Genomic DNA, 576,716 nt, shown 5'->3' on the forward strand with positions numbered 1-576,716 from the left:
GGGAATCCGAAGGGGACACCAAGCAGAGAACCCTGGACAGTGCCCACTGCTTTTCAAAGGTGTCAAGGGAGCCAGCTGACACTGCCCAGAGGAACTTTGCCCAGATACGTGAAAGGAGGGAGGACTGGAAATAGGCCCCACAGTCACAAAGAACTCCCCCAGCCAACATCCTCTCCCTGGTATTATAGGTGGCCACTTTGGCCATCGCCAGGAAGAGGTCAACGAGGAGGTCCCGTGACTTTGTGGGGCCATGGCTAGGGTGTGAGTATAGGAAAAGGTGAGGGGAAAAGTGCAGCCAAAAACATAAAAGGATGTTCAGGAGGAGTGGGAACAGAGGCTGCAACCTGGTGCACTCCAGGTACACTGCACCAGAGTCTCCCTCACTCCGCAATAGGGGCAGGCGTCCGGGATGAGGGTGAACCGCACCAAGTACATGCCTGTGCTCACGGCTCCGTGGACAAGCCCCCAACTAATATCCCCGGCGGGCCTTGGGACTAGGATGGAATACAGGCTGGCCCACCAGGGTTCCTCACCCTTAGCAGGTGTCAGTGGGTCCCACCATTTCATATCAGGGCAGGACACGAGAGTTAGGAAATGGAGGATGTGAAGCATGAGCATGTACAAGTGTTTCCTTCGTGTGGTCCGGAAGTGAACCGGCTGCAAATTGTTCCGCTGGCTCGCGGTGTACGGGTGGGATGGGAGGGTGGATGACTGGGCAGGGGAGCCCGGGGGTGCAGGATGGGCGAGGAGTACCATCTGCAGCTGGTCGAGGTAAACCTGAGCAGTGGGCAGTAAGGCTGCAATCACCTCCTGAAGTATGCACCAGTAGTATGAAGGGTGGAGAACCCCATGTGCTGAGCAAGCGTCAGGGGATCCAGATCGTAGTCCAGGAACCGTCTTGCTCTGACTCTGTTGAGATGCAGGAGCGGTAAAATAGGTGTAAGCAGTAGAGAAAAGAGTCAGGAACTCAGTTTTAATCTCAGCTGTATTGAGGCTGTCATCTTGGGCATCCTCTGAACTGCCCCCTCTATTTCCCACCTTTAAAATGGGGATAATACCTACTTTGCTGGAACTAAGTTTGGGGAACAGCATTAATTTGTATAGTGTTTAATAAGGAAAGTACTATAACTGAATTTAAGTTGCCTCCTTACTGCGGCCCTGTTTCTGGGATGTTACCTTGCAGTGAGTGTAAAATGACCAGTTTTTCATAGCCCATGTATAAATTAACATCCTGTTTTAATGATTACTTTCTGCTGCTTCTCAGCTTAATGAAGTCATTATAACACTGCAGTTCTCAGTGCTGCAGAGGAATGATTACTTCTAAAAATAAACTGTAAGACTTCATAGAATTACTATTGACCATAACAGCTTTATTACAAAACCTACCTTTAAGGCTATTTTAGAGTTTGATAGCCTTTTGGATTGAGTAGTTCAGTCCTAGCACTGTACAAGTAAAATAAAGGGGAGTGTTTCTACAAAATACTCAGCAGGGATTGTGCTTATCTAATGGAAAAGGCTTGATTGCCAGAATTCCTCTTTTGCTAGCAACAGTGAGGAAGCCCTGAATAGCCTCCCAGGCCCCTGTGAGATACTCACACATGGGGAAGCGGGCCAATAAGGGAGTTGAGGATAACATTTAAAAAGGAACTAATAGTTAAAATTGGAAGTTAAGGATGGTCTAAATGTTTAGGATTAAAATGAATAATGGGTGGCAATCTAAGGCTTGCTTTTTGTTTGGGGCAGATAAGCTAAAGGAGATATGATCTAGTGGCATTCTACAAAAATGTTATTTGGAATCAAGTTGTACTGCATTAGCCTGTAACTGCATGATAATTGCTACCATGTGTTCCCTTCCTCTTTGGTTATAAGCTTATTACCTTCAATTTAACTGATGCTTCTGGCTCGTGCTGTCTCCTGGATGCAGTGAAGAGAAGCTCTATTCATTGTGTAAAAGCATCAGTAAAGAACTTTTAAAACAATCCATCTTCCATGTAAAGAATATCTTTCTTCTTTGTAGTTATGAGCTGCAGATCTAAGAATGAGTTACTTGCCCTGATTAGGTTCAGTTCACACCATGCAGAACTGAGGTGCGCATTGTGCTGTACAATTGGGATGGGTAGAACTCTACATTGTTAACTTTCATTGGCGTTGATGCTACTTCACATAAGCTTGGGCTTGCCCTAATTATGCACATTATCATCACTACTGTCTTTGCAGGATGGCAGATGTGTGTAAGTGTCAAAGTTTAAGATGGATTCAGCTTTGCATTTCAGAGCTAAATTCTGTCCCCATGGTAGACAATGAATGAGGTTACATGTTTTCTGTATAGATTATTTAGGTTAATCTTTCTATCTACCCCATGGGACTCAGTGCTCAATCTAGATCAGTGCTACTCAAGCTATCTGATGTGGGGGACCGGCAATTTTTTTTTTCCAATGTGCACGAAGAACGGCAGCTGATGGCTCGTGGACCGGCACCGGTCCATGGAGCACCACTTTGAGTAGCATTGGTCTAGATACCGTCAAAGATGCTTAGTTTTGCAGTTCTCAAACTGGATTTGTGTCTCCAGAGATAACATGCTTGTTAACCGCAAACATGTTTTTAAATAAATAAATAATATATAGAGGTGAGAAATAACAGACTTCAACCCTATTGTCCCTCTGCAGATTTGTGTCCACAGAGTCAATCCCTTACCTCTCTCTAAAAGTGCAAAGTTTCAAAAAGTTCAATGAATAGAAGATTGTTGGGGGCGGAATAGATCTGGACAACGAGAAGAAATCTGGAGATAAATATGAGAAGGGAGGGATGGGCAATAGAAACAAAAGTGAAATTGTTTGAGCAGCATATTCCAGAAGTCTTGAGGTCTTTCTGAGTGTAGCCTTCATTGATTTGAGATCTACCAATACCATTCTCTCACTAGAAGGGAAAGCCTATCATGGCAGCAGGCCATAAAAGAGACCCAGTTTGGGAATATTTTAATGAAGTTCCTCTGCCTGTGGGTAAGACAGGCAGGTATGCAAAATATAAACAGTGCAACAAAGAAATGCAAGGCCCAGTTGCCCGAATGAAACAGCATCATGAGAAGTGTTCCTTCTCAGGAGGAAGCTGCATTGAAGATTATGAAAGGAACATGTCTGAACATGCAGGATCTTCAGGTTGGTAAACTTTTTTATTTCATGCTACTTTCTTAAGGACTGCCTGTCTTCCTTCTGGACTATTCTTGAATTCTCATGTTTGAGCAAAAAATATAGTTGTTAGTTACTCTCTGGTACTATCATTTTAGATTCAGTTGTGATAACAAATAAATAGCTGAAATAGGCAGATCTTCCTTTTACAATTTTGTGACAGACTTATGTTACCAACCTGCCTGAGGCGTCAGGTGATCAGGCTGAGGCCGCTGGATGGTTAGGGGAGGAGATGAAGGAGCATACCAAGTGACTAAGTTTAAAACTTTATTAATAAAATAAAGTAAAACAACAGCAAAGAGTGCTGGGGGTTCCCCACATCACTCAGAGGAAGGAAGAAAGCGTTAGTGCCCCAAGCCCTAACCCACTTTCATACTCACATCATGTATGTCACATAGCCACAGTATATCACCTGTAGCAAAAAGGAAAAAAAATCTCCATCATGCAGAAACAACCATCTATAAGTTTGTGATAAGAACCAGCAGATTACAAAAAGAGGTAATTGAAGAAAAGATTGCCCGGTTTGTTTATGCAACAAACTCTCCTTGCAGTATGATTGAGAACCCACACTTCATTAGCATGGTTCAGTCATTTTGACCAGGATACAGTCCAATCAACAGAGCAGATGTCTCAGGCAAATTGCTGGATAAAGTGTATAAAAGAGAAATGGAGCAGTGTGCAAAATGTCTAGAGGGTAGAATTGTTAACCTGAGTCTTGATGGGTGGAGCAATGTCCACAATGATCCTGTTGTATGTACTTGTGTGACAAGAGAAGAAGGGAATGTCTTCCTTACAGAAACAACTGATACATCAGGAAATGCACACATAGCAGAATACTTACAAGAAGTAGCAGTAAAAGCTATAACAAACTGGGGAAAAAATTCAAATGTCTAGTACGCAGCTTGGTCACAGACAATGCTGCAAATGTATCCAAGATGAGAAGAAATGATTTAGAAGAGAGTGAAGGGAGTCCCAAGCTAATAACATATGGTTGCAGTGCTCATTTGATGCACCTCCTAGCCAAAGACTTCAATGTTCCAGAAATAAAGGCTAATGTTGAAATTGCAAAATACTTCCCTAACACCACTTTGCAGCAGCTGCTCTGAAAAAAGTGGGAGGAACCAAGCTAACTCTCCCACAAGACATGCGATGGAACGCAGTAGTGAACTGTTTTGAGCACTATATCAAGAACTGGCCTAATCTGATGACAATTTGTGAACAAAATCATGAAAAAATAGATGGCACTGTCACAGCCAAAGTTGGGCTGAGAAAATGTTGAACACATGCTGAGTACCCTGAAGCCTATTTCTGTAGCCTTGAACAAAATGCAGGGAAATAGTTGTTTTATTGCTGATGCTGTTGAAATTTGGAAGGAACTGAGTGAGATCTGAAAAAGAGAAATATGCAATGACAGAGTTAAATGACAGGCATTAAAAAAACAAATGGGACAAGCACTATCTCCAGTTCATTTTCTTGCAAATATTCTTAATACTGTACTTGGTACCAGGGTCAGACCTTAACTGCTGAATGAAGAGGAGTTGGCTATTACATGGACATCCAGCAATCATCCCTCCATAATGCCAACTATAATAAACTTCAGAGCTAAGGGTGAACCATTCAAGAAATATGTTTGCTGCTGATGTTTTAAAGAAAGTCATACCAGTGAATTGGTGGAAGTCACTTAAGCAGTTGGATTCAGAGACTGTTGAAGTGATAATCTCACTTTTAACAGCAGTAACTTCTTCTGCTGGTATGGAAAGAATATTTTCTTCATTTGGTACCTGAAAAAGCAGGAAAGCTTGTTTTTTCTTTTCCAGATTATGAACAAACAGGAAAATGAAGATGACAATGAATGAGTTAGCTGCAGAAGCCAATATTTTACGTTTCTCATGTTGACATGGCTGCCATAGTTGATTTAATTTTTGTTTTTTTTAATATTTCATAACTATTTTAGTTAAAAACAATTTAAACAAAAATAAACTTGATTTTAAAAAACTTGAATGTCTAAATTCAAAAATTCATGCTTGTTTTGTTCAAATATGTTTGCCGTTGAAGAAAAAAATCCAGAATACATAATGTTGTTGTTTTAGTTAAATAAAACAATTTAAATGTCTGTCTGGTGATGTTCTTTTCCTAATACAGCAGGGCAAGAAAATCCTCCAAATATTAATGATTAACCTGTTGAATTAGAGAGAGTTCACCTCCCAATGACTTCATAAATATCTGTTTCAATTACATCTGGTAAATGAAATAACCAAACCATCATTCATTTTCTGATACAGCTGTAAACCTAATCTGAAAAGTTTTCAAAATAAATCACTTTAAAAATGTATAGTGTGTACCTTCTAAAACTGAAACCTACATCTATCTCTGAGTTGTGAAGAATATGTATTAAGGTCACAACCAACAAGAATGAATTTTTATGTAGAAATCCATGATTAAATTGAGTCTTCTTGACTAGTGATTTAAATCAAATCCACCCTGCCTATTGCACTGTCCCCTCCCATTTAGGAGCAACTCTACCTGGGGCCCAGGATGCACCTGTGAGGGCTGCAGAGGAAAAATACGGAAGGAGGTCTTCCACTCCTGCTGCTCACCAACCCTACATGTGAGGAGGAAAGAGTTTAACTTAAAATATGGTGATAGCTAATTAGGTCAATTTTATAGAAGTCTATCTTTAGAAATAGATTTTATACAGTCAATTATGTATGTCCCCACTAAATGCATCATGTCAGTGGAGTGTGTCCTCAATACCATGGCTAGCATCAACTCACGGAGCGGTGCACTGTGGGTAGCTATCCCACAGTTCCTGCAGTTTCTGCTGCCCATTGGAATTCTGGGTGCCTGATGTGGCAAAAACATTGTTTTGGGTACATGTTATCAGTCTCCCCTCCCACCATGAAAGCAACAGCAGACAATAGTTTTGTGCCTTTTTCCCTGGGTTAACCATGCAGATGCCATAGCATGGAGCCCGCTCAACTCACTGCTGCTGTTGTGAGCATTGTGAACACCTGCAGTATGTGCAGAACCTGGCTAAGAGATGCCAGGACGAGGACGATTGTGATGAGGATGTGGACACACATGTTCCTGAAAGCATGGGCTGTGGCAATTGGGACATCATGGTGGCAGTGGGGCTGGTTGATACAGTGGAATGCAGATTCTGGACCTGGCCAACAAGCACAGACTGGTGGGACTGCATGGTGTTGCAGGTATGGGATGCTTCACAGTGGCTGCAAAACTTTAGCATGTGTAAGGGCACTTTCCTTGAACTTGGTGAGTTGCTTTCCCCCACCCTGAAGCACAGGAATACCAAGATGAGAGCTGCCCTGACAGCTGAGAAGCAAGTGGCAATTGCCCTGTGAAAGCTTGCAACACCTGACTGCTACCTGTCAGTCGGGAATCAATTTGGAGTGGGAAAATCTACTGTGGGGACTGTTGTGATCTAAGTAGCCAATGCAATCACTGACGTTCTGCTATCAAGGGTAGTGACTCTGGGAAATGTGCGGTCACAGTGGATGGCTTTGCTGCAATGGGGTTCTCTAACTGTGGTGGGGCAATAGATGGAACACTTATCCCTATCTTGGCACCAGACCACCTTGCCAACCAGTACATAAACTGCAAGGGGTACTTCTCAATGGTGCTGCAAGGGACATTTCACCAACATCAATGTGGGATGGCTGAGAAAGGTGCATGACGCTCGCATCTTTAGGAACTCCAGGGTGTTTGCAAGAAGGGACTTACTTCCCAGACCAGAAAATTACCATTGAAATGCCAATAGTTATCCTTGGGGATCCAGCCTACCCCTTGCTCCTATGGCTCATGAAGCTGTACACGGGCAGTCTGGACAGCAGTAAGGAGCAGTTCAACTATAGGCTGAGCAAGTCCAGAATGATGGTAGAATGTGCATTTGGACATTTAAAAGCTCACTGGTGCTGTTTGCTAACCTCAGCGCAACCAACATTCCCATTGTTATTGCTGCTTGCTCCATTGCTATGAGAGTAAGGGGGAGATGTTTATGACCGGGTGGGAGATTAAGGCAAATCACCTGGTGGCTGATTCTGAGTAGCCAGACACCAAGGCACGCTGCACATCAGAGAGGCTTTGAAAACCAGTTTCATGACTAGCCAGGCTACAGTGTGACAGTTGTGTGTGTTTCTCCTTGCTGCAAACCCGCCCCCTTTGTTGATTTTAATTCCCTGTAAACCAACCACCCGCCCCCATTCGATCACAGCTAGCAAAGGAAAGTAACTATGGTTTTGAAACTATGCATTCTTTATTAATTTAAAAAAAAAAGTGAGAACTGACAAGGTAGCTCGGGTGGGGTGTGGGAGAAGGGAAGGACAAGGACAAGAACACTACAAATCAAAAAACTGTTAGAACAACAGCCTTCTGTTGCTTGGGCCATCCTCTGGAGTGGAGTGGCTGGATGCCCGGAGCCTCCCTCTCCGCATTCTTGTGCGTCTGGGTGAGGAGGATATGGAACTTGGGGAGGAGGGCAGGCGGTTGTACAATGGATGCAGCGGGGGTCTGTGCTCTTGTTGGCTTTCCTACAGCTCCACCAGATGCCTCACCATGTCCGTTTGCTCCCCAATTAGTCTCAGCATTGCCTCCTGTCTCTGCTCATCACAGTCACTTAATGCTTTCCTGGCCTCTGCCACTGAGTGCCTCAAGCTGTGCGGGAGGACTGCATGAGCTCAGAAAATATGTCATTGCGAGTGCATTTTTTCCACCTTCTAATCTGCGATAACCTCAGGGACGGAGATGATAGGGGGAGCATAGAAACATTTGCACCTATGGGGGGATAAAAAGGGAGAGTAGACTTTTAAGAAGATACATTTTGAGAACAAAAGGGAGACTCTTTCACAGTGAATCAAGCAATTCACAGCAGACAGCACATGTGCTTTAGGTACAAGGTTGCATTTTGCCTTTTATATTGAGCACCTGCCGGTATGGTGACACATCACACACGGCTGGGCAAGAGAATTTGGTTTCCAGGCAGCCATGGTAAGCCTTTTGGTATGTGGGGTTGGCTTCTTACATCTTCATAACATGTGGGAATGGTTTCAAACTGCAGCGCCCTCCTTTCCCATAGCAAGCAATGCCGGTTCAGTTTCACATTTAAAAGGAGGGGCTGCGGTTTTTGGGTGGATGTGCAGCACAGACCTCCCTCCACCCCATTGGGTGGCTATTCTCTGGGATGATCCCTTCAACTGTCCCCCCACCGCGTGGCTATTCTCTGGGATGATCCCTTTTAGCCAAGTGCAAACAGCCCAGCATGAACGGGGTCCTTTTACTATTCCCTTACAAAAATTCCCCTATTTCAACCAGGTGACCATGAATGATATCACTCTCCTGAAGCTAACACAGAAAGATATCGACCAAATGTTGCTTGAATGCGACCAAAACCCAGGACCATTCGCTGCCATACTTTGTGCTGCAATGATTCCAGACTATTTGCTACTGGCTTGGTGTGGTAAAGTGTCCTACTGTGGAGGACGAAATAAGGCAGCCCTCCCCAGAAACTTTCTGCAAAGGCTTTCAGAGTACCTCTAGGAGAGCTTCATGGAGATGTCCCTGGAGGACTCCCGCTCCATCCCCAGACACGTTAACAGACTTTTCCAGTAGCTGTACTGGCTGCGAATGCATCTCAATTCTTTTAAACCCTGTACTGTAGTTACAAATGTGCACTCACCAGAGGTGCCTTCTCTGGCTTCAGGGTCAGGGATCCCACCTTGGGAGAGTATTGGCTCCAGGGTGATGAAAAGGTCCTGGCTGCCAGGGAGAACGGATTCACCGCTTACCTGCTGCACATTCTCCTCTTCCTCATCCACAAAATCCTCCTCCCTGTTGTGTGAGACTCCCCCGTTGTAGGTGTCCACAGACAGTGGTGGGGTAGTGGTAGGGTTCCCCCCCTAGAATGCCAGGCAGCTGATCATACAAGCAACAAGTATGGGGCTCTGATCCGGAGCGACCGTTTGCCTCCTTTGTCTTTTGGTACGCTTGCCTGAGCTCCTTGACTTTCACACGGCACTGCTGTGTGTCCCTTTTGTATACTCTCTCCTCCATGCCCTGTGTGATCTTGGCATATATATTAGCATTTCTTCTTTTTGATCGGAGTTCGGCCTGCACAGATTCTTCTCCCCATACAGCAATCAGATCCAGTGTCTCCCTTTTGGTCCATGCTGGAGCTCGTTTGCGATTCTGGGGGGACTGCATGGTCACCTGTGCTGCTGAGCTTGCCAAACAAATAGGCAATGAAATTCAAAATTTCCCAGGACTTTTCCTGTGTATCTGGCTAGTGCAGTGGAGTTCAAAGTGCTGTCCAGAGTGGTCACATTGGAGCACTCTGGGATAGCTCCCGGAGGCCAATACCGTTGAATTGTGTCTGCACTACCCCAAATTTGACCCAGCAAGGTCGATTTTAGCGCTACTCCCCTCGCCGGGGAGGAGTACAGAAGTCAAAAGAATGGGGTTGGTTGTGTAGACGCAGTAATTTTAAAATCAACCCTAACGCGGCTAAATTCAACCTAACCCTGTTGTGTAGACCAGAGCTATGCAACATTCATTTTAAAATACAGGTCAATTCCATTATTTTATATACAAGACAAGGTGATTCAAGTGACTCGGTTTTTCTTTAAATTTGCCACAGTTTGCACATTAAATATGGTCTTATCTGTCATCATACAAACTAGACTCTTACAGAAGCTTGCTGTACTGCTCACAGAATATCACTAAATCAGACACTATGAAGATTATATTTATTTAAAAAAAAAGTCACATACCCACAACCCCTAAGGAAAAAAGTTAAGTTGTTTTGTCTGATAGGATTTTGAGCCTCAGTTTTGGTGATAGTTGCTTGTACATGGCTTGTTTACTGCTGTGGGGCAAGCTCTGCACTGGCCCTGCAAAGGGAAGGGTGGAGGGGGAGTCAGCAGCAATTTTGCTGTTTAACTTTGGCATGAGGGCAGTATCTCCTCTTTTTTGCATTGCTGTGCAGGGTACAGGAGATCAGTAACAGGAGCGTCCCCTTCCCACCCAAAGGAACCAGCAGCTGGGATCTTCACTCTCTTGCCCAGGGAGCATGGAGGGGGTGGGGAACCAGGGGAGTTCCCTTGTCTTTTCTCTAGACTCCTATAGTTGAGCTAGGGGTCACCTGAAAAGAAGAGCCCAGCTCCATCCCCCTGCATGGCACTCAGGTGACTGGCTAGGGGCTAGTCAAGACAAAACACAAATCCCTTTAAGATGACAGAGCAGGCCACTGCCCCCCCTATGCTTGCCAGCAGATGCCTGCATCTAAACTAACTAGGAGCAACAAAAGGCCAGGAGGAGCTAGATGAACTCTTTCCATGGTAATACAATAGTAAAATGAATACCCATAGACAGCAACACAGTTCTGGGTACAAGTCTAACCTTCTGAGACAGTTTTAGGAGGGAACTGCAGAAAGAGCTCTAGCAGCAACCACAGAACAGCATTAAATATATACACTACAATAATGCAAACAGTAGCAGAAATCACTAATATAATTACTTGGCATTTAAGTACCACAAAGCACATTTAAGGGCCACAAAGCATATCACAAAGATTAACATCACAACATCTGAGATAAAACAAGGAGTGGATAAAAACCTCATTTCAGATGGAAGTGAGGTTTTTACCCAAGAAAGCTTATGCTCAAATAAATCTGTTAGTCTTTAAGGTGCCACCAGACTCCTTGTTGTTTCTGTGGATACAGACTAACACAGCTACCCCCTGATACTTAACATCTGAGATGTAGCTGCTATTATCCTAATTTTACAGAGGGGAAATAGCATAACATGGTTAAGGCAGAGGCATTTCAAATGCAGATATCTAACTTCAGGCATTCAAAATATGCAAGTCTACCAAAGCAGGGATAGAACCTTGCCCTCGCTCTAATAATCGGACTACCTTATGCCAGGCAAACATGAGTCACAAATCTTAGATGCAAAAAGAAAAGGAGTACTTGTGGCACCTTAGAGACTAACCAATTTATTTAGTGAGCTACAGCTCACTTCATCGGATGCATACCGTGGAAACTGCAGCAGACTTTATATATACACAGAGAATATGAAACAATACCTCCTCCCACCCCACTGTCCTGCTGGTAATAGCTTATCTAAAGTGATCATCAGGTGGGCCATTTCCAGCACAAATTCAGGTTTTCTCACCCTCCACCCCCCCACACAAATTCACTCTCCTGCTGGGAGAGTAAGCTCATCCAAACTGACCACTCTCCAAGTTTAAATCCAAGTTAAACCAGAACATCTGGGGGGGAGGGGGGGAGGAAAAAACAAGAGGAAACAGGCTACCTTGCATAATGACTTAGCCACTCCCAGTGTCTATTTAAGCCTAAATTAATAGTATCCAATTTGCAAATGAATTCCAATTCAGCAGTACACGGCTGTTACTCTGAAATCTTAGATGAAATCATCTGGTGGATCAGCCTGTATTGAAATGAAGGCCAAATCTTTCATATAAAGTCACTTGTTTTCTCAAAGGCTGTAGTGACAGTACACTAATGGTTCCTTCTGTGTTTGTCTAGCCATTTTATTCTTTTCAGATAATATTTTAACAGGTGAATTATTTCTATCAGCCAAATGATGTTACCAATACAAACAGTATTACAGTGACCTGAAATAGTCCTTTCCTTCCTAGAAAGGTACTTTTTAGTTGTATCTGAAACATGCTAGGAGTCATTCTAGCACATTCTCTTCTGTCCCCAAAGAGTTAACACTGCCATGCTGGCTCCCATGCTTTCCTGTGTCGTGTGATCTCCTGGGTCTACAAAGTTGGCACAATCCTGCAGCAGTGAGGAAGCCACCCCTGTCATTCATAGCCCCTAAAACAAATCCTTTTACTTTTGAAATATCAGCTATTGACACCCCCATTAAGAACCCAATGAATTCTTACAATACAAGTCTCTTTGTAAGTGTCTTTAACATAAGAACATTCTGTAAAGGTGATCAGGAATAATGCAAGGCCTTTTCTCCATTACATTCAAGTGAAGTAAAATTATTTAAAATCCTGGATCCCATGAAATTGTCTGTTCAACTTCCTTTTCTTCATAGCAGATAATTTCATCTCCAATATTGAACTCTATGTTCTTATCCAAACTGAGGCCACAATCCATGCCAGTTTTTATTATCTGGACATCGTCTTTATGGTTCTTCAGTGAGGTTAAAAATCCTAGAGAGAATGAATGTCAATGCAGGAAAAAAACAGATTGAATATAAAGACTGTGGACTTCAAACAACCTCCGTCCTCCGACCCCCCAGAAAAGCAAAACCACTACATGGCAAGGCCAATGCAAGAAGGTTCTGATTTTTAGTGATGCTGAACCTCCATAATTTACACAGGTTCTGAAAATCAGGTGCTACTCCTTTCAAAGTTTAATTGATCTGACTATCTCCTTCCTACACGGACTGCTGTCAGGGGTTCAGAGCATGGGGAAGTTTCTTAAGAGGAGGGAACACCAGGATGATTAATCAAGAAAATGTCTGTCCAAAACCAATTCTGCAAGCATTGCTTAAGCAAGAAAGCAAGCTTTGCAGGAACTAGACATGTCCTTTTTAGGTGAAGTCCACTGTAAATAGTGTATTAAGTTGATTGAACAACTTTTTAAGGAGAAAATTCCACCTTCAGATATACCAAAACATTTTCATTGACTTCCATTGCCTGTATAGATCAGAGGACCTGATCTGGGCCTAAGAATCTAACTCCAATGGTGAGCATGTATGTGTAGTAGAATATTAGTGTGGATAAATGTTTTGATAGCCATTTTACTTACCTTTCCAAACAACATCTCTGTTACGAATTAGTTTAAACTTCAGCTTTCTATCTAACTGCCCCTTTTGTACTCGGCAGCCAGCCACTGGAACCTTGCTTTTTCCTACCGTGACACAGAAGGTAGCAAGAACAGAGGCTTCCCCTATGGAAAGATATGGAAGGACTAAGTGCAAGGGAAGAGAATACAAACTCCACCAGTAATGAATGCAATGCTTTGCTGTGCTCTCAAAACTTTAAAGTCTTCTGGACATTCTGCTACTGTGTATTGAGGAGAATAACTGCAGAAGAATTCTACGCAATCCAGTATAGTGGGAAAACTATCCTGGAGAATGAGCTTTGTGTATTTCCTCAACATACCATTTTAAATCAAGGACTACCCCACAAGAAAGGTCTAGTTTTTCAAGGCAATATTTACCATCCAGTGAAAACTTACCTATTATATGCTCTACTACAGATGGGGGCAATTTGCTGCTCAACTCATCTTTCAAGTCTTCAATAAGATGGTAGATAATATTGTGAAGTTTAATTTTTATTCCCTTTTTCGCAGCCAGCTGCTGAATAGATTTGTTTGCATTCACACTGAATCCATATATGACACCTGACAGATAAAACCACCACAGCTAATTATTAAATACAAACACTCCAAGTAGAGGAACTTCTTTGTTTTTCAAGCAGTAAGTGAAAACGTTTGGAAATGAGCTTGCAAAGGCTGTCCTGAAATATTAATGTAATATTTTATTCTTAGCACAGTCTGTACTTAACTAAAAATTGTTTGTTTTACTTGGGTTGAGATTTTCACATTTACTAATTTGAATTACAATCCTCTTTTCTCTTCCTTTTGGAATCAGGAGTCAAGATATCCTGAAATTGAGTGCTGGTAAAAGCAACATTACTGATTATAAAATTTCATTTTGCAGTTTCCTTATTTTAGCTTTTCCATCCATTTTTAAATCAGAGATCAGATACTGGGTCACTGCACGTACGCTAAGCACCATGTACATAACAATGCTATCTTACTTTAAGAAGAGTTGCTTCAATGGAAACCTCCACAAAATACTGTCCCTAGATCAGTGTAGTTTTAGCCATGTCAGTCCCAGGATATTAGAGAGACAAGATGGATGAGGTAATATCTTAAATTGGACCATCTTCTGTTGGGGAGAGAGACAAACTTTCAAGCCACACAGAGCTCTTCTTCAGGTTGAAAAAAAGAGCTCTATGTGGCTCAAAAGCTTCTCTCTCTCTCTCTCTCCAACGGAAGATGGTCCAATTAAAGATATACCTCACCCACTTTGTCTCTCTCAATTCCTAGATGATACAATTAAATGTAACAAAGCAGATAGATAGCCAGTCAGATCCTGTGATCCGGCTGAGCAATATGGTACATGAAAGAGCAGGATTGAAAGGGAGCTAATTATCTTGGGTCCAGAAAAGGCCAGCTCCTTATCTTGGTCTCCAGCATAAATCAGAGCAGTCTGAAGGAGGTTCTAATTTAGTCCCAGCTATGGCCCAGGGCAGTTCCAGCAACTGGGGATTAACTCAGGCATAGGGGCACTGGGAGGAGGTTACAACAGGAACCACTATGCCGGCCAACCACCTCCCCCACCAGGACTTCCCTGCACAAATGAATCCTCTGGGATCTGATTAAGCCAGTTGTCTGACTGCTTTGCACTGCTGAAGCAGCGTAAGGCAACCAGAATAAGGGTTCAAATCTAGAGCACTGTCTCCAACACACAAGTTTGCAGGTATTGTCTGCCACATTATAGACAATACAGTATTTTGTATACCCTTGTCTACATTACTTGCATTTTCACTAGAGTTCTAGCAGGATACCTGTTTGCACAGGTACTAGTATTTATTTTTATGAAAGAAAACTAGTATTTTTATGTTTCATACAAATTTACATTGATTGTATTGCTAATTAATTATTACACAGGAGAAACAAAAACTGAAAGCACAGCTACCCTGTTCATTTAATAAAATATGAAGGATTTCATACTGATTGTAAGATAACTGTCTAAATTTATACTTTACCCTGAAATGTTTCAGCAAGATTTATGTCATTTTCACTGATATCACCTACTCCAAAATGGATCACATCCAATTCACATTCATCGTTGGCATTATAGCTGTCCAGAATGTTTAGAATGGCCTCAGTAGAACCATCTACATCACCTAAATAGATCAAATGTTCTATTACTAGGCATTGTAAAATCAGAATAAACCAATACCAAAATTAACAAACAAAAAGACAAATGCTGCTACATGGGAATTCTAGATTGTACAGTGTCATAAAAAAGATGTAATATCTGGTGCATTATTCTTTTTGGCATACATAAGAGACTACTGAACATATTGCACAAACTTGAAAGTGTGGTGTTCTAGTCTGAAAAGTGACTGAATGCAACATCATTGGGGGGAGGAAGGTCAATGTTTGTTGCGTCTCAATGATTTTCAGATCAAGTTTGCTTAGTTTTGCAAATACTGTCAGCCCTGCACATTCAGCCTGGGATACTAAAGTCAAGCTGGGTTCTTCCTGGCTCTTGCATCATCAGTAAAGATTCTGCATGGCCTCAGTTCTACCAATGGAACACTATTGCCAATGGAGTTGAGCCAATATAATTGATGGCATACTTGCAGACTATGAGTCTGCACTGATAGCCCTGCAACTGGAATTTAGGGCCCGATCCTACAAATACTTGAGCATGTGAGTTATGTGTTTACACACATGAGTTTCAATAGGATTGCTCAAAGTTACTCACCTGCTTAAGTCTTTGCAGGATTAGTGCTTTAGTTGAGCAATGCTGTTGCTAAGGTAAGAACCAGAAGAGAAGCCCATAGTTGCTGGTTCGCTAGAGCTGACAGTAGTAAAAAATACATTTCTTAACAAGGTAAGCAGATATGTCTCTGAATAGACCCAGGAAGCAGTTCTGTTGAGTAAGAATATACCATACCTACATAGTAACTTTTCAGAGTAAAACCGTACTTTAATGTTATTGTAGTCATTAAGTTATGCTTACATTAACTTTCATAAAGAAAAACAACATTCCCTTCAGGAAGTTCTCTCTCAAAAGATTACAAGCCAGTGCTTAATTTTAGGACTGGAACAGAGTGGTTAAGAACTGTGGTTATTTAAGACATTTTCACACAGATTCCACTCTAGGGGTGCATGCAGCCCACATGCACAAGATTGGATTCTTTTGAATAGCAATGTCTGTTGAGGCTGCCCCTGTGCCTTGAATACTCGCTTACTCCCTGAAGCCAAGTGTATGAAAAGCAGGGTGCACACCTCAGTTCCTTCACCAATAAGAATCTCTTGGAAGCAGGTCTCCAATTAGCAGGGATGAAATGGGGGTCATGGAATCTGTGGATAACACATCTAAAAAAAAAAAAAAAAAAAAAAACACAGGTACTGTAGGGTAAGTAACTGTTCAAGTGATTGTCCACAGATTCCACTTTTGGTGACTAACAAACAGTTGCCTATTTACCAGTAACTAGGCAGCAGGAGTTCTACTTTAATACAGATTGCAGGACTGCCATGCCAAAGCTAGCATCCAATCTGGACGCTTGTGCCAGGGAATAGCAAGTGTAGATGTTTGGATTGAGTTCCATGTTGCTTCCTATGCAGATGTTAATCAAACATGCTGCAGAGGCCGCTTCAGTGTTAATATGTCCAGGGGGATCTTTCTTAGCCAAATCATAAGTCCTGAAGTAGTCCGAGACTCACTCGATATAATCCTTTCAGTGAATGCCAAAAAGAGAGTCCAAGACAGGTGTGCACAGGAATGGATTGGTCCAAATAAAAGGGCAATGCTCTGATGACTTCAAACATATGGAGGTTTATTTCACCCGGAATAGACAAGGGAAGAACAAAGAGAGATGAATCAACTGATTGATGTGAAAGCTGGAAATTCCTTTAGGGAGAAACTTTGGGTGAACTCTGAGATGAAAAGAAATGTCTTTTCCAGCAGAGGGGAAGTTCTGTCAGCTGTGCCTTGTCTTGGGATCACCACTGAGGTTGATCTAGCAATGACCTCCCATAGCCTCTCTGTAAGGAGAATCTGACATCTGTCCCACTGAAAGATGTCTCCATGCCATGCATCAGTGCTGATATAGAGTCCTACATCTACTGTAGTTAATACCTCAGTCAGTGCCAAGGAGGTGAGTAGCGCATACCACAGTGGTGGGTCTCAATATGGGCATACCCTATGCCAAGATGGACCATACCAAAGTACTTTGTGCCAGGGGCTTCAGTGCTGTGGTTGTTACCTTGCTGTAGGTAGCAGAGGCAGTACAGTCATTAGTGAAGGAAGAGATCCAATATGGTCCACAGCTTGGATAAAATCAGCTCATGCATGAAGAACATGCATGACTGACTGAAGCTGAACCCGAGCAAGACAGAGGTAATAGTAGCGGGCAGAGGAAAGCCTTTTGAATAGTTTGCAGCCACGGTACAGTTTCCTTTGGTTAAAGGCACACATCCATAACTGATCAATTTGGTCTGTAGTTTAGGAGTACGCTTGGATTCCCTGATGACAGGTGTGCACCTGAATGGATTGGTCCTATCCAGATAAAGTGCAATGCCCAGATGACTTCAAACACATAGAGGTTTATTTCACCCAGAATAGACAAGGAAGAACACAGGGAGATTAATGTGATTAATGCTTTTATCATCTCTAGTTGGCTAGGAGGCCCAGTCCCATCCTCTTGGATGACAACCGGACCTCAGTTATTTATGCCTTCATCAGTGCTCTGCTGAACTACAGCAAGGCAACATACCTGAAGCCTTCAGCACTTAGGAACTCCAACTAGAACAGAATGCTGCAGCATGTCTCCTCAGCAGCACAGGCTACTGAGAGCACATCAGATCTGTCCTCCGCTCTCTACGTTGCCTTCCCATAGAACAAAGCATCAAGTTCAAGGTTTTGATCCTTATCTTCAAAGTGCTGCATGGCCTGGGCTCAGGATACCAGAAACATTGCCTAAAGCTCCAGGATAAAGAGTGTGGTCAACAACTTTCCTTTTCTGGCACAATAAAACTCTCTACAATAAGGGTAAAACTCATCTGTGTAGGAGACAGAACTTTTCCTGGGGTTAGTCCCAGACTGGAATGAACTCCCTGCAAAATTAAGGACCATCACAAACCTCACCACCTTCTGTTCCAAATGCAAGGTGCATTTCTTTAACGTGCATTAAATACAAATACATAGCAACATTTATATTTTTTCTTTAAAAAAAATTATCTACCAGTACAAGACATACGCTTCACCCCCTGGGAAGAGGATCTCTAACACAGTTGTTTTAAAACTTTTTTTCTGGGGACCAAGTTGAAGAAAATTGTTGATGCCCATGACCCAACGGAACTGGGGATGAGGGGTTTAGGTGTGGGAGGGGCTCAGGGTTTGTGGGGGGGCTCAGGGCTGGGGTGCAGGAGGAGGTCAGGGCTCTGGGGTGGAGCCGGGGCTGCAGGGTTTGGGGTGCAGGAAGGGGTTCTGGGTTTGGGGGGCGGTGCAGGCTCTGGGATGGGGCCAGGGATGAGGGGTTTGGGGTGCAGGAAGGCGTTCCAGGTTTGGGGGGGCTCAGGGCTGGGGCAGAGGATTGAGGTGCAGAGTTACCTCCAGCAGCTCCCGGTCAGCAGCACAGCCGGGATGCAGAGGCAGGCTTCCCGCCTGTCCTGGCGCCACAGACTGCGCTGCACCCCGGAAGCGGCCAGCAACAGGTCCAGCTCCTAGGTGGAGGCGCACGCAAGCAACTTCACACAACTCTCACCCACAGGCACCGCACCGCCCACCCTCCAACTCCCTTTGGCTGGTTTCTGGCCAATGGGAGTGCGGAGCTGGTGCTCGGGCAGTGCGCAGAACCCTGTTGCACCCCTGCCTAGAAGCCGGACCCACTGCTGGCTGCTTCCAGGGCGCTGTGCAGTGTCGGAAAAGGTAGGCACCAGCCTGCCTTAGCTGGGCTGCACTGCTGTCGGGACTTTAAAGTCCCGGTCGGCGCTGCTGACCAGAGCAAGGCGACCCAATGCCTTAAATGCCACGACCCAGTACTGAGTCACGACTCATGATTTGAAAAACACTGCTCTAACTAACTGACAACAGCTGACAGACTTTAATCACACTGCTTAATGCACTACTGAAGGCACTCAGATATTACAGTGATGAGTGCGCTGTAAGAACCTACATATGAATAGAATAGACTGTTGGTGTTGGCTTGGGTTTTGCTGTAGGTGAACTGAAATGGGACTCCACCGTTAGGCTTTTAGAATAGTGAGCCTTACAGGAGACTTTCCATCCTGTTTGGAAAGGGGGATAAGTATCTGGGAGAACTCCTTAAAAGCCTTTTCTGAAAATATTGCCAATATGGTTGGCAAGCAGGGCTTGCCCTGGAGCTTAGAGTGGCATCTCAGCTCACTGGGGCACTCAATGCATGGGATAGGCCCCATATCAGGAGTGTCTTAAAAAGTCTGCCAAAATCTGATAAGGCTTGCATGGACCTTTCCAAGAGGATATATTTCTGTTTTGCCTCCTTCACTATTTGAGTCCTTTTGGAGAAGGACTCGGCAATCAAGAAGCACTCTGGAGCAAGGTCCTCTCCCAGGCACAGCAGCATCTGTGACTGGCATCCCTGTGTCACAGGAGGGACAGACCTTAAAACCTAGTGACCCGCAGTCAGTCATTTTAAGTTCTTGTTTGGGGGGGTGAGAGTAGATGGGCCATTATACAAGGGAGAGGGGTGTGTACAAGGAGTAAGACCCTTGTACAAAGGGAGAGAAAACCTAAGGGTTTTTTGGTTTTTAGAAGTCAATGGGCAAAGAAAACTTATCTAAGCAAAAAATAAACTAATAGAACTGTGTCAGCTAACTTGCTCAGGGCAAGAGATGTGAACACTAAAGGGTGCCATCTCACAGCCACAGGCAGTAAGGAACAAAATGTGCATTGTAGCCACCCCATCCTTTTTATACCCTCAGCTACAGGAAGCAAGAAGGGTACAGGTGAAACCCCAACAGTGTTATTCACAAGAATCAGATCTCACGCACCAGGAGTGGAATCTGCGTGGATACTCTCTCAAAGAAACACCTATAATTACAATAGGTTTACATTTAGACTTGGGAAATATGCACTAAAACATAACAGCACCTTTAACAATTACAGGTAGCACGTTTCTGTCACTCTCCACTCTCTCTTTAGACCTCATAGCTATTAGATGTTTGTTGGTTTTATATAACGCTGCTTTTCTCTGTCTCCAGGTCAGATTGGCTAGGCTCTCTCGCTCTTTCTTGTATGCATCTTTGTGTTCCTTTTGCTTTGCTTCAATAACTTCCATATCCTGTTTGATCTTCTCCTGTTGTTCAGCATAGTTTCTCCAGTCAACAACTTCACGTGCCCTTTGCTTGGCAGAAGAGACAGCACTGTTACTTATCAATATATAGTACTGGGCAGCTTGGTCTTAAACGCTTTTCTAGATGATTATCTAATGGACACCATTCAAGCGCTTTCTTAATTTTAACTTTGTTTAGTTAGACTGTAAAATAATACTTAAAATTAAAAGCAAAACAACCTAATTTTACACAGAAGACAACAGGAGAGGTGCCCAAGATAGACAAGTTCTCAAGCCAACATACAAGGGCATGGTAACAATTCCATAAACTACTGTGGAATAAACTGCATTATTTTGCTCCAAGGTATCTCTCACCTCACTCCATGGCACCAAAAAACTGACACCAGAACCATTTATCCAAAGCAACAAACAGAATCCTAAATGGATTTAGAAAACATACAATGGCCAATTCATAAGAGATTGTTGTAGCCTCTCTTCAGATTATTTGATATCAAAAAGTCACTGGAAAGGTATATTTAAGGGACTCCAAGGTCACAAGGAGAACGCTGAGCTGAGAAACCTGATATCAGAGGTGGGCTTCTGACATTTGGTCTTATAAAAGGGTCAGGGAAAAACACAGGAAGCTTTGGAGAGGCTGGAGTCTTAAATGATACTGCTTGTTCCCTCTAATGACACAAACAGTACCTACCTCCATTAGCTTTGGCAGAGTTTAAGTTAAAACAAGTTATGCACCCCAATTTGTTTTATTTTGAGTCTCATTAATTCTAAGATTAAGAATAATGAGCCCATTAATTCTTGGTTTATTTTATGTCATGTTTTAAAGTAATTATTATTATATGCTACTTAAAAGCGGACAACCTAAGTCCTTTGAGAGGCATGGGGGAAGAAATTAGTAATTATTCCTGGACACTCAGCCAAGGCAATACTGAAAGAGAAGCCACCCAGACACCAGCTAGTCAAGCAGAAGTAAAGGGAAATAGGAGACCACAGGTTACACTTCCATCCCACTGATAGATTGCTTTCTTTGGCTAAATGTGGAGCAGATCAACGTGAAAGTGCTGGAGAAGGGGAGGGAATAAGGGTTGTGTGTTTCAGTGGGTTCTTCAATCCTGTTGTGGAAAACCTATTCCAGGCCACATTTAGTACCCAGGTTGTGTCTTCAAGCCTTAGTTACCATGGCTCATTTTGAATGAACATTACCTTTTTTGTATTTAATTCCATCTACGTTACATACTGCAATACAAGTGTATTAGCTACGCATCAAGTTATTCTTGCTATACCTCAGATTCTACTTCAAGGATTTCAGCTCCGGCTGAAGGGATTTCCTTCCAGCCCACAACTTCCACCGGCATGCTGGGAGTGGCTTCATCTACTGTTTTGCCGTTTTCATCAAACATCAGGCGCACTTTTGCCCAGCTTTTACCTGCAACCAGAATACATCCTTTTCTCAGAGTTCCTCTCTGAATTATGGCCGTGGTTACTGGACTAGGAGGAGGCGAAAGGGGAAGACAGAAAAAGGTAAGTTTGCTATCATATTTACAGTTACATGCATTTAAGAAAAGACGAAAAAAGCATATATAGAACAGTATGGGCTATGATCTCAGAACACAGCTATTAAACATTTCACCACCTTGCAGAGGGAGTTTTAAAGGAGATTTGCAAAGAAAAAAAAATGGGCTGTATCCTTTTTAGTATCTTTAGTTGTATAAAGATGTTAAAAATTCAGCAACCTCCTCCTCTTCAATTAGGCACTGAGAAAAATCACAAAATATGGGACACCAAACAGTCCTCCAGAAAATCCAGGAAGTACCAGACACATTGCTTATATTTCTAAGGTAATAAACATCAAGCAGAATTTGTTGAAAAGAAACCTTCCAGGTCTCCCTTTATATTATATATAAAGAAATATAAAAATTGATTTCTCTCTTTTGCAGGTACCCTATAAATATCACCATTTTAAAGAACAAAGACACTTTTTAGGGGATTGTTCATAAAAAGTTCTCTTTTATAGTAAGTAAACTATGTAGGTTAAAAAACTGTCAGATTAATATTCTTTAATTTTTAAAAAAAAAATCTGCGTTGTTAATATTTTATTTAAACAAATTTAGTTTATGTTTTACCATATATGCTGTCTGCTTATACAACACTTTGTTCCACTGGAAAATAAAATAGCCCAATCAGTTCTTAACTGTTCATTTTCTGATTCCCATGCAATAAGGCAATAAATACTGCAACGTTTGGATTGCAAACATTGCTGACGAATTGTTAAACCCAAACAATCTTTTTTTCATTTAAAAATGAAGTTTTATTGAAATATACTAAGAATACTAGAGTTTTATATATATATTTTTTCAATTAAAACCTTAATTTTGGAAACCACCTGGACAATGACTCTTTAACCAAGTCAACTGGAATAAACTTAACAGAAACATTAATTAAAATTGGAAGGAAGACAGACAATTAGCTGACCTACCCTCTTCCTTTATCTGTGCGAGACTCTATTATGGTTCCCTCTACTAGGCCTGTGGAGTCTGCCTTCAGTTCCAAAACCTCTGCTAGAGCAACAGTTGCCTCTGCTAAAGCCATTAGGTTCTCACCCTGTACCAACAAACAGTTAAGAATTAAGGAGGCAGCTAGTTACAATAGGATCAGAAGATGAATTTTGAGTACCAGCATCTGTCCCAATACACATGATCCATAGTTCCCAATTCCACAATGCAATCCAATAGACCAGAGGGGTCACCGAAGTAATACATGATCAAGGCCTAAGACTGCAGTGCTAGCAGTCCTGAATGCAAGTAATAAAGATCAGGAAGCATGAAGGGGAGAGAGGGGGCCTTGCATATCATGAACAATAGCAGTCTGGTTAGTGCTGGAAATAGGAAGGGAGTTTAATCTTCCTATTAGTAAAACATTTCTTTTAAAAATATTTTCCACACTTGATTTTTTTTTTTTTGAGGAGTGGAGAGAGGTGGATGTGGGGACAAGGAGCAAATAGGGTAGGAGGAGGAAACTGGTGTGGTATGTAGGGTGCACCCTTTTCCCATTTCAGAACTAATTTTGCCCTCTCTCTCCTGACTCTGAGCAGCTGTCCCCAGCTTCCTCAGCGCTCCCATTAATAGGTTCAATTCAGAAAGACAGCAATAAAGTAATTGCAATGTTCCAGATTTAATTTCTGGCAAGATAAAGATAATTTTGGTCACCACAGAATCAAGTACCAGTAGCAAAGCTAGGATTTCAGATTATAGTAATTAACTACCAGTTGTCTACAGGAAGTAGATTTATGAGGCTTACTCTCTCCTGCTAGCTGTGTCCAAACTTTATTATGAAGGTTTATACTTGGTTTTGAATTATTTCTTTCTGCCTAACTTCAGCACTAACTCCTCTGGATGCCTTTTACTTAAAGCACAAATGAGAGTCAATGACAGAAGTCTGGAACAAATACCCACTAACAAAAATCAGAGGCAACTGGAAGTCTGTAATTCTACTGATAGTCTCTTGCAAGTTCAGGCCTTTAGGGAACAAGAAACTGAGAGCTCTTGGTTCCAACTGACTCCATTGAGAGCTCAGGGCACTCAGCATACTCCAGGAGTAGGCCCCAAGTCAAAACTCATTTTCCAAATGCCAAATCAAAGTATTCCACATGGCAGAATTTCCCGAACATGACCGAAACCATCAAAATTTTACCTTAAGTGCAGACATATGTACAGCCTGAACATCACCCCCATACTCTTCACAAACCACATCATGAGCCAGCAATTCTTTCTTCACTCTTTCAGGATCAGCTTCAGGTTTGTCACATTTGTTTATGGCAAGGATGATAGGAACTGAGAAAGAAATAAGTATCTCTCTCTCATACCAGTATCACAAGATTACCTTAATTTAGAGCTTAGATAAATGTGCCTTTTCTTCAGTTATTACTGTTTGCTACATGAAACACAAGTGAATCCTGTTTATACATTCAACAAGCACGTTTGTTTGCTAGGCTTAAAACAATGCTCATAAACTGTCTAAACATTGAAAATTACATTAATAAAATGATACCACTGCTGTTTTGGGTTGCAAAATTATGGGAAAACACAAGAAGTATTTTTTATTCTGTTTTTATTAAAACTGGTGCTAGTAACACTGCAATAAAGCCACGAACACTAGCTCCAGAGTGACATTTTGTAAATAGACAGTAGTGCTAAAGTATCTCTAGTATCATATCCAAGTATCTTTTTCTTACTGTGTCCTTACCCAATATAATAGAATGTTACTAATGTGTGTTATGCAAGAGGTCAGAGTAGATTATTATAATTAGGGTCCTACCAAATTCACAGCAACGAAAAATGCATCACAGATGGTGAAATCTGGTCTTTTGTGTGCTTTTACCTGACACTATACAGATTTCACAGGGAAGATCAGCGTTTCTCAAATTGGGGGTCCTGACCCTAAAAGGGAGTTGTGGGGGGGGGGGGGAAGGGTTTGCAAGGTTATTGGGGGGGGGTCACAGTATTGCCACCCTTACTTCTGCACTGCTACCTTCAGAGCTGGGCGGTCACAGAGTGGCGGGTGCTGACTGAGGGCCCAGGTTTGCAGGCAGCAGCCTAGAAATAAGGGTGGCAATACCATACTATGCCATCCTTACTTCTGCACTGCTGCTAGTGGTGGCTTTGCCTTCAGAGCTGGGCAGCTGGAAAGCAGCTGCTGCTGGCCGGGAGACCAGCTCTGACGGCACAGCCACCGTCAGCAGCAGCGCAGAAGTAAGGATGGTATGATATGGTATTGCCACCCTTACTTCTAGGATGCTGCTCACAGAGCTGGGGCCTAAGTCAGCAGCCGCCACTCTCTGGCTGCCCAACTCTGAAGGCAGCAGCGCAGAAGTAAGGGTGGCAATACCGCGACTGCCCTAAAATAACCTTGCAACCCCCCCGCAACTCCCTTTTGGGTCAGGACCCCCAATTTGAGAAATGCTGGTCTTCCCCATGAAATCTGCATATTATAGGGTAAAAGCACACAAAATACCAGATTTCACAGTCCATGACATGTTTTTCATGGCCTAGAAATTGGTAGGACCCTACTTATAATCTATGAACCTATAATACTCAGTACTATCTATCCTAGCTGTTTCTAAGATGCCTGTTACCAATATCTATATTAAGGAACCGCACAATATGCATCAGTCAACAAAGAGAATCAACACTAATGTTCATTTGTATTCACTAGCAAAATTAAAGTAGTAAGGAATAATTCTATTCACAAAAGCTAGAGGTGTAGTTATGTAGGTGTAATAACTATAGTAGAATTCTGCAAGTGCAAAGTTAGCTTCTCTCTGTCCACCACAAATAAAGTTTTCTGATGTCCCATTCTGTGCTTTAAAACATATGCTTTAGCATGTGAACTGGAAATCTGGAAGGATTCTCATGCCTGGTGGGCTGTAACCAGTGGTGTAGAAGCAGCACGAAAGGAAACTCTTCATGCCTCCCTCTGTAGTGATCCATATAGCCTAGCTACATGCAGCATTAATGGGTGTCAAAGGGGTTGCCACCTACCCTCCCACACCCTCAGTCAAGGAAGTTTATTATAACAGAGACCCTTCGGCAGCTGGGGGTCCACACTCTGAGAACTGTAGAGGAAAAAAAGCACCTTTTTTCTCTTCTCTGTGCATCACATTGCTCAATTTCATCAAAAGTCAGAACAATTTTGTGGTGGTGCATTTGCCAAAACTACTTTAGAACATTTAATCTTCTCTCCACTCAAAGTGATTCTGCAAACTCCTGCCTAACCTATACACTGTGAAAAAAAATGGGAATTTAAGCCCTGGTCAATTTGATGTAAAAGAGTTCATTACAATGCAACCTAGCTAAGGCTGCTGAGATCATGTGAGTGGCCCAAGATGGAAAATGTCTTTTCATAGCATTGTTTAGATCCATTTTTCTTTTGGTGGTAGAAGAGCTAATTACAAGAAGCTCAAGAAGAAAATCTTGAGATAGCAAAAGAACCATCAGCATATTTCAAAAAGGTCTCTTTAGCAAGGAGCCCATATTTGAATATCAAAGACTTTACTGTCGTTCACTGGCACAGATCTAACCCACAAAACAACTTTAGAGCTATTTAAAAAAAATATTTTGCAAAATCATTATTGAAATTTACCTTCCTATGAATAAAAGTTCCACCTTAACTATAGTGATAATGATAAAGAAAAAAAAAAACTTCCACACATGTCAAGAAAAATCAGTTGCCTTGAGTTAGTAATACTACAGAAAGCTTTTTAAAGAGTTACACGCAAATATATTTGTAATTAATGTGATAATATCTAGGCTACGATAAAAAAATTAATATTAAGCCTATAGAAATCAAGAAAAAAAATACTGAAGATACTGAAAAATCCCAGTGATGGCCATGTCACTGTTCTATGTGAAAAAACTAAGGATTATAAGACCCTGAAAAGTTGAAAGTGATTTGGAAACAAGTTTAGACCATAGAATGACAAGCTGACAAAGACTTCTGAAATTGCAAAGACATTTTCAAAATGGAATTATGAAACTGCTACACCTGAATAATTCTGATTTCTCTATAAAATGAGTAGAGGAAACTAGCCTTATGATTCTAGAGAGATGCTACTGAAGTCCCTCCACTCTGCAGATTGGGGTTAAAAAACAATCAGTGGGATCAGGCGTAGGTAGTACATTCCTCCAAGACCACATATGATCTGGAAAGCACTGAACAGGTACAATTCCCAGTGGGGTCCTTTAGGAGTTAGTTCTTGGCTGTATGCTACTCAATATTTCTATCAATAACCTGGAAGAAAACATAAGATCATCACTGGTAAAAGTTTACAAAAGTTGGGGAAGTGGTAAACAACTAAGAGGACAGGCCACTGACTCAGAAAGATCTGGATTGGTTGGTAAACTGGGCTCAACCAAAGAATATGCATTTTAAATTTAGATGTAAATGTACATATCTAGGAACAAAGAAGGTAGGCCATACTTACAGGATGGGGGACTCTATGTTGGGAAGCAGTGACTTTGAAAAAGATTTGGGGGTTGTGGTCGATAATCAGCTGAACAAGAGCTCCCAATGAGATGCTGTGGCCAAGAAAATTAACATGATCCTGGGATGCATAAACAGGGAAATCTCAAGTAGGAGTAGAAAGGTTTATTTTAGCTCAGTATTTGGCACTCGTACACCTGCTGCTGTAATACTATGTCCAGTTCTGTTGCCCACAATTGAAAAAGGATGTTGATAAATTGGAGCAAGTTCAGAGAAGAGCCATGGGAATGATTAAAAGAGTAGAAAACATGACTTATAGTGATAGATTGAGCTCTTTGAGTATATTTAGCTTAACAAGGAGAAAGTTAAGGGTGACTTGATTACAGTATCTCGATGGTGAACAAGTATTTAATAATGAGTTCTTCAGGTCTAGCAGAGAAAGGTACAATCTTATCCAATGGCCAGAAGTTGAGAGTAACCAACCACTGGAACAATTTACCACAGGTGGTGGTGGATTCTCCATCACTGACAATTTTAAAATCAAGATTGGATGTTTTTCTACAAGATGTTTTCTATTAAATTATTTTGGGGAAGTTTTATGGGCTGTGCTATACAGGTCAGATTAGATGATTACAACGGTCCCTTCTGGCCTCAGAATGTATTAGACATTTATATTGATACACAAGAGTCTCAGAGTAGCAGCTGTGTTAGTCTGTATTTGCAAAAAGAAAAGGAGGACTTGTGACACCTTAGAGACTAACAAATTTATTTGAGCATAAGCTTTTGTGAGCTACAGCTCACTTCACTGGATACATTCAGTTATTCCATAGGATTGTTTTAAGGAGAAAAACATCCCCAACCTGAATGGACTTGGATTTGGTTCGAGGATTATGTTTTGTGGGAGAGGACAGGCTGATATATGTTTTGTACGCATGTTTATTCTTTGAATTGTTACTACAGCATGTCTTGGTTTATAGTGCTGGATATTAACACACCACAAATGTAAAAAAAATGAAATGTTAAAAGGTCAAATATACTGTACCTTTGGCATTTTTAGCATGTTGAATAGATTCTATTGTTTGTTTCATTACTCCATCTTCTGCGGCTACAACCAATATGACAATATCAGTGATGTGTGTACCCCTTGCCCTCATTGCTGAAAAGGCAGCATGTCCTGGAGTATCAAGAAAAGTTACCTTTTCCCCAGAAGGCAAATATACTGTGAAAACATAATTTAAAACACAATACACTTCAAGCATAATCTTTCCCATAGTTTTGTTTGAACTAATACACCTTCCTCTATGAACAATTTGTATATCATCTATGAAAGTTAACACACTGTTTCTGTCATAGCAGATATCAAAAACGTGAAAAAAGCAGTGCTACTAATAAGCATAACCCTAGAGACAAACTCAGTGGTTAAAGGATGACGACGAGTTTAATTTATAAAGACTGGGGCTTCCAAGGGGATCTATAGCAGATCTACAATCGGAACTGGACGCTTATCGAAAGGGAGTTGGATGCCTGACTGCCTCAGTCCCCTCTGAAAAATCTATCACAGGGCCTTTTATCCATAAACATCCTAAAGTACATACATCACTTCACCCACCACTGAAATGCAGAGAGAGTTTTGAGGTGAAGCACAGCAAGCCTTCAGTTTAAAAAAGCAACACTATCCAACACTTTAATTTATATAAAACTATACGTAACACTTTTAATCTATGTATTTCTAAGAGTTTTATAAAAGAAGAGAAGTATAATTATTTTACAGGCAGGGAAACTGAAGCACAAATATGAAATGACTTGCCCACAGCAAGGTCAGTGGCAGAGCTGTGAACAAAACAAAAGAATGCGGAATCCAAACCCAACGTACTCTCCACTAGACCATGCTACCTCTCTCTAGGACAGGAAGGAAGAACAACATATCCAATTGTAACTACAAGAAGAATGGCAGGTAGGCACACTACAATTACCAAAATTGGAATTGGGCTAGGATGCAGGGTTTTTTCAAATCCTCACTCTTGCAAAAAGTGCCACGGGATCTTTAATGTCCCCAAATGACCGAGACCTTATAGTATTGTTTCAACATTGCAAATGGTATGCTTAATGCTTTTAAGGTCCATCCAAGCAGTATGTTCACGTTTTTTTCTGCTATATAGCAAAAAACCTTGCATATAATTGTATTCAGTTCAAGTAAACTGTAAGCAAAGCTGACTACTATATATAGTGTATAACAAACTGTTATATGTATGGTTAAATCATACCAAGAAAGGCACCAATATGCTGGGTGATGCCTCCTGCTTCCATTGCCGCCACTTGAGTTTTTCGCAGACTGTCAAGTAAAGTTGTTTTCCCATGATCAACATGGCCCAATATAGTAACAACTGGAGGCCTTGGGGTTAATAAAGCTGGATCAGCAGGAGGCCTAAAATAATAGCAAAACATTCGTTCTGTCAAACACTCTGTGTAATATCGATGGGCAATAACGACCTCTATGCATAATTAGTAGCCATGTATCATAGCTCAGTGTTTAATAGAACAGTCAAGTTCTTCCCCAGTCTTCACAAAGAAATAAATGTAATAAAAAATCATTGCTAACTAAAGCAAACAATCTTACTTAAATCAGCATCAATTAATACAGCAATCCCAATTAGATGAAGCAAGAAGCAACATTTTTAGACAGTTTCACAAAAATCAACATAAATTAAAACAGAAAGCGTCTTAACATTGATGTAGCAATTACATGGGCAAAGGAATCAAACCAGAAGTTAAAATTTATCTTTTAAATATTATCAGCTGTGTATCCCAAATGAGCTATTTTAATAGTAGTAGGAAAAAATCAAAAGAACAATCACAATTATACCTTCTCGCAGCATCTTTATTTTCTCTGACTTTTTCTTGTTTTAATTTTGCCCATTTGTACTTCATCCCTGATTTTTTAACAACTTCCTTGATCCAGACTTCTTCCAAAACGGAATCTGGTTCTAGTGAGTCTAGGTCAATGCCTGTGAGTAGCAGGGCTTCAAACACATGATCTGATTAAAGAAATAGTAAAAACATTTAACACTTGATCCTCCAGAAGATACCTGAGATAGAGGTACCCATTAATACAGTATGTGCTTTCATCCAATGCTCCATTCAAGGAAGTGCAGGGCAGTGAAGGAAAAGTAGCAGTTTTCCTTCCTTTTCTCGGTATGTTGTACGTGAATAAATAGTATAAATAAATGATTTATACACACAGTAGTTAATGTACATCTTCCCAAAATATTCTATTAATATAAAACATTCCTATAATATTGTATATTTATATGGGCCAATCATCTTCAATAAGCTGTTCTGAAACAGGATCATCTAATTAGATGATTTAATTATTTTATTAATATGCATAATTTTCAATTTTTTGATTCATAGATATTAAGGTCAGAAGGGACCATTATGATCATCTAGTCTGACCTCCTGCACAATGGAGGCCACAGAATCTCACCCATCCACTCCTGCAATAAACCTCTCACCTATGTCTGAGCTATTGAAGTCCTCAAATCGTGGTTTAAAGACTTCAAGGAGCAGAGAATCCTCCAGCAAGTGACCTGTGCCCCATGCTACAGAGGAAAGAGAAAAACCTCAAGGGCCTCTTCCAATCTGCCCTGGAGGAAAATTCCTTCCCGACCCCAAATATGGCGATCAGCTAAACCCTGAGCATATGGGAAAGATTCACCAGCCAGATACCCAGGAAAGAATTCTCTGTAGTAACTCAGATCCCACCCCATCTAACATCCCATTGGGCCTATTTATCATGAATATTTAAAGGTTAATTAATTGCCAAAATCATGTTATCCCATCATATCATCTCCTCCATAAACTTATCGAGTTTAATCTTAAAGCCAGATAGGTCTTTTGCCCCCACTGCTTCCCTTGGAAGGCTATTCCAAAACTTCACTCCTCTGATGGTTAGAAACCTTTGTCTAATTTCAAGTCTAAACTTCCCAATGACCAGTTTATATCCATTTGTTCTTGTGTCCACATTGGTACTGAGCTTAAATAATTCCTCTCCCTCTCCAGTATTTATCCCTCCGATATATTTATAGAGAGCAATCATATCTCCCTTCAACCTTATCTTAGTTAGGCTAAACAAGCCAAGCTCCTTGAGTCTCCTTTCATAAGACAGGTTTTCCATTCCTCAGATCATCCTAGTAGCCCTTCTCTGTACCTGTTCCAGTTTGAATTCATCCTTCTTAAACATGGGAGACCAGAACTGCACACAGTATTCCAGGTGAGGTCTCACCAGTGCCTGGTATAACGGTATACAATGATATATTTTCATCCTATGCACAGGACAAATGACTAGTAATAGAACCGAAATTTCATGTACATGTGGTAGTGCAAAACCCGGACAACTGGTGATGCAAAAAAAGTATTTACTGGTGGTCCATGGAAATATGCTGGTCACATGGCGCTGGTTCCTTATTTCCAGGTGTTAAACTGCATTAGGGATTGCTGAAAACACTTTCCCATTTAGTTCTATAGCAGCAGTTGCCAGAGGTATATTATGCAACTGTGAAGGGGGGCAGGGGGGAACCGTACAATTGCAAATAGGAACCAGCCGAAATTAACAGCCGAATTCTGCCCTCTAACGCATGCACAACCAAGGGTAAGACTCTCCTCCCCCACCAGGTTTCTGAGAAAGTGAGCAAATGGGTTTATTTTGCAGACGTACCTCCTCTATTATCCCAGCGTATCCCATTATAATTCATACTGAGTGTGCTACAGCACCAACAAATAAGAGGACACTTTCTCCTATCACCTGGGGAACATTTTTTAAAAATGTCTAGGTTGATCCAATTGTTTTATTTACTTATTTCAGCGGTTACCAGATCAAAGGAACTCAACTCATCTGAATTTGATGGTAGAGAAGTGCCACAGAGGATGACAAAACTCTCAGGCAAATCGGTTCATTCCCCCTCTTTTGTAGTACTGGAAATGCAGGAAACATTGCAACAATTAAGAGCTGCTAATGAGTGACATGAGCACTATTGGAAAACTTAGTGAGTAAGCAGACATCTCAGACATACACAAAGAGACATGGCAGATTTTCTTTATTCTCAGCACTGTGCTGAGAAAGGCTGTTAAGGTGGGCATTTACATGAGTACAGAATTAGGTATAAAAAAAACCCTGAAAATTAATATGATTCTGATAAACGATTTCAGGCATCAATTGTATAATATTTGCTGAAAGTGTAAAAATGTAGCACTATGCCCCTAAAACTTTATTAGTTTATATTAGTAAGTAAAACTTTGTCTGCGCTGGGAAAATAGCCCAATTTCAGCCATCACTGCAGCTGCACCACTGCAAAACCTCTAATGTAAATAAGGGAAGTTGCAATTTGCATGGACGGAGGTTACTCCTGTTTCAAACAGATGTAAGCTCTACTGGTGTAAATCCCAGCTTTCTCTGCCTACATTTGGGTTTTGCACTAGTACAGCTACAGCAATGGTTGAAATTGAGGCTAATTTCCAATGCAGACAAGGCCCACAATGTTCTAGATGAGAAAATATTTTAAAAGAGTGGAATTATAATTTGCTTGCTTGCTTGCTTGCTAGTGAAAAGTCAAGAACTATACACGCTGCTCAAAACATGCACTAATATGGCAACACCACTGCGATTTGTTTGGTCTTTTACCATCAGTTTTCAGCTTGGGGACCTCAACACACCAAGCCCTTCCTGACTGATGTCTGGTGGAAAGCTGTGCTAAAGATGTAGTGTTAGAGTGGTACTATGCTTCTGCACTGAAACATTTGCTTAAAAACAGTTGCATAATCCTAGTCAATTTCATTCACAATTTATCTCATATGTAAAGCATTTCACCATAGGAAGATGGTGCTATTCTAATTCTCTACCTGTTGGCTGGAAAATGAAGAACATGGGGGGAGGAGGGAAATCACATACAGAAGATGTAGGTGACAGAGACATATATACAAAAAAAAGTCACCTCAATTAAGGCAAAAATATGTCTTATCTAACGGTGGTGTTCCACAAAATGTTCATAATCAGGATTATATGGCTACTAACATTTTCTTTTCATTTTGTTAAAACTCTGATATAAGAAGTTTGTCTGGCAATGGACAGGGGATTATTGTGGATCCTGATGAGACAAGGTGTGTTAATCCAACTATAATATAGATAATTCCAGCATGACATTTCCTATAGCATTCTTCAAAACTCCATTATTGTCTTAAATAGAAGATTGTTGGATCTTCTTTCAAAAGAATAAATTGGCTCACCTATGTCTTTATCCATAGCTCTTGCAAGATCTTCAGCTGTCATCCTCTGCTGTATCTCTACCTCCTGCCTTTCTATTTTAGGTTTTATTGGTGGTAATTTCTGTTTCCCTGGTCTTTTCCCCTACAAAGGAGTAAGACACGTGCGTAAGGATACATGGGTGGCATAAATTAAGGAATGACTAATAAACAATATTTAAAGGGCCAATGAAAACAAAAATTGTAAGTTGTAAACAAATTTCTTTACCTACATTACAAAAAAATTACTGAAAGAACTGTTAAAATAGTGAATATTTAAAAATCACTTTGCAGCATTTTTACTGTTTTTTGCATCTCGCTCATTTTGAACAATGAAAATCATTTTCACTTTTGTTTATAGTCTGTTTTTCTTTCAGATTTTTGGTGTTGCAACATTTGGATTTAAAAAACTTGAAATGAATGTTCGGGAGAGAGCTGCAATGCATCTACATATATATTAATATGTCTTGTAAATCTAAAGTAAATTCTCTATACAGTGGAGTAACAATCTTATACACAATAAATTAATCACTAACAGAGTTTCTATTTATATAATGAAAATGCTCAAAAATTGCTTTTTTTGCACTTTGTACTTTCAGACAGGGATAAAGTAGTTGTTGGAACTTGTTCATTACCTCCTTTGTAGCTAAAAGCCTATATTGTGAGAGCACAGCACTGATGAATGTGTCTGTTTGCCAAAGCTGTGGGTGTGGCTGAATTGGCCGCATGGGGTATGTGGATGACTTCACAGGCTTCCAGTGTGTTCTGTGAATTTTCCTGTAAGAAAGACTGTGCAGCTGTCTGCAAGCACAATGTAACTGGACCAGGTTTTCCAGTTTCAGCATCATCCCTCGGTTCATTTCTTCACTGTGAACAGAAAAGATACAATGAAATCAGGGTGGATTTGATTTAAATCAAATTGATTTAAAAAGTCTGATTTTAAATAAAAATAATCTGATTTTTTTTAAAAAAATCATTGATATTTATCCACCCTGCTTTTTGACATTTCATAAAACTTGTCTTATGTCATTCCAAATTGAATCAATCATCATCCAATCGCACTTCTAGAGAACTATACAATGAATTTACTAGTTTGAAAAATGTCAGTTATATAGACTGAAGATTAAAAAAAAAAAAAAATCTACAAGTCCCCAAATATCAGGGTGGATAAAAATCAATGATTTTTTTTAAAAAATTGGATTTTTTTGAGAAAATGTTTTTTGAGGAAAAAACCTATCTAAAGATAGTTTTAATTAACATACTTTATACCTCAAAGATGTCTCATCAAGGAATAGGGATTATAAATTCAAATTCTATAGTATGAGACAATATATTCATGTAATGTTTAAGAAAATTTTTGTAAATAAATTCCAATAGTTCATAGATTAGGGACCCAATTTTATGCGGTTCCAGGGGTTTCTGTATAGATTATTTAGGTTAATCTTTCTATCTACCCAATGGGACTCAGTGCTCAGTCTAGTTGATACCATCAGAGATGCTTAGTTTTGCAGTTCTCAAACTGTGGATTTGTGTCTCCAGAGATAACATGCTTGTTAACAGCAAAAATGTTTTTAAATAAATAAATAAATAAATAAATATATAGAGGTGAGAAATAACCCTCAGAGAAATAACCCCGAGACCTCAACAGATTTGTCTCTCTGCAAATTGTGAAACACAGAGTCAATCCCTTACCTCTCTCTAAAAATGAAGAGAGTTTCAAAAAGTTCAACGAATAGAAGATTGTTGGGGGCAGAATAGATCTGGACAAGGAGAAGAAGTCTGGAGATAAATGTGAGAAGGGAGAGACAGGCAATAGAAACAAAAGTGAAACTGTTTGAGCAGCATATTCCAGAAGTCTTGAGGTCTTTCTGAGTGTAGCCTTCATTGATTTGAGATCTACCAATACCATTCTCTCACTAGAAGGGAAAGCCTATCATGGCAGCAGGCCATAAAAGAGACCCAGTTTAGGAATATTTTAATGAAGTTCCTCTGCCTGTGGGTAAGACAGGCAGGTATGCAAAATATAAACAGTGCAACAAAGAAATGCAAGGCCTAGTTGCTCAAATGAAACAACATCATGAAAAGTGTTCCTTCTCAAGAGGAAGTTGCGTTGAAGATTATGAAAGGAACATGTCTGAACATGCAGGATCTTCAGGTTGGTAAACTTTTTTATTTCATGCTACTTTCTTAAGGACTGCCTGTCTTCCTTCTGGACTATTCTTGAAGTCTGAGCAAAAAATATAGTTGTTAGTTACTCTCTGGTACCATCGTTTTAGATTGAGTTGTATGTGCTTATATGACAACAGAAGGAAATGTCTTCCTTACAGAAACAATTGATACATCAGGAAATGCACGCACAGCAGAATACTTACAAGAAGTAGCAGTAAAAGCTATAACAAAACTTGATTTAAATCAAACCCACCCTGCCAAATATAACAATAATCTTAATTCTAATCTGTGGGATTGTTCAGCAAAATGTTTTTTGCTACTGAACAAATCATAGAAGATTAGGGTTGGAAGAGACCTCAAGAGGTCATCTAGTCCAACCCCCTACTCAAAGCAGGACCAACACCAACTAAATCATCCCAGCCAGGGCTTTATCAAGCCGGGCCTTAAAACTTCTAAGGATGGAGATTCCACCACCTCTCTAGGTAACTCATTCCAGTGCTATACCACCCTCCTAGTGGAATAGTGTTTCCTAATATCCAACCCAGACCTCCCCCACTGCAACTTGATACCATTGCACCTTGTTCTGTCATCTGCTACACAGTCTGCCTTTGCAATTCTTTATCATGTGGAACTGTTGACAACTTGTAGCTTTTAGAATGGCTCGCCTTTATCTTTGAACCCCAAAGGTGCCCTTACATGGGGTTCTACATCATCATCCCACCTATTATGTTAGTAAGAGGGGACATGGGCTGTAGTGTTTTTGTTATGATGACAATACCCATTTCTACAGCAGCTGCTCACATCCATGACACTATGGTTTGGAAGAGGGGCTAACCTCACTAGACAAAGATAGAAACTGTGGTATCTATATCTAGATTTTAAGGCTGCAGGGTCCATTATAATAACCTAATCTAATATGCTGCCTAACACACACCATAAGTACTTATATGGCCCCTAGCACTGTAGTATCTAGGCAGTCTGGATGAAAGCATGTGAACATTACACTGGCACCCTTGATGATGGAGTGCAGTTGTCTTTTGTAACACAGGTCCACAATCTGGGAATTTATTAGATTACAGGCTGCTTCTAGATGCCTAGATAACAGCTGAAGCCAAGAGCACTTTTTTCATCTTGAGCTGGTCATCAGAACAAACTGATTTTCTGAATGTCAGTCTTGTTATTCTTATCACATCTGTGTCACTCTGAAACCAGGCCACCACAAGGCACACTCTCCCCAGCCTATTACTGATTGCAGACACAGGGAAATGGAGACTAGTGCTGAATGTGGCAGCCCACTTGTGAGGTGGTGCTTCTTGTCCTCCGCACCTCAGACCCGTGCTCCGCCAGCCACGCGAGCTGCCGCTTAGTTCCCACCTGGCGTTCAAGTTGACAGCTTTCAGCCAGAGCTTGACACGGCTCGGGAGCCGGCTGAGAAGTGGGGTCTCCTCAAGCGACATCAGCTCCGCTCAACCAGCGGCGCTGCTCCGAGTCAGGCCCCTTCGGTTGAACAGGGAGCAATCGGCGAGCAGGGCGTGTTCCTTGGGGCGGGGGGCGCACACCAAGGCCTTTCTCAACACCCCTAGCACCGCAGTCACAGTCAGCGGGCAGCGCCGGGGCTGTCTGGGAAGGACGGGTACGAGACGGGGACTACTCAGCCCCTGCCCCCCCCCCGAGGGGCCCAGCCCTGAGGCCAGCTCCGTGCCCATCAAACACCGCGCGCCCTCAGGTAAGCGCCGGCGGTCACCGTCACCTTACCTGCCAGGAGCCGCAAGCGAGCCGGAAACTCAGCAGAGCGCGCCGGGACACGTGACCCGTCGAGAGGCGGGGCAGAGGGGCAGGCGGGAAGAGGGCGTTGACAGCGGAGCGGAGCGGAGCGGAGCTGGCTGGTTCGCTGGGGCCCGTGCAGGGCGGGGCGGAGGCTGCAGGCCGTCGGGTTCGCGCGCGGAGCCCTGGGAGTGGGGGCTGGAGGGAGGCGGGGCTGGTCTATGCAACGCGGCGGCACAGCGGGGTTTGCGCTACCGGCGGCTGAGCTGTTAGCTAAAATACCGCGCCAGGCTGGGCTCCGCGCAGGGCCTGAGCCAACCGCTCTGGTGCTAGCGCTGCGTGTTCTGCTGCGAGTCTCTGGGGCTTAGTATTGTTCTTAGCGTCTGGAGCCCAGAGACTGGTGAGACTCTCCGCTGGGCTGTTTCATTGTTACAAGCAGTAAATGTCTGGCCTCCTGCTCGAGGCGACAAAGCCGGAAGTCAAATATAAAGAACCCTACACTTTTTATTTTTAAAATCTCAGGATTTTTAAGACAATCTCATAATGTCAGGGGTCTGACTCATTAATGTTAACACTTAGGGCTAGCAGCTCTGCAAGTATCAGCAGTGTAGAACCATTCTGATCCCTGGGGAATACACAGATAAAGTACCAAATCTTGCTCCCAATGAAGATCCTCCCTGCCACGGAAGCTTTTGATGTCCGTGTGATCGCTGTCTATGTAGCAGCATTTCTTGGTAAATACACGTCGGAATTTGTTAGTATGGACATATTATTAGAATGAAAGACCATGAAAGCTGCCAAAATTGAGCCAATACTAATGGATCAGTTATATCAATGACAAGATCGTTTCAATACGCTCCTCAGTTACCTGCCACCCGAGTGCAGTCTCTTCCATTTGAAGACGGGTAGAAGTTCCAACACAGCCACCTTCCTTCTTTCAAGAAGAGAACCAAATCAGTCCTAAACTACATATGATATAGACTTAATATAAATAATAACACTGATCACTTGTAGAGAGCTTTTTGCTTAAAATGCGTATGTATCAGGATATTTGTCAAAAGTACAAGTTGCTTAATTTCTCAGCAGTCTGAACTTCATGTCTGTAATTTAAGTATTTAAATGTTGGTCTCTCTTGCATACCAGGAAATACTTTATTCTATTTTTAGTTTTAGTATTTTTTGATCATAAGCCAAGGCCTTAAAATGGCTGGACAGATTTTTTAAAATCAAATGCTTTCTAAATTTGGCACACACATGACATCAGTGTAATAGATTAGAAGAAATTCCAAGAGGAAGCTACCACCTTTTAATAGCCTTTGAAAAATCTTTAATCTTTCTTTCCATTAATACTGCCTAAAAACCCACAGATAATCCCAAATGACATAATGTAATGCATCCTTTAGCCTGGGGGTGCTCTTGGGAGACTACTGGACTCACAGTGACCTGCTGTATGACCTGCAGCAGGTTATTGCAATTTGCAATTTCTTGGGAGGGTAATTCAGATTGTAGCTGTGATGTGGAAAGTAAGATAGCTGTACACTTGTGTACAAGTGTTTAAACTCTGTATTTTACATATTGGCATTGGATATAATGGCAGCCTCCTGATGCTTTAAGCAAACTGGCAAATGAACACCTTACTGTCACTCTCACAGTAAACAAGTACTGCATGTTTTGCTGTCCCTAATACCTTCCTGCACTAAGCAACTGCCTGTTTTGATTACACGGAATAGCCATCCTTCATTGCATTATGTAATGACTAGAAACACATTCACATGTTAGCTGTCACCATCTGCTGATGAATTTCCTAGGTGCCTTTTGAACATTTATAATGCATAATGCCCTTTTTGGCACATGTGTCTACGAAGACTCTCAAAGGGAATTTAAAATAAATCAGATCATAATCCTCTAGTGTACACTCGGGCAGATAGATCCTCAGCTGGTTTAAATGGTCATAGCATCATTGAAGTCAATGGTTTAATTGAAGTAGTGTTTAATTTGTCGACTTGCTGCATCAGTTATGAATGTAAAATAATTGCTTGAGCCCCTGCATCTCTTTCATTACAAATTAAGCACTGAATTGAAGTCAATGGAGCTATGATAATTTATGCCATTTGGGAGTCTATCCATCTTAGTCCAGTTGAAAATAGTTTGTAACACTAGAACTGCTGTGAATCAAGTATTTAACTTCTTTGTGCCCCAGTTTCTCCTAGGGATGTAAACAGGGTTTAAAAATAGTAACCATGTAACCTATTAAAATTCTATCGGTTAAACGGTTAACTGTTAAGGCAGGGAACTAGGGCTGTGGGGGTGCTGCAGCACCCCCATGTGTTACTGGGGGCTCCCGGCTGCTGCCGCCCAGGATCCGGGCTCCCAGCTGCTGGCCTAGCACCCAGGACTCCACTGCCTGCCCTGTGCCTGGGCTGGCAGTGGATCCCTGGGTGCAGGCCAGCAGCCAGGACCCTGGGTGGGGCCAGCAGCAGAGTTTAATTGTTAACCAAAACCAATAAGACTGATGTTTATTGGTTAACCAGTTAAACTTTTATATCCCTAGTTTCTCCATCTGTAAAATGGGGAAATAATAATACTTATCTATCTCATATGATTGTTGTGAAACTTAAGCAACTGTGGACAAAACCTTATAAAAAGACACTCAATAAATGCAAAGTATTACAAGAAGATACATGAAAGTGACACTTAAGTTGTGTTCCTAGAATAGAAAGGGACATGTACAATTGCAATGTATGTTGCAACTGCAGGATACCAAATCAGATCACTTGATTGCTATGTCAGATGCACAGGGTGTGGAGGTGGTGTCTGTGAAAAAATTAATTCAGAGAATTTTGGACTTACCAGAATGTTCTTTTTGGAAGGACTTTTAACATTAAAATATCAATCAGTCACTAGAGTTTCCTACAAATCTGTTTTGTGACTAAGCTTCTTTCTGATGATGTCTGGGAACAGTTCCATGTACTGTCAGAATGTTCTTCTAAGTAGCATTAGATCATATTTTGTCCATATCCTGTAACCACAGATACATACTGTTTCAAATTAAGGCTTTATTATAGTTTCCCTATTCTAGAACAAAGTGGGAATAGCTGGTGAATTATTTCAGATGTTGTAAGCCTGTATAATGGATTGACATTTATAAACACTTTCCCTTGAATTATGTGCTAGTTAATTCTTGGCTTTGTTCTTTCATCAGAAGTTTTAATTATTATTGGTTGCACTTTTAGTAATACATTTATATATTTCTTATTATAGTTTATTAGGCAGGTACACAGTCTAATTGCATGCTATTTTACTTGTTCTAATTTTTTTTTACTTTGAATTTCTCTTAATTCTTCATCAGCTAATGACCACTTTTTCAGTGGGTTGAAGCCCACTTGCATGAACAGAATTGTGTGTACAATTGTGTGCCTACATTAGCATGTGAAATTACTGTAGCTGCACATATAAATGGATAGTTAAATATCTAACTACCTATTTACAGTATTTAACTACCCATTTACACAGTTGTGGTAATTAGTCATATAATTAGGTTTCTTTTTAAAAATCTGTTTTTTGTTAATTGTATACAAGTTCATATTTAATCAAGAATATATTGTGACAAAGTTCCTCCTCTACCTTGGTGGGTCTTGCGCTTATTGGCAGATTTGCTCGCCTCGGAGATTCACAGCAGTGCTCAGTTTGGCCACTTTTGTGGCTCAGATCTGCCGTTCACTCAGTTGGCCTCATCACTGGCCAGTATGGGGAAAAGGAAGAACAATCCCTGCAGTCTCTGCTGCTCTACCTAATGGATCAGAGAACAGGCCAGAGACCTTCCCCTCTGGTGGAACCCACAGTCCAGGTCAACTCCTCCAGTATCAAGTAGGGAGTTGGGGGGGGGGGGTTAGGGGAGGGGGGAAATAGAGGGATGGGGGAACCCAGGCCCGCCCTCTACTCTAGGTTCCAGCCCAGGGCCCTGTGGATTGTAGCTGTCTACAGTGGCTCCTGTAACAACTGCGTGACAGCTACAATTCCTTGAGCTACTTCCCCATAACCTCCTCCCAACATCTTCTTTATTCTCACCACAGGACCTCCCTCCTGATGTCTGGTAATACTTGTATTTCTCCGTCTTCCAGTAGTCTGCCTTTTCACTCTCAGCTTCTTACTCCCACCTCCTTGCACATACACCACAAACTGAAGTGAGCTCCTTTTCAAACCCAGGTGCCCTGATTAGCCTGCCTGTCTTAATTGATTCCGGCAGCTTCTTGATTGGCTGCAGGTGGTGTAATCAGCCTGTCTGCCTTAATTGTTTCCAGAAATTTCCTTTCTGTTTCAAAAACCTTCCCTCTTACCTTACCCGGGGAAAAGGGACCTACTGAACCTGCTCTCCTGCTGCTGCTGCCGCCGCCGCCCTCTGGTCTGGGCTTTCCTTGCTTTTTGCCCCTGCTTTCGCCTTCCCCCCCAACCGGGCCAGACGCTCTCCCCCCTTTCTTTTCTTTTTGTTGTTTGTTTTCTTTCTCTGCTGTTGCTAGAGTGCTGGCCGGCTGTTAGCGCTCCCCCGCCCGCCCACGGACGCTGCTGCCGCTCTAGCTGAATCCCCCCCCGAGAGAGGGGGGGCCTGCTGACCCGCTCCCCGGAGGGGGGGAATGGAGGGACCCAGCCCCCAGACCCAGCCGCTTGCTGTTTGTTTGTGGACCCGTATTTGGCCGACAGGAATTTTTATCATCTGCTCCGGCATCCCTGGAATTTTGCAGCTGCGGACGAAGTCCAGAACAGAGAGAAAGAGAAACAGCCATCTACCAGAGGAACACTGCCCGGGGAACTTACAAATCACTATGGAGGGGGCCCAAGACTGAGTAACTTTCAAACTGTGCTCTCGTGTGGGGGGAGGCCTTGACTGTGTCGTGACTGTGTTTGTAGGGACATAGGGGGTATGGCACGGAGCTGCCTCCCGATCCATCTGTGTCCTCCCAACACCCACACTACCATCTTCACAACTGCCTCCTGCACCGTCATTGCTGGCTGTTTAATATCTGCCTCTGGACTTAGCTGCTCGCCCTGATTCCACCGTGTGGGCCAGAAGCACCAGCCAACCAAACAGGACTCTCTGGACAAGCGTACGGCGGTTCATGTGCCCACCCCCTCCCCCGAACTGCCCATCCCACAGCCTGTCCCTTTTTACCTGACCCCACTCCTGTTAACCACCTGCCACTGCCACCGCTGGGGCATCGGCAATGGAGGGCACCGGGGTGACCTCCGACGCTGCCATGCCCACCACCTCCCCAGACTCTAGGGGAGCCCCCCCAGCCGGCGGGAAAGGCCAGGGCAAGAAGAAGGGGAAGGGCCCAGCTAAAACCACCAGGCCCGCCATGGCAGGGGCCACCCCCACTGCTGCGGCCCTGCCACCGACCACGGCGTCCCTCCCCTCTGCCCCCTCCACCAGCTCTGCGGGGGTCCCTCCCTCACCCCCCAGGATGTATGCCCGGGTGGCGGCAGCCCCCCCCCCGCCTGCCACCTCGTCATCTCTCCCGCCCACCGCCTCCATCAAACAGCGGCCGGGGCCCCTTCCCCAGCATGACAAGTGAAGCACGATGTCCGATGCCTCCTGGTGCCCGCCTCGCCCCACGTGGAGACCTATGTGCGGGCGTTGGCGAGGGTAGTGGGGCTCTCAGCCATTGTGGCGGCCTCCAAAATGTATGGGAAGGTCATCTTCTTCTTGGCAGCGGAGGCTGCCACCCAGGAGGCGGTGGAGAGGGGCCTGGTGGCGGTGTGGGGGGGGTGTTTGTCCCCCTAGAGCTGCTAGAGGACCTGGGCGTCCGCCTGGTCCTGACCTCTGTCCCTCCTTTTCTCCCCAATGCTGCCCTGTTACCCGCCCTTTCCACCCTGGGGAAACCTGTTTCTGTCATCAGCCCTCTCCCGTTGGGCTGCAAGGACCCCACCCTCCATCACATCTTTTCCTTCCGCCGGCAAGTACAGCTTCTACTGCCATTGGCGGCGCATGACGGAGAGGCGCTCGAGGGGTCCTTCCTAGTCCCCCACCAGGGGGCCCGTTACCGGGTGTATTTCTCCACGGGGGAAGCCCGGTGCTACCTCTGCCGGGCGTCAGGACATGTCCGGAGGGACTGCCCCTTAGCTCGGCAAGGAGGGGCATCTGGGATCCCCGAGACCCGGCAGGACATCGGCCCCATCATTGCCAACACCCCTGGCTGCCTGATACCCGAACCCGTCCCCCCTCCTCTTCGGACCACCACTTCTTCTGCTCAGGCCCAAAGGGCACCTCCCCTACAACGCCCAGATGAGCGGGAGAGCCCCACCCTCTCTGATGACAATCTGGCGGGGCCTATGGAGAAGGGTGTGGCAGAGATACCACCAGGAATGGGAGAGAGCCTGCCCCAGGGAGAATCCTCCCTCCCTTATGCCGCTCCACCATCCCCCGCCAAGTCCCTGAGCCATCGCCTTTACCCCCTGACACGACCCCTGCTAACCAGCCCTCAGATGATGCCATGAAGGGCTGGGCCCTAGTCCAGGGGAAGCGAGGCAAGCGGAAGGCTCGAGCTCCGCCTCATCTACCCGAGGCGGAGGCCCCCTGGAAGACCAGGAAGGAGGGCACTGATGCCGAACCCTCCACTTTGCCCACAAGTGTGTCCCATCCACCAGTGTCAGCCGGGAAAGACGTGGTAGCACCGGACGGTAGTGTCTCCCCTCCACGGGAGACCCTCCCCTCCGAGACCCTCGAGGAAGCCCCTTCTGTCCTGACACTACCCGAAGCCCCTATGAACCCTGAGGCAACCGTGGCGGGTGCCAGCAGGGAGAACCCCGGGGCAACGGAAAGTGTCCTTTCCTCCGTGTTCGAGGAGATCGAGGCCCTAGATCTGACCCTGGTCACCCAGGGGGAGTATGACCTTTTGCCAGCAAACCTCGATTTGGGCAACCTCACTCCACCCCTCTTTTCCACATGCTCCCTCCCCCTAACTGCTGCTTCTGCTCCCACCTCCGAGGAGCCCCTGGACTCCTCCATCGACCCGGCCACTGATGGCACCCCGCTGACAACCACTGAGCCTGCTCAGGTGACAGCCAGCGCCACGCAGCCGGGACACAAGTCGCCAGGGGCACCCCCCATTGGTGCAGAGCAATCGATTTCCTTCCCGGGCGGGGGCCCAACAGAAGTTAATCCACCTCCTGATGCTGTAGCCACTAAATCCACCATAGAGCCCGCGCCCGGTATCACTGAGAGCTCCCTCCCCACCCCCTTAACCCTCGAGTCTTATCAGGAGGCACCACCATCCAGCTGCTTGCCTCCCGAAACCCAGAACCTCGCCTCTGCCCCTGCCCCTGCCCCAACCCCTATCCAATTTACCTCCTGCAATGTTATTGCCGCCACCGGGGCTGTCTCCTTCCCCTTCCCAACTGATGACCACCAGGGAGCAGCCTTTGTGTTCTCTTGCCCCGACCCATTAGGAGCTGCTATCTTCCCTCCACTGCCCCCTATCGCCCCAGAGCTTGAGGCAGGCCTAGAAGCTCCAGCTCATCAGGCACCCCGTCGGGGATCCGCACCCTGCTTCTCCGTTTTAGTGGACAACGGGGCTGCACCAAGGGCCCCGCCGGGGAACAACTGGGAAACCGTAACCCCACCCCCACATGAGCTGCGAGGAGAGCTGCGGAAGTTTTTAGAGGATGTCCATGGCTCCTGCAACAAGTACAGCTTGCTCTCCAGCGATGGGGGGATTTTTTTCAAATCCTCCGGGCCACAAGGGCCCTCATGGGGGAAGGTAAAGGGACAGGGAAGCAGGATGCCGCGGCCTACTGGTGGGTCTGCGTCTTTCGTGACCAATTACTCACCTACTGGATGAGTCAAGGACTGTTGCGTGGCCTGCTGGGGGATGCGAGCGTCCCTGCCAGTGAGGATCCCTCCTGGCCCCCCATGACACCTCTCACCATCGCAACGTTGAACACCCAGAGTTGTAGGATGGCTCTCCGCAGGTCCCAGGTGCTCTCCTTCCTTCGGGAGGGAGGGTACTCTGTGATTTTCCTGCAGGAGACCATACGGATCCGACCGCCGAAGACAGTTGGCGGCTGGAGTGGGGGGACAGGGTCTACTTTAGCCATTCCACGATTCGGCAGGCTGGAGTGGCGACCCTGTTCTCCCCCGACCTACGGCCCGAGGTGCTAGGGGTCGCCGAGGCCGTGCCGCATCACCTGCTGCATCTCCAGGTCCATATAGAGGGGCTCGTGGTTAACCTCGTTAACGTCTATGCCCCGACATCGGGCCCGGAGCAGCTGCAATTCTATCAGCAGGCGTCCGCCTTCCTCGGCACCTTAGATTCTCATGAGTGCCCGGTCCTGGGAGGGGATTTTAATCCCACCCTCAAGGAGCGAGACTGCTCGGGGACTGAGCAGAGCCCGGCCGCCGCGGACGTCCTCCGGGAGATAGTCGACCATCACTCCCTGGTGGACGTCTGGCGCGACCACCACCCGGACGACACCTCGACGTTCACCTTTGTCCGGGTGGAGGCCCGTCGGGTGCGCCACTCCCGGTTGGACCGTATCTATTTGTCACGCTTCCATCTCTCACAGGCCCACTCCTCCAGCATCCGGCTGGCCCCATTTTCCGATCATCACCTGGCCACCGTGACGGTCTCTCTCTGTGCGGAGAGGCCGGGGCCGGCCTATTGGCATTTTAATAACAGCTTGCTGGAGGATGTGGGCTTCGTGGCGTCCTTCCGGGAGTTCTGGTTGGCCTGGCGAGGGCAGCGGCGTGCCTTTCCCTCGGCGCGGCGGTGGTGGGACCTAGGGAAGGTGCGTGCCCGGCTCTTCTGCCGCGACTACACCCGGGGCGCCAGCCGACGGAGGGATGCGGCGATGGGGCAGCTGGAACGGGAGGTCTTCGAGCTGGAGAGGCGTCTCGCCGCCAGCCCTGAGGATCCATCCCTCTGCGGAGCGTGCCGGGAGAAGCGGGAGGAGCTCCGGGCCCTCGAGGACCATCGGGCCCGGGGCGCTTTTGTTCGATCCCGCATCCGCCTCCTTTGGGAGATGGATTGCGGCTCCTGCTTCTTCTACACCCTGGAGAAAAAGAGGGGGGCCAAGAAGCACATCACTTGCCTCCTCGCAGAGGACGGCACCCCCCTCATGGATCCAGTGGAGTTGTGCGGGAGGGCCAGGGCCTTCTACGCAGACCTTTTCTCCCCGGGTCCGACCGATTCTAGCGCTTGCAGAGTGCTCTGGGACGAACTCCCGACGGTCAGCGCGGGCGACCGAGACCGGCTAGAGCTGCCTCTCACTCTGGCTGAGTTCTCGGAAGCCCTCCGCCGCATGCCCACCAATAAATCTCCGGGCATGGACGGGCTGACCGTGGAGTTCTACCGCGCGTTCTGGGACGTCCTCGGCCCAGACTTAGTTACTGTCTGGGCCGAGTCTTTGCAGGGCGGGGTCCTCCCTCTTTCGTGCAGGCGAGCCGTGCTCGCCTTATTGCCAAAGAAGGGGGACCTCCGCGATTTACGGAATTGGCGTCCCGTCTCGCTCCTCAGCACGGACTATAAGGTTGTAGCGAAAGCCATCTCGTTGCGGCTGGGGTCCGTGCTGGCGGACGTGATCCACCCAGACCAGACCTACACCGTCCCGGGCCGCACCATCTTCGACAACCTCTATCTGGTCCGGGACCTTTTGGAACTCGGGTGTAGGGACGGTCTGTTGTTTGCCCTCCTGTCCCTGGATCAGGAGAAGGCGTTCGACAGGGTGGATCACGGGTATTTCCTGGGCACTCTGCGAGCGTTTGGCTTGGGTCCCCAGTTTGTGGGCTTTCTCCAGGTGCTGTATGCCTCCGCGGAGTGTCTGGTCAGGCTCAACTGGACCTTGACCGAACCGGTCAGCTTCGGGCGGGGAGTACGGCAGGGGTGCCCCCTCTCGGGCCAGCTGTATGCTCTGGCGATCGAGCCCTTCCTCTGTCTCCTCCGCAGGAGGTTGATGGGGTTGGCACTACGGGAGCCGGAGCTGCGGCTGGTCCTGTCGGCATACGCCGACGATGTACTCCTCGTGGTCCAGGATCCGGGCGACTTGGCACGGGTGGAGGCTTGCCAGGCTGTGTACTCGGCAGCCTCCTCCGCCTGGGTCAACTGGGTCAAGAGCTCTGGCTTGGTGGTAGGGGACTGGCGGCAGGCGAGCTCCCTCCCACCCGCGCTTCAAGCCATCCGGTGGAGCGCGGGTCCGCTGCTCTATCTCGGCGTTTACCTTTCAGCCACGCATCCGTCTCCGCCGGAGAACTGGCACGGTTTAGAGGGCAGGGTGGTAGAGCGGCTCCGGAGATGGACAGGACTGCTCCGGTGTCTGTCCTTTCGAGGGCGGGCACTGGTGCTCAACCAACTGGTCCTGTCCGTGCTCTGGTACCGGCTCAACACCCTGGCTCCGGCCCCGGATTTCCTGGCCAACCTCCAGAAATTGATTCTGGAGTTCTTCTGGTCAGGACTGCACTGGGTCTCTGCAGGGGTTCTCCATCTGCCCCTAGAGGAGGGAGGGCAGGGCCTGAAGTGTCTCCGCACTCAGGTCCACGTCTTCCGCCTCCAAGCCCTGCAGAGGCTCCTTTATGGTGCAGGTAGTCCGGCGTGGAGCGCACTGGTGCACGCCTTCCTGCGCCGCCTCCGAGGGCTCCGATACGACCGGCAGCTCTTTTATCTCCATCCGAGAGGTCTTCCACGAGACCTCTCCGGGCTGCCGGTCTTCTACCAGGACCTCTTCCGGACCTGGAAACTGTTCGCAGCGACCAGGTCCGTGGCGGCCTCCGTGGGGGAAGACCTCCTCGCGGAGCCCCTGCTACACAACCCCCAGCTCCGTGTGCAGGCGGCGGAGTCCCCCTCGGTGCGCCAGGGGTTGGTCCTGGCGGAAGTCACCAGAGTCGGAGACCTCCTGGACTACGACCGGGGAGACTGGCTGGATCCCCTGACTCTCGCTCAGTGCATGGGGCTCTCCAGACCTCGTACTGCCCTGTGCGTACTTCAGGAGGTGAGGGCCGCTTTGCTGCCCGCTGCTCGGGTTTACCTCGACCGGGTCCTGCGGGAGGGTGCGCCCCGCCCACCCTCCCCCCGAGGCCCTCCGGACCTTTTCATCGGGCCCCTGCCCTGCGGACCCGACCGACCCCCCCCCTTCACCGTGAGCCAGCTGCGCGAGCTGCAGCCGGTCCGGTTCCAGACCGCGCCAAAACGACATCTCTACACGCTCGTGCTCCACACCCTTCATGTCCTCACCCTCGCGTCCCGCCCTGACACAGTGGCGGGACCTCCTGCCACCTCTAGAGGGTGAGGAGCCCCGGTGGGCCAGCCTCTATTCCACCTTAGTGCCAAGGCCCGCCGGGGATATCAGTTGGCGGCTCCTTCACGGGGCCGTGAGCACGGGCGTGTATTTGGCGCGGTTCACCTCAATTCCGGACACCTGTCCCTTTTGCGGCGTGAGGGAAACCCTGGCGCACGTCTATCTGGAGTGCGCCAGGTTGCAGCCCCTATTCCGGCTCCTCACCAATCTTTTGTTACGGTTTTGGTTGCACTTTTCTCCTCACCTTCTTATCTACGCACTCCCTGTCCGTGGCCCCACTAAGTCGCAGGACCTCCTGGTCAACCTCCTCCTGGCCCTGGCTAAAGTGGCCATCTATAAAACCAGGGTGAGGAGGTTGGCCGATGGAGTCTCCTGCGACTGCGGGGCCTATTTCCGATCCTCTGTCCGTTCACGCCTCCGAGCGGAGTTCCTCTGGGCGGCGTCCACTGACTCCCTTGACGCCTTTGAGGAGCGGTGGGCGCTGTCCGGAGTTCTCTGCTCGGTGTCCCCGTCTGGTTCCCTTCGTTTGACCCTTTGACCGCACTCCCGTCCCTGTTTTTCATTAGTTGTCCCCCGTAATTAGTTGGCTCTCCAGGCCCTGTGGATCTCCCCCTTAGGCGGGGGGGGGGGATCCTTTTGTAGTGGACGAGCTCTGCCCACCCACTTCCTGGATCCCAATAGGACCTTAGATTCTCATGAGTGCCCGGTCCTGGGAGGGGATTTTAATACCACCCTCAAGGAGCGAGACTGCTTGGGGACCGAGCAGAGCCCGGCCGCCGCGGACACCCTCCGGGAGATAGTTGAACATCACTCCTTAGTGGATATCTGGTGTGACCACCACCCGGATGACACTTCCACGTTCACCTTTGTCCAGGTAGAAGCCCATCGGTCGAGCCACTCCCGGTTGGACCGCATTTATTTATCACGCTTTCATCTCTCACAAGCCCACTCCTCCAGCATTCGGCTGGCTCCATTTTCTGACCATCACCTAGCCACCGTGACAGCCTCCCTCTGTGCGGAGAGGCCGGGGCCAGCCTATTGGCATTTTAACAACAGCCTGTTGGAGGACGAAGACTTTGTGACGTCCTTCCGGGAATTCTGGCAGGCCTGGCAAGGGCAGCGGCGTGCCTTTCCCTCGGCGCGGTGATGGTGGGACCTGGGGAAGGTGCGCGCCCGGCTTTTCTGCCCCGACTACACCCGGGGAACCAGCCGACGGAGAAATGCGGCGATAGAGCTGTTGGAATGGGAGGTCTTAGAGCTGGAGAGGCGTTTGGCCGCCAGCCCCGAAGACCCACTCCTCTGCGGAGCGTGCCGGGAGAAGCGGGAGGAGCTCCGGGCCCTCGAGGACCATCGGGCCCGGGGCGCCTTTGTTCAATCCCTCATCCACTCCCGCTTCTTCTATGCTCTGGAGAAAACGAGGAACGCCCTGGGCCCCTGTAGGGGTTCTTCATCTACCCCTGAAGGAAGGAGAACAGGGCCTGAAGTGTCTACACAGTCAGGTCCATGTCTTCTGCCTCCAGGCCCTACAGAGGCTCCTCTATGGTGCAGGCAGTTTGGTGTGGAGCACACTGGCTCACACCATCCTGTGCCGCATCCAAGGGCTCCGATATGACCGGCATCTCTTTTATCTCTGTCTTTGAGGTCTTCCGCCAGACCTCTCGGGGCTGCCGGTCTTCTACCAGGACCTCCTCCGGACTTGGCAACTGTTTTTAACAGCCAGATCCGTGGTGGCCACCGAGGGGGTAGATCTCCTTGCGGAGCCCCTGCTACACAACCCCCAGCTCCGTGTGCAGGTGGCGGAGTCCCGCTCGGTGCACCAGAGCTTGATCCTGGCAGAAGTCACGAGAGTCGGAGACCTCCTAGACTACGACCGGGGAGACTGGCTGGATCCCCTGACGCTCACCCGGCGCATGGAGCTCTCCAGACCTCGCACCCCCCGGCGCGTACTTCAGCAGGCGAAGGCCGCTTTGCCGCCTGCTGCTCGAGCTTACCTCGACCGGGTCCTGCTGGAGGGCACGCCCCACCCACCCTCTACCCCAGGCCCGCTGGACCTTTTAATTGGACCCCTGCCCCACAGACCCAATCGACCCCCTCACCCCTTCACTGCGAGCTGGCTGCATGAACTGCAGCCAGTATGCTTCCAAACCGCACCAAGGAAACATCTATACACGCTCGTGCTCCACACCTTTCACGCCCTCACCCTAGTGTCCCGCCCTGACACAAAGTGGTGAGACCTTCTGCCACCTTTGGAGGGTGAGCAGCCCTGGTGGGCCAGCCTATATTCCACCTTGGTTCCGAGGCCCGTCGGGGACATCAGTTGGCGGCTCCTTCATGGAGCTGTGAGCACGGGCACGTACTTGGCGCGGTTCACCCCCGTCCCAGATACTTGTCTCTTTTGTGGCATGAAGGAAACCCTGGCACACGTATATTTGGAGTGCGCCAGGCTGCAGCCCCTGTTCCAGCTCCTCGCAAATATCCTATTATGTTTTTGGTTGCATTTTTCCCCTCACCTTTTTATTTATGCACTCCCCATCCGTGGCCTCACAAAGTTTCAGGATCTCCTAGTTAACCTCCTCCTGGCCCTGGCTAAAACGGCCATCTATAAAACCAGAGAGAGGATGTTGGCCGATGGAGTTTCCTGTGACTGTTGGGCCGTTTTCCAATCCTCAGTCTGTTTACATATCTGGGCGGAGTTCCTCTGGGCGGCGTCCACCGACTCCCTTGATGCTTTTGAGGAGCGGTGGGCGCTGTCCAAGGTTCTCTGCTCGGTGTCCCCATCCGAGTCCCTTTGTCTGACCCATTGACTGGGGGAGAGAGTAAGGGACCCCAGCCCCAACCATTGCTGCTGTGGACACCACCACTTTAGAGGGGTCCTTTCACACGTGGGTGCGCGTGCCCCCCCCCCCGATTGTCAACCCCACAGCCTGCCCCTCTTGTTGGGTGCTTTCAGAGGAGGGAATTGTTGGTGACACTCGGGCGTGGCACCAGGTAACTCGAGAGGGTGGAAGACCACAAGAGTTGAGGAAGCTCCCCACTCTGGACCCAGGCAAGCTTGAACACTTCTCTCCCCTGAAGCTAATGAGAAAACAATTGTGATTGGTTGCTGTGTTACACATTGCATATGCTGCTGTTTTTACTTTGTAAGTGTGTTATGCAAATAAAAAACATCTTTTGCTTCAAAAAAAAAATCACTCTCCTGTAGCCCTCTGGCCTGGAGGGAAAAGGAGGGAGAGGAATCATAGAATCATAGAATATCAGGGTTGGAAGGGACCCCAGAAGGTCATCTAGTCCAACCCCCTGCTCGAAGCAGGACCAAGTCCCAGTTAAATCATCCCAGCCAGGGCTTTGTCAAGCCTGACCTTAAAAACCTCTAAGGAAGGAGATTCTGCCACCTCCCTAGGTAACGCATTCCAGTGTTTCACCACCCTCTTAGTGAAAAAGTTTTTCCTAATATCCAATCTAAACCTCCCCCCCTGCAACTTGAGACCATTACTCCTCATTCTGTCGTTCTGTCTCCAGCAGGCTTTCAGGTAGTTGAAAGCAGCTATCAAATCCCCCCTCATTCTTCTCTTCTGCAGGCTAAACAATCCCAGCTCCCTCAGCCTCTCCTCATAAGTCATGTGTTCTAGACCCCTAATCATTTTTGTTGCCCTTCGCTGGACTCTCTCCAATTTATCCACATCCTTCTTATAGTGTGGGGCCCAAAACTGGACACAGTACTCCAGATGAGACCTCACCAATGTTGAATAGAGGGGAACGATCACGTCCCTCGATCTGCTCGCTATGCCCCTACTTATACATCCCAAAATGCCATTGGCCTTCTTGGCAACAAGGACACACTGCTGACTCATATCCAGCTTCTCGTCCACTGTCACCCCTAGGTCCTTTTCCGCAGAACTGCTGCCTAGCCATTCGGTCCCTAGTCTGTAGCGGTGCATTGGATTCTTCCATCCTATGTGCAGGACCCTGCACTTATCCTTATTGAACCTCATCAGATTTCTTCTGGCCCAATCCTCCAATTTGTCTAGGTCCTTCTGTATCCTATCCCTCCCCTCCAGCGTATCTACCACTCCTCCCAGTTTAGTATCATCCGCAAATTTGCTGAGAGTGCAATCCACACCATCCTCCAGATCATTTATGAAGATATTGAACAAAACCGGCCCCAGGACCGACCCTTGGGGCACTCCACTTGATACCGGCTGCCAACTAGACATGGAGCCATTGATCACTACCCTTTGAGCCCGACAATCTAGCCAGCTTTCTATCCACCTTATAGTCCATTCATCCAGCCCATACTTCCTTAACTTGCTGACAAGAATACTGTGGGAGACCGTGTCAAAAGGACTGTTGCTCCTGTTGCTGTTAGGCCCTGAGCTCTCCCTGCTGCTTCAGCTACTCCCCTGGCTGGGCCAGATACCAGCCCCCTTCTCTGCTACCTGGTTGCTGGCTGGCTGCTGGACCCCACACCCTCGGGTGCTGCTACTGCTCCAACTGCAGCCCCTTGTGGGGGGGCGGGCTTGCTAGCCCACTCCCCAGAGGGGGGGGAGTGAGGGACCCCAGCCCCAGCCGTTGCTGCTGTGGACACCACCACCACCTGAGAGGGGTCCTTTCTGTCTACCTGAACCACCACCTGGAGCTGCTGCTGTGGAGTCTGCTGCCTGGAGCTGCTGAAGCCCTGAGGAGGAGAAGAAGAGGACCATCTACTAGTGGGGGAGCAACTAAAGACTTTGCAGACTACCATGGAGGGGGCCTTTCGAACTGAGTAACTTTCAAACTGTGCTCTTGTGGTGGGAGTTTTGACTGTGTTTGTAGGGACACAGGGGGTGTGGTGTGGAGCTGCCCCGCAATCCACCTGTGTCCCCCTCAATCCCCACCACCGTTGCCCCCTCCACCACCCCCACTGGCTGTTTACCATCTGCCTCAGCTCTTGCCTCTGGACTCAGCTGCTTGCTTGGTTTGCTATGTCCTATTTCCACCCTTTGGGCCAGAAGCAGCAGCCAGCCTAAACAGACTTTGTGCAAGAGCACGTGGGGGCACATTGCCTCCCCCGGACTGCCCACCCCACAGCTTTGCACTTTGCTACCTGTCCCATTTGCCCCTTGCAGCCTTCCCCCCCTTTTACCCCAGCCCCCCTTACTAGCTTCAGTTTGTTTGCCTGCCCCACCCATTTCCCTCTGCAGCCTTTGTTCTGTTTGCCCCGCCTCAGCCACTGAAGCTAGCCCCTTGGTTTCCCTGCCCTAACTCCAGCCCGCTTAGCCCCTTGCTCTGTGCGCCCATGTCCCCTCCCATACGCTTGTGCCACTCCCCCCTTTTTTAGTTTAAACCCTCTTCACTGCACCCCTAATGCTGTTGTATTCCCCCTTCCCCTAGTGCAGCTAAGGGAGGCGGAATTCCACCCCGTGTCGGCAACTCACCCCTAGCCCCTGGTTTGTCCCCTCATCCGCCCACCCCTTTTGGCGCGCTCCTCCCCTGCCTGCAGCCTAGCGGGGAGGAGTGATCGACCTGCTTCCCCTTTCCCCTCCTCCTTCTGGTGTCTCCCCTTCCCTCCCTGCTCACAATGGCAGGGGACGAGACGGGTGGGGCCCCTCCAGAAAACCCCACCGTCCCTCCCCGACCTGCCACCCCATTGCCCCTCCCGAGCCCTTACCTCCACTGCCGCTGCTGAACCACCTGCTACTGCCCCCGCTGAAGCACTGGCAGCGGTGGACACCGGGGTGACCTCCGCTGCTGCCACGTCCCTCGCCCCCTCCGACTCTGGGGAAGCCCCTGCAGCCGGCAGGAAGGGCCAGGATAAAAAGAAGGGTAAGGGCCCTACAAAAAAGACCAAGCCCCCCTTTGCAGGAGCTGCCTCCACTGCCGCGGCCCCGCCACCGGCCGCGGCGTCCCTCCCTGCTGTTCCCTCCACCAGCACTGTGGGTGTCCGGCCCCCAGGGCGTATGCCCAGGTGGTGGCAGCCCCCCCGCCTATTGCTACATCATCTCTCCTGCCCACCGCCTCTGCTACCACCTATAGCAGCCGAGGCCCCTTCCCGACCTTGACCAGGAAGCACGGCATCCGTTGCCTCCTGGTCCCCGCCTTGTCCCACGTGGAGACCTACATGCGGGTGTTGGCGAGGGTGGTGGGGCCCACAGCCATTGTGGCGGCCTCCAAAATGTATGGAAAGGTCGTCATCTTCTTAGCAGCAGAGGCCGCCGCCCAGGAGGCGGTGGAGAAGGGCCTGGTGGTGGGGGGGGTGTTTGTCCCCCTAGAGCTGCGAGAGGACCTGGGCGTCCGTCTGGTCCTGACCTCTGTCCCTCCCTTTCTTCCCAATGCCGCCCTGTTACCCACCCTCTCTACCCTGGGGAAACCCATCTCCGTTGTCAGCCCTCTCCCACTGGGCTGCAAAGACCCCGCCCTCCGTCATGTCCTCTCGTTCCACGGGCAGGTGCAGCTTCAACTGCCGCCAGCAGCGCGTGACTGAGAGGCGCTCGAGGGGTCATTCCTGATCCTCTACAGGGGGCCCATTACCAGGTCCACTACTCTGTGGGGGAGGCCCAGTGCTACCTCTGCCGGGCGATGGGGCGCGTCCAGAGGGGCTGCCCCTTGGCCCGGCAAGGAGGGGCATCTGGGACCCCCGAGCCATGGCAGGGCACCGGCCCCTTCATTGCCGGCGCCCCTGGCTGCCCGGCGCCCAAAACCACTCCTCCTCCTTCCCAGTTCACCACTGCTCCCGCTCAGACCCAAGGGGCACCTCCCCCACTATGCCCAGACGAGCGGGAGAGCCCCGCCTCCACTGCTTGCAATCTGGCGGGGCCTGTGAAGGAGGGTGCAGCAGGGACACCGCCGGGCATGGGAGAGAGCCCCCCCCAGGGGGAATCCTCCCACCCTCGTGCTGCCCCACCATTACTCACCCGAGTCCCTGAGCCATCGCCTCTGCCCCCTGACATGACCCCTGCTAGCCAGCCCCTGGATGATGCCATGGAGGGCTGGGCCCTAGTTCAGGGGAAGCGGGGCAAGTGGAAGGCTTGAGCTCCACTTCTTCCATCCATTGTGGAGGCCCCCTAGAAGACCAGGAAGGGGGCACCAATGCCGAGCCTTCCGCTTTGCCCACGGGTGTATTCCATCCACCGGTGTCAGCTGGGGAAGACGTGGCAGCACCAGAAGGCAGTATCTCCCCTCCACGGTAGTCCCTCCCCTCCGAGGCCCCCGAGGGAGCTCTTCCTGCCCCAGTACCATCTGAAGCCCCTGTGAGCCCTGAGGCGACCATCGCTTCAGGTGCCAGTGCGGAGAACCACGGAGTGGTGGAAAGTGATCTCCGATCCATAATGAGGAGATCGAGGCCCTGGGTCTGACCCTGGTCACCCAGGGGGAGAACAACCCTTTGCCAGCGGGCCTCGATCTGAGCTACCTCCTTCAGCCCCCCTTTCCCCATGCTCCCTTCCCCTAACCGTTGCTTCCACTCCCACCTCTGAGGAGCCCCTGGACTCCTCTATCAACCCAGCCGCAGAAGGCACCCTTCAGACGGCTGCCGAGCCTGTTGAGGCGATGGCCAGTGCCACGTGGCCAGGACCCGAGCCACCAGGGGCACCCCTCTTTGGTGTGGAGCAATCAACCTCCTTCCCGGGCGGGGGCCCTACAGAAGATAGTCCACCTCCTGATACCGTGGCTGCCAAACCCACCATAGAGCCTGCTCCCGGCATTGCTGAGAGCCCACTCCCCACCCCTCCAACCTTTGAGCCTGACCGGGAGGTGCCACCATCCAGCTGCTTGGCTTCTGAAGCCCAGAATCTCGCCCCTGTCCCTGCCCTTGATGCTGGCCCTGCCCTTGATGCTGACCCTGTCCCTATCCCGTCCACCTCCTGCGATGTTATTGCTGCCCTGGGCCTGTCTCCTTCCCTTTTCTGACAAATGACCTGCAGGGAGTGGCCTTCGTGTTTCCCTGTCCTGACCCACTAGGGGCTGCTATCTTCCCTCTGCCGCCCCCTATTGCCCCAGGATTCGAGGCGGGCCACGTGGCGCCAGCCCATTGGGCGCCCCGTCGGGGGTCCACACCTTGCCTGCCCGTCTCGGTGGGCCACGGGGCTGTGCCAGGGGCCCCGTCAGGGGATGACCAGGAGACAGTAACCCTACCCCACCATGCGCTGCGAGAGGAGTTGCGGGAGTTTTTAGAAGACGTTCGTGGCTCCCGCAACAAGGTACAGCTTGCTCTCCAGCGATGGGGGGACTTTCATCAGATCCTCTGGGCCGCAAGGGCCCTTATGGGGGAGGGTAAAAGGACTGGGAAGCAGGTCACCGCAAGTCCGTAGCTTCTGTGACTCGTTGCTCACCTACGGGATAGGTCACGGTTTGCTGCGTGGCCCAATGGGGGCCGTGAACATCCCTGCCAGCGAGGATCCCCCCCAGCCCTCCTCATGGCACCTCTCATCATTGCACCATTGAATACTAGGGGCTGTAGGATGGGTCTCCGCAGGTCCCAGGTGTTCTCCTTCCTTCGGGAGGGGGGTATTCTGTGGTTTTCCTGCAAAAGACCCATATGGATCCGGCCACCGAAGACAGCTGGCAGCTGGACTGGGGGGACAGGGTCTACTTTAGCCATCTCACCGTTCGTACGGCTGGAGTGGTGACCCTGTTCTCCCCTGACTTACGGCCCAAGGTGCTGGGGATCGCCGAGGCTGTGCCGGGCCGCCTGCTGCACCTCCGGGTCCGTATGGAGGGGCTCGTGGTCAACCTCGTTAACATCTATGCCCCAACATTGGGCCCAGAGCGGCTGCAAATCTATCAGCAGGCGTCCACCTTCCTCGGCACCTTGGATCCTCACAAGTGCCTGGTCCTGGGCGGGGACTTCAACACCACCCTCGAAGAGCAGGACCACTCGGAGACCGAGCAGTGCCCGGCTGCCTCCGGGAGATAGTCTAACACCACTTCCTGGTAGACGTCTGGCGCGACCACCACCCAGATGACATTTCCACGTTCACCTTTGTCCGGGTGGAGGCCCATCGATCACGCCACTCCCGGTTGGACCGCATTTATTTATCACACTTCCACCTTTCACGAGCCCACTCCTCCAGCATCCAGCCGGCCCCATTTTCTGACCATTATTTAGCCACTGTGATGGCCTCCCTCTGCGTGGAGAGGCTGGGGCCGGCCTATTGGCATTTCAGCAACAGCTTGTTGGAGGATGTGAGCTTTGTGACATCCTTCTGGGAGTTCTGGCTGGCCTGGGTTGGGCAGCGGTGTGCCTTTCCCTCGGCACGGCGGTGGGGGACCTGGGGAAGATGCGCGCCCGGCTCCTCTGCCGTGATTACACCCAGAGCACCAGCCAATGGAGGGATGCGGCGATAGAGCACTTGGAACGGGAGGTCTTAGAGGTGGAGAGGCGTCTGGCCGCCAGGCCTGAGGATCCGCCCCTCTGCAGAGCATGCCAGGAGAAGCAGGAGGAGCTCCGGGCCTTCGAGGACCATTGGGCTCGGGGTGCCTTTGTTAGATCCCACCTCCGCCTCCTTCTGGAGATGGATCACGGCTCCCACTTCTTCTACGCCCTGGAGAAAAAGAGGGGGGCCAAGAAACACATCACCTGCTTTCTGGCAGAAGACTGCACCCCCCTCATGGATCCGGTGGAGGTGTGCGGGAGGGTGAGAGCCTTCTACGCAAGCCTTTTCTCCCCGGATCCGATCAATCCTAACGCTTGCAGAGTGCTCTGGGAGGAGCTCCCTACGGTCAACGTGGGCGACCAAGACCGGCTAGAGCTGCCTCTCACTCTGGCCGAGTTCTCGGAAGCCCTCCGTTGCATGCCCACCAATAAATCTCCAGACATGGACGGGCTGACCGTGGAGTTCCACCGCGTATTCTGGGACATCCTCGGCCCAGACCTAGTCACCATCTGGGCCGAGTCTTTGCAGAGCGGGGTTCTCCCTCTTTTATGCAGGCAAGCCATGCTCGCCTTATTGCCGAAGGAGCGGGACCTCCGTGATTTACGAAATTGGCGTCCTGTCTCGCTCCTCAGCATGGACTACAAAGTCGTGGCAAAAGCCATCTCGCTGCGGGTAGGGTCCATGCTGGCAGACGTGATCCATCCAGACAAGACCTACACCATCCCGGGCCACAGCATCTTTGTCAACCTATATCTGGTCTGGGACCTTTTGGAACTCGGGTGTAGGGATGGTCTGTCATTCGCCCTCCTGTCCTTGGATCAGGAGAAGGCATTCGACAGGGTGGCCCACGGGTATCTCCTAAGCATTCTGCAAGCGTTTGGCTTCGGACCCCAGTTTGTGGGTTTTCTCCTGGTGCTGTACGCCTCCGCAGAGTGTCTGGTCAGGCTCAACTGGACCCTGACCGAACCGGTCAGCTTCGGGCGAGGAGTACGGCAGAGGTGTCCCCTCTTGGGCCAGCTGTACGCTCTGGCGATCGAACCCTTCCTCTGTCTCCTCCGCAGGAGGTTGACGGGGTTGGTGCTGCAGGAGCCGGAGCTGAGGCTGGTCCTGTCGGCGTACGCCGACGACGTGCTCCTCGTGGTCCAGGACCCGGGCGACTTGGCGCGAGTGGAGGCATGCCAAGCCATCTTTTCGGCAGCCTCCTCCGCCCGAGTCAACTGGGTCAAGAGCTCTGGCTTGGCGGTGGGGGGCTGGCGGCAGGTAAGCTCCCTCCCACCCGCGCTTCAGACCATCCGGTGGAGTGCCGGCCCTCTGCTCTATCTCGGCGTTTACCTTTCTGCCACGCACCCTTCTCCGCCGGAGAACTGGCAAAATTTGGAAGGCGGCGTGATTGAGCGGATCAGGAAATGGACGAGGCTACTCCGATGTCTCTCCCTTCGGGGGAGAGCACTGGTGCTTAACCAACTAGTCCTGTCCACGCTCTGGTACCGGCTCAACACCCTAGCCCCGGCCCCGGGTTTCCTGTCCCACCTCCGGAGATTGATTCTGGAGTTCTTTTGGTCAGGATTGCACTGGGCCCCTGTTGGAGTTCTCCACTTGCCCCTGAAGGAAGGAGGGCAGGACCTGAAGTGTCTGTACACTCAGGTCCGCGTTTTCCGCCTCCAGGCCCTGCAGAGGCTCCTTTATAGTGCAGGTAGTTCGACGTGGAGCATATTGGCGCATGCCTTTTTACGCCGCTTCCATGGGCTCCGATATGACCGACAGCTCTTTTATCTTTGTCCGAGAGGTTTTCCGCGAGACCTCTCCGGGCTGCCGGATTTCTACCAGGACCTCCTCCGGGCCTGGAAACTGTTTTCAACGACCAGGTCCGTGGCGGCCATCGTGGGGGCAGATCTCCTCACGGAGCCCCTGCTACACAACCCCCAACTCTGTGTGCAGGCGGCGGAGTCCCGCACGGTGCGCCAGAGGTTGGTCCTGGCGGGAGTTACGAGGGTCGGGGACCTCCTGGACTATGACCGGGGGGACTGGCTGGATCCCCTGACGCTCGCTCAGCGCATGGGGCTCTCCAGACCTCGTACTGCCCTGTGCGTACTTCAGGAGGTGAAGGCCGCTTTGCCGCCCGCTGCTCGGGTTTACCTCTACCGGGTCCTGCATGAGGGCGCTCCCCCCCGCACCTTCCACCCCAGGCCCACTGGACCTTTTAATTGGGCCCCTACCCCGTGGACCCAACCGACCCTCCCCATCCCTTCACCGTGAGCCAGCTGCACGAGCTGCAGCTGGTCTGCTTCCAAACCGCGCCAAGGAAACATCTATACACGCTCATGCTCCACACCCTTCACGCCCTCACCCTCGTGTCCCACCCTGATACAAAATGGCAGGACCTCCTGCCACCTTTGGAAGGTGAGGACCCCCAGTGGGCCAGCCTATATTCCACCTTGGTCCCGTGGCCCACCGGGGATATCAGTTGGCAGCTCCTTCACAGAGTCGTGAGCACGGGCCTGTACTTGGCGCAGTTCACGCCTATCCCGGATACCTGTCCCTTTTGCAGCGTGAGGGAAACCTTGGCACACATATATTTGGAGTATGCCAGGATCCGGCTCCTCACCAATATTTTATTACATTTTTGGTTGCACTTTTCCCCTCACCTTCTTATTTATACACTCCCTATCCGAGCCCCCACAAAGTCACGGAATCTCCTGGTCAGCCTCCTCCTAGCCCTAGCTAAAATGGCCACCTATAAAACCAGAGTGAGGAGGTTGGCCGATGGAGTCTCTTGTGACTGTGGGGCCTATTTCCGATCCTCGGTCCGTTCACGTATCCGGGCAGAGTTCCTCTGGGCGGCATCCACTGACTCCCTTGATGCCTTTGAGGAGCAGTGGGCGCTGTCCGGGGTTCTCTGCTCGGTGTCCCCATCTGGTTCCCTTCATTTGACCCTGCCAAGTTTCCTTCCCCACTCTGAACTCTAGGGTACAGATGTGGGGACCTGCATGAAACCCCCCTAAGCTTATTTTTACCAGCTTAGGTTAAAACTTCCCCAAGGTGCAAACTATTTTCCTTTTTCTCTTGGACTTTATTGCTGCCACCACCAAGTGTCTAACAGATATATAACTGGGAAGGAGCCCGCTTGGAAACGTCTTTCCCCCCCAAATCCTCCTCAAACCCTACACACCCTTTCCTGGGGATGGCTTGATAAAAATCCTCACCAATTTGCATAGGTGAACCCAGACCCAAACCCTTGGATTTTAAGAACAATGAAAAAGCAATCAGGTTCTTAAAAGAAGAATTTTAATAGAAGAAAAAGTAAAAGAATCACCTCTGTAAAATCAGGATGGCAAATACCTTACAGGGTAATCAGATTCAAAACACAGAGAATCCCTCTGGGCAAAACCTTAAGTTACAAAAAGGCACAAAAACAGGAATCTACATTCCATTCAGCACAGCTTATTTTCTGAGCCATTTAAAGAAAACAGAATCTAACGCATATCTAGCTAGATTACTTACTAAGTTCTAAAACTCCATTCCTGTTCTGTCCCCGGCTAAAGCATCACACAGACAGAGAGAGCCTTTGTTTCTCCCCCCTCCAGCTTTTGAAAGTATCTTGTCTCCTTATTAGTCATTTTGGTCAGGTGCCAGTGGGGTTATCCTAGCTTCTTAACCTTTTACAGCTGAAAGGGTTTTTCCTCTGGCCAGGAGGGATTTTAAAGGTGTTTACCCTTCCCTTTATATTTATGACACACCCCCCAAATCACAGATAGGGTGAAACGCTGGCTGTGATTTCTTCCTGGAGCTCTAGGAGAAAACAGAGTTAATAAGACACATGCACCTCTAAATATACTACAAAGTATATAAAGACTAACAATATTTTCCACATCTCAAGGATGTTTTTAACCAGTTGATTCTGGAAAATTTTCGTGGGAGAGTGCATCAGCCACTTTGTTAGACGCTCCTGAGATGTGTTGGATGTTGAAATCAAAATCTCGGAGAGCTAAATTCAACCAAAGAAGTTTTTTGTTATTTCCCGTGGCGGTATGAAGCCACTGTAGCACAGCATGGTCGGTTTGCAGGTGGAAACGCCGTCCCCAAATGTATGGGCGTAGCTTTTCCGAGCATAGACAATGGCGTAACATTCTTTTTCACTGACTGACCAGTTGCTTTCCCTCTCAGACAGCTTCTTGCTGAGAAACACTACAGGGTGGAATTCTTGATCCGGTCCTTCCTGCATTAAAACTGCTCCCACACCATGCTCAGATGCATCTGTGGTTACTAGGAATGGTTTGTCAAAGTCTGGGGCCGTTAGTGCAGGGTCAGACATGAGTGTTGCTTTAAGCTGGTTAAAGGCCTTCTGACACTCTTCGGTCCACTGAACAGCATTTGGCTGTTTCTTTTTGGTCTTTGGGGGGTTGATAGTTCCTTGACCCACCTGGTGTCCAAGTAAGTCACTCTGTTTAGGCCTATTTGACACTTCTTAGCCTTAACAGTTAGTCCTGCCTCCCTTATGCGCTCAAAGACTTTTTGTAGATGTTCCAGGTGTTCTGCCCAGGAATCCGAAAATATGGCCACATTGTCAAGGTAGGCGACTGCATATTCTCCTACTCCCGCTACGAGACCATCTACAAGTCTTTGGAAGGTGGCGGGTGCATTCCGCAGCCCGAAAGCGAGTACATTAAATTCATACAGCCCGACATGTGTGGTGAAGGCTGAACTTTCCTTGGCGGATTCATCTAGCAGTACCTGCCAGTACCCCTTGGTTAAGTCCAAGGTAGAGATGAACTGGGCCCGTCCCAGTTTCTCTAATAGTTCATCTGTGCGTGGCATTGCATAGTTGTCTGAGCAAGTTACAGCATTTAGCTTATGGTAGTCCACGCAAAAACGTATCTCCCCATCTGGTTTAGGAATTAGAACCACTGGAAATGCCCATGCACTGCCAGAGCGTTGGATTACACCCATCTGTAACATATCCAGGATCTACCGTTCTATAGCAGTTTTAGCTTGAGGAGACACCCGGTAAGGTTGGACTTTAATTGGGTGAGCATTACCTGTGTCAATGGAGTGGTATGCCCGTTCAGTCAGTCCTCGGGTGGCTGAGAACATCAGCGCGTAGCTAGTGCACAGCTCCTGGATCTGCTGTTGCTGCATATGCCCAAGGGTCATGGAGAGGTTCACCTCTTCCACGCCACCAGCACTTTTCCCTTCGTAGTAGACACCTTCAGGCCACTCAGCATCATCTCCTCCCTGGGCTGTAAACTGACTAACCTTTAATTCTCCGGAATAAAAGGGCTTTAGAGCATTAATATGGTATACCTTAGGCTTTCGGTTGGAGGTGGGGAATGCTATGAGATAATTAACAGCTCCCAGGTGCTCCTGGACCGTGAATGGCCCTTCCCATGACGCTTTCATTTTATGGGCCTGGAGCGCCTTTAAGACCATGACCTGGTCCCCTACTTTGAAGGAACGCTCTCTGGCATGTTTATCATACCAGGCTTTTTGCTCTTTTTGAGCATCCTGTAGGTTTTCTTTAGCAAGGGCTAGAGAGGTTCGGAGGGTGTTTTGTAGGTTGGTTACAAAGTCCAGAATGTTAGTTCCTGGAGAAGGTGTAAATCCCTCCCATTGCTGCTTCACCAACTGTAATGGCCCCTTAACCTCATGGCCATATACAATTTCAAATGGTGAAAACCCTAAACTAGGAAGTGGTACAGCTCTGTAGGCAAAGAGCAACTGCTGCAACACTAGGTCCCAATCATTGGAGTGCTCATTTATGAATTTACATATCATGGCCCCCAAAGTTCCATTAAACTTCTCCACCATGCCTTTGCTTCCCAAAGGCTTTCCATAGTTCCTGCCAGGAAATGAGTTCCTGCATCTGTTAGGATTTCGGAGGGCCAACCTACCCCGGCAAAAATGTCTGCTAGTGCCTGGCACACACTTTTAGCCCTGGTGTTGCTTAGAGCTCCTGCTTCCGGCCATCGGGTGGCAAAATCCATGAAAGTCAGTATGTACTGCTTTTCTCTGGGTGTCTTTTTCAGAAAAGGACCCAGAATATCCACAGCTAATCTCTGAAATGGAACTTCAATGAGAGGGGCTTTGACCTGGTCTTGGGGTTTTCCCACTCTTTGGCATACCTCACAAGACCGGACATAGGTAGAAACCTCCTTGCCCATTCCCTCCCAGTGGAATGACCTCCCCAAACGGTCTTTGGTCCTGTTCACCCCAGCATGGCCACTAGGATGATTATGGGCTAAGCTCGGTACTTAGTTGGAACTACCAACTGTCTCTGAGGATGCCAGTTTTCCTGGTGTCCACCAGAAAGCGTTTCCTTATATAAAAGTCCTTTTTCTACCACAAACCTGGATCGATTAGAAGAGCTGAGAGGCGGTGGGTTGCTCCGTGCCGCCATCCAAGCTTTCTGGAGGCTTTCATCTGCTTCCTATCAGTCTGGAACTGTTCCCCTGATGCTGGAGACATCAGTTCCTCATTGGATTGTGGACCTATACTTGGTCCCTCTGGAAGCGATGTAGGGGATGGGGCTGTTTCCGTTTACTGTGAACTGCTCTCTCCTGGTGCACTATGTTGGGGTTCAGGCTCTGGCTGAGCCTCTTGTGTAGGGTTATCGGCTGCTGTCGGTTCAGGTTTGGTGGGGCCCTCTGGTGTTGGGGTTGCAAGTACTGGGTTTAGTGCTGGCAATGGGTCTGGTGCTAGTTGTTCCGCCGGTTCTGGTTCTGGGACTGGCTCTGTCTGGGTCTCTGGGACTGGATCCACTACTGCTGTTGCAGACATTGGCCTGGGGTCCGGGTCCATCACCTCTGACCAGGTCCTAGTAGAAATTTCCAGAACAGAGCTAGGCGTGACGGCTGGTTTAGCCTGGCTGCGGGTGACCATTCCCACCCTCTTGGCCCACTTCACATGATTGGCCAAGTCTTCCCCCAACAGTATGGGGATGGGATAATCATCATAGACTGCAAAAGTCCACGTTCCTGACCAGCCCTGGTACTGGACAGGCAACTTGGCTGTAGGCAAATCGAAAGAGTTGGACTTGAAGGGTTGAATTGTCACTGGGATCTCTGGGTTGATGAAATTGGGGTCCACTAAGGAAGCATGGATAGCTGACACTTGTGCTCCGGTGTCCCTCTATTCGGTGACCTTCTTCCCGCCCACACTCACAGTTTCCCTCTGCTCCAAGGGTTTCTGGGAGGTATCTGGGCCTGAGGACCTCTGGTGTGATTCCGGTGCAATGAACTGTAATCTGTTGGGGTTCTTGGGGCAGCTGGCCTTTACATGCCCCGGCTCGTTACATTTAAAATATCGTCCAGCTGACGGGTCACTGGGGCGAGGTGGGTTGCTGGAGAATGGTGTGGCGGGACGATAAGGTGTCTGGAGGGTTCCTTGGGGGGTAGTTGGGGCCTTGGGCAGCCCCTGGTAGTAGGGGGTGGTCTGAGGTTGTCTCTTCTGGTATCCGTTCCAACTGTGACCAGTTTTTTTCTTCTCTGCCACCTCCACCCATTTGGCTCCAATCTCCCCCACTCAATTACAGTTTTGGGCTTCTCATCTAGGATGTATCTTTCTATTTCCTCAGGAACACCCTCTAAGAACTGCTCCTTTTGCATTAGGAAGGGCAAATCTTCTGGAGATTTAACACTTGCTCCTGATATCCAGGCATCCCAATGTTTCACAATGTGGTAGGCACGTCGGGTAAATGACACGTCTGGTTTCCACCTTAGGGCTCTGAACTGCCGATGGGAATGCTCGGGTGTTAGCCGCATTCTGACTCTCGCCTGGGTTTTAAACAGTTCATACTTGTTCATGTGTTCCTTAAGTATTTCAGCCTCCACCTCAGCTAAGGGTCCACTGAGCTGTGGCCTCAGCTCTACCGTGTATTGGTCTGTAGAGATGCTGTACCCAAGGCAGGCCCTTTCGAAGTTTCCTAAGAAGGCCTCGGTATCATTGCCTGCCTTGTAGGTGGGGAACTTTCTGGGATGGGAAGTGGTACCTGGAGAAGGCTTGCTAGGGTTTGTTGGTATATTCTGCTGAGCCTTTGCCTTCCCCATTTCCAGTGCATGCTTCCTGCCTTTTTCCTTCTCCTCCAGTTCTTTGTCCCTTGCCTCCAGTTCACTCCTGTGGGCAGCCTCCATTTCTTTTTCTTTGGCCGCTTGTGCATCCATCTCCATCTGTCTGAGTTCTACCCGTCTTTCATGTTCCTTTTGTCTTTCCTCAGCCTCAAATCTGGGTAATTCCAGCTTCTATTGAACAGTGCAGTCTTCATCCTAACCTCTCTGTTTTTAACTAACTTTATACCCGAGAGTTAGAAAGAAAACAAAACAAAAAAAACCTTGGCTTGTAAAATTTTGCGGTGCTGTCTGGATACCCATGTTCTCTGATAGTGGTTGTCAGCTTTCAGAAAAATCCTTAAAAAAAAAAAAAACCTAACACCTTTGTCTCCAGGTAAATAGGCAGAAAACCCCGCTAGTTGCTCTTAGGAAAAAGAAAAACTTCTTCAGGTCTGTGAAGATTTATAAATTTCCCTGCAGGAGGTTAACTACCCTGCCTTTAGGTAGAGAAAACTCCAGCTCACAAAAAGGCAATTCCCTTTTGTCTCTGCTCTGGCCCCAAAGCAGAGGAAAAAAAACTCTAACTGCTTTCAGCTTAAAACCTGCTTTCCAGCAGCCCAAAGGAAAAAATAATTCCTTTTAAAATCTGTGCTTCTGGTTCAAAAAATCTCAAATTGATCTCAAAATGATTTCAAATTAATCCCACTGCTCTGCCACCATGTCAAGGTTCTTTCCCCACTCTGAACTCTAGGGTACAGATGTGGGAACCTGCATGAAAACCCCCTAAGCTTATTTTTACCAGCTTAGGTTAAAACTTCCCCAAGGTGCAAACTATTTTCCCTTGGACTTTATTGCTGCCACCACCAAGCGTCTAACATATACATATAATAGGGAAAGAGCCTGCTTGGAAACGTCTTCCCCTCCCCCCAAATCCTCCCCAAACCCTACATCCCCCTTCCTGGGGAAGGCTTGATAAAAAATCCTCACCAATTTGCATAGGTGAACACAGACCCAAACCCTTGGATCTTAAGAACAATGAAAAAGCAATCAGGTTCTTAAAAGAAGAATTTTAATAGAAGTAAAAGAATCACCTCTGTAAAATCAGGATGGCAAATACCTCACAGGGTAATCACATTCAAAACACAGAGAATCCCTCTAGGCAAAATCTTAAGTTACAAAAAGGCACAAAAACAGGAATCTACATTCCATTCAGCACAGCTTATTTTCTGAGCCATTTAAAGAAAACAGAATCTAACGCATATCTAGCTAGATTACTTACTAAGTTCTAAGACTCCATTCCTGTTGTATCCCCAGCTAAAGTGTCACTCAGACAGGGAGTGCCTTTGTTTCTCCCCCCTCCAGCTTTTGAAAGTGTCTTGTCTTCTCATTGGTCAATTTGGTCAGGTGCCAGCGAGGTTATCCTAGCTGCTTAAGCGTTTACAGCTGAAAGGGTTTTTCCTCTGGCCAGGAGGGATTTAAAAGGTGTTTACCCTTCCCTTTATATTTATGACAGACCCTTTGACCACACTCCTGTCCCTGTTATTTCATTAGTTGTACCCCATATTTATTTGGTGTCCAGGTTCTGTGGATCCCCCTCTTAGGCTGGGGGGGGGGATCCTTTAGCAGTGGGTGGGTTTTGCCCACCCACTTCCCGGATCCCAATAGGATCACTCTCCTGTAGCCATCTGGCCTGACCCTGTCACATATCCCCCCCACTCTGCTCAACCCCACGGGTTTGGACAACTTGGGACGTCAGGCAGTGTACCCGTGACAAACCATCTGCATTGCCATGGTGGCTTCCCACCCAGTGTTTTATGGTGAATTGGAAAGGTTGTAGGAACAGAAACCATCTGGTCACCATTGCGTTCTTCTCTTTATTTCGCTGCGTCCACTGGAGGGGTGTGTGGTCGGTCACAGGGTAAACCGTTGTCCCAGCAGGTAATAACACAGTGTTTCCATAGCCCATTTCACAGCAAGGCACTCTCTCTCAACCATGGTATACTTCTGCTCTCTCGGGAGGAGTTTCCTGCTGAGGTAGAGGATTGGGTATTCTTCGTCTCTGACCATCTGCAATAGGACTGCTCCCAATCCTACTTCAGATGCATCTGTTTGTAAAATGAATTCTTTGTTGAAGTCTGGGGCTATAAGCACAGGGTTACTGCAGAGGTCTGTTGGTAGATCCGTGAATGCATTCTCAGCAGCATCAGCCGATTTCACCATATTGGGACCCTGGGCTTTTATCAGGTCTGTCAGGGGACTCGCTCTGGTAGCGAAATGGGGAATAAATCTCTGGCAGTACCCTACCATGCCCAGGACTGCCTGGACTTGCTTTTTCCAATTTGGCCGGGGCCAATTTTGGATAGCTTCCAGTTTGTTCAGTTGGGGCTTGACCATGCCCCTTCCTACAATGTAGCCAAGATATTTAGCCTCAGCTAGCACACTTGGCTGGATTGGCTGTAAGGCCAGCCCATCTTTGCGTGTCCAGAACTGCTTCCACCTTTTCCAAGTGGATCTCCCAGTTGGGGGTATGGATAACTACATCATCCAGGTGTGCAGCTGCATAACTGGTATGGGGCCGCAGGAGCTTGTCCATAAGATGCTGGAAGGTGGCAGGTGCCCCATGCAGTCCAAAAGGAAGAACACTATATTGAAAGAGAACCACTGGTGTCGAGAATGCCATCTTTTCTTTTGCATCTTTGACAAGGGGAATCTGCCAGTATCCCTTTGTTAAATCAAGGGTGGTCAAAAATTGGGCATTGCCCAGGTGGTCAACTAACTCATCAATACAGGGTATGGAGTATGTATCAAATTTGGATCTCTCGTTCAGCTGGCAAAAGTCATTACAAAACCTAGTGGTGCCATCGGGTTTGGGCACCAACACAGTCGGGCTCGACCACTGACTGTGGGACTCTTCTATGACTCCCAGTTCCAACATCCTTTTTACCTTTGCCTTGATCTCCTCCCTTTTTGCCACGGGGACCCAGTAGGGCCTTAAAGTTACCTTTGCCCCAGGGTCTGTGACAATGTGGTGATACGCTTCAGTGGACCAGCCTGGTGTGGTTGAAAACACGTCCTGGTACTGGTTGATCATCTCAGTTACCTCCTTATTCTGGTTCAGTGTCAGATCAGGGGATATCCTGATCTGCTCATGTAGGTTATTTCCTTGGATCAGGGCCTCTTGGTCCAGAAGCTTGCTTTCTGCCATGGGTACCAACACCATCAACTGATCCCCTGGTTGGAACTGTCAGACTTTTGCCTGGCAATTGTAATGGATTTGCTGGGCCTCCTGCGCCTTTTCCAAATATTCCTGTACAATAGGGGTGACCTGGGCTATCTGTTCTCACATCTGCAACACATGGTCAATTATATTTCTCCCCTTATTGGGTTCCTCTTCCCAGATTTCTTTTGCGATATCTAGTATGCCATGGGGGAGGTGTCCATATAATAACTCAAAGGGGGAAAACCTAGTTGAGGCCTGAGGTACCTCCCGGATGGCGAACATAAGGTAAGGTAGTAGGGTGTCCCAATCCTTCCTATCCCGACTTACCACCTTCCTTATCATAGCCTTGAGGGTTCAGTTAAACCTTTCTACCAGCCCATTGGTCTGTGGATGATAGACCGAAGACCTCAGGGTAAGTATATGGAGCAATGTACAGAGATCCTTCATTAGCTTCAACATAAACGGGGTTCCTTGGTCTGTTAATATCTTCTTTGGTAGCCCCACTCGGGCAAAGATCTCCACCAGCTCTTTGGCTCTCATTTTAGAGGCCGTGTTCTACCAGGAGCACAGCTTCTGGGTAGCGAGTAGCATAGTCCAAAACAACAAGTATGTAACGGTGGCCCCGTGCCATCTTCTCCAGGGGTCCCACCAGATCCATGGCTGTTTGCTCGAAGGGGACCTCTATGATGGGAAGAGGTCCTAAACGTGCCCTCAAGTGGGGACGGGGACTGTGCAGCTGACACTCTGGGCAGGACGCACAGTACATCCATACTTCTTCATGTACTCCGGGCCAAAAGAACGGTCATAGGACCTGTGCCAGGGTCTTCTCTACCCCCAAATGCCCCCCAAAAAGATGACTGTGGGCAAGACTTAATACAGTGTTCTGGAGTTTTTGAGGTACTAGGATCTGCTGTACCTTCTGTCCTTGTACTGGTGCAACCCGGTATAAGAGATCCTTCATTATGAAGTAGGGTCCTTGTCCCTGGGTTTTCCCTTCCAAGGGAACCCCATCTATTTCTGTCACCTCCTTCCTAATGTTGTCGTACCTTGGGTCTTCAGCCTGGTCCCACCCAAAATTTCCTCTCCTGGGGCTAATCTGCCCGAGTTCTAGGGTGCCAGTCTCTGTTGCCTCTACTGGTTCAGAGGCATTAGGATGGGGGTCAGACTCGAGTGCTTCTCCCTCCTGGGCAGCCTCCTGTTCAGCTGCTCGGGTCCACCTACCTACGAGAGCGACCCTCTAGCTTTGGGTCAGTATTCGGGTTCCCAAGACCTTAGCTGCCCTTCTTTCCCTTTTTGTCTTTCTACCCTGTCTGGGAGGGGAGAACAAATCTGGGGATATTTCAGAGAAGATTGGGGGTTGACAGTCTACTGTGGATGCCTCACTAATTTCAGGGTCCCCCTCTCTCTCCAAATCCCCTACTGGGAGTAAGTCTCCAATCCCTGGGAAGTCCCTTCCTATGAGCACTGGGTATGGGAGTTTAGGGACTACACCTGCTGCTACCTCAGAAGTGTTCCCCTGGATTTCAATTTTTACTGCGATGGTGGGGTAGTAACTAACTGTCCCATGGACGCATGTTATCCCCATATGTTTAGCCTGCAGCAGCTGACTACACTTCATGAGCCTCCCTGCGATAAGCATGATAGCACTCCCTGAATCAACCAGTGCTGTGGTCTCTACCCCATTTAGCTTCACTGGTCTGGTGTACATATGTGGGGTTAGTGAGACCCCCACAAGGTGGATTAAGGAACATGGGTCTGCCCAGTTCCCCAGGTTACACTGCATAGGCTCCTCGGCATTGGGACACTGTGCAGCTATGTGTCCCCACTTCCTGCAGGCATAACATCTGTATGGAGCCCTAGGCATTCCCCGGTCTCTTGATTTGGGCCTTCTAACATCACGATCTTCTTCTCCCTCAGTGTTCCGACTCTTTGTGGCTTGTGGTGGGCCTTCAGCCCCTCTCTTTTTCCACCTGGGCTCTCCTGGTGGCCCAGTCACCCAAGCTCTAGGGCTTGGTGCTGCTAGTTTAACCTGGGGTGCTTCTTCCTTAACTTGACGGCTCAGCTCCCTTGCCGTCCTTCGCCTCTCTACCAGTGCAACAACCTTGCCATAGGTGGAGGATTCGTTCTGGCTTATCAAGGTGTGAAGGTCTGGCGGTAGTCCTCTCATGTACAGGTCTATGACAAGAACCCCTTGTATCTCCTCCGGACTCTGGGACTCAATTCGTAACCACTTTCTTGCGAGATGGATGAGGTCATATAATTGGGACCACAGGGTTTTGTTTTCCTGGTACCTCCACTCATGATATCACTGGGCCCGCACTGCGGTCGTTACCCCAGATCTGGCCAGGATTTCTGCTTTCAGCTGGGGGTAATCTGCTGCAGCCTCTTCAGGCAAATCATAGTAGGCCTTCTGGGCCTCCCCACACAGGAATGGAGCGAGGATGCCAGACCACTGTTCTCGGGCCAGGCCTCCTGCAGAGCTGTTCTCTCAAAGGCCAGGAGGTACGCCTCTACATCATCCTCCCATGTCATTTTCTGCAGCCAATTGCTGGCCCACATGACCCACATCCCATCATGGCCGCAGTTCAGCTCTGTAAGGGCCTTTACCTGGTTTACCAGTTCCCGCAACATAGCCTGGTCTTGAGCAGCCTGGTCTATCAGCAAGCAATTAGTCTCTTCCTGCAGCCGCACTGCCTTCCATTGGGCAGCTGCCTGGACAGGGGTAGCCTCCTGCTGGGCAGCCGTGGCTTGTATCAGTGCCTGCACCACCTCCTCCATTGTGGAGGGGAAAAAAATAAACCCTCTTCTTTTTTTTTTTTAAATCCTCCTCCTTCTTCCACCATGCTGTGCACACCAAATCCCAGTTCTCACACCAGTTGTGACAAAGTTCCTCCTCTACCTTGGTGGGTCTTGCGCTTATTGGCAGATTTCCTCATCTCGGAGATTCACGGCAGTCCTCAGTTTGGCCACTTTCATGGCTCAAATCTGGCATTCACTCAGTTGGCCTCATCACTGAGGAAAAGGAAGAAGAACAATCCCCGCAGTCTCTGCTGATCCACCTAGCGGATTGGGGAACAGGCCAGAGACCTTCCCCTCTGGTGGAACCCACAGTCCAGGTCAACTCCTCTGGTATCAAGTAGGGAGTTGGGGGGGAATGGAGGGATGCGGGGAACCCAGGCCCGCCCTCTACTCCGGGTTCCAGCCCAGGTCCCTGTGGATTGCAGCTGTCTACAGTGGCTCCTGTAACAGCTGCATTACAGCTACAATTCCCTGGGCTACTTCCCCATGGCCTCCTCCCAACACCTTTATTCTCATCACAGGACCTTCCTCCTGATGTCTGGTAATGCTTGTACTTCTCAATCTTCCAGTAGTACTCCTTTTCACTCTCAGCTTTTTGCTCTTCTTGCTCCCAGCTCCTCACACACACACCACAAACTGAAGTGAGCTCCTTTTTAAACCCAGGTGCCCTGATTAGCCTGCCTGTCTTAATTGATTCTGGAAGCTTCTTGATTGGCTGCAGGTGTTGTAATCAGCCTGTCAGCCTTAATTGTTTCCAGAAAGTTCCTGATTGTTCTGGAACCGCCCCTGTTAGGAAACGGAACGTCTTTTGCTTGCTCCTCAGCTATCTGCTTTCTATTCTTTCCTAAAGCCCCCTGGCCCGGATTTTTCTTACTTTTTGCACCTGCCTTAGTCCCCCCCCGACCGGGCCAGACGCTTTTTTGATTTTTCTTTTTCTTTTTTGTGTTTTTTTTCCGTCTACGTCCTTCGCCGGCCAATCCCCCCCCACGCCTGCTTTCGAGCGCAGCTATTTGCCTCAGCTGAGCCCCCGGAGGAGGGGGGGGAAGATTGCTGATTTTGCTGTCCGGAGGGGGGAGTGGAAACCCCCAGACCCAGCCGTTTTGCCAGCAGCTCGGACCTTACAACATTCTTAACATACCGGAGGACTTGGAACACAGCCAACACAGCCGGAGACGGAGATTTCATCAGACAGAAGAAATATTATAAATCATCGCGACGAAGGCCGTAAGATTGAGTAACTTTCTGAATTATACTCTCGTGGGGGGGAGTTTGACTGTGATTACTTACGTTTGTGGCGGCACAGGGGGTGTGGCGTGGAGACCCCCACCCCCGATCCATCGGTGCCCCTACCCCCCCATCGTTATTACAACTGTCACGGCCCCCCCGCAGTCTGTCCCTGCTGGCAACCTGCCATCTCCCTTCGGATCCAGCTGTTTGCTTTGAACTTTGCCTTCCGGACCGGACCTAACAACCGACCAACCGAGACTCTTTGGACAAACGTGTGTGGGTCTGCACCCCCCCCCGGATTGCTTATCCCACAACTTGCCCCTTTTACTGGACCCCGATTTTGTTCCCCCCCCCTCCTCCCAGTCCCCCTCCCTCGGCATTTTTTTCCCTTCCCGTTCGCAGCCAGCGGAAGGAGGGGCTATTCCGCCTTCTCCCCTCCCCCCTCCTCCTTCCGGTGTCTCCCTGTCTCTCCCTGCTCACAATGGCGGGGAACGAGAGGGGCGAGACTGCTTTAATAAAATTAGTTGTTCCTTCCCCACCACCACCCCTGCCCAACCCCCAAGGTCCCCCCCCTACTACTATTGTTAAGGTACTTGCCACCCCCCCTGCTGGGGCACCGGTAGCAGGAGGCACCAGGGTGATTTCTGCTGCTGCTGCACCCACCACCCCCCCAGATTCTAGGAAACCCCCCCTGGTTCGCCAGAAGGGCCGGGGCGGGTGGAAAGGAAAGGGCCCCACTAAAACCACTGAGCCCTCCATGGCAGGGGCTGCCCCCACCGCTGTGGCCTCGTCATCAACCGTGGCGCCCCTCCCTGCGTTTCCCTCCACCAGCTCTGCGATTGTCCCTCCCCCGGCCCCCAGGACGTATGCCCGGGCGGCAGCGGGCTTCCCGCTGCCTGCCGCCTCGTCATCTCGCCCCCCCCTGCCTCCGCCACCATCACCAGCGGCCGAGGCCCTTTCCCCGCCTTGACCAGGAAGCACGGCGTCCGTTGCCTCCTGGTGCCCGCCTCGCCCCACGTGGAGACATACGTGCAGGCGTTGGCGAAGGTGGTAGGACCCACGGCTATTGTGGCGGCCTCCAAGATGTATGGGAAGGTCGTTTTCTTCTTAGCCTCGGAGGATGCCGCCCAGGAGGCGGTGGAGAGGGGCCTGACGGTAGGGGGGGTGTTTGTCCCCCTAGAACCGTTAGAAGACCTGGGCGTTCGCCTCGTCCTTACCTCCGTTCCTCCCTTCTTACCCAATGCTGCCCTGTTACCCGCCCTTTCCACCCTGGGGAAACTTGTTTCTGTCATCAGCCCTCTCCCGTTGGGCTGCAAGGACCCCACCCTCCGTCACATTTTTTCGTTCCGCCGGCAAGTGCAGCTTCTACCACCGGCAGGGGCGCGTGACGGAGAGGCGCTTGAGGGGTCCTTTCTAGTCCCCTACGAGGGAGCCCGCTATCGGGTCTTTTATTCTACCGGAGAGGCCCGGTGCTACCTCTGCCGCTCAGCGGGGCACGTCCGCAGAGACTGCCCTTTGGCTCGGGGGGGAGGGGCACCCGAAACCCCCGAGACCCGGCAGGACATCGGCCCCGTCGCTGCCGACGCCCCTGGCTGCCCAGTACCAGAAACCAACCCTCCTCCTACTCGACCCATCGCTGCTCCCGTCCGGGCCCAAGAGATACCTTCCCTACAATGCCCGGGCGAGCAAGGGGTTTCCACCCTTGCTAGTACCAACCCAATAGAGCCCATGGAGGAGGGTGTGGCAAGGATATTATCGGGTACAAGAGAGGGCCCTCCCCAAGGAGAAGCCCCCACCCCTCACGTTGCCCCACCGCTACCTTCCCGAACCCCTAAACCGTCGCCTCCGCCCCCCGACACGACCCCTGCTAACCAGCCCCCAGATGATGCTATGGAGGGCTGGACCCTAGTCCAGGGGAAGCGAGGCAAGCGGAAGGCTCGAGCTCCGCTGCATCCACCCGACGCGGAAGCCCCCCGGAAGACCAGGAAAGGAGGCACTGCTATCGAGCCTCCCGCCACGGCCGCGAGCGAGATCCATCCGCCGGTGTCGGGAGGAGAAGACGGACTGGCATTGGAGGGCAGAACCCCCCCTCCACGGGAGACCCTCCCCTCCGAGACTTCTGAGGACACCCCTTCTGCCTGGACGCTACCCGAACCCCCCGCGGACCCTGAGGCGGCCGTTGAGGCGGGCCCTAGAGGAGAGGCCCCCGGGGTGGCAGGAGTTGGCCTCTCCCCCGTGTATGCGGAGATTGAGGCCCTAGATTTGACCCCGGTCACCCAGGGAGGGGATGATTTGCTGCCGGCCGGCCTTGAGTTGGGCAGCCTTACCCCAGCCTCCCTTTCCCCATGCTCCTTCCCCCTATTTGCCTTCCCGGGTGAGCACCCTGCAGAAGGCGGTCCACCATCTGATGCCGTGACCGCTAAAACCACCATGGAGCCAGCACCTAGCATTATTGGGAGCCCCTCCCCTTCCCCCTTAACCCTTGACTCTGCTCAGGAGGCACTTTCCTTTAGCTGCTCGCCTCCTGCACCCCAGAGCCTTACCCCTGCCCCTGCCCCCACCCCTGCCCCTGCCCAAGGTCCCTCCTCCTGCAATGTTAATGCCACCCCTGGGGTTATTTCCTTTCCGCCTTTTGCAGACTCCCCCCAGGGAGCAGTCTTTGCACTTTCTAGTCGCGACCCGTTAGGAGTGGCAATTTTTCCCCTGCCATCCCCCTCCACCCCAAGGCGTGAAATGAATTTAATAACCCCAGCCTGTCAGACGCCCCGTCGGTGGTCCGCACCCTGTCTACCTGCCTTAGCGGACCACGAGGCTGTATTAAGAGGCCCATCAGGGAATACCTCGGGAATTGTAACCCCACCCCCCCATGAGCTGCGGCATGCGCTACGGAAGTTCCTAGAGCACTCCCGTGGCGCCCGCAATAGGGCACAGCTGGCTCTTCGGCTATGGGGGGACTTTGATCAACTCCTCCAGGCCACAAAGGCCCTTATAAAGGAGGGCAGGGGGCAAGGAAAGCGCGGTGCTGCGGCCTACGAGCGAGCCCGCAGCTTCCGAAGCGATCTACTCACCCACGGGATGGGTCATGGGTTGCTGTGCAACCCGCCGGGGGCCCTGAACCCCCCCGCCAATACGAGACCCCCACCCCCCCAGCCCTCCGTATGACGCCTCTTATTATTGCGACCCTGAATACCAGGGGCTGTAGGATGGCTCTCCGCAGGTCCCAGGTGCTCTCTTACCTTCGGGAGGGGAGGTACTCTGTAGTTTTCCTGCAGGAGACCCATACAGACCTGGCCGCCGAGGATAGGTGGCGGCTGGAGTGGGGGGACGGGGTATACTTTAGCCACTTTGCGACCTGGCAGGCTGGAGTGGCAACCCTATTCTCCCCCAACCTACGGCCTGAGGTGCTAGGGGTCAATGAGGCCGTGCCGGGCCACGTGCTGCACCTTCGAGTCCGTATGGAGGGGCTCGTGGTTAATCTTGTTAACATCTATGCCCCGCAACTGAGCTCCAGGCGGCCACAATTTTATCAGCAGGTGTCCGACTTTCTCGGCACCCTGGATTCGCACGAGTGCCTGGTCCTGGGAGGGGACTTTAACACCACCCTCGAGGAACGGGACCGCTCAGGGGCCGAACCGAGTCCAGCCGCTGCGAATATTCTCCAAAGGATAGTCGACCATCACTCCCTAGTGGACGTCTGGCGCAACCATCACCCAGATGACACCTCCACGTTCACCTTTGTCCGGGTGGAAGCCCATCGGTCACACCACTCTCGGTTGGACCGTATTTACTTATCCCGTTTCCATCTTTCACAGGCCCACTCCTCCGCCATTCGGCCGGCCCCATTCTCCGATCATCATTTAGTCGCTGTAACGGTTTCCCTCCGTGCAGAGAGACCGGGGCTGGCCTATTGGCACTTTAATAACAGCCTGTTGGAGGACGAGAGCTTTGTGATGTCCTTCCGGGAGTTTTGGCTGGCCTGGCGAGAGCAGTGGCGTGCCTTTCCCTCGGTGCGGCGATGGTGGGATCTTGGGAAGGTGCGCGCCAAGCTCTTCTGCCGTGACTACACTCGGGGCACCAGCCGACGGCGAAATGCGGCGATAGAGCAGCTGGAACGGGAGGTCTTAGAGATGGAGAGGCGCCTGGCCGCCGATCCCGAGGACCCGTCCCTCTGCGGAGCGTGCCGGGAGAAGCGGGAGGAGCTCCGGGCCCTTGAGGACCACCGGGCCCGAGGTGCCTTCGTTCGATCCCGCATCCGCCTCCTTCGGGAGATGGACCGCGGCTCCCGCTTCTTCTATGCCCTGGAGAAAACGAGGGGGGCCAAGAAACACGTCACCTGCCTTCTTGCGGAAGACGGCACCCCCCTCACGGGTCCGGAGGAGATGTGTGGGAGGGCCCGTGACTTCTACACAAGCCTTTTCTCCCCGGACCCGACCGATCCTGACGCTTGCGAGGTGCTCTGGGAGGAACTCCCCATGGTCAGCGTGGGCGACCGAGACCGACTAGAGCTGCCTCTCACCCTGGCCGAGTTCTCGGAAGCCCTCCGTCGCATGCCCACCAATAAATCTCCGGGCATGGACGGGCTGACCGTGGAGTTTTACCGCGCGTTCTGGGACATTCTCAGCCCAGACCTAGTCACCGTCTGGGCTGAGTCCTTGCAGAGCGGGGTCCTCCCTCTGTCATGCAGGCGAGCAGTGCTCGCTTTGCTGCCGAAGAAGGGGGACCTCCGCGATCTACGAAACTGGCGTCCCGTCTCACTCCTTAGCACGGATTACAAAATCGTAGCGAAAGCAATCTCACTGCGGCTAGGGTCCGTGATGGCGGACGTGGTCCACCCAGACCAGACCTATACTGTCCCGGGTCGCAGCATTTTCGACAACCTCTTTCTCGTCCGAGACCTTTTGGAACTCGGGCGGAGAGATGGTCTATCGTTCGCCCTCCTGTCTCTTGATCAGGAGAAGGCGTTCGATAGAGTAGATCATGGGTACCTCCTGAGCACTCTGCAGGCGTTTGGATTTGGACCTCAGTTTGTGAGTTTTCTCCGGGTGCTGTATGCCTCCGCGGAGTGTTTGGTTAGGCTCAACTGGACCCTGACTGAACCGGTCAGCTTCGGGCGAGGAGTGCGGCAAGGGTGCCCCCTCTCGGGCCAGTTGTATGCTCTGGCGATCGAGCCTTTCCTCTGTCTCCTCTGCAGGAGGATGACAGGGTTGGTGCTACGGGAGCCGGAGCTGCGGCTGGTCCTGTCGGCGTACGCCGATGACGTACTCCTCGTGGTCCAGGACCCGGGCGACTTGGCGCGAGTGGAGGCATGCCAAGCCATCTATTCGGCAGCCTCCTCCGCCCGAGTCAACTGGGTCAAGAGCTCTGGCTTGGCGGTGGGGGACTGGCGGCAGGTGAGCTCCCTCCCACCCGCACTTCAGACCATCCGGTGGAGTGCGGGTCCACTGCTCTATCTCGGCGTTTAACTTTCCGCCACGCATCCTTCCCCGCCGGAGAACTGGCAAAGTTTAGAGGGCGGGGTGATAGAGCGGATCCGGAGATGGGCGAGGCTTCTCCGATGTCTCTCCCTCCGAGGGAGAGCACTGGTGCTTAACCAACTAGTCCTGTCCACGCTCTGGTACCGGCTCAACACCCTGGCCCTGGCCCCGGGTTTCCTGACCCATCTCCGGAGATTGATTCTAGAGTTCTTTTGGTCAGGAATGCACTGGGCCCCTGTTGGAGTTCTTCATCTACCCCTGAAGGAAGAAGGGCAGGGCCTGAAGGGTCTGTACACTCAGGTCCGCGTCTTCCGCCTCCAGGCCCTGCAGAGGCTCTTTTATAGTGCAAGTAGTTCGGCGTGGAGCATACTGGCGCACGCCTTCCTGCGCCGTTTCCAAGGGTTTCGATATGACCGGCAGCTCTTTTATCTTTCTCCGAGGGGTTTTCCGCGAGACCTCTCCGGGCTGCCGGTCTTCTACCAGGACCTCCTCCGGACCTGGAAATTGTTTCTAACAACCAGGTCCGTGGCGGCCACCGTGGGGGCAGATCTCCTCACGGAGCCCCTGCTACACAACCCCCAGCTCCGTGTGCAGGTGGCGGAGTCCCGCTCGGTGCGCCAGAGGTTGGTCCTGGCGGAAGTCACGAGGGTCGGAGACCTCCTGGACTACGCCCGGAGAGACTGGCTGGATCCCCTGATGCTCGCTCGGCGCATGGGGCTCTCCAGCCTCCGTACCCCCTGGCGCGTACTTCAGGAGGTGAAGGCTGCCTTGACCCCCGCTGCTCGGGCTTATGTTAGCCGAGCCTTGTGCGAGGGCGCACCCCGCCCATCCCTTACCCCAGGCCCGCCGGACCTTTCCATCGGGCCCCCACCCCGTAGATCCCAACAAACCCCTCACCCTTTCACTGCAAGCCGGCTGCACGAACTGCAGCCGGTTAGTTTTCAAATTGCTCCACGGAAATACTTATATACACTTACGCTTCACGCCCTTCACGCCCACACCCTGGTGTCCCGCCCCGATACAAAGTGGCGGGATCTCCTGCCACCTTTGGAGGGTGAGCAACCTCGGTGGGCCAGCCTGTATTCCACCCTGGTCCCAAGGCCCGTCGGGGACATCAGTTGGCGGCTCCTTCACGGAGCTGTGAGCACGGGCGTGTTTTTGACATGGTTTACCCCCATTCCGGACACTTGTCCTTTTTGTAATGTGAGGGAAACCCTGGCGCATGTGTATTTAGAGTGTGCCAGATTGCAGCCCCTTTTCCGGCTCCTCACAAATATTTTATTACGCTTCTGGCTTCATTTTTCCCCCCACCTTTTTATCTATACACTTCCCATTCGTGGCCCCACAAAGTCGCGGGATCTTCTGGTCAACCTCCTCCTAGCTTTGGCTAAAACAGCCATTTATAAAACCAGAGAGAGGAGGTTGGCCCATGGAGCGTCCTGCGATTGTGGGGCCGTTTTTCGATCCTCAGTACACTCACGTATCCGGGCGGAGTTCCTCTGGGCGGCGTCCACCGACTCCCTCGAAGCCTTCGAGGAGCGGTGGGCGCTGTCTGGGGTTCTCTGCTCGGTGACCCCGTCCGGTTCCCTCCGTCTGACCCTTTGATTGAGGGGAAGAGCGAGAGACGCCAGCCCCAGCCGTTGCCGCTGTGGATACCATCATTCCTGTCATCTAGGAGGGGTCCTATAATACATGGGTGTCTACCCCCCCCTCCCTAACCTGCCCACCCCGCAGCCGTGCCCATCTTACCCGGGCACTCTCAGGAGGGGGAGGATCGGTGACACTGGGCGCGGCACTGGGTAACTCGAGGGGGTGGAAGACCATGAGTGTCGAGGAAGCCCCCCCGCTCTAGGCCACCAGGTAACTCAGGAGGGTGGAAGACCACGAGTGTCGAGGAAGCCCCCCCGCTCTGGGCCCAGGCTAGCCTGAACACTTCTCCCTCCTGAAAGCTGCTGTGTTATACCTTCTGATTGCGTTGTTTTGTTGCATAGTTGTTTTGTTTCCTTTGGTAATTCTGTAAGCGTTACCAATAAACTTTCTTTTTGTTTCAAAAAAAAAACCTTCCCTGCTCCCTTACCCAGGGAAAAGGGACCTCCTTCGCTTGCTGCTCATCTATCTGCTTTCTATTCTCTCCTAAAGCCCCCTGGCCTGGGCTTTTCTTACTTTTTGCTCCCACTTCAGTTCCTCCCCCCCCACCCCGACCGGGCCAGAGGCTTTTTCTTCGTTTTGGTTTTTTTTGCTGTTTTTTGCTGCCGTTCGAGTGCTGGTCGGCTGCCAGCTTGCTGCCAGCCCCCCCACGCCTGCTCTCGGATGCTGCTATTGCTCCAGCTGAAAACCCCGGACAGGGGGGGACTGCCGACCCGCTCCCTGGAGGAGGGGAGTGGAAACCCCCAGACCCAGCCATTTTGCTGTTTATTTCTGGACCCGTACCGGCCAAAAGGAACTTTTCTTATCCATTTGGTATTTCTGGAATGCGCCACAAAGCCCGGGAGAGAAGACTGCCGACAGAGAAATCGCCCAGGGAAGCTACGAACCATCGTGGAGGAGGCCATAAGACTGAGTAACTTTTGAACTGTACTCTCGTGTGGGAGGAGGTTTGACTGTGTCTTGACTGTGTTTGTAGGGGCACAGGGGGTGTGGCACAAAGCTGCCCCCCCGATCCATCGGTGCCCCCCCCAACACTACTACAACCGTCACGGCCCCCCCGCTGTCCGTCCCTGCTGGCAACTTGCCATCTGCCTCTGGATTCAGCTGCTTGCCCTGATTCCACCGTCCGGACCAGAAACAACAGCCGACCAAACGAGACTCTTTGGACAAACGCGTGTGGGTTCATGTCCCTCCCCCCCCCGGACTGTCCACCCCACAGTTTGCCCCACTACTTGACCCCAACTCCTGTTTCCTCCCCCTGTCCAGTCCGATCCATTTGCCCCCCCCCGCCCCCCAGCCTGCAGCCTAACAGGGAGAAGTGGTTAATCTGCTTCCCCCTCCCCCCTCCTCCTTCTGGTGTCTCCCCATCTCTCCCTGCTCAAGATGGCAGAGAATGAGAGGGGTGAGGCCCCTCTAACAACCTCAGCTGCCCCTCCCTCACCTACCCCCCCGATGCCCAACCCCCAAGCCTCTCCCCCCACTACTGCTGCCAAAACACCTGCCACCGCCCCCGCTGGGGCATCGGCAGCAGGAGGCACCGGGGCAATTACCGCCACTGCCATGCCCACCGCCCCCCCAGATTCTAGGAGAGCCCCCCCTAGTTGGCCGGAAAGGCCAGGGTGTGAAGAAGGGAAAGGGCCCCACTACAACCACCAGGCCCTCCATGCAGGGGCTGCTCCCACTGCTGTGGCCTCGTCATCAACCATGGCATCCCTCCCCGCTGTTCCCTCCACCAGCTCTGTGAGCGTCCCTCCCCCGGCCCCCAGGGCATATGCCCGGGTGGCGGTAGCCCCCCTGCCTGCCGCCTCATCATCTCGCCCACCCACCGCCTCCACCACCATCAATAGCAGCCGGGGCCCCTTTCCCACCATGTTCAGGAAACACGACGTCCATTGCCTCCTGGTACCCGCCTCGCCCCACATGGAGACATACATGCAGGTGTTGGCGAGGGTGGTAGGACCCACGGCTATTGTGGTGGCCTCCAAAATGTACAGGAAGGTCATCCTTTTCTTAGCATCAGAGGCTGCCGCCCAAGAGGTGGTGGAGAAGGATCTGGCGGTGGGGGGGGGGTGTTCGTCCCCACCCCCCCATGAGTCGCGAAAAGCGTTGAGGGAGTTTTTAGAAGACACCCATGGCTCCCGCAACAAGGTACAGCTAGCTCTCCAGCGATGAGGGGACTTTGACCAAATCCTCCAAGCCACAAGGGCCTTTATAAGAGAGGGTAGAGGGACAGGAAGGCAGGGTGCCACGGCCTACAGGCGGGTGCGCAGCTTCCGTGATAAATTATTCACTTATGGGATGGGTCACGGATTGTTGCGTGACCCGCTGGGGGCCACGAACACCCCCACCAACCCCCCCAGCCCTCCCCATGACGCCTCTCGTTATTGCAACCTTGAACACCAGGGGCTGTAGGATGGCTCTCCGCAGGTCCCAGGTGCTCTCTTTCCTTTGGGAGGTGGGGTACTCTGTAGTTTTCATGTAGGAGACCCATACGGATCCAACCGCCGAGGACAGCTGGCGGCTGGAGTGGGGGAATGGGGTCTACTTTAGCCGTTTCACAGTTTGACAGGCTGGAGTGGCGATCCTGTTCTCCCCCGACCTACGGCCCGAGGTGCTAGGGGTCACTGAGGCCGTGCCGGGCCACCTGCTGCATCTCTGGGTCCGTATGGAGGGGCTCGTGATCAACCTCATTAACATCTATGCCCCGAAAACGAGCCCAAAGCGGCCGCAATTCTATCAGCGGGTGTCCGACTTCCTCAGCACCCTAGATTCTCAGGAGTGCCTAGTCCTGGGAGGGGACTTTAACACCACCCTTGAGGAGCAGGACTGCTCAGGGGCCGAGCTGAGCCCAGCCGCCACAAACATTCTCCGAGAAATAGTCGAACATCACTCCCTAGTGGACGTCTGGTGTGACCACCACCCGTATGACACTTCCACTTTTACCTTTGTCTGGGTGGAGGCCCATAGGTCACACCACTCTTGGTTGGACCGTATTTATTTATCCCGTTTCCATCTTTCACAAGCCTACTCCTCCAACATTCGGCCGGCCCCATTTTCCAACCATCATTTAGCCACCATAACAGCCTCCCTCCGTGCAGAGAGGCCAGGGCCAGCCTATTGGCATTTTAACAACAGCCTGTTGGAGGATGAGGGCTTCGTGACGTCCTTCTGGGAGTTCTGGCAGGCCTGGTGAGAGCAGCGGTGTGCCTTTCCCTTGGCGCGGTGATGGTGGGATTTAGGGAAGGTGCGTGCCAAGCTCTGCTGCCGTGACTACACCCGGGGCACCAGCCGACAGAGAAATGCAGCGATAGAGCAGCTGGAAAGGGAGGTCTTAGAGATGGAGAGGCATCTGGCCGCCAGCCCCGAAGACCCGTTCCTCTGTGGAGCATGCCGGGAGAAGCGGGAGGAGCTCCGGGCCCTCGAGGACCATCACACCCGAGGTGCCTTTGTTCGATCCTGCATCCACCTCCTTCGGGAGATGGATCACGGCTCCTGTTTCTTCTATGCCCTGGAGAAAACGAGGGGGGCCAAGAAGCACATCACTTGCCTCCTCGCAGAGGACGGCACCCCCCTCATGGATCTGGTGGAGATGTGTGGGAGGGCCCGTGACTTGTACACAAGCCTTTTCTCCCCGGATCCGACCGATCCTGGCACTTGCAGGGTGCTCTGGGAGGAACTCCCCACGGTCAGCGTGGGTGACCGAGTCTGACTAGAGCTGCCTCTCACCCTGGCCGAGTTCTCGGAAGCCCTCTGTCGCATGCCCACCAATAAATCTCCAGTCATGGACGGGCTGACTTTAGAGTTCTACCACGTGTTCTGGGACATCCTTGGCCCAGACCTAGCCACTGTCTGGGCCGAGTCCTTGCAGGGCGGGGTCCTTCCACTTTCGTGCAGGCGAGCGGTGCTCGCCTTGTTGCCGAAGAAGGGGGACCTCCGCGATTTACGAAATTGGCACCCCGTCTTGCTCCTTAGCACGGACTATAAAATCATAGCGGAAGCAATCTCGCTGCGGCTAGGGTCTGTGATGGCGGACATGATCCACTGAGACCAGACCTACACTGTCCCGGGCTGCAGCATTTTTGACAACCTATTTCTAGTCTGAGACCTTTTGGAACTCGGGCATAGAGACGGTCTGTCATTCACCCTCCTATCTCTTGATCAGGAGAAGGCGTTCGATAGAGTGGACCATGGGTACCTCCTAGGCACTCTGCAGGCATTTGGATTCGGACCTCAGTTTGTGAGTTTTCTCCAGGTGCTGTACGCTTCCACGGAGTGTCTGGTTAGGCTCAACTGGACCCTGACCGAACTGGTCAGCTTCGGGCGAGGAGTACGGCAGGGGTGCCCCCTCTCAGGCCAGCTGTACACTCTGGCGATCGAGCCCTTCCTCTGTCTCCTCCGAAGGAGGTTGACAGGGTTGGTGCTGCGGGAGCCGGAGCTGTGGCTGGTCCTGTTGGCGTATGCCAATGACGTGCTCCTCATGGTCCAGGACCCGGGCGACTTGGTGTGGGTGGAGGCTTGCCAGGCCATCTATTCGGCAGCCTCCTCCGCCCGAGTCAACTGGGTCAAGAGCTCTGGCTTAGGGGTAGGGGACTGGCAGCAGGTGAACTCCCTCCCACCCGCGCTTCAGACCATCCAGTGGAGCACGGGTCCGCTGCTCTACCTTGGTGTTTACCTTTCTGCCATGCACCCTTCTTCGCCGGAGAACTGGCAAAATTTAGAAGGCGGGGTGCTAGAGCAGCTCCGGAAATGGACGAGGCTACTCCGCTGTCTCTCCCTCCGAGGGAGAGCGCTGGTGCTTAACCAACTAGTCCTGTCCACGCTCTGGTACCGGCTCAACACCCTGGTCCCGGCCCCGGGTTTCCTGAACAACCTCCGGACATCAATTCTAGAGTTCTTTTGGTCAGGAATGCACTGGGCCTCTGTTGGGGTTCTTCATCTACCCCTGAAGGAAGGAGGACAGGGCCTGAAGTGTCTGCACACCCAGGTCCGTGTCTTCCGCCTCCAAGCCCTGCAGAGGCTCCTCTATAGTGCAAGTAGCTCGACGTGGAGCATACTGGTGCATGCCTTCCTGCACTGCTTCCAAGGGCTCCGATACGACCGGCAGCTCTTTTATCTTTGTCCGAGAGGTTTTCTGCGAGACCTCTCCGGGCTGCTTGTCCTCTACCAGGACCTGGAAACTGTTTTCAACGACCAGGTCCACGGCGGCCACCGTGGGAGCAGATCTCCTCGCGGAGCCCCTGCTACATAACCCCCAGCTCCATGTACAGGTGGCGGAGTCCTGCTCGGTGCACCAGAGTTTGGTCCTGGGGGAAGTCACGAGCGTCGGAGACCTCCTGGACTACGACCGGGGAGACTGGCTGGATCCCCTGACGCTCACTTGGCACATGGGGCTCTCCAGACCTCGTACCCCCTGGCGCGTATTTCAGGAGGTGAAGGCCACTTTGACGCCCACTGCTCAGGCTTATCTCAACTGAGCCCTACGCGAGGGCACACCCTGCCCACGCTCTACCCAAGGCCTGCCGGATCTTTCAATTGGGCCCCTACCCCGTAGATCCCAGCAAACCCCTCACCCTTTCACTGCGAGCCGGCTGCACAAATTGCAGCCGGTCAGCTTTCAAACCGCACCAAGGAAACATCTATACACACTCACGCTTCACACCCTCACCCTGGTATACCGCCCCGATACAAAGTGGCGGGACCTCCTGCCACCTTTGGTGGGTGAGCAGCCCCGGTGGGCCAGCCTGTATTCCACCTTGGTCCCAAGGCCCGTTGGGGACATTAGTTGGCGGATCCTTCACGGAGCTGTGAGCACGGGCGTGTTTTTGATGCGGTTCTCCCGGATATTTGCCCTTTTTGCAATGTGAGGGAAACCCTGGCACATGTATATTTAGAGTGTGCCAGGCTGCAGCCCCTTTTTCAGCTCTTCATGAATATTTTATTACGCTTTTGGCTGCACTTTTCCCCTCACCTTTTTATTTACACACTCCCCATCCATGGCCCCACAAAGTCACAGGATCTCCTTCTAGCCCTAGCTAAAACAGCCATCTATAAAACCAGAGAGAGGAGGTTGGCCAATGAAGCGTCCTGCGACTGTAGGGCCATTTTCCGATCCTCAGTACATTCACGTATCTGGGAGGAGTTCCTCTGGGCGGCGTCCACCGACTCCCTTGACGCCTTCGAGGAGCGGTGGGTGCTGTCCGAGGTTCTCTGCTCGGTGACCCTGTCCGGTTCCCTCTGTCTGACCCTTTGATTGAGGGGAAGAGCGAGAGACCCCCAGCCATTGCCACTGTGGATACCATCATCACTGTCACCTAGGAAGGGTCCTATCACACGTGGGTGTACATCCCCGCCCTCTCCCCCAAACTGCCCACCCCGCAGCCATGCCCATCTTGTTGGGCACTCTCAGGAGAGGAATAATCTGTGGCACTGGGCATGGCACTAGGTAACTCGAGGGGGTGGAAGACCACGCGTGTCGAGGAAGCCCCCCCGCTCTAGGCCACCAGGTAACTCAGGAGGGTGGAAGACCATGAGTGTCGAGGAAGCCCCCCCCAGCTCTGGGCCTAGGCTAGCCTGAACACTTCTCCCTCCTGAAGGCTGCTGTGTTATACCTTGCGTTTGCTTTTGTTTTGTTGCATAGTTTTGTTTTTTCCTTTTTGGTGATTCTTTGTAAGTGTTATGCAAATAAAACTCCTTTTTGCTTAAAAAAAAAATCACTCTCCTGTAGCCAGCTGGCCTGACCCTGTCACAATATGTGAAATAATATTTTAAAAAGTAAGCTTTCACTGAGTTTTGTTTAATTCTACTTGGCATTGCTCACACGCTCATGACAGGAAACGTAGAGGCAGCTGCATACAGCAAAAGTTGGCTGGCCTATTTCTGTCTCCTCCACGAAGACTCAGAGAGATTGCTCCAGAGTTTTCCTATAACTGTCACAGCTAAGAATTGTAAAAGGGTATGGCCATGGGTAAAATGGGTGTAGTCTCATGTTTATGCTTTTACATATGTGTCCTCTCTGCCCAACAATGGTGCTTCAGCATTAAGCTCCCTGTGTGAGTTATTCCTGCTATTTGAGAAAAAGAATGCATGAAGGGCTGTGCATTGAACTGATTTTAGGCAGAATACAGTGCACAATGACACTATCTGCCTCAGTGTTGTAATCAGGAAACTAAGGCAAAATCTTTTTCTTAATAACACAATTTGTTTAAGAAAACAAATATATAATTTCATTCCCAAACGAGGTTCCACCTTCTAGTAGAGGGGCGAGGGGGAAAGACAGTCTTTCAGAGGAAGACTCCAAGGAGAGCTCCTACATTAGGATAGAAGGGAGGTGGATGAGTAATGGAGGTGTGGGGCACAGGTAAGGGCCAGCTGCTGTTAGTGCTGGCATGGGCCATGATATTTGAAAGTGGGCAGGAAGAGTACTACAAGTCTCGAACAAAGAAGCTTTGATGTCTCCAGGTGAAGTAGGGAACTGCTTTACAGGCAGCAGGAATATGCTTCCAACATCTCCCTCCTGCCCCCCCGATCTTGCTCTCTCTGAGTGGGTGGCAAGATCCCATCCTTATTAGCTTCCCCATCTACAGCAGTGCCTAGTGGCCCACCCATCCTCATGTGTATCGTGTAAATGATGTCCTGGCTTCTCTGATGTGGCCTAAACATTTAAACCAAACCAGCTCTCTTACATTCTTCTGGTCAAATCTGCTAATTACATTTGTGCGTCCAGTTTTACTAACAACACTGTTTGCATTACTGAGCACATTCTGAACAGATAAAACTGTTTTTCTTGACATGCTTTTCTCTGTCTTTAAATAAGAAGAGTCAGTTCATGTTGCTGTTAACCGCTTCTGGGACTTGCCTCTTTTAATCTATTGGTTTAAAGATGTTTGGAGCATCAGTTAGCATAATATCCTACAAGCCATTTTAAAGCCTTTCCAATTTATTGTTAAAGGGACATCATGATGCAACCCATATATCCAGAGATTCACGAAGGGGCTTCTTTGCTGGAACATCTCAATACTCAACACTTTTAAATAGCAGGTCACTTATTTAGGCATCTATATATGTATGGTTTTAGGAGCCTAATTTTAGGCACTTAATTTTAAAATTTTGGTCTAAACAGTTAAGTGAAAAAAGTTTCCATTGGTGCTGTTATTACTGTTATCGTCATCTTCTGCCTTTTCTCTAGTCCTTTCTATGTGTGCTGCACCCACCTGTTATACTTTGCCTCTATGTAGATTGTAAATTCCTTGAACAGGGGTTTGTCTTTTACTGTATGTTTTGTACAGAAATCAGCATAATAGAAGTCCAATCCTTATTACAGCCTCTGAGTGCTAGCATAAGACAATCATCACAATTGCCAATCTAGTATTTGAATTGTATTAACATATATAATCTCAAATTGATTTTTGTGAAAAAAATAAATACCAAAAATGAGTTTCATTAAGTATTTGTTTAAAGGTTAGTTATAGAGCAAAATTCTGAAGTAATGTGTCAGATTATGGAACTACAACCTAATTAAGATACCCCCCTGCACACACACACCTATATGAATACACAGACAGACATGTTCAATGGTTAGTGGGATTAGCGTTATGTCTCTTTTTAATTCTTCTTAAAGGAAGATTTATTATGTGGAATAAAATGTTTTGTCCATTAATGGCAACGGCTGTTACCTTACAGTTAAAATGTGACATATTTCATACAGTATGTTAACACATTTATTCAAATCAGATTATTATTATTTTTTTTTTTTGCAAAACAGCTCTCCAAATCAGAGTGAACCCAGGATTAATATTGACTTAATATCTGAACAATCAATTATTAGAATTAATGCAAATTTATTTCATTTGTAGCTAGCTTCCTGCTTGAAAATTGTTCACAAGACTTTTATATAAGCAAATACAGCCTACATACTGATGAAGAACATATCACAGACTTCCACAATAACTTTTAAATACTTAATCCAGACTGGCAAATCATTCCAAAATGGTAAAACACAAAGGGAAATATGTCACACAGATTTGGTTCTGGCCTGCTTACAAGAAAAGCCCTGCACAAGTTACTTAAGATATAAAAATTGAGACTTTTTAACATGTAAAATCAGATCTCTCAAGTGGCCTAGTGTTAATAACCCTGTATCACATCACAAGGGAGCCAAAGGCTAAATTCCCAGAAATGAAGGAGCTGCAGCATGGTATTTAGGCTCAGTCTGTCAAAAACATAGAGATCCTTGATTATATTAAAAAAAGGATGTCAGTATTCCTTCTTTTAATTCGGGTGAAAGTCAGGCAAAGGAATGCAAAGCAATTTGTGGGTGCTGCAAGACCAAACTTTTTTAAAATCAAAATATTTTGTAATTAATTGAGAAAAAATTATTTTTCAGATAGATTTTTAGAGAATTCTGTTCAACATTGGGAACTACCACTAACTATAAGAGTGTACTTCAGCCTTCGGAAATCATCATGTAAATCAGCTACCAGTCCTTTCCCATGATATTCACTTATAAACCAAACCAAACATTCTTGCCCTAGATTTGGCTAAACTGGTTTAGATACAGTAGCAAATACACCCTCCACCCATAAATTAAAGGGAACCTGTGCTCTGTTACCCTCATTCACAGCCATACAGAACATAACATTTGAGATTAACCCTCATTCCCATTCTGAACTCACACAGCAGTTAATCCTCCCAATAGATCTTGGGGTGGGGGAGAGATTCAGATCTCCTCTCCTGTAAACCTGCCTGTCTTTGCAGTTGTGGTTTGTGTAAGACCAGCTGCTGCGGAACGTCCGGCTCGTGTGGGACTGAGCTTTCAGCCATGGCCGTCCAGCCGCAACAGCCTCTGTCGTCTCGTGGGCTTTGGGAGGCGCTGGACATCCCAGTGGTCAGTGTGGAGCACCCCAGAGTGTCAGTAGCTATGCAGCCACCTATGATGCTGGGTCAGTGCAGCAGGGAGGGAGGTGCCACGTGTCTGTTAGGGAGCAGGAAGGGTGTAGGGCAGGGGTAGCCAATCTGAGCCTGAGAAGGAGCCAGAATTTACCAATGTACATTGCCAAAGAGCCACAGTAATACGTTAGCAGCCCCCCATCAGCCTCCACCCCCACTCCCAGCGCCTCCCACCCAGTGGCAGCCCCGCCGATCAGCACCTTTCCCTCTCTCCCCACATCTCCAAATCAGCTGTTTTGTGGTGTGCAGAAGGGGGAGGAGCGAGGGCATGGCAGGCTCAGGGGAGGGGGCGGGAAGGGGTGGAGTGGGGGCAGGCCTGTGGCAGAGCCAGGGGCTGAGCCGTGAGCACCCCCCGGCACATTGGGAAGTTGGCGCATGTAGCTCCAGCCCCAGAGTCGGTGCCTGCACAAGGAGCCGCAAACTAACTTCTGAAGAGCCGCACGTGGCTCCAGAGCCACAGGTCGGCCACCCCTGCCTTAACCTTTTTGAATCCCGGTTGGCAATTCCTACATTTGATAGAATTACAAAAATAGCGGATGGCAGGAAGGCAGTAGATGTAATATATTTGGGGACATACCGTGCCACTAGTTTTTAAGCTGAACTCTACATTCAGTCCCCTGAAGAGTTTTGTTTAAAAAGATGGACGATGGATTTTAATAAATCTTTCAATACTATGTCTCAAAATCTTACTGGAAAAATTATTTTGTGTTGGCATGGCGTGGCAGATCCCTTCATAGAATTTGGTACCCTTAGCCTTGATAATAGTGTCTCTCCTGGTACTGGATGAGTGTGTATCTCATTTGCTATTGCCTGTGCTGATCCCCCATTCCTCTTCGGATCAATGCTGCTCTCATGTTGGGCTTCAGACAACTCTGACTCTTTGCCCCATTGGGGCTGGTTCCCCTGTTATCAGCAGAGAACCTCAGGAACTCCTGAATATCCAGTTCAGGTTCATCTCCCCTTCATCATCACCCAATAGGTTTTTGAGATCTTCCTCGGATCACCATTGGTACTGAGATCACCATCTGTACTGGGTTGGGGACTCTTGGCTGCGGCATGCTGGCCACTAATATCTTTACCCCGGTGCCCAGTGGCCTCCTTGAGACACTCTTCAGCCTCTGGGGTCACACACTTTGACCTGATGGTGGCACCTGCTCCCAAACCACCCCATCTGGTAGTGACAGCTGCACCTGGTCCCTCTCGACTGTTGGGGTTATTCTGAGCAGATTCTGTGGTGCAAGAACAGAACTATTGTTGGCACAGCCAACCAAATCACCTCTTGGTCCTCTCTGGATGACTCTACTGTGCTGGAATCTTCTTCTCCGTGCCTGAGGACTTTAAAGTCATTTTGGGATGTATAAGTAGGGGCATAGCGAGCAGATTGAGGGACGTGATCGTTCCCCTCTATTTGACATTGGTGAGGCCTCATCTGGAGTACTGTGTCCAGTTTTGGGCCCCACACTTCAAGAAGGATGTGGATAAATTGGAGAGAGTCCAGCGAAGGGCAACAAAAATGATTAGGGGACTGGAACACATGAGTTATGAGGAGAGGCTGAGGGAGCTGGGATTGTTTAGCCTGCAGAAGAGAAGAATGAGGGGGGATTTGATAGCTGCTTTCAACTACCTGAAAGGGGGTTCCAAAGAGGATGGCTCTAGACTGTTCTCAATGGTAGCAGATGACAGAACGAGGAGTAATGGTCTCAAGTTGCAGGGGGGGAGGTTTAGATTGGATATTAGGAAAAAATTTTTCACTATGAGGGTGGTGAAACACTGGAATGCGTTACCTAGGGAGGTGGTAGAATCTCCTTCGTTAGAGGTTTTTAAGGTCAGGCTTGACAAAGCCCTGGCTGGGATGATTTAACTGGGAATTGGTCCTGCTTCGAGCAGGGGGTTGGACTAGGTGACCTTCAGGGGTCCCTTCCAACCCTGATATTCTATGATTCTATGAAAGCATATCAGGACTTCCTAAGATGAATGGCCACTGCCTTGAGCATCCAGGCAGAATTCCTGTGGGAGAATACACACAAACTGCTAGATATTCTCCAATCATCAGCTCTGGAGAGAAGAGCCCTCCGAATAAATGAGGCTCTCTTGGAGCCTGCAAAGGACCTCTGGCATAACTCCAGATTCATTGTAAAGCATTCAGAGAAGGGTTACTTCGTTCAGGGGTTTGAGGGTTTCTGCACCCACTTGTCCCCTAACTCTTGGCTGGTAACTGCAGCAAATGACAGGGCATGACAAGGCAGGTATATGTCCACCCCTAAGGACAAAGAGTCCAAAAGGTTGGATTTTATGGAGGAAAAGATTTATACCTTTTCTTCCCTGCAGATGCACATTGTGAACCAGTAGGCGTTGCTTTCCAAATATGACTTTGTTAATTGGGTGGCCATGTCACGCAGTCTGGAGTGGCTCATGATTGTGAGTGCCAACCTCAGGACAGACTTGTCAAAAAGCAGGACAGAATCCCCAAACCAATTGTATGTTCTATACTCAGACTTCACCAACCTAGTAACAAGCGTGGACTCTTAAAGCACTAAAACAGTCTCACCATGGTGTCACAGACAGTCCCCTTGGGCATTCAAGTCTATCTTGCAATCCAGGCAAGCTGGACTTACTGATAGATGGTTCCTTACACCAAAACACACAACAGGTTACTCCCAGGTTACTCCCAGTCCCAAATTCAGGTTACTCCCAGTCCCAAAGGACCAGTCACTTATCCCAGGTCAGTTGTACTCAGATTTCAAACCAAAGAAAACACTTCTAGCCAATCCTGTAATAAACTAACTAAAGGTTTATTAACTAGGAAAAATAAAAGGAGGTTATTTAAAAGGTTAAAACAGGAAACACACACACACACACACAAATCAGTTACAGTCTTAGATGTAAAAAGGTAAAGTAAATTTCTATAATATGCAGCTCTGTATGTTCTTCAGGGCTGACTCATGCCAAGCAGTAACTGGAAACAAGCCAGCAGCTTTGTTGACCTCCTCAGATTAATGAACACAAGAACCACTTCCACTTCTCCAAATAGGTTGCTCTGGTGGAGGGCTTCCTATTATTGAGCCTATTATTCCTCCTCCTCATCTAACCATGCAGCATCCACCCTGTGAGATGCAGGCAGCTGAACACTGGATTCAAAACCTGACCATGTTGCTGGGTCAGGAGGTTGGGATGAAGAGGAAGGGATATGGGAGGCCAAATCAATAAAGCAAGGAGGTCGGAGAACCAATAGTATCTCAGCTGTGATGGAGCAATGCCAATGAGCATGGCATGGTCCCGTTTCATCTTGAAAATGACCTGTGAGATTATTTGAATTAGTGGAAAAGCATATAGGAGTGCTTATTCTCAGCTCGGGTGAAAAGCATCAGCCAAGGAACCAGACAGAGACCCCCTCGGGAGTACAGCAGGCAGGCAAAAAAAATTGCTTGTTTTGTCTCATGGTGGGGGTGGGGGGTGCCCCAAACTGCAAAAATGGACTGTAGGATGTTGGGCTTCAGAGACCACTCGTTAATCAGAGAAATTTCTGCTGAGGTGATCTGCCAGGTGATTCTGGACCTCAGGTAAATCATTGACCTTGGGTGTAATGTTTCCCCTGATGCAAAATTACCAGACCCTGATCACCTCCTGACACAGCATGTTGGAGTGTACTTCTCCCTGTCTGTTTACATAATGCATCACAATGGTGTTGGTGATTATGAGAACCACTGAGTCCCTGATGTGATTTTGAAAAATCTGACAGGAATCAGATGGCCCAAAGCTCCAGAATATCGACATGCAGAGAAGCTTCCTATTCTGACCACAGGCTTGAACTTCCAGTGACACCAGATGTGCTCCCCAACCTGTTTAGGAGGCATCTATGACAATAGTTTTGGTCGGTGGGCAACTGTCATAAATATAAAGGGAAGGGTAACCACCTTTCTGTATACAGTGCTATAAAATCCCTCCTGGCCAGAGGCAAAATCCTTTTATCTGTAAAGGGTTAAGAAGCTAAGGTCACCTCGCTGGCACCTAACCCAAAATGACCAATGAGGGGACAAGATACTTTCAAATCTGGAGGGGACGACGACAAAGGTTTTTGTCTGTCTGTGTGATACCTTTGCTGGGAACAGATCAAGGATGCAAGCCTTCCAACTCCTGTAAAGTTAGCAAGTAATCTGTCTTGTGAAATTCGCTGTGCTGGAGGGAATGTGTATTCCTGTTTTTGTGTCTTTTTGTAACTTGAGGTTTTGCTAGAGGGATTCTCTATGTTTTGAATCTGATTACCCTGTAAAGTATTTACCATCCTGATTTACAGAGGTGATTCTTTTACCTTTTCTTTAAATAAAATTCTTCTTTTAAGAACCTGATTGCTTTTTCATTGTTCTTAAGATCCAAGGGTTTGGGTCTGTGTTCACCTGTACCAATTGGTGAGGATATTATCAAACCTTCCCCAGGAAAGGAGGTGTAGATCTTGGTGGGATATTTTGGGGGAAGACATCTCCAAGTAGTCTCTTTCCCTGTTCTTTGTTTAAATCGCTTGGTGGTGGCAGCGTATCAGGTTTTTAACCTAAACTGGTTCCCAAGGCAAGAAAGAAATCTGTGTCGTGGGGAAGTTTTAATCTAAGCTGGTAAGAATAAGCTTAGGGGGTCTTTCATGCAGGTCCCCACATCTGTACCCTAGAGTTCAGAGTGGGGAAGACACCTTGACAGCAACACAGTTTATTGCACCTGTTGTAAGTCAGTGTCAGTATTGGGCATGATAGCTGGTGTATTGAGATCCTGCATGCTCCAGATGCCTTCCAGGCACAAAGATATGTGCTGATTTTAGATCTGTCTCAGATCCTGCCCCCAAGTATGGATTTACGATGACATTTGGAATCTGATCACACATGATTGGGATTGTTGCACATGACATTGTGATACATGTGGTAGTCTTTATTGCTGCCAGTTTTGCAAAACAGCAAAGAAGACCAGCTACCACTCCAAAGTAACTCCCAGGGCTGAGGAACAAAGAACAAGAGACAACTCCATCACTTTCTATGCAGATCTCTTTGCAGTGCTTGTATGAATTTACTCCAATTTTTCCCAGCTTACCTGGTGCCTCTGCTCTCTGAAACTAAAATATTTATGGGGTTGCTAGGCAGCAGATGCCTGTGTGCAGGTGATACCACAGTATTGTTCCATCATCTCCTTTGATAAGGTAAGATATGGACAGGAGAATCCCAGTTGCTCCCTATACTGCCCAGCCAGCTCCATGTTGAATATCACCACACATTGATACATTATGGGTTTTTAGAACAAGAAATACAATAACCAAGGTAAGATGGGCTATCTTGTGGTTGGAGGAGGGGCCTGGAAGTTAGGACTCATGGGTTTTATTTCTTTTTCTGTTGCTAATTCACTATGGTTATGTCTACACTGGAAAAAAAAGTTATGTTCTTAACTTGGGTTGGCTAACCCATGTTAACTAACTCAGGTTAAAGTAGCAATGGAAACTGGACATTCCAGATTTTAATTCAGGTTAATAACTCTAATTAAATCTCAGCATCCCTTTATAGACTTTACTTGAGCTGTTAATGTGCGTTAAAAGCAGAGTTGTCATATCTTCATTGCTATTTTAACCCAAATTAGCTAACCAAATTTAAGAAGGCATGGAGGGTGGGGGAAGGGTGTTTGGCAGTGTAGATGTACCTTACGTGGCTTTTACTGAGCAGGTATGGTCATGATCCTACTGGTTTTACTTCTACAACATTTCCAAAATTCATTACTAGAAATCAGTGTACTTGAAAGAGTGAGGTGAAAAGCCATGGGGAAAAATGATAGATTGTAGAGGTAAAACTGGTGATTTTTTTTAATTGTACCTGCTCAATAACATTATCTATTTTGCCTTCATCACCTATAAGCATCCTAACCACACTCACGGGTCTCTTCTGTTTCCTGTAGCATGCGTGGGGTAAGGGCAACTATGTCCACACAAGGACTTAGGCTAGGTCTGAAATTAGCCCTACCCCATACTGGGTGAACAGAGTTGGGAATGGAGGAAACATGCTAATGTCATTCGGTGCCATTAATGTATATAGTTTGTAAAATTCTTGGGGGAGAAGGGTTTGACACAAATAGTTTGTGCTTAATTAGTTGCTTTGTCTGAAGTTGTTTCTGAGTAGGAGCATAATTTTGAAAATGAAAACAGTGTTGGTATCTGCCCTGTATTGAACTTGGTAACTTCCCCATCACACCCTTGAGTTTATATTAGGACTGTCGATTAATCACAGTTAACTCACGCAATTAACTAAAAAAAATTAATCGCAATTAATCGCACTGTTAAGCAATAGAATACCAACTGAAATTTAGTAAATATTTTGGATGTTTTTCTACATTTTCAAATCATAGAATCATAGAATATCAGGGTTGGAAGGGACCCCAGAAGGTCATCTAGTCCAACCCCCTGCTCGAAGCAGGACCAATTCCCAGTTAAATCATCCCAGCCAGGGGTTTGTCAAGCCTGACCTTAAAAACCTCTAACGAAGGAGATTCTACCACCTCCCTAGGTAACGCATTCCAGTGTTTCACCACCCTCATAGTGAAAAAGTTTTTCCTAATATCCAATCTAAACCTCCCCCCCTGCAACTTGAGACCATTACTCCTCGTTCTGTTGTCTGCTACCATTGAGAACAGTCTAGAGCCATCCTTTTTGGAACCCCCTTTCAGGTAGTTGAAAGCAGCTATCAAATCCCCCCTCATTCTTCTCTTCTGCAGGCTAAACAACCCCAGCTCCCTCAGCCTCTCCTCATAAGTCATGTGTTCTAGACCCCTAATCATTTTTGTTGCCCTTCGCTGGACTCTCTCCAATTTATCCACATCCTTCTTGTAGTGTGGGGCCCAAAACTGGACACAGTACTCCAGATGAGGCCTCACCAATGTAGAATAGAGGGGAACGATCATGTCCCTCGATCTGCTCACTATACCCCTACTTATACATCCCAAAATGCCATTGGCCTTGGCAACAAGGGCACACTGCTGACTCATATCCAGCTTCTCATCCACTGTCACCCCTAGGTCCTTTTCCGCAGAACTGCTGCCTGGCCATTCGGCCCCTAGTCTGTAGCGGTGCATTGGATTCTTCCGTCCTAAGTGCAGGACCCTGCACTTATCCTTATTGAACCTCATCAGATTTCTTTTGGCCCAATCCTCCAATTTGTCTAGGTCCTTCTGTATCCTATCCCTCCCCTCCAGCGTATCTACCACTCCTCCCAGTTTAGTATCATCCGCAAATTTGCTGAGAGTGCAATCTACACCATCCTCCAGATCATTTATGAAGATATTGAACAAAACCGGCCCCAGGACCGACCCCTGGGGCACTCCACTTGACACCGGCTGCCAACTAGACATGGAGCCATTGATCACTACCCGTTGAGCCCGACAATCTAGCCAGCTTTCTACCCACCTTATAGTGCATTCATCCAGCCCATACTTCCTTAACTTGCTGACAAGAATACTGTGGGAGACCATGTCAAAAGCTTTGCTAAAGTCAAGAAACAATACATCCACTGCTTTCCCTTCATCCACAGAACCAGTAATCTCATCATAAAAGGCGATTAGATTAGTCAGGCATGACCTTCCCTTGGTGAATCCATGCTGGCTGTTCCTGATCACTTTCCTCTCATGCAAGTGCTTCAGGATTGATTCTTTGAGGACCTGCTCCATGATTTTTCCAGGGACTGAGGTGAGGCTGACTGGCCTGTAGTTCCCAGGATCCTCCTTCTTCCCCTTTTTAAAGATTGGCACTACATTAGCTTTTTTCCAGTCATCCGGGACTTCCCCCGTTCGCCACGAGTTTTCAAAGATAATGGCCAGTGGCTCTGCAATCACAGCCGCCAATTCCTTCAGCACTCTCGGATGCAACTCGTCCGGCCCCATGGACTTGTGCACGTCCAGCTTTTCTAAATAGTCCCTAACCACCTCTATCTCCACAGAGGGCTGGCCATCTCTTCCCCATTTTGTGATGCCCAGCGCAGCAGTCTGGGAGCTGACCTTGTTAGTGAAGACAGAGGCAAAAAAAGCAAAAAGCAAAAGTATATTGACTTCTATTACAACACAAGTTTACAAAGTGCACAGTGATCACTTTATATTATTTTTATTACAAATATTTGCACTGTAAAAATGATAAACAGAAGAAATAGTATTTTTCAATTCACCTCATATAAGTACTGTAGTACAATCTCTTTATCATAAAAGTGCAACTTACAAATGTAGACTTCTTGTTACATAACTGCACTCAAAACCAAAACAATGTAAAACTTTAGAGCCTACAAGTCCACTCAGTCCTACTTCTTGTTCAGCCAATTGCTAAGACGAACAAGTTTGTTTACATTTACAGGAGATGCTGCTGCCTTTCTTATTTACAATGTCACCTGAAAGTGAAAACAGGCGTTCACATGGCACTTTTGTAGCTGGTGTTGCAAGGTATTTATGCACCAGATATGCTAAACATTTGTGTGCCCCTCCATGCTTCGGCCACCATTCCAGACGATATGCTTCATGCTGAAGATGCTCATTAAAAAATAATGCGTTAATTAAATTTGTCACTGAACTCCTTGGGAGAGAACCGTATGTCTTCAGCTCTGTTTTACCCGCATTCTGCCATATATTTCATGTTATAGCAGTCTCGGATGATGACCCAACACGTTTGCTTTAAGAACACTTTCACAGCAGATATGACAGAACGCAAAGACAACACCAATGTGAGCTTTCTAAAAACAGCTAGAGCACTTGACCCAAGGTTTAAGAATCTGAAGTGCTGTCCAAAATCTGAGAGGGACGAGATGTGAAGCATGCTTTCAGAAGTCTTAAAAGAGCAACACTCAGATGCAGAAACTACAGAACCCAAACCACCAAAAAAGAAAATCAACCTTCTGCTGGTGGCATCTGACTCAGATGATGAAAATGAACATGCATTGGTCTGCTCTGCTTTGGATCATTATCGAACAGAAGAACTCATCATAAGCATGAACACGTCCTATGGAATAGTGGTTGAAGATGAAGGGACATATGAATCTTTAGCGCATCTGGCGCATAAATACGTTGTGATGCCAGCTGAAACAGTGCCATGCAAATGCCTGTTCTCACTTTCAGGTGATATTGTAAACAAGAAGTGGGCAGTTTCTCCTGCAAATTGTAACCAAGTTTGTTTGTCTGATTGACTGGCTGAAATAGGACTGAGTGGGCTTGTATGCTTTAAAGTTTTACATTGTTTTATTTTTCAATGCAGTTATTTTTTGTCCATAATTCTACATTTACAAGTTCAACTTTCATGATAAAGAGATTGCACTACAGTACTTGTATGAGGTGAATTGAAAAATACTATTTCTTTTGTTTTTTACCATGCAAATATTTTTAATAAAGTGAGCACTATATACTCTGTATTCGGTGTTGTAATTGAAATCAATATATTTGAAAATGTAGAAAACATCCCAAAATATTTAAATAAATGGTATTCCATTATTAACAACACGATTAATCACGATTAATTTTAAAAGAATTACAGAAGTCGTTGTAAGACTAATGTAACTATAGACAGATTTTATTTTTCTCTTAAAATTTCTTTATGAAAAGGAACTTTTTTTTATACAGAATGTGAAGTTTAGTACAGTCTAATAAAAGATACCTGCCACTAAGCAACCAAAAAAATAACAGGGCATATTGATTCATACTATATTAATTATATTTTCCAGGTGTTCACTGTTGAAGAAATGATGCCTCATGTCCAATGTATGAAAGGAGGTCACAGTAAAAATCTTTTTTTTAAAGAAAAAAAGAAGAAAGGGTTCTGGCTGGTAACAATTCTGCATGACAAGCAAATTAATTTAAATGACCTCGCTAAGAAATTGGTTGTTGGGAATGGAAATCTGAGGTTTGCAGATGAAAATGCCGTGTTAGAAAAACTAAAAGTAGGCCAAGGCCATGCAACAACAGTGGCCCTTTTCTGTGACCACAGAGATGTGAAATTTGTATTGTCCAATGACAAACTCAGCAACCCTGGGCTTAAACCCGGAAGACTTTCTAAAGTTTGTGAAATCAACAGGACATGACCCTCATCATCATGCATTTTGATGAAAATATTAAGTAGTTGAATCTCACAAAAATTTAATTATTTCACATTGGGCATCACTTGTTATAAAGAAAAACTGATGAAAGTTTAACTAGAAATACAAATTTTGAAGTTACAGGCACAGACTTGAATATTTTTTCCAATTAGCTAAATTTGTATTTTATTATTTGGTGAAAAATATGTTGTCTTTGAATTATCCAAGGCTTAATAAAATATTCGTTTCACCTTATGGTAAAGATAAGATTTAAATTTCTTTTGCAGCCTACCAGTATGTACACAGTGTGTAGAGTCGTGATACTCAGACTGGGGTTCGCGAGCCGCAAGTGGCTCGTTACTGTGTCTCTTACTGCTCTTTGCAGCACAATATTAAAACACTGTGTGATTTAACTATTAACCAATCTAAGTTATTAACCAATCAGGATGTTTTTACTATGTTATTAACCAACTGTGGTTGATAAAATGATAATACAAGATCTGCCATTTTGCTGTGAAAAAATATAAAAAATAGTAAATGAAACAATGAATTTACACTACTGTAGCTCTTTTGGGTAATGCTGATCACTAATTTGGCTCCTGAACCACTGAGGACTGGTGTAGAGGGATAATCTTTCTCTGAAATAACTTTACAGCCTCTCTTTTTTTTTTAAAAAAAATATGCTAAAACGGCAATTTCTAATAATTCATACTGTGCTTGAATGCTGAGACTTGAAATACTGTCACTGTTGGGAAAAAACTGAATCAATCTAGTTCAAGTTCTAGTTAATCAACCAAGTCCTACCCCCCCCCCCCCAGATTTTCTGGTTTAACTTGGATTTAAACTTGAAGAGTGGTCAGTTTGGATAAGCTATTATCAGCAGGAGAGTGAGTTTGTGTGTGTATGGGGGTGGGGGGGATGTGAGAAAACCTGGATTTGTGCAGGAAATAGCCCAACTTGATTGTCATGCACATTGTGTAAAGAGTTGTCACTTTGGATGGGCTATCACCAGCAGGAGAGTGAATTTGTGTGGGGGGGGTGGAGGGTGAGAAAACCTGGATTTGTGCTGGAAATGGCCCACCTGATGATCACTTTAGATAAGCTATTACCAGCAGGACAGTGGGGTGGGAGGAGGTATTGTTTCATATTCTCTGTGTATATATAAAGTCTGCTGCAGTTTCCACGATATGCATCTGATGAAGTGAGCTGTAGCTCACAAAAGCTTATGCTCTAATAAATTGGTTAGTCTCTAAGGTGCCACAAGTACTCCTTTTCTTTTTGCCAAGTTCTAGTATTTGCAGTACATTTGAGACAGTGTTCTAAAATAATAGAGTAACTAACTTCATGAGAAGAATTGTCTATTTCTCCTATAGTTCACCTCCTCCGCACATTCCCCCCTCGCCCCCCCCCACATTGTTTCCACTTTAATGTTTTTTACCTAGAAAACCAACTTGGCTACATTAAAAGAAAACATATTTGATTATCTATTATCTTTGCTATATTTTTTCTCTCCCCCACAATTAGTATCATTTTACAGTCTCAGTGGAAACATGGTCCTTGCTGGGTGTCAGTCCTGTATTCAAGCCACTAGGTTTTTTGTAGACAACTTCTTTGGATAGATGATAAATTGGGTAATATAAGAGAAAGAGAGGAACTAAATTCAAATTTCAGGGTCAGATTATCTCCCTTGTGAAATGCCAGAGAGACCTTTTTATAAGGAAATTCCTGAAAGTAATTCCTTGCTGAGATTACTCCAGATTGTCCCATCAGGGAAGCAGTATTTGTCCCTTCCATCTAAAGAAACACCACTCCAAACTTGGCAGATCCTGAAGGATCCATTGAGGCCAGGCTCATCTGCAAGGAGGCTCTGACAACTAGAAGAATCCTACTCTTTGGCAACATGGCTCCAGAGGAGCAGTGCTTCTAGAGACTCCTCCCATCTGCCGCACCAGTCAGAAAGGCTAATGTAGCCTGAAGCTGTATTAACTTTTGCTTCTAACTTCTACTAAGCTGTGGGGACAATGTGCATGTTCCCTACCTCCACCCAGCCACCCTGGGAGGGCCCACTGCAGAACAATGCAGAAGCAGAGGCACCTGAATCTTTCATTTCTCCACTGAGGGGGTGGGAGCTGCACGTGGAGAAACCTTCCATGTGTGGATCCAGGAGGAAGAGGTGGGGGTTGATCTTAGGGATGTAAAAGTTTAACCAGTTAACCAATAAGCATCAGTCGTATCAGTTTTGGTTAATGATTAAACTCTGCTGCCGGCCCCACCCAGGACTCCGCTGCTGCCTCAGGCCCGGGGCCGGCAGCGGGGATCCTGGGCGCAGGCGGCAGGGGAGCCCCGCGTAAAATGTGGGGGTGCTGTAGCATCCCCCGCACTCCAAGTTCTCCACCGTAATGGTTAACCATTTAACCAATAGAATTTTAATAGGTTACACGGTTGCTATTTTTAAACCCTATTTACATCCCTAGTTGATCTAGCCCTTAGTATTTATTATTTTAGTATTATCCGCCAACAAGAATGACTCATTCACAACACTAATAACCCCTGCTCTACCCATTACTCCTGCTCCCTCCCTCTCAAAAAACCCACCCCTACTTCAATCAGATTTTCTGTTTCCACCAAAGAGAGAGGAGCCAGAGATTCCAGGAAGTCCACCAATCTATTTTACATGGAAGGGGCTTAGCTACTATGAGAGGCAATATAAAACCCGAAACTAAATAGAAGTTGGGTATTGAATAGTGAGGTGATACAATTTGCAGATAATCTCAATATAGTCAACATTAGACAAAACTAAGAAGAACTCTAGATAAACCAGATAAAGTTAGGTGACTGGGCAGAATGATAAAGAGATGAAATTCATTATTAACTATGCAAAGTAATCTACACGGAAAAGAATAATCCAAACTATTCATGACCATGGCTGGGATCTAAATTAACTATAACCAGTTAGAAATAAGACCTGAAGACAGCTCAGTGGAAACTTTTACTCAGTGTACAGCAATGTACAATACAAGCAAAAACATGACATGATATACACAGAATGAAACAGAAATAATAATTCATGTTTTCTGGCATTATATAAATCAATGGTACACCTGCACAGGGAGTACTGTGTTCAATTTTGGTCATGCTTTCTCAGAAAAAGAGAAAGAAGATGTCCAGGAAAAGATACTGAAAATAATCAAAGGAATGGAGAGACTTCTGGACAGAAATAAAAAAGACTGAGATTGTTTAATTTAGAAAGAAGACAAAAAACAGAAGTATAGAAAGTACTGAATGCTAAATCTTGAATTTCTATTTACCCCTATTTATTTTTACATAATATGAAAATGGAATAGACTGGAGAGACTGCCGAGACTCATCAAGCCCTCGGATCGCTACCCCTTCCTGCTTCTCCAGGTGGGCACCAACGATACTGCCAAGAATGACCTTGAGCGGATCACTGCAGACTACATGGCTCTGGGAAGAAGCATAAAGGAGTTTGAGGTGCAAGTGGTGTTCTCGTCCATCCTTCCCGTGGAAGGAAAAGGACTGGGTAGAGACCGTCGAATCATGGAAGTCAACGAATGGCTATGCAGGTGATGTTGGAGAGAAGGCTTTGGAGTTTTTGACCATTGGACAGTGTTCCAAGAAGGAGGAGTGCTAGGCAGAGATGGGCTCCACCTAACGAAGAGAGGGAAGAGCATCTTCGCAAGCAGGCTGGCTAACCTAGGGAGGAGGGCTTTAAACTAGGTTCACTGGGGGAAGGAGACCAAAGCCCTGAGGGAAGGAAGCACGAGCAGGAGCACACGAGAGGGGAGGGCTCCTGCCTCATACTGAGAATGAGGGACGATCAGCGAGTTATCTCAAGTGCCTATACACAAATGCAAGAAGCCTGGGAAACAAGCAGGGAGAACTGGAAGTCCTGGCATAGTCAAGGAATTATGATGTGATTGGAATAACAGAGACTTGGTGGGATAACTCACATGACTGGAGAACTGTCATGGATGGATATAAACTGTTCAGGAAGGACAGGCAGGGCAGAAAAGGTGGGGGAGTTGCATTGTATGTAAGGGAATAGTATGACTACTCAGAGCTCTGATATGAAACTGCAGAAAAACCTGAGAGTCTCTGGATTAAGTTTAGAAGTGTGAGCAACAAGGGTGATGTCGTGGTGGGAGTCTGCTGTAGACCACCGGACCAGGGGGATGAAGTGGATGAGGCTTTCTTCCGGCAACTCACAGAAGTTACTAGATCACAGGCCCTGGTTCTCATGGGAGACTTCAATCACCCTGATATCTGCTGGGACAGCAATACAGCGGTGCACAGACAATCCAGGAAGTTTTTGGAAAGTGTAGGGGACAATTTCCTGGTGCAAGTACTGGAAGAACCAACTAGGGGAAGAGCTCTTCTTGACTTGCTGCTCACAAACCAGGAAGAATTAGTAGGGGAAGCAAAAGTGGATGGGAACCTGCGAGGCAGTGACCATGAGATGGTCGAGTTCAGGATCCTGACACAGGGAAGAAAGGAGAGCAGCAGAATATGGACCCTGGCCTTCAGAAAAGCAGACTTTGACTCCCTCAGGGAACTGATGGGCAGGATCCCCTGGGAGAATAACATGAGGGGGAAAGGAGTCCAGGAGAGTTGGCTGTATTTTAAAGAATCCTTATTGAGGCTACAGGGACAAACCATCCCGATGTGTCGAAAGAATAGTAAACATGGCAGGCGACCAGCTTGGCTTCACAGTGAAATTCTTGCTGATCTTAAACACAGAAAAGAAGCTTACACAAGAAGTGGAAGATTGGACAAATGACCAGGGAAGAGTATAAAAATATTGCTTGGGGATGCAGGAGTGAAATCAGGAAGGCCAAATCACACCTGGAGTTGCAGCTAGCAAGAGATGTTAAGAGTAACAAGAAGGGTTTCTTCAGGTATGTTAGCATCAAGAAGAAAGTCAAGGAAAGTGTGGGCCCCTTACTGAATGATGGAGGCAACCTAGTGACAGAGGATGTGGAAAAAGCTAATGTACTCAAAGCTTTTTTTGCCTCTGTCTTCATGAACAAGGTCAGCTTCCAGACTACTGCACTGGGCAGCACAGCATGGGGAGGAGGTGACCAGCCCTCTGTGGAGAACGAAGTGGTTCGGGACTATTTAGAAAAGCTGAACGAGCACAAGTCCATGGGACCGGATGCACTGCATCCAAGAGTGCTAAAGGAGTTGGCAGATGTGATTGCAGAGCCATTGGCCATTATCTTTGAAAACTCATGGCGATCGGGGGAAGTCCCTGATGACTGGAAAAAGGGTAATGTAGTGCCCATCTTTAAAAAAAAGGAAGGAGGAGGATCCTGGGAACTACAGGCCAGTCAGCCTCACCTCAGTCCCTGGAAAAATCATGGAGCAGGTCCTCAAGGAATCAATTCTGAAGCACTTAGAGGAGAGGAAAGTGATCAGGAACAGTCAGCATGGATTCACCAAGGGCAAGTCATGCCTGACTAATCTAATTGCCTTCTATGACGAGATAACTGGCTTTGTGGATGAGGGGAAAGCAGTGGATGTGTTGTTCCTTGACTTTAGCAAAGCTTTTGACATGGTCTTCCACAGTATTCTTGCCAGTAAGTTAAAAGAAGTATGGGCTGGATGAATGGACTATAAGGTGGATAGAAAGCTGGCCAGATTGTCGGGCTCAACGGGTAGTGATCAGTGGCTCCATGTCTAGTTGGCAGCTGGTATCAAGTGGAGTGCCCCAAGGGGCAGTCCTCGGGCCAGTTTTGTTCAATATCTTCATAAATGATCTGAAGGATGGTGTGGATTGCACCCTCAGCAAGTTTGACACTAAACTGGGAGGAGAGGTAGATACGCTGGAGGATAGGGATAGGATACAGAGGGCCCTAGATAGGAAGTAGTTCAACTATACATGAGTTTACACATTTCAGTTAAAGAAAAGATCCAAATGCAACATCTTACACTTAGTAATGGTGGATGGGTTCAGTGCACTGCCTAGAGAACTCTGTAGCCACAAACAAATACAGTGAGATGTTAAAATACAGGATAACAAATTTGCAAAAGTGAAAGCACCCTTCTCTGAAAACTACCCTTTAAAGTACTCTCAGTTGGGCACCCAAAATCATTGATCACTTTTAAAAATGTAGGCCAGTGTTTTAAATTGACATCTGTTAAGTGTTTTGAAGCTAATGAACAAATTAATGAAGTTAATAAACAGAAATTACTTAAATCACTGTGAATAAGGGTCTCGTTACTGTCTAGGTATTTCTGAGGTGCAGAGCTGCATTTGTGAAAGTAATTTGGTAAATTCTACAGCTCTTAATGTTCACAAAGCAGCCTAAATTTTCAAGTTAAGCATATTCTCACCTTCTCCTCAAAAAGTCCAGCATCTGACATTTGTTCTCAACAACAGTAACAGCCAAGATTAATCAATTTCAAATACTGCATAGTTATAACTTTTTGCAAGTTTGTGACAATATTTGTACTTATGAATTTCAGTAAAATGTGTTAGCAGTGTTTTATAATACTGTAGCAAAATATAGTTAAGAACTATTTCTTCACAAATAAACAGAAAGTGAAATAATAAAACAAAGCAAACCAGAGGAGCTCTGCTCCATTAGTATGATTCCCTTTCTGAACAAAGATCCACTATCATATTAAGAGGTTATTGAAATTAAGTGACCACAGAGTCATCTCTTATTTAACACCAGTTGACAGAAAAAAAAAACCGTGTGTGTATATAGACAATGTGAATAAAAGTTATTTGGCTTGGCATTTTACTAATGTTCTTAAGTGTACACAATGCCAAACATTAAAAAAAAAGTCCTTAACAAGTATGTAAAGAAAAACACCGTTTTAAATTCGAATTTTTATAAAATGCTGTTTAAGTTCTGTGTCACACGTAGACACATTCCTTTAAGACAATTCCATTATTACCAATGTAATATTACACACATAGCAGCATAGTCTACACTAAAAATTATACATGAGGTCTTTTGTTAGAGTTGCATGCTGTCTCAGACAGAGAAAGCTTCAAAGAAATAATACATTTAGGGAATGTTATAGTAGCCTCTGCAGATGAGAACTCAGAAGAAAATTAAATGGAAATTATATATCATGTGGTATTATATCATTTACTATAATCTTAAAATTAGGAGCAACAAATTTTCCACTTCTTGTTCTAAACTGATGTAGTGTTGTTGCATTCTGTTAAACAGCAGTTGTGTTCCACTCCAGAGGTGCCTGAATTTCAGTAAGGGTGAAGGGGCTCTCATATTACATATACATAGACTGTTAAAAGCAGTGGCTCTCAAACTTTCCAGACTACTGTACCCCTTTCAGGAGTCTCATTTGTCTTGGGTATCCCAAGTTTCACCTCACTTAAAAATTACTTGCTTACAAAATCAGACATAAAAATATAAAAGTGCCATAGCACACTATTACTGAAAAATTGCTTACTTTCTCATTTTTATCATATAATTATAAAATAAATAAATTGGAATATAACTGTTGTACTTACATTTCAGTGTATAGTATATAAAGCAATATAAACAAATCATTGTATGAAATTTTAGTTTGTACTCACTTCGCTAATGCTTTTTATGTAGCCTGATACAAAACTAGGTGAATATCTAGAGGAGTTGATGTACCCTGGAAGACCTCTGCGTACCCCCAGGGGTATGCATACTCCTGGTTGAGAGCCACTGGTTTAAAGGATATAGAGATTGTAAAGGACATTTGTGGTGAAAGGGGTTATATACATTTTTTTAACTTATTCAGATAGGGTAAAAATCATAGGAGCAATAGAAGATCTGCTCATGTCCCTCTGCCCTGGGATGCGATCTGTAAGAGGGAAGTACTGGGAAAGAAATGACAAAGGGAACTTCTGCACTCTTTCTGTGCTAAAATGAGCTCTGTGCTATTAAGAACATAAAAAAGGCCATGTGTAGGGTCAGACCAAAGGTCCATCTAGCCCAGTATCCTGTCTATTGACCGTGGCCAATGCCAGGTGCCACAGAAAGCTGAAGCCTGAGCCCCACTGCCTGTGGCTGAAGCCAAAGCCCAAGCAACTTAGCTTTGTGGGGCCCCCCATGGTGTGGGTCCCCGGGCAATTGCCCTCCTTGCTACTCCCTAATGTCAGCCCTGGCTTTTAATCTACTCAATATGCAGAAAAACAATTATTGTGGCACAGGTGGGCCGTGGAGTTTTTATACCATGGGAAAGAACTCAGAAAGAAAAAGGTTGAGAACCCCTGAAGAGGGGACAATCTTGGGAGCTGTCAAGTGCCTGTACTGAGTTGACTAGTGTCCTCAACTCCCAATAAACTCCATCGTACTTGAGGACTCTCAGCACCTCTGAGAATTGAGCACTATCTGTTGATAATATACTGCATGTCTAGGCCAGACTAAGGAGCAGCTTCTGGATCAGTGCTTAGGTAGATCAAGTGGCTCCAAACCTGCTCATAGGGATATGGAAGGGCAGTAGTTAGCATTTCAGTCCACAAGTCAGGAACAGCACCTGAGTAGTTGTAGCACAGCCCCGAGGCCTGCTGTAGTTTGAAGGATGAATTGCTCCCAACTCCCTCATTTTTTCCACACAAAGACTGACTGCCTAGGCATTGGGAAGGGGAAGAGTGAATTTCACCTTTAATACATTAATTTTTATAATTTAAATTATATAATAATAAATGTACATTTCAGGCTAAAGCCTGCCTGGTGTCATAAATGTGCATTAGGAGACACAAAGGTGTAAAGAAAGACATAATGGGATGCAAAAGGCAGCATGTGTAGGAGGATCTGAAATGTAATATTAGCCAAACTCATTAGTGTATAAAAGAGCTAAATAAATGCAAAGCCAAGAAAGATGCTAATCTGAGAAAAAACACGTGGCCAATCAGAAACCTGATAAGCGTATATGCAGCTTATACATCAGAAGCACAAGATAGCCACAATAGCTGTGCATAATGTGCTTCATGGAAAAGCAATAAAAGAAGTACTGTGAAGCATGTTGGTCATGCCAATATATCACCCTGACCTACAATGGCAGGATTTTTCCTGGGCAGATACACTTTCTGGTATCCCTAGGTGCATACTGTTGCCTAGCCTTTGTAGCATATAACTAGGATGTAGCCATTAGCATGTATGCTTGTTAAATCATAAAGGAGTGCTTATTTATACTACTGATGTTGCTAATAATTCAGAACCTAATGGCATGAGGCTGAGTGCCGTCAATCCCCACTCTAATTTATGGGCATTGAGGCCATGCAGCAACTCACAGGGGCAGACCCTTAACAAGAATTCAGAAGTTTGATCAAGACTGAATAGAGAGATGCTTTCAAAATATTTTATGTTTCGGGTGTCTCCTACTATAGGTACCTTCAAGTCCTTATGAATGTATTTAGCACAGCAGCACTGTACTTTCTGTCTGCCAAACAATGTAAGGGGAACTTTTGTCTCTATGGGCTAGATCCACAATGGGGACTTAGGCTCAGGCACTGCAATGCCTAATGTCTAGGCACCCTGCTGCCCAGTAAATTCACAGCCCCGAGTTAGACATCTAAGCACAGGATTCAGAGAAGCCAGCATGCTGTGTAGCTAAACTAGCTAGTAGGAAATGCTGGAGAGAGAGGTGTGCCTTAAGCCCCACTACACAAAGGGAATTAGACACCTACGTTGAGGCTGGAGGGAGGTGCCTCCCTCTAGTCATGATTCACAGCTGTGAACCCTCTTCTGGAGTTGGGTACCTAGGGAAAGACAGAGACCCACTGCAGAATATCCTACAGTCTGGTCATTACGGCACTCACTTGGGAGGTGGGAAACCTGAGTTCAAATCCCTGCTCTGAATCAGGCAGAGTGGGGATTTGAACTTGGGTCTTCTGAGAAGTGCTCGAACTACTGAGCTATAGGGTATTTTGGGCTGGGACTCTCACAGTGTCAAATGTCAAAGTTGTTCCACTTTGTATAATCTACTTAAACATTCATTAGTGCAGAGCACCATGACCATCTCCACTGTGTTTTGGTCAGAACCTGATCTGGTAGGCATGTTCTTAGGTGGCTTATGAAAATGCCTACTGGATCATGCCCCGCAGGTGAGGTAGTCAGGGTAATGGCTAGCATAAGGATCTGCCAGGGCTAAGGCGCTGAGCATTTCATCAGCAGCAGAAATGTAGGCACCTAGAGGACTTTACTGGCGGAAACTTCGGTACCTATGGACTTTAGGCATTTACAGATAATGGGACAGTTGAACCGGGATTTTGAGGATCCAGATTTTGGGCCTAAACTCCGTGGTTCAAGCCCTACAAGTCCAATCATGCCTCCATTAAAATCAACGAGAGTTTGACACTGAAAATAACGGTAGCAGGATTGGGCCCTCTATTTGAGAGCATTAAGTCAGTGATAAAATAATCTATCATTGTGACAAGCTATCAGAAATGTTTTTTGTGTGGAGAATGGAAATTCTGTTCTGTGGAGGATTAAGAGATTTGTTTTAATTCCTGTTTGAATGACATCCGACAATTTCAAAATTCTCTGCAAAAGAAAATTTTAAAAAATCGTTTCAGATTTTGACAAAACTAAAACTTGTTTAGTTTTTGATTTTTTAATTTTCTATTATATAGGCTACTCCAAAAATTTCAAAATGAAGTTGTTTAGAAAGGAAAAAAATAAAAATGTTTCATTCTGATTGTATTGAAACAGGGTGTTTCAACATTGTCAGAACCACCCTCCTGCCAACCCCTCTACCCCCAATTTTGGCAAAATCAATATGATTTACAAAGTACTTAGATTTCGACGGAACTGCATTCTCAGATGGAAAATGTTTCTGTCAAAGTTTTTCCAACCAGCTCTAGTCTTTATAGATGGTCGTGAAAGCCTAAAAAAATAAATTATTACTACTTAAAACTATATATAGTTGCTCTGCCAAACAGGTTAAGGAATGTTGTGAACTTGGTGTAAATGTAGTCCATGGCTCTGATTCTGCAAACACTTATGGTCGTGCTTAACTTTACTTATGGGAATAATTCCATTAACATCGGTGGGATTAATCATGTAAAATTACTCATGTGCATAAGCGTTTGCTGGATTAAACCCTATGAAGTTACACAGTTAATTTGATTTTTTCATAGAACTATTAATGCACTTATTGATATATAAGAAAATAAAATTTTGATATTTAATATAAATTGGGATCGAGTGATAAGTCCATCTACGTTTCCCTGGGTTAACTAAATCTGCTTTTCTGTGCTCTTGCAAATGTCTTCAAGACAACAAATGCATACAAATATTTTAAAAGTACTAATAACATTTATCGATTTTAATGTAAAATTATCATTAACAGAATGTCTTATTAATAAAAGAGAATCTTAATGAGTGAACTGAGTGTGAAATGCAGATGACATTATTTACATAGTTTTTTGCCATAAGAAAACCTAAGCCACAGTCAGCATACATCAAAACACAAATTTTAAAAAAATAGTTAAAACACAAACATTTAGTGTAAGACAGTTTTATCCTGGGAATGCCATTTGTTGAAAAACTACATTAGGAAAAAAAAAGTCCTAGTAAAATTATTCTTGTCAATCTCCTGTAAAGAACTTCTGAACTTATCTGTGCAGTATAACTTGTGCATCTGGAAAACACAAGAATTTCTACATAGTGTGAATATTCCATCACTCCATCTTTATTATGGAGTTGTTCAAATGTTTTCATGTCGATAAACAGAATTTTCTTTTGCAGTATGCACCAAAATAATAATCAGCACAGATTTTTCTTTTAAAGAGCAACATCATGCAGATTATGCTAATCAAATAAGACAGTGAAGTGCCCGTAAGCTTGTGGGTTTTTTGTATCTGTACAGTAAATGTCCACAAAATACAATGGCATTTATTTCAGATTTACAGAACTAAATATAAACGGTTAGATTTTTGCTAATTATTAGCAGAAGCTGTAAGCAATCAGTGGCTAAATTCATAAACAAAAGATGAAAGACGTAGCATTTTATTCCTGGAGTAATTCTTGATATCTTAAATGGTTGGTCTTTAAGGAGATGAGAACTGTCCTTTATTCAGTAGATCTTAACAGTGCAATGTGCAACAATTCCTAAAACCGTCTAAAAAGTTTCATCAGTAGACTCCAGTAGAGCTCCTTGATTCAAGGAAGGAAGGAAGGTTTGTATTTCTTGCCTGCTCTATTCACGAAGAATTGTAAAAAGTTCCCTTAACGTTTTTTAAAATTATTATTATTGATTCCTATAGTCGACTGTCTTGTTACTTCAGAAACAAAGGCTTCATACTGAGACACTGAAGGACACTTTTCTCTCTGTGTTCAGTTGAAAGGTAGAAAAAGAAGAAAGAGAACATAAGAAAAGCTTAAAGTGTAGAAGAGATACAAAATTCAGAGTAAAGTTTCTAAAAGAACTTAACAGCATGCATCAGAGATTTAGTGAGAACAAGAAAAGGACAGAATGCCAAAGATAAACTTTACATAAAGGCAGTTTCCTTGCAATACAGAATAATTTGTAAAACTAACCTTTTTTGCTTTATAAAACTATTCTTTTGCATTTATCTGTCCCTTTCTAAATAAGTTCTAAATGATTTCAATACTGTTTCATAAGTTCATTTTCTTGAAGCTTTCTTTTATAAAGTTTTAACAGTTTTTAAAAGACATCCTAGAAATCTTATATATAAAATTGATGTCATTTTACAAGGAAAAAAAGTGTTAAAAGATTTCACGTTCCCTGCCCAGACAGGCAAACAAACCTAACTACAGCAGTCTGTTCTGGCTTTACTAATAAGCAAAATAGAAAGCCAGTTAAGCAAGCAATATTTACATCTGTTAATGCAATGTGCTCTTATTGTTATACATAATGCTGTTAGTTTGTTGTAAATGAAATTAATCTCATTTACATTTTGGGCAAGAAACTCACCACTTGGCCCATATCTCATGTAGTGGGTAATAGCATTAGGAGCTTTGTTGCTCCCTAGACCTGCTTTTTGAATTTCTGCTTTCTGGTATAGCTTCCACATCTGCAGGAGATAAAGCATTTCATGTTATTCAATTTGTTTAGCAGGACAAGAAAAAGCCCCCACTTTACAATACGCAGTTACTTAATAGTAGGATATACCTGCTCAAAGGTATAAAAATACTTTTTTGAGGGACAGGGTTGTTGAGGGAGAGGAAAGGAAGGAATTCACTAGAATAATCTACAGAGATATCTTAAAGGTCAACCTGTTATAAAAGTTCATATTTGCATTTTTAAAATAATTAAATATAAAATAATCAAATATTACTTTTCAAATCCACAAGAGGTTAAATACAACATTTAAATGTAATGGTCCTAAATCTGTGCCAGTATGAAAGGGCAAAACACCACTGAAATCAATGGAACTGTGTCCACTTACACCAGCAGAGATATTGGCTCAACTTTTGTTTGTTTGTTTAAACCTAACTGCTAGTAACACCCACTAAAATGGCTAAATTCAAGTCTGTAAAGTGGAAAATAACCTTTGCATGCAACAGATGTAACATGCACAATACAGTATCTTAACTAAGCGTTCATTTAGAAAAGCAAAGCTTCAAACAAACCTTTCGTTGCAAGCAAAATATTATTCCTGTTCATGGCAGAACAATTAATTAAATGTCTAATGTCCATTTTTGGCTGATGACCAAATACTCTGAATTACCATGCAAAATTTGATTTTTAGGTCTGGATTTTCATTTCTAAGGCCAGCAGGGACCAGGAGTTGCAGAGACATGGATCAAGAAATGAATGCATTGTATTGCTTTGTAGGAAGCCCTCTGATTGATCTAGGAGCAACACTGATGGGATCTGAAGGGAATCCCACAAAGCCTCCACAGCTGAAACAAGAATTAAAAGATTCAGCCATGATGTATGAGTATTTGTTAGGGAGTACAGTCCAGACGACTTCAGAGGAGAAAAACTCTCTGTGCATGAGCACATCTGTTTTTTTCCAAATATTAGAGCTGATGAGCAGCAGTTAATTTTTTTTGGTTGATTTTTCAAGGCAACTAAAATATTCCCTAATAATGGGTCTGCTCCCACTCCCATTAAAATCAATGGGGCAGGATCAGGCCCAACAGAAAACCAGGAACACAGGGTCACTTTTAAAATTCCTATGATCAATAGCACGTCAGAAATTTGAAAAATAAGGGGAAATAGTGATAGTGGCCCAAACTGAAAGAGGTCACTCCAGAACCCCAATGTGAAGATATGAAATTTAAAGGGGCTGATTTTCATTTATACAAAGCCTCTTAATATCACTCTGGTAGTGAAAATGAATATAAAAGAAAAATTGCATCCACTTTAAGACCCCTTTCTTTTGCCAGAGTTATTTTATTAGTTATCAAATTTAATTGGCGAGTGTGGTTCCTCATGACAGACCATCAAACATATCATTACCTACTATCCAATTTATAAATATGAAGGCAGCATTACTGCAGAAATGGGTTTGCTGTCAGTTACCCAACCCCCCAAAAGTACCAATGCTTGTAGTGTGCTTTCTGAGTTCCTGTAGGATACGTCAAGATTGTATAGATTTCCTATATAATTCCATAGATAATTTTTAAAATTTATTGTGCATATTTCTGTTCAACTGGCAGCACTGAATATGTTAAAAAATGAATTAAACACATATGGAACAACAAGAAGTGAAGCAGAATGAAATGACCCAAGACTGATGTACTTTGTGTGTGTGAGAATAAGAAGAATTATGTTGACAGCATTTCTTTTATTGTATTTAGGCCAGAAACCATCTTTAAAGGAGATACAGCAATGACATAATTGAGAAGCACAAGGCTGGACATAACCAAAGGATAAGTGAGAGATTTATCAGCCCATGAACTATGTAGGAGTGCAAACATGGTAAAGGAAGGCTATTTTATGTTTTGGAAGAAGCATAATTTGTTCCTTCGTGGAGTCTCTCTCAGACACTTTACGTTCTCCTCCCACCTTTAAAGGCAGTTCATCATGCAGAGGAGACCTGCCAATGGATTCCTCCAAAGTTCATCAATGATGCTCCTGTATCAGCTGACAATATTTCTAGAGAGTGACACAAAGGAATTACTGCTTCCCTCATGAAGAGCTATTCTTGCAGCACTTCTAGTCCTTGCTGACCTGGGACCAAAGGTATCAAATTTGGGTCCCCAGGTGGCAGTGCTGTGTACTGCCACAAGATTTCTGGCCAAAGAAGCACAATTTTAAAAGTTAGAATTCATTATTTTCAACAAGATATATTTTCTTCTCTCATGCAGGTTTTTATATAGCACAGCTACTTTTGATTTTTAAAACCTAAATATTTAATTGTGTTTCAATTTGTTAAAAAAATGCTGATGTCTACTTAAGGGTCCAGCTCTACAAGCTCATGCAATTTATAGCTGAAGTATGGTATAATTTTAAAGTTTGGGTGAAATTGTTTTAAGCTTAAATTGTTACCAGACTTAAAGTGTGATTTCAAGCAGTTGCAGAGATGCTAGAATTTTAAATAGCTTTTTTTCAACATTTTCTGTTTAGCTAAATTATTCCATAAAGCATTCCTAAATTGACAATTTATAATCAAATATTTAAATTATATTATTTCAGCTGCATTCATATTTAATATAGTCTTATTGTCAAATCTCATATGCCTCATTTTCTAACTAATCAATGTTTTATCTGCATAGGAAAAAAAAAGAATTTCCACCATAATTAGTAAAGATTTTTATTATTATTATACATTGTAAAAATTCTCATAAAACTATAGTGTTACTTGACTCCAAATAAAACAGCATATTGGACCACCTCTGTATGTCAGACATGGGAAGACAAACCACAGGAAAGGGAAAAAGAGGTAGAGGAGGATAATTTTTTCTATGCAACTGCTACACTTAATTTGATTGTTATATTTTTTAAATGACCATTTATGAATACTAACAATTGTTTTATTTATTAAAGTTCAAATATTTTAATAAATATGAACTGCAGTTCATATTTATTGTGCAAACTACAGGCACTGAATTATTTGGGCTACAACTTACTCCTTGAGCAAAATGACACACAAAACATAGTATAAATAAAAAGCAAAAGATACTGAAATCTCTCTAATTAGTTGGGGGTTTTTGCTAGTATTGTATACGTGCAAGAGGATAAACAGGCATTTTTGTATGGGTGATGCATCTGAAAACAAAAGTACAAGTGAGAAAAGTACCTTCCTGTTGGTAAAAATTACCTGGTTCTTTGTGCCATTTTTGGCAATGCAGCATGCAACTGCTTTAACATGCATTCAATAATGTATAGAAAAACAAAATATTTCTAGCAGGTGACAAATAAAAATACAGAACATTAGTTTGTATTAAGGCTTTTAGAGGCATGCAGAAAATATACAGTGCAATTAATGTTTCATGCAAGCTTTGGTGTGATTACAATTTTACATTTACGCATGCTGTAATACACAGCTGATTTTTATATCACCATTCAGAGGAAAACACCCACCCCTCATAAAGCTGCCAAGAAACTATTTTTTATTTTTAGTAGAACATTCTCTAAATCAGCTGACATTGACAAGAACATCGGTGTCATTTGTATTTAATATGACATCTCTCTTATCATACACAACCATACTCATACCAAACAGTTTGGTTATCTTCAGAAACCAGTAAAGGGGATTCAATCTTGCTAGTATTTACACGTGCAGAAGCAATAAATTCACTATTTAGAACTGACTGTGGGTTACTGTTATCAGACATATGGTCATCAGAAGATTGTTCATGATCTTTCTGTAAAGATTTAACTGATGAGACAAATGTCTCATCAGTTACCTTTGCTGTAGACCTTTGAGGTAATCCACTTATATTACTAACTAATTCAGTGTTAAGGGATAAAAATGGCTGTGACACATGGGCCACAGTAAATGACCCTGTGCTATCATTAGTTGATACACCAACTTTATCACTGAACACATTAGTGCTTGAAGTTTTGTCAACAAAATTTGACTTTCCCATCCTTGAATTCCTAGGCTTCTCAGATTTATATCCCAAGTGATCTGGTTTAATTGTATTACCTAAATCATTTTGTGGAACAGAATCTACATTGTAAGATGTATAATGAAAAAAATTAGAGGACTGCTGGTGTGCACAGTACTCACTAGATGCTGATGTAGATGGTGCTGGATCAATTGATACAGGCTGCCTACTGTCCTTAGATAAAAAATCATGAATGCTTGTTCTTCGAGTAGTTCCTTCTGCTGTAGAAATCACACTGCTTGCACGAGGTAAGGTAGCATAAGGGCTGCAATCTTTTGATTGTCGTTGTGATGGATTTGTTTGCACTTTTTGTTTGATTGACTTGACCTTTCCTTGAGTACCTGACGTCAATTTTATTGGAGAGCTGGTAAAGTACGTATCTTCAGTTTTATGCGGGCTGGGCCTTATAGGCTGTTCAGGTTTAGCTGACCTTCCATCTGAGAAGTCAACTGTGTTTTTCACACTTAATGATCTGACGATACCGCTGCTGACAGACGACTGTTTCCTTAGCTTTTCTTTTCCTGCCAACTCAGCAGATTCAGACAAACTTTTCATTACTTCATCTAAAAGATTCTCTTGGCTTGCACACCTTATCTGTCAAAACATATCCAAACAGCTTATTGTGTAGTTCTAATTTAATTTTTAAATTTACAAGAGAGATATTTCAGTCATCTTTATTACATGAAAGTGAAAAACAATTAGATTATTATTTTGTTTAAATACTACATTAATTTGAGTATGAGAGGGGTAGCTGTGTTAGTCTGGATCTGTAAAAGTGGCAAAGAGTCCTGTGGCACCTTATAGACTAACAGACATATTGGAGCATAAACTTCCGTGGGTGAATACCCACTTCGTTGGATGCATGGAGTGGAAATTTCCAGAGCCAGGTATAAATATGCAAGCAAGAATCAGGCTAGGGATAACGAGGTTAATTCCATCAGGGAGGATGAGGCCCTCTTCTAGCAGTTGAGGTGTGAACACCAAGGGAGGAGAAACTGCTTTTGTAGTTAGCGAGCCATTCACAGTCTTTGTTTAATCCTGAGCTGATGGTGTCAAACTTGCAAATGAACTGAAGCTCAGCAGTTTCTCTTTGAAGTCTGGTCCTGAAGGTTTTTTGCTGCAGGATGGCTACCTTTAAATCTGCTATTGTGTGTCCAGGGAGGTTGAAGTGTTCTCCTACAGGTTTTTGTATATTGCCATTCCTAATATCTGATTTATGTCCATTTATCCTTTTACATAGGGACTGTCCAGTTTGGCCGATGAACATAGCAAAGGGGCATTACTGGCTCATGATGGCATAGATTACATTGGTGGACGTGCAGGTGAATGAACCGGTGATGGTGTGGCTGATCTGGTTAGGTCCTGTGATGGTGTCGCTAATGTAGACATGATATCTACACCAGCGACACCATCACAGGACCTAACCAGATCAGCCACACAATCACTGGACCTAAACAGATCAGCCACACCATCACTGGTTCATTCACCTGCATGTCCACCAATGTAATCTACGCCAGTGGTTCTCAAAGCCGGTCCGCCGCTTGTTCAGGGAAAGCCCCTGGCGCACTGGACCGGTTTGTTTACCTGCCGTGTCCACAGGTTTGGACGATTGCGGCTCCCACTGGCCACGGTTCACTGCTCCAGGCCAATGAGGGCTGTGGGAAGGGCGGCCAGCACGTCCCTTGGCCCGTGCCACTTCCCGCAGCCCCCATTGGCCTGGAGCGGCGGACCAAGCTTTGAGAACCACTGATCTACGCCAGCATGTGCCAGGAACGCTCCTCTGCTATGTACATTGGCCAAACTGGACAGTCCCTATGTAAAAGGATAAATAGACATAAATCAGATATTAGGAATGGCAATATACAAAAACCTGTAGGAGAACACTTCAACCTCCCTGGACAAACAATAGCAGATTTAAAGGTAGCCATCCTGCAGCAAAAAACCTTCAGGACCAGACTTCAAAGAGAAACTGCTGAGCTTCAGTTCATTTGCAAATTTGACACCATCAGCTCACGATCCGACGAAATGGGTATTCACCTACAAAAGCTTATGCTCCAGTACGTCTGTTAGTCTGTAAGGTGCCACAGGACTCTTTGCCGCTTTTATATTAATTTGAATTGCTTAGGACTACTCATTAGTGATATTTTACCTCTTAAATTTGAATTGTATATAACTTTGAGCTATCATATAGATTGGCTATAAGGAAACATTCCTACCCTGGAAACTAGACGTCTGTGAAAGGCTGCAACTATCTGGAGTTCATGAGATATTACTTCTCCTCTGATATCAAGTAGCTCAACCAATCAAGTAATTAGAACTTCACACTCACATCTTCTCTCCCAGCTGCCTTCCTTTTCAATAACTAATTGATAATTTCCTTAACAATATGAACAATATGTACCAGTGTTTTGAGCCTAAAACTAGTGTGTGGAGTTCTGGATTCGAACCAGGTTCGAGCGGCTGAAAGAAATCCAATATGCAAAGTTGGAAGAAAGTTTCCTTTTCTGTTCAACTAGCTCCATCCATCTGGAATTCATAGGCTATATCTAGTAGTACTCAAAATCTTGACCAGGAGGAATTTTCAATTAAGTCATGACCTCATTTTCTCATGAAAAAGTAAAGAGGTGGTTTGGTAATAGCTCTTAAGCATCAGGGAATTCCCCAGTTCAATGATCTCTAGGACCCAGTGGTCTGAAGCAATGCTCGCCATTCTTGAAATCAAAAAGGACACAAAGTCCTCAAAAGATGGCGTAAAAGGGGAAGAAAGACAAGGATTTGGATACTCCAAGACTAGTTCTTTGGAGCATCCTCAAATTCACTGACTACATATGGCCCCCACCAGCAGGTCAGTCTACCAAGGTCTAGAAGGAAGAGCGTTGTCTCCCGTGGCAGGGACAGAATGACTTCTCCAATTGTGTGGGTCTTTGCTGGTAGCAAGCTCTTGAAGACGACTTCTGAAAGTGTCTGTTATGCAATCTAACTGAAGATTTCCTCTGAAAAACAGGCTAACTCAAGCGTAGCCACTGACTTTGTGCTTTTCTTTTTTTCCAAAATTCCAATAGTCTACAAACCACTTAAACACACACAAATCTATCCATATTCAGCAAAGCACTTAAGAAAAGGTTTAACATTAAGCATGTGAAATGAGACAATCATGGGGAACAGGGATGCATCTAAGCATGAGCTTACATACTTTGCTAAATCAAAGCTCAAGAGCATACCTGTCTTGGAGCTGAAATCATCTGTGTCTTCAAAAGTGAAGTCCACAACTTTTGCCTGGGCCTCAACTTAGAGACCAGAATTCCTGAGCCAGTTGGGTTTCCTAAGGAAGAGTCCTAACCAAAGTCCCACCAGTTTTGTCTAAGATATCACAGAAACTGTTGGAAACAGTCTGGCCTTTTTTAAAGAACTCTGGAAATTTCTGTTTCTTAACCCAGGAATGTACTGGTCCCCAAAAGTGGTTCTGGACCAGAAAAAAAATTATATCTGGCTATAACCCCCACCAATCATAATGTCAGGGAAGCTGAACAATAAACCTTTATTCCAAACATGACCAATCATTTGGACTCAATGACATCTTCCCATTTCTAGTTTTCTCACTTGCAACAGAAATCACAAGTGAGTACATTATAGGATGCTGGTAAAATAGATCAAATCCCTCCTTGGAAATTTCGTATGAAGGAATCAGGTTTCCTTGAGGCAGAAATACCACAGACAGGAGTGGTTCCAGACCTCTTTAGCTAGTTTCAACAAACCTTCATTGATTGGGAGGGCTATTCTTCCTTTCCCTTGGACTTCCAGGGAGTCCAAAAGTTTAAGTGGTGGCTTCCTGGCCAGGGGTGCTAAACCCAGAGCCCAGTAACATGTTAAACCACTGCCAGCAGCTGGAGTACCAATTCTTATGCTTATTGCTGAAAGCAGCTAAAAGGAGGTCTTTCTGACACCTCAGCACAGCTAACAGACCAGGAGGGGAGGGTGAAGTGAGTGACCTCAAGGAGAAACCATGACCCTCTGTCCTCCTGACATGTGGTTTTGCAAGATGGAAAGTCTGGCAATAGTTAACTATTGCTATACAGCTGGTTAACTGATGGAAAGTTCCCCTACCTGACTTGAATGTTTGGACACCGCTCAAGTTCCCTTGCAGATGGCTGGCTGGCCATTGGATGCTTGCAGTTATCCACTTGAGACCTCCCCCAAGACCCTGGGTAAATATGAATTTCTTGGGTGTTTTACTAACCTGTTGTGGACATGTGTAAGTGCTTGAGACTAAGTAAAGTATAGCTTTAAGTGAAAGCACTCTTGTATTGTCTTGTTTGTACCAACCATCTACTGGTCGCACGGCCGTATCTCCATTGATTTATTTCCTGACACCACCTCGCACAGGGTAAAGTTACTAAGAACTTTGGATTGAAAGAACCCCTGGTAACAATATCAGGAGTCACAGACACTCATCCCACCAAAACTAGAAAGATCCTAGCATCAATTGGAGAAGCTGAAACAGGCAAGACAGCCTCCTTAGATGATGCGTTAGAGGGGGGAAAACCTCTGAAGACAATCCTACCACTTTCTCCATCTTCATGAGGAGGGCTCTGACAGCAGTTCTCACTGAAGACAATTACCAGGCAGTGAGAAGAAAGGAAACCACTTTGGGGCATATGACTGCCCACCCAGCCACTACTGATGAGTATGCCCAGCTACAGCACTTAGGAGAGGAGCCCTCAACTTTTCTTTCCTAATGTGGTCATCAGGGAAGCAGCAACCACTTACAAATTGTTACGCTTTGTATTTATTTCTTTTAAATTTATACCAGGAGTGGATCGGTCTCCTTTTACTGGGGATGCACACACTGATTTAAGTACACTCCCTGCCATCTGAGCAGCTCTACTAATCCCAGATGGGTAGCAGCTCTTTTTCCCCACAGCACACTGAACCAGAATGCCACTTAGTTCCTACTTAGCATGCCATCTCACATTACATTCTGTAGTCTTCACCTTCCTTTTTCTGTTTTCCTTAACAAAAACTAAATTTTGGACCTGAAAATGAAGGGCTTTTCTACAGGAACATTTAGTTTGCATCAAGCTGTGGTGTGAATCTACCCCACACTAGCTTGCCACAGACTAACTGTCTGTATCAACACTGCTGACACTCATTATCAGTTCACTAATGCACTTTGATGTAGTCCTGATTCAAAAAAGACTAGATCAAAGTGTATTAACAATCTATTAATGCATGTCAGCAGGGTCCACATGGACAGATAGTCTGTGGCAGGCTAATGAGGGATATATTCATACCCCCAGCTTGCCATGAACTAATTACTTGTGTAGACAAACTATTATTTGACAGTGTCTCTTTAAAAGGATTTTAAGGGGGTCCTGCAATGGCACACGCTGTAAGTACCATATTAAATCTGTGCATAAATATAGGGTATTGTATAGCCCTAAAATTAAAATAATTTTTTAACTAACCTCTGTAGAAGTAATCTTGTTGCTTTCTTCTAAAAACTGCTGCAGAGTAACAACCTCACTTCCAGGAGAACCAGTTTTGATCTTCTGCTTTCCTTGATTATCCACTGTTTCAGGCATTTTTTCCTGGATCATGGGACTCGACTTAGTGTGACTTTTCAAATACTGGATAGGACTGCTGCTGCTGCTAGACCAAGCCTCATGTTCATGAAGCAGACTAAATTCTCCACTGCTGTGACTTTGTGGCCTACTTTGGTTGTTAACTCCACCTGCTTTTGGGTAAACAGTATTAAATATTCTATAATAAAAACTACATGAAAATAATTATTGAACAGCACATTCTGAACAATATCTGGAGGATTATTAGATGTCATTTAATAATGTCTGTTTATATACATTTTTAAAAACGCTGAAGACTCTAATTGTCCTATATTACTCAGATCAAATATCCTATTCTGAAATCATGTTATAATATGCAATTTTATCCCCTTGGCTTATCTGTTACAACTTTTCAACCTGACTTTTCAGTTTTTCAATGAAAAAAAAAGCCTTCACTTGAAATTTGTAAATTTATTTCCACAGTACTAGATTATAAGAGGTTAAATATATACAGAAGACTTTATGATTCAGTTCATGTTCAGCAACTCTGTAAAGCGTATATTGTCATCTGCTACTCATGTGACATCTTATATAAATGAGACATAAAAGGTGGAACATGAAACATATCATAGAATCATAGGACTGGAAGGGACCTCGAGAGGTCACATAGTCCAGTCCCCTGAACTCATGGCAGAACTAAGTATTATCAGACAGATGTTTGTCTAATCTGCTTTTAAAAATCTCCAGTAATAGAGATTCCACAACCACCCTGGGCAATTTATTCCAGTGCTTAACCACCCTGATAGTTAGGAAGTTTTTCCTAATGTCCAACCAAACCACCCTTGCTGCAATTTCAGCCCATTGCATCTTGTCCTAACCTGAGAGGTTACGAAGAATAATTTTTCTCCTTCCTCCTTGTAACAACCTTTTATGTACTTGAAAACTGCTATCATGACCTCTTTCAGTCTTCTCTTCTCAAGACTAAACAAACCCATTTTTTTCAGTCATCCTTGTTGCTCTTCTCTGGACTCTCTCCAATTTGTCCACATTTTTCCTGAAATGTGGCGCCCAGAACTGGACACAATACTCTAGTCAAGGCCTAATCAGTGCGGAGTAGAGTGGAAGAATTCCCTCTCCTGTCTTGCTTACAACACTCGTTAATACACCCCAGAATGATGTTTGCCTTTTTTTGCAAAAGTTTTACACTATTGACTCTCATTTAGCTTGTGATCCACTATGACACCCAGATCCCTTTCTGCAGGACTCCTTCCTAGGTAGTCCATTTCCCATTTTATATGTGTGCAACTGATTGTTCTTTCCCAAGTGGAGTACTTTGCATTTGTCCTTATTGAATTTCATCCTTTTTTTGTCAGTCCATTTCTCCAATTTGTCCAGATCATTTTGAATTTGAATCCTATCCTCCGAAGCATTTATGATCCCTCCCAGCTTGGTATTGTCCACAAACTTGAAGAAAATGACTCTTCAATTCTTCAACAGAATTTTCTAGAAAGGCTCCTCTAGAAAGGTTTTCCTTATACACCTCTACCCCAATATAACACGACCCGATATAACACGAATTCGGATATAACGCAGTAAAGCAGTGCTCCGGGGGTGGTGTGTGTGTGGGGGGGGGGGGGTTCAGGGCTGTGCGCTCCGGTGGATCAAAGCAAGTTCGATATAACGCAGTTTCACCTACAACACAATAAGATTTTTTGGCTCCCGAGGACAGCGTTATATTGGGGTGGAGGTGTATTGTCAATTTTAGTTTATTACAATTGTGACCTGAAGGAGGAACATAGCATTAAGTGCAAAAAATATTGCTGCTATATCAATTTTCTTTGATTTTCAATCTTTCTTATAGGATCAGAGTCAAAGATACTGATGAATAGTAAACTGCTCTCTACCCTTTTTGTTGTTTCTGAATAATGTAATTATATTTGAAGAAAGGAAAATTGTCAACAGTAGAAACTGTTGATGTACAATCTGGGGCACAAAATACCTCAGGGAATCTTTCACAGTAGAGAGTAACAAAATAAACAAGGCAAAAAACCGCTGTTCTAGTATTCGCTTCTAAATTACCAATAAACAGATATTATCAAGAAAGTACAGTAACTCCTAACTTAAAGCCGTCCCGGTTAACGTTGTTTCGTTATGTTGCTGATCAATTAAAGAACATGCTTGTTTAAAGTTGCGCAATGTTCCCTTATAACGTTGTTTGGCAGCCGCCTGCTTTGTCCACTGCTTGCAGAAAGAGCAGCCTGTTGGAGCTAGCTGGTGGGGGCTTGGAACTAGGGTGGGCTGGCAGCCCCTCATCAGCTCCCTTAAGTTCCCTGTGCGGCAGCCGCCCAGCAGGCTATCAATTGCTAGGCAGTTCAGCTGTCCCTCCCTGCACTGCCATGTGCTGCTCCTGCCCTCTGCCTTGGAGCTGCTCCTGGGAGCCTCCTGCTTCCTGTGCAGAGGGGGGAAGGAAGAGAGGTGCTAATGTGAGGGTGTCCGCCTCCTCCCGCTCCTGTACCTTATCTCCACAGAGCAGGGTAGGGACACGACAGGGCTCGGGACGGAGGGAGCTTGCTGGCAGCAGCTGCTGTATCAACTTGCTGATCTACTTAAAAAGACAGTGTACTTAGAGTGGGGTCAGCATACTTAAAGGGGCAATGCGCGTCTCTCTCACACACATGGTGTGTGTCTCTGTCTCTCTCTGCCATGCTGTCTCCCCTCCCTCCATTCGTGCTGCCTTGTAGAGTGTGAGGCTACATTAACAACAATATATCCACATTAGAGGTTTTTACTGTTAGGCTTGAGAAAGCCCTGGCTGGGATGATTTAGTTGGGGATTGGTCCCAATTTGAGCAGGGGGTTGGACCAGATGACCTCCTGAGGTCCCTTCCAACCGTGATATTCTATGATTCTGTGTTAATCCTTGAGGGCTCAGCCGAGTGCTAGTTCATCATTTAGCAGTAAGGCATTCCCTGGGAAATATCCCATGCTCTTACTTCACCACCTCAACCAAGCTTCACAATCATCATTGCTGTGTACAGTATTAAATTGTTTGTTTAAAACTTATACTGTGTATATGTGTGTATATATGTATTAAAATATAGTCTTTTGTCTAGCAAAAAATATTTTCTGGAACCTAATCCCCCTATTTACATTAATTCTTATGGGGAAATTGGATTCACTTAACATTGTTTCGCTTAAAGTATCATTTTTCAGGAACATAATTACAACGTTAAGCGAGGAGTTACTGTATTAGTCAAATACCTTATATGAAGTCTTATGAATGGTTGCTACTCTAACATATTCAGCATTCTTCAGTCAGCAGTAAATATAAAATCTTGTGGAAGCCCATCACAAACAGGATTAAAATGTTTTTTAAAAAATCTATATTAATACATGAAATATAGGGAATACTGCTAATACTCTGGTAACATTATCTAGTTTTCAAAGGCAAAATTTAAAAGTTTGTAAAGGTGACTGCATTTTATTCTATACACATCTCTATATATCTTGTAGTTATTTTGGTTAGTTTGTGTTGTACATTTTTACAGATTTTATTTCAGAGATAGGATGCCAGAAACACACAGACACAATACAGAAAATTAAGGAATATTATTTCCCTGTTTAAAAATGTAATTGAATTGAAATTAATTTTGTGGCTAAATTTTTTTTTTTTTTTTTTTTTAGAGAATATTTCTTTTTCTATAGTTAAGTCCAAAGCAGATTGCAAAGAGTTACAAAGGGATCTCATAATACTGAGTGCCTAGGCAACAAAATGGTAGATGAAATTCAATGTTGATAAATGCAAAGTAATGCACAGTGGACAACATAAAAATCCCAACTATACATATAAAATGATGGGGTCTAAATTTGCTGTTATCATTCAAGAAAGAGATCTTGGAGTCATTATGGAGTCATCACTTGGAGTCATCCCTGAAAACATCCACTCAATGTACAGCAGCAGTCAAAAAAACTAAGAGAATGTTGGGAATATTAGGAAATGAATAGATAAGATAGAAAATATTATATTGCCTCTATATAAATAAATGGTATGCCCACAACTTGAATACTACGTGCAGATCTGGTCACCCCATCTCAAACAAGATATACTGGAATTGGAAAAGATACAGAAAAGGGCAATAAAAATGATTAAGGGTATGGAACAGCTTCCATATGAGAAGAGATTAATAAAACTGGGACTTTTCAGCTTGGAAAAGAGACGACGAAGGGGGGATATGATAGAGTTCTATAAAATCATGACTGGTGTGGAGAAACTAAATAAGGAAGTGTTATTTATTCCTTCTCATAACATAAGAACTAGGGGTCACCAAATGAAATTAATAGGCATCAGATTTAAAACAAACAAAAGGAAGTATTTCTTCACACAACTCATAGTCAACCTGTAGAACTCTTTGCCAGAGAACGTTGTGAAGTCCAAGATTATAACAGGGTTCAAAAAAGAACTAGATAAATTCATGAAGGATAGGTCCATCAATGGCTATTAGCCAGGATAGGCAGGGATGGTGTCCCTACCCTCTGTTTGCCAGAAGCTGGGAATGGGCAACAGAGGATGGATCACTTGATGATTATCAGAGCTCCGGTACGAAACTGCAGAAAAACCTGAGTGTCTCTGGATTAAGTTTAGAAGTGTGAGCAACAGGAGTGATGTAGTGGTCGGAGTCTGCTATAGACCACCGGACCAGGGGGATGAGGTGGATGAAGCTTTCTTCCGGCAGCTCGCGGAAGCTACTAGATCGCATACCCTGGTTCTCATGGGTGACTTTAATTTTCCTGATATCTGCTGGGAGAGCAATACAGCGGTGCATAGACAATCCAGGAAGTTTTTGGAAAGCATAGGGGACAATTTCCTGGTGCACGTGCTAGAGGAGCCAACTGGGGGGGGAGCTTTTCTTGACCTGCTGCTCACAAACCAGGAAGAATTAGTAGGGGAAGCAAAAGTGGATGGGAATCTGGGAGGCAGTGATCATGAATTGATTGAGTTCAGGATCCTGACACAGGGAAGAAAGGGAAGCAGCAGGATACGGACCCTGGACTTCAGGAAAGCAGGCTTCGACTCCCTCAGGGAACGGATGGATAAGATCCCCTGGGGGACTAACATGAAGGGGAAAGGAGTCCAGGAGAGCTGGCTGTATTTCAAGGAATCCCTGTTGAGGTTACAGGGACAAACCATCCCGATGTGTCGAAAGAATAGTAAATATGGCAGGCGACCAGCTTGGCTTAACGGTGAAATCCTAGCGGATCTTAAGCATAAAAAAGAAGCTTACAAGAAGTGGAAGGTTGGACATATGACCAGGGAAGAGTATAAAAATATTGCTCGGGCATATAGGAATGAAATTAGGAGGGCCAAATCACACCTGGAGCTGCAGCTAGCGAGAGATGTTAAGAGTAACAAGAAGGGTTTCTTCAGGTATGTTGGTAACAAGAAGAAAGCCAAGGAAACTGTGGGCCCCTTACTGAATGAGGGAGGCAACCTAGTGACAGAGGATGTGGAAAAAGCTAATGTACTCAATGCTTTTTTTGCCTCTGTCTTCACGAACAAGGTCAGCTCCCAGAGTCTGCTATAGACCACCGGACCAGGGGGATGAGGTAGATGAGGCTTTCTTTCGGCAGCTCACGGAAGCTACTAGATCGCATGCCCTGATTCTCATGGGTGACTTTAATTTTCCTGATATCTGCTGGGAGAGCAATACAGCAGTACATAGACAATCCAGGAAGTTTTTGGAAAGCGTAGGGGACAATTTCCTGGCGCAAGTGCTAGAGGAGCCAACTAGGGGGGGGCGCTTTTCTTGACCTGCTGCTCACAAACCGGGTAGAATTAGTGGGGGAAGCAAAAGTGGATTGGAATCTGGGAGGCAGTGACCATGAGTTGGTTGAGTTCAGGATCCTGACGCAGGGAAGAAAGGTAAGCAGCAGGATACGGACCCTGGACTTCAGGAAAGCAGGCTTCGACTCCCTCAGGGAACGCATGGCCAGGATCCCCTGGGGGACTAACATGAAGGGGAAAGGAGTCCAGGAGGGCTGGCTGTATTTCAAGGAATCCCTGTTGAGGTTACAGGGACAAACCATCCCGATGAGTCGAAAGAATAGTAAATATGGCAGGTGACCAGCTTGGCTTAATGGTGAAATCCTAGTGGATCTTAAACATAAAAAAGAAGCTTACAAGAAGTGGAAGGTTGGACATATGACCAGGGAAGAGTATAAAAATATTGCTCGGGCATGTAGGAATGACATCAGGAGGGCCAAATCGCACCTGGAGCTGCAGCTAGCAAGAGATGTCAAGAGTAACAAGAAAGGTTTCTTCAGGTATGTTGGCAACAAGAAGAAAGCCAAGGAAACTGTGGGCCCCTTACTGAATGAGGGAGGCAACCTAGTGACAGAGGATGTGGAAAAAGCTAATGTACTCAATGCTTTTTTTGCCTCTGTCTTCACTAACAAGGTCAGCTCCCAGACTGCTGCGCTGGGCATCACAAAATGGGGAAGAGATGGCCAGCCCTCTGTGGAGATAGAGGTGGTTAGGGACTATTTAGAAAAGCTGGACGTGCACAAGTCCATGGGGCCGGACGAGTTGCATCCGAGAGTGCTGAAGGAATTGGCGGCTGTGATTGCAGAGCCATTGGCCATTATCTTTGAAAACTCGTGGCGAACGGGGGAAGTCCCGGACAACTGGAAAAAGGCTAATGTAGTGCCAATCTTTAAAAAAGGGAAGAAGGAGGATCCTGGGAACTACAGGCCAGTCAGCCTCACCTCAGTCCCTGGAAAAATCATGGAGCAGGTCCTCAAAGAATCAATCCTGAAGCACTTGCATGAGAGGAAAGTGATCAGGAACAGCCAGCATGGATTCACCAAGGGAAGGTCATGCCTGACTAATCTAATCGTCTTTTATGATGAGATTACTGGTTCTGTGGATGAAGGGAAAGCAGTGGATGTATTGTTTCTTGACTTTAGCAAAGCTTTTGACACGATCTCCCACAGTATTCTTGTCAGCAAGTTAAGGAAGTATGGGCTGGATGAATGCACTATAAGGTGGGTAGAAAGCTGGCTAGATTGTCGGGCTCAACGGGTAGTGATCAATGGCTCCATGTCTAGTTGGCAGCCGGTGTCAAGTGGAGTGCCCCAGGGGTCGGTCCTGGGGCTGGTTTTGTTCAATATCTTCATAAATGATCTGGAGGATGGTGTAGATTGCACTCTCAGCAAATTTGCGGATGATACTAAACTGGGAGGAGTGGTAGATACGCTGGAGGGGAGGGATAGGATACAGAAGGACCTAGACAAATTGGAGGATTGGGCCAAAAGAAATCTGATGAGGTTCAATAAGGATAAGTGCAGGGTCCTGCACTTAGGACGGAAGAATCCAATGCACCGCTACAGACTAGGGACCGAATGGCTAGGCAGCAGTTCTGCGGAAAAGGACCTAAGGGTGACAGTGGACGAGAAGCTGGATATGAGTCAGCAGTGTGCCCTTGTTGCCAAGAAGGCCAATGGCATTTTGGGATGTATAAGTAGGGGCATAGCGAGCAGATCGAGGGACGTGATCGTCCCCCTCTATTCGACATTGGTGAGGCCTCATCTGGAGTACTGTGTCCAGTTTTGGGCCCACACTACAAGAAGGATGTGGATAAATTGGAGAGAGTCCAGCGAAGGGCAACAAAAATGATTAGGGGTCTGGAACACATGAGTTATAAGGAGAGGCTGAGGGAACTGGGATTGTTTCGTCTGCAGAAGAGAAGAATGAGGGGGGATTTGATAGCTGCTTTCAACTACCTGAGAGGTAGTTCCAGAGAGGATGGTTCTAGACTATTCTCAGTGGTGGAAGAGGACAGGACAAGGAGTAATGCTCTCAAGTTGCAGTGGGGGAGGTTCAGGTTGGATATTAGGAAAAACTTTTTCACTAGGAGGGTGGTGAAACACTGGAATGCAATGCCTAGAGAGGTGGTGGAATCTCCTTCCTTAGAAGTTTTTAAGGTCAGGCTTGACAAAGCCCTGGCTGGGATGATTTAATTGGGGATGGGTCCTGCTTTTGAGCAGGGGGTTGGACTAGATGACCTTCAGGGGTCCCTTCCAACCCTGATATTCTATGATTCTACCTGTTCTGTTCATTCCCTCTGAAGCACCTGGCATTGGCCACTGTTGGACGACAGGATACTGTGCTAGGTGGACCATTGATCTGACCTAGTATGGGTGTTCGTATGTATGATCTATCTTACACTTATTTTAAAATAGTTTCAACTTCATACATTGTAATTGCTCCTATTTTAATATTTACTAAATGCATTTGAAGGTCTACTGTATTAATATTCTTCCCTAATTTGGAAAACGAAGGGCATAAAGCAGTGGTGGGCATGTTTTTCTTTTAACAATTTATGCGAGTGGTAGGCAACCTGCAGCTCGCGTCCTGCACGTGGCCTGTCAGGGTAATCCGCTGGTGGGCCGCCAGACAGTTTGTTTACATTTGCATGGCTTCCCACAGCTTCTAGTGGTCGCGGTTTGCCGTTCCCAGCCAATGGGAGCTGCGGGAAGCGGCATGGGCCATAGGGACGTGCTGGCCGCCGCTTCCCGCAGCTCCCATTGGCCGGGAATGGTGAACCGCTGCCACTGGGAGCTGCGGGTGGCTGTGCAAATGTAAACAAACTGTCTGGTGGCCCACCAGTGGATTTCTCTGATGGGCCGCATGCAGCCCGCGAGCTGCAGGTTGCCTACCACTGGCATAAATTGTTAAAAGAAAAACATGCCATGAATTTTTTATTTTATTTTTTTACCAGCCCATCTTACAAACAAAGTCATGGAAATGAAGCATAGATGGCAATTCACCTACACCATACCTTTGACTTCATGAAGTGAAGCGTTGTTATTGCTATTACTAGTGGATGTTCTGCCACTATCAAGGCTGGCTGGTCTGGAAGCTAAATGAAAAGTAAGGAGACAGAATGATAAACACAATTTTAGCAGATGACACTATACCTTTACATTCTGATCACAGAATGTTCTGAGGTAGGAATCATGCACTATTTCACAGGCTGAGCACGCCCATTGTCAACAAAGTGTTGTTTCTTACAGATCAGAAAGTGAAGGGATTTCCAGGCAGTCCAAGAGGACACTTTAGTAAAGGATGCTACAGGAACAGTAAGATACAAGGGAAAGAAAAACAGAAAACAGAGTGTATGTTTAGAATTGAAACAGATTTGTTAGTAGGAAACCAGGATTTTAGAAGAACACAGTGGCATGCAGAAAGCTGCTTGTGATTTGGTCACTTACAACAGATTTGACAAGGAACCTTGCACACTGTAGAAATGCCACAAACAGGAGGAGCAAGAGCATCTGCATAGTGAATGTCCTGTACTCCTCCCCAATATAAGCAGGGGTGCTAGAACAATTTGTATAATGGGGGTGCTGAGAGCCATTGAACCAAAACTGTTAACCCTGTATATAATGGAATCCACTTGAAGCCAGATGGTGCTACAGCACCTCCCCCATGCCCCTAGTTCTAGCATCTGTTAGTACAAAGGAAATAATTGCACTGTTAATATTTTCCAGAATACTAAATAACGATATTTTATTTCAATTTTGTTTATATTCATTTTAAAATATTTTAGTAAAGAAAAATAGTTTCAGTTTTATTTCTTGTAAGAAATTTCTTGTATTTATTTCTTTATTTAGCTTTTCCACTCTATATTTTTACTTGATGAAAAGACTTATTTTGTACTATGAAATATATAAAACTTTACTTTAAAATCAAGAAATGAATCACTGAAACGTAAAGAGCTTTTTAATGCAAGTCAAAATTTTCCTTCTTTCACAATTAAACCCAAATATATCTGAAAATGGGCAAAAAGAATTTGTATTCTGTTCAGGTGCATTTCATAGATATCGTCTACTAAAATACACAAGTTAGTGGAAAGATTATTTTATAGAAAAAGAAAAAGTATTAGGTTTGAAGAAATGGCACCATATAGTCAAGTCATGCGCAAAATATAGAAAACACACTCACTTGCAATGCTTCAATTCACTGTGTGCGCAAACATCGTTAGCATTCACATCATGTATTCTTAATTTATTATTTAATTCAAGTTCACATCTTACCATGAACTCTTGATCCTGTACTAGAATCATCACTAATGCCTTGTGGACTTACATCTTCAAAGGATGTAGTATCTATACATAGAGACATAAAACAGTATGTAAATTAAATTTCACGGCAAAAATGTAATATAAACATTTGTCATCTGTAAAATGTAATGAAATAATTATTTCAAATACAATCCATCTTTGCTTATGTAGCCTTTCTGTAGGAAAAACTCTAAGGTATTTTACAATACTAGCTATTAAACCCATTCAATTACTTCTTAGTACTGTAATTCAATTATTCAGGTTGTTTTCTACAGAAGAATGTGAAATATGAAGGAATAAAAACAGATTTATATACAATTGTTGTTACCAATATAATCACAACAGTGCAAAAAGCTTCTACCTATACCTTTATTATTTAGCAATTGCTTGGATCTGAAGCCTGAAGAAGAGTTGACAGTTGCAAAGTTGATAGCTGTAGTAGAGAAGGCCATAGCTCCCAATTCTTTTTTCCTTTTACCCGTAGATCTATCATCAGGGCCCTCCAGATGCTCAGAACTACCTGTCCATTGTCCTCCTGCTAGGACCATGGACTGCACCAGGTCATTCATGGCTGGGATGCAAATGAAAGCAAATGAATCAGCATGGTTGAATGTATTTTTTTTATTTTTATTTCGTATTGTAAAAAGTTTGACATTTGTCTAAGCATCAAGGCATATTGAATACTGAAAGCTACAAACACAAGATCATCCATGTTATGACATGCAATCAGCTCAATGAATGAAAAGTATTATAGGCCATACTTTCAGTTCAGATATGATTTTTAATTGATTTTATCAGATAAAAGTGCCATGCTTGTGCTGCAATGATATGCAATATATATGTTAGAAGCTTTGATATGTTGTTTTGCAAAGACAAATGGAATGAATAAGGGTAAGATGGGCAGAGGTGCTAACACAACATGAACTTTGGCAATGGTTGGGGTCCTTGTTCAGTGCAGGTTACTGCAGGAATACTGTATTTTGCATTATAGTAGTTAAAAGGATCTGAAAGAGATGGCATCCTATGATATACTGCTTTGTTTTACAACACTATAGAAGTGTCCACCCCCTTTTTAAAAAATAGAACATTTTAGTAAAGAATAAATGACACATATTCGAAAAGAGTAACAGACCACTTTATATCCTTGCACTATTTTCTCTATAGATTCTTTAAACCAAAAATTTAAGATATTTGTGGTTTATAAAATGCTTACTAAAAGTGGAATTTAAAACTATTCAAATGTCTATAGAGTGCACTGTACATTTATATACACATGCATGCACAATGTGTATATATAATAAATATGTATACAAATATATAAAATGTAATCACAATAAATCGAGTATGTATATATACAAATATTATTCAGTGCCAAGGTTTTTCAAAAATTCTTCCAGCTCCTTGTATTATAGCAGGACTTGCACATTGCAAAATAGTAAAAAACAGCACAGTCCAGGGGAAAGGTTAGTGAAAAATTAGTAATGGAAGCCGGTGTAGCCATTTAAAAGAAGCTAACTGTCAAAGTCTTACACATGGAGCGACGGTAGAAGGCCTTCATTTTGTCTTTTTCCTTCGGTCTGTTCCTCAAAAAGGGCAGTCTTTTCAGTGCAATCACTTTTATGTCATAGCATGAGGAAAAACGGAAACAGGGAAATGAAAGAAAAAAGGGAGAAGAACAGATGGAAGTTAAATGTTGAAACTAAGGATAGAAATGAATGTTTGAGTTTCAGCTATGTATGCTATGCTAAAAACTATTATTCTCATGCTGCTGAGTGATAATGAAATATGGAAACTACGCTATGAAACCTTCAATATACTCAGAAAAGCACTGAAGACAATGGTGAGGAACGTAATATATTTTGCAAGTGCAGAATGCCAAATTCTTGAAAAAACAAAAGTAACTTCTTTGCAGAGATTTATATAAAGAGATAGAGTTTTCCAAGAAAGTGGAAAATAGATTTATTCAAAAGGCCTAAAATTTGATTACTTTGTGATTTCAATAAAACATCCACTTTTCCTCTTTAAAAAAGAGTTTGAATCTTAATTACTTGCTATAATGTGTCTTTTCTAATTTGCTTTTCTCTTGTACTTTTCACTCATGATTTACATTTTTATAAGTTTTGATACATTATGTATTGTGCATATTAATTAAATAACTCTCTCTTTCACTCTTTGTTTCTGTACATTTTCTTTCTATGGACCACCTGTTCAAGGGACTATGTGAACGGAGTGCAGAAAACTGAAATAATAAACTACAAGTTTGTTATAAAGCTGCAGTGGTTGCTCAGATTTCCTGGTTGGCATGGTACCCTGCCAAATTGCTACTGGAAAAAAGTACCAAACAGAAGATTAACACCTCCTCCTGACCACCACAAAAAAAAAACAAAGAAAAAACAAACAAAAATGGGGGTGTGGTTATGACATTTTGGGGAGTCAGAAATATTAAAATAATACATGTAACATCTGCAAAAAGAACATTAAAATTATATTAATTATTACAATTAGAAAAAAGTCACAAGTTACTCCTGTCCTTAGGTTGGAGTGCAGTGCAACAGTAACTTGTTAATAGTGGACATCTGTGTCTTCACGTAGCATCATATAAATGTGTCAGCAGACTGCCAAGCATACAGGAGCAACATGCAAACAATGGAGATGCAAGGGCTTCATCTTTGACAGAAGGGAGCTCAGAAATCAAAAATTTCTTACAAATGCCCAGGCCCCTGCTTCATTTGCATGCTACCCAACATCACAATCTACAGGTTTTACATCTTGTCATTTGCCTCAAATTTGCCTGTTACATAGCCATTTAATATGCATGCACATGGATTTTTCTATATTTTTAGACACATCTGCTCCTTCTGTATTTCTCTGCACAAAAGGGGAAATATACCCTATATTTTGTTATATTTCTTTTTAGTTTGACGAAAATGGTGGTTCAACAGAAAAAATCAAAATGTCCAATTTCTGGTATCACCATTATGCAGTATTTCTAATACTGCTCTATTATAAGAACTATTTCATGTTAGAATTAATACAGCCATGCAAAATCACCATGAAATGGTACCAGGCCAAATAAATGCTACTTAGCCATAATTATGGTGTAAAAATAAAAAAAATTACTAGCCTGTCAAAAAAAAATTCCCTGGCCCCTAGTGAACAGGCAAATAGAATTTTGCATGGCTGGATTAACAATGCTAGAAATAGTATAATTTCAGCTACTTAAATCATAGAATCATAGAATATCAGGGTTGGAAGGGACCCCAGAAGGTCATCTAGTCCAACCCCCTGCTCGAAGCAGGACCAATTCCCAGTTAAATCATCCCAGCCAGGGCTTTGTCAAGCCTGACCTTAAAAACCTCTAAGGAAGGAGATTCTACCTTCTAGGCTTGGCAGCTGCAAGTGGCTCTTTAATGTGTCTTCTTGTGGGTCTTTGCAGCACCTTTTTAAACACAGTATGATTTAATTATTACCCAATCTAAGTTTATTAACCAATCAGGATGCTTTTACTATGTTATTAACCAATTGTAGAATACTTGCTCAGTCGTTTTGCTGTGAATTGATACATATACATACACACACACACACACAGACAGAGTAAATGAAACAATGAATTTATACTACTGTGGCTCTTTTGGGTAACGTTGATTGCTAATTTGGCTCCTAAACCACTGAGGTCTGAGTATCACTGGTACAGAGTGAGTTCTTTTCTGAAAGCCTATGGCACACTGGTGATTGATATCACCGTGAATTGTATGCATTACCACTATATAAGGAATTATGGATACTCATTGATATTGGGCTGTACAGTCTCTCCAGACAGGAGGGAATGCCACATTTATTAATTAAGCATGGTGGAATCAGAAACAATGGAAACCCCATTTACACAGAAATTGTATGGGGGATGAGAAGCCCACAGGAAGAGAAAGACACCATGAGATCATTCTGCCTCTTGAAAACAATTAATTGAATTTTGGAAGATATAAGCAAGGAGAGAAGCCATCTTGGGCATCCATCACTAGACAAATACAAGAGGCCAGAGCTCTTCCAAGCTAAGAAAAATATGTCCTTCAACCAAGGAGGATTGAAGTCTCTGGAACTGAAGATAGGTGAGAAATCTGAGTAGGCAAAGATCTTTCACTTAAGATGACATGGGAAGCAAGCACCTTGTACTTTTGTGGAAGGTCCCGCCTGGGGGAAAGATGGCCATGGCTGGGAAAAAGAACGACTAGGTAGAGAAACTAGCTTGAACAAAGACTGTATCTTACTAGATTAGGTTTAAGACTTTTAGATGCATGTTTTCACTTTTATTTGCTTGTAGCCCTTTCTAACTTTATTGCTTATACTTAGCATCACTTAATCTATGTCCTATTGTTAATAAATCTGTTTTATTTTACTATAAACCAACTCAATGCTGTGTTTAAAAGGAAGGGTGCATTTACTCAAGCTAAGTTAATAAGCCGTGATGTAGTTTTGTCTCTTTACAGGAGTATTGAACATTATTATTTCTCTGAGCTGTCCAGAAAAGGGCTGAACATTTCAGGGCACACAGTTTTTGGGAAATTTGGAATGGGGAGTGTGTTGGGGTCATCTTGCTGGTTGTAACCAAGGCTGGTTGAAGACAGAGTGTGACTGGTGTGTTGCTGGCAGGCTGCTGGCATCAGACTTCTGGACTCAGTGCTGCTGCTATATACAGATATTCATAGTGGCAGGCTGCTTGTGAGCAGCCCAGGTTGGGAGCTACAGCACTAAAGAGCTGTGAGGCACCCAGGGTTACAGGGCAGGTGGTGACAAAATCCTTTATTGGTCTGGACTGCCACCTGAATCCCATGACACACACTCCCTCTTTTTTCTTACTGAGTTAATTTTATTGTGGTTGTTTCTAACTGCATTTTGTTTTTCATCCAAACTGACAAGAAATTACCTTTGATTATGTGTTTTATAAAACCTGTGTTCATACTACAAAAAGTATACAGTCACAAGTAAATAATTACAGTTAAGACAATAGTTATCTTAACTTCATGGTGATTCTTGGTCTCTAAGAAACAGATCCACAAAAAGGGTTGGCTTGTGGCCCTCAGCTAACCTACAAAATGTGAGATTTAGCTGTAGATACTGATGGTGCTTAGCTCACTAAAGCAGATATCAAATCTGTCCTTTGATAGAATCTGCTCTTCTTCTTGTTGGAATCACATGATTGTTGCTATGTGTGACATATGGCTGAAACATTGCCTGAAAAATCCTTGTGACTGGTATGTGGAAGTGGAAATGCTTTTCTTGGCAGACGAAGCAGTGGCCAAAAGGTTTTAAACATGTCCTGGCATCTTTAATGAAGTGCATCTGTTTTGATGCTGAACAATTCAGGGTCCTCAGAGATCACATCTTCTATTGCCTTTTGTACCCCCCCCCACAAGTAAGGCAGAGGATTTTAGCCACAAAGACAAGAACAACATTACAGTGGTTGCCACTGTTCTCAAATCCAGTTGGAAGAACTACATTTCCACGCTGTTATATTAAAAAATTGTCAAAAAGACAATGAACTATATCTATTTTTCACAAATTATGACAACACAGTCACCAAGCTAGTCCAGTGCTTGGGTGAGGAACTCACGGATGAAGAACACCTTGAAGTTGATGCTGAACCTGAGAAAAACAGAAGTCATGCTGTTTAGAAGAGGCAAATACTTTTGAGAAGTTTGCGACAGCCATGACACATTATTTTCTACCTGAGGAAGTAAGCTCATCATTTGTAAAGTTAGGAGTGAAAGGAGGGGTAGGTCTAGACACTGAATCCCCAAGTCCTGATGTCTCTGCACTTCAAGAGCTTCCCCTACGTTCCTGTCTCAGTTCCCCTGGGAAGGCTGCCTTGGTTCACAGTGGAGCCAATGAAGCAGAACCACAGGAAACCTTTTAGGCACAGATGACCAAGGCTAGCAGGCAGCCAGAAACAGAGCTGAAGAGGATTTTTTTTAAGCTGAGAGCAGCTAGAGGGTTTTCTGTCTATTTGCCTGGAGACAGAGATGTTAGTTTTTTACAAAGAGGTTTTTCTTTTTTGAGCTTGAGTTTTCTCTACCTAAAGGCAGGGTAGTTAACCTCCTGCAGGGAAATTCACAAGTTGTTGTTTTTTTTTTCCTCTCCTAACTCTCAGATATAGCAAGAGTTAAGCACAAGAAAGCAGGAAAATGACTACCAGTGAAGCAGCTAATAAACTAGAGCTGGCCAGATTCGAACCTTGAGAGAAACAAAAAGAGCATGATAGACAGATGATCTTAAGGCGCTTGGAGGTGGAGGCAGAAAAAGCCAGGGTGGAGGCAGAGGAAGCTGCCCACAAGACAGCTATGGAGGCAGAAAACGCCAGGGTGGAAGCAGAGGAAACTGCCCCTAAGAGAGCTATGGAGGAGAAAGAGAAAGATAGGAAGCATGCACTGGAGATGGAGAAGGCAAGGGATCAGCAGAATATACCAACCAACCCTAGTAATCCTTCTCCAGGTACCACTTCCCATCCCAGAAAGTTCCCCACCTACAAGGCAGGCGATGATACCGAGGACTTCTTAGAAAACTTCGAAAGGGCCTGCCTTGGGTACAGCATCTCTACAGACCGGTACACGGTAGAGCTGAGGCCACAGCTCAGTGGAGCCTTAGCAGAGATTGCGGCTGAAATGCCAAAGGAACACATGAACAGTTATGAACTTTTTAAAACCCAGGCGAGAGTCAGAATGGGACTAACACCCGAGCATTCTCATCGGCAGTTCAGAGTCCTAAGGTGGAAACCAGACGTGTCATTTACTCGACATGCCTACCACATTGTGAAAAATTGGGATGCCTGGATATCAGGAGCAAGTGTTAAATCTCCAGAAGAGTTGCCCTTCCTAATGCAAATGGATCAGTTCTTAGAGGGTGTTCCTAAGGAAATAGAAAGGTACATCCTAGATGGGAAGCCCAAAACTGTAATCGAGGCAGGGGAGATTGGAGCCAAATGGGTGGAGGTGGCAGAAAAGAAAAAAAAACTAGTAGCAGTTGGAGCGAATATCAGAAGGGGCAACCCGAAACAAAACCCTATCACCGGGGGTAACTCAAGGCCCCACCTACATCCCAAGGAAAACCCCAGACACCTTATCGTCCCACCACACCATTCTCCAGCAACCCATCTCGCTCCAATGCCCAGTCAACTGGATGATGTTTTAAATGTAATGAGCTGGAACATGTGAAGGCCAACTGCCCCAAGAACCCCAGCAGATTACACTTCATTGCACTGGGGTTACACCAAAGGTCTTCAGGCCCAGATGTCTCCCAGATACCCTTAGAGTGAAGGGAAACTGTGTGTGGGCGGGAAGAAGGTTACAGAAAGGAGGAACACTGGAGCGCAGGTGTCAGCTATCCATCAATCCTTAGTGGACCCCAACTTAATCAACCCAGAGGTCCAAGTGATGATTCAACTCTTCAAGTCCAACTCTTTCAATTTGCCTACAGCCAAGTTGCCTGTCCAATACAAAGGCTGGTCAGCAATGTGGACTTTTGCGGTCTATGATGATTATTCCATTCCCATGCTGCTAGGGGAAGACTTGGCCAACCAGGTAAAGCTGGCCAAGAGGGTGGGAATGGTCACCCGCAGCCAGACTAAGCAAGCTTCCACACCTATCCCTGTTCCTGAGCCTTCCACCAGGGCCCCATCTGTGTTACCAGAGACCCAGATGGAGGTGGGGGAACCGGATCCCCTACCAATAACTGCAACAGCCATAGTGAATCCAGAGACCCAGCCAAAGCCAGTCCCCGAACCGAAACTGGCGAAGCAACCAGCAACAGAACCATTGCCAGCGCTGAGTCCAGTGCTTGCAACCCCGTCTACAGCTCGAACACCAGAGGGCACCATCGAGCCTGCACTGGCAGCAGCAGCAAATGACCCTACACAAGAGGCTCAGCCAGAGCCTGAAATACCCCATAGTGCACCAGCGGACAGCGGTTCACCATCAATGGAAACAGCCCCATCACCTGCATCATTTCCAGAGGGACCAAGCCGAGGTCCACAATCCATTGAGGAACTGATGTCTCCAGCATTAAGGGAACAGTTCCAGACTGAACAGGAAGCAGATGAAAGCCTCCAGAGAGCTTGGACAGAGGCATGGAGCAACCCACCGCCTCTCAACTCTTCTAATTGATCCCGATTTGTTGTAGAAAGACGACTTTTATACAAGGAAACTCTTTCTGGTGGACACCAGGAAAACTGGCATCCTCAGAGACAGCTGGTAGTTCCAACTAAGTACCGGGAAAAACTCTTGAGCTTAGCCCACAATCATCCTAGTGGCCATGCTGGGGTGAACAGGACCAAAGACCGTTTGGGGAGGTCATTCCACTGGGAGGGAATGGGCAACGATGTTTCTACCTATGTCCGGTCTTGTGAGGTATGCCAAAGCGTGGGAAAACCCCAAGACCAGGTCAAAGCCCCTCTGCAGCCACTCCCCATCATTGAGGTTCCATTTCAGCGAGTAGCTGTGGATATTCTGGGTCCTTTTCTGAAAAAGACACCCAGAGAAAAGCATTACATTCTGACTTTCATGGATTTTGCTACCCAATGACTGGAAGCAGTAGCTCTAAACAACACCAGGGCTAAAAGTGTGTGCCAGGCATTAACAGACATTTTTGCCAGGGTAGGTTGGCTCTCCCACACCCTCACAGATGCAGGAACTCATTTCCTGGCAGGAACTATGGAAAGCCTTTGGGAAGCTCATGGGGTAAAGAACTTGATTGCCACCCCTTACCACCATCAAACAAATGGCATGGTGGAGAAATTTAATGGAACTTTGGGGGCCATGATATGTAAATTCGTAAATGAGCACTCCAATGATTGGGACCTAGTGTTGCAGCAGTTGCTCTTTGCCTACAGAGCTGTACCCCATCCCAGTTTAGGGTTTTCCCCATTTGAACTTGTATATGGCCGCGAGGTTAAGGGGCCATTACAGTTGGTGAAGCAGCAATGGGAGGGGTTTACACTTTCTCCAGGAACTAACATTCTGGACTTTGTAACCAACCTACAAAACACCCTCCGAACCTCTTTAGCTCTTGCTAAAGAAAACCTAAAAGATGCTCAAAAAGAGCAAAAAGCCTGGTATGTTAAACATGCCAGAGAGCGTTCCTTCAAAGTTGGGGACCAGGTCATGGTCTTAAAGGTCCTCCAGGCCCATAAAATGAAAGCATCGTGGGAAGGGCCACTCACGGTCCAGGAGCGCCTGGGAGCTATTAATTATCTCATGGGATTCCCCACCTCCAACCGAAAGCCTAAGGTGTAGCATATTAATTCTCTAAAGCCCTTTCATTCCAGAGAATTAACAGTTTGTCAGTTTACAGCCCAGGGAGGAGATGACGCTGAGTGGCCTGAAGGTGCCTACTAAGAAGGGAAAAGTGATGGTGGTGTGGAAGAGGTGAACGTATGCAGTGACAGCAGATCAAGGAGCTGTGCACTAGCTACTCGCCGATGTTCTCAGCCACCCCAGGGCTGACTGAACGGGCATACCACTCCATTGACACAGGTAATGCTCACCCAATTAAAGTCCAACCTTACCGGGTGTCTCCTCAAGCTAAAACTGCTATAGAACAGGAGATCCAGGATATGCTACAGATGGGTGTAATATGCCCCTCTGGCAATGCATGGGCATCTCCAGCGGTTCTAGTTCCCAAAACAGATGAGGAGATACGTTTTTGCATGGACTACCATAAGTTAAATGCCGTAACTTGCCCAGACAACTATCCAATGCCATGCACAGATGAACTACTGGAGAAACTGGGATGGGCCCAGTTCATCTCTACCTTGGACTTAACCAAGGGGTACTGGCAGGTACAGCTAGCAGAATCCGCCAAGAAAAGGTCAGCCTTCACCACACATGTCCGGCTGTATGAATTTAATATGCTCCCTTTCGGGCTGCGGAATGCACCCACCACCTTCCAAAAACTTGTAGATGGTCTCCTAACAGGATTGGGAGAATATGCAGTCGCCTACCTTGATGATGTGGCCATATTTTCGGATTCCTGGGCAGAACACCTGGAACATCTACAAAAAGTCCTTGAGCGCATAAGGGAGGCAGGACTAACTGTTAAGGCTAAGAAGTGTCAAATAGGCCTAAACAGAGTGACTTACTTGGACACTAGGTGGGTCAAGGAACTATCAACCCCCTACAGGCCAAAGTGGATGCTATCCAAAAGTGGCCTGTCCCTCAGTCAAAGAAACAGGTTCAATCCTTCTTAGGCTTGGCTGGATATTACAGGCGATTTGTACTGCAATACAGTCAAATCACCGCCCCACTAACAGACCTAACCAAAAAGAAACAGCCAAATGCAGTTCAGTGGATTGAAGAGTGTCAGAAGGCCTTTAACCAGCTTAAAGCGACACTCATGTCTGACCCTGTGCTAAGGGCCCCAGACTTTGACAAACCGTTCCTAGTAACCACAGATGCGTCCCAGCATGGTGTGGGAGCAGTCTTAATGGAGGAAGGACCGAATCAAGAGTTCCATCCTGTCACGTTTCTCAGCAAGCAGCTGTCTGAGAGGGAAAGCCACTGGTCAATCAGTGAAAAGGAATGTTATGCCATTGTCTGTGCTCTGGAAAAGCTACGCCCATACTTTTGGGGATGGCATTTCCACCTGCAAACCGACCATGCTTGCGCTACAGTGGCTTCATACCGCCAATGGAAATAACAAAAAACTTATTCAGTGGAGTTTAGCTCTCCAAGATTTTGATTTCGACACAAAACACATTTCAGGAGCTTCTAACAAAGTGGCTGATGCACTCCCCCGTGAAAGTTTCCCAGAATCAACTGGTCCAAATCGTCCTTAAGATGTGGGAAATATTGTTAGTCTTTATACAGTTAGTAGTATATTTAGAGATGCGTGTGTCTTATTAACTCTGTTTTATTCTCGAGCTCCAGGAAGAAATCACATCCAGTGTTTCACCCTATCTGTGATTTGGGGGGCGTGTCATAAATATAAAGGGAAGAGTAACCGCCTTTCTGTATACAGTGCTATAAAATCCCTCCTGGCCAGAGGCAACATCCTGTTACCTGTAAAGGGTTAAGAAGCTCAGCTAACCTGGCTGGCACCTGACCCAAAGGACCAATAAGGGAACAAGAAACTTTCAAATCTTGGGGGGGGGGGCAGAGGGAGGCTTTTGTTTGTGCTCTTTGTTTACGTGTTTGTTCTCTCTTGGGACTGAGAGAGGCTAGACAGAAATCCATCTTTTCCAACCCATCCTAATCCAAGTCTCCAATATTGCAACCAGTGTAGGTATGCCAGGCAAGGCAGATTAGTTTATCTTTTGTTTTATGAGAATTTTCCCTGTGTTAAGAGGGAGGTTTATTCCTGTTTTCTGTAACTTTAAGGTTTTGCCCAGAGGGGGATCCTCTGTGTTTTTAATCTGAATAACCCTGTAAAGTATTTTCCATCCTGATTTTACAGAGGTGATTCGTTTACCTTTTCTTTAATTAAAATACTTCTTTTAAGAACCTGATTGATTTTTCATTGTTCTTAAGATCCAAGGCTTTGAGTCTGTGTTCACCTGTACAAATTGGTGAGGATTATTATCAAGCCTTCCCCAGAAAAGGGGGTGTAGGGGTTGGGGGGATACTTTGGGGAAAGATGTCTCCAAGTGATCTCTTTTCCTGTTCTTTGTTTAAAACGCTTGGTGGTGGCAGCATACTGTTTAAGGCCGAGGCAAAGTTTGTACCTTGGGGAAGTTTTTAACCTAAGCTGGTAAGAATAAGCTTAGGGGGGTCTTTTATGCGGGTCCCCACATCTGTACCCTAGAGTTCAGAGTGGGGAAGGAACCCTGATACCATGTCTTTAGCTTATACAAGCATAACAATTAAATACAATGGTTGTTAATAACTTAGCTTAATTACAATATTTTTTTCAAAGAAAGCCTATACACAAGATTTCAATTAATTTTAACTACTGTATATAGAGGAAATTTTGAAGAATCTGTGTTATTCCATTATTAAGATAATTTTAGACAAAGAAAAGATCGACACCAATGCTACATTTCTTAAAGGACCCATTTAAAATTAATTTTAACTCATAAAATAATTAACAGATTTACTTGTAAATTCTAAAAAAAAAATAGTATCTATATTTAAAGAGTAAGTGCCGAAAGTTTGCGGAAGATATACTCTATTTTTCATATATAACAAAATGGATGAATTGGTGCTGTAAGCACAAAACAGAACACAACCTTAGCTATGAAACTATGACCAGTGCCTCCATAATAAAGAACAGGAGAGTTCTCTGTCTCTAGATTCAGAGCTTCAGCAAGTCTCACGAGGAGAGGTGGAGAGACTGACATTAAAGCCTAAGATTAATCCAGAAATGAGGAAGATGGTGATTCTCCCTCTTGAGAAGGGTTATCTACCTGAAGCCTCTTCATCTTCACAATCTTCTGAAGCCAACAAGGGCCTAGGAAAAGATAGCAGTTGAGAGGACAGATATTCATTTTGGAGATGGAAATCTGACAGGAGATAGTCTCTTTTAGCTCTTTTTCATGGAAAAGATTTATGAATCTTTTGGACCCCAGAAAGTTAGTTGAGCCAACATCAGTCAATAAAGCCAGGATCACCACTTTATAGGGATAAACGTGGATTTGATGATCTCAAGTTGTAGTTCTTAGTAGGTTTACAGAATAAAACAATCTGAAAGGAGTGGAAAGCCCTGGACGGCGAGGGATCTTAGGTGAACCTGAGGCTCTATACATTATGACATTGAGGTTAACCCTCAGCCATGGAACCTACTGCTCCAGGTTACTGTACTGATGAAACATGAAAAGGGATTACGTTGCAAAAGAGAATTCCGTGCCCAGAGCTACAAAAGAGAAAGATGACAAAGCTTGACTTGCCCACAAGCTGAGTTTCTCCTATTCACTTAGAATCCAATACACAAGAGGTGGGCAAACTATGGCCCACGGGCCACATCTGACCCGTCAGACCATTTAATCTGGCCCTCAGCTCCAACCGGGGAGCGGGGTCGGGGCTTGCCATGCTCTGCGCAGCTCCCTGGAAGCAGCCAGCAAGACCCGACCCCAGCTCCTTTGTAGTATGCAGAGGCGTGGCCATGTGGCTCTGAGCACTGCCCCGTCGACAGGTGCTGCCCTCGCAGCTCCTATTGGCCGTAGATCCCGGCCAATGGGAGCTGTAGGAGTGGTGCCTGTGCACAGGACAGCGCACAGAGCCGCCTGGCCACGCCTTGGAGCCAGAGTGGGTACATGCTTCCGGGAGCTGCTTTCAGTAAGCGCCGCCTGGAGTCTGGACCCCATCCCCCTGCCTACACCCCAATCCCCTGCCCCATCCCTGATCCTCCTCCCACCCTCCGAACCCCTCGATCCCAGAGCCCCCTCCTGCATCCCAAGCCCCTCATCCCCAGCCCCACTCCAGAGCCCTCACACCCCCCAACCCGGAGCCCCTCCCATACCCTGAACTCCTCATTTCTGGCCACACACCCATCTGGAGCCCTCACCTCCTCCCGTACCCTTACCCCAATTTCATGAGCATTCATGGCCCACCATACAATTTACATACCCCAATGTGGCCCTCAGGCCAAAAAGTTTGCCCACCCCTGCAATAGAACCCACAAAATGGGGATGAAAGGTGCAATGTATGGATATATCTACTCAAAGAACTCCAGTTATAGATGAGTAAATCCTCTTTGAGGATTGTTGGTATATGTTCCCACTCTTGGAGATTCACAAAGAGTAACAAATCCCTAAGGAGATGGGAATGAGGAGGATTATTTAACTGAATAATGATTATTGTAGAATTACTCTCCTAGACTGGGCATTAGATCATAAGGCCAGGCCAACAGTGATGCTGTGTAAAAATACTGACAGCAATCCAGGTAGCAGCTCTGTATATTTCCAAAACTGCAACATTCAGGGATCTGATTCTCCATTATCATACAGCATTTTTGTATAAAGGATCTAATCCACTTTGACAAGCATTGATAGGAAATATCAGAAATATTTTGTTCCATAATCCTGTCACCATAAACTAGAAATAATATGGGGGATTATTTATGGAATGGTGTTATTTTATTAAGGTACAAGATAAAAGCCCTCTTAGCAACTAGTCACTGCTTTGTTGAAGATCTCGGTCTTCTTAAACCGGGGCCTGTTTTTATCATTAATGGATTTATGAAAGATTTAGTCTAGTTAAGGTCCTCTCTTGTTATACACAAGCAACTCATGGTAGCACCACATTTGAGGGGAGACTAATCCTTGTAGTGAGGACAAAACGAATGAAGGCAAGCAAAATAAAAAATATCCAGTATTTATATAGGCAAGGGAAGGGTTGTAATTATTTTAATCTGCATCAGGTTCAAATTGCTTCTTTTCAAAGTGTCACATAACCTTTTATAGCCAACTCCTTTTAAGAAACTAGGAATTTCAAGCACTTCTTTTCAGCAAGATTGTCCCTAGATGTATTGGCACCCTATCCAAAGACAGACTCTTCCAGATTCTCTCATGCTCTACTTTTAATTTCCGTAAAAGTATGTGAAATAATACAGAATTTATTATTGTTTTTAAAATTTTTATTAAGTTTGCACACTAAGAGCCAAAATCAAAAACCACCATGTGAGATTTTTTTTTTTAAATAAAGGAAATTCTCCCCTGGGATGAACATTGGAATACCAAATTTTCACCTTATATATTCTGAAGTCACTTAGATATTAAACTTTAAAAGGTATGAATTATAATATAAGGGTACATTGATGCTTTATATGTAACATCAATATCTCACTGGTAATAAATGTATTAACTAATCAATAATGCAACTTGTTTAACAAGGAATGTAATGGCAAAAAACTAATTACCTGCCACTGGAAATTTCATGACTTAAATTATTGATGAACAACAAAAGAAACAAGTAAAGGTTGCATAAAATACTCTAGGCTATGTGAATCCTAACAGCTAGGACAAAGTGGCTCATTCAGGGTAACAATTAGTGTCTGGCAAACGTCAATTCCCCCTACGTCAGGAACTTATCAGTTATTTCTCTCTGTAGCTCTGCCTATCTCTAGGATCAGTAGTGATCTGTGTCCTTCTAACTACTTATATCGCTCCACAGCTCTTTCTGTTCTCTATTATATTGTTGCCAAAACCCATCATCATGAGGTTTACAAGACACATGATCTTTTAGCAGCTAATGGTTGTTAGTATGGACACAATATGAAGAGGCACACTCGAGGAGAGTGGGAGTCTCATGGGAATGAGAGAAAACAAACAAAGCAGAAGGAGGTGGATTAGGGAGAGAGGAACAGTGCCATCTGACCTTCCATTTGAAGTTCTGACAGGCTAAATGCCATTATTCTGATCCAATAACCCTACCTAATTCTGCATCCCTGATATACTGTAAATTCATTTTAATGTATTTAATTACATTTACTGAAATGCTAAAATAGGGCATCTATCCATATACACTCTAGGCGGGGTTTGAAGCTGTACCACTGAAGTCAATGGGAGTTTTGCCCTTGACCTAAAGATTACAGGCCTTGGAAGCTCTTAACATTATTTAAAGATTTCCAACTGATTTGTTCTTTCTTAAGTAGTTTTGAAGTTTTTACAACATCTTGGAAATATACTTAACCAAACAGTATTTCAAACTAAAATTGTTTTGTAACTACTCACTACTGCTCTTTTTGGTTCCCAGTGTCTGGCCATCTTCAAGAGAGTTTGAGCCCACCGAGGAACTATCTTGACTGTCCTGATGGGGTAGCTGAAGAAATCCTTCGCTGGACTCCGAACGGGTAGGTATAAGAGTCAGAGACTTCAGACGCTCGCGGTTAACATCTTTCTTAGATTTTATCAATTTCCTCATTTTTAGAGTAATCCAATTGCCCCTTCTGTTATAATAAAATTAAATCCATTATTGCATTTATAATTCATTACTTTATAAAATGCATAATTTAAAAAATATTTTGTGTGCATGTTTAACTACAATATGTGGGCATGCTCTGCTCCCATAGAAGTCAATGGGAATTTTACCATCAACTTCAATAGGGGCACAACTGGGTCCTTAGCGTGTTTAAATTTCTGGTTATACTCATTTTCATAAAATATATTCAAGCAGTACCTTCTGGGGGGGGATGGCTCATAAAATTTATACTGATCCATAATCTTCTCCTCTAATTTCTCCTTTTGTCGTCTCAATTCATTTAACTTGTCACTGTAAATAGAAATTAATCAAAATTGCTATTTTAGCAGTTATTTATATATTTATATAATATTACATAGAATCATAGAATATCAGAGTTGGAAGGGACCTCAGGAGGTCATCTAGTCCAACCCCCTGCTCAAAGCAGGACCAATCCCCAATTAAATCATCCCAGCCAGGGCTTTGTGTTTTTAGGTATCTGATAGCAGACTTTCTTTCACCTAAGAATAAGAGGGAGCAGCATAAAAATTGCCAAGAAACAGAGATCTCTAAGTAATAAAGAGGAAGAAAGAGAAATACAGAAAATATGATGCAAAGATATATCTAAATGAATACATTTTAAAGACTTTCATGGGCCATTTACGGTCTTTAATATAATGTAATGCTTTACTTTATGAACATAGCATGCACATATAGGATACAATAAAGTAGTATTTAAAACACTTTCTTTTTACTGCTAAAGGAAGCAAAAGTTCTCTGCTGGAAAAAGCAACAGAATTTTTAAAGGACTCTGGGATGCTTGTTTGAAGTGGAAGGAGGAATAAATATTTTTTTTCAGTAGATCCACATACCATAAAAACCATGTATTTTTATTTTTTTTTAGTTTTTAAAAATCAAGATTTCTGGTTGTGATTATCAGCAATTGATATATAATACAATTACTTTAGTTATGTTTGAAGAAAAAATACAAGAAAATAGGGTATGAGAGTATTATGTAATGTATCAGCCAGTAGAAGGTGTTTTTTAAAATTTGTAAGCTTGCCGTTGTCATATTTCTGAACAGCGGTTTCATAATTTTTGGTATACCTACATGTACTGTCTTTGTTCAACGTGGAAAAGATCCTTGCTTTCCATATTCTGCTCCAGTAATGTTCTATTTTGTAGCATTAATGTCTGAATTTGATCAAGCAGATGTCTGTTTTCTTCCTCCAGATTTCCTTTAAGCTGGCTAAGCAACTGTTAAAAATGTACAAAACAGTATAAATGTACAAAATGTATAAAACTGAGCATGCTGCCTGGTTTACAGGCTTACCTAGAAAATATAAGCAGGACACACAAAGGCTTCAGTAACTCAGGCAAAAGACAAAGAAAGATCAAATAAATCAACTCAGAAATGTTTCTTTTAACATTTTAATATTTTGTTAATTGGCTGGATTCACTTTAACTAGCAGAGCAATCATAACTGCAATAGAAAAATATCTTACTAATATAGGAGTCAAGAAATTATTTTTGACCTAAACTCTTGACAGTGAATACCAAGATATATGTTACAAAAATAAAAATAAACAAATTTCCTCTGTTTTTGAGATGAGTTTTAAGGGTATTATTAAGTTGTTGCAGCAGAACACTGTGGCCCTGAAACAGCTTATTGCCAAGCAGACACTAAGAGAAGCTGAAGAAGCTTTAAAGTTCCTTTGGTGGATAGTTTCAATTATCCTTTCTGCAGGATCTTTTTGGGGAAAAAAACCATTCACAGCAGGAAATGGTGTCTTTTGCCAGGGATGCCACTGCTGCATTAACTATAGAGAAGATGAAGACGAAATCTCTGGGTTGTACTATAATGCACAATTTCTGGACTTGATGACTAAGCCTTTCCTATTGTTGGGTGTTTCCCATTCTTCCCTAATGATGTCCTTGAATGAGGAATTGAAGGGAGACAACTTGATTTTGGATAGAAGATTTAGCTTGCTTGTCTTCTTTCTCTCCTCATAGTGTCAAACATATCTAAGACCAAGAACCTTTCCGAATTCTCTAGTTAGGGATTATACTGTGAAGCTGAGAGTTCCCCTACTATGGAGATGGGTTTTTTTGTCTTTTACTTTTACTTTATTTTTGCTTTTAGAAGATCGATTTTCATCAACAGAGGATCTGTTCCTTTTCTTACAGACTTGTCTCCCCACAGCTTCACTGTGACTTAAGGTTTATGAGGCTATGGAGGAAATGGAGCAGATGTGGGGGAGAAGGCAGCTTTTTGCCCCCGTACTCATTATCCTCCAATATTAAAGAGGTAATGTTAAGAGTGCAAATCCTCCTTTTGTGAAGGACATTCAGATAAGCAGGCCAGACTCCTTACCTAGTGATTCAATTGCCTACTTATGCAGGGAGCTTCTTTTTAAAAAAAAATGGATTGGACTGGAGGTTGGGGAATTTTTGGATTCAGCATTGAAGAATCTCTGTTTGGTGAGGAGGATCCAGTGTGCTCAGTCCATGGTATTGAAGAAGACTGACCTTTCTTTGTTGAGGTTTCTTTGGAGAAGTCTTGACCTGTGCATAGGGAGTGAAAGGCTCCAACATGGCCATCTAGACTTTTGAGCCCCTTCTCCTGGTAAGAAAGTGTCCACAGACTTTGAACTGCTGTGGCATAGCTCTTCTGAAGCTCCTGAGAGCACCAGGAAACAAACCCTCAGGAAATTTTGATTTCCAAGGGACTAGGATAGGCTAGGACAGGGGTTCTCAAACTGGGGGTCAGGACCCCTAAGGGGTCGTGAGCTGTCAGACTCCACCCCAAACCCTGCTTTCCCTCCAGCATTTATAATGGTGTTAAATATATTAAAAAGTGTTTTTCCATTTATAAGGGGGGGTCACATTCAGAGGCTTGGTATGTGAAAGGGGTCACTAGTACAAAAGTTTGAGAACCACTGGGCTAGGAAAAGATTTTTCTCACTGATGTCTCTAAATAAGTTTTAAAAGCCAGGATGCTAATAAACAAAGGTAAAATCACTGAACTGCCACTCTATTAATACTATGCACACAGAGAATCTAGCTGTATGCCTAGAAGGAGACAGGACCCATCTTCAGAGCCCATGGACAAGTCTGAATGGCCTCTGGTATTTACAGGAAAAGAAACACAAACTCAAATATGTTGGACTGAAAGAGAAGTCAAAATCCAGGAAAAAATTATTTGAAAAGTATTTTATAATCTTAAAATTTGAACTAGAGTTCCATTTTTCTAACATATCACCTATATTTAGTCAAGAAAATTGTCTAGCACCTTGCAATGTTAACACAGCCGAAAAAGTTCAGAGAGCTATATTTAAAAGTTTGCAGTACCAACATTTACAGTGACTCTCAGAAACCTGCATTTTTTAATGTTCTGATCTCCTGGTGATTTCTTAATTTCTATTCGGAATTAAATTGAATGACTAACTATCTATTTATTTCTCTATACATCCCATGCTCACTATCACCAATAGACTATTTAAAATAATTCCTGCTAAGATGAAGTGGAATTTTGTCTCCATGGATATAATGAATATGATGTAATGACACTGAGAAGGAATTATATCCCATGATAGTTTATTTCAGTCCAGTCACATCTTGCTTGCAGTAATAAAAAGCTAAACTGTGGCCTATCTTGTGTGACAGTACAAGGGAGTAACAGAGTGTTGTAATATTTGGGCCTCCAAATTCACCTTAATTATGATGAGTTCAACTGTGAGAAGCGAGTTAAAGTTTATAAAATATCACAATAACCTGTAACAAGAAATGTTGATGGGAAAAGGTAAAAAGGGAGACAGAAAGACTAAATTAGTCCACACAAAAAAGGCCTACTTTCAAAGACTGGGTTAAAATCATGCCTAGTAAACAAGAGAAATGTGGAACCAGAAATCAATGGACCAAAACTGATGTGTCAGAAATAAGATTAATTAATAAACAAAATAACAAGGGGATGGGTTATTCCACTCATCATTCCCTTTTGAGGTTTTTAAAAAGAAAAGACTTGGGGGAAAAAAATTAGCAGGAGGCAACTGCTGGCTGGGAGATGAGTGGACAGGAAAGGAGCAACTTCACCATCATGGCTGCCACTCTACTGTCTCCTGGGACCTCAGGATCCATTGTGTCATTGTTGGGCCTTTGTCATCCTAAACCCAAGAGATGTCCTGACCAGAGTGGGTCAGAGACAGAGGGATCCAGATGACATTGCCATCTCCACCTTTACTGGCTCCAGCTAAATCCCAATCACCACCTGGGATATGACACTGTCTTATCCATTCCCCCCCAGTAGGTCCTTTTTCTCCTCCACTTTATTCCTTCTCTTTCCTATCACTCACCTTTTCCTCCTGTCTAATAACAACCTGTTTTATTTGGTCACAACTGTATTTTGCAACACTGATGTAATCCAGTGACCAGAGAGGCAACTAAAAGCAATGCCCTAAACCAGGGGTGGGCAAACTATGGCCCATGGCCCACATCTGGCCTGTCAGACCATTTAATCTGGCCCTCAGCTCCAGCTGGGGACTGGGGTCAGGTGCTTGCCCCGGTCTGTGTGGCTCCCAGGAAGCAGCCGGCATGACCCACCTCCGGCTCCTACATAGTATGCAGAGGCATGGCCAGGCGGCTCTGCTGTTGGCCCGTCCACAGGTGCCGCCCTCACAACTCCCATTGGCTACAGTTCCCAGCCAATGGGAGCTGCAGGGGTGGCGCCTGTGGACTGGGCAGCGCGCAGAGCCACCTGGCCGTGCCTCGGAGCCGGATGGGGGACATGCTTCTGGGAGCTGCTTGCAGTAAGTACCGCCCGGAGCCTGCACCCCTGAGCACCCCCCCAAACTCCTGCCACAGCCCTGATCCCCCTCCCAGCCTCCAAACCCCTCAATCCCAGACCAGAGCCCCCTCTTGTACCCCAAGCCCCTCATCCCCAGCCCCACCTCAGAGCCCTCACCCCCCGGTGCCCCAACAGCCTGCCCCATTCCTGATCCCCCTCCCACCCTCAGAATCCCTCCATCCCAGCCTGGAGCCCCCTCCTGTACCCCAAACCCCTCATCCCCAGCCCCACCCCAGAGCCCTCACCCCCCAACCTGGAGCCCCCTCCCGCACTCTGAACTCCTCATTTCTGGCTGCAACCCCAGCTGGAGCCCTCATCCCCTCCTGCACCCCTACCCCCAATTTCATGAGCATTCATGGCCCGCCATACAATTTCCATACCCCAATGTGGCCCTCAGGCCAAAAAGTTTGCCCACCCCTGCCCTAAACAGCCCTATGCTGGTACAAGTTTGCCAGGTCTCGGAGTGGCTATTAAGACCAAATGCCATGAATGTGTTTTCCGGCAGTGAGGTTACAAGTGACTGAACATGAAAGACAGAAGTTGCATTTTCTCTGGTTGTGGTTCTTTTCTCTCCCTTTTTGTGTGTTTGTCTCGTTTTGTTTTCTCGGAAACAGGTTCAGACTTTTACAATAGCAACAATAACAACTCCTCCAGCTCAGCTCAATCAACTTTCATTCTTTTCTCCATAAAAAGGGCTGTCAAGCAATTAAATAAAAATTATTGTAATGTTAAACAATAATAAAATACCTTTTATTTACATATTTTTGGATATTTTCTACATTTTCAAATATACTGATTTCAATTACAACACACAATACAAAGTGTACAGTGCTCACTTTATATTTATTTTTGATTACAAATATTTGCACTGTAAAAAAACAAAATAAATTGTATTTTTCAATTCACCTAATACAAGTACTGTACTGCAATCTTTTTATCATGAAAGTTGAACTTTCAAATGTAGAATTAAGTACAAAAAACTCCACCTGGATTCAAAAATAAAAACGTAAAACTTTAGAGTCTACAAGTCCACTCAGTCCTACTTCTTATTCAGCCAATTGTGCCGACAAGCAAGTCTGTTTACATTTGCAGGAGATAATACTGCCTGCTTCTTATTTACAATGTCATGTGAAAGTGAGAACAGGCGTTCGCATGGCACTGTTGTAGCCAGCATTGCAAGATAATTACGTGTCAGATGCGCTAAAGATTCATATATACCTTCATACTTCAACCACCATTCCAGAGGACATGCATCCATGCTGATGACGGGTTCTGCTCAATAACAATACAAAGCAGTGTGGACCAACGCATGTTCATTTTCAACATCTGAATCAGATGCCACTAGCAGAAGGCTGATTTTCTTTTTTGGTGGTTTGGGTTCTGTAGTTTCCGCATTGGAGCGTTGCTCTTTTAAGACTTCTGAAAGCATGGTCCACACCTTGTCCCTTTCACATTTTGAAAGGCACTTCAGATTCTTAAACTCTGGATCGAGTGCTATCTTTAGAAATCTCACACTGGTACCTTTGTGTTTTGTCAAATATGTAGAGAAACTGTTCTTAAAACGAACAACATGTGCTGGGTCATCATCTGAGACTGCTATAACATGAAATACATGGCAGAATGCGGATAAAACAGAGCAGAAGTCATACAGTTCTCCCCCAAGTAGTTCAGTCACAAATTTAATTAACACATTATTTTTTTAACGAGTGTCATCAGCATGGAAGCATGTCCTCTGGAATGGTGGCCAAAGCATGAAGGCGCATATGAAAGTTTAGCATATCTGGCACACAAATACCTTGCAACGCCGGCTACAAAAGTGCCATGCGAATGCTTGTTCTCACTTTCTGGTGACACCGTAAATAAGAAGCAGGCAGCATTATCCCCCGTAAATGTAAACAAACTTGTTTATCTTAGCGATTGGCTGAACAAAAAGCAGGACTGAGTGGACTGTAGGCGCTAAAGTTTTACATTTTTTTGGTTTTTAAGTGCAGGTATGTAACAAAAAAAAATCTACATTTGTAAGTTGCACTTTCACGATAAAGAGATTGAAGTACAGTACTTGTATGAGGTGAACTAAAAGTACTATTTCTTTTATCATTTTTACAGTGCAAATATTTGTAATAAAATAATAATATAAAGAGCACTGTACACTTTGTATTCTGTGTTGTAACTGAAATCAATATATTTGAAAATGTAGAAAAACATCCAAAAATATTTAATAAATTTCAGTTGGTATTCTATGATTTAAGGAGTCAGGTCAGGCTATACCTGACACCGTACTGAAAGTTGATGGTACTACCTGCAGCTCATCAAACCCACTGCCTTGTGGGTGAATTCAAGAGTAATGTAAGGCTATGAGACTAAACTCAGATAGAAAATCTGAAGTGGAGCCCCAAAGGCGATCAGGTACTAATATTTTAGTATCTTTTCGGCAACTCCTGCAGTGGATTGGGTACCAGAAGTATTGGTTCTTCCTCTCCGCTGGATTTTTCCGGTGATGCCAAGATGGAGGTCCTGATGCATGGGCAACTCAGGGCCTCCATATCATCCGCCCAGGCTCGCACTCTGGAGAGGTACTCCAGCTTTGCCTTGAGTGTCGACACAACTTGGGAGGCAGCAGTCAATGGTTCATAGAATCATAGAATATCAGCGTTGGAAGGGACCCCTGATGGTCATCTAGTCCAACCCCCTGCTCGAAGCAGGTCCAATTCCCAGTTAAATCATCCCAGCCAGGGCTTTGTCAAGCCTGACCTTAAAAACCTCTAAGGAAGGAGATTCTACCACCTCCCTAGGTAACGCATTCCAGTGTTTCACCACCCTCTTAGTGAAAAAGTTTTTCCTAATATCCAATCTAAACCTCCCCCACTGCAACTTGAGACCATTACTCCTCGTTCTGTCATCTGCTACCATTGAGAACAGTCTAGAGCCATCCTCTTTGGAACCCCCTTTCAGGTAGTTGAAAGCAGCTATCAAATCCCACCTCATTCTTCTCTTCTGCAGGCTAAACAATCCCAGCTCCCTCAGCCTCTCCTCATAAGTCATGTGTTCTAGACCCCTAATCATTTTTGTTGCCCTTCACTGGACTCTCTCCAATTTATTCACATCCTTCTTGTAGTGTGGGGCCCAAAACTGGACACAGTACTCCAGATGAGGCCTCACCAATGTCGAATAGAGGGGAACGATCACGTCCCTCGATCTGCTCGCTATGCCCCTACTTATACATCCCAAAATGCCATTGGCCTTCTTGGCAACAAGGGCACACTGCTGACTCATATCCAGCTTCTCGTCCACTGTCACCCTTAGGTCCTTTTCCGCAGAACTGCTGCCTAGTCATTCAGTCCCTAGTCTGTAGCGGTGCATTGGATTCTTCCATCCTAAGTGCAGGACCCTGCACTTATCCTTATTGAACCTCATCAGATTTCTTTTGGCCCAATCCTCCAATTTGTCTAGGTCCTTCTGTATCCTATCCCTCCCCTCCAGCGTATCTACCACTCCTCCCCATTTAGTATCATCCGCAAATTTGCTGAGAGTGCAATCTACACCATCCTCCAGATCATTTATGAAGATATTGAACAAAACCGGCCCCAGGACCGACCCTTGGGGCACTCCACTTGACACCGGCTTCCAACTAGACATGGAGCCATTGATCACTACCCGTTGAGCCCGACAATCTAGCCAGCTTTCTACCCACCTTATAGTGCATTCATCCAGCACATACTTCCTTAACTTGCGGACAAGAATACTGTGGGAGACCGTGTCAAAAGCTTTGCTAAAGTCAAGAAACAATACATCCACTGCTTTCCCTTCATCCACAGAACCAGTAATCTCATCATAAAAGACGATTAGATTAGTCAGGCATGACCTTCCCTTGGTGAATCCATGCTGGCTGTTCCTGATCACTTTCCTCTCATGCAAGTGCTTCAGGATTGATTCTTTGAGGACCTGCTCCATGATTTTTCCAGGGACTGAGGTGAGGCTGACTGGCCTGTAGTTCCCAGGATCCTCCTTCTTCCCTTTTTTAAAGATTGGCACTACATTAGCCTTTTTCCAGTCATCCGGGACTTCCCCCGTTCGCCACGAGTTTTCAAAGATAATGGCCAATGGCTCTGCAATCACAGCCGCCAATTCCTTCAGCACTCTCGGATGCAATTCGTCCGGCCCCATGGACTTGTGCACGTCCAGCTTTTCTAAATAGTCCCTAACCACCTCTATCTCCACAGAGGGCTGGCCATCTCTTCCCCATTTTGTGATGCCCAGCGCAGCAGTCTGGGAGCTAACCTTGTTAGTGAAAACAGAGGCAAAAAAAGCATTGAGTACATTAGCTTTTTCCACATCCTCTGTCACTAGGGGGCCTCCCTCATTCAGTAAGGGGCCCACACTTTCCTTGGCTTTCTTCTTGTTGCCAACATACCTGAAAAAACCCTTCTTGTTACTCTTGACATCTCTCGCTAGCTGCAGCTCCAGGTGCGATTTGGCCCTCCTGATGTCATTCCTACATGCCCGAGCAATATTTTTATACTCTTCCCTGGTCATATGTCCAACCTTCCACTTCTTGTAAGCTTCTTTTTTATGTTTAAGATCCACTAGGATTTCACCATTAAGCCAAGCTGGTCGCCTGCCATATTTACTATTCTTTCGACTCATTGGGATGGTTTGTCCCTGTAACCTCAGCAGGGATTCCTTGAAATACAGCCAGCTCTCCTGGACTCCTTTCCCCTTCATGTTAGTCCCCCAGGGGATCCTGGCCATCCGTTCCCTGAGGGAGTCGAAGTCTGCTTTCCTGAAGTCCAGGGTCCGTATCCTGCTGCTTCCCTTTCTTCCCTGTGTCAGGATCCTGAACTCAACCAACTCATGGTCACTGCCTCCCAGATTCCCATCCACTTTTGCTTCCCCCACTAATTCTACCCGGTTTGTGAGCAGCAGGTCAAGAAAAGCGCCCCCCCTAGTTGGCTCCTCTAGCAGTTGTGCCAGGAAATTGTCCCCTACGCTTTCCAAAAACTTCCTGGATTGTCTATGCACCGCTGTATTGCTCTCCCAGCAGATATCAGGAAAATTAAAGTCACCCATGAGAATCAGGGCATGCGATCTAGTAGCTTCGGTGAGCTGCTGGAAGAAAGCCTCATCTACCTCATCCCCCTGGTCCGGTGGTCTATAGCAGACTCCCACCACTACATCACTCTTGTTGCACACACTTCTAAACTTAATCCAGAGACACTCAGGTTTTTCTACAGTTTCGTACCGGAGCTCTGAGCAGTCATACTGCTCCCTTACATACAGTGCTACTCCCCCACCTTTTCTGCCCTGCCTGTCCTTCCTGAACAGTTTATAACCATCCATGACAGTACTCCAGTCATGTGAGTTATCCCACCAAGTCTCTGTTATTCCAATCACGTCATAGTTCCTTGACTTCACCAGGACCTCCAGTTCTCCCTGGTTGTTTCCTGCTTGTTTTGTGCATTCGTATATAAGCACTTGAGATAACCTGTTGATCGCCCCTCATTCCCAGTATGAGGCAGAAGCCCTCCCCTCACAGACATTGCTGCCTGTGCTTCCTCCCGGTATCCCGCTTTCCTACTTACCTCAGGGCTTTGGTCTCCTTCCCCCGGTGAACCTAGTTTAAAGCCCTCCTCACTAGGTTAGCCAGCCTGCTGGCAAAGATGCTCTTCCCTCTCTTCGTAAGATGGAGCCCGTCTCTGCCCAGCACTCCTCCTTCATAGAAAACCATCCCATGGTCAAAGAATCCAAAGCCTTCTCTCTGACACCACCTGCGTAGCCATTCGTTGACTTCGACGATTCGACGGTCCCTACCCAGGCCTTTTCCTTCCACGGGGAGGATGGACGAGAACACCACTTGCGCTAAGCTCTTACTTGATTGGTGTAGAGTTGAGCACCAGGGGCTGTCTCCAGCGGTTGGAGAGATCATCATATCTCACTAGACAATCACTGCTCGCCATAAAACTGGGCAGGCCCCAGACAATAGGGTGTTGTCTTGCCACAGTCTGCCTGCTTCAATGGGTGCTTGGAGCTTAGAGTTTTATAACTTGACAAGTGGACTGTAATCAATGCACCAGGCAAGTCAAGTAAAAGAAAGAAAACATCCTTTAAGACAAGGTGCTGGAATGTTCGCACCATGACAACTGGATTATCTGAGGACCTTCAACAGATTAACGATGTACGTAAAACTGCCATGATCAATGACTCAATGTGGATATCGCATCCCTCCAAGAAACAAGGCTAGCCTCAAGCGGACCTCTCAGAGAAAAAGACTACACATTTTTCTGGCAGGGGAAAAGCTCAGAAGAAACACGAGAGCATGGAGTGGGATTTTCCATTAAGAATTCACTTCTGGAGGTGAGTGAGCCACCTACAAATGGATCAGAGAGAATTTTGGCACTACGCTTGTTCACATCTGAGGGTCCAGTCAACCTTGTGAGCGAGTATGCCCCAACACTCTCCTCGTCTTCTGACATCAAGGACCAGTTCTACAACCAGTTGAACACCACCACCAGCAAGATTCCAAAACACGAATATGTTTTCCTGGTAGGGGAGTTTAATGTGAAGGTGGGAGCAGATCATGAAGCATGGACAAACTGTCTTGGTCAACACAGAATTGGTAAGATGAATGGAAACGGTCAGAGACTGCTAGAATTCTGTTCCTATTACGACCTCTGTGTAACAAACTCTATTCTTCCAGACAAAGTCGCAAAGAAGTGTCTTGGAAACATCCCAGATCTGGCCACTGGCACCAACTGGATCTTACCATTACAAGGTGTGCTAACCTTAACATCGTCCTCATTACCCACAGTTATCAAAGTGCTGATTGTGACACAGATCACTCTCTGGTATATAGCAAGGTCAGACTTAAACCAAAGAAGATATATAGATCTAAAGTAAAAGGATATCCTTGTATTAACCTCAGTGCCATAGTGGACCAAGAAAAGTCACAGCAGTACAAGAACATACTACAACAATCTCTTGACACCAGTAACTGTGCCACAAGCACCCAGCTGACATGGGAGCAACTGAAGAACACAATCCACGATGCAGCTCTGTCAGTCTCTGGGAAGAAGGAAAACAAGACCAACAACTGGTTTGACACATATTCCAGTGTGTTGACACCAGTTATAGGGGTCAAACATAGAGCCCAAACCAACTACAAGAGAGACTCAAATGAAAAAACCTTACAAACATAGAAGTGGCAAGAACCAAGGTACAACAAACTGCTTGATGCTGTCCCAATGACTATTGGCTGCACTTATGTGAAAGCATCCAAATAGCAGCTGATGCAGGCAACACCAGAAACATATACAATGGAATCAAGAAAGCCTTGGGTCCAACTTTAAAGAAGACAGCCCCACTGAAATCAACAACAGGGGGAAACAATCAACGAGAACTAGGGGTCACCAAATGAAATTAATAGGCAGCAGGTTTAGAACAAAGAAAAGGAAGCATTTCTTCACACAACGCACAGCCAACCTGTGGAACTCTTTGCCAGAGGATGTTGTGAAGGCCAAGACTATAACAGGGTTCAAAAAAGAACTAGATAAATTAATGGAGGATAGGTCCATCAATGGTTATTAGCCAGGATGGGCAGGGATGGTATCTCTAGCCTCTGTTTGCCAGAATGAGTGACAGGGAATGGATCACTTGATGATTACCTGTTCTGTTCATTCCCTCTATGTCACCTGGCATTGACCACTGTCGGAAGACAGGATACTGGGCTAGATGGACCTTTGGTCTGACCCAATATGGGCGTTCTTAAGTTCCACTGCGCTTGGTTATGTCACTGTAAATGGCCTCCAGGAGATGTCGCACAATGACAGAGGAGGCTGTGCAGTCCTAGCTCTGCTCCAGCTGAAGGAACTCTGATATCTGTGGTCAGATTTCTTGTGGCATGTTGGATAAGGGCTATGAATGGGACACACATCAGTGCTATGTGAAGATAAAGGAGCTGATGCAGGCATACCAGAAGGCAAGGGAGTCAAACCGTATCTCTCATCCTCAGCGGTGACCCCACCTCTACCGCCAAGAGCCTGGTGTATACTTCCGCAGGGCTGGAGACAGCGGACAGCAGACTCAACCCCAAGGATGAAGTCATGGATGAGGAGGTCAAGTTGGAGGACAATGTGGAGCATGAAGCAGGGTCATCCAGTGGCACGGCGAGTCAGGACCTCTTTTCTACTCCAGAAGAGTCTAGCCAGTCACAGGCAGTCTGTCTCTGGTGTGCATAATGCAGGACAGGAAAACTCTGGTAAGTGATCTTGTTGAGTTGATGCTGCTCGGTTATATGAGGTAGAGCTGTCCTTTGCTTTGTATATTCTAGAAGTGGATGAAGGGGTAGAAATGTACAAGACTAGCTGTGTTTGCATGTGCTTCACATTCTCTGTGCAGCTAAGCAGTGCGGTGGAACAGTGTGTTAATGCACACTGAGATTTCACAAGAATCTTCCACAGAGAACTTTAGGAAACTTTCTTGGAGGTACTCGCCAATCCTATGCCAAAGGTTCCTTGGCAGAGCTGCTCTATTCCTTTCCACGTTGTAGGAAACTTTCCCCGTCAATCACAACCTTTTGTGCAGGGACCAAAGTGGCACACAAGCAAGCAGCAATGGGACCTGGTCTGAAGCCACACGCATGCATGAGATGCTTACCCTCAGGAGTGATATATCAGCTTCAGTGACCCCCACCTGTGGAAAATGGTGGCAGAATTTACAATATTGTCCCTAGTCACCTGCAGTGATCCCCTTAAAAAAACATTGAGATCCTTTGCCTCATCTTGAGTGGCACCCCTTGGCTGAACTCACCATGTTTAGGGTGTTTGCCGAGCTGTGTGCTTGCCAAGGGACAGTGAGAAACTGATTCGTATTTAAAAAGAGGTGCATTTTACTATAATGATTCGATGCTGCGCATGCGCTATCATGCTTTTGTTTATTTTTTCTTGTGCTTCTGCTTCAGGGGAACCCCTTACACATTGCTGGGGTGCCTCAGCCAGATAAGGAAACAACCAAGAAGGAGCAAGGACAACATGTTTCAAGAGGTTCTCCAATCCTCAGAGGCTGAAAAACAAGAATGCAGGGCATGGAGAGAGATGTTAAAAGAAAATTATAAAAAAAGACACAAAAAGGAGAGCCAGGAGTGAACTTTCATGGGCCAGGAGCGGATGATAAAAGTGATGGAGGAGCAAATGGAGATGTTGAAGTCCCTAATCACGCTGTAGGCAGCATTCTTGTGTGCTCAGCCCCCCCATGCAGCCGATACAGAACTACTTTCCATGCCCTCCCCAAACTCCTCCCACACATTCCTTGCAACTTTCCGGCTTATCTTGGTACCCCGTTCACTCCACCCCTTCTGACAGCTTCCAAAATGATAGCTGGACTTACACACAGCTATAAGAGCCTATACTGTCCTTCATTGTTATCTCCCTTCCCACCAAGCCTTTTGTGTGTGTTGCTAATTGGTATTTAATGAAAACATACTCTCTGAAAAATAACTAATCTTTATTTGTCTCCTACACATGGTGGCTGCTGCTGGAATCACAGTGGCAATCTGATCATTTGCTGAGTACAAATCATGGTCAGGAATTATCAAAATGTTCATGCAAGGTGGCAAGTTAACAAAGCATGGCAGAGTGCTGTATAGAATGACACTTTACTGGATCTCATTGTCAAATATTGCCTCAAAGCCTCCCTGATTCGAATAGCCCCCCATTGTACCTTTCCAATAGTCCAGGTATCTGGCTCCTCGAAATCAGCTGCCAGGCGATCTGCCTCTGTACTCCATCCTGGGAGAAACTTTTCACCCTTAGCCTCACAAATATTTTGGAGTGCACAGCTCTCCCAGCATGCTTTTAATCTGCCAAGGGCACATTCAATGGTTATTCTGGACCTGCTCAGCCTATTGTTCAAGCACTCCTTGCTGATGTCAAGGTTTCCTGTGTAAGGCTACATGAGCCATGAGAGTAAGGGGTACACTGGGTCTCCCCAGGATCACTTTGGGTATTTCAACATCCCCCATTTGAATCTTCTGGTCTGGAAAGAAAGTCACTGCTTGCAGCTTTCTGTATAGGCCAGAGCTCCTGAAGATACATGTGTCATGCACCTTCCCAGAATACCCTGTGTTCATGTCAGTGAAATGCCACAGTGATCCACAAGCGCCTGAAATACCATAGAGAAGTATCCCTTTCTATTGATGTACTCCATCGCAAGATGGTCTGGGGCCAAAATTGGGATATGTGAGCTATCTATCACCCCGCTGCAGTTAGGGAATCCCATTGCCACAAAGCCATCCACTATTTCATACACATTGCCAAGATTCACAGCACTTCATAGCACGATGTGATTAATGGCCCTACAAGCTTGCATTAATGCAGCCCCAATGGTGGACTTCCCGATTCCAAACTGATTCACGACTGTGACTGACCAGTAGCAGTCTGGAGTTGCCAGTTTCCACAAGTGATCACCACGCAATGCTCCACCGAGAGGGCAGCTCTCATTTTGTTGTCCTTGTGCTTCAGTGCTAAGGTGAGCTCCACACACAGTTCCAGGAAGGTGGGTTTCTGCATCCAAAAGTTTTGGAGCCACTGGTCGTCATCCCAGATCTGCATAATGATGCAATCCCACCACTCAGTGCTTGTTTCCTGAGCCCAAAAGCAACGGTCCACCGTGTGCAGCTGCTCCGTGAATGCCAAAAATAATCTGCTGTTGTTTCTTTCCATGGCACACAGCAAATCAGGTGCCTTTCAACAGTAGACAGCAGTTCAAGATCCATCCTTTCAGACAGAGATGGCGGCTATACAGTAAGCAGGGGCCATTGAAAAGCTCACTTGAAAGCCCAGGGAATGTTGGGACAGAAAAAACGGCATAATGGGATGTTGAGCCTGCACCCATGATGCACTGCAATCCATGCTGCCTTCCCACAACTCCTAGCTGCAGAAGGTGGAGAGTAGCACAATGTGATAGCTACCCAGACTGCTCTCTCTGTCAATGCTACAGCACCAAGTGTGGATGTGCTCTGCCGACAGAAGGAGTGCTGTGTGAAGATGCACAAGAGATGTAATTATACTGGTTTCTGATCGTCAGCAAAACTTGTGTCGACAAAACTCTGTAGTGTAGACAAAGCCTAACTTTGTCCTTCCTAATTTACCTGGAAGTTTCTATAACAGTAGAAGGCAGCAAATGTATGGTTATTTTATTTCTGTTGAAACAAGAACCTGTCCACTGACATGGATTGCTTTCAGGTATTTAAATTAAAAGCTCAGGAGGGTATGCACACCTTTGGTGTTTGATAAACAAATATGTTTTGTTTTCCTTCTGAAAAAGATCACAGATATCTTTCTCTAAAATTTGTGATAAAGATCTTAGCATCCCACTTGAGAAAGATCTTGTTCACTGCTTTATGGTTCATGAATCAGTTTTTATGACACTGTAATTGCATTAGATTGTAAATTCTTCATAGCAATGATGTTTCAGAGGCTTATGGCTTGGTCTAATTTGGGCAGATCTTCAAGGGGATGGCAAAAGACACAACTCTGCCACTACAACTACACTAAGACTAATAAACTAAGGTACATAGAAGAAAACCATTGAGAAGTGCCTTGCTGAAGCAAGAGGCGTTGTTCCAGCACCCTTCACTGGTGCTAAGAAGGAACTGAGAGCGTGCAGGGCTGGTGGCATAAGCACGCGGCAACACAGGGCACTAGAGCTCGCCTGATGGATACCACTGAGGGAAAAATCTCCAGCAACGGTGCACGCGGCGTGCACACACCTAACGTGGAATGGACATGAGCAAGCATTCAAAAAGCAGGGAGGTTCATTTTTCTTCTTAACAGTTATATTAGAACTGTCCGATTACCTATAAAAGCAGATACATTAATAAAATCTAGCAAATTGCATAATATTATCTGAATTTACAATGCTATAGTAATTGAAGTATTAACAGAAGAGATTAAAAAACTTTAACTTACCTCACACTGATTATTCAGTTTTGTAGATGTAATATCCAGTTGTTGGTACTGTTCTTTCAGTTTAGAAAATTCAGCTTCTAATCGTGTTTGTTCTAGTTTGGAATTGTTCAATAAGCTTTTCAAATTCTTATGGTCAGTTTGAAGAACTTCATTCTCTCTCAAAAGTTGACTGTATGTATGATTTAGCCTGTAATTAAAAGATGTCATATAAGAATATATATAGATAAAAAGATAATACATATTTTAACCAGAATTTTGTTTAAAGCATGTAACTTCCATAATTCTATGCTATTTGTAACATGAGTGACACACATTCTTTGGAAGAATATATGAACTAATTAATAGCCTCTAGTCACCAGTCTGGTTAGATCAAGATATTCTACTCTCTGAAAATTCTATTCTCATTAAGAGATAGGAAGAGTGATTGATTTCTGGGAAATTATATTATTATAGAACTCAAATTGTGGGCAAGTATTTTCTTTTCAAAATGAAATACCTTTCATATTTTAACTCTATGCTTGGGAAAAACACACGGCTGCTGAAAGTTTAAAAAGGAAAAGATTTAAGTGAAACTTTGTTTTTAGATCAAGTAACCATAGTTAGGATCCAAATCTGGTCTCAAGTAAAGGACAATAAAAGCACAGCAGAGGTTTACAGTAGTACACTAGATCCTGTTTAACTGTGGAACCAGACCAAAAAAAGAAGGAAACTGGATGCACAGGAGAGCGAGACATTCCATTATTTGGAGTAGAAGCCATGTGTAGGTGGGATCCTTCACTCTTTACAGGAGTCTGACCTAAGCCCAAAGAAGGCTCAAGAGCGATGAGTAAAATGAGGCAGGGAAACGTGTATGTATTTTTATTATTTTGGATAGATCTGAACATTTCTTGTACTCGCTAAAGTAAAGAACAATTGTGTTTAGGAACCCCATAAAGTCTGTGTGTCTATTTGCTTATAACTATCACATGTCCTCAAAGAGGTGAATTGTAAATTCAGAGCACCTCTAAAGTTGTTGCTCTGGAAAGAGTGTGCTTAAGTTACTGGGGAGGCTAAGTGGGTCAGTACTGGTCCAGGGAGCCTATGAAAACTGGGTAGTGGGGCTTCATTTCCATGAAGAGGTAAAAGTCAGTCTGTGCATAGGAAGTGTAGTCCTAAAACCTACTCAGATCAAGGGAAGCTTCAGGGTACACAGACCCAGTTTGTACAGCTCAAAACACTGCAGACTGATGTGCATCCAACTAGGGGGAGCTCTACCAGGGCTGTACAACAACTAAGTTGGGGAGGAAATCATTAAAAAGCCCCTCATTTCACAGGGTTAGACTGTGACTTGGACTACAGGCCCATGCAGAGGAGACATACCATATGCAATAATATACTTTATATACAAAGGCATATACTATATGCAATAATACAAAATATTACACATGAGCAAATTAACTTAAATTATGGTTGCTGTGGGAAATGCAAGTTTGAATTTCTTGACTTTTATCAAGTTTAAAACCTCAGCCTTAATACCGTACAAATGTTGGCTTTTTCATTTAATAATATATTTAAATCTAAATAAAGTATCAGATTTTTTATTTACCTATCATTTTCGTCACGAAGTTTTTTGTATTCTGCTGCTACAGTTTCATGTTTTTTGCTTTGCTGCAACATTTTCTCTTGTTCTACTTTGAGCACTTTTTCCAACTCCTCTAATTGCACTTTTTGTTTCAGTAACTGATTGTACCTGTAAACAAGATTATATAAAAATGTTGGTTATATCCTCTAGAACTAATAAAAATAGCTAAGGATGTAATTTCAATTTTGAACAAGGAGAAATTTATTCAAGGAGTTATGATCTAAATGACAGATTAAGAAACATTCATTTTATTCAACCTAATTTATACAACAATGTTCTTGTATTATTATGAAATGCAGATTTTTAATGTTACTCACAAGATCCATCTTACATATTTATGCTTACCTATCTTCTAAGTCCTTATGTTCCACCTCAAGATTTTTGTGTGCAGACTTGAGGCTTCCATGTTTGGCAATTAGAGATTCATATTCGGAAGCTTGACGTTCATGAAGATGTTCCAGTTTTTCATGATCTTTGACCAGTGAATCATACAATGATTTCAGATCCTCTAGTTCCTTGAGTATAGATTCATTTTCATTTTCCAAGGCAGACTGTTGGATCAGCAGTTGTGCATTCTGATTCATAAGAGATGTACTTTGAGAATTAAGGGTAGAATTTTCAACCTGCAGTTGTAAACAATGTTATCAGAAATAAAGGAAACTCCATTTAATTTAGTATCATCAACAATGAAAGTGGGGATTAGCATACTATAGTTATTAAGGTAACAAAGGACTTTAGGTCCTTTAATCTAGTCTAACTCCCCCTAGTGAAGGACTGGCCTCAAAATTAATTAAATGTTTTTTTAAATCTAATATACTTATGAATACTTCAGTGACTTCAACAACTTCATTAGCCAAGTTGTTCTATTATCTAACGCACCTTAAGGGTAATAATTTTACCTGATACTTAATTTAAATGGTATATTTTAGTTTCAAATGGTACATCCTTAGGTAAGTCATTATGGCCACAATTCAGGAAAGCATTTAAGCATATGGTTAAGTTCATTTCTATTCAGGAAAGCATTTAATTGTGTGCTTAACTTCATGCCTCTTCTTAAATGCTTTCCTGAAGAAAGATTCTTTCTGACTTTTAAGCAGTGAGGTTGACAGGTCTATTAAAAAATGTTTTGGATACCAATGTTTATCACTATCTGATCACTAGAAATCCTTTGAACAGGTGAGCCAGAACTGTGACTATTACTTGAAGAAAGGAAATTTTCAGGTAAGCATGCATGTTTTTTCTATTCTTCATTGTATTCCAGAGATCCATTACAATGGGATTTCAATCAACAGTGTCCATCTAGAGTGGGGAAATGGAAATAAAGTTAAATCAATAGCACCTAAGTGAAACTGTGTTCATTCTCTTTTACTGAGAAACTACACTGCAGAGCGCCCTTCTGCCAAAAATAATGGCAGCTGATGAATGGATGTCCAATTTATAAAATTTGGAGACAGGATGCACTGAAGAACAAGTGGCTGCCTTGAAGATCTTCCCATGGAGGCATACAATTTTTCTACCCATAAAGTCATCATTGCATCATTGCCCTTAAGGCGTGGGCCCTGAGGTTTGACAGAGGTGTAAGATTCTTTAATTTTGTATGCCTCTGAAATACTCAGTTTAATCCCTGGACTTCATAAGGGGTTTAGTACACTTAGTATATATCCTGAAGTAATGGCAAACATCAAGTGTGAATTAGAACTCTCCCATGGGTGGGAAGGCTTCGGGTAGAAGCACAGAAGGACTATTTCTTGATATGTATTGAAGATGGAAATTAATTTGAGGAAGAACCAACTTAACATTCAAAGGCCTGCTCTGTCCAAAAGGAACACACAGTACTGAGATCCTTTTGAGGGGACTTCTGTGGTAGATGAATCAGCCACCCATGTTTTAAATGGAATTTAACAATTCCTTCCTAGGTTCCAAAGGGTGCAGTTAGTACAGCAAGGGCTAGATTGTGACAGTATGAAGAACGTATCAGAAAGTCTTTCCCATAGAAGCATCTGATGTTCAGATATACAGACATTTTTCTTCTTTCAAATACAGAATACTTGCTAATATGGATATTTGGCCTTAAAGAGTGATGGCTTTGAAGCCCATATTGAGGCTTTCTTGGAGAAATTCTAAGATATGTTTAACTTCTGCTCATGTAGGGGACACAGCTTGACATCTGCAGCAATACCTGAATCTTAGCCAAGTTTTGGAGTATGTCTTATTTGTTGCCTGTGTTACCTTTTTTCTAAGATACTTTCCTTCAAAATCCAAGCAGCTAGGTTCTGTCCGTCCGGATCTGGATACAGGGTTGGTCCCAGAGACAATAACTTGTCTGCAGAGTAAGTATATTTGTGGCTCACAAGCTAGATTGAGCAGGTCAAAGAACCATCATGTACTCCTTCACCTATAAGGGGCTATCAATATTACCATTGTTTCTTCCCCCTCCCCCCGACCCTTTTTCTGTATAGTCCTTGGGATTTGCAAAATAGAAAATTTCGTACCCAATAATTTTCATTCTACTAACAGCATCCCCACAATTCTGATATGTATGGGCTATTCCTCTCCTGTGTGAAGTTTCTGGAGGTGGTTTAAAGCTACAGCACAGCCCTTTGCCTGCTTGCTGCCTGATGAGTCATGCCAAGCTGTGAAAAAAACTCCTAGACAATGATTAGTAACAATAATTTCAGCGCCAACCAATTAACCATGTACAACAGGCCACTACATAAGAAGCAACTATCCAAATAAAATGCTGACCTGTAGTGGTGAAGCCATACAGGTTGGGTAGAACTGTGGGAGACACTGCTAGCAGAAAGGAAATGATCAGCTTCGAAATTTTCCATTCTGCAGCCCAGCATCTCCCTCAATTCTGATTCATATGGCAAGCAGTGAACAGGAGAAGGGAGAGATACAAAGTGAACATAAAAAACAGGAAAGACACACTTTTTTGAACTGCTCAAATGGCAAGGTTATGTCTGGACCACCACTTGCAGCACCTTCCTGTCCAAGGAGTGCTCTGTAGAGACAGAAAGTCCACCTTATAATGCTTGATAGAGGTGTTGGCCGATGGCAATGTGGCTGCCATAGAGATATCTGTGGTGGAAGCACATGCTTTCTGGGCCCATGAGGTTGCAATGGGCCTTGTAAATGTGCCTTGATTCCTTCTGGAACAGGTGCGCCCCAGATGGCTTGTTTGCCTCAAAGCTGTAAATCTAATTAATCTAGTAAGAGATAGTTTGGATGCCCTAAGCAGCTCAAGATCAAAGGAAATGAACAGGAAGCCCAATCTCCTTGTGGATTCTGTAAGCTTGATATAAGTCTTTAGTGCTCTCAGTCTGCCTTTTGGTTCAGCTCTCCTTTTACGTGTATTGTCTTTAGAGAACAGAGAGTTTTGTCTGCCCATTCCATCACTTCTGCATGTAGTGCTACACTCCTTGTTCCGCCTTGATTGTTTATGTATGTAGCTGTGGTCGTGTTGTCTGGTTGGAACAAGACGTTCTTGCCCTCCAGGTAGCTCTGGAATCTCAGTAGAGCTAGTTTGACAGCTGTGAGCTTCAAGAGCTTGATGCTGAGGCTCTTTTTCCCAGAACTCCAGATTCATTATGTCATTCTGGCTCCCAGAAGTGCTCCCCATCCCTCAGAAAAGTGTCTGTTGTGAGAACCTGCAAACCGGGAAGGCATATGGGAAGACGCCTAAAGACATTGTCTATGGCCAGCCATCATCTTAGGAAAGCTAGTACCTGACTAGGAACCAGTAACTGGTCTTACATTCGCTCCAGGCAATGGTCCCATTCTCTCAGAAGAAAGACCGGAGACACCTGATATGTGACCTCACCTATGGGGAGACCCGTATGTGCGAGACAAAAAGGCCCAGTGGCTAGACAGAACAGAGGCTCTTGGCCTCCAGCATTTGTTCAGCATGGATATCAGATACTGGATCTTCTGGAATCTGTCTAGCAATGGGTTCATCTTCATCACTGAAGTGTCTGTCTCCAGTCTATGTTTGCTGAGGGAATCAGGGAGCTTTTCTTGGTGTTATTGCAAAGTCAGGCACTTGGAAGCAATCCAGAGTCCACTGTGCCTTGCTGTGACCACTACCAACCACCTAAGACTGTAGGTGCAGAAGATGGATCAAAAGGAAGAGTCTTTGTTATGCTCAGAATGTTGTTGGTTTGAAGGAAAATTAATCTAGGTTTCCTTAGAAACTTCTGCTCCAGATATTTTCCCCTTGCCAGGGTATCAGACTCCTTTCTTGGGTATCCTGTATTAGTAGGAACCTGGATTGCTGTAGACTTTGACAGTCAGGGCTGAGGCCTCTCTGCAGTCTCAGTTACTAATTTCTCTAATGTTTTTCCCACTAATTCTTCACCTGTAAGGTTGGATGCACAAAATATCAGTTTAGGATGAACAATGACTATTCATGGATGTAACATGACATCCTTGTAGCCACCAAATTAGAATCCATTGCTCATCACAAATCACATCAAGGGCTTTACCAAGACAGGACCCAAGACATCTCATTTGAATCAAGGATCATACCCCAGAAGTTGAGCCACTTGTTTACAACAAAGTAAGCTTCCTACTAAAGATATGAAAAGCTTTTGGTCTGAACAGCTATAGATGAGGCTTTGAAATTGCTGAGTAGTGTATCATCACTCTTATGGTCTATGGGGTCTGAAGGTGTGACTATCTTTCACTGGTAGAACTCTGGCTGCACTAACCTTAGGCTCCCAAACTTTGTGAAATTTCTTTGTTTTATAGATAGATTAGATAGACTAAATAGATATAAACATTTTAGTTTAACATTCGGTTTAATCAGTTGACCTTATTTGGATGTAATGATGCCCTCAAAGGAGGCATCAATGGGAAAATGTGTCGTAATTATGTTTGGAAGGAAAGATAGGTTATTAATATTTATACATTCCTTACAGCCCACTCACTGACATCCTGTCTTAAAAAAGCTATGTAAATTATTGGTGTGGGGTTTGTTTGGTAGGTGTGGTACTTCTTCCATGGATGTTTACGATGGGGAGAGGGTTGTATACTATTCATCTTGGTCTGGGGAACCAGACAACAGAAGAGGGGTACTGGTACACATACCTCAAATGTGCAAATAGTTGAGAGTTGTCCTCATGAGCCTGAAAGTGCCCTGCCTGCTCCCCCCGGCTGGTGAGCACCCAAGTAAGTGCTGTACAAGGAACCTAGAACCATTTGGAGCTTTACTCAGGAAATCAAGATCATTTTGAACATGGGAAGGGATTTCTCACTTACCCCTCTGTAATCCCAAGAAGGTGCAGCTTCATGGGGAGTGGATTTCTCAAGAGCCTCTGTTCTGGCCACAGACTGCCTGAAGTGCTCTAGACTTTGATGTGCAGCCAGCCTGTGGAGCAGGGGAGGGATAGAGAGACAGACTGTCAGCTGCTGTCTCAAATTTTAGCCCCTTTCCCTGGCACATCGATAGTCCTTGGGCTGAAATCCACACTGGCACAATTTCCATTAGGCTGCAGCCTGAGGCAAGGCTGCACAGGAGGCACAGGCTTCTCATCATGCCCAGACATGCTGCAAGTTGGGGAAGGGGTGGTAAGTATGGTACAGAGCACTGAGAGAGAGATTCTGTGAAGATAAACACTCCCTAAGGGGGAAAAGGCATAGGAGAAGAGGTTTAACTCCTGATTTTCACCTCACTTGTTCATTAACAATAATAATCCCTGCCTTGCAAAGGACACATTTGCTTTTGCCATTTTGGGAGGATTTACCCCAGAGTATCATGAGAATTGCCTGATTCACAGTGCGAGGAAAGAGCTGTGTAGTTCTCCTGCTTCTGCTTCTCTCCACAGGGAATCTAAGACCCACTTCAGGACTTGTGGGGGGAACCAGTAGCCCAGAAAGCTCTCATCTTTATGGTCCTTTGTTGCCCTGGACGTACCCTGAGTCATTTCATTTGGATGAAGTTCTCCTAGTCCTCAGAGCCTACCCTGTGTCTCTTGGTCAGGTTTTTCTGTGTAGTTGCAGCTACTTCGGGGGGTGGTGTAGAGAGGCTCCAACTTGTCTGAGTCAGAGCCCTGTGTCCTAGCAGAAATATGGTCAGCTGCATGCAGGCTTGGCAATTTTTACCTTATGCTGAGCCTGAGAAACGTATCTCATATACGGAGCACCTTTTGGATTTTGCCCAGTGCTTGAACGGTTGTTCTGCCAGGCCTCAAAGGGGGCACAGCAGCTTGGCAGGAAGGCACCGCAGCAGAGATTTCATATGGTTGTTGCCACCACACTGCTCAGAACCTGAACCAGGAAGTGGTGAGAAGGTTTGAAAGCAAATAAAAAGGCTTTAACTTCCTGAAAAATGGCTAAAAATAATTTTTTTTTAAAAAAAGCATGTGAGTGAAGCAAACCACCACTTGACCGCTGCCGTGGAGTCAGAAGATCTGGCAGCAAGCACGAGAAGGAGGCATGGATAGCATAGGCTGTGCTGTAGCTTTGAACCAGAAACCGCACACTGGAGGGCAAGAGCCTATATCAGAATTATGGGAGACACTGGGCTGCAGAAAAGGAGAAGGCATAGAGACAAGAACTTGGCCAGTTCTGAATGTTTATGTTGTTTCAGCCTCTGGATTCAGTCACCTACAGAAATAGCAAGATGCCTTCTTGTTTCTGGAAGAAAACAGGTCCATCACTGATCTGCCAAATAAACGGACCAGGGATGAGAATATTTCTGAGTGTGGACTCTATTCCACTTGAGTTAATGTTTGTTTGCAGAGCCAATCTATCATTTTCAATTTCCCTTGAGGTACACGATGCACAGCAACAAGAAGTTTTGTTCTTCTCAAGTCAACATGAGCAGAGCTTTTTTCTTAAATGGTATGGTCATAACCAACATATGTCTACTGCCTAAAGAGAGGGTCAATGCTTTGAGACCATAACTGACTACTCTGAGCTCTAGCCAGTCAATGCTATGCTTTCTCTCTTCTGCAGACATGATCCCGGAATTGTCAGTTTCTGAAAGCACCCTCCTAGTTTCAACCTCCTAGACTGATGTCTGTTGTAATTACTGTTCCAACTCACTTGCTGACTGCCTCTTTGAGGCTAAATCCTTTTTCATCAGCCAACTGAAGGAGATAGATACAATCCATATGACTTTGATTTTCACAACAGGCTGGAGTAGGATGGGATGTGGAAAAGATAACAGAGCTGGAGAGCTCTCGTATGTATCCTGGCACACTGCAGATTGTTTATTGAAGATACTAACAATCCCAACATGTTTAGTAGGGCAGAAAATGACATTTCTTCAGCAACTTTTACTTCCTTTATAGACCGCTTAATCTTTTTCTGTTATTCTCTGGAGATGCTCTCCTTGTGCCTCATTGGGTTTATCTTCATAACCAAAAGAATGATGAAAATGTACTGGGGATATTACATTTTTTCTTCTCTTTATCTAACTACAATGTTCCAGAAGCTGCTTGGATTTCAGGTAATTTGCTTCTGCTTTCTCTCTGGATAGAACCCTGATCAGGTCATCCAAGGAGGGGAAATGCTGCTTCTAATACTACTATTGTATATCTTCTCTGGACTATGCCCAGAACTTATTTGTTCAAAGTCAACAGCAGTCATCAATTCACAAATTAAAGGAGTCTGATACCAATTTGCTGTTCATTTTGGACTAGGGATAGGAAGGAAGTCATTCAGTGTGTTCTGAGGAGGCTGACAGCTGATCTGAGAATTCACTTGTTTCAGCCTTTTCTGGTTTAATTATATCTTCTTGTGTAACTGCTGTCTCTATATGCTGTGTTTGTTAGTGTAAAATACCAGAAATGATTGGTTAGGCTTAAAATAAGGCTTTTACTTTCTGTAATGTATAATAGCAGGGGTCAAGGCTCTCTTGGTCATTTCTGATGATTCACCTATTTTCCCATAGATTCTCTAAAGAGGTTGCCTCTGGGCAGTAAGTATTTTGAAGCCACTGTAAGTTGTTTAGTTGAGATCCATGGAACTTCATGTGCCTGTAAGAGAGTGCATGGTATCCCATTGCTCTAACTAAGAACAAGGGATGAAGGTTTCAAGTGATGATCCAAAACAAAGGCAGCCACATGGGAGATTTTCCAGAGAGAGGCCCTTAGGCTGTATCCTTTCTTAGTTCTGAGTGTAATGTCTACAAGAGAATCTATCTATACCAGGATTGGCCAGGCAAAACAAACAGAAACTGCTGAGGCTTTCATGGTGGCTGATGTAGCTTCATAATTCCTGTGGAGGGAGAAGTCTAATTCTTATGTCCAGGTGACTTTATGGAAGAAATCCAATTCACCGGGAGTGTCCTTCAACCAAGGAGGATAAAGCCAAATCTGCCATTGCAATGAAACTACGTCAGATTTCAACTGATGTATGTTGTGGTCCTTTTTGGCCTATTTTCCTAGACTCTTCAATGTAGCTGTGAACTCCCAGTCATCTTTTATGATATCCTGCAAGACGATATGGAAAAGGATACATGGTTTCAATGTGAAACCAAATAGGAACTTTTCCTAGTTATTAAATTCCTTTTCCCTTCTGTTCAGATTCTTTTTCTTTCTGGGGGTCTGGAGGGATATTAGAACTGCAGTGGCCTTTCTAAGAATGGTAGCAATTTGTTCACAATATCTTGTTAATTGAGAGCTTTGTATGTACTCCCTAAAGCTGTTTGATCCTTGGAGCCCTAAAAAACATAAGATCCATTTGCAAGAGGAATTCATTTATTGGAGAAACTGTATTTGAAAACATAGGTAGCCTGAGAGGGATGGCAATTTAGCTTTGATTTCCTTAAGGTATCTTTGTGAATGTTAATTTTGTTTTCATAGCTCCCAGGACCAAAGCATATGGCTTTATTTTTTTCTGAGCAAATTACATTGCACTTATCTGAATTAAATCTCCTATTAATTTTGGCCCACTTCTCTACATTTTCATTCAGTGTGTTCACAATCTTTCCTCTTTTAGTATTATGTGTCAATTTACACTTCATTACTTCTAACTCATTTAAGAAAATATTAAAGAGTATCTCACCTAATATTAGTTCTCAGAGTGCTTTAACTGCTTACATCACCAGAAGTCAGAAGTTAAGAACGTAAAAGAAAGGGTGTGGAAGGAGGCTGACAAAGTACACTTAGTTCCTGTGCATGAATTCCAAGGGTTTTAAATATGATAAATGTATGATGTTAATATCTTGTTGTAGCAATTTATGACTGACTGTTATTAGTGCAAACTAGAAATGGTGCAAGGTGCTTTGATTTCCATGTCAACTGAAATTGTGATTGCTAGTGCCAAACAGTTTATAGCAAAGCTCTGACTTGAAAAAAATCTACCTTTATTTTGAATCGGATGATAAAAGCAAAATATAAAATGTAACCTGCAGCTTGGCATTCTGAGTTTGTAAGGTTGTATTTTGCTCCTGTAAAGAAACAGTCTGTCTCTGAAGTGATAGAATCTGAGCTTGTAGATTATTGTTCTGGGTCTCGAGTTGCTTTAGTTGAGTTTTCAGTGCTTGTTTCTCTGCCTGCAGGGTAGCATTCTTAAAAAAGGAAAAAAGGTTAAAGATAGAAGAATCATGCATATCAAGAGGACATTGTTTATATTTTAGGTTAGTTTACCTAAAAAGAAGATTATTTATTTTAAATACAAGTAAGACGAAGTTATGGGTTTCCATTAAAATCACAAGAGAGAAGCAATTGTGAGATACAGCTTCCACACTGTTATTAATTTATCTGTTTTTTGCTTATGAATGTAGTGGCCACACTAACCTGAGATATTCATACAGGGATGGAGGGAGGGCACATTTTCAAAACTGGCTCCAAACTAGACGTTCAAATGGCGCTAGTACAATTACTGTCTTACACTCAAATCCCTGTTTGTATGTGACACCCATAGATGTGTCATTAGCTGCAGAGACTGAACCTTGAACCTCTGGTTCTAAAACTATAAGCCTCTGCTATTTGAGCTAAAAGATTCAGATCTGACAATGCAAAGACTGTAGGAGACCCATAAAGCGCTATGTGGTTCAAACCCTAGAGAAAGACAGAGTCATACTGTGTAAGTGTGGATTACACATTCACCCTGGCCATGGAAGTTCATCCTAAGTGTCAGGGGTCTATCCCGATTAAATCTCCACAGGGGCCATCACTTGTAATGTGACACTCCTGGGAGTAAAAGCATGAGCCTCTACTGGCTGAGCTAGAAAACCCACGTTTGTTAACTCACGTGTTTACTTTGGCCACCTCACTCTCACGTCACATTAAACAAGTAAAATTAAAACAACTTACATTTCTTTCTACTTCTATTAATCTATCTTTAACCTTCAATAGTTCTCTAGTAGTTTCCTGATTTTCCTTTTCCCATTTATTGACAGACTGGGTTTCTTCACCAGTTCTTGGAGGAGAATTCTGTACCATCCTTTCCTCCTCTTGTCTTTGCTTCAGGGCTTCATAGTTTTTTTTCACCTAAAATCAATTAAGACAATTACAAAAATTGAAAATATAACCTCCAATCTCTTTGTTTAACTATGTGTGAATGTAATTTGCACAGGACAAGAAACTCAATGAATATTTTCAATACTTATAATTGTGAATTTAACTGTGGGAGTTTACACATACTATATAAATATAAAACATGAAACTGCCAGAAGAGCGTGTTTGACATATGTATCTTTTGTGCACTCAATTGTACTTCAAATTAATTATACAAGTGTAAAAATCTAGATGGGTAAATTTCATAGATGACCATCCCATTCCAAATGTTTAAAGTTTTATCACTAAATTCTAGATTTCTTGGGAAGTGAGGATCCTTTGTACCCCAAATCAAGCCCTGAGTTCAACTGCATTTTTCTCTTTTACCCACAATCAAAGCTCTGTGACTTGGCCCATGATGTAACTCCTAGTTACAACCTGTCTTATCACTTATTTTAACTCTTATCTGCAAGACACAGTCCTGCCAACTCTGTGAGTTCAAAAATTATGATCCAAGCCAAAAGAAGTCATGAGATTGGCTTGAAAATCATGCTTTCTGTAAAAATATCAATATTCCTTTTTGGTTTGCTTTTGGGATTTCTTTTATAAAGTCTTAGAGATCACCCTCTGCTCTCCCTTGTGTATGGATTTTTGGATGAAAACACAGACAAAATGCAACAGAAATTGAGAGGGTCTCCCCTCTTCTTTTTCCTGACTGATGAAGGCAAAGGTTCTCTGAACTCTCCCCAATAAATGCACTTTCCCTTCCAGACAGTTTCTGGGTACTATTGTCAGGTCCCTATTCTGTTTCCCACCACCTCTCCATTGAGTACTTCTGGCCTTCCCCAATCATCATCCTCTGCCTCTCCACTGGGCATTGTATTGTTTTTGGCTCCCTTCTCTGGCATTTTCTCCTACCTCAATGAGCACTGCTTCCTGTCCTCTTCCCCACTATCACCTATATACACTATTTCAGCAGCAGTGTGGAGAAAAATGCAAGCTGAAGATGGGTGGAAACAGGGATTCCCCTCCTCAAAGTGACCCTCTTTAATCACCATCTTTCCTGTGGGAATTGGTCGTGTCTTGGAGTTGCCACTGGCTGGTGTCTCTAGTCTGACTCCTGCTGCTTTCCTTGCCTTGTTGGACTCTGCAGGATTCTGTACATGCACAAAAGTGCAGAGCAAGCAGCTGAGACACTGGACTAATCAGTAAGTCAAGGAAATGCAGCCTCTAGTTTCAATTGCAACAATTGTTCACCCATAATTCTTCAACTGTAAACCACTGTACATGACATTGAACAGAAAGTACTGCAAAAACTGTAGCTCTTGAGATAAATTCACAAGAATTAGCAATGCTGAAGACATAAAACTGTTGTCTTAAGGTCTAAACTCAGTAAATAATTTGTTTTTTAAACACTGTTCCTCACACACACCAAGTCTTGTCGAAAAATTCAAGACCTCCATCATGAATCACCATTCTAATATTTTTACTGAACAAAGATCTGAATTCTTATGCAACATGAGTTTTTAAAAATTTAGTGCTCAGAAAATTACAGACAAGCTTTCCTGTGTCTTGTAATATAGAATGCACTACTTCTGAAGCTTAAGTATTTTGAGAGAGAAGTGAATTATTTTGTCAAGTGCACTTAATTTTGTAAGAATGTCATTATAAACTGCAAATAAAATTGGAAAATAAGAATGGTGTTCAAGAATTTTATAATCTGAGGAAAAAAATGGTCATGTCATTTTTTCCTTACTGTTTTAAGTTCCTGGCGCAGCTGCTGGTTTAAATTTGTTGACTCTTCTAAACGAGCTTCCAAAGCCGCAATTTTTTCTTCTTTTATTTCTAGAGACTTCTTTAACGTAGACTCTAACTTTGACTCCAAAAGCTTGTACCTACTACTCAATGACATTTAAAAATATATATTTTTATTATCTCCTATTTCAAGAAAGAAAAAAATTCTTTGAGACTTATTTTTTTTAAATGACATACATATTTTAAAATTCTGGGTGAATATAGTGCTATTGAAAAAAAATGGTTACTAACCTTCTGTAACTGTTGTTCTTTGAGATGGATTGCACATGTCCATTCCAATGTAGGTGTGTGTGTGGCCCAAGCCTAGTTGCCGGAAATTTTTCCCCTGTGGTAACTGCTGGGTCAGCTCTGGCACCCTCTGGTGTCGCACACTCATAGCACCAGTAGAAAGGGCTTGCCAACCCTGCACCCCCTCAGTTCCTTCTTTCCAGCTAACTACGTTAAGAGAGGAAGGAGGGTGGGTTTTGGAATAGACATGTGAAACACATCTCGAAGAACAACAGTTACGGAAGGTTAGTAACTGTTTTTTCTTTTTCGAGTGCTTGCACACGTCCATTCCAATGTAAGTGACTTGCAAGCAGTTGTATATGAGTGTAGTGTGGCGGCTGCCCCACTCCATAGGAAAAAGGGCTGGAACAGGCCAGAGAGGCTGCGCAGACCAGCCTCCAATCAGCAAAGGCCTGTGGAGAGACAATCAGGGCAAAGGAAGAGGCAGCCTATCAGGGCTGGGCTGGGCCCTAAATAAGGCCTGCCTAGCAAAGGAGAGGGCAGTCTCTCCCTGACTAGCAAGGGAGGAGGACTAGCTCCTGAGCTAAGGACGTAGCACCTTGGACAGAGCAGTGTTGGGCAGTCTCAGGGGAGCAGAGGAGAGCTCCATGCCAGGCTGCAGCCCCTGCTAAAAAGGGTAGAGAAGGTGCACAGGGCCAAAGGGGGAGTGTCCCAGGGAAGATAGATGGACAAGAGGGGAGCGAAGGAGGGGAGAGAGAGGCTGCTGGTAAAGAGTCACTGGGTTGGGACCTAAAGTAGCGGGTGGGCCTGGGTCCCCCCCTTCCCCTGCACCTGCTCACAGAGGAGTCTGGCCGAGACAGACTGCAACTTGCCCTGAGGTGAGGGGCTAGACTTTGGGGTTGTGCTTGGCCACTGAGGCAGGTGCAAGCCGAAGGACTGTTGTTACCCCCCATCCCCCGGAAGGGGGTGAGAATGGAGTAGTGGGCACTGCCAGAGGGCAATGTCCTGAAGCGGACACCGCCGAGCAGGGAGCAAGGCGATTCCCAAATCAGCAGAGCAGACAACAGGCGAGACACCACACGCAGAGAGTGCTCCACAGCTGACAAGAGCTAATTCCTGGAGCAACCAGCCGGAGGTGCCAGTGGTGGTGAGTCATGACCCCGTTACAAGGAGAGAGGCTCAGAGTTCATGGACATGCTGACAGCCTGTTGGGTGATGGCTGTCACAGAGCTCACGGATTACTTGACTTTAACAGGACTTCTTCGGTTGACTCAGCCTGCCACAGTGGCGGGACTAGAGCAGCCGTCAGCTCCCATCCAAGAGCAGTGCTGGGGCCAGAGTAGTAGCTGGCGATCAGCCCACACTGCAGGAGCAGTGGCCAGGGACAGGAGCAGCAGCCCCTGGGGCTGGGGCTCAGCCACTGGTACAAGAGCAGCGGCCCCTGGGGCTGGAGCCACGATCCGGGCTCAGTCAGCCCCCCACCGCAGGAGCAGCAGCAAGGCCGGAGCAACGGATGGTGGTCAGCCCCCAATGGGGCTCTCACTATTAGTCACCCTCCCCGGCTATTTTTACTAAAAGTCACGGACAGGTCGTGAGCTTACATGAATTTGTGTTTGTTGCTGGTTTTGCAGTCAGACCTATCCATGACTTTTACTAAAAATACCTGTGACAAAATCTTAATCTTAGTGATGGCATAGTGTGCTGAGAACGTATACACTGATGACCAGGTTGCCGCACTGCAGATGTCCTGAATAGGGATTTGCACTAGGAAAGTGGCTCAGCAGGCCTGTGATCTTGTGGAATGAGCAGTCAGGTTAGCTGGAGACGGAACTCCTACCTACTTACAACACATGCAAATGCATGATATGATCCAGGACGAGATTCTCTGAGTGGAGATAGGGAATCCCTTGATCCTCTCTGCTACCACTATGAACAGATGGGTAGATCTATGAAACAACGTAGTCCATTCTATATAGAACATTAGGGCCCTTCTAACATCTAGAGAGTGTAGCTGTTGCTCCTCCCTATTCTCATGTGGTTTTGGGAAGAAAACTGGAAGGAACATTGCTTGACTGCAATGGAAGTGCGAAAACCCTTTTGGGAGAAAAGCAGGGAGTGGACACAATTGTACCTTATCCTTGAAGAAAACTGTGTATGGGGGTTCTGACGTGAGCCACACATCTCTGAAACCTTTCTGGCTGAAGTGATGGCCACTAAAAAGGCCACCTTCCAGCAGAGGTGAGTTAATGAGTATGTCACCAGCAGCTCAAGCAGGTGACCCAAGACCCATAAGCTTTGATAAGGCGAGTTTAGGTCTCAGGGAAGAATGGGATCTTTAACCTGAGGGTATAACCTCTCTAGGTCTTTAAGGAAATGGATAACTACCACATGAAAGAAGACAGACTGCCTGTTGACTGGGGGATGGGAGGCTGATATCATGCAAGGTGGACCTTGACAGAAGAAATAGCCAAGCCTTGCTGTTTCAGATGCAACAGGTACTCCAATATAACTTGCAATGAAGAACTCAAGGGTAGAATTCCATGCTGGGAAAACCAGATGAAGAACTGCTTCCATTTTGCAAAGTAAGTAGCCCTGGTGGAGGGCTTCCCACTAACTAGCAGGACCTGATGAACCTGCTCCAAGCAAACCTGCTCTTCAGGATTCAGCCATGGAGCTTCCAGGCCATCAGATGAAGAGAGCTGAGGTTCGGATGGAGCAACCGACCATAGAATCATAGAATATCAGGGTTGGAAGGGACCTCAGGTCGTCATCTAGTCCAACCCCCTGCTCAAAGCAGGACCAATCCCCAATTAAATCATCCCAGCCAGGGCTTTGTTAAGCCTGACCTTAAAAACTTCTAAGGAAGGAGATTCTATCACCTCCCTAGATAACGCATTCCAGTGTTTCACCACCCTCCTAGTGAAAAAGTTTTTCCTAATATCCAACCTAAACCTCCCCCACTGAAACTTGAGACCATTACTCCTTGTCCTCTCCTCTTCTACCACTGAGAATAGTCTAGAACCATCCTCTCTGGAACCACCTCTCAGGTAGTTGAAAGCAGCTATCAAATCCCCCCTCATTCTTCTCTTCTGCAGACTAAACAATCCGAGTTCCCTCAGCTTCTCCTCATAAGTCATGTGTTCCAGACCCCTAATCATTTTTGTTGCCCTTCGCTGGACTCTCTCCAATTTATCCACATCCTTCTTGTAGCGTGGGGCTCAAAACTGGACAAAGTACTCCAGATGAGGCCTCACCAATGTCGGATAGAGGGGGACGATCACGTGCCTCGATCTGCTCATTATGCCCCTACTTATACATCCCAAAATGCCATTGGCCTTCTTGGCAACAAAGGCACACTGCTGACTCATATCCAGCTTCTTGTCCACTGTCACCCCTAGGTCCTTTTCCGCAGAACTGCTGCCTAGCCATTCGGTCCCTAGTCTGTAGCTGTGCATTGGGTTCCTCTGTCCTAAGTGCAGGACCCTGCACTTATCCTTATTGAACCTCATCAGAGGTTCTTGGAGATCATGGTCCTTGGAGATCAGGTCTGGATATAAAGGAAACGGGAGCAGGGCCCTCCACTGAGAGGCCTAACAGGGTGGCGAACCAATGTTGCCTGGGCATTGCTGGGGCTATGAGAATGACCTAGTCCTGCTTGATCTTCATCAGAACCTTGTGAACTAGTGGGATAGAAGGAAACACGTAATACAGGTGATCTGTCCACAGTAGCAAGAAAGCATCTGCGAGAGACCCTGGGCTGTGGCCTCACAGGGAACAGAACTGGTGGCATTTCCTGTTGATTTGGGTAGCAAACAGATCTCTCTGGGGAATCCCCCACTGTTGGAAAATGTCCCTTGTGATATCTGGCCAAAGGGACTACTTGTGGTGAATGGAGAAAGACCGGCTAAGGTGAAATGCCAGTTGGTTCTGCACTCCCAGGAGGGAGAAGCCTTGAGGTAGATTGAATGTGCTATGCAGAACTCCCACAGATTAACTGCTTCCTGGGACAGCAGGAAAGAACGTGCCCCACTCAGTCTCTTGATGTAAAACATGGCAGTCATATTGTCCCGGACAGCCATTATGTCTTTGTTCACAATGTGAGACAGGAAGGATAATGAGAGAGCGTTCTTCTGGAGACTAAAGGCCTTGAGTCCTGAGAGGCGCTAAGTGGGCTCCCCAGCCCAGCACCAATGTGTCCAAAACCACCGACATCGAAGGTTGGGGCCGCGAAAAGGGTACCCTCTCACAAATCGTGTGATGGTCCAGCCACTAATCCTGGGAAATGAGGACCTGAAGATGTATGGAGAGAATCGAGTCCAGATGGTGACAGATGGGTGAGAACACTGTGGCCAGCCACGCCTGAAGAGGTCTGACGCGTAGCCTCACATGTTGCATGATGCATGTGGCCCAGGAGTCTCAGACAGCTCCACACTGTTGTAAGTGGGTGGGCCTTGAGGGACCTTATCAGGATTGTGATCGCCTGAAATGAGTCTCCTGGGAGGAAGGCTCTGGCCTGAGTGGAACTGAGTACTGCTCCAATGAACTGTATCCTCTGCACTGGGACGAGGATAAACTTTTGCATGTTTATTAGCAGGTCTAATGCCTGGAAAGTTGACTGGATGAGGTGGATTCTACATTCCACCTGAGCCCTGGACTGGCCTTTGACTAACCAGTTGTTGAGATATGGGAAGACGTGCACTCCCTGTCTCCTCAGGAAGGCCGTTACCACCGCCATGCCTTTGGTGAAGACATGCGCATGGTTACCATCGAGACCAATCCCTAGGATCCAGACAGGGAATGATGGAGGCCAGAGAGATCATGCAGAACTTTAGATTCTTGAGGTAGCTGTTGAGGCGGTGCAGGTTTATAGTAGGTCTGAGACCACCCTTGGCTTTCAGAATTAGGAAATAATGGGAGTAGAACCCCCCCTTTCCTCTCAAGTTTTGCTGAACCTCTTCCACAGCTCCCATCCAAAGGAGGGATTGGACTTCTTGGACCAAGAATTGCTCGTGAGAAGGGTCCCTGAAGAGGGATGGGGAGGGGAATGGGAAGGGTGGGTAGAAAGAAACTGGAGAGTGTATTCTACTTCCACCATGCTCAGCACCCAGAGGTCCGAGGTGATAGGGGCCCAGGCATTGATAAATTGGGACAGGGGTTCCAAAAACAGAGGGACAACTGGATTCAATATAACAGGGAGTGGGATGGCAACCTCGAGCATCCCATCAAAAGGAGAGCTTCAAGCTCCCTGAGTGCCTGGGAGCAGCACGTCAGCCCCGAGGCGGAAGCTGGTGGAGGAGGCCTACGCTCAAACCTCCTGCTCCTTCTCCTCTATGGGTCTTGACAGGCCAGTGGGGCAAAGCATTGTTCTGCTCAGAGAAGAGTGAGGATCCTTCAAAGGGGAGATCCTGGAGGGCTTGCTGGACGTCTTGAGGAAGACTGGAAAACTGTAACCAAGAGCTCCTTTGCATGGTTACCATCGAGACCATGGATCTGGCCACGGAATCAGTTGCATTCAGGGCTGCCTGCAAGGAGGCCCTCGCTATGGTTTTCCCTTTGTTAACCAGTGAGGAGAACACCTGGCTAGCTTCTTAAGGGAACAGATCTTTAAACTTGTGTATGACACCCCACATATTAAAGTCATAGTGACCCAGCAGTGCCTGCTGGTTTGCTATTTTCAGTTGCATCCCTCCAGTAAAGTAGATCTTTCTGACAAATAAGTCCAACTTTTTGGAGTCTTTTGTCTTAGACAGTGCCCCCAATTGCCCTTGGTGATCTCTTTAATTGGTGGACGATACTACAGGGGACCGTGGAGGGGGATACAAGTATAAGAACTTGCAAATTTGGACTCACAAATAATACTTCTGCTTCCTATGTTTTGACATAGGGGGAAGGGAAGCAGTGGGTCTGCCACAGAACTGTAACAAGGTCCATGATAGCCTCATTGAGTGGCAGGGCCACCCTTGAGGGGCCCTCCGCTGTCAAGATGTCCAGCAGGCTATGAGAGGACTCTGTGACCACCTCTACCTGGATGTCCAAATTCAAGGCCACCTGCTTTAACAAATGCTGGAGAGCCTTGTGGTCATCTTGGGGAGAAGACACGCCAGCTGCCAATACTGTCTCATTCGGGGAGGAGGAGGAGGAAGCCAGCATTGGTTGAGGGCCCTCCACCCCTTCTTCCATATTGTCTGGAACTCGCGGGCCCTCTTCTTGAAGCTCGGTACTGGAGTCCAGATGGGGAGTCTCCCATCGAGGCATTGGTGGTGCTCTATGGAAGCCACCAAATAGGAGTGCCTTGAGAAAGGACCCTGCGCGGGGGGACGGGACGGACGGGGACCTGTATGGGTTCCAAAAGGGCCATTGCATTGGCACTGGCACCGAAGAATGAGAGGGGCAAGCACTTGGTGGTACCCCTGTGTTTGGTATGGTGGGGTAGAAGTGCCTTGGGGAGTAGTGTGGGTGGCTGCGAGGGTGAGAGGAGTGTGACCCCACTTCTGACTCTGAAGACATAGGGTCTGGGCAAGGTGACCAGGGAGCTGTGGACCCCATTGTTGCTGGAGATCAGTGCTGTGATGGTGAAGTCTGCGCTGGTCCTGATACTGGGAAGAGGCTGGAAGATGGTTCCCTGTCTGACTGTACCGGTGGTGCCAACTCCTGCACTGCTGGAGATATAGGCACTGGCAACAAGAACAGGTCCCTGGCTGCTGTGAACGCCTCCAGAGTTGACGGCCTCATAAACATACTGGTACTACACTGCCTGCCTGAAGATGGAACCTCTGGAGCCAGAGTCAGCAGGGCCAGCTGTTGCGGTGCCGAGGTAGAAGAGTGGCCTGACACAGTTCTCACTCTATCCCAGTCCCCATGCCTGGCCGACTTCAGTGACAGGGATTGAACCCTCTCAGCCGGCTGCCTCTTGCGCTTCTTTTTAGGAAACAGGGATGGGGAATGGTGCCAAGATTCTCGCACAGTGGTAGGAGCACTCCGCATGAACACCGAGTTTCTCAGTGCCAAGTCCAAGCAACTTGGTTCCGAAGTGGATCTCAGAGCTGCCTCCATAAGAAGGGACATTCAATCTCGCCTCTCGATCCTTTTTCTGTGAAAGGTTTGAAGTCTTTACAGATCTGGCACTGGTCCTTTCAGTCAATCTCTGCCAAGCACTTGAGACACCTCAACTGCTGGTTTCTCAAGGGCTTTGACTTGCCACAGGAGGCACAGGGCTTGAAGCCTGGTGACTGAGGCATGCCCCATGACCAGGGAGTGGATGAACTTCGCCAACTGAAGGAGAAAAGGTCTGCCCTTATAGACTAAAACTGACTAACTATAACTATTTTAACTACATACACCACAAAAAACAGTGAAAACCACTGGAAAAGTTTGCCGAAGCAAAGAGAGCAGTTCCAGAGATCATCATGGGTGGTAAGAAGGGACCGAGGAGGTGCAGGGTCAGCAGGGCCCTTTATAGTGGCACTATGAGTGCATGGCACTGGAGGGCACCAGAGCTGACCCAACAGATACCACTAGAGGAAAAATTTCTGGCGACTGTGCTCAAGGCATGCACATGCCTACACTGGAATAAACATGTTCAAGCACTCGAAGGTGTTGGACTGACGCCCTAGTAGTGGCAATGTAAGCTTCCTTGACTCCCTGCCAACATGCTTCACTGGTGTCTTGGCAGGACCATGTGTAGGAGTGAATATAGTTCAGTATCCATGCCCATTCAATCCTAGGAACCTTTGATTAAATTGCAGAGAAAAGTACAGTACCATTGGACATGGATTGGATTTGACCCAACATTAATGATGAAAGTCTCATTATCCTATTACCAAAACTCGAGCCCTCCAATACTTTCTTTAGATATTTTTTAAGGGATAGTTGTCAAAGTTGTCACATCTTGAAAAATTTTACCCTCCATCACCCTTTTAAAATATATTCCTTGATACAGAAAAAGCTACCATATCTACAAAATCAACAGCAACACACAAACTAAAGATGCAGGTTTTGGTTGGACCATTAGTGGGCATGTGAGAAGAGCACTCTTTCTTTTGGCTCCATTTCAATCAGCGAAGCACAGAACTGAACTTGATTAGACTCCTGTGCTCTGAAGTATTTAGAGAACAAGATTCGCATCAGTTTCTATTTCCTGCTTGCTCACAAACCAGAGGCACAAAGGAGGAGGAGGAGAAATAGAGTATTGTGCACGTGCATGCTTATTTCATGTACATGTTCACATGTGAATTGCTCACCCAGCTCAGCTCCTGATATTTATAGCCCTTGTTTGGGAGGATTTTACTATATTATAGAGCATGAAAACAAAACACCCGCCACCCCGCATATATTTAGGGGTAAGTGGTCATATTTAAAATATTTAGGTTTGTAACAATATCTCTTGGGATTGTCAGTGACGGATAATCTTAAAGAACTGTTGTCTATTTCAGAAAAACTTAAGTCACAGTCATTAATTTTTTTAAAAAATAGCTTAATCATTTTACTTATTCCCTCATTAGTATATGCTCATTTTTTTCTTATTATTTTTATGTTAGCCATTTCCACTTTCTCCAAGTGTAAGGCAAAATTGAACATGTTAGCAACTTGATTTCAGAAAAAACATATTAGGCTTATTAAATGGAACACACTATCTGTGATTCTTGAAGCCACAGCTACATCCGGACAGGAATTGAAGCAGAGGACCAAGAATAAAAGGATTTAAAAGAGGATGCAGTGGATTTTAAAGAGTCACCATCATATGAGGGGGAGATTACCCCAGAATTTCCGAGTTTACCTATTTGAGAGCCCATATAAACATCAAATTGCAAATAAAAAAATCTTCCAACTGTAACTGAGAACTAGACTAGACTATACAAAGAAGTGAAAAAGAAAAAGACTAGCAGAGACCTCACATCCAACATTTTTGGAAAATGTAGGGGACAATTTCCTGGTGCAAGTGCTGGAGGAACCAACTAGGAGCAGAGCTCTTCTTGACCCGCTGCTCACAAACCAGGAAGAATTAGTAGGGGAAGCAAAAGTGGATGGGAATCTAGGAGGCAGTGACCATGAAATGGTCGAGTTCAGGATCCTAACACAGGAAGAAAAGAGAGCAGCAGAATACGGATCCTGGACTTCAGAAAAGCAGACTTTGACTCCCTCAGGCAACTGATGGGCAAGATCCCCTGGGAGAATAACATGAGGGGGAAAGGAGTCCAGGAGAGCTGGCTGTATTTTAAAGAATCCTTATTGAAGTTACAGGGACAAACCATCCCGATGTGTAGAAAGAATAGTAAATATGGCAGGCGACTAGCTTAGCTTAACAGTGAAATCCTTGCTGCTCTTCAATACAAAAAAGAAGCTTACAAGAAGTGGAAGATTGGACAAATGACCAGGGATGAGTATAAAAATATTGCTTGGGCTTGCAGGAGTGAAATCAGGAAGGCCAAATCACACCTGGAGTTGCAGCTAGCAAGAGATGTTAAGAGTAACAAGAAGGGTTTCTTCAGGTATGTTAGCAACAAGAAGAAAGTCAAGGAAAGCGTGGGCCCCTTACTGAATGAGGGAGGCAACCTAGTGACAGAGGATGTGGAAAAAGCTAATGTACTCAATGCTTTTTTTGCCTCTGTCTTCACGAACAAGGTCAGCTCCCAGACTACTGCACTGAGCAGCACAGCATGGGGAGAAGGTGACCAGCCCTCTGTGGAGAAAGAAGTGGTTTGGGACTATTTAGAAAAGCTGGACGAGCACAAGTCCATGGGGCCGGATGCGTTGCATCCGAGAGTGCTTAAGGAGTTGGCGGATGTGATTGCAGAGCCATTGGCCATTATCTTTGAAAACTCATGGCGATCGGGGGAGGTCCCAGATGACTAGAAAAAGGCTAATATAGTGCCCATCTTTAAAAAAGGGAAAGAAGAGGATCCTGGGAACTACAGGCCAGTCAGCCTCACCTCAGTCCCTGGAAAAATCATGGAGCAGGTTCTGAAGGAAGCAATTCTGAAGCACTTAGAGGAGAGGAATGTGATCAGGAACAGTCAGCATGGATTCACCAAGGGCAAGTCATGTCTGACTAATCTAATTGCCTTCTATGACGAGATAACTGGTTCTGTGGATGAAGGGAAAGCAGTGGACGTGTTGTTCCTTGACTTTAGCAAAGCTTTTGACATGGTCTCCCACAGTATTCTTGCCAGCAAGTTAAAGAACTATGGGCTGGATGAATGGACTGTAAGGTGGATAGAAAGCTGCCTGGATTGTCGGGCTCAACGGGAAGTGATCAATGGCTCCATGTCTAGTTGGCAGCCGGTATCAAGTGGAGTACCCCAGGGGTCGGTCCTGGGGCCGGTTTTGTTCAATATCTTCATAAATGATCTGGAGGATGGTGTGGATTGCACCCTCAGCAAGTTTGCAGATGACACTAAACTGGGAGGAGTGGTAGATACACTGGAGGGGAGGGATAGGATACAGAGGGACCTAGACAAATTGGAGGATTGGGCCAAAAGAAATCTGATGAGTTTCAACAAGGACAAGTGCAGAGTCCTGCACTTAGGACGGAAGACTCCAATGCACCGCTACAGACTAGGGACCAAATGGCTAGGCAGCAGTTCTGCAGAAAAGGACCTAGAGGTTACAGTGGACGAGAAGCTGGATATGAGTCAACAGTGTGCCCTTGTTGCCAAGAAGGCCAATGGCATTTTGGGATGTATAAGTAGGGGCATTGCAAGCAGATCGAGGGACGTGATCGTTCCCCTCCATTCAACATTGGTGAGGCCTCATCTGGAGTACTGTGTCCAGTTTTGGGCCCCACACTACACGAAGGATGTGGAAAAATTGGAAAGAGTCCAGCGGAGGGCAACAAAAATGATTAAGGGACTGGAACACATGACTTATGAGGAGAGGCTGAGGGAACTGGGGATGTTTAGTCTTCAGAAGAGAAGAATGAGGGGGGATTTGATGGCTGCTTTCAAGTACCTGAAAGGGGGTTCCAAAGAGGATGGCTCTAGACTGTTCTCTGCGGTAGCAGATGACAGAACAAGGAGTAATGGTCTCAAGTTGCAGTGGGGGAGATTTAGGTTGGATATTAGGAAAAACTTTTTCACTATGAGGGTGGTGAAACACTGGAATGCGTTACCTAGGGAGGTGGTGGAATCGCCTTCCCTAGAAGTTTTTAAGGTCAGGCTTGACAAAGCCCTGGCTGGGATGATTTAGTCAGGGATCGGTCCTGCTTTGAGCAGAGGGTTGGACTAGATGACCTCCTGAGGTCCTTTCCAACCCTGATATTCTATGATTCTATGAACCTCCATGGATTAGGAGGCTGCACATGCGAAGACATCTTCTAACCTAATTTGAGACTTCAGTGTCAGATTGGGGTGGAAGAACCATGAATCCACTTTGTCTAAAGATAAAAATCCAACCCTAAGTGCTTGAAAGTGCAAAGAAACAGACGGAAAAATCTTTAATGTCATCATTATCAGGCTATGTGAGATTAGGCCCAGACAGAGGAAAGATTTTAAGATACTGCTAACAATGCTCAGTACAAAAAATGCCAATCCCACCCTCCATCCCAAGAAATAAGAAAGACTAGATATATCTGGAATATTTTCTATCTCCATGACCAAAAAATGGGGAGCCAGACAAGGAATACTCTGCAATAGAAAACAGCCCTGTGGATAAAGACTATTACTATCCCCATCATTAGAGGTTTTTTAGAACAGTGCAAAAGGCTGGACTTGATGAATTCTCAAGGTCCCTTCCAGCCCTACATTTCTATGATTTTATATGAGTGATTGTTTACTTTAAGCAGTGAAGGCTGAACTACAGGAATACAAATGGTGACCTTCTGGCCTACCAGAAATCAATCCAGATACCTTCTAGGTGAAAGTAAGGGGTAAGAATAATGGATCCAAAGACATGACAATTTTAGAAGTTATTATCCCAAATGAACTAATCTATTTCTTGGGTAAAACAAACATTCATCATCCGCAGTCCTCCAACTTAGTCTGGAGCCATTGTGTCTGCAATGGCATCTTGAAAAAGATAGTGATATCAGCTAGGACAGCATCCATGATATGTGTTGCCCTGAAAGAACATTTATTTTGAACAGCAACACCTATAACTGTCCAACTAATCTTGGAAGCAAGGGGAGCAATGAAGAGGTCGGGAGAGGAGTCAGCAATATATTCAGTGTCATCAATGGATCGTGGACCCAGGAATTGACAAAACATGGAAAAAAGCTATTAGTTACTCCCTAAGGACAAGTAATTTCTCATTTTCCTCCTGGACTCACGTCTATAGCTCCAATAAAATCACTTAAAATGGGAGGGAAATCATCTAAACTAGATGCTCCAGGGAGAAGGGAGAAATCTTTATGTAGTGATACCCTTGGCCAGGTCACCTGCTGGGACTGAACCTATGATATCTGGATCTAAAAGCAGACACCCTTGAAGAAGGCGACTGATGAGGAAATCGATCTTGTAGAGTGTATGTGGAGTGCGGATGGAGATGCTAAACTGTGAATCTAGTGACAGAGTGTGATACAGTTCTAGACCTATTTAGAAAGTCTCTAAGCTGAAACTGCTGTGCTTTTAGACCTATCTACAATGGAAAGGAAGAGCCTAGGAGATTTCCTAAAAGCCTTTGTCTTGTCCAAATAGAAAGCCAATGCTCTCCTTACATCAAGAGTATGTAGAACAGCTTCCCTATTATTCTGGTGTGGTTTGGGGTAAAAGGTTGGGATGTAAATGAAATGATTCATGTGAAATGGGGAAGTCACTTTGGTGGTGAACCTTAGGTGTGGTCTGAGTGTGACTTTGTCAGGAAAGTACACTGAAAAGGGAGAATGCACCATCAGGGCCGTTGTCTCCTCTATCCTCCTTGCTGAGCTAATAGCAATCAGAAATGCCATCTTCATTGAAAGGTGAGTTAGTGAACAAGTGGCCACAGGTTTCAAAGGGCTGTCTCGTCAGTCCTTTAAATACTAAATTCAGGTCCCATTGTGGGTAGAATGTCTGGGTTGGGGACAGAGGTTCGCTATGCTTTTAAGGAACCTCTTCATAGTTGGGTGCAAGAAAACCGAGTACCGTTCTATTTGTTGGTGAAAAGTTACTATTGTCGCTAAGTGTACCTTTAGTGAACTAACAGAGTCTCCTGATTTCTTAAGAGACAGTAAATAGTCTAAAACTATTGGTAGAGTGGCAGTATTTGGGGTAATTCTTCTGGAATGGCATCACATCTGAAACCTCGTCCACTTTTGTAGGTAAATATGATGGGAAGTCACTTTCCTACTGTGAAGTAACACTTTCTGTATCTCCGCAGAGCAGGATGTTTCTATGTGGTGGAACCATGAAAGTGCCAAGCTTTGAGCCAGAAAATCCACAGGTTGGGATGGAGAGAGCGTCCATCATTCTGCGAGAGGTGGTAAGGAGTGGGTTGAAGAATCATCTATGGACACAGTGCCAGTTGTAACAGGTGAGGATACCACATCCTTCTCAGCCAGGTGGGAGTGATCAGTATGACGTTTGCTCTCTTTTTATTTTCAACAGGACTTTCAGCAACAGAGGGAATGAGGGAAAGGCATAAAGAAGACCCTTGTCCCATGAGAAGAGGAGTGCATCCCCCATGAAGTGCTGGCTGATGGCTGTTCTGGACCAGTACTGTGGATATTTCTTTTTCTGTTAAGTGGCGAACAAGTCTATTATTGGTATCCCCCATCATCGGAATATGTTGTGGAGTGTCACCCAATCTATTTCCCATTCATGGTCATGTGGGAATTGGCAGTTAAAACTATCCACTGTTGTGTTGTGCACTCCTGGTTGGTACGCCTCTGCACCAGTTTCATAGCTTTAGTGCTTCATCACAAAGGGAGGGTGATCTGGTACCTCCTTGACAATTTATGTAGTACATGGACGCTATATTATCCGTCATGACCTTTGTGTGTGTGCCTCTGATCAACAGAAGGTAGTGAGCACCTACGTTCCTGACCACTCTGAGTTCAAGGAGGTTGATGTGAAGACACACCTTGGAGGGTGACCATTTGCCCTGTACAGTGAGGTCGTTGAGATGTGCGCCCCATCTTATGAGTGATGTGTCAGTGGTGAGAAGTAGTAATGAGGGAGTCTGTGCAAACGGGATTCCCATGCAGACGTTTGCTGCACCAATTCAAGGATTGTTTGATCTTGGTGGGCAGAGATAGTGCTTTGTCTAGGTTGTCTTTGTTTGGTCTGTAAACCAAGCTAAACCATGACTGGAGGCATCTCATGTGAAGTCTGGCATGAGCTATCACAAATGTGCCTGCAGCCATGTGCCCCAGAAGAAGGCGGCAGTGTCTGGTTGATATTTAAGGGCTGGTTTGCACTGTCTATAGGCATGGAGAGACAGAGAAATCTGTGTTCTGGAAGGAGCACGCTCACTCGGGCAGAGTGGAGATTGGCTCCTATGAATTCTAGTCTCTGTACCAGTTAATGTCGACTTTTTTATGTTGATTTGTAGACCCAGACTTCTGAGTAAATCCAAAATCGTATCGGTAACTCATTCAGCTTCAGCGAAGGATGGTGTCCTGAGGAGACAATCATTTAGGTAAAGGTAGATCACAATGGCCTGGGAACGTAAGTAGGCTGCCATTACAGAGAGGACCTTAGAGAATACTCTGGGGGCCAATGAGAGGCCAAAAGGGAGTACTTCATACTTGTAATGCTCTTGGCCTAGTGTGATTGTTAGGTATTGGTGAATCACTGAGGTGAATCACAGTATGTCTGAAATATGGAAAAGACAGTTACCTGTTTCGTAACTGGTGTTCTTCAAGATGTGTTGCTCATGTCCATTCCATTGAAAGTGTGTGTGCTCGCCACATGCAGTGGTGCTGGAAGTTTTTCCCTCAGCGATATCCATAGGAGACCGGCTCTGGCGCCCTCTGGAGTGGCGCCTATATGGCACAGTATAAGGGGCACTGCTGGCTTCCTCCACCCTCAGTTCCTTCTTGCGGGAAACTCTGATAGTGGGGAAGGAGGGCGGGTCATAAAATGGACATGAGCAACATCTCGAAGAACACCAGTTACGAAACAGGTAATTGTCTTTTCTTCTTCGATTGCTTGCTCATGTCCATTCCATTGTAGGTGACTCCCAAGCAGTGCCACCGGACATGGGTAGGAGTTCATGGACGTGTCAACTGGAACACAGCTCTGCTGAATCCAGCATCATCCCTGGCCTGCTGGGTGATGGCATAATGCGTCATGAACATGTGTACCAATGACCACGTGGCAGCTCTGCAGATGTCCTGGATGGGGACGTATGCTAGGAAGGCCGCCAAGGACGCTTGTGCCCTGGTCGAGTGGGCCTTTAGTATAGGTGGCAGCTCGGACCGTGCCAACTCATAACAGGTCCGGATACATGAGGTGATCTGGTTAGAAATCCTCTGAGAGAACACCAGTAGGCCTTTCATCCTGTCCACGGTCATGATAAAAAGTTGGGTCGACTTGCAGAAGGCCTTGGTACGCTCCAGGTAGAAGGCTAGGGCGCGATGGACATCCAAGGTGTGCCGCCGCCTCTTCTCCGCAGTTGAGTGCGGCTTTGGACAGAGAATCTGGAGAAAGATATCCTGTTAAAATGGAAGTGAGATACCACCGTGAGCAGGAATGCAGGATGGGTTTGCAGCTGGACCTTGTCCTTGTAGAAAACCATGTAACGGGGCTCTGAAGTGAGGGCTTTAATCTCGGAAACTCGTCTCACCGAGGTAATGGCTACAAGGAAAGCTACCTTCCATGACAGATGTGAAAGGGAGCAGGAGGCCAGTGGCTCAAAGAGAGGCCCCATGAGCCTCAAGAGGACAAGGTTGAGGTCCCATTGTGGAATCGGGTCCAGGACTGGTGGGAAGAGCCGCTTTATTCTTTTCAGGAACCAGATGGACATGTCATGCGAGAACACCTATTTGTCCTGAACCTGCTGGTGGAAAGCCAACATGGCTGCCAAGTGCACCTTTATGGCGGAAAGCGCGAGTCCTTGTTGCTTAAGGTAGAACAGGTAATTGAGGATGGACTGCACAGAGGACCGTCGGGGAGATGCCACGCTCCTCCACCCAGCAGGAGAATTGCTTCCACTTTGCCAGGTAAGTTGCTCTGGTGGAGGGCTTTCTGCTTTCCAAGAGTACCTGCTGTACCTGGCTGGAGCAGGATCTTTCCTCTGGATTCAGCCACCAAGCCGTGAAGTGGAGGGAGGGAAGGTTCGGATGCAGAAGCCATCCATGGTCTTACGAGAGGAGATCCGGACGGCTGGGCAGTGGCAATGGGGGTGCCACGGCTAGGTTCATAAGTGTGCCGAACCAATGCTTGCGAGGCCACACAGGGCATCCATGATTACCCTTGCCTTGTCTCTTTTGACTTTTACTAGGACTCTGCTGACCAGCAAAATCAGCAGGAATGCATACATCAGATCCCCCTCCCATGACAGAAGGAAAGCATCAGAAAGGGAGTCCCTGCCTAGGCCTTGGAGAGAGCGGAAGTGCTGGCACTTCCTGTTCTGCCTGGTGGCAAACAGGTCCACTTGGGGAGCACCCCACCTTCAGAAGAGCACCTGGACAACCTCCGGGTGGAGGGACCACTCGTGGGGAGAGAAGAAGAACCTGCTGAGGCGATCCGCCAGTGCATTTCAGATGCCGGGGAGGTGTGATGTCTCCAGGTGGATGTCGTGCTGGATGCAAAAGTCCCACAAACAAAGTGCTTCCTGACAGATGGCCGAGGAGTGAGCTCCCCCTTGCCTGTTGGTGTAGAACATCGAGGCTGTATTGTCCGTGAGTATATATGCACTTTGAGTGGAAAGGTGTGGCAGGAAGACTCCGTAGGCTAGGTGAACTGTCCTGAGCTCTCTTACGTTTACGTGCAATGTCAGCTCCTCTGGGGATCATGTCCCTTGGGTCCGCAAGGTGCCGAGATGCACTCCCCAGGTAAGGTCGGAAGCATCCGATATCAGAGATACCGAGGGTTGGGACTCTCAAATGGAACTCCTTCCAGGACCACCCTAATCGGTCCACCACTGCAGGGAGCTAAGTACCTTTGGTGGAATCATGACTATCTTGTCCAGATGGTCTCTGGGCAGGGTGTAGATTGTTGACAACCACTGTTGGAAGGGTCGCAGCCTGAGCCTCGCATGAGGGACAACGTAAGTGCATGCCGCTATGGCCCAGCAGCTTGAGGCAGACCCGGGCTATGGTGAGGGGATACATAGAGATGCTGGGAATCAGACTCGCCATCGTCTCGAATCTGTCCTGCGGCAGAAATGTTCTGGCACAGATGGAGTTGAGGACTGCTCCGACGAATTCTATGTACTGGGACTAAAGTTGATTTTTCCTCGTTTATCAACAGGCCCAGAGCACAGTACATGAGCTCCAGCACTGAGATGTTGTGTTGGACCTGAGACCTAGATGAGACCCTTGATGAGCCAGTCGTCGAGGTACGGGTAAAACTGGATACCTTGCTGCCTAAGAAAGGCCGCCACCACCGCCATGCATTTGGCAAACACCCTCGGAGCTGTAGACAGTCCGAATGGGAGCACCGTGAACTGGCAGTGAGCGTGACCCACTGTGAAGAGCGGGAATCGTCTGTGTACCTGGAATATTGATATATGGAAGTATGTGTCCTTCAAACTGAGGCTGGCATACGAGTCTCCCGGATCCAGGGCGGGAATGATGGAGGCTAGGGAGACCAGGCAGAATTTCAACTTCTTGAGATATTTGTTGAGGTCTCACAGGTCCAGAATGGGTCTTAGACCTCCTTTGGCTTTGGGGATTAGAAAGTACTGGGAATAGAATCCCTTGCCCCTGTACTCCTGAGGGACTTCTTCCACGGCCCCCAGCTGCAGAAGGCCCTGAACCTCATGAATGAGCAGTTGCTCATGACAAGGGTCCCTGAAGGACAGGGAAGAGTGGTGGGAGAGGGGGACACAAAGAAACTGGAGGGTATAAGCCTGTGCCATGGTGTTGAGGACCCAACGGTCCAAAGTTATGGAAGCCCATGCAGGGAGGAAATGAGACAGATGGTTGGAAAAGCACAGAGAAGCAGGATCAGGGATACAGGCTAGTAGGTCACCCTCAGGTGCACCCTCAAAATCCCTGCTTGCCACCCTGTTGTTTGATAGCACTCAACTGGGCAGAGGACAGTGGCTGGTGACCTGGCCGGGGTCTGTAACCCCTGCTCTTGTGGGGGAGGTTTAGGCTGGACATTAGGAAAAACTTTTTCACTAGGAGGGTGGTGAAACACTGGAATGCGTTACCTAGGGAGATGGTGGAATCTCCTTCCTTAGATATTTTTAAGGTCAGGCTTGACAAAGCCCTGGCTGGGATGATTTAGTTGGGGATTGGACTAGATGGCCTCCTGAGGTCCCTTCCAACCCTGATATTCTATGATTCTCTTTTTACAGGCAGGTTCCGACCTGGGTTGGCTCCCAGAGTCCTGGGCCTGTTGAGGCTTGAACCGCTTTCTGGATGGGCCCAGGGTGTAGAGGCCCAGGGTCTTCAGCGTTGCATGGGAGTCCTTGAGCCTGGGCAGTTTTGTTTCTGTTTGTTCAGCAAACAGAGCTTGGCCATTGAATGGGAGGTCCTGTATTGACTGTTGGACTTCTGTCGACAGGCCCAAAGACTGCAGCCAGGATGCCCTCCTGATCGAGATGGCCGAGGCCATGGTTCTAGCCGCAGAGTCCACCACATCTGAGGCTGCCTAGAGGGCCACTCCGGCCACTGCTTTGCCCTCTTCGAGGATTGCGTGGAACTCCTTCTTGAGATTCTCAGGCAGCGAATCCCCGAACTTGGCCATGGACTGCCACATATTAAAATCATAGCAGCCAGGCAGGGCCTGGTGGTTGGCCACCTGCAGCTGGACACCCGAGGACGAATAAGTCTTTCTTCTGAACAAATCGAGCCTCTTCAAGTCTTTATTTTTCGGGGTGGAGCCTGGCTGGCCTTGCCTTTCCTGCTCATTGACCTCGGAGACCACTAGGGAGCTTGGAGCAGGGTGCGTATAAAGGTACTCATGAGCTTTAGGAGGCACATAGTACTTGTGTTCTGCCTTTTTTGAAACAGGAGGCAGCGATGAGGGGGTCTGCCACAGAGACTTGGTGATCTTTGCTACCCCTCCCCCCCCCATGTAAAGGCAACACCACCCTGGCTGGGGCTGCCGAGCTAAAGACATCAAATAGGGAGTCTGAGGGTTCCTCCAGGTCCTCAGCATGAAGACCCAAATTCAAGGTGACCCTTCTTAGCAGCTCTTGATGGGCCTTAGCATCATCCTGCGGAACTGGATGAGGGGGCCCTGTAATCGCCTCATCAGGCGAAGATGAGGAGGAAGCTGGTACCAGAGGATCTGTTGCCTCTGAAGGCTGCTCAGCTGGTTCCTCCATGGTATAGATGCGAGTCCGGTGCATCAGAAACAGAAAGGTCTCTTGAGTATTGGAAGTCTGGTGATGCCATAGGCATCGGTACCGATAGTGGTTGGTAGTGCTGGGATGACTACAATGATGGTGTTGTAGATGCAGTCCTCGCAGAACGTGTGCCAAAGACAGTACTGACGTTGATTTCCATACCAAAGGAGCCTTCCCCAAGGCAGGTTCTCTATCTTTGTCTTATCCTGTCATTACCAAAGTTTCTTTGCCTCTGCCAGTGGGTCCTTAGGCATACCCTGTCCATGGGGTCCCCAGATGGGAGGGGGTGGTTGGGATTGAACAAAAAACGAAGTTGAAAGATTTTCTAAAAAAATAAAAGAATAAAGAAATGTAAAGGAAACACTAAGAAGTAGTTTCCTCTTTTTAAACAAGTAGCAAGTCTTTAGAAGTTAATGATCTGCTAGCTGACAGCTAAAGCTCCGTCTCTAGCCAGGGGCAGTTGAGAAAGAACTAAGGAGGGTTTGCCTGCGCAAGGCTGGTTAGCTTCATGACAGAGCACAGGTGGGGGACAGTGCATGTACAGGCCAAACAGACACTGCTACCAACATTCTCTGATCAGCAGCGCAGAGACGCAAACATACCTACGGTGGAGCACCCAGAGGGACATTTCGAAGAAGAAGAACATTTATTACAATATTATAATATTTTCAATGACACTCCCATTTTGGGCCTAACTCTATTTAATGTCTTTTTTAAAATAATGCTGTCAGGGTTCCCTCCCCACTCTGAACTCTAGGGTACAGACGTGGGGATCCGCATGAAAGACCCCCTAAGCTTATTTTTACCAGCTTAGGTTAAAAACTTTCCCAAGGCACAAACTTCGCCTTGTTCTTGAACAGTATGCTGCGACCTCCAAGTGCTTTAACAAAGAACCAGGGAAAACAACCACTTGGAGTTCCTATTTCCCCCAAAATGTCCCCCCAAGCCCTTACTCCCCCTTTCCTGGGGAGGCTTGAGAATAAACAAGATGAGCACAAACGCCTTGGATTTTTAAGACCCTAAAAACCCAATCAGATTCTTAAAAAACAGAACTTTATTAGAAGAACAAAAAAAAATAAGAGAACAACTCTGTAAGATCAGAATGGAAGATAATCTTAGAGGAAGTCAGATTCAAAATATAGAGAATCCTTCTAGGCAAAACCTTAAGTTACAAAAAGACACAAAAACAGGAATACACAATTCCACCAGCACAGTGAATTTACAAGCCAAAACAAAGAAAACCTAATGCATTTTCTAGCTAGATTACTTGCTAACTTTACAGGAGTTGGAGAGCTTGCATCCTTGATCTGTTCTCAGCAAAGGTGTCACACAGACAGACAAACCCCCCCCCCCTCCAGATTTGAAAGTATCTTGTCCCCTCATTGGTCATTTTGGGTCAGGTGCAGCAGGGTTACCTTAGCTTCTTAACCCTTTACAGGTGAAAGGATTTTGCCTCTGGCCAGGAGGGATTTTATAGCATTGTATACAGAAAGGTGGTTACCCTTCCCTTTATATTTATGACAAATGCTATATGGAGAAAACCGTAGGAAGGAAAACCATTTTATTATTGTAAATGAAAAACAAACGTTTGCCAAACTATCCCAAACTGGTCTAGGCACTCTCACCTGTCATCTGTGCTCTGTTCATCATGCAAGAGGCGCTCTTTATTTAAACCTATCTTTTCAAGTTCATGGGTAAGTTTTTCAAGCTCATTATTCATTTGCTGGGTCTTCAGTTTTTCATTCACCAAATCCTTATCCAAAATAAACAAAAAAATCAATCTAAAATGTTAAATTAATAATGCAGACTTAGTTTCTGGAAACTGTCCATGCACTAAATTTCTGTGATTACATGTAGCTTGTGCAACCTGTTAATATAACTTCTTCCTTCCTCCCAACTATTAACTTCTGGTAAATACAAGTCTGATTTCATCTTAGATGTGTACTTCCTTTTTTTTTGCATGACTTCCTGTCTAAACTTGATTTGAACATGAGGATAAAAAAATACCAAACTAGTTTAGCAGTATCAGAGTGAAATAATAATTATTAAATGATAATTATTAAAGTTTAAATACAATATTTAATATGTAAATACTATTAATTTAAGCACACCAACAAGGTAGGAACATGATTTTTTCAGAAATTACTAGTAGACATATTTTCTGTATGTTACAACTGTTAAAAAAGCTATTATGATCTTATAGACACACAGCACTTAGCTGTATTAGATTTATGATGGACAGATAATAGAAGAATGGAAATTAGTCAAATTACCTCTCGTAATGTGACAAGTGTTTTCTTATCAATGGTAGCTCTTTTCACAAGTTCTTTATTTTCTTTTTCTAGCTCTTTTAGACGTACACAAGACTCTTTAAATATACCTATTTCTTTACATAGAGATTTGTTTTCCTTTTCCAGATTACTAATTTTTATATTGTTCTCTTCTAAAGTACTGTCTTTAATTTCTGCCTGTTGTCGGAGTCTCTTATTCTCTTTTTCTAGTTGTTTCTTATCCTTTTCCAGCTGAGAAGTCTCTTGTTCCAACAGCTTATTTTCCTTCTCTAATTGCTCTAGGCGTTTACTAGAGATTTTTAATTCTTCCAGATTCTTTTGCAGAGTTTGGTTTTCAGACTCTAAATCTTGTAGTTCACTTTCCAATTGTTGAATCTTTTTGTTACTATTTTCTAATGCTTTCTGTAGCCTTTGGTTTTCTGTATCTAAACCTTGGTAGCTGACTTCTAAACGTTCTGTTTTCTTACAAGAAGCTTTCATAAACTCCAACCCTTTTTTAAGTTGCTCCTTTTCACTTTCCAATTCCTTATTTTCTAACTGTAATTGAGCCATCTTGATGCTTGTACACTTCAAAGATTCAACTGTTCTTCTTAGTTCTAAATTTTCTTCATCAAGTTGTGAATTCTCTTTCTCCAATGATTCTAACTGAAAAGTAAGGTTTTTTAAGCTATCTAAAGTTTTTTTCAACTTTCTATTTTCCACTTCCAGATCTGAGTTTTCTTGCTCTAAGGCTTCTATCTTCTCACAAGTAATTTTTAAATTGGTAATCTTTTTCTGTAATAACTCATTCTCCTTTTCAAGATGATGCAACTCATTCTCAAGCTCTTCTGCTCTTTCTCCTTTCTCTTTATAATGTTCCAGTTCTTTCCTCAATTGTTTTTTCTCAAATTCAATCTTATTTAGCTTACTGCTGGTCTCTTTGATAGATTCATGGAGGATTTTATTTTCTTTTTCAATATCTTTCACTCTTGCTTCAGCACTGATTTGGGACCGTTGCCTTAGAGCAGCTACTGTTTGATTTAAATGTTCATTCTCCTGTTCCAATATTTTAATCTAATTATTTGAAAAAAAATTATAAATTTAGGTCCGTACCATGCCAAAAATAATTTATTTCTATACATAAACAGCAGTCTACTGAGGTAAAACAGATGGAGATGGATTATATTATACATCACTTCCTCTTTAATATATGGTAAAACAAAAGTTCTGCTGTGGTTTATTCTACTATATTATAACATGTTCTACTATATTATATACCATGTAACATAACACACATTGTGTGTGTGTAGAGGTGATGGCTATGCAATAAACTGTAAATACAGACAAATTTTCAAGTACATCAGTTTGTCTATTTTAAGATTATATAAACAGTCAAAACCAACATACATTATTAGCTTCACTCTCTTTCTGGTTGCCATTTAACCCAATAATGGATTCTTTTCCCAAAACAACATCTTGAGAAATAAAATATAGTAGAAATAGGCATATCAGCAAAAATCCAAACATCCAGTCAGACTATGGCAAAAGACTTTTTGAAAGATTCTGAATGCAGTTTAAGAAAAAAATACCTCATCATTTTATTTGAAAATATAGAAAGTTCATCTTTGAGGTTTGCAGAGTCTATAATTGCAGTTCCACTGATTTTTGTGACTGTTTACGCCAAGGCTATTTTAACCTTTCATTAAAAAAGTTACTAGTCCTCTTTCTTTCAAAGATTATGTTACTTACCTGTCTCTCTGAATTTTCTCGAAGTGTCTCAATGGTCTTTTCAAGTTGTGCTTTTTCTTTCATCAGATCTTTGCTCATATTTTGACTATTCTGAAGACTTTGTTTCTCTTGGCTAATTTCATTCTCAAGTCCTTCCAACTGTGGGGAAAACATATTAAAATTCATCCAGAGATGACTATGAACATAAATGACTATTCTTATCGAGGTGAAGTGAAAAGATTATAATTATTATTTTTGTTTTCCACATGTGTTATACGGCCCGATCTAACACCTGTTAAAGTCAATGGAAAGATTCTCATTGACTTCAATGGAGCTGGATCAAGTCCATAAGTTTGTATTTAAGATCTGGCAAATATTACAATCTCTATCCCACCTAAAATAAGCTTTAATCTAAAAATTAAAAAAATCTAGCCCACTTTGTTGTAAAGATAGCCTTCAATATGGAAAATATTGTTTGGTTTGAAAGTTTCCTGAAAATCATGAACTATTCATGAAGATTTTTTGAAACATCTCAGTCGCTCCACACTTGACCTGTATTTTCAACTGCTATGTGACCAAGATCCTACCTTCCATGATTATTCCTGGCATCTGGAATCTTCACAACACTAGTTCACCTGAAGCACAGAGAGTTCCTTTATCCTATTTTGCAATTATTTTATTTATTAACAGATCTATTCTTTTATAACAGAAATTGGACAAATTGGAGAGAGTCAAGAGGAGAGCAACAAAAATAATAAAAGGTTTAGAAAATCTGACCTATGAGGAAAGGTTAAGGAAAGTAGACATGTTTAGTCTTGAGAAAAGAAGACTGAAGGGTGACCTGATAACAGTCTTCAAATATCTTATGGCTAAAGAGTACTGTGATCAAATGTTCTCCATGCCCCCTGGAGGTAGGGCAAGAAGTAATGGGCTTAATCTGCAGTAAGGGAGATTCAGGTTAGTTAGGAAAAACTTTCTACCTGTAAGATAGTTAAGCTCTGGAATATGCTTCCAAGGGAAGTTGTGCAATCCCCATCATTGGAGGTTTTTAAGAACAGGTTAGACAAACACCTGTCAGGGATAATCTAGGTTTACTTCATTCTGCCTCAGCACAGGAGTCTGGACTTGATGACTTCTCAAGATCCCTTCCATCCCTACAGCGCTATGATTCTATGAAATCTTACAAAACTTGTTTTACAACTTAAATAGAGATAAACTCAGTATACACAAAATAAACAATTATAAATTGGCTTAATGAAGTCCCTAAAGCTGTACTGAGGTGGCCTGCTGCTAATAGTTGCTTTCTTCAGCTTTATGGTATTGATCACAAATTGTGGTTGATGCTTTTCTCCTTTTCGTCGTCTTGTCTGTTTGTAGTGTCAGTTAAAGTATTTGTGTACATCTACACCACATACTTCTTCTAGCAGCATGTAGTGTACGTACATGTTTAGCCCCTTTGATGGGAGGTCTACCCCACACAAGGCTTGAAAGGATTGCACCTGGAGGAGGAGCCAGGGAGCAGGGGTTGATTAAATGAAGCTCAGCTGGGTAAGAACAAGAAGGACCTGTATAAAGCCCAGGATCTGGTAGCAGAAGGGGGGCTGCAGGGAAGTAATCTGCAATCACTCCCTGGAAGAAGGGAGGTGTGTTGGAGCTATAGAGAGCAGTCTACACTTACACCCTGGGGGGAAGGAGTTTGAGCTGGTACACCCAAAAGGGTGGGGTGAACTAGAAGCTGTAAGAAGGAGTCCAGGGAAGGAGCAACAAGGGCAGAGAGAAAGCATACCACAGTTATCAGGTACAGGGTCCCTGGACTGGAACCTGGAGCATTGGATGGGTCCGGGTTCTCATACTGGCCACTGGGGAAGTGGCACCATCTGGACAGTGCTGGAGAAGACTGCCTGAGACTGTGTCATAAATATAAAGGGAAGGGTAAACCCCTTTAAAATCCCTCCTGGCCAGAGGAAATATCCTCTCACCTGTAAAGGGTTAAGAAGCTAAAGGTAACCTCGTTGGCACCTGACCAAAATGACCAATGAGGAGACAAGACACTTTCAAAAGCTGGGAGGAGGGAGAGAAACAAAGGGTCTCTGTCTGTCTGTATGCTGCTTTTGCCAGGGATAGAGCAGGAATGGAGTCTTAGAACTTTTAGTAAGTAATCTAGCTAGGTATGTGTTAGATTATTATTTCTTTAAATGGCTGAGAAAAGAGTTGTGCTGAATAGAATGACTATTCCTGTCTGTGTGTCTTTTTTGTAACTTAAGGTTTTCCCTAGAGAGATTCTCTTTGTTTTGAATCTAATTACCCTGTAAGGTATCTACCATCCTGATTTTACAGAGGGTGATTCCTTTACTTCTATTAAAAGTCTTCTTGTAAGAAAACTGAATGCTTTTTCATTGTTCTAAGATCCAAGGGTTTGGGTCTGTGGTCACCCATGCAAATTGGTGAGGATTTTTACCAAACCTTCCCCAGGAAGTGGGGTGAAAGGATTGGGAGGATTTTGGGGGGAAAGACGTGTCTAAACTACGTTTCCCAGTAAACCCAGTTAAAGTTTGGTGGTGGCAGTGGAAATTCCAAGGGCAAAGGGTAAAATTAATTAGTACCTTGGGGAAGTTTTAACCTAAGCTGGTAAAAGTAAGCTTAGGAGGTTTTCATGCAGGCCCCCACATCTGTACCCTAGAGTTCAGAGTGGGGAAGGAATCTTGACAGTGTGGAAGGACTTTGGGTAAGCCCTAGAAGGGGAAACCACGTAGTGACCCAGCTGGAGGGCTGAGTCATGAAGAGGAGGCTGCAGTTTCTGGAGTAAGAGGGGCTGCAGGGCAAGATAGGACAGGTGAAGACACAACCAGAGGAGGGTGCAACAGCTGGCAGAGCTATTCCCCAGGACGGTCAGGAGGAGGCACCACTGGAAGTGAGTAGAACACAATTATAAATAGCAGGTTAGCCAGCGAGGCATGGCTTAGGCGAGTAAAGACACCCCTGAAGGGTGAGGATATGTACATGAGTATGTACCCGAAATGGCTAACTGATGTCTCCCCATCCACACTGCTAATTTTAGCAGTGTAATGTCCCACTACCAGAACCTTTACCCAGCAGTGGGGAATGGCTCTGGAAGGGGAAGGCAACGGGGAAAGGCTCAGGCAGCTCCCCCTGCTGGAGCCCTTCCCCACCGCAGGTACAGACTGGCATCAGGGAAAGGCTTTGGCAGCTCCCTGGTGCTGAAGCTCTTCTCCTCCACAGGGAAAAACTTCAGCAGCAGGGAAAGGCTCTGTCAGGGGGAAGGAGTCTTGCTCTGGCAAGGGGAAGGCAGGAGGTTTTTCTCATTGCAGTGAAAGACTCCAGCAGTGGGGAGCACCTGAAGTGTTTCCCCACTGCCAAGTCTTTCACTGACAAATACAGCTAAACACTACAGTGGGGACGAAGCTTGATTTTCACAGTGCTGTGCAGCTACATATTCACTACATGCCGGTGACGCTGTGTGTAGTGTAGACATAGCTTCTGCGTCCCTTTATCCTGATCACCTTAACTACATTATCTGCATTGTGATGGTCTGGAGAGGCCACTTATTAAATTATTTTAGCAAACTGAAGGAAAGATGAGGAGATCTCCTTATCCTCTTATTCTGTTAGAGTTTACCCTGTCTCTGGATAATGGTAAACCATCTCCATCTGGACTTTTATCTCAAGGAATCATAAGTATACATTTTTTGTCTATAAAATAGGCCACATTTTACTAGATGATGGATATTTCAAAAATTTTCCTTAGGAAAGATTCCCTTTGCTGCTACAAGGCATTCACTGCTTCCCTGCCCACGCTTTCATTTCTACAAATTATACATTATACTCTATATATTTTTAAAGAATTAAGGATAAACTTTTCCTGAAAAGGGTACTTTATATATGGAGTTATTTTGCCAAATGGTGCTGCTGCCTCCCACCTTGGTTATGAGAATGCATAATTATTTAAATGTGGAAACAAATGAACATATTTCCTAGTCCCCCACTCCTTTTGTTTGCAAGCACCTGCATCCACAGGGCACAGGCTTTATCACAGGCAAAGTGAGAAATTTTTGGGCAAACACTTGTTAAAACTGACAGCACACCATTTCACCAATATTTCTAATAATGGCTTCAGACCACCATTATTCTCACATCAAGTGGTGAACCAGCCACCACATATGGGGAACTCACTCAGTTTTTCTAGAGTCCATCCTTCCACTACAGACCAAAGATTACAATATCTGGCATCTTATCCCTCAGATCTGCCACAAGGATAGATACTATAGGAAGTAATAAAATAATTATGTGAGAAATATAATTCAGACAGGACACTTCTCTCATTCACATACCACTAAGGGCCAAACATACCAATCACATCCACATTCACCATTCATATGAAGGCTGAAAACTCCCCTATACCTATCCTATTCTCTCTCCTCATGGGCTGGTGACATCCAACCTTCAAATGAAGTTCTAAGATTCATCTTTACCTCAATCTATGGACTCTGACCACAAATCCCATAGTATTCTTGGGCTAAGTGAAGTCTTTACTTCTGCCCTTCCTAGAGGGAAGACAGCATGTACAGTAGCTGAGAGGGATGAGGTGTGGAACATGCTTTCAGAAGTCTTAAAAGAGCTACACTCCAATGTATCCAAACAGAACCCAAAACACCAAAAAAGAAAATCAACCTTCTGCTGGTGGCATCTGACTTAGATGATGAAAGTGAATATGCATTGATCTGCACTGTTCTGGATCATTATCGAACAGAACCCGTCATCAGCATGGACGCATGTCTTCTGGAATGGTGGTCAAATGAGGAGACATGAATCTTTAGTGCATCTGGCACATAAATATTTTGCAACACTGGCTACAACAATGCCATGTGAACGCCTGTTCTCACTTTCAGGTGACATTGTAAATAAGAAGTGGGCAGCATTATCTCCTGCAAATGTAAACAAATATTTTTGTCTTACTGATTGCCTGATCAGGAAGTAGGACTAAGTGGACTTGTAGGCTCTAAAGTTTGACATTGTTTTGTTTCTGAGTGCAGGGTTTTTTTGTACGTAATTCTACATTTGTAAGTTCAACTTTCATGATAAAAAGATTGCACTAAAGTACTTGTATTAGGTGAATTGAAAAATACTGTTTCTTTTGTTTATCATTTTTACAGTGCATATATTTGTAATAAAAAATAAATATAAAGTGAGCACTGTACACTTTGTATTCTGTGTTGTAACTGAAATCAATATATTTGAAAATGTAGAACACATCGAAAAATATTTAAATGGTATTCTATTTTTTAAAAGTGCGATTAATCATGATGAATGTTTTTAATCGCTTGAGAGTCCTAGCTATTAACATAATTTTATATGGCAATATAAAAGCTTAACTCTATTTTGACATTTGTTGTCTGGTAATGTATTACTGATGAGAGCAAGAGTTTATGACACCTGCTCATTTGAAGATTACATCTGACCACAATTTTTGTAACAGGTAACGAGATGAATATGCTAAATTAACTATCTTGTGTTTAGTTGCAGAAGTGTTGCAAATTGAAAAGGTAAATCTCTTGAAAATCTGCTATAAGGGAAAAATCTGGAAAGGCGAATTCCCCAAACTTACTCAAGTCTCAACTGCTAAAATTATTTCAACTGTCCCTGGGATCCAGATAACTGTCTCACTGATACCAATGTTCTATTCAATCTGTTCAAAATTCCAATCTGATAATTTTATATTATGAGGCTGGGGTGCTGGGTACCTTAATACATCATAAGAGAAGTTTGTTGTGGAACAATTATAAAAAGGCCCAAAAATAGAGGTATCCCTCAAAATGCAACACAGGGAAAATTAATACAATTTTTTTTTGGTAATGATCTGCAAACATAATGTTGGACTTTGAGTAAAAGCCCTTTGAAAACCCATGTTTAAAGAAGATAAAGAAAATACTGACATTTTGAGGGTGTGGCACTTTTTAGAATAATATACACAACATAGTGGATTACGATACCGAAACATAAACATGAGGAACTGCTAAATGGTACGATTAAGATCCTTGTTAGTTATACTATAATAATTTACAGTTATGGATAATGAATGAGTTTAGATGAGACAACACTTACGCCAAGGCCTTGCTGGCATAAGTGTGGTTTTCCCAGTTTTTTCTCCACTTGTAGAGATTTGCTTAAAATTATGTTATTGCTCACAGGACAAAAGTAATATGTTGTGCTGGTAGATGTTAGGTAAAACAAACAAATTTGAAAGGATAAAAAGCCCACTCTACTGGGAAAACCCAGAAGCAGGGTGAGACAGAAACAGAATAACTAACAGCAAATGTGTAAATTGTAGCTTGGACATGCATATTGTACAGGTTATCTAAAACAAATACTACATGTACTTAATGCTGATTTAAGAAAGGTTCATAAATATGTAATGAGGAAATAAATAAATAAAAATTAAAAAAGACGCTAGATACTATTTTCTTTTACTAGTTGAGAAACTGAAAGAACGGGACTGATGGACCAGGCTGGAGATAAGAGGCGGCAATGACCATCACGAAGTACCAGAGAAGTTTCCAGTGCCCCAGAATGCAGTAACTTGAGCCTGCTATAGTATTTTGAGATCACATATGAGCACCCTCCAATGGCTGCAGAGAGAATGCAACCAAGTTCAACAGGATGCTGGAGGGAAGAGCAATTGATGGTAAATGAAGAGTGAGGGAAGGGGAGAGTTTGAAAAGCCCACTCCCCAGCTACCAGAGGGTGTGTGTGAGGGTATTAAAAGAGAGAGTCCCAAGTCTCAAACTACTTACCACTTGAAGTAAGGAAGGAATGAAGGAAGCTGCAAGAGCACCCTGTGAAGGAGCAGGCCATAAGGGCTAAAAAGCAGACGCAAGAGACACAACAGGGGGAACCACCATAGGTGCACCAGACAGAAACTGTTCAAGGAAACCAGCCAATGGAGAAGAGGGTAAAGAAATCTGAACTTGTAGAGCCATTACCCCTCTTAGGGCCTGGAGCCTGCAGAACTTGTGCAGGGTCCACAGGGAGGGGGAGGTTTAATCATAGAATCATAGAATATCAGGGTTGGAAGGGACCCCTGAAGGTCATCTAGTCCAACCCCCTGCTCGAAGCAGGACCAATTCCCAGTTAAATCATCCCAGCCAGGGCTTTGTCAAGCCTGACCTTAAAAACCTCTAAGGAAGGAGATTCTACCACCTCCCTAGGTAACGCGTTCCAGTGTTTCACCACCCTCTTAGTGAAAAAGTTTTTCCTAATATCCAATCTAAACCTCCCCCCCTGCAACTTGAGACCATTACTCCTCGCTCTGTCATCTGCTACCATTGAGAACAGTCTAGAGCCATCCTCTTTGGAACCCCCTTTCAGATAGTTGAAAGCAGCTACCAAATCCCCTCTCATTCTTCTCTTCTGCAGACTAAACAATCCCAGTTCCCTCAGCCTCTCCTCATAAGTCATGTGTTCCAGACCCCTAATCATTTTTGTTGCCCTTCGCTGGACTCTCTCCAATTTATCCACATCCTTCTTGTAGTGTGGGGCCCAAAACTGGACACAGTACTCCAGATGAGGCCTCACCAATGTTGAATAGAGGGGAACGATCACGTCCCTCGATCTGCTCGCTATGCCCCTACTTATACATCCCAAAATGCCATTGGCCTTCTTGGCAACAAGAGCACACTGCTGACTCATATCCAGCTTCTCATTCACTGTCACCCCTAGGTCCTTTTCCGCAGAACTGCTGCCTAGCCATTTGGTCCCTAGTCTGTAGCGGTGCATTGGATTCTTCCATCCTAAGTGCAGGACCCTGCACTTATCCTTATTGAACCTCATCAGATTTCTTTTGGCCCAATCCTCCCATTTGTCTAGGTCCTTCTGTATCCTATCCCTCCCCTCCAGCGTATCTACCACTCCTCCCAGTTTAGCATCATCTGCAAATTTGCTGAGAGTGCAATCCACACCATCCTCCAAATCATTTATGAAGATATTGAACAAAACCGGCCCCAGGACCGACCCTTGGGGCACTCCACTTGATACCGGCTGCCAACTAGACATGGAGCCATTGATCACTACCCGTTGAGCCCGACAATCTAGCCAGCTTTCTACCCACCTTATACTGGAGTACAATCTCTTTATCATGAAAGTTGAACTTACAAATGTAGAATTATGAACAAAAAATAATTGCATTAAAAAGTAAAACAATGTAAAACTTTAGAGCCTACAAGTCCACTCAGTCTTACCTCTTGTTCAGCCAATCGCTAAGACGAACAAGTTTGTTTACTTTTATGGGAGATAATGTTGCCTGCTTCTTATTTATAATGTCACCTGAAAGTGAGAGCAGCCATTCGTATGGCATATTTGTAGCCGGTGTTGCCAGGTATTTACGTGCCAGATGTGGTATATATTTGTATGCTCCTTCATGCTTCAGCCACCATTCCAGAGGACATGCTTCCATGCTGAAGATGCTCGTTTAAAAAATGTGTTAATTACATTTGTGACTTAAGTCCTTGAGGGAGAATTGCATGTCTCCTGCACTGTTTTACCTGCATTCTGCCATATATTTCATGTTATAGCACTCTCGGATGATGACCCAGAACGTTTGTTTTAAGAATGCTTTCTGTCAAGGTTCCTCCCCCACTCTGAACTCTAGGGTACAGATGTGGGGACCTGCATGGAAAACCTCCTAAGCTTTATCTTTACCACCTTAGGTCAAAACTTCTCCAAGGTACAAAATATTCCACCCGTCATCCTTGGATTGGCCGCTACCACCACCAAACTAATACTGGTTACTGGGGAAGAGCTGTTTGGACGCGTCTTTCCCCCCAAAATACTTCCCAAAACCTTGCACCCCACTTCCTGGACAAGGTTTGGTAAAAAGCCTCACCAATTTGCCTAGGTGACTACAGACCCAGACCCTTGGATCTTAAGAACAATGAACAATCCTCCCAACACTTGCACCCCCCCTTTCCTGGGAAATGTTGGATAAAAAGCCTCACCAATTTGCATAGGTGACCACAGACCCAAACCCTTGGATCTGAGAACAATGAAAAAGCATTCAGTTTCTTACAAGAAGACTTTTAATAAAGTAGAAGTAAATAGAAATAAAGAAATCCCCCCCTGTAAAATCAGGATGGTAGATATCTTACAGGGTAATTAGATTCAAAAACATAGAGAACCCCTCTAGGCAAAACCTTAAGTTACAAAAAAGATACACAGACAGAAATAGTTATTCTATTCAGCACAATTCTTTACTCAGCCATTGAAAGAAATCATAATCTAACACATACCTAGCTAGATTACTTACTAAAAGTTCTAAGACTCCATTCCTGGTCTATCCCCGGCAGAAAACCAGCATATAGACAGACACACAGACCCTTTGTTTCTCTCCCTCCTCCCAGCTTTTGAAAGTATCTTGTCTCCTCATTGGTCATTTTGGTCAGGTGCCAGCGAGGTTACCTTTAGCTTCTTAACCCTTTACAGGTGAGAGGAGCTTTCCCCTGGCCAGGAGGGATTTCAAAGGGGTTTACCCTTCCCTTTATATTTATGACACTTTCACTGCAGATTTGACGAAATGCAAAGAAGGTGCCAATGTGAGATTTCTAAAAATAGCTACAGCACTCGACCCAAGGTTTAAGAATCTGAAGTGCCTTCCAAAATTTGAGAAGGACAAGGTGTGGAGCATGTTTTCTGAAGTCTTAAAAGAGCAACATTCCAATGCAGAGACTACAGAACCCGAAGCACAAACGAAGAAAATCAACCTTCTGCTGGTGGCATCTGACTTAGATGATGAAAATGAACATGCGTCGGTCTGCACTGCTTTGGATCGTTATCAAGCAGAACCCATCATCAGCGTGGACGCATGTCCTCTGAAATGGTGGTCAAAGCATGAAGGGACATCTGAATCTTTAGTGCATCTGGCATGTAAATACCTTGCAACACCATGCCATGCAAACGCCTGTTCTCACTTTCAGGTGACACTATAAACAAGGAGCAGGCAGCATTATCTCCTGCACATGTAAGCACACTTGTTCGTCTGAGCGATTGGCTGAACAAGTAGTAGGACGGATGGAGAGGACTTGTAGGCTCTAAAGTTTAATGTTTTATTTTTGAATGCAAGTATTTTTTGTGCATAATTCTACATTTGTAACTTCAACTTTCATGATAAAGAGATTTTACTCCAGTATTTGTATTAAGTTAATTGAAAAATACTATTTCTTTTATTTTTACAGTGCTAATATTTATAATAAAAATAAATATAAAGTGAACACTGAGTACTTTGAATTCTGTGTTGAAACTGAAATCAATATATCAGAAAATGTGGAAACCATCCAAAAATACATAAATAAATGGTATTCTATTATTGTTTGATAATTTATTATTAATTTTTTTAATCGTGATTTATTTATTTTTTATCACTTGACAGCCCTAGTCAAGAGCTACACTCCATGCTTCCAGGAAAGAGGCATGAAAAAAGACTGAAGGGCTGGCGGTGGACTCAGCCTATTAAGTCTTTTGAGTCAGGCACTTAGGCTTTCATTATGATTTGTCTCCGTACTTCCGGGTAATTGGTGCTGTAACATCAGCTGTTCTGTTCTTCCAGCAAGAGAGGTGCAAAGTGAGATGCTCAACAAAATTCAATTTAAGAATATACTTGGTGACTTCTTCAGTATCTATGAAACTGGGAGCTTTTAAAACTAGATTCTTTATACTGGTTCATATTTATTAAGTTCATCACGATAAATATCTTAGCATCTCTAAATATCAGGAGATATGCTGTGTTTTATGTATCTTTTCTAAGACTGGAAACTGAAGTTAATGTTGAAAAAGTAACAGTACAACAAAGAAAAAAAGAAAACATTATAGTTTTACAAACACAGACATCAGAAATCCAAGAAATTCTAGGTTAAGTTTAAATTCAAAACAAAATAACCTTCAACAAATCCAATGTTGTGAAGTATGGAAATTTCTAGTTAAAGTACTACGAACAACCTAACTTTGCCCCTTGCTTCCCTACACAAACATACATACACAGCTCAACCACCTAGCTCAACACAGCCCACACTTAGTTCAACCATTATTCAGCAAAAAAGTTCGTACTGATGCTGAAAATAGAGCTGGCTGAAACCTTTACAGAGTTCCTGAGCTGTGCAGAAACAGCCATGATAGATATTCCACACTTTAGTTAGTCACTAGTGAACAAGTCCAAAACAAAACCACCCAGTTCTCTCTAAATTAGTTCTATGCACTAAATCACATCAAGGACTCTTAAGTCAAACAAGTTTCTAGGCCAAGCTGTTCTGAAAATATAATGTGACAAAGATATGCCATTAAAATAGATGTTACAATAATTTTCAGAAAGTTAAGTTCCACACATGTCAGATTCACTGCAACAGTTTCATCAAAATTCCACTTTGGCTAAAGACCACAGATGCAAAATCTTAAATACAAACAACTTTTTTTTGAGAGAGAGAGATTGTAGCAAAGGGGGCAAAATCAGATTCAGAATGGAAAGCCTGATTTAGTCTTAATTATGAAAAGACTAATCTCTCTCTCTCTCTCACTCACACACACACACACACACACACACAAAACACTTTAGCACATGTGAGTAATGCATCCATCCCAAACTCATGCTGATAAAACCTGACATACCACACCTTTTATAGTCTATTTGATCATATTATACATGCACATATTGAGGGTTACCTTTTTGCTAAGCCTTTGGTTTTCTTTTTCCATTTTTAGAATCTTTGAATTACAGCCTTCTAGAGAACCCATTATATTTTGTAGCTCTTCCACCGTCTTCAGCAAACTCTGATTTTCCATTTCCAGCTTAAGCAATCTACTTGATGTCAATTCATTCACTTCATGGCCAAGTGACTTTCGTGGCACTGTAAGATTTAAAAGAAATGGAGCTTACTTATCATTAACTGAAGAACTTTGAGGTGAGCCTGTGCATTTTTAGACTTCTGGGATAAAAAGGCCTGCACCACGATCCTCCAAAATCTTCTAGTCAGCATTGTTTGTTGGGGCCACTCACACATCTCTCCCCCCCACCTAAGAACACCTACGAAATTGTGGATGAAGGAGGACTGAAAAAAAATGATTACTAACCTTTCTGTAACTGTTGTTCTTTGAGATGTGTTCCTCATGTCCATTCCACTTTAGGTGTGCACGTGCCACATGCACAGTTGCTGAAGATTTCCCCCTCAGTGGTATCTGTCAGGCCGGCCAGCTCCTCTCAGTTCTTTCTTGCTGGCTATCTCTGACCAAGGGGCAGAAGGGTGAATTGTGGAATGGACATGAGCAACACATCTCAAAGAACAACAGTTACAGAAATGTCAGTAACTGTTTTTTCTTTGAGTGTTTGCTCATGTTCATCCCATGTTAGGTGACGCCCAAGCAGTACCTTAGGAGATGGGCTCGGAGTTCCTAGACATATGGAATGCAAGACTGCTCTATCAAACCTGACATCATCTGTAGCCTTCCGGGTAACGGTGTAATGGTATGAAAAAGTATGCACCGATGATCAAGTCACTGCTCTACAAATATCCTAGATTGGGACCTGGGCCAGAAACGCTGCTGAGAACACTTGAGCTCTTGTCGAGTGGGTGGTCAAGAGAGCAGGAGGCAGGGCACACACCTCCTCACAGAATGTGCAAATGCAGGAAGTGATCCATGATGAAATTCTTTGGACCAAAATTGGCAGGCTTTTTGTCGTCTGCTATTGTCACAAAGAGCTGCGTAGACTTGCAGAACGGTTTGGTCCTTTCTATATAGAAAGCCACGGCCTGCCTAACATCCAGCATGTGGAAACGCTGCTCCTCCCTATTCGTGAGCAGTTTTGGGAAGAATACTTGCAAGAAGACAGTAATGAGGCTATGGAACTGCGAAACCATCTTCGGGAGGAACGCGGGGTGGGGAAGTTGTACCTTGTCCTTAAAGAACACTGTATAAGGGGGTTCTGATGTAAGGACCCTGATATCTCAGACTCTCCTGGCCAAGGTAATTGCTACCAGGAAGGTGACCTTCCAGAAGACGTACAACAAGGGGCATGATGCCAGCGGCTCATAGAGAGGGCCTGAGAGTCTTAACAGGACCAGGTTCAGGTCCCATGGTGGAACGGGTTCACGAATCTGAGGGTATAGTCCCTCTAAGCCCTTGAGGAAGTGAATAGACATTTTGTGAGGAAAAAAAACAACCTTCCATCCACCAAAGGGTGGAAGGTGGAAATGGCCACTAGGTGTACCTTAATCAATGAAATGGCTAGGCCCTGCTGTTTCAGATGAAGCAGATACTCCAGCATGGACTGGAAAGGTGACCTACCAGGTGAGAGGCCTCACTGGGACGACCACATGGAGAAACGTTTCTACTTGGCAAGGTAAATCGCTCTAGTAGATGGTTTCCTACTGCATAGCAATACCTGGTGGACTTGCTTCACTGCATTTAACCATGGAGCTTCTGCGCGGTCAGGTGGAGGGCCTTGAGGTTTGGGTGGAGAATCAGCGGTGATTTTGCCAGATCAGGTATGAGGGGGAGGGAATGGCATCGGGGTCACAATAGGTCCAATAACGTGCCAAACCAGTGCTGGTGTGGCCATGCTAGGACTATAAGAATAAAAGATGGTTACTTTTTGTAACTGTTGTTCTTCAAGATGTGTTGTTCATGTCCATTCCATTGTAGATGTGTGCGCTTGCCACATGCACTGGTGGTGGAAGTTTTTCACGTAGTGTTAGCCATAGGGGACCAACTCTGGTGCCCTCTGGAATGGCGCCCGTATGCCCCAGTATAACGGGCACCGCCTGCTCCCCCATCCCTCAGTTCCTTCTTGCCGGAACTCCAACACAGGGGAAGGTGGGTGGGTCCTGGAATGGACATGAGCAACACATCTTGCAAAACAACTGTTACAAAAGGTAACCATCTTTTCTTCTTCAAGTGCTTGCTCATGTCCATTCCATTGTAAGTGACTCCCAAGCAGTACCATGGGAGGCAAGTAGGAGTTCATGGACATGTTGATTGCAACACAGCTCTGCCAAATCCAGTGTCATCTCTGGCTTGATGAGTGGTGGCATAATGTGTTGTGAATGTGTGTACCGAAGACCACGTCCTGGCCCTGCAGATGTCCTGGATAGGAACGTGCACCAGGAAGGCAGCTGAAGACGACAGAGTCCAGTCAAATTAGCCTTCATTATTGGTGGAAGCACAGCCTGCTCCAACTCGTAACAAGTATGGATGCTATTTATGATCCAATTCCAAATCCCCCGAGGACACCAGAAAACCCTTCATCCTGTTAGCTACTGCAATAAAGAGCTTGGTCGACATGCGGAAGGGCTTGGTGCACTCCAGGTAGAATGCCAGGGTGTGCCTGACATCTAGAGTGTGTAGCCACCTCTCCTCAATGATTGTGTGAGGCTTTGGAGAGAACACTGGGAGGAAGATATAAAATCACAGAAGATTAGAGCTGGAAGAGACCTCAGGAGGTCATCTAGTCCAACCCCCTGCTCAAAGCAGGACCAACACCAACTAAATTATCCCAGCCAAGGCTTTGTCAAGCCAGGCCTTAAAAACTGCTAATGATAGAGATTCCACCACCTCCCTAGGTAACTCATTCCAGTGCTTTACCACCCTCCTAGTGAAATAGCTTTTCCTAATATCCAACCTAGACCTCCCCCACTGCAACTTGAGACCATTACTCCTTGTTCTGCCATCTGAGAACAGCCGAGCTTCATCCTCTTTGAAACCCCCCTTCAGGTAGTTGAAGGCTGCTATCAAATCCCCAGTCACTCATCTCTTTTGCAGACTAAATAAGCCCTGTTCCCTCAGCCTTTCCTCGTAAGTCATGTGCCCCAGCCCCCTAATCATTGTCACTGCCCTCCGCTGGACTCTCTCCAATTTGTCCTCATCATTTCTGTAGCGAGGGACCCAAAATTGGACGCAATACTTCAGATCTGGCCTCACCAGTGCCAAAGAGAGGGGAAAAAATCACTTCCCTCGATCTGCTGGCAATTCTCCTACTAATGCAGCTCAATATGCCGTTAGCCTTCTTGGCGACAAGGGCACACTGTTGACTCATATCCAGCTTCTTGTCCACTGTAATCCCCAGGTCCTTTTCTGCAGAACGCCACTTAGCCAGCCTGTAGCAGTGCATGGGATTCTTCTGTCCTCAGTGAAGGACTCTGCACTTGTTCTTGTTGAACCTCATCAGATTTCTTTTGGCCCAATCCTCTAATTTGTCTAGGTCACTCTGGACCCATTCCTACCCTCCAGCATATCTACCTCTCCCTCCAGCTTAGTGTCAACCGCGAACTTGCTGAGGGTGCAATCCATCCCATCATCCAGATCATTAATTAATATGTTGAACAAAACCAGCCCCAGGAGTGACCCCTGGGACACACTGTTTGATACCAGCAGCCAACTATAAATCAAGCAGTTGATCACTACCCACTGAGCCCAACGATCTAGCCAGTTTTCTATCCACCGTATAGTCCATTCATCCAATCCATACTTCTTTAACTTCCTGGCAGGAATACTGTGGGAGACAGTATCAAAAGCTTTGCTGAAGTCAAGGTATATCACATCTACTGCTTTCCCGATATCCACAGAGCCAGTTATCTCACCATAGAAGGCAATCCAGTTGGTCATGCATGACTTGCTCTGTCAAGGGTACTTTCCCCACTCTGAACTCTAGGGTACAGATGTGGGGACCTGCATGAAAGACCCCCATAAGCTTATTCTTACCAGCTTAGGTTAAAACTTCTCCAAGGCACAGATTTCTTTCTTGCCTTGGGAACCAGCTTAGGTTAAAAACCTGATACGCTGCCACCACCAAGCGATTTAAACAAAGAACAGGGAAAGAGACCACTTGGAGATGTCTTTCCCCAAAATATCCCCCCAAGCCCTACACCCCCTTTCCTGGGGAAGGCTTGATAATAATATCCTCACCAATTGGTACAGGTGAACACAGACCCAAACCCTTGGATCTTAAGAACAATGAAAAAGCAATCAGGTTCTTAAAAGAAGAATTTTATTTAAAGAAAAGGTAAAAGAATCACGTCTGTAAAATCAGGATGGTAAATACTTTACAGGGTAATCAGATTCAAAACATAGAGAAACCCTCTAGGCAAAATCTTAAGTTACAAAAAGACACAAAAACAGGAATACACATTCCCTCCAGCACAGCGAATTTCACAAGTAAAAAAAACAAAAGAAAATCTAATGCATTTTCTCGCTAGATTACTTACTAACTTTACAGGAGTTGGAAGGCTTGCATCCTTGATCTGTTCCCAGCAAAGGTATCACACAGACAGACAGACAAAAAACTCCCCCCCCCTTCCAGATTTGAAAGTATCTTGTCCCCTCATTGGTCATTTTGGGTCAGGTGCCAGCGAGGTGACCTTAGCTTCTTAACCCTTTACAGGTGAAAGGATTTTGCCTCTGGCCAGGAGGGATTTTATAGCACTGTGTACAGAAAGGTGGTTACCCTTCCCTTTATATTTATGACACTTGCCCTTGGTGAATCCATGATGACTGTTCCTGATCACCTTCCTCTCCTCCAAGTGCTTCAAAATGGATTCCTTGAGGACCTGCTCCATTATTTTTCCAGGGACTGAGGTGAGGTTGACCGGTCTGTAGTTCCCCAGATTCTCCTTCTTCCCTTTTAAAAAACGGGCACTATATTTGCCATATATAAGATATTCTGACAGGTTTCAAGAGTAGCAGCCATGTTAGTCTGTATTCGCAAAAAGAAAAGGAGTACTTGTGGCACCTTAGAGACTAACAAATTTATCTGAGCATAAGCTTTCGTGAGCTACAGCTCACTTCATCGGATGCATTCAGTGGAAAATACAGTGAGGAGATTTATATACACACAGAACATGAAAAAATGGGTGTTATCATACACACTGTAAGGAGAGTGATCACTTAGGATGAGCTATTACCAGCAGGAGAGCCGGGGGGGGGGGGACTTTTGTAGTGATAATCAAGGTGGGCCATTTCCAGCAGTTAACAGGAATGTCTGAGGAACAGTGGTGTGTGTGTGTGTGGGGGGGGGGGGAAACAAGCATGGGGAAATAGTTTTACTTTGTGTAATGACCCATCCACTCCCAGTCTCTATTCAAGCCTAAGTTAATTGTATCCAGTTTGCAAATTAATTCCAATTCAGCAGTCTATCATTGGAGTCTGTTTTTGAAGTCTTTTTGTTGTAATATTGCGACTTTTAGGTCTGTAATTGAGTGACCAGAGAGATTGAAGTGTTCTCCAACTGGTTTATGAATGTTATAATTCTTGACATCTGATTTGTGTCCTATTATTCTTTTACATAGAGACTGTCCAGTTTGACCAATGTACATGGCAGAGGGGCATTGCTGGCACATGATGGCATATATCACATTGGTAGATGTGCAGGTGAATGAGCCTCTGATATCACTACAACAGGTTTTCTTCTCCCCCCCCCCCCCCCCCGCTCTCCTGCTGGTAATAGCTCATCTTAAGTGATCACTCTCCTTACAGTGTGTATGATAACACCCATTTTTTCATGTTCTGTGTGTATATAAATCTCTGTGTATAAAATGTATTTTCCACTGAATGCATCTGACGAAGTGAGCTGTAGCTCATGAAAGCTTATGGTCAAATAAATTGGTTAGTCTCTAAGGTGCCACAAGTACTCCTTTTCTTTATAAGATATTCTGGTTGATATGGAAGTGTGACACCACCTTTGGCAGCAAGACTGGATGGGGCTGCAGTTGGACTTTGTCCTTGTAAAATACTGTGTACGGGGACTCTGAAGTGAGGGCTTTAATTTCAGAGACACATCTCGCCAAGGTAATAGCTACAACAAGTGGGAAATGGAACAAGAAGCCATAGGCTCAAAGGGTGGATCCGTGAGCCTGGAGAGGACCAGGTTGAGGTCCCAATGGGGAACTGGGTCCCGAACCAGTTGAAAGAGTCTTTTAAGGCCCTTCAAGAACCTGATCAACGTCTCATGCGAGAAGACCAATCTATCCTGGGTACGAGGATGGAAGGCCGATATGGCAGCCAGGTGCACCATGATCGAAGAGAAGGTGAGACCCCGGTGCTTTAAAGTGAAGCAGGTAATCCAGGATGAACTGCAGAGACAACTGGGTTGGGGAGATATTCCACTCCAATGCCCAGGAGAAGGAACACTTCCACTTTGCCAGGTAAGTTGCTCTGGTGGAGGACTTTCTGCTCTCCAAGAGAACCTGCTGTACCTGACTAGAACAGAATTGTTCCTCTGGATTCAGCCATGCAGCATCCAAGCTGTGAGGTGGAGAGAGGTGAGGTTCGGGTGCAGAAGTCGACCGTGATCCTGCAAGACTAGGTCCGGGTGGCTGGCAAGTGGCCATGGGGCTGCAACAGCCAGGTCCATGAGCATGCCAAACCAATGCTGGCGAAGCCATGCTCAGGCAATCATAATGACCCATGCCTTGTCCCTCTTGATTTTTGAGAGGACTGCTGATGAGCGGAATTGGCGGGCAGGCGTACATCAGGTCCCTGAGCAAGACAGGAGAAAGGCATCGGATAGTGAGCCTCTGCCGAGACCTTGGAGAGCACAAAACTGATGACAGTTTCTGTTCTGTCTGGTACAGGTCCACTCAGGGAGCACACCACTTCTGGAAGAGTATTCGGACAACCTGCAAGCAAAGGGACCACTCGTAGTGAGAGAAGAAGGACCTGCTGAGGTGATCCATCACCGTGTTCTGGATGTTGGGGAGGTGCGAGGCTTCCAGGTAGGTTGCATGCTGGATGCAGAACTCCCAGCACAGAGCTGATGATCAAGCTTCCCCCGCCTGTTGACATAGAACACTGAGGCCGTGTTGTCTGTCTTTCACCACTCAGCCGGAGGGTTGGAGAAGGAAGACACTTCAAACCAGACAGATGGCTCTGAGCTCCCTGATGTTTATATGCAATGTGAGCTCCTTTTGAGACCACAACCCTTGAGTCCTCAGTGTACCGAGATGCGCTCCCCAACCAAGGTTGGATGCACCTGAAATCAGGGAGACCATGGGTTGCGGGCTTGTGAACGGCACACCTTCCAACACCAGAATTGGGTCAGACCACCACTGAAGAGAGGTAAGCACCCACGGAGGGATCGTGATGACCCTGTCTAGGTGATGTCTGTCTAGGGAGTAGATCGACACCAGCCACATCTGGAGGGCATGCAGCCTGAGTCTTGCATGTCAGACTACGTACATGCATGCTGCCATGTGCCCCAATAGTGTAAGACAGACCCTGGCAGTGGTGAGCAGATGGGCAGTGATGCTGGCAATCAGATCTGACTTTGCCCTGAACGTGGCCTCTGGCAGGAATGCTCTGTCTCAGAGAGAGTCAAGTACCACTCCGATAAACTCCATCCATTGGACCTGGATCAACATTGATTTTTGTTTGTTTATCAACAGGCCCAGAGCTTAACAAATGGCTTGCAACATCTCGACGCTGTGCTGGACCTGGACCGGCCGTTGATGAGTCAATCATCAAGGTACTGGTAAATCTGGATACCCCGACATCTGAGGTAGGCCACCACTACTGATATGTATTTTGTAAACACCACTGTTGCTGTTGCTAGGCCAAAAGGGAGCACTGCAAATTGGCATTGGGTGGTCCCAACTACGAAATGTAGGAACAGTCTGTGTCAGTGAAATATTGATATGTGAAAGTGAGCATCTTTCAGATCGAGGGCAGCATACCAGTCTCCTGGATCCAGGGAAGGAATGATGGAAGCCAAGGAGACCATGTGGAACTTCAACTTCTTGAGATACTTGTTGATGTTTCGCAGGTCGAGGATGGGGCGTAGGCCGCCCTTGGCTTTTGGGATAAAAAAATAGTGTGAATAAAATGCTTTCCCCCTCAAGTGCAGAGGGACTTCCTCCATGGCTCCCACCCACAGAAGGCCCTGCATTTGAGCGAGCAGATGCTCGTGAGAAGTATCCCTGAAGAGGGACGGGGACGGAGGGTGGGAGGGGTGGATAGAAATAAACTGGAAGGTATATCCCCCTGCTTCTGTACTGAGGACCCATTGGACCGATGTTACAGAAGCCCAGGCAGGGAGGAATGGGGACAGATAGTTGGAAAATAACATGGGAGCAGGATCCAGGACACAGACTGGAAGGTTGCTCTCAAGCACACCCTCAAAATGCCTGCTTGTTACCTGATTAGTTATGGGGGGAGCTCAAGTGAGCTGAAGGTGCTGGCTGATGGCCTTGCTGGCACTTATAGTCCTTGCCCTTCTTGTGGAAGGGCTCTGACCAAGGTTGGCTCCCAAACTGGTGGGGCTGTTGTTGCTTAAACCGCTTCCTCAGCGGTCCTGGCATGTAAAGGCCCAGGGAGTGTAAGGTAGCCCTAAAGTCTTTCAGGCCATGTAATTTACGGTCTGTTTGCTCCAAAAACAATGCCAGGCCATCGAATGGGAGGTCTTGGATGGATTGTTGAAGCTCCATCGATAGGCCCAATGACTGCAACCAGGACATCTACCTCATAGAAATGGCTGAAGCCATGACCCAGGCTGCAGAGTCTGCTGCATCTGAGGCCACTTGGAGCGCTGCCCTGGCCACAACTGTGCCCTCATTGAGGATATCCAGGAATTCCTTCCTGGGCTCCTCTGGCAGTGAATCTGTAAACTTGGCCATGGAATGCCAAATATTAAAATCATAACAGCCAAGTAAGGCCTGACGGTTGGCCACTCTCAGCTGGAGGCTGGATGTAGAATAATTTTTTCTACCAAAGAGATCGAGCCTCTTTGCCTCCTTGTTCTTAGGTGTTGTTCCCAGTTGGCCCTGCCTATCACACTCATTAGCTGCCAACACAACCAGTGAGCTTGGGGCAGGGTGGGTATAAAGATAGTCAGTACCTCTTACTGGGGACGTAGTATTTTCTTTCCGCCCACTTGGAGATGGGGGGCAGGGAGGAGGGTGTCTGGCACAGGGCCTTAGTCATTTTCACCACTCCCTTGTGCACTGGCAATGCCACCTTGCTTCACTTAGCACACTGAACAGGGAGTCTGAGGGCTCTGCCAGCTCCTCGGCTTCCAGCCCCATGAGTCCTGGTGGGCTCTTGCATCATACTGGGGAACCGACTGAGAGGACCCCGTTATTGCCTCACTGGGGGGCGGGTGGGAGACTGTCACTGACTATATTTCAGAAGTCCCCAAGGCCAACCTATGCTCCTGCAATGGGTGGGGAAATCCCCAGGAGTTCCATAGTTGCCAATGAGCCGGTCACTGGCCCTGGGGCCATGCTGCCACTGGTGGCCCAGAGGGGAATACCGGTGCCTCCAGTGGGTGGTCTTGGCCTGCGGGAAGGGACTCCTCCTCACTGTCCGAGCCCGAGGAGGGAGAGACTTGACTGGAGGACCAGGACGGTACCAAGGCTAGCCTGTCTACCCCAATCCCGTTGGCTCTGGGTGCAGACCTCCATTGAGGACCTGTATGGGGGCGATGGTGCTGGTTGCCGCAACCCAGTGATCGGTGGCGGTGTTTGGAGGATCAGTGACGGTATCCTGGTGATCGACACCTCACACTTAAGAGAGTGATTCCGCTCTGTAGATTGGGAGTGGGAATGACAAGACCGATGTGTTGGAGACCGTTGACATGCCCACGGTGAACTGTACTGGCAATCCGGCAACTGGTGAAGGGGCTCCGGGGACTGGCGTCTCAACCCTTCAGAACGGTGCCATGAGCAGCCTGAAAGGCCTCCGCCATGGATGGCACAGTGCCTCTACTGCTTCCTGGGGTGGAAGGCGGGTCATGAATTGGGCTTGACAGCTCAGCAGGCGTTGGATCCTGGCCACCATCCAGAGGGGAAAGGCTGCACTGAGTGGGTCTTTGCTCTCCTCCTACTCTCTCCTTCCCTTTACAGGATGTAGGAGAATGCCCCCTCCCAGCCTTCCTCTGCTTTTTAGCCGGTACCGGGGATGGGGATCAGTGCTGGTCAGAGGTCAGTGCTGGTGGCACGCTCTGCACTGAGGCCACAGTGGTTGGAGTAGAGTCCGATCTCATCAGTTCCGAGGCTGGTGGAGTCCATAAGGAGCACTCGGAGATGAATGTCCCGGTCTTTTTTGATCCATGGACTGAAGCTCTTGCAAATGCGACACTTGTCACTCACATGGGTTTCCCCTAAACACTTTAGGCCGCTTCTATGGGGATAACTGACAGCCATGGGTTTTTTGCAACAGTCACAAGGTTTGAAGCCTGGGGCCCAGGGCATGTCCCATTCCTAGACTGAGTCCTGCCTGCGACTATTTCTAACTTAACACTAAGGGAACTATTAACTATAAAACTATACTATATACTTTATAAAACTGTACTAAACTATACTATATACTTTAAAACTATACTATACACAACAAATTCACTACTAGGCACAGTAGAGACAGAAAGAAAAGCTTGCGAAGCAAGGAGGTGTTCCAGCACCATCACCAGCGGTAAGAAGGAACTAAGCGAGGGGGGAGCCAGTGACGGCCCTTATACTAGCGCATATGTGTGCCACTCCAGAGTTTCTTGAGATAACTGTTGAGGAAATGCAGGTCATGGATGGGTCTGAGACCCCCATTTGGCCTTCAGGATTATGAAATAACGGGAGTAAAACCCTTTCCCTCTCAAGCTCTGAGGTACCTTCTCCACAGCCTCCTGGGGTAAAAGCTGCTCATGAGAAGGGTCCCTGAAGAGGGATGAGGAAGTGGGGTGGGAGGGAGAGACAGAAATAAACTGGAGAGTGTAACCTTCCTCCACTGTACTCAGTATCCAGCAGTCCAGGCTGAAGCGGGAAAGAGAGTTTGAAAACAAAATGAGGGCAGGATCCAGTTCAGAAACTAGTATAACGTCTTTGGGCACCTCCTCAAAAGTTCTGCTTGGGGCCTCCCCAGTATCTTTGAGAGACCGGTAGCAAGGCTGAAGAGGGTGGGGGCAGATGTCTTCATTTATAACCCAATTTGCTTCTCAAACAGGTCCTGGTGCAGTGCTGAAGCCAAGAAGCAGACCGGTTGTTGAGGCCTGAAGTGTTTCCTTGAAGGTGCTGGTGCATATAGACCCAGGGACTAAGAGTGACTCTAGAATCCTTCAGGCTGTGAAGCTTCACAACCATTTGTTCAGAGAAGAGTAAAGGTCACTTACAGGCATGGGCTTGCTGCAGAAAGCAGAGGGCTTGAAACCTGGGGACTGAGGCATGCCCTGGCACCGGGAGTGGACGAAAATCTGCTAACAGGGCGAGAAGTGCCAACTAACTATATATGACTAATCTACAACAGTCCAAACTGAGAAAATAAAGAACTGGGATAGAAAAACCAGGGAAAAGGACTAAACTAAAACCACTGAGTAAGAGTTTGCTAAAGCAAGAGGAGCTGTTCTAGCAACCATCATGGACAGTAAGAAAGAACTGAGAAGGTGCGGAGTTGGCCAGGCCCTTTATACCAGCAGATGAGTGCGCGGCAACAGAGGGTGCTAGAGCAGGCCCAATGGATATCACTGAGGGAAAAATCAATGACTGTGAACATGAACCTAACGTGGAATGGACATGAATAAGCATTCAAAGAAGAACTACCAAAATAAATATCAGCTTTGGATGCCAGCTCAAGAAAGCATTACAAATTATTGCAATTTCACTTTTCCAAATCAGAGCTCAGCTAGGGAAACATCTGCTTGAAGCACATACAGAGAACTTCAGGTAGCAGCTCTGCAAAACTGTATGAGGAACATTGTGCAAAGACATCCTATAGATGCTGCCTTCAATCTAGCTGGGTATGCTTTGATACAGTGTTCTCAACAACAGTTCCGTGAACCAGCACCAGTGCCTGAGATCTCCCTGACACAGTTTAGGAAGGAAGGAAGCCAGTACCAAAAAGGGTGAAAAGAGAGGGTTAGTTACCCTCTGCAGTAAGTAAGGCTCTTCGAGATGTGTCTCCCTATGGGTACTCCTCTGTAGGTGCAACCGTGCCACCTGCACCTGGGCTCGGAGATCTTCACCAGCGGTGCCTGTCGGACCACACATGCACACCTCCCCTCTCTTACACTGTATGCGGAACGTGTACATAGTGCTGTGCTGTCCGACCACCCCCAGTTCCTTCTCTGATGCAGAGTGTATATTTTCAGCTCCAAAGCAGAGGGGAGGAGGGCAGGTAGTGGAGCACCCATAGGGACACACATCTCAAAGAACCTCAGTTACTGCACAGGGAGAGTAACTCTCTATTCTTTGAGTGATATCCCTTTGAGTGCTCCTCTGTAGATGACAATAAAGTAGTGCCCATAGTAGGAAGGCTGGGGTTTTGGAGCGACATGTACTGCTGAGGATAGGACAGCATGTCCAAGGAGAGTGTCTGTTATGGCATTGTGCATAACAGCATAGTGCTGGGTTAAAGTGTCTGTCAATGCCCATGTGGCAGTCTTACAAATGTCATCAATGGAGACATGATTAAGAAAGCAATCGGGGAGATAACGATCACATGGAATATGTTCTGATTGAGGTAGGAGGTTGTCTATTGTGGAGTTCGTAAGATAAACATATAGACTGTGAGATCCATTTACAGAAGTATTGTTTAAATATAGCACTGCCTCGGGATTATTTGGTGGTGGAGAGGAACAATCATGGCAACTTCCAGAAGGGTTAAGTCGTGTCCAAGTAGAAGGCTAATTGTGCTCCTCAATCAGCACGACGGTCCAGTACAGTGAGAAGTTATTTAAAAACTCTGCTCACTATACAAAATGGCCTTCTGATCCACAAAGGGCCAGCCACTTTACCAGATCAATATTAGTTTGGATCTTACCCCAAATATCATACTGCCAGCCAATCCTTCAGTATCTAAAACTAAAGGTTTATTATAAAAGAAAAGAAAAACCAAAGAGAGAGTTGTTATATTGTCAAAGGAGTCAGATACATACTTAAGACTTCAAAGTCCATATTTCAGGTTCTTAGCAATAGTATTGAGTTTGCTGGTTTGAAAGTCCCTCTGGAGCACATCCACAGCTTGGATGGGTCATTCAGTCCTTTGTTCAATGCTTCAGTTTGTTTTGAACTGTTTGTAGAGAACCCCAATTTCCAGAGGTTGGAAGCAAAACTGAAGACCAAACTGGGGAAGATGCAGCAGCCTTTTATATTCTTTTGCCATGTGGCTCGTACTCCCTTTGTCCCAAACACAAATTTACAGCACATGGCATAGAAAAGCCTTTAGAGTTCTCTGTCCACAAGCATGCCCCTACATGTCTTGCTAACTCATAGGTTGTAGCCCCTGCCATCTCTCAATGGGTTAATTGTATAGCTGATTGCCTTTGATAGGCCATCAAGCAGGCTGGATAATGCTGATGCCAATCTGTCTGGGGGTATCACCCAGAAACACAGCACAAAGTTTGAAATACAGATATATCACACATATTTGTAATTCACAATACAAAGATATAAACAAGATTATCATACTCGGTGTCAGGGGGCTTATTCCTTCACTCACTTACTTCCCTGGTCCTTCTCGCATGAACAGAGAGCAACAATACCCGAAGTCCAAAGGTGCAAACAATTCGATGTTTTCTGGGGTGAACTTCTAGCAAGCATAATTCCAGTTTCCTTCCTTAGTGTCCCCCTTCCCAGCTCTGACACCACAGAGCCTTACCTGTGTCCTTCTTCCCATTCCCCCCCCTTAGCAAAACATGATTCCAATTTCCCAAACCCCCATTCCCTGTTCCCATTCCCCACCCCCTTACTTCCTGATTGACTGCAGACTATACAGTAAAACTTGAGTTCTGCTTAGCCATATCTTAACCAATCATTTTACTGAAATTTAACTAACCAATCCTAACACATTGTAACATGATTATTTAATCAATTATACCCCACCACCTTAATTAGTTTACACCCAGCAAAATTAATTATACAGCAGACAGAAACAATCACAGAACCAGATAGAGACCATGCAAACAAACAATAGCAAAGTGGGAACTATAATGACAAAACAATACAGAAGTGTGGATTTCACAACTATATCTATAAAGACATAAGGGTTTCCCAGCTGTGTCTATTGATAAGTGAGTTCTTACCGAACAGAAAACTATCAAACTAAGCTTCCTTTTACATCCTCTAGGCTCTTCCCTTTCTCTGGAGATGATAGATCAGATCACCTTTCTAACAGCCCCAGATTGCCTTATTTCAGTGTGACTAGTTTGGAATGTGAGGTGTTAGGATATAGATATTCAGGCCTGTCTGCAAAGGCCTATACTTTAAGAATTTAGGTATATGTTTATCATTTAGCTAGTTATAGAGGTATAAAAGAGAGGATCAAAATCACTGTCTGCTGGTGTAAGGGCCTTCTCTTACTGTGACAGTCTGAGGCCCTGTTCTTAGGCTAAGGCCTTTGCCTAAGTAGCAGAGGCAGCCATAAGCTGGGAAGCGAACAGTCACATCCTTACATTCCAAACTAGTCACACTGAAATAAGGTGCTATTGGACTGTTAGAAATACAATCCTGTCCTGATAATGCCTATCACCTAGGGTAAGAGTAGGGGTCAGTTGGGTAATGTGATAATGCCTATCGGCTAGGGTAAGAGTTGGGGTCAGTTGGGTTCCCTGGACTAGAGCTAGGTTTACAAAGGATAGGACTCCTTCACCTAGGATTAAACTTGGGATCAAATGGGCTCCCTAGCCAGGGTTTAGGATTAGAAAGGGTAGAGTTCGCAGGCCTAGGATTAAGGTTGGGTTCTTTAGGGCTCCCTAAAGGGTTAGGATTGTGGTCAGTAGATCTCTCAGGATTTAGGATTAGGGTTGGGGTCAGCAGGGCTCCCCAGCCTAGATGTAGGATCAGTAGGGCTCCCCACTCCAGGGTTAGGGCTGCAAAGGGTAGGTCCTCCTGGCCTTAGGTTAAGGTTGTTGTTAGCGACAAAAGGGAAAATAGAATGTTTGAAGTAAAATGTTTCAGGTATTCTGTATGTGCATTCATTTTTCACTAACCTCCTAGAATGTTCTGAACCTTTGTAGAATCTCATGGAACTTTCCAGACTTTCTGAGAACTACATTTTCCTTGAACCTCTTAGAATGTTGTCAGCCATGCCCTTGTGGGTATATAAGGGACAGGGTATCACTGGTCAGCCAGTGAGATATGAGAACGAAATGAGAGCCCAGACGCGATATTGTGAACCTTTGTTTTATTGTGTAATTGTGAAACTGTACTTGTGTTTTAAGACTTGTCTACCCAATTTTGGTGCATAGTTCAATTTCTTGATGTTAGTACATTTCAGTTATTCTTAAAATTAAAGTTTTTATAAGCTAAGATAAAAGAGAAAGTTACTCAATCTATGCAGTAACTGAGGTTCTTCAAGATGTATGTCCCTGTGGGTGCTCCACTTAAAGGTGTCAGTGCATCTGGGCGCCATTAATCGGAGATTCTTGGTAGCAGTTTCTGTCTGGGTCATATGTACGCAGCGGTCATCTTGCAGCGCTGTTGATGCCTTTTCTAGCACGTGACCCAACCCCTTCAGTTCCTTCTCTACCGTAGAGTCCTTACTGAAAACTCCAAAGTCGAGGGAAGGAGGGTGGGTAGTGGAGCACCCACAGGGACACACATCTTGAAGAACCTCAGTTACTGCACAGGGTGAGTAACCTTCTCTTCGTCTTTGAGCGATGTCCCTGTCGTGTTCCACGTGATTGTAGAGCAGTGCCCCGCTCAGGACGGAAGGGTCTTCGGAGTTTTATGTATAGATGAGGCTAGTACCGTTAGTCCTAGCATCACATCTAAGCCTGAGCTTTGAGTTATTGCATACTGGTTTGTGAGTGTGTGTTCTGAGGCCCAGGTGGCCGCTCTACATATGTCTATAATGGGTACATTGTTCAAGAAGGTATTGAGGTAATCATATATCTTGTCAAATCAGTTTTGATCCCTGATGGCAGGGGGGGTCCGTTTTGTTTTGTTGATAACATAAATGCATGCAAGTAGATAGTCATTTTGATAGTCTCTGTGTGGATATAGCAGAGCCTTTGGAACGCTCTGTAATGGACACAAAAAGCCTTGGAGAGATTCGAAAAAGCTTAGTTCTAAGTAGAATGCAATTGTGCATCTGATAGTCCAAGGTATGCAGAATAGCCTCTTGTGTGTTTCCATGAGGTCTGGGATAGAATGTAGGCAGGTGGATCGGCTGGTTGAGATGAAATGCTGAGATACTTTGGGCATGAATTTGGGTGTGCTCTCAATGTGACCCTATCCTTAAAAAATATGGGGTATGGAGGGTACACCATGAGAGCTCCTAATTTGCTTTCTCGTCGTGCAGATGTGATTGTGACTAAGAATGCTAACTTCATAGACAGGTAAAGTAGGGAGCAGGTAGCTAATGGTTCAAACAGAGATCTGGTGAGGCCTCTGAGGACCGGGTTTAAGTCTCATGCTGGAGTTGGGACGCATATTTCTGGATAAACATTCTGTATCCCTGTGAAAAAGCTTTTAGTAATTGGGTATGCAAATATTAACATTCTGTCGATTTTGTGATGGAAGGTGGGGTAATGGCTGCAAGATGCACTTTAATGGACTTGTTGAAAGTCCTGGATTTTTTAATTCCAGTATGTAGTCTAACACCAATGGAAGTGGTGCCGTGACTGCAGTTTTTCGTTTGTTCTGACACCATAAGGAGAATCTTTTCCATTTTTGGAGGTAAGTAGTATTTGTGATTAGTCTCTTGCTGTTTAGTAATATGTATTTGACCTGTTCTGAACAGGTTAACTCATCGTGATGGAGCCATGGAGGAGCCACACCTTCAAGTGAAGTGTCTCCAGATTCAGATGGAGAATCTGGCCGTTGTCCTGTGATAACAGGTCCAACCTGAGTGGGAGAGATCATGGAGTGCATGTCGCCATGCACATCAGGTAAGGATACAAGGTCTGTCTGGGTTACGTTGGGACTATTAGCTTGACCTTGGCTTTGTCTGCCCATATCCTGTGTGTTACTCATGAGATCATCTGTATCTGCGGGAATGCATAAAGAAGAGGAGCATCTCATCTGATTCGGAAAGTGTCCCCTAAAGATTGGTGCCCCAGTCTTGCTCATGAGCAAAAATGTGGACACTTTTGGTTCTGTGATGTCATGAACAGGTCGATGAGGGGGAACCCCCATAATTGGAATATGGGTTGTAACATTGTTGTACAGTTCCCATTGGTGGTCCTGGGAAAAATGTCTGCTTAGTGTGTCCGCTGTCATGTTTTGGTGACCGGTTATATAGGAGGTGGTGATACTGAAGTTGTGGGTTATGCACCAGTTCCACAGTCTCAATGCATAGGCAACAGGAGCAGGCTCCCCCTTGCCAATTTATGTAGAACATTCATGCAATGTTTTTGGACATTACTCATTTTGGTCATTTGATATTTGTTTTGTTCTTTATCAGTGGAAGGAAGTGAGCATATGTATTGCGAACTGCGTGTAGTTTGAGGAGGTTGATGCGTAACTGTGTCTCCATAGGAGACCACGTCCCCTAGATGGTGTGGTGGTTCACATAGGCACCCCAACCAATCAGCGAGACATCTGTTGTGATCAGTACAGATGGCGGGTCCTGTTGCAAAGGGACCCACGTGCACACATTCTCTGGTTGTGTCCACCACTGTAATGATTGTTGGACATTCATTGTCACTGTTAGACTTTTATTCAGGCTGTGCTCATTTGGTATGTATACCGCACTCAGCCAGCCTTCTAGGCAACACATAAGTAGTCGAGCATACCTTTCTACAAAAGTGGTGGCAGCCGTGTAACCTAGTAAGCATAGGCAGGTGCGTGCTGATACCCGCAGGCTGTTTGTGACTACCAATATGAGGTTGGTCAGTGTCAGGAATCTGGTCACTGGGAGTGATGGTCTGGGCTCTATGAAGTCCAGGTGTGTGCCAATGAAGTCCAATTGTTGTACTGGGACTGAGGTTGATTTTTGTTCACTTATTCATAACCCTAGGCTCCAAAAAAGGATGGTAGTCCTTTGACTGATGTCTATTGTTTCTACTTGGGTGGAACCCTTCAGTAGACAATTGTCTAGATATGGGAATATTATGATCCCTTGCCTGCGCAGATGTGCCATTACTACCGCAAGGGTTTTGGAGAATACTCTCAGAGTGGTCGACAGTCTAAATGGTAGAACTTTTTACTCAAAGGGGTCACTTCCCACTATGAAACTTAGGAACCTCCTGTGTGCGGGATGTACGGTGATATGGAACGTCGAGGGCTGAGAACCAGTCCCCCCTTTACAGTGCTGGTATTATTGAGGCCAGTGTGACCATCTTGAATCTTTGGTTCGTATGAACTTGTTGAGTTTTCTGAGATCTAAAATGGGTCTACATCAATGTTCCCTCTAACTTTTTCCATCCATATGCAGAATAAATGTTATGTGCACCAAGGTATGTGCGGATGTGCGCCACCAGTAGAAACAAAAAACCTAGATATAATATATATTTTTAAAAAGTTACTATAGGAATAATTACTCCAGCCAGGACAGGTTAGGCATTTTAGAACTCACTACTCAAAGAATTAAATTTAAATGTAAGAGAAATAAAAATTATGAAATGCATAGACCAGTCAAAACACTAAAATAACACACTTTGAAAGAATAAAATTACAGATAATATATGTGCATTGTAGGAAGTACCAAGAAGTAACAGCAACAATAATACAAATATGTGTTGGGAGGTGAGTGTGACACAGAGTGTGTGTGTGTGTGTGAGAGAAAGAGAGAGAGAGACAGACAGAGACACACACACACAGACAGTGTGTGCGCTGGCTGCTGGGGACGTTTCTAAAAGACGTTGTGTGCTGTCTCTTTAAGTCACTCACTGAAAGCTCTCCTGCTCTGTCCTGACTCTCAGCTCTGTCTCCCCTGCCCCATATCTGAGGAGATGAGGTACATGGGCAGGGGAGAGTGGGGGGGGGGGAGAGTGTGGAGGGGGCAGAGAGATAGAGACTGTGTGAGCTGGCTGCTGGGGAAGTCTCAGAGACAGTGTGCTGTCTCTTTCAGAAAGGCACTCACTCATCACCCAGAAGCTGGAGTATTCAGACCTCAGACTGCAGCAGTTCCGAGTCTTGATCCAGGCTGTCCCCTCTGCCCTGCTCTGCAGAGATGAGGTATGGGTCAGTGGAAGGGTGACACCCTGACATAAGCACCCCCTAACCCCCTGGCTCTACACAGCCAGTAGAAGGGTCCCGGGAGCACCTGCAGGATGGAGTAACATGGCAGCAAAGCAGCAGGGGGAGGGGCACCTGAACACACACTGCTGGATGTGAGCACTCTGCTAATCAGCTGCGCGGCACTTGAATCTCTCCTGGGCGGCCGTCCAACTGCACAGCTTACAGGGAAGGGAACATAGGCCTCCATTCTCAATTTTTCTTCTGGATTAAGTAGTAGTGGAAATAGAAACCCTTCCCCTTGTGTTGTGATAGAACATGTTCCATGGCACCTAACTGTAGAAGATGATTTATTTCTTGTTGTAGGCAGTACTTATGAGAAGGGTCCCTGAAGAGAGGCGGAGAGGAAGACTGGGCAGGTGGGGTGGAACGAGTGCGATGGAGCAACCCTACCTTATTATCTCTAGTACCCATTGGTCCGTGGTAATGGGTGCCCAGGTGTAATAAAAAGGGCATAGGCGGTGACCAAAAATGTGGGTAATTTCTGTAGTTGGCACTGTTTGACAGGGGAGATCTTTCAGACCCTTGACGAATGTTTCAAAATTGTGGCTTGGCTGGCATTGTTTGAGATGTTGCAGACTGCTACTGCTGAGTTCGGCGTCTCTGCATTCTTGTGGGTGTATAAACGCCTAGAGTGAGGAGAGTCGCCAGTGAGTCCTTCATGGAGTGACGAACTTCATCCATTCTGGCAGAATACAGTTTTTCTCTATTGAATGGTAGGTCCTCTATCTTCCCTTGGAGGTCTTTTGGGATCCCGGATGACATGATGCTCTGCGCTTGACTACTGCCCTGGCTGTCATTCATGTGGCCATGTCTGCCACATCAATGGATGCATGCAGCACTGTTCTGGCAACAAACTGTCCCTTGCTAATAATGGCCTTGAATTGTTCTAGTTTTTCCTCAGGGATGTCATTGAGGAATTCGTTCATTTTGTTATAATTATATTTCAGCAGGAGGGCAGCATAGTTGGTAGTGAGGAACTGTAAGGTTGCAGAACAATAGACCTTACGGCCGAATAGGTCTAGTCTCTTCTAGTCTTTATCTAGAGCAGACAACCTATTCTGTAGCTGTTTCCCTTGTTCATTTCCCACTTCCACCAGTAGGGAGTTGGGCTGGGGGTGCAAAAAAAGGAAGTCCATCCCCTTTGTTGGTATGAAGTATTTTCAGTCAATTCTCTTACACATTGGGGAACAGTTGCTGGTGTTCGTGAGACTGTGACTGCCGGTTCCATCAACGCATCATTGGTAGGGTAGAGCTATCTTCGACGTGGAGGCCGCGTGTAAAATTTCAAGGAGTCTGTGTTGGTTTTCCATCACCTCCTTGAAAGGGATGTTCTGGCTTTGTGCTACTTGGCGGAATAACTCCTGAAATTGTTTGAAATCGTCTACTGCAGTGGGGGGCAGTAGCATTGCTGCCTCATCCAGTGATGAAGGTGAATTGTGGGCAGGCAAAATGTGCTGTTCCGTGTCTTCGTCTCTTTCCTCTCCCATTTCCTCAGGGGCCTCCGAGACCTCCTGTAAGGAGGCCGTTATGGGGCGTATATGTCTCTGAGGAGTGGGAGGTCTGAGACAGTGTGCCCTGTAGGTCGCCCATGGGTCCTATTTAGGCCATTGCATTGTGAAAGGTATGGGTAGGCACATCCATGGGTTTTCCTTTCATGGTTGCATATCTCAGGCATGTGGTCCCTGGATCTGATGGGTCCCAGCAATGGTCCTGTGCCAGTGGGCGAGGAATGGCATGATGAGAAGATGCCCTCTTCCTTGTCACTGTCCTCCTCGCCTGAAAAAGGTGGGGCAATGGGAAAATTTGGTTGCTCCTGTGCTGTCTGCACCAGAGAGCTGTCCATGCTGAATAATGGAGAGCCTCGAGTGGAGGACATCGTCATGTCGGTATGTTGTGTAAACCAACAAGGTGCCAAGGATTTTGGTGCAGCGTTCATGGGTCCTGACGATTTTGATGTTGCCATGGTCAGTGCCGTTTGTGTGTGCAGTGGTTTAACTGGTGCTGATGGTGCCATTTTAGATCTCTTGGTCAGTGCCGATACTGTTGGTGGTATTGGCTTAGTTATTGGAGATGCCTGCGATGCCGTCACTTTCACCAGCATTTTCAGTGCCCTAGAGGAGGAGAGTGGCTTGTGTTTGCCTCTTCTCTCCTTACCCTTGACAGCAGAGGCCCCAGAGTGGGTGGGGCCAGAGGTTCCCAGTACCTCAAAGGTGCTCACTCTCAGCATGGGTGGCACTGAGGATAGCAACTGTGCAGGAGACAGTTTTCATTTTAACGGTTCTCTCTTTGTGGGGACAACATTGCTTTTTTCCTCATTTTCTTAGAGAAAGGAGTCTTTCCCACCTCCAGTGATGACATGCCTCGAGAGTCCCCAGTCGAGGGGTCCTGTTATTCGGGGTCAGAGGCTGGCTGGAGAGACTTTTCCATGAGGAAAGGTTTCAGGTGGAGATCTCTATCACACCTGGCTCTAGCCTTGACGTTGCTGCAGTAAGTGCAGTTTTGTGGTATGAGTGACACATAGTGAATCCCAAAATGGGCATAGAATCCCTACAAGAGTTGCATGTCTTAAAGCCTGGAGAACCAGGCCTGTTGTTAAGGTTCCTCGCTGAGGTAACTTTTATCAGAGAAAAGAAACTAAAGGGTGTGTGGAGTTTTGTTGAAACTATAATTAACTACTAACTGAAACTTAACTATTTCTAAATAATACTATTTCTAATTCCTTTTCTAGGTTTGTTGTCAACACCATTACAGAGCTTTGTCTCTCTGTCCCTGAGGATGGTTGAGAAGGAACTGAGGGGGTTTGGTCACATGCGCTAGAAGGGGTGCCAACAGTACTGCAAGGCGACCACTGCACAAGCGCAAACCAGATGGACACTACTATTGAAAATCTCCGATCAACAGTGCCAGGTCGCATTGACACGTGAAGTAGAGCACCCACGGAGACATCACTCAAAGAAGAATGAATTTGCTTATATATGGCATGTATAAATGCAGATTTACAGATCCTAGCATGCAAATTTATCATCTTATATGACAGTGATAAATCATGTATGAAAATCATGTATCAAATTTGTGAAATGGGCTAAAATGCAATAAAAATAAGGTATTCAAAAGTTTAACAAATAGACGGGGGGGGGGGCATCATTTGGCCTAAGGTCAGCCCTATCACCAGCCCATGATTAGGGTTCGAGCTGTAGGCTTCCTGGCCAACAGTTGGGATTGGAGTCAGTAGTGGTCTATGGTTAGATTTTAAAAGGGTAGGACTCCCCAATTCAGGGTTAGGGTTACAAACTATATGGCCCTCCAGTCTAAGGGGCTGGTTCAATAGGGATCCTCGGCCTAGGGTTACAAAAAGTAGAGCTCATTGGCCTACAGTTAGGATTAGAGTCAGCAGGTCTCCCCTGCCTACGGTTAGGTTTGGGTTAGGGTCTGGGTCAGCAGGGCTCTCTAGTCTAGGGTTTTAGTTGCAAAGAGTAGGTCTCCTGGGGCTTGGGTTACAATTTAAGTCAGTAGAGCTTCCTGGGCTAAGGTTAGGGTTCCAAAGGGTACAGCTTGTTCATTGTTTATACAAAGTTCCAAGGACTGGGACAAGACGCCCATGTAGCTCTGAACCAAAGTCTGGAGACAGATATGCTTTACCCCTGAGAATATTTTGGTTTTGCTCCCCAAATGGTTGTCGGGCTTGCAGTTTGAGGTCAGTACTATAGTCAGAAGGAAAAGTATCTCAGGGATAACTTCTGGTTGGTTGGTAATCAGGAAAATCCTCTTTGGAATCCAGCAGATCGGTCACCAACCCTCTGTTGTTCCTAAAGGGCTGTTACTAAAGGTCAGAAGTACGTCCCTTGATATAGTGCTCACAGTGCCTGATAGTTAGCAATTTTCACCCATAGTGTGGGAAAGAAATGTCCCCACATAGCTATACATTTAATTTGTGTCTGCTCTCAGTTATGAATCCATGACTTGCAAGTTATCTGAAACAACCAAACCCCTCTCAAACCGCTCTCAAGTGTCAGACCAAACTTTTTCACTGGATCTGGTGACGGTTCAGACAAAGGGTGAAAGCTCATAATTCTTTCCAACCTTGAAGTAGAATATGTACTGGGACTAGAATGTGGGCAATATGGCACTGGGAAAATCAAATATGTCCAGTGCTCAGGTAATATGGTCCCAAGAATCACTGTATATAAATTCTTTTGATAGCTCTGCTCTGTTGAAACCAGGTAGCTCCTCTCAATATGCTTTCTCCACTCCTTGTCCAGGTAATTGCATACAAACAGGAAAACCCTGCATATCTAGGGATTTGGTACCAGCAGATGATATTGAAGCAAGATTCAGGTAAAGCTCTTTTTGGCTTGTTCTCAGATCTGAAGCATCAACACCAGTGCCTACAACATTAGGTGTCTTGGGAGTGGGAGTAGAAAGACTGGCCTTTTGAGTCTTGGCTGGTTTCAAAGTCAGTACACTGAAACCAGATTCAACAGTCTTAGCCAACGTTAGTATCAAGAAGTACTGAGACACTGACTGAGACCCAGAAGATACATAAGGTCTCTCTATATAATGCCCAGGAAAAGATTTTTCAAAATGTTTAGGTGCTGAGGGTGTCTCAGCACTCAGGAAACAATCTGGGACTTCACTTCCTCTGCCAATTAGCAGGCACTGCCAATGATGTTGAAGGTAGCTTAGGAAAACCAGAGTGGGAGGATTTTGGAGCTTATGAAGGCTGTGCTGTGCCCTGCTTGGAATCCCAGCCTGGAAATTTGGGCGTTTCTGATGATTTTGCCTGCAGAGATTCCCACAATAGGACGTTCTAGAGCAGGAGTCAGTGACCTTTGGCATGCAGCCCATCAGGGTAGTGCTGCTTCCTCCAGCTCCCACTGGCCGGTAACTGCGGCCACTGGGAACTGCATGGGACTGTGCCTGCAGACGGTCAACGTAAACAAAATGTCTCATGGCCCACCAGCGGATTACCCTGATGGGCAGCATGCTGAAAGTCGCTGACCCCGTTCTAGAGCTTCAGATGATGATCCCTGCAGGCTGTGGGTGAGACAGATCAGCAGACCTCACACCTGTCCAGAACCATCAGCAGGTTTATGCCAACCCTCCAGTTCTGTATGGGACTAGATGATGCCTGTGCTGGACAGGAACCATTTCTTCTTTCTTAAATAAAGAAAAGTTGACTAACTACAATCTAACTAAAATAAAAATAACCCAAACAGGGCAAAAGAAAAAATGACAAGAGAAGCATCTAGGACATTTCACACACACTGAGTTCACTGCACCTTCAGAGATCCACAAAGAATTGAAGGATGGTTTGGGCCCAGGGACGTAGTTTGGGGGGGAGAGCGTTGCCCGCAAAATTCCAGCCTTGGACAGGCGCAGAATTTCCCTCATCATGTGCAGCCCCATTGGCCTGACTGGAGCTGTCCCCCGCCCCCAAATACAGAAGTCAAACTATGCCCATGTTTCGGCCACTCCCCTTTACAGCCTCAGAATCCTGCACTAGATGAGGGAGATTCCAGAGGTGCACAGCACAGGGGCTTTAATTTTACAAGTGGGAAAGTGCAGAGGCCATTCCAAGTGGAACTATCATCATTAACAGATGCCTGTTTTAGCCAGTTGATTCCAAAGAAGATGGAAATTTCTATATTAATGGTATATTTTTCTTCAGCATGTCACAAAAATCATTATATAAATAAAGGTCTTTTAGTTATTTTCATGCTGTTTTCTAAATTAAACAAATTGGGTCAAATTGTCAGCTGGTGTAAACCTGTATAGCTCTACTGAAGATGATTTCACCTTATACGTATGACTGTAGAAATAACTATGCATGTAAATAGGTCACTTCAAACATCAGTATTTTCAAAATTATTTCATAGTATTACTCTGATACCCTGTTTAACTATGCTATTCCAAATTTCTATTTAAACTAGTGGCAAGTATTCATTTACCTTCAGAAAGCTCAGTAGTTCTGTTAATCTGTTCAAGTTCCCAGCCAAGATGTAATGATTCATCCATGCTTTGTTTCTGAGCCATTTCTAGAGTCATATTTTCCTCCATGAGTTCCTCGATTTTTTTTCTGTCCATATCACGCTCCTTAAAAATTAACATGAACCCTTTAAAATAGTCTGCCTCAAAATGCACAAAAATATAAAATTCAATAGCCATTTGTAACATTGCACTCCATATGCTTTATGAAAATATGCTTGGAATGTGAATATTATGTAACTGGAATATGCTTTATGCAAAAGGTCTCTTGTAAGGTATCATTACAAAGCTTATAATATACTGAGTGTGTTCATCACATTTGTATAAATGTATCATTCTTGTACCTGATGCTAAAAATATGAAGTATTACTCTGAAGTTCTATTGTAACTATGCAAAGTGTGGGCCATTAATGGTGGCCTGGAATCTTGATAAGAAGATAAGAATGGACATACTGGGTCAGACCAAAGGTCCATCCAGTCCAGTATCCTGTCTACCGACAGTGGCCAATGACAGGTGCCCCAGAGGGAGTGAACCTAACAGGTAATGATCAAGTGATTCCCCCCACCCCTCGCCTTCCATCTCCACTCTCTGACAAACAGAGGCTAGGGACATCATTCCTTACCCATCCCAGCTAATAGCCGTTAATGGACTTAACCTCCATGAATTTATCTAGTTCTCTTTTAAACCCTGTTATAGTCCTAGCCTTCACAACCTCCTCAGGCAAGAAGTTCCACACGTTGACTGAGTGTTGTGTGAAGAAGAACTTCCTTTTATTTGTTGTAAACCTGCTGCCCATTAATTTCATTTGGTGGCCCCTAGTTCTTATATTATGGGAACAAGTAAATCACTTTTCCTTATTCACTTTCTTCACACCACTCATGATTTTATATACCTGTGTCATATCCCCCCTTAGTCTCCTCTCTTCCAAGCTGAAAAGTCCTAGTCTCTTTAATCTCTCCTCATATGGGACCTGTTCCAAAGCTCTTATCATTTTAGTTGCCCTTCTCTGAACCTTTTCTAATGCCAGTGTATCTTTTTTGAGATGAGGGGACCACAACTGTACGCGGTATTCAAGATGTGGGCGTACCATGGATTTATATAACGGCAATAAGAAATTCTCCGTCTTATTTTCTCTCTCTTTTTTAATGATTCCTAACATTCCATTTGCTTTTTTGACTGCCGCTGCACACTGCGTGGACATCTTCAGAGAACTATCCACGATGACTCCAAGATCTCTTTCCTGATTAGTTGTAGTTAAATTAGCCCCCATCATATTGTATGTATAGTTGGGATTATTTTTTCCAATGTGCATTATTTTACATTTATCCACATTAAATTTCATTTGCCATTTTGTTGCCCAATCACTTAGTTTTGTGAGATCTTTTTGAAGTTCTTCACAGTCTGCTTTGGTCTTAACTATCTTGAGCAGTTTAGTATTGTCTGCAAACTTTGCCCTCACTGTTTACCCCTTTCTCCAGATCATTTGTGAATACAATGAATTGGATTGGTCCTAGGACTGACCCTTGGGGAACACCACTAGTTACCCCACTCCATTCTGAAAATTTACCAAAATTTGGCTCGCTTTAACTAGGACAATTGGTTGTAAATGGCTCTGTTTACTTGTAAGCTTACCAGTGGGTAATGAAGTCTCACAGGACATGTGAACATATCACATGATACTGGAATCCATCTTAAACCTGGCTCTTTTCCGTTTAGAAGGAAGGGTAAGAACCCAGAGAGAGACAAAGGATTCCCGCCTTGTGCCAAAGATATAAAAGGGGGTGGAATAGAATAAAGTGGGCTGCCGGTCATGAGAAATCCCCTAGTTACCATTTGAGCTGGAACTAACAAGAACTGTACCGGGGAAACGATTGGGCCCAGAATAAGGAGTCCAGTCTGTGAAAGAAGCTTATTGGAACACCTCTGAGGGTGAGATTTACCTCTATTCAGTTTCTTAAATGTATTAGGCTTAGACTTGCATGTTTTGTTTTATTTTGCTTGGTACCTTACTTTGTTCTGTCTGTTATTACTTGAACCACTTAAATCCTACTTTTTGTACTTAATAAAATCACTTTTGTTTATTAATTAACCAAGAGTAAGTGATTAATATCTGGGGGAGCAAACAGCTGTGCATATCTCTCTATCAGTGTTATAGAGGGAGGACAATTTATGAGTTTACCTGTATAAGCTTTATGCAGAGTAAAACGGATTTATTTGGGGTTTGGATCCCATTGGGAACTGGGTGTCTGGGTGCTGGAGATAGGTGATTTGCTGAGCAGCTTTTGGTTCAAGTCTGCAGCTTTGGGGGTGTGGACCAGACCTGGGTCTGTGTTGCAGCAGACTAGCATGTCTGGCTCAACAAGGCAGGGTCCTGGAGTCCCAAGCTGGCAGTGGAAAACGGGCTCAGAGGTAATTCCAGCACGTCAGGTGACAGTCCCAAGGGGGTCTCTGTGACCGAACCTGTCACACCATTATTTTACAAAATACTAACAGTTGGATTCTCTGGTCTGCTAAGGCCACTTCTGGACTGATTACAATGGTCTCAAAGTGACTGGAAACAAATCATGGAAAATTTCCCCTGTACAAAGGAACTCTCTTGTCAGCATTAGGCTTGGGGAGGTGGCTCTACTCAGTCCGCCACCCCCAGCTCCAAAGTAAAGGGAAGGAGGGTGTTTATCATTTTGGTAAGGCATGCTAGCATTTTGGTAAGATAAATAAGATTATAAATAAGATAAATCACATATTAAAAAAAGAAAAATAATGTTAATAGTTATACAAACATTATTTGTTCTTTTAAACTTAATATTGCATTGTCTGTATTAGAGCTGGTTAAAACACAGAAAATATTTTTGTGAAAATATTTGTGAAAACTTTGCTGTTTTTTGTCAACTTTCCAAATTTTGACCAATTCAATTTTGGATGAATATTCAACCAGATACCATCTTTCTCTCAAAGAAGGTTTTAATTGCTATCACTGGTTCTATATTCCTGTTCAACAGACTCCCCTTAGCAACAGATGTCTCTTTACGCAGAACTGAAGCTATTGAAGAAAATAACATCATGTTTGTGTGTCTGAAAATTGTAAGCTATTCAGGCCCTACTTTTTTCTTCCACTGAGTCTTGAAGGCCTTCCATTATTAAAACTTTCAAATGTAAATTCAAAAAACAACAGTTATATTTTTCTTAAAAACACAGTTATGAGTGTCATCTTCTATTTAAATACTTACCATCTCCATATCATGTAGTTTAGCTTTTAATTGCAGATTCTCCTTTTCCAGTTCATGTAATTTATCAGAACGGGCTCGGGTCCCTTCTAGTTGATCTTCCAACATTGTCTTTGTTTCCAACAATACCTGATTGTCTTCTTTTAACTCCTTCAAGAGTTAAACAGAAATCAAAGTTTTCTCATTCATACCAAAGCTGAATTCAGCATATCTAGTTTTTAAAATATCAATGTAAGAATACAAAATGAATTTTAATGGTAAAAACAAAAACTTGTTTTATACTATTTTCTACGGCTCCCGATTATCGCACTTAACTCATGCCATTAACTCAAAAAAATTAATCACGATTAAAAAAATTAATTGCAATTAATCACACAGTTAAACAGTAGAATACCAATTGAAATTTATTAAATACTTTGGATGTTTTTCTACATTTTCAAATATATTGATTTCAGTTACAACACAGAATACGAAGTGTACAGTGTGCTCTTTAGATTATTTTTGATTGCAAATATTTGCACTGTAAAAATGATAAACAAAAATATTATTTTTCAATTCACCTCATACAAGTACTTTGTACAATCTCTTTATGGTGAAAGTGTAACTTACAAATGTAGATTTATTTAATTACATAACTGCACTCATAAACAAAACAATGTAAAACTTTAGAGCCCACAAATCCACTCGGTCCTAATTCTTGTTCAGCCAATCACTAAGACAAAAAAGTTTGTTTACATTTAAGGGAGAAAATGCTGCCTGCTTCTTTATTACAATGCCACCTGAAAGTGAGAACAGCCATCACACAGCATTTTTGTAGCGGGCGTTGCAAGGTATTTACTTGCCAGATTTGCTAAACATTTGTATACCCATTCGTGCTTCGGCCACCATTCCAAAGGACATGCTTCCATGCTGATGATACTTGTTAAAAAAATGTTAATTAAATTTGTTACAGAACTCCTTGAGGGAGAATTGTATGTCTCCTGCTCTGTTTTACCTGCATTCTGCCATATATTTCATGTTATAGCAGTCTTGGATGATGATCCAGCACATAGAATCATAGAGTATTAGGGTTGGAAGATACCTCAGGAGGTCATCTAGTCCAATCCTCTGCTCAAAGCAGGACCAACACCAACTATGTTTGTTTTAAGAATACTTTCACTTCAGGTTTCACAAAACGCAAAGAAAGTACCATAATGAGATTTCTAAAAATAGCTACAGCACTTGACCCAAGGTTTAAGAATCTGAAATACCTTCCAAAATCTGAGCCGGACAAGGTGTGGAGCATGCTTTCAGAAGCCTTAAAAAAGCAACACTCCAATGCGGAAACTACAGAACCCAAACCACCAAAAAAGAAAATCAACCTTCTGGTGGCATCTGACTTAGATGATGAAAATGAACATGCATTAGTCCTCTCTGCTTTGGATCATTATCGAGCAGAACCCATCATCAGTCCTCTGGAATGGTGGTTAAAGCATGAAGGGACATATGAATCTTTAGCGCATTTTGCATGTAAATATCTTGCAACACTGGCTACAACGATGCCATGCGAATGCCTGTTCTCACTTTCAGGTGACATTGTAAACAAGAAGCAGGCAGCATTATCTCCTGCAAATTGTAATCAAACTTGTTTCTCTGAGTGACTGGCTGAAGTAGGACTGAGTGGACTCGTAGGCTCTAAAGTTGTACATTGTTATATTTTTGAATGCAGTTATTTTTTTGTACATAATTATACATTTGTAAGTTCAACTTTCATGATAGAGAGATTGCACCTTAGTACTTGTATTAGGGGAATTGAAAAATACTATTTATTTTGTTTTTTACACTGCAAATATATATAAAAATAAATATAAGTGAGCACTGTATTCTTTGTATTGTGTGTTGTAATTGAAACCAAAATATTAGAAAATGTAAAAAACATCCAAAAATATTTAAATAAATGGTATTCTATTATTAACAGCACAATTAATCGTTAATTTTTTTAATCGTGAGATTAATCATGATTAATTTTTAATCGCTTGAGAGCCCTATTTTCATAAAAAATGCATTTCCAACTGCATGTTACACAACAAAATGTTTGAGTGCTAAAAATTACATCTGAAATATTAAAATCAGACCTCTATTATGATTCAAGCAGACTGAAGTCTATATGAAATTTTAAGTAACTGTACTGTAAACATTTACTATCCAACTATTATTAGCTTAGGAAAAAGAAATGTTCAGTAAAATTATATGGATAAATGCATTGCCAATAATTGTGATTTGGCCTCAATTATCTCTGGATTTTGAAATTTGATCTGGACAGGCACAATCCCAGTCAGTGTCCTGGCTGCAACAAACAGGAGTTGTAGGGTTGTTCTTTTTTAAAACAATGTTGGCTTCCCTTGCACAGAGGAACAATACTAGTTTTGCAGTACTTGGAGGACCACTGTTGCCAGTGAGGTGGAGGCTGGATTTTCCTTGTAGGACATGGGAAATTAAGCCACTCTAGCCTAAGCAATTGTTGTTCCTGTTAACTGAGTTGCATATTCAAAATACCACCAATATTTCAAAATATTAGGCAAAAAGTACTTGTTCAACTGCAACCACCTCTTTGTTCAATAAAACACCTCTCCCTCTTCCTTGTGCCACCATTTAATAAATTATTTTAATATCAAATAGATCCCTCAAGTTGAAGGAATTAGAGATCAAAGCATTAAAGAGTACTTACTAATAAAGCATAATTATTTGTATATGCACATACATCCATTTTGCCTAGACCCATAATTACATGTCTAATACTGTTGAAAATGCAATAGCATGCTTAAGGGGTCCCAACAGCTTCAACTGATGCATATGTACTAGCAGTTTTCATATCCTTTAATGGTATCTGACGAAAATATTAACGAACCTACAAGAACTCAGTTTGATTCATTCAAGCCAAGCATATCTTTTTCAAATGTCAGCACAAGCCAGCTGCAATCTATGAAACTGATATTGAACGAAGAAATCTTGACTTCATGTTCCTTACTTCACAAATGTTAAAAATTATTTTCGAATATTATTTTAGGTGCACAAATGACTAGGGGTGTGTGTGTGGCGGGGGTGGTGTGGTGTGGTGTGTGCATTTGTTTTAAACCAGCATTTTAGGAACATGAAAATTCCATCTGTTTAGCTACTTGGCCACTTTGTTATTTTCAGTTCTGCCTTCATCAAGTCTTTCATCATATTGTTCTTGAAATCATTTATATACTATAGTGAAATTCATCCCTTTCAGATGGCCCACATATGAGTGTCCTCTTCTTCACAGGCACACCATGGAAAATGCACTATGTGCTCTAGCATCTGACTTTCAAATGCTCACCTACAGATTAATTTTCTTGACCAACTTCAAAATTTTGTTTCATTGTTATCTGCATGACTTAAACTCTATGCTCTCATTTTTAGTGGAAATTTTTAGTTTCTACGCTTTTTGTGTAATTTGAACATATTTTGGGGAAAAATAGCTTCTTGTTAATTAAAGTATTTTCTGCAATCTAATGTTAAATTTTATTTTGCCCTTAATTTATGTGCTACTGCAACACTTATTTCTATGGTTCTCCAAATCAGTTTCTCTATATTTTTAAATGATTTCATTTTTTTCTAGAGAGACAAGGTGAGTAAGGTAATATCTTTTATTGGACCAACTTCTGTTAGTGAGAGAGACAAGCTTTTGAGCTTACATAGTGCTCTTCTTCAGGTCTGGGAAAGTAAGGGCAGGTCTACATGCCGCTATTTCATATCTGGTGAAGACACTCAAGCTTCTGGGATAGATCTCACCCATTGGCTTAACAACTCCACCTCCATGAGAGGCAGTAGCTATGTTGGCAGGAGAGGCTCTCTTGCTGACATATTGCTATCTACATAGGGGATTAATGTCGGTATAACTACATCGCTCAGGGGTGTGGATTTTTCACACTACTGAGCTATGTAGTTATACCAAAGTAAGCATGTAGTGTAGAACAAGCCAAATTTAAAGTATCACTGCTAAACACAAGGGTTGAACAGAAAGTTTAAACATAAGTAGTTAACTTTGAATAGTCCTTGAAATATGTATTAAGTGGCCTGTTGACACCCGTTCAGTCACAGGGAAGAAAGGAAGGGAAGGAGGAGGAAAAAAAACAGCTGGAGGGTTTGTTAGTGCATTACATATTGTTGTAATAACCCATAAATCCAATGTCTGTGGTCAGTCCATGATTTTTAGTGTCTAGCAAAGTTATGAATTTAATAACTCCTGGGATCGTCTTTTAATAGTGTGCAGGTTTCCTTTCAGGACGAGGACTGAGAAGTCAGACATAGAGTGATCTCTCTGGGAAAAGTGTTCACCCACAGGTGATAGGGTGTTTTTGTGTTTGATTATTTTCCTGTGCGAGTTCATTCAAGAGCCTAGTGAAAAGAAAAGGAGTACACTTCATCGGATGCATTCAGTGGAAAATACAGTGGGGAGATTTATATACACAGAGAACATGAAACAATGGGTGTTACCATACACACTATAACAAGAGAGCTATTACCAGCAGGAGAGCGGGGGCGGGGGGAACCTTTTGTAGTGATAATCAAGGTGGGCCATTTCCAGTAGTTGACAAGAATGTCTGAGGAACAGTGGGGAGTGGAGGGGGGAATAAACATGGGGAAATAGTTTTACTTTGTGCAATGACCCATCCACTCCCAGTCTCTATTCAAGCCTAAGTTAATTGTATCCAGTTTGAAAATTAATTTCAATTCAGCAGTCTCTCATTGGAGTCTGTTTTTGTAGTTTTTTTGTTGAAGAATTTCCACTTTTAGGTCTGTAATTGAGTGACCAAAGAGATTGAAGTGTTCTCCAACTGGTTTTTGAATGTTATAATTCTTGACGTCTGATTTGTGTCCATTTATTCTTTTACGTAGAGCCTAGTGATTGTCTGGTTTCACCCACATAATTGTTATTGGGGCATATTTTATCCAATCAAGCCTAGTTTCCAACACCACAATTTTAGTTCACTGATTTCAGGTTCCACACTTGAACACTTGAGCTTGTTCAGGAATGGTAGGTTTGATGACAGATTGTTGATTGCTCCATTTGTTGTACCCAGGTAAGGTTTCGTCAGAGTTGGGAGTTGGTCAGACTATTGCGTGGTTTAAGGTGGGATAGTAGAACAACTTCATCACAGAAGGCCATGTTGACATGGATGCAAAAATCCCCCAAGAAAACGAGTCTTAAGAACTTCACCACCATTGATAACAATGTCTCAGTTCCAGAAATCAAAAAAGGTCCCACATAACTGTCTCCCAACAGACGTCTTGTAACTTGTCTCTTACCACAGTTCTCAAGTACCTTCTCTACTTTGCCAGTGATGTTGGCTTTGAAGCTCCGTTCATCTCATTTTTCCCTTTCTAGGAACACAGGAATTGCCATACTTCATCAGAACAGTTTTGTCCTGTTTTTGACAGTAGCTAGCCAGATGCTTCAGAAGAAAGAGCAACAATTCCCCATAGAAGTCTTTTATGCAATAATCTGCTTATTGGGAAGTTTTTTTCTACTCTCATCAATTAGTAGCTATCTTATGCTTTTAAATATGGTTTTATATTCTTCAAAAATGTTTTATCCTATCTAATGTAACTGTGAATGTTCCAGTCTATATGAATGTCTCATCCTTTTCTGAATCCTTCTAAGGTCTTGGCTTCAATGATATCTGACTATGTGTTCCATAGCTTAATTATAAACTGCATACAAATGTATTTTCTTTCATCAGTTTCAAATTTGCTGCCTTGCAATTTCATTGATTCCCTCAGTGTTCTATGAAAGGAAAGAGCAAAGAATAGTACCAAACTGACTTTCTCTATATCATACATTATTTTACATATTTCTGTCATGTGATCTTTTATTTTATCCCTCTCTAAACTAAGTATTCCTAATTTTTTTCAATTTTCTCTTCACATGGAAATATTTTCATGTTTCTAATAATCTCTATCATCTGTCTGTAAAACCTCTTCTATTTTCTGTTATATCATTTTTCAAGTTGAGTGACTAGACTTAACACAGTTTTCAAGGTAAGGATGTCCCATCAGGTTATATAATGTCATTATAAAAGTTACAGTGTTTTATATCATATGTTATACAGACTAACACTGCTTGTTTTTTGACTGCTGCTTCATAATGAAGACAGGACATTAGTGAAATGTCAAAATGACACTGAAATCTTTTTCCCAAGTTAGTTTTCAACTTAGCAACATAGTTCAAATTATTCCTTCCAATAAACATTACCTTGCATTTATTGAATGTGATCTGCCAATTTGTCTAGTTTTCTTAGGTTCCCCTGAAGTTCCTTACAGACTTTTCTGATTTTGACTACCCTTAATAATTTTGCATTCTGTGCAAATTTTGTGACATCCCCATTCACCTGCTGTTTCCAGACAAAGGTCGTGGCCTCAGTAAAGATAATTGGGCATCCCACTGTCTTTTTTGTCTCTTACCAATTTCTAATTCATGATAGAATTTGAAATGTCTCTTCAATTCTATCTCTGTCTTTTCCCATGTTTTATGCATGAAATACCGTCCTAATCCTGGTTCACCATGCCAACTTCTTTTCCTCATTCAGATCATTCCTGAAAACTTCCTTCCCCCATGATACCCAGAAGAAATGAATGAAAAATTAAACTTAAAATAAATTTCAAGCTAACTCCCTCTAGGGTGTTTCCCATGTCTTCTTTATATCTGCTTGTAGACCCTGATCCTGCAAGTGGATCAGCATAGATGGACCCATGCACTAACAGAGAGTCTTGCTGACTTCAAATGAAACTCCATGTGGATAGATATTTGAACACTCATCTTGAAAACAACAATTTATCAGACAAGATAGAATAATATATTGCAGTGCAAGAATCTATCAAATTGCTTTCATGTCTTCATTTCTTTCATGTCAAAATAAAAAAAAAAGAGAGAAAGCAATATCAATTGGCAACACGTTTTTTACTAAAAAAACAAATTGTATATGATTAAGAATTGCTTTAAATATACCTCAACTCTAGCCTTGTAAAATACAATATCATGCAGCCTCTCTTTGTATCGGCTGACTTCACTTTCAAGCTTGTCAACTCGGATTGCCTTCTCACGGAGTGCGTCTAACTCATCACGGTACACTCTGGCAGAGCGCGCATCCGAAAGCAAATTCATGTTCTAGAAAATAAAAAATTAAGTTATATGATAGGTATATGAGATGATATATTGTTCATCTCTTTTTCTATTTTTTCACAAACCTAGATGGATTGCCTAATTGGAATATATAAACATAATGTATATTTACACAAATTACATGTCCAGATTTTGTTTCCTATCTAACACTAAAGCTCTTAAAGGGGGGTTCAGTGAGTTTCAACATATATTTCTTTCAAGTAGAACAAAGAAAAATTACTTCAATGTGATTAAATTCCTACCCAAAAGATCCACATTATTTGTCATTTCTTACATGAGCAACTTGAAAATGCTTTAAAGCAAATACAAAAACGCTGAATCTTCTTTATGTGTCTTAATTCTCAATTCAAACCAAAACTGTGATGGGGTATATAGGAAGGGGCTAGAGAGGCCCTGGTGGCAGGGCTAGTGTCCACCCACAACCCACTATCTGGCCCTGTCTATCATGCATGATAGGAAGGTGACATTTAAAAGGGAGAACCCTGCAGTAAATAGGGGGAAAGGAGCAAGATTGCCCTAAATAGCAGACAGCAGGAGCAACTTCTGATGCTGCAGTATGAACTTCTAAGCAGATCTTCACCCTAACCCTGAGGAAAGTACAGTGGACTACCAGGGTAAGACAGACAGGCAGAGCCTGCCACAGAGCAATTTCCCCCAACCTGTTACATTAGGGATGGATTTTTGGCACCACCCCACCCCCTTTTGCGGTGACCTCAGGGAGGGAGTATCCCTGAAGGCATGGGGGTTTGTGACTTTCATTTTGATCCCCCAGCTAGAGAGACTCAAGCAGGGGTGCCATTTCAGATAGGGGTGGGGGGGAAAGACAATTTTAACTGTGATTCAAGGGACCACTTAGGCACTTGAAAACTAATTTTTTGCAGATAATAACTTAGAAATTAGCTGACAGAAGCACTGTATCTCATTCCTATATAAAGAAAGAAAAAACATACAAACAACAATTAAACCCACATTTTAAGTGTATACGTAAGATTAGAACAATCAGGAGATAATACAGCAAGATATTGCCAATCCCAAACCTTGAGGTATCAGTTCTGAAGCCTTGACACAGATAGCAGATACACATATTTGGATGTTAGCAGCACGGATCTATAAAAAACAAATTTTGGCAGCCAAATTTTACAGATTTGCTTGTGTTTATGTTAACTGAAGGGTTTATACAAACAGTTACGATATATATGAAGGATTAAGTTAGAAGGATGTTTCTTGTGTGTTGCTGTAAGGATTAGTGAGAGTAAACATCACCGCAATGAAATTCACAGATGGTACTGAAGGTTATGAGACTCTGCCATACCCTCAGAAATGTTAGAGTAAGTACAACAGGAGATAAGAATACTTACCAGCAGGAAAAGGAGATATAGCCGACAGCTGCAAAATGGCTGCTTGAGGGCAGCAGCTCCTCAAAAGGTATTCTGGGGAAAGGTCCTAGAAAAGTGCAACCACACTCTGGGGAGATTTGATAAAATCCAGACATTCACCAGAGGAATCAGTGTTTCTGTGTCACAGCCGATGGACCTGACCCAAAGCCCATTGTAGGCAAAGGAAAGACCCCCACAGACAAGTGGGACTAAATGGTAGAATAAATGGCCACACTGGTGCCATTCACTAAAAAATTAGAGAGTTGGAAAAAAATTGGGAAAATTTTAAGTGTATTTAAAACAATATTTTTGGTGGCGGCAGCACACACTTGTTTCTTCACCGCAAGGTGGTCTACTCTGCAGTGCTATTCTTGCAGCCTGAATCTTCCAAAGCTGGCCTGTCTGTGAGGATAATTATCATCTGAATGTGCCTGGCGCAGCAGCCCCCTCCCCCACCTGAGCAACCTCATATCTATTGGTGTCACAAAGGGCTTGCCTTAGAAGCAAAAGGCCTTTTAACATGTTGACATGTGAAGGGTGAGGGGCAGATCATGATGAAATCTACAGCAAGCATCTTCCGGCCTAAGCACAGAGCTTGAGAGCTTCCTGCCTCCCACCATTACCTGAGCATGTTTGTTTCAGGAATGAAAAAGTGTTGCAGAAGCTCCCAGCCCTACCAGATACACCTCTGCATTCTTATTTGCTGAGCAAAGAATAGGCCAGTGAGGGAAGGGGGGAGAGGAGTGAGCGACGTCACTCCCAGCCAGTGGTACGAAACTGGGTGGAGGCGTGGAGGAGCCCCCTCTGCCTCACCTAAATGGTCCCCCTGGACTTCAGGAGGCCCACAAAACGCAGATAGCAGGGAAGTGGGGGCGGTGTCGCAACTACCCAGTGTAGACAACTGAGTGTGGTCAGGTTCCCCCACCCCCTGAGGGAGGAATCACCAAGGACTCGTTACAAAACCCCTGACAATGCTGAGCAATACTAGTACTGAACTAGTATTTTAAAAAATAGAGTCACTGATGAATGAGAACAAAAGTACAATACAATTGCCTTCAGAAAAAAAAAGAATTTCTTGTCACTTTAACAGTAACATATAGTAAAGACAACACAGAATGTTTATTTACCTTACTAGAACTGTCGTTTTTCGAGATGTGTCGTCCACATGTATTCCACTTCTCATGCACACAAGATCAGACACTTTTGAATAGCAGTGTCTGTTGGGGCTGCATCTGTGCCCTGCATGCTCTCCAGTGACTGATAGCTTAGAGAGCACAAAGCGTGGTGCGGCTGCAACCACTCTCAAGTTTCTTCACCAAAACAGAATACAGATTGCCAAATAGCCCACAGTAGCAGGGAAGAAGGGCAGGTTGTTGAATATATGTGTATAACAGATGTCAAAGAATCACTAGTTATGGGAAAGTAAACTGTTTTTTCTTCTTTGAGTGATTGTCCACGGGTATTATGGTAACCCATGAGCAGTAAATAAAGACCTGGAGATGGGTACTTAGAGTCTACTGAAACAATGACAGTAGGACAAGTCTGCCAAAACAGGTGTCAGGATCAGGATGTGGGTGGTCTGACCTAGTGGTTAGTGTAACCCCCAAATTTTACATTTGTGTGTAACCCCAGAATTTGACAGTATTCAGTCAGCCATCTTTTGTGTCCAGGTAGTGCTAGCTAAAGAACAAATAACACATAGCTAGGAATAATCGTAGACCCTGAGAGGCAAGGCCAGACAGCTGCATATTTGCTGTTTGTCTAATCAGAGTGGGAGGGATTTAATGTACCATGAAAATGGAAGGAATGTTTGGACAGTCAACGTTGGTTAGGAGCCTCTGACATATACGTTTTATTGTTGTTATGACTAGAAATGCTTTAATAATAAGAGATAATGAGTAGTTTGCTGAAACTGGGAGAACTGGTGACCCACCGGGGTTACTTATGGTGACCCACTAGGAATCAGTATGAGTTATGTGCTTTGTTTAAGTTCGCTATAAAAGATTAGGTGAAAGAATATACTTTGAAGCAATCCAAGGAAGCTTTTCTTTGGGCAAGAATCTGGTACCTAAACTCCCCAGCAACTGGACAGAAGGAGGGCCCTTGGAAGGCTGGTTGCTGATTCCTCAAAACCATTTCAGCCTTTGGGTATATAAAATTTTTGGAATGCTCTAACCCTACTGCTACAGCTTGTGTATGTGTGTGTGCACGCATGTTTAAGACCTAATGAAAAAGTAGTGTTAGGTAAAAGCACTTTGGTTTGTGCCAATCATTTAGCAGACAGAGGAGCTGACACCACCTGGAGAAAAACAGTTAAGTTAAATCTTAACTTAAATCTCCTGTGTGTATATAAATCTCCTCACTGTATTTTCCACTGAATGCATCCGATGAAGTGAGCTGTAGCTCATGAAAGCTTATGCTCAAATAAATTGGTTAATCTCTAAGGTGCCACAAGTCCTCCTTTTCTAGTTAAGTTACTACTGCTTTGGGTTCTGAAAACCCTGGGTAAGAGTTAGAGTCAAGGCCCAGCCTAGTATTAGAACCAGGACCCTGCTTAGTGCTTAGAACCAGGGACAGTGCCCAATATGGAAACATCATCAAGGAACACCACTGACGTTGCCTGCACTCTTGTCAAACGCACAAATATCTGTTGAGGGGCACACCAGACGCTATCTCGTAAGCACTCCTGATGCAAGATGTTATCCACCTGGAGATGGTCTGCACCGAGACCTCTTGACACTTCATACAGTCCGCATATATTATGAATAGGTGAGAAAAGGTGCTGAGGCACCGAACTGTTCCGTCCTGTCCAGAAAGAAGGCTAGACAACAGCTAACATGTAGAGTGGCACTGCTCCTCTGGAAAGGAATGCAGTTCGGGAAAAAATACGGGCAAGTACACCACCTGGTGCAGGTGAAATTGGGAGACCATCTTGGAAACAAACTTCAAGAGTGGTCAACCTTGTCCCTGAAGCACTGTGTGTAAGGAGAACCAGCCATGAAGGCCTGTAACTCACTCTCTCCTGGTCAAAGTAATGGCTATCAAGAATGCCATCTTCTGAGACAGGAGGGACAGTGGGCAGGAAGGAAGGAGCTCTAATGGAGACCCCATCAGAGCTGCTAAAACCATGTTCAGGTCCCACAAGGAGGCTGGCTCTTGGACTGGAGGATGTAGGCGGAGGAGCCCGCTGAGAAATCTCATCACCAAAGCTTTTGAGGAAACTGACTTCCCTTCGATGGGCAGATGAAAAGCTGATATTGCTGCCACATGCACTCTCAAAGAACTGAGTGCTAGGCCAATTCCTGAAGGTGCAGCAAGTACTCCAAGATGTCCTGGCTGGAAGTGTCTGCCGGACGGGTCCCATGGGCTAAGGACCAAATGGAAAACCTCTTCCACTTCACCAAGTAGGCTGCTCCAGTGGAAGGCTTCTTACTGTTAAGTAGTACCTGTTGGACAGTCTCGGAACAACAACCCTTCAATCTCATTCAGCCACCACGCCATCAGGGACAGCAGGGCCATCGCTAGTTGAAAGGTGAGGCCATAGTACTGCTTGAGGAGGTCGCGAAGGAGAGGAAGCGGCGTGGAAGGCTGAAATGACAGTGAGAAGATACAAGAACAAGTGCTGTCTTGACCACACCAGGTGATGAGGATGAGTCTGGCTCGGTCTGCCTTGAGCCTGGCAATCACAGAGTCATAGAATATCAGGGTTGGAAGGAATCTCAGGAGGTCATCTAGTCCAACTGCCTGCAGGACCAATCCCCAACTAAATCATCCCAGACAGGGCTTTGTCAAGCCTGACCTTAAAAACTCTAAAGAAGGAGATTCCACCACCTCCCTAGGTAACCCATTCCAGTGCTTCACCACCCTCCTAGTGAAAAAGTTTTTCTTAATAGCCAATCTAAACCTCTCCCACTGCAACTTGAGACCATTACTCCTTGTTCTGTCATGATCTGGGTAAGGACCGGTATAAGAGGGAATGCATACAGCAGACCTCGCTTTCAGCTGCAGTGGAAGGCGTTGGAGAGGGAGCCCAGGCCGAGATCAGAATAGGCAATACTTCCTGTTTTCACTCGTCACAAAGCAGTCGATTGTGGGAATGCCCCAAGTTGCAACCACCCCCCGGAGGACCTCTGTCTTCAGGGACCAATCATGGCTCGGGGAGAAGACCCTGCTGAGATGATCAGCAAGACAACTCTGGACCCCCGGCAAATGGAAAACTATTGTTTTCCATTGGGGGTAATGTCCTCATCAATACAGAATTGCCACAGATTGATTGTCTCCAGGCAGAGTGCTCTGGAGCAAGCTCACCCTTGTTTATTCATGTTGTACATCACGGTAGTATTGTCCGTGAGTATGTGAATCACTGAATGTCTGATCCAGTCCCGAAAGGCACAACATGCATTCTGGCTCCAACACACTGATATGGAGCAAGGGGTCCTGCTCTGACCACAGGCCCTGCACCCACAACGAGTCTAGATGCACTCCCCCAACCCAGAAGGGATGCATCAATAACCACTGGTGGAAAGGGCCAAGCGAAGGGGACCCCTTGGTACACACTGCATGGCCAAGGAAGCTGAACCAATCTGTCAAGAAAGTACAGGGTAGGGCAATAAACCGTCCTGAGCCACATCTGTGAAGAGGACAAAAGCATAACCTGGCAAGATAAACCACCTGGTACATGCGGACATGTGGCTCAACGGGCTCAGGCACACACGAACCATCATAGATGTTTGCGATTGTAGGCTGAGGTCCAGCTGTCAGATCACCTGGAAGCAATCGGCTGGCAGAAATGCTCTTGACTTCGTGAAACTAAAAGGGCCCCAATTCACTCTATTTGCTGAGTGGGGACCAAAGTCAACTTGATGGTGTTTAGAATGAGCCCCAGATGGTCAAGCAAGTGCATGGTGGTATTGAAATAGGCACAAACTTCTTCTCTGGAGCCGCCCTTCAACAACCAGTTGCTGAGACAGAGAAAGACATGGATTCCCTTCCTCTTGAGATATGCCATGACCACCGCCATGCATTTGGTGATGAAGACCCAGGGGGCAGAAGAGAGACTGAAAGGAAGAACCATGTAATGAAAATGGCAGTCTCCTACCATGAAGTGAAGATACTTCAGTGTGGCCATTCTGCTGAATCACAGGAAGTAGGTGTCTTGAAGGTCCAGAGCAGCAAACCAGTTGTTCTGAAACAGCACCTGGCGGATAGCTGACAGAGTAACCATGCGGAACCTCATATATTTGATTAACTTGTTGAGTCATAGAATCATAGACTTTAAGGTCAGAAGGGACCATTATGATTATCTAGTCTGACCTCCTGCATAATGCAGGCCACATAAGCTCACCCACCCACTCCTGTAATAAAACCTAACCTGTGTCTGAACTATTGAAGTCCTCAAATTGTGGTTTAAAGACTTCAAGGTGCAGAGAATCCTCCAGCAAGTGACTCATGCCCCATGCTGCAGACGAAGGTGAAAAACCCCCAGGGCCTCTGCCAATCTGCCCTGAAGGAAAATTCCTTTCCGACCCCAAGTATGGTGATCAGCTAAACCCTGAGCATGTGGGCAAGACTCACCAGCCAGACACCCAGGGAAGAATTCTCTGTAGTAACTCAGATCCCACCCCATCTAACATCCCATCCTAGGCCATTGGGCATATTTACCGCTAATAGTCAAAGATCAATTAATTGCCAAAATTAGGCTATCCCATCATACCATCCCCTCCATAAACGTATCAAGCTTAGTCTTGAAGACAGATATGTCTTTTGCCACACTGCTCCCTTTGGAAGGCTATTCCAAAACTTCACTCCTCTGATGGTTAGAAACCTTTGTCTAATTTCAAGTCTAAACTTCCTGATGGCCAGTTTATATCCATTTGTTCTTGTGTCCACATTGGTACTGAGCTTAAATAATTCCTCTCCCTCCCTGGTATTTATCCCTCTGATATATTTATAGAGAGCAACCATATCTCCCCTATGCCTTCTTTTGATTAGGCTAAACATGCCAAGCTCTTTGAATCTCCTTTCATAAGACAGGTTTTTCATTCCTCTGATCATCCTAGTAACCCTTCTCTGTACCTGTTCCAGTTTGAATTAATCCTTCTTAAACATGGGAGACCAGAACTGCACACAATATTCCAGATGAGGTCTCACCAGTGCCTTGTATAATGGTACTAACACCTCCTTATCTCTACTGGAAATACCTCGTCTGATGCATCCCAAGACTGCATTAGTTTTTTTCACAGCCATATCACATTGGCGGCTCAGAGTCATCCTGTGATCAACCAATACTTTGAGGTTCTTCTCCTCCTCTGTTACTTCCATGTGATGCTTCCCAGTGATGAGTCTGCAGAGGTTGAGGATGGGCCTCATCCTGTCCTTGGATTTCAAAATCAGGAAATGCTAGGAATAGAACACACATCTGTGGTGTTGTGGCAGACCCAACTCTACCACTCCCAATGCTATCAGAGAGCTAAGCCATGCAGAGATGTGCTGGCCGCTGCTTCCCACAGCTCCCATTGGTTGGGAACAGCAAACTGCTGTGCCTGCGGATGGTCAATGTCAGCAAAATGTCTCGCAGCCTGCAATCTGATTACCCTGATGGGCCACATGTGGCCCGCAGGCCGCAGGTTGCTCACCACTGGCATAGCCTGATCTGACAGTGTCTAGGACCCTGCTGTCCAATGTTATTGAGATCCAGGCATTGAAAAAACAAGCCAGCCTGTCCCCAAAGGAACAGGGAGGAGGAAGAACAACTGGCAGAGTACTCTGGACCAATGACTCAAAACAGGCGCTCAGCAGATATCAAAGGAGGGTGCATTGAGCGCCCAGGTCCCAAGCTCCAGTGATTCCTCTTATGAAACCTATCCTGCTTCCTGGAATAGTCTCGCTGTCTTGGGGGAACGGGTTGGACAAAGTGGGGCTGTGGCTTATACGGCTGGTGCTGTTGTGCCCCATAATGGCATCTGTAAGTGGTTCCTCCTTGTCAGCATCCGAGGAAGGCTACCAAGCTGCTGAGAGCCGATCAACAGGAGATTAGCACCAATAACAGTCTGTAGCCAGCCCTCCGGCTGGGGCAGGCAGCAGGCACAGTAAGGCTCAGCCCTCTAGATGGGGCCGAGCAATATCAAGCAGTCAGGCTCAAGCACTCTGGGCAGGGCAGAGCAATGGCAGCCTATGACCCAACTCCTTGGCTGGGTAGACAGCAAAAAGTCAGGCTCAGGCCCTCTGGGCGGGGCAGAGCAAAAGCAGTCTATGACTCAGCTCCCTGGCTGGGCAGACAGCAAACAAATGCAGGCCATCCTGCCTAAGGTGAGTAGGCTACTACCCTCAGGGTGGTGTTAGCAGCAGTGGGTAGGGGGACCCAGGCCAGTGCTACTCCACTGGGTCCCACAGCGGTGGGAAATCCTGCCACTGGGTCATCAAAGGTTCTACTGAAACATGCTTACTGTAGATTCAGCAAACACAACCGGACTAATGTCTGGTTTCCCTGGGCTACTACTTACCCTTACTTGTGCCCTCAGGATACTCGACAGCCAGCAGTTCCAGCAGCTCCTCCGGGTATTCACCGGGCGGCAGCTCCTCCAAGTACTCCCCCAGAAGCAGGAGTTGATACAGGTCAGTTCCTGATTCAGTGGCCAGCAGCAAGGCAGCAGTGTCTGACTCCTTCTCTGGCTCTCCCTCAACTGAGCTGCAGGCCCCACCTCTTATACTTCCTGTTCTGCCCCTCCGCTTCCAGCACAAGGGGCAGGCCTAGCCTGGCTCGGCCCACCAGGGGGCGGGGAGTGGTTCGTCCCTGTCAGCGTCACAGGGAGGCCACTCTGTCTCGCTACAGTGTCTCTGCGCCAATGGGGAGTACACCCCCAGTAACAGCAGGGTAGCCTTCAAATCTTCAAAAGAATGGAGGGTTTAATCTGTTTTGTCCAAGAATAGGGTTCAGCCATCAAACGGCAAGTCCTCAATTGTTTGCTGGACATCCAGCGCAATCCCTGAGATCTGGAGCCAAGAAACCCTCCTCATAGTAATAGCTTAAGTCATCACCCTGGCCAAGCGTCTGCCATATTGTGGTCAGATTATAAGGCCATCTTTGCCACTAAGGAGCCCTCAGCAACCAACTCCTGAAATTCATCCCGGGAGGTCTCAGGCAAATGCTCTTCAAACATAGCCATAACTGACTAATTAAGAAAGTCATATTTGGTCAGCAGGTCTTGCTGATTTGTAACCCCCAGCTGAAGGGACAACAAGATGTAGATCTGCCTTCCCTACCATGTATCAAGGGAGGGTCAGAAGCCCCCACACCATCCTGCATGCCGGAGTTGGTACCGAGCTGGCCTGCACTCTTAGAGGAGGCAGAAGAGTCACTCCAGGACCTGGAACATCCCCAGTTGGTTTTATGTAACCTCTTCCTTGGCACTGATGACAGAGAATTATTTCTGTGCCTCTCTGGAGGTGACCCAACCCCAGAACTAGGGGCAGCCAATCTACCTCCAAGCCCAAGGGTGATATGAGGCTTGAGGAAGGACTCAAGACCTGAGGAAGGCCTCTGTACCAGGTCAGGCATCATGGCCTTCTCAAGTAGGTGCTGCTTCAGGCAAAGGTGCCGCGCCACCTGAGTCCTCTTCTTGAACAAACAACAGATCGAGCAGTGTTCCTTCAGGTGGGCTTCACCAAGTCAAAGCAGACAGTGCATACAGGGGTCACTGTTGGGCATTGCCCCACACGAACGGCAGTGCGTGAACCCTGCTAAGGGCATCACCGGGCGGGGGGGGGGCAGTACCATTAAAAATGACACTATACTAACTCTAAACTAATGAACGACTAATGATCAACTATATACGGAACAACTAGGCTAGAAAATACAAGTTCACGAGGTTGTGGAGCAATAACCACACAGAGCTCCAACTCCAGCTGATGGGTGGTAAGAAGGAATTGAGCCAGGGGAGGGGCGACAGCTATGAGGCACGAGCACTGCCCCTCTGTGGGTACTAGGCACAAGTCTCTGGCTCCAGTGCATGAGGCATGCACACACCTACTGGGAATACATGTCTGCATTTACTCAAAGATGAATCTCTTTTTGTACATTTGTCCATCTCTCTATGAATCACAATAGGAGGACCAAAGTTCTTCCACTTACGATAGTATCTATGAATGACCTGAAATATGGTTTTATATATAGGTGTACTGAAGAATAATTGAAAAGTGCCTTTTCACCCTTTGTTTATCAACAGACATACACAAAATAGAGAATTAAAAATGAAGGCTACTGGAGCTTTTCAAGATACGCCTCTGTACATTCACATTTGTGGGGTATTCTGGTGGTACAACATAGATGTGAGACTTTTGCACAGGCCACTCTTTGAAGACCCATTAATATATAATAAGTGATAATTTTTGCAATTAAGACAAACTGGATAAAGTCAATCAATTAATAAGTTATAAAAGTTCATTCATATTTATAGATGTGATATTAATGCAACAAAACAAAAATACTGCATAAGTTGAAAAATGAAAATAATACTGTTATGGAGATGGTCAAATTCTTAAAAGTTATGTTGACTTTGTATAATAGATGTCCAAGATACACACCTCCTGCTGCAGTCTCTTTAGCTCAGCCTCCAACTGTTCAAGTTCTTGTTTACAATCCAGCAACTGCTCAGTTTTTTCCTCCCTTGAAAAAACAAAAAATGTAATTAAAATAATATAGTACTATACCACTATACCACTGAATCATTGTCTTATTTGCCAATATTTAAATTACTGACAGTAGCTGGGCAACAATAACTACCTCTTGATATTACTCAAACTTTTCTTTATTTAATCCATAATTTCTGGGAGTTTTGCATTGCAAAACAAAAGCTACAGCAAATCAATGTATGTTATAGAGAACAAAATTTTTGAGGAATAAAGTATTACTAACCTGTTTCCTAATGGCTGTTTTTCACGATGTGTTGCATATGTCCATTCCACTGCAAGTGTGCGCGTACCCAGTGCACTGTTGGAGATTCTTTCATCAGTGGCACCTGTCAGGGCACTGCATGTGCCCACTGCTGCCTTGGACTGCTGTGCGATGGTATAAAGGGCAGAAATGCCCTCAATCCTCCACAGTTCCTTCTCACCAGACAGACTCCAATATAAAGGGAAAGGAGGGTGGGTCTTGGAATGGAGATGTGCAACACCTCCAAAAGAAAAAACTGGTACTAACCTTCCATAACTGTTCTTCAAGATGTGTTGCTTATGTTCATTTCATGTCAGGCGTGTGCGTACCATATGCACCGCTGCTGGAGATTATTCCCTTAGTGGTGTCCATAGGGGCCGGTCCTAGCGCTCCCGAAACCGTGCACTTATGAGCCGGTATAAGGGGCGCTGCCGGCCCCACACCCTTTCAGTTCCTTCTTGCCGGTAACTCTAACAGAGGGGAAGGAGGCCGGGTCATGGAATGGACTTGAGCAACACATTTCAAAGAACAACAGTTACAGAACATTAATAACCATTTTTTCTTCTTCAAGTGCTTGCTCATATCGATTCCATGCTAGGTGACTTCCAAGCAGTATCCCTGGTGGTGGACTCAGAGTTCATGGACATGTCGACTGGAACACTGCTCTCCCAAAAGTGACATCGTCAGAGCCTGCTGGGTGATGGCATAATGGGACGTGAAGGTATGAATTCATGACCATGTCGTGGCCCTGCAGATGTCCTGGATTGGAATCTGCCCGAGGAATGCTTCTGACAAAGCCTGGGCCCTTGTAGAATGGGCTGTAACAATGGCCGGAGGTGGAACTTTTGCCTGCTCATAGCACATCCTGATGCAGGCAGTTATTCAGGCTGAGATCCTCTGGGATGATACCAGCAAATCTTTCATCCTGTCCACCATCGCTATAAAGAGCCATGTTGTCTTGCGGAAGGGTTCAATATAGAAGGCTAGCACCCGCCTAACGTCTAAGGTATGCGGCCAATGTTCCTCATCCGATCTGTGAGACTACAGAAGCAAGACAGGCAGAAAAATGTCCTAGTTGTTATGGAACTGTGACACCACCATTGGCAGGAAGGACAGCTGGGGGCACAGTAGGACCTTGTCCTTGAAGAACACCATATAAGAGGGTTCTGAAGTTTGGGCTCTAATTTCAGAGACCCTTCTGGCCAATCTAATTGTCACTAGGAAGGCCATCTTCCATGAGAAGAGCAGCAGCAAACAAGATGCCAACAGTTCAAAGTGGGGGTTCTGTGAGCCTTGACAGTACCAGATTCAAGATTCAGACAGTACCAGATTCATGGGGGAATTGGGTCGCAAAACTGAGGGTACAGTTTTTCCAAGGCATTAAGGAACCTGACTGTTATCTCGTGCATGAAGACTGATTTACCTTGGACTGGAGGGTGGAACGCCGAGATGGCCGCAAGGTGGACCTTGACTGATGATAGGGTCAGACCCTGGTACTTCAGGTGGAGTGAATAATCCAAGATGGACTAGACGACTGAGAGGGGGAAAGACCCTGATCAGAGGCCCAACAAGTGAAGTGCTTCCACTTAGCAAAATAGGTCGCTCTGGTAGAGGGTTTCCCTCTACCCAGTAAGACTTGCTGGACCTGCTCCGAGCAGGCCCACTCCCAAGGGTTCAACCATGCAGCAGCCAAGCCATCAGATGCAGGGACAAAAGGTTTGGGTGAAGCAACTGACCTTGGTTCTGCGAGATCAAATCCAGGCGTAGCGGGAGCTCTAGTGTGGCTGCTACCAAAAGGTCCAGAAGCATGCCGAACCAATCAAGATAAAGATCACAGAAGGGACAAGGCGAGGGTTAAGGACCCTGTGGACTAAGGGTGTTGGGTGGGAAGGTATACAGCAGTTCCACTGCCCACAAGAGCAGGGAGGCATCAGACACGGAGCCCTGGCCGAGACCATGCATTGAGAAAAAATGCAGGAATCTCCTGTTCTGTCTGGAAGCAAAAAGGTCCCCCACTTCTGGAAGATGGAGTTGACAACCAACGGGTGCAGGGACCACTCAGGTGTGAGAAGAACCTGCTGAGGAGATCCACCAGTGCATTCCGGCCCCCAGGGAGATGTGACACCTTGAGGTGAACGGCGTGTTCCACACAAAAGTCTCACAATCGAAGAGCCTCCTGACACAGGGCTGAGGAGCGAGCTCATCCTTGCTTGCTGATGTAGAACATCGTGGCCATATTTTTTGTCAAGATCTGTACAGCTCTCCCTGACAGGTAGGGAAGGAATGCCTAGCAGGCCAAGAGTATCATCCTGAGTTCCCTGACATTTATGTGAAGAGAGATATCCTCCTGGGACCAGAGGCCCTGAGTACAGAGACTGCTGAGGTGGGCTCCCCACTTCAGGTCTTCATCATCTGAGACCAATGTCACTGACAGTTATGGGGCAGTGAAGGGGACTCGGTTCATCACCATTCACGGTTCTGACCAGCAAGTCAATGATGCCAGAACGCTCAATGGAATTGCGAGAAGCAAGTCCAAGTGGTGTCTGCTGGGGGAGTAAACTGATGCCAGCCACATCTACAGAGGTCTGAGATGCAGCCATGCATATTGCACCACCTAAGTACATACTGCCTTGTGGCCCAGCAGCCTGAGTCATGCCCAGGAGATCATAAGCAGATAGGCCTTGATGTGGGCGATGAGTTCTGACATCGGTTGGAACCAGGTCTCCGGCAGGTAGGCCCTGGCCTGAGTAGAGTTGAGCACTGCTCCTATAAACCCTATTTTCTGAACTGGGATCAGAGTTGATTTCTGCTCGTTCATAAGCAGACCCAGCTCTCGACACGTGGGCAGTACTATGCTGAAGTTGTAATGGACCTGAGCTTGTAAACCGCCTTTGACTAGCCAGTTGTCAAAATATGGATAGATCTACATGCCTCGACATCTCAGGTAAACTGCCACCGCAGCCATGCACTTTGTGAAAACCATTGGGGCTGACAAGAGACCGAAGGGGAATGCGGTGAATTGGTAGTGGCACAGTACCACCATGAACCGGAGGAATCTCCTGTGCCCACGGAAGATTGAGATGTGGAAATAAGCGTCTTTTAAATCAAGGGTGGCATACCAGTCTCCCGGATCCAGGGCAGGGATGATGGAGGCCAGAGAGACCATGCAGACCTTCAACGTTTTAAAATATTTGTTGAGTCGACGCAGGTCTAGGATGGGCCTGATGCCCCCTTCGGCCTTTGGGATTAGGAAATATAAGGAGTAAAAACCCCTTCCTCCTCAGATCTCAAGCAACTTCCTCTATAGCCCCCCACACGCAGGAGGGATTCCACCTCCTGGACGAGGAGCTGCTCGTGAGAAGGGTCCCTGAAGAGGGACGGGGTTGGGAGGTGCAACGGGGAGGATGGATGAAAACTGCCACAGTCTGAGGTTATTCAGGACTATGCAGTACGGAAAGGAAACAAGTGATCCAATACCAAAAGAGGGCGTGGATCCTGGGTCAAGTCTGGTACGCTGTCCTCGGGCACACTCTCAAAAGGCCTACCTCAAGCAACCGGGGTATCTTCCTGAGCCCAACTGGGGAATCAAAGACGACTGAGTGGGCTATCAGCACTTATATCCTCTCCCTTTTTCTCTCATAGGGCTTGTGCCTGGGATGACCCGAGAACCGGAGAGGCGGCTGCGACCGGACTGTCTTCTGGAGGCCAGAGTCGTGTACAGGCCCAAAAAGTGCAGAGCAGCCTAAAGTCCTTCAGGCCATGCAACTTAGCTCTAGTCTACACTACGAGTTTAGGTCAGATTTAGCAGCGTTAGATCGGTTTAGCCCTGCACCCGTCCATACTACAAAGCCATTTTTTCTGACTTTAAGGGCTCTTAAAACTGGTTTCTGTGCTCCTTCCCGACGAGTGGATTAGCACTGAAATTGACCTTGCTGGGTCGAATTTGGGGTAGTGTAGATGCAATTTGACGGTATTGGCCTCTGGGAGCTATCCCAGAGTGCTCGATTGTGACCGCTCTGGACAGCACTCTCAACTCAGATGCACTGGCCAGGTAGACAGGAAAAGCCCTGCAAACTTTTGAATTTTATTTCCTGTTGGGCCAATGTGGTGAGCTCATCAGCAGAGGTGACCATGGAGTCCCAGAATTGCAAAAGAGCTCCAGCATGGACCGAAAGGGAGGTACTGGATCTGATCGCTGTATGGAGAGAAGAATCCGTGCTATCAGAACTCCATTCCAAAAGACGAAATGCCAAAATATTTGAAAAAATCTCCAAGGGCATGAAGGACAGAGACTATCATAGGGACCCGCAGCAGTGGCGAGTGAAACTTAAGAAGCTCAGGCAAGCGTACCAAAAAACCCAAGCGGAAAATGCCCACTCGGGGTCAGAGCCCCAGACATGCTGCTTCTATGATGAGCTGCATGCAATTCTAGGTGGTGCCCCTACCACTGCCCCACCCCTGTATGTGGACTCCTGCAAGGGGGGAGTCTCACGCAACAGGGATGAGGATTTGGGGGACGAGGAAGGTGATGAGGAGGGGAAGGTTGAAGATCGCGAACACCAGGCAAGCCGAGAAAATGTTCTCCCTGACAGCCAGGAACTGTTTATCACCTTGGATCCTCCCAACCCGGGCTCCCGGATCTTGAAGGCAGAGAAGACAGCTCTGGTGAGCGTACCTTTGTAAATATAATACACGGTTTAAAAGCAAGCATGTTTAATGATTAATTTGCCCTGAAGACTTGGGATGCATTCGCAGCCAGTACAGCTACTGGAAAAGTCTGTTAACATGTATGGGGATGGAGCGGAAATCCTCCAGGGACATCTCAATGAAGCTCTCCTGGATGCACTCCCAAAGCCTTTGCAAAAGTTTCTGGGGAGGGCAGCCTTATTGCATCCTCCATGGTAGGACACTTTACCACAGCAGGCCAGCAGCACGTAGTCTGGAATCACTGCACAACAAAGCATGGCAGCGTATGGTCCCGGTGTTTGTTGGCATTCAAGCAACATCCGTTCTTTATCTCCCCGTGTTATCCTCAAGAGAGTGACGTCATTCATGGTCATCTGGTTGAAATAGGGGAATTTTATTAAGGGGACATTCAGAGGAGGCTGTTCCTGCTGGGCTGTTTGCCTGTGGCTGAACAGAAATCATCCCCGCTGTTAGCCAAGCGGTCTGGGAAGGGGTGAAGCGATCATCCCATAGAATTAGCAGGGAGGGGGTTAGTTGGGTTTGTGCTGCGCGTTAACACAAAAACCGCAGCCCCTCCTTTTAAATACCAACCCACTTTAAAGGGCCAACCCAACAGGTGCTTGGTATGTGAAATGAGGGTGCTGCTGTTTGAAACCATTCCCACATGTCAGGAAGGTTAAAGAAGCCAAAAGACTGTGACTTAGCATGTCTGCCTGCAAGCCAAATTCTGTTGCCCGCCAGCCCTGCATGTGTGATCTCTCACACCATACCGGCAGGCCATCAATATAAGAGGCAAAATGCGACCTTCTAAAGGTATGTAATGTTAACAGCTTGGTTCACCGTGAAAGAGTCTACCCATTGTTCTCTAAAATGTCTCTTTTTAAAGACTAATCTCCCTTTTTCCCTCCCGCAGCTGCAAATGTTTCAACACTCCCCCTATCATCTCCGTCGCAGAAGCTATCAAAGATTAGAAGCCGAAAAAACCGCACTTCTGATGAAATGTTCTCTGAGCTTATGCAGGCCTCCCACACTGAAAGAGTCCAGCACAATGCGCTGAGGGAGACAATGTCAGAGTCCAGGAAAGCACAAAATGAACGCGAGGACAGGAGGAACGAGCGAGAGGAGAGGTGGCGTCAGCGTGATCAGAGAGGCAGGATACAATGGTGAGGCTACTGGAGGATCAAACTGATATGCTCCAGTGTATGGTTGAGGTGCAGAAAAGGCAGCAGGAGCACAGACGGCCGCTGCAGCCCCTGTGTAATCAACCGCTCTCCTCCCCAAGTTCCATACCACCCAGACGCCAAAGAATGCGGTGGGGGGGCCTCCAGGCACCCAATCACTCCACACCAGAGGACTGCCCAAGCAACAGAAAGCTGGCATTCAATAAGTTTTGAACTGTAGTGTGGCCTTGTCCTTCCATCCTCCCCTCATCCACCACCCCTCCTGGGCTACCTTGGCAGTTATCCCCACATTTGTGTGATGAATTAATAAAGAATGCATGAATTTGAAACAACAATGACTTTATTGCCTCTGCAAGTGGTGATCAAAGGGGGGAGGGGAGGATGGTTGGCTTGCAGGGAAGTAGAATGAACCAAGGGGGTGGACTTTCATCAAGAAACAAACAGAAATTTCACACCATAGCCTGGCAAGTCATGAAACTGGTTTTCAAAGCAGGGCGCGCTGCGCATCAGAGAAGCTGTGCTCTTCTAATCGCTCTGGTGTCTAGTTGCGCGTAATCAGCAGCCAGGCAATTTGCCTCAACCTCCCACCCCGCCATAAATGTCTCCCCCTTACGCTCACAGACATTGTGGAGCACACAGCAAGCAGTAATAACAATGGGAATATTGATTTTGCTGAGGTCTAACAGAGTCAGTAAACTGTGCCAGCGCACTTATAAACATCCAAATGCACATTCTACCACCATTCTGCACTTGCTCAGCCTATAGGTGAACAGCTCCTGACTACTGTCCAGGGTGCCTGTGTATGGCTTCATGAGCCATGGCATTAAGGGGTAGGCTAGGTCCCCAAGGATACATATAGGCATTTCAACATCCTCAACAGTTATTTTCTGGTCTGGGAATAAAGTCCCTTCCTGCAGCCGTTCCCACAGACCAGAGTTCCTAAAGATGCGAGCATCATGTACCTTTCCCGGCCATCCCACGTTGATGTTGGTGAAACGTCCCTTGTGATCCACCAGTGCTTGCAGCACCATTGAAAAGTACCCCTTTCGGTTTATGTACTGGCTGCCTTGGTGATCCGGTCCCAAGATAGGGATATGCGTTCCATCTATCGCCCCACCACAGTTAGGGAATCCTATTGCAGCAAAGCCCTCCACTATGAGCTGCACATTTCCCAGAGTCACTACCCTTCATAGCAGCAGCTCAGTGATTGTGTTGGCTACTTGGATCACAGCAGCCCCCACAGTAGATTTGCCCACTCCAAATTGATTCCCAACTGACCAGCAGCTGTCTGGTGTTGCAAGCTTCCAGAGGGCTATCGCCACTCGCTTGTGAACTGTCAGGGCTGCTCTCATCTTGGTATTCTGGCGCTTCAGGGCAGGGGAAAGCAAGTCACAAAGTTCCATGAAAGTGCCCTTACGCATACGAAGGTTTTCCAGCCATTGGGAATCGTCCCAGACCTGCAACACTATTCGGTCCCACCAGTCTGTGCTTGTTTCCCAGGCCCAGAATCGGCGCTCCATGGCATGAGCCTGCCCCATTGCCACCAGGATAGCCAAACTGTCGGGGCCCGTACTTTGAGAGAAGTCTGTGTCCATGTCCTCATCACTCTCCTCACTGCGCTGCCGTCGCCTACTCGCCTGCTTTTGCAGGTTCTGGTTCTGCATATACTGCATGATAATGCGCGTGGTATTTAGAGAGGTCACAACTGCCGCGGTGATCTGAGCGGGCTCCATGCTTGCTGTGGTATGGCATAAGCAGGAGAGCAGAGTGACAGAGAGTGGATGACGATGCTGACAGCAATATGGCACCTTCACGGAAAAAGGTGCGAAACGATTGTCGGCCATTGCTTTCACGGGGGGAGGGAGAGGTAGGCTGGCAGCAGACCGTGCTGCTGGCTGGGAGAGCAGCCTGAGGCAGAATGGCCCCCTCAAGGATTGAACTCACAACCCTGGGTTTAGCAGGCTCAAACCACTGAGCTATCCCGCTGCCAATATTCAAGGCACGTCTGAATCTCCATTAGACAAAACTTAAAGAAGAGAATGACCTGAGTCACTCCCATTTATGTGCAGGCACCCCTGACAGACTTTACCGAGCAGGCTCCATGCTTGCGTGGTATGGCGTCTGCACGGGTAACCCATGAAAAATGGCGCGAAACGATTGTCTGCCGTTGCTTTCACAGAGGGAGGGAGGAAATGGGGGCCTGACAACATGTACCCAGAATCATCCATGACAATGTTTTTTGCCCCATCAAGCATTGGGATCTCAACCCAGAATTCCAATGGGTGGCGGAGACTGCGGGAACTGTGGGATAGCTACCCACAGTGCAACACTCCGGAAGTCGACGCTAACCTCCGTACTGTGGATGCACTCTGCCGACTTAATGGTCTTAAGTGGGGACACACACAATCGACTGTATAAAATCCCTTTCTAAAAATTCGACTTCTATAAATTCAACCTCATTTCGTAGTGTAGACATACCCTTCATGTCTGTCTGCTCCGAGACCAAGGGGAGGTCTTGGACTCACTGCTGCACCTCGTGAGAGACCTGATGATTGCAGCCACAAACTGTGACACACAGACACCGCCCACGCCATTGAGCCTGGCTGCTGAATCAGCCACATCTAAGGCAGCCTGAAGCGAGGCTCTGGGCACTGACTTGCCTTCCTCCAGGATGGCCAAGAATTCCTGCCTTGACTCCTGAGGCAGGGAGTCTTTAAACTTGGCCATCGAGTCCCAAATATTAAAATCATATCTCCACAGCAATGCCTGCTGATTGGAGAAACAAAGTTTTAGGCTGGCTGTCTAATACACCTTTCTACTAAACAAATCGACCCTCCCTGCATCCTTATTTTTAGGGGTCACACTTGCTTGTGAGGAGAAGTCCTAATCAAATTCGCAAGGTAGCCTGGGAGGGGTGGGTGAGGAGGGAAAAACTGCAGGGGGGGGGTGGTGGATGAGGGGAGGCAGGAAAGACAAGGCCACACTACAGTTCAAAACTTATTGAATGCCAGCCTTCTGTTACTTGGGCAATCCTTTGGGGTGGAGTGGCTGGGTGCCTGTAGCCTCCCCACCCACGTTCTTGGGTGTCTGGGTCAGGAGGATATGGAACTTGGGGAGGAGGGCAGGCGTTTATACATGGGCTGCAGCGGTGGTCTGTGCTCCTGCTGCCTTTCCTGCAGCTCCACCAGATGCCTGAGCATGTCAGTTTGCTCCCCCATTAGCCTCAGCATTGCATCCTGCCTCCTCTCATTGCGCTCCTCCCTCCTCTCATCGTGTTCATTTAATGCTTTCCTGGACTCTGCCATTGTTTGCCTCCACGCATTCTGAGGAGCTCTTTCAGTGCGGGAGGACTGCATGAGCTCTGAGAACATTTCATCGTGAGTGCGGTTTTTTCGCCTTCTAATCTGCCCTAGCCTCTTGGATGGACATGATAGGGGGAGCGTAGGAACATTTGCAGCTGCGGAACGAAAAAAAAGGGAGAGTCGTATGTAAAAAGATACATTTTAGAGAACAAAGGAAAGACTATTTCACACTGAATCAAGCGATTCACATTACATAGCACATGTGCTTTTGGTACAAGGTCGCATTTTGCCTCTTATATTGAGTGTTTGCTAGTTTGGTGTGAGACATCACACACGCTCGGTTGGGCAACAGAATTCGGCTTGGTAGGGCAAAGGGTTTCGTCTTCTTCAACCTTCATAACATGTGGGAACAGTTTCAAACAGCAGTGCCCTCCTTTCCCATACCAAGCAAAGCCTGCTGGGAAGATCCCTGTCAGCCAAACGCAAACAGCTCAGTATGAACGGACCTCCCCGCACCGTGTGGCTAACAGCAGGGATGATTTCTTTTCAGCCAAAGGCAAACAGCCCAGCAGCAATGGGCACCTCCGAATGTCCCCTTAAACAAATTTGCCGTATTTCAACCAGGTGACCATGAATGATATCACTCTCCTGAGGATAGCACAGAGAGTACCTCCAGGAGAGCTTCATGGAGATGTCCCTGGAGGATTTCCACTCCTTCCCAAGATGTGTTAAAAGACTTTTCCAGTAGCTATACTGGCTGCAAATGCATCCCAAGTCTTCAGGGCAAATTAATCATTAAACACGCTTGCTTTTAAACCGTGTATTATATTTACAAAGGTACACTCACCAGAGGTGCCTTCTCCAGCTTCATGGTCTGGAAGCCCACCTTGAGAGGGTATTGGCTCCAGGGTGATGAACAGTTCCTGGCTGCAGGGGAAAAGGGATTCTCCTCTTGCCTGCTGTGTGCTATCCTCAACCTCCTCCTCCTCATCCACAAAATCCTCATCCCTGTTGCGTGAGACTCCCCCATTGCAGGAGTCCACGGACAGTGGTGGGGAAGTGGTAGGGGCTCCCCCTAGAATTGCATGCAGCTCATCATAGAAGCGGCATATATAGGGCTCTGACCCAGAGCAACCATTTGCATCCTTTGTTTTTTGGTAGGCTTGCCTAAGCTCCTTAACTTTCACGTGGCACTGCTGTGTGTCCCTTTTGTAGCCTCTGTCCATCATGCCCTTGGAGATTTTGGCAAATATATTGGCATTTTGTCTTTTGGAATGGAGTTCTGCCTGCACGGATTCTTCTCCCCATACAGAGATCAGATCCAGTACCTCTCATTCGGTCCATGCTGGAGCTCTTTTGCAATTCTGGGACGCCATGGTCACCTGCGCTGATGAGCTCTGCATGGTCACCTCTGCTGATGAGCTTGCCACGCTGGCCAAACAGAAAATGAAATTCAAAAGTTCCTGGGGCTTTTCCTGTCTACTTGGCCAGTGCATCTGACTTGAAAATGGTGTCCAGAGCGGTCACAATGGAGCACTCTGGGATAGCTCCCGGAGGTCAATACCATAGAATTACGTCCAAACTACCCCAAATTCGACCCAGCGAGGTCGATTTTAGCGCTACTTCCTTCGCCGGGGAGGAGTACAGAAATCAATTTTAAGAGCCCTTAAAGTCGACAAAACAGGCATGGTCATGTGGATGGCTGCAGGGTTAAATCCACCTAACACTGCTAAATTCGACCTAAACTCCTAGTGTAGACCAGGGCTAACTATTTTAATTCACTAACAAGAGAAAACTATACACAACCAAAAAAGTCCGAACCACTAGGGTAAGAAAGCCTTACAAGCGCAAGAGACTAATCCAGCAACCATCATGGGCGGTAAGAAGAAACTGAGAGGGTGTCGAACCAGTGGTGCCCCTTATACTGGCACATGACCGTGGGACTCCGGGGGGGGGTGTTAGAACTGGCCCTATGGATACCACTAAGGGAAAAATCTCCAGCAACTATGCATATAGGTGCGCGCACACATAGCATGGAATCAACATAAGCAAGCACTCGAACAACAAAAGTTACGGTACAGGTTAGTAACAGTTTCTTATCCTTGACCTAGTGAGGAGGGCTTTAAACTAGGTTCACCGGGGGAAGGAGACCAAAGCCCTGAGGTAAGTGAGCAAGCAGGATACCAGGAGGAAGCACAGGCAGGAACATCTGTGAGGGCAGGGCTCCTACCTCATACTGAGAATGAGGGGCGATCAGGAGGTTATCTCAAGTGCCTATATACAAATGCAGAAAGCCTTGGAAATAAGCAGGGAGAACTGGAGGTCCTGGTGAAGGCAAGGAATTATGACGTGATTGGAATAACAGAGACTTGGTGGGATAACTCACATGACTGGAGTACTGTCATGGATGGTTATAAACTATTCAGGAAGGACAGGCAGGGCAGAAAAGGTGGGGGAGTAGCACTGTATGTAAGGGAGCAGTATGACTGCTCAGAGCTCCGGTATGAAACTGCAGAAAAACCTGAGTGTCTCTGGATTAAGTTTAGAAGTGTGAGCAACAAGAGTAATGTAATGGTGGGAGTCTGCTATAGACCACCGGATCAGGGGGATGAGGTGGATGAGGCTTTCTTCCAGCAACTCGCAGAAGCTACTAGATCTACTACTAGAAGCTACTAGATCGCCCTGGTTCTCATGGGCGACTTTAATCATCCTGATATCTGTTGGGAGAGCACTACAGTGGTGCACAGACAATCCACGAAATTTTTTGAAAATGTAGGGGACAATTTCCTGGTGCAAGTGCTGGAGGAGCCAACTAGGGGGAAAGCTTTTCTTGACCTATGCTGCTCACAAACCCGGAAGAATTAGTGGGGGAAGCAAAAGTGGAGGCAGTGACCATGAGTTGGTCGAGTTCAGGATCCTGACACAGGGAAGAAAGGGAAGCAGCAGAATACGGACCCTGGAATTCAGAAAAGCAGACTTCGACTCCCTCAAAAAACTGATGGGTAGGATCCCCTGTGGGAAAAACATGAGGGGGAAAGGAGTCCAGGAGAGCTGGCTGTATTTCAAAGAATCCCTATTGAGGTTACAGGGACAAACCATCCCGATGTGTCAAAAGAATAGTAAATATGGCAGGCGACCAGCTTGGCTTAACAGTGAAATCCTTGCGGATCTTAAACATAAAAAAGAAGCTTACAAGATGTGGAAGATTGGACAAATGACCAGGGAAGAGTATAAAAATGTTGCTCGGGCATGTAGGAATGAAATCAGGAGGGCCAAATCGTACCTGGAGCTGCAGCTAGCAAGAGATGTCAAGAGTAACAAGAAGGGTTTCTTCAGGTATGTTGGCAACAAGAAGAAAGTCCAGGAAAGTGTGGGCCCCTTACTGAATGAGGGAGGCAACCTAGTGACAGAGGATGTGGAAAAAGCTAATGTACTCAATGCTTTTTTTGCCTCTGTCTTCACGAACAAGGTCAGCTCCCAGACTGCTGCGCTGGGCAACACAGCACAGGGAGTAGGTGGCCAGCCCTCTGTGGAGAAAGAAATGGTTAGGGACTATTTAGAAAAGCTGGACGTGCACAAGTCCATGGGGCAGGATGCGTTGCATCCGAGAGTGCTAAAGGAGTTGGCGCTGTGATTGCAGAGCCATTGGCCATTATCTTTGAAAACTCATGGCTATCCGGGAAGTCCCAACTGGAAAAAGGCTAATGTAGTGCCCATCTTTAAAAAAGGGAAGAAGGAGGATCCTGGGAACTACAGGCCAGTCAGCCTCACCTCAGTCCCTGGAAAAATCATGGAGCAGGTCCTCAAAGAATCAATCCTGAAGCACTTAGAGGAGAGGAAAGTGATCAGGAACAGTCAGCATGGATTCACCAAGGGAAGGTCATGCCTGACTAATCTAATCGCCTTTTATGATGAGATTACTGGTTCTGTGGATGAAGGGAAAGCAGTGGATGTATTGTATCTTGACTTTAGCAAAGCTTTTGACACGGTCTCCCACAGTATTCTTGTCAGCAAGTTAAGGAAGTATGGGCTGGATGAATGCACCATAAGGTGGGTAGAAAGTTGGCTAGATTGTCGGGCTCAACGGGTAGTGATCAATGGCTCCATGTCTAGTTGGCAGCCGGTGTCAAGTGGAGTGCCCCAGGGGTCGGTCCTGGGGCCGGTTTTGTTCAATATCTTCATAAATGATCTGGAGGATGGTGTGGATTGCCATCTCAGCAAATTTGCGGATGATACTAAACTGGGAGGAGTGGTAGATATGCTGGAGGGGAGGGATAGGATACAGAAGGACCTAGACAAATTGGAGGATTGGGCCAAAAGAAATCTGATGAGGTTCAATAAGGATAAGTGCAGGGTCCTGCACTTAGGACGGAAGAACCCAATGCACAGCTACAGACTAGGGACCGAATGGCTGGGCAGCAGTTCTGCGGAAAAGGACCTGGGGTGACAGTGGACGAGAAGCTGGATATGAGTCAGCAGTGTGCCCTTGTTGCCAAGAAGGCCAATGGCATTTTGGGATGTATAAGTAGGGGCATAGCGAGCAGATCGAGGGACGTGATCGTTCCCCTCTATTCGACATTGGTGAGGCCTCATCTGGAGTACTGTGTCCAGTTTTGGGCCCCACACTACAAGAAAGATGTGGATAAATTGGAGAGAGTCCAGCGAAGGGCAACAAAAATGATTAGGGGTCTGGAACACATGACTTATGAGGAGAGGCTGAGGGAACTGGGATTGTTTAGTCTGCGTAAGAGAAGAATGAGGGGGGATTTGATAGCTGCTTTCAACTACCTGAGAGGTAGTTCCAGAGAGGATGGTTCTAGACTATTCTCAGTGGTGGAAGAGGACAGGACAAGGAGTAATGGTCTCAAGGTGCAGTGTGGGAGGTTCAGGTTGGATATTAGGAAAAACTTTTTCACTAGGAGGGTGGTGAAACACTGGAATGCGTTGCCTAGAGAGGTGGTGGAATCTCCTTCCTTAGAAGTTTTTAAGGTCAGGCTTGACAAAGCCCTGGCTGGGATGATTTAATTGGGGATGGGTCCTGCTTTTGAGCAGGGGGTTGGACTAGATGACCTCCTGAGGTCCCTTCCAACCCTGATATTCTATGATTCTATGATGAGGTTCAACAAGGATAAGTGCAGGGTCTGCATTTAGGACGGAAGAATCCATTGCACCGCTACAGACTAGGGACCGAATGGCTAGGCAGCAGTTCTGCGGAAAAGGACCTGGGGTGACAGTGGACGAGAAGCTAGATATGAGTCAACAGTGTCCCCTTATTGCCAAGAAGGCCAATGGTATTTTGGGATGTATAAGTAGGGGCATAGCCAACAGACCGAAGGACGTGATCGTTCCCCTCTATTCGACATTGGTGAGGCCTCACCTGGAGTACTGTGTCCAGTTTTGGGCCCCACACTACAAGAAGGATTATGAGGAGAGGCTTATGAGGAGAGGCTGAGGGAGCTGGGATTGTTTAGCCTGCAGAAGAGAAGAATGAGGGGGGATTTGATAGCTGCTTTCAACTACCTGAAAGGGGGTTCCAAAGAGGATGGCTCTAGACTGTTCTCAATGGTAGCAGATGAGAGAACAAGGAGTAATGGTCTCAAGTTGCAGGGGGGGAGGTTTAGATTGGATATTAGGAAAAACTTTTTCACTAAGAGGGTGGTGAAACACTGGAATGAGTTACCTAGGGAGGTGGTAGAATCTCCTTCCTTAGAGGTTTTTAAGGTCAGGCTTGACAAAGCCCTGGCTGGGATGATTTAACTGGGAATTGGTCCTGCTTTGAGCAGGGGGTTGGACTAGATGACCTTCTGGGGTCCCTTCCAACCCTGATATTCTATGATTCTAAGGATGTGGAGAAATTGGAGAGAGTCCAGCGAAGGGCAACAAAAATGATTAGGGGTCTGGAACACATGACTTATGAGGAGAGGCTGAGGGAACTGGGATTGTTTAGTCTGCAGAAGAGAAGAATGAGGGGGGATTTGATAGCTGCTTTCAACTACCTGAGAGGTGCTTCCAAAGAGGATGGTTCTAGATTATTCTCAGTGGTAGAAGATGACAGGACAAGGAGTAATGGTCTCAAGTTGCAGTGGGGGAGGTTTAGGTTGGATATTAGGAAAAACGTTTTCACTAGGATGGTGGTGAAACACTGAATGCGTTACCTAGGGAGGTGGTAGAATCTCCTTCCTTAGAAGTTTTTAAGGGTCAGGCTTGACAAAGCCCTGGCTGGGATGATTTAATTGGGGATTGGTCCTGCTTTGAGCAGGGAGTTGGACTAGATGACCTCCTGAGGTCCCTTCCAACCCTGATATTCTATGATTCTATGATGAGTTTAAGGTACTCCATGATTCATCATCATCTGGGCATGGTAGATTTGGTGCCTACATGAATTTTAGCTTCTCTGGACTGGGGGACCATCTCAGCCAATGTATGTGTGGACCTTCCATTTGCCCCTTCTCAGCCTACTTTGACCTTAGTTACAAACACTTCTGCCCAAGGTTGGGGGACCACTTGGGATTCCTGCAGACTCAAGGTCTGTGGTCTGCCCAGGATTTAACTCTCCCCATAAATATAACAGAATTGAGAACTATTTGACTAGCTTGTCCTGATTTCCTTCCCCATATCAACAGAGAAAGAATTTGTTAGTGCTTACATACAATACAGCTGTCATGTTTTGTGTGAACAGGCATGGAGGGGCCTCGTTGACTCTGCTGTGCTGAGAGGCAGTTCTAGTGTGGGACTTTTGTATCAACCACTTAATCCACCTCAAAGCCTCCCACTTTCTGGGTGTACAGAACTGTCTGGGAGACCAGTTGAGCATGAGTGGTGTCTCTGTCCAGATGCAACCAGGTTTGTTTTCCAGCTGTGGGAGATTCGCAAGGTAGGAGAGACGCCCTGGCTGACACCACGCCCAGAAGTGCCCTGATAAACTCTATGAACTGCGCGGGGACTAACATGGACTTGGTATCATTTACCAACAGCCCAGAGAGGCGCACATGGACATAAGGAGTGCCATGTGATCCTGCACCTGCGACCTGGAGCTGCCCTTGACCAGCCAGTCGTCGAGTTAGGGGAAGACCTGGACCCTCCCACATCTGAGGTAGGCCACCACCACAGACATACACTTTGTGAATACCCTGGGAGCCATGGACAGTTTACGGTCCTTCCGTTTGGCCTGGTAGTGCTCCTGCCCAACCGTTAAAAGGAGGAAACATCTATATCCCTCTAATATATGAATGTGGAAGTACATGTTCTGCAGATCAAGGGCAGTGTACCAGTCCCCAGGATCCAGGGAGTGGATGATGGAGGCCAGAGAGACAATGCAAAACTTGAGCTTTACTGGTTCAGTCTTTGCAGGTCCAGGATGGGCCTGAGCCCCCCTTTGGCCTTTGGGAGAAGAAAGTAGTGGGAGTGGAAACCCTTGTGTATGAACTCCGCTGGTACCACCTCCACTGCTCCTAAGCCAAGGAGCCACCTCACCTCCTGCTTGAGCAGGGTCTCATGAGGGGGCCCTGAGAAGGGACGGGGTGAGGTAGAGGTAAACTGGAGGGTGTAACCCCAGGAGAGAGTGATGAGGACTCAATCGGTCCGAGGTTAGTCACGACCAGTCTGGGAGAAAAGCACACAACCGGCTGGAGAAGGGAAGCTTTATTGCACGTGGATCCCTGGAATGAACTGGTAAGTTGCCCCCGAGCATCTTGTCAAAACTGACACTTTCCCGCCTGTTTGCCCTTAGAGGGTGCAGACCGTGATTGCCTCTGCAGGCGTTTCTTATAGTCCCTTGACTTTTTATAAGGGGGCTCATATTTAGAGTAGGTGGCCTGGGTGGGAGCCTGCTGCAGCTTAAACTTGGTCCTGTTCGGGGCTGGGACATACAGGTCAAGGGTCTTTAGCGTTATACAGGAATCTTTCAGGCATGGCAATTTCATGTCCGTCTGTTCCACAAACAGGGCCTTGCCATTGAATGGAATGTCCTGTAATGAGTTCTGCGCCTCTCTGGACAACCCAGACAGCAGAAGCTATGATGCCCTCCTCATGGACACCACGGAGGCCATGGACCTTGCAGTAGTATCTGTAGCATCAGAGGCTGCCTGAAGGGCTACCCTGGCAGCAACCGTACCCTCTTCCACCAGAGCCTTGAACTCCTTTTTGTCACGCTCTTGGAGGGAATCCTCGAATTTGGGCAAAGAGCCCCACAAATTGAACTCATACCTCTCCAGGAGGGCCTTGGTGGTTTGACACCCTTAGTTGGAAACTGGAGGATGAATAAACTTTTCTACCAAATAGATCCAGCCTCCTTGAGTCCTTATTTTTAGGAGTAGGGATTGGTTGACTTTGCCTCTCCCTGTGGTTAATCGACTCCACCACTACGGAGTTGGGGGCAGGGTGGGTGTACAGAATTCATGCCCTTTGGCAGGTACAAAGTATTTCCGTTTTCCCCTCAAAGAAATGGGGAGCAAAGAAGCTGGGGTTTGCCACAAGGCATTGGAAATCTTTGCCACCCCTTCATGGAGAGGGAGAACCACCCTGCCCGGCGCTGAAGCCAAGAGGACGTTGAAGGGGGAGTCCGAGGGTTCATCCATCTCCTCGGCTTGAAGCCATCCTTTTCAATGGTTCTTGGTGGGCTTTCGAGTCCTCCTGTGGGACAGGCGGAGGAGGGGTCATGACTGCCTCATCCGGGGAGGACGAGGATGGGGGTGCAGAACTCTGCGTACCCACCGGAACCATAGGTCCCACCACTGGGTCCCCCTCCGGGCGCAGGACCAGGGATGAGCGCCCCACCGACTCCTTCCTGGGAGGCTGAGATAGGGAGGCTGATGGGGGCTGCATCGGGTGCCACGGGGCCCATTGGTACCACGATGCCAGCCAAGGGGCTCGGTGCCACTGCACCTGCTCTGGCACCAGGGGAGCAGGCTGTTCAGCCTGACTGGCCTGTCACAACGGCTGATGACTGCGAAGGGAGGCCGGGCTGGCATACGACCTGCTACTATCCCAGGACTGGGAGGAGCGGTGACGTCGGGAATGGTACCAACCATGAGACCGTGATCCAGGCGTGGAGGACTGGGAGTTCTGCCGGTAGCAGCTGCTCCGTGATCGGCTCCGACCGGCGGATCCGTGACGGCAAGGTGGCGGAGATCGATGACTGGGACTGTGAGAGCGGTGCCATGGCAGGGACCTCAAGCAAGACAAAGAACGGGAATGGCGTCGATGCACGTACCACACTGGCCTACGGTAGCCTCTCGGAGATGAGGACCTCGGGTGCCAACTGTCCTAGTGTTGATGGAACATGCTCTTCTTGCGAGGCCTACAATCCCTTGAGGTGGAGCAGTGCCTGGAACCCCTGCCAATTGGTACCAAGCCAGACAACCTGGTGGCGGTCGATGGTGACCAGCACGGACTGCGCACGGGGTGGTCGCTGAGTGGGGAACGGCGTCGGGAACATTCCCTAGACTGACCAGCACCGTACAGGCAGCGACTGCAGAGATCCAAGCAGCTGCTTGCCTATAGACTGGGGACCCAACGGTGGCAGTGCCCCTGCACTGGCAGAGACATAATGTCCCGAGCCACATGCAGGGCCTCCGGCGTGGAAGGCATCTGGACATCAGGGAAGGCAGGCTCAGAGTGTGCCGGGCTACTCTGCTCAACTTGAGTGGGAGGCCGGGAGGCCAATGGGGACCGAGAGCTGCCCAACATGGGTCTAGTTTCTCCCCCGGTCTTACTCAGGTGTTTTGGCAGAGAAGACCTTTTCTTAGCCTTCTCGGAGTGCCCCGTGGACAGGGAGCGGTGACAGGTGGTGGAGGGTACCGAAGGGTCGCCATGCACTGATGCCGTGGTGCTCAGCAACAACTAGGAGCAGTGCAATGGTTCTGGGTTCAATGGTTCTGGGTTCAAGGCCAACTCCATCAAAATGGCTCGGGGCTGAATGTCCCGCTTCTTCTTGGTCCGAGGCTTGAAGGATCTGCAAATCTTCCAGTAATCGCTGAGATGGGTCTCCCCAGACAGCACAAACAGTCCGCATGCGAATCACTCACTGGCATCAGTTGCTTCCAAGTGTCGCAAGACTTAAAGCCCAGGGCATTGGCATGCCCCGACCTGGGCACACTGAACTAACTCTAAAATAACTAAAAACTAGTTCGACTACAGGTATTACTAGCTATAAACTAATGAAATCCAAGAAGGAAGCTACAGCAAAGCTGGAGCAAAGCAGTTCTGACACACCTTCACTGGCGGCAACAAGGAACTGAGGGTGGGGGGACCGCACAGCGCCTGTGATACCCGGCCATGGCGGCACCACTGCAGGGGCCGCTAGGGGTGCTCCCCTACGGGTACTGCTCGGGGAAAAACTTCTGGCACCGGTGCACGTGGCAAGCACGCACACCTATTGTGGAATACACATGAGCAATCGCTCAGAGAAGAAACTCCCTCATCCAGAAACAACCATACATAAGTTTGTGATAAGAACCAGCAGATTACAAAAAGAGGTAATTGATAAAAAAATTACCCGGTTTGTTTATGCAACAAACTCTCCTTGCCATATGATTGAGAAACCACACTTCATTAACATGGTTGTGTCATTAAGACCAGGATACAATCCACCCAACAGAGCAGATGTCACAGGCAAATTGGTGGATAAAGTGTATGAAAGAGAAATTGAGCAGTGTGCAAAAGGTCTAGAAGGTAAAATTGTTAACATGAGTCTTGATGGGTGGAGCAATGTCCACAATGATCCTGTTGTACGTACTTGTGTGACAAGAGAAGAAGTGAATGTCTTCCTTACAGAAACAATTGATACTTCAGGAAATGCACACACAGCAGAGTACTTACAAGAAGTAGCAGAAAAAGCTTTGAAAAAAAATTCAAATGTCTAGTACGCAGCTTGCTCAGAGACAATACTGCAAATGTATCCAAGATGAGAAGAAATGATTTAGAAGAGAGTGAAGGGAGTCCCAAGCTAATAACATACAGTTGCAGTGCTCATTTCATGCACCTCCTAGCCAAAGACTTCAGTGTTTCAGAAATAAAGGCTCATGATGTTGAAATTGCAAAATTTCTTGTCATCTAGTCCAACCCCCTGCTCAAAGCAGGACCAATCTCCGACTAAATCATCCCAGCCAGGGCTTTGTCAAGCCTGACCTTAAAAACCTCTAAGGAAAGAGATTCCACCACTTCCCTAGGTAACCCATTCCAGTGCTTCACCACCCTACTAGTGAAAAAGCTTTTCCTAATATCCAACTGAAGTGAGTTGGAGTGGCCTCCCTCCTCCAGGGCGAGCGAGGATCTGCTACACTCCCATTCGAGGGCGATGCCTACGTCGCCCCACCCCCCTCACCGGAAATACAGGGGTGGGGCCGGAGGAGGACGGGGTGACCCTGCACCTGCTGTGCCCAAGCTCCGGACACTGACAAGGACTGGCCCGGAGTGCCCGCCGCTGTGTACCCCGAGGAGCTAGATGAGGCCTGGAGGCCAGAGGTACCAACCCCTGGGGAGGCAGGAAGTAGCCCAGAGGCAGCCACAGACTGAGTCGGCCACAGACTAAGCCACAGACTGCTAGGGCCCTGGGCTGGGATGTGGTGGAGTAGGGTGGGCCCTCATCACCCTGCCCACACCCCGGGAAGCCAACTCTTGCCTGGTACTGGGAAGGTCCTGCTGTGGAAGAAGGCGCCTCCCTCCCCAGGCACCCAGCTAAGACTATATTGTTTGCTGTCTGCCTGAGCCCTGCCCAGGCTAAAGTCAGCCCTGAGGCTGTTTGGTTACAGACTGCCTGAGCCTCCTCAAGCCCAGGCCCCAGCCCACTGATAGACTTGGCTTAAGCGACGACAGATTGAGTCGCCCAGATCAGGCTAACGCCTGATGGGGACTGTGTGTCGCCCAGCTCCACTGGGGGCCCTGGATTGTCCTGCGGACTCTGGTTCTGGCCAGACAGGACCGGATGGAGTGAGCGAGGGTCCCCTACACCAACCTAAACCTCCCCCAATGAAACTTGAGACCATTACTCATTGTTCTGTCATATACTACCACTGAGAACAGTCTAGATCCATCCTCTTTGGAATCCCCTTTCAGGTACTTGAGAACAGCTATCAAATCCCCGCTCATTCTTCTCTTCTGCAGACTAAATAATCACAGTTCCCTCAGCCTCTCCTCAGAAGTCATGTGCTCCAGCCGCCTAATCATATTTGTTGCCCTCGGCTGGACTCTTTCCAATTTTTCCACATCCTTCTTGTAGTGTGGGGACTGGACACAGTACTCCAGATGAGGCCTCACCAATGCCGAATAGAGGGGAATGATCATGTCCCTTGATCTGCTGGCAATGCTCCTACTTATACAGACCAAAATGCCGTTAACCTTCTTGGCAACAAGGGCACACTGTTGACTCATATCCAGCTTCTCATCCACCGTAACCCTTGGTCCTTTTCTGCGGAACTGCTGCTTAGCCACTCAGTCCCTAGACTGTAGCAGTGCATGGGATTCTTCCATCCTAAGTGCAGGACTCTGCACTTGTCCTTCTTGAACCTCATCAGATTTCTTTTGGCCTACTCCTCTAATTTGTCTAGGTCCCTCTATATCCTATCCCTACCCTCCAGCGTATCTACCATTCCTCCCAGTTTAGTGTCATCTGCAAACTTGCTGAGGGTGCAATCCACACCATCCTCCAGATCATTAATGAAGATATTGAACAAAACTGGCCCCAGGACCAACCCTTGGGGCACTCTGTTTGACACCAGCTGCCAACTAAACATCGAGCCATTGATCACTACCCGTTGAGCCTGATGATCTAGCCAGCTTTCTATCCACCTTATAGTCCATTCATTCAGCCCATACGTCTTTAACTTGCTGGCAAGAATACTGTGGGAGACCCTATCAAAAGCTTTGCTAAAGTCAAGGAATAACAGACCCACTGCTTTCCCCTCATCCACAGAGCCAGTTATCTCATCATAGAAGGCAATTAGGTTAGTCAGGCATGACTTGCCCTTGGTGAATCCATGCTGACTGTTCCTGATCACTTTCCTCTCCTCTAAGTGCTTCAAAATGGATTCCTTGAGGACCTGCTCCATGATTTTTCCAGGGACCGAGGTGAAGCTGACTGGCCTGTAGCTCCCCAGATCCTCCTCCTTTTCCTTTTTAAAGATGAGCACTACATTAGCCTTTTTCCAGTCATCTGGGACCTCCCCCGATCACCATGACTTTTCAAAGATAATGGCCAATGGCTTTGCAATCACATCTGCCAACTCCTTTAGCACCCTCAGATGCAGCGCATCCGGCCCCATGGACTTGTGCTCATGCAGCTTATCTAAATTGTCCTGAACCACTTCTTTCTCCACAGAGGGCTGGTCACCTTCTCCCCATGCTGTGCTGCCCAGTGCAGTAGTCTGGGAGCTGACCTTGTTCCTGAAAACAGAGGCAAAAAAAGCATCCAATACTTCAGCTTTTTCCACATCCTGTCTCACTAGGTTGCCTCCCTCATTCAGTAAGGAGCCCACACTTTCCTTGACTTTCTTCTTGTTGCTAACATACCTGAAGAAACCCTTCTTGTTACTCTTAACATCTCTTGCTAGCTGCAACTCCAGGTGTGATTTGGTCTTCCTGATTTCACTCCTGCATACCCGAGCAATATTCTTATACTCTTTCCTGGTCATTTGTCCAATCTTCCACTTCTTGTGTAAGCTTCTTTTTTGTGTTTAAGATCAGCAAGGATTTCACTGTTAAGCCAAGCTGGTCACCTGCCATATTTACTATTCTTTCTACACATCGGGATGACTTGTTCCTGCAACCTCAATAAGGATTCTTTAAAATACAGCCAACTCTCCTCGACTCCTTTCCCCCTCACGTTATTCTCCCAGGGGATCCTGCCCATCAGTTCCCTGAGGGAGTCAAAGTCTGCTTTTCTGAAGTCCAGGGTCTGTATTCTGCTGCTCTCCTTTCTTCCTTGTGTCAGGATCCTGAACTCAACCATCTCATGGTCACTGCCTCGCAGGTTCCCATCCACTTTTGCTTCCCCTACTAATTCTTCCCTGTTTGCGAGCAGCAGGTCAAGAAGAGCTCTGCCCCTCATTGGTTTCTCCAGAAAATTGTCCCCTACACTTTCCAAAAACTTCCTGGATTGCCTGTGCACTGCTGTATTACTCTCCCAGCAGATATCAGGGTGATTGAAGTCTCCCATGAGAACCAGGGCCTGCGATCTAGTAACTTCTGCGAGTTGCCGGAAGAAAGCCTCGTCCACCTCATCCCCCTGGTCTGGTGTTCTACTGCAGACTCTCATCACGACATCATGTTGTTGCTCATACTTCTAAACTTAATCCAGAGACTCTCATGTTTTTCTGCAGTTTCATACTGGAGCTCTGACCAGTTATACTGCTCTCTTACATACAATGCAATTCTTCCACCTTTTGTTCAACTTCCATAACAACCACTTTGCAGCAGCTGCTCTGAAAAAAGTGGAAGGAACCAAGTTAACTCTCCCACAAGACGTGTGATGGAACTCAGTAGTGGACTGTTTTGGACACTATATCAAGAACTGGCCTAACCTAATGACAGTTTGTGAACAAAATCGTGAAAAAATAGCTGGCACTTTCACAGCCAAAGTTCTCAACACTGGGCTTGAGAAAATGTTGAACACATGCTTAGTATCCTGAAGCCTATTTCTGTAGCTTTGAACAAAATGCAGGGAAATAGCTGTTTTATTGTTAAAAGAAAAGGAGTACTTGTGGCACCTTAGAGACTAACAAATTTATTTGAGTATAAGCTTTTGTGAGCTACAGCTCACTTCATCGGATGCATTCAGTGGAAAATACAGTGGGGAGATTGATGACACTGTTGAAATTTGGAAGGAACTGAGTGAGATCTTAAAAAGAGAAATATGCAATGACAGAGTTAAATTACAAGATTAAAAAAACGAATGTGACAAGCACTATCTCCAGCTCATTTTCTTGCAAATATTCTAAGTACTCGGCACCAGGGTCAAACCTTAACTGCTGAAGAAGAAGAGTTCGCTATGACATGGACATCCAGCAATCATCCCCTCCATAATGCCAACTACAATAAACTTCAGAGCTAAGGGTGAACCATTCAAGAAATATATGTTTGCTGATGATGTTTTAAAGAAAGTCACACAAGTGAACTGGTGGAAGTCACTTAAGCACTCGGATTCAGAGACTGTTGAAGTGATAATCTCACTTTTAAGAGCAATACGCTTCTTCTGCTGGTGTAGAAAGAATATTTTCTTCCTTTGGAATGATTCATTCCAAATTGAGAAATCGTTTGGGAACTGAAAAAGCAGGAAAGCTTGTTTTTCTTTTCCAGATTATGAACAAACAGGAAAATGACGGTGAAGATGACTGAGCTAGCTGCAGAAGCCAATATTTTAAGTTTTGTCATGTTGACCTGGCTGACATAGTCGATTTAATTTTTGTTTTTTTAAATAAAATATTTCCTTTAACTATTTTAGTTTAAAACAATTTAAACCAAACCAAACCTGATTTTACAAAACTTGAATGTTTAACTAAATTCAAAAATTCATATGCTTGTTTTGTTAAAATATTATATGTTTGTTGTTGAAAAAAAAATCCAGAATACATAACATTGTTGTTTTGGTTAAATAAAACAATTTAAATGTCTGTCTGGTGATGTTCTCCTCCTAATACGGCATGGCAAGAAAATCCTCCAAATATTAACGATTAACCTGTTGAATTGGAGATAGTTCACCTCCCAGTGACTTCATAAATATCTGCTTCAATTACTTTTGGTAAATGAAGTAACCAAACAATCATTCCTTTTCTGATATAGCTGTAAAACTAATCTGAAAAGTTTTCAAAATAAATCACTTTTAAAATGTATACAGTATACCTTCTAAAAATGAAACCTACGTCTATCTCTGAGTTGTAAAGAATATGTATTAAGGTCTTAACAATGAACAAGAATGAACTTTTATGTAAAAATCCATGGTTAAATCGAGTCTTCCTGACTAGTGATTTAAATCAAATCCACTCTGATTTTTTTCATTTTTTCTTCATTGCTCCAATATAGGGGTGAATTAAGGTTGTTTCAGTGCCTTTACTGATAATAATAAGATACAGTTTAGCTACATAATTTCTTCAAATATAGCCTAAGCACAAATTTCAATAAGCCTAAGCGTTATGGAAAATCTGAAGTGTCGGCATTATTCCACCAAGATAATTCAGGACAAAAAACAGAGAAGTGCAAAATTTCTTAAAGATGTCTGTTTTAAAAATGATTTTAATTCAGACTAACACATCTACTTGTGAATTCTCAGAAAATTCATTCCATACTCAAAAAATAAGTTAAATAAGTTTAGTGAAGATATGCTTTATTGTGCATATGTTACAAAGGTTGAACCCTTGATTTACAAGCAAAACTCAATTCAATCTCAATGAAAACCCAATTAATTAGAGAGGCTACCAGTGCCTCTATAATTCAATTCCTCTCCAGGTTAAAAAAAGTTTCAGTTTGAAATATCACACATTCAGATATATTATTACATTTCTGAGTGGTCTTTGACTTTATTTGACAAGTGAAATAGAAAAGAAACATAAATAAGAGGGACTAAGAGAACTATCTTGACTTTAGCAAAGCTTTTGATACCGTCTCCCATAGTATTCTTGCCAGCAAGTTAAAGAAGTACGGGCTGAATGAATGGACTATAAGGTGGATAGAAAGCTGGCTAGATCATCAGGCTCAACGGGTAGTGATCAATGGCTCGATGTCTAGTTGGCAGCTGGTATCAAACAGAGTGCCCCAAGGGTCGGTCCTGCAGCCGGTTTTCTTCAACATCTTCATTAATGATCTGGATGATGGGATGAATTGCACCCTCAGCAAGTTCGCAGATGACTTCTCTACTTCTCTATACTGATATCCAGAAATCACATATTTTTGATATAGGCAAATTCTGCATAATATTGCACATTATTAGATTAGGGCACTATGACTTTTCTATTAACGTTTATGTTCCTTGCTTACATCTCACTCATATTTTTAAATAGAAATCTACAAGCAGTTTGATTTCGATACATTGAATTAAGTGTGTATGAATACAGTTTCTTGCAGTGTCTTCATTACACCGAATTCTTGGATCATATTTTGTATCTAATTCCTTGTGCAGCATGCTAAAAATATATCTCAAAACAATCTTCATATACTTTTTTAAGGAATTGTACGGTATATGGTATAGGTTAAAATGAACTATGAAGTTAGTCTACAAGAAACAGCTTACACTGTCTGTCATCTAGGACTACTTATTTTTTGACTCAAGATACGAATCTATTTGTATTTTCACAATTTTAAATGCAACCCAATATATAGTATAGAGTCCCAAATGTGACTGACAGTTTAATAATTTAAAGAAGTCTAAGATTTTCAATATACTCCTATGCCTAGAGGAAATGTATTTATAAATTAAATTCAAATACAGTGCAAAACGTTAAATGTTCAGAGCCTTCACTGTGGTTCTAATTGTATGCTTCAACTAAAGACTAGAGAGAATTGTACTAAATTATAACGAACATACTGGTGTTCACTGTTTAGGCTATCTATTAACTGCCAATCAAACTAATAACAGTAATTTTTTCACTAATTTTCTTGGTGCAGCTGTTTATAGAATATCCTGGGCGGGCTCATTTCAATAGACACATAATAATACAGACATCAGAAAATGAGAGCCACATCTTTTGTTCTATAGTCCTCATAAAGACTAAAATGTAGTGGGGGAGGGGGTTTCTGAATGAATCAGCCAGATAGTTCAAAAAGAAAAGGAGTACTTTTGGAACCTTAGAGACTAACCAATTTATTTGAGCATAAGCTTTCATGAGCTACAGCTCACTTCATTGGATGCAATCAGTTGCATCACCTGTTGGGTGATGGCGTACTGCGACATGAAGGTGTGGATGGAAGACCACGTTGCTGCCTTGCATATGTCCTGTATAGGGACCAGCGCAAGGAATGCTGTGGACGAAGCCTGTGCTCTTGTGGAGTGTGCTGTCAGCGGATGGGCTGGAATCTTAACTAGGTCACAGAATGTTCTGATGCAGGACGTGATCCACGATGAAATGCGCTGGGACGAGATGGGAAGCCCCTTCATTCTCTCAGCGATTGCAATAAAGAGCTGTGGTGACCTATGAAACAGCTTTGTGCGCTCAATTTAGAATGCTACGGCTCGCCTGACATCCAGGGAATGGAGCATTCACTCTGTTACTGTCATGTGGCTTAGGGAAGCACACAGGTAAAAATATGTCCTGGTTCACATGAAACTGGGAGACCACCTTTGGTAGAAAAGCGGGGTGAGGGCATAGCTGCAACTTTTCTTTATAAAAGACCATATAGGGAGGCTTGGAAGTCAGGGCTCTGAGCTCAGAGATCCTTCTGGCCGAGGTTATGGCCACCAGAAAGGCCACCTTCCAGGAAAGGTAGGAGAGAAGGCAGGTCACCATAGGCTTGAAAGGGGGCCTCATGAGCGTGGACAGGACCAGGATGAGGTCCCACTGGGGAACAACTGTCGCACCTGGGGATAAAGCTTGTCCAAACCCTTGAGAAACTGGCCCTCCATGGGATTTCCGAAGACTGATCTACCTGCTGCCCCCAGGTGGAAGGCTGAAATGGCAGCCAGGTGTACTTTTATAGATGATACTGCCAACCCCTGCTGCTTGAGGTACGGTACATAGTCCAAAAAAGGAGAATTGATGCTTGCTGCGGAGGGCTGTCCATCTGCAGAGTCCAGATGGAAAACCGATTCCACTTTGCCAGGTACTTGGCACGAGTGGAGGGTTTCCTACTTCCCAGCAGAACTTCCCTGAGTCCTAACACGGAAGCTTGAGTGGGTTCAACCATGGAGTTTCCATGCCGTGAGGTGGGGAGACTCCAGGTTGGGGTGTTGTAGACAGCCATGGTCCTGTGTGATGAGGGTTGTGCACACGGAAGGGTTACTGGTCTGCCCACTGAGAGGTTCAACCGCATGGTGAACCAGTGCTGGCGGGGCCCACGCTGGTGCTATGAGGATCAAGAAAGCCCTGTCCCAGTGAGACCTTGAGGAGGACTTTGTGTATGAGAGCGGAAGGGTGGGAACGTACAGCAGGTGACTCGTCCATGAAAGGTGAAAGGCGTCCGCAATTGAGCCTGGGCTGTGGTTCAGAAATGAGCAGAACTGCTAGGACTTCCTGTTGCTCCCCATCGCGGCTGAAGCAGTCGGCTAGCTTGTTTTGCGTTCCCAGAAGATACGACACCTCTAGGTGTATCGAGTGGGCAATGCAAAAGTCTCATAGCACAAGGGCTTCCTGGCACAGGGGAGAGGAGCACCACCCTGTTTGTTTATATAGAACATCGCTGTGGTGTTGTCCATCAGCACCAACACACAAGCCCTGAGGTGGGCCTGGAATGCTTGGCATGCCAGACGAACCGCCCTCAGCTCCCTTACATTGTTGTGCAGCGATAGTTCTGTGTGGGACCATAGGCCTTGGGTTCTTATATTGCCCAGGTGCGCTCCCCAACCGAGCGCCGAGGCGTCCGTAACCAGCGATAGCATAGGTTGGGGTTTGGCAAAAGGTTCTCCCGCACAGACCACTTGTGGCTGCAGCCACCAGCGGAGAGACTCAAGAATGCGCAGGGGGGGAGGGTGATTAATCTGTCTAGTGGGTCCCTGCTGGGCCTGTGCCCCTGCGCCAACCACACCCTGAGAGGCTGAAGGCACAATCTGGCATGATGAACCACCTATGTGCAGGCCGCCATATGCCCCAACAGTTTCATGCAATTTCTGGCTGTCATTGTGGGGAATCGGTGAAGGTTCTTGATAATGTCCCTGAGTGCTTGGAAGTGCAGCTTGGGCAGGAGCGCCCTGGCTTGCGTGGAGTCCGAGAGAGTTCCTATGAATTCAATTCTTTGCATTGCGTCTAGTGTGGATTTGGGCACGTTCAACATGGAGCCCAGCCTGAGGAAGGTGGCCCGAGCCAGACACACATGCTCCAAAGCCTGTGCTTGCGACTTGGCAAGCCAGTCATCCAGGTACGGGAAAACTTGCACCTGATGTCTGTGGAGGAAGGCTGCCACGACCACCATACACTTTGTGAATACCCAGAGGGCTGCCGAAAGCAGAAACGGGAGTACCCTGAACTGGTAGTGGTGGCTGCTGACCACAAAGTGAAGAAATCGTCTCTGGGTCGGGATAATGGAGATATTAAAGTACGCATCTTTCAAGCCGAGTCCCCTGGATCCATAGAAGGAATGATGGAGGCCAGGGAGACCATGTGAAACTTCACTTTCCTTATGAATGTGTTGAGGTCTCGCAGATCCAGTATAGGCCAGAGCCTACCCTTGGCTTTGCGGATGAGGAAACAGCAGGAGTAGAACCCCTTGTCTCTGAACTACTGAGGAACCTTCTCTACTGCCCATATAGCGAGGAGCGATTGCACCTCCTGCAGAAGGAGTTGTTCCTGAGAAGGGTCCCTGAAGAGGGATGGGGAATGGGGGTGGGAGGAAACAGAATTGGATAGAATATCCCACAACCACTGTGCTGAGGACCCAGCAATCTGACATGATCTGGGACCAAGCACAGTCAAAGTGGGACAGTTGATTCACAAAGAGGGGATAAGGATACGGTGCTGGTCCTCTGTCCTCGGGCACATCTTCAAAAGTTTGGCTTCGGGCCAGGGGGCTTTTTCGAAGAACCCTGGCCTTGGCCTGAGGAGGACTACGACAGGCGCCTCCTATTATTCCTGCCCCGTCTCCTAGACAAGTCTCACTTTGGGGGCCCGGAATAGAAGCGGGACGGGGGCTGACGCCTAAATGGCTTTCTTTGGGGTGCAGAGGTGTGGATCCCCAAAGACTTTAGAGTCGCCCACAAGTCCTTAACACTGCGCAAGTGAGAGTCCGTATTTAGGGCAAAGAAGCCCGCGCAGTCAAAGGGCAGGTCCTGGATAGTGTTCTGGACCTCCGGTGGTATCCCCAACACTTACAGCCACACGCTGCGTCTCATTGTAATGGCAGTGTCCATAGTCCGAGCCGCTGAGTCTGCTGTGTCTAATACAGCCTGGAGGGAGGTTCTTGAGACCACCCTGCCCTCCTCTAAAAGCGCATTAAACTCCTTGCACGAGTCAGCTGGGAGCAACTCCTGAAACTTTGCTAATGTGCTCCAGGAATTGAAAGCATAGCGGTTGAGTACCGCTTGCTGGTTGGCCACTCGAAGCTGGAGCCCACCGGTCAAGTAGACCTTTCGGCCGAAAAGGTCCAGCTTCTTAGCGTCTTGTGACTTTGGAGCGGGACCTAGCTACCCCTACCTCTACTTGTGATTTGCCGCATCGACCACTAGAGTCCCCAGTTGGGAGTGGATGAAAAGGTGTTCATACCCTTTCTGCAACACAAAATAACGTCTCTCCACCACTGCAGTGGTGGGTGGTACCGAGGCTGGAGTCTGCCAGAGCACCCTAGTAGTGTTCTGGATAGTTCTAATCAGGGGCAAGGCCAACCTAGATGGACCCTCCAGAGCAAGGATGTCCACCATCGGGTCTGACTCCTCCGTGACCACCTCTGCCTGTAGGTTTAGGTTCAGGGCCATGCCTAAGAAGGTCCTGGTGTTCCCTGGTGTCCATCACTAGTATGGTGGTGCCCGCCACTGTCTCATCCAGCAAGGAGGAGGCCCATGGGACCGGGTCTTCCTGCCCTCCTGGCTCCCTAGACGCTGGGTCGGGTGCATTGGTCCCCCCCCTCCGTGACTGGAGGTGGCTCCAGTACAACTGGTGGTGCTGGTTCGGGTGCTGCGCCTGAGTGTGGACACCCAGAATCCTTGTCCCGTGAGGGGTCCTCCAGAGCTCTGGGGGTGTGGCATGACATCGATATTGCTGAGGGGGGAGCACGAGGTGCAGATGCCACCAATGCGGCCCTGGAGCCCTGACGCTGAGCATGATAGGCCCAAGAAATCCAAAAGAGCCCCTGTACTGGGCCCTGCCACTGGGGTGGCCCGGATACCGCCGGTGCTGACAAGTCCAAGACTCTGCAGTGCTGGCACCGAGAGCGGTACTGGCTGTGTCGGGAGACAGAAGACTCAGCCTCTGACTCAGAAAAGTACTCTGAGCCCTACCACAGGGGGGCAGAGTGAGACAGTGCCGGGGAGCGGCGCTGTCACATCATAGGCTTGGCCCAAGAATGAACAGGGGGTGGTGCCGCTGTCAGTGCTGCTGACGGTGCCTGAACTTGGTCCAGTGTCTGCAGCAGTGCTGGAGCTCGCATCTGCGGGGCCGAGGACTGTGGCGTCATGGCAATAAGGTCCTGCGCTGCCTCGTAGTTATCTAGCATGGAACGGGGGTCGAGCTCTCCCTCCCAAGTCAGGGAGTCCACCAGCACCGGACTCAACGGACCTCCAGTCAGGGCCGGAGTCAATGGTGCCAGGTCTTGAGGGCCAGGCCGTGGGTGTTCCGCTGCGGGACGCACCCAGCTGGAATCCCCTTGCAGCTTCTTAACCGGGGGGGCCGACTCCATCAGGAGAAGCTTTAAACGAGTCTCGCTCTCTTTTAGTCCTGGGTCTAAAGCTCCTGAAAAGTGCGCACTTGTCTGTCTGTCTGATGACCTTCTCTTAGGCACTTAAGACAAGCAGCATGCGGATCACCTCTGGGCCTAGGGTTTACACTCCTCTTGCATACTTTAAACCCCTAGGGAAAACTGGTGGTGGGAGGGGGTGACAGGGGCAAAGTTAGCTTGACTATAAACTATTATACAACTACTGTTATTACAACTCAATTAAGCTATTTACAAATAAGAAAAGGGAACCAACAGGTAGCCACTTGCGAATGCAAGAGACTGAGCTGCTCCAACAACCTTCACTGGTGGTAAGAAGGAACTGAGCAGGCAGCAAGTCAGCAGGGTCCTATATACACTGCCATGAAGGCGTCACTCCATGGGCCTCCACAGCAAACCTGATGGGTACTGGTAGGGGAAAAACCTATTGGAATGCACATGAGCAATCACTTGAAGAACATAATCTTTTTGAAAGTCCTGACCTGCTCACAGCCCACAGCTCTCTGCTTCACCCTGCCTTTTCCCTAGTGCCTCAATTGTTGAGGCAAATATATTCCCGCACAAGATTACATCTATAAAAAGACACATTTAAAGCACAGTAAGGCACATACCACTGATACAGTAGTAATGGAGGATAAGACAGACAGGGAATTACACTGGTGTCTGCACCTGAAATAATACCAGTGCACCATGTAAACTGAAAGGCAGTGCTGAATTAGGGTTTGTCTTCAAAGAGAAGTTAGTGGTCAGCAAGCTAGAGTGTGAATTTACAGCACACTAGCTACTCTGCACTAACTCCCTATGTGGACATGTTTACTGTGCAGTAAAAGTGCCTTGGGGCATTTTAGCTAAGTATACTTATAAGCATACTAAGCTAAAGTACGGTTGGGCATTTGACCAGTCCAAAATAACTGCATAATAATTGACTAATCAAACATTGGTCAAATATGGCCAAATAATGACAAAAATGGTCAAATATTTTAAAGCACTATTATTAGAACAACAGTAACAAAAAAAGGGTAAGATTTTATGGTCTTCACTAGGCTTAGCCTTAGATACATGCTTATGCCTAATTACAAAAATCAAGTTACTTAAATGTGTAAAAAATATAAAACACAATGAAATGAGGTTCTAAAAAATGAAAGAATCATGACTACCTTTTTTAGACATGTCAGGTTAGCATTTAAATGCAAACATTATTCAAGACTGAACAGTTACCAAAAAAAAAAGAAAAATAATTTTTAAATTACTAGGTAGGCAGCAAGCAAACTCTTCATGCAACTTGCTTTTCATTAACTTCTTTTTCTTTATCAGCTTCAACTGCTTCATCTATATCTTTGTCATCCTCATCACTTATCAGTATCTCCTTCTTGCTCTTCATCTGATGAATACAGTAAACTCTTCATCTGCCATTTTCTTCTCCAATCTTAAATTGTGATGCGCAGTCACCAGATTCCCAGTAGTGGAGGTCTGCAGTCTACTTCTGATTTTTGAACGAATGATTCCGCAAACCAACCAATTTAGTTCTGCACAAGCAGTCGTACACAGAAGTGTTAAAAGAATTTCTACCACTTTGCAGCTAGAATGCAATGAGGACACAACCCTTTCCACCACGATGGAAGTGCAGAAGTATTTCAATTCAGCTGCTGGGATTGCACTCCATATTGTTTTATGTTTTATGACTGAATGAGCTGATTCTTGTTTTATAATTTCCTGCCTTGGTCAGAATTGTTTGTTCATTTGTATATCCTTTAAAATTTTCAACAGCCACTATGAAGTTACAGGCTGAATCAAACTTCTCATCAGAAATGTCTTGGCTCCTGAAGTGTGGTTCAAGAAGGTAAGCCCTGACTGGGATGATATAGTTGGGGATTTGTCCTGCTTTGAGCAGGGAGTTGGACTAGATGACCTCCTGAGGTCCCTTCCACCCCCGATATTCTATGATTCTATGAAGTAACAACAAGCAAAAAGAAAAGGAGTACTTGTGGCACCTTAGAGACTAACCAACTTATTTGAGCATAAGCTCTGATGCATCTGATGAAGTGAGCTGTAGCTCACAAAAGCTTATGCTCAAATAAATTGGTTAGTCTCTAAGGTGCCACAAGTACTCCTTTTCTTTTTGCGAATACAGACTAACACGGCTGCTACTCTGAAACTTGTCTATTATCTTCTTCTCTTCAGCTTTTGCAAGTGGACTGTGTTCATTATTCTCACAAATATGTCTCTTACAAGTGTTGTTGTAGCCATATTGGTCCCAGGATGTGAGAGACCAAGGTAGGTGAGCACATATCTTTTATTGGATCAACTTCTGCTGGTGGAAGAGATAAGACAAGCTTTTGAGCTACACAAAATCTCTTCCACTGATCCAATGAAGGATATTATTTCTCCCAAATAAGTTTTAACACCAAGAACAAGTTCCTGAACATCAGACAATACAGAACTATCATTTTCCAATTCGGAATGGACTGAGCTACAAGTTCAGGCAGTGAAATTAATTTTTGCGTTTCAGATCCAAAAAGGCATTGTCTTCAAGAATATCAGTGAGGATTTTTCAGAGGCAGCACCTAGCCACCATTTCTTCAAGCTGACTGACTAGCTTTCTTGCTTATTTGAAGATCTTTGAGACATTTAATAGAAGATGCCCATTGAGTACAACAAGCCTTACTCAGTGCGGATGAAATTGAGTGCTGTATTAACTGACACTGAAAAAGGCTGTTGACACTTCTTTGTTTTTTAAAAAATTGACAATGCTTTTCATTTTCGAGGCATGATGAGAAAGTTGTCAGATCTTCAATTTCACCAGTGAAAACCTGCATTGTATGGGCAGCTCATTCATAACACAGAACATTTATCAATGAAGACCAAGCAGAGCTTCCATATTAGCCACTTCGTCAGCCACAAATGAAATAACCTTCCGTTGACCCAAGTCCATTATATTTTTTTAACTGGTCAGCTATACGTTGGGCTGTATAATGATGCTCAGTTATGCAATGGAACAAGTAAAACTCTGGTTGTGGAGCTGTTATCATGAAGTTGATGACAGTCTCATTGCTCCATCCATCAGACACTAGAGACATGAGGGGTTTGTGCAATAAGAACACCAGCTCTCTTTTTTCACATCATCCACTTCAGCATTCAGAAGACTTCCTGCAAGCTGTTTCCTACTTAGTATTTTGTAAATTGGACAAAACTTATGAAAAAATTATAGCATATAAGGATTACTGACTATATTAAGTGTACTACTGGCATAAATACCTCTAGCAAATCTACAATTAAGTTCATTTTTCTGGTAACAGGACACTCTATCCAAAAACCTCTTAATACCACTTTCAAAAACATCTGAAGACTTTTCAGAAGTAGGAGTTTTAAATGCTGAACCAGATGGAGTAGTAAAATTCTTATTAGAAGATCAAGAAATGGCATTTGCTTCACTTTCATTGTCATATCACTATCTTCATCAAAAGACTCCATGTGTTGTGATACTGCTGCCGAAGACAAAGTAGGAGAATGCAGACAAATTTTGATGCAGACCACTTTTCCCTTTCTTGTTGTTTGATCATAATAATCTATCTTTGACAGTAGTTGGACATATATCACAAGAATTCAACAAGTGTTTCTTCATTCTAAATACATGTGTTCTACTCAGAAAAAGATCTTCCACATAGTTTGAACAGTTTTTCCATGTTCCTATCTAGTAAAAAATTTCCATGCAAATGATTTTGGCTTTCTCCTACTCTGCATAATTTATTATGTCACTGGTGGGTGAGGTAGAATCTTTTATTGGACAAACTTCTGTTGGTGAGAGAGATAAGTTTTCAAGAGACACAGAGCTCTGTGAGCTGTAGCTCACGAAATCTTATGCTCAAATAAATTTGTTAGTCTAAGGTGCCACAAGTACTCCTTTTCTTTTTGTGAATACAGACTAACACGGCTGCTACTCTGAAACCTGTTCTTGTATTTCAGTCAACCAGTAGCCATTCAGTTCTATTTCTAACTGATCCTATTCCAGAAGAATCCAGTAAATCAAAATGCTTTTGGGCATGCTGCCCTCTCCTCCCCAGGACGCTTACAGACTCCCAGATCACATAAAGGGGAGCAGTTGGCCACTCCTTCCTGCAGCAAAAACAATCAACTCATAAGCAGCAAAAGAAGCAGAAACAGAGCAGGGAGAGAAGGACTTCTATAGAGATGTGATGTCACAACACTGTCAATCGCACAGAACTTTTTATATGATCAGTAAGGTTTTGGCTGAGGATAAACAGGAGGGGTCGAATAACAGGTGGTCATTATTTGACTGGCTTACCAAGCCTAAGGTAAAGTACACAAGAATGTGTAAGAATGTACACATAGGGAGTTAGTGGGGTTACACCTACTGTGCTGTAAATTCACACCCTAGCTTTCTGTGCACTAACTTCTCATATAGACAGGCCTTTACATTATCTGAAGATTGTGAATGTGAAATGGCTCAATTACACCAACCAGGCACCACAGGTTTAACATAAGTCACTGAACTGCATGGCAACTCAGGATTGGTCAAGTATATCCCAAACCCGCAAGGAGTTCCCAAATATGCGAACCCTCAGAAAGTTGCATAGTATACTTTTATGAGCACTTCACACTCATTTTACATCATCACAATGACACAAACTAACCACAACATACTCAAAAGTTCAACTTATTGTTCTGTTGATATGTTCATAGCTAAAACATCAATGAATTCTCAATATACAGTAAGAGAAAGAGCACATATACTAAGACACATCTGAAACTACAGCTGTTATTACAATAAAATTCTCACACTCTAGATAATATATAATAGTAATAGCTCCAAAATATATTTAAAACTACTGTTTCATATTTAAAACTGGACAATTGGCCTAGAGAGTACAGTATTGTGTGAGGTCAGCAATACTGTAAGACCCAAGAACCCAATTCTCGCATTGAGATTCATTTCCAATCAATATGTACTTACAGCTCCTGCCTAAGTCTTCTTATTTTTGCTTTGGCATCTGCTAGCTCCACTGACAAGTGCTGTCTGCTTTCAGTGCGTTTAATGCCTGGAGATCCACAAGGTGATTGTGCTGCTGACGCATGAGGTAGAAAATGAAGACAGTCCCGTTCTTCAGAAAGCTCTACGATAGTCTAAGAAATAAAACACAACAAGCATATAAGCACTTCAGATGGCTGTTTATATGTCAAAAAGTAACAAATAACTTTTAAAGGTATAGTAAATCAAAGATTGAAATGATACAAGAACTAAACTAATATGGTCTTGTGGTAAAAAAACAAGTTGGAATCAGGAATACTAGGTTCAATTCCTAGCTCTGCCACAGACCTCCTTTGTGACTTTTGGCAAGTCACATAAGATTTTCAAAAACAGAAGCTTAAATTTAGACTTCTAGTCTCATATTTAAGTACCAAGTAAGAGGCCTGATTCTCAAAAATGTTCACCACCCAACAGTTTCCATTGACTTTATTGAGAACAGCAAGGTTCTCAGCACTTTTGAAAATCAGCTTATTTATTTAGGAGCTATGACACAGGGCCAGAAAGGGTTAAGCAACTTGCAGGCTAAATGACCCAAATTCAACCTTTAAAGACATCTGAGAGAAGTATGTAAATACTAACTAGGGCTATTCCTTATAAATAGCTAACATAGCTATGTTAAATAGACTAGAGTTTTGAAATGCAAACCTGTATTGTTAGAGAATTAGAGGTAATATTAACTGTATGTGTTTTTATGTTGTTAGTTGTTAACCATGTAAACCACCACTGATGTAAACAAATAGTTCCTGTCTATTACTATAGCTATTGATTCAGAGATCAAAAGAGAATATTAACATTTAGATTAAACTTGGCTGTAATAGTGTAATTGTCTATATTTCTCTTTGAAGGTTGTAGTAAACTGTCTTTGACCTGCTTAATGGATAATTACCTTATGCTAATGAATGCAACCAGTTACCTGTGTATACATAGGAAATAGGTAATTCTACTTCAAAGCAACTATTCTTCACCCAATGGATCAACCTGATATTGGACATTGAACTGAACTTATGGACAAACTCTGAAAGAACTCTTTGAAACTTTAAAGCTCACCATCTCCACTATTAAACTGATAATTTATTCAATTCTGTATGTATAATGATCTTTTAACCACACTCTCTCTCTCTTTTCTTTTTTAATAAAGTTTAGTTTAGTTAATAAGAATGGCCTGTAAGCTATATTTGGGTAAGATCTTCCCTGATGCTCCCTGACTCAGATGAGAGAAGAGTAGAGAGTCAGGAAGGGACAAAACCATCAAGTCTTTAGCTACTATATAGGAGGTGTAGACAATACCAATATGGTACTGGATAGGATGGTACTGACTGTGAGCTGGGAGGCTTCATCAGTAATGACCCTGTTAGTGCTGGTCTTGCGAACAAAGTCATTGGGGATGATCTTGTTGACCAAAATTACCAGTACCAAGGCCATTAGTACTCATGGAAACTGAACCTCTAGAGACGGTGCAGAAGATAACGGTACTGGGCCCTTTGAGGAACAATTAGACCATGGCAAGATGGGGTGTGAAACTAAACTGCAGTAGTCTGCCATAGTATAACAGTCTGTGTGCACCCTGTTGATGCATGTTAACAGTCCTCTTTGAAATGGGACTAGTTCATAGTGCATTAATGGACTGTTAACGTGTCAGCAGGGAGCATATGGACAGTGAGACTGCAGAAGGTTACCGCAGGGTAGATTCACACCCCAGTTTGCCATGGTCTAATTGTCTGTAAAAACAAACTTTATGTTGTTGAATGGGCACTAAGCACCAGTATGTCAAAGTGCACTACAAAACTTTTAGTGAGGTAGCAGGGTCCACATGGTGACTTAGACCAGTGGTTCTCAACCAGAGGTAAGGGTATCCTTAGGGGTACACAGAGGTCTTCCAGAGCGTACATCAACTCATCTAGATATATGCCTAGTTTTACAGCAGGCTACATAAAAAACACTAGCGAAGTCAGTATAAACTAAAATTTCATATAGACATGACTTGTTTATACTGCTCTATATATTATACACTGAAATATAAGTACAATATTTATATTCCAATTGATCTATTTTATAATTTTATGGTAAAAATGAGAAAGTACTCAATTTTTCAGTAATAGTGTGCTGTGACATTTTGAATTTTTATGTCTGATTTTGTAACCCAGTAGTTTTTAAGTGACGTTTAACTTGGGGCTACGCAAGACAAATCAGACTCCTGAAAGGGGTACAATAGTCTGGAAAGGTTGAGAGCCACTGATTTAGACTTGGTCTACACTACAAACATTGGTCGATGGAAACCACCTTATGTCAACCTGTATGCGTCTACACTACCAGGTCCCTCCTACCAACCTAACTCAACTGTTATGTCGACTTAATTACTCCACCTCTGCGAGAGACATAGCGCTTAATTTGATGATGTTGGTCGACAGAGAGGCAGTATAGACACAGCACTGTATAAATCGACTGTATTGGCCTCCAGCAGATGTGCCACAATGCTCCGCTGTGACCACTCTGGTGATGGTTTTCAACTCTGCTGCACAGCCACCGGGTACACAGGAAACAGCCCCTCCCCTTTAAAACCCTTGGAATTTTTGAATTCCCATTTCCTGTTTGACAGTGTTTTCCCCAGGAATTGAAATTAGGGAGGTGTTCGAATTTACGGGCTTGGGGGGTCTCAGGGCCGATCAGAGGTGCAACCATGAGGGTGAAGGTGGGCTCTATGGCACCATAGTAAAAACTGAAAAATGTTTCATGACTATTAGATTTAACTCATGTTTTAAAATCATCACACAAATTAAAGTTGGCTACTCAAGCCTTCTATGAAGCACTACATCTACATCCTTCTCGGTTTCTTGTTATAATTTTGCACAACTCTGTTACTGAACTTCTTGAATGCAATGCTTTCATTTTTGGTGGCTTCTCGTATGTCCGATACTTACATTCCTTCAACTGATATGCTCATTAGTTCATTCACATGATCAGGCAGAAGGTGACTTCTTTCAGAACACAAAGTTCTGTTCAATGATGAAAAAGAACACTCAACTGTAGCTGTTGTGACTGGGAGTAGCAAGAGATACATTCCTACTTCTTTCATCCCAGGAAACATAGCACAAAGATCAGTTTGAGCCATTAGTGATGATAAAAAAGAAGTTGAAGTCAAATCTTCATTCATTCATTGTCTGAGACTCCAACCTGTGTTCAAATTCTCTATTCTGTCCTGAGCACACAGCAGCCCCATTGCTGGTAGTGTTTCACTCCGCTCAACTGTCGGTGTTTTATAGGACAGCAAAAGCTATGTAGAGGTTCAGTAGAATCCAGAAGTCGCTGTTGTAGGGTTTTAAGAATCAAAGTCTGTGTACTTTTTCAGCTGGCTTAACAAATACTTCTTGTCTTCTTCACTTAAGGATTCAATATAAATGCCTTCATTAGTCAACTTCTGGACTGAAGCCTTTGCTTCTTCCAGTACTTTTTCAATGGACAGCTCTCTGATTGATCCAAATGTAGCTTCTATTGCTGGACAAAGAGCTACTACTGTTGTAGCAGATGCCTGGATGGCATTGTTTAATGACCCAAGTGGTTTCAACAGTAGACTTACAAGAGAGAGAATGGCAATAGTCTTCTCTGAACATAGTAGCAAAACCCTAAGCCTCACTACTTAGATCCATCCCATCTTGGTAGATACTTTCCAAAGCCAGTAATAATGGCTGGAGTAATTTTAAGACAACAGCCAAGGATCAATCATGAGAAAACCAGAGGGTTTTCCCAGGTTGGACTAATTTGAACTTCAGTCCCAGTGTATCTTCCATATTTTCCTAGATATTCAGTCTTTTTTGGACTCTTGCTGAAAAAAGAATATAATGAAGACACCAAATTTATAGCTTTGTTAATGCCTTTTGAAGAGTCTGCAGTTTGTACTAGCACTAGTTGGAGTAGATGGCCTCTGCAGCGTACATAGGAGAGATTAAGCTTACACTTTTCTCTGAGCAAAACTTGTACTCCACCATGTCTTTCAGAGAAGTTTGCAGCTCCATCAAATGCACAAGCAGCCATCCGTTTGGAGTCCAACTGACAAGCATTTAACTCCTCTAAGATGTGGGTTGCCACAGACGCAGCTGATGTGTCTTCTATAACTTGAACACCTAGAAATGCATCTACTGGCCTACCACTGACATCAAGATAAAGTACACAATGACTTAATACTTGATGCCCATTTGCATCGGTGCATTCATCAGCCACGTATGCAAATTTTTTGAATGTGGTGAGAGAGTTCTTCACTTTTTCAACTGTTGAGTCTTTCACTGTTGCACCACATGCTTGTAGCCAGTCAGTTGAGTTTCTTGCAGAAAGATAGTGAGCATTTGCTGGTCTTGTTCGGAACCAGTGTTCAACTTCAGGGTGAACAAGTGACAATGCACTTAACATTGGCCTCCAGTTTGTAATGTGTGGTATCTCTTGCTTAAATAGAAAGTAGGATGGCACAGCCATGTTTGTTCGCATGAACTGTGTTGTGTCTCCAGCATTCTTAACAGCTTCATTAACACTCACCGGTGTTGTCCTTGGTCAGTGGAGACTCAGCATTCAGAGGTGCTTTCACATGAGTTCACCTCCCAGCTGGGGGACAAGAAGGCACCTTGCTCGTTCCTCCAGCTGCTCACTGTTCGCTCTGGCCACTGTTGTTCATTGTGCCACCGTTCACTCCATCACTCTGTTGCCAATGGCCCTGCGCTGTCACCTGCCACTGTGACCTCTGCAAGTGGTCTCTTGAGGTTCCACCCAGCTCTCAGTGATTTCAGCTGATCTCTCAGTGGGGGAACCTCGCTGCTAGTACAGACTGGACCGTCTCTTCCACAGAAACACTGTCCCACAGCAGGTCTAAGCACTTAGACCTGATTATCAGTGATTTCAGCTGTAGTGGTCACTTAACAGAACAAAAGACTATCTATGGAGCCTAATCAGCTCTTTCTTTAAACAGTAGAGAGGGGCAGTCAAATAGTACTTGTGACTCAGGCAGACCATCAAGCAAAACACCTGTCCCCACCCTCTCATAAGAACATAAGAATGGCCATACCAAAGGTTCATCCAGCCCAGCATCCTGTCTACCGACAGTGGCCAATACCAGGTGCCCCAGAGGGAGTGAACCTAACAGGTAATGATCAAGTGATCTCTCTCCTGCCATCCATCTCCTCCCTCTGACAAACACAGACTAGGGACACCATTTCTTACCCATCCCAGCTAATAGCCATTAATGGACTTAACCTCCATGAATGTTTCCAGTTCTCTTTTAAACCCTGTTATAGTCCTAGCCTTCATAATCTCCTCAGGCAAGGAGTTCCCACAGGTTGACTGTGCGCTGAGTGAACAAGAATTTCCTTTTGTTTTAAACCTGCTGCCCATTAATTTCATTTGGTGGCCCCTAAGTTCTTATATTATGGGAACAAGTAAATAACTTTTCCTTATTCACTTTCTCCACACCACTCATGATTTTATATACCATGATCATATCCTCCCTTAGTCTCCTCTTTTCCAAGCTGAAAAGCCCTAGCCTCTTTAATCTCTCCTCATATGGGACCTGTTCCAAACCCCTAATCATTTTAGTTGCCCTTTTCTGAACCTTTTCTAATGCCAGTATATCTTTTTTGAGATGATGAGACTACAACTGTACGCAGTATTCAAGATGTGGGTGCACCATGGATTTATATAAGGGCAATAAGATATTCTCCATCTTATTCTCTATCCTCTCTCTTGATGCCCTCAATCAGCACAGGCTAAGTACAGTTCCACTGCCCTTTACTCATACAATAAGAATAACAACATTTCATTACCCACCCCCGCCCCACATTCAAGTGATTTGTAACCCAACCCCAGCCAAAATCTATCACTTGGGCAACACAGCTCTGTTTGCTGGATATCTAGGTGATTAGGTGTGAATGTAAATACAATCTGGTCCTGAAGCCTTTCCCCCCAGCCCCCAGTTCATCACTAGCTGTCAGGGAGAGCTCATTTAGAGTTTGCTTACAAATCATCATTTGAAATTATTACGTTGGCCAACATCACCGAAATGAAAGCACTGACATTGTCATAAAAAACAACACCTGTATAAGGAAGCTAGCCTATGTTCATACTTTTCAAATCTATTATACTTAAGTGTGTATTAATGTTTCAATTTCAATTCAAATTTCCAAACAGTCACTAAATTGGCAACACTGCATGTAATTAGTTCACAAAACTGGGGTGAAGGGGTGTTGGGGAAATTCGGGGGGGGGGGTGTAGGGAAATCCCTGCTGTTTGATCAGCATGGAGAGCTCGGCAGCCCAGCTGATCAAGATGACTCAACGCACCGAACGCACTCCAGTCTGGAGTACATAGAAGGTGGTGGATCTTATTGGTCTGTGGAGAGAATAGTTTGTGCAGGCACAGCTCCGATCCAGCCATAGAAAAGTCGACACATACAAAAAGATTGCGTGGGGCATGGTGGAAAAGAGCTACACCAGGGACATACAGCAGTGCTGTGTGAAAATCGAAGAACTTCAGCAAGTGTACCAGAAGACAAGGGACACAAACAGTCATTCTGGTTCTGCACCACAGACATGCCACGTCTACAATGAGCTGCATGCGATTCTCAGTGGCGACCCCACAACTACCCACAAATGCAGCGTGGATACCTCACAAAAGTCTGAGTCCGGGGCCACCTGAGGAACAAGGAGAGAATTGTGGATGAGGAAGAGGAGAATGGGAGACAGGCAAGCCGGGGATCCATTCTCCCCAAGAGTCAGGAGCTATTTTTAACCTCAGAGCAGTCCAGCTGGTCGCAAGACAGCATAATGGCCGAGCGGGATGCCGGGAAAGGCACCTCTGGTGAGTATGCAATTTCAATCACTCTTATATTTTATGTTTAATTTGAAGAAAAAGTGAGGTGCAGTGGGTATCTGTTTCCCAGTGTACGCTCGAACTACGGAGACGGTGCCCCTGGAAAATCATAGAATATCAAGGTTGGAAGGGACCTCAGGAGGTCATCTAGTCCAACCCCCTGCTCAAAGCAGGACCAATCCCCAACTAAATCATGCCAGCCAGGGCTTTGTCAAGCCTGACCTTAAAAACCTCTAAGGAAGGAGATTCCAGGACTGCACTAGGTAACCCATTCCAGTGCTTCACAACCCTCCTAGTGAAAAAGTTTTTCCTAATATCCAACCTATACCTCTCCCACTGCAACTTGAGACCATTACTCCTTGTTCTGTCATATGCTACCACTGACAAGAGGCTAGATCCATCCTCTTTGGAACCCCCTTTAAGGTAGTTGAAAGCAGCTATCAAATCCCCCCTCATTCTTCTCTTCTGCAGACTAAACAATCCCAGTTTCCTCAGCCTTTCCTCATACTTCATGTGCTCCAGCCCCCTAATCATTTTTGTTGCCCTCTGCTGGACTCTTTCCAATTTTTCCACATCCTTCTTGTAGTGTGAGGCCCAAAACTGGACACAGTACTCCAGATAAGGCCTCACCAATGCCGAATAGAGGGGAATGATCATGTGCCTTGATCTGCTGGCAATGATTGTTGCAACTCAAGTTGCAGTGGGGGAGGTTTAGATTGGATATTAGGAAAAACTTCTTCACTAAGAGGGTGGTGAAACACTGGAATGCGTTACCTAGGGAGGTGGTAGAATCTCCTTCCTTAGAGGTTTTTAAGGTCAGGCTTGACAAAGCCCTGGCTGGGATGATTTAACTGGGAATTGGTCCTGCTTCGAGCAGGGGGTTGGACTAGATGACCTTCTGGGGTCCCTTCCAACCCTGATATTCTATGATTCTATGATCGAACTTATACAGCCCAAAAGACTGTTTATGTCCTCCAGGGAGATCTCCAGGAAACACTCTGCTATCCTTTGCAGAAGGTTGCTGGAGAGGGTTGTCTTATTTCTACCACCTCAGTAGGACACTTTCCCATGCCACTCTAGTATTAATTCTGCTGGCATCATTCCAGTACACAGCATAAGGACCAGGTCTTTACCCAGGTGCTTGCAGCATCTGCTCCCTTGCCACCTCTTTTACCCTCAGGAGACTAATAACCCATAGGGTCACCTTGGGAGATGGTGGAAGCTTTCATTACAAGTACTCATACTGCAAACAGAGCACGTGATCCGCCACCCAAGGTACCTCAAACACGTTTTCTCTAACATGCCTGTGGTTTGGATGGTTGGGATCTGCTTGACCTTGGAATCTGCAAGCCCAGGGCAACTGCTACCAGCAGTGTTAAGGGGGGGCAGAGGGGAGGGAGTGTGATTTTAAAATACCAACTTTGTACTAGGGTATGCACTGACAATGGTTGCCTTGTGCTTTGCATGCCTTACAGTAGAAAGCTTGGCCTTTAGCATATCCTCCACACTGTCGGAGAGGCTTTAACAGATTAGAAGACAGAAAAAGAATTTGTGATGACCTAAGTTCCCTCTAAGCTGTGCGGCTGCGCAGCTGCCTATTAAGCCTCAGGCAGGGGCTAAGGGCCCTCCCCACCGGCCCCAGCGCGGACCTGCAGCAGCCTGGAGAGGTTGCTCCTCACCGTTGGCCACAGTGCATCCCTGCCGTGGCCAAGGGAGAAGAGTCCCTCACCGTTGGCCCCAGCGCAGACCTGTCTCGGCCGGGGGAGAGAAGCCCTTCCCTCAGCCCAGCCCAGGGCCACCAGAGCTGCCGGGGAGAAGAGCCCCTCCCTTGTCCCAACCCAGCCCCGCTGGAGCTGCCACGGCTGGGGAGAGGTGCCTCTCCTCCAGCCCCAAGCTGCTGTGGCAAGAGAGGGCTGAGAGGAGTCATCTCTCCCCACCGCAGCTCTAGGGTAGCCTGCACCTTGAACCCCTCATCCCTGGCTCCACCCCAGAGCCCACCTCCCCACCGCACCCCAACCCTCTGCCCCAGCCCTAAGCCCCCCCCGCATGCCAAACCCCTCATCCCCAGCCCCACCCCAGAGCCCTCATCCCCAGCCAGAGCCCTCATCCTCCCACACCCCAACCCTCTGCCTCAGCCCTGAGCCCCCTCCCACACTCTGAACCCCTAGGCCCCACCTCCATATTGGTGCACATAACAAAATTCATTCTGCACATGGACATAAAAGATCAGAGGGAACACTGGTGATGACGTGTTCAGCGAGATAATGAATGCCTCTGGGACAGCTGATATGGAGCTAAAAGCCTGGAAGATTTCATTGTCTGAAAAACTGGACATGGACAGCAAGAGAGTATTCTGGAAGCATGAACATGCCATGCAAGATGAGATGCTGATGATTATGAAGGATCAATCAGACATGTTGAGGAGTCTGATTGAGCTTCAAGAAAAACAGCTTGAGGCTAGACTCCCTCTGCAGCCCCTGCAGAACGGCCTGCAAACATCACCCTATTCCAAAATCCCCCTTCCCCAAACTTCCAGGAAGTGGGGGTGGGGGGAGGGAAGGTGCAGTATCCCTTCCACACAACACCTGGGGAGGGTACTAAGAGCAAATGGGGGTCATTTTAAGACCTTTGATAGGCAAGACTTCTGTGCTTACACAGAAAAGCTGACTTGATTTCTCCCCTCCCAATTTTATCACACTGTTTGCTCAAGGTTAAACTATTTTCCTGGTCTTTCGGTTTGTTTGTGTAATTAAAGTCAATGTTAGAATAATGAAATATTCTTTATTTATTCTAAGCATGGAGATTTGGTGGGTAGAAGGGGAGACACAGGGAAACTGATGCAACGGAGGGGATGGTATGGGAATGCAGCCCAATATGCCATTAGCCTTCTTGGCAACAAGTTGCACAATACTGTGTGCCACTTACCATAACAGTATTCTGGCTCATTACTGAAACAGGTTTTCAAAGTCTCCCAGAGAGGCAGAGCTCCTTGCTGGGCTCTTCTTATTGCCCTGGTATCTGGCTGCTCAAAATTAGCTGCCAGCCTATCCGCCTTCATGCCCCACACCTGTGGAAACTTCTCTCCTTTGATGAACAGATATTATGGAGCCCACAGCAGCCAGCGATAACAATGGGGATATTGCTTTCACTGAGGTCTAGCCTAGTAAGCCAACTGCGCCAGCAACCCTTTAAATGTCCAAAGGTACATTCCACCACCATTCTGCACTTGCTCAGCCGACTGTTGAACTACTCCTTACTGCTGTCCAGGTGGCCAGCATATGGCTTCATTCAGCAGTTCTGCAGAAAAGGACCTAGGGGTTACAGTGGACGAGAAGCTGGATATGAGTCAAAAGTGTACCCTTGTTGCCAAGAAGGCCAATGGCATTTTGGGATGTATAAGTAGGGGCATTGCCAGCAGATCGAGGGGGATGTGATCGTTCCCCTCTATTCGACACTGGTGAGGCCTCACCTGGAGTACTGTGTCCAGTTTTGGGCCCCACACTACAAGAAGGATGTGGAAAAATTGGAAAGTGTCCAGTGGAGGGCAACAAAAATGATTAGGGGTCTGGAACACATGACTTATGAGGAGAGACTGAGGGAACTGGAGATGTTTAGTCTACGGAAGAGAAGAATGAGGAGGGATTTGATAGCTGCTTTCAACTACCTGAAAGGGGGTTCCAAAGAGGATGGCTCTAGACTGTTCTCAATGGTAGCAGATGACAGAACAAGGAGTAATGGTCTCAAGTTTCAGTGGGGGAGGTTTAGGTTGGATATTAGGAACAACTTTTTCACTAGGAGGGTGGTGAAACACTGGAATGCGTTACCTAGGGAGGTGGTGGAATCTCCTTCCTTAGAAGATTTTAAGGTCAGGATTGACAAAGCCCTTGCTGGGATGATTTAATTGGGGATCAGTCCTGCTTTGAGCAGGGGGTTGGACTAGATGACCTCCTGAGGTCCCTTCCAACCCTGATATTCTATGATTCATGAGCCATGGGAGCAAGGATTAGTCTGGGTCTCCAAGGATCGCTATTGGCATTTCTACATCATCTATGGTTATTTTGCAATCTGATTGCAGGTTTATGAACAATGCACATGTCATGCACTTTTCCTGGCCATCCCACGTTGATGTACATGAAATGCTCCCTGTGATCCACCAGCACTTGCAACACCATTGAAAGGTATCCCTTTCAGTTTATGTACTCTCTGGCTAGGTGGTCTGGTGCCAAGATAGGGATATGCATGTCATATATTGCCCACTGCAGTTAGGGAACCCCATCCACTATGTCCTGCACATTTCCCAGAGCCACTACCCTTCTTAGCAGAAGTCAATTAATGTCCCTGCCAACTTCGATCACAACAGCTCCAACAGTGGATTTACCAATTCCAAATTGATTCCACATGGAAAAGTAGCAGTCCGACATTGCTAGCTTCCACAAAGCAATTGTCACTCACTCCTCTGCTATCAGCAGCTTTAGTATTGCTGTGCTTCAGGGCTGGGGAAAGCTCTGCACAAAGTTCCTGGAAAGTGGCCTTCCACATTCGAAAGTTCTGCAGCCATTGCTCATCATCCCCTAACTACATAACGATGCAATCCCACCAGTCAATGCTTTTTTCCCAGAACCAGAAATGGAGTTCCACCATGTTCTGCTGCTGTGCAACTGCTAGCAGCAACTGGGAATTGTTTCAGTCTATGGCTTGCAGCAGGGCTGCTCGAAGGACATTGTAACGTTCCGTGTGGCAGCGCATGTCTCAGCTCTGGAAATACTGCAGGATAAGGTGTGAGGCATTTGTAATGCTCACAACAAGAAAGCACAGCTGAGCAGGGTCCATGCTTCTCAGGCTATGACGTATGCGTGGCAAAGCCAGGCTTTTGAAAACAGGCGTGAAAAAGTATGGGTTGTTTGCCACTAATATCAGGGTAGCGAGACAGGGAGGGAGGAAACTGCATCTTGGGAGGTTGAAGCCATGTTCCCATTCTACCCTGAGACAATGTTTTGATCCCACGAGGCACTGCAAGCCCTTCCCAAAACCCCCAAAGGCTAGTTGCACTTTGGGATAGCTACCCATGGTGCACTGCTCTGTGCATTGATGCAAGCGCTGCTAGTGAGGATGCACTCTACCAAGACAATGAGCATGGTTTGGGCAAGCCCAATCAGCTTAATTATTGCAGCGGCTACATGTCGACTTAAATTAAGCGGGGGAAGAGGTAGATACACTGGAGGGTAGGGATAGGGTCCAGAGTGACCTAGACAAATTGGAGGATTGGGCTAAAAGAAATCCGATGAGGTTCAACAAGGACAAGTGCAGAGTCCTGCACTTAGGACGGAAGAATCCCATGCACTGCTAAAGGCTGGGGACAGACTGGCTAAGCAGCAGTTCTGCAGAAAAGTACCCAGGGATTACAGTGGATGAGAAGCTGGAGAGGAGTCAGCAGTGTGCCCTTTTGCCAAGAAGGCTAATGGCATATTGGGCTGCATTAGTAGGAGCACTGCCAGCAGAATAGGGAAGTGATTATTCCCCTCTCTTCAGCACTGGTGAGGCCACATCAGGAGTATTGCGTCCAGTTTTGGGCCCCCCACTACAGAAAGGATGTGGACAAATTGGAGCGAGTCCAGCGGAGGGCAACGAAACACTATTTCACTAGGAGGGTGGCGAAGCACTGGAATGGGTTACCTAGGGAGGTGGTGGAATCTCCATCCTTAGAGGTTTTTAAGGCCCGGCTTGACAAAGCCCTGGCTGGGATGATTTAGTTCATGTTGGTCCTGCCTTGAGCAGGGGGTTGGACTAGATGACCTCCTGATATCTCTTCCAACCCTAATCTTCTATGATTCTATGATCTTATGAAATTAAGTTGACTTAACTTTGTAGTGTAGACATGTCCTTAGTGTGTGGCACTGCAGAATTACATCTTGTCTTGTCATGCATTAACTCTCTGTGTAAATATGTACCAAAGAAGTGCTATAAAAGTGTTGACAACAGTGAGCTGTGAGGCACCACTAAAGCTCTGACTTTGTAACCACAGGCAGTGAGAAGGAACTGCGAGGGTGCTGAGGCAGCCCTGCCCTTTTTTCCCTCTGATGGTGGCATCAGGACACAGGGTGCATGTGTCACCCCCAGAGGTACAGCTAATCAAGTCTCCAGCTCAAGTGCATGGGGAACGCACATACCTAAGGTGAAGGAACTAAAGTGGAACATACATGCGCACAAACAGCTGAAGAACCACCTAACCTTAGGCTCCTACTTAGGAAAACCTTGCATTTAAATGTCTCTTTTGTCTTCTTCCTCAACTGTAAAATGGGGTATTAATACTTACCTAGCTCTCCATGACGTTTTGGAGCAAAATTAATTAATATTGTAAAACACTTTAAGATCTTCAGATGAAAGGTGCTATGATTGCAAAAGTTTTATTTTTTGTTTTTGTTAATAGTATTGTGCTAATGCCTGAGGTTCCCAATCAAGATTGGAGCCCCATTACTCTAAGCTCTGTATCAAAATAAGATATGGCCCCTACCTTAAAGAGTTTACTATCTAGAGCTCCGATCCTGCAAAGACCTACACATGTGCTTAACTGTATACAGAGTGATCAATCGCACTGAAATCTAACTCTTTTCCTGACCCAATGACTGTTCATTGTCATTCTTTTATAAAAGAAAGGGAAAGGGGGGGCACTGAACCTGCATCTTCCATATTTCAGGAGAGTACCCTAACCACTGGGCTAAAAGTTATAAGGAAGGGCTAGCAATCTTCCTCCCCTCTTACCTCCCTTTTTTTTATGAATCTAGTCCTCCTTTGCTTTTGTCAAAATGCTTGAATTTAAAACAAACAAAAAAATCAAGTCAGACCAAAACAAAACATTTTGTTTCAACTTTTCAATTCATCAAAAAATGTTTTTAAAAAATCGTTTTCAGTTCAATCAGAAAAAAAACTGTTTTTGGATTTTTCATAACTCTCAGCAAACCAAAAATCCATTATTCACCCAATTCTATATGTAACAGGCACGTAGCTTTCAAATCCTTCCACTCCTTCATTTATTCCTCATTACTTGTCTAGGAAGATACTGGGCATAGCTCCGAACAGCCCTTCATTGTCAATTTCCAATTGTGCTTCTGTCATAAACATTCAGCTAAGGGTAGAATAAAATCCCTCCTTTACCTATAAAGGGTTAAGAAGCTCAGATAACCTGGTTGGCACCTGATCAAAAGAACCAAAAGGGGGAGAAGACACTTTCTAATCTGTGGGGGAAGGTTTTTGTTTTGTGTTTCTTTGTGTTCTCTTGGGAGGCAGAGACACACCAGGTCGGGGAAATCCATCTCCTCCAAACAATCCTGAAACGAGTCTCTAATATTACAAAAGTGTAAGTAAACAAGGCAAGGCACATGACGTTATCTTTTGTTTTAGCTTGTGAATTTTCCCTGTGCTAAGAGGGAGGTTTATCCCTGTTTTTTGTAACTTTAAAGTTTTGCCTAGAGAGGAATACTCTGTTTTGAATCTGATTACCCTGTAAAGTTACCTTCCATCCTGATTTTACAGAGGTGCTTCTTTACTGTTTTTTCTTTATAATAAAGTTCTGTTTTTTAAGAATCTGATTGGTTTTTAGTGTCCTAAAACTCCAAGGGTCTGGTCTGTGCTCACCTGGTTTACCTATTTGGTTGGTAGATTATTCTCAAGCCTCCCCAGGAAAGGGGATGAAGGGGCTTGGGGGGATATTTTAGGGAAACAGGAACTCCAAGTGGTCCTTTTCCTGAATCTTTGTCTAACTCACTTGGTGGTGGAAGCAGTACCCATTCAAGGACAAGGAAGGATTTGTGCCTTCGGGAAGTTTTTAACCTAAGCTGGTAAATATAAGATTAGGGGGTCTTTCATGCGGGTCCCCACATCTGTACCCCAGAGTTCAGAGTGTGGAGGGAACCCTGACAGCTTCCCTTTTCATTAGTATTTGGATCCCTTATTTTCCATAATGGATTTAGTGAAAGATAATAAATGTTCACCTTTTAAATCACTTCACTGCTCATGTGTGAGATTTCCAAATATTATTATTTTGAACATTTCTCTCTCTGGGAGCATAGATAGCTACACTGCTATCCAAACAGCTATTCATAGGATCCTAAATTAAGTCATACAAGAGTCAGTCACTCTGTTTTTCCAACTTGCTTTCTATTTTTATATAGTCTACTAGTCTCTAATGTAATTTACTTCCTATATACACATTATGATGATCAAATCAATAACTATTAGTAATATAATTAAACGTACATGGTTGCATAACACTTTATTTTCTAATCCCTTGTTTTCGTATGCTTAGAAATTTCTAGAACATTCACATTGGGCTGATTTTTTTCTGAGTGGCCTCTGGTGATATTCATTGGGGAAAAAAAGTTTGAACAAAACCCATTGAAGCTGTACTTGAGATAAGGGAGATTTAGGTTAAAAAAAAATCTCTTTTCAGTTTAGCCGTAATTTCTGAACACAGCTCTGATAACAGCAGACATTTTAAGTTGTTTTTTAACATGGCTTAGACAAAGTCCTCCTTGAGGACTCATATCTTTGTTTAGTTCACAATATAATTGTTTTTATTTAACAAAAAGTTAGAAACATTTGAAAATTTCAAACTCAAAACACTAAGTTAAATCAAAGGGTGCACACTTAACATAGGCAAATTTTGAGCTGTATCTTCTCGCACAAAGTGGACACTCTTAAAAGCTATTGAAAGGAAGACTAACAAAACTTACACCACTCAGGCTGCAATTTTCCAGGCCTGGTTTTTATCTATGTTCTTATATTGTATTCCTCAATGTAGTAGCTGAGTACCTTACACATTTAAATGAAGACAAGATTGACCTCTGTATCTTTTACTTTCTTTCCCCATTCTGTAGGGCTTTAAAAAAATATAATATTGAGATATGGCTCAGTTGAAGAAACTTGGCTGCATTTCCAACTGAAAGTGCTGAGGTTTGTGATCATTTTATCTAAAAGCCAGTTCCACGGTTGTGGGGGCCAATCCCCGAGAAAGCAGTCTCCTGTACACACAATTCTCCCTCATGAGGCACACAGTTCCATTATTCCAGTAGAATGTACCTGTCACAGGAGGTCAAGATTAAATACAGCAAGGCAATCCTCCAAGTAACTTGGATAAATCCATGGAAGGCTCTGAAGAGCAGGACTGCAACCTTGAAATAAACCCAGTGATCAAATAAGAAGTTAGTGAAGAGAATGGAGCACTGAGATGACATACTTTCAACAGCTTGTGCTGCTGACTAAGAGAACCATTATGTACTGGACCAATTTTTGAGACCAGTAGTTTCACTCCAGTAGGTGCAGATCATCATGGCTAAGTGACAGGATGGAACATAGTCTTCTAGTCAGCTGCAGGGGGAAAAGGGTGTGGCTTTCAGGATATTCCGAATTAGTGAGTTATGCAGGTGAACATCGAAGTCATGGATCTTCTTAACGATCCGACAACATGGTGTCAATGGAGTGTGATGCATTGAAGATGGAAAGTTCTGCAAAAATTTCCCTTTCCCTACCAGCATCACAACAGACTCTTCCAGTTTCAGCTTCATCCAGCTGTTTATCACAGCCACACTCTTAAGAGGAATTGGAAAATGACCGTGATTGCATCTGATGTAAATGTATCATAGACTTGAATGCATCTACGTACTGCTGAAATGTTAGTCCGCACTGTCTCACAATGGATCCTACCAGTTTCATATGGATGTGTAACAGGTTGGGGAATACGATGGATCTTTGTAGAACTCTACAAGTAATATCTCTACAGGCAGTAGAATAGGCACCCATCATGACTCTGTGCATGCAGCGTGAGAACACCTGAACTCCCACTGACCTCTGCCACATTCCTGAAGTAGGGTAGAAGCACTACGTTGTTGACTCAGTTGTTGTGGAGATGCCCAGCAATATGAGCATGGATGTATGCTAATTCACCATCATCAAGAGGAGATCGATGTCTCCAACCCTATTTATTTTCTATGATTCAGGAGATAGGTGGAACTGGAGATGACCACTGAAGAAGATGGCTGCACTGAGGAATGTTTTTTTAACTGCAGTTCTGACTACAGAATGCTTTAGGGTGGATATTAGATTTCCCTCCACTTGGGTGGTATTGACCATTTCTCTCATTTTGTGATTTCCTGCTGTGTTTCTGTGTCTTCCTGTCATGAAATAGAGCAAACTCAGAAAAAGAAGGTGATGTGTTATCAAGTCTGCATCCAATGTATTGCTCAAGTCCAGAAAAATCACCTTGGATGCAGGCAATTTTCTCTGAGAAGACTTTGCAAAGGAAAGTTCTAGAGCTGAACTGAGGCAGTCTCAGTAGATCAAATGATTCAAGGTTTGGAGTAGTGTTCAGCGTGGCATGATTAGCAGCTGTTATGGTGAAAGAAAGGTAGGACCCATTGTGCTTTTTTCACTGTCAAGGCATACAGATTCCTTGTGCAACTCTGTCTGCTTGCGTTTTCCACCACTGATACTTGAGTTTTCCTTCTTCCCACTTCCGTCGCAGACCACATGGAGAACTGAGGAAGTGATGGGGAGTGAGTGTCCTCAGTTAATAGGATAAACTGACTGTAGTTAATGAGGTAGGAGCTCTTCAGAAATAACATTATGTGATCATATAATTAAAGACATCATAATGCGTATGGACATGGGGACAGTTTTTTCTTAAATTTCAATATCCAAACATGTCTATTTCTGCTTCTCTGAGGACATCACACAGGAGTCTCACTCCCGGGCATCTTGTTCCTATCATGAAACCACAGAAGCTCCCAAATATCAAAACTTCTGAGTCTAAGGGACAGCAGTAGTGGGAGTAGGGTGTATGCCAGGCCCCCTATTGAATATCATGTGATACACCTCTCCAACAATTATATATACGGCTGCCTGTAAATTCTATGCCAATCCCTTCCTTTCTGTGTCATGTAATCTGTGCATCATATTTGACTTCAACCTCTCTTTAGACCTGTACATCCAACATGTATGCAAAAAATGCTGCATCCTCCTCCATATTGTTTCCAATATTTCACTTTTCCCTCTCACTACACTACTAAAACCCTCACCCTTGCTTCCTGTCTTTCCTACTACCACCTCCTTTCTCTGGTCCCCCCCAGAACCCACTTTGCTTTACTTAGATCAAAATACTGCTTAAAGATCAGAGCTACAGCCAGAAACCAAGAAAACAGAAGGAGATTTACACAGGTATTTTAAATACATTCTTTATTGCTGGGAGAAGGAGGTAAGAGCAGGAGGGGGAGAATATTGTTTAGTGTGAACATCTCTGTAAAATCAAACGAGCCATAAACATTTGCCTCTTTTTATTTTATAATTGGCTTATGGAGTGAAACTCTTTTGGATTCCAAGTCTCAAAGTCCATTGGACCACATTATTTTGGAGAAATTAACATATGTGGATAATCAGCTCAAAACACATGTGGCAAATTGCTGGTACTCCTATGATGGGTCCCACACTTTCTCTTCTGGGGGGGGCGGGGTTTCAGAGTGCCATTTCTCACCCCTGAATTGGGGTATTAACTGTGCCACTAGTATCGCAGAGAAGGGGAATGGAGAGGAAGAGGGACCCGGGCCCGCCCTCTACTCCGGTCCCAGCCCAGTGGCCCTAGGGATAGCGGCAAACCACTTGAATTAGCGATTCCTTCCCATGGGCTATTTCCCTCTCCGGCCTTTCAGCTTGTGGGGCTTCCTGCCCTCTCTCTCTGCTTGGACCAGGTTTCTCCCAACCCCTTGTCTGTGGAGTCCCTCTGCTCTGCACAAGCCAGGTTTCCCTTTACCTAGGGTCGTGGTCTTCTGGCCCGCCACAGCACTTCTCCAAACTCTCCTCTGTTTCCCTCCAAACTGCTCTCTGCTCCAACACCAAAGCACTCTGCTTCAACTCCTCCAACTGCCTGATTGAAGCAGGGGTTTTTTATCAGGTGCTCTAATTAATCTATAGCAACCTCTCTTCCCTCTACAGGGAATCATAGAATCATAGAATATCAGGGTTGGAAGGGACCCCAGAAGGTCATCTAGTCCAACCCCCTACTCGAAGCAGGACCAATTCCCAGTTAAATCATCCCAGCCAGGGCTTTGTCAAATCTGACCTTAAAAACCTCTAAGGAAGGAGATTCTACCACCTCCCTAGGCAACGCATTCCAGTGTTTCACCACCCTCTTAGTGAAAAAGTTTTTCCTAATATCCAATCTAAACCTCCCCCACTGCAACTTGAGACCATTACTCCTCGTTCTGTCATCTGCTACCATTGAGAACAGTCTAGAGCCATCCTCTTTGGAACCCCCTATCAGGTAGTTGAAAGCAGCTATCAAATCCCCCCTCATTCTTCTCTTCTGCAGGCTAAACAATCCCAGCTCCCTCAGCCTCTCCTCATAAGTCATGTGTTCTAGACCCCTAAACATTTTTGTTGCCCTTCGCTGGACTCTCTCCAATTTATCCACATCCTTCTTGTAGTGTGGGGCCCAAAACTGGACACAGTACTCCAGATGAGGCCTCACCAATGTCGAATAGAGGGGAACGATCACGTCCCTCGATCAGCTCGCTATGCCCCTACTTATACAGCCCAAAATGCCATTGGCCTTCTTGGCAACAAGGACACACTGCTGACTCATATCCAGCTTCTCGTCCACTGTCACCCCTAGGTCCTTTTCCGCAGAACTGCTGCCTAGCCATTCGGTCCCTAGTCTGTAGCGGTGCATTGGATTCTTCCATCCTAAGTGCAGGACCCTGCACTTATCCTTATTGAACCTCATCAGATTTCTTTTGGCCCAATCCTCCAATTTGTCTAGGTCCTTCCGTATCCTATCCCTCCCCTCCAGCGTATCTACCACTCCTCCCAGTTTAGTATCATCCGCAAATTTGCTGAGAGTGCAATCCACACCATCCTCCAGATCATTTATGAAGATATTGAACAAAACCGGCCCCAGGACCGACCCTTGGGGCACTCCACTTGATACCGGCTGCCAACTAGACATGGAGCCATTGATCACTACCCGTTGAGCCCGACAATCTAGCCAGCTTTCTACCCACCTTATAGTGCATTCATCCAGCCCATACTTCCTTAATTTGCTGACAAGAATATTGTGGGAGACCGTGTCAAAAGCTTTGCTAAAGTCAAGAAACAATACATCCACTGCTTTCCCTTCATCCACAGAACCAGTAATCTCATCATAAAAGACGATTAGATTAGTCAGGCATGACCTTCCCTTGGTGAATCCATGCTGGCTGTTCCTGATCACTTTCCTCTCATGCAAGTGCTTCAGGATTGATTCTTTGAGGACCTGCTCCATGATTTTTCCAGGGACTGAGGTGAGGCTGACTGGCCTGTAGTTCCCAGGATCCTCCTTCTTCCCTTTTTTAAAGATTGGCACTACATTAGCCTTTTTCCAGTCATCCGGGACTTCCCCCGTTCGCCACGAGTTTTCAAAGATAATGGCCAATGGCTCTGCAATCACAGCCGCCAATTCCTTTAGCACTCTCGGATGCAACTCGTCCGGACCCATGGACTTGTGCACATCCAGCTTTTCTAAATAGTCCCTAACCACCTCTATCTTCACAGAGGGCTGGCCATCTCTTCCCCATTTTGTGATGCCCAGCGCAGCAGTCTGGGAGCTGACCTTGTTCGTGAAGACAGAGGCAAAAAAAGCATTGAGTACATTAGCTTTTTCCACATCCTCTGTCACTAGGTTGCCTCCCTCATTCAGTAAGGGGCCACACTTTCCTTGGCTTTCTTCTTGTTGCCAACATACCTGAAGAAACCCTTCTTGTTACTCTTAACATCTCTTGCTAGCTGCAGCTCCAGGTGCTATTTGGCCCTCCTGATATCATTCCTACATGCCCGAGCAATATTTTTATACTCTTCCCTGGTCATATGTCCAACCTTACACTTCTTGTAAGCTTCTTTTTTATGTTTAAGATCCACTAGGATTTCACTGTTAAGCCAAGCTGGTCGCCTGCCATATTTACTATTCTTTCGACTCATCGGGATGGTTTGTCCCTGTAACCTCAACAGGGATTCCTTGAAGTACAGCCAGCTCTCCTGGACTCCTTTCCCCTTCAAGTTAGTCCCCCAGGGGATCCTGGCCATCCGTTCCCTGAGGGAGTCGAAGTCTGCTTTCCTGAAATCCAGGGTCCGTATCCTGCTGCTTACCTTTCTTCCCTGCGTCAGGATCCTGAACTCAACCAACTCATGGTCACTGCCTCCCAGATTCCCATCCACTTTTGCTTCCCCCACTAATTCTACCTGGTTTGTGAGCAGCAGGTCAAGAAAAGCGCCCCCCCCCAGTTGGCTCCTCTAGCACTTGCGCCAGGAAATTGTCCCCTACGCTTTCCAAAAACTTCCTGGATTGTCTATGCACCGCTGTATTGCTCTCCCAGCAGATATCAGGAAAATTAAAGTCACCCATGAGAATCAGGGCATGCGATCTAGTAGCTTCAGTGAGCTGCCGGAAGAAAGCCTCATCTACCTCATCCCCCTGGTCTGGTGGTCTATAGCAGACTCCCACCACTACATCACTCTTGTTGCACACACTTCTAAACTTAATCCAGAGACACTCAGGTTTTTCTGCAGTTTCGTACCGGAGCTCTGAGCAGTCATACTGCTCCCTTACATACAGTGCTACTCCCCCACCTTTTCTGCCCTGCCTGTCCTTCCTGAACAGTTTATAACCATCCATGACAGTACTCCAGTCATGTGAGTTATCCCACCAAGTCTCTGTTATTCCAATCACGTCATAGTTCCTTGACATCACCAGGACCTCCAGTTCTCCCTGCTTGTTTCCAAGGCTTTGTGCATTTGTATATAAGCACTTGAGATAACCTGTTGATCGCCCCTCATTCCCAGTATGAGGCAGGAGCCCTCCCCTCACAGACATTCCTGCCTGTGCTTCCTCCCGGTATCCCGCTTTCCCACTTACCTCAGGGCTTTGGTCTCCTTCCCCCGGTGAACCTAGTTTAAAGCCCTCCTGATGATAAGATGATGATAAGATAAAGCTCTTATCATCCTGGGGCTTACATATCTCACCTCTGGCCATGCTGTATCACACACAATATAAAATTATGACTTCAAAAATGTTCAGTCTATGCTCAGAAAGAATATTGTATCAAAGTCAGACTCTTTTATAAAACTATTGTCATCCTCTCAATTAATCCAAATTCTATGGCTTTTCTATCTGACAAATGTCTGATCAAAATTGGGAACTGGATGAAAGTAAACTGGCTGAGACACAATTTAAACAAAACTCTAAATGGCTGGGATAAATATCTGAAGGAATAGGCAAGAGATGTATCTGCGCTCTGTTGTGGGGGGTATGTCCAGCACTGAAATGATTAATAACTTGCGAGTGTTACGAAATTCGTTCCTGTTTCTGGATTCTCACATAATAATAGTAGTTTGTGTTGTCTTTCTGTGTGTCTAGAGATGAGGCTGTGTGACCTTTCCTTTCTAACATGGACTCTATACATGGTCTGAAATTCTTGCAGATCCTGCACTTCTAACATATGCCTCACCAAGCCACATAGGCAGCTTGTGTGTGGGTCACTGATTGGCATAGGTTTGTTGCATGCAGCTTATGGCTTAAACCCCAGGGACCAGGGCGTACCCCGTCCCTGGGGCTATGTCCCCAATGGGACTCCGCTACTAATGACTACTAACTATAAAACTAAAACTACAATAACTATGTAGAAGAAAAACTCAGAGTCCAAGCGAAAGAAACCACTATTGGGCTTGTGAAAGCAAGGAGCATTCCAACAACCATCACTAGTGGAAAGAAGGAGCTGAGAGGGCGCAGGGCCGACAGTGCCCAGTATGCTGGCACGTAAGCAAGGGGCTCCAGAGCTGGCCCAACAGATACCACTACAGGAAACATTTCCAATGACCATGCACGTGAGCACGCACACACCTAACATGGAATTGAGATATGGAACAACTTGAAGAAGTGTTATTTCAAGCCATGCTGCCAACTGATAAAAGTTCAAAGAATGTATATTATCTATTTTCAAAAATTCCAAACTGTTTAATTTTAAAAAGGTATTTTCTTATACTTTTTATTTTTAAATAATAAAGCACATACAACATACCTCAGAATGTTCATCTCTTTCATCTATAAGTCTTTTTAAATGTAATGCCATATTTTTCAAGAGAGGCTCGATATATTCTTGTGACAGAATGCTGACATCCATCCACTGCAGATCAAACACATTTTCCTGATTATGAGTTACCTATAGGAGAAAGAAATAATTGTGAAAACAACCTTTATGTGCTATTTAATTATAAGAATGCACAAGAAGTATAACAAGAGGAATAATTGTGAAAACTCCTTTTAACTCTTGTCTCCCAGCACAGTTTATCCTCCATGGATTCTAATACATTACAAAAATGTCTGACAATTAAAAATATTTTAAGTTGTATTTGATGGAATAGTTTCTCTATCCACAATGAAAACCTGGAAAGCAGATCAATTAGGCTTAGATGCAACTACAGATGAAATATTATTTAAAAGCCTACTCTGGCACAGAACTATTTCTTTTTGCCAAATTAAATTCTTATACAGAATTTGCACAAAGAATTTTTACTAAAATAAAAATCCTGTAATTTTAAGTAATTCTGAGAACCTGAGATTTGTGCCACGGAAACTAATTACCTGAAGAGTGCCATTGCAATTTATTGTGAGCACACACTTGCTCACAATATCTCCTTTTATTTCATTCATTTATAATACTTTATGATTTTTTTAAAAATAATTTTATCTAGAATATTAAAAATATGTGCACAAATCACATCTTGCAGAAGTATTACATTTTAATATTCTGATGGGTTGGATCACAGGAAACGCCCTTGGGAACTGCCACCTGATGTGCTGAGACTACCTCTGAGCCCCTTTTCCCTGGCAGCCTGGGACTTCAGTGCCCTTCCTGCTTTGAGCCAGACACACTAGCCTGCTACAAACACAGACCCATGTCTGAACCACATCCCCCAAAAGTTGCAGGCTTAACTGAAAACAGCTTAAGAAGTGTTCCTGTCTTTAACACTCAGATACCCTACTTCCAATGAGGTCCAAACTCCAAATAAATCCGTTTTACCCTGTATAAAGCTTATACAGGGTAAACTCAAACTGTTTGCCCTTTATAACACTGATAGAGAGGTATGCACAGCTGTTTGTCCCCACCCCCCCCCCAAGTATTAATACATATTCTGGGTTAATTAATAAGTAAAAAGTGATTTTATTAAATACAAAAAGTAGAATGTAAGTGGTTCCAAGTAATAACAGACAGAACAAAGTGAGTTACCAAGCAAAATAAAATAAAACACGCAAGTCTAAGTCTAATACAGTAAGCAAGTGATTACAGATGAAATCTCATCCTCAGAGATGTTCTAATAAGTTTCTTTTACAGACTAGTCTCCTTCTAGTCTGGGTCCAGCAATCACACGCACCCCTGAGGTTACTGTCCTTTGTTCCAGTTTCTTTTAGGTATCCTTTGGGGGTGGCGAGGCTACCTCTTGAGCCAGCTGAAGACAAAATGGTGGAGTCTCCCAGGACTTTATATACAGTAACTCCCCCTCGCTTAATGTTGTTTTGATCTTACGTCCCTGCTCCATTACAGAACATGCTCTGCTTAAAGTTGTGCAATGCTCCGCTATAAAGTCGTTTGGCTGCCTGCTTTGTCAACAGCTGGCAGACCCCCTATGAGCTCCCCTACACCCCCCCCCAGCGCCTCCCGCCTGCTGGTAGACCCTGCCAATCAGCACCTTTTCCCTGCTCCCCCCGCCTCCTGCCCACGGCAATCAGATGGTTTGCGGCGTTCGGGAGGAGGGAGGAGTGAGGACTTGGTGCACAGGCTCCCCCTCCCTGCCCTGACTCCTGAACACTGCAAACCAGCTGATTGCTACAGGCAGGAGTCAGGGGAGGGAAGGGAGAGCCTGTGTACCGCATCCTTACTCCTCCCCCATCCCTCTCCTGACTGCGGCAATCAGCTGCTTTGCGGCACTCAGGAGGCAGGGCAGGGAGAGGGGAGGAGCAAGGATGCGGCATGCGGAGTTGGCGGATGTGATTGCAGAGCCATTGGCCATTATCTTTGAAAACTCAGGGCAATCGGGGGAGGTCCCAGATGACTGGAAAAAGGCTAACGTAGTGCCCATCTTTAAAAAAGGGAAGGAGGAGGATCCTGGGAACTACAGGCCAGTCAGCCTCACCTGGAAAAATCATGGAGCAGGTCCTCAAGGAATCAATTCTGAAGCACTTAGAGGAGAGGAAAGTGATCAGGAACAGTCAGCATGGATTCACCAAGGGCAAGCCATGCCTGACTAATCTAATTGCCCTCTATGACGAGATAACTGGCTCTGTGGATGAAGGGAAAGTAGTGGACGTGTTGTTCCTTGACTTTAGCAAAGCTTTTGACACGGTCTCCCACAGACTTCTTTAACTTGCTGGCAAGAATAATGGGCTAGATGAATGGTCTATAAGGTGGATAGAAAGCTGGCTAGATAGTCGGGCTCAATGGGTAGTGATCAATGGCTCCATGTCTAGTTGGCAGCCGGTATCAAGTGGAGTGCCCCAGGGGTCGGTCCTGGGGCCGGTATTGTTCAATATCTTCATAAATGATCTGGAGGATGGTGTGGATTGCACTCTCAGCAAGTTTGCAGATGACACTAAACTGGGAGGAGTGGTAGATACGCTGGTAGATATTCTATGATCTATGATTCTATGATAAAGTGGGAGGAGGTGGGGGGGAGAAGAGGCGGGTTAAGGCTGGCCTGCACATTCTGAGTGATGACGATCCTGAGAGGGAACACAGCTCCAAAGTGATTAGGGGAGTTGGTCATTTAATCATAGAATCATAGAATATCAGGGTTGGAAGGGACCTCAGGAGGTCATCTAGTCCAACCTCCTGCTCAAAGCAGGACTGATCCCCAATTAAATCATCCCAGCCAGGACTTTGTCAAGCCTGACCTTAAAAACCTCTAAGGAAGGAGATTCCATCACCTCCCTAGGTAACGCATTCCAATGTTTCATCACCCTCCTAGCGAAAACGTTTTTCCTAACATCCAACCTAAATCTCCCCCACTGCAACTTGAGACCATTACTCCTTGTTCTGTCATCTGCTACCACTGACAACAGTCTAGAGCCATCCTCTTTGGAACCCCTTTCAGGTACTTGAAAGCAGCTATCAAATCCCCCCTCATTCTTCTCTTCCACAGACTAAACATCCCCAGTTCCCTCAGCCTCTCCTCATAACTCATGTATTCCAGTCCCCTAATCATTTTTGTTGCCCTCCGCTGGACTCTTTCCAATTTTTCCACATCCTTCTTGTAGTGTGAGGCCCAAAACTGGACACAGTACTCCAGGTGAGGCCTCACCAGTGTCGAATAGAGGGGAACGATCACATCCCCCTCGATCTGCTGGCAATGCCCCTACTTATACATCCCAAAATGCCATTGGTCTTCTTGGCAACAAGGGCACACTGTTGACTCGTATCCAGCTTCTCGTCCACTGTAACCCCTAGGTCCTTTTCTGCAGAACTGCTGCCTAGCCATTCTGTCCCTCGTCTGTAGCGGTGCATTGGATTCTTCCATCCTAAATGCAGGACTCTGCACTTGTCCTTGTTGAACCTCATCAGATTTCTTTTGGCCCATATCTAATAACTTGCTATAAAGAAATTTACAGAGAAAAAAAAAAGAAAACAACAATCTCTAGGTGTGTTTTTTCGAGTTCAGAAAGTTCAGCAAGTACAGCAAGAGAAGCAGCTGAACAATTCACCCTCTTTCACTCTCTGACTCCACCACCTCAGCCAAGCTTCATACTCCGCAATGATGATTGTCGTATTAAATTGTTTCTTTAAAATTGTTTCAAACTTATACCTGTATTAAATTGCTTGTTTAAAATGTATATAATGCCTTTTGTCTGGCAAAAAAAATTCCATGGAACCTAATCCCCCCTATTTACATTAATTCTTATGGGGAAATTGGATTCGCTTAACATCGTTTTGCTTAAAGTCGCATTTTTCAGGAACATAACTACAACGTTAAGTGAGGAGTTACTGTAGTTTCTCTCCTGTGGGTGGAAACCCCTCTCTCCCCCGTGTAGAATTCCAACTACAAGATGGAGTCTTGGAGTCACATGGGCAAGTCACATGTCCATGCATAACTTAGTTCTCTACAGGGACGTTCCCAGGAAAGCTCAGATGTGCACTGACATCTATCAAGGTCCACTGTTCACCAAGTACTTCCATTTACTTGAATAACCCCTTCACAATATGTTGATCAAATCTGCCTTAGGTGCTTTCTACAGCAAACACTTTAAATACAAGAATAGAGCCAATGCTCATAACTTCAGATATAAAAATGATACATGCATGCAAATAGGATGAATACATGCAATAGAACATAAGCTTTGCAAAGATATGTTACACGGCATATCTAGCATAAAACATATTCCAGTTATGTCACATTTACATTCATAAGCATATTTTTAGCCTGGGAACTGATAGCAGAAGGGGTCTGCAGTCACTCCCTGAGAGAAGGTAGGTGTGATTAAAGCTAGAGGCAGGTAGCCTACAGCTACTCTACTCTACCCTACTCTACTAGGAGGGAGTTGGGAGGCTGGCAAACCTGAGGTGGGGAGAGCCAGAAAGGTAGGAAAGGCTCAGGGAAAGAGGCAGCAGGTCTAGGAAGGAACAGACCTTGGCTGCTGATTAGAGGGTCCCTGAGCTGGAACCTGGAATAGAGGGTGGGGCCAGGTTCCCATACCAGCCACTGGGGAAGTGGCACCAGCTGGGCAGGGGATAGGAAGACTGCCTGAACCTTTTCATAAGAGACTTTGTTACCCTGGAAGGTGAGGACCATAGTGACCTGGCCAGAGGGCCAAGTCACGAAGAAGCAGCAGCAGCTCCTGGTGCGAGAGAGCGGCTGCAGACAGAGAGTGAGAAGAAGAGACAGAGTGCAACTGCAGAAAGGGGTGTCAGCCTCACAGAGGTAATCCCCAGAACCACCAGGAAGAGGCACCATCCAGTGATGAGTAGAGCACCCAGTCACAAGAAATCAAAGATTTCTAGTCTCATACAAAACATTTCGTTTAAGAAGCCACATCTTTGTGAACAGCATAAAAGAACCCTATGAATAAGTTATCTAACATCCTTAATTTCAAATGAAAGATTAATCAAACAATATTAACATCCAACAGTATTTCATTTCAGCAAAATAAAAATGGAACATCAAAAGAGGTAAAATACAACCGTGAGAGCCTGGGGCATGACAGATGCTGCACCATGCTTCCATGTGTGAGACCTACACTTAAGAGTGACCTCAAGATGACATAATAAAACCAATGCATTCTTCTTCCTGCCTACGTTGAGTTTGAAATTAAAGTACAGCCTGACTGCTTGTTTTCTTCTTGTACCTGGTTAAGTGCCTTATTCACAAGGTGAGCATAGTTGCAATAAGAAACGGATGGTATGGTATGTTTATTTGGGAAAAAATATGCTTGTAACTTAGAGTGAATGGAAACTTTAAGAGTTCCAGACTTAAACCCCAGACTCCCATGCTGTCAATTTCTCCTTCCTGGCTTACCAGGCCTCTGCGCTGAGCTCAGATAGAATTAGGAAGGCTTACAGGCAGCAACAGAAACAGAAAGTAGCTGACAGAGCTGGGAAATTCCATTAGCTATTCTTGGCAGAGCTTCTTACTGTAATGGCAAAATAAGGGAATAAATTTTAACATATTGTCTGTAAATATTTGCAATCTACACTATAGTGCACAGGTAATTATCATGTGTGGTTGCTTAGCTAAATGGATCTGAAAAAATATTACTGGAAATTCAATGGGGCTTGTTCATTTAAAATGTGGTGATTACATTAAATCTACAGGATTAAAAAAAGAGATTTCAGTCCTCTTACCTGAAAAACTCAACTCATATTTAATGGTAGAGTAGCTACCAGACCTCCAAAATATATACATGTTCCCCAAGATACACAAGATACAAGCATATTTCTTGAGGCAAAAAAGATTACTCACTAAGGGCAAGATCCTGCGAATTGATTAATCGAGGCACATCTGTGTGCTTGCATAGAACGCAGTTGATGGATCCATTTATATAATCTAGGTCTAAATATTATTTTGTTCCTTTAATCCCTGTATACAGCCCAATACAGTGGATCCACACTCTGCTTTAAAGAACCATATTTTTAACAAATCACTTTTTTCTGATTCAGTTCATACTAACGTATCTGTACTAGATAGAACTAAATTTCACATTTATTACATATACTAGTATGAACTGTAATGAAGAGATCTCTGAGCCTTTAGCGATTATGTGTGAGAACTCATGGAGGATGCGAGAGATACCAGAGGAATATAAAAAGGCAAATATAGTACCTGTGTATAAAAAGGAGAATAAGGACAACCCAGGGAATTATAAACCAGTGGTTTTAACTTCTGTACCCATAAAGATAATAGAGCAAATAAACAAACAATCAATTTGTAAACATCTAGAAGAGAATATGGTGATAGGTAACTGTCAACATAATTTGTCAAGAACAAATCACGTCAAACCAACCTAATATTCTTCGACAGGGTAACAATGCTTGTGGATAGGATGGAAGCAGTAGATGTGATATAGCTTGACTTAGTAAGGCTTTTGATACTGTCTCACATAACTTTCTCATGAGAAAACTAGAGATATATAGTTTAGATGACCCTACTATAAGATGGGTGCACAACTGGTTAGAAAAATCATACTAAGAGTAGTTATCAATGGTTCACAGTCAAGCTGGAAGGACATATCAAGTAGAGTCACACAGGGATCTGTCCTGGGTCCAATTCTATTCAATATCTTCATAAATTATTTGGATAACGGCAGAGAGAGTACACCTGTAAAGTTTGAGTATAATACCAAGATGGGAAGGATTGCAAGTGTTTTGGAGGACAGGATTAGAATTTAAAACGATCTTGACAAACTGGAAACATGGGCTGAAATAAACAGGATGAAATTCAATAAGGACAAATGCAAAGTACTACACTTAGGAAAGAATACTCAATTACAAAAATAAATAATGGGAAATGACTACCTATGAAGGAGTACTGCTGTAAAGGATCTAGGAGTTATAGTGGATCACAAATTAAATATGAGTCAACAATGTAATACTGTTGCAAAAAAAGTAAATATTCTGGGATGTATTAGGAGGAGTGTCGGTAAGCAAGACATTAGAAGTAATTCTTCCACTCTACTCAGCACTGATAAGACCTCAAAGGGAGTACTGTGTCCAGTTCTGGACACCGCACTTTGGGAGAAAATGTGGACAAATTGGAGAAAGTCCAGAGAAGAGCAACAAAAATGATTAAGGGTCTAGAAAACATTACCTACAAGGAAAGACTGAAAAAGAGGAAGTTACTCACCTTGTGCAGTAACGATAGTTCTTCGAGATGTGTCCCACGATGGGTGCTCCATGGTACGTGTGCTTGTGTCCTTGTGCTGCTGATCAGAGAACTTTGGTAGTGTCCATTAGGCTCATGCATGAGGTTAGCCAGCGCGCACGGGCTTACCCTCCTCAGTTTCTTCTTTACCACAGAGTCATTGACAAGAACTCCGAAGTAGAGGGGAGAAAGGTGGGTTGTGGAGCACCCGTAGGACACACATCTCAAAGAACCATTGTTACTGCACAAGGTGAGTACCTTCCTCTTCTTTTTTGAGTTGTGTCTGTATGAGTGCTCTATGGTAGGTGACTCCCAAGCAATATCCCTACTCGTGGGCTGGGACTTTGGGGCAGAGTCAGTTACAGATGACAGCACTGCGGCGCTGAAGTTGGCACTGGAGGCAGAATCCCCAGTGATCGTACAATTTTGTGCAAAAGTGTGGACTAATGGCCATGTCTCTGCTCTACAGATCTCTTGAAGAAGGCAACAGATTAGGAGATTGACCTCATGGAGCGTGTTCAAATAGAGTCTGGAGGAGTTGTCTAATGCAATTCGAGACCCACTTAGAGAGCCTTTTGGCTGATATTGCTGAGTCCTTGGACCTTTCCGCAATGGAAATGAAAAGTGTACGGGACTTCCTCAAGGCCTTTGTTCTATCCAGGTACAAAGCCAGGGCTCTCCTGACATCTACGGTATGTAATATAGCCTCCCTGTTGTCTTGGTGAGGCCTGGGGTAGAAGATTAGAATGTGAATCAATTGATACATGTGAAATGGAGAGGTTACCTTAGCGATAAATTTTAGATGTGTCCTGAGCATAACCTTGTCCAGAAAAAATATTGTGTAGGGGGGATATGCCATCAAAGCTGCTCTCTCTCCTATTCTCCTGGACGAGGTAATTGCCAAAAGGAAGATCACCTCCATTGATAGGTACACCAGCAAACAGGTGGCCATGGGTTTGAAAGGCAGTCTAGTCAACCCTTTTGGTACCAGGTTTAGGTCCCCCGTAGGAGCAGGAAGTCGAGATTGTGCGAAAAGGTTCACCATATCCTTGAGGAACCGATTAGTGGTTGGGTGTGACAGCATTGAGCATCTCTCAATAGGTTGGTGGAAAGCTGTTATGTGAACTCAGAGAGCTTAGAGATAGACTATGCATTTACCTTAAAGAAATCGGGCCTAAGATATATGGAAGAATCACGGATGTTGGGGAGATTTGCTGGACAGAATACAAAGTCTGAAACGTGCACCATTTCTGCAGGTAAGCGCGTCAAGTCGAGGACTTTCTGCTGTGCAACAGAACCTCTTGTACCTCTCTTGAACAGGAGTTTTCTATATTTTGGAACCAAGCAGGAGCCATGCCTTGAGGCAGACAATCCCAAGTGGGGATTTAGGGTGCATTTTCTGTCCTGCAAGGAGGTGCAGTATGGCTGGGAGAGAGATCAGCAGGCATGTCACAAGCTGTGACAAGTAGGGAAACCAGGTCTTTCTGGGCCAAGTAGGAACAATCAGAATGACATGGGTTCCATCTCTTTTTATTTCCAGCAGGACATTCACAAGTAGGGAAAATGGAGGAAAGACAAAGAGAAGGTCCTTCTCCCAGGGGATGAGGAGGGCCTCGCCCAGGGAACGTTGACCCATCCCCACTCTGGAGCAGTAGCATGGGCATTTCTTATTCAGGTGAGTGTTGAACAGGTCTGTGGACTGTGTCCATCATAAGCTGAATATGTCATGAAGCACAATCAGGTCTATCTCCCAATCATGGTTGTATGGGAATTTGCAACTGAGATTTCCACTATCAAGTTTTGTGTTCAGGCAATGTAACATTGTGGGAGATGCACCAGTTGCATAGCCTGATCACCTCGGTGCATATGGAGGGTGATCTGGCTCTCCCCTGACTATTGTATGTAGGCTATGTTGTCTGTTAGGATCTTCATGTGTGATCCTCTGATCAGCTGGAGGAAATGGGTGCAGGCGTTCCTGACCATTCTTAGCTTGAGAAGATTGATGTGAAGGGACAGCTCCATGGGTGACCACTTGTGTTGTGAGGCCATTTAGATGTGCAACCCACCATATCAGTGATGTGTTGGTGGTGAGCAGCAATGACAGCGAGGTTTGGGAAAAGGGGATCCCTTTGCAAATGTTGGTAGGGCTCTTCCTTCAGTCTAAGGAGTTTTTGACCCTGCTGGGTGGTGACAGGGATTTGTCCAGCCTGTCCCTGTTTGTAGACCAAGCTGAACCACATTTGGAGGCATCACATGTGAAACCTGGCATGTGGTATTACCGTTGTGCTTGCTGCCATGTGCCCCAGGAGTTGGAGGCAGAGTCTGACTAATATTTTTAGGCTGCTTTGAACAGCATCTCGAAGTGTGGCTAATGAAAGAAATTAGTGCTGAGAAAAGAGTTCTCTGGCCTGTAACGAGTCAAAGTCAGCCTCTATGAATTCCAGGCACTGCATCAGAGTGAGAGCTGACATCTGGATTTTGATCTGTAGACTCAGCTCTATAAATCAGTGGATAGTTGCTTTGGTGACTCGGTGAGCCTCCTGGAGAGATTAGGCTCTGAGGAGGCAATCATTGAGGTAAAGGTAAATCTTTATCCCTTGACACCGTGAGTGGCTATCACCCAGAGAACCTTGGACAATAATCTCAAGGCCGACAATAGCCTGAAGGGAAGCACTCTGTATCCGTAGTGGTCTTGTCCCTGGATAAATCTGAGAAATCGTCTGTGAGCCAGTAGGATAGAGATGATCGAGGACCGAAAACCAGTCTCCCTGTTCCAATCCTGGAATGATTGTTGATAAAGTGACCATTTTGAATTTTTGAGCCTGGACAAACTCTTTGAGAGCTCCGAGGTCTAGTATGGGTCTCCAACCTCCCTTCCTCTTCTGTATTAGGAAATAAAGAGAGTAAAACCCTCCTCCTTGTAGATGTTGAGGTACTGGTTCTGTTGCTCCTAACTGGAGGAGACTATTGACTTCTTGTCATAGAACCATAGAATATCAAGGTTGGAAGGGACCTCAGGAGATCATCTAGTCCAACCCCCTGCTCAAAGCAGGACCAATCCGCAATTTTTGCCCCAGATTCGTAAATCGCCCCCTCAAGGATTGAACTCACAACCCTGGGTTTAGCAGGCCAATGCTCAAACCACTGAGCTATCCTCCCGCACCTGAGCTATCCCTCCCCCATTGTTCTAAACTCATGAGAAGGATCCCTGAAGAGGGACAAGGAAGGGTGTTGTGGAGGGGGTAGGGAACTGAAATAGATGGAGTACTCAGTTCAAATGATTTCTAGGACCCATCAGTCCAATGTTATGCGTTTCCAGGCACTGCGGAATACTGCCACTCGGTGATCAAATGGGTGTGAAGCATTGGTCGGCTGTATCAGTTGGTGGGAGTGGTCCAGTGGCGCTTCGACCCGCCTGTCAAAACTGGTGTTTGGACATAGAGGGCTGGGACAATGAAGATTGCAAGCCAGATAGTTTCTGCTTGGGGAATTTTGCTTTCTTCCTTTGCAGTTTGTATTGTCACTGAGGTTGATATTGGGATGTATATGGTCTACGCTGGGACTCGGGACTAAATTGTCTCCTTTGTCCCAGCGTGTAGATACCCAACGACTGGAATGTAACCCACGAATCCTTCAGGGTATGAAGGGAAGCGTCAGTCTTCTCTGCAAAGAGCTTTGTGGCCTCAAAGGGGAGGTCCTCAACAGTAGACTGCAGGATTTCAGGAAATCTGACAGATGGAGCCATGATGTTCATTACATCACCACTGCCATGGAAATTAAGCTAGCTACTTTGTCAGCAACGTTGAGGGCTGATTGCAGCTTTGTCCTTGCCACTACTTGTCCCACCTGTATAATGGCCTTAAATTGGTCACAGTGTGACTCTAGCACCAACTCAGTAAAGTCATTCAACTTTGAATAGTTAATATAATCGTATTTCACTGTGAAGGCCTGATAGTTGGTGATACGGAAATGGAATGTAGCCAAGAGTACACCTTCCTACCAAAAAGGTCCAGGCGCTTTCAATCCCAGTCTTGTGGAGTAGCCCTCGACTCATGTCATCAGCCGCATGAGTTGACGGCATCCACCATGATGGAGTTGGGTGGTAGGTGGGAGAAAAAGAATTCAGATTCCTTCATGGGTCATAGTACTTTTTGTCTGCTCACTTGCACGTCAGTCCTACTATCACCGGGATTTGCCATATTGTTCTTGCTGGGTCTAAAATAGTCTCATTAATCAGGAGGGCAATCTTGGAGGAGGACGAGGAGTGGGGGATGTCAAAGAGCTGATGGTGGGTGTCCTTGACTTCCTTCAATGGTATCTTAAGGGTGTCCACCATCCTCTTTGCCACTTCCTGGAAGAGATGAAAGTGGTCTGCCAGATATGGTGGGGAAGGCATAACAGTCAGGAAAGGAGGAAGATATGGTCCTCAGTGTCACCTCTTCCCCAGTATCATCCTCCTGTTTCTCCAGGATGTCTTGGAGGTTCCAAAGCTCTGGAAGCCGCGGCTGAAGGGGTATGCCTTGAGGGATCCCAGATGAGGCTTGGAGCTCGAGAGACATGTTGGCGGTATGCTTCCCACGGGTCCCAATAAGACCACGGGGATAGTGGTGGCATAGAGCGTGGTGGCAGTGCCCATGGGTGGCTGTACCATGATTTCGGTGGTGGGAACATCTGCAGGTATGGGCCTTGCTTGTACTGAGCACCATATGAAGCCTGAGAGGAGTACTGGGATGTTCTTTCCTCCAGCACACTGTCTGAACTTTCGCTAGAGAGTTGGGGATTGAGGCATGGCAGCGGTGACAATTCCCATGCCAAGCAGAGGCTCAGTGCAGAGGTTGCAGTACCAAGAAGCAGGGATCCCAGTACATCTGATATACGGAGGTTGCTGGAGTGGAAGAATTCTGTTGGTATTGACTGCCCCAGTGTTGCGTGTCAGAGGCAGACAGGGGTCTTGTCCATACGACCTGCTCTGGTGCCGGGTGAGGCATTGATGATAGTACTGATAATGATTCGCGTATTGGGGGTGCCTTTTTAGTGGAGTGCTTACTCCTGTCTCTCGGTGCCGATGACTCAGTGCCCGTGCCCATCAGGTCCGTGGACATGTCAACAGTACCGACTGCTGTTGGTCTCTGTGAGCCATGAGTTCTGGACTAAGATGGTCTTGGTGTCCAAGAAACCGAACAAGATGGAGAATGCCTATGGAGATCTCAGGGCTCACTTTTGGGGACTTCTGGCTCTCCTCTAAGATGACTTCTAGGAGGGGTCAGCAGTCTGTTTCTTCGATCCACACCCCTTAGATGGCTGTGGAGAAGATTCACATCTATCCAGGCACTTGCAGCACAAGTTCTGCGTGGGTCTGAAAGCAGCCTCCATTAAAATAATCTTCTGCCTGAGCAGTCTGTCCTTATGGGAATGTGGCCAGATTTGCTGGCAGAGACTACACTTTTTCTGGATGTGGCCCTCCCCAAGGCGACAAATGCACTTAAGAGTCCTTGTCTGTAATCGGAATTGCCTCCTTGCAAGTGAGGCGCTTCTTGAAAGCTGGTGAACCGGGTATACCCAATGGGGGAGTGGGGGGGAAGGATCCCTGGAAGGGAAAAAAAAAGCAGGAAAATGAAGTTTTGGGGGGAGTTTTGTTTTTGGTTTTTTTTTTTTAATTTTTGGTGGGATAAAATAAGAGGGAAAAGAACAATAAACTATACTATATTAACAAAATAACTATATAAAAGTGAATAAAGCAAAATCCATCTCTAATAAGGGGCAGTTGAGAAGTAACTGAGGAGGCTTAGCCCGCGTGTGCTCGCTAGCCTCATGGCGCAGCACGAGGGGAGACCGACAGCGCATGTGTGGGCCTAATGAACACTACTACTGAAGTTCTACAATCAGCAGTGGGGAGACACAAACAAACCTACCATGGAGCACCCACAGGGACACTACTCAAAGAAAAAATTGGGTTTGTTTAGTTTGGGAAGAGAAGTCTTGGGGCATGTGATAAGTCTTCTAGTATATAAAAGGTTGTCATAAAGAGAAGGGTGATAAATTGTTCTCCTTATCCACTGAGGACAACACAAAAAGTAATCGCCATTGCTGCAATTTAAGCCCATTAAAGGTTAGACATCAGGAAAAGCTTCCTAACTGTAAGGATAGTTAAGCATTGGAACAAATTATCTATGGTATCTCAGTCATTGGAGGTTTTAAGGAACAGCACAGATGGCCAAACGTACCAACCCTCCAAGCAGCATATCACAATCTTCAGAAGTTCGAGAGCTGGGGCTGAAGCCCCGAGACACCCCCCCCACACACACACACACTTCATTCTGCCAGAGGCAATGCGAGGGGGAGGCATATGGTATCACATGCCCCTCCCCCAAGATTTTTGCCAGGGTTTGCTGGCTAGGTCACATGGTGCTGCCAGCCCCATCCCTGCACAGCAGCTGCTGGATCTGGCAAGTTGGGAGCTGTGGCCGTGCGGAGAGGCAGCGGCAAACAGCTGGGAGCTGCAGGAAGAGCTGCTGCCTCTCCCCGCAAAGCTAAAGCGACAGCCCCTCCCTGCAGCTCCCAGGTGTTTGCCGATGCCTCTCCACACGGAGCTAACACCTGGGAGCTGCAGGGAGGGGCCGCTGACGATAAGAGGTGGGGCATAATTCAAGCTGTTGGGGGTGCCGAACCTTCAAATTATGCCCCTTCACTCTCAGCAGGCACCAGACGTCTCTGGCAGAAGCCCCTAGCACCATCACCGGACAGAAACCCCAAGTCTCTCCCCCTCTCAGTCTGGTAGACAGAGAATGGGAAAGGAGTGGGGGGTTCCACAAGCCATACTTTCACTGTAAAAGAGTATGCTGCAGTTTGGCCACCCCTGGGTTAGACAAATACCTCTCAGGAATGGTCTAGATAATACTGACTCCTGCCTCAGTGCAGCAGACTAGAGTATATGATCTATCAAGATCCCACCAAGTCCTACACTACTATGATTCTGTGATGGAAAAAACTATTCAGTATGAAAAAAATGTTTTTATTCAAGTACCACCTTTAGAAGAAATGTGATTTACTCTCACTCTTATAAAATAAAGCCTTCTCAATTAATGTTCTCTAATGCAATCGTTTAATGTTAATGTCAAATAGATTTGCCTTGTTTTTGACTAAACAAAATTATTCTTCTTTCCTTAATATTCCAGCAAAAATAAAAATCACTTGGATATCAGGTAGTACAAAAGTAACAAATACCTCTTGAATGTGGGCAGCAACAGCTGCTCTTGTATCAAAATCTAAACCTTGGATTCTTTCAATGAATTCTTCTTTTTTCTGACACTAAAAGAAATACATTAACCACAATTATTTATCGTATCTCCTTAGTATATCCTGAGAGCTAAAAGCTGACGAAAAAATAATTATCAGCTGTCCAATCCCCTAACTGGCTAGTACAGATTGAATGTAATTATAGCAAAATATTGTAGTTTCTGCTTGACTTTTAATATTAGTGAACTGACACTATATTCACTTTGAAAAAAATTGATGAAGGGGGCTTCTTAAAATTAACTTATTTCTTGCTCAGATTCTATGATGATGTTTACTTCATAAATACCTTTTTTTAGTACTCAAACAACCAATCTCCCTGAACTGTTTTTTACACTATTCAACTGAAACCAGCTGTACAGTATACTGTACTTTTCTAATTAACTTTGACCCAATCAAAAATAGCGTATTTAGAAAAGTTTAGCATAGTTTAAAAAAAACCCACAACTTTCATGGATAAAGTGGTCATTAATTTAATGAACTATCATAGGTATGATCTTTAATCAAATTGGATAGTTACAAGCTAATCATGTTATAGGCCCTGATCCTGCAAAAAGACTTAAATACCATTTTAGCTTTACACAGACAAGAAGTTATGTTATTTTCAGATCACGAGACATGGATCATGTGATGATGTTTTCTAATAATTTTATTTTCAGTAGGTCAGTGTAGATTTCATTTAATCTGATTGAAGGGGATCAGCAAAGTAGAAGAAAGATTTATATGCACATGAATAGTGCAACTAACCATATACACACAGATCAGCAGGCGCACAAGTCATTGCTGGATTGGTGCCACAGTGAGTAAATGTTACTCAACTGAGCCCTCTCAGACTAAATTCAATCTACACTAGCCTTTTGGTATAATAAACATAAAATTTAGGGCTATCGATTAATCGCACTTAACTCGCACAATTAACATAAAACAATTAATCGCAGTTTTAATCGCATTGTTAAACAATAGAATCCCAATTGAAATGTATTAAATATTTTTGGATGTTCTTATACAATTTCAAATATATTGATTTCAACTACAACACAGAATACAAAGTGTATAGTGCTCACTTTATATTATTTTTTATCACAGATATTTGCACTATAAAAATGATAAACAAAACAGATAGTATTTTTCAGTTCACCTCATACAAGTACTGTGCTGCAATCTCTTTATCATGAAAGTACAACTTACAAATGTAGGCATTTTTTGTTACATAACTGCACTCAAAAACAACACTGTGTAAAAATTTAGAGCCTACAAGTCCACTCGATCCTACTTCTTGTTCAGCCAACCGTTAAGACAAACAAGTTTCTTTACATTTACAGGAGATAATGCTGCCTGCTTCTTATTTACACTGTCATCTGAAAGTGAGAATAGGGGTTCGCATGGCAATTGCAAGGTAATTACATGCCAGATACTAAAGATTCGTATGTCCCTTCATGCTTCAGCCACCATTCCAGAGGACATGCTTCCATGCTGATGATGCTTGTTAAAAAAAATAACGTGTTAATTAAATCAAGACTGAATTCCTTTGGAGAGAATTGTATGCCTCCTACTCTGTTTTACCCACATTCTGTCATATATTTCATGTTACGTTTCATCCCAACACCCAGCACTCGACCCAAGGTTTAAGAATCTGAAGTGCCTTCCAAAATCTGAAAGGGACGAGGTGTGGAACATGCTTTCAGAAGTCTTAAAAGAGCAAGAATACGACGCAGAAACTACAGAACCCGAACCACCAAAAAACAAAATCAATCTTCTGCTGGTGGCATCTGACTCAGATGATGAAAATCAACATGCATTGGTCTGCACTGTTTTGAATAGTTATCGAGCAGAACCTGTCATCAGCATGGACATTTGTCCTCTAGAATGGTGGGTGAAGCATGAAGGGACATATGAATCTTTAATATCTTGCAACGGCGGCTATGATAGTGCCATATGAATGCCTGTTTTCACTTTCAGGTGACACTGTAAACAAGAAGCAGGCAGCATTATTGCCCGCAAATGTAAACAAACTTGTTGGTCTGAGCGATTGGCTGAACAAGAAGAAGGACTGAGTGGACTTGTAGGCTTTAAAGATGTATTTTTTTTAAGTTTTGAACGCAGGTATGTTTGTACATAATTCTACATTTGTAAGTTCATCTTTCATGATAAAGAGATTGCACTAAAGAGATTGTAGAATTGAAAAATACTATTTCTTTTGTTTTTTTACAGTTCAAATATTTGTAATCAAAAATAATATAAAGTGAGCACTGTACACTTCGTATTCTGTGTTGTAACTGAAATCAATATATTTGCAAATGTAGAAAACATTCAAAAATATTTAAATAAATGGTATTCTATTATTGTTTCACACCATTAATTGCACCACTAATCACAATTTTTTTAATTGCTTGATATCCCTAATAAAATTGTATAACAGATCATCATCATATGATCCATGTCTTCTAATCTGAAAATGACTCTCTCAGCTTCACCTTGATACTTTATGATATCTGTACCAGATAATTAACTGATACTAATTTAGTTCAGCTTTATCTTTTCAGTTCATGTCAGACTTTCAAACCCTGGCCTTTATTTATGCAGGTACAAATAATTACAGTAACTCCTCACTTAAAGTCATCCCGGTTAGCATTGTTACATTGCTGATCAATTAGAAAACATGCTCATTTAAAGTTGTGCAATGCTCCCTTATAACATTGTTTGGCAGCTGCCTGCTTTGTCCACTGCTTGCAAAAAGAGCAGCCTGTTGGAGCTAGCTGGTGGAGGCTTGGAAACCAGGGTTGGCCGGCAGCCCCTCTATCAGCTCCCTGCTCCCCTAAGTTCCCTGTGCAGCAGCCGCCCAGCAGGCTATCAATTGCCAGCAGTTCAGCTGTCCCTCCCCTAACTGCCATGTGCTGCTCCTGCCCTTGTCTCGGAGCTGCTCCAAAGAGCTTCCTGCTTGCGGGGCGGGGAGGGGGGGGCGGAGGCTAATGTCAGGGTGTCCCCCTCCCCTCACTCCTGCTCCCCCATCTCCACAGGGGAGGGGACAAGAAAGGGCTCAGAATGGAGGGAGCTTGCTGGCAGCAGCTACTGTATCAACTCGCTTATCTGCTTAAAAAGGCAGTGTACCTAGAGTGGGGTAAGCCTACTTAAAGCGGCAATGCACGTCTCTCTCTCTCTCTCTCTCTCTCTCTCTCTCACACACACACACACACACAAGTCTCTGTCTCTCTCTGCCATGCTGTCTCCCCTCCTTCCATTCCTGCTGCCTTGCTAATGTAGCCTCACACTCTACAACAATGTGTTAACAATTGAGGGCTCAGCCAAGTCCTAGTTCATCATTTAGCCGTTAGGCATTCCCTGGGAAATATGCCCCCCTCTGACTTCACCAGGCATTCCCTGGGAAATATGCCCCCCTCTGACTTCACCACCTCAACCAAGCTTCACAATCATCATTCCTGTGTACAGTATTGTTTGTTTAAAATTTATATTGTGTGCGCATATGTATCTATCTATATATAAAATATAGTTTTTTGTCTGGCGAAAAAAATTTCCCTGGAACCTAACCCCCCATTTATATTAATTCTTATGGAGAAACTGGATTCTCTTAACATCGTTTTGCCTAAAGTAGCATTTTTCAGCAACATAACTACAACGTTAAGCGAGGAGTTACTGTATGAGCACAATTTAGAACGTGTAGCAAAGATAATTGACAATTTTAAGGCGCCAATCCTGATTAGTGGGTTACAATGCCAAAATGGAGGCCTGGTTAGAGCTACAGTGAAAAGGTGGGACTTTATTTCATAGATACCAAAACAAACATCAAGTGACTGTTATCCTATGAAAATGCGTTATTCCATTACTATTATATCTTAAATATACAACAGAATTTCACCTACATCTTATTTTGCTCATTACATTATACTTTGCCAGTCAATGTCCTGTCATATCCACACCAGTTTGGTAAACCCAGACCTTGCCTGTAATTCTAATGTGCACATTAAAGGTCAGTTTCGTTTCCATTATTTATTTAAGGCTACCACTCTGAATGCCTTATTCCCACTGGTGAACAATTACTCGTGCAAATAATCCCATTGAAATCAATTAGATAAATTCATGGAGAATAGGTCTATCAATGGTCATTAGCCAGGATGGGAAGGGATGGTGTCCCTAGCCTCTGCTTGCCAGAAGCTGGGAATGATATTTACCTGTTCTGTTCATTCCCTCTGAAGCACCTGGCACTGGTGACTCTTGGAAGATTTGGTTTGACTCAGTATGCTCGTTCTTATGTTCTCATGAGATTAATTGTGTAAGTAAATATTTATCAATAGGACTAAAGGGTTCATAATTTGGCCCTAAGATTGATAAAGATACACACTTTCTATGATTTGCAATAGAAACTTTGATTATAGGGAATGCATAAGGGAGTTCAGTTATTTAGTTTCAATTGAACTTAAATCAAGCACACAAATAGGCAGCCTAGATGCAAATATTTTCTTTTAAAAGAATATTTTATAATGCTTTTTCTTCAAAAGTAAAATAATTCTTTGATAGTTTGAATGACCCTCTTAAACAGAATTTATGAAAGGGGGAAATATAATGCACTTTTAACTTTAGAACACCAAGAAAACTAAATAAAACAAATTAACATTAATAAAACAACGAGAAATGCTAAAAATTAAGGTTGCTCAAACAATATTAACTCATTCATGTTGTTTGTGTGTCATATTAAGCATTCCAATTTTGCTTACTAAATGTAAACCTTAATACATTAAGACAAAGATACTTTGTTATTTATTTATACTATAAAATATACAGAATTTGCAATGTCACCATCTTAATATTGTTAAAGCAATCTTAAAACTGTTGGAATTTCCTGATTTGAGTTAATGCTGTATTAAAAAACAAATTGGGGGGATGAGGAGAGGAGAGGATATGTTTGCATCAGGAAACAACCATTAAAAATGTGTAATACAACAACAGCATGTAAAAAAACATATTTAAATACTTACCTGAACTGCACAGCCAAGTAAGAGTAAAAGTAGTTTTTTAATTTCTTCAGTGCCTGGCTCTAAAATAAAATAAATTATTGTGGGTGCAAGTAACTGTTCAGATAGGGTTTCAAATCTGATCTTTCTTTATGAAAAGCTCTTTTACTGAATTGCACATTTTATTTATCACCATTATCTTTATACAATTGAGCATTTTGGCTTAGTTCAGAATAATAACAAAGATGATGAGGGAATGTATCTCAAAGCTTTCAGCTCCTTGTTCCTTTGTCTTTTAAAATAGTAACTTTCAGCACACACACACACTTGATTACTCACAAGTAGTTTCAAAAATAAGAGGAGGTTACTTACTGTAACTGGAGATCCTTTGAGATGTATGGTCCCTATTTGGACTCCAGACATGACTGCGAATGCGCACCACGTGCCAGAGCTGTTTGTAGTAGTGTCTGTTGATCCACACATGCATAGGCCATGCGGTGTGTCCGAGGCTTTAAGAGGCTGTGCAGGTCTATACCACTACAGGTCCCTCTTACCAGCATGCAATGGATCCCGCAACAGAGGGGACTGAAGGCGGGTATTGGAATCCAAATAGGGACGGACCACACATCTTGAAGAAACTTCAATTACAATAAGTAATCTCCTCTTCTTCTTTGAGTGATGGTCCCTATATGGATTCCAGATGTGGGTGAGCAGCAAGCAGTGTTCAGCCTGGAGATGGGTGGAAGGACTCACAAGAAGTTACAGTCTGTAGGACGGCACAGCCGACTGTTACATCCACCACCGCTGCTGCAGCAATGGCACAGCGAGTGGTAAAGGTGTGGACAGAGGCCCACGTGTCCGCCTTACAAATGTCCTGCCATGGCATGTCCACGAGGAAGGCACACGTGGCAGCACACGCCTGTGTGAAGTGGGCCATTCACTCCCGGAGGCGGAGGAATGTGAGAGAGGGTATTCCTCAATGCAATGGGAGATCCATTAAGAGGGGCACTGGGAGAAGAGGGCATGGCCCCGGCAGTGTTCTGTGATGGCAAGGAAGAGCCTGGGTGAGACGTGGGTCCACTGGAGATAAAAGGTCAGTGCCCGGCAGACATTGAGAGAATGCAGCGTTTTCCCTTTGGGGGAGATGTGCAGTTTGGGGTAGAAGATCGGAAGGTGGATGCACTGGCTGAGGTAGAATGGAGAGGCCAGCTTGGGGAGAAATTTGGGGTGCAGGCACAGGGAGACTTTGTCTTTGTGGAAGACAGTAAAGGGTGGGTCGGCCATCATGGCCGCTAGCTTGCTCACCTGTCTTGCCGAGGTGATGGCCACCAAGAAGATCATCTTCACAGAGAGGTGGGCGAGAGAGCAAGTTGCGAGAGGTCTGAAGGCAGCTTAGTGAGGGCAGAGAGAACGAGATTCAGGTCCAAAGAATGGGTAGGATTCCACACTGACAGAAAGGCATTGAGTAGGCTACGCAGGAAGAGGGTGGTGGTCAGGTGAGTGAAGACCAAGAAGCTGTCCACGGGGAGGAGGAAGGCACTCAGCATCGCCAGGTGGACGCAGATGGAAGAGGTGGCAAGGCCTGAGAAGGTACTCCAGGAGGATGGGAATGGAGATGGAGTCCAGAGGGTAGTGGTGGCGGTGCACCCAGGTGGTGAAGTGTCGCAGTTTTGCTTGGTAGACTGCTGTCTGCTGTGTGTGAGGATGTTGTGCATGGGTATCGAATGTGCATTGGTATGGAACATGCTTTGCCTACACATGAACCCCATCCAAATACCAACACATAAGTGGGAACAGCTTTCGGTTGGAGTGCCACAGGCAACCTTACACCTGTGTGAAGAGATCCAGGAGGAGGGGAAGGCAGATCAGGGTGTGAGCAGAGAGGTGGAGGACATCAGTGAAACAATACTGGCAAGGCCAGGAGGGGGCTACCGGAATGACCATCATGCAGTCCTGCCACACCTCGCTCAGGACTTGCGGGAGCAGGGGAATGGGCGGAAAGGCATAGCATAGTTCGGTGGTTCAGTGCAAGAGAAGGACGTCACCCTGTGATCCTGGCCCGAGGGTTCCTTTGGAACAGAAAAGGGGAAGTTTCTGGTTTGCAGCAGTCACAAAGAGGTGATATGCATAGAAGGACCTGCTGAGTGTGTCCACCAGGTGCCCAGGAGATGCATGCATGGAGGGTGAACCCATGCCTGAGGCACCAGTTCTAGAGGAAAATGGCCTCTGCACAGAGGGAGAAGGACCAGGCACTGCCTTGCTTGTTGATATACATAACTGCTGTCATGTTGTCAGACAGCAGCTGAATGTGCCGGGATCTGATGAGGGACAGGAACACCCAACAGGAAAGGCGGGCAGCCCGCAATTCCAGAATGTTGATGTACATCCACACCTCTCGCGGAATCCAGTGGCCCTGTGCCATATGGCCCTCCAAATGAGCGTCTCCCCAAGCAAGGGAGGCATCCGTGGTAAGAGTGGTGTGAACAGTGGGAGGAACGAACAGAGTGCTGACCAAGATTTTGGACGTGTTGGTCCACCATGTGTGGGAAGCCAGGATGGAGGAACTGGGTGGGAAGCAGGACCAGTTTGTTCAAAAGGTCCAACTGCAGCATGCAGATTGACCGGAGCCACAGTTGTAGGCAGCGCATATGCAGGCTGGCATGAGGTGTTATGGAGATGCAGGCCGCCATGCAGCCCAGGAGGGAAAGGCACTGGTAGATAGTGCATATGCAGTTTGCAGCGTAGCTGCATGATGAAAAAGGTAAGGGTAGCAAAACAGTCCGTTGGGAGGAAGACTCGGCCCACGAGAAAATACAGACATGCCCTTATAAACGTGAACATACAGGTAGGTGTGCCCTTGTCCTCGCTGATACAGATGCCCAGGCCAGCAAGGAGAGCCCAGAGGGTCTGGATAGTGGAGAGGAGATAAAGGTGCACGACGGCACAACAAGGAGCCACTCATCCAGGAAACACGGAGTGGCCAAAACAACTCATGTGGGCTGCGGTGACAGCAAAGACCTTTGCAAACACGTGGGGAGCAGTGGTGATACCAAAGGGAAGGACCCAAACCTGGTAATGAGAATGTCCCGCCATGAAACGAAGGAACTTCCAATGAGCTGGGTGGATGTCAACATGGAAATAAGCATCCTTCATATCAAGAGCCGTGAACCAGGCTCGAAGGAGAAGGCATGGGCAAATGAGAGGGAGCGTGACCATGTTCAGCAACTGAAGGTCCAGAAGCACGCGACGGCCATTCCCCTTCTTCAGCATAAGGAAATAGGGGGAATAGAACCCACGGTCACAGTAATGACGAGGAACTCATTCTATGGTGTCCTTCCGGAGGAGGCTGTGGTGGGAAGGATTCCCATGGCCACCAAGGGGTGGACGATGAGGGAAAATGAGAGGAATTCTATCAAGTACCCCGGTGGATGATGTCCAGAACCCATCAATAATCTTGCCCAAATTTTGGGTGAGCCAGGCAAGATGACCCACAAAAACGATCTGGGTCACTGTGGGAGAGGTAGGAGGAGGTTCGCAGGTCTCAAGGGAGGAGTCAAAATGGCTGTTTGGACAGATGGTGTGAGGGAACCGAGGCAGCAGAAGTGCCAGCGGCGAAATTAGTCAACAGTGTGCCCTTGTTGCCAAGAAGGCTAACGGCATTTTGGGCTGTATAAGTAGGAGCATTGCCAGCAGATCAAGGGACGTGATCACTCCCTCTATTCAGCATTGGTGAGGCCTCATCTGGAGTATGGTGTCCAGTTTGGAGTCCCGCACTACAAGAAGGATGTGGATAAATTGGAAAATGTCCAGCGGAGGGCAACAAAAACGATTAGGGGACTGGAGCATATGACTTATGAGGAGAAGCTGAGGGAACTGGGATTATTTAGTCTGCAGAAGAGAAGAATGAGGGGGGATTTGATAGCTGCTTTCAACTACCTGAAAGGGGGTTCCAAAGAGGATGGATCTAGACTGTTGTCAGTGGTAGCTGATGACAGAACAAGGAGTAATGGTCTCAAATTGCAATGGGGGAGGTTTAGGTTGGATATTAGGAAAAACTTTTTCACTAGGAGGGTGGTGAAGCACTGGAATGGGTTACCTAGGGCGGTAGTGGAATCTCCTTCCTTAGAGGTTTTTAAGGTCAGGCTTGACAAAGCCCTGGCTGGGATGATTTAGTTGGGGATTGGTCCTGCTTTGAGCAGGGGGGTGGACTAGATAACCTCCTGAGGTCCCTTCCAACCCTGACAGTCTATGATTCTCTGTAATAGCTGTGTCGCTGGATGCGCGGATGACAGTAAGACTGTTTCTGGGGACACTGAAAGTAGGGCTGGTAGGTGGCACAGAAAGGGTCTTTGTTGCCTGCAGATCGTGGCTGGGGTGTAAATACCAAGCAACCACAAATTGGCACGGGAATCCTTGAAAGAGTGGAGGAATTTGTCTGTCTTGTCGCTAAAGAGTTTTTGGTTGTCAAAGGGGAGGTCCTCAGTGGTCTGGATCTCCGTAGGGAAGCTGGAGAATTGGAGCTAGGAATCCTGGTGGAGCATGACACCGGTCACTAGAGTGTGGGACGCAGTGTCAGCGGCTTCGACTGCAGCTTAGAGAGCCACCTTGGCAACCAGCTTGCCCTCGTTCAGCAGCATCTGGAAATCTTGCTGTTTCTCCACCAGGAGGAAAGCCTGGAACTCCACCAGCTTCAGGTAGGAAAGGAAATTGTATTTTGCCAAAAAGGCCTAGTAAGTGGCAATATAGAACTGGAGGCCCACAGAGGAATAAACTTTGCACCCCAGAAGGTCCAATTTCTTTGCCACCCTGCTCCTCCTCTTTTCCCTGAAAGCCTGCTCCCAGCAAGCCAGAAGCCGGCGCGGGACCGGGGAGCTCAGGCTCCTCCACCTGCCTGGGGTAGGTGGGCCCGAGAGTAACCCCTGACCCGTGTCTCAGCCCAGGACAGGTGAAGGGCTCCACACAGCTGCCAGTGCATCTCTTATGCCAACCCAGCTCCAGCAGGGGGGCGAGGCTTTGAAGCCAGGCTATGGTAAGAGTGGCCCAGGCAGCTGTGGGGAGACACAGACCTACCACCTGCCCTGGGTGGGGGGGTCCAGGGTGAGGGGACATGGTCTGGAGGCTGCTCTCAGGTCCCCCCACTCTGGGCGGATGGAGGGTCCACGGCTCCCCACAGCTGCCTGGGCTCCAGCTGCCAGCCTGGCCAGGAGGCGGGGCCTTGGGGGGGAAGAGGAGGGGCAGGGGTGGGGCCCATGGCAAAAAGTGGATGGACCAGGCCTGTCCACTTTCAAAAAAGGGGGAGGGCCTTGCTCCGCCCCCTTTTCCGGTGCCCCTGGCGGGGAGGTGGCCTTGAAGTGTTGCTGGCAGGAGCATTCAGTCACTGCATGGATCACAAGCGAATTGGGTGGTGTAAACAGGTAAATCAGATGAAGTAGCGGCATTCAGTGCACTTCGTAGTAGGGACACAGGAGGCTGGGGTGCGCCAGACCACTTGGGCCAGTTGGAGGATGGCCACGTGGATAGGGAGGACAGTCCGGGAGGGTCCCAGCAGTGGCAGAACATCCAGGAACAGGTTTTGCAAGTCCTGGACCTCCTCCACCAAGAGGTTGAGAGCCACAACCACTCACCAAAGCAGGTCATGGTATTGGCTATGGTCGACTGGAGGGTAGAGGGAAGGAGAAATAAGCGCATCGTATGGGGACAACGAGGCCCCAATGGGAACCGTCAGTGCCAGTGGAATGGGAACCTCCTGCAGTTCTTCATAAATGGAGGAGGGTGCAGTATGGTGGCAGCGGCAGCACCCCGCAGTCTTGGAAAGGGTCACAAACAGGCCAATAGGGTCAAGCGTATGTGTCGCTGGGCATCGGTGGCCCTTGGGGATAGCAGAACCACATGTTGGAAGAAGGTCAGTATGTGGGCAGAGAGGGTGGCAGTTGCCGAGGATCCAGACTGTAGGAGCAAGCAGGTGAGAATGAGGAGTCTGGCTCGGAAACCCACTCAGATTCTGAGGAGAAGCGGGGCTACTGGTACTGGCTATGCTGTTCGTGCGAAGCGAGACAGTGCAGGGCACTGCTCAGGGAAGAGTAGGAGAGGTTCATTTGCCAGAGATTGAAGCCTCAAGCCATCCATGGAACCAGGGGGAGCCAGCATATGTAAATGCAACTCCTGGGTTCCCTGTCAGACTAGTAAGGCCCATAAGAGTGGAGTGAGGTGAAAAAGTGAAAGATACCTCCCTGCTGTGTTCAGAAGGGGAAGAAAAAAATGTGCACTTTTCCACTACCTACACTGGTGGCACAGACAGACACTTGGATCTATTCCTGGCTGCTGTCCTCAATCCTCAAATTGTCCAGACAAGAGCAACATATGCACTCCCATCCTATTTACATTTACTACTTGTAAGCATTCTAGCCAAAGTTTTCAAATTTGTGTATCTAAATCTAGGCACCTTAAGTCTCTATTTACACGCTTAAATAAGTGACCTCATTTTGAAGTGTGCTAATCAAGCATATTTCACACTACAGTAAATTAAAACTGTGGGTTTACAGACCCACACCTCTGAAAATTAGACCACTTATTTAGGTACCCAAGTTTGATATTTATTGTATGTTCAAAAGGTCAACATAAGTCAATGCAAATACAAAAATCACAAAAACAACAACTAGGATCTCCCATAAATTAAAAATATGTATTTTACTAAGGGAGCATTATTTCAGTTAAAAATTGCAGTTGGCAGGATCATGCCTCATTCCTGTGGAGTGAACTGAGACCATGGCTTTTATATTTAATAATCCTGCCAGGATGACAGTCAATCTGCAAATAATCATACAACAATCCCATTCTATTACATTTTCCCCTTCTATATTAAGACAACATTTTCATGGGTATATTGGGATGCCTTAGCTTTCATACTTCTGTATTTTGAAATGCTAAGCTGTCATGTGCAAACATGTCTCCCTACAATATGTTTAATATAAATGCTGGCTATTATTCCCTTACCCGTATCTTGCAGGGAGAGATTTCAGATTTTCCCTAAAATACCTCACCGAGTGCACATAATTTTCAATGGATCCAACTCAAGACAGGATTTTAGTGTTCCACCATTAGAAATATGCCATTATATTAAGGAAGTAACAGAGGAACACAATAGTGCCATGCTGGATCATGCCAGTGGTCCATCTAGTCTAATATCCTATCTTCCAACAGCAGTCTGTACTAGATGCTTCAAAGAAAGGTGTATGAAACCCTTGAATACACAGTTATTGAAGAACCTGTCCCCCAGGGAAAGTTTCCTCTTAAAACCTAAAAGTTAGGGACTGGTATGGCCTGAAGCATAAGGGTTAATACTCTTTCCAAAACTCTTATTTAATCTTTGAATCCAAATAAGCACCCAGTTCTTTTTTGACATCTGATAAATTCCTAGCATCAGTGATGGTGGCAATAAGTTATACAGGCAGTGTGCATTAGGTGAAAAAATATCAAATTATCAATTCTGATTTTGTCACTTTCAAATTTCATTGAATGTCCCCTTGTTCTTTCATTATGAAATAGGATGAACAGAAGACCCTGATTTACCTTTTCTATATCATCCATTATTTTATATATTTTTATAATGTTCATCTTATTCCTTTCCTCTCAATCTTTTCAATCACTGTTCATGAGAATTTTTCCATACCTCTTATTCTCACTGCCTGGCTCTGAAGCACCTCCATTTCTGCTATATAATTTTTGAGAACTGAACACAGGACTCCAAGTGAGGGCATACCACTGATTTATATTATGGCATTGTAATTCTTTCCAAATGATTTTCCAGCCTAACATCGTTTTTGCTTTTTTTTTTTTTTTTTTAAATCACTGCTGCAGCTAGAGCAGAGCTCTTCATGGAATTTTCCGAGTGATGGCCAGGCCTTTTACCTGAGTTGATAGTTAAATTAGGACCACGTAAGGTATATGAGTAGCTCAAATTACTCATTGTAATGTACATTTCACACTGTATCTGTCAACACTGAATTTCATCTCCCATCAGGTTGCCCATACACTTAACCTAATTAGGTGTGTCTGAAGTTCCTCTCAGTTTTCTCCCATCTTGAGCAAAAAGAAAAGGAGGACTTGTGGCACCTTAGAGACTAACAAATTTATTTGAGCATAAGCTTTCGTGAGCAACAGCACACTTCATCGGATGCATTCAGTGGAAAATAAATGAGGGAAGCAACCTAGTGACAGAGGATGTGGAAAAAGCTAATGTACTCAATGCTTTTTTTGCCTCTGTCTTCACGAACAAGGTCAGCTCCCAGACTGCTGCGCTGGGCATCACAACATGGGGAACAGATGGCCAGCCCTCTGTGGAGAAAGAGGTGGTTAGGCACTATTTAGAAAAGCTGGACGTGCACAAGTCCATGGGGCCGGACGAGTTGCATCCGAGAGTGCTAAAGGAATTGGCGGCTGTGATTGCATAGCCATTGGCCATTATCTTTGAAAACTCGTGGCGAACGGGGGAAGTCCCGGATGACTGGAAAAAGGCTAATGTAGTGCCAATCTTTAAAAAAGGGAAGAAGGAGGATCCTGGGAACTACAGGCCAGTTAGCCTCACCTCAGCCCCAGGAAAAATCATGGAGCAGGTCCTCAAAGAATCAATCCTGAATCACTTAGAGGAGAGGAAAGTGATCAGGAACAGTCAGCATGGATTCACCAAGGGAAGGTCATGCCTGACTAATCTAATCGCCTTCTGTGATGAGATTACTGGTTCTGTGGATGAGGGGAACGCGGTGGATGTATTGTATCTTGACTTTAGCAAAGCTTTTGACACGGTCTCCCACAGTATTCTTGTCAGCAAGTTAAAGAAGTATGGGCTGGATGAATGCACTATAAGGTGGGTAGAAAGTTGGCTAGATTGTCGGGCTCAACGGGTAGTGATCAATGGCTCCATGTGTAGTTGACAGCCGGTGTCAAGTGGAGTGCCCCAGGGGTCAGTCCTGGGGCCGGTTTTGTTCAATATCTTCATAAATGATCTGGAGGATGGTGTGGTTTGCACTCTCAGCAAATTTGCGGATGATACTAAACTGGGAGGAGTGGTAGATACGCTGGAAGGCAGGGATAGGATACAGAGGGACCTAGACAAATTGGAGGATTGGGCCAAAAGAAATCTGATGAGGTTCAAGAAGGATAAGTGCAGGGTCCTGCACTTAGGACGGAAGAACCCAATGCACAGCTACAGACTAGGGACCGAATGGCTAGGCAGCAGTTCTGCGGAAAAGGACCTAGGGGTGACAGTGGACGAGAAGCTGGATATGAGTCAGCAGTGTGCCCTTGTTGCCAAGAAGGCCAATGGCATTTTGGGATGTATAAGTAGGGGCATTGCCAGCAGATCGAGGGACGTGATCGTCCCCCTCTATCCGACATTGGTGAGGCCTCATCTGGAGTACTGTATCCAGTTTTGGGCCTCACACTACAAGAAGGATGTGGATAAATTGGAAAGAATCCAGCGAAGGGCAACAAAAATGATTAGGGGTCTGGAACACATGACTTATGAGGAGAGGCTGAGGGAACTGGGATTGTTTAGTCTGCGGAAGAGAAGAATGAGAGGGGATTTGATAGCTGCTTTCAACTACCTGAGAGGTGGTTCCAAAGAGGATGGTTCTAGACTATTCTCAGTGGTAGAAGAGGACAGGACAAGGAGTAATGGTCTCTAGTTGCAGTGGGGGAGGTTTAGGTTGGATACTAGGAAAAACTTTTTCACTAGGAGGGTGGTGAAACACTGGAATGCGTTACCTAGGGAGGTGGTAGAATCTCCTTCCTTAGAAGTTTTTAAGGTCAGGCTTGACAAAGCCCTGGCTGGGATGATTTAATTGGGGATTGGTCCTGCTTTGAGCAGGGGGTTGGACTAGATGACCTCCTGAGGTCCCTTCCAACCCTGATATTCTATGATTCTATGAAAATACAGTGGGGAGATTTATATACACAGAGAACATGAAACAATGGGTGCTACCATACACACGGTAACGAGAGTGATCAGGTAAGGTGAGCTATTACCAACAGGAGAGCGAGGGGGGGGACCTTTTGTAGTGATTATCAAGGTGGGCCATTTCCAGCAGTTGACAAGAATGTATGAGGAACAGTGGGGAGGGGGGAATAAAAATGGGAAAATAGTTTTACTTTGTGTAATGACACATCCACTCCCAGTCTTTATTCAAGCCTAAGTTAATTGTGTCCAGTTTGCAAATTAATTCCAATTCAGCAGTCTCTCGTTGGAGTCTGTTTTTGAAGTTTTTTTGTTGAAGAATTGCCACTTTTAGGTCTGTAATCGAGTGACCAAAGAGATTGAAGTGTTCTCCAACTGGTTTTTGAATGTTACAATTCTTGACGTCTGATTTGTGTCCGTTTATTGTTTTACATAGAGACTGTCCAGTTTGGCCAATGTATATGGCAGAGGGGCATTGCTGGCACATGATGGCATATATCACATTGGTAGATGTGCAGGTGAACAAGCCTCTGATAGTGTGGCTGATGTGATTAGGCCCTATGATGGTGTCCCCTGAATAGATATGTGGACACAGTTGGCAAAGGGCTTTGTTGCAAGGATAGGTTCCTGGGTTAGTGGTTCTGTTGTGCGGTTGCTGGTGAGTATTCGCTTCAGGTTGGGGGGCTGTCTGTAAGCAAGGACTGGCCTGTCTCCCAAGATCTGTGAGAGTGATGGGTCGTCCTTCAGGATAAGTTGTAGATCCTTGATGATGTGTTGAAGAGGTTTTAGCTGGGGGCTGAAGGTGATGGCTAGTGGCATTGTTATTTTCTTTGTTGGGTCTGTCCTGTAGTAGGGTACTCTTTTGGCTCTGTCAATCTGTTTCTTCACTTCAGCAGGTGGGTACTGTAGTTGTAAGAATGTTTGATAGAGATCTTGTAGGTGTTTGTCTCTGTCTGAGGGGTTGGAGCAAATGCGGTTGTATCGTAGAGCTTGGCCGTAGACAATGGATCGTGTGGTGTTCCTCAGACATTCTTGTCAACTGCTGGAAATGGCCCACCTCGATTATCGCTACAAAAGGTTCTCCTCCCCCCCCCCCGCTCTTCTGCTGGTAATAGCTCACCTTACCTGATCACTCTCATTACAGTGTGTATGGTAACACCCATTGTTTTATGTTCTCTGTGTATATAAATCTCCCCACTGTATTTTCCACTGAATTCATCCGATGAAGTGAGCTGTAGCTCACAAAAGCTTATGCTCAAATAAATTAGTTAGTCTCTAAGGTGCCACAAGTCCTCCTAAATAATTTTGTGCCATCTTCAAATTTTGCTACCTCACCGCTCATCCCTTTTCCAGATACTTAATATATTTAAGTACAATGACCTGGTATTTAACCTTGTGATACCATACTGTTAGCCTTTTCCTATTACAAATATTAACCATTTACTCCTATCTTTGTTTTCTCTCTCTTAATCAGTTTTTGATACATGACAGTACCTGGCCCCTCACATCTGATTTTACTAACATTTTTAAAAAATGAAGGACTCAGTCAAACAAGACAGAAGCAGGTGTTAAATGATCACAGGCAATAAAAGAAAAAACTAATAAAAAGAGATGAGGTCTCTGAAGCAGGTAAAAGCAAATCCATGGAATGTTTTGAACTATAACATGCAATAACTGAACAGTCAGTGGTGTTTGAGAATGGCAGGAACATGTTCAGACTTCTTACTACACATGAGAAATGAGGCAGAAGTATTCTATTTATACTAAAACCTAGGGAGTTGAGACCCAGGCTATATGTGCACACAGCTCCCAGAAGTGAGCCTCCCAGCTGGGTCGACAGATGTGTGCTAACGGGCTTGCGCCAGCGCTCTAAAAATAGCTGCATAGACAATAGTTTGAAGTTGCAGCTGGAACTCAGGTTCTGAAATCCGCCCCACCCCTTGGCTTCAGAGACTAAGCTATGACTTCAAAGCACTATCTATACAGCTATTTTCAGAATGTTAGTGCAAGCCCCTCTACCTCAAGTCTGTCAGCCATGGCTGAGAGACTTGCTTCCATGGGCTATGTGGACATACCCTCAGTGTCCTAGGAGAAGATAGCAGCAACAGTCAAGATTAGAAAAGATAAAGTCACAAATGAGTGGAGGCACAGTACCCAGGAAAATGGGATATGTTACAGACATGGCTATTGAGACAGATTTACAGATATGGGAGGCGAAAGGAAAGCTCAGGGTCAAGGATAATGTCAAGATTCAAAATAGTGGATTTGACAAGAGAGATAACAGATAGGTAGTTTTGTTTGAAATGGTTTCTCTTGCCCAAGAGAAATAATTCCTCTTGTCATGCACTGAAGCATGGAATAGAAAAAATTAAAAAGACAGTTATAGTTTAATATAAATCCCAATGGGAGCATCTCTACCTCGAGGTTTTATTTGTTTAATATTTTGTGGTTTTTATTGTTGACCTTCAGATCTGAGCAGAAGCAATGAAATTCATCATTCTGTAGTCAAGTGTTTGCTAAAATTTTCATCAAGCCCTCTGGCGTGGCTCATTCCTACCTGAGCTACATTTTCAATGAGCTAACTACAAATTGAAAAAAAAATAAAAAATAAAAAACACTTACCAGAAAAAGGATTTTTGCCAATTATTAAGACATTTGGCAAAGACATCATGATCAACTGCTGCAAAGTCTCCTGTGGAAATTGATAAAATTAATATTTTTAATTCATGTGTACTGAACCAAGTCAAACATCAAATGCTAATCACACTTAAATTGAAATTAGTGAAATAGGAGTAGCTTCTAAATAACATATATCTTAATTCAAACTCATTCACACATATTCTAGATTTAACTATTTGGGCTTTGTAAAAACCTTAAAGCTTTGCATCAGTTCTACAAAAGCTTTGTTCTCTTTCTGTTGGCTGCAGAACTCTTATAACTGGGCACTGAAGTGTAGTGAAGTCCCAGAATAGTGAAATCCCCTAGTGGCACAGAGCCAGCCTACAGATCCTGAATCAAAGGAAGAATGCAGCAAAAAAAAAAAAAAAAAAGCCTTTTAAATTAGCTGATGTTTACAGTCCTATTAATAGACAATTGATAAATGTATTTATTTACTTTATACTTTATTTAAGAAAATGAAAATTACAAATATTAGTCATTCCACTTTTTACTAGCTGTTGTTTTGCTTATATGTTTTAACAGAGAGTTATGCAGGTATTAACTAAATCTAAAACAAAATACACAGGTATTCTTAAAATGCTTAAAACTGTAAGTGAAGCAAACTACCATGAAAGATCCACTTTCCTTTATTTCCAAGTACATACTTTTGGAGGCTTGCCTGGACTTGGATTTGTGACAATTAATGTTATTAACCGCCACCCATCTGTGTAGCTGCACTGGTATGATTCTGAGTGCAGAGAGGGAAAGTCACTATTTGCACGAGAAGATTTTAGCCTGGGGTAAGACTGTCTACACTAGGGAGCACTTCAGCAGAACTACAGTGACAGTTGTTCACTGAATGCTGTAATCAAGGCAACTCCCCAGTCTAAACAGAACCTAATTCTTTTGAGGCAAAGTGGTTTACTTTCAGTGCCCAGATGTTTATACCACAGCAGACGCCACCCCACGTGAAGCTTTGAAGTAACATTTTTGTATTTCTCATTATGGCACAGATTCAGCAACATGTACAATACCAATACCCAACACAAAATATAATACAACATACACACAATATACAATACACTCTAGTGCAGTGGTTCTCAAACTTTTTTTTTCCACAGACCATTTGAAAATTGCTGAGGGTCTTGACGAAACACTTAATGATCTTTCCAAATGTTGTTTGTACTGTTAGCTAACTATTATAAAGCACTTTGGATAAAAGCACTATATAAAAATAACTTAATAATTAATGTTATTTTTTCTACAAATAAAAGCACACACCTTATATTTTAATATCAGTAGTCTTACCTTTCTAATGTGATGGATGTGCCCTTTCTCTCCCGCCGCAGCAGCCCCCGAGCTGGGGCTGGGAAGGAGAGGGGGTCTCTCCCTCTCTCCCACATCGCAGCAGCCCCTGAGCTGGGGTTCGGAAGGAGGGGGGTCTCCCCCCAGCCACAGAGCTGAGGCTGGGAAGGAGGGCCATCTCTCCCGGGCAGCTGCAGCCCTGGAGCTGTGGAAAGTCGCCTCTTTCTCTGGCTGCCACAGCCCTGCACATCCCATATTTTCCCCACCCTCTCTTCTGATCCCACTGCCCCCCTCCGACCTACCCCCTATTCGCCGCAAGGCTGCCACCTCACCTTACATGTGCGTCTTCTCCAGGGTCCAGGCACCTAATTAGTGGAGCCACGCCTGCGCGGCTCCACTAACTAGGTGGGTGGCCCTTCATTATCTTGTGTGCAGCCGCCCAGTCGTGCACCTTAGAGGGAACTATCCACGGACCACCTGAATGGAGCTCGCGGACCACAGTTTGAGAACCTGTGCTCTGGTGATTAACTGCATGTAAGAGAGCAAATTTAAGAATCAAAATCAGAAATGCTAATTCACTTGATGCAGCAAGTCTAAAAATGATGTTTCTGAGGATGGGACTTGTTTTACAGGTAAGTACTGTAGGAGACTTTTACAACTGAAAGTAGGATTTCTTGCAAGTATTCTTAGCTATAGCTATACACTAATGTGTAACACAGCTTTCAACACATGGTATAAGGATGAGCAAAAGTATCGCTCAACTGGTTAACATTAGAGTAAAACTAATTAGACCTGTGTTGCATATGCCTTAAGTGAGTTATACAGTAGACAGCAGAGAAAGCAAGGTGTAAACCTCTTCAGTTCCCTCAGTAAAGGACCAACCACTTAATGGAAAGTTCCCACTGATAGTAACAGCTGTTTAAGCTTTAAAAGACCCTGATCAACATGGCCCAGTAAATTTTACAGAAAATATTTAGGTGGTAGTTTTGACCTATTTAAATATCAAAGATTTCTGATTAATAATCATAGAATCATAGAATATCAGGGTTGGAAGGGACCTCTGGAGGTCATCTAGTCCAACCCCCTGCTTAAAGCAGGACCAATCCCCAACTGAATCATCCCAGAGAGGGCTTTGTCAAGCCTGACCTTAAAAACTTCTAAGGAAGAAGATTCCACCACCTCCCTACGTAATGCATTCCAGTGTTTCACCACCCTCCTAGTGAAAAAGTTTTTCCTAATATCTAACCTAAATCTCCCCCACTGCAACTTGAGACCATTACTCCTTGTTCTGTCATCTGCTACCACTGAGAACAGTCTAGAGCCATCCTCTTTGGAACCCCCTTTCAGGTACTTGAAAGCGGCTATCAAATCAGCCCTCATTCTTCTCTTCCGTAGACTAAACATCCCCAGTTCCCTCAGCCTCTCCTCATAACTCATGTGTTCCAGTCCCCTAATCATTTTTGTTGCCCTCCGCTGGACTCTTTCCAATTTTTCCACATCCTTCTTATAGTGTGGGGCCCAAAACTGGACACAGTACTCCAGGTGAGGCCTCACCAGTGTCGAATAGAGGGGAACGATCACGTCCCTCGATCTGCTCGCTATGCCCCTACTTATACAGCCCAAAATGCCATTGGCCTTCTTGGCAACAAGGGCACACTGTTGACTCATATCCAGCTTCTCGTCCACTGTCACCCCTAGGTCCTTTTCTGCAGAACTGCTGCCAAGCCATTCAGTCCCTAGTCAGTAGCGGTGCATGGGATTCTTCCGTCCTAAGTGCAGGACTCTGCATTTGTCCTTCTTGAACCTCATCAGATTTCTTATGGCCCAATCTTCCAATTTGTCTAGGGCCCTCTGTATCCTATCCCTGCCCTCCAGCGTATCTACCTCTCCTCCAGTTTAGTGTCATCTGCAAACTTGCTGAGGGTGCAAACCACACCATCCTCCAGATCATTTATGAAGATATTGAACAAAACCGGCCCCAGGACCGACCCCTGGGGCACTCCACTTGACACCGGCTGCCAACTAGACATGGAGCCATTGATCACTATCCGCTGAGCCCAACAATCTAGCCAACTTTCTATCCACCTTATAGTCCATTTATCCAGCCTATACTTCTTTAACTTGCTGGCAAGAATACTGTGGAAGACTGTGTCAAAAACTTTGCTAAAGTCAAGGAACAACATGTCCACCGCTTTCCCCTCATCCACAGAACCAGTAATCTCATCATAGAAGGCGATTAGATTAGTCAGGCATGACCTTCCCTTGGTGAATCTATGCTGACTGTTCCTGATCACTTTCCTCTCCTCTAAGTGATTCAGGATTGATTCTTTGAGGACCTGCTCCATGATTTTTCCTGGGACTGAGGTGAGGCTGACTGGCCTGTAGTTCCCAGGATCCTCCTCCTTCCCTTTTTTAAAGATTGGCACTACATTAGCCTTTTTCCAGTCATCCGGGACTTCCCCCGTTCGCCACGAGTTTTCAAAGATAATGGCCAATGGCTCTGCAATCACAGCCGCCAATTCCTTTAGCACTCTCGAATGCAACTCGTCCGGCCCCATGGACTTGTGCACATCCAGCTTTTCTAAATAGTCCCTAACCACCTCTTTCTCCACTGAGGGCTGGCCATTTATTCCCCATGTTGTGATGCCCAGCGCAGCAGTCTGGGAGCTGACCTTGTTCGTGAAGACAGAGGCAAAAAAAGCATTGAGTACATTAGCTTTTTCCACATCCTCTGTCACTAGGTTGCCTCCCTCATTCATTAAGTGGCCCACACTTTCCTTGGCTTTCTTCTTGTTGCCAGCATACCTGAAGAAACCCTTCTTGTTACTCTTAACATCTCTTGCTAGCTGCAACTCCAGGTGTGATTTGGTCTTCCTGATTTCACTCCTGCATACCCGAGCAATATTCTTATACTCTTTCCTGGTCATTTGTCCAATCTTCCACTTCTTGTGTAAGCTTCTTTTTTATGCTTAAGATCCGCTAGGATTTCACCGTTACGCCATTTTCCCTGTATTTATAAAGTTTCACTCATTTAAAGTTATGTTTGTTTGCATATGTTTGGAATAAAAATCTGTTTATGAAAACTTAATTAATCTTTATTAGTTCACAACATATGGGGGCTGGGACTGACAGAATTCAAAGAATAGCAATAGGTTCATTTGAAGTGTCGTATTACCAAACACAGAGCACTCATTACAAGATTCATACTGGGGTGCTAAAAAAACAATGCCAAACAGAGCACGCTACAACACACATTACTGTAGCTCATTATTGAAACGGTCTTTCAAAGCCTCCCTGAGCTGTATAGCTCCCTGTTGAACTCTTCTTATAGTCCTGGTATCTGGCTGCTCAAAATCATCAGCCAGCTGTTTCACCTCTGTGCTCCACCCTTGCAGAAACTTCTCCCCCTTTGCTTCACTGATATTATGAAGCGCACAGCAGGTAACTATAACCGTGGAGATATTTTTTTCACTAAAGTCTAATCATGTGAGTAGACAGCTCCAGTGCCCTTTCATATGGCCAAAAGCACATTCAGCAGTCATTCTGCACCTGCTGAGCCTATAGTTGAGCTGGTAAAACAATCTAAAATTATTTAACAGATGTTACACAGTTGTTTTTTTCTCTTTTTCAGTGGCAAGGGTGCTAAGCAGAATTAGATGAGTGAACTTTCTATGTTAATGATATCACACCCTAAAAACAGTCTCAAATGAATATGCAAATATTCTAATTATCAACAACTTCATGTTTGTAAGGCCAGTTATTCTTCCAACGGAATTAAAACAAATTCTCAATAGGTTCAATTAATGTAGACAGTTCTCTATGATGTAAAACAGTTTCAGATAGTGTTGATACCAGGCATACCTTTTTTCTTGAAATAACTATAATATTTCTAGATTATCTAGCTACATTGGACAGTGGTTTTCTATTTGCGCTCTCTCTCTCTCTCATGTGTGTGTGTGTGTGTGTTTGTGTTTTAGTACTTCTTTGTCTGGGAATCCCTACTGCCCTCACTTCCCCTACGTGATGAGAGTCATCTGACTGATGTTCCCATACCATGCTCAGCTGCAGATAGGTGTGACAGCATGACCATGTCCTTGCCTGGGACCAGGTCCACAACTTTTGTCAGCATTGTCCATGCTGAATGCACTGGAAAAGAATGTGTGATACATAGAACCAAGGCCCTGAATGCTGGAGTGAAACACATAGTAACACTAAATAATTTAGGATAGGAAGCAAGAATTCCAAGCAGTTTCCATTGGAAATGGTAACTCATGTATACAGAGATACAGTTACAGATACAGAGATAATTTCCCAAACTGGAATTTGGCCAGAATATCATGATTAACCTTGTTCTTGTAAAAAGTGCCAGGGAATCTGCAACAACAAGTGCGAAAGACTTAAGTTTACTTTTCACACAAAAGATCTCAAAGTGACTACCCTTCAACAAAAAAACTTTGAAAACAGACTCCAACGAGAGATTGCTGAATTGGAATTAATTTGCAAATTGGATACAATTAACTTAGGCTTGAATAGAGACTGGGAGTGGTTGAGTCATTATATTAAGTAAAACTATTTCCCCTTGTTTATTCCTCCCCCCCACTGTTCCTCAGACGTTCTTGTTAACTCCTGGAAATGTGCTGGAAATGGCCCACCTTGATTATCACTTCAAAAGGTTCTCTCTCCCCCCACCCCACTCTCCTGCTGGTAATAGCTCATCTTAAGTGATCACTCTCCTTACAACGTGTATTTTTTCATGGTCTGTGTGTATATAAAATCTCCTCACTGTACTTTCCACTGCATGCATCCGATGAAGTGAGCTGTAGCTCACAAAAGCTTATGCTCAAATAAACTGGTTAGTCTCTAAGGTGCCACAAGTACTCCTTTTCTTTTTGCGAATACAGACTAACATGGCTGCTACTCTGAAACCACAAAAAAGATAGTACTCAAGTTACTTCCACAGCACTGTGCTAACTCAAAGTGAAAAGTGCCATATACAGAATTACCAGTACCACTTTATGCCAATTAAAAAACTGACTATTATCTTGTAAGAATTGGAACTAGTTATTTAATAGAGAAACCGGAAATACAAAATGAACTTGAATTGTGCAGTCTTAGTGAAATTGTGGCCACCAAAACCAGATGGAAAGTTTTGCTGTTGTTATGCTGAGAGGTACCCGTGACTGCTTGAATCAAAAACCTTTTTGAGAATGCATGTGAACACACCCTCTAATTAATATAACTGTCAGGATGAGTTAACCAGAAGTTCCCCAACCCACCCCCACTTAAGACTGAGTGGACAGAGGGGTTTTGCTGAGCATTTGTGTGTGGAGGTGGGAAGGCAAAATACACAGAAACAAAGATAGATTTTAAGTGATCATAAGTGGTAGGCATAAAAGATCAGAATTAGTTACCATAGAAAATTAAAGGTAAGCGCAAAATCTAAATCTTAAACCTTATTACACTAGGCAGTATTTAGATCAAGCAATTTTCCCACCCCATGGGATGTTACAGTTCATAATACACAGACCTCTCTCTCAAGCCTGGAACAAGTCTCCTAAGATGAAGTCTTCTGTCTTTCCAGCATTCTTGTTGCTTCCAGCACAGGTGGGGGAGGAGAAAGTTCCAAAGCATGGTGCCACTGTCCCCCATTTTATACCCTTAGTCCGTGTGCCTTGTCTACACTACAGAGTTTTGTTGACAAAAGGCAACTTTTGTCAACGAAACAGTGGGTGCATACAAACTATGATGGGACTTTTGGTGCAAAACTGCCTTGTTGTGGTGACAAAATAAACCCCTGACAAGAGACAAAAAGCTTTTTGCGCAAAAGTTATGTCGACAAAGCGCCAATGTAGACACTACGCTTGATTTTACTGCTTTAATTGGCTTCCAGGAGGTGTCTCACAATGCCCATCCTGACCGCTATAGTCAGAAGTTTGAACTCCACTGCCCTGAAGACAGGTAAACAACCATCCGTCCCTCCCCCTTTCAAGCCCCAGGAATTTTTGAAATTCCATTCCTGTTTGCTTGGCATGGAGAGGTTTCATCGCATCTCCCCAGGTGACCATGGCGGCTCCATGCAGCAAACGCTCTCCCGCTTGGACCACTGTGGATCTGCTAAGTATTTGGGGAGAGGAGGCTATGCAGTCCCAGCTGCGCTTCAGCCGTAGAAATTTTGATACCTACAGGCAAATTTCTCAAGACTTGTCCAAAAAGGGGTATGACTGGGACACAATGCAGTGCAGAGCAAAGATAAAGGAGCTGAGGCAGGCATACCGTAAGGCAACGGAGCCAAACTGTCGCGCCGGTGCTTCACCCAAGACCTACCGGTTCTATAAGGAACTGGACACGATCCTTGGAGGTGACCGCACCTCCACCACCAAGAGCCCCGTAGATACTTCGGCAGGCCTGGAGGTGGCAGAAAGAGGACCTAACCCGGAGGACAAAGTCATTGATGAACAGGTGCAGTTAGACAATAATGTGGAGCCCCCGGCCGGGTCACTTGGTGGGGCAGACAGCAAGGAACTCTTCATCACTCTGGAGGTGTCTAGCCAGTCTCAAAAATTGCTCTTCTGTGAGCAAGAAGCAGGAGAGGAGACGCCTAGTAAGTGGCTGTGATTTGTGTAGTGCGGAGGTAGGTTCAGGGTATAGAAAGGTACAAGACTGGCTCTGTTTCTGTGTGCCAGACATTTCCCTGTGAGCTAATCAGTACAGCACAGGGGATTAATGCATGCCGAGATCTCACAGGAATCCTCCAAAGAGATCTCTTAGGAAACTTTCCTGGAGGTGCTTGTCAATCCTCTGCTGAAGGTTCCTCGGAAGAGCTGCTTTGTTCCTTCCCGCATTGTAAGAAACTTTCATATGATATCTTACATGGAAAGCTTTGTATGAAATATCACAACTGTATATGAACCTTGCAAAAGGAATTAAAACCAATAGTAAAAGGTTCTATAGCCATATAAATAAGAAGAAAACAAAGAAGAAGTGGGACCGCTAAACACTGAGGATGGAGTGGAGGTCAAGGATAATCTAGGCATGGCCCAATATCTAAACAAATACTTTGCCTCAGTCTTTAATAAGACTAAAGAGGATCTTAGGGATAATGGTAGCATGACGAATGGGAATGAGGATAAGGAGGTAGAGATTACCATATCTGAGGTAGAAGCGAAACTCGAACAGCTTAATGGGACTAAATCGGGGGGCCCAGATAATCTTCATCCAAGAATATTAAAGGAATTGGCACATGAAATTGCAAGCCCATTAGCAAGAATTTGTAATGAATCTGTAAACTCAGGAGTTGTACCATATGATTGGAGAATTGCTAACATCGTTCCTATTTTCAAGAAAGGGAAAAAAAGTGATCCCGGTAATTATAGGCCTGTTAGTTTGACATCTGTAGTATGCAAGGTCTTGGAAAAAATTTTGAAGGAGAAGGTAATTAAGGACATTGAAGTAAATGGGATAAAATACAACACAGTTTTACAAAAGGTAGATTGTGCCAAACCAACCTGATCTCCTTCTTTGAGAAAGTAACAGATTTTTTAGACAAAGGAAACGCAGTGGATCTAATTTACCTAGATTTCAGTAAGGCGTTTGATACCGTGTCACATGGGGAATTATTAGTTAAATTGGACAAGATGGGGATCAATAGGAAAATTGAAAGGTAGATAAGGAATTGGTTAAAGGGGAGACTACAACGGGTCCTACTGAAAGGTGAACTGTCAGGCTGGAGGGAGGTTACCAGTGGAGTTCCTCAAGGATCGGTTTTTGGACCAATCTAATTTAATCTTTTTATTACTGACCTCGGCACAAAAAGTGGAAGTGTGCTAATAAAGTTTGCGGACGATACAAAGCTGGGAGGTAATGCCAATTTAGAGAAGGACCGGGATATCCTACAGGAGGATCTGGATGACCTTGTAAACTGGAGTAATAGTAATAGGATTAAATTTAATAGTGAGAAGTGTAAGGTCATGCATTTAGGGATTAATAACAAGAATTTTAGTTATAAGCTGGGGATGCATCAATTAGACGCATCAATTGGAGGAGAAGGACCTTGGAGTATTGATCGATCATAGGAGGACTATGAGCCGCCAATGTGATATGGCCGTGAAAAAAGCTAATGCGGTCTTGGGATGCATCAGGAGAGGTATTTCCGGTAGAGATAAGGAGGTTTTAGTACCATTATACAAGGCACTGGTGAGACCTCACCTGGAATACTGTGTGCAGTTCTGGTCTCCCATGTTTAAGAAGGATGAATTCAAACTGGAACAGGTACAGAGGAGGGCTACTAGGATGATCCGAGGACTGGAAAACTTGTCTTATGAAAGGAGACTCAAGGAGCTTGGCTTGTTTAGCCTAACTAAGATAAGGTTGAGGGGAGATATGATTGCTCTCTATAAATATATCAGAGGGATAAATACTGGAGAGGGAGAGGAATTATTTAAGCTCAGTACCAATGTGGACACAAGAATGAATGGATATAAACTGGCCACCAGGAAGTTTAGACTTGAAATTAGACGAAGGTTTCTAACCATCAGAGGAGGGAAGTTTTGGAATAGCCTTCCAAGGGAAGCTGTGGGGGCAAAAGATCTATCTGGCTTTAAGATTAAACTCGATAAGTTTATGGAGGAGATGGTATGATGGGATAACATGGGGGTTTTGGTAATTAAATATTCATGGTAAATAGGCCCAATGCCCTGTGATGGGATATTAGATGGGGCGGGATCTGAGTTACCCAGGAAAGAATTTTCTGTAGTATCTGGCTGGTGAATCTTGCCCATATGCTCAGGGTTTAGCTGATCGCCATAACTGGGGTCGGGAAGGAATTTTCCTCCAGGGCAGATTGGAAGAGGCCCTGGAGGTTTTTCGCCTTCCTCTGTAGCATGGGGCACAGGTCACTTGCTGGAGGATTCTCTGCTCCTTGAAGTCTTTAAACCACAATTTGAGGACTTCAATAGCTCGGACATAGGTGAGAGGTTTTTCACAAGAGTGGTGGGTAAAATTCTGTGGCCTGAGTTGTGCAGGAGGTCAGACTAGATGATCATAATGGTCCCTTCTAACCTAAATATCTATGAAAAAGTAGCCCAGGGAGTTGCAGCTGTTACAGAAAGCTGCCCAGAAAGACAAACATTCCATTTATTCAGGTAAGTAGCCCTTGTAGAAGGCTTCCTGCTATTAAAGTAGAACATCCTGAACTACCACTGAGCAATGTACCTCTTCTACACCTAACCACTGATGAACCACATTGTGGGGTGGAGCATTTGAAGATTTGGAGGCAGCACATGCATAGTGGTTCTTGATTACTCACAGAAGCAGAGGCTACCCGGTGGAAACCATTCAGAGCTTGGAATACCACAGTTATCTCAGCCAGCAAACCACTAGGAAAGGTAAGATAAGTACCCACATCTTAGCTCTCAAACAAACTATGAACCCAGAGGCTCCAACTACTCAACACAGAGGGTAAGAAGGAATTGAGCACAAGGAGATGGGAAGAGTGGAGCCTTCCCTACAGATACCGGTAAAGAAAACTCTCCAATGTTCATGCATGAGATGTGCACAAACCTCCAATGTAATGGACAAGTGCGAGGACTCAAAGAACTTTATCTTCACTATAATGATCATTTTTACAGTTGCCAAACATGTCAGTGTCATCAGGCAGGCACACACTTACAATAATCATACATGACACAGCCTCACATTCAATTGATTTCAACATTCGATTGACAGATTATTTAACATGGTAGCCCAAGACTATACAAATGATCCAGGAACAAAATGTTATGATTAAAATCAATGAACAGTAAAATAGTGCCCCACTAAGTCCCCAAACCTGTACTGTGCATTGTATAGATTACAGGCAGACCCCCATATCATACAGAACCACAATGACTTCAATAGGGCTATGTGGGGGCGCACAGTCTGCCCACACAATACTATGCCTTCTATCACATTAAAATAAAATAAAATAGCGAAGCTATAGCTGTGGAATTAGCTCATCACTGGGTTTCTCAAGTACTTCCTGTTAGGGAAACTCAACCAAATGATAAACAAAAATCAAACAAAAAATTTAAGTAGTTCTTTCAGGGTTCCCTCCCCACTCTGAACTCTAGGGTACAGACGTGGGGACCCACATGACAGACCCCCTAAGCTTATTTCTACCATCTTCGGTTAAAAACTCCCCAAGGCACAAATTCTCCCTTCTACCTTGGATTACATAACGCTGCCACCACCAAGTGCTTTAGACAAACTCAGGGAAAGGACCACTTGGAGTTCCTACTCCCCACTAATATCCCCCCAAACTCCCACACCCCCTTTCCTGGGGAGGCTTGAGAATAAACAAGATGAGCACAGACCAACCTTGGGTTTTTTTAAGGACACTAAAAAAAAAAAACCCAATCAGATTCTAAAAGAAACAGAACTTTATTAGAAAGAAAAAAGGTAAAAGAAGCACCTCTATAAAATTAGAATGGAAGATAATCTTACAGGGCAATCAGACTCAAAAACACAGAGGATTTCCATCTGGGCCAAACTTTAAAGTTACAAAAAGAAAACCAGGAATATACCTTCCTCTCAGCACAGAGAAAATCACAAGCCAAAACAAAAATAAGCTAACACATTCTCTTGCTAGTACTTACTAATTCTAATGAAGTTGGTTGCTTGTTTCCTTGATCTGTGTCCAGCAAGCACACAGAACAGACAGACCAAAACCTTTTTCCCCCACCCCAGATTTGAAAGAATCTTGTCCCCTTATTGGTCCTTTTGATCAGGTGCCAGCCAGGTTACCTGAGCTTCTTAACCCTTTACAAGTAAAAAGATTTTGTGCCTCTGGCCAGGTGGGATTTTATAGTACTGTATACAGGAAGGTTGTTACCCTTCCCTTTATATTTATGACAAGTTCCTTCAACAGTAATAAAAATTTAATGAAAGTCATCGTAAACCGGGGGGCAATTTGCAGACTTTGATTTCATATGTGATATACTTATCCCTTATTTGCACAAAATGTATGTGGATTCAGAGGCTGCTGGTTGACATTAAATGATTTAATATGAGAGCAACTCAGAACAGTGAATAATCAGCTATATGGACAGATCAATAATTCAAATTTTAGTTGTTTTCAGATCCCCTTCCTACTTTGGAATATAATCACCAGAACCAGGCATACACTGAACAGTGGTAAATGTTGACTAAAAGACAAATTGAAAAAAATAAACTCATACAGTTGTGGTTTTAATTGCTCCCCTTGCTTTTGTCAGACTCATCTCTAAAAATTTATTAAGAACTTGTTCAAAAATCTACATAAAAGGCAGCAAGAGAAAAAATTACTTACCTGATAATAAGATTTTATTTGTCTCACCAAAATAGACAAATTTTGAATCCTAAGTGATGCATCATTGTTGACTTTCTTATTTACTCTCTGGCTGGTGGATTTAGGGTTGCTGCAAGAAAAAAGAAAAAGAAAACTAATTACCAACAAGTATTACACTGACAGATTCATATTTTTGAGATCTTTCTCTAAACAAGTAAAAATAGAAAATGACTGACAAATCCAATCATCTGAAACATCCAGTACAATTACTAATTACTGTGAATACTGGGGCAGACGCCCCAAGCCCCAGTCCAGTTAATACAGATAGCTGGATAATGGAGGCTCGGATAAACGGGGTTCTACTGTATATCAATTTACAGTACCCTGCTGCTAAAGATTATAAGAGCAGATCCTCAGCTATTATAAATTGTCATAGCTCCACTGAAGTCAATTTACAAGAACGAAGCATCTTGTGTTATCTAAGCTGATAAAATATTCCAACTGGAAAATATTAATAGTGTATTCCTAAGCACACCAATGCTTTTAGACTTTTTTTTTTCCTTTTCCTCCTATGATTGTGGAGGTGTTAACAGGTCACTTCACTTTGAATGGTCCCATGAAATGTGTTAACTACTTATGCTAAACAATCTGTTCCACTTTGCATTTACTTTTGACACTGAGTACATTTCCCAAACCTAAAGAGCTCTGTGTAAGCTTAAAAGCTTGTCTCTCTCACCAACAGAAGTTGGTCCAATAAAAGATACTACCTCACCCACCTTGTCTCTGTAATATCACGAGACCAATAGGGCTACGGTAAAATTGCATACATCTTGACAGGAGCAGTCACAAGGGCAAATGGGGGGACAAAGAACACTGGCATGTGACGGAGATAAATGAGAGGGTGCAGAATTCTTGGCATGGGGGAGGAAGGAGGGGAAAATGGGGTGGCACAGACCCTGACACTGGGGAGAAGGGAGGAATGGGGGCCGCACTGATCCCCTGGCATGCTGGATGGGTGGAAATGGGAAGCACACAGTGCCCCTGATATGAAGGTAATGTGGGGCACACAGAGCAGGAAGGGAAGAACAGAAGGTAATAGTATAAAGCCATCACAGAGAAACACAGAGCCCCTGATATGTGGTGAAAGGAGGACTGGGAAGGGGTGTTTGTGTGTATGGGCAGGTAGGGAGGGGAGTTTATGCCAGGAGTCCCTGAAATAGAGGGACCATGTGGGGAGGAATTGAGGGATGCAAGGAGCCCTTGGTGTGTGCCATGAGGTTGGTCTACAGAGGCAACAAGGTGTGTGATCCTCTAGTTAGAATTTATAAGAAGCTAAAATATTATATATTTTAATGTCACTGCTGGTAGAATATCTTTGAATTTTACAAGACTGCTATGCCAAAAAACAAAATATTGAAAATTAAGGACCTAATTTTGTAAACACTTAAGTGGGAATACAACTTTGCTCGCATGAGTTCACCATTGATTTCACTGAGTTTACCAAGATTATTCATATGGTTAAAGCTAAAGCATGTGCTAAAATTGAATTTTTAATAAAAACTTTTCCTCTCAGTAGGATAAAACTTTTGTCACTTGAAAACCCAACTGCTTCAGGGTCAACAACTACAAGTTTAGACTTTCAATACATTAACAAAGTTGCTATGAACTATATTTATGGTTTGTCTTCACAGTTAACTCAAGTGTTGCCCCCTAATTCCATTCCTATCCACACACGAAAATCCTTAACTCAAATACAGTGGCGCTCAGGGCCGTCCTTAGGATTTATGCAGCCCTACGCAGTATTAAACAAACTACTACCACTATGCCTGCCAGCAGCCCGCGCTCGCAGCCCAAGGGTGGGGAGGGACAAGGCAGCAAAGGATACCGAGATGCCCGGCCCGCCTCACCACGGTGGAGAATCATAGTTCCCCCCAGAGACCCCCGTACTCTCTCCTTCACACAGAATGTGTGGTGCTGGCGCATTTGGATCTGTGAATATGGCCCCCACCAAAGGAGACTGCAGTGCGCGCTAGGCATGCGGGAGCCAACCCACTCTTACCTGCTGTCATGGGCAGTGGGTGAAGCTGCCGCTTGGGGAGGCTAGCTCCCCAGCCCACCTCTTCTGCCTGTGGCCCCACCCATACTCCACTCCTGCTTCGCCCTAGGCCCCTCCCCAATCTGCCCAGGCCCCGCCCCCTCCCCATTGTTTCCCTCCTCTCTTCCCTCCCCCACCCTGCTCACCCCCTTCCAGCCAAAACCCTGAACCCAAATGAAGCAAATGGCATATGAAAAAAACACTCTTCTGCAATTTCTTTCTAAATAAAATGAAGCATGTTTTCCACTGCATACCAGATGGTGAAGACTGGACATGCAGAAGGTACCTAATTAAAAGCACTGAATTTGGGAATAAAAAATGTCAGTCACAGGGTTTTTTTATATATACCCTGAAGTTTTATTTGCAAAAACTTTGTAGTAAGGGCGAGTCAGCTATCTTGCTGAATACAATATTAAATATTATGGAATACATGAGGCAGTTCTTCTCTGTTTTACATTTTCTTAATCAGTATTTCCAAGATGATTTTATATTTTAAATGAACTCTTAAACCTTCATAAAGTAATCATTCCAGATTACTACATATTTAACTCACTGAAACAAAGCCATTATTTTAAATTAATCAGTCACAGAGGTTTAGTGTGTTCATAACAACGTTCATTGCTTTCAGAAAAAAGGAACACTAATTTACTTTGTGTGATCTCCATAACAATAGACATGTTTATGAAATTTCACCAACTTTAAAAAATATGTTTCCAAATATTCTAGGCATAACAAAGGATTTTATATCTTACTAGGTACTCATTTTGCGGGAGGGTTCTCTTAAAACGAGTTCATAAGATAGTCAGAAGTAAAGAAAGGGAAACTCTCTGTCCGGCTATCTGGAAGGAAAGGGGTGTTGTCCCTTTAAGGGCTCTCTTCAATGAGGGGGCAGGGGCTGAAGGGAGAAAGGGATGGACAGGAAGACTTTGGAAGCAAGTTTTTTTTTTTACTATAGTAATTAAAATTAAAATGTGTATTTTAGATAACGGTGGTCTTTTGAAGGATTTAGTTAAACTATATGCCTGAAGATCCAAGCATTTAAGGCTAAAGATGAGTGTGCATCTAAAAATCTATGCAAAGATTTTTTTATAGAGATGTGATTTTATAATTTTCACCAACTCACTAATGAAATATTTTTAAAACAAATTTTAAACTAAGGTCCTGTAGACTAACATGTTCCGAGTAGATATTACAATAATGCACAATTGTTTTTGTCAGAAATTCAGAAACCTTATATACCTGGAGGTTGGGAAATGCCTGTTAAATGGCTTCATTACCACTTGAGTGGCGATTTAACAGTTTCAGTGTTGTGCAAATAGGTCTGGCAGGCTGGAAGGCTTTTTAACTTTTAGGTTACTAGATACCCTCCACAGTTAAGAATCACCAGGCTGCAGCAGCCAGCTGTGGGAGCCTGCAGGAAGGGTCAGGAAGTTTTTGGAAAGTGTAGGGGACAATTTCCTGGTGCAAGTGCTAGACGAACCAACTAGGGGCAGAGCTCTTCTTGACCTGCTGCTCACAAACGGAAGAATTAGTAGGGGAAGCAAAAGTGGATGGGAACGTGGGAGGCACTGACCATGGGATGGTCGAGTTCAGGATCCTGACACAAGGAAGAAAGGAGAGCAGCAGAATGCAGACCCTGGACTTCAGAAAAGGAGACTTTGACTCCCTCAGGCAACTGATGGGCAGGATCCCCTGGGAGAATAACATGAAGGGGAAAGGAGTCCAGGAGAGCTGGTTGTATTTTAAAGAATCCTTATTGAGGTTGCAGGAACAAACCACCCCGATATGTAGAAAGAATAGTAAATATGGCAGGTGACCAGCTTGGCTTAACAGTGAAATCCTTGCTGATCTTAAACACAAAAAAGAAGCTTACAAGAAGTGGAAGATTGGACAAATGACCAGGGAGGAGTATAAAAATATTCCTCAGGCATGCAGGAGTGAAATCAGGAAGGCCAAATCACACTTGGAGTTGCAGCTAGTAAGGGATGTTAAAAGTAACAAGAAGGGTGGTCAGGGAAAGGGTGGGCCCCTTACTGAATGGGGGAGGCAAACTAGTGACAGAGGATGTGGAAACAGCTAATGCACTCAATGCTTTTTTTGCCTCTGACTTCACGAACAAGGTCAGCTCCCAGACTACTGCACTGGGTAGCACAGTATGGGGAGGAGGTGACCAGCCCTCTGTGGAGAGAGTGGTGGTTCAGGACTATTTAGAAAAGCTGGACGAGCACAAGTCCATGGGGCCAGATGTGATGCATCCGAGGGTGCTAAAGGGGTTGGCGGATGTGATTGCAGAGCCATTGGCCATTATCTTTGAAAATTAATGGCGATCGGGGGAGGTCCTGGATGACTGGAAAAAGGCTACTTTAGTGACCCATCTTTAAAGAAGGAAGAAGGAGGATCTGGTGAACTACAGGCCCCTCAGCCTCACCTCAGTCCCTGGAAAAATCATGGAGCAGGTCCTCAAGGAATCCATTTTGAAGCACTTAGAGGAGAGGAAAGTGATCAGGAACAGTCAGCATGGATTCACCAAAAGCAAGGCATGTCTGACTAACCTAATTGCCTTCTATGATGAGATTACTGGCTCTGTGGATGAGGAGAAAGCAGTGGACGTTGTATTCCTTGACTTTAGTAAAGATTTTGATAGGGTCTCCCACAGTATTCTTGCCAGCAAGTTAAAGAAGTATGGGCTGGATGAATGGACTATACGGTTGATAGAAAGCTGGCTAGATCATCAGGCTCAACAGGTAGCGATCAATGGCTCTATGTCTAGTTGGCAGCCGGTATGACAGAACAAGGAGTAATGGTCTCAAGTTGCAGTGGGGGAGGTTTAAGTTGGATATTAGGAAAAAAAATTTCACTCGGAGGGTGGTGAAGCACTGGAATGGGTTACCTAGAGAGGTGGTAGAATCTCCTTCCTTAGAGGTTTTTAAGGTCAGGCTTGACAAAGCCCTGGCTGGGATGATTTAGTTGGGGACTGATCCTGCTTTGAGCAGGGAGTTGGACTAGATGACCTCCTGACGTCCCTTCCACCCTGAGATTCTATGAGATTCTATGATAAAAGAGGGACAGGAAGAGCCAGGAGGGTGGACACTGAGACCCAGTGGTGCCCCAAATTTTCAGGTGCCCTACACAGCCGCATATGTTGCATATGCCTAAGGACGGCCCTGGTGGGGCTGTTAGTTTGTGTTGGCTGACCTGTCAGGGAGTAGAGGCTACAGCCTGAGTTAGCACAACTTGTCAGCTACTAACACAATTGCTCTTGCAGTAATCCAATCACTGTGTGATGTTCCAGTATTATTTTGAAGTGTGGCCATTCTCATTCAAATAAGATTACTTTAAGAGGAGTTAACTCGAGTTATCTACATTCACGTTAACTCTGCCGTGAAAATCAGCCTTATACACACACACGTAAAAAATATAAGCCTAAAATTAGGCTCCTAAAGCTTATACTTAGCCATTTCACAGTGACATTTTAAAAAGCATCTAACTGATCAGAAGTACAACTCCAATGGACTTCAAACTGCAAACTTTGGTGTCAGGGTATAGCTTGGATGAAGCATTCCAGCTTCCTGTACGTTAAGCTTCCACAAGTCAAGAAAGATAAGTGGTTGTAAATAGAGCACAGGCTATCAATTTTGTATTTTGAGTTTGTGTTCCCTTCACAGTAAGGATGTTAATGAGGCCCTAGATTTATCTTTTTCAGTATAGCTGAGCATTTTAAATATGAAACTTCTTAGTAGAAAATATCTCTATGTAAAATCTGAAATTCTAAGACCAATTAGGAAACAAAAGACACAAGGAAAAATCAACAAATTTATCAATTTAAGACTATAAAATGGGAAGTAAAGAATGAGCAATATATATGAATTTTAAAAAGCAATTTAAATTTTAAAACCATGTTTAAATCATGTTTTGTAGCCATTTAAGAGCAGAAAAACACTTTCACATCAAAATTGTAATGTTTTTCACTCACTCTGCTATAGTGTAAAATCATTATACAAGGTGCAGGGCAACACAGAATGAGGCCTACCAACCCACTCAGACTCAGTTATTTTAAGAATCCAATATGCATACAATCGTTCTTGCTTAGATTTGTAATATTATGTATCTGGCAAAATTGGCATACAAACAGATTCTTACTGATCATAACTGGAGTATTGTGCTGGTTATTATATTCTGTAAAAATGACTAGGGAGACCATTTTGGATGAGTCATTCACAAGGTGGATATAGTAATCAGAAAAGTGATTAAATAGAGACCAATGTATGGGTTAAATCTGAACATGTTTGGCAAATATTAAGATTTGATAACCCCTTAGAGAGCCAAATTCATACAGAGATTTGTGAAACTCAAAGGGCAGAATGCAGGATAAATTCTGCTGATTAACTGATCTCTGCATGCCATCTAAAGTTTTCTACTTCTGCATTCGTATCTCCAAAATGGAGCTTTGGGCCATTAATATTCACCTTTAATCTTTATTGCTATCTGATTATTTCTAGGCTTTTTCATGATCTTTAGCAGAATTTCTGCAGCCATATGTTTTTGCTGTGAGTCTCCTGTTCCTATCATTCCATTGAAGAGTACTGCAGCTTCCTGGATCAAAACCTAAAATTGCACTCTTATTTAATGCCATCAGCCAAAACATAATAAAACTGTACAAATTGCAAGAATTTTAAATACTGATATTACAACAGGTCAGACTCTTGAAAGTAGACTTTTGCTCCAAGTTTCTTTAACTTGAAAAGTTGGTATAAAGTCTAAAAGAACACCTGCAAATAATGAACAAACAAAATAATATTTAGCTTTTATATAGCACTTAACATCCTCATAGTACTCCACAAACCTGAATCTTCACACTTCTAAAACAAAGTATTATTATCCCAATCTTGCAGATGTGAAACGGATTCAGAGAAGTTAGGTACTGAATATTTGCACTAAAGCTGCATAGTCAGTGCCAGAGATGGAATTAGAACCCAGGAGTTCTTAGAACACAAGCTCTTGGTCCCATGCCACATCCACTAATCAATACTATATTACATACATGCTCTACTCCTGGGAAATAGGGGGGGAGGGATAGCTCAGTGGCTTGAGCATTGGCCTGCTAAACCCAGGGTTGTGAGTTCAATCCTTGAGGGGGCCATTTGGGATCTGGGGCAAAAATTGGGGATTGGTCCTGCTTTGGGCAGGGGGTTGGACTAGATGACCTCCTGAGGCCCCTTCCAACTCTGATATTCTATGATTCTATGAAAATTCTGTATCACTGCGCATGCGCAGAATTCATAGCCCCCGCAGATTTCTTTGCTTCCCTGCAGAAAAATTATTTCTGATGGGGAAGCAAAGGGAAGCCACAAGAGCAATCATGCGCCCCTCCACAGCAGTGCAGGCAGGGCAGTTTGGGTGCCTGGAGCAGCCAGTAGGGATGTAAATCACCACCAGGGCCAGGAGGGCTGGGCAATCATACGTGTGAGAGAGAGACACTCTGTCCCTCTCGCTCACTATTTCACAACAGTTGGCGTAGAGGGGCAGGGCTTTGGGGGTTTTCTGAGGAGGTAGGTGTGGTGCAGGCTCTGTCCCCTCAGGCACAGCAGAACGTAGCAGCCTGCCTGCTTAGTGAATTGTTCCCATTGTTCTCAGTGAATTCCCCCCGGGAGCATAAAACAGGTGTAAAAATTTTAAGGTTTCTTTACATTGCCAAAGTGGTATAAAGGAGACTTATTGTAAAGGACAGTATGGCCTTATAAATGCTTATGGTGCTTTAGTGATTAGAACTGGTCTAAATTCTTGGAGTGAAAAAATTTCCTATCAAAGTGTGCTCCATGAACTGTTTGCTACTGACCTTTCTGGAGATAGTCAGTAGCCAATATAAATTGTGAGTTTGAGTCCCCAGCCCTTGCTTGCTCTTCAGTTGCCTGTGATGTAACACTGAGCATATGGCTGAATATATTTGTTGACTAGACGTAAAGGGTCAATACTAGCTACATTACTATTAGACCGAGGGGGTTTGGGGATTTCCTCAAATGCTCCCCACTCCCATTCTCCATCCATTGTACTGTAGTTTAAATAAATGATCAAAATAATTGTAACCAGCATGATTATATTGTGTTATTTTAACGAATAAAATATTCAGAATTTTAAAATATTGTGCACAGAATTTTTAACGTTTTGGTTCAGAATTTCCCCAGGAGTAATGCTCATGTAACTACACAATTAAAACAGGCACTAGTCCAGTACTTACAAGAAACATACCCTGCAACCAGGAAGTGCATACTAATAAAGGCTGTGTTTCTCACTGACCCCACTTGTCCCTTTTCTCTTTAAGACAATACCTAAAAAATTAAATGCAAAAAAAAAAACCCATGCTTATATAAAATAAGAACATGAAGTTTAAAAATCATAAGTAGTCAAGGAAAAGATGTAGCTCCAAAAGCACCATTAACTCTGTGGATTGCCCACATATGTATTTTGGGATATAAATACATTATGTTACCTGTTCAAAAAACTTCAATATTTATTATTATTAGTTAAGAACAAATTATACTTGACGCTATACCAGTCACAAATATAGGCCCTACCCAGAGCAGCCAAAAGAAGTAGATTCTAAATCACAAGTTACCCTTGATTTTACAATTCTTAAAGTAGAGCTCCAACAAGATAAAGAAAGCAAAAATTCTGTTTTCTTTCTTCAGGTTTCTACTGAAACATTTTAAGCTTGTTGTTTGGTTGATACACACCATTATAATATGTTCATGAAATGTAGTATTATCCTGTGAAACCTGCCAACTTGCTCTATGAAAAACGATGCTTTACACTGTGAAAAACATTTACCCATGACATCTGTCTTCTGTCTTCTGCTCTTCCAGACTCCTTTTGATGATCAATGCCTACTTCTCTCTGTTCTCCCCATTCTCCATCAACAGATTTAATGAGTGTGTCATGAGTTCCCTTTTCTTCCCATCTCTTTGTCTTCTTCAAGGTACCATCCAGCTCTTCTTTCAACTCTTCACACAAATATACATAACTTACTTCCCCAACTCATCTTCCTTAGACTTTGACACATATCTCTCTTTATTCCCCTGACATTAATCCCCACACTTCTTCTAAAGACACGTATTTCCAAATCTACAATTCATCTGAATTATCTTGCCCAGTCACCACATCATTCACTTTGAATCTGTTCTTTTATTAAACTGTTCATTTTGATTTTTCCAAATCCCATTGCAACACTTGTTACTCTTGCAACATTGAACACTCTCACCCATCCAATCACTCAATTCTTTTTGTGATCTTCAACCAATTAGACACTGCTGATCTTAGCTACCTCCTTCCCTTCTTGTTCTTGAGGCTTTTGTCAATACTATGGTCTTTACATTTTACCCTAAACTTACTAGCCCACTCCTTTCCTCCTTGCTCACACTGCTGTGACTGCATCTTTAATCTACAATTTTGCCTCTTCTGCTGCTCAATGAAATCCAGTTACTATACACAGGGCCATCCCTACCCATACGCAAAGTACGCAGCTGTGTAGGGCACCAGGAAATTTGGGGCACCAAATTTCCTGGTGCCCTGTGCAGCTCCATGCTGTTCCAGCCCCTGCCGTGCCCCTTCCTCATGGCCCCCGCCCCTGCTCTGACCCAGCCCCGCCTTCTCTCACCCCTGTTCCACCCCAGCCCCCCTCTCCCTGGCCCTTATCAGCCCCAGGGCCCCCCCCCTCCCCTGAGGCCTGCAGCAGGGCCGGGCCTGCACTCTCCGGCACCAGGAATTACAGGGACCCGGCACTAGTGGCGCCGCCGGTGAGTACTCGGAGGCGGTTCCCCCCTGGCCCCCAAGCCAGCCCTGCCCCCCTATGTGAAGGCCTGGGGACCCACACAAACACACGGGGAGGGGCTGCATAGGGCCCCAGAATAGCTAGGGACAGCCCTCGCTATACACACATCTTCCTCTTTACATCTACTCTCTTTTCTCAACTTTACTTTCCTCTCTTCCAAGATTCTCCTACCTCATTTACTTGTCATACTGCCAATTCCTGAGTGAACTCTCCTACGTTCAACTCTCCATGATCTTTTTACACCCACCCATTCACCACATCTTGTTTTGCTCAGGATCTTGACATTTCAAAAAAAAAAAACCACCAAGTTTTCACTATGCAACACCTTTTCTCCCTGTCTTTTTTTATACCTTCTTCCCTCTCAGGCAGGTCTTCTGATTGCTCTCACACAGTCTCTGTCACTCTGTTTTACACCATATACTTGGAACAGCGTTCTTTCTACTTCTCTGGCATATGATATCTGTGTACTCAGGGTGGATAAAAATCAACGATTTCTTTTAAAAAAATTTAAAAAATTTGATTTTTTTGTTTAAATCGGTTTTTGATAAAATGGTTTTTGAGGAAAAAACTATCTAAAGATAGTTTTAATTAAGATACATTATAGCTCAAAGAGATCTCATAATGAAATAGGGATTATACATTCTCATTCTACAGTATGAGACAATATATTCATTAAATGTTTAAGAAAAGTTTTATAAATGAGTTCCAACAGTTCATGGATTAAGGACCCAATCTTATGAGGTTCCAGGGGATTCTGTATAGAATATTTAGGTTAATCTTTCTATTTACTCAGTGCTCAGGCTAGAAGATACCATCAGAGATTCTTAGTTTTGCAGTTCTCAAACTGTGGATTTGTGTCTCCAGAGATAACATGCTTGTTAACAGCAAAAATGTTTGTAAATAAATAAATAAATACTATATAGAGGTGAGAAATAACAGATCTCAACCCTATTGTCCCTCTGCATATTTGTACACACAGAATCAACCTCTTACCTCTCTCTAAAAGTACAAAGTTTCAAAAAGTACAATAATTAGAAGATTGTTGGGGACTGAATAGATCTGGACAAGGAGAAGTCGTCTGGAGATAAATGTGAGAAGGGACGGACAGGCAATAGAAACAAAAGTGAAACTGTTTGAGCAGCATATTCCAGAAGTGTTGAGGTCTTTCTGAGTGTAGCCTTCATTGATTTGAGATCTACCAATACCATTCTCTCACTAGAAGGGAAAACCTATCATGGCAGCAGGACATAAAAGAGACCCAGTTTGGGAATATTTTAATGAAGTTCCTCTGCCTGTGGGTAAGACAGGCAGGTATGCAAAATATAAACAGTGCAACAAAGAAATGCAAGGCCTAGTTGCCCGAATGAAACAACATCATGAAAAGTGTTCCTTCTCAAGAGGAAGCTGCACTGAAGATTATGAAATGAACATGTCTGAACATGCAGGATCTTCAGGTTGGTAAACTTTTTTATTTCATGCTACTTTCTTAAGGACTGCCTGTCTTCCTTCTGGACTATTCTTGAATTCTCATGTTTGAGCAAAAAATATAGTTGTTAGTTACTCTCTGGTACTATCATTTTAGATGCAGTTGTGATAAAAAATAAATGTGATAACAATAGCTGAAATAGGCAGATCTTCCTTTTACAATTTCACCTTTAAAGTAGTACTGAGTGTCAGTGGATGCAATGAGTAATACTAAATGAGCAGTATGGTAATAATAATTAAATAACTGCATTGAATTATTTTGTTTAGGAGAATCAATCCTCAACATACAGGTTTCTGAAGACTGTCCACTTTCAAGATCACCATAATTTTCTATAGTTTCAGAGTTATCTGACAATGATAATGTTTCAGTCACATCATGTATGTCACATAGCCACAGTATATCACCTGTAGCGAAAAGAAAAAAAAAATCTCCGTCATCCAGAAACAACCATAAATAAGTTTATGATAAGAACCAGCAGATTACAAAAAGAGGTAATTAATGAAAAAATTGCCCGGTTTGTTTATGCAACAAACTCTCCTTGCAGTATGATTGAGGACCCACACTTCATTAACATGGTTCAGTCATTATGACCAGGATACAGTCCACCCAACAGAGCAGATGTCGCAGGTAAACTGCTGGATAAAGTGTATGAAAGAGAAATTGAGCAGTGTGCAAAAGATCTAGAGGGTAGAATTGTTAACCTGAGTCTTGATGGGTGGAGCAATGTACACAATGATCCTCTTGTATGTGCTTGTGTGACAAGAGAAGGGAATGTCTTCCTTACATAAACAATTGATACATCAGAAAACACACAGACAGCAGAATACTTACAAGAAGTAGCAGTAAAAGCTATAACAAACTGTGGGAAAAAAATTCAAATGTCTAGTATTCAGCTTGGTCACAGACAGACAATGCTGCAAATGTATCCAAGATAAGAAGAAATGATTTAGAAGAGAGTGAAGGGAGTCCCAAGCTAATAACATATGGTTGCAGTGCTAATTTGATGCACCGCCTAGCCAAAGACTTCAATGTTCCAGAAATAAAGGCTAATGTTGTTGAAATTGCAAAATACTTCCCTAACAACCAAAGCTGCAATGCAAAAAGTGGAAGGAACCAAGCTAAGTTTCCCACAAGACGTGCGATGGAACTCAGTAGTGGACTGTTTTGAGCACTATATCAAGAACTGGCTTAATCTGATGACAGTTTGTGAACAAAATCGTAAAAAAATAGATGGCACCTTCACAGACAAAGTTCTCAACATTGGGCTTAAGAGAAATGTTGAACACATCCTGAGTACCCTGAAGCCTATTTCTGTAGCCTTGAACAAAATGCGGGGAAATAGCTGTTTTATTGCTGACGCTGTTGAAATTTGGAAGGAACTGAGTGAGATCTTAAAAAGAGAAATATGCAATGACAGAGTTAAATTACAAGCATTAAAAAAAAAGAATGGGACAAGCACTATCTCCTGTTCATTTTCTTGCAAATATTCTCTCAATACTCGGAACCAGATTCAAACCTTAACTGCTGAAGAAGAAGAGTTGGCTATGACATGCACATCCAGCAATCATCCCTCCATAATGCCAACTACAATAAACTTCTGAGCTAAGGGTGAACCATTCAAGAAATATGTTTCCTGATAATGTTTTAAAGAAAGTCACACAAGTGAACTGGTGGAAGACACTTAAGCACTTGGATTCAGAGACTGTTGAAGTGATAATCTCACTTTTAAGAGCAATAAGCTTCTTCTGCTGGTGTAGAAAGACTATTTTCTTCCTTTGGACTAATTCATTCCAAATTGAAAAATCGTTTTGGAACTGAAAAAGTAGGAAAGCTTGTTTTTCTTTTCTAGATTATGAACAAACAGGAAAATGACGGTGAAGATGACTGAACTAGCTGCAGAAGCCAATCTTTTAAATTTCTCATGTTCACCTGGCTGACATAATAGATTTAATTTTTGTATTTTTTAAAAAAAAACAATTTTAACAAAAACAAACCTGATTTTAAAAAACTTGAATGTTTAACTAAATTCAAAAATTCATACAATGTTTTAACAAAACAAGCATATGTTTGCTGTTGAAGAAAAAAATCCATAATACATAATGCTGTTTTAGTTAAATAAAACAATTTAAATGTCTGTCTGGTGATGTGCTCTTCCTAATACAGCATGGCAAGAAAATCCTCCAAATATTAATGATTAACCTGTTGAACTGGAGATAGCTCACCTCCCAATGACTTCATAAATATCTGCTTCAATTACCTTTGGTAAATGAAATAACCAATCAATCATTCATTTTCTGATATGTAAAACATCTGATATGTAAAACTTGCTGAAAAGTTTTCAGAATAAATCACTTTAAAAATGTATTGTGTACACCTTCTAAAAATGAAACCTACATCTATCTCTGAGTTGTGAAGAATATGTATTAAAGGTTATACCAAACAACAAGAATTCAGTTTTATGTAGAAATCCATGATTAAATCGAGTCTTGCTGACTAGTGATTTAAATCATGATTTAAATAAATCTGATTTAAATCAAATCCACCCACTCTGTACTCCCTTCATATTCCTCCTTAAAACCCACTTCTTATAGAAGTTCTTCCTAATGCATCTTGTTCTCACCCATAATTTCTCCACAGCCTTCCATCCCTGAACTGTTGCACAATGCCTTGTCTATCTCAAATTGTAAGTTTTAAAATGTAAACCTTTCATCAAACACTGAGATGGCCTGGATGAATCAAGCCTCCCACCACCCAAAATAAATCTGCTGATTGAGATTTTGGGAGTGCTGTGGTGGAGGAAAAAAAAAAACACTCCTTTTCTTGCGCCGTGCAACAATATAAGAAATAAACGAACAAAGAAACCATTACTTTTGATGCAGTCAAACATGGGACTTGCACTCCAACCATTGTTCCTTGTGCCTAATCTGTCACCAGTCATCTGTAAACCAGGATGACTGGTAAGCATAAAGCTGGGGAAGCTGACGCTTGGGGCCACACTATTGATACATGAGGATGAAAGACTCAATAACTTTGTAGGACTATAAAAAGTGGTCTATTGAGAAAACAATGTACTCAGAGTCATCTGGAAATGCTCAGGTTCCATTAATCTCTGAGAATGCACCATCAAAACAGGTTCCTTGCCCTCACAGGAGAAATTGGACCTCAAATTGCAGGAACTAGTGATCAGTCCATAATAAGAACATGAGAACGGCCATACTGGGTCAGACCAAAGGTCCATCTAGCCCAGTATCCTCTCTTCTGAAAGTGGCCAATGCCAGGTGCCCCAGAGGGAATTAACAGAACAGGTAATCATCAAGTGATCCATTCCCTTTCGCCCACTCCCAGCTTCTGGCAAACAGAGGCTAGGGACACCATCCCTGCCCATCCTCGCTAATAGTCATTGATGGACCTATCCACCATGAACTTATCTAGTTCTTTTTTGAACCTTGTTACAGTCTTGGCCTTCACAACATCTTCTGGCAAGAGGTTCCACAGGTTGACTGTGCGTTGTGTGAAAAAATACTTCCTTCTGTTTGTTTTAAACCTGCTGCCTTTTTAAAAATTGGTATCACATTAGCTATCCTCCAATCATTTGGTACAGAAGCTGATTTAAATAATAGGTTACAAACTACAGTTAGTAGTTCTGCAATTTCACATTTGAGTTCCTTCAGAACTCTTGGATGAATACCATCTGGTCCTGGTGACTTATTACAGTTTAGTTTATCAATTTGTTCCAAAAACCTCCTCTAATGACACCTCAATCTGGGACAGTTCCTCAGATCTGTCACCTAAAACGAATGGCTTCGATTTGGGAATCTCCCTAACATCCTCAGACGTGAAGACTGATGCAAATAATTCATTTAGTTTTTCCGCAATGACCTTATCATCCCTGAGTGCTCCTTTAGCATCTCTATCATCCAGTGGCACCACTAGTTCTTGAGCAGGCTTCCTGCTTCCGATGTACTTTAAAAAAATTTGCTATTACTTTTTGAGTCTTTGGCTAGATGTTCTTCAAATTATTTTTTGGCCTTCCTAATGATATTTTTACACTTCATTTGCTAGACTTTATGTTCCTTTCTATTTTCCTCACTAGGATTTAACTTCCACTTTTTGAAGGATGCCTTTTCGTCTCCCACTGCTTCTTTTATGTTGTTGTTTAGCCCCAGTGGCACTTTTTTGGTTCTCTTACTATGTTTTTTAATTTGGGGTATACATTTAAGTTGAGCCTCTATTATGATGTCTTTAAAAAATTTCCATTCAGCTTGCAGGGATTTCACTTTTTGCGCTGTATCTTTTAATTTCTAACTAATTTCCTCACTTTTGTGTAGTTCCCCTTTCTGAAATTAAATGCTACAGTGTTGGGTGCTGTGGTGTTTTCCCCGCCACAGGGATGTTAAATTTAATTATATTATGGTCACTATTGTCAAGTGGCCCAGCTATATTCACCACTTGGACCAGATCCTGTGCTTCACTTAGAACTAAAACAAGAATTGCCTGTCCTCTAATGGGTTCCAGAACTAGCTGCTCCAAGAAGCAGTAATTTAAGGTGTCAAGAAACTTGATCTTTGCATCCTGTCCTGAGGTGGCATGTGCCCAGTCAATATGGGGATAGTTGAAATCTCCCATTATTATTGAGGTTTTTTTTTTATTTTTATAGCCTCTCTGATCTCCCTGAGCATTTCATAGTCACTATCACCATCCTGGTCAGGTGGTCGGTAATATATTCCTACTGCTATAGTCTTATTATTAGAGCATGGAATTACTATCCATAGAGATTCTATGGTACAGTTTGGGTCATTTAAGATATTTACTTCATTTTATTATACACTTTCTTTCACCCTTTCATTCTCTTATCCCAGTAAAAGTATCACAGATTGTGAATTAATCCATCTATCAGATGCCTTTGATATCATTGATCATGTGGTGTCGATAATTCATCAAATGCCCTCGCAGGAATCAACAGAGTTCTTCTTTGGTGGCACTGCTCCTTTCTTTCAGAGAGAATCCAGAATGTAATACTGGATAATTCCTTTTCAGCCCTACAGGCACCTACCAAGGTGAGAAGAGAAGGGTGGTGGAGAATTCCACTTATCTCTTCTATTTGAGGTGTACATCGGGCCTTTAGGACAGTTATGAAAAAATATAGACTGACGTGTTTTCAATATGATTATAACACCTGGTTCTATATCTCCATTTCATTAAGCTCCGTCTTCGCCAACCTGATGGTTGGTCACTTCCTCAAGGGTCTGGAACGCCTACATCCGCAGATCAGACAGCCTGTCCGTGTGTGGGACCTTAACCTGGTCCTCTCCAGGCTAATGGGGCCCCCGTTCGAATGGGGGCCCCATTAGCCTGGAGAGGACCAGGTTAAGGTCCCACACACGAACAGGCTGTCTGATCTGTGGATGTAGGCGTTCCAGACCCTTGAGGAAGTGACCAACCATCAGGTTGGCGAAGACGGAGCGACCACATGCTCCCGGGTGGAAGGCCAAGACAGCAGCGAGATGTACCCTTATGGAGGACTCTGCCAGCCCTTGCTGTTTCAGGTGCAGAAGGTACTCTAAGATGAGAGGTACAGGTGCCTGGAAAAGAGATGTACGACGTTGGTCACACCAACAAGTAAATCTCTTCCACTTTGCCAGATATGTGGCTCTAGTGGAGGGCTTCCTGCTGCCGATGAGGACCTCTCTTACTTGTTCTGAGCACAGAAGCTCCATGGGATTCAGCCATGAAGCTTCCAAGCCACGAGGTGGAGGAACTGCAGGTCAGGGTGATGAAGGCGACCATGGTCCTGAGTGATTAGGTTGGGGAGGAAAGGCAACATGACCAGGGTGTCTACTGACAGTTCTAGGAGCGTGGTGTGCCAATATTGTCCAGGCCATGCTTTATTCTGTCCAGAATTATTTCTGCCCTGTCCCTGCAGACGTTGAGTAGGACCTTGAGCAGGAGAGGGAATGGGGGAAAGGTGTAGACCAGGGTAGAATCATAGATTAGGGTTGGAAGAAACCTCAGGAGGTCATCTAGTCCAACCCCCTGCTCAAGGCAGGACCAATCCCCAACTAAATCATCCCAGCCAGGCCTTTGTCTAGCCAGGCTTTAAAAATATCTAAGGATGGAGATTCCACCACCTCCCTAGGTAACCTATCCCAGTGCTTCACCAGCCTCCTACTGAAATAGGGTTTCCTAATATCCAACCTAGACCTCCCCCATTGCAACTTGAGACCATTGCTCCTTGTTTTGTCATCTGCCACCACTGAGAACAGCCGAGCTCCATCTTCTTTGGAACCTCCCTTCCAGGTAGTTGAAGGCTGGTATCAAATCCCCCCTCATTCTTCTCTTCTGCAGACTAAACGAGCCCAGTTCCCTCAGCCTCTCCTCATAAGTCATGTGCCCCAGACCCCTGATCATTTTCGTTGTCCTCTGCTGGACTCTCTCCAATTTGTCCACATCCTTTTTCTGTAGTGGGGGTCAAAGGAATGAATCTGTGTTTGATCGTGGGCTGTGTCTCTAGAAGGAGCAGAACATTGGGCACTTCCTGTTGCTCCGGGTGGCAAACAGGCTGACCTGGGGAAACCCCCACTTTTGGAAGATGAGGTTTATGATGTCCATCTGGATGGACCACTCGTGCGCTTGGAAGGACCTGCTAAGGTGGTCCGTCAGTACATTCAGAACTCCTGGTAGAAGGGATGCTTCCAGGTGAATTGAGTGGGCTACACAGAACTCCCACAGCCAGAGAGTTTCCTGACATAGGGGAGAGGAACGGGCTCCACCCTACTTGTTGATGTAAAACATGGCAGTGGTGTTGTCCGTTAGAACTACTATGCACTGACCTCGTAGTCGGGCCTGAAAAGTCTGGCATGCTAGTTGCACAGCCCTCAGCTCCTTGATGTTGATATAGAGGGAGAGCTCGTACTCTGACGAAAGACCCTGCGTTTGGAGGTCCCCCAAATGCACCCCCAACCCCAGAGCTGACATGTCCATTACCAGTGACATGGAAGGCTGAGGGCTGTTGAGGGGCACTCCTTCAAACATTGCCTGAGGGTCAAGCCACCACTGAAGGGACATGAACACCTGCCCCGGCACCGTGACCACTGAATTCAAGCTGTTGCATCCCGGGCAGTAGGCCAAAGCAAACCATGCCTGTAGAGGCCTGAGCCTCAGTCTGGTGTTCTGGGTCACATAACTGTAGGCAGCCATGTGACTCAGGCATCCCCTTGCTGTAGTGGTTGGGTATTGCCGGAGGCCTTGAATGATGTTCATGATGGCTTGGAAACGGGGTTCTGGCAAACGTGCTCTTGCCTGAACCGAGTCTAACACTGCCCCGATGAATTATATTCTTTGGGTCAGTTCCAAGGTTGATTTCCTCAAGTTGAGGAGACCACCTAGTCACTCAAATGTAGATCTGACTCACCCGATTTGAGACCCCACCTGCCACCTGGTGCGGTCCCTGCGCAGTCAGTCATTGAGGTAGGGGTATACCTGCATATGCCTCCGATGGAGGAAAGTGGCCACGACTGACATGCACTTGGTGAACACTCAGGGGGCTGTTGAGAGGCCGAATGGAAGGACTATGAATTTATAATATTTGTGGCCGACCACGAAGCGTAGGAATCGCTGGTGCACAGATCGAATCGCTGGTGCACAGATCGAATCGCTATATGGAAGTACACGTTTTTCATGTCGAGGGCAGTGTACCAGTCTCCCTGATCCAGGGAGGGAATAATGGTGCCCAGGGAGACCATATGGAACTTCAACTTTGCCATGAACTTGTTGAGTCCTCGGAGATCTGGAATGGGTCTGAGGCCCCCTTTGGCCTTGGGGATTAAGAAGTATCAGGAGTAGAATCCCTTGTTCCAGAGTTCCTGAGGAACCTCCTCCATCGCTCCCAAGGCGAGGAGCACCTGCACCTTCTGGATAAGGAGTTGTTCATAAGAAGAGTCCCTAAAGAGGGACAGGGAAGGGAGGTGGAAGGGAGGACAGGAGCAGAACTGGAGAGAATATCTCACTTCTGCCATACGGAGGACCCAGCAGTCCGAAGTTATTTGGGACCAAGCACGGTAGAAGTGGGACAGACTATTCAAAAAAAGACAGGAAAGGATCCAGAATTGAGGCTGGTGCGCCGTCCTTAGGTGCCCCTTCAAAAGGCATGCCTGGAACCAGACCATGGTTTAGTCGGGCACTGGCCCTGCCCGGACGGGGGATTGGAAGGCTTTCATCTGCCATTCCTGTCCCTCCTCTTATAAAGGTCCTGCCTCGGTCGAGGAAGATAGGAGCACTACTGCTGAGGCGCTTGTCGTCCTTGGACTTAGGTCCTGGGTCTTGTTGTCCCTGCCTCTCCTTCTCATTTACTGCAGCCACCAACAACAAGTAAAGCTGCGGGTGTGTGAAGAGGTATTTGTACCCCTTAGATGAGACAAAATACTTCCTCTCCACGCCCTTCACGGTGGAAGGGATGGAGGCTGGGTCTGCCAAATGATCTTAGCATTGACCTGTATGGTCCTGATGAGAGATAGAGCCACCCTCAATGGACCTTCTGGAGCCAGAATGTCGACCATTGGGTCCTCCAACTCCACAATAGTCTCAGCCTGCAAACCCATATTTCGTGCCAACCTGTGAAGGAGGTCCTGGTGGGCGCAGCTGTCTATGTGGGGTGGTCCCAAGATGGAGGTGCCTACAACCACCTCGTCTGGCAAGGAAGATGAGCAAGCTAATGGGGGGAAAGGGTCCTCCTGACACTCTTGGTCTCCAGGGGCCTCCTGTCCTGCCTCATTGACAGGGCCAGCCACACCTGGATCAGGCTCAGGGGTTGGTTCCAGGAGAGGGCAAGGAAATAGTACCTCTTCGGCACCCCTTGGGTGGGGTGACTGGCGGAAGCCTCCGGCATCCGTGGTTCAGAGGTGGATGACCGGGAACCTTTAGTTGGGTGCCCTGGGTCTGGTGGTATGCCCATGGGGTCCAAAATGGCCGTTGCGCTGGTCCCTGCCACTGCGCAGGCCATGGTCCTGCCACCAACTCAGGCCTTCCACGGCCCAACCGGTGCCAGCCCGGCTCAGAGTATCTAGACCCAGTCTCCGAGTTTGAAGATGGGAACCGGGACTGTGATGGCCAGGGCGGTGCAGAGCGGAGCTGGACTGGTGAGTGGCACCACGCTGGGGAGCGGTGCCGCAAGGCTGGGGAGCAGTGCAGGGCCAAAGTTGACAGTGTCATCTCCAAAGACTATGGCACTGAGTCCTCCTCTTTGGGACGCACCCCACTGGCCAACTCCAAAGGGGTGGGTATCTAAGCCAGAGATCCACTCCTTCCCTGCTCCTGGTGCCGCTCTTGTGCCAGGAAGTGTGACCGGTGCCAGGTCGATCCCTCTAGTTTTGGTGCTGGGGACCACAGTGCTGTGAGTCTCTCCCAGAGTCTTTCCACGGTGCCACTTCTACCACTGCCACCAGGGTGCTGCGCACCAATGAGCTCGGTGCCGAGTCTTGCCGAGCCGATGTAGGTTGCGGTCTGAGTGCCGCCTCCATAAGGATTTGCTTGAGGTGAAAGTCTCGCTCCTTTTTTGTTCGGGGGTGAAACGCTTTACAAGTCGTACACTTGTCTGTTTGGTGTGCTTCCCCCACACACTTTAAACAAGTGTCATGGGGATCGCCCGTTGGCATGGGCTTGTGGCAAGACTTGAACCCCTGGGACTTGGGCATGTAAGCCCCGCAAGGAGAATGCGGTCAGGGTGGAGAGTAAACACCCCAGTTCAACAGCTAACTAACTGCTCACTATAAGAACTAACTAAGAACTATGAAGTACAAACAGTCAAAATGCTAGGGAAACATGGAGAGTTTGCAAAGCAAGACGCCACAGTTCCGACAACCATCACTGGAAAGAACTGAGGCGGGGCTGGGTCAGCAGGGTCATATATTGAATACCATGAAGGCGCCACTCCAGGGGGCTCCACAGCCGACCTGACGGATGCTGCTAGAGTAGAAACTTTCTGATAACTGTGCACGCGGCGCACACACACCTAATTGGAATCGATATGAGAAATCACTCAAAGAGGAACTGTAGAATATAACAAACATATTGCTTCCTTTCATAGAGGATATCTGTCCATCAATTGTAACTTGGATGAACATCTTGGGATCTGGTTAGATGTCCAGTAGCTTTGAATGAATGCTTTTCACAATCTGCATCTGGACAGAAGGTTGAGAACATCTCTCATGGGATGAAATCCTGCCCCCATTAACTTCAGTGGGGATAGCAGTTTACCTCTGGTGTGGAACATACTGCTGTGGTCTATGTCTTTGTTACCTCAAGAATGAATTAATACAATGTGCTCTAAATGGGGCTACACCTTAAAAAGATTTGGAAGCTGAAGCTTACACAGAAAGAAACAGCCCAATTAGTAAGTGAAGAATCCTTTTGTGAGTACATGACACCAGTGCCTCAAGATCTCCATTGGCTGCCTTCTGAACTCTAGACGGTGTTTAAACTGTTGATTTTGAACTATAAAGCCTTATTAAATATCTTGAAATCTGCTAGAGCAGAGCTGGGTAAACTACAGCCCCTGGGACCATTCTGCCTGGCCCTTGAGCTCCCGACCAGGGAGGCTAGCCGCCGGCCCCTCCCTTGCTTTCCCCCCTCCCCCACACCTACACCGCCACGTGGGACTCTGGGCAGCGGGGCTGTGCACTCCTGCAGGGCAGCACGGCAGTGTGTTTGGCACCGGCCGGGCGGTGTGGCTGCCAGACATGCTGCTTTGAGCGGCATGGTAACGGGGAGGGGAGCAGGGGGGTTAGATAAGGGGTAGGAGGTTCCAGGGGGCAGTCAGGGGACAGGGGGCAGTTGGATGGGGCGGGGCTGTCAGGGGGCAGGGAGGGGTTCGATAGGGTTCCCCGGGGGCCTGTCAGGGGGCGGGGGTGTGGATAGGGGTTGGGGCAGTCGGGGGACAGGGATGGAGGGGTCCCAGGGGGCAGTTAGGGGCACAGGGTCCTGGGAGGGGGCAGTCAGGGAACAAGGAGTGGGGGGGTTGGATGGGTCTGGGGTTCTAAGGGGGGCAAGTCAGGGGGCAGGAAGTGGGAGGGGTTGGATAAGGGGCAGAGGCCAGGCTGTTTGGGGAGGCACAGCCTTCCCTATCTGCCCCTCAATACAGTTTTGCAACCCTGATGTGGTTGCAAACCCTCAGGCCAAAAAGTTTGCCCACCCCTGTGCTAGAGAGACAGACCACCTATCTCCCCACACGATGCTGCCACAGTGTCAATCATTGGAGATGCTAGAGCTTGAACATCCCTAGTTTATGAAAATGAGCTGCTGGCAGGACATTTTCCATGAGAGCCTTCTGACTTCAAAACTCACTCTTCTCCCCACCCCCAACTTTGAAATTGCATGAATCTGGAGAACTTCAGGCACTCCTCAAAGTCTATCTTTTTAGACATTTGGGAAGGTCCGAGATTTCTAGAATGTGGAATTTTGGGTGTTTCTGGGATTGGGGGTGTTGGTTTTTTTTTTTTGCAAAATAGTTAAGCTTTAAAGCATCACGCTGGTTTTGTTTTCTATTATATCCTATTGTTATGAGTTCATGTTTAACAGTTTGCCAGCATGCCAAGAATCTGGAATATACATAATTGTATATTTTTAGATCACAAAAATCTTTTATAATTTATAATTATAAATTAAAAGTTTTAAACAGCTAAATCAGGAAAAAGTACTTTTAAAACTGTAAAGAAATAGATTTCTATAAAAAAAGATAAACATGTCAAATAACTGTTTATGAGCTTGATTTTATAAACAGTTTCAATACAAAAGATTTGGAAAACATACAATGGTTCTCTGAATGTTTGTTTATGCCAGGATGTTTACTATTTTCTTTTAATTGTAGCTAATGTTTTACTTGTCTCCTTTCAAATAATGCGTGTATGGTAGATAAATAATCTGAATCATTAACAATTGTAAATTTCTACTCAAAATAGAAAATTCTGCTTACTAGAATATATTTGATCTGAAGTCACTAAAATATCTAACTACTACATTACTGAAAATTAGAAAAAAATACCTCTCAAAACCGAAGATACAGAGAAATAACTTATGAAAAAAATACATTTTTCTGTTCTACAAACTGATTTTGGTTGTCAACAGTAGATGATCATAGAATATCAAGGTTGGAAGGGACCTCAGGAGGTCATCTAGTCCAACCCCCTGCTCAAAGCAGGGCCAATCCCCAATTTTTGGCCCAGATCCCTAAATGGCCCCCTTAAGGATTAAACTCACAACCCTGGGTTTAGCAGGCCAGTGCTCAAACCACTGAGTTATCCCTCCCCCTCTTAAAAAAGAATTTTGCATGAAAAAACAAAAGATGCTAGATACAACCTCACTAGTCACACTATAGATATTTTTCAAGGCAATGAATCCTACAACTCTGAATAGCTCCTTTTGTAAAATGGAATATTAAAATGCTTCACTGGCTAATAGCCTAGCAAAATAAGAGCAAATCTGTGTAGAAGTCAATAGACAGCACACTAGTAAAAGATAGCCTTAAGCAATTTTACATTTAGCAGCAACCTACTTATGACAAGTTACATTAATTTCAACTGAGATAACAGACAAAAGCATCTACCACTGTAATACATTAGTTTAAAAAACACAGAAAATGGGGTGACCTCAGTTATTCTAAAATACTATCAGTACCATGAACTACAGTTTGAGACCTCATTTAATCAGGGATTATATATCTTTACTTATTCACTGACCAAAATCTATCAGAAATAGGAATATGATAGCTTAATGGCTTCATACTTAAGTCTAAACAGACTACAAACCAGTTGTATCCTCTCTTGCCATATTTTATTTGATGGTGCTTAATGACTAAATCCTGTAGTGCATTGCACCCTAATTTTAAAGACAAGATTACAAAACACTGGTTTCAACATTCAATTTATTGTAACAAATAAATTCAAACAAAATTAAGATACTGTTAGCCAACAGCCAAGGATGTTTGGTGAGGTGCCAGCTATGCCCGTTTATACCATCCGTGACTTTAACCGCTAGGACGCACTGTCCCTTCGCGGCGGGCAGCCCGGGCTAGGCTGACGGATGCCCCAAGGTCCTAACCACCCGTGACTTTAACTGCTAGAGCTCAGAGCTCCTTCGCAGCGGGCAGTCAATACTGACTGACAGGTGCCCCAATGGCAGCACTAAGAGCCTCTCCACACCCGTGACTTTAACTGCTAGAGCTCAGAGCTCCTTCGCAGCGGGCAGCCAGGATTGACTGACAGGTGCCCCAAGAGTTTGCCCCGTGGAGGTGGCACAACTCAACGCTAGGCTCTTAGTACTCTCACCTAATGGCCAGGCTTTAGAGCCAAAACGGCTGAGGTTCTTTAATTGTGTTGGCTGCTTTACAGTAAACCAGAGAAAACAAGTCAGGCTTATGCATAAATGGTTACCAAAATTTATTAAGCTAGATTCTAATCATGTGGTTACAAAATTGCTAGTGCCTACTTATTTAAATGTAGAGATGTTACACACACAAACAAGTTAAAAAACTGAAGCCACAATCCCAAAGAAAGAAAACAAAGTATAGAGCTCTATTTCAAAATATGTGTACACTAAAGATAGGAGATCAGGTGTGGGTGCTTCTTACCCTCCTTGCATCTCTCAATTCCAGCGGTGCCAAGCCAGGATCGGTCACTCAATTCCGCGGAAAGACGAATAAGGGACAAGGCGTAGGGACCCTCTTAGCTGCAGAAGCCTTGGGAGGCTGTCACTTATCTGACCAGCAGATAGATAGTGAAAAGCACTCAAAAATCATGGTGCTGTAGGTCCCCTACTTATACCTCTGTACTCCTTTATTCTCTTTCTCCTTTCTTATGCCAAATTGAGGCTGGTCTGTCTGGGCGACGCCAGCTTTCCCAAGAGTAGTTTACACTTGCAAAGGAGAGAAACAATAAGTTTCGACTACTGGACATTTCTTTTATCAGGGTAAATATTTTCCCACCTAGGATGTTGGTGTGTGTGCATCACGCTATTTAGTAGGGGCTAAGAGCCATGTCTGTCACAGGGCCTCTGCCTGCTGTGAGCTTAATCGTTGTATCTGTTCCCAGAGGCACATTGTAGCAGCACACCTGTGCTTTCACAGCTTCAAAGGCTGTGCTGGAATATATGTTAAGTGCCCTGTTCCGGCTTCCTCCTGTGTTTCCAGCAATGCTGGTCGGGGGAGGGGGGGGGGGCGCTGGCTGTCTGGCTACAGATACAAACTAGCTGCACAAGTTTTCTAAGTTCTACAAAGCAAAAACTGGTTGTTCCAGTATATGAATTTTCAAATTAAGTATCTGAACGTTTACTTTTTCAGAGAAATGTTGTTGGCTAAATACATTAAGTCAAAAGCCTCTAAAGAGAATACTGTCTGTGCATCAACTACTTTTAAAACTTCTGATATAAAAGTCTGTATAGATTTCGCATCCTGCTTCAACATTTCTACTGTTTATAAATCACAGAAAATACTAAACATGTTTAACAAACTAAGCAAGTAAAGTCATACACAGTCCAATTTATTGTAACATTTACAGTAAGACAGGTGTCTTCACTGGAGTACAGCAATACCAATCAACTCCTTTCCTACTTTATTCTGCATGTGCTTAAGCAGCTCAAGTAACAATATAGAAAATGACATGTTGAAGCATCAAAATGAGTTCTTGGAAGCACCTCTGCATAAGGAACTGTGGTATAATAACTTCTACTCTTTCATTACCTATCAATTGTTTGGCCAGTCCTTATCTGCACAAAGGTCTGGTCTACACTATGAGGTTAGGTCAAATTTAGCCACGTTAGGTCGATTTTAAAATGAATGGGTCCACACAACCAACCCCGTTCTGTCGACTTAAAGGGCTCTTAAAATTGACTGCTGTACTCCTCCCTGGCGAGGGAACTAGCGCTAAAATCGACCTTGCTGGGTCGAATTTGGGATAGTGCGGATGCAAATCGACAGTATTGGCCTCCAGGAGCTACCCCAGAGTGCTCCATTGTGACCACTCTGGACACCACTTTGAACTCCAATGCACTAGCCCGGTACACAGGAAAAGCCCCGGGAAATTTTGAATTTCATTTCCTGTTTGGTCAGCGTAGCAAGCTCAGCAGCACAGGTGACCAAGCAGTCCCCCCAGAATCTCAAACGAGCTCCAGCATGGACTGAAATGGAAACACTTGATCTGATTGCTGTATCGGGACAAGCATCTGTGCAGGTAGAACTCCGATCAAAAAGAAGAAATGCAAATATATTTGCCAAAATCTCACAGGACGTGTTGGAGAGAGGCTAAACCAGGGATGCACAGCAGTGCCGCGTGAAAGTTAAGGAGTTCAGGCAAGCCTACCAAAAGACAAAGGATGCAAATGGTTGCTCTGGGTCAGAGCCCCATATATGCTGCTTCTATGACCAGCTGCATGCCATTCTAGGAGGGGACCCTACCACTACCCCACCACTGTCCATGGACACCTGCAAGGGGGGAGGAGGATTTTGTGGAAGAGGAGGAGGAGGAGAATGTGCAGCAGGCAAGCAGTGAATCTGTTCTCCCTGACAGCCAGGACCTTTCCATCACCCTGGAGTCAATACCCTCCCAAGGGATCCCCGACCCTGAAGCTGGAGAAGGCACCTCTGGTGAGTGCACATTTGTAACTACAGTACAGGGTTTAAAAGCAATAGTGTTTAATGTTTGATTTGCCCTGAAAAATTGGGATGCATTCATGGCCAGTACAGCTACTGGAAAAGTCTGTTTATAGGTTTGGGGATGGAGTGGGAATCCTCCAGGGACATCTCCATGAAGCTCTCCTAGAGGTACTCTGAAAGTATTCTGGAATCATTGCAGCACAAAGCATGGCAGTGAATGGTCCTAGGTTTTGCTCGCATTCAATCAACATTTGGTCTATATCTTTCTGTGTTAGCCTCAGGAGAGTGATATCATTCATAGTCACCTGGTTAAAATACAGAAATTTTTGTAAAGGAACAGTAAAAGAACCCCATTCATGCTGGGCTGTTTGCGCTTGGCTAAAAGGGATCATCCCAGAGAATAGCCACGCAGTGGGGTGGGGGGGAGGTGTGTTCTGCACACCCACCCGAAAACCGAAGCCCCTCCTTTTAAATGTGAAACCCAACCCATTGCTTGCTATGGGAAAGGATGGTGCTGCAGTTTGAAACCATTCCCACATGTTATGAAGGCATAAGAAGTCAACCCCGCATACCAAAAGCTTTATCATGGCTGCCTGGAAACCGAATTCTGTTGCCCAGCTGTTTGTGATGTCTCATCATAATGGCAGGTGCTCAATATAAAAGGCAAATATGACCCTGTACCTAAAGCACTTGTGCTGTCTGCTGTGAATTGCTTGATTCACTGTGAAAGAGTCTCCCTTTTGTTCTCAGAAATGTATCATCTTAAATTTTACTCTCCCTTTTTATCTCCCCCCAGGAGGAAATGTTTCTAGGCTCCCCCTATCATCTCTGTCCCTGAGGTTATCGCAGATTAGAAGGCAAAAAAAATGCACTTGCGATGACAGGTTTTCCGAGCTCATGCAGTCCTCCCGCACTGATAGGGCACAGCTGAATTCATGGAGACATTCAGTGTTAGAGGCTAGGAAAGCATTACGTGAGTGCGAAGAGCAGAGGTAGGAGCATGAGGAGCAGAGGCAGGAGGCAATGCTGAGGCTAATGGGGGAGCAAATTGACATGATGAAGCGTCTATGGGAGCTGCAGGAAAGCCAACAAGAACACCGACCCCCACTGCATCCATTGTATGACCGCCTGCCCTCCTCCCCAAGTTCCATATCCTCCTCACCCAGGCGCCCAAGAATGCGAAGGGGGAGGCTCCGGGCACCCAGCCACTCCACTCCAGAGGATGGCCCAAGCAACAGAAGGCTGTAATTCAAACAATTTTGATTTGTAGTGTGGCTACAATAACCAAAGTGGCCTTGTCCTTCCCTCATCCCGCACCCCACCCAACCCAGGCTACCTTGTCAGTTATCTCACTTTCTAAAAAATTAATAAAGAAAGAACGTATGGTTTCAAAACAATAGTTACTTCATTTCCTTTGCCAGCTGTGATTGAAGGGGGGAGGGTGGTTGGCTTACAGGGAATTAAAATCAACAAAGGGTGCAGGTTTGCAGCAAGGAGAAATACACACAACTGTCACACCGCAGCCTGGCCAGTCACTAAACTGGTTTTCAAAGCTTCTCTGATGCGCAGCACGCCTTGCTGTGCTCTTCTAACCACCCTGGTGTCTGGCTACTCAAAATCAGATGCCAGGCAATTTGCCTCAACCTCCCAACCCGCCATAAACGTCTCCCCCTTACTCTCACAGATATTATGGCGTACACAGCAAGCAGCAATAACAATGGGAATGTTGGTTGCGCTGAGGCCTAACCTAGTCAGCAAACAGCACCAGCGAGCTTTTAAATGTCCAAAGGCACATTCTACCACCATTCTGCACTTGCTCAGCCTATAGTTGAACTGCTCCTTACTACTGTCCAGGTTGCCTGTGTACGGCTTCATGAGCCATGGGAGCAGGGGTAGGCTGGGTCCCCAAGGATAACTATTGGCATTTCAACATCCCCAGTGGTAATTTTCTGATCTGGGAAGTAAGTCCCTTCTTACAACTGCTCGAACAGCCCGGAGTTCCTAAAGATGCGAGCATCATGCACCTTTCCCAGCCATCCCACGTTGATGTCACTGAAACGTCCCTTGTGATCCACCAGTGCTTGCAGCACCATTGAGAAGTACCCCTTGTGTTTTACTTACTGGTTGCCAAGGTGGTCCAGTGCCAAGACAGGGATATGCATTCCACCTATCGCCCCACCACAGTTAGGGAACCCCATTGCAGCAAAGCAATCCAGTATGACCTGCATATTTCCCAGAGTCACTTCGCTTGATAACAGAAAGTCAATGATTGCATTGGCTACTTGGATCACAGCAGCCCCCACAGTACATTTGCCCACTCCAAATTGATTCCCGACTGACAGGTAGCAGTCAGGCATAGCAAACTTCCACAGGGCTATCGCCACTCACTTCTCAACTGTCAGGGCAGCTCTCATCTTGGTATTCCTGCGCTTTAGAGCAGGGGAAAGCAACTCACAGCATTCCAGGAAAGTGGCCTTACGCATGTGAAAGTTTTGCAGCCACTGGGAATCGTCCCATACCTGCAACACTATGTGGTCCCATCAGTCTGTGCTTGTTTGCCAGGCCCAGAATCGGCGGTCCACTGTATCAACCAGCCCCACTGCCGCCATGATCTCCCAATTGCCACAGCCCATGCTTTCAGGAACATCCGTGTCCATGCACTCATCAAAATCATCCTCATGCTGGCGTCTCTTAGCCCGGTTCTGCATATACTCCAAGATAATGCGTGAGGAGTTTACAATGCTCACAACAGCAGTAGTGAGCTGAGCGGGCTCCATGCTTGCCAAGGTATTGCATCTGCAGGAGAGCAGAGTTGCAGCGGAAGCGGTGGATGACGATGGATGCCGTAAGAATAGATATTTATACAGAACGACAAGAGGACCTGCGAAGTGGATTCATGGCACCAGGAGAGCAGAGTTGCAGCGGAAGCGGTGGATGACAACAACATGGAGAAATTTGCTATTGAGACTGAGCTCATTTACAAGAACAGGAGAGCAGAGTTGCAGCGGAAGCGGTGGATGATGATGGTTAGCAGTCGTAGTGCACCATCTGCTGACAGCAACACCCAGGACACAACAGCAGCGGTGATGGTGAGCTGAGCTAAGTGGGCTCCATGCTTGCCGTGGTATGGCGTCTGCACGGAAACAAGGCGGAAAACGATTGTCTGTCGTTGCTTTCACGGAGGGAGGGGCGACTGATGACATGTACCCAAAACCACCCACGACAATGTTTTGCCCCATCAGGCATTGGGAGCTTAACCCTGAATTCCAGTGGGTGGCAGAGACTGCTGGAACTGTGGGATAGCTACCCACAGTACACCGTTCCGTAAGTCGATACTAGCCACGGTAGGAGGACACACACTGCTGACTTAATGCACTTAGTGTGGACATATGCGATCGACTGTATAAAATCGATTTCTAAAAATCAACTTCTATAAAAACAACCTAATTTTGTACTGTAGACATACCCTAAATATTAATGATCTGAGCCTGCAAAATATGGCTTATCTGGAGGTGGATTCAATGACACTTTTCGCCAACTTGTACCCGTACAAATTACTTGGAACAGAGTTTCTCAAATACGCACCTTGGCCGCATACAGCCACCAAAGGCTTTTCTTGTGGCCACAGCCTCCTGGACAGTGATGGCGGGGAGGGGGGAGACACAACAAAGCAGTGGACCCTACCATCAGGCCACCAGCAAAGGTTGGGCCCTGCCCCGCCTCTGGAGAGACAAACACTGGAGGAACAGGCAGCCAGTGAGTTCCCCACCTTTCTGGGGGTGGTGCGTGGCAGTCTCCAGCTGCGGGGCTTCAGGTTCTGGCCACACGCCAGCGGGCTCTGTGACTGTAAGGCTTTGGGCTCCTGCCATGGGACTTGAAGCTGTCTCCAGACCCCATCCCCTGTGCAGGTTCAACACCCCTTGCCATCATCCCTGGCTCCCCCTGCCTCTTCTGGTCCCGGGCTTCGGCCACGTGGCAGCAGGCTTCGGCTCCAGCCCCAGGCTAATCTCACCCAACCCCTGCTGTTTTCTCCAGCCCTAGACTTTGGCCGTGCCGCAGCAGGCTCCATCCCCCAGCTGTGGGGCTTGGGCTCCAGGATCCTGCCGCAGGGCTTCGGGCTCGGGTCCTGGCCCCCACCCTCGGCCATGCAGTGGCAGGTGCCTCCCTGTCACTGAGCAAGTCTACTATGATTGTATGATTGTTAATATCACTTTTCACAACAGACTTAGTAGCTAGCTGGGAGGCTATGAAGAGTCATATTAACATACAAGTATCACTTTTCACAGCAGCAGACTGACTGGCTAGCAAGTATTAAAAAAAAAGCAATCAAAAAAGCAAAAGAAACAACAACAAAAAAGAAGAACGTGCAAAGCACCATATTTTTGCTTCTATTTTGTTTAGGTCCAGTAAAGAATAGAGACAACTGTACATTATTTTTATTCTTGACTCTGCAAAAAAAAAAACCTTACATAATAAATTACTTTGATTTGGACATGTATATGTGCATATTTATTTATTTCTAAAAGTTAATTAAGTATTTTAGGGAAAAGTGTCAGAGTGGCCCCCAGCAAGGGTTGGTGGCCGCACTCTGAGGCCATCCAAAAATTTGTTTGTGAGAACCTGACTTAGAAGATCTTATACAGGTAAAGTCTGCAAATCCTTACTTGTTTCCACCTCCCCTTACACTTGTATTGGCGTAAACCCTGAACAGTTTATGAACATCTTCACTGGCAGCAGGGGACTGGACCCCCTGCCTAGAATAGTGAAAAATACAATAAAGAAATATATAACAACTCTCTGTAAAAGCCAGGTAACCTCAAGCTTGTGCACTATAGTGCCTTGAAAATTATGATCAGTTATGCAATCAAATAACGATCCAAGGCCCGGATCCACAAAGAGACGTAGGCATTGCAATGCCTAACTTTTAGGCACCTAGAAAATCACTGAAACAATACAGAGAACCACAACATCTGGTTTAGGTGCCTAGGCTCCGTATACAACAGTGGTGGGCAACTTGCGGTCCATCAGGGTAATCTGATTGCAGGCCGCAAGACGTTTTGCTGATGTTGACCGTCCGGGAACAGTGATCTGAGGCCACTGGGAGCTGCGGGGGTGTGCCGTGCCTGCAGACAGTTAATGTCAGCAAAATGTCTCGCGGCCCGCAATCAGATTACCCTGATGGGCCGCAGGTTGCCCACCATTGCTATACAATGAATGGTGAAACAGGGTACCTAAGAATGGGATTCACAAAAGCCAGGACTTTGACTAGTTCAGATGACTCGCTGCCTAATAGGAGATGCTAACAAGAGAGGTTTATCATAGAGTTAGGCACTTAAGTCCAGGCCACAGGTAACGTAAGAACGGCCAAACTGGGTCAGACCAATGGTCCATCTAGCCCAGTACCCTGCCTTCTGACAGTGGCCAATCCCAGGTGCCTCAGAGGGAAGAACAGAACCATCAAGTGATCTATCCCCCGTCACCCATTCCCAGCTTCTGGAAGCACCTAGCTCTGCTAGCAATCAACAGATGGGAACACCTCTCGGAGTCTAGCAGTTTAAGCACCTAAGTCATTTCTGATGCGAATGAATTAGATACCTGTCACACTCCACACAGAACGGAGGGAAATGGTGCCCATCTTATAGCTTTTAGCCAGTGGTCAGAACACTCATCCTGGATGTGGGGGACCCAGGTTCAATTTCCACCTCTGCCTGAGGGAGGGAAAGGATTTGAACAGGGGTCTTTTACACTTCTCAGCAGAGTACTCTAACCACTAGGCTAACAAATATTCTTTTGATGTGGGTCTCGCTATCTCCTGTTGAAGCTGTTTCACTATGGATAAATTCTTAGAGAGACATTGGGCCACAGAGATTGAGAATGACTCTACAGTCCATTGATTAGGGTAACCACCTGGGAGGTGGGAGATCCAGGGTCCAGTCTCCCTGTTCCAATGAATAATTATTTATACATAATGGAACTGCTTCAACAGGAGAGAGTGAGTGAGACCCACATCCAATTATCTCACAGCCCTGTTGTTAGAGCCCTCTCCTGAGAGGTGAGGGAGAACTCTGTTCAAATTCTTTCCTCCTCTTCAGGCAGAGGGGTAATTGAGCCTGGGTCTCCCATATTATAAGGGTGAGAGGGCTAACCAATGTCAAAAAATTATAAGGTGGGCAACACCACCAATACCGCCAACTCCTTTGGATTGATTCTATATGGGGACTGATCTGTTAGATGTGAGCACACCTACTGAATTGAGCCCCACAGGGAAACTAGATACGCTTCTATCTCCCCCCAGTGGACTGCACTGGGGCTTAGGTGGCAGACAACCATTCAGATGTCTAGATTGATGCAGCAGTGCACATGCCCAGAGGCAGAAATACAGGTGCCTAGGGATCTTTTCCCCTGAAAACTTAGGCACCAAGTAAGTTTAGGAGCCTACAGGATTAGGTGGCAGATGAGTGAGAGTTTTATATATCACAGTGGAGCCCAAAACTGAAACTTAGGCACCCAAATACCTTTGTTGATCTGGACCCAGATGTCCCAGACCTCAATGTTTCTGCAAATGAGGACATGTACCCATGGTTGAGAACAACTGTTTTAGACAATCCTTAAGATTTATTAATTTTTTTCCCCTGTGAAACTAGGTTTAGAATAAATTATGTTATTTAAACAGTGGTACAAACAGCTACAGTAGAAGAAAGATGGTTACTCACCTTGTGCAGTAACTGAATTTGTTCAAGATGTGAGTGCTCCACTTCAGGTGTTGGTGTGTCCCTGTGCCTTTAATCAGAGAATTTTATCAGCAGTGTCCATCCAGGTTGCGCATGCGTGGTCCCTGTCTCACAGTGCTGATGGTGCCTCATCTAGTGTGTGCGTGACCTGACCCCCTCAGTTCCTTCTCTATCGTAGAGTCCAAACTAGAACTCCAAAGTAGAGGGGAGCATGGTGGGTAGTGGAGCACCCACAGTAACACAAATCTCGAAGAACCTGAGTTACTGCACAGAGAATCATAGAATCTTATCATAGAATATCAAGATTGGAAGGGACCTCAGGAAGTCATCTCGTCCAAGCCCCTGCTCAAAGCAGGACCAATCCCCAATTTTTGCCCCAGATCCCTAAATCGCCCCCTCAAGGATTGAACTCAAAACCCTACGTTTAGCAGGCCAATGCTCAAACCACTGAGCTATCCCTCCCCCCGCCCCCCCATCTTCTTCGAGTGATGTCCAGTCCTAGCAGTGCATCGGAGCCTGACCTCTGGGCACTAACATAGCGTATTGTGAACATGTGTTCAGATGCCCAGGCAGCAGCTCTAATACGTCTATGAGTGAAACATTATTTAGGAAGGCTACTGAAGTTGCTATTGATCTGGTAGAGTGAATTCTGATCCCAGATGGGGGTAGCAGATACTTTTGTTGGTACCAGAGGTGAATGCAGCCTGAAATCTATTTTGATAATCTCTGTGTGGAGATCGTGGAGCCTTTAGAATGCTCCATGATAGAAACAAAAAGCCTTGGTGATTTTCTGAAAAGCTTAGTTCTATTGAAGTAGAATGCTAATGCATATCTGACATCCAGGGTATCTACTATGGAGTCCTCTGCACACAAATGATGTTTAGAAAAGAATGCTGGGAGATGGATTGGCTGATTTATGTGGAAGGACGAAGATACTTTAGGTATACATTTTGAATGTGGTCTTAGAGTGACCTTGTCCTTGAAGAAAATGGTATAGAGTGGGTGGGCCATGAGAGCCCCTACCTCATCCACACGGCGGGTCGATGTAATAAATACTAAGAATGCCACCTTCATTGATAGGTGTGTCAGAGACCATGTCACTAACGGTTCAAATGGGGGCCTGGTAAGGCACCATAATACCAGGTTCAGGTTCAATGGTGGCATGAGTGCGCATACATCAGGGTAAACATTCCATCAATTTTGTGATGGAAAGTGGTAACAGCCACTAGATTTACTTTGATCAAACTAATGGATAGTCCAGACAGTTTTAGTTTCAACTAGTAGTCCAATATCAAGACCAGAGGTGTGGAAACTGCAGCAGTTCGTTTGTCTTGGCACCATATGCAGAATCTCTTCCATTTCTGAAGGAAAGTATTGCGCCTGGTTACCCTTCTACTGTTGAGTAATATGTATTTCACCTGTTCCAAAAACAGGCTAGTTCATCATGATGGAACCATGTAAGAGCCACATAAGAACATAAGAACAGCCATACTGGGTCAGATCAAAGGTCCATCTAGTCCAGTATCCTGCCTTCCGACAGTGGCTAATGCCAGGTGCCCCAAAGGGAATGAACAGAACAGGTAATCATCATGTGATCCATCATGTGAACCATCACCCACTTCCAGCTTCTAGCAAACAGAGGCTAGGGATACCATCCCTGCCCATTCTGGTTAATAGTCATTGATGGAAATATCCTCCACGCCTTCAGGTGAAGTCTCCCAAGGTTTGGATGGTGAACCTGTCCGGCATCCCATGATAGAAGACCATACTGGGTCTATCGTATGACTTTCACCTTGTTGATATGTATTTTGTGTATCACCCATGATAGCAAAGCTATCCATGGGTATGTATATAGAAGTGGTGCTTCCCATTTTTGGAAGAAGACATCCCCCAGCACTAGGGAGTCCCAGACCTGTTCTCAAACAGAATTGTGGGCATTTCTAGTTCTGCGATGTTGTAAAGAGGTTGACGGATCGGTTGCCCCATTGTTGGAATATGTTCTGTAAGACCACATCATTTAGTTCACATTCAAGAAACAATCCCTGCTCAAAGAAAAGGAGTACCTGTGGCACGTTAGAGACTAACAAATTTATTTGAGCATAAGCTTTCGTGAGCTACAGCTCACTTCATCAGATGCATGCAGCTCACGAAAGCTTATGCTCAAACAAATTTGTTAGTCTCTAAAATGCCACTAGTACTCCTTTTCTTTTTGCAGATACAAACTAACACAGCTGCTACTCTGAATCCCTGCTTAGCATGTCTGCTGTAGTGTTCGGACAGCCTGGGAGGTAAGAGGCTGAGATGTTGATATTTTGTCTGATTACCAATTCCATAGTTTCATGGCTTCAGTGCATAGGGAGTGAGATCAGACTCCTCCCTGTCAATTTATGTAAAACATACAAGCAACGTTGTCAGTCATTACTCAAATGTTCTTGTTCTTTATCAATGTAGGAAATGAAGGCAAGCATGGCAAACTGCGCGGAGTTCTAATCGGCTTATGTAGAACCGTGTCTCTGAGGGAGACCACTTGCCCTGAATCGCAGGATGTTGGAGATGGGCTCTCCAGCCTATCAAGGAGGCATCAGTTGCGACTATTATGGAGGGTGGATTCTGAGTGAAAGGGACCCCCACACACACATTGTTGGGTTGTGTCCACCGACGTAGAGTCTCTGACTTTGGGTGGTATCATGTCTTTTTAGGCAATGTTCGTGTGGTATGTAAATGGTTCTGAGCCAACCCTGGAGGCAACACATGTGGAGACCGTCATGTGGTACCACAAATGTGGTTGTAGCCATGTGGTCCAAGAGTTGGAGGCGGGTGCGTGCCCATATGCGTGGGCTGTTCATTACTGAGGAGATGACTTTGGTCACAGTGAGAAACCTGTTCGCTGGTAGTGATGAGGAAGTTACTCACCTTGTGCAGTAACGATGGTTCTTCAAGATGTGTGTCCCCATGGGTGCTTCACTTTAGGCGTCTGTGTGTCCCTGCACCTCTAATCGAAGATTTTTGGTAGCAGTGTCCTGTTGAGCCTGCGCATGTGCTCTCCCTCCCTCGTGGTCTGCCTCGAGGCTATTGGAGTGCGCGATGTGACAGAGAGACTGCCGAGACTCATCAAGCCCTCGGATTGCTACCCCTTCCTGCTTCTCCACGTGGGCACCAATGATACTGCCAAGAATGACCTTGAGCGGATCACTGCGGACTACGTGGCTCTGGGAAGAAGGATAAAGGAGTTGGAGGCGCAAGTGGTGTTCTCGTCCATCCTTCCTGTGGAAGGAAAAGGCCTGGGTAGGGACCGTCGAATCGTCGAAATCAACGAATGGCTACGCAGGTGGTGTCGGAGAGAAGGCTTTGGATTCTTTGACCATGGGATGGTGTTCCATGAAGGAGGAGTGCTGGGCAGAGACGGGCTCCATCTTACGAAGAGAGGGAAGAGCATCTTTGCCAGCAGGCTGGCTAACCTAGTGAGGAGGGCTTTAAACTAGGTTCACCGGGGGAAGGAGACCAAAGCCCTGAGGTAAGTGGTAAAGCGGGATACCGGGAGGAAGCAGTGGCACCCAAACCTTAACCACAGGCTATTTCACCACCGCCTGCCCCACCAGCCAGAGCAGCACCGACGACCATATCAACAACAATGCCATTGGTACCAACTACTTTACTTTACCTACAGCGCCGAATACATTGGCACTGATCACTTAGCACTAAAATTACTGCACATTGACACTCTCTTCATCATAAAGACCTATTAGTCTCGTTGATGCTGGAATCACCACTCTTCAGCTCTGACGGCTCTCCAATGCTCGTGGATGCACCACCAGCCCCTCCTCTGTCCAGTGAGGAGGACAATGATGAGGAAGAGGATGTCTTTCTTCCAGGAACACTTCACCTGCCTGACCAACGCCTTCCCCTGGGCCCCTATGATTGAGGCATTATTATGGACAAGATATATGCCCATGGTATGGGCCACCCATGGATGGGCCCTCCTCTGCTGTTTCCAACAGATTGTGCCTTACTAGGACCTATGTGCCACTTATAGATAGGCATCACAGGAAGCCCCCCAACCCCTACAGGGAGGGGATTAAATCCCCACCACTACCATTGGTACCTGGACAGTTGGAAACTGCTGAGGATACCTTTGAGGAATGGGAGGCGGATATAGCACTGGAGCTAGCAACTCCTTTTTTTTCCCCAGACAAAGCCATCATGTCTCCTCCATCCATAGCTGCCGCCAACTTTAAACCATTTCAGGAGCTCTTCAAACGGGTGGCGGATGCTCTAGAGATCCCTCTTGAGGAAGTCTCAGAGGCCCAACATAAACTCTTGGATATCCTACAAGCCTTCTCAGCTTCCACAATAGTGCTTCCAATCAATGATGCACTAATGGAGCCAGCCAAAACAGTTTGACAGACCCCGGCCACCATACCACCCACTTGTAAGAGGGCTGACAAAAAAATATGTACCCTCAAAAGGTGTAGACTTCCTCTTTTCCCCACCCAGCTCCAAATTCTCTCGTAATGGACGCTGTCAACCAACACTGTAGACAGCAACAATACAGGTTGACGCCTAATGACAAAGATGGTTGACCCTTCTGGCTGCAAGGTCTATTCTTCAGTGACCCTGCAGTTACAGGTTGCCAATTACATGGCCCTCTTTGCAAAATATAACCACGGCAACTACTCAAAATTTATGGATTTCATTAGTGATATCACGGAGGACAAAAGGGACCACTTTAAATCTCTCATATCTGAAGAACAGCTTGTGGCCAGAACCACCTTAGATGTGTCTGACACAGTGGCAAGCTCCCTGGCCACTGTGGTGGTCATGCGCTGGGCAACATGGCTCCATTCTTTTCGCTTCCCCAGGAAGATACAGTCCACTGTAGAGGACCTCCCATTCAACGCACAGAAGCTGTTCCCCTCAAAGATGGACAAAGTCCTCCACACAATGAAAGACTCCCGAGCGACCCTCCGTATGCTGGGTATTTACACGCCTGCAACCAAGAGAAGGCAAACCAGGTATTGGTCTTACCAGCGCAACAGATATGCCCCATATGCCCAACATTAGCGCCAGTATGAGCCCCTAAAACACACACAGAGACGCCGGCCTCCACAGCCACAATCATCAGCATCTCAATCGTCCTCCTCGAAGCAGCAATTTTGAGGACTTGGTTGAGGGTCTGGATGAACTCCTCCACTCTACATGCTGATAACACCAACCATCTCCCATTATGGGAACCATTTGAACCCCTTCTTTTTGGCGTGGGCTTCCATGACCCCGGAATTGTGGGCCCTAGAAATAATATGCACATAATATCCATCCCTTTTATCTTCACCTCCCCACCTCAGGTCCCCGTCCCCGTCCCTCTTTAGGGATGCTTCTCATGAACACCTTATATAAAAAGAAGTAAACCACCTTCTACATCTTGGTGCTGTGGAACAAGTTCCTCCATAACATAGGGGGAAAGGTTTCTTCTTGCACTACTTCTTAACCCAAGAGAAAAACGGAGGATGGATACCGATCCTTGAACTCAGAAAGCTTAACAAATTTTTGAGGGTCCAGCGGTTCAGGATGGTCACATTAGCCATGATAATACTAGCAATTATTATACCTGCACTGGAACGAGAGGACTGGTTCTCAGCCCTTGACCTTCAAGATGCCTATTTCCACATAAAAATATACCCGCTCATGAGAGGTTTTTGAGATTTACTCTGAGAACAAATCACTACCAATACAAGGTCCTACCTTTTGGTCTTTCCACAGCACCACGCCTGTTCTCCAAAATCTTTGCAGTAGTATTGGCACACCTTTGCAAACAAGGGATTATAATTTTCCCCTACCTTGACAATTGTTAACTAAAAGCTCCCACTCAGGCAGACACTTAATTAAAAAGAAAAGGAGTACTTGTGGCACCTTAGAGTCTAACAAATTTATGTGAGCATAAGCTTTCGTGAGCTACAGCTCACTTCATCGGATGGTATGCATCCGATGAAGTGAGCTGTAGCTCACAAAAGTTTATGTTCAAATAAATGTGTTAGTCTCTAAGGAGACACTTCATTGTTACTCACAGAACGATTGCCCTCTTCCTGAGTCTGGGACTATAGATAAACACATAAAAATTGATTTTAAACTTTGTACAGCAGTTGGACTTCATCGGGGCCCATCTTGACTCCCTGGAAGCCAAAGCTGCTTCTTTGAGTAGTGTCCCTATGAGTGCTCCACTTTAGGTGTCTGTGTGCCGCTGCACCTCTAATCTGAGATTTTTGGTAGCAGTGTCCGGTTGAGCCGGCACATATGCTCTCCCTACCTCCTGGTCTGCCTGGAGGCTATTTAGCACTACAGGGGAACCCCCCTCACTTCCTTCTCTACCGCCTTTGGCCTCTGACAAAGGAGCAGTTGTCCCTTCCTTATCTGTGTCATTAACATAAGTAGTGTTTGTTTTGTTATCTTTGTACTCCCTAAAAGTACTCAGGCTAGTGTTTTATTTTATTTTATTCCTTCCCTGTCAGGGGGCATTTCCCACCCCCCCCCTTCCCCAGGCATCTAGTAGACTCCTAATTATTTTATTTTTCTGTTTAAAAAAAAATTTGAAGATGATGTTCTTCTGCATATTCCTCCCTGCAAGGGGATGACAACCCCTTGCCCCGGGGCTTGCCTGGCTCTCTCTGCTCCAAGAGGTGCCTCTCCTGCCAGGAGTCAGTTCCTGTAATGGCCAGACACTGACTGTGTCTGGGAGACCCTCACAGAAGTGCTTTACCTGCCACACCTAAAACTGCAGCCTCACAGGAGCTGGGAGCTGAAGTAAAAATTCCTCCCTATAGAGAAAACACTTCAGTCTGCAGGGGACTCTGGTGGGTGTTGACCCCCGATCATCCCCGGAGCTTTCACTTCAAAAGGGGTCGAGTGGTGAAGAGGAGGGGAGAGAGAGAGAGAGGAAAAAAAAGCCACCAGCAGACTCCCCCGGAAACGCTCCTCAGAGAAACTGGCCTGCCAGAGGGGTGTTCCCCAGTGCGGCCATCTCGGCACCGATCCCCAAGTAGCTGCCCAGCCAGTGGGACTCCCCAGAGCGGCCACCTCAGTAGGACAATACCAGCAGCGGAACCTCCTGCTGTGAGCTCAGCTGCCGCTCTGATTCGGCAGCGGGGCTTCCTGCTGTGAGCTCAGCTGCTGCAGGGTTTGGCACTGAAGCTCTGGAAGCTGAAACCTGAGAAGGGGCTTCCTGTTGTGAGCTCTACCCTGCTCTGAGCTCTGCTCTCCGCAAGGACAAGGGGCTTCTGTAAGCTCTGTGCTGATCCAAGTTCTACTTTGGGCAACTACTGCACCAAGAGGGCACAGTTGCCGTACCATCATTAAAAGAGCGACACAGAGAAGCCCTGTTGTCAGCGCTGCTTCCGCACAGAGACACCAGAGGCTTCCACCCTCATGCTCTGAGGCAATGGTACCATCCCCTAAGGAGAGGGGACAGTTACCGTACCATCTCTAAAAGAGCGGCATAGAGAAACCCTTTGGTACCAGATGCAACAAAACTCCCATCTAGGAAGTGTTCTGCACCTTCCCAACCATTGATACCGACTACAGACACTCCTCTGGGGTTCCAGATGAGCCCATGGTAACACAGGTGCTCTGATACTCTGGAGACCTGTGGCCTCAGTACCCAGGGAGAGACAATTACCATACCGTCTCCAAAAAAGTGGCACCAACAACTTTTTGTACTGGGCAAAACTCTCATTTAGGGAGTGCTCTGCCCAACTATTGGTACTGACAATGTGCCGTGGACCCTCCTCTATAGTACCAAATGAACCCATGGTACTGGATGAGCTCTGGTACCCTGGAGAATTGATGATTGGGGAAGAACCACACTCTCCATTACTTGGTACCAGGACCCCGATATCGAACACATCCCGGCACCCAGAATCGCTCTTAGCACTGGGCTGTATACTGCCAATACCCCAGTCAGCGGCACCCTTACTCACTGACGAATCTGACACTGGCCAGGAGGAGATCATTCCCTGGCCCCTGAAGGTGGCCCACCACTACACTACAAGGGTCATCCCCAATTCCATCATGCCAACCGCCCGTGCCTGCCTTCCTGCCTCTCCCTCCCAAGGCCATATTGTAACTCTTCGGGTATATACCTACACATGGCGCGACTGTCTCCAGTGTCTCTCAGGGAGAGTCCACTGGATGGTTTGCTACAGCCTGGCACCTGAGCCAGGACAGGAGAAAGCACTTCCTTAAGCGGTGTCAATGGTGCTGCAGGACAGGAGGTAGAATCACAGGACAGGAAGGGACCTTGAGAGATCATATAGTCCAGTGCCCTGCACTCATGGAAGGACTAAGCATTATCTAGACCATTCCTGACAGGTGTTTGTCTAACCTGCTCTTAAAAAATCTCCAATGATGGAGACTCCACAACCTCCCTAGGCAATTTATTCCAGTGCTTAACCGCCCTGACAGATAGCAATTTTTTCCTAATGTCCAACCCAAACCTCCCTTAATGCAATTTAAGCCCATTGCTTCTTGTCCTATCCTCAAAGGTTAAGTAGAACAATTTTTCTTCCTCCTCCTTGTAACAGCCATTTATGTACTTGAAAACTGTTATGTCCCCTTCCAGTCTTCTCTTTTCCAGACTAAGCAAACCCAATTTTTTCAATCTTCCCATATAGGTCATGTTTTCTAGACCTTTAATCATTTTTGTCACTTTTCTCTGGACGCTCTCCAATTTGTCCACATCTTTCCTGAAATGTGGAGCGCAGACTGGACACAATACTCCAGTTGAGGCATAATCAGCGCAGAGTAGAGCTGAAGAATTACTTTTCGTGTCTTTGCTTACAACAGTCCTGCTAATACATCCCAGAATTATTTTTTGCTTTTTTTGCAACAGCGTTACACCATTGACTCATATTTATGACCCCCCATATCCCTTTCTGCAGTACTCCTTCCTAGGCATTCATTTCCCATTTTGTATGTGTGCAACTGATTGTGCCTTCCTAAATGAAGTACTTTGCTTTTGTCCTTACTGAATTTCATCCTATTTACTTCAGATCATTTCTTCAGTTCGTCCAGATCATTTTGAATTTTAATCCTATCTTCAAAAGCACTTGCAACCCCTCCCAGCTTGGTATCATCTGCAAACTTTATAAGTATAGTCTATGCCGTTATCTAAATCATTGAAGAAGATATCTAACACAATGGGATCTAGAACTGATCCCTGCAGGACCCCACTCGTTATGTCCTTTCAGCATGACTGTGAAACACTGGTAACTACTCTCTGGGAATGGTTTTCCAACCAGTTATTCACCCACCTTATAGTAGCTCCATCTAGGTTGCATTTCCCTAGTTTATTTATAAGAAGATCATGTGAGACAGTATCAAAAGTCAAGATATACCACGTCTACCGCTTCCCCCCATCCACAAGGCTTGTTATCCTGTCAAAGAAAGCTATCAGGTTGGTTTGACACAATTTGTTCTTGACAAATCCATGCTGTTACTTATCACCTTATTATCTTCTAGATGTTTGCAAATTGATTGCTTAGTTATTTGTTCTGTTCTCTTTCTAGGTACAGAAGTTAAGCGATTGGTCTGTAATTCCCCTGGGTTGTCCTTATTTCCCTTTTTATAAATGGGCACTATATTTGCCCTCTTCCAGTCTTCTGGAATCTCTCCTGTCTTCAAAGATTTTTCAAAGATAATTGTTAATGGCTCAGATATCTCCTCAGTCAGCTCCTTGAGTATTCTAGGATGCATTTCATCAGGCCCCGGTGACTGGAAGACATATAATTTGTGTAAGTAATTTTTAACTTGTTCTTTCCCTATTTTAGCCTCTTCTGATCCTACCTCATTTTCACTGGTATTCACTATGTTAGACGTCCAATCACCGCCAACCTTCTTGGTGAAAAACGAAACAGAAGTCATTAAGCACCTCTGCCATTTCCACATTTTCTGTTATTGTTTTTCCCACTTCATTGAGTAACGGTCCTACCCTGTCCTTGATCTTCCTTCTAATGTATTTGTAGAATGTTTTCTTGTTACCCTTTATGTCTCTAGCTAGTTTGATCTCATTTTGTGCCTTGGCCTTTCTAATTTTGTCCCTACATACTTGTGTTATTTGTTTATATTAATCCTTTGTAGTTTGACCTAGTTTCCATTTTTTGTAGGACTCTTTTTTTATTATTTTTAGATCTCCTGCTTAAGCCAGGATGGTCTCTTGCCATACTTCCTATGTTTCCTACGCAGTGGGATAGTTTGCTCTTGTGCCCTTAACAATGTCTCTCTGAAAAACTGCCAACTGTCTTCAATTGTTTTTCCCCTTAGACTTGCTTCTCATGGGATCTTACCTACCAAATCCCCGACTTTGCTAAAGTCTGCCTTTTTGAAATCCATTATCTTTATTTTTCTAGGTAGGCTTGCTTTTACCTCTTACTTCCAAACCAATGTGCCTGGGGTTGGCATAGGCCATAGTGTGAGCAGTGTTGGAGGATCCCGGTGTCTCATAGGTATTCAGCCATGGTGCGGTTGGTACCAAGGAAAAACACCAAGCTGGAGACCGCTTCTTTTTGGTCATCTCTCTCTGAACTGAAGTGAAGTATCTTTCCTTGTTGATTTTTTTGAGGAATGACCCTTCCCCTGTGACAAGGGTAAGATCTCTGTTTACCCTTGTCTAGGGGGAGTCTGCTGACTGGGTCTGAAGCTGGATGCACGGATTTTTCCAAGAGAATGAGCTTGAGACGTAAGTCTCTATCCCTTCTAGTGAGAGCCTTTAGGTTGTTGCAGTGAGCACATTTCTGAGGGATGTGCAACTCACCCAGACACCGGATCACAGAATCATAGAATATCAGGGTTGCAAGGGACCTCAGGAGGTCATCTAGTCCAACCCCCTGCTCAAAAGCAGGACCCATCCCCAATTAAATCATCCCAGACACGGCTTTGTCAAACCTGACCTTAAAAACTTCTAAGGAAGGAGATTCCACCAACTCCCTAGGTAACGCATTCCAGTGTTTCACCACCCTCCTAGTGAAAAAGTTTTTCTTAATATCCAACCTAAACATCCCCCACTGCAACTTGAGACCATTACTCCTTGTTCTGTCATCTGCTACCGCTGAGAACAGTCTAGATCCATCCTTTTTGGAACCCCCTTTCAGGTAGTTGAAAGCAGCTATCAAATCCCCCTTCATTCTTCTCTTCCACAGACTAAACAATCCCAGTTCCCTCAGCCTCTCCTCTTAAGTCATCTGTTCCAGTCCCCTAATCATTTTTGTTGCCCTCCACTGGACTCTTTCCAATTTTTCCACATCCTTCTTGTAGCGTGGGGCCCAAAACTGGACACAGTACTCCAGATGAGGTCTCACCAATGTTGAATAGAGGGGAATGACCACATCCCTTGATCTGCTGGCAATGCCCCTACTTATACAGCCCAAAATGCCATTGGCCTTCTTGGCAACAAGGACACACTGTTGACTCATATCCAGCTTCTCGACCACTGTAACCCCTAGGTCCTTTTCTGCAGAACTGCTGCCTAGCCATTCGGTCCCTAGTCTGTAGCGGTGCATGGGAATCTTCGGTCCTAACTGCAGGACTCTGCCCTTGTCCTTGTTGAACCTCATCAGATTTCTTTTGGCTCAATCCTCTAATTTGTCCAGGGCCCTCTGTATCCTATCCCTACCCTCCACCGTATCTACCTCTCCTCCCAGTTTAGTGTCATTTGCAAACTTGCTAAGGGTGCAATCCACACCATCCTCCAGATCATTAATAAAGATATTGAACAAAAACGGCCCGAGGACCGACCCTTGGAGCACTCCACTTGATACCGGCTGCAGTGAGAGTCGCCATCTGACAGTGGCATGGTGTCCCAACATGACAGGCAGTGCTTGAATCTGAGCAAGCCAGGCATAACTGGAATAACTATGATTCACCGTAAGAGTGATCCATAACTAATATAAGGGAAAAGTTGGGGGGTTTCTTGGTTGTTTTTTTTTTAAAGGATAGAAAAACAGGGAAGAGAGTGTAAGTACGTACTAAGAAACTAAACTACTCTAAAAAAAACTATTTTAACACTAAACGAGCTATCTCTGTGACACTGTGGAGAGCTCCATCTCAGGCAGAGAAGGGTGAGAAGTAACCGAGGAAGAGGAAGTCAGGTCACACGAGCTGTATGACGTGCCAACAGCACTGTGAGATAGGGACTGCGGATGCGCAACCCAGACATACACTGCTGCTGAAATTTTCCGATCAAAGGCGCAACACCTGAAGTGGAGCACCCACACAGACATCACTCAATGAAGAATCTCATTTTTTTAAAGGTTTCAGAGTAACAGCCATGTTAGTCTGTATTCGCAAAAAGAAAAGGAGTACTTGTGGCACCTTAGAGACTAACCAATTTATTTGAGCATGAGCTTTCGTGAGCTACAGCTCACTTCATCGGATGCATACCGTGGAAACTGCAGCAGACTTTATATATACACAGAGAATATGAAACAATACCTCATATTTCATGTTTCATATTCTCTGTGTATATATAAAGTCTGCTGCAGTTTCCACGGTATGCATCCGATCAAGTGAGCTGTAGCTCACGAAAGCTCATGCTCAAATAAATTGGTTAGTCTCTAAGGTGCCACAAGTACTCCTTTTATTTTTTTAAAGCAATGCACTGAGTAATATTTAGTGATTGACTTTTTTTTCCATTTCGTTTCACGAACCAGATTTGACAATAAGGGGCTATGAACATCCATCTACATCATTTACAACTTCCCAGTCATCATATGTCAGACAGTAAGTTACCTGTATAAAAAAAAAAAAGTCTTCATCATCCAGTAAAACCATAGATGAGTTCACAATCAGGACCAGCAAATTCCAGAAAGACTCCATAGATGAAAAGATTGTTCAGTTCATTTATGCAACAAGTTCTTCCTTTCGTCTTGTTCAATACAAACAGTTCTTTGATATGATTCAATCATTACGACCACATCACTCTCCACCCGGCAGAGCAGACATTGCTGGAAGGTTGCTGGATATAGTGCATGAAAGGAAATTGGAAAGCCTACAAAATACACTTATGTGAAATTAATTAATCTGAGTCTTGATGGGTAGAGAAATACACAATTATCCAGTAATATATGCTTGACAACAGAAGATGGGGTTATCTATTTTACAGAAAAAAATGATACAACAGGAAACGCCCATACAACAGAATACTTAAAAGTAGTAACACTAAAAGTTCTAACAAACTCAGGGGGAGGGATAGCTCAGTGGTTTGAGCACTGGCCTGCTAAACCCAGGGTTGTGAGTTCAATCCTTGAGGGGGCCATTTAGGGATCTGGGGCAAAAATTGGGGATTGGTCCTGCTTTGAGCAGGGGGTTGGACTAGATGATCTCCTGAGGTCCTTTCCAATCCTGATATTCTATGATTCTATGTGACTCTGAGGGTAAAGAGAAAGAGTAAACCTCCTCCAGATCTCTTTGGTGTACTCTGTTCTGCAGTTGATACCACGGTTGGTTTGGTAATGACCTTCTGTAGCCTCTCAATGAGAGATGAATCTGATACCTATCCCACAAAAAGGTCTCTCACTGTTGCCAAGAAGGCCAATGGCATATTGGAATGTATTAGTAGGAGCATTGCCAGCAGATTGAGGGAAGAGATTATTCCCCTCTATTGTGCACTGGTGAGGCCATACATGGAGTATTGTGTCCAGTTTTGGTCCCCCCCACTACAGAAGGGATGTGGACAAATTGGAGAGAGTCCAGAGGAGGGCAACAAAAATGATTATGGGGCTGGGGCACATGACGACTTACGAGGAGAGGCTGAGGGACCTGGGGTTATTTAGTCTGCAGAAGAGCGAGTGAGGGGAGATTTGATAGCAGCCTTCAATTACCTGAAGGGGGGTTCCAAAGAGGATGGAGCTCGGCTGTCTCAGTGGTGGCGATGACAGAACAAGAACCAGTGGTCTCAAGCTGCAGTGGGGTAGATCTAGGTTGGATATTAGGAAACACTATTTCACTAGGAGGGTGGTGAAGCCCTAGAATGGGTTACCTAGGGAGGTGGTGGAATCTCCATCCTTAAAGGTTTTTAAGGCCTGGCTTGACAAAGCCTTGGCTGGAATGATTTAGTTGGTGTTGGTCCTGCTTTCAGCAGGGGATTGGACTAGATGACCTCCTGAGGTCTCTTCAAACCCTAATATTCTATGATTCTATATATATGGTTGCAGTGCCAACACAGAGAGCTCATGCACTGCCAGAACTCAAAACTCCAAGGTGCCAAAGAGGTAGTCGTGATGAGGAAAGGAGTCTTGGTATGGGAGTGTTTGGTGCTGACATGCATGATGCTGAGATGCTCAATGCTGAGATGCTCGATGCCAGCAGACAGTGTCTTCCTACTGGTATCAGAGGCACTGTGGTCCTTGGAATGGAAAGAGAGTTTCTGTGCTGACTTGGATTTTGGTGCCAAGTCACTGTTTCTGGAGGAGTAAGCCTTAGAGGCTTTCTGTCCCCCGTTCAGAGAACAGGATTGATACTTGCCCAGGTCCCAGGAGTGGTGCTACTTACAGCCCTTTTCTGATTGTGTTACCGATGCTGCTGACAAGGGGGCTTATGCAAAGTAGCCTGGGAGCTCAGAATGGCATCTTAGCTCATTGCTAAACTGGCCACATGGGACTGACCCAATACCTGAAGCTTCTCTGAAGATGTACCCAGATCTAATAAAGCTTGCATGGATCTTTCCAGGAGGAAGAGCTTCAATTACCCCACTCTCCTTCTGAATCCTCTTAGACGAAGTACTTGCAGATCAAGCAGCCTGCCTAAGTATGGTCCTCTCCAAAACACAAAAGACATCAGTGTACCTATTGTTACGGAGACAGCAGCATCACAGGACGGTAGATCTTAATCTGGTGATTTAGTGCCAGCCATTTTAGGCCACTGTAAAGGGTGTTAGGCCCTTATATGAGGGGAAACCCTATCACACCTCTGTTCCAAAATTAACTAACTACAGCCACTTGTCAATAGTAAACTAAGATTATCAAGGAAGCCTATCAACACCAAACTAACTTCTCCTATTCACTGAAAAACTGTTCTAGCTTGTTAACAGCAAGGACAGTGGACACTACAGAATTCTGTCTCAGCCATAAGTGCATATGCACTGCCCCAAAAGATCGAGCTATTCAAAAGAATCCAATATGATGCACATAAGGCACTTGTGCCCTAAGAGTAGAATCTGTATGGACAATCACTTGAACTAATTTTCAAAGTAACAAGGAATCTATTAGGAACAGGGCAGACAACTACAAAGGAGACAGTGCCATCCTAATTAAAAAACAAAGTCTGAAGCTCTGGTACAAAGTTGGAACCCCAGACCCTAATGGTCACAATTCCAATAGAGTTCCTTTGCCAACCATGATCAAAAAAACTGAAATGGAAAATTCTGAAGGACACTGAAGACTGGAATTTGGTCTATGCATTAATGCCTCAAAGAGTTAAAAATATTTGAGAGCTAAGGGAGTTCTCGTCTGTTTCACACTAGAAGCACAACCCTCAAGAGAAGCAATCCAATCACTATATCTTTAGAGAAGAAATTACTCACCTTGTGCAGTAACGAAGGTTCTTCGAAATGTGTGTCCCCTGTGGGTGCTCCACTTCAGGTGTTGGTGCGTTCCTGCGTCGGAGATTTTTGGTAGCAGTGCTCAGTCGGGGCATGCGTGCACAGTAATTGTTTTGCGGTGCCATTAGCACCTCATCTAGCACGTGCATGACCAGACCCTTTCACTTCCTTTTCTACCACAGAGCTCAATTAGAAAACTCCAAAGTAGAGGGGAGGAGGCTGGGTAGTGGAGCACCAACAGGGACACACATCTCACAGAACCTTTGTTCCTGTACAAAGTGAGTAAAAGACAGTTACTCACCTTCCTGTAACTGTTGTTTTCCAAGATGTGTTCTTCACGTCCATTCCAATCAAGTGTGCGCTCAGCGTGCACCGTCGTTGGAAACTTTTTCCCTTAGCAGCTCCCGTCGGGTTGGCCAGGGAGCCCCCTGGGGTGGCGTCTGTGACAGGTGTGGTCACAGAGACCCCCTTGGGACTGTCACCTGACATGCTGAAACTACCTCTGAGCCAGTTTTCTCTCTCAGCTTGGGACTCCAGAACCCTGTCTTGTTGAGCCAGACATGCTAGCCTGCAACACAGATGCAGGGTCTGAACCACACCCCCAAAGCTGCAAACTTAACTGAAAACAGCTCAGCAAGTACTCCTGTCTCCAGCACCCAGACACCCAGTTCCCAATGGGATCCAAACCCCATCTAAATCCATTTTACTCGGTATAAAGCTTATATGGGGTAAACTTATAAATTGTTCGCCCTCTACTATACTGATAGAGAGATATGCACAGCTGTTTGCTCCCCCAGGTATTAATCGCTTACTCTGGGTTAATTAATAAACAAAAGTGACTTTATTAAGTATAAAAAGTAGGATTTAAGTGGTTTCAAGTAATAATAGACAGAACAAAGTAAGTTAGCAAGCAAAATAAAACAAAACACGCAAGTCTAAGCCTAATACATTAAGAAACTGGATACAGGTAAACCTCACCCTTAGAGATGTTCCAATAAGCTTCTTTCACAGACTAGATTCCTTCCTAGTCTGGGCCCAATCCTTTCCCTGGCACAGTTCTTGTTAGTTCCAGCTCAGGTGGTAACTAGAGCTTTTCTCATAACTGGCCACCCCTTTCTCCTGCTCTACCCCCTTAATATCTTTGGCGTAAGGCAGGAATCTTTTGTCTCTCTGGGTCCCCACCCCTCCTCCTAAATGGAAAAGCACCAGGTTTAAGATGGATTCCAGTATCAGATGACATGGTCACATGTCACTGTAAGACCTCATTCTTCATTACCCACAAGCTGGCCCACAAGGCTTGGAGGGGAATAAACCATCTACAACCAATTGTTCTAGTTAATGGGAGTCATCAAGATTCTAAACCACCATTAATGGCCCACACTTTGCATAATTACAATAGGACTTCAAAGTATACGTCATATTTCTAGCTTTAGATACAAGAATGATACATTCATACAAATAGGATGAACATGCTCAATAGATTATAAGCTTTGTAATGAAACCTTATAAGAGACCTTTTCCATAAAGCATATTCCAGTTACATTATATTCACACTCAAACATATTTCCATAAAACACATGGAGTGCAACATCACAGCGCCCTCATGGTGCTCAATATACGATGACTTTGACGACCCAAACGCCCTTTGGTTCCTTCTTGCCGGCTACTCCGACAGAGGGGAAGGAGGGTGGTTATTGGAATAGATGTGAACAACACATCTCGAAGAACAACAGTTACAAGAAGGTGAGTAACCATCTTTTCTTCTTCGAGTGATTGTTCAAGTTGATTCCAATCAGGTGACTCCCAAGCTCTCCCACAGGGGTGGGGTCAGCGTTAAGGAATCACTGACTGGAGTACTGCTCTGCCGAGAGCTGAATCATCTCTAGCATGTTGGGTAATGGCATAGTGAGTGGCAAACGTATGCACCAAGTACCAGGTTGCAGCTCTTCAGTCCTCCTGGATGGGCACCTAGGCCAGGAAAGCGGCGGATGAGACTTGAGATCTTGTTGAGTGGGCCGCAATAGCCAGGGCTGGGACCTTGGCAGGGTCATAACAGGTACGGATGCAGTCTGTAATCCAGGAAGAGATGTGTTGTGAGGAGACCGGTTTGACTTCCTGAAAGGCTTCACACATTCAACGTAGAATGCTAGCGCGCTCTGCACATCGAAAGAATGAAACCTCTGCTCCTGTGCGTTGGCATGTGGCTTGAGACAGAAAACTGGCAGAAAAGTGTCCTGGCTGAGGTGGAATTGTGATACCACCTTGGGCAGGAAAGCTGGGTGCAGTCTGAGTTATACCTTATCCTTGTGGAAGACTAGAGGGATCGGGGGAGTGGGGGGTTGGAGGTTAGTGCTTTTAACTCCAACATCCTCCTGGCCTATGTGATGGCAACCAGAATGGCCACCTTCTATGAGAGATACAGAAGGGAACATGTAGCCAATGGCTCGAATGGGGCTCCCATTAGTCTAGCTAGGACCAGGTTGAGATCCCAAGTTGGTACCGGTGGGCAGGACTGTGGGTATAGCCGTTCTATGCCATTAAGGAAATGGCCAACCATAGGGTTGGGGAAGACTGAACACCTCAGCTCTCCCAGATGGAACACTGAGATGGTCGTGTGGTGTACCCTAATGGATGATCTGGCCAGGCCTTGCTGCTTCAGGTGCAGTAGATAGTCCAGGATGAATGGTATACATGCCTGAAGTGGGGCTGTGTGACTGCAATCACACAAGCACAAGAATCTTTTCCATTTGGCCAGGTAGGTGGCCCTGGTGGAAGATTTCCTGTTCCCAAGCAGCACCTCCCTCGCCAATTCCGTGCATTGGAGCTCCCTTGCGTTTAACCATGAAGCTTCCAGGCCATGAAATGGAGGAACTGGAGGTCCAGGTGAAGCAGGAAGCTGTGGTCCAGTGTAATCGGGTTGGGGAGGAGCAGCAGCATGATTGGGGTGCCCACTGACAGCTCCAGAAGCGTGGTGTACCAATCTTGGCGTGGCCACACAGGAGCCAGCAGAATTACCTCTGCCTTGTCTCTGCGGATCTTGAGGAGAACCTTGTGGACGAGTGGTATTGGAGGGAAGGCATACAGTAGACGGTTCCTCCAGTGCATCATGAATGGGTGTGAGACAGAACCCAGACAGTGCTTTTGGAAGGAGCAAAACGTTGGACACTTCCTGTTGCTCCTGGTGGCGAATAGGTCTACCTGGGGAAACCCCCACCTTTAGAAGATGGAATGTATGACGTCTGTCCGGATGGACCACTCGTGACCTCAGAACGACCTGCTGAGGTGGTCTGCAAGCTCAGTGCATGCTCCTGGGAGATAGGACGCCTCTAGGTGAATGGAGTGGGCTATACAAAAATCCCACAGGTGGACAGCCTCCTGACAGAGAGGGGAGGAGCGGGCTCTGCCCTGCTTGTTTATGTAAAACATGGTGGTGGTGGTATCGGTCAACACCACCATGCACTGTCCTTGCAACATGGCATGGAAGGTTTCGCAGGCTAGTCTCACTGCTCTGAGTTCCTTTATATTGATGTAGAACGGGATCTCGGACTGCGACCACATGCCCTGAGTCTGTAGGTCTCCTAGGTGTGCCCCCCAAACCAGGTCTGATGCATCCATTACTAAGGTCATGGATGGTTGAAGGGTGGTGAATGGAACTCCTCTGCAGACCAGGTGAGGGTCCAACCACCAGCCTACAGTATCTAAGACTCACAACGAAACTATTACTACCGAGTCTAAACTGTCTCAACCCGGGTGATAAGCTGAGGTGAGCCACACCTGGAAAGGCCTGAGCCTCAGCCTGGCATGCCTGACCACATAGGTGCATGCTGCCATGTGTCCCAGGAAGCTGAGGCATATCTTCAAGGGGTATTCTCTGAGAGTCTGAATGACTCAAATAAATTTGTTAGTCTCTAAGGTGCCACAAGTACTCCTTTTCTTTTTGCGGATACACATTAACACGGTGGCTACTCTGAATGACGTTTGACAGTGTTTGGAATCTGGGCTCTGGTAGAATGGCTCTTACCTGAACCAAGTCCAGCACTGCCCCCAAGTAATTCTATTCATTGGGAGGGTGACAACGTTGACTTGTCCACATTGAGGAGACCTAGTCTCTGGAAGGTCTCTCTGACTAACTTGACCTGGGACTCCACCTGGCACCCCCACAGCAGCCAGCCATCAACGTAGTGATACACCTGCACCTGCCTCTTTCGGAGAAAGGCCGCGACTGCTGACATGCACTTGGTGAACACCTGGGACGCTGCTGATAACCTGAATGGGAGCACTGTGAACCGATAATGTATGCAGTTGACAGCAAACCTCAGGAAATGTTTGTGGGCCGGCCAAATGGCTATATAGAAGTACGTGTCTTTCATGCCAAGGGCAGCGTACCAGTCCCCTGGATCCAGGGAAGGAACAATTGTGCTCAGGGAGACCAAGCAGAACTTCAACTTTACCATGAACTAATTGAGTCCTCGCAGGTCTAAGACAGATCTGAGACCCCCCTTTGCCTTGGGGATTAGGAAATAACAGGAATAGAATCCCTTGTCCCTTAGCTCCTGAGAAACCTCCTCCACCGCTCCCATGGCAAGGAGCGCCTGCACCTCCTGGATAAGGAGTTGCTCATGAGAGGGGTCACTGAAGAGGGGCGGGGAAGGTGGGTGGGAGGGAGGGAAAGAGCAGAATTGGAGAGAATATCCCACTTCTACCATGCGAAGAACCCAGCGGTCTGATGTTATATGGGACCACGCATAGTAGAAGTTGGATAGACAGTTCAAAAAATGGTGTGGAGGGTGGGGAGAAGGATCCATAACAGTGACTGGTACGCCATTATCAGGTGTCCCTTCAAAACCCTTGCTTGTATCCTGACGATGGCTTCCTTGGGCCTTGCCCTGAGTCAGGGTTGGAGAGTACACATCTGGAATTCCTGTCCCTACGGCGGTATGTATCGTGCCTCAGGCGAGGTTGGTGTTGCCTCTGCTGCTATAGGGGCTGAGGCTTGAAAGGCTTTCTTTGGGTAACAGGCGTGTGCATCCCCAGAGATTTCATAGTTGCCCTGGAATCTTTTAGGCTCTTGAGCCTAAAAGTAGTAATGGTCTCAAGTTGCAGTGGGGGAGGTTGAGGTTGGATATTAGGAAAAACTTTTTCACTAGGAGGGTGGTGAAACACTGGAATGCATTACCTAGGGAGGTGGTAGAATCTCCTTCCTTAGAAGTTTTTAAGGTCAGGCTTGACAAAGCCCTGTCTGGGATGATTTAATTGGGGATTGGTCCTACTTTGAGCAGGGGGTTGGACTAGATGACCTCCTGAATTCCCTTCCAACCCTGATTTTCTATGATTCTATGAATCTGTCTGGTCCGAAAACAGCCCTGCACCCTCAAAGGGAAGGTGCTGAAGGTCTGCTGAATTTCCAGTGGAAGCCCGGAAGCTTGGAGCCAAGCTGTTCTCCTCACGACCACCCCCGAGAACATGGTATGTGCCACAGAGTCAGCTGAGTTGAGTGAGGCCTGCAGGGATGTCCTGGCCACTGCCTTCCCCTCCTTGACCAGAGCCAAGAACTCAGCCTTTGACTCAACAGGGAGTAACTCTCCCTGGGAATAACTCTCAACAGCAGGACTAGGAAGGAATGTGACTTCAGTTTGAAGCAGCTATTAATAGAAGCTGCACTCCATCCAGTGGCCCCCAACCGCCAAGTCCCGGTCCTAAGCTTGGTGAGGAGCGCCCCGGAGTCAGTCCATGAACTGGTACCGAGGAAGGACTCTGGTGCTAGAGACCCTCGGTACTGAAGATCCCCGGCACCGCAGCATGGTGCAGCACCCCGACACCAGTCAGCCTCCCCAGTGCTCCTTAAGTGCCATAAGAAGGTGGACAGAGGGCGCTCTCCTCCGAGAGCGAGACCATCTGGGGAGACTTTGCTGCCTCAGAGGAAGGATTCAACTTCCAAACAGCAAGATCTCTTGCTGTAGACTCCGGCGACCCAGTTGGTACCGTTGAGTTCGGCACTCAGCGATTCTCTGGCGGGGCAGTGCTTGGTGGAGGAGTTGGAACCCCCCCTCCACCCCAGATACTTTCTATCAGCTCTTTTGCAGCCTCGAAAGTACTGCACCTCAGCCCCTTGCTGTTAGAGAGAAACCTCCAGCACCACCAAGACGGGTGCCATCTAGAGGCAAACCTGCTATGATGAGGCCCTCTTCCTCACCAGACTGGCACCGTTCACTGCACTGTTCTAGGTCTACATCACCACAACACCCCCCAGCACTGGCTTTGGTACAAGATCGCCCAGTGCAGGGAGCGCAACGTTCTGTGTCTCCAGCACCGAGGAGTTGGCACTGATTGTGGTCGCCCGCTCTTGTTCGGCACCATGATACCGCACCAGAATGCAGGAGCCGTTCTCCGGCACTGGACTTGCGGCACCAGTCGAAAGACTGCACCGATCCTCTACACAATCATGATTGTCAAAATTGTATTTAGCTAAGAGGGCTGAGTAATTGGCAACCCGGAATTGTAGTGCAGCTGACGAGTACACCTTTCAGCCAAAAAGGTCTAAATGTTTATTTCTTTGTCCTGGGGAGTGAGCCAATATTGGGGTTGTTTGCTCTGGCGGCTCGCCGCTTCCACAACTAGGGAATTAGGTTACGGGTGTTAAAAAGGAAGTGCATCCCTTTAGCTGGGATAAAGTATTTTCTGTCTGCTCTGTTGGTGATATGCGGTATTGTCATGTGCATCTGCCAAATGTTCTCCACCGGTTCCATTATCGCATCATTTATGGGTAGTGCTATATTAGATGATGCCTATTTGCAGCAACTTGTGGTGGTTTTCTTGCACCTCCTTCAGTAGGATGTGTTGGCTGGCGGCTACTCTTTTAAAGAATTGTTTCAGGTCATCCACTGTGGTTGGTGGAGGTGGCATTACTGCTTCATCGGGGAAGAGAATGAGTTGTGGGCCAGTGAAATGCTCTGATGTCTCCCAGCTTGGGTGTGATGGAGGTGATCGGATTTCACCCCGGTCGGAGTTGAGGGTTTGATGTAGTGAGCCTTATACACCCCTCATGGGTCCCAGTGGGGCCATTGCTTAGTAAAGGGCATGGGTGGACAGATCCAGGGCTGCCCACACCATCTCACGACTCTGATGGGTCTTAGTTTTCATTGCTTCCCATGAGGTTCCATGGGAGAGGAGTGTTGGGAGGAAAAGCAGCTCCCATGTAAATCCTCCTCCGCATTCATTGGAGATGGGTGGGGGAGCAGGTGAAGTGGGTATCTGCTCCGATATTTGGCCTGGAGATTCATTGGTGCGAAGCAGGTGTGATTGTGGCATCAAAGAGACTACAATATCTCTGTGTTGCAGAAACTGTTGCAAACTGTTTCTGTGCTGATGATGCCGTTGTTGTAGATTTGGTTGGTGCCATGATCGATTTGCGTGTAGTCTTGGTCGGGACAGTCAGCGCCGTTCTCGGTCTGTCAGTCGGTGGTGATGACTCTGTCGGTGCCAGTGATGGCTGCATTGCCAGTGGTACGTGTCTCTGCACTGTGTCACATACCAGGGTGGTCAGTGCTGTAGAGGAGGAGGCACTGTGGCTTGACTCCATATTGGTGCGATGGGGCTCAGCAGAGGTCTGCGAAGGGACGGTGCCAGAGGTGCCCAGAGCCTCAAAGGTGCTAACTCTAGCCAAGCTCAGCAGCAAGGACGGCAACCTCGCAGAGGACGTCTTCTTTTTCTGAGTGTTCCTGTGAGGGGAGGTCACAGCTCACTTCCTAGAAATTTTGGAACACTGAGCACTTTCTTTAGCAGAGGTTTCGCCCAGGAAGCCACCTGCTGACATTGGTTTTGGTCCTGTATCAGTAGGCTGAAGTGACTTTTCCATTAGGATCATTTTGAGGTGAAGGTCTCTGTCGCACTGTGCCCAGGCTTTCAGGTTACTGCAATGGGCACATTTTTGAGGGATATGCATCTCCAACAAACATCAGACACACATAAAGTGGCTACTGGAGATTGGCATCACCCCATGGAAGGAGTCACATCTTTTAAAGCCAGGAGAACCAGGCATCATAACCGTTAAGAGTTCCCGAGTGGGGAATGGGGAAATAATAAAAAAGTTGGTTGGGTTTTTTTGGAAAAAGGATATCTAACTAATCTAAACTACATAAGTTAGCAGTAATTAAATAAGTCTTGTTTATTTATTTCTAGATTTAACAAAAAGGTAGCACTGCCACTGAGCTCCGTCTGCAGCCGAAGACAGTTGAGAAGAAACTGAAAGCATTGGGTCGTGCATACGCTCGACGAGGCGCCAACAGCACTGCGAAACAACTACTGCATATGTGCGCCCGACCAAGCACTGCTACCAAAAACTTCCGATCTCTGGCAGAGGGATGCATCGACACCTGAAGTGCTGCACCCACAGGGACAATTACCTCAGAGTCAAGCAGCAAATTTAGTTCTTTAAATCTTTCCTTCAACCTCCAGATCATGTTTCTTGGTCTTCTCTGAGCTGCCCCTAATTTGTCAATATCTTCCTGGTAATGTGGTGCCCAACCTTGAATAAGATTCAAGCTACAGTCTCACTATCACTGTAGAGAGACTATTGGCTCCGTGGCATAATGCCTCTACATATGAAGCATGCAGCCTAAAATTGCACTGGCCATTTGATTTTTGGGGGGTTTGACATGATTTTTAAACCTCTGAAGTTGGCAATACTGTTCACTACAACCTTCATCATATTTGTATAATGCTTTGAAGATGTGAAGTGTTAAATTAGCATGTAAATCGCTGTTAGTGTGTAAACTAGTGTTCAATTTGTCATATCAGCCTTATGTGCCTCTCCCCACAACACTCACCATGTATTCTCTATGGGGCTGCACAATTACTACAGACTCCTCTCCTTTACATACTGGATTTTATTCCAAAACCTTAGCATTCCTTTAAAAAAAAAATCAAACACTTCCAAACAAACTGTTGAAGTGCTGTCTTTCTGAGTACACAGGTAGCTTGAATTAACAGTTCCAGGAGAGGCATAAATTACCTCATCCATCTCAAGGACATAACTCTAAATTTTTGTTGCAATTTAAATGTCAGCGTTGTTAGCTACTTCACTGCTGATCATTTAAGCTGAAACATCCAACTTGTGCTCATTCCACAATTCACAACTGTCTCCTAGACCTTCCACAGAGGCAAGAAGCTCCTTCGCTACCAAAATCTACAGTTTAACCTGACATACTGAAAATTTAGAGACAAAGTAAAAAATAAGCTGAATATGAAAACCACCACCTCACAGGCTACAGTACCGATTATGTTCATTTTTAATATTTAATAAATATCTCCCAATTTTAATTTACTTAACGTTGGCAGAATGTCCAGTATGCCACACTGGAATGCTGCAGAAACCAGGAAGGCCCTTCCTGCAGAAGTGAGGAACAGCGTGCAGAAGAATTCAAAGAGCCTTGATGTTAGATCTCGTTTAGCATTACTGCTTTCCAAGTTTCTTCTTGATTGACCATATTTCAGATTAATACACCACATGAAAAACAGCTTATGCTTTTCTAAATTGAAACTCATTTTATTATTTTTTCTAACCTCCGTAGGAATTACTGTATTATTTTTCAATTTTCTTTGAGAAAATTTGCAAACTCTTCAAATACAGTATCCCCCAAAAGTTTAATCAAAGTGACAGTGTCACAATTCCAATTGCAAATTTTTAACTACTATTTAAAAAAATATTTCGCATGAACCTGTAATGTGATGCTTAATGAGGACCACTTCACCACATCAATGTAGCTTCATTCAAGTAGAGGGGTCTACTTATCCATATAATACTTCTGGATTGGGGCCTGAGATTGCTGAAGTAAAAGATTAGAGAACACAACTCCAGTGTCACGATGTAATAACCATGAAGTTGTACCTAATATATTTCAGTGTCTGTGGTACCACATTTGATTAAACTGATTTTTAAAGATATATTAGGCTTTTTCCCCCGATGGTATCACTTCAAGGCAGAGTTAAAGTTGTCTGGGTGCCTCAACTATGCTTTTCCGTACCTTATATGTTTGGTTTCCTTCAAAGTTCAACCTCCAATTTTGAGGATGATATGATGTATAATACATACACAACAAAGAGAGAACTTCTGCTTTAAAAGTGAAAACCTCATCTCAATTTTAACTGTGGTGCTGCAATAAGCATTTTCATAGTATGCTCAGTAACCTATTTCCAGATCATTAATGAAGAGGTTAAATAAAGCAGGACCTAACACACACCACAACTAAGTACAGTAAATTGTCTTGGTTTACAGTTCTTCGGCTGTTTTCAATCTACATGACAATATTCCTGTTCAAGACAATTTGAATTAATTTTCCAATAAGAATTCATGAGAGACTACCAAATATTTTAGTAAACTTGAAATATTACACTTAACATGTTCCCCCCTCATCTACTCACTTTCTAATTCTGTGATAAAGAAGTCAAGCTTTTCTGGAAATATTTTTATTACATAAACCTGTAATGCTTATTGACTATGATTCCATTACCCTTTTAATATGTGTTCCACTATTTTCAGTGCTTGAAAATCCCACTCAGCCACAGAGAGTGGAAAACTTAAATAGGAATGTGTGCTGACCACCTGCGGAGCAGCTCCTTCTAGGTGTGGGGAGAGACTAGGACAATGAACAAAGCAGTCTAAATTTATGCTCCTTTTTCATAAAGGTAATAGAAAGGAACGAATAAGGAGCATGTGTGTAGGTGAGCAAGTTGCAGTGGGGGAGGTTTAGATTGGATATTAGGAAAAACTTTTTCACTAAGAGGGTGGTGAAACACTGGAATGCATTACCTAGGGAGGTGGTAGAATCTCCTTCCTTAGAGGTTTTTAAGGTCAGGCTTGACAAAGCCCTGTCTGGGATGATTTAACTGGGAATTGGTCCTGCTTCGAGCAGGGGGTTGGACTAGATGACCTTCAGGGGTCCCTTCCAACCCTGATATTCTATGATTCTATAAGTGTTCATGAAAAGAGGAGAGAAATTTTGGTGGGGAAAGTAAAAAGGAAAGCAGAAAAGGAGAGAAGGGAAAAGGAAACAACAGACAAAAAATAGCACAGGAAAAGATATACAATGATCTATGATATGGAAGAAAAAGTGGAGTGAACCCAGGGAGCTTGGATAAGAAAAATAACAAAAATATAGTAAATTATTTTAACTTAGGCTTGAAGAAAGACTGGGAGTGAATGGGTCATAACACAAAGTAAAATTGGTTAGTCTCTAAGGTGCCACAAGTACTCCTTTTCTATTTCCCAATGTTTATTCCCTCCTCCCCCTGTTCCTCAGACGTTCTTGTCAACTGCTGGAAATGCCCACCTTAATGATCACTACAAAAGGTTTCCCCTCCCCTGCCGCCGCCCCTCCCCCCCCCCGCCCCGCTCTCCTGCTGATAATAACTCACCTGATTGGATCACTCTCGTTACAGTGTGTATGGTAACACCCATTGTTTCATGTTCTCTGTGTATATAAATCTCCCCACTGTATTTTCCACTACATGCATCCGATAAAGTGAGCTGTAGCTCATGAAAGCTTATGCTCAAATCAATTTGTTAGTCTCTAAGGTGCCACAAGTACTCCTTTTCTTTTTGCAGATACAGACTAACACGGCTGCTACTCTGAAACCAACAGTAAATTATATACATGAAATAGGTAAAAGACTGACAATGCTACAATTACAGCAGCTGCATACAACAGTTTCATGCCTTAAAATTACAGGAGAGTATGACTGGATCAGTATACTTTAACCTGGCTAGTACAGTCTGTGAGGTTAACAAATGTCAAGCAGATTTTTCACACACTGACAGATTTACTAGTGATAGAAATTAGCTGCCAAGACCACTCACTTTCTTTTTTGAAAATATTACAATTGCTTTTCTTCAATTTTCTGATACTTTCCCCAGTTATCCATGATTTTTCAAAAATAACTGTCAGTACTACAGTAAGTTTGTTAGCTAATTCACTTAATATTCCAGGATGACTATCATTCAGACATGCTACATGTTCAAATTTTCCATGCATTTATTCACCTATTCTTTGTACAAATAACTATTGATAGTAACACTATTACTAACAGAACAGACCACAATCTGGCCACAGGAGTTCAAAATTTCATGCAATAACAAAGGAATTTATTTCCCCCTAGCCAATACACCTCCTGACGAACCACAGAGGAATGTTCTTATGGTGGTGCTATTATTGTACATAGCACTCAGAAGGAGCAGAGTGAAAACAGTATCTTCATTATATATTTCATTCTCTTGCTGCAAATGCTGTTAAGAAAGTAGTATATCCAGGAGCCACAAGCATGATCCTTTGTAAAGAGAAAAATATCTACACAAAAATGGTAAGGTAAAACAGGTATCCTGCAAATCGCAAATCCCCTTCTCCAACCAAAAAAGGGGAACAGACAGACTTAGAAGGGTAAGAAAAGACTTGCAGAAAATAAACGTAGGGAGACTGACAGAAGTGAAGATAGTGGAGAAGGAGAAATCCATAAAATCTAAAAGTGAGAGAGAAATAAACTTAAAAGTAAAAAGAGGAAAGGGGGGGAAATAAAATAATTTCTTAATTTTAGGGGTGACAGTTGTATTCAAAAGAAACTCAAATACAATAGAAGGATAAACTAGAATCCAAAACTTAAAAACAGACAAAATAAAACCTCCTTTTACCATTTTGGAATTCTCGTCTATTTGGAAGTCCTTCTTTGAAAGAGAGACACAAAAATTGCTTGTAGGAATTTAATTTCACATCAACTTAAACAGCTGTCTTCCAGCTATGACCAGCATAGAACATGAAAACAACTTTCCTATTGTTCTGTTTCAATCTGACTGCCACATGTGCTGCTTTCTGTAATATACAAACATGTATTGTTAACTACAGTATGTTAAAACAAAACAAATGTTCTGTCAACAATACTAAATAATCACTACCAATTCTCTACAATAAGCTCTCACACAACATATTTTCAGGCTACTTCAACCAACTGTAAGCTGTATTTAATTTTTACATAGCTATTTTACTAAAAGTTTTCTTGCCAAATTTAAAGCTTGTTTATTTTGCATTCCAAAATTTGATACACAGGCTGTTTAAGATTATATTCTAAGATGTACTTATCTATAAACAACTCCGTAGTAAAATAATTTAGTTTCTATGTATACAAAAAAGAAATTGAGAGTTTTAAAGCAAAACCAAATGATATGGAGGGGGGACACAGATAATTTCAGACTGAAATTTAGATTTGTTTTTATAAAAGTCTTACAAAACCTAATATTCGTCCAACTTGTGCTCAAGAACCCTTCTTTAAAATTTAATATCTTGCTAACTATCAGTTGGTCTCAAGTATTTCTTGAGTAAAAATTACTGAGAGGTTGAATTGGATCATTTCTAGTAGCACCTGACCTCTTCCATTATTTTTGTCGATTCCAGTCACAGTCTAGACCTGGAGACGGCAAAGAGATGGCACTCGCAGCACTGATGAATGATCTCCCGGCAATGAATGGAGGTCAAACATCCCTGCTAATTCTGCCTGACTTAAGAAAGGCATTCAAACACAGTTGACCATAAGGTGATGCTGACCTATTTATGGGACTTGAAAGGAGTAAACAAAATCGCCCTAAAGGTGATCTGCAAAGGAAAAAAAATAACTAGTGGGAATATGACATCACTGAAACCCTGTAAAACTGAGATATGGAGGGATTTTTAGTCAGATTTTAAAATTTTGTTTTTATCATCTATTAAACTCAACTACTGGCAAGTATTTGTGAAAAAAATCTTTGCAAATGATTTGACAACTATGACTACTTCATTTTTTCAGTCGTCCAAGACCTCCAGTAAAAAAACAAACAAAAAAAACCCCCGGGACCTGATATTTCTAATGTAAAAATAGAAAAACTTTTTTAAAAAATCAAATATCTCTTTTAAATAATAAAGGAGGATAAAAGGGTGACATTGTGACAGAGTGTATTATCCATCTGGGTCCCAAGGCGGGCAGGAAAGCAACTTGAACAGAAAGCTATGGATTTCCAGTCCAAGCAGGAAGATGTTAGTCATCATTGCCAGGAAACAGCTAAAGCCTATTAAGGTATGTCTACACTGCAATTAAACACCCAGGGCTGGTCCATGTCAGCGGACCTGGGGTTAAGGGCTCTGGCTAAGGGGCTGTTTAACAGTGGTGTAGACATTCGGGCTCAGACTAGACTATTTCAATATGTACAACCCAGTGACAACATTGAAAGTCACCAAGAAACTATATTTAGTACAGCATGCAACAGCTTTCTTTCTTAATGTGGAGAACCAATACCCATATCGCATCACACCAGTGATTTGCAGTCTTTTATTAATTTTCAGTACAGTTCCAGGTCACATTCAAGGTCCTGCTCTGCATCTTCAACATACTAACTGGACTAGAACGCTGCCTTCTCTTAGGCCATCTTTTCCTTTGACCTCAATGTGACAACTGCACTCTTTCAGGATGCTTTGAGTGTTGGAGCCCATATTTTAAATGTGAAGGTTGACAGCTACACAGATAAGAGAAGAATCCCCTCTCACCTGCAAAAGTGTTCTGATTACACATAGTAGGGAAAGAATGCTAGAATCTCCAGAATGGGTATAAAGTGTTTACTAGCTGAAACTGTCTGGATAACCAAGACAAACTAAACTGCACACAAATTCAAAACAAAAGGAAATACAGTGAAATCAGAGAATCAAGGGTGACGGAGAAAAACAGAGGTCAAAAGAAATGCGCAGAATAAATATAATTTTGTTTCATTCAGCTTTTTATAAAATAACTTTAAAAGAAGTTTATAAAACGAACTAGACTGTTAAGCTATGGGGAGTATCTTTACCGTCTCTTTCCAAACTCTCATCTTCTTCTGCCTATTATCTCTACTCCCCTAAATGTATCCAATACAAAGACAGTAGATATATAGCAACAAAGAGTTCAGTAAAGACTCATTATTCACTGAAGTGATGGTGTAGTGTACTTTACCTCTTTTTTTACTAATACAATTTAAGAAAGTATATATTTTACTCACCAAGAAGGGATGGCTCATTAAACACATATTTGGGAGATCAACATTTAAAACAGTTAATACCACTAGAATTTTTAGATAATCTTGTTCAAGATCACATCCTCCTTGAATGAACTGAAAAACTAACTCTGACTTTCTTTGTTCTCTTAGGGCATGTCTACACTACGGAATAAGGTCGAATTTATAGAAGTCGTTTTTTTAGAAATCGGTTTTATATATTCGAGTGTGTGTGTCCCCACAGAAAATGCTCTAAGTGCATTAAGTGCATTAACTCGGCGGAGTGCTTCCACAGTACCGAGGCTAGAGTCGACTTCCGGAGCGTTGCACTGTGGATAGCTATCCCACAGTTCCCGCAGTCTCCGCTGCCCATTGGAATTCTGGGTTGAGATCCCAATGCCTGATGGGGCTAAAACATTGTCGTGGGTGGTTCTGGGTACATATCGTCAGGCCCCCCTTCCCTCCCTCCCTCCGTGAAAGCAAGGGCAGACAATCGTTTCGTGCCTTTTTTCCTGAGTTACCTGTGCAGACGCCATACCACGGAAAGCATGGAGCCCGCTCAGGTAACCGTCACCGTATGTCTCCTGGGTGCTGGCAGACGTGGTACGGCATTGCTATACAGTAGCAGCAACCCATTGTCTTGTGGCAGCAGATGGTACAGTACGACTGGTAGCCATCCTCGTCATGTCCGAGGTGCTCCTGGCCACTTCGACTGGGAGCGCCTGGGCAGACATGGGCGCAGGGACTAAATTTGGAGTGACTTGACCAGGTCATTCTCTTTAGTCCTGCAGTCAGTCCTATTGAACTGTCTTATGGTGAGCAGGCAGGCGATACGGATTGCTAGCAGTCCTATTGCATCATCCTCTGCCGGGCAGACAAGAGATGAGGATGGTTAGCAGTCCTACTGCACCATCTTCTGCTGAGCAGCCATGAGATGTGGATGGCATGCAGTCCTTCAGCACCGTCTGCTGCCAGCCAAAGATATAAAAGATAGATGGAGTGGATCAAAACAAGAAATAGACCAGATTTGTTTTGTACTCATTTGCCTACTCCCCCGTCTAGGGGACTCATTCCTCTAGGTCACACTGCAGTCACTCACAGAGAAGGTGCAGTGAGGTAAATCTAGCCATGTATCAATCAGAGGCCAGGCTAACCTCCTTGTTCCAATAAGAACAATAACTTAGGTGCACCACTTCTTATTGGAACCCTCCGTGAAGTCCTGCCTGAAATACTCCTTGATGTAAAGACACCCCCTTTGTTGATTTTAGCTCCCTGAAGCCAACCCTGTAAGCCGTGTCCTCAGTCGCCCCTCCCTCCGTCAGAGCAATGGCAGACAATCATTCCACGCCTTTTTTCTGTGCGGACGCCATACCAAGGCAAGCATGGAGGCCGCTCAGCTCACTTTGGCAATTAGGAGCACATTAAACACCACACGCATTATCCAGCAGTATATGCAGCACCAGAACCTGGCAAAGCGATACCGGGCAAGGAGGCAACGTCAGCGCAGTCACGTGAGTGATCAGGACATGGACACAGATTTCTCTGAAAGCATGGGCCCTGCCAATGCATGCATCATGGTGCTAATGGGGCAGGTTCATGCTGTGGAACGCCGATTCTGGGCTCAAGAAACAAGCACAGACTGGTGGGACCGCATAGTGTTGCAGGTCTGGGACGATTCCCAGTGGCTGCAACACTTTTGCACGCATAAGGGCACTTTCATGGAACTTTGTGACTTGCTTTCCCCTGCCCTGAAGCGCATGAATACCAAGATGAGAGCAGCCCTCACAGTTGAGAAGCGAGTGGCAATAGCCCTTTGGCAGCTTGCAACGCCAGACAGCTACCGGTCAGTTGGGAATCAATTTGGAGTGGGCAAATCTACTGTGGGGGCTGCTGTGATGCAAGTAGCCCACGCAATCAAAGATCTGTTGATATCAAGGGTAGTGACCCTGGGAAATGTGCAGGTCATAGTGGATGGCTTTGCTGCAATGGGATTCCCTAACTGTGGTGGGGCCATAAACGGAACCCATATCCCTATCTTGGCACTGGAGCACCAAGCCGCCAAGTACATAAACCGCAAGGGGTACTTTTCAATAGTGCTGCAAGCTCTGGTGGATCACAAGGGACGTTTCACCAACATCAACGTGGGATGGCCGGGAAAGGTACATGACGCTCGCATCTTCAGGAACTCTGGTCTGTTTCAAAAGCTGCAGGAAGGGACTTTATTCCCAGACCAGAAAATAACTGTTGAGGATGTTGAAATGCCTATATGTATCCTTGGGGACCCAGCCTACCCCTTAATGCCATGGTTCATGAAGCCGTACACAGGCAGCCTGGACAGTAGTCAGGAGCTGTTCAACTACAGGCTGAGCAAGTGCAGAATGGTGGTAGAATGTGCATTTGAACGTTTAAAGGCGCGCTGGCGCAGTTCACTTAGACCTCAGCGAAACCAATATTCCCACTGTTATTACTGCTTGCTGTGTGCTCCACAATATCTGTGAGAGTAAGGGGGAGACGTTTATGGCGGGATGGGAGGTTGAGGCAAATCGCCTGGCTGCTGGTTACGTGCAGCCAGACACCAGGGCAGTTAGAAGAGCACAGGAGGGCACGGTACACATCAGAGAAGCTTTGAAAACCAGTTTCATGACTGGCCAGGCTACGGTGTGAAAGTTCTGTTTGTTTCTCCTTGATGAAACCCCTCGCCCCTTGGTTCACTCTACTTCCCTGTAAGCTAACCACCCTCCCCTCCTCCCTTCGATCACTGCTTGCAGAGGCAATAAAGTCATTGTTGCTTCACATTCATGCATTCTTTATTCATTCATCACACAAATAGGGGAATGACTACCAAGGTAGCCCAGGAGGGGTGGTGGAAGAGGGAAGGAAAATGCCACACAGCACTTTAAAAGTTTACAACTTTAAAATTTATTGAATGCCAGCCTTCTGTTTTTTGGGCAATCCTCTGTGGCGGAGTGGCTGGTTGGCCGGTGGCCCACCCACCGCGTTCTTGGGAGTCTGGGTGTGGAGGCTATGGAACTTGGGGAGGAGGGCGGTTGGTTACACAGGGGCTGCAGTGGCAGTCTGTGCTCCAGCTGCCTTTGCTGCAGCTCAACCATACACTGGAGCATACTGGTTTGCTCCTCCAGCAGCCTCCAGTGCATTTTTTTTTTCTTTCTAAGCTTCACTAGCCTCTGGGAAGGAGAAGATCCTGTGATCATTGAAACACATGCAGCTGGTGGAGAAAAAAAAAAGGGACAGCGGTGTTTAAAAAGACACTTTTTATAAAACAGTGGCTACACTCTTTCAGGGTAAACCTTGCTGTTAACATTACATACATAGCACATGTGCTTTCGTTACAAGGTCGCATTTTGCCTCCCCCCACCGTGTGGCTACCCCCTCAACCCTCCCCCCTCCCTCTGGCTAACAGCGGGGAACATTTCTGTTTAGCCACAGGCAAACAGCCCAGCAGGAATCGGCTCCTCTGAGTGTCCCCTGAAGAAAAGCACTCTATTTCAACCAGGTGACCATGAATGATATCTCACTCTCCTGAGGATAACACAGAGAGATAAAGAACGGATGTTGTTTGAACGCCAGCAAACATACACTGCAATGCTTTGTTGTACAATGATTCCCGAGTATGTGTTACTGGCCTGGAGTCGTAAAGTGTCCTACCATGAAGGACGCAATAAGGCTGCCCTCCCCAGAAACCTTTTGCAAAGGCTTTGGGAGTACATCCAGGAGAGCCGCGAATGCCAGGGCAAAGTAATCCTTCCACATGTTTGCTTTTAAACCATGTATAGTATTTTAAAAGGTACACTCACCAGAGGTCCCTTCTCCGCCTGCTGGGTCCAGGAGGCAGTCTTGGGTGGGTTCGGGGGGTACTGGCTCCAGGTCCAGGGTGAGAAACAGTTCCTGGCTGTTGGGAAAACCGGTTTCTCCGCTTGCTTGCTGTGAGCTATCTACAACCTCATCATCATCTTCTTCATCCCCAAAACCTGCTTCCGTATTGCCTCCATCTCCATTGAAGGAGTCAAACAACATGGCTGGGGTAGTGGTGGCTGAACCCCCTAAAATGGCATGCAGCTCATCATAGAAGCGGCATGTTTGGGGCTCTGACCCAGAGCGGCCGTTCGCCTCTCTGGTTTTCTGGTAGGCTTGCCTCAGCTCCTTCAGTTTCACGCGGCACTGCTTCGGGTCCCTGTTATGGCCTCTGTCCTTCATGCCCTGGGAGATTTTGACAAAGGTTTTGGCATTTCGGAAACTGGAACGGAGTTCTGATAGCACGGATTCCTCTCTCCAAACAGCGATCAGATCCCGTACCTCCCGTTCGGTCCATGCTGGAGCTCTTTTGCGATTCTGGGACTCCATCATAGTCACCTCTGCTGATGAGCTCTGCATGGTCACCTGCAGCTTGCCACGCTGGCCAAACAGGAAATGAGATTCAAAAGTTCGCAGTTCTTTTCCTGTCTACCTGACCAGTGCATCTGAGTTGAGAGTGCTGTCCAGAGCGGTCACAATGGAGCACTCTGGGATAGCTCCCAGAGGCCAATACCGTCGAATTGTGTCCACAGTACCCCAAATTTGAGCCGGCAAGGCCGATTTAAGCGCTAATCCACTTGTCAGGGGTGGAGTAAGGAAATCGATTTTAAGAGCCCTTTAAGTCAAAATAAAGGGCTTCATCGTGTGGGCGGGTGCAGGTTTACATCGATTTAATGCTGCTAAATTCGACCTAAAGTCCTAGTGTAGACCAAGGCTTACATAAAAGGATAGTGTGATTAGCTATTACTGCTACTTTTCTACCCTGCATATCCTTAGAGTGAAAATTGCATTTTCCTTTCCAAATTTTACATTTAACAAGTACTGATTTTTTGCTGTTTTCAGTAACTGAAGTTAACTTGGTTCTCGAAGTTGTCTCCATAGCTATTATTTGTCCATTATCTCTTATTTTACTTCTTAAAACTCCTACTTTTAACTCCTTCATATAGGAGGAATATCCCAGCACTTTTTTCCTTTGTACAAGGAAACTTTTGGCTACAAAGTCTACCAAAAATTCTCCATTAGCTGTCAGCAGAAGTATTGCTGATAGCATTTAAACTTTCAACAGCTGTTACGGAGAGACTTTGATACCCCCTCCCCCCCAAAAAAAGTTAATATGAATCATTAAATACACACACCATGTTAAGGCAGTGTTTAAATACTTCTGAAAAATGGGAAGTGTAAAACAATATATAGCTTAATATTGTTAATTCTGTATTAAGATATGTACCTATATGTGTAAAGACAACGTAACTGCAATGTCTTATTGTAAAAGCTCCAAAAATCAAATAAATTCTCCCCCCAAAACCAGTTACTTTCTTAAAAAGAAGTATGTTTTCTTACAGTTAACTGAATTCCAGAACACAGTAAATCCGATTAATGTGCAATTCATATTAACTGTGCAATATAAGACAAAGAAATAGAAGACGGCAATTTTTAAAAAAGGTAACTTTTCACAGCCCCATAATTTGTCTGAGTTTTCACTTGTAGGATAAGACTAAAACTGAACAGTGTAAGCAAAAAAGGGAATAGGACAAATAGGGGGAGTTGGAAAGTAGTGAAGAATAGATGTCAAAATAAAACAACTCTTCAAACTTAATTATGGAACCACTGCAGTGATTCCATAATAGCTAGCAGCCCAGATAAAATATAAAACTTTAAAAGGGTTACAGTGACTGGATAATAGTTTTTAACAGTACTTGTCACTAGAAAGATAAAATGTACTTAACCACCCATAATTTTTCCTTTCCTGAAATGGACACCTAGTTCTCAATGATCCATTGTGACTAGGTTATTCCTCTTCATCTTCCAAGAATGGAGGCTTCCCCCCCCTCCAATGTACTGCCAGCAGGTGGAGTTGTTCAGAGAACTTTGTGCCTTTTAACTCCCAAAGCTGAGAAGGCAAACTATAATTTCTGATTAATAAACATTACAAAGGACATCCAGGCAGGATACTCTATCTACTTATACATTTATTATACAAAAAATAGAAATGAAAATGTATGGCAAAGCAAGATCTCCCCATGAGGTAATCCTAAAATTTCTCCCTCTCTCTACAGAAAAACTCCATAAGAGACAAAGGAAGAACTGAGATATTTCATCTCCAACTGAAATGTAATGTAAAATTTGGTGAAATTGTAGGGGGGAGGAAGCTCATGGAACACCAGGCGCCACTTCAGAGAAGGACAAATTACACATGGATACGTAAATTTTACTTCTCCCCCTCACAGACACTTGCTGCACCATTAACCAATACAACTGGGAAGTAGCCAACAGTAAAACTAATGTCCACAAACAGGAAACTTAAACTATCAAGAAAACTGAACCAAGAGGAAAAACAGTTCTTTTTTGTCTTTTTTTCCTTCATTTCTTCTTCTTCCTTCTGCCACCACATAAAGGGTTTTAATGAAGGAAAACCAAGAGACTGCAGAACCTTTCATCTAAGAGCCATATCAGACAAAGACAACACATCTATTTTTCAGTGATGGATAACACAATACATTAAAGACCAAGTAGTCATATGCCAAAACACTGAACTTCTCTGCACAGAAAATGGTCATATGCCTAACAGAGTGAGTTCCCACTGAAGAAGGGTGATGTTCTATGAACAATTTGTAGGCCTGACAAACTACTGTATTTATTCATCTGGAAATAGTGGCTATGGATGGATGCCTTGCATCCCTTCTTAGGTCACCCAACTATCCTGAAATTGCATCAAATTTTTTTCCAAGGATTAGTCTTGCCTAAAGAGAATCTGAATGACCTGACCTCATCTAAAACGTGCAACTAATTATCCTACGTGTGGAAGGACTTGGCACAAAGGAAGTCAAATACCTTGATTCAAGGTTGGGGGACAGAAAACTCTAGTGCAGTCCTGAGAATTACCTCTAGGAAAAAATAAACTGCATATAAGGCTTCCAGATAAATACAGCCCCCAGACCTGCTAAGTCTTGTGGCCAATGTAACTGCCAACAAGAAAAACATTTAACAGTGAGAACAGGAAAAACTCCTTCATATAGTTAAAAAAAAAAAAAAAAGGGTTTAGGGATTACCTGATGTATTATGTTACTCTACTAGTCACCTGTCAGCATCTCTGTAGACACATATCTTTAAAGAATTGAGAGGGTGAGGGTGGTGCAAAGAAGGGCTAGGGGAGGAAGGAATGTACAACGAGGCTTGTAACAAAGAAACGTGGACCTACAAGGAGCTCCAATGTAAGACAAAATAGAATTCTTGTTCTTCTGATAGCACAACGAAGATCAAGTTCTCTGAATCCCTTGAAAAGCCAAGATTTGTAAAGTTTCTAGATTTGAGTGGGAAATCCATGAGCTCTTCTCAATATTCATGGTCCAGAAAGTAAAACCTCCCAAATTTGAGGGCAAGAATCTCAGGTGCCGTAGGTCTAGGAGGTTGACGATCTTGGAACAAAACTTTTCCCCCAATCTAAGAAGTTCAAGGATCCTGAACAGACACATGTAGGAATTTATGAGACTATTGATGCCCATGCCTGGACAACTAATTTCTGTTAACTGCTCAAAGACTTGATGATTTATTTCTCATGCTCATGTGTCCAACTGGGATCTACTTAGCTGACCTGCAGGCTGTTCTTTGGTGCAGAAGATAATCTGCTTCCTGATTTTGGAAATTCCTCTGATAAACGGGACAGTTTGTAGGGTAGTGAGGTGTATCAGCTCTGTGGAACAGTTTCCACATCCAGTCACTGTCACGCAAAGTAACTGGAGTTCCTAGAAGGAAAATATATCTCCCAGAGCTGTTACAAGAAATACAATTGGTTAACTCTTTCCTTGGGCAACTGGAGTAGAAGCAGAAAAGTCTGACAGGTCAGCCAAGTCCTGAGAAGTTACTGAGGAGTTCCTCTGAAAACAGATGAAGCAGCCCAGGGACTCAAGCAGCTGAAAGATTTGGTCAGTAAATACATCTATTATCTTGTACAGATAGGCTTATCAACAAATCATCTATGACCTTATCATAGACTGGCCATCAGAGATATCACTCGATAGGTGAGAAAACAAGAAACGTGAGAGAAGTCAAAAGGCATTGCCTGGAATTAGAAGTGGATCCACCATACTGCTAAGTGCAAGTAGCACAGCACAGCAAATTGTCACATGGGGCCAGGTGTCCTTATAAGACAATGAAAAATCCGAGAGAGAAAACTATCAGAAAGGCCTGGATTTACTGCAGAATTGAACCTTGTACAATGTCAATCAGTCTTGACAGAACCAGAGCTGGACAAAATTTGTCTACATTCTCTTTCTACACGGGAGAGAGATTTGAATGAACACCCCATAAAAATCCCCACAAAAGTAGTAACTGACTAAAGCAGTTTCCAATGTTGTTCTTCATTGCCTTTTTAGTGGCCCATCTGAAGGAAGGGTGACAGCATAGAGCAGAGGTGGGCAAACTACGGCCCGCGAGACCATCCTGCCCGGCCCTTCAGATCCAGGGCCGCGAGGCTAGCCCACGGCCCCTCCCCTGCTGTTCCCCCTCCCCCGCAGCCTCAGCTCACAGTGCCACCAGCGCTCTGGGCAGTGGGGCTGCAAGCTCCTGCCGGGCAGTGCTGCGGCGTGGCTGGCTCTGGCCAGGTGGCGCGGCTGCCAGTCCTGCTGCTCTGAGTGGCATGGTAAGGGGGCGGGGAGGGGTTCGATAAGGGGCAGGGAGTCCTGGGGGGCAGTCAGGGGACAGGGGGCAGTTGGATGGGGTGGAGGTTCTGGGTGGGGGGGGACGGAGGACGGTCAGGGGGTCCCGGGAGGGGACAGTCAGGGGACAAGGAACTGGGGGGGAGGGGATTTGGAGGGGTCGGGGGCCGATAGGGGGCGGGGGCCAGGCTGTTTGGGGAGGCACAGCCTTCCCTATCCAGCCCTCCATCCAATTTTGGAACCCCGATGTGGCCCTCAGGTCAAAAAGTTTGCCCACCCATGGTATAAATAAAGGTAGGAAACTTAAGTCTATGGGAATACTCTCCCTGAGAGTTTTGAGAACTAATCTGTCTGATGTGGATTTTTTAAAATTTTATGTGGAATGCTCAGAAACTTTGGAAGAAAGCTCAGTTCTAAGGGGAAAAATGGAGAAGCCCAAGGTGAGAGGTTTTCCCCCGCTTTCTCTCTTCCCCCGCCTTTTTTTGGTCATGGTACAGAAAAGCATCTTATTGAAGACTTGAAGTAACCATGTCAGAGAGTAAAGCAACTCCCAATCTATTGGGCTATCCAGTCTCACAGACAAAGACTGCTCCTTTTGCATCTAGCACTTTGCTGCTGCCCCAGTCTACAGCCTGCCCCTTGAACGGGCACGATAATGCCTTTTTATTTTTTATTTTTGAACACATTTATAGGAGCAGAGGATGATAAGGAATGAGGGAGGGAAGAGAGGAGAACTTGGCACAAGCACTCATGTTAAAGCCCCTGGTTTATGCAGTAATGCTCTTTGAGTCTTTAAAACCTTTGTGAAGTGGTTTTACACTTATGCAACAAAATGGTGTATTCACCTCCCTTAATGCTGACTTTCAGTGCAGCATCACAGCTGTTCAGATCATCCATTGGAACTAACAGGCTGATGATGTGAGCAACTAGAAACTCTCAGGAATGCCACTTGGATGAAAGTGACTGGCTGTCAAACTCAATAAAATGGCCAGGTAGGGCAACTGACATACATGAAGGGCACCTGGAAACATAAAAGCTTACCTGCACCTCTACCTGCAGTTTCCAGCTATTTCAGTGGCCTATTGAAACATGCAGGCTAGAAATATGGACTAAGCTGGTCTGTTGCACTCGTAATAAAACACCGAGTAGGTGTGGCAAAAAGGCAGTCTCTGTTAGACCACGCTGACAAAAGGCAGGCCAAACAGAGGGTCTGCTGGTATTGATAGCAGTATGGGCTAGTTTACTCTGCTGCATCCTGCAAAAAAAGAAAACAGAGAAGCCAGTGGTAGAATGGAACACTGGATTAGACCAAGCTTGAGGGAGCACGCAGAACACAAGACTTCCTCGCACCACAAGGCTGGCAGTATGGGCCACACCACCTTGCTGACTCACTGAGGAAAAGTCAGTGGAAGAAATGAGAAAAAAACAGAATAGACCATGCTGCACACACACATATCTGAATGAGTTGAAAGAAGAGGATCAGTGCTCAAAACCCTCAGACTGCAACAGTAACTGGTACCAAATACAGAGAAGTGGATATTTGAATCTATTTGAATAGATTTTTTTGTCTATTTTAAGCTGTGGTTTCCGTCTCAGAGCCTGTGGGATTCAGAGCTATCCTCAGAGGAAGGAGGGCTCAAAAAACCATACCGGGACAGGGGTTCAAGATACTGACCACAGCCAGGGCTGATTAAGGCCCTTCCTGCAACAAGTTGGGAAAATATATCTGGGTTATTGTGGTAGTCTGAAAGGAGTGGTGGTTAAGGAGGGTGGGATCCTGCAGGATGGCTTTTTTCCTGCCTCTCTGGTTTACCAGCTTTTTGGAGACGCTCCTGGACACCATATTTCACCTCAGTCAAAACAAAAAAAACAGCCAAGAATCTCTGGGTTGCTCATTCCCAAAGTCAGATCCCACTCCTGAATTTTCACCCCAAGTAACTTCACGATTAATTGTTACATTGCTGCCATGCTTCACCTCAGCATGGAGCACCAAGTAGCCAGGAACAACTGGCTTGGAGATTCTGCATGGTCAGTTTCAATTGTTTTCATGAGAAATTTAAAACGTTCTTTGATATTAATCAGTTTTTAAATTTATAACCTACCAAAAAGAGCAAAGTATTTTGTTCTACTGTATTCTACCACACAAATAAGAATTTGGAATTTCAATTCCTCCAGAGTCCAAAAAAAAAAAAATCTGCAGAGATTTGCAGTGTACTTCCCCAACTACACTAATGCACCATCTTCCTCCAGATCAATTATTTTTTTAACTCCAAGTTGACAGGATCAGAATCTTTCATAAGACTTCTCCAAAGACCAAGATGAGAACTTTTCACTTTGGCTCACATTAGAGTGAATTTCCACTAAAAATCAGAAATAGGGGTTTTTGTGGAAATTTTTTTTGGTGCAAAGAGGATCACTGGAAATCAACACAGGGACTTCAGCTCCCAACTTTACACACTTATAGTTCAATTTAAGTGAATGGGACTACGAACAAGTATAAAGTTAAGATCCAAACCTGCAAATGCTTACAACATATGCTTAAGAGGTAAATTCCCAACCAATTTAGAATGGCTGTCAAGTAATTTTAAAAAATTAATTGTGATTAATCGTGCTGTTAAACAAAACAATACCATTTATTTAAATAGTTTTGGATGTTTTCTACATTTTCAAATATTGATTTCAATTACAACACAGAACACAGTGTACAGTACTCACTTTATATTTTTGATCAAATATTTGCACTGTAAAAAACAAAAGAAATAGTATTTTTCAATTCACCTAATATAAGTACTTTAGTGCAATCTCTTTATCATGAAAGTTGAACTTACAAATGTAGAATTATGTAAAAAAATAACTGCATTGTTTGCTTTATTTTTGAATGTACAACTGTAGAGCCTGCAAGTCCACTCAGTCCTACTTCAGCCAATCGCTCAGACAAAGAAGTTTGGTTACAATTTGCAGGAGATAATGCTGCCCACTTCTTGTTTACAATGTTACCTGAAAGTGAGAACAGGCGTTCGCATGGCACTGTTGTAGCTGTCATCAAGATATTTATGTGCCCGATGCGCTAAAGATTCATATGTCCCTTCATGCTTCAACCACCATTCCAGAGGACATGCATCCCTGCTGATGATGGGTTCTGCTCGATAACGATCCAAAGCAGAGCAGACCAACATATGTTCATTTTCATCATCTGCGTCAGATGCCACCAGCAGAAGGTTGATTTTCTTTTCTGGTCATTCAGGTTCTGTCGTTTCCGCATTGAAGCGTTGCTCTTTTAAGGCTTCTGAAAGCATGCTCCACATCTCGCCCCTCTCAGATTTTGGACAGCACTTCAGATTCTTAAACCTTTGGTTGAGTGCTTTAGCTATTTTTATAAATCTCACAATGGTACCTTCTTTGTTTTATCAAATCTGCAGTGAAAGTATTCTTAAAACGAACATGTGCTGGGTCATCCGAGACTGCTATAATATGAAATATATGGCAGAATGTGGGTAAAACAGAGCAGGAGACAAATTTGTGACTGAGAGAATTGTAATTAACACTATCTTTTTAACGAGCAAAAGCCCCATCATCTCAGACATTCACACCCTGACAGTAGGATTGTCTGGCTATGTAGACTCCCTCCTGAGACCCTACGCTACCAGCACTCCCAGCTACCTTCGAGACACCACTGACTTCCTGAGGAAACTACAATGCATTGGTGATCTTCCTGAAAACACCATCCTGGCCACTATGGATGTAGAAACCCTCTACACCAATATTCCACACAAAGATGGACTACAAGCCGTCAGGAACAGTATCCCCGATAATGTCACTGCAAATCTGGTGGCTGAACTTTGTGACTTTGTCCTCACCCATAACTATTTCATATTTGGGAACAATGTATACCTTCAAATCAGCAGCACTGCTATGGCTCCACAGTATGCCAACATTTTTATGGCTGACTTAGAACAACGCTTCCTCAGCTCTCGTCCCCTAATGCCCCTACTCTACTTGCGCTACATTGATGACATCTTCATCATCTGGACCCATGGAAAAGAAGCCCTTGAGGAATTCCACCATGATTTCAACAACTTCCATCCCACCATCAACCTCAGCTTGGACCAGTCCACACAAGAGATCCACTTCCTGGACACTACAGTGCTAATAAGCGATGGTCACATAAACACCACCCTATACCGGAAACCTACTGACCACTATTCCTACCTGCATGTCTCTAGCTTTCATCCAGACCACACCACACGATCCATTGTCTACAGCCAAGCTCTACGATACAACCGCATTTACTCCAACCCCTCAGACAGAGACAAACACCTACAAGATCTCTGTCAAGCATTCTTACAACTACAATACCCACCTGCTGAAGTGAAGAAACAGATTGACAGAGCCAGAAGAGTTCCCAGAAGTTACCTACTACAGGACAGGCCCAACAAAGAAAATAACACAACGCCACTAGCCAAAACCTTCAGCCCCCAACTAAAACCTCTCCAACACATCGTCAAGGATCTACAACCTATCCTGAAGGACGACCCATCACTCTCACAGATCTTGGGAGATAGGCCAGTCCTTGCTTACAGACAGCCCCCCAACCTGAAGCAAATACTCACCAACAACCACACACCACACAACAGAACCACTAACCCAGGAACCTATCCTTGCAACAAAGTCCTTTGTCAACTGCGTCCACATATCTATTCAGGGGACACCATCATAGGGCCTAATCACATCAGCCACACCATCAGGGGCTCGTTCACCTGCTCATCTACCAATGTGATATATGACATTATGTGCCAGCAATGCCCCTCTGCCATGTACATTGGCCAAACGGGACAGTCTCTATGTAAAAGAATGAATGGACACAAATCAACCATCAAGAATTATAACATTCAAAAACCAGTCGGAGAACACTTCAATCTCTTTGGTCACTCGATTACAGACCTAGAAGTGGCAATTCTTCAACAAAAAACAAAAAAAATTGCAATTAATTTGCAAACTGGACACAATTAACTTAGGCTTGAATAAAGACTGGGAGTGGATGTGTCATTACAGAAAGTAAAACTATTTCCCCTTGTTTATTTCCCGTCCTACTGTCCTTGTCAACTGCTGGAAATGGCCCACCTTGATTATCACTACAAAAGGTCCCCCCCGCCTCTCCTGCTGGTAATAGCTCACCTTACACACTGTAACAAAAGTGATCAGGTGTGGTAACACCCATTGTTTCATGTTCTCTGTGTATATAAATCTCCCCACTGTATTTTCCACTGTATGCATCTGATGAAGTGAGCTGTAGCTCATGAAAGCTTATGCTCTAATAAATTTGTTAGTCTCTAAGGTGTCACAGGTACTTTTTTTTTTTTTTTTTTTTACAGATACAGACTAACACAGCTGCTACTCTGAAACCTAATTAACAGTGTGATTAATTGATTAATTTTTTAAGCGTGATAATTCTGAGTTAATTGCGTGAGTTAACTGCGATTAATCGACAGCCCTACAACTTAGATATATGCAGAGCAGAACATTAAGGGCCTGATCCTGGTAAAATGGAACTACTCACATGGACAGAATTAAGCACATACTGAAGGCCCTGTCTTGACGTGCAAAAGAGGTGTGTTTTTTCACTTGTTAGCTCAATAGAGTTACCTCAATTGTGAATGAAAAGCCTTCTTAATGCTTGTTAATACACAGACTAACATTTTAAGCCATGTTAACAGGTCATGTTTTAGCCTAGGTTAAACATTTCTGAACTGCACTGTTTTGGTACACACAGTACCATAAATATACAGCCACAACCTTCCAAAGCCACCACAAAATTACTCCATATATTTTTTTCTGGAAGGGCCTTTTTTAAAAGGGGGGGGGGAGAGAGAAGAGAACTGGAGCAGCAAATGTCTCTCTATATGCCTATCTTGGCCTGTGGGATTTATTTTAGAATTTTTACACAAGTCAGACCTTGTCCCATAATGATGAGAAACAGGGACCCAAATTTGAGAAAGATCATAGCCCAAAGTGTCTTACACCAAAAAACAGTCATAAAAATTTAATTGTAAACAGAGTCCTAATAACTAGGTCCCCTAAGATATATTTTTGTGCACATTCAACAGTATACATTCAATAAATATGAATTATCAACTTGTTTCTGCTGCTCCCCATCCCAAAAATATAGCATATTTACAGTTTTAAGTTTACTGAATTGTTATACCACTTTTAAAAGACCCCCTCCTTCCAAATTCCCGCCCTCGAGTCTGGCATTTACATGAAAGGGCGAAAATCTCATGAGGAAAACTGGATCAGTAGGGTCTGGGCGAAGCAGTAGCCTTTGACACTGCCTCCGATCAGTGATTTGACTAATTGTTGGCCTAATGCAGTAATGGAAAAGGAGTGTCAGAGCTTTCCTTCAACAATGCTGAGCAATAGTAACCTAGGAGTCCTGCTGGAGTTCATGCCATGCCTCTCCTTACCAACCTGCAGCAACTCAAGGGAGAAGAGTGAGGAGTCTTAATTAGCAGAAGTCACAATACTGTCCAGAAAAAAGAAAAGGAGTACTTGTGGCCCCTTAGAGACTAACAAATTTATTTGAGCATAAGCTTTCGTGAGCTACAGCTCACTTCATTGGATGTCCAGATAATCTCTTTGCCCATCTAGGCCATGTGCTCCAGGAATAATATATCTTGAAAAATGTCTCTTTCCTCAGTGAGTTGTGTTTGTTTTGTGTGAGGATTGTGGGGTTTTTTTTTTGTTTTTTTTTGGGAGGGGGGCGGGGGGAGTAAGCAGTTCAGTAAGAAGAAAATGGGCTGGATGGATGCACTACAAGGTGGGTAGAAAGTTGGCTAGATTGTCGGGCTCAACGGGTAGTGATCAATGGCTCCATGTCTAGTTGGCAGCTAGTATCTAGCGGAGTGCCCCAAGGGTCGGTCCTGGGGCCGGTTTTGTTCAATATCTTCATTAATGGTCTGGAGGATGGTGTGATTTAGTTGGGATTGGTCCTGCTCTGGGCAAGGGGTTGGACTAGATGACCTCCAGAGGTCCCTTCCAACTCTGATATTCTATGATTCTATGAAACCAGAGAAGCAACAAAGTGGGACCTAATCTGGAAGAGAACGAAGGACCTTGGAGTACTGGTTGATCACAGAATGACTATGAGCCACCAATATGATATGGCCATGAATAAAGCTAATGCGGTCTTGGGATGCATCAGGCGAGGTATTTCCAGTAGAGATAAGGAGGTTTTAGTACCTGGAATACTATGTGCAGTTCTGGTCTCCCATGTTTAAGAAGGATGAATTCAAACTGGAACAGATACAGAGAAGGGCTACTAGGATGATCCAAGGAATGGAAAACCTGTCTTATGAAAGGAGACTCAAGGAGCTTGGCTTGTTTAGCCTAACTAAAAGAAGTTTGAGGGGAGATATGATTACTCTCTATAAATATATCAGAGGGATAAATACCGGAGAGGAATTATTTAAGCTCAGTACCAGTGTGGACACAAGAACAAATGGATATAAACTGGTCATTGGGAAGTTTAGACTTGAAATTAGACAAAGGTTTCTAACCAGAGGAGTGAAGTTTTGGAATAGCCTTCCAAGGGAAGCAGTGGGGGCAAAAGACCTATCTGGCTTTAAGATTAAACTCGATAAGTTTTTGGAGGAGATGGTATGATGGGATAACATGATTTTGGCAATTAATTAATCTTTAAATATTCACAGTAAATAGGCCCAATGGCCTGTGATGGGATATTAGATGGGGTGGGATCTGAGTTACTACAAAGAATTCTTTCCTGGGTATCTGGCTGGTGAATCTTGCCCATATGCTCAGGGTTCAGCTGATCGCCATATTTGGGGTCAAGAAGGAATTTTCCTCCAGGGCAGCTTGGAAAAGGCCCTGGAGGTTTTTCGCCTTCCTCTGTAGCACGAGACACGGGTCAGTTGCTGGAGGATTCTCTGCTCCTTGAAGTCTTTAAACCATGATTTGAGGACTTCAATAGCTCAGACACAGGTGAGACGTTTATTGCAGGAGTGGGTGGGTGAGATTCTGTGGCCTCTGTTGTGCAGGAGGTCAGACTAGATTATCATAATGGTCCCTTCTGACCTTAATATCTATGAATCTATGAAAGAGAAAACCCACGAACAGAACAGGAGCAGAGGACATGTAAAGAAAAGGAGGAAACTCAAACATAATCCCAATTTGGGATTGAGAAAGAGGAAAAAATACAGAAACCTATTAATTTTAAAATGGGGGATTATAGCTGTTATTTGGCTATCAACCCAATTAACTGACTTATAGCAGAAAAAAATAAAAACAAAGCATCCCCACCCCAACTAAAGCACAACCTGTGTGACCTGGGACAATATATTATTGCACTCTTACTCAGTTTTTCTTTCTAGCAGTAAAACTGAGAGAAAATACACACTTCACAGCCTGTTACAATCGACCTAGTTTAAAACACAAGTTGATTAAAGCGCACTAGGGAACTTCTAGTGCGGCAGCAGTATCCTATGGCCACACTGACACTATGGCTACATCTATACTTGGAACTGGGGGTGTAATGCCCAGCTCAAGTACCCACACACACACTACCTCTCATCAACCTAGCGCACTAAAAACAGCAGTGTGGCTGCCATGGCAGAGGCTAGCCACACTGAGTACAAACCCACTTAGACCCCATGGAAACATACTCAGGGTGGCTATCCCGTGCCACTGTTTGCCACAGTCCATGCTACCGCAGTTACACTACTATTTTTAGCTCAATGAGAGCTATTGTGAGTACATCTGCTCAAGCTGGACTCACACCCCCAGCTCTAGAGTGTAGAGGAAGACTTAGTTTGTGGCAAGCTGGAGAGTAAATCTATGGTGTACTCAGCGTGCATACAGACACATACTAAGATGGCAAGGTCTTTTTTTTTTTTTTAAACTAAATTTCCATTAAGTTTTGGTAACTAAATCCCCTCTCAACTGTGGTATACATTGGTGATAAGCACAAAGCTAGCAAGCTACAATTACTCTGGGAAATTGATTTCTGTCACTTATGCTAGATCTACAATAGAAGCACTTTGCTGGTACAGCTATACCAGTACACTCTCTCAGCAAAGCGATCTTAGTGCAGAGTTTGTTTGCAAAACTGGCATTTTGCAAGTATACCTTATTCCATTCCAGCCCGCACCCCTATCCCTGAAGCAAAATAAACTACACTGGCAAAAGCACAGTTTTGCCAGTACAACTTCACCTACACTACAAACTTTTGCCTGCACAGCTGTGTCAGTCCGATCTCGTAATTCTTCACACCCATGACAGACATAGCAGGAAAATTTCACAATGTAGATCTGGGCTTATTTATATCAATAAAATGTCAGTTCTCTCCCTTAGGTAACCCTTCTGAACCAGAGGAATGTTTCACTTCCACTCAACTTTGCTCTCAACACTGTGTACACCAAAGGGAGTTATTAGAACATTAAGTTTGTGGTTTTTATTCATGATTAAGTATTTATGAGCCAGTTGTGACTACTGTTTATGAAAAAACTGATAATTTCATTGCCAGACATCAACTGTGTTATGGCAATAGTTGCTTCTCAAGTTAAGAATGAAGATAGCACCCTACCATAAATCCAATTTTTAAAACTTTCCTCAACTACCTCACAAAATTCCTCAGTCTTCCTGAAGTTTTGCACACATCTCATTTGAGGCCAATTTTTTTACTGGAAAATTGTCAAACAGTTCTAAATTACTGTACCATATTTTGAAAATTTAACTGAAGTTTATTTTTTGAAACTTATTCTTATACTTTTTTGCTTCAACATATCTCCAAAATGGGCCTAGAAACTCCAGATTTGTTTAGTTTTGTTGGCTTTGCTGAAAAGTGCTGTCACAATGCTAAGGGTAGTCTGGAATTCCTCCTAACCTGCAAGGGATTAAGAAGCTCAAATAACCTGGTTGGCACCTGACCAAAAGGACCAATGGGGAAAGAAGATACTTTCAAATCCGGGGGGAGAGGAAGGCTTTATTTTGGTGTGTTCTCTTGGGAAGCAGAGAAGCATCAGGTCAGAAAACTCCTTCTCCTATAAACCATCCTAAAAGTATCTCATATTACAAATTGTAAGTAAAAGCCAGGCAAGGCATGTTAGATTATCTTTGCTGGAGGAAGGTTTATTCCTGTTTTTTGTAACTTTGAAACTAAGCCTAGAGGAAGTTCTGCTGTGCTTTTGAATCTTTTGTTACCCTGTAAAGTTATTTTCCATCCTGATTTTACAGAGGTGATTTTTACCTTTTTTTAAAATAAAATCCTTCTTTTAAGAACCTGATTTCTCTCTTGTCCTAAGACCCAGGGCTTTGGGTCTGTGATCACTTTGTAACCAATTGGTTAGGATATTATTCTCAAGCCTTCCCAGGAAAGGGGGTGTAAGGGCTTGGGGGTGGATATTTTGGGGGAATAGGAACTCCAAGTGGTCCTTTCCCTGATTCTTTGTTAAATCACATGGTGGTGACAGCGACCAAGGGCAAATAATTTGTGCCTTGGGAAAGTTTTAACCTAAGCTGGTAGAAATAAGCTCAGGGGTTCTTTCATGAGGGTCCCCACATCTGTATCCTAGAGTTCAGAGTGGGGAGGGAATCCTGACAAGTGCCTTTTAGTATTTTTGGATAGGGCATTTAAGATATAAAGAGGGCCTTTATAAAAAATGTATAAGGAGCAACACTTATAAAACATTTATAGTATAAAGGTTATAAACAAACACTGACCTTCTGGCTCCAGCTGCTAGACTGAACCAGAGACGGGGAAGTAGGAGGCCAAAAGGAAATTTGGTGGAGCAGGATTCCAGGAAAGATACGAAGGGGAATGCCTGGAGATGGCGGCAGGAAAATGAAGGTACATGTGCACAGGTGTAATGGAACTGTGTTCCCCAGTCTCAGAAATATCTTAGAGCAGAGGTGGTAGGCAGGAGGGGAAGACCAGGACATTAAGGAAGGATGAGGGGGAATGAAGGACAGTTTACTGAACCACCAAAATAGAGAGGTGATGGGGTGCCACAAAGAGGACATGGAATAGGAACAAAGGAAAGGGGGCACAGAACTGGGGGAGGGCATATAGGGTTGGGTGGGCACGCATGCATGCGAAGGGGACCTAGGGGAGAAAAAGGAGGACAGGGAAAGACCAACTGTTGGAAAATTTCCATGAGGATATGTCTCTCCATGTCCTCTATTCCCTTCATCCATCCACTACTCCAATATATCACGCAAGTACAGATCCTACCACCATACACCTCCTATGGACTTGCTAACATGTGTAAGACGGAAGCCCTGCTTTAGATAAAATAAATCATTCGGCATTTATAAAATCCCATTTCTTATTTACAAGATCCTTTTCCAACAATAATATTTAGGGCCCTGTGTACACGGCAGCAATGGAATTTGTTCCTCCTTTTTGCACAATTGCGCTCCACAATCTTAAATTTCATTTTAAAAAATTCTAGCACTTCTGATAGCAAAGAGTTAAAAATGTGGACAAGTATAAAACGAACAGTGACACTTGCCTGTGTCTGTAACAGTAAGTCTGAGAGGTGTGCCCGATTCATCTCAATTGAGGGAAGAGGACATGGACTCTGCAGCTGCAAAATTTGACATTTTTCCAAGGTGTTACAGAATTCAACATTTTGCTTCTAAATTCACCTAACATTTTATTTTCCATCTCCCTACCCTGGCAGGATTTGCCTGCAGCTGCCTCTTGCCTCCAGCTTTTTTCACAAAGAGGAGTAAGTTAGTTTACAGTGCATGTTCTGCACACGTTGCAAGGAAATGGGGAGAGAAGGTTGCTGAGTAGGCCGCATACACAATATCATGGGAGTTGAGAGACCCCTGAGTGCAGTCAGCCACTAGAAAAAGCAGAGTGAAAAAAAATACTTACCCTCTAAAATAATCACTGTTAAAATATTGTTGAGAATTATAACTTACTAATTGATGTAATATTCATATTTTCAACCAAAAGACAGTTTGGACATGGATAATGGGAATGAGAATGCAATACAATAATGTTGCCCCAATATTTAGGGTCTGGTGCTACGGAATTTGGTCTTGTTCATCAGGGTACATAAGTCCCCAGTAATAATCTAGTTACTTTTTAATTTTGAGTTTTGTATATATTTTTGCAAACTTTAGTAGGAAGCAATGTAAGTCACATGGGGCTAGTGAATGATAAAGATTATACAGCAATGGAGAATTAGTTGAATTCCTTAATGTAACAGAACAGCCAGTGTTCTCGTGTAAAAATACTTCATTAACAGCTGGAGATGATCCTGCTGGTAGATGCTAAGTAGCTCCTCCTGACTCACCAGTGTGTTACTCCACGCAGATAGAGAACAAGACCACCTATGGTACTGATTGTACAGTCCTGAAAAAGGAATCCAAATAGCAGTAATCAAACTTGAACTTTAGCTGAACATTGTTATTTGTTGTTTATTTTCTCCAATAATAAAACCAAACTCCAGGAAGGCAGAAAGTTGACTCCACACAGTGTATGGACTATGTTTTAGAGCAGGATGAGAATGGTACCCACTCATACTTAGTATTACTAAAGCCGAAAATGTTAACTCTAAATGGTGAATTTCTAATTTATTTTTAAATATGCTTGATTTAGCTACCATTAGTTTTCAAGACCTAAATTCAGTTCTTTGAGAGCAATACTTGTAGTTTGCCTGTACTGCATGCTCTTTTTCCGCATCATTACCAAGAGGTTTATATCCCGATAGTGCTATTTCCATAACAGACATAAAGCACAATCAAAGAAACTCTTCCGTAAGACCATAATATAGCTGCAGGACACCATTATACGACTGAAAGCTCATGGATGGTGTAAATGTAATGATAGCCCCAAATCCTGCAAACATTTACACGTTGAACTTTATTTAATGGGACTAAACTTTGCAAGATCCAGGCCACAAACTACACTACTGTTAGATTTCCATAAAACACAAAAGATGTCTATATAATGTAGAATGCCATCTATTAAAGCTAAAACAAAAACAAACTTTCTATAAGAGACTGGTTATGACTGTGTTATCACTTTCTTACTTTAATAGTATGTAAACGTAACAATTTATGCACTGATTACATAACACTACCCGTAATCAACAATCAGTGGAATAACCTGCATACTCAGTAAATCCTTAGACCTACTGATTAACAAATATAATTGTAAATAGCATACTATGTTATCTGTTTCCACATGAGAATTAACAAATATTCGTGTTTCTACTTTTGTACAAAGTCCTGCGGTCTTGACATTCCCACATACAATAAAATATCTGAATGATCTAATGTGCTACTAAAATTGTATTATGTGATATGTTCCTCTCTACTGCAAAAAGACAAATTCATTTTCTTAAATATAGAGAAACGTGAAAATTTATAAATTCCAGCATAAGAGTTTGTACTCATAACATAAAAAATCTAGTAGTCACTATTGAGTCATAAAGGAATTTTCCATTTGTACAAGTTTTTAAATAGTTTAATTTATTTTGAAAAGACAGTACTAATCCAAGTATAACTGAGAAATTTACAATGTAACTTTAGACAACTTTTTTCAATTCAAAATATAATTTCTCTCTTTACTTTGTATTTCTTTTAGTAACTGGTACTTTAAATATGTAAATATTTAAGTTACAGGCCTTCTATACATCATAACCGTAACACATTTATATAGCAAGAAATATTTTAAGACTAAAAAATAGAAGATCAATAGTCAGGGCCTTTGTGATCTATGGATGAAAATATCTAAGAGCTAACAATGTATTATTATTATGTAAGTGCATGCAGATGTGCAATAGGAGCGCTATATACATTGAAAAAAAAATTAAGTAAAATACAGTTTTAAATACCATTTAATCTATTTTAGGTACTTATATGGTGACAGTTACTGTAGTATCTGAGCACCTCACAATCTTCAATGCATTTATCTTCACAGGGAATACGATTAACTTTATTTTACAGGTGGGGAACTGCGGCACAGAAAGACTAAGTGACTTGAGTCATACACGAAGTCTGTGTGAGAATAGGAAATCAAGTTCATAACTCCCAAGTCTCAAGCGACCTTTCTAATCGCTGGACTATCCTTCCTCCCTTAAAGAGTATTAGTTTGGAAGTTGTCTATGAAGTTCCCAGCAAAGGAAGAGATCCTCTGAAGTTTGTGTACCATATGGCAGCGGTTCTCAAACTTATTTGCTCGTGCTCCCCTTCTGTATGTCTGTAGTAGTTTACACCCCCGACCACCACACAAGTACATGTACCGATTTTAAAAAAAAAAATGCAACTCTCACTAAATATTAAAAACAGTAAGGCATTGATTCAAACAGAACCAACGATCCATTGTAACAAGAGCAAAACCGCAATTGTGGTCGATGCTACGACGCGGTGTACACAATTAATTGTAAGCAAATGGATTAACCTACAGTTGGCAATGACTTTGTATAATAATATGCAAGCTTAACAGAAATCGATCAAAATGCACAGCACCATCTAGAGTCAAATACACAGCGCCATCTGAGGGCCTGATATGTCTCGAATAATCAGCTTTGCTAATTCATTGCTATGGGTAAAATGTGTGCAGTCTCTCTCACACACACACACACAAACACACACACACCCCCCACACACAGAATACATTATGCACCCCCCAGGCTGGCCCACCTCCCCTCCAGTTTGAGAGCTTCTATCATACGACAGGGGTCCCATACTTTTTTCCCTGCGGCCCATCTGTGCAGCTGTGATAGGCACTACGGCCCACTATTAACACTTCTTGAGGAAAATTATTCATTTTAATTATTACATACATATAAAATGTAACACTGTAAATAAATAATGCACGTTTCCTTTTCATGATTAAATTGTACCAGCGGACCACCCAGGCCCACAATATGGGAACCCCTGCGATATAGTTTCATCTGCATGCAAAAGGAGCCAAAGATACATGCTAAATTACAAAGCGTTGAATTTTCTCTTTTTGACTGAGAACTGGTGAAATCAATGTAGATACAAATAAAAGTCTCAGTACCCACTGTATGACTATTGGAAACTAATTATTCTGACTGACATCTGCTTCCATAGTCATGAAACATCTTAGCTCTTGGCAGTAAAGTTTGTCCAGCTAGGAGTAAGGCACACTAAATGCCATACTAAAACTCCTGCTGGCTGGCTAATCCGGGACTGAACCAATGACCCTACTTTAAATCACACACGTTTTCTCTAACAAACAAAACCTCCTTTTAGATTGCACAATTATTTTAACATAAACCATTTCTAATCCGAGATTAATACTCCCCTTCATAAATTCATATAACATTTGTTTTAAAACATTTGGCAAAAATGAAATATGTACCAAAGCAGAAAAGCAGCAGGGCTTCAACCGTTGAAACAGTGTCCAATTGTTCATGTTCTGAACCTATGTAAACTACTTACTGTGATGGTTTCCCTACTCACATATTAACCAACACACACACACACACCAATCTCCAATACTGACACCAAAATCAGAAACACATAATATCATCCTATAAAAGGGTTTCAAGCCAATACATATTGCTATCTGCACTCCGGCACTAAAACACTAACATTAATACCATCAGACACTTGAAGCACACTAGTGTAGAATGTTAAGAAGATGATAGCACTTAATGTATTAGACACATGCTTCTGGTAGCACTTTTCACATCTAACGCAACTATCACTCCTAATGATTCTTGCTGGAACAACAGTTCATGCTCTCCATTGGAGTACGAAAGTATGGTGGTGTAAAGAATTTTTGTTTCTAACCCTATCACAAGATATCTAGACAATTACCACATTATGATTTTTAGAAAACTTTTCAAAAGCTAGTGTGTCTCAAAATGCACTAGTACTATTTTTTCTGTCACACTTCTCTTGTACATGGTAACTAAAGTTTTAAAGGAAGAGTATAGGTAAATGTTAAGGTTCATTTTAAAACTGCATCTATCTTTAAGTGCATAGCTCTGTAAGGGTTTTAAACTGCTGCCCGCTGCTGTAATATCTGAGCACTTTCCAGGTAAAATCAGTAGCAACAGCAAAGTGCCCAGTGGACCTCTTGGAGCCTTTGGCTCTCCTCCGTTTTTGAGGTAATATTTCTGCTGGGGGCATAGCTTTGTTTCTTGAGTTGTTTGTTTGTTTCAGTGGGTGTTTGGGAAGACGGGTGGAAATTCAACATTACAAGTAAAAAGAAAAGGAGTACTTGTGGCACCTTAGAGACTAACCAGTTTATTTGAGCATAAGCTTTCGTGAGCTACAGCTCTCACGAAAGCTTATCCTCAAATAAATTTGTTAGTCTCTAAGGTTCCACAAGTACTCCTTTTCTTTTTGCAAATACAGACTAACACGGCTGCTACTCTGAAACATTACGAGTGTAATTCTTGCTATAGTGAAAAGAACATGTATAAATTATCTACAATGTATGCACGGCATACAGTTTTTCAAACACCCATATCCTTTTCAAATCAAGAAAAGTAAGCCTTTGATGAAAAACTGCATTCATGCAAACTTCCAAAACAGACTTTTTTGCCATATTTTACCTATATACAGACAAAAGTGTCTGGTTGTCAGTGGGAGTTGGATTGGGCCCTAAAAGTCAACAGAAAGGCTCAAAATGAGCCTTTCAGTTGAAATACAGTCAAGCCTCAAACAAGCAACAGTTTTTCACCCTTACCAAATACAAATTTATAAAAGAGCAGTTGGAGAGATTTTGCTCAAACTTCCAAGAAACGTCAAGTTTGGACAGAGAGCAAGCACAGCAAATTTCAACCCAAAAGATTAATATTTTAGAAAAAAGTTACAAACATGAAAACAAGGTTATAACTGAAATTATTTTTACAAATATAAAATAATATTGGACACCACCAACTCCATCACTATTTCTAAATGTGATGCACATTCTATTGGCAAGACTATTAAATCATCTTTGTTTCAAAATTATCTGTAATGGATTTTGTATATTTTTGCATTTTATCTATACGTGCAATGACCACTTTTCTATGTTGACTACTTTTTCAGGATGTGGTCCAAGATTTACACACAAAGACAAGACAAAAAAAAAAAACCACCAGGGCCTGGAGCTTGGGCATAGATCCTCATGACAACTGTACCTGTTGACTTACTATTATTTTTAATAGTTCAGAGGAAGACTACTAACATATTTCTACAAGGATATTTTCTCAGATAAAATTCCAAAGACTTGAGAAATTTCTCAGAATTTCAGTCCTGATATTTTCAAGATTAAACTATTAAGTTTTTGACCAAAGTTAGTCACCAGCCTCCAATTAAAAATTAAACATTTTTATAATGAATAAAAATTCTGTTGCCAGCATATACATTCATGTAGTTGCCAAGTTACTTTAACTTTTCTGATTTGGATTATTTCAAATTCAATTATGCAGTAAAAACAGTGTTTCAATAAATTCATTGGTGGAAGACACTGTACTCTTCAATCACTTACAAATGTATGCAACAATAAAAGCTTTCTAAAAGAAGATGCACATTTTTTTAAAAGGGTTCTTATTGACCTCACCATATTTTGAACATTCCTCTGCAGGATTTATACTACAAAAATAAATTTTAAATATTGGTTCTACTGAAGTTAATGGCAAAAGTGACGCTTGACTTCAGAAGGCCGAAAACTTGGCTTTAAAGTTGCTCAGTACACCCAGTATACATATTTACAACACTGTACATAATACAATAAATAATTTAACAATATTTTTACCATGAGTGAAAACAGTATAAACAGAGTACAAGAATGTGCCCGGCCATCACTGGGCAGTATTCTTGATGAACAGCTGTCACTGCAAGCTGCTTACACACTGGTATATCTGTATTTATGTGTACAGTTATTCCTATCTAGATATCGAAGCATAGGTTAAATTTATATAGAAAGACTTTAAAATATTGTGGGGAGAAAAAAGCAAGGGCCAGCTTTAAATGAGAAGTTCTTTCCAGCAGTACCATCTTGCTTATTAGTGAAGTACAGTACTACAGAAAGATGTCACTATCTGGGCAATATACTAGTAAGCAATATTCCATAGTCACAACTGTGGTAGAAATCACAATGCTTCTTAATAAACTGACATATACTTCAGTTCTGTTTTTATTTAAACTTCAATAAGTGGAGCACTTGTTTACTCCAACAAACATATTTTCTAAATTGTGACTAATAATATATTAATCTAATTTGTTCATTTATGTAACTCATATACAATTATACATGCCTTTAAAACAATCAAAATGTTCAATAATTAGTTTCTGATACCAAACAGAAGAACTGTGTGGTGTATGGTTTGTGGCAATAAACAAAAAATTGGCGGCGGGGTGTCTGGTGCCCACCACAGTCTTCTGAGAATAGGAATACGCTATTCCCACAGAAAGGTTGGGAACCACTGTTCTACAGTATGAATAAAAATGTAGTCATACAACAATTCACAACCAGTGCTTACTAAAGTTTCTGATCCTGTAGAAACGAAGTAAAAAACAAGTGTGTCCCACTTAGAATGCATGCAATATATAATGGCGTATCACACAATTTCAAAAAATTGTATGCCACATGAACTAAAACAAAACATTAGAACTTTATCAACAGGCAAATTATTAGTCATTCTGGTCTTTTATTTAAGTTGTGCTTGACACACAAGTCCATTGCTATTCTTCAAGATTTTAATTTACATCTTTATTTTTAAACCATTTATGTCAAAATGAAACTGTATTTGCAGATGTTTATAAAAAACACAATTTCTATTAAATCTTACATTTCATGATCCTGTGGGTATTGCACCACATACTTTGCAATTGTATCATTTTTACCATACTGTCTCAGACTTGCAAATTCTAGTGGCAGTATCATATAATTAACAATAGAGTTCCAGATTTTGAATAGTAAATTTTAAAAATGTTTTCTACATTAGAAAAGAAAGGTTCCAGTGGCAACAAATTAGACTAAATGTAGTATAAATTAGATTCTCCTCATAACTGACCACATAAATACTTTTAGCCAAAACACAATTTTATGATCAGACATATTTACAAAGCGATGCCCGGAAGTCAAATGACATGTTGAAGAAACAAAAGACTTGACAAAAAATAAAATACACAATGACAAAAAACACATACACAGGCACTTACATTTGGAGCATGATTTCGTTCAAGAATATGCCATCCACTAGAGCCACATATTCCTCCAGGTTGCTCCGATTTCCTCCAGCTAAGGGTCCAAATGTCTTAACCTAAAATATAATCATCACCATGACACTAACTCCACCTCCAACTCTGCAGCTAGATATTTACCCTTAAAAATGCCATTTGGGAAAATTAATGCTTACCCAGGTGACAAGAGGGCTAGACATAAACTGCTCCAACAGTGGTGTGAATATCTCATTCTCCATTTTATAAAAAAGGCTAAAATCAATGTGGCTCCTTTGCTTCAAAAAATACAGATTTGCCTTCTTTGTAGCAACTCTCTAAAATGCTCCCAGGATTTAGCAGCAGCAAATGACCCCCATTTCTCCAAAGCAATATAAAAAACTGTGCACTGGCAACTGAGATTTATCCTCTTCTTTTTTTAAAAAATGCAATTGAAAGTCCATCTACATTCATTTCAGCCTTCCTATTGACGGGTCTCTCCCGCTCTACATAGTGAAGGGGAAGAAGGAAGGATGGAAGGAAAGAAAGGAGGAAGGCTTCTGGAGTCTACATCAGACAAAAAAAAAAAAAAAAAACCCTCCAGGCTACCGCTGCAACTCCTCACTCAGCGAGGAGGGGAAACCCCAGTTTAACTCTCCAGGCTAATCGCCCCCAGAGCAAGGAGAGGAGGAAGAGGGGGCAAATACCACTCAGCAGCCCCCACCTCAGATTAAACGTTGTGCCGACGAGAGGCACAGCCTCTGAACCCCCTCCCGCCCCCACTAGTGTCACAGGCAGCCCAGGGATAGGGAACCAGCCTACCCCCCAGCAGCGAGGGGAAGCTATTTCTAATCAGTTCCCCTTTCTAGCCCCCGCTGCCATCAACTGAACTGCGACAGAGAAGGGACAAGACCCCTTCCCACACGCACCCTGCCTCGCCCTGTGATCTCACCCTCCCCCACGCCCGTTGCTCTCGCAGCCTCCCTCCTTTCCGCGGCTTCTCAGCGCCCCACACCCCTATTGCTCCTTGGTGCCTCGCTGCTCCTGAGCCCCCCTACCTCCCAACAGACTCCTCAATCCCCCCTGCTCCCTTGGCTCCTCAACCTCCCGCTGAGAACTAATTTCCTTTGCAGGAACCGCCCCCCGTCCCTTCTCCAAGTAACGGCCACCAAGCCCAATCAGCCCCAGCACAACCGCATCACATTCTCTGTACACACGGCTCCAAGGAAAGCAAGAGCGGATGGATCCCTAGCTCGTCTCTGCAAAAGCGAAGAGTATCCCTCCGCCAGCCAGTTCTCCGCCTCCGCCTCTGGATGGTGGTGGAATTGAGGAGGGGGATGGGGGGAAACCTCTGCATGGCTCGCGCCCGCGCACACCACTTCAGCTCGCGCACTGCAGCTGCGGCAGCAAAGACGGCCGTCCATGGAGGGGCGGGACTCGGGAGCTCGGAGAAGCTTCAATAGACCGAAGGTGAGGGGTGGGGCGTGCCTCTGCCCTCAGGCTCCTCTGGGGGTGGACTGCTCTGCCTGCCCGCTGGCAGAAGGACACTGATTCAGTTTGACTCTCTATGGGGAAAAGGTGTGCGAGGGAACAGTGGGGTGAAACCCCTCTGGGGTGGGGGAAAAAAGGTGTCAATCTTCTCCAGTTCCCCTTGAGGAGAAAGAGAGGCGCTGAATTCTCCCTTTTCTGCCCCCTGCGGATGAGGTGGTTCAGCCACTCTCATAACCATGGATCGTAGGGGGGTTTTGAGGGAGGGGTCCTCTCTCTTTTTTTTTAAAGGTGAAATTGAGACACACCCACATAGACGAAACCAGTCTGCTTGAACTTGGGACAAAGAGGGGAACGAGGACGATCTTGTTAATGATGACAAGCAGTTTGTTCACCCACGCTATTGTCCTTGTGCTGTCTCCTGACTCTTGCCCATTCAATTCTCATCTCAAGCATTACATTAATATAGGGGATTTTATGTACTTAATATACTCAGACTGTATTGTATTGACAGAGCAGTTTACAAAATCTCCGACTAAATCCAACCACTTTCATGTGACAGGAAAGAAATTTTAGCTGCATATTTTCCAGTTAACTTTATCTTGTTTTTCCCGCCCTTCAAGCCTAATATGGTTCAAATTAAATCTTTGAAAAAATTCCAAATAGGGAAACAGATTGTGTTTTTAACCCAAATGTCTGCATACCATATCTGTCCTAATTCTCTAAGATTAGGAAGGAAATCTCCCTTAATGACCTCTTCTCTTCTACCCTGTAAAAGAGTAGAAAAAATAAATTATGGATTGAGGGGAAAATAGTCTTTAAATCAGATTTCAAATACAAGAGATTTACTGGTAAATTATTAACACACAACAAAAGTTGTAGATTTGGGTGGCTTTGCTTTGCAATGATGAGATTTCATCTCTCTGTAAATCAGTCATGGATGTATACAAAGCAAGGTCTTCTTTCTCTCCTTCCCTCCCAAAACCGGATGAGTAGGGAGGTTTCATTGTTAGTTTTGCCATGAAATGGGAACAGGCAGAAAAAAAAGTTGTGAAGTCTTGGACCAGAGTAAAAGTCTGGTGATACATGAGTGAAATAACGGCCAATAAACTACTAGACTTAAACACAACTACAAAAGCATTTTTGTAAAAGCCTGGATAACTAACCAGTAAGCTCTCCGTGTGCTATAAAGCATTTCCTGGGAATTAAAGACTGGCTAGGAGGAACTGCTGATCCCCAAGGCTCAGCTGCAGGTTAGTAACACCAGTTGATCTTCAATTCCTGGAAAATACTTTGGGCTGACATCTGTGTTATTATTATGAGATGAACATTTGATTAAACAGTTTTAAAAGTATGTTTTGTTTGGTTTTTTTCCAGCTTGGGTGTTGTATGACATCACTGACAGCAGGAGCACTCACTTTATGCATGTTCTGGGCATTTCTAGATAACGAGTATACTGTTTGCAGTGTTGTTGTAGCCCTGTTGGTCCCAAGATATTAGAGAGACAAGGTGGGTGAGGTAATATCTTTTATTGAACCAACTTCTGTTGATGAAAGAAACAAGCTTTTCAGCTACACAAACATGAAAAAGACCTCTATGAAGCTCGAAAGCTTGTCTCTTTCATCAACAGAAGTTGATCCAATAAAAGATATTACCTCATCCACATTGTCTCAGTATACGGAGCAGTCAGGCCACTGAATTTATGGTATCCATTTTATAATTTCTTTAAGAAGTCCACTGCAAATTGGTGCATCTCAACAAATGATTCATAGTTAATTGCAAAGTCTTGAGGTGTAGGCAAGGGAAAACAACCACATAAACAAAATGGGGAAAAAGTAATGTATTACTTTCATCATTTTTTTTTTTTAGAATAACCACACACTAAAATTGAAAAGCTGTTATAATTGCAGTAATTGTGAAATTCCAAATTCAAGAAAATTTACCTTGATTTCTGTTATACATCCTCAGATTAGCTTCAGAATTAATTACTAATGGGTTGGTCATTTATCATTGCAGAAGTGGCTGCAAAAATAGGGATTACTGGGGATTGTTTTATTAACAGTGTTGCTCAGTATGTATATAACTTCCCTCTGATAACTGACAAGACAGCATGGTGTTAGGTACAAATACACTGATGATACCCAGATATGTAGTTCTGTCTCAGCCAATCATGGCAACTCCGTCTTGGCACTCTTTCATTGCTTCATCAAGATTGAAGAGTGACATAAAACAGTTAGTTGAAACTAAACCACTCTACAGAAAAGGTATTGGTGGTGGGATGGGGAATTGTGGATGATGGCTAATCTATCTACTGTAGGGTTTGCCTCCCAGTGAGTCACTAAAGATACATATAAACATAGAATATCAGGGTTGGAAGGGACCTCAGGAGGTCATCTAGTCCAACCCTCTGCTCAAAGCAGGACCAATCCCCAATTAAATCATCCCAGCCAGGGCTTTGTCAAGCCTGACCTTAAAAACTTCTAAGGAAGGAGATTCTACCACCTCCCTAGGTAACGCATTCTAGTGTTTCACCACCTTCCTAGTGAAAAAGTTGTTCCTAATATCCAACCTAAACCTCCCCCACTGAAACTTGAGACCATTACTCCTTGTTCTGTCATCTGCTAGCACTGAGAACAGTCTAGAGCCATCCTTTTTGGAACCCCCCTTCAGATAGTTGAAAGGAGCTATCAAATCCCCCCTCATTCTTCTCTTACGCAGACTAAACAATCCCAGTTCCCTCAGCCTCTCCTCATAACTCATGTGTTCCAGACCCCTAATCATTTTTGTTGCCCTTCGCTGGACTCTCTCCAATTTATCCACATCTATCTTGTAGTGTGGGGCCCAAAACCGGACACAGTACTCCAGATGAGGCCTCACCAATGTCGAATAGAGGGGAACGATCATGTCCCTCGATCTGCTCGCTATGCCCCTACTTATACATCCCAAAATGCCATTGGCCTTCTTGGCAACAAGGGCACACTGCTGACTCATATCCAGCTTCTCGTCCACTGTCACCCCTAGGTCCTTTTCCGCAGAACTGCTGCCTAGCCATTCGGTCCCCAGTCTGTAGCTGTGCATTGGGTTCTTCCGTCCTAAGTGCAGGACCCTGCACTTGTCCTTATTGAACCTCATCAGATTTCTTTTGGCCCAATCCTCCAATTTGTCTAGGTCCCTCTGTATCCTATCCCTGCCCTCCAGCGTATCTACCACTCCTCCCAGTTTAGTATCATCCACAGATTTGCTGAGAGTGCAATCCACACCATCCTCCAGATCATTTATGAAGATATTGAACAAAACCGGCCCCAGGACCGACCCCTGGGGCACTCCACTTGACACCAGCTGCCAACTAGATATGGAGCCATTGATCACTACCCGTTGAGCCCGACAATCTAGCCAACTTTCTACCCACCTTATAGTGCATTCATCCAGCCCATGCTTCTTTAACTTGCTGACAAGAATACTGTGGGAGACTGTGTCAAAAGCTTTGCTAAAGTCAAGAAACAATACATCCACTGCTTTCCCTTCATCCACAGAACCAGTAATCTCATCATAAAAGGCGATTAGATTAGTCAGGCATGACCTTCCCTTGGTGAATCCATGCTGACTGTTCCTGATCACTTTCCTCTCATGTAAGTGCTTTAGGATTGATTCTTTGAGGACCTGCTCCATGATTTTTCCGGGGACTGAAGTGAGGCTGATTGGCCTGTAGTTTCCAGGATCCTTCTTCTTCCCTTTTTTTAAAGATTGGTACTACATTAGCCTTTTTCCAGTCATCCGGGACTTCCCCCGTTCACCACGAGTTTTCAAAGATAATGGCCAATGGCTCTGCAATCACAGCCGCCAATTCCTTTAGCACTCTCGGATGCAACTCATCCGGCCCCATGGACTTGTGCACGTCCAGCTTTTCTAAATAGTCCCTAACCACCTCTTTCTCCACAGAGGGCTGGCCATCTATTCCCCATGTTGTGATGCCCAGCGCAGCAGTCTGGGAGCTGACCTTGTTCGTGAAGACAGAGGCAAAAAAAGCATTTAGTACATTAGCTTTTTCCACATCCTCTGTCACTAGGTTGCCTCCCTCATTCATTAAGGGACCCACACTTTCCTTGGCTTTCTTCTTGTTGCCAACATACCTGAAGAAACCATTCTTGTTACTCTTGACATCTCTTGCTAGCTGCAGCTCCAGGTGCGATTTGGCCCTCCTGATTTCATTCCTACATGCCCGAGCAATATTTTTATACTCTTCCCTGGCCATATGTCCAACCTTCCACTTCTTGTAAGCTTCTTTTTTATGTTTAAGATCCGCTAGGATTTCACCGTTAAGCCAAGCTGGTCGCTTGCCATATTTACTATTCTTTCAACACATCGGGATGGTTTGTCCCTGTAACCTCAACAGGGATTCCTTGAAATACAGCCAGCTCTCCTGGACTCCTTTCCCCTTCATGTTAGTCCCCCAGGGGATCTTATCCATCCGTTCCCTGAGGGAGTCGAAGCCTGCTTTCCTGAAGTCCAGGGTCCGTATCCTGCTGCTTACCTTTCTTCCCTGTGTCAGGATCCTGAACTCAACCAACTCATGGTCACTGCCTCCCAGATTCCCATCCACTTTTGCTTCCCCCACTAATTCTTCCGGGTTTGTGAGAGGCAGGTCAAGAAAAGCTCCCCCCCCAGTTGGCTCCTCTAGCACTTGCATCAGGAAATTGTCCCCTACACTTTCCAAAAACTTCCTGGATTGTCGATGCACCGCTGTATTGCTCTCCCAGCAGATATCAGGAAAATTAAAGTCACCCATGAGAAGCAGGGCATGCGATTTAGTAGCTTCTGCGAGCTGCCGGAAGAAAGCCTCATCCACCTCATCCCCCTGGTCCGGTGGTCTATAGCAGACTCCCACCACTACATCACTCTTGTTGCTCTCACTTCTAAACTTAATCCAGAGACACTCAGGTTTTTCTGCAGTTTCGTACCGGAGCTCTGAGCAGTCATACTGCTCCCTTACATACAGTGCTACTCCCCCACCTTTTCTGCCCTGCCTGTCCTTCCTGAACAGTTTATAATCATCCATGACAGTACTCCAGTCATGTGAGTTATCCCACCAAGTCTCTGTTATTCCAATCACGTCATAATTCCTTGACATCACCAGGACCTCCAGTTCTCTCTGCTTGTTTCCAAGGCTTTGTGCATTCGTATATAAGCACTTGAGATAACCTGCTGATCGCCCCTCATTCTCAGTATGAGGCAGGAGCCCTCCCCTCACAGACATTCCTGCCTGTGCTTCCTCCCGGTATCCCGCTTTCCCACTTACCTCAGGGCTTTAGTCTCCTTCCCCCGGTGAACCTAGTTTAAAGCCCTCCTCACTAGGTTAGCCAGCCTGCTCGCAAAGATGCTTTTCCCTCTCTTCGTAAGATGGAGCCCGTCTCTGCCCAGCACTCCTCCTTCATGGAACACCATCCCATGGTCAAAGAATCCAAAGCCTTCTCTCCAACACCACCTGCGTAGCCATTTGTTGACTTCCACGATTCGACGGTCCCTACCCAGGCCTTTTCCTTCCACGGGGAGGATGGACGAGAACACCACTTGCGCCTTAAACTCCTTTATCCTTCTTCCCAGAGCCACGTAGTCCGCAGTGATCCGCTCAAGGTCATTCTTGGCAGTATCATTGGTGCCCATGTGGAGAAGCAGGAAGGGATAGCGATCCGAGGGCTTGATGAGTCTCGGCGGTCTCTCCGTCACATCGCAAATCTTAGCCCCCTGCAAGCAGCAGACTTCTCGGTTTTCCCGGTCAGGGCGGCAGATAGACGACTCAGTCCCCTGGAGGAGAGAGACCATCACCACCCGCCTTCTTCTCTTGGGAGTGGTGTTCGTGGAACCCCCCATCTCAGGACAGTGCATCTCATGCCTTCCAACCAGCGGAGTCTCCTTCTGCTTTCTCCCCCCAGACATATCATCTGGTCCACTCTCCGCAATGGTACCTGTGGAGAGAACATGAAAGCGGTTAGTTACCTGTGTCCGCGTTGCTGGAACCCGGACATTCCCCCTTCTTCTTCTGGAGGTCACATGTTGCCAAGCTTCTTCACTGGCCTCTTGGCTCCGCTATGCAACCTGCTCTAAATCTTTAGAGCTTTGTGCCCGTAGAAGCATATCCTGACTTTTGTCCAGAAAATCCTCCGTTTCTCATATGCAACGCAGAGTCGTTATCTGTTGCTCCAGACCTTCAATCTTCTCTTCCAATATGGAGACCAGATTGCACTTTGTACAGACAAAGTCACTTCTGTCCTGTGGAAGAAAGACAAACATGGCACATCCAGTGCAGGTCACAACAGCTGAACCCCTCCCTTCCATATCACCTTCCTACTATGAGCTTCCTCAGAGAAGTTGGCAAGATGTAAGCCTCACTGGGCTCACTCCAGGCGAACTCCCAGGCAAACTCCTGCTGTGTGCTGCTCTGCTGTTCTCCGCTGCTCAGCTGGTTCGCCGCCGCTCAGCTGGTTGGCGAAGCTCTGGCTATTTTTAAACAGCCAGGCTTCCCTGAAACAAACAAACAGACAGCCCCAGTGCCCGCCCCCTGCAGGCTACCAGCCAATCAGGCACTCGTTCAGGCTCTCACACTGCCCTCCCAGCAAACACGCACTCGGATACTCACCAATCCCAGGCAAAGTCCTGCTGTGTGCTGCTCTGCTGTTCCCCGCTGCTCTGCTGGTTCGCCGCCGCTCAGCTGGTTCACGAAGCTCCGGCTATTTTTTTACCTCAGAATGTGGAGGTTTTTTTACCGCATACTGAAATATGGAAATCCAATTTTTAGCAGTTTCAAGAGGATTTTGTTCACCTCTGAAATATTTAGAAGTTGTGAATTTTCTTTTATGGCACAGAACCACATCACTGAAATCCATGTCTTGCAACCTGTAGGATGGATTGCAATAATGCTTTTTACTTGAGGCTACACGACTGGTTATTATAGAATCATAGAATATCAGGGCTGCAAGGGACTTCAGGAGGTCATCTAGTCCAACTCCCTGCTCAAAGCAGGACCAATCCCCAACTAAATGATCCCAGCCAGGACTTTGTCAAGTTTGAAAACCTCGAAGGAAGGAGATTCCACCACCTCCCTAGGTAACCCATTCCAGTGCTTCACTACCCTCCTAGTAAAAAAGTTTTTCCTAACATCCAACCTAAACCTCCCCCACTGCAACTTGAGACCGTTACTCCTTGTTCTGTCATCTGCTAGCACTGAGAACAGTCTAGAGCCATCCTTTTTGGAACCCCCCTTCAGGTAGTTGAAAGCAGCTATCAAATCTCCCCTCATTCGTCTCTTCTGTAGACTAAACATCCCCAGTTACCTCAGCCTCTCCTCATAAGTCATGTGCTCCAGCCCCCTAATCATTTTTGTTGCCCTCCCCTGGACGTTTTCCAATTTTTCCACATCCTTCTTGTAGTGTGGGGGCCAAAACTGGACACAGTACTCCAGATGAGGCCTCCCCAATGTCGAATAGAGGGGAATGACCATGTCCCTCAATCTGCTGGCAGTGCCCCTACTTATACAGCCCAAAATGCCATTAGTCTTCTTGGCAACAAGGGCACACTGTTGACTCATATCCAGCTTCTCATCCACTGTAACCCTTGGTCCTTCCCTGCAGAACTGCTGCCTAGCCACTCGGTCCATAGTCTGTAGCAGTGCATGGGATTCTTCCGTCCTAACTGCAGGATTCTGCACTTGACCTTGTTGAATCTTATCAGATTTCTTTTGGCCCAATCCTCCAATTTGTCTAGGTCCCTCTGTATCCTATACCTACCCTCCAGCATATCTACCACTCCTCCCAGTTTAGTGTCATCTGCAAACTTGCTGAGGGTGCAGTCCACACCATCTTCCAGATCATTAATGAAGTCAAGTTGCAGTGGGGGAGGTTTAGATTGGATATTAGGAAAAACTTTTTCACTAAGAGGGTGGTGAAACACTGGAATGCGTTACCTAGGGAGGTGGTAGAATCTCCTTCCTTAGAGGTTTTTAAGGTCAGGCTTGACAAAGCCCTGGCTGGGATGATTTAACTGGGAATTGGTCCTGCTTTGAGCAGGGGGTTGGACTAGATGACCTTCTGGGGTCCCTTCCAACCCTGATATTCTATGATTCTATGAAGATACTGAACAAAACCAGCCCCAGGACCGACCCTTGGAGCACTCCGCTTGATACCGACTGCCAACTAGACATGGAGCCATTGATCACTACCTGCTGAGCCCAACAATCTAGCCAGCTTTCTATCCCCCTTATAGTCCATTCATCCAGCCCATACTCCTTTAACTTTCTGGCAAGAATACTGTGGGAGACCATATCAAAAGCTTTGCTAAAGTCAAGGAATAACAGACCCACTGCTTTCCTCTCATCCACAGAGCCAGTTATCTCATCATAGAAGGCAATTAGGTTAGTCAGGCATGACTTGCCCTGGGTGAATCTATGCTGACTGTTCCTGATCACTTTCCTCTCCTCTAAGTGCTTCAGAATTGATTCCTTGAGGACCTGCCCCATGATTTTTTCAGGGACTGAGGTGAGGCTGACTGGCCTGTAGTTCCCAGGATCCTCCTCCTTCCCTTTTTTAAAGATGTAATATTAGCCTTTTTCTAGTCATCCGGGACCTCTCCCTATCACCATGAGTTTTCAAAGACCATGGTAAATGGCTCTGCAATCACATCCGCCAACTCCTTTAGCACCCTTGGATGCCGCGCATCCAGTCCCATGGACTTGTGCTCATCCAGCTTTTCTAAATAGTCCCGAACCACTTCTTTCTCCACAGAGGGCTGGTCACCTCCTCCCCATGCTGTGCTGCCCAGTGCAGCAGTATGGGAACTGACCTTGTTCATGAAGACAGAGTCAAAAAAAGCATTGAGTACATTAGCTTTTTCCACATCCTCTGTCACTAGGTTGCCTCCCACGTTCACTAAGGGACCCACACTTTCCTTGTCTTTCTTCATGTTGCTAACATACCCGAAGAAACCCGTCTTGTTACTCTTAACATCTCTTGCTAGCTGCAACTCCAAGTGTGATTTGGCCTTACTGATTTCACTCCTGCATGCCTAAGCAATATTTTTATACTCCTTCCTGGTCATTTGTCCAGTCTTCTACTTCTTGTAAGCTTCTTTTTTGTGTTTAAGATCAGTAAGGATTTCACAGTTAAGCCAAGCTGGTCACCTGCCATAGTTACGATTCTTTCTACACATCGGGATGGATTGTTCCTGCAACCTCAATAAGGATTCTTTAAAATACAGCCAGCTCTCCTGGACCTCTTTCCCCCTCATGTTATTCTCCCAGGGGATCCTGCCCATCAGTTCCCTGAGGGAATCAAAGTCTGCTTTTCTGAAGTCCAGGGTCCGTATTCTGCTGCTCTCCTTTCTTCCTTGTGTCAGGATCCTGAACTTGATCATCTCATGGTCACTGCCATTTATTGTATAAATAAGCTGTAGAATTGCTCTGTGTCCTTTGCCAATAGGCTTCAGTAATATCTGAGGAGTTTGGCAATCTGTGTTCACTTCCAATTAAGTGAATGCAATTCTAAGTGTATGTCTACACTATGAAATTAGATTGATTTTATAGAAGTCAATTTTTAGAAAACTATTTTATACAGTCGATTTTGTGTGTCCCTACCAAGCACATTAAGTCAGCCGAGTGCGTCCTCACTACTGTGGCTAGAATCGACTCACGGAGCAGTGTACTGTGGGAAGCTATCCCACAGTTCCCGCAGTCTCCACTGCCCATTGGAATTCTGGGTTAAGCTCCCAATGCCTGATGGGGCAAAAACATTGTCAAGGGTGGTTTTGGGTACATGTCAGTCACCCCTCCCTCCTTTCCTCCCTCCGTGAAAGCAACGTCAGACAATTGTTTTGTGCCTTTTTTCCTGGGTTACCCTTGCAGATGCCATACCACGGCAAGCATGGAGGCCGCTCAGCTCACCGTTGCTGTTGTGAGCATTGTAAACTCCTCACGCATTATTCTGGAGTATGTGCAGAACCGGGCTAAGAGATGCCAGCAAAGGATGATTGTGATGAAGACAGAGACAGAGCCGTTCCTGAAAGCATGGGCTGTGGCAATTGGGACATCATGGTGGCAGTGGGGTTGGTTGAGACAGTGGAATGCCGATTCTGGGCCCGGCAAACAAGCACAGACTGGTGGGACCACATCGTGTTGCAGGTATGGGATGATTCACAGTGGCTGCAAAACTTTTGCATGTGTAAAGCCAATTTCCTTGAACTTTGTGAGTTGCTTTCCCCCACCCTGAAGTGCAGGAATACCAAGATGAGAGCTGCCCTGACAATTGAGAAGTGAGTGGTGATAGCCCTGTGGAAGCTTGCAACGCCTGACTGCTACCGGTCAGTCGGGAATCAGTTTGGTGTGGGCAAATCTACTGTGGAGACTGCTGTGATCCAAGTAGCCAATGCAATCACTGACGATCTGCTATCAAGGGTAGTGACTCTGGGAAATGTGCAGGTCATACTGGATGGCTTTGCTGCAATGGGGTTCCCTAAATGTGGTGGGGCGATAGACGGAACACATATCCCTATCTTGGCACCGGACCACCTTGGCAACCAGTACTTAAACAGCAAGAGGTACCTCTCAATGGTGCTACAAGCATTGGTGGATCACAAGGGACGTTTCAGCGACATCAACGTGGGATGGCCGGGAAAGGTGCATGACCCTCCCATCTTTAGGAACTCCGGGCTGTTCGAGCAGTTGCAAGAAGGACTTACTTCCCAGACCAGAAAATTACCATTGGGGATGTTGAAATGCCCGTAGTTATCCTTGGGGACCCAGCCTACCCCTTGCTCCCATGGCTCATGAAGCCATACACAGGCAACCTGGACAGTGGTAAGGAGCAGTTCAACTATAGGCTGAGCAAGTGCAGAATGGTGGTAGAATGTGCCTTTGGACATTTAAAAGCTCGCTGGTGCTGTTTGCTGACTAGGTTAGGCCTCAGCGCAACCAACATTCCCATTGTTATTGCTGCTTGTTGTGTGCTCCATAATATCTGTGAGAGTAAGGGGGAGATATTTATGGCGGGGTGGGAGGTTGAGGCAAATCGCCTGGCATCTGATTTTGAGAAGCCAAACACCAGGGCGATTAGAAGAGCACAGCTAGGCGCGCTGCGCATCAGAGAAGCTTTGAAAACCAGTTTAGTGACTGGCCGGGCTACGGTGTGACAGTTGTGCTTTTTCTCCTTGCTGCAAACCCGCCTCCTTTGTTGATTTTAATTCCCTGTAAGCCAACCACCCTCCCCCCTTCAATCACAGCTGGCAAAGGAAATGAAGTAACTATTGTTTTGAAACCATACGTTCTTTCTTTATTAATTTTTTAAAAAATGAGATAACTGACAAGGTAGCCTGGGTTGGGTGGGGTGCGGGATGAGGGAAGGACAAGGCCACATTGATTATTGTAGTCACACTACAAATCAAAACTGTTTGAATTACAGCCTTCTGTTGCTTGGGCCATCCTCTGGACTGGAGTGGCTGGGTGCCCGGAGCCTCCCCCTCAGCATTTTTGGGCATCTGGGTGAGGAGGATATGGAACTTGGGGAGGAGGGCAGGCAGTTATACAATGGATGCAGTGGGGCTCAGTGTTCTTGTTGGCTTTCCTGCAGCTCCAGCAGATGCTTCATCATGTCAGGTTTCAGAGTAACAGCCGTGTTAGTCTGTATTCGCAAAAAGAAAAGGAGTACTTGTGGCACCTTAGAGACTAACCAATTTATTTGAGCATAAGCTTTCATGAGCTACAGCTCACTTCATCGGATGCATACTGTGGAAAATACAGATGATGTTTTTATACACACAAACCATGAAAAAATGGGTGTTTATCACTACAAAAGATTTTCTCTCTCCCCCCCCACCCTACTCTCCTGCTGGTAATAGCTTATCTAAAGTGATCACTCTCCTTACAATATGTATGATAATCAAGGTGGGCCATTTCCAGAACAAATCCAGGTTTTCTCCCCTCCCCCTTCCCCAAACCCACTCTTCTGTTGGTAATAGCTTATCTAAAGTGATCACTCTCCTTACAATGTGTATGATAATCAAGGTGGGCCATTTCCAGCACAAATCCAGGGTTTAACAAGATCGTCTGAGGAACAGTGGTGGGGTAGACAATGGCTGTAGTGGCTGTAGACAATGGATCATGTGGTGAGGCCCCACAGTATGCCAACATTTTTATGGCTGACTTAGAAGAACGCTTCCTCAGCTCTCGTCCCCTAATGCCCCTACTCTACTTGCACTATATTGATGACATCTTCATCATCTGGACCCATCGAAAAGAAGCCCTTGAGGAATTCCACCATGATTTCAACAATTTCCATCCCACCATCAACCTCAGCCTGGTCCAGTCCACACAAGAGATCGACTTCCTGGACACTACAGTGCTAATAAACGATGGTCACATAAACACCACCCTATACCGGAAACCTACTGACCGCTATTCCTACCTACATGCCTCCTGCTTTCACCCTGACCACACCACACGATCCATTGTCTACAGCCAAGCTCTGCGATACAACCGCATTTGCTCCAACCCCTCAGACAGAGACAAACACCTATAAGATCTCTATCAAGCATTCTTACAACTACAGTACCCACCTGCGGAAGTGAAGAAACAGATTGATAGAGCCAGAAGAGTTCCCAGAAGTCACCTACTACAGGACAGGCCTAACAAAGAAAATAACAGAACGCTACTAGCCGTCACCTTCAGCCCCCAACTAAAACCCCTCCAACGCATTATCAAAGATCTACAACCTATCCTGAAGGATGACCCAACACTCTCACAAATCTTGGGAGACAGGCCAGTCCTTGCTTACAGATAGTCCCCCACCTGAAGCAAATACTCACCAGCAACCACATACCACACAACAGAACCACTAACCCAGGAAGCTATCCTTGCAACAAAGCCCGTTGCCAACTGTGCCCACATATCTATTCAGGGGACACCATCACAGGGCCTAATAACATCAGCCACACTATCAAAGGCTCATTCACCTGCACATCCACCAATGTGATATATGCCATCATGTGCCAGCAATGCCCCTCTGCCATGTACATTGGTCAAACTGGACAGTCTCTACATAAAAGAATAAATGGACACAAATCAGATGTCAAGAATTATAACATTCAAAAACCAGTCGGACAACACTTCAATCTCTCTGGTCACTCGATTTCTGATCTCAAAGTGACTATCCTTCAACAAAGAAACTTCGAAAACAGACTCCAACGAGAGACTGCTGAATTGGAATTAATTTGCAAATTGGATACAATTAACTTAGGCTTGAATAGAGACTGGGAATGGTTGAGTCATTATAAAAAGTAACCTATTTCCCCTTGTTTATTCCTTCACCCCCCCCCCACACTGTTCCTCAGACGTTCTTGTTAAACCCTGGATTTGTGCTGGAAATGGCCCACCTTGATTATCATACACATTGTAAGGAGAGTGATCACTTTAGATAAGCTATTACCAACAGGAGAGTGGGTTTGTGGGGGTGAGGGGGGGAGAGAAAACCTGGATTTGTGCTGGAAATGGCCCACCTTGATTATCATACACATTGTAAGAGATTGATCACTTTAGATAAGCTATTACCGGCAGGAGAGTAGGGTGGGGGGCGGGAGAGAAAACCTTTTGTAGTGATAAACACCCATTTTTTCATGGTTTGTGTGTATAAAAACATCATCTGTATTTTCCACAGTATGCATCCGATAAAGTGAGCTGTAGCTCACGAAAGCTTATGCTCAAATAAATTGGCTAGTCTCTAAGGTTCCACAAGTACTCCTTTTCTTTTCATCATGTCAGTTTGCTCCCCCATTAGCCTCAGCATCGCCTCCTGCCTCTGCTCTTCGTGCTCACTTAATGCGTTCCTGGCCTCTGTCATTGAATGCCTCCATGCATGAAGCTGTGCCCTATCAGTGAGGGAGGACTGCATGAGCTCGGAAAACATGTAATCGCGTGTGTGGTTTTTTTCGCCTTCTTATCTGCGATAACCTCAGGAACGGAGATGATAGAGGGAGCACAGAAACATTTGCACCTGGGGAGAGATAAAAAGGGAGAATAAAATTTAAGATGATACATTTCTGAGAACAAAAGGGAGACTCTTTCACAGTGAATGAAGCCATTCACAGCAGACAGCACATGTGCTTTAGGTACAGGGTCGTATTTTGCCTTTTATATTGAGCACCTGCCATTATGATGACACATCACAAACGGCTGGGCAACAGAATTTGGTTTCCAGGCAGCCATGGTAAGCCTTTTGATATGTGGGGTTGGCTTCTTACGTCTTCATAATGTAGAAATGGTTTCAAACTGCAGTGCTTTCCTTTCCCATAGCGAGCAATGTCGGTTGGGTTTCACATTTAAACGGAGGGGCTGCAGTTTTTGGGTGGATGTGCAGCACACACCTCCCCCAAGCCCACCGCGTGGCTATTCTCTGGGATGATCCCTTCATCCGTCCCCCCTGCCGTGTGGCTATTCTCTGGGATGATTCCTTTTAGCCAAGCACAAACAACCCAGCATGAACAGGGTCCTTTTACTGTTCCCTTACAAAATTCCCCTATTTCAACCAGGTGACCATGAATGATATCACTCTCCTCAGGCTAACACAGAAAGATAAAGACTGAATGTTGCTTGAATGGGACCAAAACCCAGGACCATTCGCTGCCACACTTTGTGCTGCAATGATTCCAGACTATTTGCTACTGGCTTGGCGTGGTAAAGTGTCCTACCGTGGAGGAAGAAATAAGGCAGCCCTCCCGAGAAACCTTCTGCAAAGGCTTTCAGAGTACCTCCAGTAGAACTTCATGGAGATGTCTCTGGAGGATCCCCAGACACATTAACAGACTTTTCCAGTAGTCGTACTGGCCGCAAATGCATCCCAATTGTTCAGGGCAAATCAAACATTAAACACTATTGCTTTTAACCCCTGTAGCATCATTACAAATGTGTACTCACCAGAGCTGCCTTCTCTGGCTTCAGGGTCAGGGATCCCGCCTTGGGACGGTATTGGCTCCAGAGTGATGAAAAGGTCCTGGCTGCTGGGGAGAACGGATTCATTGCTTGCCTGCTGCACATTCTCCTCCTCCTCCTCCTCCCTGTTGCATGAGACTCCTCCCTTGCAGGTGTCCACGGACAGTGGTGGGGTAGTGGTAGGGTCCCCCCCTTGAATGCCATGCAGCTGATCATAGATGTGGTATGTATGGGGCTCTGACCCAGAGCGACCATTTGCCTTCTTTGTCTTTGGTAGGCTTGCCTGAGCTCCTTAACTTTCACACAGCACTGCTGTGTGTCCTTGTAGCTTCTCTCCATCATGCCATTTGCGATTTTGGCATATATATTAGCATTTCTTCTTTTTGATTGGAGTTTGGCCTGCACAGACTCTTCTCCCCATACAGCAATCAGATCCAGGGTCTCCCTTTCGGTCCATGCTGGAGCTCGTTTGCGATTCTGGGGGGACTACATGGTCATCTGTGCTGCTGAGCTCGCCAACTGACCAAATAGGAAATGAAATTCAAAATTTCCCGGGGCTTTTCCTGTGTACCTGGCTAGTGCATTGGAGTTCAAAGTGGTGTCCAGAGTGGTCACATTGGAGCACTCTGGGATAGTGCCCGAAAGCCAATACTGTCGAATTGCATCCGCACTACCCCAAATTAGACCCAGCAAGGTCAATTTTAGTGCTACTCCCCTCACTGGGGAAGAGTACAGCAGTCAATTTTAAGAGCCCTTTAGGTCAATGGAGCGGGGTTGGTTGTGTAGATGCTTTTGTTTTAAAATCGACCTAACGCGGTTAAATTTGACCTAACCCTGTAGCGTAGACCAGGGCTAAGTCTTAGCGTTTCAAGCCATGAAAACTATGGTTTACTTTAGGAACTGTTTTCTGCTTTACATCCTGCTATATCAGATGTAATGTGGTTGGAACTGCTGTTCATCTTTATATATGGTGTAGGAATGATGGAAGGCACTTTCTCTGTCTAGGATCTGTGGGATGCTCTTCTCACTGTTTGCCTTAAGTATACTCTGGCATCCTTCTGGACAAGACTCAAAACTTTGTTTACTTTGTAGTTTTATACCTATGGTTCTGTATAAATAATTTGTGCTCCAATCTGATCACCCCATTTCAAAGATATGTAGCAGAATTAGAGAGGGTGCAAAAATGGCTGATTAAAATAATTTCAGATATGACAATATTTCCATATGAGGAGAAAATAGTAGGAACTGTTTAGTTTAGAGAAAAGATGAAGAAGGGACATGTGAGGGGTATATAAAATAGTAAATAGTATCAAGTTCAGTTAGATGCTCCTATTTACCCTCAAAACAAGTACAAAAAGGACATCTAATGAAATTAAAAGGCAATATATTTAAAACTGCTAGAAGGGATTTTTTTAAAAAACATAACACAGCCTTTGGAACTTGTTGCCAAACGATATCACTGGGTCAAAGAGTTAGCAGAATTCACACCAGGAGCGTACATTTTTACAAATGAGTATATCCACAGTTACATTAGATAAGGCAAAAATAATTATCAGGCACACAAGCCCTCTTACACAAGCCTCTCATAATTATTTGTAGCTTATCTACTGTTCCTCCTCACTTGGTACCTACTCATACATGGAGCCCAGTCCCAGGTGGCTTGCAATGGGAGGGGCTTCTGTCTGGTTAAGGAAGGGGTAGAGTTGTGGAGCTGACACTTTTCCACCATTGTTCTGCAGTCCTTCCCCTCCCCACCCTCCACCCAACCACATATACCAGTTCAGGGACCCTCAATTCACAGAAAGTAGAATGACCAACCTGCCTCTTCATACGCACCTTATTTTCACCATGTTACCTCATGGCTGTGTGTTGGTACCAGCACCATGGGAAGTACAAGTTAGACAGATTTGTGGGGCCAGGTATTAAGGGCTTCACCCTTCACTCTTGAAGTAAATGGAAGTTTTGCCAATGATTTCACTTGGCACAGGATCAGGCAGTTCAAATTCTGAAATTTCTAAGACATAGGTTTGGAGTTCAATCTCTTTTTGATTAAACTATTCTTGGCTTTATTTATTTAATTTAACTTTTTGAGATCTTCACTTTTTCAGTTTTTATCATTTGTTAGGTTTAATTTATACAAAAATCAGTTGTTAAAAACTTTTAGCAAAGGGCATAAATTAAGTGCCCAGTTCTGCAGATTGCTACTTATGTAAGTAAGAGTGTGCAGGATCAGTTTCATACTATTTTTTCCTTTTTTAAACTAACATTCCTCCGACTCCTCTCCTGTTCTAAAAAACCTTCCACAACCTTCTAAAGTTTTTAAATTAAAACGAAAAGCTAAGGACATATGCAAACTTTCTACACATATGGCAAGTGGCTGTCAGCAACACTCTCAAGTCCTCCTGAAGCCTGGTCTGCTAATTTGGATGAAATCATAGACATCACTAAAAAAAACCCAACAAAATTATACTTAGCAGCAAAGATCTATTTTACTCAGAGTTTCAAAATCTGCCCTAGTTACATTAGTTCCTACAGGTTTCCTACAGGGTAGGATTTCATTTATTTTCCCGTCTTCTCCATGGAATAGGAAATTTCATGGGGGGGGGGGTTGTTTTGTTTTTCAGTTAAACTAAGTAGGAAAATGTTTAAAGCATTATTTTACTTGTAAAATATAGAGACATTTGAATATTTTAAAATAGCTTTAAGGATTATTGATATTAACTCTTTTAAACATTCCAGAGCCAAACATTATCAAGAGTGTTTTGTATTTGTATGAAATGGTTCATTCAATAATCTATCTATGGGCAGACAAAGGAAGGAAAAATCCTGTTCTTTCAGGTTTATATTGTCTAAAACAGATCTGTTAGTACTTAATACAGTATGTGACCTACTTTGCTGAAAAAACAGCTTTAAGGATTAACCTTTTTTATTTAAAATGTAGTGTTTGTGTCTAAATACATTTGTTATAGAAGAGAATTTCTGAGCCATAAGAACATTAGGGCACTAAACTATCTAAACTACTACATGCCACAAGGGGCCACAACAGTGGTTCCCTTAACCCACCCAGCAATATTGTTAATCTATCCACCTATACTCTTAGCCCAGCAGAAGAATCTGTCTTGTCTCGGGACCTCTCCTTCTGCCTCTCATAGAATCATAATAATAGAATATCAGGGTTGGAAGGGACCTCAGGAGGTCATCTAGTCCAACCCCCTGCTCAAAGCAGGACCAATCCCCAATTTTTGCCCCAGATCCCTAAATGGCCCCCTCAAGGATTGAACTCACAACCCTGGGTTTAGCAGGCTAATGCTCAAACCACTGAGCTATCCCTCCACCCCCATGAACATAATACAGTTCTGTGGTGACCTAGAATCCTATTTTCAATGTCTCCGACTCAAGGAATATTTCCAACATACCTCTGAACAACATACTAACTCACAGAGACCTTCCTACCGACACTACAAAAAGAAGGATTCTGGGTGCAGTCCTCCTGAAGGTCGAAACAACAGACTGGACTTCTTACATAGAGTGCTTCCGCCAACGTGCACGGGCTGAAATTGTGGAAAAGCAGCATCACTTGCCCCATAACCTCAGCCGTGCAGAACACAATGCCATCCACGGCCTCAGAAACAACTCTGACATCATAATCAAAAAGGCTGACAAAGGAGATGCTGTCGTCATCATGAATAGGTCGAAATATGAACAAGAAGCTGCTAGGCAGCTCTCCAACACCACCTTCTACAAGCCATGACCCTCTGATCCCACTGAGGGTTACCAAAAGAAACTACACCATCTGCTCAAGAAACTCCCTGAAAAAGCACAAGAACAAATCCGCACAGACACACCCCTAGAATCCCGACCAGGGGTATTCTATCTGCTACCGAAGATCCATAAACCTGGAAATCCTGGATGCCCCATCATCTCAGGCATTGGCACCCTGACAGCAGGATTGTCTGGCTATGTAGACTCCCTCCTGAGACCCTACGCTACCAGTACTCCCAGCTATCTTCGAGACACCACTGACTTCCTGAGGAAACTACAATGCATCGGTGATCTTCCTGAAAACACCATCCTAGCCACTATGGATGTAGACACCCTCTGCACCAACATTCCACACAAAGATGGACTACAAGCCGTCAGGAACAGTATCCCCGATAATGTCACGGCAAACCTGGTGGCTGAACTTTGTGACTTTGTCCTCACCCATAACTATTTCATATTTGGGGACAATGTATACCTTCAAATCAGCGGCACTGCTATGGGTACCCGCATGGCTCCACAGTATGCCAACTTTTTTATGGCTGACTTAGAACAACACTTCCTCAGCTCTCGTCCCCTAATGCTCCTACTCTACTTGCACTACATTTGATGACATCTTCATCATCTGGACCCATGGAAAAGAAGCCCTTGAGGAATTCCACCATGATTTCAACAATTTCCATCCCACCATCATCTCAGCCTGGACCAGTCCACGCAAGAGATCCACTTCCTGGACACTACAGTGCTAATAAGCGATGGTCACATAAACACCACCCTATACCGGAAACCTACTGACCACTATTCCTACCTACATGTCTCCAGCTTTCATCCAGACCACACCACACGATCCATTGTCTACAGCCAAGCTCTACGATACAACCCCTCAGACAGAGACAAAAACACCTACAAGATCTCTATCAAGCATTCTTACAACTACAATACCCACCTGCTGAAGTGAAGAAACAGATTGACAGAGCCAGAAGAGTACCCAGAAGTCACCTACTACAGAACAGGCCCAACAAAGAAAATAACAGAATGCCACTAGCCCCATCACCTTCAGCCCCTAACTAAAACCTCTCCAACGCATCATCAAGGATCTACAACCTGTCCTGAAGGATGACCCATCACTCTCACAGATCTTGGGAGATAGGCCAGTCTTTGCTTACAGACAGGCCCGCAACCTGAAGCAAATACTCACCAGCAACCACACACCACACAACAAAGACACGAACCCAGGAACCTATCCTTGCAACAAAGGCCTTTGCCAACTGTGTCCACATAGCTATTCAGGGGACACCATCATAGGGCCTAATCACATCAGCCACACTATCAGAGGCTTGTTCACCTGCGCATCTACCAATGTGATATATGCCATCATGTGCCAGCAATGCCCCTCTGCCATGCACATTGGCCAAACGGGACAGTCTCTATGTAAAAGAATGAATGGACACAAATCAACCATCAAGAATTATAACATTCAAAAACCAATCGGAGAACACTTCAGTCTCTTTGGTCACTTGATTACAGACCTAAAAGTGGCAATTCTTCAACAAAAAACTTCAAAAACAGACTCGAACGAGAGACTGCTGAATTAGAATTAAGTTGCAAACTGGACACAATTAACTTAGTTTTATTTTGTGTAATGACACATCCACTCCCAGTCTTTATTCAAGCCTATTTCCCCTTGTTTATTTCCCCTCCTACTGTCCTTGTCAACTGCTGGAAATGGCCCACCTTGATTATCACTACAAAAGGTCCCCCCTCCCCCGGCTCTCCTGCTGGTAATAGCTCACCTTACCTGATCACTCTTGTTCCAGTCTGTATGGTAACACCCATTGTTTCATGTTCTCTGTGTATGTAAATCTCCACACTGTATGTTCCACTGCATGCATCCGATGAAGTGAGCTGTAGCTCATGAAAGCTTATGCTCAAATAAGTTTGTTAGTCTCTAAGGTGCCACAAGTACTCCTGTTCTTTTTGAAGAACATTAGTGAGTTTGTGGCACATTTTAGGAAGCTTCTAGAGATAGCATTATATAAACATAGGCACTCATCATCTCAGTGGGACCCCAGTCTGCCCTCTTATAAAGAATACATTCATTAGAACCAGGACTGGCACTTCAGAGTAAAGTTCTGCGCTGATTCAGCTAGCCCCTAGGGAGAGCATAGCATATTGTCTTTACCAGTCTTTGTGCACAAAGTTCCAAATCCTTCTATTTTTACTCAGGGCTGAATTGTGATCCCAAGTTTCATACACAGGGAAGACTCTGCATGTGCATTGCCCCTGCCCTGTAATGAGCCAGATATAAGCCACCTCTGTGTCATCCTCCTTAGAACTGTATGGAGGGCTCTTGACAGGGGAGAATGAAGGTATAGACATGATCAGTCTGCAGCAAAGACCCCAGCTCCTTAGATAATACAGTTTAATCAGAATCTGATATTTCATTAAAAAAAATCTAGCTCTCATAGTTGCAAAGAAACGATTGAAAACATGACGTGGGCATAATTAATGTGGAGATGTCTGTTTGAGTCTGCAGAGAGCCTAAAACAATAGCTATGAGATGTGTGAACAGCCTCATTCATCATTTTAATGTCAATACCCAATGGTCTGGGAATCTGTGCCAATACCACCCCAACAGGTGTTAGGAGGAGAAGAATTCAGACCCACTCCACCCACACAAGCAGATACACCCTGGCTGATGCAGAATGCACCACAGGGGCCTCTCTGCTACCTCCAATGTCTTTTGGGGGAAGAGGAGCAAAGGAAACCCCTGTTGCTACTCTCCCTGCCACTCCTGTTCAGGAGATGGCCCCCAGTGCCACTGTCCTGGCCCCTCTGGAAAAAGTGGAGGGGGTCTCCCATGCCCCTAGTACTTGAAGTGGGGGGCAGGGCTACAGGGGTGTGCCCATATTGTTATGTGCCCAGGGCTCCAGATGAAACCGTTACTCACCTTCTCGTAACCGTTGTTCTTCAAGATGTGTTGTTCATGTCCATTCCAATAAAGTGTGTGGACGCCGCTTGCATGGTCTTCGGAAATTTTTCCCTTAGCAGCTCCCGTCAGGTTGGCTGTGGAGCCCCCTGGAATGGTACCTTCATGGCGTTCAATATATGACCCTGCCGACCCAACCCCCCCTTCAGTTCCTTCTTGCTGGCTACTACGACAGAGGGGAAGGAGGGTGGTATTGGAATGGACGTGAACAACACATCTCAAAGAACAACAGTTATAAGAAGGTGAGTAACCGTTTCTTCTTCTTTGAGTGCTTGTTCACATTGATTCCAATCAGTTGACTCTCAAGCTCCACCCCGAAAGTGGTGTTAGAGTTAAGAAATAGTTGATTGGAGCACCGCTCTACCAAATGCTGCATCATCTCTGGCGTGTTGGATGATCGAACAGTGAGAGGTAAACATATGCACTGATGACCATGTTGCTGCCCTGCAGGTCTCTTGTATCAGTGTTTGGGCCAGAAACACTGATGATGAAGCTTGTGCCCTTGTGGAAATTGCCTTAATAGCCAGAGCTGGAACCTTAGCCAGCTCATAATGAGTGCAAATGCAGGCTGTAATCCAGGAAGATATTCTTTGAGATGAGACTGGGAGACCTTTGATCCAGTCTGCCACATCCATGAATAGTTGATTCGACTTCCTGAACAGCTGTGTGCGCTTGATGTAGAATGCTAGCACCCGCCGAACATCCAATGAGTGTAGCCTCTGCTCTTGTTGTGAGGCTTGTGATAAAAAACAGGTACAAAAATGTCTTGGCTAGTATGGAATTCTGACACTACCTTAGGAAGAAAGGCTGGGTGAGGTCTTAGTTGCACCTTGTCCATGTGGTAGACCGTGTATGGAGGATCGGAGGTAAGGGCCTTTACCTCTGATACCCTCCTAGCTGATATGATGGCAACCAAGATAAAGAAGGGAGCAAGTTGCCAACAATTCAAATGGGGGCTCCATTAGTCTGGAGAGGACCAGGCTAAGGTCCCATGCAGGAACAGGCTGTCTAACCTCTGTATGTAGCTGTTCCAGGCCCTTATGGAAATGTCCTTCCATTGGATTAGCGAATAGAAAATGCTCAGACACTCCCGGATGGGAAGGCCGAGATGGCTGCAAGGTGTGCCTTGATGGATGACACTGCCAGGCCCTGTTGGTTGAGGTGCAGAAGGTACTCCAGGATGTGTGGTATAGATGCCTGGAGTGGAGGTGTATGTTGTTGGGCACACCAGCAAGTGAACCTCTTCCACTGGGTTAGGTATGTGACCCCGGTGGATGGTTTCTTGCTGCTGAGTGGAATCTCCCTTACTGGTTCCAAGCACAGGAGCTCCATGGGGTTTAACCATGAAGCTTCCAGGCTGTGAGATGGAGGGACTGGAGGTCTGGGTGGTGAAGGCGACCGTGGTCCTGAGTGATCAGATCGTGGTTGAATAATAACATGATCGGGGTGTCCACTGACAGCTCCGGAAGTGTGGTGTACCAACGTTGATGGGGCCACGCTGGAGCCAGCAGAATTACCTCCGCTTTGTCTCTGTGGGTCTTGAGCAGCACCTTGTGCACGAGTGGAACTGGTGAGAGGGCATACATGTGTCGGGCTCCCCAGGGGAGCAGGAATGCATCCGTGATTGAACCCGGGCTATGTTTCTATAACAGAACATTGGGCACTTTCTGTTGCTCCGGGTGGAAAAGAGATCGACTTGGGGAAACCCCCACCTTTGAAAGATGGAATGAAGGACATCCAGATGGATGGACCACTCGTGGTTGTAGAACGATCTGCTTAGGTGATCCGCTAGTTCGTTCTGCCCTCCTGGGAGATAGGACGCCTCCAGGTGAATGCAGTGGGCTATGCAGAATTCCCATAGCTGGAGGGCCTCTCAACATAGCGGGGAAGAATGAGCTCCACCCTGCTTGTTGATGTAAAACATAGCAGTGGTGTTGTCCGTCATCACTGCAACGCACTGGCCTTGCAGCTGGGACTGGAAAGTTTGGCATGCTAGTCACACTGCTCTCAGCTCCCTGATATTAATATGGAGGGAAAGCTCATCCTGTGACCACAGGCCCTGTGTTCGGAGATCTCCCAGATGCGACCCCCAACCCAGAGCTGACACATCCATTACTAGGGACAAGGACGGCTGTGGGCTGTTGAAGGAACCACCTTCGCATACCATCTGAAGGTTGAGCCACCAAGGTAGGGACTTGAGTATATGTTCTGACACCGTCACTACAGAGTCCAGGCTGTCGCGTCCCACAGGGGCAGCAGGTTTGTATAATTTTTGGTGGTGCCCAGAACAGGTCCAAGTCCCATCCCCCCCCCCCCCCACACACACACACACCTGTGTTGTAAGCCAATATATATATTTTTAAATAATGTAAAAATGTGAGGGCTCTGGGGTGGGGCTGGTGATGAGGGGTTTGGGGGGGTGTGAGGGGCTCAGGCAGAGGGTTGGGATGCAGGGCTGAGGGGTGTCACTGTACATGCTCCTAGGGCCCCTCTCAGGCCCGGGAAGCCTCCTCACCTCCCCTGTGGTGGGTGCCGGGGGGGCTGCCATCACGTGTACCTCCTCCTCTCCTGCTGCCCCTCACTGTAGCCTCACAGGGAGTGGGTGGGTGGGGCTGCCCCTTGCCCAGCATGGGGACGGAGTGGTGACTGCAGGTTGGGGGGGCCTCCTGTACTGGTGGAGGGTCCCACCGGAAAACGAGGAACCGAGTGGCTAGGCAGCAGTTCTGCAGAAAAGGACCTAGGGTTACAGTGGACAAGAAGCTGGATATGTGTCAACAGTGTGCCCATGTTGCCAAGAAGGCTAACGGCATTTGGGGCTGTATAAGACATTGGTGAGGCCTCATCTAGACTACTGTGTCCAGTTTGGGGCCCCACACTACAAGAAGGATGTGGAAAAATTGGAAGGGGTCCAGCGGAGGGCAACCAAAATGATTAGGGGGTGGAGCACATGACTTATGAGGAGAGGCTAAGGGAACTGGGATTATTTAGTCTGCAGAAGAGAAGAATGAGGGGGAATTTGATAGCTGCTTTCAACTACCTGAAAGGGGGTTCCAAAGAGGATGGATCTAGACTGTTCTCAGTGGTAGGTGATGACAGAACAAAGAGTAATGGTCTCAAGTTGCAGTGGGGGAGGTTTAGGTTGGATATTAGGAACAACTTTTTCACTAGGAGGGTGGTGAAGCACTGGAATGGGTTACCTAGGGAGGTGGTGGAATCTCCTTCCTAAGAGGTTTTTAAGGTCAGGCTTGACAAAGCCCTGGCTGGGATGATTTAATTGCAGATTGATACTGCTTTGAGCAGGGGGTTGAACTAGATGACCTCCTGAGGTCCCTTCCAAACCTGATATTCTATGAAAAGGGAAGGGTCTGAGGCAGAAGGGCAGGGGCAGAGTCAGCCTGCCCTGGCACTAGTGAATGGGGGGCACTAGGACCCTGCGGCGGCAGTTGATGCCAGGAGCCAGCAGAGCGTAGTGTAATGAGGAGTTGAAAGGGACAGCCACCAGCGTGAGGCAGGGACGCTTTAGGACCCGGGAGAGGCACACAGGGGCAGCAAGTGGGGGGACACTTGGGAGAGGTGCACGGGGCCAGCAGGCGGGGTCAGGGGAGAGATCTGGCCCCAAACATTGGTGGAGCCGGGCCCCCGGGCCCTGAATATTGGTGGAGCCCGGGCACCACAGGCCCATATAACCCGCCCCCCCGGCGTCCCGGGTAGTATACCGATGCAAGCCACACTTGAAGGGGCCTGAGCCTCAGTTTAGGGTCTCGGACCATGTAAGTGCAGGCTGCCATGTGGCCAAGGAGACTCAGGCATCCCCTTGCAGTAGTGGTCAGGTACCACCTGAGGCTTTCGATAATGTCTGTCATGGCTTGGAATCATGTCTCTGGCAGGAACGCCCTTGCCTGTACTGAGCCCAGCACCACTCCGATTAATTCTATTCTTTGGGTCCGTGATAAGGTTGACTTGGTCATGTTGCGGAGGAGTCCCAGTCTCTCAAAAGTGGATCTGACTAAGTAGACCTGAGATTCCACCTGCTCCCTAGTACGCCCCCTGAGCAGCCGGTCGTCTAAGTATGGATATACCTGCACCTACCTCCTGTGGAGGAAGGCTGCTACGACCAACATGAATTTGGTGAACACTTGGGGGGCTGTTGACAGACTGAAGGGGAGGACTATGAACTGATAGTGTTTGTGGTTGACTACAAACTGCAGGAATCATCTACGCATGCTGAATGGCTATGTGAAAGTACGCGTCTTTCATGTTGAGGGCGGCGTACCAGTCTCCGGGATCCAAGGACAGGATAATAGAGCTCAGGGACACTATGCGGAACTTCAACTTTACCGTGAACTGGTTGACCCGTCGCAGGTCTAAAATGCGTCTGAGACCCCCCTTTGCTTTGAGGATTAGGAAATAGCGGGAGTAGAATCCCTTTCCACTTAACTCCCAAGGAACCTCCTCCACTGCCCCTATGGCAAGGAGCGACTGCACCTCCTGGATAAGGAGTTGCTCATGAGAAAGGTCCCTGAAGAGGAACGGAGAAGGGGGGTGGGAGGGAGGGGAGGAGCAGAATTGGAGAGAATATCCCATTTCTACCGTGCAAAGAACTTAGCAGTCCAATGTCATTTGGGACCAAGCATGGTACAACTGGGACAGGTGGTTCAGAAAACATGGATAAGGATATGGTGGAGAGACAGATGCACCATCCTCAGGCTCACCTTCAAAAGGCCTGTTAAGAGCCTGATGAAGTTTTGGACTGGCCTTGGCCTTGCCCCAAACAGGGGTTGGAAAGCTTGCACCTGCCGTTCCTGCCCCTTCGTCTATAGAAATCCTGCCTCAGCCGAGGAGGATATGGGTGCTGTTTTTGTGGTTGGGGCTTGAAGTGCTTGTGTTGGGTTGCCAGCATGTGCATTCCCAATGACTTCATGGTAGCCCTGGAGTTTTTCAAGCTGTGCAGCTTGGAGTCTGTCTGCTCAGAGAACAGCTCCACACCCTCAAAGGGAAGGTCCTGCAGAGTTTGCTGCAGCTCTTGGGGTAGCCCAGATGCCTGATGCCATAATGTCCTCCTTATGGCTATGCCTGAGGAGAGAGTATGGGTGGCCAAGTCTGCAGAGTCAACAATGTCGGAGAATTCTTCCCTAAAGTCCGCAGGGATCAGCTCTAAACTTCAACATGGAGGCCCATGAGTTGAAGTTATATCTACTGAGGATAGCTTGCTGGTTAGCTTTCTCAGCTGAAGGCCCCCAGTGGCATTGATGTTCTCACTGAAAAGGTCCATCCTTTTTGCCTCCTTAGATTTGGGGGCCGGCCCTTGTTGTCCCTGTCGCCCTTTCTTGTTAATCGCTGACACAACCAGAGAGCGTGGCTGCGGGTATGAGAAAAGATGGTTACTCACCTTCTTGTAACTGCTGTTCTTCGAGATGTGTTGTTCACATCCATTCCAATCAGCTGTGCATGCGCTGCATGCATGGTTGTCAGAAATTTTTCCCTTAGTAGCTCCTGTCGGGTCAGCTAGGGAGCCCCCCGGAGTGGCACCCTCATGGCACTCAATATATGACCCTGCCAACCCAACCCCCCTTCGGTTCCTTCTTGCCAGCTACTTCAACAACGGGAAGGAGGGTGGGTATTGGAATGGACATGAACAACACATCTTGAAGAACAACAGTTACAAGAAGGTGAGTAACCGTCTTTTCTTCTTCAAGTGCTTGTTCACATTGATTCCAATCAGGTGACTCCCAAGCTCTCTGGGGGTTGGGTTGGAGTTAAGGAATCACTGATTGGAGAACTGCCATGCCGAAAGTTGCATCCTCTCTAGCATGCTGGGTGATGGCAGAGTGGGTGGTAAATGTGTGCACTGAAGACCAGGTTGCCGCTCTGCAGATCTCCTGGATGGGTATCAGGCCAGGAAAGCGGCGGACAAGGCTTGAGCTTGTGTCAAGTGGGCTGTAATAGCCAGGGCTGGGTTGTAGCAGGTATAGATGCAATCTGTGACCCAGGAAGAAATGCGTTGTGAGGAGACCGGAAACCCCTTCATCTGGTCTGCTACCACTACAAACAGTTGGTTCAACTTCCTGACAGGCTTCATGTGCTCAATGTAGAATGCTAGCGCTCTCCGAACATCTAGTGAGTGAACCCCCTGCTCCTGTTTATTAGCATGTGGCTTGGGATAGACTAGTAGAAAAATGTCCTGGCCAATGTGGAATTGGGATACCACCTTGGGCAGGAAGATTCGGTGCAGCCTGAGTTGTACTTTGTCCTTATGGAAGATTGTGTAGAGGGGGGTCAGAGGTTAACACTTTTAACTCTGACACCCTCCTGGCTGATATGATGGCAACCAGGAATGCCACCTTCCACGAGAGATACAGAAGGGACTATGTGGCCAGAGGTTCGAATGGGGCCCCCATTAGCCTAGAGAGGACCAGATTGAGATCCCAAGCAGGTACCGGTGGTCGGGACTGTGATTATAGCCTTTCCATGCCTTTCAGGAGACAGCCCACAATGGAGCTGGCGAATACCGAGTGCCCCAGCTCTCCCAGGTGGAACATCTAGATGGCCGCGAGGTGTACTCTGATGGATGATCCTGCCAAACCTTGCTGCTTCAGATGCAGTAGATACTTCAGGATGAAAGGTATAGATGCCTGAAGTGGAGGTTCATGACTCTGCTCACACCAGCACTAGAACCTTTTCCACTGAGCTAGGTAAGTGGCCCTAGTGGAAGGTTTCCTGCTACCAAGCAGCACCTCCCTCTCTGATTCCGTGCATTGGAGCTCCATTGGGTTTAACCATGAAGCTTCCAAGCCATGAGATGGAGGGACTGGAGGTCCAGGTGAAGGAGGCAATCATGGTCCTGTGTGATCAGACTGGGGTCGAGCAGCAGTGCGATTGGGGTGTCCACTGACAGTCCAGAAACATGGTGTACCAATGTTGGCATGGCCATGCAGGGGCCAGCGGAATTACCTACGCCTTGTCTCTGCGGATCTTGAGCAGCACCTTTTGGACGAGTGGTATCACAGGGAAGGCATACAGTAGACACTCTTCCCAGGATAGCATAAACGCGTCCGAGATAGAGCTCGGACTGTGCTTTTGGAAAGAACAAAACGCTGGACACGTCCTGTTGCTCCTGGTGGCAAATAGGTCTACCCGGGGAATCCCCCACATTTGGAAGATGGAATGTATGACGTCTGGCGGATAGACCACTTATGATTGCGAAACGACTTGTTGAGATGGTCTGCAAGCTCGTTCCATACTCCAGGGAGCTAGGATGCCTCCAGGTGAACGGAGTTGGCTATACAAAAATCCCACAGCTGGAGAGCTTCCCGACAGAGAGGGGAGGAGCGGGCTCTGCCTTGCTTGTTTATGTAAAACGTGGTGGTGTCAGTCAGCACTGCCACACACAGAGCTTGTATTCTGGTCTGGAAGGTCTGACAGGCTAGTCTCACCGCTCTGAGCTCCTTTATATTGATGTGGAGTGGGATCTCGGACTGCAACCACTGGCCCTGTGTCTATAGGTCTCCAAAGTGGGCCCTCCAACCCAGGTCATGGATGGTTGAGGGATGCTAAATGGGACTCCTTCACAGACCATGCGAGGGTCCAACCACCAGCTTAGGGTATCTAAGAATCATAGAATCATAGAATATCAGGGTTGGAAGGGACCCCAGAAGGTCATCTAGTCCAACCCCCTGCTCAAAGCAGGACCAATTCCCAGTTAAATCATCCCAGCCAGGGCTTTGTCAAGCCTGACCTTAAAAACCTCTAAGGAAGGAGATTCTACCACCTCCCTAGGTAACGCATTCCAGTGTTTCACCACCCTCTTAGTGAAAAAGTTTTTCCTAATATCCAATCTAAACCTCCCCCACTGCAACTTGAGACCATTACTGCTCGTTCTGTCATCTGCTACCATTGAGAACAGTCTAGAGCCATCCTCTTTGGAACCCCCTTTCAGGTAGTTGAAAGCAGCTATCAAATCCCCCCTCATTCTTCTCTTCTGCAGGCTAAACAATCCCAGCTCCCTCAGCCTCTCCTCATAACTCATGTGTTCCAGTCCCCTAATCATTTTTGTTGCCCTTCGCTGGACTCTCTCCAATTTATCCACATCCTTCTTGAAGTGTGGGGCCCAAAACTGGACACAGTACTCCAGATGAGGCCTCACCAATGTCGAATAGAGGGGAACGATCACGTCCCTCGATCTGCTCGCTATGCCCCTACTTATACATCCCAAAATGCCATTGGCCTTCTTGGCAACAAGGGCACACTGCTGACTCATATCCAGCTTCTCGTCCACTGTCACCCCTAGGTCCTTTTCTGCAGAACTGCTGCCTAGCCATTCGGTCCCTAGTCTGTAGCTGTGCATTGGGTTCTTCCGTCCTAAGTGCAGGACCCTGCACTTATCCTTATTGAACCTCATCAGATTCCTTTTGGCCCAATCTTCCAATTGGTCTAGGTCCTTCTGTATCCTATCCCTCCCCTCCAGCGTATCTACCACTCCTCCCAGTTTAGTATCATCCGCAAATTTGCTGAGAGTGCAATCCACACCATCCTCCAGATCATTTATGAAGATATTGAATAAAACCGGCCCCAGGACCGACCCTTGGGGCACTCCACTTGATACCGGCTGCCAACTAGACATGGAGCCATTGATCACTACCCGTTGAGCCCGACAATTTAGCCAGCTTTCTACCCACCTTATAGTGCACTATAAGGTGGGTAGAAAGCTGGCTAAGACTCACCCCGGCATTGTTACTACTAAGTTCAAAGTGTCTCAACCTGGGTGATAAGCTGAGGCGAGCCATGCCTTGAGTGGTGCATGCCGCCATGTGTCCAAGGAGACTGAGGCATATCCTTGTGGTTGTAGTGGGGTATCGCCTGAGAGTCTGAATGATGCCTGTCAGTGCTTGAAATCTGGACTCTGGTAGTATCGCTCTTGCCTTAACCGAGTCCAGCACCGCCCCAATGAATTCTATTTCTTGGGTTGGTGACAGTGTCGACTTGTCCACATGGAGGAGGAGTGCTAGTCTCTGGAAGGTATCTCTGACTAACCGCACTTGGGACTCCACCTGCTCTCTGGAGCACCCCTGCAGCAGCCAGTCATCGAGGGAAGGATACACCTATACCTGGCTCTTGCGGAGAAAGGCTGCAATCTCCGACACGCACTTGGTGAACACCCGGGGGGCCATTGATAAACCAAATGGGAGCACCGTGAACTGAAAGTGTTTGAGTCGGCAACAAACCTCAGGAAACGTCTGTGGGCTGGCCAAATGGCTATATGAAAGTACACTACTTTCATGTCAAGAGCAACATACCAGTCCCCTGGATCCAGGGAAGGGATAATAGTGCTCAGGGAGACCATACGGAACTTCAACTTTACCATGAACTGATTGAGTCCTTGCAGGTCTAAGATGGGTCTGAGACCCCCCCTCCCCTCTGCCTTGGGGATTAGGAAATAACGGGAGTAGAATCCCTTGCCCCTTAGCTCCTGAGGAACTTCCTCCACTGCCCCTATGGTGAGGAGCAATTGCACCTCCTGGATAAGGAGTTGCTCATGAGAAGGGTCCTTGAAGAGGGACAGGGAAGGGGGGTGAGAGGGAGGGTAGGAGCAGAATTGGAATGAATATCCCACTTCTACCATGCAAAGAACCCAGTGGTCCAATGTTATATGGGACCACGCAGAATGGAAGTGGGATAGACTGTTCAGAAAGCAGGGGGAAGGATCCGGGATAGTGGCAGGTACACCATCCTTGGGTGTCCCTTTAAACCCGAGGGGCAGGTCTATCCATCGGTGACTGGGAAGGGTGACATCCTGAGGCCACTGACCTAGAAATCCTCGAACAGGTACCCTGGGCCTGATGGTAAGCCCAGGGGGTCCAGAAGGGCCATTGTGTGGCGGCCGGCCACTGAGGCTGCCAGGCTGCTTGTATGTCTCTTTGGCGCTTACCAGACCTATGTCTACTACGCCTTGAGTAATATGAGTCAGCGTCCGAGTATGAAGATCCTGAGGGCGATGAGCACAACGGTGCCAATGATCCCTGCACCGGTGGTCAGTGCTGCAGTGATCATGTCGAGGATCAGTGCTGGCTGTCCCATGACCGAGACCGGTGCTGTGTGTCTGGTGCTGGGGAACAGCTGCTGTGCTCCGGTGCTGCGTGTCAGTGCCCCTGCGAGGGTGTTCTAGATCGGTGCTGACCCCTCAGTGCTGGAGACATAGATTGTCGCACTACCTGTGCCATGCAATCTTGTACTGAGGCTGGTGCCGGGGAGTGTTGCAGCAATGGAGACCTGGAACAGTGCCGGGAACGGTGCCAGACCAACAATGAGGAGGACTTCATCATCACGGGCTTGCCTCTAGACAGAACCCATCTAGGTGGTGCCAGAGGCTTCTCTCTAACAGCTGGGGGCTGAGGTGCAGTTATTTCAATGAGCTCCTTAGCAGCCTCAATAGTGTCCGGTGTGGAGGGAGGCTCAAACACCTCCACTAGGCACTGCCCCCCCGGAGAGTCACTAAGTGCCAGGCTCAACGGTGCCATCTGGGGCACCAGAGTCGACAGCACAAGCTCTTGCTGCTTGGGAGCCGAGTCTTTCCTCTGGAGCAGCAAAGCCTCCCCTGATGGTCTCACAGCTCTCTGAGGAGAGTGCCCTCTGTCTGCCTTCTTATGGTGCTTGTGGGGCACCAGAGACGTGGGGCACTGCTCCTTGCTGCAGTGCCGGGGACCTTCGGTGCCAAGTCGAGTGGTGCCGGGCCACTGCCCCTGGCTGTTGTGCTGGGGAGCGCCTGTACCGAGGGTCTCTTGTACTAGAGTCCTTCCTCAGCACCATGTCACGTACTGATGCTGGAGCACTCCGTACGGACATGCTTGGTGCCAGGTCCTGACGGTTCTCAGCAGTGTGGGGATGCAGAGCGGATTCCATGCGAAGTTGCTTGAGGCCAAAATCTCACTCCTTTTTGGTTCTCAGACAAAAATCTCTGCAAATTTTTACCTCTCAGTCTGGTGCGCCTCCCCCAGATGCTTCAAGCAAGAGTTGTGGAGGTCACTAATGGGCATAGGCTTGTTGCTAGTAACACAGGGCTTAAAACCCTGGGCTCACAGCATGCCCCGGAGCCAGAGTTGAGGTTAGGGATTGGGGAGAGATCCCGCTCTCAACCCTTACTATCTGAACTATCTACTATGTAAATTAGACTAACTAGGGAGAAACCCTAAGGAAGACCTTTGCTGAGCAAGCGCTGTTCCAACGGCTATCACAGACAGTAAGAAGGAACCGAAGGGGGGTCAGGTCAGCAGGGTCATATATTGAGCACCATGAAGGTGCCACTCCAGGTGGGCTCCACAGCCAACCTGACGGGAGCTGCTAAGGGAAAACTTCCCAATGACCGTGCATGCGGTGGGCGCACACCTGATCGGAGTCGATGTGAACAAGCACTCAAAGAAGAATGCCTAATCTGGCCCTGACTCTTGACATGAGAGTGGCCTGTAGAGACTATGCTGGTCCATATTGGGTGGGGTGAGGGCAGGGAAAGATGCACATTGTTCTCATCTCACTGGCCCTGCATAGATACCCAAGGAAAGTTACATTTTCCCTTCACAGTAGGGCCCTATGGACAACCAGAGGCAGTATACAGAAGGGTGAAGGCACTGAGGGTCCAAAGTTGTTGAGGATGGTCCTGGCTTCCTGCAGATGCAGCAAAACCTCCATGACAACTGAATAATGTAGGAGAAATTGCACAAAATATTCTCAGAGATTTCTTCTCTGCAAGTCCCTCTATTCTAACTTGGCAAAAGTCCATTGACTTCAGGGAGGTGTTGCATGAGTAGAAACTGTAGAATTTGACCCTAATATCAGAGTAGTTTCAGGAAAAAATTAAGAATGAGACAGTGGTGTGGGGAGAATATTTTGAGTGGACAAGAGGGGATGGGCACAGAGGGGCAGCTTTTAACCCCTAAATGTTGTTAATCACGATTGGCATCTAACTGCCTATGTCAAGCTGTAACAAGCAGAGGGAGACCTGGGGACAGTCAGAGGAGAAGGGAAAGAGGCAGGACAGACAGAGATGTCTGTGTTGCTATCGGCAACTCCAAAACTGCTCTTCTGCACAACTGTCTCCAGACAAATGCATTAAACTTTGATACAGGGTAGAATATTGGTTGTAATAACATACTATACTTTTTGTTTCCAGACATCTTGATAAATGGTTCTCATCAAGCCATATGACTCTGATTTAGTCCATGTGGACACCAAATCCTTTAGCTTCTGAACTAAAGTATAACAGAGTGAAACACACATCTCCAATATTGATTTTAATTCATTATTTTTAATTTTTGATTTTGTAATGGTGGACTCTGTCTACAATAAACTATGACAACACGTGAAGTTTGAGAAGGTCTAAATTGACATTTTAAAATTAATTCAAGGAGAAGCAGGGTAGTCTAGTGGATATGACACAGGCAAGAGACCAGGTTCAAGTTCTGGCTTTGTCACTGAGTTGCTGTGTGATCTTAGGCAAGTTACTCTACTTCTGAGTTTTTCTGTCTCTAAATTATGGTAATAATGATGTTTACCTACTTTTTTCAAAGTACTTTGAGACTATGGAATGTATGAATGAAAGCGCTACATAAATTTTAAGTATTAAGTAATACTAAGTATAATAAATATTTGTGCGTGTGTTGCCTAACCTGTAAAACAATCTGTGGAAGTTTTAAATGTAAGTTAACATTTAACCTGAAAAGACATAAGTAAACTTGTTCCATTTCTTTTCAGTCAGCCTGTTGTCACTAGTGTTTCAGTTTTCATTGGCAGGAAACTGTGTGATGTCATTGTAGAAAGTCTGCTGATCTGACCAAGAGTAAATAGTGAGATTTCTCTCTTGCTAGTTATATTTATATTAACAGATTATTTTAAAAGGTGTTTAAATAGGTTTAGATTATTAAGAATGTCAACTATGTTAATATGAAGGCAAATAATGCCTCACAAATAAGTTTTACTTAAACTTACTACTTTGGTCTTTTAATTCAAACTATCTAATATTGCTTTAGTCCTGTCCTTTTTCTGATTCTAGTTAATTGAACTACAAGACTGGATGTAATATTTATTTCTTTTAATATTCTTTCATTCGTTATTTGCTCATAAATAGAAAAAGAATTGTAACCATCAGAACAATACATTAATAGCAGTAGTTTTCTCAGACAACAGCTTTTGCACTAAATCCTACCCTGGCCAGCAGAGTGAGGCAGAGAAGATGCACTCCCTTAAGAACATAAGAATGGCCATACTGGGTCAGACCAAAGGTTCATCCAGCCCAGTATCCTGTCTACTGACTGTGGCCAATGCCAGGAGCCCCAGAGGGAGTGAACCTAACAGGTAATGATCTAGAGATCTCTCTCCTGCCATCCGTCTCCATCCTCTGACAAACAGAGGCTAGGGACACCATTCCTTACCAATCCTGGCTAAAAGCCATTAATGGACGTAACTTCCATGAATTTATCCAGTTCTCTTTTAAACCCTGTTATAGTCCTAGCCTTCACAACCTCCTCAGGCAAGGAGTTCCACAGGTTGACTGCATGCTGTGTGAAGAAGAACTTCCTTTTATTTGTTTTAAACCTGCTACCCATTAATTTCATTTGGTGGCCCCTAGTTCTTATATTATGGGAATTAGTAAGTAACTTTTCTTTATTCACTTTCTACATACCACTCATGATTTTATATACTGCTATCATATCCCCCCTTAGTCTCCTCTTTTCCAAGCTGAAAAGTCCTAGCTTCTTTAATCTCTCCTCATATCGGACCCGTTCCAAACCCCTAATCATTTTAGTTGCCCTTTTCTGAACCTTTTCTAATGCCAGTATATCTTTTTTGAGATGAGGGGACCACATCTGTATGCAGTATTCAAGATGTGGGTGTACCATGGATTTATATAAGGGCAATAAGATATTCTCCGTCTTATTCTCTATCCCTTTTTTAATGATTCCTAAAATCCCATTTGCTTTTTTGACTGCTGCAGCACACAGAGAACTGTCCACAATGATTCCAAGATCTTTCTCCTGATTAGTTGTAGCTAAATTAGCTCCCATCATATTGTATGTATAGTTGGGGTTATTTTTTCCAATGTGCATTACTTTACATTTATCCACATTAAATTTCATTTGCCGTTTTGTTGCCCAATCACTTAGTTTTGTGAGAGCCGCTCCACTCAGGACTAGATCGAAAGTTGCCTCTCCTCTTGTGGATTCCTGTACCAGCTGCTCCAAGAAGCAGTCATTTAAAGTATCGAGAAATGTTGTCTCTGCATTTCATCCTGAGGTAACATGTACTCAGTCAATATGGGGATAATTGAAATCCCCCACTACTATTGAGTTTTTTATTTTGATAGCCTCTCTAATCTCCCTTAGCATTTCATCATCACTATCGCTGTCCTGGTCGGGTGGTCGATAGTAGATCCCTACTGTTATATTCTTATTAGAGCATAGAAATACTATCCATAGAGATTCTATGGAACATGTGGATTCATTTAAGATTTTTATTTCATTTGATTCTATATTTTCTCTCAATATAGTGCCACTCCCCCGCAACCTGTTCTGTCCTTCCAATATATTTTGTACCGGAATGATGCTAGATGCTGGGACTCTGTAGGGTTGCCAACCCTCCAGGATTGTCCTGGAGTCTTCAGAAATTAAAGATTAATCTTTAATTAATCTTAATTAAAGATTAAGTCATGTGATAAAACCTCCAGGAATACATACAACCCAAACTGGAAACCCTAACAACAGGGGAGGGATCACTCAATAATTGCCCTGTTCTGTTCATTCTCTCTGAAGCATCTGACATCGGCCACTGTCAGAAGACAGGATACTGAGCTAGATGGAGCATTGGTCTGATCCAGTACAGCCATTTTTATGTTCTTATATACCTGGATCCACAGACTACAATCAGCTGGAGACATGACACAGACAGAGGGTGTTGTATGCGCTGGCTTTAATCTCTACTGCATTCAAACATTATAGAGAGATTCTATCCTTTGGCTTAAATAGGCAGAAGAGGATCTCTACACCCTTTTGCTCTCTGCAAGAGGGTTGCTTACCTCTTTGGTCTCAGGTGTGGTGACTGGCTTGGTTTTCCTCTGCTGATAGAGTAAGTGTACCTCACTTTCCACGGATCTTCTCTGTCAGCCAAAAATAAAAGTTCAGCCATTGCAGGATAATGAAGAGTCCACACCAACCAGTCAGCCAAACAAAAAGCGTCACAGTTCTTCATGTTCCCCAGGCACAGTCCTTTCCCAGGCTACACACAACATTTTCCTTTTGGCTGCAGGGTTACCCAGTCTTGTTTCTGTATCATAGATTCTCTTTCACGTGCCTATATCAGCCATACCTCCTGATGGCCCCTCAGAGGTGTAGGGGAGATCTCTCCCCTCTCCTCTCTGCTGTGAGCTCCAGCCTTGGGCCTCAGAAGCAGTCATCCCCCCACTTCTTTTGTGCTCAGGGCTCCTTCCCATGCTTTGCCCTTCAGAAATATATCTTATAACCAGCCCCATCTTTGCTACTTGTCTCTCTCCAGGATCCTTATTCTTCTTCTTATACCCTCAAAACCTCATGTGAGCTCTTTGACTGAAGAGCCTCAGCAGCTAGGTCTCTTCCTATATTGAGGAAAGCAAGCAACTTTTTTACTATATCTCTTTCCAGCTTGCTGCTTTGTTACCAGCCTACTGTTCCCATATTCCTTTGGGAACTATAATTCTCAGAATGTCTTATTGCTCTTGGTTGGAATTTGGAATAGGGCTGAGCTGGACCTTGGGCCTGCCTTTAAAGGGAGTACTTTCTGTTATACTTGTCTTACACTACCGCACAGGGCAGAATGTATCCCTTTATGTTCACCGTGAGTGGCTTATAATTTTTAAGCCATTTATTTGTTTCGTAAACCAATTCAGAGCAGATAACATCTTTCTATTCAGTTAGTTGGGGAACTGAGAAGAAAGTAGAAAGATTTGTGCCCTAAGCCCTGATCCAATGCCCACAAAAGTCAACAGAAAGTATCCCATCAACTTCAGAGGGCTTAGATGAAGCCCATTGTTTTTAACTATCTAAAGCACAGAAGAGTAGTAAATATCAGCAATAATGATAAGCCTAAGACTGATTCTGTACTTTCTGCATACCAAATTTTTGTCTTCAATAGACATTCTACATATGGACTTCTAGTATCCACCAAAGTTCATTAAATAACCATCAGCACAATCAGAAAGGATACGTTTCTGGATTACTTTGATGCATGATTCTTATACATGCACGTGGTTATACCAACAATAGTAATAAAAATATACAAAATTATAACATAAGTAATAGACCATCCTGTTCAAACCATCCTAGTTCTTTGATTTCTCTGCCTCAGGATCTTCCATTTTGTTTTCATTTCTAATTGTATCACAAAGTCGTTTTTCCAATTGTTTGTCCCAGACAGGATGTCACCAGAATTTTCCAAAGGAGTGGGTTCAGAGTTCTTCCTTCCCGACCCTGGGCCCAGCCCCACACACACTCTTCCTGCTGCCACACACCCAGCCCCATGCTCTTCCCCCTCATATTGTTCCTCACCCAGCTACAAGCTCTCCCCACTGCACCCAGACCCATGATCTTTCTGCCCCACACCTAGCCATGAGCTCTTACCCAGAGAGGCAGTCAAGCTGAAGAACACTGTCCCCATTAGGGATCAGGCAGTTCTGGAAGCCCTAAACCCTATCCTCCTCCCACATTGGAGAAGAGGAAGGTGATCAGGAACAGTCAACATGGATTCACCAAGGGCAAGTCGTGCCTGACCAACCTGATTGCCTTCTATGATGAGATAACTGGCTCTGTAGATATGGGGAAAGTGGTAGACATGATATACCTTGACTTCAGCAAAGCTTTTGATACAGTCTCCCAGAGTATTCTTGCCAGCAAGTTAAAGAAGTATGGATTGGATGACTGGACTATAAGGTGGATAGAAAGCTGACTAGATTGTTGGCCTCAACAGGTAGTGATCAACATCTCGATGTCTAGTTAGCAGCTGTTATCAAGCGGAGTGCCCCAGAGGTCGGTCCGGTGGCCGGTTTTGTTCAACATCTTCATTAATGATCTGGATGATGGGATGGATTGCATCCTCAGCAAGTTCGCGGATGACACTAAATTGGGGGGAGAGGTAGATATGCTGGAGGGTAGGGATAGGGTCCAGAATGACCTAGACAAATTGGAGGATTGGGCCAAAAGAAATCTGATGAGGTTCAGCAAGGACAAGTGCAGAGTCTGCACTTAGGACGGAAGAATCCCATGCACTGCTACAGGCCAGGGACCGACTGGCTAAGCGGCAGTTCTGCAGAAAAGAACCTGGGGATTACAGTGGATGAGAAGCTGAATATGAGTCAACAGTGTGTCCTTGTTGCCAAGAAGGCTAACGGCATATTGGGTTGCATTAGGAGCATTACCAGCAGATCGAGTGAAGTGATTATGCCCCTCTCTTTGGCACCAGTAAGGCTACATCTGTAGTATTGAGTCCAGTTTTGGGCCCCCCACTACAGAAAGGATGTGGACAAATTGGAAAGAGTCCAGCGGAGGGCAACAAAAATTATTAGGGGGCTGGGGCACATGACTTACAGGGAGAGGCTGAGGGAACTGGGCTTATTTAGTCTGCGGAAGAGAAGAGTGAGGGGGGATTTGATAGAAGCCTTCAACTACCTGAAAGAGGATTCCAAAGAGCATGGAGCTAGGCTGTTCTCAGTGGTGGCTGATGACCGAACAAGGAGCAATGGTCTCAAGTTGTAATGGGGCAGGTCTAGGTTGGATATTAGGAAACGCTGTTTCACTAGGAGGGTGGTGAAGCACTGGAATGGGTTACCTAGGGAAGTGGTGGAATCTCCATCATTAGAGGTTTTTAAGGCCTAGGTTGACAAAGCCCTGGCTGGGATGATTTAGTTGGTGTTGGTCCTGCTTTGAGCAGGGAGTTGGACTAGATGACCTCCTGAGGTCACTTCCAACCCTAATCTTCTATGATTTTCACTTCCCCAGGAAGTACTAAAAACCAAAATCCTACACTCCTGGAGAATGGGAGTTCCAGGTGAATCCTGCTCTTCTTCTGTCTGAGGGTGGGGTGTACCATTGTCTGCCACCTGGAACTGGGGTACCACTGAGCTCTCTGACCCACCAGCCTGGGCTCCCTCTCTCACTGTGCTGCTGTGATAAGCTGCAGACCCATTCCCAGTCCTACACTTCCACCAGCATTCACACAGGTAGGGACACACCCAGCTGCAGTTACATGCAGGCTTGCTGATCAGCCATGCATGAACCAACAGTAAAAAAGGCTACAGCCAAGGTAACTCTCAGCTCCCCAGGCACGCACCTCCTCTGGAGCATAAACCCAAAATTATATCATCTTCCGGTGCACCGGGAACTATACAGCGTAAGCTCTCATAGAGTTCGCCACCTCAATGTGAAGAGGAAATACAATGTACATGTGTTAAACCAAGCTGAGATCTTTCCTCAGACACTTCACTTAAAGGTACATTGGGTTTAATTTGAAACATAAAAGAGGTTTATTAATTACAAAAGATAGATTTTAAATGATTATAAGTGATAGAAAACAGATCAAAGCAGATTACCTAGTAAATAAACAAAAATGCAAACTAAGCCTAAGATATTAGAAAGAAGGATATGAATTAGCAAATTCTCACTCTGGCTGATGATACAAGCAGGCTGTAGCTTCCTAAGACACAAGCTACACTTGCTCTGAAGCTTGGAATCCCCAGGTTTTCATACAGAGGCTAGAAATCCCTTTAGCCTGGGTCCAGCACATTCCCCTGTTCAGTCTTTGTTCCTCAAGTGTTTTCAGGAGTCTTCTTATGTGGGGAGTGAAGAACAACAAATGATGTCACTCCCTGCCTTATATAGCTTTAGCGTATGGCAGGAACCCTTCGTCCCAAACTCAGTTTGTGGAAAAACACTGACATCCCAAGATGGAGTCCAGAGTCATGTGGCCTGGTTACATGCCCTTCCATACGTTGCTGAGTCATAGCAGCCATTACTTACAGGCTGTCTGGAATGTTCACAGGAAGGTTAAGTTCTTCCAAGGTCCACTGTCTTTGCTGATGGGCCACCAGCACTGTCTGGCTTCTTCATTGTTGTACCGGAAAGGCTAGTTGTGGGTGTCACCCAGAGTAAGCACGATTGAAATACAGATATATAGTCAATATTCCTAACTTTAGATACAAAAATTATACATGCATAGAAATATGATAATCATATTCACCAAATCATAACTTTTCCAATGACACCTCACATGATCCGACTTGTACAAAATGCATCATAATTATGCCACAATCATATCATAATAATATCACTGTGAAGAATATGGGATGCAGTGTCCCTCAGACCCGGGAGGACTGCAAAGATGGAAGGGGAGCAAGCAGGCACAAGGAGGCTAAGCAAAATTTGAGTGAGTGGCGTTGCAACCTGGTGCACAAGGTTGCAGTGCCACTCAAATTTGGCCCAGCTGTCCCTCCATCATGATGGAGGCCAAATTTCCAGGTCTGATCAGGGACTAAGGGGATCTGGGCCCTCTGCCCCACCCCTCATTACACCCCAGTTCCAGAAAATACAGTTTTATACCCTTGTGAACAACTCAGTATTTAAACCAGTTCAGGAACATTTTTCTTAAGGCCCTTTTTTACCATGTGAGAACTTTTTGCCATGCTGGTAGAGTAGGACTAAGATCAAGAAATATTAGAATCGTATTCCCTCTAACTTCACTAGCTGTCCTTTTGAGTCATTATATAAAAACCTATGGTTCAGATTCAAAAAGTGGATGTGGCTGAATTAATAGAAAAAGGAATACTGAAGGTCTAGAGAAATATTTCACTGAAATCAAATATCACTATTTGATTATATCCACAACAATTCCTAAATACTATTCTCACACCGGGCTTTCCTGCAGTCATTATAGACCATGACCCACACACAGATGGGAACAACCTGCTTATCCACATCTTTGGGAGGTCTTTGTCAACAATCAAATTCTTTTTGCCATTATGTACATATAGTTAAACTCACTTACAATACCAATTTAATTTGGACCTTAAAGAGAATTGGAAAGAAGAAATTCTGTTATCCATCTCTGCTCATCCCTGGCAAACCTTGTGTCATAAAGTTAAAAGTAATTCAAGCTCTGTATATCAAAGGGGTGAAACAGAATCTATCAGGTACCTGAGCATTCATTCAAAGCAAATTTAGCAAGTCACAGAATGTTGGAGCTGCATTCAGTAGCAGGCAGTTTTTTTACAGGTGCCATATATTTGGCAATTACTGGCACTTGCATTCAATGATAACTTAACTTGTGGGTATTATCGGTACTGAATTAATGAATGTTGCCTAATAATATTAAGAAATGACTAGCTATATCAAGATTAGTGACTAAAAGAATTATAATGAGGAGATGGAAATCCAAGATTCCTATATATTATATAATCATCACTTAAGTGTGCTGTCCACAATAGCACTAAATGGAATAAATTATATTAAAACAGAAACAATTAGAAAAAATACTAACATATACTCATGCATCAAAGATGCACATTTCCTAATGCCTTAGTTCTATACATAGAATTTTCTTCTCCACTTTGCCATATTTTCTGATGTTCTTACCAGACATCACCTTGTGGAGTCTTTCTACCATCAGGCTTCTTTTTAACAAGTATTTTAGTGTTAGTTTGTTAGAGTCTATACTGTGACTACATTATATTATGTAAATGTTGTGTTCAGATCACAATTTATTTTTTCTTGCTGTATTAATGATACTTTATTGTTTATGCAACATTAAACAAAGAATTTAAAAATTAGTCAAAATATTTTTCCCCCAGCAATAAAGGGGTCCTCAATTCCTGTAGAACTCATTTTTTAGGCTTTCAGGTTCATGCTTCTTTCCTTCTTTCACCTTTTTTATACAGATTCAGCAGTGATGGGATAATTAATTTAGCAAAACTTATTGAATCATGATTTTCCATTCCCTCTACTATATTAAATTATTTTTCCCTCGCAGATGATTTTTTTAGGCTTCAACCCTACAGTTATATATCACTGTTTGCTTTGTCTGAGTTTTCTTAACCACTGTCATTTCAACAGCTGTTTTTTTGTATGTTCCTTTCCACATGGTCTAAATGTTTTTCCATCTTGTCCATGTGGCTCTCCTTACCGCATATTTGTGTAGAAAATACAAAATATCACTTTTTCTTCTAAGGAGATCATGCTACAATGAAGACTATTTTTTATTTTGCTCTGCAGTGCTTCCAAAACTTGTCATAAAGATTCATCATCACCGCAGGGAATAGCAGAGGATGGAAATGACTGAGAGTAAAAAGGCTGACTTTGGAAGAATTTTAAGGTTCTCCACAGTTTTGGTTTTATAGTTAGATGCCTGCATTGTGAATCTATTCTATACCATTTCACATGCTACTTATTTTCTGTCTCATGTTATAAAACTTGCAAACAATCCTCTGAAAAAAGGTAAAAGGTTTACTTTTATTTTTTTTAATTATTTTTCTGAGCATGATTAGATTTCCTGTCTTCATGTAGTTAGGTTCTGACTCCAGGCTGGTAATCTTAAATTCTGATGTTTGGCTGGGAAAGGGGTTATTTATTTTTACTTATTTTATTATTTTTAAATACTGTATAAATATAAATTTTAACCTATATTTTAAGATAGTAAATAAGGTCACGCTGGTGGTAAATGCACAATAATATTAACCAAAAAAGAAAAGGGAAAGCCTTTTTTCACAGGGCTTTTTAGCAAAGGTTACGCTGCTCAATTCAAACAATACAATAGCTCTTCAGATTTTAATGTTCTGTGGGTTGCAGAAGCTACTAACCATAGTCAATTTCTTAATGTATTAATATGCTTCATGGCTTTATATAGAACAAATAGTCAACTTTAACAATCTACCTTAAAATGAGATGGCTTCAACCATTTTAAGTCTGTATCTCTGTAGAGATCACAATAAACCTCTGTAGTACCACATGACTAGGGCCCTACCAAATTCATGGCCATGAAAAACACGTCACGGACTGTGAAATCAGACCTCCCCCATGAAATCTAGCTATTGGAGGGGAAGGTGAGGGGAAGGGCTGGGGCTGTCTCAGCCAGGGACTCCTACCGTGCACCAGGCTCCAGCTGCTAGTCCCAGCTGAGCTAGGGAGGGATGGAACTTCCACTTCCCCTGCCTGGCTGATCTTCGGGGGAGATCAGACCCAATTCTGGGTACCTCCCCTGGCTTCAGGAAGGTCCGCAGGTGCTCTGAAGGCAACGCAGAAGTGAGTGTGGCAATCTCGTAACCCCCCTACAACAGCTTTCTGACCCCCTTTTGGGTCGGAATCCTCACAGTTACACCACCATGAAATTTCAGATGTAAACATCTGAAATCGTGAAATTCCCTATTTTAAAAATCCTATGGTCATAAAATTGACCAAAATGGACCATGAATTTGTTACGGCCCTATAGATGATTGGAGGATAGCTAATATAACCCTGATTTTTTAAAAAGGCTCCAGAGGTGATCTTGGCAGTTACAGGCTGGTAAGCCTAACTTCAGTACCAGGCTAACTGGCTGAAACTATAGTAAAGAACAGAATGATCAGACACATAGATAAACATAATATGTGGGGAACAATCAACATGGCTTTTGTAAAGTGAAAGAATGCCTAAACAATCTATTCAAGTTCTCTGAGGGTGTCAACAAGCCTGTGGACAATGGTGATCCAGTTGATAGTATTGTACTTGTCCTTCCAGAAAGCCTTTGACAAGGTACCACACCAAAGACTCTTAAGCGAACTAAGCAGTCATGGGATAAGAGGGAAGGTCCTCTCATGTATCAGTAATTGGTTAAAAGATAGGAAATAAAGGGAGGAATAAATGGTCAGTTTTCATAGTGGAAAGAGGTAGATCGCTGGGTCCCCCAAGGATCTGTACTGGGACCAGTGCTGTTCAACATATTCATAAATGATCTGGAAAACAGAGTAAACAGTGAACATTTGCGGACAATACAAAATTAATCAAGATAGTTAAGTTCAAAGCTGACTACAAAGAGTTACAAGGGGATCTCACAAAACTGGGTGACTGGCTAACAAAATGGCAGGTGAAATTCAGTGTTGATAAATTCAAAGTAATGGACATTGGAAAACATAATTCCAAGTATACATACAAAATGATGGGTATTAAATTAGCTGTTACCACTCAAGAAAGAGATCTTGGAGTCATCATGGATAGTTCTCTGAAAGCGTCTACTCAATGTGCAGTGGCAGTCAAAAAAGCTAACAAGGTTAGGAACAAGGTTAGGTTAGGAAAGGGATAGATAATAAGACAGAAAGTATCATAATGCTACTATGTAAATCCATGGTATCCCCATACCTTGAATACTGTGTGAAGTTCTGGTTGCCCCATTTCAAAGAAGATATATTAGAATTGGAAAAGGTACAGAGGTAGGCAACAAATACGATTAGGGGTATACAATAGCTTCCATATGAGGAGAGATTGAAAAGACTGGGATTCTTCAGTTTAGAAAAGAAACGACTAAGGGGGATATGATAGAAGTCTATTTAATCACAAATGATGTAAAGAAAGTGAATAGGGAAGTGTTATTTATCCTTTCACACAACGTATAAACTAGGGGTCACCCAATGAAACTAGTAGGCAGCAAATCTAAAACAAACATAAGGAAGTACTTCACACAACACACAGTCAACTTGTGGAGTTTGTTGCCTGGGGATGTTGTGAAGGCCAAAAGTATAATTTGATTAAAAAAAGAATTAGATAAGTTCATGGAGGATAGGTCCATCAGTGGCAATTAGCACAGATGGTTAGGGACGCAACCCCATGCTCTGGGTGTCCCTAAACCTCTGATTGCCAGATGCTGGGACTGTACAACAAGGGATGGATCACTCAATAATTGCTCTGTTCTGTTCATTCCCTCTGAAGCATTTGGCACTGGCCACTGTCACGAGATAGGGCACTGGACAAGGTGCACCATTGCTCTGACACAGTATGGTCATTCTTGTGTTCTTAGAAAGAAAAACCTTAATAAAGAAGGGTTTGTTGCTGACCTGCAGCTAGTTATACTGTTTTATCTGAGAATCTATTTAAGTTCCAGTAACAGTTATTCCTTATCCCTCAATGGAATAGTCTATAAACAAAATCAATTAGAAAATGAAGGTAGTTTATGTTGAATTCTAGCTCAGCCTAGTGATTATTCTGTCCCAAAACAAAGGTGTTGCCATTAATAATTCAAGGTAATGGGAGGTTTTCTTGTCAAATGGTGTCTGGATTGTGGTGTATTGGAATAGGAGTTTTCATCATAGCATGATGTATATGAAAAAGACAATGAGACAGACAGTAACTGGCATGGAAAAAAAACTTGGGATAGAATTTGTTATGATTGAGAGGTGTTCTGGATCTGAAAAAACTTGCCATTTCAGCTGATTCATCTGCTGAAGGTATCATAGTTCTTGCAAAAAGATGATTGATATATCTCCATCTTGTGAGACAATTTTATGTATCCCACAGTAGATGGTGATCCTGTTTCTGCACTGACTACTGAAGGAACTCTTATATCCTCTTTAGCAGAGTGACAAGTTAGAAATGATTTGTCCTCATATAATGATTCTGCTTTTGGTGTATATCTTCCCTTTGTCTAGCTCTTCTTCTTTTCAGCCTCTGTCGAGGATGATTGCAGAAACAAGCAGCTGCCAGCCAAATGTTAGAAGTGTTAGAGACTCCTTTGTAGCGGCATATGAACTATCTTTAAGAAATTACTTAGGCATTTAGGAACAGATAATCCTCCTTGTGCAGAACACAAAACTTGTTTCATTAAGGAAATTTCTCTCACACACACCAGTCTTTGATGCCTTGGAAATACATAGTCCACAAGTAGGTTGGTTTTGCCTACTAAATGCTCTTGCAGCTAAAAAATTTGGGTTTTAACAGTGCAAATTCTTCCTTTCCTGGCAAATTTTCCTGTTGCTCTTTTCCTGTGGCTGATGTCATAGTGGAGTCATCATCCTTATAACTAGTGAAAATATTAAATAAAACTAGGCTTAAATAAACAAGGGAACACACCAGATGCAGGTCAGCAACAAACTCTTCTTTATTAAATTCTTCCTTCGAGAAACAGATTTTAAATGGCTTCTGGTTTCCCATAATTTGTATGGTAGACTTTTAGGGCTGACTATTCAAGGCATGGTAACTTCTTCTTCAAGGAGCGTCCTTGTGGGTGCTCCACTTTTAGGTCTTTGAGCGCCCCTGTGCTTCTAGTCAGAGATTTAAGGTAGCAGTGCCCTGGTTGGCCACGCACACACTGCAGCCAGCTAGTGCTGCTCTGAGTGGGTATCGCGTGCACATAGCCAACCGTCGCCCAGTTCCTTCTTTGCCGCTGTTGGCTTCAGTCAGAACAACAGCAGTGCCTCAGAATAATCTTCCTCAGAATACTTTTTCCTGTCCTTTTTGCCCAAAATTACCCCTTCCTGTTCCTTGCGGAGTTCCTGTTTCTTCCCTTTCCGTTTAAAAACAAACCCAGAGACACTCTTCAAACGGCCATGCCTGGCTCCCCAGGCTTTAAACGTTGCCTCACTGTAGACTGTCAATACCAGTCTCTGATGGTCACTCCCAGTGTGTTCACTGCCTGGGGGAGACTCACGTTCCACAGAAGTGCCACCACTGCAAAAAGTTAACCGCAAGGACCAGAAAGGCGAGGGAACTCCAGCTCAAACTGATGCTTATTGAGAAATCCCTGCGTCCTGCCTCTGACCCTTCCCACCAGCTCACTCACTCACCAACTGCAGTGTGGGACATGGGATCCAGCCCCCATGAAAACAAAGAAGCAGTTTCACTCCTCCCCCAGGATTTCCGACCGCTAAATCTGCCCCAGTACCGTTGGCACGCAGAGCCCCGGACCGCGTGGCACCGGGTTCGTCCAGTGCAGAGGCAACCTGAGGAGCGAAAGACCGGTGCAGTCTAGCTCTAAGACAGGCAGTCATGGAAGAACTAAGCCTGTTCCCTCAGAGGCTTGAGAGCTGAAGCCCTCGGCACCGAGCAGTGCTATGGTGCCACCTGCTGTGCCTATATTGAAGGAACACAAATGGACACTGTGTAGAATCAAGCACATGGGTTTATTACTTACAGCACTGGCGGAGTGTCACTTTGCTTATTAGGCGCAGAGACACTGCCAAGCAATTGATTACAATAGATTATATAGGTTATCCGTGGGTGGAGGGAAGCGACGGGGTGGGAGGTCCCAAGCCCCTGGATAGGTCTAGCGGCAAGACAAGATAAACACAGTAAGCCAGTAGTTTAAAAGATTACATAATGGCTTTCAGGTTAACTTACAGCATACTGTTAGTACACAGGTGTTTTCCCTTAAACAATGTATAAAGCATATAATTATAAAATATATATGTTGAATTCTGATTTGGGGTCCATAAGAATGAGGTAGCTTTTCTGGTTGTCCAACAGGTACCTTCCTGGGGGTTAAAGCAAAAAGACATTGCAAAGTACATGGCAATAGAAATTCATAGAATCATAGAATATCAGGGTTGGAAGGGACCCCAGAAGGTCATCTAGTCCAACCCCCTGCTCAAAGCAGGACCAATTCCCAGTTAAATCATCCCAGCCAGGGCTTTGTCAAGCCTGACCTTAAAAACCTCTAAGGAAGGAGATTCTACCACCTCCCTAGGTAACTCATTCCAGTGTTTCACCACCCTCTTAGTGAAAAAGTTTTTCCTAATATCCAATCTAAACCTCCCCCACTGCAACTTGAGACCATTACTCCTCGTTCTGTCATCTGCTACCATTGAGAACAGTCTAGAGCCATCCTCTTTGGAACCCCCTTTCAGGTAGTTGAAAGCAGCTATCAAATCCCACCTCATTCTTCTCTTCTGCAGGCTAAACAATCCCAGCTCCCTCAGCCTCTCCTCATAACTCATGTGTTCCAGTCCCCTAATCATTTTTGTTGCCCTTCGCTGGACTCTCTCCAATTTATCCACATCCTTCTTGAAGTGTGGGGCCCAAAACTGGACACAGTACTCCAGATGAGGCCTCACCAATGTCGAATAGAGGGGAACGATCACGTCCCTCGATCTGCTCGCTATGCCCCTACTTATACATCCCAAAATGCCATTGGCCTTCTTGGCAACAAGGGCACACTGCTGACTCATATCCAGCTTCTCGTCCACTGTCACCCCTAGGTCCTTTTCCGCAGAACTGCTGCCTAGCCATTCGGTCCCTAGTCTGTAGCTGTGCATTGGGTTCTTCCGTCCTAAGTGCAGGACCCTGCACTTATCCTTATTGAACCTCATCAGATTCCTTTTGGCCCAATCTTCCAATTGGTCTAGGTCCTTCTGTATCCTATCCCTCCCCTCCAGCGTATCTACCACTCCTCCCAGTTTAGTATCATCCGCAAATTTGCTGAGAGTGCAATCCACACCATCCTCCAGATCATTTATGAAGATATTGAATAAAATAAAAATAAAATAAAATTGTTTTCACGTTGCCCCATTGTGTTTCTAAAGGCTAACATTGGCATCTGGGAGGGGGATGCAGCTGAGAAGAGAGAATGTCATATCTCATGCTGACATGCTTGGGCCTCTCCATGAACTCAAGGTTGGTATGGGGGGAGGGTATTAATTATCTCCTTCCCACACAAAGGTGTGGACATGGAGGTCCCTTTCCATACTTTGGTATGGCTGTAGCTTCTGATAAGGACACCAATTACCGCTCCCCATCTGGAGCTATGCTGACCATGTTTATCTTAGTAAAAAGCAAAGTTGTCTCTTGTTTGTTCAGCTTCTCTTAGCCAATATTGTTCCCAGTGGGCTAGGCCCCCAGCTCAAACCAAGCTTTGGACTTTGGGCCTATGTGAAAAGTTGCTGACAGGACTTGTGGTCAGGGTTTTACAAACACAGCAAATGGATTTTGGCCCTTCATATATATTACAGGTTTCAAAGCGGTAGCTGTGTTAGTCTGTATCAGCAAAAACAACGAGGAGTCCTTGTGGCACCTTCGAGACTAACAAATTTATTTGGACATAAGCTTTCGTGGGCTAGAACCCACTTCATCAGATGCATGGAATGGAAAATACAGTAACAGTATATATACATAGTACATGAAAAGATAGGAGTTGCCTTACCACTTGCGGGGTCAGTCTAATGAGACAATTCAATTAACGGTAGAATACCAATGGAGGAAAAATCACCCAGTGTTTCAATGCTCCTTGAAAAATGGGGGCAAGCACTCGTTGTAACCCAACCGGTTCTCCCTGCGCAAGGGTTAACCACAACATCTCTATTTGCATCAAAGCTACAACTTGCTCCACTACACATGACACCATTAAACTACTATTCCGTGCAATATTAGCAGCAACATGAGCTGTTTCCCAACTGCTATGGTTTAATACCCTCCACATTTGCCATTGTCCTTTCCAATTTTGAATCAATGCTCCCAGCAACAAGGGGAGCCATTCCGCCTGCAGCTGGATCACCCCTGAGTTGAGGGCACCCAATGTGGCAAGCTTATTTCGCAGTACTTCTATATCAAAGGAATTTAATATCCCCGTACCAGTTCCAACCCCTCCTAACACTGTCTCCATAAAGCCCCACTTTTGCGCCCCTTCCCCACCAGGGGGTCAACCGACAAACCCACAAACCATCTGTCCAGGGCCGACAGCTACATTATATAACTCAACATGGACTGCACTCACATTAATATTTACATTAATTACATCAATCTGTGACCCCACAATTACGGACTACACAAATTGCGCAAAACCATTAGATGAGGTTTGCTTCAATTCAGCGGGGCAAAAACAGGAAGTACATATAGCAGTATCAAAAAGGGGCCTCGCCCCTCTATGTAAGACTTATTGGTGAAGCTCCACATAGTTTCACAGGCTACGAGAAAATGGGTATCATTCCCAGTGCAGTTAAGCAACTCTCGTAGGACAGTCGTATTAGAGGGCTGGATTTGCGGCGTCACCTGTCCACACCAGTGGGAGGAATCATTTAGCAAATGAAGGGTCACGTTGACTGATGAATCAGCATACACCAAGAGGGTACCTAGCCGTTGGCCCGGGAGTTGAAGCATATATGCGCTAGTACAACTGATTGAGACCGTCATGACAGGGCAGCTCAGATGAGCAGGGCAGGTAAAATTCCCAATGGTTCAGTTTGTGGTGGCAGCGCTCCATCACAAATGTCTGTGGTGCAACGACGGTCCCACTTGCCCACTGAGCACAGAGGCCCAAAGTCCCCAAAAGACAAACACGAGCATCATCTTTGGAGTAGTTTGCCCCTAGCAAGACAAACAAGATCATTATCCCTGTCAATGCTGACCCAGTAAGTGTCCCTGGGCTCCCAAGCAATGATCTCCCTCTACTGGAGGCGCCACCCAGGGTACCACACCTACACCCGGCCACCCTCTTTCTCAGGCCTATCCATGGACCCAAATCCTCCCGCTCTGTGGGCGGTGTCTGGCACCTCCATTTCTTACAGGCGCTACACTTCGGGGAAGGCAATCTGCTCACAGATGAGCTGGGCCACCTGATCGCCCGGTTGTATACTCACAGGCTCCTTTCTGAGACTGAACAGCAAAACCCGTACTTCTCCCCGGTAGTCATGATCTACAACCCCCACCTGTATGTGCACTCCTGCATGCAAAGCCAGCCTGGAGCGGGGAGCAACCCTCCCGTAATTGTACCCATATCCCAATGGGAATTAATTTTTGAGTGCCAGGGTCAGTGGTGTCGGGGCGACTGCATACAAATCCACCCGTGCTGACTCCGGTGTCCCTCTAGTCTGGAGATAGGCAGCAGGGTGTAGCAGTACAACTCCTAATGCATCAGGGTCTGACTGCCCTGAGCCTTCGGTCTCCGCAGTCACCAGTCACACACTCACTCCGCCATGTTGGTTTTCATTGGCATCAGGCCATAGTATGGATGCGTATTCAGCTGATAGGCAGCCTTGATCAGTACCCCATACCACCCCTGAGTGTGTCTTTCTGTGACAGGAGCCGTAGCTGCTGTTTCAGCAATCCATTATACCGTTCCATGACACCCACTCCTTGGGGATGGTCGAGGATGTGAAACACCCATCGGATTCCCAAAGATGCAGCCCAATCCTGCACCATGTTACTGGCAAAATGGGACCCATTATCAGAATGCAGTTGAGAGGGAATTACATGGTGGAATACAGTTCGCTCAGTAATGCCAGTGATCGTATTCCACTGGTCGGGATGGGATGCCGGCCAGACCTCTCCATAGCTGGTGGCCGTATCGACCATAGTGAGAATATATGCTTTGCGGTGGTCAAGAGGGAGTGGGCCAACATAATCGATTTGCCAAATTTGAGCAGGCTGGTCTCCCCAAAGCACCTATCCAGGGGAGCCAGCTTCCACCTGTATGGGCTTAACAAACTGGCAAATCTTACAAACGGCTTTAGCTGTTTTTAGGGCTGCATGTGAAGTGGGGATACCTCGGGCCTGCACCCAATGGTATGCCCCCTCTGGGCCCAAGTGCCCTGTCATAAATATAAAGGGAAGGGTAAACCCCTTTAAAATCCCTCCTGGCCAGAGGAAAAATCCTCTCACCTGTAAAGGGTTAAGAAGCTAAAGGTAACCTCACTGGCACCTGACCAAAATGACCAATGAGGAGACAAGATACTTTCAAAAGCTGGGAGGAGGGAGAAAAACAAAGGGTCTGTGTCTGTCTGTATGTTGCTTTTGCCAGGGACAGAACAGGAATGGAGTCTTAGAACTTTTAGTAAGTAATCTAGCTAGGTATGTGTTAGATTATGATTTCTTTAAATGGCTGAGAAAAGAGCTGTGTTGAATAGAATGACTATTCTTGTCTGTGTGTCTTTTTTGTAACTTAAGGTTTTGCCTAGAGGGATTCTCTATGTTTTGAATCTAATTACCCTGTAAAGTATCTACTATCCTGATTTTACAGAGGTGATTCCTTTACTTCTATTAAAAGTCTTCTTGTAAGAAAACTGAATGCTTTTTCATTGCCCTAAGATCCAAGGGTTTGGGTCTGTGGTCACCTATGCAAATTGGTGAGGATTTTTACCAAACCTTCCCCAGGAAGAGGGGTGCAAAGGTTGGGAGGATTTGTGGGGGAAAGACGTGTCCAAACTATGTTTCCCAGTAAACCCAGTTAAAGTTTGGTGGTGGCAGTGGAAATTCAAAAGGGCAAAGGGTAAAATTAATTTGTACCTTGGGGAAGTTTTAACCTAAGCTGTGTGGAAGTATAACATTGTATAAGTATAGCGTTGTGTAAGGGGACATGCTGGATACATTGTATATGAGAGGGCATGCCAAAACATGTTACAAAGTATCTGAGGGAGCACATGTAGGGACAGTTAGCTTTTGAATGGAGAAGCAATTAAGATAGAGCCAGCACGTCTAGAAGCAGGCATCAGAATGGAAGGTGTGAAGGGCAATTAGTTAAGTTAACTGGAAGCTGTTAAAAGGAGATTGTTAAGGGTGGCAGGTAATTGAAGATACGTGACTGGTCTCAGGGATCTCGAAGGGTGGTGACTAAAATCTTTTTTCTTCTTTTGTCTGTAACTTCTCTGTAACTTGTTCTCCAAAAACTGTATAAATTAAGAGACACAAGCCCCACTTGGGGGGGGTCTCACTTCTAAATGTATTAGCAGAGCAGCTTTGCTAATAAAACAGAGTGGTTTGATAAATTGTGAGTCTGAGTCAAACTTTGACAATTTGGAGGTTCTACCGAGATGGCAAATGGCTTCACTGAGGCTGTGTGATCCCTGACTGCCTTGCAGGACGATTGTGGCAGCCGGCGCCTGGACGCTTAGTCCAAGCGATCCTCCACAAGACAGAAAGGTACACAGCAGCAGCGCAGTCTACGTCATTGAACTTGTTGGTTCCCACTCTGTTCGGGTAGGGGTCCTTGGATCCAGCTTCTGGAATCAGACGTCTCAGGTAATTATTATTTTTGTGCTTTAACCGGTTTGAGGACTGTCTTGTCTTTGTGTCTATCCGTCTTCCTCGTGGTGTGTGTGTGAATCTGGGAGCCATTTCTGACCGGAGACTGGCTGACCAAGAGATTCCCGTCCCCACGGTCTGAATAAGTGGAATCTGCAAAGATGCAGCGGCACCACGCCTTGGGTATAACCCCTGGTGTGAAAGCAAGGGCAGTTGAGGCAGTAGCCTGTGGGCTCCTTTCTGTGTGTTGCACCGGGTACCGCTCTGCTGAGCCCGAATTTCCTTCTTGTGTGAGTGCTGTGTGAAGTCCTCCTGGATGGGTAATCAGAAGTCTAAGGTAGAACAGTTCCCTAAGGGAACTCCAGCTTATTTTATGTATTTTAGGAGGGGTCCAGACTCTTGTAGGTTTCTTGAAAATTGGTCCAAATTAGCTCTAGAGAACCCCAAATTACAGTGGCCACTGTTAGGTTCTTGGGACAAGGATCGAGTGGACGCTTTAAAAAGCAAACTCGTCCTCCCAAAAACCAAATTGGAGAGAGGAGAAGTAGACTGCTTCATGCAGTGGTGGAAAGAGGCAAATTGTAGATGGACTGAGTCAAAACTCACCTCTCTTAAAAATTCTTTCAAAAAACTAACAGTTCAATTGGATGCAGTCTCTCTCACCACTAGTCCGAGCGCTCCCCTTTGCCCAGTCCTGTGCAATGATCCGGATCAAACCCGACCCCCACCATACTCCTGCGCAAATAAGAAATCAGAAAAGGAAAAATCTTCAGTGACTACAGATAATGAAAGTGAAGAAGATACCCTCATTGGCTTCGCAGCTCTGCAAAATATTATGAAGAAGAAATCCAAAGCAGACTGCAAAGATTCTCTTGACATCTCTTCTTGGAAAAGAGAACCTGATGGGAGGTTAATGAGAGACTCTGATCAAACTGTTGTGGCACCCTTACGAGTCCTTAAGATGGGAGAAAGTGAGTCCATATGGGACTATAAGCCCTGGACTCATACGGAACTTTTATCTATAGTTAAAAGTTTTTCCAAACCACAGGAAAACTCTGTCAAATTTGCTGAGGAGTTTCTGTTAATCTGTGAAACCTATGAACCCTCTAAGACAGATCTCCTCCAACTATGTAAATTGTTAGCTCCTGCCAGTTATTATGAAAAATGGTTGGCTACTGCAGGCTGGCCAGCTGAGGCACGCCACTCAACCATAAAAAGTACTGGCCCAGATTCAGCATACAGAGACCGGTGTAAGGCTCTTTGGAAGCGCCTGTATCAAGCCATTCCCAAAGTGTGGTCTCCTAAAACAAACTGGACAGCAATACGTTGCTGTAAGCAAGGGCAAGGAGAAAGCCCAGGCGACTATAGGTCCCGGCTAACTGATATTTTCCTACAACATTCAGGAATACAAGAGCCCGATGTAAATGGGCAGGGGGCCTTGGCACATGCATTTGTTGATGGTCTTCTCCCTGCCACAGGCAGCATGTTAAAACAAATCAGTGTGGGATGGGAGACTGAAACCATGGACAAATTGCTGGCAGTAGCAGAGGCATTGCCACCGCACTTTAAAAGGAAAGGAGGAACAGTCCTACCAAAAGTTAATGGCTCTGCAGATACAGCATTATTCAGGACTAAGCAGACCACACCGGGGACAGGGACGGGGTTGCGGAAGTGGAGGGGGCTGGATTAACTGGGGTTTGTAACTACTGTAAACAGCCTGGACACTGGAAAAAAGAGTGTCCAAGACGAATTAATAACTGTATGGGAAATCAAGTGAACCCCCCCGCTGGTTCCTCCAGCTGATCCCCAACCCTATTTTTCACCCCAACAATGACGGGATGCTGGGGAACCTCACAAAGTTTTAGCTCCCTTATTACCTCTGTCCCCTACTGGAGAATGTGTCCTGACTGTAAATGATCTCTCTCTCCCTTTCCTTGTTGATACTGGAGCTTCTCTTTCTACAATCCGCACCACTGACTTGCCTGAGGTTCCCCGATCTGGAAAATCTGTGTCTGCTGTTGGCATTACAGGGATCCCTACCTCTTTTCCCCTCTCAAAACCTTTGTCTGTTCAGGTCAGTCCCCTCTCTGAGGAACATGCATTCCTCCTCTCTGATTCCACCCCTGCAAACCTTCTGGGACGGGACTTGCTATGCAAACTTGACTTGCTATGCAAACTTCGGAAGCACGCCTTGGAACCCCGGTGGAAGGGTCCATACCAGGTACTGCTCACCACCCAGACAGCAGTGAAATTATCCAGCATCGCTGCATGGATCCACGCCTCACAGTGTAAGCCAGCGCCACCTCAAGGGGACCAAGCACCTCTGCTTGACCACGCAGAACCAGCTTCAACCCCAGAAGACAAAGAGGAACAGCCTGCAATACCTTACAATCTGCGCTCTCATAAGAGTTGCCAGAAGCAGAGGGTAAGCAGACAGCAGGACCCAACAAACAAGAAGCAGTAGTGAGCCTAGCGCCTGCTGCCTGGTGGACGTAAAACCGTGACTGCAGTTCCCTTGAAAGGGGTTGTCGGAACCAGAAAGGGTCCTGCTTCCAACATGTGTCCTTTGAGAAGCTTAATCCTCAGCTACTGTGTCCTGAGGGTCTGGGGAATCCAGAGTGCTAATCTAATGTTATTAAATGTCACCAGTGAAAGTAATGAAAAAGAACGATTGATGTATGGAATCCAGTAAGTCATTGATCATGGGCGTAGCCTTGACCAAAAGGGGGGATTGTGGAAGTATAACATTGTATAAGTATAGCGTTCTATAAGGAGACATGCTGGATACATTGTATATGAGAGGGCACGCCAAAACATGTTACAAAGTATCTGAGGGAGCACATGTAGGGACAGTTAGCTTTTGAATGGAGAAGCAATTAAGATAGAGCCAGCACGTCTAGAAGCAGGCATCAGAATGGAAGGTGTGAAGGGCAATTAGTTAAGTTAACTGGAAGCTGTTAAAGGAGATTGTTAAGGGTGACAGGTAATTGAAGATACGTGACTGGTCTCAGGGATCTCGAAGGGTGGCGACTAAAATCTTTTTTCTTCTTTTGTCTGTAACTTCTCTGTAACTTGTTCTCCAAAAACTGTATAAATTAAGAGACACAAGCCCCACTTGGGGGGGGGGGGGGGCTCACTTCTAAATGTATTAGCAGAGCAGCTTTGCTAATAAAACAGAGTGGTCTGATAAATTGTGAGTCTGAGTCAAACTTTGACAGCTGGTAAAAGTAAGCTTAGGAGGTTTTCATGCAGGTCCCCACATCTGTACTCTAGAGTTCAGAGTGGGGGAGGAACCTTGATATGCCCTAAGTGCATGTGTATCCAGGAAGCCAAGAGGGAAAGAGCCTCCCCCACATTGGCAGGAGCGCCGTACACTCAGCTGTGTGGGCCAGTTGGTCCACAGCAGCATTCCAGTGATGCTCTTGGGTACGATTCTGGTGGGCATCTACATGAAACACATCAATCAAAAGGTCGTGTGCAGTGGAATACAATTCCTGCCAAATAGGGGCGTCCCACACGGGTTTGCCATGGATGGCCCAATACTGGGCTCTCCAGCGGCCCATCGAGGTGGCCAGTCCCTGAGCCACTACCCAAGAGTCAGTGTACAGGCGTACCTCGGGGTCCTCAAGGGGAAGCGCCCGCCTCACTGCCAGCAGCACAGCATAAAGCTCAGCATATTGGCTGGAAGCTCCCTGTCCCTCGGCAGTCTCGTGCAACTGGCAAACAGGATTTAAGGCGACAGCTCTCCAGCACCATGTATTACAACATACTTGGCTGAGTCATCAGTAAACCAGGCATAGGGCCGCTCGGTGGTGCTCACAAATGAGGCACCCTATTGCACAGTGGGGGCTTTGGGTAGGGGCTGGGCTGCCCCGCCCTCCTACTGGGTCTACACCAACTCTTCATGAAGCTTACTAGTGCCCTGGGGTCTTGCGTGGGCACAGTCACTAATGTACCACTTCCACTTCACAATAGAGCTCTGTGGTGCCCTCCCCACTCAATTTCCAGTGTTGAGGTCCAAAATCCAATTCATAATGGGGATTCTGGGCTGTAAAACCACAGTCTGCCCCTCAGTCAGGTGCTCAGTTTCAATCAGGGCCCAATAGCAAGCCAAAGCTGCTTCTCTAACAGAGTATACCAGCTGGCCGCCTCGGGGAGTTTACAAGACCAAAACCTGAGGGGCTGCTTATTGCGGGCACCCACAATTTTTGACACAGACTCTAAGAAGTGTAATCCTCCAGCACTGACGCCTCCAGGTGGAAGGGGCTATGAGGATCATAGGGGCCCAAGGGCATTGCAGTCTGGATGGCAGCTTTAACCTCCTCAAACGCCCACTGCTGGGCTTCATCCCAATCGAATGCCATCTTTTTCCTGGTGACATTATAAAAGGGCTTTAAAAGCAAAGTGAGATGCGGGATGTGGTTATGCCAGTTACCAAACAACCCGATCACTTGCTGTGCCTCGACCTTGGTGGTCGGGGCTGCAAGCTGGGAAATTTGGTCTACAACAGGAGGTATGTGGCGCTGCACCCGTTGCCGCAGAATTCCAAGAAATTTCACAAATCGGCTGGTGGGCTGTACTTTGTTGGGATTAACAGCCCAGCCCCTGGCCTGCATGTGAGTGGTGAGTGCCTGCAAGGTTCTCTCCACTGCATCATGATCCAGCCCCTGAATCATCAAATCATCAATATAGTGGTAGATAGTCGGTTGCGCATCCCGGCTGTGAAGGTCTCCTGGTCGGGACCCTAGAAATTATTCATAGAGAGCCCTACCTGCATCCCCATTTCCCAAAGGCGAATGGAAGCCTCAGGAATTATGCTCTAGGGTTTATCCACATCATCCTAATTCATGGGATCCAGCCACTAGTGTTCTACAGGTTTCAGAGTAACAGCCGTGTTAGTGTGTATTGGCAAAAAGAAAAGGAGTACTTGTGGCACCTTAGAGACTAACCAATTCATTTGAGCATAAGCTTTCGTGAGCTACAGCAAAATCCACTCCAGCAATATCCTACTCCCTGCTGTCTCCTGAGCACCCCTCAGGAGCTGATGGATCGAAACATCCATGGAAAGGGCCCCTAACTTCAAGATCTTCCCTGGGAACAGGTGCACTGCCTCAGCGCCCTGGTCCTAGCAATGGAGCAGCCAAGACTTCACGCTCTCACCCTCCCACTGCCTGAAATGTGCCTGAAGGCCCTGGAGTTCTGTTTGCATATAGTCCCAGATTATCCGTGTCTGTTGGGGGGCTGCTCCGGGAGGCCTCTTAGTTTTGTTAGTAATCAGGGGCCGGACCTCCTTTGCACCACCTCCCTCTGCCTCAGTCTCAATTTTACCCTCCCATCCATCATAGTCATCACTGGAGTCCCATATGTCCCTGTCCCATGTCTCTGGGTCCCAATCCGACGCCATAAGGGCCCTAACCTTGGACTGGGACACAGTGGGGCAGGGGTTCTGCAGGAGGTGGCGATGGTGATCCCAGGCATAGCGGACCGCCATAGTCTCAGCTATCTCCTGCTGCTTTAGGGCTCCCAGCTGAGCTGCTTCCAAAGCCTCAGTTAGCATGTTATTCTTATCCATGAGAGCCCGCTTATCATCCACCAGGACGCTTACATTCTTCTCTATCTTCTTGTTATCTGCCGATAGCTTTTCCACCATCATCAGGAACAACCATCCCCAACCCCAATCCTTATAGAGTTTATTATGCCCATATAACTCTATTGCCTTCTCCATCTGCTCGGCCAATTTGACTGGGGTGAGAGGAACTTCATCCCTGTCCCATCCAACCAGGGGAGCCACCCGACATAACAGTTTGGCCACCGGTGCCCAGCGGGAGGTACTACTCCAGCTAGGTATCTTGTCGGTGGCCATAACCTCACATCCTCGCTAACCCCACATCTGGCTACACGTCCTGGGGATATCACCGAGTGTATCCTGCCAACTACGCCAGGTGACGTGCAAAAGGGAGGCTCAGATACACTCCATGTAGCCACACCAAGTGTATAAGTATAACTGGTTTTATTGCCAAAGCATAATAAGCTTCCCAGCCTTCACGTGTTACTAAATACGTGCTTTCCAGCAACGAAGCAGGCAAGCGAGAATCAATACTTACGCCCCTTCTGCTACGGACAGTCCCAGACCCTCCAGCCTTGTCCCTGAGGGCTTGTAGCAGGCGCTGCTCCAGGATGGGGAGTTCCTGAGCACCCACAAGGCCAAGGTCCGCAGGTGAGACTGTTCATCTAAAGCAATTCTCATAGCCATTTTTATCATCATCTCTTTCTCAGGGGGCATATACATCCACAAGCAGGCTCTGGCAGGAAACACTGTTGCTTTCTAGTCCCACACTTAACACTCTTGGGCCCCCGCTTATCTCTTCACTTGTTTATCCAGTCGGAGTGGCTGCAAGTTCACTACTAGCTCCACCTGGACTGTTCTGTAATAACAGGCCAAGGTAACTTGTGGTGAGCCCCAACACCTCACCTTCTTGTAAACGTTCAGACAAGAAGTATTATGTGCCAGCAAAAGGGGTGAGTTCTTCTTCACTCACCCTTGCCCAAACTCATACTGGTTGTGGAAGCCGTTAATCAAAAGGGAAAACAACACCTGGCTCGTACCACCCCTTACGACAAAGACTGGAAACGACTTGACCTGTTTGGTAGAAAGGCCTTTTCCTCAGCGACTCTTCAGTTACACTTTGCTAACTACTCCGTGCTATTAGACAAATACATTCACAACATTTTTGCACATCTATGTTTATTGAACATCTCCCCACAGACAAAAAAGAACAATACAAAGCGAGCATCTCAGAAGGTTCCCTGATTGCCAGGATGGCCTTGCAGGCATCATTGGATTCTGCAGACACAGTGGCTCACTCTATCGCCATGTCAGTAGTCATGCAAAGGGCCTCTTGGCTCCACCTTTCCGGCTTCCCCAAGGAAATCCAGGCCACGATAAAGGATTTACCTTTTGAGGGACAGAAACTCTTTGTGGACACCACAGAAGCAGCCTTGCATACACTCAAGGACTCCCGTGCCATGCTGAAAACCTTGGGAATTCACGTATCTGATAACAAAAAGAAACGGTGCATGTTACACCCAGCACCTCCATACTGCTCTGTATACCCAGCCGCAGAGAAAGTACTACCAGCATCACAAACAACATCAACCAAGATGACGACGGACACCGGGGCAATCCACCACATCCCAACCATCTACTTCTAGTCAGGCAGTTTGAAGTGTTGGTTGAGGGCATGAGAGCCCCTCAAATTCCATTGCCACAACCATCTGATTCCAGTCCATTTGGAGACTGCCTAACACCTCTCTATCCAGTCTGGGCAACCATTACATTGGACAAATGGGTTCTGGAAATTATGCGCAAGGGCTATTCCATCCCCTTCACCTCTATTCCACCAACCCATCCCCCTTCTCTGTCTCCTTTCAGGGACCCTTCTCACGAGCACCTACTACAGCAGGAAATAAATCACCTCCTGCAACTCAGTGCTGTAGAACCTGTACTTCCCAAACACAGGAGGACCAGGTTTTAGTCACGCTATTTCCTCATCCAAAAAAACCCAGGCATCTGGAGGCCCATATTGGACTTGCGCAAGCTAAACAAGTTTATCAGAACTCAGCATTTGAAGATGGTTACCCTTGCAACCATAATCCCGGCATTGGAGAAGGGAGATTGGCTCTCAGCCCTCAACCTCCAGGATGCTTATTTCCATGTTACCATACATCCTGCACACAGGTTCCTTTGTTTCACAGTAGGCAACCTACATTTCCAGTACAAAGTGCTCCCATTTGGACTTTCCACAGCCCCACAAGTTTTCTCCAAAACCGTCACTGTGGTCGCAGCCCATCTTCGTAGACGGGATAATTACATTCCCCTATCTGGACGATTGCCTGTTGAAAGCTTCTACATACTAACAGGCAGCAGACGCTTTGTTGCTCACTGCAAATCTGTTCATAAGACTAAGACTACCAATCAATGCCCTAAAATCCACCCTAATTCTGACCCAACAGTTGGAATTCATAGGTGCCCACCTGGACTCCACCATGTCATTAGCAAGTCTACCCCAACAACGCTTCCTCACATTAATGAACCTCATAGCAACTATACAAAACAGCTGGCAGACATCTGCCAGGTTATGCCTCCAACTTCTAGGACACATGTCAGCAACCACGTTTGTCATGAAACATGCATGACTTCATATGAGGCACCTTCAGGCATGGCTCTGTACTGTATACATTCCTCACAGACATTCCATTCACAAGCGACTGACCATGCCCACCACAATAAAGAACTCATTATCCTGATGGACAAACCATTCCAATTGATGGGGTGTCCCTTTCCAACAACACACCCATCAGTAATGATAACCACTGCTGCATCTCTCCTGGGCTGGGGGGGCACACCTGTCTGAACATACCATCCAGGACAGATGGTCCTCCATGGGGTCCATGCTCCACATAAATCTATTGGAGCTCTGGGCAGTCCACAATGCATGCCACCATTTTCTGCCCCTCATTCGCAACAAGATAGTGCAGATCCTTACAGACAATTTGGTCACCATGTTTTATATCAGTCGCCAAGGTGGGGGCTTGATCTTACCTGCTCTGCCCAGAGGTGGTTCACCTTTGGGAGTGGTCCATCTCCCACAACATAGACCTCAAAGCAGTGTACCTACCAGGAAGCCAAAACAGCACAGCAGACGAGCTAAGCAGAAACTTCTCCCAGATACACAAATGGGAAATGGACCCGAAAATCATCATTACTATCTTCCAACATTGGGGTCTCCCCAATTGCAATGTCCCACAATACCAAGTGCCCTCAATACTGCTCCTAGGCAGGACTCGGGGAAAGCTCCCTCACGGACACCTTCCTCATGAAATGGGAAGTGCCCCTAATGTACGCTTTTTCCCCAATTCCTCTGATATCTCATGTCCTTTACAAGATAAAACAGGACAGGTCCTGAGTAATCCTGATCGCACCAACATGGCCCAGACAAACCTGGTTTTTCCTACCTCAACCAGATGATCACAACACCACCCTGACCCCTCCCACTCATACCTCACCTACTCACACAGGACTCAGGTCATCTCCGTCACCCCAACATCCTGATCCTCCATCTCAAGGCATGGCTAATCCTTGGCTGACACCTCTGGAGGCAGGCTGTTCCACAGAGGTCCAGGATATTTTGATGGTTAACCACACAAAAAACATATGCTCAAAAGTGGCGTCGTTTCTCCATATGGTGTGGAGACAAACAACTCTCCCCTTGAACAGCTCCATTACCCACCATACTTGAATATATGCTGACTCTAAAAAAATTGGGTCTTTCTATCAGTTCACTCTGGGTACACTTATCTGCAGTCACAGATTTCCATTCCAAAGTAGAGGGCCTCACTGTATTCATGCATCCTCTCACTAAACGCTTCCTCAAAGGTATACAGAATACTTACCCTACAGTCAGAGACCCTACCCCTATGTGGGACCTTAACTTAGTCCTGCGTAGCGTCATGGGCAAACCTTTTGAGCCTCTGGCTACCTGCTCACTATTACACTTGTCCATGAAAGTCGCCTTCCTAGTCGCAATTACATCAGCATGACGGGTTGGAGAGCTTGGTGCCCTGATGGTAACTTCACCTTACACCATATTCCTCAAGGGCAAGGTAATCCTTTGCCCACATCCGAAATTCATACCTAAAGTGGCCTCATCCTTCCATTTCAACCAGCCCATCTACTTACTTGTATTCTTCCCGAAGCTGCACACTGACAGCAGGGAAGCATCTCTTCACATGTTGGATGTTTGTAGAACACTCATGTTCTATATAGATAGAACAAAGACATTCAGAAAATCCACCAGACTGTTCATTTCCACAACAGAATGATCTCAAGGACTAGCCATTTCCAAACAATGACTTTCAAGATAGATATCAGAGTGCATCCGATTATGCTACCACGAACATGACCTAGAACTCCCCTCTGGTCTTCGCACGCACTCCACCAGGGCTATAACCACATCAATAGCCTTTCTCACAGATATACCCATCATTGATATATGTAAAGCAGCTACCTGGGCATCACCCCACACCTTCACCAGACATTACACCATAGAGAAGCAATCAGCTGCTGATGCTCGTTTCGGAGAATCGGTGTTATCCACTGCTCAGTAAACATCTCTGAAGCCCCTCCTTCCACTGAAGGGTACTGCTCCATAGTCACCTAAAAGTGGAGCACCCACAGGGGCACTTCTCGAAGAAGAAGAGAAGGTTACTCACCTGTGCAGTAACTGAGGTCCTTCAAGATGGTTGTCCCTGTGGGTGCTCCACTACCTCTCCTCCTCCCCTCTGCTTCGGAATTTCTCTTCAATCCTCTGCAGCAGAGAAGGAACTGAGGGACAGTTGGCTATGCGCGCGTGCTACCCACTCAGAGCAGTACGAGCTGGCTGCAGCGTGTGCATGGCCAACCATGGTAGTGCTACCTTAAATCTCCGACTAGATGTGCAGGGGCACTCAAACACCTAGAAGTGAGCACCCACAGGGACAACCATCTCGTAGAACCTCAATTACTGCACAGGTGAGTAACCTTCTCTTCCCAAAGGATCAGTGCAAAGCTACATAATTCTAATACATAAGAATTTTGGCTTTACAAACTGTTTTAACATTCTTATTAAATTACTATTTTAGTTTTTATACTCACAAACAGATATTGATACATGTACTATACATCACTGTATAAATAAATAAATGTACAAAGAGGCAATATGGTTTAGTGGAATGATTTTTAAACTGGGAGCCAGGAACTGCTGAGTTTTAACCCCAGGTCTGAAAGCAACTCCTTCTCTGGCCTTGAGTGAGAAGATTTAAACTCTCAATTTCCTGATCTGTCAAACAGAAATAATATTAATATAACTATCTCACAACATAATTAGGATTAATTATTTAACATTTTAAAGCTGTTTGAACATGTAAATAGTTATCCAAGTGCTTATTATTATTAATAATCATCATCATCATCATAATTAATAAATCAAGAAATTCGGCTAGTCCTTAACTATTAGCAGGAGCACACTAATGGTATGCTTACTAGTAAACTGCAGTTCAGTTAATTATCATGGAGTTCAGATACTGAGACTCCAAGCAGGAAGCTTTCTCCAAATTACCAAATAAATTGTTCTCAGGACTTCGACACCCCTTTCATTCTCATCCTGGATCTGGTTAACTTATGAATCCTAGTCACTAGCAGCAAGTAAGTCAAGGTATTGTACATAGTGGGCCCACCTTGATTATCACTACAAAAGGTTTTTCCCACCCAGCTCCCCCTCTTCCCCCCCGCTCTCCTGCTGGTAATAGCTCACCTTACCTGATCACTCTTGTTACAGTGTGTATGGTAACACCCATTGTTTCATGTTCTCTGTGTATATAAAATCTCCTCACTGTATTTTCCCCTGCATGCATCCGATGAAGTGAGCTGTAGCTCACGAAAGCTTATGCTCAAATAAATGTGTTAGTCTCTAAGGTGCCACAAGTACTCCTTTTCTTTTTGCAGATACAGACTAACATGGCTGCTACTCTGAAATCTGATTTTATATGCATCAAATTCTAACCTATCACTGTTTTGCTAATATAAATGTATTTAATAGCAGCAGGACAGAAAAAGAACAGTAAAATGACACTGGAAAATCAAAGTACACACCAAACTTCTGAATATTACAAAAAAACTCCTTGTCTACTATTTTCCTATTCCTAATCGCAAGCTACAATCCTGACTCCAGTCATCATATAATGAGGCTTGATCTGTAGCAAAAATCATAATCTGAGTACAAATACAACTTTGTGCAAGGCTTAGTTAGAGAAATGAAGACTCTTTTACCTTTTGTCTGAGATACTTTGGCTATATAATGGTTCAAAATATGAAAATTTCTAAGAGATCTTATGGTAGACTTTTGTGTCAATGAACAACAAAGAAAAATCTAGATGAAAAGATTACAGCTACTATATTGTATTTAGATCAATAGTGACCCCATGAGGACAACTTTTTTAAAAGGAGATTAATATGACTGTTCCAATCACAAATTAAACCAAGTATGTTTATTACTTGTACAGTACCTGTCAAGGTTCCTTCCCCACTCTGAACTCTAGGGTACAGATGTGGGGACCCGCATGAAAGACCCCCTAAGCTTATTCTTACCGATGTGGGGACCCGCATAAAAGACCCTCTAAGCTTATTCTTACCAGCTTAGGTTAAAAACTTCACCAAGGTACAAACTTTACCTTGTCCTTGAAAAGTATGCTGCCACCACCAAGCGATTTAAACAAAGAACAGGGAAAGAGACCACTTGGAGACATCTTCCCGCAAAATATTCCCCCCCAAGCCCTACACCCCATTTCCTGGGGAAGGCTTGATTATAATAATACCTCACCAATTGATACAGGTGAACACAGACCTAGACCCTTGAATCTTAAGAACAATGAAAAAGCAATCAGGTTCTTAAAAGAAGAATTTTATTTAAAGAAAAGGTAAAAGAATCACCTCTGTAAAATCAGGATGGTAAATACTTTACAGGGTAATCAGATTCAAAACATAGAGAATCCCTCTAGGCAAAACCTTAAGTTACAAAAAGACACAAAAACAGGAATACACATTCCCTCCAGCACAATGAATTTACAGTGAATTTACAAACCAAAAACCAAAAGAAATCTAACACATTTTCTAGCTAGATTACTTTACAGGAGTTGGAAGGCTTGCATCCTTGATCTGTTCCCGGCAAAGGTATCACACAGACAGACAGTCAAAAGCCTTTCCCCCACCCCCCTCCAGATTTGAAAGAATCTTGTCTCCTCATTGGCCATTTTGGGTCAGGTGCCAGCAAGTTTACCTTAGCTTCTTAACCCTTTACAGGGAAAGGATTTTGCCTCTGGCCAGGAGGGATTTTATAGCACTGTATACAGAAAGGTGGGTACCCTTCCCTTTATATTTATGACAGTACCTATATATAGGGACACTCAAATCAGCAGGCTGCTCAGATTTAGGACCTTTCTACAGATTTTGTTAGATAATATTCTTAAGAATGAGCCTTTTTGTTTCAAACCAGTATTGTCTACAGCCTATCAGTATTGGCTATATCTGAGTGAAGTACATATACATAGGACTATTTTGCCCCATTAAGGCCAAATTATGAAGTTCTTTATCAAGTAATATACCCACTAACTCAAACTGAACCCTCAATGATGCCTCCCTGACCTCATTATCTTCAAATTATGCCCTCATTGATAACTATGCAACTTCTAATTTGCCCTGCAGACCATCTCTTATTGGTAATGATGTGCAAGAGAGTCCACTTTGACTTTCAGAACCCAGGTTCTGAGTTTGGGGGATGTCAGTTAGAAAAAAAATCTTGTTGGTTGCAACAGAGGAAGTTTGATGTAGAAATCAGTAAGACGATGCATGTGGAAACCCACAATACCATTTTTAAGAGTCACTTTTCAGGGTTGAGTAACATTTTAAGATGGGCCCACTAGAGGGTATTTAGTGTTCCACATTTTCAGTTTTTATTTGTAAAAAAAAAATCTGGGAATTTTTCAGTGTTTATTTTCCAAACATAAAAACTGGGATTAAATCAGGTTAAAAATTTAAAAAATGGGAAAAATTGGAGGGAGGTGGGGAAAGAAAAACAAAAAAACTTTCATAATATACATATTACAGTATAATTGAAACTTTTTTAACGTGTTTTCTGTGTGTCACACAGTCCAAAGCATCAGGAGACTCGTCAAAAATCAGACTAGACACATTTCCATCAATTCATTCCATCAGTTCAGCTACTAAAGCGTCATCATCTTCTTTCAGATACTTATGAGTGAGGTTGTCTGCATTAGGAAGGTTTTTTGCTGCTGAACAGTATTGTCATTCAAAGTCACCAATAGGCCCATACTCCCTCCTGCACCCATACCCCCTCCTGCACCCCAGCCCCTTGCCACAGCCCTGACCTCCCTCCTGCACCCAAACTCCCTCCCAGAGCCCACACCACCTCCTGTACCCCAACACTCTGCCCCAGCCCGGAGCCCGCTCCTGCACCCAAACTCCCTCCCAGAGCTTGCCCACTCACCCACTCCTGCACCCCTGTAGGGACAGGATTTTATAATTGTACTATAAAAATTGATGTAAACTTTGAATTAATTCTGCCAGCCACCCTTTTTGAATAACAGAAAGGAATGACCATCTGAGACTGCAATCTTGTTTCCTATATGCATTATACACGTCCTTCTAGTCATTTCTTTGGTTTAAGGTTTAGTGAGTAAAAGACAAGATCTTGTATTGTGTTTATGTTAATTAGATTAAAGGAATGTTAAAGGCCTGAGCTACAATGTAAACTGTTTTGACCACAAGATTTAGTGAAGTTTAATTTACAATGTATTCTGCTGAATATAAAATGCTGCTGTGAGAGATTGTTTGTGTGAATGAGGAATGCATGGGTCAGGAAAAGATAAGGTGTGAAAGCCATCACAAATGTCCAGATGGTCAAGAAAAAGTGAGAGACTTGGAAACACCAGGAGACAATCAGAAAACAGCCATTGTATCTGATGCTAAACATGTTAGCAACATTGACGGCCTCAAGGTCAGGCAACCACCCCTGAAGGCAAGACAACAAATAGGAGATAACGAAGGGAAGCCCAACAATAACCATCAAATGATAACAGCAGAAAACCCCAAGATTACCACCACTAAAGGACTAATGATTACAGGATGACATTGCAAAATGCATGGACTCAAATGGGAATTTACAAGTATAAAGCTGGGGTGTTTTGCCATGAAATTCTGGGTTCAGTCCTGCCAAAACCTCGGCGTACCGGATCACGACCAGCAGAGCCCAGCTCCTCACTCATGTTCAATCTAACTGGCCATTAGAGTGACTCAAGCTACAACAGAATGGTAAATATAAAACATCAACTGGCAGGACTGTGTGCATGATGTGTATGTGTGTGTGACTGAAAAGTATATACTAACTGTTGTATTTTCAATAAATATGGTATATTTGCCTTCTCTCTTATAAAAGATCCTGTGTGCTTGGTATAGCCTAACATCCCAACCCCCTGCCCCAAGCTCAGCCCGGAACCGCCTTCCACACTGCGAATCCCTCGGCCCCAGCCCAAAGCCCGCACCCCCTCCCAAGCCCCAACCCGCTGCCCCAGCCTGGTGAAAGTGAGTGAGGATGGGGGAGCATGAGCAACAGGGGGTGTGGGAGGGTGGAGTGGGGTGGGGCTTCAGGGAAGGGGCAGGGCCTCAGGCAAGTGGCGGGGTAGATCCCGGGTTGCTCTTAAATTCTAAAAGTGATTTTGGGCATAAAAAGGTTGGAGACCACTGAACTATTTCAATATCAGAACTGCAGGACACAACAATTGTGTAAAACATTAGTGTTTAACAAAAATAAGTACCTGAAAAAATATTGAGTGGATTGATAAATAGATGTAAATCAGTAAAAACTGAACTCCTTCAATAAAAAACCTGGTAATTTATTGGAGAAAATCAGTAAAAACTGAAAACATGGAATACTAAGGGTTTTTAAGGAATCCACATTCATTGATTACCTACCACTATCCACTTCTGAAAATACATATGAAAAGTGTCTTAAAAGCTACTCAATGAAATTCTCAAAGGTAATGAATTTATTTTCTAAAATAAATGCTTCAATATTCTCAGCAGAACAAGAAGGAAAATATGACTCTGAAGCTAAAAAAAAAAAGCAGAGACAGAATGGAGCCAGCAATAAAGAATGATAACATTAAAAGCAATAAGAATAAAAATAGATACAAAGATTTTCTCTATTAAGAAGGAAGTAACTCACATGGAAGACAGAGTAATCAACTTAGAAACAAGAGGGAGGGAATTCTCAGAATTAAAAATGGAACTGCCATAACATGAGATTAATAGGAAAAAGAGAAAGTGTGTTAAAACTGAAGCTTGATTATATAGAGAAGAGATAAAAGGAATAACCTTTGATTAAAGAGCATTCCACAATATTCTGAAAAAGTTTTATGTATAAAACTTAATAAAAGATTTGCTAAATTTAAATTAATAGAAACTGCTATTACAGACAGAGCTCTCAGAATACTGCAGTACATACTTCTGTTGGGACAGAAATCAGACCAAATACATTAAATTGCATTACTTTCAGGAGAAAGAAGTAGCAGTGAAAAAAGCAAGAAAATTAGATGAAATCCACATATAGGGAAATAAAATTAATATTTGCCAAGATTTGTTAGCCCTGGCATGAATTAAATGCAAAGAAATCAGTGGGAAAACTAAGGAATTATGGGAGGCAGAGATGGTGAGGTTTCCCTTTAAATCTGTCTTCCCTCATGAAGACCAGGTTTTACAATGTTCAAGATTTGAAAGATAGAAAGAAGATACTGAAATTCTTGGATCTGGAAGCAAAGAATAAGGGCATGCCTGAAGAATTATTTGGAGACAGACAGCTCAGAAGGAGATGTGAGTGCAAGAATGGAAAATCCTCCCCCCTCATCCCCCCCCCAAAAAACCCCAAAAAGTAGACAAGGAAATTAAAACTGAAAAGAACAGCTTGCAAACTTGCTTGGAGCAGAGAAAGAGAACAACTCAGAAGCTGAGTTAATTGACCCTGCCAAGAATGGAATGGTAAGAAATCAAAATAATTAACTGTAAACTGTTAAAATCTGAAATGCAACAGAAGGGGGAAAGACACGGTGGGAAGAGAGAAGACTTGGAACTGATAGAATAAGCAGCTATTCAAATATATGTTTCTGTAAGGATCATAAAACAGTTGGATTTTGTTTTGGGTAACAATTACTATGAGAAGGACTCACGGAAGCTTAGGCTGAAATAAATTGGTTAGTCTGTAAGGTGCCACAAGTACTCCTTTTCTTTTTGCAAATACAGACTAACATGGCTGTTATTCTGAAACCTATGAGAAGGACTGAGGCTAATTAAGATAACCTCTTATGATAACGTAAATAAATAGGCATTAGGAACAGAGGTCTGAAGAAGAAACATATTCTATTCCCACTTATTTATTTTACTATTATGGTTTGCTGTGACCTTAAATTTTCATCCTGTATGGTTATTTCATCCAGTACAGTACTTTATATCACTGTTACAGGTCATATGCAGTGGTGTTGTAGCCAAGTTGGTTTTAGGATATTAAAGAGACAAGGTGGGTGAGGTAAAATCTTTTATTGGATCAACTTCTGTTGATGAGAAAGACAAGCTTTTGAGCTTACACGGTGCTCTTCTTCAGGTCTGGGAAAGATACTTAGGGCTTGGCTACACTTGCAGATATAGAGCGGTGGGAGTTAAACCAGCCTTCGGAGACCACAGCAGGGAAAACACTGCCATGTGTTTACACTGTCAGCTGCAAGTGCAGTGGCATGGCCACATTAGCAGCTCTTGCAACGCCACAGAGAGCAGTGCATTGTGGTAGCTATCCCAGTGTGCAAGTGGCTGCAGTGTGCTTTTCAAATGGGGGGGGGTGGAGTGTGTCAGGGAGTGTGTTGTGTGTATGTGGGGGGAGAGACAGTGTGTTTTGGGGGACAGAGAGTGTGTCAGCATGCTGTCTTGTAAGTTCAGACAGCAGCAGACTGCCCCTCCCACCTCTCTCTCTCTCTCTCTCTCTCTCTCTCTCTCTCACACACACACACACACACACAAACGCCTGCCTCAGCAGCAGCAGCATTCCACTGTAATGGTTTGCTTTGTCCTGGAGCAGATAAGCATGCCAGTGGTCAGAAATGGAGCTTTGAAAGGGGATATCCACATGCCTGCAGCCAAGTTCAAAACAATGACAAGAGGGGCCACTTGACTTCAGGGGATTATGGGATGTTTCCGGAGGCCAGTCACAGCGCAGCAGTGCAACATGTCGTCCACATTGGCACCTGGGCGTTTCAGCCAGGGCACAGCAAGCTTTATGCTTCTCGTGGAGGTGGATTACCTGGAGCGCTCCAGCTGCAGAGTTCAGGTGCTCTAAGTGCCTTGCCAGTGTGGATACCTCAGGAGTTAGGGTGCCCAGGGCTGATTTAATGCACTCTAACTTGCAAGTGTAGCCAAGCACCTTTGAGTGTCACAGCTAAATACAAAGTGGAACAGATTGTTTAGCATAGGTAGTTAACACATATTTCAAGGGACCATTCAAGATGAAGTGGTCCGTTAACACCCCTCCAGTTACAGAGAGAAAACGGGGGATGGGGAATGTGTGGAGGGAGGGGAGGAGGCTGTTAGTGGGTTACAGATTGTTGTAATAAGGCATAAATTCAGTGTCTATTCAGGCCTTGTCTACACTACAGAGTTTTGTTGACAAAAGTCAGCTTTTGTTGACAAAACAGTGGAGGTGTACACACTACAGTGCTCCATCTGCCAACAAAACTCTCCTGTTTTGTTGACAAAATAAAACACCTTGACGAAAGGCATAGAGCTTTTTGCGGCAAAGTTACATTGACAAAGTATCGGTATAGACACATATTATGTTGCTGTAAATGGCCTCCAGGAGATGTCCCACAATGTCCATCCTGACCACTCTGATCAGTGGTTTGAACTCTGCTGCCCTGCACGCAGGTACACAGGCTTCTGCCCCTCTGTCATAAATATAAAGGGAAGGGTAAACCCCTTTGAAATCCCTCCTGGCCAGGGGAAAGCTCCTCTCACCTGTAAAGGGTTAAGAAGCTAAAGGTAACCTCGCTGGCACCTGACCAAAATGACCAATGAGGAGACAAGATACTTTCAAAAGCTGGGAGGAGGGAGAGAAACAAAGGGTCTGTGTCTGTCTGTGGTCGTCTTGGCCAGGGACAGAACAGGAATGGAGTCTTAGAACTTTTAGTAAGTAATCTAGCTAGGTATGTGTTAGATTATGATTTCTTTAAATGGCTGAGAAAAGAATTGTGCTGGATAGAATAACTATTTCTGTCTGTGTATCTTTTTTGTAACTTAAGGTTTTGCCTAGAGGGGTTCTCTATGTTTTTGAATCTAATTACCCTGTAAGATATCTACCATCCTGATTTTACAGGGGGGATTTCTTTATTTCTATTTACTTCTATTTTTTATTAAAAGTCTTCTTGTAAAACACTGAATGCTTTTTCATTGTTCTCAGAGCCAAGGGTTTGGGTCTGTGGTCACCTATGCAAATTGGTGAGGCTTTTTATCCAACATTTCCCAGGAAAGGGGGGGTGCAAGTGTTGGGAGGATTGTTCATTGTTCTTAAGATCCAAGGGTCTGGGTCTGTAGTCACCTAGGCAAATTGGTGAGGCTTTTTACCAAACCTTGTCCAGGAAGTGGGGTGCAAGGTTTTGGGAAGTATTTTGGGGGGAAAGACGCGTCCAAACAGCTCTTCCCCAGTAACCAGTATTAGTTTGGTGGTGGTAGCGGCCAGTCCAAGGATAACGGGTGTAATATTTTGTACCTTGGGGAAGTTTTGACCTAAGCTGGTAAAGATAAGCTTAGGAGGTTTTTCATGCAGGTCCCCACATCTGTACCCTAGAGTTCAGAGTGGGGGAGGAACCTTGACACCCTCCCTCTTTAAAGGTTGAGGAATTTTTGAAATTCCATTTCCTGTTTCCTCAGTGTGGACATCACATCTTCCCAGCTGACCATGGCAGCTCCACACAGCAAACACTCTCCTACTTGGAGCACACCTGAGTTGTTAGATCTGCTGGCACTGTGGGGAGAGGAGGTCCGAAGGGTAGTACCCTGTACTGGTAGTGACCGTGACCAATGATGAATTGTAGGAAAAGTCTGTGCGCAGGGTGTACTGCAATATGAAAGTACGCATCCTGTAGGTCGAGGGCCAAGAACCAATCCCCCTGTTCCAGTACTGGAATGATGGTGGGATAGGGTAACCATCTTGAAAGGTTGTAGTTTGACAAACTTGTTGAGACAGGTCTAGTATGGAGCACCAACCACCAGACTTCTTTTGTACCAGGAAGTAGTGAGAGTAGAAACCACATCCTCTGTGTTGTGGAGGGACTGGTTTTATATCTCCCAGTTGAAGATGTCTCACCTCCCCCTCCAGGATGGGCTCATGAGAGGGGTCCCTGAAGAGGGACAGGGAGGGGGGTTGGTGGGATGGTATAGCTAGGAAGGGGATGGAGTAACCTTCCTTTACTATTTCCAGGACCCATCTGTCTGAGGTAGTGAGCATCCAAGATGGTAAAAATGGTTGCCAAACTATTGGTGTGTAGATGGCCTTTACAGGTGGTAGGGGCAACTGGAGCAGGCAGGAGGTTCCCTGGACCTCAGCCACACCTTCATATTTGCTGCTTGTGCAGGCAATTGTCTGTGCCTGTTGGGTTGTCAAACTGCCACTGTGGGTAGTATGTCTGAGGACGAGATTGTGGAGGGATCTGATACTTCCCAGATCTTCGTTTTGGCTGTGGTGTGGTATATACTGAGGGATTTTAGAGTGGCTAGAGAGTCTTTCAGTGAGTGTAAGGAGTTGTATGTGCGCTCAGAAAAGAGTTTTTGTCCCTTGAATGGGAGATCCTTGACCATATTTTGCACCTCCTTAGGGAATCCTGAAGGTACAACCATGATGCATGTCATATTATTATCGCAGTAGCAGTGGATGGGGCAGCTGTGTCAGCTGAGTCCAGGGAGGCCTGCAGGGCCATGCGGGCTATTAAGTGACCTTCCAAAATGAGGGGCAGGAATTGTTCCCTTTTTTCCTCTGGCAGATCCTGGCAAAATTCCTCCACCTTAGAATAATTTTTATAATCATATTTGCCCATAATGGCCTCATAGTTGGAAAGTAGCAGATTAAGTAAGATTTTCTGCCCAGGAGATCTAAACATTTCCAGTTTCAGTCAGGTTGACCGGATCAGGATTGGCATTGATGACCCTTTTCTTGCACTGCATTCACCACAAGGGAATTCAGGGCAGGATGTGAAAATAAAAACTTTGCATTTTTTTGAAGGTACATAATATTTCCTTTCCACCTGTTGGCATGTAGGGGGGATAGTGGCTGGAGTCTGCCAAAGAAGGTTTGCAGGTTCAAGTAGTGCATCGTTGATATATAGGATAATTTTTGTTGTTGAGGAGGTGTGGAGAATGTCAATCAGTTCATGTTGTTGTTCCTTGACCTCCTCAAGTGGGATGTTTAGGGAGTCAGCCACTCTCTGAAACAACTCCTGAAAGAGACGAAAATCATCAGCTGTGGGAGATAGTGGCATGATGGCTTCATCAGGTGAAGATGAAGAAAATGGGAATATTGAAAGTATCTCCTCATCCTTCTCTCCTTCCAGTTCCTCTTCCAGTGGTGGTATTTGCAGAAGCCATGGTTCTGGAGGTCAAAAGATTGTTGAAGAGGGGATTGATGGAGGCGGCATGTTTGCAGCAGTGGGGGATTACCAAATTGTGCCCTATACATTGCCCAATATGGCCAATTGGGGGAAAGAGAATATATGGTTGCATCCATGGGGGCCCCTGAAAAGGCTGGGTGCCCTGAACAATGGCCCGGTAAGGCTGGTAAGTTGATGTCAATTGCCCTGATGTTGATGGGGCAAGACAGTCTTGATAATCACCGTAGTCCTGCTCGACATCACTAAGAAAAGGAGGTTCTGTCCCTGTGGCGGAGCTCGAAGAGTGTGTTGATTGAGAAGTGGGTGAGATTTGGGACACCTCCTATCTGAGGAGTAGAGACTCGGGAGTGTCAGATATAGTGAGGTCTGACAGCTCTGTGAAGTCCTGTGGGTGATCTCTCCTCAGTGCGTGTTGAGCACGGTGCAGAGGTGTGATATGGAAAAGAGTCAGCAGATGGCGCCAGAGAGCTTTTTGACAGGTTTTCAGAGTAGCAGCCGTGTTAGTCTGTATTTGCAAAAACAAAAGGTGTACTTGTGGCACCTTAGAGACTAACCAATTTATTTGAGCATAAGCTTTTGTGAGCTACAGCTCACTTCATCGGATGCATTCAGTGGAAAATACAGTGGGGAGATTTATACACATAGAAAACATAAAACAATGGGTGTTACCATACACACTGTAACCAGAGTGATCACTTAAGAGAGCTATTACCAGCAGGAGAGCGGGGGTGGGGGGAACCCTTTTGTAGTGATAATCAAGGTGGGCCATTTCCAGCAGTTGACAAGAACGTCTGAGGAACAGTGGGGGGTGGAGGGGAGGAAGATAAACATGGGGAAATAGTTTTACTTTGTGTAATGACCCATCCACTCCAGTCTCTATTCAATCCTAAGTTAATTGTATCCAGTTTGCAAATTAATTCCAATTCAGCAGTCTCTCATTGGAGTCTGTTTTTGAAGATTTTTTGTTGAAGTATTGCCACTTTTAGGTCTGTAACCGAGTGACCAGAGAGATTGAAGTGTTCTCCAATTGGTTTTTGAATGTTATAATTCTTGACATCTGATTTGTGTCCATTTATTCTTTTACGTAGAGACTGTCCCGTTTGGCCAATGTACATGGCAGAGGGGCATTGCTGGCACATGATGGCATATATCACATTGGTAGATGTACAGGTGAACAAGCCTCTGATAGTGTGGCTGATGTGATTAGGCCCTATGATGGTGTCCCCTGAATAGATATGTAGACACAGTTGGCAACGGGCTTTGTTGCAAGGATAGGTTCCTGGGTTAGTGGTTCTGTTATGTGGTGTGTGGTTGTTGGTGAGTATTTGCTTCAGGTTAGGGGGCTATCTGTAAGCAAGGACTGGCCTGTCTCCCAAGATCTGTGAGAGTGATGGGTTATCCTTCAGGATAGGTTGTAGATCCTTGATGATGAGTTGGAGGGGTTTTAGTTGGGGGCTGAAGGCGATGGCTAGTGGTGTTCTGTTATTTTCTTTGTTGGGCCTGTCCTGTAGTAGGTGACTTCTGGGTACTCTTCTGGCTCTGTCAATCTGTTTCTTCACTTCAGCAGGTGGGTATTGTAGTTGTAAGAATGCTTGACAGAGATCTTGTAGGTGTTTGTCTCTGTCTGAGGGGTTGGAGCAAATGCAGTTGTTTCGTAGAGCTTGGCTGTAGACAATGGATCGTGTTGTGTGGTCTGGATGAAAGCAGGAGGCATGTAGGTAGGAATGGCGGTCAGTAGGTTTCTGGTATAGGGTGGTGTTTATGGTTTCAGAGTAACAGCCGTGTTAGTCTGTATTCGCAAAAAGAAAAGGAGTACTTGTGGCACCTTAGAGACTAACCAATTTATTTGAGCATGAGCTTTCGTGAGCTACAGCTCACTTCATTGGATGCATACCGTGGAAACTGCAGCAGACTTTATATATATACAGAGATCATAAAACAATACCTCCTCCCACCTCACTGTCCTGCTGGTAATAGCTTATCTAAAGTGATCATCAAGTTGGGCCATTTCCAGCACAAATCCAGGTTTTCTCACCCTCCACCCCCCCACACACAAACTCACTCTCCTGCTGGTAATAGCCCATCCAAAGTGACAACTCTCTACAAATGTGCAGGAAATGGCCCACCTTGATTATCATGCACATTGTGTAGGCCATGCAGGTACCCATAGCAGTGCCGCTGATTTGAAGGTATACATTGTCCCCAAATATGAAATAGTTATGGGTGAGGACAAAGTCACAAAGTTCAGCCACCAGGTTTGCCGTGACATTATCGGGGATACTGTTCCTGACGGCTTGTAGTCCATCTTTGTGTGGAATGTTGGTGTAGAGGGCTTCTACATCCATAGTGGCCCATGATTTCAACAATTTCCATCCCACCATCAACCTCAGCCTCGACCAGTCCACACAAGAGATCCACTTCCTGGACACTACAGTCCTAATAAGCGATGGTCACATAAACACCACCCTATACCGGAAATCTACTGACCACCATTCCTACCTACATGCCTCCAGCTTTCATCCAGACTACACCACACGATCCATTGTCTACAGCCAAGCTCTACGATACAACCGCATTTGCTCCAACCCCTCAGACAGAGACAAACACCTACAAGATCTCTATCAAGCATTCTTACAACTACAATACCCACCTGCTGAAGTGAAGAAACAGATTGACAGAGCCAGAAGAGTTCCCAGAAGTCACCTACTACAGGACAGGCCCAACAAAGAAAATAACAGAATGCCACTAGCCATCACCTTCAGCCCCCAACCTCTCCAACGCCTCATCAAGGATCTACAACCTATCCTGAAGGACGACCCATCACTCTCACAGATCTTGGGAGACAGGCCAGTCCTTGCTTACAGACAGCCCCCCAACCTGAAGCAAATACTCACCAGCAACCACACACCACACAACAGAACCACTAACCCAGGAACCTATCCTTGCAACAAAGCCTGTTGCCAACTGTGTCTACATATCTATTCAGGGGACACCATCATAGGGCCTAATCACATCAGCCACACTATCAGAGGCTCGTTCACCTGCACATCTACCAATGTGATATATGCCATCATGTGCCAGCAATGCCCCTCTGCCATGTACATTGGCCAAACGGAACAGTCTCTACATAAAAGAATAAATGGACACAAATCAGATGTCAAGAATTATAACATTCAAAAACCAGTTGGAGAACACTTCAATCTCTTTGGTCACTCAATTACAGACCTAAAAGTGGCAATACTTCAACAAGAAAACTTCAAAAACAGACTCCAACGAGAGACTGCTGAATTGGAATTAATTTGCAAACTGGATATAATTAACTTAGGCTTCAATAGAGACTGGGAGTGGATGCGTCATTATACAAAGTAAAACTATTTCCCCATGTTTATCTTCTCCCCCTCCACCCCCACTGTTCCTCAGATGTTCTTGTCAACTGCTGGAAATGGCCCACCTTGATTATCACTACAAAAGGTCTCCCCCCGCCCCGCTTTCCTGCTGGTAATAGCTCTCTTAAGTGATCACTCTGGTTACAGTGTGTATGGTAACACCCATTGTTTCATGTTTTCTATGTGTATAAATCTCCCCACTGTATTTTCCACTGAATGCATCCAATGAAGTGTGCTGTAGCTCACGAAAGCTTATGTTCAAATCAATTTGTTAGTCTCTAAGGTGCCACAAGTACTCCTTTTCTTTTAGAGAGCTTTTTGGAGCTGTAGCTTTGGTAGGATTTTGCAACCCTGCCGGAGCCAAGAGCTTCAGTGCCGTGCACATAATCAGGGCCAAGGGCTTCAATGGAGCCGGCTGTTTTGCTGGTGCCGATGGCAGTGCTGACGGCGTCCTCAATGCCAAAAATGGCCCGGGAGCAGCCAAGGAGGTAAGGGACTCGCTTCAGTCGCCCACAACAGGAGGTGGTGCCAATAACTGCTGTTGTGCCCTGGCACGGACCTTAGGGCTTGGCTACACTGGCAAGTTTTGTCACCAAAAACTGCCTTTTGGTGACAAAACAGTGATAGCATACACACTGCAATGTGACTTTTTTAGAAAAAAATACCTAGTTTTGGCGACAAAAAACTTCTACCCCATGAGAGACTTTTGTCTTTTCCCTCCCTTTATTGTGGACAAACAGCCAGTGTAGACACTACAGGGTTTTTTTTCCAATTTTATTGGCCTCCAGAAAGTATCTCACAATTCCCATGCTGCCTCTCTGGTCAGCGGTTTGAACCATGCACCACGTGCACCAGCGGTTTGAACTGTGCACCACGGATCTAGCCGGGAATGGCATTCCTGCGTTTTGCACTTCAGGAGCTGAGGGAGGGACCACTCTCTTCTTAGTGTCAGCCTAGCCAGAGGATGACCCTTCCTTTACTCGGGCGAGGGGAGCGAGGGTCAGCAGATAACCTTGCTGAGCATGAGCGTCTCTCTGGTGAGGAGTAAGAACCAGGGTCCGACACTGGTTGCAGGGACTTGCCCATGAGGAATAGTTTGAGTAAAGGTCCCTGTCTTTCCTTGTTCTTGGCTTCAAGCCCAGAAGGTGGGAACACTTCTGGGAAACATGTCTCTCTCCCAGGCAAAGAATACACCGTGTGGCTGTCTGTTATAGAGGACGCAGGCCCGCACGACACACACCACTTAAACCTGGAGGAGCCAGGCATAAGGGTGAGGGAGTAGCTTCCCTGGCGGGAATTAGGGAAAATAAAAGAACTAATTTTTTTTTTAAGGATGAAGGAGAAGAAAAGAAAATGAAGGTGCTAACTAATTAGGAGAGGGAAAAACAGGTAAAGACTAGCTAAATAACAAAGTGGGCTCTGCCTACAGTTCCAGATCGCAGGCAGTGGAGAAGAAACTGAGGGCAGTCAGACTGCACAGCACTATTTATACTACCTGCGAACAGTGTGAGTGCGCATGTGCGGTCCCGGGGCACTGCTATTGAATATCTCTGACTCCAGACACAAAAGTGCTGCCGCACCTACAGTGGAGCACCCGGGGGACATCATTTGATGAAGAACTAGAATGTCTTTATGCTCCCTTTATAGTTCTCAAAGTCCACTGTCTTTGTCTCAAGAGCCAGGAAGACCTCTTGGGGGTTCAGATTTCAGTGTGTCCCCTGGTGTGCTCACCAAGCTATTTCCTCCACCACTTGTTAACTTGATAGATTTGTGTATCTTATATGTAAATGTACTTTTACTGTCTATAGGTTACAAAGATTGAGTGAGATTGGTAAATCCACATTCCTTCGTCTAGGGGACTCTTACCTCCAAAATATATTTTAAGAACATATTTCCAGCTCACACACATAACTCTTTATACATAACCTGTAAATACAGCACACAATGATATTCATGACCAACATGTCACCACTTCTTATATGATACCTTACTAGATAGACACTGTTTGTATACATATTCTGACAACATCTGTTGATTATGCCCTTTTCCAGTTTGCATACACAACTTAATTTTCAAGTGGAAAGGTTGGTATCTAGATTTAAAAGCTGGATAGCTAAAGGAATTAAAGTTTACGAAATGTTACCAGAAACATGAATAGTAAGGTCAAAATAATTACCATAAAAATGTTCAGTCAGTTATGTAGTCAAACAGGAGTTAAACTTTATTATTATAAAACTGCTTGATAACTATGCCTGTTAATTTTTCAGAGTGCAGCAGTTTAAATGTTTTAGTCATCTCTTTCTCATGATATTAGAGAGAAGAAGCACTGTCTAGTGGTTAGAATGTGGGACGGTTCATTGTTAGTTCTCGGTTCTATTTCTGGCTCCTGCACAGACTTTCTGTGTGACATTGGTCATGTTACAGCCTCTCTGTTTCTCATTCTCCTTATCTATAAAATTTATACTAGAAGTTTTACATGGCTTAATTAGTATTTGTAGAGTGCCTTCTTTGATCCTTGGATAAAATACACTATGCAAGTGCAAAGTATTATTCATTAATTATTAAAGAATCATGTATACATGGGTGTATTTTAGCTGAACTAAGCAGCTGAAAATTTGCTAGAAAATGGTGCACTCTGGCATCTGTAACTCATAATCTGGGATTGTACAGAATCCTATAAAATTCCTCCAAAATCTGACTAATCTGGAATGATCTATATATCTGTGTCCTCTTTTATATTTGACATTCAGAACATAAATTCATGTTTGTCTTTTCGTAACTCAATATGCAAAACATTTCTAGCGTTATCTCCATGGACATATTTTTATCTGGTATATCTAATAGATTTTTCTTCTTCAGAAGTCTGAAAGCATAGCCAGTTTCCCTAGGGCTCCCTGGAATTTTTTATTTTATAGTTATATTCTGTCCTTTTTTTTCTCTTTTATGGTCTATATCTACATTACAATGTGATTGTCCAAAGATATTTGGGGCAGTTGAAACTTCTGAATAACTTAATCAGGAGTACCAACTGAAGGTTTTAAAAAAGAAACCAGAAAGGTATATGTATCCTGGAGCATGAGAAACTGAGAAGCGAATGAGTGTCAATTTATCATGGATTTCCATGACTGCTAGGCTGCAATTCTAATTAATGCACAGCTCCCATCCCTTTTTCTTAACTGAAATTAAAGCAAACATTCATGGTGGGTATTTCATTGCAAATGCAGCAGTAATTCTGGTGAATTTAGACTACATGTTCAAAGTGATTTACTGAATGGTCATAAAGCAGTCCTTCCCCCATAACTGCATGGTATGATAGTTATAGGCTGTAATTTTAATAATGAGCCTTAGCCAGTCCTTTTTATAAACCAATGCATTTGGACAGTATGGTGCCCTACCTGATGGATAACTGACGGTTTTAGAACTTTTAACTGATATAGGGTTGGAAGATGTACACAGAAGCCCACAGTCTGGAGGACAGGAATATATACTTTTGTTCCCCTAATTCTATATCAGTCTCCTAGTAGGCTAAATATTTGTCCTTATAGTCCTCTTAGTCTACTCAGGCCATATCAAAGGTTAAGATGTGTGACATTTATGGCAATGATTCTCTGACCATTTCCCACTTCTATTTTGGTAACAGAAGATATCTTCGCACGCACCTGGCAATTTATTCCTGCATGGAAGAAATTCTTTAGTTTAGTATTTACAAAGCACTATGTGGATCAGTTTTTCTTGCTCTGTCCCAGAGAAGACTTTGTACCTTCTCTGAAAGTAGTTATCACATGGAAACACATCTGACTATATAAAGCCACACTGAAAGATCAGCACAAATTTTCTGGATAAGATAGTGAGTCACAAACAGGATCAAGTGAGGCTGTTTCAGTGAGGTTCAGATATTACCACAATGTCAGCCTTCTTAAGACTGGTCAGTTTATCAGTGCATAATAGGACTAAGACATTTAGAAGAGGTCAGGATGAATACCATAAAGACTGCGAACAGAGTGCCTCTGTGTGTGTGTGTGTGTGTGTGCGTGCGCGCGCATGGTGTACAGGAATCATTCAAGTGTTGAGACTGCTCTCTCATCCCCATAGTCTTGGAGGCAGAAGGAAAATCCCTGGTGGGCCCTATGGTCTTTTCTTGGTTGTCTGTATTTGGGAGCTATGAACCAGGGCATAAAGATTCTGGCCATATGGTCCTTGTAAGGTTCCTGCATGACTGGCCTGTTGGCTTACAAAGAACATGCCAATAATATCCCTGCCAGATACTTCCTCCTCCTTGTGAGAGGAAAAGAGGCCTGTAGTTTTGCTTGTCTGAGCAAAACAATGCTTGCAACATCTCAAGGATCCTGGAAAAGTCCACCCTGAGCCTGCAGTATCTATTAAATATTCACTTCATGCCCTAAACTGTTTTCAACTATTCAACAGCACTCCGTACATAAAACACATGAATGGTAGCCAGTGTTCCCGCTAATTTTTCCCACCCATGTGAGGAATGAATTTTGTTATGTGCATCAATATGGAGGTGATGTGTGGGGCTGTGCCACGCTGCCCCGGCCATGCCTGGGCCCCATCCAGCTGCAGCTGGGGCCGGGATGCTGCAGCTGCGCCGCCCCAGCAGGTCCGGGTGCACCTGGGGCTAGCCTGAGCTGCTCCAGCTGCCCCTGGGGCTGGCCTGGGCCTAGGGTGACCAGATGTCCCGATTTTATAGGGACAGTCCTGATTTTGGGGTCTTTTTCTTATATAGGCTCTTAATACCCCCCACCCCCATCCCAATTTTTCACACTTGCTGTCTGGTCACCCTACCTGGGCCGCGCCGCCACGGCAGGGCCCAATCCGGCCGCAGCTGGGTCTGGGCCACTCTGGCTACGCTGCCCCAGCAAGTCTGGGCGCCCCGTCCTCAACTGGGTCCAGGCCGCTCTGGCTGCACTTGGAGCTGGCCCAGGCCATGCCTCAACAGAGTTGGGGCCGGGGGAGGGATGCACCGGCCGCAGCAGGTTGGGGGCCGAGCTATGTGGGGGATGCGGGAGGGGCGCCCCTCCCCTGGCCACGGCAGGTCCCTGGGTGGGTTCCCTGAGTGCCTACGTGGCACTAAATAGGCTGCTGCACGGCTGCGCAGCTTACAGGGAACTTAGATGGTGGCTGCATTTCAGTAGTGAATGAAATAATTCTTCTACTGTATACAGTTTCAATAAAGAACTTTGGGATTCTTTGGAAGTAATGATTTTATATAAGTGTGAGATATATTTATTATTATTATTACTACAGTTGCAAGATTACAAAGTTTGGCAATAGACTTGTAAAGATACTTATTATAAGTATATATTAAAAAAAAAAAGACCATAAAAGCAACAGTCCACACTGTGGAAGGCAGAGCTCAGATCACGATCTGGTCTTTTGAACTATTTGTTTCTCGTTACAAGCTCCATCACAGAATTAGTCCACAATCAAGAGATATTGGGCCAAGTCCATTGAAGCCAAGAGAATAACAAAGGATGAATTTACCCCATTGTGAATTATGTAGATGTTGTTTAGATATGTCAGAGTATGACAATTATAAAATTATGTATTCTGCTACAATATTGTTTTGATATTTGAACTGTTTGGGCATTACTCTGCATGATACATTTGTAAATGGAAAGGTGCGTCAAAGGTTTTCTTTCTTTTGGTTAAATAAAAGCTACTAATGCATCCTGTTACACTAATATAGCTAAGTATAATTTATAAGCATTCCTAACAACAAGGTGCATTAGCTAGGTACATGCTCTGCTTTCTGACTAACAACACTACAGATTTCTATTCAGCAAAATGTTGGAGTTATGTTAATGTGTTTCAATATCCTATCTTTTAAACTATTTCAGCTAGGGCTGTGTCATGCAGTAGTTTGCAGTATAGTTAATTACACAATTTAAGTAAAAAAAAAGTAAAATGAGCCTTTTAGCAGTATTGACAAGCTGAATTGCTGAGTTATATGGGACCATTACACAAGGCTAAATCTGCAAGCCCTTACTTGGGGTCAGCTCTCTCTATGGGAATCTGCATGTAGGCTCTCCTCCACATGTAGATCTCCCTTTTTCACCAGGAAGGGAGTGGAGAGGTCAGCTTCACTGGAGCTGTTCTGCTAGAGGGTCCCAGAGTGGGAAGCAGAGGGCACAAGAACAGCTACAGAGGCCACTGTGTGGATTATCCTGGCCTCCAACAGATTATGGAGGGATCTGTGATTTTAGGGGGGTACTGAATCCCTGGATAAATTATATCTCTTGTTGAATATTCCTTTCTTCTGGCTCTCTCAGGCAGGTTCTCCCTTGGAGAAGAGCAAAACTTGACCCTCGTTTCACTCAGTCAAAACTCTTGGTGACATCAACGAGAGTTTTGCTTGAGTAAGGACTTCAAACTTTAACCCACAGTTAGCAAGAAAATAGCAAATGATTTCATAAGACCAACACAAAATATCAGAGAGAAGCATCTTGCTTTAAGTATAAAAGGTGTTGAGCATATTTGTGGGTGATTTATAAACGCAGGATTTTACATTCAAAGTTTGAATAAAAAGAGGTGATGAATTTTGGTGTTAGATGCACTAGGAGTGTGATCCAACATAATATTTCCATGGGTTTCTGAGCGCTGTAGAAAGGTGTGGCTGTTACTTCCACAGAAGGCTGATCAATACAGAAGTAAGGCACACCCCCTGTTGTAAACAAAATAAACAAGCACAAATACTCTTGTGACGATAGGGTTGCCAACTGTCTAATCGCATAAACACCCCTGCCCCTGCCCCTGCCCCTGCCCTGCCCCTTCTCCCAGGTCCTGCCCCCGCTCACTCGATTCCCCCCTCCCTCCTTTACTCACTTTCCCACCGTCACTCACTTTCACTGGGCTGGGGCAGGGGGTTGGAGTGCAGGAAGGGGTGTGGGATGCAGGCTCCAGGAGGGAGTTCGGGTGCAGGAGGGGGCTCTGTACTGGGGTAGGGGGTTGGGATGCAGAAGTAGGTGCAGAGGTACCTCTGGGAGGTAGTTCGGGTGCAGGAGAGGGCTTGGGGCTGGGGCAGCAGGTTGGGCTGTGGGAGGGGGTTGGGGTGCAGGCTCTGACTGAGTGGCACTTACCTCAGGTGGCTCCTGGAAGTGACCAGCATGTCCAGCTCCTAGGGTCAGGGGCAGAAAGGCGGTTCTGCGCACTGCCCCTGCCTTCAGGCAACGCCCCCCCGCAGTTCCCACTGGCCGTGGTTCCCAGCCGTGGGAGCTGCAGAGTCAGTGCTCAGGGTGGGGGCAGTGTGTAGAGACCCCATGGCCACCCCTGTGCATAGGAGCCAGAGGGACATGCCGGTTGCTTCCGGGAACCGCGTGGAGCCAGGGCAGGTAGGGAGCCTGCTTTAGCCCTGCTGCGCCGCTGGACTTTTAGGGTCCTATTAAAATCTCCCAGATTGGTTTCAGTAGCCTCTGCAAGATCAAGGCCGATTCCTGGAAACTCCCGGCCAATCCAGGATGGTTGGCAACCCTATGTGACAACCATCCGTGGCTTGCAAATTAACCCATTACCTGCAATATGTTCAACAGCTAGAGATGAGCTATAATGTTTATAGGGGTTACTATATCCCTATGACTGGAGTAAAAGTCACTGCTGCTCAGCTGGAAGCCAGTTTAAAGTCAGTTTAAACAAAATAAAATAATTACCTGGGGAGAAAGGGGGCTCACATCCGTATCAGATGAACAAGGAGTACCAGGGTAATCTTTTTCTTATTACTATTATGTTTGAAAACCTCTCCTTTTCTCCTTCCCAATCATCATATTTTGGTGAGCAGGTTGATCTCTGAACTGTGTAACTAGGATGACCATATTTATCATAGAATATCAGAGTTGGAAGGGACCTCTGGAGGTCATCTAGTCCAACCCCCTGCTCAAAAGCAGGACCAATCCCCAATTAAATCATCCCAGCCAGGGCTTTGTCAAGCCTGACCTTAAAAACTTCTCGTCCACTGTCACCCCTAGGTCCTTCTCTGCAGAACTGCTGCCTAGCCATTCAGTCCCTAGTCTGAAGTGGTGCATTGGATTCTTCCGTCCGAAGTGCAGGACTCTGCACTTGTCCTTGTTGAACCTCATCAGATTTCTTTTGGCCCAATCCTCCAATTTGTCTAGGTCCCTCTGTATCCTATCCCTACCCTCCAGCGTATCTACCTCTCCTCCCAGTTTAGTGTCATCCGCAAACTTGCTGAGGGTGCAATCCTCACCGTCCTCCAGATCATTAATGAAGATATTGAACAAAACCGGCCCCAGGACCGATCCTTGGGGCACTCCGCTAGATACTGGCTGCCAACTAGACATGGAACCATTGATCACTACCCGTTGAGCCCGACAATCTAGCCAACTTTCTACTCATCTTGTAGTGCATCCATCCAGCCCATACTTCTTTAACTTGCTGACAAGAATACTGTGGGAGACCGTGTCAATAGCTTTGCTAAAGTCAAGGAATAACACATCCACTGCTTTCCCTTCATCCACAGAACCAGTTATCTCGTCATAGAAGGCAATTAGATTAGTCAGGCATGACTTTCCTTTGGTGAATCCATGCTGACTGTTCCTGATCACTTTCCTCTCCTCTAAGTGCTTCAGAATTGATTCCTTGAGGACCTGCTCCACGATTTTTCCAGGGACTGAGGTGAGGCTGACTGGCCTGTAGTTCCCAGGATCTTCCTTCTTCCTTTTTTTAAAGATTGGCACTACATTAGCTTTTTTCCAGTCTTCCGGGACTTCCCCCGATCGCCATGAGTTTTCAAAGATAATTTCAAAGATAATTTCCCTATGCTGAATACGGGACACCTGGTAAAATTACTCATATTCAAGTGAATTCGACAGGAATCAGTCAGAACTATGCAGTACAAATGTTCAAATTAACATCAAGTTGACTGAGCCCTTGTTAAAAAGAAATACTGCGTAGTCGGATTTTTTTTATTTACCTTCTTATCTTTATGTAAGCCTTCTGCCAGGTGGAGCCAGCAGCAACAAGGGCCAGGTTCAGTATCTAGGGGTTCCTTTTCAACAATACAACACAAAACCAGCTCAAGCCCCCATCCAGTGACCCGGGACAATTGCACACCACCTTCTGGGTGCCTCTAAGAGGCAACACTTCCCCTCTCACAAGCACAGAGTCTGAGTGTAGCAAAAACTTTTAATGAAAGGAGGGAAGTAACTCAGCATTAATTTGGGAAAACACCGCAACTAGGGTTCATAAACACAAAAAAGACCCACCCCCAAGTAAGTTGGGCAGGGTCTTAAGTCCAGCAACCCAAAAGTTCCTTTAACATGCTCATCCCTTCTCTGTACCCCACTCACAGTTGCTGTCGTTGGCCAGTGCAGCCCTAGAGTTCAGCCACAGAGTTCACCTTCCACCCTGTGTAGAAGGGAGGAGGTAAGGTGGCACCTTACACGTGCCACTGCTCAGGCACACACTCAGCACCACAATGGACGATTACCATGCCTCTGCAGGGCTCTGTTCTGGCCCTCACCACCAACTGCGCCTCTCCACCAGCTGCCTAGGTATCAGTGATTTGAGCTCTGCAGTATGTAACAAGACTCTCAATTGACTCTAAATTAGCTCTTTTATTATACCATGGAGAGAGAACGGGTCAAATGGTGTCTAGGCAGCTTAACCAAGGCCCACACCACTAGGTACAAGAACCTCTCCCCACCCTCTCTGAACTCATTGGACTTTGGAACCCATATCCCCTGCCTAGTGAGTGCCATTCTGTTCAGGGTGGGTCCCTCCATCGGGGAATGCCAGGTACAGTTCTGCTGCCCTTGGTTCACACAAGGATAACAACCCTTTATTACTCCTGCCCCAATAACAAGGGGACTGGGGATCCAACACGAGCCACAAGTGATCATTTGGGCAAGCAATCCCATCATGCTGAGCACATACGCAGGGTGGGTTTGTCCATGCAAACGAGATCAGCTTCTGAAGTCTTTTTTCCACAGCTCACCACTAGATGTCAGGGGAGAGCTCATTCAGACTCTGCTTACATCTGAGGGCATGTCTACACTGGCAAAGTTACAGCGCAGGCAGTTACAGTGCTGCTCAGAGAGCGCAGAAGGAAAACCCGCTGTTGTGTGTTCACATTAAGAGCTGCCTGCACAATAGCATGTTCATACTTGCGGCACTTGGGGTGCTATTCAGAGCGTGCACTCTGGGCAGCTATCCCACAGAGCATCTTTTCCTCTTCTGCCACTGAGACTCATGGGAAGGGGTTGCGGGGCATCCTGGGTCCTGTCCAAATGCCCCATGATGCATTGCTTCACATCCCAGCAATCCCTGTGCTTCTGTCCGCATTTGATGCCATCTTTCAACAGTTTGTGTACTGAGCGCCCTGCCCTGCCTCTTTTGGGCTGCAGGAGTGGATCCTGAGCTGTTGACCAGTATGCTGCTCGCACTGTTCAATACATCATGAGTGGCACTGGAGTTATTCCTTAAACTACAAAGTCAAGAGGAGTGCAGTGTTGATCTCGCCATGCATAGTAGCTACGACACAAGATTGCTTGTGGTATTCACGGAGGTGCTGACGACAGTGGAACGCCGCTTTTGGGCTCGGGAAACAAGCACTGAGTGGTGGGATCACATTGTGATGCCTGTCTGGGATGATGAGCAGTGGCTGCAGAACTTTCGCATGAGGAAAGCCACATTCATGGGACTGTGTGATGAGCTCACCCCAGCCCTGTGGCGCAAGGACATGAGAATGAGAGCTGCCCTGCTGCTGGAGAAGCACGTGACAATTGAACTGTGGAAGCTTGCTACTCCAGACTGCTACCGATCAGTCGCTAACCAGTTCGGAGTGGGAATGTCGACCGTTGGAGTCGTATTGATGGAAGTGTGTAGGGCCATTAATCACATCCTGCTCCAAAAGACCGTGACTCTGGGCAACATGCATGATATTGTGGATGGCTTTGCACAAATGGGCTTCCCTAACTACAGAGGAGCTATCGATGGCACACACATTCCAATTCTGGCACCAGACCACCTATCCACCGACTATATTAATTGCAAGGGGTATTCCTCAGTGGTTCTCCAAGCGCTTGTGGATCATCGTGGGTGTTGTACAGACATTAACGCAGGCTGATCTGGAAAGGTGCATGATGCACTCATCTTTCAGAACACTGGCCTGTTCAAGAAGCTGCAAGCAGGGTGTATCTTCCCTGACCAGAAGATCTCCATAGGGGAATCGAAATGCCCATTGTGATCCTGGGAGACCCTGCCTACCCCTTAATGCCGTGGCTCGTGTAGCCATTCATGGGGCAACTTGACAGCAGCAAGGAGTGGTTCAACAACAAGCTGAGCAAGTGCAGAATGTCTGTTGAGAGTGCATTTGGCCATTTAAAAGCCCACTGGCTATGCCTGTATGGGAAGCTGGACATGGCTGATGGCAATATTCCTATGCTTATTGCCGCATGCTATACGCTCAATAATATTTGTGAAGGGAAGGGTGAAACCTTCATTCAGGGCTAGACCACAGAGGCACAGTGCCTGAAGGCTGAGTTTGAACAGTCAGAGACCAGGGCTATTAGAGGGGCACAGCACGGGGCCATAAGGATCAGGGATGCTTTGAGGCAGCAATTTGAAGCTGAAAGCCACTAATATTTGTTGCTATGCTCAGGATTGCTGTGCTTGTAATGCTAGGAGGTGATTGGTGCACACGATGCAAGAAGGGACCTTAACATAATTGTATGCTGCTTGGCAGTGCTCTTTTTGCTTTCACTTAATAGAATAAAGATTGCTTTCAAACAAACACAATTCCTTTATTGAAAGACAACAACTGGAAGAGAGAGTCAAACAAAAAAAAATCATCAGCTGGGAGGGTGATGGGGGATGGGAAGGTCTCAAGAGGAGGAGGGGTCTCAGGACGGTTACAGATTTGTGCATGTCCAGGGATCATATCCAACGTTCTCGTTTGGAGTACAATGCAGTGGGTGCTGGACTTCCACAGAGCCAAACTGCAGAGCAATGGGTGTTGAGTGCTGTGGATAGTGGGAGTCCACACTGCTGGACTGTGAGGAGGAAGGAGCGGAATGCTTGTGGGTAGAAAGTGGGGCCAGGAGGTTGATAACAGTGTGTTGGCGGGGGGCGCATGGGAAAGAGTTTTGCGACAGAGGCTGCAGGGGATGGTGCGAGCGGAGCTGCTCGGTTTGAAGAGCTAATATTGCCTGCAGCATGTCCGCTTGGCGCTCCATAATTGTAAAGAGCTGCTTTGTGTCTTCTTTCTGGTGTGCCGCATTCTCCTTTCAGTCCCTCTTCTCGCTGTCCCGCCACTCCTTCAATTCTTTTTTCACAGTGGTGGAGTACAGCATAACCTCACACATAAAGTCCTCCTTAGTTCTTCTTGGACATTTTCTAATTCTGTACAGCTGTTCTGCCGCCGATAAGGCAGGCCGGCCTCCCAAGGTCATCTCTGTGAAGTTTAAATGCAACATTTTAGAGAAGCAGTATTGTTTGCAACACAGACAACACTGTTTCAGTACTTTAAAACACAGCCAGTTGTTACCAGATATGCCCGTTACTTTGGGGTATGCTCATTTATTAGGGTTACTCTTTGGCTGGGGGGAGTTTTCTGTAATTCTGTTAATGTACTGCTTATGTCATTTGTGTGTTCATATGGAGCTCTACTCCTTCCTTGTGCAAGTGCCCTCCCAATAGAGCTATCCTGCAGAACCTAGGTTCCCCAGGACTGGGTTCCTCCAGCCCTAGAACTAGATGAACACGCGCGCACACACACACACACACTAACACAGCAAGTCTGAGCGGACCAGGTCAATCAGCACTCTCAAGCTGATGCCCTTGTATGTCCCAGTAATCAATGGGCTGGGTTAAGCAGCACTTTCAAGCTGTCACCCTTATGTGCCCCTGGTCGCAATAGGCTGGGCCGAGCAGCACTTTCAGCTGCCTACCCCCCGCTTATACGCCACAGGTTTAACATGTCCCTATCCCACTTTCATGTCACAATTGTCCTGGTAGTAACCCACTTGATGAGCAAACCCCACAGTATTTTTGGGTGCCACAGGGATCTTTAGCTTAGGTAAAAGAAGCGTTGCTGCAGAGTAAATGGGGGAAGCTAAAAACACAAAAGAGTAAAGTTCAGAGAGAGAGAGAGAGAGAAGCAACCAGCTTAACCATAAAAGTTATTTAATGAATAATAAGGAGGGCTTCGTAATAAGGAGGGCTAAACAAACATAACAGTTACATTATTAAAGGTTAATACCTGAGGTAGAAAAGAAAACAGAGAGAGAGAAGAGAGAGAGAGATCTCACCCACTCCAGGAGGCTTGAACTGGTCAGGGTTACCAAGTGATGGTGGTAGCTCAGGATCCTGAGTGCTGGAGACAGGCAGAGCCCCCAGCATGATCAGTCAGGAGATGGAGTCCCAGTGCAACTGATGCAAAGTTTTGAGTCCATGCATCAGAACACTGACTGGAGCGTGAGTAGGGATTTTTGTAGAGAAAATACAATGGTTCAAGGGAGAATGCTAGATTTGTTTATAGGTAAACTGGTGACTCAGGGGTTTTCATTAGGCTAGACAATAGGAGCTGATCACTCTTGGCTATGGGTTGTGTTTTCTTTCAGGGAGCTCACAATGCAGCTAGGCTGCTTCAGTATTTTGGATATCAATCAAGGATTTATTCTAGAATTGGTCTGATAATTGCTGAGCTGGGTGTGTGCAGGCGTAGGTTCATTAACATCTGGAGCAGAGAGCCCCCATGATGCAGTGCTTCCCTGCTTTTCTGGTCCCAGAGTTCAGTGCGGTTCTCTGTTCTCCATTCTGTATGCAAATTGAGACATCTCCCTGTCCCATCTTTCATGCAGATGAGGCTATGGGAGTTGTCTCTGTTTTCCATTCTGTATGCTAATGGAGATGTCTTAATCTTGTCACCCTTGTCAGGAGGGGTCTAGGTGTGTCTCCCATCTGCCCTTCATTGCTCTCTGCAAGTCTTTTCTCTGATGGGTTTTGGTTTAAGCAGAGGCTGGCAGTGGGGTGTCTTTCATGAGTCAGACAGGCTAGATACTGCGCCCTGGTTCCCCAAGAACACAGAGCTGACTGGTATCACAATACTCACACAGCTGTCACTAACTGGCTGACCCCAGGCAAGCACACATGAGCCACACGACCCCCAAAATGGTGAGTAGCCGCAGGGCCAGGGTAAATCACTGTATACTGGGCACATGGCTCTTGGGCACTTGGGGAGAGCCAGCACTGTAGGGTGGGCCTGATAATCATTCCTGTCCCCACACTTTCCACAAGAGGTGATCATTATGGAAGATATCTCGCTGCTGAGGGTGAGCAGGGAATCAAGGGAGGGTCTTCTCCAAGCCTGTGGCTTCTGCCCTGACTCCTCTGTGGCTAGCCTTTGTGTAGCAATGGTCCCCACATCCGTCACAGCAAAGTGGCATGGGAAAGTTACTGTTAATGGGGCAAGAAAAAAAGCAGCTCTGCTGAGGAACCTGCGGCAGCAGATTGCCCAGTATCTCCATGAGAGTTTCCTGGAGATCTCTGAGGGAGAGTCCCGTGAAGTGAGGGAGTGCATCAACAGCATGTTCCACTGCTCAGGCTAGGCATGAGGTGGGAGACAAGCCTGCTTTTTGTAATCTTCCTGTCCCCAACAACTCGCTTCAGCAATTCCCAAAATCAGATCCACTTACTGGGGCCTCCTCTCCTGTTTGCGCTTCGTCAAGCTCCGACTGCTGTGACTGGGTAGGCTCCTCCGGGGTAGAAAAGGGCTCCCGACTGCAAGCATCTCTGGCCTCCGAGTCATCCTCTGACTCTGGGTCTCCCTCACGCTCTTCGTCCAAGATTGCCTCCTCCTGGCTCGGTCCATTCTTGACTGGCATGCAAGCCACCGAAGTATCCACAGGGTCCTTCACAGTGGAGGTGGGGTCACCACCGAGTATCACGTCCAGCTCTTTGTAGAACCGGCAGCTCATGGGCGCAGCACTGGAGCGGTGGTTTGCCTCCCGTGCCTTGTGGTAGGCGTTCTGCAGCTCCTTCACTTTGACTCTGCACTGCAATGTGTCCTGGTCATGGCCCCTTTCTATCATGCATCTAGAAATCTGTCCTTAGGCATCATAATTCTGAGAGCTGGAGCTCAACCACAAATGCCGATGAGGTCCAGCAGCTTGGCATTGCTCGAAGCGGGGGATCGCCTGGTGCGTGGAGCAGGCATGGCCACCTGGAAAGATGCGCTGAGACCACTGCATGCATCACCGAGCAAATGGGAAGGGGACTTTCAAATTTGCAAAGGAATTTACGGGGTGGGGCTGATGGTTGGTCGCTTGAGGGCAGGGCAGTAGAGTTCAAACCGATGGCCAGAGAGGTGAAAACAGGCATTGTGGGACAACTCCCGGAGGCCAATCGCAGCGCTGTAATCACCATGGTGTCTACACTAGCACCTCAGTGCTATAGCCCCAGTGCAGAAAGTTCTATGCCTCTCGTCGGGGCGCTTTTTTGAAAGCGCTGCATCTGTGCAGTTTCTGTGCACTAAGTGGCTTGTCAGTGTGTACACCTCGGGAGTTACAGCGCTCAAAGCTGCTTTACTGTGCAGAAACTTGCCAGTGTAGATGGGGCCTAAGACTTTATGGTTCACACGGGGAGAGATGACACACACACACTGACATACACCTCTCTCACACAGGGTGGGGAGGGTGACTGACTGACCAACTGACCTGACCCTCCCTGCCCAGCGCTCTTCGCCCTCCATACCTGGCTGGGCCCCCGGGATGGACTGGCCTCTCCTGGTACCTGGCACCACATCTTCCCGAGGCAACACTTGTGGGGGAGGGCATGCAGGGTCACATGCCCCCCCCACCCAATTTCTGCCAGGGTTCACACTAGAATGTGGCCAGCACTGTGCAGGAGGGAAGGGACAGGAGCTGCTTCCAGGCGCAGGGGAGGAGGGGGAGGGAAGGGATGACCTGGCCCATGTCTTTGCAGAGCTCATCTCTTCCCCGCCCACTCCAGTGTGGCTGGAAGCAGCTTGTCCCTTCCTGCCCACATAGCGTCAAAAGGCAGATAACACCACCAGGCTGCTGCTGGCCACCAACATAAGACAGCACAGGCACGAAGGGGTTAAGCCCTAAGGACGCACCAGGGCCCAGGGAAGCTGACTGCAGGGGCTTCAGCAAACCCTTCCAGAGTGGGTTGCTCAGCAGGGGAGGGTGCCTAGGTGATGGAGCAGCCCCGCATGCCCTGAGAGCAGGACCCAGGGCAGGGGAGTGAGGGGAGTGAAGAGGGTTGCTAAACTCCTGCACTGGGGGCTGCTGTGAAGCCTGCAGGTTTGGGGTGTGAACAGGCTGGAAATGGCTTCTCCCTTTCCACTCCATAGTTTAGTTGAGGAGCAGAGAAGCTTCCCCATGCCACAGCTGTGTGGGGCTTTGGCACATGCAGGGCTTGGCTTCTTCTTGTCAGCACCCTGGGGCAGAGGGTCTTTGGCTTTCCCAGTATGCTGGCCCAGCCAGAGGCAGTGGGGGAAGAAAGGAGCCTGACAGCCAGGCTGTTGGTGAGCTGAGCGCTCTGACCAGGGGCTGGTTCTCCGCATAGCGCTGGGAGTGGGACTGTCATAACCATAGGGGTAGCCTAAATTCCTCCTTACCTGTAAGAGGTTAAGAAGCTCAAGTAACCTGGCTGAGCCTGACCAAAGGAATAAATGGGGACAAAAGATACTTTCAAATCTGGTGTGGGGGAGAGGTTTTGTTTTGGGTTCTTTGTTTCTGTGGCCGTTCGCTCTTGGGACTAAGAGGGACCAGACATCAATCCACGCTCTTCAAATCTTTCTAAGCAAGTCACTCATATTTCAAACTTGTAAGTAACAGCCAGGCAAGGGGTATTAGTTTATCTTTGTTTTCTCAACTTGTGAATTTTCCCTTTGCTAGAGGGGGATTTATCCCTGTTTTGTTGTAACCTTGAAACTAAGGCTAGAGGGGGTTCCTCTGTGCTCTTTGAATTTTCTGCTACTCTGTCAGGTTAACTACCAGGCTAAGTTTACAGAGGTGATTCTTTTACCTTTTTCTCTTTAAATAAAATCCTTCTTTTTAAGAACCTGACTGATTTTTTCCATTGTTCTAAGACGCAGGGGTTTGGGTCTGTAGTCCCTTTGTAACCAATTGGTGAGGATATATGCTTAAGCCTTCCCCAGGAAAGTGGGGGTAGGCTTGGGAGAATATTTTGGGGAAATAGGACTCCAAGTGGTCCTTTCCCTGATTGTTTGTTAAATCACTTGGTGGTGGCAGCGATCCCAAGGCAAGAAAGGAATCTGTGCCTTGGGGAAGTTTTAACCTAAGCTGGTAAGAATAAGCCTAGGGGGTCTTTCATGCGGGTCCCCACATCTTTACCCCAGAGTTCAGAGTGGGGAAGGAACCCTGACAGGGACACATCCCACCAGGGGGGGATATGGAGGAGCAGTGGGATGGGGGGAGCGAAGAGGCAAAGCAGGGAGAGGACAGTGAGCGGGGGAGCATGTAGAGGGCCAATGGGTGGGTAGCACACACGTAACTGCCTGGCGCCTGCCCGCACTCACCAGCCACTGCAGCTCACAATGTGCAGCCAGCACTGGCTAGAAATGGGATGGGGGCGGGGCCCTGCTGGCCGAGAGCTGGCACGCAGCGGAGGCTGTGCTCATGGACCAGCAGGGGGAGTGACCAGCCCCGCATGCTCTATCTTCACCCCGCACCAACCTTACACACCCACCCCCATCATTGGCCACTGGACCCCCCCCCCACTTACTGCTGATGGGCGGGAGGCTGGTGAGCAGAGATCTGGCCAGCAGTAGGACCCACCAGTACTAATGGGGGAGGGACAGAAAATAGGGGACAATTTGCTCATTTTTAAGAAAAAGTAGGGACACTTACAGGAAGGCTTAAATACTGGACTGTCCCTTTAAAAATGGGACATCTGGTCACCCTATGTGTAACCCATATTCTCTTTTCCTTAACTGATCTCCAGAATGTTGCTGTCATCCAGAGAAAGCCTGATAATTTTGGACTGCAGCCTTTTAAAAAAATTTCTCCAGTTGACTGACCTTTAGTCAACCAAGGAAGAACTCAAATCTGTAAAGGATAGTATGGTCTGGCAGACTTTCAACATTGTTCCCAGTACTATGACTGCCACATGATGAAGAGGCTGCATACTCTTGGCCTGCTAGCAAAGGGATATTCCCATGTAGCTGCTGAGCCCATGAAGGACAATATGACCAACAATTGTAGAAGCTTCTTTTATTTGGACTGAGCCTGATGGGTCAAACTTTGTTCTCAATTACAGGGGTGCAGCACTCATTCAGTGGGCAATATGTTCATATAACCCAGAATGGATTTTGATCTTGTGATATATGCTGCTCAGAGATATATTTGCAATTTAGCAACATTTAAGAGCTTTAAGGGTGAACTTTCTAACATTTAAGAGCATTAAAGGTGAATTCAATACGTAGCTTGCTGAAGGGTATAAGCAATGGTATTTTAGTTCTTATTTTGTTTTAGTTATGAAATATTAGGTATAGTTTAAGTGAAAAGTAATTATTGGCAAAAATTTTAATGTCAAAGTATTAGATATAAATGCTACATATATCCATATGTGCTAACTGGATTCATTATTATGTAGAAACCAGGGTACATAATATGATTTTCGTCACCACAATTACTTTTGGGCCAAATCACAGCCTCATGTAGAAACCTAGGGGACAAATTCTGCAAGGTTCTCTCGAGTTTTCCCTGGAAGTGCACAAATTGGTATGAGGGGATTGGAGAATTGCACATATTGGTACCTGCATCCCCTCATCCCTGAAGAACTTGGGGATCCAAAAGGAAGGGGAACTTGGGGATCCAAAAGGAAGAACTTGGGGATCCAAAAGGGTCCTGCACTTAGGACGGAAGAACCCAATGCACAGCTACAGACTAGGGACCGAATGGCTAGGCAGCAGTTCTGCGGAAAAGGACCTGGGGTGACAGTGGACGAGAAGCTGGATATGAGTCAGCAGTGTGCCCTTGTTGCCAAGAAGGCCAATGGCATTTTGGGATGTATAAGTAGGGGCATAGCGAGCAGATCGAGGGACGTGATCGTCCCCCTCTATTCGACATTGGTGAGGCCTCATCTGGAGTACTGTGTCCAGTTTTGGGCCCCACACTACAAGAAGGATGTGGATAAATTGGAAAGAGTCCAGCGAAGGGCAACAAAAATGATTAGGGGTCTGGAACACATGACTTATGAGGAGAGGCTGAGGGAACTGGGATTGTTTAGTCTGCGAAAGAGAAGAATGAGGGGGGATTTGATAGCTGCTTTCAACTACCTGAGAGGTGGTTCCAGAGAGGATGGTTCTAGACTATTATCAGTGGTAGAAGATCACAGGACAAGGAGTAATGGTCTCAAGTTTCAGGGGGGGAGGTTTAGGTTGGATATTAGGAAAAACTTTTTCACTAGGAGGGTGGTGAAACACTGGAATGTGTTGCCTAGGGAGGTGGTGGAATCTCCTTCCTTAGAAGTTTTTAAGGTCAGGCTTGACAAAGCCCTGGCTGGGATGATTTAATTGGGGATTGGTCCTGCTTTTGAGCAGGGGGTTGGACTAGATGACCTCCTGAGGTCCCTTCCAACCCTGATATTCTATGATTCTATGATTCTATGAAGGAATTTGGTGATTCTGCACCAAAATAGGAGCTATGCTGCCATTGGATGGGTCTCCACACAGCTGCAAAAGGGACTCAGGGAGATAATACACTTAATATTATCTCAGAGCTATCTCTTAGGGTCTGACTACACTGCAACATACCCCCATGCTTGAGCTCAGACTCAAGCCTAACCCCCCTTGTGTCTACACCACAATTGTGTTAACCCAGGGCTCAGACCCAGAGTCCCAGGACCCTGCTGTGCTGGAGAGTCCAAGCATGAGTCAAGCAGGGACCCAGGATTCAAGCCCTATTACTCTGCAGTGTAGATGCAGCCCCACTTGATTCTTGTCCCAGTAGTTCACCAGAAGTATCCCATAATTCTATGGGACAACTTCCTTAGTCCTCTCTATCCCAACAATCTACTCTATTGAAAATGGAACCCAACCCCCGCCCCTCTCTGCCCCCCAGGGAATGGCAGCAGCTCAGGTCAACGTTAACCCATTCTCTTTTGATCACTAATCTGCAAGCACACTTTCAGAGAGTCCCCTTGGTTTTCAATGGAGAGACAACCAATCAAGCCTTTTGCAAAACAAGATGCTTCACGGTCACAGGAGCACAGCCAAATTTTGGTGATCTCTGGTAAAACTGTGTATTTCAGCAAAAGTACCAGGAATCACCAACCATACCAGCAGATAGCTAAAAAGCTGGCAACTCTGCAGATTTTCTGGACTGTTGATCAGTGCACGGAACATATTAAGAGGCTGAAGAGCAAGTACCAAAAGACCAGGGACAAGAACCATACCAGGGGCAACTCACCCATAACATGCCCATTTTATGATGACTTTGACTGGGTTCTGTGCACTGCGCTTAGCATGGAGCCAACTGATCTGTTCAGCTGGCATGATGCTCTGTTGGCACCTGAATCAAGCAGCAGGGTCCCAGTGAGGAGCAGGAAGTGACCCTTAATTAAATCAGTCCCAGAACAGGCTGTGATCAGGATCAACAGCAAATCCTTATTACTTATTCCTTATTTACTTTCTCCACACCTGTCATGATTTTATAGACTTCAGTCATATCCCCCCTAGTTGTCTCTTTTCCAAGGTGAAAAGTCCTAATCTTATTAATGTCTCCTCATATGGAAGTTGTTTCATGCCCCTAATCATTTTTGTTGCCCTTTTCGAGAGTGCTAAAGGAGTTGGCGGATATGATTGCAGAGCCATTGGCCATTATCTTTGAAAACTCATGGTGATCCGGGGAAGTCCCGGATGACTGGAAAAAGGGTAATGTAGTGCCCATCTTTAAAAAAGGGAAGAAGAAGGATCCTGGGAACTACAGGCCAGTCAGCCTCACCTCCAGTCCCAGTGGAAAAATTGGAAAACGTCCAGCGGAGGACAACAAAAATGATTAGGGGACTGGAACACATGACTTATGAGGAGAGGCTGAGGGAACTGGGATTGTTTAGTCTGCGGAAGAGAAGAATGAGGGGGGATTTGATAGCTGCTTCCAACTACCTGAAAGGGAGTTCCAAAGAGGATGGATCTAGACTGTTCTCAGTGGTAGCTGATGACAGAACAAGGAGTAATGGTCTCAAGTTTCAGTGGGGGAAGTTTAGGTTGGATATTAGGAAAAACTTTTTCACTAGGAGGGTGGTGAAACACTGGAATGCGTTACCTAGGGAGGTGGTGGAATCTCCTTCCTTAGATATTTTTAAGGTCAGGCTTGACAAAGCCCTGGCTGGGATGATTTAGGGGGATTGGTTCTGCTTTGAGCAGGGGGTTGGACTAGATGACCTCCTGAGGTCCCTTCCAATCCTGATATTCTAGGATATTCTATGATTCTAAACCTTTTCCAATTCTAATATACCTTTTTTTGAGATGGGGAGACCACATCTGCACACAGTATTCAAGATGTGGGCATACCATAGATTTATATAGAGGCAATATGATATTTTCTATCTTATTATCTATTCCTTACTTAATAATTCACCATGATTTCAACAATTTCCATCCCACCATTAACCTCAGCCTGGACCAATCCACAGAAGAGATCCACTTCCTGGACACTACAGTCCTAATAAGCGATGGTCACATAAACACCACCCTATACCGGAAACCTAGTGACCGCCATTCCTACCTACATGCCTCCAGCTTTCATCCAGACCACACCACACGATCCATTGTCTACAGCCAAGCTCTACGATACAACCGCATTTGCTCCAACCCCTCAGACAGAGACAAACACCTACAAGATCTCTATCAAGCATTCTTACAACTACAATACCCACCTGCTGAAGTGAAGAAACAGATTGACAGAGCCAGAAGAGTTCCCAGAAGTCACCTACTACAGGACAGGCCCAACAAAGAAAATAACAGAATGCCACTAGCCATCACCTTCAGCCCCCAACCTCTCCAATGCCTCATCAAGGATCTACAACCCATCCTGAAGGACGACCCATCACTCTCACAGATCTTGGGAGACAGGCCAGTCCTTGCTTACAGACAGCCCCCCAACCTGAAGCAAATACTCACCAGCAACCACACACCACACAACAGAACCACTAACCCAGGAACCTATCCTTGCAACAAAGTCCTTAGTCAACTGTGTCCACATATCAATTCAGGGGACATCATCATAGGGCCTAATCACATCAGCCACACCATCAGGGGCTCGTTCACCTGCACATCTACCAGTGTGATATATGCCATCATGTGCCAGCAATGCCCTTCTGCCATGTACATTGGTCAAACTGGACAGTCTCTACGTAAAAGAATAAATGGACACAAATCAGATGTCAAGAATTATAACATTCAAAAACCAGTTGGAGAACACTTCAATCTCTCTGGTCACTCGATTACAGACCTAAAAGTGGCAATTCTTCAACAAGAAAACTTCAAAAACAGACTCCAACGAGAGACTGCTGAATTGGAATTAATTTGCAAACTGGATACAATTAACTTAGGCTTGAATAGAGACTGGGAGTGGATGGGTCATTACACAAAGTAAAACTATTTCCCCATGTTTATCTCTCCCCCCAACTCCCCACTGTTCCTCAGACGTTCTTGTCAACTGCTGGAAATGATCCACCTTGATTATCACTACAAAAGGTTTTTTCCCCCCCACTCTCCTGCTGGTAATAGCTCATCTTAAGTGATCACTCTCCTTACAGCGTTTATGGTAACACCCATTGTTTCATGTTCCCTATGTATATAAATCTCCCCACTGTATTTTCCACTGAATGCATCCGATGAAGTGAGCTGTAGCTCACGAAAGCTTATGCTCAAATAAATTTGTTAGTCTCTAAGGTTCCACAAGTACTCCTCTTCTTTTTAATGATTCCTAACATTCTGTTTTTGACTGCTGCTGCACATCGAGTGGATGTTTTCAGAGAACTATCCACAATGACTCCAAGATCTCTTTCTTGAGTGGTAACAGCTAATTTAGACTCCATCTTTTTATATGTATCGTTGGGATTATGTTTTTCAATGTGCACTACTTTGCATTTATCAACATTGAATTTCATCTGCCATTTTGTTGTCCAGCCACCCAGTTTTGAGAGATTCTTTTGTAGCTCTTCGCAATCTGCCTGGGACTTAACTATCTTGAGAGGTTTTGTACCATCTGCATATTTTGCCATCTCACTGTTTACCCCTTTTTCCAGATCATTTATGAATATGTTGAATAGGACTGGTCCCAGTACAGATCTTTGGAGGACACCAGTGTAGCCACTAAAGGAGTGTAGCCACTTAAGGAGGATTGTATCACATGGAGTTCAAAATGGCAACTTGGAATTTCAAACATCATAAACAGCTGTTAAATTTATTTTAACTGTTAAGTCACATTTGCTATGAAAAGGAGTACTTGTGGCACCTTAGAGACTTGCTGTGATCATTCATGTTTTTCTTTCAGTAATAAGAAATTTGCCACTTTGTAATCACTCCTCCTGGGTCTATGGAACCACCTGTAAACAGTGAACAGTGTGTGCATGTTTGGGAAACAGTATTCTATTTTCAAATCTAGTAATTTCAGTTAGAGCTAATCCATGCAGTCTGCAGGTCACAAAATAATTTCTGCAAAGTATGAGTGGGGTGTCAGTTTTTCCCCAGAACTGTGCTGGGTGGACGAAAGCTGCAGATTTCAGGGTATTTGAGTGCACCATTAACAGAGGAAATCACATGGCTGCTGAAAGCAGGAAAATTTTCCTAAAGCAGGAATTCCAGATAGTCACATCGCAGGGAAGGGGAATACTTCAGCTGCATAGACTGCAGGTTTGCCTCCAATAACATCTTCCTCTGCCAGTAGGGTGCCACAAGAACAGTTATGTCTTCCAAAATATGAAAGGCCTGAAATAACAGAAAAAGCCTTTTGCAGCAAGGACACTATCCACACCTGCCTCCCACCCCCATCTGGCAATTAGTTATGAAATTTTTGTAAAACAAGAAAATGGTTATAATTTTAAACTTACCATTGTCTCTGCACTTCTGTAATTGCAATTAACAAGACTGTGTCCAGAGACAGTATGAGGACTGAAGCACCCCTTCACAATACGTATTGGTTCACTTTAGAAATGTTATATTTTATGTTGAGATTCCACACAAATTAATTCTGTGCTCACTGAGCTAGTTTAGATGATAACCCTCTGTTTCTTGTCCTGTTTCAGGATCCTCAATCTATACTGCCTGATGATCTTCAGGAACTTGATCCTTGGCCCAATATACCTTCACAGACAGTTCCATAAGGAAGCATTTCCATGATGAAGTTATGGTCTATGTTCTTGAGAGGGCAGACCAGCAAGTCCAATATCAGAAAAAGAGGGACAAAAGCCTGGAACACTGGCATGCTGACAGGGAGGAGAAAAGACTGAGGCTCACTGCCCAGGTGGAGGATAGGGTTTCAGCAAGGGAGCAGGTTCCTGGAACAGAAATGGCAGCTAAGGGAGGAGGACAGAGGGAACTTTCAGCGACTCCTGTCCATAAGGCCTGCAAGAGTACCATCTCCTACTGCCTTCCCCAACACCATAGCATGATCACCCTGCAATGTACCCTCACTCCAGCAGCAGCTTAGACAAGTCCATGTCAGTACAAACCATGCATTCCTGACTCATGAGTGGCTGGGCAGGGCAACTAAAAGCTGTGCAGCCTTCCTTCTTCAACTCCAATGGAAAACTCCACCCCCTCTCCCGCCACCAAATGAGAGAAAAACATGTAAAAAGGGAAAGGAGAACATGAGGCCAGGGACATGTAGCGGTAGGATTGTGTCAGGTATTAATTATTTCCTGCCCTTTTGTGTGTGAGTGGGGGAGAGGGGGCGGGGAGTTTGTAATGGCAGCTGGCCTGCCCAACACTGCGTTTTTTACTATTTTAAGTCATGTTTATAAATAAAGTATAGGTAATATTCCCCTTCTTCCATTGGGCCATGCACATCTGTAGCCCATAGAGTTAGCTTTAGGATTTATTTTATTCAGTAGTAATGCAAGGAACCTGTATCCTACAGTGGTTTTCAAACTTTCCAGGCTACTGTACCCCTTTCAGGAATATGATTTGTCTTGCCTACCCCAAGTTTCATCTCACTTAAAAAACTACTTGCTTGCAAAATCAAACATAAAAATACAGAAGTGTCACAGCACATTATTATAGAAAAAATGTTTACTTTCTCATTTTTACCATATAAACTGATTGGAATATAAATATTGTACTTACACTTCAGTGTGATATTTGAGCCTGTTTTTGTTGCGGTTCAGTGATGAGACAGAACACAGCTTTATGCAAGCAAACAGGCTGGTCAGCGGAGATGGGCTGTTCTGCCCCCCCTGCCTTCCACCTTCTCCTTTTATTATATTTCTCCCCCTAAGCATTACACACTGCTACACAAAGGAATGTATGACGTTGATTCATATGCTTAGTTACCATCCTCTATCTACTACAATCCTGGTTCTCAGGCCTTGAGCCCAGGCTAAAGAAACCTCCCACAGTTGCTGTCCAAACAATCAAGTTCTCAGGGTTCATATCTAGCCCTTGTCCTTGGATAGAGCAATGTGTGCATTGCTCCTAGGAAACAGTCAGGGTGTGCCCCGCCTGCTTCCAGGTGGAATAGCTAGACATTAACCCTTCATGTTTTTCACTTGTGAGCCTTATCTGAAGCCTGAGCCCCACACAGTGGGACTGAAGCCCAAGCGGCAGAGCTAAAACATGTAACTTAGCTTCACAGAGCCTCCTCTGGTTTGGAGGCCTGGGCAGTAGCCCTGCTTGCCACCCCCTAATACTGTCCCTACTCTTGTGACCTCCCTAAATCCTCCTAGGAGCTGCAATCCCCAGGTTGAGCAACACAGATCTAGATGAGTTGAGGACCTCCTGGAAGACCTTTGTGTAAGACACTGGGTTCAGCAGTTAGCATAAGACTTCAGGCCCATGAACTTTGGCACAGATAAACAGCCCACCGGTCACCCCTAAGTATTGGGGAATAGAGTGTTTAAGAGGGAGTTTGTCCATAACAACACCAGCCAACCACAGGAATATGAGCTAACATCAGCTTTTGGATATTTTAGGATAGGAACATCTGCAGATGTTTAACAACAAGAGTGCCATGGCAATGAATTGACATATATGATAATAAGTTGAGATCATTAGTATACTAACATATAGAAGAAGGGGATCCCAACATTAGTAGGGTGAGGAAATACAAATAAGGAAGAAGGGAGAAACCCCTACTGAATATGCATTAGACATAGTGGCATCAGTGTAACATATGATAAAAGTTGTAACCCAGCCTGTGGGTAGGAGAGAGAGATGTAGCCTTTGGGAGATGCCAGGATGGCCACTGGTGATGATGAGGAAGATGATGTTGATGAGGAAGATAATGGCTAATATTTCAAGCTGTTCTGCAACAGATTGAGTGAGTATATGGATGTTTAGATGTACATTCTATATTATGACAGGTTTCAGAGTAACAGCCGTGTTAGTCTGTATTCGCTATAGAAAATTCTCTGTGTGTATATATAAAGTCTGCTGCAGTTTCCATGGTATGCATCCGATGAAGTGAGCTGTAGCTCACGAAAGCTCATGCTCAAATAAATTGGTTAGTCTCTAAGGTGCCACAAGTACTCCTTTTCTTTTTATTCTATATTATCTCTATCTACCTTGCTGGGTTAGAGTGTTTGTGACTTTGATAAATGTATTAATAAACTATTACAAATGCAGAAGAGCTCCTAAAGTGTGAGTGTTGCAACTGTGCACACTGGGGTTCCCAACTAATCAGTAATTTTAATAATACTGTGCCTGATCTTGAGACAGAGTCATAACTGGGAATTCTTAAGTAATCAATATATGATTCATAGATCAGATTACAGTGCATAATTTGAAAACACAAAGTACCCCTGACTTCTGTGCAACCAGCTCCCGCAATGGTAGCATCACTTTCTGGCTGAGGGTACCAATCTAGTGTCCTCTTGCTGTCATAGGTCCATTCAGGGGGAAATGGCTCACCTCTGGTTTCACAAAGGTGAAGAGCACAGCAAGCCACAATAATGCAGACAGCGTTGGTGAAACTGGCCTCCAAACAGGTTTGTTGACATGTCCAATAAGATTTTAATCTGCCACGAGCACATTCTGTACCCTCTGAGATTGTAATTAAACCTTCTTTTGCCAGGGCCTCTGAAATCAGGGTATGGTTTCATAAGCCAAGGCAAAATGGAGTATGCGGGGGCCTCCCAGAATAACACCGGGGACAGTAACACCATTTATGTCAATGTCATTAGGTGGGAATAGTGTCCCAGCCTGTCCATAAATGTAGACTCTCAAGCAGCATTGTGAACTTTTCCAGCACAGTCCAAGTTGACATTCATAAATCTGCTTCTGTGGTCCACTAGTGCCTGTGTAATAATGGAGTAGTACCCTTGGCGATTTATCTACTCATATGCTCTTTGAGAAGGGCAAACTATAGGCACATGAGTCCCATCAATGGCCTTGGCACAGTTAGGAAACCCCATTCTCTCAAAGCTAGCAATTACCTCTGGAATAGCTTTAATGCCTGGCACCTTGGGGTAAACCACACACTTGATTGCCTCAGTAACCTCCACCACCACTTTACCCACAGTAGACTTTCCAAGCCTAAACTGGTTGGCAACAGACCTGTCAGACCTGTAGCAGTCTGGGATAACCAGCTTCCCGATAGTTATAGCAACCCACTTCTGGACTGGCAAGGGTGACCTCAGATGTGTCTGTTCATGCTGGAAGTGTGGGGGCAAGCTGCTCACAAAGCTATAGAAATGTGGCTTTCATGATGTGAAAGTTGTGGACCCACTGCTGGTCATCCCAGGTCTGCATGACAGTGTGGTCCCACCCACAGGCGCCGGCTTCCAACTTTCCCCAGGGGTGCTCAACCCCTGCTCAGTCCAAGGCCCTGCCCCCACTCCACCCCTTTCTCCACACCTGACCCGCCCCTTCCTGCCCACGCCCTGCCCCCACCTCACCACTTTCCCCTCTCTTCCTGTCCAATTCAGCCCCCTCCCCTGAGTGCACCCCATCCCTGTTTCTCCCCCCTCCCTCCCAGCACCTCCTGCATGCTGTAGAACAACTGATCCACGGCAGGTGGGAGGCGCTGGGAGAGAAGGGGAGAAGCTTGGCTGCCAGTGGGTGCTAAGCCACTGAGTTGGTCCCACCAGTCTGTGCTTGCGGCTCTGCATCAGAAGCAGTAGTCTACATAGAGGGCATCAGCAACTATCAAGGGAGAAGTCTGCAGCCTATAGGGCTAGCTTGCCTTTATTATATTCATTGCTTTGCATTATATTTACTCCTGGGGGAATTCTGTGCCACTGCACAATGCAGAATGTTGCAGAAATTAATGTAAAGCGTGCAGAATTTCCTCCCCACCCCCCAAAATGAGCTGCAGAGCTGTTGGCCGCCAGCAGACCCCAGCTTGCAAATAGAAGACAAGGCTGGGGGAGGCAGAGGGAACTGGAGGGTTTCCAGCAGCTGCAGTTCCCAGCACGCCCTGATGGAAAGAGGCAGTGGTGAGCAGGAAACACCATGCAAGCCCAGGACCCAGCATCAGTCTGTTTCTTCCTCTGGACCCCTGGGCTCTAGGATGGTAGGATTTGTGAGTGTCTGGGCTGGGGTGGGGGGCACAACTGGGCTCTGGTGGGAAGGGAGTGTGAGTGTCTGGCCCTCCGGCTAGGCTCTGAGGGGGAGAGGGGGCAGAGAAGCAGGAACTGGGTTGTCATAGGAATTTCTTTAACTCTCTACTCCTGGGGAAATTTTTATGTGTGTCTGTATTTTTAGACATACTTGTGACAAGTATTTTAAAATAAATTACCAAAATAATTGAAACTGGCATGATTATATAGTCTTATTTTGACAAATAAAATTTGCAGAATTTTGCAGAATTTTTAATTTTTGGCGCAGCATTCCCCCAGGAGTATATATTCAGCAGTAATGCAAAGAACCTATAGGCCTGTATCCTGTAGTGATAGGATACAGTGAGACATTATCTTCAGCAAGTTAGCATAAGGCTTGAGGCCTATGAACTTTGAACAGGTAAACTTTGAACAGATATACAGCCCAATGGAAAACACCAAGTATTGGGGAGCTGAAAATAGAGTTTTTAAGGGGAATTTCTGACCACAGGAACAACCAACCACAAGAATGTCCAAGAGTCCAACCGTAAAAGTGTCATGGCAATGAACTGATGTACATATTAGGTACATGAGCTACATCTGCAGATATCTAACCACAAGAGGACCATGATAATGAACTGTCGTATATGATAATAAGTTGAAATAATTGATATACTAACCTATAGGAGAAGGACACTCCAACATTAGTAAGGTGAGGATATACAAATAAGAAAAAGGGGAAATACGCCTACTAAATATACATCAAACATAGTGGTATCACCATATCATATTATAAAAGTTGCATCTGAGCCTAGGGGCAGTAGGAGAAGAAGATGTTCTTGGGAGGTGCTAGAATGATGGCCACTGGTAATGAGAGGGAAGGTGGTGGTGATGAGAAAGATGATGGCTAAAATTTCAGGTTGTTCTACAAGGGATGGTGTGAGTATATGGATTTGCAGATGTACATTCTTTAGTATCTCTATCTACCTTACTGAGTTAGGGTGCTTCTGACTGTGCTAAATGTATTAATAAACTATCTGTAAATAAAGACGAGTTCCTATAATGTGCAACTATGCATGTCGGGTTCCCATGTAACACTCCAAGTTCCTGCACAAGCTCCAGGTTGTGTTTCAAAACCCAGGGCTGTAAAAGGAGGAGAAATCTAATGGTTCCCAATAGCATTTATTTAATTTGGAAATTTTAATAACTAATCTGTTTTAATTAGGCTCTTTAACTTGTCTGTGTTTTTGACCAGATATCACATCCTTTTTTAGCCTTGATGAAAAAAAAATCAAGTCACTAATGTATGTCTTCCATATCGTGCTAGAAGAAAATTTGTCAATAATGTAAATTTTAACGAAAACAGTCTCAACAGGATTTGAACTTACAGCCTTTTCTACCAAAGTTATATCATACATTGTCTCTTAGAGAATACAGAATTATTAGGGGAAATAATTAGAATGTTCATGTGTTAAATTAGCTACCAGAGGCAGACCACACTGTCCTACTAATGTAATATAAACCTCCTGATATTGGCAAAACAGCTTAATTTAACACTTTATAAGGACTGCAGAGTGCTAAGTGCATTATTTAGTACATACTAAGCAATATATATAAGAAAAAAATCAGACTTGGTTTACTACAGAATGTTCAGTCTCTACTGAGCAAGGAAAAGAATAGATTCACATTTTGAATGGATATTTATGAAATCCAAAACTATCAATATTTTTGCATGTTCTAGTGAACAGTTCTATATAAAAGGAGAATAAAGTATATATCATTACTCCTGGGGGAATTCTGCACCAAAAAATTTAAAATTCTGTGCACAATATTTTAAAATTCTGCATATTTCATTTGTCACAAACAACACAATATGCCAGTTTCAAATTACCAAAATGCCAGTTTCAATTATTTTGGTAACTGGTTTCAAAATACCTGTCAGCAAGTATGTGTGTAACAGTACAGACCAAAAACAATATTCTGGTAATTTTTTTGACAAATAGATTCATTACTGGACATATTAATGCAGAACTTGGGTAATTCATTTAAATTACAATACAGAACTGTATTTCCTACTCCCATCAGAGGCAGTGCAAAGGCTTGGGGAAGTCAGAGGTAACAGAAGAGCTGAAGGAGCCTGGAGTGAATCTGGAGAGTTGTTGGGTATGGGTGGAAGAAGTTTGGAACAGATTGGGCGGGGAGGAGGAGCGGGATTGTTAGGGAGTTGGGGGCCTCCACAATGCAGACCCTGGCTGACCCCAAGCCTTTCCCATTCAGTCGGGCACATTTGCCCCTGTCCCCACACCCCCCATCCCCATGGGTTTCTGCAGCCTTCTCCCCCATCCTCATCCCCATATGTCCCTGCAACCCCTCCCCCATCCCCATGTAGCCTTGCACCCCCACTCCCATTCAGTCCCTGGCTCAACACTGTCACCCCACTAGCTCCTGAGTCCACACCCCAGTCTGTCTGTCTCCACTAGCCATTCTGAACCTCAGTCTGTGCCTCCCACCCCAGCAGCCCTGTGTGCTCCACTCTGTCTGTCCTAACCTGGCTCTGCAGGCAGGGTGCTGTGATGAACTTCTACTCCTGGCGGAATTCTGTGCCACTGTGCACACAGAATTTTTTCCGCACAGAAAAAAGGTGCAGTTCCACCTTTTGCCCTCTAGAGGCCACTGTGGTGCCAGAACAGCTGGCAGTGTTCATGCTGCTGACTGTTCTGGTGCCACAGCGGCCACTGGTGGGAAAAAGGCAGAACTGCAGCACTTCTTGGGCAGAATGTATTTTCTGCAGAAAAAAATTCTGCTCCAGACATGAATTCTGCACGTGCGCAGTGGCACAGAATTCCCCCAGGAGTAACGTGTGCAAGGTACTGGCAGGCAGTATCTTGGAATTCCGGTCAAGTTGAAACATATATGATAAACAGGACAAGAGTCTTTATCTAACTTGACTATAATGTCTGCACAGCAAATCATAATACATGTGAGAAGACAGTGTCTGTAGGATCTTTCAGTCTGTGGGCCAAACTGGAGAAAAAAACATCTGTGTTGATTCAAATCGAAAACAAATTAAATTTTTTTTGTTTTATTGAAAAATATGTTTCAAATCAACCAAAACATTTTGGGTTGACTACAAATGAAATTCTTTTCAAGTTTTTAATTTGGCTTGGCTGGTTTTGGAGTTATTCTTTAAAATTGGCCAAGTTAAAGAACAAAATGCTCTTTTTGAAAGAAAAAGTTGAAACAAAACCTTTTGAGAGAGTTGAAATTAAATGTTTTGACTTAAAAAATCATTTTTTTCCGGGCTGAAATGATTTGTTGAATTCAACCCAAATTAGCAAATAGTTTTGAAGCCCTGAAAAATGCAGGTTTTTTCTATTTCTATTTGCAAAAAAAATTCTCTCAGCTCTACTCTTAAATCCTGCTGCTGCTCAACATCTAACTTGGCCCTGAAGGGAAAAAATAAGTCAAAAGCATAGCCCTCAAGGAACTTCCAATCAAAGGGCTTGCCCTACAAACCTTTGGTCATGAATAATCCTATTGGCTGCAGTTAGATTGCCCCCACTGATAAGGGATGTGAAGACGGGTTTAAAGGATCAAGCCCTAATATTTACTGGACATTAAATTAAGTTGGAGTGAAGTAGCTAATTTAACAGTGCAGGACAGTTATGAAGGACATAAAAATGTGGACCTTACAAAGTCTGCAAGGGAGCTAAAAGGCTAAAATAAGTTTTAAAATCTATATCAAATTAATTTATATTCTGGTAGTCCCTACTATCTGCTAGATACTGTCCATATCTATGAGAAGAAGCAGCAAGCTCTATGGGACAGGAACTCCCTGTCCCTCCCTCCCAAAAGAAACAGATTTCATATCCTTTGTCTAATCCCCTCAAAATGTTTACCTCTGTCTGAGAGTCCCACAATCCTCTATAAATCAGAGTGAACAGGAAACTACACTGTTCTATTTTCTTCTCCATAAAATGAAATGCTGCTTTATTCAGAGTATACCCAACCTCGAGAATTCACTGTAAGAGAAGGTCACTGAGCTAAATACTGTGACTAGTTTTAAAAGAGGATTGGAGCAGAGCTAAGATTATAGTAATTAAATTTCATGCTTCAGGGGATAATTTGTTCTCTTGTAGGGGTTATTTGAAAAAAATGTTTATTTAATATAGTTAATAAACATCCTTTTAAACAAATTTTAGAGTTTAAAAAAATCTCTATTCTGTCAAGTATGGTGTGACATGTAACAAAATACAGGTCTTCCATATAGTCCAATAAAAGATATTACCTCACCCACCTTGTCTCTCTAATATCCTGGGAGAAACATGTCTATAACAAGACTGCATTCCACATTTCAGTCATTTGTCACACGTTGACAGATTCGAATGTTTAAAGTTGAGAAATATTCAAACCACCACAATAGGTCATTATGGCTAGAAGTTTTGAAAATGGCATAGTTATCAATTATGCTCTTCAAAAGCAGATCCCCTCTGATGAAGGCAACAAGCGGTAGTGGTTTAACAAATAATCCAAGACCATCTACCACAGGACATTGGCATCCAAAATCGGATTGACAGCAACGTCTTCAACCTTTCTCATCTCCATGCCAGAACTAAATTAATATTGGCAACAATAACCAAATGCCAGTATGCAGATAATTGTGCTATAGTTGCACACTCAAAGAGGATCTACAAACAGCCCTTAATTGCTTCTCTGAAGCTTACAAAAGCCTAAGGCTAACTCTGAACATCTGCAAAACAAAAGTTCTCCACCAGCCAGTCGCCGGTCAATCATCAGACCCAGTACGGAAGATCTACAATGACAAAGAAGAACTGTAAAATGTAGAATACTTTGCCTATCTTGGCATCCATCTCTTACAGAGGGCAGACATAGACGTCAAGATTCAGCAAAGAATTTGCCGTGCCAGCCTTGCCTTTGGCAGACTGTCTCAGCTGGGTGTTCAACGATCACAACATCAGAACACATACTAGACTTTTAGTTTATAAAGTGGTGATAATCCCAACTCTCCTCTATGGCTGTGAGACTTGTGTGACCCATAGAAAACCCCTGGAAAACCTGGAATGCCAGCACCACCACTTTCTTCAGAAGATCCTCAACATAAAATGGGAGGATCGTCGCACTAATGTCAGTGTCCTGGCAAATGGGGGAGGGATAGCTCAGTGGTTTGAGCATTGGCCTGCTAAACCCAGGGTTGTGAGTTCAATCCTTGAGGGGGCCATTTAGGGATCTGGGGCAAAAATTGGGGATTGGTCCTGCTTTGAGCAGGGGGTTGGACTAGATGACCTCCTGAGGTCCCTTCCAACCCTGATATTCTATGATTCTATGATTCCAACGCCACCTGCAATGTCTGCCAATAAGCCTGTGGCTCAAGAATCAGATTCCTCTGTCATCAAAGGACCCATGAAAAATAAAACCTGTGAAAGAGATCATCCTCAACCTTGAGGGATCACCAACTAAAATAACTATAAAATGTTTACAATGGATTTAAATGAACTGGACTAAATTTTTATGCCTGATACTATACCCTTTCTTCAGGCAAAAATCTCACTATCAGCAGGAGAATGGTTTGAGTAAGGGCAGTAGCATCAGACCTTTAGTTAAACAGAATAGCTGTACCTGGACTGCTGGTTCCTACTTCTATAAGAGCCAAAATAATCAATTTAAAATAATGTGTAAATATATTTTAAATAATAATTGGATTTTTCTGTTAAGTACACACAAGTAAAACAAAAAGTCATATAATCAAGATTATTTGAAGGGAATTAATATAAACATTTTAAATACTACTTTCAGCATTGAAGTAAGTCAGGAAATGACTGAAATTACTTTGTTTTACAGTAGAAAAACAATAAATCCACAAATATCCACTCGAAGAGTGTGTACCCAAGCAAATAAATTTTAATGTAAACATAAATACATTTTGACTTATAAGTTATTCTTCTAAATTTCTCATAGTTTAACATGTACTATAAAATTACTAGGTGATAAAATGAGCTTAGGTCCCCATGTTCTCATTAAGGCTTGAAAAATCAGAAAGCATTTAATATATAACACTGTGAGTTTCTTGATTTGGAATATATGCTACAACATCTAGTTAAGAATACTCAAACATTATTAATTATTATTATTATCATTATTATTTATTTGCTAAGTGCCGAGAGGGCGTTCAGCATGGCACAAAGCACAGAATTCGGCAAGTAAAAATTTATCTATCACACAAGAACATCCTCCACCCCTTTATTGTTATATAGACCAAAAAATAGACAGAAGAAGTTGATAAACTATAATTTGTTAGAATGTTCTTTGATTATTCTAATGTTATTTTTATATTCTTACCAAACTGGGAGAAAACAATTCTGGTCACTTAAAATGTAATTGCCTGACAAGAAAACATTCTTGACTACATTTTCAGGGTATAGTCCCAGTCTCTCAAATGAATTGCAATATAGGAGATGTTGTGGTTCTTTAAAGACATTTCTGTGCATTCTGCTTGTGACTAACTGAGTCATGATTTTTTATTTTTATTCTCATTTTCAGTGCATCAGACTCTAATTTTTGGTCCTATGTTTCATTTTGTCCTCACGTTATAAAAAATAAGACAGTTACCTTTTCCATAACTGGTGTTCTTTGAGATGTGTTGCTCGTATCCATTCCATATTCGGTGTGTGTGCTCGCCAGGTGCTGGAAGTTTTTCCCTCAGTAGTATCTGTAGGGGACCGGCTCTGGTGTCCTCTGGAGTGGTGCCTACATGGCATGGTATAAGGGCACCGCCACCTCCCCCCACCTTCAGTTCCTTCTTGCCGGAAAACTCCGACAGTGGGGAAAGAGGGCGGGTCATGGAATGGACATGAGCAACACATCTTGAAGAATACCAGTTACTGAAAAGGTAACTGTCTTTTCTTCTTCGAGTGCTTGCTCATGTCCATTCCATATTAGGTGACTCTCTGGAGGTGGGTAGGATTTCACGGATGCATAGACTGCAGCACAGCTCTGCCAAACCCAGCATTGTCCCTGGCCTGTTGAGTGATGGCATAATGAGCAGTAAACATGTGAACAGAGGACCACGTTGCGGCTCTACAGATGTCCTGGATAGGAATGTGCACCAGGAAGGCTGCCAAAGATGCCTGCGCTCTCATCGAGTGGGTTCTGACAATTGGTGGCAGTGGAACCCCCGCTAGGTCGTAACAGGTCCTTATGCACGAGGTAATCCAATTGGAAATTCTCTGCGAGGACAGTGGGTGACCCTTCATCCAATCTGCTGTAGCGGTGAAGAGTTGAGTCTATTTACGGAAAGACTTGGTACACTCTAAGTAGAAAGCCAAGGCCCTCCGGACATCCAGGGTATGAAGATGCCTCTCTTCACTGGTCTTGTGTAGTTTGGGACAGAACACCGGGAGGAAGATGTCCTGGTTCATATGGAATATGGAGACCACCTTTGGCAGGAAGGCCAGGTGGGACTGCAACTGAATCTTATCTTTGTAGAAGACCGTGTACAGAGGTTCTGAGGTCAAGGCTTTAATTTCAGAAACCCGTCTCGCCGACGTCACCACCACCAGGAACACGACCTTCCATGACAGATGGGGAAAGGAGCAGGAACCCAGCAGCTCAAAGGGCAGGCCGGTGAGCCTAGAAAGGACCAAGTTAAGATCCCACTGAAGGACAGGAGCCCGTACCCACGCGAAGAGTCTCTTGAGCACCCTCAGAAATCTGACCTTCATGTCATGGGAAAACACTGTCTGTCCTTGGATCAGTTGGTGAAAAGCAGAGATGGCCACGAGATGCACTCTAATGGAAGAGCGTGCCAGACCCTGGTTCCTCAAATGGAGCAGGCAGCCCAGGACAGCCTGTATGGAGGAATGTGAGGGAGAGATGCCCTGTTCGGACACCCAGCAGGAAAACCTCATCCACTTGAACAGGTAACTCAGTCTAGTTGAGGGCTTGCTTCTTTACAGGAGGACCTGTTGGACTCCTTCCGAACAGGTCCACTCCTCCAGTTTCAGCCACGTGGCATCCTTACTGAGAGGTGGAGGGACCTGAGGTTGGGGTGTAGGAGTTGACTGTGGTTCTGTGACAGCAAGTCCGGTCAGTTGGACAGGGCCAGGGTGGCCGCTGACAGGCTTATGAGAGTGCTGAACCAGTGCTGGCAAGGCCACGTCAGGGTGATCATGATGGCCTGCTCCTTGTCTCTCTTGATCTTTGCCAGGGCCCTGCTGATGAGCGGAATCAGAGGGAACGTGTACATCAGGCTCCCTGACCATGACAGGAGGAAGGCATTGAAGAGGGAGCTCTTGCTCAGACCTCATTGAGAACAAAATTGGTGGCACTTCCTGTTCTGTCCGGAAGTGAACAGGTCCACTTGGGGAGTTATCCACCTTTGGAAAATCATGCAGGCTACCTCTGGATGGAGCAACCACTCGTGGTGAGAGGAGAAGTCCCTGCTGAGCTGGTCCGCCAGTATATTCCTGATGCCGGGAAGGTGACAAGCTTCCAGGTGGATCTCGTGGCTGATGCAGAAGTCGCATAGCCGACAAGCGTGCTCCCCCTTGCCTGTTGATGTAGAACATCGAGGCTGTATTGCCGGTCAGGACTCATACCACCTTGCCTGACAGGTGGGGCACGAAGACTCCACACACCAGCCAGACTGCTCAGGGCTCTTTGACGTTTATGTGCAATCGCACTGAACCGCACTTAGTTCGGGGACCACATCCCCTGAGTCTGGAGGATGCCAATATGCACCCCCCAGCCGAAGTCCGAGGCGTCTGACACCAAGTTGATGGAATGGGGAGGGCTGTTGAACAGAACCCCTTCCAGGACTGTTCTGTAGTCGGTACACCACCGCAGCAAGGTAAGTATCACCTGGGGAATGGTAACAATCTTTTCCAGGGGGTCTCGGGACTGGGAATAGACAGTCGCCAGCCATTATTGCAGGAGCCGCATCCAAAGCCGAGCATGGCGGACCACGTAAGTGCATGCTGCCATGTGGCTCACCAGGTGTTGACAGACCCTGGTTGTAGTCATAGAATCACAGAATATCAGGGTTGGAAGGGACCTCAGGAGGTCATCTAGTCCAACCCCCTGCTCAAAGCAGGACCAATCACCAACTAAATCATCCCAGACAGGGCTTTGTCAAGCCTGACCTTAAAAACCTCTAA

The 576,716-nt window shown here is 45.0% G+C and overlaps 4 protein-coding genes across 13 annotated transcripts; 1 reads left to right on the forward strand and 3 right to left on the reverse strand.

Moving 5' to 3' along the window:
- Nucleotides 1–9,798: 9,798 nt before the first annotated feature.
- MTIF2 (mitochondrial translational initiation factor 2) lies at nt 9,799–38,414 on the reverse strand. Of its 4 annotated transcripts, none has more exons than XM_084622489.1 (14): nt 38,396–38,414; nt 34,230–34,461; nt 33,580–33,700; nt 30,164–30,335; nt 29,565–29,725; nt 28,343–28,519; nt 24,013–24,152; nt 22,799–22,923; nt 21,606–21,810; nt 20,124–20,376; nt 15,022–15,162; nt 13,424–13,588; nt 12,992–13,132; nt 9,799–12,390 (listed from the first exon to the last, which is right to left on the reverse strand). In XM_084622489.1, the coding sequence occupies exons 2-14, from the start codon at nt 34,452–34,454 to the stop codon at nt 12,221–12,223; spliced, it is 2,196 nt and encodes a 731-aa protein (XP_084478615.1). In that variant the 5' UTR covers nt 34,455–34,461; nt 38,396–38,414; the 3' UTR covers nt 9,799–12,220. The 4 variants fall into 4 exon arrangements, with proteins under 4 accessions (XP_084478615.1, XP_084478614.1, XP_084478613.1 ...); XM_084622488.1 differs by lacking the exon at nt 38,396–38,414 and adding an exon at nt 37,519–37,652; XM_084622487.1 differs by lacking the exon at nt 38,396–38,414 and adding an exon at nt 37,138–37,295 and having other exon boundaries at nt 28,343–28,474.
- Nucleotides 38,415–99,206: 60,792 nt separating this feature from the next.
- LOC311518894 (prolyl-tRNA synthetase associated domain-containing protein 1-like) lies at nt 99,207–100,618 on the forward strand (the record flags this gene model as incomplete). The annotated part of the gene is given in 4 exon segments (XM_084624954.1): nt 99,207–99,233; nt 100,224–100,504; nt 100,506–100,584; nt 100,586–100,618. Coding segments are annotated over 4 exon segments (420 nt in total).
- Nucleotides 100,619–111,930: 11,312 nt separating this feature from the next.
- On the reverse strand, nt 111,931–460,095 carry CCDC88A (coiled-coil domain containing 88A). Of its 6 annotated transcripts, XM_084624216.1 has the most exons (33): nt 459,162–459,375; nt 458,965–459,065; nt 366,750–366,858; nt 354,086–354,155; nt 341,536–341,594; nt 336,476–336,559; nt 321,925–322,065; nt 298,910–299,079; nt 261,920–262,001; nt 250,788–250,946; nt 243,779–243,925; nt 240,514–240,658; nt 215,142–215,326; nt 203,446–203,583; nt 201,700–202,770; nt 201,052–201,179; nt 179,763–179,904; nt 177,824–178,000; nt 176,914–177,075; nt 167,904–168,181; nt 167,523–167,666; nt 165,938–166,124; nt 150,246–150,391; nt 149,354–149,446; nt 148,909–149,123; nt 134,787–134,870; nt 133,624–133,827; nt 133,230–133,301; nt 131,972–132,052; nt 123,040–123,308; nt 117,697–118,168; nt 113,484–113,583; nt 111,931–112,876 (listed from the first exon to the last, which is right to left on the reverse strand). In XM_084624216.1, the coding sequence occupies exons 1-32, from the start codon at nt 459,222–459,224 to the stop codon at nt 113,519–113,521; spliced, it is 5,643 nt and encodes a 1,880-aa protein (XP_084480342.1). In that variant the 5' UTR covers nt 459,225–459,375; the 3' UTR covers nt 111,931–112,876; nt 113,484–113,518. The 6 variants fall into 6 exon arrangements, with proteins under 6 accessions (XP_084480342.1, XP_084480337.1, XP_084480338.1 ...); XM_084624211.1 differs by lacking the exons at nt 111,931–112,876; nt 113,484–113,583 and adding an exon at nt 460,020–460,095 and having other exon boundaries at nt 116,299–118,168; nt 459,162–459,467; XM_084624212.1 differs by lacking the exons at nt 111,931–112,876; nt 113,484–113,583 and having other exon boundaries at nt 116,299–118,168; nt 123,040–123,305; nt 459,162–459,392.
- A 90,499-nt stretch (nt 460,096–550,594) lies between these two features.
- Nucleotides 550,595–565,529, reverse strand: LOC311518414 (uncharacterized protein). 2 transcript variants are annotated; one of them, XR_014710977.1, is made up of 2 exons: nt 564,134–565,529; nt 550,595–551,248 (listed from the first exon to the last, which is right to left on the reverse strand). XR_014710977.1 is itself a non-coding variant. In XM_084624219.1 (2 exons), the coding sequence occupies exons 1-2, from the start codon at nt 553,884–553,886 to the stop codon at nt 551,243–551,245; spliced, it is 402 nt and encodes a 133-aa protein (XP_084480345.1). In that variant the 5' UTR covers nt 553,887–556,477; the 3' UTR covers nt 550,595–551,242. The 2 variants fall into 2 exon arrangements, 1 of the variants encoding a protein (XP_084480345.1); XM_084624219.1 differs by lacking the exon at nt 564,134–565,529 and adding an exon at nt 553,491–556,477.
- Nucleotides 565,530–576,716: the final 11,187 nt, after the last annotated feature.

The sequence above is a fragment of the Lepidochelys olivacea genome (assembly GCF_965140295.1).
Source record: "Lepidochelys olivacea isolate rLepOli2 genome assembly, chromosome: 3".
Taxonomy (NCBI): Eukaryota; Metazoa; Chordata; order Testudines; family Cheloniidae; genus Lepidochelys; species Lepidochelys olivacea.

What these genes read in the sequence shown, in the direction of transcription:
- MTIF2 (XM_084622486.1), bottom strand. Translation starts at nt 37,220, where the DNA reads ATGTCGCTTGAGGAGACCCCACTTCTCAGCCGGCTCCCGAGCCGTGTC. An exon ending in GCTGTCAACTTGAACGCCAG is followed by an intron (nt 34,462 to 37,137) that starts GTGGGAACTAAG and finishes TTCTGTTCACAG; the next exon opens with TGAAGAAATGAACCGAGGGA. An exon ending in AGCTATGGATAAAGACATAG is followed by an intron (nt 30,336 to 33,579) that starts GTGAGCCAATTT and finishes TTCTTTAATCAG; the next exon opens with ATCATGTGTTTGAAGCCCTG.
- CCDC88A (XM_084624211.1), bottom strand. Translation starts at nt 459,224, where the DNA reads ATGGAGAATGAGATATTCACACCACTGTTGGAGCAGTTTATGTCTAGC. An exon ending in GAACAGAGCACAGATGACAG is followed by an intron (nt 179,905 to 201,051) that starts GTGAGAGTGCCT and finishes GTCATTGAGTAG; the next exon opens with TAGGTACAAGCTTTTGGAGT. An exon ending in TACAGGATCAAGAGTTCATG is followed by an intron (nt 132,053 to 133,229) that starts GTAAGATGTGAA and finishes CTTTTCATTTAG; the next exon opens with CTTCCAGACCAGCCAGCCTT.
- LOC311518414 (XM_084624219.1), bottom strand. Translation starts at nt 553,886, where the DNA reads ATGATAGAAAGGGGCCATGACCAGGACACATTGCAGTGCAGAGTCAAA.